This window comes from Microcebus murinus, chromosome 19 (assembly GCF_040939455.1).
Source record: "Microcebus murinus isolate Inina chromosome 19, M.murinus_Inina_mat1.0, whole genome shotgun sequence".
Lineage (NCBI taxonomy): Eukaryota > Metazoa > Chordata > Mammalia > Primates > Cheirogaleidae > Microcebus > Microcebus murinus.
Genome location: NC_134122.1, coordinates 48,549,860 through 49,126,575, shown reverse-complemented (window position 1 = coordinate 49,126,575; position 576,716 = coordinate 48,549,860). Strand labels below are relative to the sequence as shown.

The window sequence follows — 576,716 nt, the reverse complement described above, 5'->3', positions numbered from 1 at the left end:
AAATTGATACATTAATAAATTTTTCTTATAATAAAGTGAAACATTAAAGATAAACCTACAGTTTTCTTCAACCATTATGCCTAATTTTAGTCTTCTTTTCAACTCCCTAGAGTTATAAGTTGATGTCTACCCTTCTAGATATTTTGCTATGCATATGGGAATATATAATATTATTGAGTGGGCTTTCAAAAAATATATTGTCATACTTCATGCATCATTCTGCAACTTGCTTTATCACTCAACAATGTCTCTTTCTGGCTTTTATTTTATTCCATTCTAAAGAACAAGTTCATTTTGTCATTCACATTCTTAACAATAGAACACAGACAGACAAAGTAAGCTAATTTGTAACTGGTAGGTTTTATATCTCAAAAGTTTGGTTAAACACAATATACGTTTGCTAAACAAATCCAGCACAATTTCAATAAAAGTGGGGTTAGGGGACGATAAAAATAAGAGCAAATAGCTTAGGGTTACCTTCAGTGGACAATTGGACCAGGACTGTTCCCTTCCTTAAAGGGACAGGCTTTTTGCATTCAGGCATCGATATAGATTCCTGACCAAGGAATTGGATGTAAAGACAACAGTTTGGAATGTTTGTGAAGTGTCTTTGCATTATGCCAATGGCTTGTAGGGTCCGTGACATGTGGACCCCTCTTCCATGCTATTGCCTAAGCACATTCTCCCTCTTCCTGGCTTAGTGTTAAAGACCACCTGTGGACACAAAAGCTAGCTTATGATATCAACAAGGTTGGGACTCTGTCTTCCAGCTGCTGGTGGTGACTGAATGCCAGTGTGCAGGAATAAAGAGCCACCTGTGACACACGTATTGGTGTAGAAAACGGTGCAGAAGAGACAGCAGCCCTTTTCCGCAGGCAAGTTCTTGGCTTGCTTTTCCACTGGAGAGCAGGCCGGGCGTTGCAGGTAGCTCCCCTACCTGCCAGAGCCACGGGTCTCTGAGAGACTGCCAGGTCACACCTGCTGCCCACTGCTCTTACAACGCAACTGTTCTCAACAGACACATAGGGCCATGTGACCATTCCCCTATGTTGTATCCTTTAAAAAAAAAATTCTAGAGATAAAATAGAAACTTTATGGTCTGCAACTATTTAAATAAATAGTTTAATTCTTGATCCGATTATAAAGGAATTTCCTGACTTGACAAACTCAGGTCCTGTAACACAAGGCATTAAGGCATAGATAGCCTCATCCAAACTCAAAGTACTGACTCTTCCCGCTGTAGCAAGCAACCAGGCAAGGCAATGAGGCAAAGCTCCATACCTGCGGTCCACAGCACCCCCGGCCGCAGACCCACATGTTAGGGATCTGGCCGCAGAGTTCTGCCACCCCCACGCACCCCTGCCTCAGTCTGCGGAAAAATTGCCTTCCATGAAACTTAGGAACTGGGAGGAACTCTGCACAGCAGGAGTTGAGTGGCGGGGGAGCGAGGGAAGCTTCATCTGTATTTACAGCCGCTCCCCATGCTCGCATCACTACCTGAGCTCCGCCTAGCACCGCTCTCCCATGGAAGAATTGTCTCCCGTGAAACCAGTCCCTGGTGCCAAAGCTCGCACACCACTGCAGACCATTTCTACTGCCCATAACCTCTGAAAGACCTACCTTGACAATATTTCCCCGTTTCTAACTCTGTTCAAATCACTAGAATTCCTTTATATAGATAAATGTTCTTTTTTTTTTTTTTTGCAAAAGGAAAGTGTAATGTAACCTCTTTGCTAGCATCAGCAGTTCACAGTTCTTTACTCATAATTGATGTTTTGAAAAGATTCTGAATGTACTTTCACCCTTAATTGCTTTTATCGGCATGAGTTATGGGCCCTCACATTTCTAAAAACACAAATTCAGTGTTCCCTTTTGAAGTAAAGCTTCTATATATTTTTGAACCACATTGGGGGGGGGAGGAGGAGAGTTTTTTGCTGAAACCTATGATGCTGGTGAGAGCAATGACTCTGTGCTTCCTCAGGAAACAGCCTCATAGCGTTTAGCTTTAGGTACTGCCATACGAATGTTCACATTTTAATTTTCATTTCCTAGCGTGTTCCCCTTGTGGCATGTCACCGCACGGGTTTAGATTGTGTTTAGAAACAATTTAAGAAAGATGTCTCTCATAGGCATAGTTGACCTGGAAGATGTTGCCTGGAGCATGAGCAAGAGCACAAAGCTTCCTCCATTGTTTCTTATGACAGATTTCTGGGGCCACTGAGGAGGAATTCCACTCATTCGTCTTTGACCTCATCTCCAATTTGTAGTATACAGTTTACGTGTTTCTTTTAGCTTGGCAGTGAGTTCTACAACCCCTTCCCCCCCAAGTCTTTCGAGAATTGGTGAATTCCACTTCCCTCCCAAGGGTGCATGATTTAAGCTTTGCCAGTAGGAAAGGAGGCTGGAATTCAACAACCTCTTCTCACTGGAAAAGGAACAATAAACATTTTTACAGTTATTTTGCCTCCTTAGCAAAATGCTGGAATCAAAATCATACAAAAACTCAAGGAAACTTTTTTCCTCAACCAATCTTCTCCAGAGAAACCTGATTTTCGTGTTGTATTTCTATTATTCGCTAAGACCTACTAGGCCTGCTAAGGTAAGGAGGCCAAAGGGAATTGTTCAAATTGTTCATATTGCTCTTTTCATTCTGTTTCTCATGTTCCATCACTGCTGTAGAAGACAAGGCCAAGGTAACAGATAAAGCCTAGAAGCAGAGTATTCAAATGAGGCTGCCAGCATGAGCTCAGGGGCCTTGCAGAAGTCTCTAGGGCAACTCTTCACTCTCACGAACGAAATAGGCAAACCTTCCTCACAAAGTGGACACTCTCCGGGTCCCTGCCACTGGCCTCTGCCTGAACTTGGGGGACACAAGTTGCTGGGTTCTGGGAAGATAAAATGCACAGGTGCTGCATGCTAGACTTTGGTATTATTAAAGAGAGAAAAGGCAACACAATTTAAAACTTTCCCCTTTGATTGAGTGTCATCATTACAGGGGCAACAGTGTTTAATGTATTGTAAGCTGGAGATGTCCTTGAGTCCACGAAGTTCCCTTTGACCTACACTAATGGACTGGACTACTACGCTTTCTTTGTTCTTACATTTGCTCTTAATTTCCTGGCTCATTCTTCACTGTCAGGAAGTTAGATAACCTATCTGCTGTTCTTTAGCATCCACATTTTCTTCTAATTTGCTTTGAAAAAATAACCCAAATAAAACTAGATTTTAGACATGAACAAAAATATGAACTTGGAAAACACACATTTTTAGCTAATAGACTTTAGTATTAGACATGAAATTCATGTCTAATTCAGATTAGACATGAAATTGGAATGTCATTCCACATGCTCATAAGCTTTTAAAATTTACCTTTACATTAAGCTGAATTTGAGAAGAAATTATATGAGGCCTGGTCTTAAGATATTCTGGATTGCTATAGCATATTAGAATTTTATTAACTTGATTTTACAGCAAAGTTACTCTCAATCAACATGCACACGCACACACACTTTGCAAAGGACAGAATCCACTCTGGCTAGTTTATATGGAAAGGAATGCACTACAAACTACTAGAAGGTTTTTTAAAATTATTTATTAATTAATTAATTTAATTTCAGAATATTGCAGGGGTACAACTGTTTTGGTTACATGAATTGCTCTTATATAATTTGCATCAAAGTTATGACCCATCACCCAGATCATGTGCATTGTACCTGTTTGGTGTGAAGTTACTTTTCTTCTCCTCCCTCATCACCTGCTTGATTTCTGTTGAATTTTACTACCATATGTGCATATGAGTGTGGATCTAGTAGTTCCAATTTAGTAGTGAATACATGTGGTGTTTGTTTTCCATTCTTGCGATATTTCACTTAAAAGAATGGTCTCCAGTTCCATCTAGGTTGTTACAAAACATATTAGTTCGTCATTTTTAGGGCTGAGTAATACTCCATGGCATACATATACCACATTTTGTTAATCCACTCATGTACTGATGGGCACTTGGGTTATTTCCACATCTTTGAAATTGTGAACTGTGCTGCTAAAAACATTTGAGTGTGAGTGTCTTTTTGATAAAACACCTTTTTCTCTTTGGGTAAATACCCAGTAGTAGGATTGCTGGATCAAATGGTAGGTCTACTTTTAGTTCTTTGAGGTATCTCCATACTACTTTCCATAGAGCTTATACTAGTTTGCAGTCCCACCAACAGTGTAGATGGTTTATAAAATCATTGACAGAGCTGGAGGAACAGGCTGTAGGCTGAGCTTCCAACTGCAGCTCACTATTTTGCTTGTGCTACAACTAGAAGAGAATAAACAATATTTTTCATGAAGAAAAATAACAAGGGAACCTGAGTACATAAGTTCTGAGTAGCACATCCTTCCAGCCAAGGCAGCATCCATCTGTACAGCAGTGGTGCATGGCTGCAGAGCTGGCTGGGGAAGGTACAGACAAAGCTGTCTATGCCTGTGGGGAGGAGGACATATATATTATATCAGCACTGAAGTGAATGTGTGGTGATAATAAAAAGCGGACCTAATTTTAATGGGCTTTGCGATTTGTTTTTAAATTCTCTATGGAAAATGCACCTCCTCATTACTTGTTTCCAGGACAGATAGCTCCCAATTTAAGCAGTCCCTGCTATATGGAATGGGTAACTCTTAGAGTCACTTCCCATTATATTAAATCCTGGCTACAAGATGATTATTCAATGCATTTACAGCTTGGCTACAAGATGATTATTCAGAGCACTATTTCTTCATAAAATTTATCTTTTTGACCACCTCATTGAACACACACAAGCACTTCCTAAACACCATCTTTATAAACATTAGAGAACAAAGAGACCAATAAACGGGCCAGCTCATTACATCGATGTGTTCATTCAGATGTAATATGAACAACTGTGTTACATTTGTTTTCCAACTAGCGCTAGAAATATGCAAATATACTAGTGTACAGGTTTTTGGAGAACAACAAAATAGTTCATTTTGTAGTTCCAAGGGTACCTTTTACACCTTGTCACTGCTTTTTGAGACTGAAATAGCTCAAACCAGTTATTCAGCTTCATCATTTCTTGACTCTTCACAGTTTATCTGAAACTGACTTTGAAGGAAGCCTCAAGTCATTTCTAATGTGCTTGTTCAATTGTGTTTTACATATTGTTCCTGGTCAAGACATGATTCTTTTTAATTGCAAACATTCTTGTCATTATCTTTAAAATTCCACATGGTTAATTTGAAAATAGCTCCACAATAGTGAAAGCTTCATGCAGCAGTTGCTCCCAGTGCTTTATAATATAGAGGAACACTGGCAAAATGAAAAAGAACACTGCCTTTTCTGATAACCCCAAAGTACATACTTTCCAGTCATTTCTTTCCAATAAAAATGGTTTACTACTTGGACTTTTCTCCTTCCTTTGTTATTTGCTATATCAGTTAGTTTTTGTTGAGTGACAAACCACCCCCAAATGTAAGAAGTTTAAAACCAAATCTTTGATTTAGCTGATTTAGCTCACAATTCTGTAGACCAGATATTTGGGCTGGGCTCAGCTGGGTAGTTCTTCTGTTATAGGCTAGGCTGATCTCTCCTGGGGCTCACTTATGTGTCTTCATCAGCTGACAGGTATTTGGGGTTATCTGACCATCAGTTGGGGGAGCCTCAGTCCTTCACATTGTCTTTTCTTCTCCAGCAGGCTAGCCTCAACTTCTTCACAAGGTAGTAGTGTTCTAGAAGCAGCAAGACCAATGCATGGTACGCTTCCAATCTCTGCTAGAATCACATTATACAAATATTGGAGTTCTCCTAGATTCTAGGGATGAAAGAATACTCTAGCTTTTGATAGGAAGAGCTACAAGGTCACATTGCAGGAGTGTAAATAAAGAGAGCAGAAGAATGTATAGTTATCCTTGCAGGCTACTACATTCATATACATTCACATACATTCACATCTAAACATATACATACAAACAACACGAGGTAGGCCAATATCGAAAAAGTGGAATTCTGTTAATATATATTAAGTACAAGTGCATGGAAAATGTTTAAGAGGTTTCAAAAAAAATTGTTTCTTAAATCTTTAAGTAAAATTAGCACTGAAGGAAAGTATGCTATGTGATCCACTGATTTTGGCTACCACTTGGCCCATTACTGTGTAATCCTGAGAGTACATGTATTAAGAGATGAGTCATCAGAGGTAGACCCAGATTTGCAATAGCACATAACTATCACTAACTGTGCCTGGGAGCAGGATATTGAAAAAGAAGGGAAGAGTCAGATAATATTGATTGAAGAGGTTACACTTGAACTGAGATTTAATGATGGGAGGTGAAAGGTTATAAAGGAGAAGAATAATTCCCTAAAGCTGGAGAAATGTACAAATACAGGAAAGAAACTGCATTATCTCTTTAAAATTGAGGGTCCAGGCCATTCACACAGTATGAGATAAATCAATACAATAAATCTTTGTTATCTTTGCAAAACTTGAGATTGGGATTTCAGTTATCTCCCCAAAACTAATTTAGAACATTAATTGAAATGGAATAAAAATAGATCAATCAGATGATGCATTTCCTACCAGCTTTCTAAAAGATTATAATGTATTGGTTATGCTGCTTAGATAAATAATAAAAAGCATAAATAAATACAATGAGAAGATAAGATGGAATTCTGCCTAGAAATGCTAAAACTGGAAGGTTCTTTGGAAAGCATCAGAGAGGAGAGATTTGAGCTAGGCCTAAAAGTGATGGAGGACTAGGAATGTCTGTTTACTCAGCCTGAGAGCCTGCCTGGACTGGCACATACAGTGAACTGTCACTTCTTCCTGTGTCCCACAGTGGCTTTTGGAAATAAAGAACAGGGAGACAGAAAAATCAGTACCATTGACAAGTTGGTCAGGGATCCCTCTGATGGATTCAATGACCTTCTGCCTCTCATCCTGGGCTTGTCTCTGGCCTCTGCTGCTGATGGTACATATAGGTGCCTTTCCAGATCAGGGTGCTGTGTACTCCTTTTAGTCTTTTTCCTTCATCGATGGACTCCAAACTACTGAGATAGTATGAAGTGTGTTTTTAATAATGAGGGTTGGTAAAAAGTTGTTATTATTAGCTATCAGGTAACAATTGAGCTATCAGCACTACCTTGAACATGAGCCTGGAGTTTCAAGGCCCAGACCTGGAAGGCATCCTTTACACACCCCTCTTTCTTCCTTATGTTCCCTCTTTTCCACTTCTCCTGGTGTCCAAGTCATTTTAGTCCCCTCCCTGGCAGGGATTTTCCCCAGCGTTTTTTCAGTAGAGCCTTCAGGTCTTCAATGTAAGGTGTAAGTCAGAGCTCTTCTCTTCCTGCCCTCTGTTGTTCAGAAGGGTGAAGGGAAATTGTCTAATCTAAGACAAGGTCAGAGAGGACAAGGGTACCTGGCTACCAGGTGGCCTCTGGTTCTCCTTTAACTCCATCCTCTTTTATTTCATTTCTTTGGTCAGCCCTAGTTATTCAATATAGGGCCATATATCTCATACTGTGAGGGAATAATAATATTATAACCCACCTTGTAGGTTTGAATGTGAGGAGTAAATGAGTTAATGCACGTAAAAGCAATGGGAATAGCGCCTGGCACTCAGTGAGTGTCAGTTACTTTCATTGTCAGTTCTCTGCTTGGCTCTGCAAGGACTTGGGCTGGGACAGTAGCCTGGGAGTCACACACCCACCAGTAATCTCTGTCACCTTCTATGGCACTAGTGTCCCTCACGTAGCTACCATGAAGTCTAGGGGTTTCCAAAACTGTATGATGTTTGGAGAAGTTGGTGGAAATGATTTTTCCTCCTTTTTTGTGTTCCAATCTATTAGAATTGTACCAAAGCAATACCATCTTATGCCCCAGTGTCTTACAAAGTTGTGAATGTTATGAAATCTTGAATGCAAATTGCTCTTTTATTCTGTATCCACAACTTTCATACTGTCCTTTGGCTCCAGGCATGGGTCAGGGGTCAGGATAGAGTGAGTATCATGGTACAGAAAGTCTAAGTGACAGACATGTAGTGTTTTAATTCATTCAACACATATATAGAGAGTTCCTTCTGTATATCAGGTTATGGTTCAGGAGCTGGGCTGCATCAGTGATCAGGGAGGAAGGAATTATAACATCTGGCTGGGGCCCATCTACTACCTTAACTGGAGGAGCACCTCCAGGGGAAGGAAAAGAAGGCAGGATCCTTTTAATCTCCTTGTCAGCTAAACATCTGCATAAGTGGACTAATGATATTTGCTAGGAGAAGAAGATTTAACTGTTAGATGACCTTAGAGGATGTCCCTAGCTAACAGATTAGAGTGTGTAAACCAAGAACCTAATAGAACCTGGAGGATAACACTCATGGTCTATGCCTCTCTGGGCTGTCACTTAAAGGTGCCGCCTACTATGTGTGGAAACCCTGCAGAACTTCTCTTTTTGAGCTTATCTATTATTCTGAGCCAGAGAGCATGTGTCCAATTCTGGGCCAGGAAAGTCCGGTGGGTGTTCCTGATCTCTCATGCTTTGTGCTTCTTGGCTAACTGTGTCTTTGAAATAATTAGCAAATCTTGATACTGGATAAGTTCCTGAGTCTAAATTGAAATCTAATCCAATGTGTAATCCTATGTCTTGTGTGACCACAGCCAACAACAATTCCTGCCCTTGAGGGAGCATCCTTCCTTCCTGAGGAATGCTTCTTTCTTGTGATGACTCAGGCTTTGTTACTGACTCCAGCTCAATACCTTACAGTGTGGTGGTTAAAAGCAAAACTTTGATGCCAGACTGCTGGAATTCAATCCTGGCCCCATCTGTTAGCTGTGTGACTTTGGGCAACTTGCTTAACCTATCTGAACATCAGTATTCCCATCTATAAAATGGGAATTATGATGGTATCCATCTCATGGAGACATTGTGAGACACAGAACATGCTAGGAATAGGGTTGACACATGGTCAGGCTATATCAGGTTTAGCTAGTATTATTCCTTGAAGATTTATTTTCCAGGCATCTCAGAAGGCTTAGTGCAAACTAACTCTAGCTAACTTCCCTAGAAGTTCATTAGATATGTATGGGCATCATTCATGGATACAACTTAGACACAAATTAATCTAGATTATTTGTCACCTTTGTGTATATAAACTGAATTTATTTTAAACTGAGATGACTTATTAAAACAAATTTTAAAACATCATCAGTTTGAGGTTTGATGGGATATTTCTTTATTGTGATTCTTCCCACACTCAAATATTCAAACTTTATTTCTAGGGTAGCTCATAATGTAAAAATATGTTTAGATTGAGAGTGATTATACAACCCATTCACATATAATTTTAAATAATACTACTTAATTTGCTGTAAACTTCCCTGTGGATAAAGTGATAAAAAAAATTATATTGTAAATTATCTCCAAAGTTCAAATTCCCTACAGTAACCTCTGGCAGAATAAATTGAATGTGACCTCAGGTGTTGATTTTTGAAATGCAAATATAGCTCAATTAGACACAGCAGCTGTGGCTACAGCATTGCTGCCTACACTGTAGGTTTAATAAGAATTAACTTGTCAGTAAGCATATTTTGGATAGGATTACTTGGAATCCTGGCCTCTGTATTCTGTCTCTTCCCAACTTTCTGAATGAAATCCTTCTCATGCAGAACCCATTATTGGCTTGTATTTTGCATTTTAAAAATAATTTTCTTTTACAGGAAAGAATGTATCTTCTAAAATTTTAATCTAAGCATCTAATACACGATCTAGCGTGTAGTGGACATTCCTCTAATATTTGTTAATGAACACACAAATGACTCAAATGCAAATTTTTGGAAGGTCAAAGAATTTGGCCAAGATGCACCTATAATGCCTTTTATAAAATGACTTTTTCTTGATCTACAGAGAACTATTCTCTCTATCCTTGCTATCATATTCTTACATTCTGTTTAAAGGAGTCCTAGTCCATTTTTGCTGCTATAACAGAATACCTGAGACTGAGTAACTTATAATGAATAGAAATGTATCGGCTCACAGTTCTGGAGGCAGGGACATCCAATATCAAGTTGTCTGCATTTGGTGAGGGCCTTCTTGCTGCATTATCACATGGTAGAAAGTGAGAGGATGAGAGAGGGCAAGAGAGAGACAGAGAGAAAAAGAGGGCAGACCTCACCCTCTTTTAACGAACCCCCTCTAGAGATAATGACATCCATCCATTAATTAGGGTGGAGCCTTCATGACCTAATCATCTCCTAGAGGTCCTCCCTCTTAAAACTGTTAAAATGGCAATTAAATTTCAACATGAGTTTTGGAGGACACAAACATTCAAACCATAGCATAAGGCATTTTTTTTAAAGCTATTGTGTGGCATTGGCTCAACAACCCTGGAGGGATAGGCTGAGCTGATTTTCCCCATTTTACAGGTAAAAATACTAAAGTTAGGGTATTTTAATGACTTGTTCCAGATTACCAAGCCAGTAATTGGAAAACTCCAGAGCCTGTGTTCTTCTTTTAGCTTTAGGACTCTTAAGACAAATTATAGGCAATACCACTTAATCAGTAAACATCTAACAGCTAGAAATAGATGGAAGAGGAGAACCTGAAGCAATTTGGAAACTGTCAGGAAAATCACTGATTGTGAAATATAGTCACAAACTGTTCTGATGAGCAGCAAACTAATTCTATTATTGTCTTACATCCCCTTTTCAGAAAATGTGTAAGCATTCTATATGTGTACAGAGGAATTCTGAAGGGCTATTCAGTGATTGTTGCATGGATGTATCTGTGTCCACTTACCTGTATAGCTCAGGTATAGTCTCTTCCAAATTTCTGAACACTTACAGTCATTTCTCCTTAGAAGGTCATAAAACTCTGTCTTCCTAGGCTTTCCCCTGTGACCATTGGCTAGAGGGAATCCTACCTGAAACAGCTACATGAACTCAGACCAGGCAGATTGGACACCATGAGAGCTTTGCTGCAGGTGAGGTACCATCCAATAGATCACATGTCTATTCCATTAAGTTTCCATCCAATAGATCACATGTCTATTCCATTAAGTTTCCACTTTTCTCCACCCTGCATACTACATCTTTTTTTCTCATAAATACCTCTTTGTCTAGAAGAATTTTGATCGTTTACAACCAAATCCCAATCATATTCATTTGGCTTAGAAAGAAGATATAAATTGAATACCAGGGTTCAAACTTAGTATCTAGGCCATCAAATGTAGCAGAGACTTCTGAGCCCCCTTGCAGAAAGTAATGACTGAGAAGGAAACCCTATGCCCCTCCTTTTTCAAACAGTGTATGGAACTCAATCTGGCATTGGGCTGAGACATAATGTTCTCAGTTCCAACAAGAGGGCAGCTCTGAGCCCCTACCTGGGCTGAGGAGGTAACTCCAGGACTCCACTCCGATCAGCAGAATCCAAACTGACTAAATATCCAGAACACTTGTCAGGAGCATCACCTTGATATTAGTTTCTTCTCTCCTTGCCCTCTCTAGAAGAATGCAACTGGACAGGATAGTCAGAAATTACTCAAAGAGATGATTCCCAGGGCTTTAAAGGCAACATTTTCTTGGAATTAGGAGGTGATCAGCAGTTTCCTCTTCTAGAAAGAGAGCAAATGTTGTAAGATACTGTCCACAAGGGCTTTTAGACAGAAAAGCATGAGCTATGGACAGTTTTAACAAAGATTCTACCTTGAAGATAGGAAGTTAGGGGATGGTTAGATCCTCATGTTTAGAAAAGAAATCAAATACTAAAGGGTTATTTGTCACTTAATTGCATTAGCTGTTTTATGTTTTTAAATATTGGTCTCAGTTGTTTTATCTTTTTAAATATTTCTAATTAGGTCTCATTAAATATTTTATTAACTGGTTTTTTTTAAAGTTTTAATTTACATAAATGGAAACATTTAAATGGAGCTGGGTAATAAACCCCCTAAATTTTTCATGCCTAAGGGAGGATGAAGTATATAGAACACAGAATACAGTTTATCTGAGTTTCATGTGTGGAAGCCAAGGGAAAACCAGATTTCTCTTTGTATTCTGGCCTTGAAAACACAAGCTTGTAAAATGAAATAAAACTTCCGAAAACCCTCTCCTTGCATTCAATAATTTGCTATAACAGATTATAGGAAAATTCAGGAAAAAAGTTTACTTACTATTACCACTTTATTATAAAGGATACCACTCAGAAACAACTGAACAGAAGATGCATAAGGCAAAGTATGGGGGTGGGGCATGGAGTTTTCCATGCCATCTCCAGGGGTACCAGCCTCCCAGAGCCTAGATGTATTCACCAACTGGAATATCTCTGAACTCCATTTTCTAGGATTTTATGGAAGTTCCATTACATAGGCATGCTTGATTAAATTATTGGCTATTGGTGATTGACTCAATCTCTAGGTCGTCTTCCTTCCCTGGAGTTCAGGGAGGTGGAGCTGAAAGTTCCAATACTCTCATCTTATAGTTGATGGCTCTGGCAATCAGCCCTCATCCTGAAGATATCTAGAGGTACTCATCTCATCAGCATAAACTTGGGTTCAAAATAAGGGGCATATTATGAACAACAAAAGACATTCCTCTCACCCCACCACTCAAGGGTGAAGACCAAATATATTTCGTATGTCTTACAATGTCACAATATCACAATGTGCTTTTGGCTTGATAGACAAATAAGTTGTAAAATACTAAAAACAATAGAATTTTCTTCTCAAATTGTGGAGGGGAGCTTTCAATGAATAATTCTCATTTATGATTCCAAGTTAAGTCTTTTGGTACAAACATGCTCTGATTTGGCAATGAGTAGAATAAAACATAACCTCAACTCTGGTCCTATAAAATACCATTGAATAATTAAAATGTGATTAAAGTTTAAGATGTTACAGGAACCTTGCCAAGATTCTTTAGCTCCACCCCCCATTCACCTCCACTAATGTATTTGCTATTTTTCAAGAAAAATGGTGATAGATGAAACTCGGGAGATACCCTGAATAACCTTGAAGTTCTAGGTTAGAAACTCAAAAATATTAAACCCAAGTTTTATTTTTATTTATTTTAAATAATGGTTCTGATTATACTGCAGTCAGTACAGAGCCTGTGTTATTTGTCTATACACATCCAGAATTTTTTTTCTAGGTCCATAACTGTATGCCAGAATGATGGGTTCTTATAGTATCAGTTAGGATAAGCTAAGTTGTGCTGTAGTAACAAACAACATTGGTGGATTATTTTTCTCTCATGCTTCAAGTCGACTGTAGGTTTGCAAGAGGCTCTATTCTTTGTCTCCTCATTCCAGGGCTAATGCCAGAGCGACCATCATCTTAAATATTATTGTTGAATGACAAAGGGAAAGAAATTGTTGCAGGACTTTCCAATGGCAATTAAATGTTCTCTTCTAAAAGCAATAATCATCCCTTCTGCTCATAGCTTGCTGGTCAGGACTAATCTCACAGCTGCACCCAACCTTAAGATGGCCTGGGGGTAGGTATATCCACACATGTGCCCCAAAAGCAGAGAGCCAGAAATATTTGGTGAACATCATTAAGGACCATAACACTGGATAAAGGCTTGAGGTCTAAGTAACAAATGCTGAGAAGAATAAGTCAACACTGAAATTATTTAGATAAAAATAAAACTTTGGGCAGAATTTTCAGGCAAAAGGTAGAAAAAAGCTGAGACAAAACTACAAGATGAGAAGATATGGAGGCATCACGTATTCTAGGAAAGTGGTTTTTCTTAATGTTGTGAGACATTCATGTATTCTTTAATGTTGAGACACTTAAAATTCATTTAATTCAGCATCACCTTTCTTTCCAAAAAAAAAAAAAAAAATAAAATTCATTTATTTGCCTGTGTATATGATTTCAAATGCTAACATTTGAAATGCATTACAACCTGCAGAAAATAAGTAATAAAATGACCTGATAAATATTCATGAGTGTTGGTGAGATGGAATCAATGCCTGAAAGATATAAATGGCTAGATAGGTTATATATATATATATATATATATATATATATATATATATATATATATAATGTATAATACATGAAAAGGGAGGAAGAGGAAGATCCCAGAACCAAGCAAATTGCCTGGCACTTATTAGAGATCTTACGTATTTATTGAACAAAAGATTCCTTAATACAATAAAAGTATATCCTTACAGAGAAACTCACATACTTGAAGATCACATCTAGAATAGTGTGTGATCCTGCCTGGTCCTTACTAGTTGCTGTGTTGTACGTATGTGTTGTATTGAATTGCAGGTGTTGCATCGATGAATGAAGACAGAGCACATGTGAGTGAAGATGGAACAGAGAAGAGATATTGAAAGGGAAATACACAGCACACCCAATGAAGCAGAGGAAGTGGACAAAAGATTACGCATGTAAACGGAAAGATTGATAGAGAGGTGAGACAGAGTAGCATTAGCCTTCTTCAGCTAGGTTGACATCTGTTCTGCAAAAGATGGAGCATCTCATATTAATAAATTCTTGGTTGACCCCAGTCAACAATTGCAGCTCTCAATTTATAGGAGATGGCTGGGAAGCTTCTGCTCCACACCTGAGTAATTATTTTTTTATTAAAAAGTATTAGTAATTTGAAAATTAAAATATCTTAGGCAAAATAGCCTTGAAGTTCATCCTACAATGGGTTGTGAACATTAGACACAGATAATCACACATGTATCTAGACATAGGGAAGAAAGACATCAAAACTATTCAGAAGAATTATTAAAGTGTTCATCTCTTGGGCAAAATTTCTGAAAGGGAACATAACCCACAAAGGGTGGAACATTATTTTTGAAATATAAAAGGCCATCAAAAGAATTCAGACTGGCTATTCACAGGAGCACTCTGATTAGAAAGGACAACTATAAAGGACAGTATAAAGTTTATGTGACCCAAAGAATGACCCACGTTTTTTAAACATCTTTAAGGTCAAAGCCTGGAATGAACTGAAATCCATGATAAAAGCTAAAATTCCAAAGTAAGCATTTTGTAAAAAAAAATTAGGATAAAGGCAAGGGTGATAGGATATAGACTCACTGCTGGATGGATAAACTGCTAATGAATAACCAAAGGGCTGCAGAACCACTTTGCTATTATTTTGCTTTCACTTTTCTTCAGCCAAGGTAGTAGGCTCCATGTTTAAAGGTGTAGAGCAAATATCTTAATGGAAGAATAACTATTCCAGATAGTGCAACAGATTTCGTGTGTAGGGTCTCAGCTGTGGGAGATCATCACTGCTAGACTGCCAGAGGAGGCAGTTTGGTTTTTTAAAAATAAATGGGAGTTCTTGTGTTAGATGAAGAAGACAAACGTATTCATTCTATGCCTGGGATGGGATGGGATGCGCGAAGACTGATCCATCTTATCAAATTGCAGAGCACATTGGAGAACTGAAAGCAGGAGAGGAGGAAAGGTAGTGTTACCAAAAACTCAGCATTTGTCCAAGAGGCTGAATCAGAATAAGGATAAGTGCTTTGGGGAGGAGGAAAGAGATTTTTTTTATTACTTTGCCAGTAAAGGAAGAAAAAGAGCAGAATTTTTGGTCTCAAAATCAAAATTTCCTGAACATAAGCAGAAATACAGAGCTTTTAAAGGGAGGGCCCTCAGTTTTAGGCTATTGTGGTTAATTAATGTCAAATCTCTGCCAAAGACAACGCCTGTGAACTCCGCCTGCTGCCCACCTAGGGGGGCTGACCCCACCTGGGATAAGAACAAAAGGTCTTCTCCCGGCTCCTCCCAAACACTGGCCTGAAGCAGGGACACAAGTTCAGTTCTCAAAAAGAGTGGAGGAAGTTTCAAAGAGACAGAAAATATTTGTGCCATTTTTTTTCCTCCAGACCATTCTCTGTTACAGAAATGCAACAGTCAGTGTGAAGTTTGTAAGAATTGAAGTAGAGAATTAGGAGTGTTCACGCTGGAGAACCCAAGGTTCTTCTCAAGCATAGGAGAAGAGCAAGTGTTTTGCCAGAGTGCATTGCAGGCTTGGTGCTGGGAGAAATGAGAGGCTTGAAAAGGTGACAATCTCTTTGACAATTTCCACAAAATCTGAAGGAGGAATGAGACTGGAAAGTATAAAAAGATTGCCAGACAGTGTTGAGGACTGAGAAGAGGCTGGTGTCCTGTGCTTCGTAATAGCTCTGGGGTAGTTCTGATTGGTTGTTACACAGATAGCACATCCACACCAAAAGACATGGGTATGTCAAGCCAAGACAATTCAAGGATTGTCTATTTTGCTGAGAGCCCAGTAACAATACAAATGGTGCAGAGAGACGCATGCCTTGTGGATTGGTCAGATTAAATGAGTGCCTTGGAGATGTTTGTTGAACCTATTTGCAAAGAGAGTTTGTGAAGGTTCCCTGTGGCTCCATTTGCAACCTAACAGCAGCCCTGTAAATCTCCTCTGCCAGAACTTGGAACCAAGATGGCAGGAAAGGCCCTTTGGGCTAACAACAGGCAAACAGAAAGAGGCCTCCAGCCCTGAGGCTCCAGCAAGGTAAGGACAGGAAATCGGAGGCAAGAAATTCGGAGCTCTCTAAGGGATCACACTGCTACTATGGGAGCTATCAGAGCTCTTTCCCTTTCTTGCACAGCATTAAATATGTGTAACAATCGCTGGACACCTAAAGCGTAGTATTCACAATCACAAATCCTCCTTCCTCTATTTCCTGATCATTCTTTCCTCTCTGTTCATCTCATTGTTTATTTTTCTTCGCATGAACTCCTAAAGCTGATTTCTAAATGCATTTCTTTTTCTTCCTCCCTCCCTCTTATCCTAACTTTAGACTACAAAATTTTCTATTGGGAGCCTAGTTGTCGCAACTGCTAAAGACGGTTGAAGTATACTGAGCAATCCCTGATGGCACTGACACATGGGTTATTTCCAGTTCACCCCTGATTACAAATGCTTCAGTATCCTGAGTCTTTGCCTGGCTTTCTGTCTGTCACACAGACATGATACACCCTGTGAAGTACTAAAGCATCACTACCATGTAGTTTTTTATCTGTGCAGTCCACCCCCACCACCACTACTATACTAGCTAAGAAATGTGCAGACTAGTGGGACAGAATAGTCTTAGATGACTTCCAGACCTAAATATTGATACTAAAGGTGTCAAATGAAGAATGATGTTCATAAATTTAGAAAGGAGACCTTTATTTCTCATTAAGGGATGCAGCCTGCAGGCTGGCCATCTTGCAGGCTGGGAAGCATAATCTCCTGCCAGAAGCTGAGATTCAGGGAACGATAAAAGGAACAGGAGGAATTTAAGTTGAGCAGGGAGGCCAAATATACATATTTATTAAGCTATAGGCAGAGTCATGAATATTTATGAAAGGAGAAACATACACATGCGCAATCGAGCTTCCTGCCCCTTCATGGGACCCATGTTCAAAAAATGGCATCCTTAGCATGACCTGAGGGTGGAGTTTTCAGCCCTCTGATGTCAAAGGGTGAAGCAAAGGATATGAAAACCCTCCCTGTACATTCTCCATAGACTGGTCAAACCCCTCCATGATCAGTGTGGTCTCTTGTCAGGAAGGAATGCTGGTCAGCTGTAGTGCCAGAACTAAAAAAGGGAGGAGTGGTTGGTTGAATTCAAGGGTGGAGTGAGTCTTTCCCAAGGGCTGGTTTCTGTTTAGCCCTTAAGGGAAAAAGCCTGATGGCCAGGGGTTAGTAGGGGGTCTAACAAGGCATGTCTGACTTCCTGTCCCTTCGCTCTGGGAACTCAGTTTTAAGGTTTCTCTGAGGTCCCCTTGATCAAGGAGGGGTCAGTTCAGTCAGCTAGGGCACGTAGTATTTTATTTTTATTTCTTTAGGGAAACAACTGGATTGAGTAAATCCACAGAGATTCCTCTATGTTAAAATTTGACTACCTGATATTTAAATCCTAGATATGTAGTATCTGGAATATAATAAACAAATGAAATCTTTTCAAGTTTAGGAAAGGGTAAAGTCACAGAGATGATTTTTAACAGGAGTCTTTGTGGCTACAACTATACAAAAGGCCACCATGGCAATGGATTGCCATAAGGTCTACCATACCAAACTCATTCAATTTAGCTTCTAAATAGCAACCCAAAGCTTTTGAGTAGGGATTCGTAAAACAAAGGGTGGGAGTGTGTTCATGAAGACTCAGACCGATGTAAGGACCACAACTGAGATAAATTAAGCATTGCTCTACTATTGCAAAGTTTTTAGATTCAAAATATGCATGAATACTTCTAATATTTGGTGAGTGGGAAACCACTGATAATTCACTTTATGTGGGAAACAAAGCAAGGGAAGCTTTAATCTGACATGATATCTATAATACAATCTGCGGTGTGTGAAATTGAAGCACAGATTGAAGGGCCAAACAAGATGGCCCACAAAGTCCTTCCAGCCTAAGGTTCTACCATATTAGAAGAATCATTATAGGAGGAGGAGGAAGTGTTTGTGTTGTATCTAGAATTAGGACAGCTCTAGGATTTTCCTAAAAAGCCAAGTATCAGTTTGTGCTGAAGGATGGGCTTAAATGTGGAGGAAGTCAAGTCTATGGAGTATTTCTTATTTTCAGTAATCTATCTGGCATGATTATTCAGTAGTGAGGATGTCAAAAGCTCTATCGACCCTTTTATGACTTATTTATCCTATCTGTATATTCACCCATTTCTTATTTCTTACAACCTCACTAGAACCATTTAAGACTTTCCTTTTACCCAAAGTGGTTCATTTATTATGTTTTTATAGCTAAATATGTTAAATATGATAAATTTATGATAGATTAATATGATTAAATAGGATTAATCATATGATAAATATGATTCTTCAACTCTGTGATTCTTTTCTTTTTTTGTTTTATAAAGGATTAAGTTAAAATAGGACAAGCACACACACGCCCATGTATCCTGTAGTGAGTACGGGTTTTAGAGATAAGTTGCCTGGATTCAGCTCCTATCCCTATGCATATTTACCGGCTATTTCACCTTGAACAACCTGTTTTTCTGTCTATAGAACAAAATAAGAATAGCATTAACTTCCTAATAATGCCAGGGGTGGAAAACAGTGCTATACATGAAATGCTTTATATATAGAGAGAGCATTTATATGCTTTATAATACTCTTTACTGATAAATCTTTTATACTGTCAAAACTTCCCAAGAGATTATCAGCATGCTCCCCTTGGGATGTTAAGCTTATTCTCATTTGATGTGGGAGTAAATCAAGCGAAATTTGGTCTTCATCTTCATTTTAAAGAAATAAATGGAAAAGATGGGTAAATTTATGCACTGATAAATTTTATGTAAAAAATGTAAATGTATGATATGGGCCAGTATATCGTCAAAGATTTAAGAAAGATTCATGAGAATCTTCTAAAATAGCACAAATACATTCTTAAAATTATAATTTAGAACAGGATTTATGAAATGGTCTTCCATAGTGTGCCTGTTATATTTATTTTTCTTAAGATCTTTCTTATGGTATGTTTTCATAAAATACAGGTATATATTAAGATCATGCAAATATTTCTTAAGTAAACTTGAAAGCACTCTCAAAGAACTTGAGAACATTTTAGAAGAAAACCATCAAGAAATGCACAAAGGCATTTTCGGAAAAAAAAAAAAAAAAAGAAATGCACAATGATGTATCCACATCGCACAAGAAAAGATGGTTCCAAAAAGATAATTTTTAAAAATCTACACTAATTCTTAATGAATTACTAAAGATGAGAGTTGGTATTGGGGTGGGGGGGGAGTGTGTCTGACACGTGTTTCTTAAATTACTGATGCTTTTAGATATATTTCATTTTATTTCACAGAATACATCTTTGACATTCACTAGAAAACTTTTCTTTGTTTTTTTAAATTAATTCATAAAGTGAGAGTTCTCATTTTAAAAGTTACTCTTTTGGTGGCTATTCTATATGTGGCCTCAAATTACTTCAAATTTCGCGAGGTTTTTTCTCCTGATTGCTTTCAACTGGGGGCATCTTCAGAAGGCACCCTAGGTTTTCAACTTCTCAGAATGAGAAAACCTCTTTAAAAAGAACTTTGAGCTGTATAAACTAAATTGTACTGAAAATTATGAACAAGTTGATTCCTATCATTCCAGGTCACTAATCACAATATAAGGTGGCAATGGTCATTTGAATGGGCACTATATTCAAGTTCCATGGCAGTTTAGATCACATATCAAAAACTTGAGAAAGGGTGACAGATTTCAATTATTTAGATAATAAAAGTTAAAAGCAAACTCACATCTCCTGATATATATGCGAGGGGATAACATTATCTAATAAAAATAACTGATTTGTGGCCGGGCGCGGTGGCTCACGCCTGTAATCCTAGCACTCTGGGAGGCCGAGGCGGGCGGATTGCTCAAGGTTGGGAGTCTCTACTAAAAATAGAAAGAAATTAATTGACCAACTAAAAATATATATATATACAAAAAAAATTAGCCGGGCATGGTGGCGCATGCCTGTAGTCCCAGCTACTTGGGAGGCTGAGGCAGGAGGATCGCTTGAGCCCAGGAGTTTGAGGTTGCTGTGAGCTAGGCTGACGCCACGGCACTCACTCTAGCCAGGGCAACAAAAGTGAGACTCTGTCTCAAAAAAAAAAAAAAAATAATAACTGATTTGTGGAAAAGCTATCATTAGAATAAAAGTTTCATAATGGCAGGGTTTTGTCTATTTTGGTCACTGATCAATCAATCCCCTATGTCTAAAACAGTACCCAAGAATAGTAGGCATCTAGGAAACATTTGTTAAGTTGTTGGGGAAATAAAATTAAAACCAAAACCTTCTCCCAATCTGGAAATCCTCTCTGCAAAGGTGATAGACCAAAACACCCTTGTTATTATTGAATAAGATTAAACCAGAATGTGATACTTATCATACTCACTCCACTTAGAGATCCACAATAACAGAAAGAAATCTCTTCCTCTTATATAGCCCAGCAGATGGAATCCACGGCATACACGTTCCGAAGATAAACAATAACTAGTCCTCAAGTAAGAGAACTTGACAGCACCATTTGTCACACATAGTTCATCCTAACCTTACTTGGTATTTGGGGTGACCATTTGTGTTCGTTCATTGTTTTTATCCAGAGGAAGAAGCAAACTTCTCATATCTTTATGGTAGGAGGTAGTTTTGCACAATGGAGGAGGAGCTCACTGAAATTAGGCTCCCACTCTTTCGCAGAAACTGAGAGATGAGGATGCTAGTTCCTTTGGTGTTTACATTCCAAAGAGGTGGCTTCCAGGCCCTTGAGAAAGACATCAGTAGGTCATCCCTGACAAAAGGCCTATCTAGTCTTCAAAAACGGGAGTATACACACACACAGATGCACACACGCACACACACATCCACATTTCAGAATGGAGAAAATACAAGTTTTTTAAGGCAAATGCACAAAGAAAAGGGGAGGGAAATATCTTATTATCAACAGGAAGAGTTAAGCCTCTTATTTTAAATTTGTATTTGTCCTTTAAAAAATGAGTGAAAACATTTCTACCATTAAGACTGTATTTTATCTTACAAGCAAGCACATCCATTTGCCAATGTCAGTATCTAAAGACTTAATTTATATTGGGGTTTTACTATAAAAAGAGATTGGAAAAAGCCCACATACATTATCATCATTATCATTGACTTTTAGTAAAAACAAAGTGATCTGCCATCATGTATATAAACAGAACCCTAAATTGTAAGCTGATTGTTTTCTTATCATGAACATCAGCCTATGTGTGTGTAACTATGTAAACATTCACTAATGAATCTTTGATGCTTTTCTAAGAAAAAGGCATGATCTTCCAAGTAACTAATAGTGTCGCAAAGAAATGGATTAAATTAGGAGAAGCGTGTGAGAGTCGTCCTTATTTTACCTTTCAGCATTAGATTAATCACAGGCACAAAAATGCTATCTTAATTGAACTAAAAAAATGCTTTGATTAGAATACTCTTAATAATGACTCCAATTCATTTTTCATGTGTAAATCAAACCACAGGGTGCTCAGAAAATATTAACTGGCAGTGAGATTAATCATCCCTGTGGGTTCAATTCACTTGCTACTAAAACCCGCCCTGAAATATTAGGAAGAATCAAGAAATTCTGCTCTTTCCCTCATCATCAAGCACCACAAATGGAAAACAATGAGGAAGTAAAGATCTAATTGCCCCACAGTAAAGAATTTTTCTCTGTCTATTGCTCAGGTGTAAAAACAGATTGAGTTGCACTAAGCTTTGGTCTTTCTGGGTACAAATGGCATATACTCAAGCATTAGAAGGGTTCTCAAGATCTCTTGAGTTCTAAGCTCAAGGATTTTACTAACCCAGATCCATCTATTGATCTCACCTACAATGTGGCCAAAGGGTACTAATCCTCTGGCAGTCATGGCCGTCATCGAACACATGTGCCAGGCATTGTGCCTTGGACTCTCTATGCATTATCTCAGGTAATCTTCACAGAAATCTTGTAAATGGATTTTCACAGATGAGGAAATGGAGGCTCAAGTGTCACATAGTTTGTCACATAGCTTGTAAAGAGCAGACTGGAATTGAAACCCAGATCTGTCCAACTCCAAAGCACATATTTGAGTTAGACATTTCTCTTTATGACTGGAGAAAATTCAATTTAACTAAATACTGGTTTAGGCCCTTCAGCCAGGACTACCTTAAGGAAACCTCAGATCATTTTATATTAACAGCATGAGAAAGAAGATTAGCTCCATTAGGGCCAAGTGAAAACTACGGATAATTAAACATGGTCAGAGTCTGCCTTGCTTTCTAGGTTTTCATTTGTGAGTTTAGAGGTTTCCTCCTTCAGACAATGTTGGAAGCCAGCTTATTAGATGGGCAGCATTTTTCAATTGCTCTCATAACCATTCTGAGTCACAGTCAACAACCTCCTTTGGACATCCTAAAAATTGAGTAGGGGATGTTTAACTTTTATGTACAAATGTCTCCTGGGTAGTGAATGTTGCAACTTTTAAGATGATGACAAAACCTGTTAGCCTGTCCCATCTTCTACTAAATTAGCTTAAAGAGAAATAGAAACAAAGTGCTTTCTTTCTCAGTGTAAATGTGCTTGATGTGGGTTACCGTAGGTTCATGTTCAGTTAGACAACTTGAAACCAAGTCTTAGGTGCTGTGTTAGCAAGTCCTATGAGGTCTTCTACGTGGAGGACCAGCCTGGCCTGCTGCTAGAGCAGCCCTGTTGCTGTGGAGGACACCAGTACCAACCTTTTGTTTCTAAGCAAAGCCTTAGTAGAAAACGTCCATGATCCTATGGTAGAACCATAACCAACAACACCTAAGAGCTGTGGAGCTTTATATAGAAACTGGATATAACCATGTTTAAGAGCCATACAGAAAAGCTGAAACACAGGAATTAATATTTTTTATGTTAAATTATAGTTCTCTTCTTAAATGGAAAACCTAAGTCACACTTATGGCACTTATTTCAGGAATCAGAAATAATATTCTTTGCAGAAAATCAATGCTTCAGATTACTGATAAGATTGAAGTGACTGAGAGATAAGCAAATATAGAGCTAACCAATTGACCAAAACACTTAAGATGTCTTTCGAAAATATGTATTGATTAATTAAATCTAGATGCTATCTTAATTAGCTGTGAATAGTAACCTTGAGCATGTCTAAGGAGTATGCTGAGACCAATGTTTTCTATCATGATGTTTTCCCAGTTTGCCTTTCTAATGGGTTCTGAAAGTGTCACATCATAGTTGTCTGGTTTTGTCAGCTAGAAGTCAACTAGACAGTCAGTGTGAGGCAGGCTTAGTACAAAAACCAAAAGCAATTAAATGAGTGAAGCCAGTACATGTGTATATATAAAGTGGCTGGTGTGTTAGAGAGTTGAATGGGGGTGGGGAGAAAAAGATAAACTCTAGTGTATTCTGCCAAGTCCTCAGATATTTCAGGGACTGGATAAAGTGGAGAACTCCTTGGCTACATTAATTACCAATGCTGTTGGTTTAATTGTGTGATTATCACCAATGGTTTAGACCATTTTCTCAGCTAAATGTGTGTTTATTTGAAATCTATCATTTCAGTGTCCTAGGTCCTGGAATTAAAGACCAAGAATCCTAGGCCATAGTTTTCATCAGCTTCTAAACAAGTTTATGATTCCAATAAATTTTAAAACCACAATATATAGATTTTTTTTGTATCTAAATCCAGAAAGTTAATGAAAACAAGGGACCAGTGAAGGCTCCTAACTGATTGGATTGCTGGAATTATAAATGCAGAAGAAATATCTATTGTTTGTTTGTGAATATAATTTTTGATCTTTAGTTTCAGACAATGCAGTGAAGTACACAGAATCCCTGCATCATGATGAAATTTGGGAAACTCTACATAAACATTATTCAATTTATATTCCCTTCGGTCCCTAAAAGCAGCCACCTTAAGTTGGTGGCTTCATCTCTAATCAAGCAACAGTATGACATCTTATCTGAACCAAGTTGCCTGCTAAGATTTGGCAGCTCCCTGCATGATTCATTCTGCATAAAATCATTTGGTGTTTGCTTGCTGTATATAATTGGTTCTTGGCACCAGAACTTAAACTATTTAGAGTCCCAGTCTGTTAAAATGACATTGAGATTTAGCTTAAACAAACAGAATCGAAATCAAAGATGTGTTTTCTTAATTCTCTCGGTTGTACCTGTTAAAATTAAATTTTAAGATGCCTGCAAGAGTTCATGGTAGAAATGGAAACAAGAAACTCCACATTCTGTTCCAATGATGCATTTGATCTGGTTTGCATAGGGAGAAGGGAGAAAGTGAGGGCTGGAAAGAAGTCTTCCTTCTTCAGGGAGGCATCAAAAAGGGTGAGATTTCCTGTGGGCTAGTGACACATGTGCACAATCCTCCACACCACTCTCCATACACCAAGATGTCAAAGACCCTGTAAAAAGTAAAACCTCCGATTTTGGAAGCAACATCTTAATCACCTATAACACTGTAGTATATTTTATCAACAGAAGTAATCTAATAAAAACTCTAGCAAGCTCTGGGAGAATAGGACCTTGGACAGTGTCTTTATGCCACTGGAGGGCAGAAGAAGTGAAAAAAGTTTCAACTGAGAAGTGAGTATAAAAACAACTATAATAACTAGTATTCATTGAACACATAATATACGGTAGGCATTGTTCTAAATTATGAAAACAAGATACAGTAATACATGTAAAACATGTATGCCATCGTCTGGCATATGTAAATGTTCAACATATTTATTATTATTATTATTAAAGTATCAGTTTTATTATTAAAAGAAATCTAGGTAGTCTTTATTGCCTTGTCCTGGGTCCTGGAACTAATGACCAATGACCACAAGATCTCTAGAGTAAATGTATAGCCAAGGTTCTCACCCTCAGATTCAGATCCTTTACGTACAACTGAGTGTTTTGAAATTAAATGTAATAATTACTGAGATTTCAGATTTAATAATGGTGAATTATGTGGATTAATATATCTTCTGAAAAACAATTGTATGCAAGCCCATATAACAAACAAGCAAACATCAACATCTTAAAGTGATTATTAGTTTGAAGAGTTTAAAAGACAGAGAACTCTCAGGCTAATTAATTTTTGCATGAAGGCCCATAAGAGGTAGATGAGTAGAATACTGGAGCACCAAAGCTCCATACACGGCCTGAATTCATTTGCTGATACGGCAAACGTGGGATCTGGCTCCTGAGCTGTGCAGAGTGAGGCCAGGGCTCACTTGGAAATCTGCAAGGTAAGGGCAAACCAGATCTCAACCAGCCCCCACCCACACTCCCAACCCCAGAGGCTGCACTGGGGCTGAGCACAGCATGAGAAAGAAAAGGAGAAGAAGAAGAAAATGAAAGGTTTCTTTCATTGTGAGAAATTGTGTGGCTTCAGGCCTCTGTCTTCTTGCAAGTTCTTTATTAATAAAACAGTAAATAATAATGTCTAATGAGGTTAAAAGACACAACAAAAATAAGGTAGATTAAGAATATCAGGAATAAATAACAAGTAAGCCGAGAGGAAGGTAAAAAGAATTAAAATGTTCTTATGCACTTGCATTGTCTCAGAGGGTGGTAAAGATCTGTACTGATTTTAGATTTGGGTAGATTAAGTAAACATATTGTGGTTTCTAGGGTAACCACTCAAATAATAGAAACAGAATGAAAATTCCAAATTAGTGGAAGTAAAAATTGCATAATAAAACATACTTATTCAATCCAAAAAAGTCCAGAAAGAACAGTTAAAGAAACAGATGGAACAAATAGAAAATATGAAATAGAATGGCAAAATAAACAGATTTGTGATTAATTATGTATAAACAGAATGTTGTGTTAAAAAACTATTATTGCCAGATAGTATTTTAAAACAAGGCATAACATAATAAAATCTAACAGTGTGCTGTTTATAAGAGACAATTTTAAACAGATACATTTAGTAAAGTTAAATTTAAAAATATAGAAAAAGATGAACAACAAAAACACTACAGAGGAGTTGGTGAAGCTAAACTTAAAATCAAAGAACATTGCTACTACTAAAGAGGTTCACTTCATAAGGGTAAAGGTTTCCATTTTCCATGAAGATACAATAATTTTAAATTTATGAGCACCAAATAACATAGCCTCAAAATATAAATAGAAAAAAATTGACAGAACTAAAAACAAGTAGTAAATCCATAACCACAGTAAGTGATTAAAAGACACATCTGCAAGTGTCTTATAGGCAGACAAAAGATTACTAAATTGTAAAAGATTTGAACAGCACTCTTAATATACTGACTTTATGGACATATGTTAGACATTATAAACATCAACTTCTTTGTGTTTAGAGACTTTCTACATAGCTGGGGCCTAACACTCTTTTTGGCATGCTAGCTAGGGAATTTCCCTAACAATCAAGGGTAGATATTATATATACATATATATGATATATATATATATATATGCACACATATATTCAGTCATTAAATATGAAATGTTTTATTTCTAATCAAAAGTGTAGTTTGTCATATCTCAAACAAGAAGCTGTGCAATTAATCAAAGTATGCACCTAAACTATCAACACAGTTTTGGCATCTTAATGGTAGCTTGTTTATGCCAGCAATGAAGAATCCTGGATAGCTTGTGGTGATGAAATGACAAAAGGCATGTTCCACGGCTTGTTGAGAATTGAATATTTTTCCTTGCAAGAAGTGGTCCAAAGCCTGGAAGAAGTGACAGTTGGTGCAAGGTTTGGTGAATATGTGGATGGCAGAGAGTTTCAACTCCAGCCTCTCTAGTTTGAGCATCGTTGTTTGTGCCACACGTGGTCAAGCATTGTCTTGCAAGAGGATTGGCCTGTCTCTATTGACCAGTCTCAGCTGCTTAATCACAAGCATCCTCAGCACTTCATCCAACTGGTTGCAGTAAACATCTGCTGCAATCGACTGACTGGGTTTCATGAAGCTGTAGTGGATAATACCAGTGCTGGACCACCAAACACCATTACTTTTTTTTGATGAATATTCGATTTGGGACTGTGTTTTGGCATTTCATCTTTATCTAACCATTGTACTGAACAATTGCGATTGTCAAAGAGAATCCATTTTTCATCACACATAACAATACAGTGTAGACATGGTTCTCCTTTATGTTGGGACAGCAAAGAAAGGCAAGCTTTGAGACAATTTCTCTTCTGATGCTCATTTAATCCATGCAGAACCCATTGATCTAGCTTCTTTCCTGCTGATTTATTTCAAATGGTCCAATACTGTGGGAATAGTAACATCAAACCTTGCTGCTAATTCACATGTAGGTTGAGATGGATTCACTTTCACTACAGCTTTCAGCTCATCATTATCCACCTTGGTCTCAGGTTGCTCACGTGGCTCATTTTCAAGATTAAAATCACCAGAATGAAACTTCTCAAACCGTCCATGTACTGTACGTTTATTAGCCACATCCTTCCCAAACACTTCATTGATATTTCAAGTTGTCTGCGCTGCATTGATTCCATGACAGAACTCATGTTTGAAAATAACATGAATTTTTTATTTATCCTTGATCTCACAAAAATTGCCCTAAAAAATGTGAAAGATAATCATAAGCCAATATATGCATTTGAAAGACTGGGGATGTATCTTCACAGTAAACATAAAACAAGAAGTGTCAAAGTGAAATGACACAGATGTCAACTGTCAAACTTAGCACTTAAGGAAATAGGACATTTCATATGTAATAACCTGGTTTTGTATGTGTGTGTGGAGTTTGCATATAGTCACAGAATATAGAAAACAATAGTGTCTTCTCACTTGCTCCATCGACCTCAGGCCCTGCTCAATTTCCCAAGTGCTGGGAAGTGCAATATCTCGGAGTACTGCTAGCTCATTCAGGGCCTGCCAGTGTGCACAACACAGCTGGGAAGCTGTGGCATAGAGGATTCTTGGGGGTTTTAAGTGTGGAGGAACTCAGAACTTTATGCCAGGGTGTGGTCACAGGTTATCAAAAATTCACATTCTGTGTTTCATCCAGAAAACCCTAAAATGAGTTGCTGAGCTGTAATGCTTCCTTATGCCTCTCCTTTTGTAGTAACTAGGCTCCAAGATGGCCCCAGTGACACGCCCTCTTCATGTTCACTCCCCTGTGTAGTCACCTCCCACAATGACGAGGGATGACCTGTGTCACCAGAAAGATATTGCGGCAATGGCCACGTGTGACTGCCGAGGCATTGCACCTTCCGCCTTGCTCTCTTTTGAATCCCTCACCTGGGGGAGCCAACCACTGCGCCGTGAGGGCACTTCAACAGACCCCTGGGGAGGAGCAGATGCTGAAGGGCCAAGGCCTTGCACAGCAGCCAGCACGGACTCACCAACCTGCAGGCCGTGTGAGCCAGCCGCTCGGAAGCAGACCCCCAATTCCAGCCCCGCCTTCAGAGGGCCAGAGCCCCAGCTTAACTGCAGTGTCATGGGAAACCCTGAGCCAGAGCCACCCGGCTAAGACACTCCCAAATTTCTTACCCATAGAAGCGATGAGACAGTATTTTTGTCATATTAAGCCTCTAAATGTTGAGGTCATTTGTCACACATCGATAGAGAACTAATGCATGTTTTTAGTAGAACATGACACCCTTTTAGCTTCTCACCCACATCTCAAAGGCTAATATTCTACATAGGTTCAAAACTACATGACACAGTCTGGAAGTTGTATTAGGTTTTTCTTAAATTTCCTATGGGCAGAAGAAAAATTTTCCAGAAGGGTTCACGGAGACTGTGGAAGGCAGAGGCTTGAGTGAAGGGTGCCCTGAGGTCCCCTGGGCCCTGTCAAAGGGTTCTCCACACAAAGACTGCCGATTTCTCCCCTGGGCACTGTGTTTCCCGGGTGAAGTGATTGCTGCAGTAGCCGCCAGAGCATCAGTGTTGCCATAGTAATGGGCATGTTTGGTTACCAAGTTTGAAATCAGAGTGTACAGCAATGCCTGAGGAAGGTGGAGGAGAGGCTGGACAATCCAGGGCATCGAGACTGCGTGGGTGCGAGGAGCAGAGAGATCTAAGGGTCCGTTCAGTCTAGGACATAAGGCAAGCTGAGAGGCCAAAGCAGAAAGGCCGACCCATTGTCTAGTCAGCAGGGAGAGGGTGAGCCTGGAAGTAAGAGATCAGGTAGTAAGAGCCAGGATGATATGAGAGCAGAGTAAGGAGCCGAGGATGAGGGCAGATGAAAAACACAGAGGGCTGGGATGCTTTCAGGGAACTGGGGCTGGCCCGAGACTCACTTGGCTTCGCCATCAGCAGAGCCTCTCAGATGCCCAGGGATGCCTGGGCTACTTCCATTTTTTTCAGGCTCCCAATAAATCACACAAATCAAGAAAAGCCAAAATAAGGTTATGACAACAAGGATGTATTTCAAGTGTTTATATTTAACAAACTAATATTTGACAAAAATTAATGCAATGTGTGTGATATTTGCAAGACGATTATAGATTTTATTAAAAAAAAAATAATGGCCAAAGCCTAAATCTAAATCCCTGGGTGAGTGTAAGGAGTGAGCCGAGTGACTCCCCACCGAGTCTTGGTTCCCAGCTGTGTGATGTTGGGCTGGGCTGACCCAATTTAAAGGTAGGAGATCAAAGCACGCAAAAGCGTGTATTTGGGGGAAGAAGCATCGAGAAGAATGCATGAAGGATGGAAGGCAACAAAACAAATGCTATTCCCAGTGCTCCTGGGCAAACTCAGGCCCCGGATCACTTAGGAAAAGCAGATCAAGTCTCCTCCAGGGTCCTATTTCACTCAAGTCTGACTTCACACTGAGATACTGTGTTACTTTAGAAAAGTAACTCGATTTCTTTCTGCATCTGTTGACTTACTCATCAGAAGATGGGATATGTTTTAATGACATAAAGAAATCTATAGACAAATGTCAGTAAAAATAATTGGGTGGACTCTTTCAAATAGCGTCCACTCGGCAATTCAAAACCATTAAAGCTTTTAGCACTTGCTTTAGCTGAGCATAATGAAAATCATCTCTGCCTTATGAAGAATGGTTTCTGCTATACTTCAAAAGCAATCGGAAACATTTTAATTGTTTCATTGAGATAGTTATTTTGCTCAGTTCACATCAGTGACAATAAGATCTTTGCATTACTCTTGCAGTGAAAGTAAAGTATTGGAGGTTTCTGGAGAAACAAAATGAGTGGGTCTGCACATGTGCCCAGGACCACTGTTGTGAACACTCAGGAATTTCCCAGTTCAGGCAAGACCAGCTGGCCTTGGCAATGAAAGCTTCCCTCCCAGGGGAAATGCTGTCTTGTTCTCTAAGGCCTTTTACAGAGAGCCATCAATGTCCAATGATAATAGCCATGAACTTTTAAAATATGCAATGCCATATAAATGTCATATTAATAAAATAATGTTAAACTCTGTGGCATTATGTAAGTGATTCAGATTCTGAACTAACTGGAATAAGTTAGTGAATCCTTACATTTTCTCCAAGCTTTTGCAAGAACATTTTGAAGTTGATGTGATCCCGGGAATAAAAATTTGTGTGTTTACATGATAAATTGTTTAAACTTGCATTCTATCTGTCAACATTATCTATATAGTTTATTTGGAATGTGTGTTCTAGTAAACATACACACACAGACATATACCTATCTCTTTTACGCTAGTTATTTCTGGCTGTTTCAATGGTATTAACTGTTGGGATGTCTTATTGCTCAACACAAAGGAGTCAACTTGCTGAGACTAATGATTGGGAACCTTCCTGAAGCATCTTCCACACCCCCACCCTCACCGCCTGTGGCTTCTTGGGTTGCAGTTTGCTCTGGTGACAGGGACATAGGGGAAGCTTCTCTTCCTTGACAGTCCCATGCTCAGTTTAAAGGTGTTCTGCATTTCACCTGCATTATGTAGCTTGTACTCGTAACACCTTAAATCTACATTATGCCTTAGGGTTGACAAATCAAAAACTACTCATTACCTATCCTGGTCATGATACTTCTCGGCTCATGTAATCTTTCATAATGTAATTTCTGAAAAGTAGTTTGAAATTATTTTTGAAATTTTACAGCGGCATACACAGATATAAATATTCTTCTTGCGGTCTATCTATTGGAAGTGGATGATAGCAAATCCTGGACTCTGAAGGCCCGATGCAATTAGCCATCTCTTGTTTAATTCCAAGTTCTACATGAGCCTAAGAGCCAGCTGAAGCTCATGGTTAACTACTATCAGAGTTGATGCTAGTGAGCTCACAGAAACGCAAAGTAGTTCTGTTTGAAAAGCTTGGTGACTCTTCCACAGATATACGTTTTGCCAGGAAGTGATGACACACTCTACAGAGAAACGATGATAATGTCTGTTATTGTCACTCTCAGTCACTTGTATAAGGCAATGAATCTCTTTCTCTAAGTCTCATATAACTTTCTAGGCATGACCTATGTACAAGAGAGAGAAAGGTATTTCACGAGGGACTTGTAGTTCATAGGGTTGTTCCGAGGAGGAGTAAATGGGGTGATGTTTGTTGAGCACTCAGCACAGTGTCTGATGGAGATCGTGTATTAAACCCATGTTAGTCGTGACAATTGTTTATCCAAAATAAGGATGATTAAGCCAAAATCTCTCTCTTTGTAACTGCCAACAGTTTGTCTGTGCCTGCCCTCTGGGTCTACCTACACCTGGTTATTCGAATCTCTCTTCCACCTGCTGCCTCTTCTGATGTGCCCCCTGCACTCTGCATTGTGTCCAGTGAGGGAACATTTTGTCTTCCTCCTTCACTAGAATAGTAGGTAATTACCAAGGTAGGTAATGGTGCCAGTTTTTTCTCACTGGTGTGTTCCGCAGCACCTACAAGAGTATTGGGCACAACATAGGCACTAAATTATTATTAGTTAGTACCATTTGAATCAATTAGTTAATGAAGATTTAGGGCAAAACACTAAATTTGGGAGATTTGCCAAGAAGTTGACACATAACCAGCAATGCAGAAGGGTGGTATAACAAGAAGGGAAAAGCCTTAAATCCAAGGTTTTTGCCTGATGAGCTTGGGGTATTTAAAGGTATAAGGATAAGCAGCAACCTCTCAAGAGGGAGAACAGCAAGCTCAGGGGAAAAGGGGAAAGTGTTAGCAGTGGAAGAGAAATGCCACATGAAAAATGAGGATGCAGGAGAGGAGGTTTCCCATGGACGTGGGGTTCCAGAACTCTGGGCTGGAACCAAGGCACTACTAGTATATTCCACATCTTCTAAGTGACTCCAAAGTACAGCCAAGGCTGAGCATCAGTGCCTTTAAAGAGTGACTGTGATGAGCCCCAGATCTAACTGTGGCCACCACACCACATTGAGGGAGACTCCCAGGCTGTCCTGGCAACTGTCATGCAATTAGATGCAACAACCACCACATATCAATAACAATAACAACCACCGCAACTACCACCATGAAAACCAACCCAACTAGGGAAGACAGCAATACACAAAACCCACTAGACATTTGTTCACACGTCTGTCTATGCATCAGCCCAGTATAATCTGGGGCTCAGGTACATACTTGCCCAGTTCCTTGGGGATCCCTTGGAGGCATAATATGGTGTGACTAGTCCCTGCCTTCAGGCTAGAGTAGAGTTGGGGGCCTTTCTTTGTGCTTCCATAGCTCCCTCTATATTCCCTATGAAAACTCCTGTCACATTTAAAAGAAACCATTTCTTGTTTAATATCCAACTTCTCTACTAGCTAACTGTGACCTCCAAGGAGGCAAGGACTCTGTTTTGCTTGTTCACTGCCATATGCCCAGGACTTAGCAAATCCCTGGCACAGAGAAGAAACTCAATCTATGTTAAATTAATGAAGAGGTGAATAAATGAGTAGATGAAAGGCCCATTTATCACTCTCGCTTTTTAGAAGTACACTGCCAGGGTCAGAGAGGCACCAGGCTGCCAAGGATCTGAGCCCCCCCAGGGATGGCGGTAACTGCTGCCGTCAGTTGTGGGCCTTCTGGAAGCACTTTGCACGTCTCTCTTGAGGGCATGATGCCACCTCGACAGTAAATGTAACCCTGCCTTGAAGGCTGGATGACTCTGACTCAGGTCTGTGCCCCTAAAATGTCTAGCACAGTGCATCGTGCATCCTGAGTAATGAGAAACGTAGTCATTGCACGGATAGGTAAATGTTCCCTATAGAAGTGTGTGTATGCATCATAACCCAAAAAAAGTCACAAAGAAATCCCAAAGCAGAAATCTCCAAAAGTGGAATCTCAGACACTGTGACACATAGGTGGCAGAGATACTTTGGAGGGCAAAGGAGACTCTCAGGGGGACTTTGAATCACCAGTTTGTTCATTTGAAAAGTATTTACTGAGATCCTGCTGCATGGCAGGCACTGCTCGAGGCACTTGGCCTGTGTCAATGAACAAGACAAAGATCCCTGCCCTTCTGGAACTTATGTTGTAGGGTAGACACAGCACTGGCTACAATATACAAGTAAAACATACAGGGTATTTAAAGACCATAAGTTCTCTGGAGAAAACAGGAGCAGAGCCAGTGAGGGGGTCAGGTGTGCATGGGATGGAATGATGTCGATGGCAGCCATCCTGTGGCCAGGGTACCCATACGGTGGCTGCTGACTCTGTCCCTGAGGACAAGGACGACCCAGGTAGCTGAATTCTCTCAAGGATGACTGTGAGTGCTTTAAAAAAAAAAAAAGTAACTTGATCCATAGAACCAAAACATTAAGTTCCAAACTAAAGAGAAAGGCAGATGATAAGCAACTTCAAGCAGTTTTAATGAGCTCTGCTTATAACCACTTAAAGAAGTAGAGCAGAACAGAAAGAAAGAGTGATCTGTTTGATTTGATGAATACTTGCTGTAAGCTTAATGTGTGTTTTGGGCAATTAGAGGTTGCCTTCATAATAAGTGATATTCATTGCCACGGAATGAATGGTTTGAAAATGGACCACAGTCTGCAATATAAGTGTGCATTTGGGAAGAGCCAAGGCCGGGCTTTGCGATAACTGCCCCAGGGGACTGAAACCAAGAGGCAGAATGAGCCAAGGGCTATTTTCCATGAAGGAATCCATGGGTCCTTCTCCTTTCCAGCCACCAGCAATGGTGGGAGCCTCACAGGCCTATAGACAGCTGCTACAGAACTGCAAGAGATAGGGGCTAATCATGATCCCCAACTTCTCTCTGTCTCCATGTAGAAACTATCGTTTAGCATTGGCCCTAATGGAAAATAATTGAATTGGAGGTAAACAGATTAGGTTTAGTTAGTAGAAATAGGTTCTGATTCAGTAAAGATATTGGGAGATATGGGCACAAGAAGGAGGGAGATGCTACAGAGTGGTTACCTGCCTGAAACCTCAAAGTAGAGTTGGGGTTCAAGTATTGGCATGAACTTCCCATTTGAGACCAAACTGGGCAGGCCCCATAGCTGGTTGCCAGGCTTAGAGTCTGTCACTCACATTACCATGCTAAGGAGAAAAGCCACATGCAAATGAAGAAAATAACACTTTGGGGCTGAATTCTAATCAGATGGATATTGGAAGAAGGTTTGGTGAAGGTTTAGAATAAATATTTGCAATAGAGAAAGGATGTGATCACGTAGGGTTTGTCTTCAGTTATAAATAAAAGAAATTGTATGCGCTGCCGGATGAAGACATTCCCTGGTACTGTAGTTCTATTGTTCTTCCTGCAGGTGAGTTTGTAGAGCAGATGAACCAAGTGCTCAAGGAATCGCATTGCCTCACCTGTCCTGGTGAGGGCCACGTCTCCAGGGAAGGAAATTCACAAACAATAGTAGAGCTCAGTCCCCTGGTGTGGTGGCTTTTAAATGGCTTGAATTCTTACCATTGCGGCCAACCTCAATCACTGTCATTTTGCCCTTTCCTACTTCCGAGGAGGCTGAGCCCAAGCAGAGGGGGAACAGTAGCTTAAAGAGGGCATCCAGGTAACAGAATCTCCTTATTTCACTCCTATATGATATAATGACTTGAATAAAAATTTAGAGTATAGGCAAAGTCAATGAAAAGATATTTTAGGTATTTGGAATAAAATACAAATAAAAACACTATGTAGAAACTGTGCACACATCAAAGAATGGGTATATTCAGATGAAAGCTCCAGCTCTATAGATTTTTTTGTTTTTTTTTTTAATTTACCAGACAAATAAGACATAATGAGAAATGAGTTCAATTCTGTAAACTTGCCCTGCCCTACTTATTACTATTTATTATTTATTACTATGCATGCATATTAAGAGTATTTTAAAATATACAAATTATATACATATTCTTGAAAATAATCAGAAGAAATATAGGTAAGCAAAAGTAAGAAAATAAATATTGATTTTACCACTGAGAGATGAACACTATTCCATGTTGGCGTATACCTTTTCTACACTCTTTCCAAAAGTCTGATCTTAATTTACATATTACTCTATAACTATGACAACCATAAAGCAAATGGTAAATTATTTCCTTTATGTCTATATCATACGGCTTTTGATTATATCATAGGTACCTCTGAAAGATACTACATTTAAAATTGGAAATAAATAAATGAAAATTACCATAAAAAAGAAGACTGTCATTTGACTAAAACTATAAAATTTTAATAGAAAACGTAGGCAACAATCTTTGTGATGTTGGGTTAGGCAAAGTTTTCTTAAGCAGGACACAAAAATCATGAACCAAACCAAACAAAAACAATGGACTTCATCAAAATTTAAAAATTTTGGAAAATAGATATCTGGCAAAGAGCCTTTTTCTAAAATATGTCTTTAAAAAATACTTAGAAGAAGACAAATAACCCTCCTACCTGCCAAAAAAACTGGGCAAAATATTTGAACAAAGCCTTCACAAGAGAGGATGTGAGAATAGCCATTGTGATGATTGATTCTATGTGTCCATTTGGCTGGCCACAGGGTGCCCAGAAGTTTGGTCACACATTGTTCTGTGTGTGTCTATGAGGGTGTTTCTGGGTAAGATTAACATTTGAACCAGTGGACTGAGTAAAGCAGATTGCCTTCCCTCATGTCCATGGGCCTCATCCAATCAACAGAAGACCTGCAGAGAGCAAAAAGACTGAATAAAAGGGACCTTCGCCTGCCTGACTGCTGAGCTGGGACGTTGGTCTTCTCCTGCCCTTGGAGAAGTTACACCACCAGCTTTCCTGATTCTCGGGCCTCTGGACTCAGATTGGATCTACACTACTGGCTCTCCTGATCTCCAGCTTGCCAACTGCAGATCTTGGGACCTCTTGGCCAACTTCTTATAATAAATTCCCCTGTCCTCACTGTGTGCATGCGTGTGTGTGTATGTGTGTGTGCGTGTGCACACGCGTGTGTGTGTGTGTGTGTATTTACTATTGGTTCTATTTCTCTGGAAGATCTTGATAAACTCAAACATTAAGCACATGAAATATTATTGATCACCAGATAAATGCAAATTAAAACCACAGAGTTATCACTATATGTCTACTAGAATTACTGAATTTAAAAAGCTGACTATACCAAGGGTTGGTAGAATTGTGAAGCAACTGAAACTCTCATGGGCTGGTACGGGGAATGTAAAATGGTACAATCCCTTCAGAAATCAGTTTGGCAATATCTTATGAAGTTAAATGTACATTAATTCTGTAACTAAGCAATCTCATCCCAAGATAAATGAGGACATATGCTCACAAAAAGACTTGTATGTGAATGTTTATCATTATTCATAATAATCAAAATTGATAATAATTAAATGTCTATCACCCGGTGAAACAAACTGTGGAATACTCATAAAAAAGCAGCACAATGGTAAACACACAGCAACATGAATGAATCTAAGAAAACCTGTGGTAAGTGAGAGAGGTCAAACACACAAGATTCCATTGTATGATTGTATTTATATGAATACTAGACAAGCCAGGTCAGAGAGTGATTGGGGTGTGGCACAGAAAAGGATGGTGGTTACATGACTGTGTAAAACATGTACACTTATAAAGGATGAATTTTATTGTATATAAGTTAAGCCTGAATAAGCTGGAAGAAAGTGGGAAAAAAATAAATGAAAACTAGCATAGGAAAATATTTTTTTGATGCCTTGACCATGCCAAAGTCATAGAATCAAAGGGAGGTTTCATCACCTTTTCCCTTTAACATCAATGTCACCTCTGCTAGATGACTTTCAGAAATGACACTTCTTTGCTTTGATCAGTCATTTTCAATTTGTCTTTTGGATTCACATAGCCAATGTTCTACAGAGGACTCAAGTCTTTTTCAGAGAACCTGAACCATCTATTTTCAATATTTGTGGTGTGAAAACAACCAAAGAAATAGGGGTTGAATAAAAGGGCAAGGAAATGCAACAAATGTTGCAAAATCAAAGATATTTATAGCAGTAAGCTAAAGTGCATTCAAATAAGCAACTCAAAGTTGAAGACCCTGTGAATTATTGCATGCCTCAGAGATGTACCAATTGCTACTTATATAAAGGACACAGACGTGCAACTTAATTCAACATGTATGGAGTCTTTACAAAGTACTAGACCTTTTGCTGGGTCTTTGCAGTTCAAAGACATACAACACTTGTCCTTGGATGATCTAGTGGAGAAACAAGCACTCTGGCAAATATCTACAATTCAAAAATTGTTATAATAGAGCTACATATAGAATGCAATGGCAACCAGACATGGGAGTAATTAATTCTGCCTAAGAATTTCAGTGATGACCCTACAAGTGTAACATTTGAGTTGAAGTTTTTCAGGTGAACAGGAAGGAAGGAGTTTCATGCAGAGGGAGCAGTAGGAGCAAATGAATGGAGGTGTGAGCATGCACAGGAGATTGAACACGTGGGGAAATTTCCGTGAGGATGGGAGAGAATGGCAAGATACAAGGCTAGCAAGGGTCAAGCAGAGAAGGGCCATGCTGAGTAGTTTTTAGTTTATTCAACTTGAATGCAGAACTAAAGTAGGACTTCAAGCATGGTAGAGTAGCTACTTGGGGGCCATGCCTAGGTCCCCTTTACTAAGCCAATGTATACTCCCACCAACTGGTATACATGTTGGCTGTTAAAGGCCTTTCCTCTTTGGAGAACTGTCCTCTGCTGACAGGAGCCACTTTGCCCGGCAAGTTGCTCCTCTTCCCCACCAACATCTTGGGCAATCCGTAGCCCGTGATGGAGTTATCTGAGGCCCTTCACCTTCACGGAACATGACCGTGGTTTATGCTGGAGAGCCCTGCTCCTGCAGATCCGGCCAAGGCTAGACTTCCCCTCACACCACATCCTTTCCTCCTCTTCCCTATCCCTATCATCCCTTCCTTTTCAGCTTTTTCCTGAGAGGACCCCCCTCAGTAAATCATAAGTACCCCAATTCCCGTCTTAGGCTCTGTTTCTGGAGAACCTGATTAAAGACACTGGGGAACATGGTGAAGAGATTAGTGTTTGGCGGGGAGATCTAAGGATGGTGGAAGTTGGAAAGTTTTAGCAAAGAGGGAGGTACAGGGACAATAGATTTGGGAGGTGGTGAGGGCCTGGATCAGAGCATCAACAGTACGGGAATAGGGGCAGGGTAGGGGTAATTCCATTATCTCTTGGATCAGAGGGTATGTGAAGGAGAGGGGAAACTCTAGGATGACCTTGAAGTTTGAGGGCAGTTGAGGTGGGTGAGGATCTCACTGATTGAACTACACAATGAAAGAGAGGAAACACAACTGGGAGGCATGATGCAGATGCAGTTGAGCTTAATGGGTGAGATGCCTACTGAGCCACCCAGGAGATAATGTCAGGTAAATATCTGAAATAAGTGTCCATAGCTCACGTGAGCTGGCTAGGAGTAGAAATGCAGACCTGGCAGCCATGAGCATGTAATTGGTTGTTAAGGTTATGACCATGGATGAGAAAAAGACACAGACAATCTCTGGAGAACTAACCTGTGAGAAGCTATCGGATAAAGGGAAACCAAGGCTCCAACAGAAAAGAGGAGAATCTGAAGACAGAGGTAATGTCCAAACAAGAGAAACTGTATTTGAAAAAAATAGAGAATGGTTGGAGATGCCAAGGACAGCAGAGAGTTGAAGTGGATGAGGAATAGGAATGGGCCAAGAGACTTGGCAGTTTGGAGGTTCTAGATGATGGATTTAGACAGGATATTTCAATCTGTGGTGAATGAGGATAGAGCTAAGTGACATTGGGTTCAGGGGTGAGCAGCAGGTGAGATGCTAGAGGCCAGATGCTTGCAACACAAGCTTCTTATCCTGTGATTTCCTTCTCCATACTAAACACTCAGAGTTACTTTGACTCCTTCTGTGTGGACTGCAGAAGTGAATTGTGCACCTATCAGAAAAAAGAAGCATCTTCCAAGTGTGAGGCACAGGCATCCCAGAAACTTTTAAAAAGTGTAGTCAAGTAAGAACTTAGCTAGTTAACTAGCCTTCCTGCTCGCCCATAACTGTGCAAACAGCACCTCAAACCGTCCCTGTAAAGGCCCTTGGAATCCCTGCCCATCTCGGGCATGAGGGTCACATGCTGCAATCCTGGAATTGCAATTAGCCCTCCCCAACCCGGCAGAGGCCTTGGGGGGCTGCCCTCCATCTCCAGGAGCTGAAGGTCACAGCCACCAGGCACATGAAAAATGCATTTCCCATGGAATCATGTCAACTTGACATTTCTGAGAGAATGAGAAAAATGACAAGAAAGCATTCAGATAAAGCTGCACTTGCAAAACTGCTTTTTGCTTTAAATCTTTTTCCATTTCTGGCTTATGGCCTTCTTTCTATTCAGTAGTTCTTTATGTTTGGTGAATTCACTGTTCGTTTTTCTCTTCTGCTTCTACCTCTACAATATACTGCCTGTTTTAATGCTGAATAAAAAGTTCATTATGGAATACTATGCAGCCACGAAAAGGGTGAATTAATGCCTTTTGCAACGATTTGAATGGAACTGGAGACCATTATCCTAAGTGAAGCATCTAAAGAATGGAAAAACAGATACCACATGTACTCACTATTAAACTAGAACTAAATGATGAGCACACATATGCACAGAAGGAAGTAAAACCCAGTGGAAACCAGGCAGGGGGTAGATATCGAGGGATCCTGGGTCTTCTAGGTCTCCTGGAAACAAAGGTGGATGTTATTGCAGTTCACCCCCCTCAAATGGGCTTCCATAGAGGCTCATGGGAGATCCACATGCGCAGTGAGACTCAGGTCATATAACTCCCAACTGTCCTATCAAAGTGGTTCCGTGGTAATGTCTGAAGCACGAGGGAGGTTCCAATCCGGACCCTATAAAACAAGACCCAGACCATAACCAAGCCCTTTTTTTTTTTTCTCTCTCTCTTTTTGTTGTGAAAGTGGGTCTGGTCATCAACTGTGGTGTATGTATCATGCTCTGTAAACCTATATCTTGCTCTTGCTCTGCTATCCTATCTTTCTCTCCTCAGTAAACCTCATTTTCATGCTTGCGTTACTTTGGTGTGTCTGGTCATTCTGCGGCCTTGAGTGCATGGGAAACTGACATTTCAGACTGCAACTCGACACCGTGACCTCCCTTGACCAGACAGACTGTGACGCCCCCAGTGACTTCCAGATGCTTATAAAGAACCACACTGCAAGGTATAGCAACTAGCTTTTTTAGCAACTATCTGGAAGGGCCAGGCAACGCAACCTAGAAATGCAGAAGGCTCAGCGTTCCATGGGGCAAACTTCAGCCAGTAAGAAAGAGGAGGTGGGAAGAAGCCTGCAGATAAGTCTTCTTCCTCCAGCTCTGCATCGGAGTGCAGTGAGGCCTGGTATTGCTGCCCAGCCTCTCTGGAAGACTTCTGCCAAGCCCCAAGCCCCAGCCGTGTTTCTTGTGAAGTTATGCCCACCTTGAATTTGCTTTTCCTCTTTCTTGTATTATATCCCTTTTCCCCCTCACTCTGCTGTCCTGAAAATATACCTTCCATTAAAGCCTTGTCAAAGGGCTTTGTCTCAGGCTTTGTTTTCTATGGATACCAGGCTGTCAGAGACAGAAACTTGAAAGAGAAACTGACTTATTGAACTTAAAGTTGGAAGAGTCTTTAGAGACTAGCAAGTTCAAACTCCCAGGCACCAAAGGAACATGCTTGGGCATGTCTAACAAAAGGAGACTCACTTCCTGGAGAGTCCATCCATTCCGTGCAGACAATACAGTATATGAATAGTTTTTTATTATATTTGGACAAAAATCTGCTGTTTTTTTGTAACTTCTACTTATTAATTCTAGCGTTTACTTCTTTCACTTGGGTGTCAGACTTTCAAGAAAAGCATAACGCTAGGGCTACTCATTTGGGAACACTAGTCCTGAAAAAGGAGACTTATAAATTACTTATTTAAGTTATTTTTATCTGATTATTAAAAACAATAGGTGGAATGTAATGAAAATAAATTAATTTACTTAATTAACTCTTCCCCAGTTAACCAATAGCATGCTGGTTATGTCTTGCCAATTTGCTTTGCCCTCCCTCTCAAAGTTCCAAATGAAAATTTATTTAAATTGAGTAAAAGGAGGTCATGCTGTTACATAATGCTTATCTAGAGATTGCACTTCAAGCCTGGTTGGTCACCGAATCACCCAAGTCATTTTCCAACAGAGACTCCCTGTTCCTCTCCTGTATTCCCATTCATACTGTGCCCATGTTTACCATGATGTCCACCTCATTGTGTTAGAACTGTTTGTTTATGGTTATCCCTCCCCAAAAGCAAGAACTGTCTTCTTCATATTTACAGTCCACCCACAGCCCCTGATCCTGACAGCAAAGCCCAGCATCCTACACATCAAAGGCCTTAAATGTGCTATACCTGGGTTAATATTCATTCCCGCTTCCCGCCTCTAGGGGAAGACAATAAAGGCAAGTGGACCTGCTTCTTTGCAGGCCAGGGTGGCTGCTGCTGAATGACTGACCTAAAACATCTGAAAGTTGTACAAGTCTTTCTAGAGTAGTAAGAGAAAACATGAAGTATCAATATTTTGACATTCCCAGAGCATTTGGGGTAAGTGGCTTTGTTGCAGCAACGGGTACAGCTAGCCTTACAGCTCTTGACTGGGAAAAAAACCGAGTGGCACACAGCTCTTGACCGGGGAAAAAAACTGAGTGGCACACGGAGAGTTGGAGAACAGCCTTTATTCCTCTGGCAGGCTCAGCACACCTATGGTCACAGCTCTCTTCTCGTCTGCTGATCTTCTCACCCCCCTTCCTTGGTCTCCTCCTGCTTTTATACCCTTGGTAGGGCTCACAAAGCGTCCAATCAGCAACAAGTTTTAACATCCAATCAGCAATAAGCTTTGACATCCAATCAGCAACAAGCTTTAACATCCTATAACAGTGGGATTCAAAAATTACCCAATCAGGATCACGCAAGCAGCACAGGCTGCGGCACAGGGGCCTGGGGGCATTCGGGCTCAAGGGGCCAGGGCAGCTCTCTGCTGCGAGGCCCAGCCCCAGCAGCCTGACCTGCTACTGGCCTCGTGCAGCGCTGGCCCACGGAGATGTGGAGCGATGGGGGGCGGCAAGCAGCCGAGTCCCAGGGCCCTACATTTTCTGTGTCAGTTTGAACTAGATTTGTCATGGGGAAATGTTATTTCTTAATTCTCTCTTTTAATTTTAATTCTGTGGCTCTTCTTGATTTTCTTGACGTGGAAGTTATTCCTTCTCCAAACAGAGGTCCTTGGTTCCTTCCCCACTGCCTTGGAGAAAGCTGTAAGGTCAGAACACCTGCCTTGTGCTGGAACACATTACCTGTGCAAATGGTGTGCTCCTTAGAAAAAGCCAGGCAGTGCAGGCACAAGGGTACTTTTCTTTTCAACATTGCTTATTTTGACATATTTCCCAGAACTAAGGTTTGACGTGTTTGTCATTTTCCCTCTTTTCTTGTGAACGCTGAGTGAAGAGGTACGTTGATATATGAAGAGCATGCCACTAACTTGTTGACAGCAGAGTTGTGCTTCAATTACATTTTCTCTCAGTGGTGATGGATTTGTGCCCCTTCATCCGCCTTTACCATCCCTCCCTCTTGTGATGAACAATGGACATCTGTCCAAAAGCTAGCTTAATTTAAGACTGTGCTCTGTGGCCTTGGAATAAAATTAAGGTGTTGACCTACTCTGAGATACCTTTCATGAGGACATCCACCTGGTATGGTCTGAAGAATGTTAGAAGATTTCCCCGAGGAAAATGCACTCTTTCCCATCCAAAATCATATTTGGGGAGTGCACATTCCTTGCTTCTAAAAGCAACAAAGATATTGTAAAAATGCACAAAATTACCTGCGAAGCTTAATTTAGGTTATTCCAGCCATTAATACCTCTACTCCATTTACTTTATCAAATTAATTAGCCAGTAATGTGGCAGATCCCTTGCGGAGAATTTGATGGAGCGGGAGCAGGAAATATCAAGACTGTCTCGAGCCTGGGATAATGTTAAGTCAGTAAAGCCCAGTAGGGGACCATCACAGGGACCCGTGACTGGAAAGGGACAGAGGGTAGCCAGATCCAGGAGCTTCAAAGACAAGAACAGGAATTTTACAGAGACATTTTGCCTGCTTCACAATGTTGCCTAGAGTTTATTCTGCCTGGAAACAACAGCAGTTGCGCCACAACACTGCATGAAACCCAACATCAGGAAGTAGGCACTGGAATAAGGAGAGTTAAGTGCAAGATTTATTTCAGTTTGAAACTCTAGCCCAGCTCTGTTCACTAGATGCCGTGTTTGTTGGAGCTGCTGGGGCTATATGCCTTGGAAACAAAGCAAACAACAACCACACGCACAGACACACGCACAATCTGAAAAAGAACCCATTCAAATCAGGTATTTGCTATTTAATGTCATCTGCAGTGGGTAAACTTATTTACCCTGGAGTTAGCAAAAGCTTCCCATATTTGGATAGATTGTGGAGTGTGCTGTTTTTCAACGTGTGAAGTAATACGGAGCAGAGTTCTCCAAATGTTAACGCGAAGTGACAATGAGGCTGTGCGAATGCATGCTGGCTCCCTCTGTGCTCATTTAGCAACAAAAATTAGAGGGGTAGGGAGAAATGTTTTTCCATGTTTAGCTAGCTAGCTGATTCCCATGGAGCCCTGCTATGCCGTAGGGCCTGGGCATAATCACAGAGTCAGTGGCTGGGGGTGGGGCGGTGACAGACACGGCCGCTACCCTTCCATCCTTGAGAAGTGTCTCTACTTAATACAAACCTGTGCGTGCACCAGTGAAGGGGGGGGTTGTGGGTAGAGGAGGACGTAGCCACCAAGCAAAGGCATAATTTAGCCATCCGTTGAAGTCAATATCTGCTCCTCTATGTTCCTCCTTGGATAAAACAGAGGACACTGTGGACAGACAGCAATGGGGAGACCCAAAGGGAGAAAGTCCTTAACCAACCTTCTACTTTTTGTATCGGCAGCAAGAAGACTTGCCATGGTCGCTCAAAATAGTTGCGATGTAATGTAATCTCAGAGTTGACTGCAATCAGTCATTCATTAGTGTTAAAAGTGTTAAAACCAGGAAGGACACACCCTTGGAATTCTGATTGACCTACTCTGGCTTCCTCATTGTCTTCATTATCACCATCATCAACAACATATCAACCTATTATTATTACAACATTTAGGACACTGTGATAGTCACTGAAGTAGAAAAAAACAAAAGCATTAATATCCCACTTTAAAAGGAACATACCAATAGGAACATATTTAGAAGCAATCAGCTAAAATGGAGAAAGAAATAAAGCACACACATATACATATAAAATGTATGCAATATACATATAATATACACATATAATTATATATTAATACATATGTGTACATGTTTTTTCATTTCATAAACTGTGGGATTGTTCTCAGGATTAAATGAGCAATTCACATAAAGCACTGTGTGCCTAGCACAAAGTATTAAATAAATGCTCATTTTTCTCCCATAAGCATCACTGGAGGAACTGGGGCAATTTAACCTGGAGAAGTATCCCAGGCCACTGGGAGGGGAGCAAACAACATGGCAGTCTGGGTGAGGCTCAGTAACATCTCAGGACCTGTGTGAACCAAGATGTCTGTGCTAGCCATGCACGGATACCCATTGATGGAAGGTTCTTACCCATGATGGAGGGACAAAAAAAGCAGCTCCTCATCACGGGTCATGTGTAAGGGAGGTTCATCCAACAGCAATGCTGGACTTCAGGCATCAGCCTGACTGTCCTACACCCAGAGTGAGCCCTCACGGTGCTCAGGCAATGCTCAGTACTGTCTTCACTTCCTTAAGGAGAAACAGATTAGAAGATCAAAGAAAAGACCTTCATGTATAAAGCCAATTGGATTCAGACAACTATGTTGAGGTAATTCAATAGGGAAAGGATTTCAAAAAATAGTGCTGGAAAAATGGGATATATACATAGGAGAAAAGAAAGAGAATGTCAACCTTTTGCTCATACTATATAGAAAAATTAAACTAAAAATGGATTGCAGGCCGGGCGCTGTGGCTCACGCCTGTAATCCTAGCTCTTGGGAGGCCGAGGCGGGCGGATTGCTCAAGGTCAGGAGTTCAAAACCAGCCTGAGCAAGAGCGAGACCCCGTCTCTACTATAAACAGAAAGAAATTAATTGGCCAACTGATATATATATAAAAAAAAAAATTAGCCGGGCATGGTGGCGCATGCCTGTAGTCCCAGCTACTCGGGAGGCTGAGGCAGAAGGATCACTCAAGCCCAGGAGTTTGAGGTTGCTGTGAGCTAGGCTGACGCCACGGCACTCATTCTAGCCTGGTCAACAAAGCAAGACTCTGTCTCAAAAAAAAAAAAAAAAAAAAAATGGATTGCAGTCCTTCATGTATAAGCTAACAGTATAAAGCCTCCAGAAGAAAACAAAGGAAAACATAAAATCTTTGTGACTTTGGGTTAGGTTAGGAAGTTTTCTTAGGGAGGATATGGAAACTATGCACCAGCAAATAAAAAAAAATAATGTTTTGAACTTCATAAATTTAAAAACTCTTCTTCTTCAAAAGTCACTGTTAAGAAAATAAAAAAGCAAGCTCAAGAAAGGGTGAAAATAGTCGCAATACATTTACCTGACAGCTCTTACAAGTCATTAATAATAATATGTGTAATCCAATTTAAATGGTCAAAATATATCAATAGATACTTTCCAAAAGCAAATAGGCATACAAAGTGATATTCAGCATCATTCATCAAGATGGAAATGCAAATCAAAACCACAAGGAGATACAAACAGTCACTTTGGAAAACAGGCAGTTTGTTAAAATATTAAATATATACTAACCATGTGACGCAGCAACGCTACTCCTAGCTATTTACCCAAAAGAAGGGAAAACATAGGTTCACACAAAGACACACATGAGAGCATTCAGAGTAGCTTCATTCATAATAGATTAGAAACTGGAAAGAATCCAGCTACCCCGTAAGAGAAAAAGGGAGTAATACACTGTCGTATGGTGGAAAGTGTTCGGCAGTCAAGAGGAGTGAGTTAAGATACAGCTGATTACATGGATGAATCTCAAAAGCATGTTATGCTAAGTGAAAGAAGGCAGACGCAGAAGTCTACGGAGTGTTTGCTTCTAGTTCTGTGACTTTCTAGCAAAAGCTAAGTTACCATGACGAAAATCAGAGCAGTGGCTGCTTGGGGACAGGGCTGGAGGAAGAGTGTTGGTCATGAGGGCCATGAGAAAACTTTCTGGGGCAGTAGAAGTGTTCTGTGTCTTGATTGTGGTGGTGACGACCCAAATGTATGCATTTATCAAAGCTCACTGGACTGTGCACCTGAAATGATGTGTTTTTGTGTTTGTAAATTATACTTCACTCAAACGAATTTTAAAATACTGAACATGTACAGTCTTCTATGTCTCTGGACTATATTCAAACTCTATTTTTTTTAAATGAAACTCCTTTACTCAAGGCTATCTTAGTTAGAAATTTAGAAGAATGCAGGAAAGAAAGGAAGGAAGGAAGGTAGGAGGCAGAGAGGGAGGAAGAAAGGGAAATATTATGGCCTGAATGTTTGTGTTTCCCCGGAATTTCTGTGTTGGAACCCCACTCCCCAGTGGGATGGTGTTAGGAGGTCAGGCCTTTGGGGGGTGGGGATTAGGAACATGAAATAAGGAAGGAACCTTTATAAATGTGATTAGTTCTTATTGGAGTCACGAGAGAGCGTGCTTTCTCTGCTCTGCCCTCTACCATGGAAGCATGCAAGGAAAAGTCAGCAGCCTGCTGCCCACAAGGGGCCCTCACCAGAACCTGACCACGCTGACACCCCCATCTTAGGCTTGCAGCCTCCAGATCTGTGAGAAATGAATTCCTACTGTTTCTAAGCCACCCAGGCTACGGTATTTTGTTATAGCAGCCTGCACTGACCAAAATGGGGGGAAGGAGGGAAAGAAGGCAGGAAACAACCACCATAGCTTCTCTGGTTGCAGCACAGGTGGGAGCCCAGGCGCCCTGCCCATTCGGTTACCCTCTTCCTCTCTTCTTCTACTAACTCTCAGCCCACAGGCCCGCCCAAACAACCTGAGGGGTACACAGTTTGAGAACTATTGCTTCAGAGCAATTCTCCCAGTGCAGGAGCCAAATTTAGAATATGGCAAGAGATCAAACCATTTAAATTTTGCTTTCATATTTAATTTATAATACGTTTTTTTCTCAATCTAAAAACCTGGAAAACCTAGTTACTCCTAAATACCTTTACTATGCTGTCTACTATATTATAGCAGACAGAACAGTAAAGTACCTGGGAAGAAAATGCCTACATAATATATCAAAGTTAATACAACTTGCCAAAGCTTTATTCATCCCATATGTCTACTAACTTAATCTTACTAGATGACATGGGGCATGGTTTGAGACTTGCTTTTACTGCCCAACTGTCCATTCCTTAAATTTATAGTAACTAAATACCTTTCTCAGAGTATAGCTGCAGGGATATGTAGGTAACTCTGCAAAGTCATGGGGAGCATTTATTACTATCCTTATTGAACCCATGGTATCAAAAGCTATAAAATGGAAACAATTGTACTGCTAAACCTCAGGAAAAAAAATGCTGACCAATTAATTCCGTGTATGAAAGCTTCTTAACATGAAAGAAAATTAGTCCTGCTGTGTTCTCCCTTTAAGACACTGGGAAGTTAAATGCCAAAAAAAAAAAAAAAAAACTATGGCAAATAAGCTTCCCTCTTTGCCAAAACTCCAGATGTACAAGGGATATTGTCTGTACACAAACAAAGTGTTACTAAGCTCTGTTTGTCTACTGCTCCATGGTAGATCTTGAAATGGCAACACTGTTGATAATATTCACTGCCCCTTCTCTTCTCTTTCCCCCACTGAGTATACCAGAGCAATGAGGCACTAAACTGGGAATAAAAGACGCTGGATTTTTCTCCTTCTCTGCCACCCATTCTCTCCATGATCTTGGGCAGATCATTTGATGTCCCTAAGTTTCAGCTTCTTTTATTTGTAAAATGAGGTTATCAGACTAGATAAAGTTTCTCATTCCTCTACACACTAGAAACATAGTGCTCTCCAAAACTCTGCCAAGGCCAACACCAACCATGGCCACCTTCTCCTCGGCATCTGCCACCTTGTGTTTCAAGGACAGGAAAGATTGGGAAACGGGGATGAGGAAAAAAGGTGGAACATGAAATGAAACCCAAGGCAGGTCTAAAAGCAGCAACAAAAATTGCAAAATTGCAACAGCAGCTAGGTCCATTCCATTCCTTCTCCTTCCTGCCCCAGGTCATACTCAGATCTATAGGAAACACAGGACTAAGTATGGATGGCCCAAGAAGTTGTTACCTTCCTGCCACCAGATGTCCTTGGTGAAATATAGGACATGGAGAAAGGAAACCCAGGGAAGCTGTCCCCCATTGCTCATGACTGACATTTCGTTGCTACAATGTGTATGACCTCCTGAGCAGGTTTCAACTCTTAGCTCCATTCACGGTGCCCCCTTATTCTTGGGATACGTAGACAGAGGTGGAGGGCTTTGCAGCTTCAAACAATGGGGATGCATGTGTCACTCAGCCAGTGGTGTTTTTCCTCACAGTTCCGGGGTAGGTTCTCACCAAGGGCAGGGGCAAAGCAGAAGCCAGAGACATGGACTTGTGTCTCTGCTGGTTCAAGTGCCATTATGTGTGGATCAGGCTGCAAGGTGGGGTCTTCTCGGGGACCAGGAGAGGGAGGAAGTCAGGAGACAAATGCCTGGGAAAGGGTCTGGCAAGTTCTGATGTCTTAGAACTCAGCTCCTCTTGGAGAGATTAAAGCTATGTGAGGCTCCTGAAGCTGAAAAGTATGAGACAGAGGATTTCAAAGGGGAGTAGATGGGAGTTTCATTGACTCTTTGAATAGTCGTGGGTAAGACTGCTCTCTACATCTTGGTTTTGCCACCTACATGTCAAAGGACAGTATTAAAAATTCAGGAAACATTTATTGCATGTCTACTCTACCCTAGGCACATGGACTCTGGCTTTCAGGAGCTCAGTGCAGTGAGGATGGTATACATTATACACGTACACAGGCAACTGAGCACAAACGCAGACTGTAACAAGAGCAAGTCAGAGACACAGCAAAGAGCTGGGGAGCCAGAGGAAAGAGCGACACTTAGCACACTCTTTCCCCTTTCTCCTTTCTGGGACTGGACGGCCTTTCTCCATTATCTGAATTGAATGTCTCTTTTCCAGAATTCTGGTCATTTGTTGGTTTTTCAAATATTTTGTCATTGTCAAGTACCCTGTTAGTGATCAATAAATATGGAATCGACTGGCTGCCGTTTCTGATTACAGATGACATTGGGTGCGTGTTATGAACCGTGGGAAATGTAGAGGATGGAACCCCTTCCCGCCCAAGTCTCACGTGGGTTCTGTTCTCCTGCAACCCTGATCACGCTTGTGCACATCACGTCCTCCTCCTGATTCCTGGTCAGTGTCTCTCCCCGCCGGGCAGGAGGATTTCCTTAGGATTCCAGAACCAGACCCTGAGACATATAAAAGCACATTATAATTCTTCCAGAAAAACAATTACCTACCCTTTCAATGGTGTGGAGGAACTTTAGATGTTGGGGGAAAATATTATAGAAAAGTGGATTTTCAAATTTCTTGGGCGATTCTATTTAGCACAAGTTTTATAGCCATGAAGTTATCTGTAATATATAATCCACATCGCCTTCCCCAAATCAAAACACGTTGCCGCTGTGCTGCTGTCAGTGGAAAAGGGGACAGACTTTGAGATGTCCTTCTCAATCACTATGGATGCTGGTAAATACATAGGGTTTGAATTTAGCCAACCTAGATTTGGGCCACAGGTCTGCTATTAATAATAGGTTGCTTTCCTTTCCTGAACCTCTCTTTTCTTTTGTTCCTTAGTTTTCATCTATAAAATGGGGATAATTGCATCTATTTCATAAGGTTGTTATGAAGACTCTAGGAGAGAATCCATTTAAGACATTTGGAATAGTGCCTATACATAGAGAGCACTTAGAGAATGTGAACTAGTGTGATAGAATGTACACGACACATTCTTAGTGTGTGCTCAAAGGCCACAGGAACACCTTGAACCTATTCTTCTAGATGATAAGCCCCTTACCTGCAAAAAAATTGGTGCTATTAAACTATGGGCTTTGTACACATTTAAATCATAATAATTTCTTTTTTCATTTCAAAATATTAAGGAGGTGTGAATGTTTTTGTTACATGGATAGTTTTTATGATACTTAAGTTAGGGCTATTAGTGTTCTTATCACCCGAATAGTGTGCATTGCACCTGATAGGTAGATTTTTCTCCCTCCCGTCCTCCCCCACTTCTTGATTTCCAATGACTTTCACTTTTCTCTGTGCCCATGGGGGCCCATCTATTAGTTCCAAGTTATTATAGAGTACATGTGGTGTTTGTTTTTCCATTCCTGAAAAACAAATTTTACTTAAGGTTATAGAAAAACTTATAAAACTTATATATAGAAAAACTTATTTTACTTAAGGTTATAGTCTCCAGTTGCATCCAAATTGCTGCAAAAGACATTAATTCATCCCATTTTATTGCTGAGTAGTACTCCATGGTGTTCACCAACAGCATATAAGCATTCTTTTTTTTTTTTTACTTTTTAATAGTAGCCATTCTAACTGGGTTAAGGTAATATCTCATTATGGTTTTAATTTGCATTTCCCATATGATTAGTGATGTTGAGTATTTTTTCATATATTTTTTGGCCATTTGTCTATCTTCTTTTGAAAAACTTCTGTTCATATCTTTTGCCCACTTTTTAATGGGGTTGTTTGTTTGTTTTTTCCCCTTGTGAAGCATAATAATTTCTACTAGAGTACTTTTTCTATCACTTACAAACTGCATGATTTGGAGTTTAATCTTGTTAAGCTAAGTCTCTTTTTCTACAAAGTGAGGATACTAAAATGTACCCCACATGTTTCTTGAAGGATTGAGTGAGCCAATGTATGCAACTTAGCAAAATGCTTAAATAAGTTAGCTAATCATGGTTCCTGTTGTGATAAGGAAAATGATTTTTCTTACTGTCCTTATAGATGAGCAAGTCTTAAGCAGCCAAGTTTTATACCCACCTTAACGTAATGTCCCCATCAACTGTGGCTTGTTGGATTTGAGCAGGTATCTCACTCTAGATAGCCATGAATTAACTTGGTGTAAAATAAAACCTGCCTAAAAATTATGAGTTGGACCAGATACAGACCCTTCCTGATTTACAATAGTTTGATTTTAAGATTTCTCAACTTTACGATGGTGGAAAAGCAATACACATTCATTGGAAATCATACTTCAAATACCCATACAACCATTCTGTTTCTCACTTTCAGTACAATATTAAATACATTATGTGAGATATTTAACACCTTATTATAAAATAGGCTTTGTGTTAGATGATCTTACCCAACTGTAGGCTAATGTAAGTGTTCTGAGCACGTTTAAATTAGGCTGGGCTAAGATATGATGTTTGGTGGGTTAGGTGTATTAAATGCATGTTTGACTTACAATTTTTTCAATTTACAATGGGTTTCTCAGGATGTAACCCTATCAAAAATCAAGGAGCGTCTGTTACTTTTGGAAATTTGAATTGGGAAAATACCAAGAGAATTAGCTGTCAGCTACTGAATAACAACACCAAGAAAGATAATGAAATACAGTCCAGATCATGAGGGTGCATCACAAATTTCAATTATGAATAAGCAAAAGCTATGATCATGAAAAATGATACACAAAATAGAAGCCAAGAACACCAGCAAGAAGAGAATAGAGCAAATATTTGAAAGCATTTTAGTTCCTTTAATGGTGGAATATTTGAGAAAAGATCCACAAAATTTTGCCACTGACTTTCCTAGAGCAGCCACTTTAAGAGGCTGGGTCAAAATCAGGTTTCTGTTCTTGGTTTCCCATGCAGCTCTCCCATCCCTTATCTATAATATTCCTTTTCCTCTCCTCATCCCCATCCTTTCTTGAGCTAATCCGTATGGCTCTCAGTTTCTTGCAGCTGAATGAGTCTAACTGAAACACAAGCACATAGCAGACCCTCAATAAACCATGGCTATTATTGTTAACTTCAAGATGCATGAGCTTTCATGAATTAAACCAGTAAAACCCACAAATATAGGAAATGGGAAATGATTAGACAGCTGAAGAGAATTCCAAGAAACTGTTTAAATGTGCAGTTTAAGACTTTAGGAGCTCTCTAAACTCTAAGGAGAGCAGGGTGAAATAAGATTGTGATTTCTTGATCAGAAACACCAATTATAAGTTATCCTGTTTGGAGAAATAGTGTATGAACAGAAGGTGTAGATAGTCAGCACAGAAGAATAAAGTTCAAAAGCCTGATGCTGGCCATGTTTATTTAGAAAGAGAGACAATAAACCTTGGATACACAAATTTTCTGTCACTGGAAAATAGCACATAGGAGCAGAGGTGATTCTCTGGGTATCACCAGAGCCAGGTACAATATCCATCAAGGCTATCAATCTCCCTAGCTCTGATTTCATGCTCACAAAACAGTCTTTTGACTGCTATTTTGCCTTTCCAACTATTCTGATACTAGAAACTGGAACAGGATAGAAGATATGAGCATCCCAATTTTAGGAAAAGAAAATGTTATGCAAATTAATATGTGGCTTGTCTGATTTGTATCCTTCAGTGCTTGTGAATGTCACAGGTAGAAGTGAGTCTCTCTGGCTAGGATCAAATCAGAACACTGACAAGGAGGAGAGACAAGAATTTTAGGCTGAATTGAACAAGAAAAGCCCTTCTGAACAACATGTTTGTAGAAGTCTGATAATCTGGTGTGGTATAATGAAAGTATGTATGCAGTCACCGCCGTATAGTGATGTTTCAGTCAACCATAGACCATATGTATGGAAGTGGTCCAATAAGATTATAATGGAGCTGAAAAATTCCTATCGCCTAGTATGTATCAGGAATACTTCAAAAAAGTTTATGGAAAGTGGAATTAAAATAAAAATTATAAACTTTATTTCTCAACATAAGCTCCATCAAAGTCAACACACTTTTATAAGCAATGATACCAGTCATTTAGTTCGTCCCCAAAGAACTGAAATAGTCCTGGGAATTTAGCCATGGCAGTGCATTCTTTCTTACATCATTAACTGAAGAAAAATGGGTGCCCTTTAAAGTTTTGGGTTTTTTTTAGAATAGGAAATAAAAAGAAGCCAGAAGGAGCCAAATCAAGACTGCCTGGTACTCAGACTTGTGGGAGGAGGGGGGGAAAGGGCGTTTATTGAAACCTTAAAATTTGTACCCCCGTAACATGCCAAAATAAAAAAAAATAAAAAATAAAAATAAAATAATTTTAAAAAAGACTGCCTGATAATTTCCCATTGAAACTCTTACAAAATTGCACTTGTTTGATGACCAGGAGCATTACAGAGAAGGACTCTGGTGAAGCTTTCCCAGATGTTTTCCTGTTAAACTTCAGCTAACTTTCTCAAAACATTCTCTTAATATGTTATCATTCTTTGGCTCTCCAGAAAGTCAAGAAGCAAAATGGCTTGAGCATCCCAAAAGACTGTTGCCATGACCTTTGCTCTTGACTGGTCCATTCTTGCTTTGACTGGACCACTTCCACCTCTCGGTAGCCATTGCTTTGATTTTGCTTTGTCTTCAGGATCATACTGGTAAAGTCATGTTCATCTCCTCTTATACTTCTTCAAAACAAAAATGCTTCAGGATCTTGATTCCACTTGTTTAAAATTTCCATTGAAAGCTCTGCTCTTGCCTGAGGCTGATCTGAGCACAATGGTTTTGGTACCCCATTGAGTGGAAAATTTGCTCAACTTTAATTTTTTAGTCAGAATTGTGGTTAGCTGAACCTGTTGAGTGTCTAAGGTGTTAGCTACTGTTTCTACTGTTAATTGTTGGTCCTCTTCAATTAGGGTGTGAATAGATGAATTTTTTCCTCACAAATTGGTATGGATGGTCTTCTACTACAGACTTCATCTTCCACATCATCTCATCCCTTATTAAAATGAGCTATCCATTTGTAAACTGCTAACTTATTTGGTGCATTGTCCTCATAAACTTTCTTCAAAGCATCAATGATTTCACCATTCTTCCACCTAATCTTACCATAAGTTTGATATTTGTTCTTGCTTCAATTTCAGTATAATACATGTTGCTCTAATCGGCACTCTTTTCAGACTTACGTCTTATCTTTCTTAGTGTGTCAAACTGCATCCTGTTCAGACATATTATAACAAGATAGACTGAGTTTATTTTGACACCAAGAAAGGTTAGAAATCCAGGCACAATTTTTTTCATAATACACACTTTCCATGAATTTTTTGAAGACTCCTCCTCATACCATACTTTTTATTGTTATTTTAGAGTGTACTCCTTCTACTTATAAAAACAAAAAGTTAACTGTAAAAAAGCTTCAGACAGGTCCTTCAGGAGGTGTTCTGGAAGAAATCATTATTATCATAGCAGATAACAACTCCATGTATGTTATTTCCCCTGAAGACCTTCCAGTGGGACAAAATGTGGAGGTACATGACAGTGATATTGATGATCCTGACTCTAACCCTATATATGCCTAGCCTAATGTTTGTGGCTTAGTTTTTATGAAAAATTTTAAAAAGTAAAGAAAAGATTAAAAATAGAAAAAAGCTTATAGAATAAGAATATAAAGAAAGAAAATATTTGTGTATAGCTGTACAATGTGTATGTGTTTTAAGCTAAATGTTATTATAAAAAAGTTTTAAAAATTAAAATGTTTATAATGTTAAAAACTTACAGCAAGCTAAGGTTAATTAATTAGTGAAAAAATAAAATATTTTTTATAAATTTAGTGTAGCCTAAGTGTGCAGTGTTTATAAAGTCTTATAGTAGTGTAGGGTAATGTCCTGTCTAGGCCTTCACGTTCACTCACCACTCACTCACTGACTCACCCTGAGCCCCTTCCAGTCCTGCAAGCTCCATTCATGATAAGTACCCTGCACAAATGTATTATTTTTTATCTTTTATACCATAATTTTACTGTATTTGTTCTATGTTTAAATATGTTTAGATACACAGATACTTACCATTGTGTTACAACTGCCTGCAGTATTCAGTACAGTAACATGCAGTACAGGTTTGTAGCCTAGAAGCAATAGGCTATACCATACAGCCTAGGTGCCTAGTAGGCATCTATGTTTGTATAAGTCCTCTCTACGATGTGCACACAAGCAGAAAATCGCCTCTTCTCATAATGTATCCAGTATACCCTGCAGTGACCCGTGATCAACCATATATTGGGTCTGTGTTCCTGATTCCTGGCACAGAGTCTCCTAAGTGATAGAGGTGTCTTTTGTATGCTAATGAGATGACTCCTGGCAGGAGCCCCTAGTTAACTTTAGAAAGATGGCTTTCAATAGAAAGATCAAGCCATGATTAGAAAGCTGCTGACTTTCAGCCCCCTTTTTTAATCCTATACCTTTAACAAACCTCTCCACTGGAATGTTCCAGTGCAAGTTCAAAGCTGACATGTCCAAAATGGTGCTCATTACTAATTCCTCCTTCCCACTTTCCTCAGTTCCATGAGTGATGACCTCATCCACTGGGCTTCAAACCTTAGAAGGGCCCAGGATACCCCAGGTCAACCAACACTAACCCTGTGGCTTCCTCCTCTATCTGCGAATCATTAGCTTGGCCAGACATACTGTAGGGGCAAAGAAATACCACTTTCCCCACCATCTTTTGCATTGCCACTAGAAAAAGTACTGACTCCAGTGTGATGCGATTCAATGACCAAAGGCTCCTCTACCAATAAAACTTTTCTTTAGAAATCTCTCTTGCTTCATTCTCTGCAGACAGCCCTTTCCACAGCTATTTCCAGGGAGTTAGTTTCTCCTGTTCCATTCATCCCCACTTCTGTGTCTATGGCTAGCATTAGATAGTGCAGTGCATATTTATTAAAAATGCATGGTGGTAGCAGCCTTATTGTTTTCATTCTGCATCTAGATCATCGCCCTGGGGCTACCAGTTCAGCTACCAGCCTTCTCCAGGAAAAGATGAACAGCCCTGTGGATCACAGAGCAGCCCGCGTCATCCCCGGCTCTGCAGCTGCCTGTGCATTATGCATTGTGGTCACGCCCAGCCACTGACTGCGTAGGGCAGAGATTCCCTCTTCAAAAACTTCCCACGTCACCGTGCACAGCAGAGCGGTGTTTTGATCTGTCAGGGCAGGCTCCTGTCACAGCTGGCTGCTCGGGGTTCATTAGGCATTCTCCTCACACTGGCGACTTTTCCAATTCTGTGTACCTGTCACAGGTCTCCTTCAAACGTGGGACAGGGCTGAGGCGTGGGCGCTGAGGTGGGAGTGTCACCCTGACAGAGGTAGTTTGCTGAAAAATAGTCACAGACATACACGCGTGTCAGGAGGAGGTGGGTGTCATTATAGATTCCCATTTCCTCAGATGTTCCATTTAGTGAGGCCTTGAGAGAAAACACGAAAAGCACTCTATCTTTCCGAAGGTTGGCAAGAAATGCACTAGCACTGACTATTTCCCAAAGGGAAAGAGGAAAAGAGATCTTGCAAAACTGCACTCTCTCAAATGCAAATGAAGCCAAATCCCACGAGGAAATTAAGATACTACACAACGTGTACATAAAAACTAAAACGATCTTAGTGTTAAAAACCAAAACCCACAATCCTCCACAATCTCTTGTGTCCTCTTAAGGACTTTAACTTGGTTCTTAAATATAAAACCTGCTTTTCCCACAGGTAACTGAGAATCTTACCTGCTTATGCAGCTAGCCTTGCTGCACCTAGACATCAAGGTACAAACATAGGAAAGCCCTTTGATCGCTCTCTGAATCAGAAGGATGCATGCATGTATGCATGTATGAGGGAAAAAGTGAGCAAATAAACACACAAATATTGCAAGAGCATAAATTCAAAGTCACTAGATGTTATTTTCATTTTTTAAGTACAGAACAGAGCAATCTCTGAAAAGCAAAGGGTGATGTAATGTCCTTCATGTGTGTTTGTTTAAAAATATTCAGAAGTCATTTCCCCTGCAATTAATAGTCTTGTGCATATGTTGTTTTTCTTCTTTCTTCCTTTTTTTTTTGCCAATGTAACTGGGGAAGATTCTTGAAAATGGGATGCTGATTCAGAGGGTAAATGGATATTATTTTTGCTAGATACTGCCTCATTCCCATAAATAACCATTATGTGTGCTAACAGCTTAAACCTAATAGCTCAATGACTTAACATGAAGAAGTATTTGTTTTGTCATTCCAACTTCATGTTTGGGTGAAGTGCTGAGCTGTTTAGTCCTTCAGGGACCCAGGCTGATGGGGGCTTTGTGCTTCGTGAGGTTGCCATCTCGACTCCCAATTGCACCAAGCGGGAAAAGAGCTCATGGGAAACTCAGCCAGTCTTCTACGCCCCATCCACGTCCCATAGATCAATTATGTCTGCTCATAGCCCATTGACCAGAACTTGTCACCTGCTGAACTGCAAGTGGTCAAAATTTGGTGAGCAGTTGCTATGCCCAGCTGTTTAATCTTTGAGGCCATGTACCAAGATTTTGCTAGCAGAAATTGATCAAAGAGCCATTTATAACAGAAAGGAAAGAAAGAGGGAAGGAAGGAAGGTAGGAAGGAAAGAAGGGTGAACCTGTGGCCTTCTGATTTCAAGATTATTCTTTTTTAAGCATCAATGGAGGCAATAAAAGCTTCATCTTTCTCTGCTGTACCCCTTTTAATAAAAGGATTTGTTCTGTAAAATTTGTATTTGATCAAAAGGCTGCACTTAAGGACATAGAAGGCCACATGTGGCCTTAAGGCTGCAGGTTCCCCACCCCTAAAAGGTTATTATGAAGATTAAATTTTTAAAAGAGACTGTGAAGTGCTTAGCACACAGCTGATTCTAGAAAACACTCTCTTATTGTTACTTTTTCAGACATTAAGCTATGCAAAAAACTACTAACATGGAAGGGGGTTCACATTATGATTCTGAATGAAAAAGAAGCCTCAAAACTTTTTGCTTACTATAGTATTAATAAATGTTTGTTATTTAAAAACTCACAAATATGTACATAGGAAAATTTGGAAGGTACATCAAAATGTAGACAATGGTTACCTTAGTGACCTTCAATTTAAACTTGTATGAATTTTTTTGTAATAAATAAACTTCTATCAAAAAGAGAAAGAAAGATTCAGTCAGCCAAACTACTTGTAAATTGTAAATTATGAGACTCTCCTACAGTTTCATATTCCATAGCTCATTGGGGAGACTGAAAATTTGTCTTCAGTTACAAATGCAAAAATGTGAAATTTTATGTTTCAAGAAACTAGCCTTCCATGCCAGCAAATGTGCACATCACCTAAGCCCAGAGGCCATTGGCAGGTCTCCTGGATTATTGCAGGAGGAAAAGTGTGTACCTGTGGGTAGAGATTTGCATCCACTTGTCCTCTTTAATTGCAGTGTCATTCTATAACTCTGCTGCCCCTTATTTTTGCTGACAGCTTCCTGTGAACAGCTACTGCAGACACGTCCCATCACTATGTATGCGGCATCTGCCTTCAGAGAATTTTCTGCCTATAAATGATCCAAGAGAAAAACACGTTGGCAGTCTCTGTGGCATTTGTGCTCCAATCATTCCGTGACTCTGCTCCTCCTACCACTTCAGAGGTTGCGATCCCATGTCCACGCCATGAAATACTCTTTGGGGGTTAACTTCAAAATCCTTCCCTGTAGAATGGTAGGCTCTGAAACTTTTATAAGTAAATCGAGACTCACCCCTATCTTTGCAAAAGCATGCGCTAACTTTGCCAACTGGCAATTTTAGCGTTTCTATCGATTGAAGATGACCTAGTATTTCATATGCCACTACTAATAATGACTCAATTCTTAGTAGCTAAAGTATATGTCATTTAACCGTACACAACTTTTCAGAATATGATTTGTTATATAAGATAAGGATTAATAAACCTGAAAGCTCTTTTTCCATTTTGAAAAGGGGAGTATTCTACAGATGCTCCTGTACACAACTTTGATCCCCTATTAGCTCATTATAATTTCTTTTACAACACAAAATAATGATAAATTTTAATATTTAGTGTCTGTTAGAAAGCTTCGCATGTATCTCCTATTTGCTGCTCTCTTTTTAAATACACATCTTCTTCACTAACTTGCAGGTGCCTCTGATGCAACATCATTTCTTCTCCTTCTCATGATCAGCAGCTACTATTACAGGAAACTTACACTTTTGGGTGATCAAAAAGATTATTCACTGATCATGAGAAAGTCAGTCCCTAATTAACAATTTAAAGATTTGAAGGAAAGATCAGTTAGTTCTAGTTTCAAGTCTGAAATAAAATGATCTTATAATTTTTAAGTTATATCGTAGCAAAGAGGACGCTACACTGAAAGTCAGTCTCCAGTACTAGCTAGATGATCTTGGGAAGGTTATCTGACATCTCCGGGTTTTAGTTATTCCTCATTATTAAAATTGCAGAAGTTATAAAAATGATCATTAGAATTATTCTCATTTCTAAAACTCTGTGGTTCCACATGCATTTGGGTTCCCAAGGATTAGTTCTAAGAACTAAATTTTTAAATTTGCCTAGTAAAACCTCAGCTGAACTGACATAACCCAATTCAGGGTCTAATTATTCCACTTAGGGTTACTATGTATACTTTTCATGGCAAAACTGCTAATATGTTTAATTATAGGAGCTGCCCCGACACTACCAAGATTGCTATAGAATGCATAGTATACATGCCACATTACTTATGTAAAATAAGAAAAATTCTGCATTCTGAAACATATTCCACCTCTGGGTTTGGGTAAGGGATGAAGACTTACCACTTTTCTAAAGATTAGGAAACTGAGTCACAGAGAAGTTAATTAACTTGTCCATGGTCACTACAGTAGTAGGTGGCAGAGTAGGACTGAAACTCAGTCAGTATGGCTCTAACTGCTTCTCACTGCCATTATCACTATTTTTAATTGCCACAGTCCTCCTCCTACTACTACTACACTAGTACTACTGCAAGGATGACAAAAACCATGATTACCTCTATTTCTATTAATAACACATATTCTCAGCGCTAATACAACCTTTGTCCACTGAACATCTGTTTACTGAATAACTACTTTGTGTCATATGTCATATGAGGCATCGTGCTAGCTACTAGGGAAACAGTCCCACTTCTCAAAGTGTACCTTCTAGTGCCAATAGATACAAAATAAATAAGCAAAATAAAATAACCAAGTAATTACAGATTTTGGTAAGTATTACCAAGGAAGTAAACAGAGTGAAGAAGATGAGTGAGAAAACGCTGTTCAGTGGGCTGGGATGCCTGTTCCAGCGGAGGGAGGAGGAGGCTTGGCTTGCTCTGGAAACAAAAGGAAGCTCTTTGCATCAGGAAAAACTGAAAAAGAAGTAAATAAGGTTGAAGAAGAAGAAGTTAGAGGTCAGAGCATGCGGGGATTTAAACCAGGAACGTCATTTAGATTTTATTCTAAGTATCATGGGAAGACACTGAAAAGATTTAAACTGGGAAGTGACATGATCATGCTTATGCTTTAAAAAGATTATTCTAGTACTTCCTCTTCCAGGAATAGCAGACTGGGTAATTTAGACAAACTACCTGAATTAAAGTACACCAACTCTTCCATGGGCTGCAGCCCAAACATGAATCATCTCAACTGCAAAACCAGACTAAAGTGGTCCTGGATTGCTAGTGACCCCAAGTGCCTGGCAAAAAAAAAAGCCAAATGCACATGGGGGCAGGTGGGGGTGGCGAATATAGCGATAATAGTCTGATGTACATAAAATAGTAGTGTTTTTTTTTTTTTTTTGAGACAGAGTCTCACTTTGTTGCCCAGGCTAGAGTGAGTGCCGTGGCGTCAGCCTAGCTCACAGCAACCTCAAACTCCTGGGCTCGAGTGATCCTTCTGCCTCAGCCTCCCGGGTAGCTGGGACTACAGGCATGCGCCACCATGCCCGGCTAATTTTTTATATATATATCAGTTGGCCAATTAATTTCTTTCTATTTATAGTAGAGACGGGGTCTCGCTCTTGCTCAGGCTGGTTTTGAACTCCTGACCTTGAGCAATCCGCCCGCCTCGGCCTCCCAAGAGCTAGGATTACAGGCGTGAGCCACAGCGCCCGGCCTAAAATAGTAGTTTTTTAAAGAAGTAAGAGGAAGAATGGAGCAGAGGCAATATTTAAGAGAATTTCCTCAAATTATAGAAAGGCAAAAGGCCCAGTAACCCCTCAAGCAAAATAAACACACACACACACACATACACACACACACACACACACACACAAACACACACACATACAATGTAGACACATCATGGGAAAAGCAAAGTAAAACAAAGTTAAAGAGAAAATTTTAAAAGCAGCCAGGGGGGAATAGATTGTCTTAAAAGGAGAAACAACTATCACCTGACTTGTCAATTAAAGAAATGTAAGGTTTCTCCCAGCTGAAGAAATTGGTCAGAGAAAATAACTGCTAGTATTAAGTATAGTCCTGTAGTCATTAAAAAATCGTAAGAGGGTATTATGAACAAATTTACACAAGTGCATTTGAAACTTTAAATAAAAGTAACAAATATATGTAGAAAAGCACCAGTTTAGCAGAAATAATATAAAATGAAATAGAAAATCTGTGTATTCCTATAATAATTAAAGACATTGAATCCATAATTGAAGTTTGGTCCAGATAATTGCACTAGGAATTCTGCCAAAAATTTAAGAATCAAACAATGCCAAAAAAATACAAACTCTCCCAGAAAATTAAAAAAAAAAAAAGAACACTCCCAAACTTGCATTTTTGGATCCAGCATAACTTTGATTCCAAAAAACCAGTTAGGACATTATAAGAATTCCAGAGAAATTTCAGCAAAATTTTATTTAAGAATGAAATGGAAAAAAATTCAGCAACATAAAAGAAGAATAAATAATAATCAAGTTATATTTATTCCATCAATACATATTTGTTTGACATTAGAAAATCAATGTAAATCTTCATATTTGCAGAATAAAAGAAGAGAATTTTATGACTGCTTTATCAGATGCAGATAAAATAATAAAATTACATTTTGTTTTGAACAAATATCCCTATTCTTAATGAACTAGGAATATAAAAAATGTTTCCTAATTTGATAAAGCATATTGACAAAAAACTTACACCGAAATTCTATACATAAAACAACATATATTTTTTAAGAGAAATTTAAAATCATTTGAGTAAATTGAGAGATATATCATTTTCCTGGATTGAAGACTCAGTATTTTAAAGATATGAATTGATCTATGAATTCAATATAATACCTACTATTAATACAATCCCAACAAATCTCTTTGTATATTTTGATCAGCCAATTTGAAAGTGTAAAGGAAAATACATAGCCAAGAATAGCTGAAACACACATGAAGAACAACAATATGAGATAATTTTTCTACCAGACAGCAATGTTTGTTAAAAGTAAGTTAGCCAATCTGTTATCATTGTGGAGACAGACAAATAAAATAATAGAACAGAGTATCAGGTTCACTACTAGTGTGTCAGCACTTGATTTAGGACAAATGTGTCATCTAAGAGCAGCTGGGAGAAAATAGCTGTCTTTCATAAATGGTGCTACGTCAATCCAATGTTCATGTAGACCTCTAATCCACACCAAAAATCAATTCCAGATCTAAGTGTGAAAAGCAAGACAGCCGAAACTTTAGAGAATAATATACAACAGTAACTTTAGGATCTCATAATAAGATAGTTTTAAGGTATTGAACATACAGGAAAAAAAATGTAATTGGATACATTTATAATGTAGTACTTCTATTAATAAAAAGTCATCATTAAGAGAGATGAAAGGTAAACCCACTGAATGATAGAAAATATTTGCAATATATTAATACATACCCAACTTAGGAGCTACTATCCTGAACATACAAGTAACTAGAAATAAATAGGAAAAGTCAGACAACCCATTAGGGATTAGACAAGAGATTTCAATAGAAACTTCACAAAGAAGATATTCAAATGGCCAAGACCATATGATAAGATGTCAACTTTATTAATATCAGGGAATCATGAACTAAAATGACTATGAGATAACAGAAATGCTAAAGAAAGAAAATGACTGAAAATGGCACACTGTAAAGATGTGGAGTACTGGAACTGTCACATACTGCTGGAAGGAGGAGAAATGGGTGCAATCACTTTGGAAATAATCGGACACTATCTCCTAGTTGAACACCCACTTGATGAATCAATCCATTCCCAGGTATATACCAAACAGAAATAAATGTGCATATGTTCCAGGCAGTGGTGTTCTAGAACCAGCTTTCAACAGCTTGGGAGAGCTATTTGTGCATGTCTCTTCCCAACTCCACATGCGGTGACTTCACATGGTTAGCTTAAAGTCAGCCATGTGGGAGAATTTATACCATGGAAATAGGCAATTACTACAACCAGGGCTTTTCTCTCTGGAAAATTGGTTGCTAAACATATACCAGTGCATTGTTCCTGGCTTTAGGAAAAATGTACAAGAATGCTCTTAGAAGCATTATTTATAACATGCCCAAACAGAAATCGTTCAAGTGTTCTTCAAGAGCAGGATGGGTAAATAATTTGTAAGTGTTAATACAATGGAATACTATCTAAAATAAAATAAACAAACTAGAGCTACATTCAGCAACATGGATAACCCACCCAGGGTAACATTGAATAACAACAACAATAATAAAAACAGCTAACCACAAAAGGATTTCGCCGGTATGATTCCATTTACGTAAGGCTCAAAAGTAGTTAAAGCTGAACTATATTTTTTAGGAATGTAAATTAAAGAGATAAAAGTTTGAACAAAAGCAAGGAAGTGATAACTATTGATAACGAGGGAACAGTTGTACTCAGAAGGACAGAAAGGACTGTGATTGGACGAGGTACAGGCGGGCGGAAGTGCCTCTGTGGTGCTGACAATGCTCCATGTCTTGATCTTGGCTGCGGTTACTTGGGTGTTTATATTTCATTCAGCTGAATATTTGGTTTTCAGATAATTGTATACAAGGTGCTGTAGTCAGTAATAGTCCTACCTCCCAGGATGGGGATAAATAAATACATGAAAAACTCTTTGAAACACGCTTGCAATATAGTAAGCACTAATTACAAATGAGCAAATGGCAGTAGTAGTATAAAATACTACTAAAGTGGAATTTGCTCAAAGAAATGGTAACCTTGTTACAAAGGAGTTAGAAGGACAGTCCAATTGGCTATGACAATAATAAAGCATACATTTTACATTCTTTTAAGTCACTTCCTTTTCTTCTTCAATGTAGACCCGCTCCAGTGCAGGGAGCTGGTTAGACCAAAGTGGGTAAGACACAGACTCTGCCCTTGAAACCAAAGTCTAGCAAAGATCATTCATTCATTCATTTACAGGTTTCACAGACATCTGGCTGGTCTCTGCTATGTACCAGTTACTAGAAATAGAAGTAACTATTTGAAGGAATATACACACAATCCTGGAAAGACACATAAATAAGCACATTAGAATATAAGCACTATGCAAGAGATACGTACACAGTGCAAGGGGGGAAAGAACTAACTACGAACCACCTGCTATGCAAATGGAGTGCTGGGTATTCTGAATTAACTCATTCAGTCTCCCTTCCATACTCATCCTAATTAGGGAAATTGAAGAGCTAAAAAATCACACTTTCCAGACTTTCTTGTAATAAGGATTCTGAATGCAAATGAGTCTTTCAATTAGATGCAGTCATGAGATAAAGAAGACAGAATTGAGGTGGGGCTCTCTTTGGCAATTATTGGCCCTTTCTGCTGGCACGTGAGACCAAGAACATGGAAGGTTTCCTTTAGCAGTATTGCTGTGTCCATTCCCATTTCCTGGGGCGAAGAAATTGTGGAGGCAGCAACAATTTCATGATCTGGCTCCCTGGTCCCTGGATTAGATTGTATGTCTGTTATCCGTCTATTTAGCTGTAGAGAAACAGTTGTAGCGGCAGCATATATAATATTCCTGAAAACCCACATGGAATCAGCTCCTTCAGCCCTTCCAAACTTTTGTTAGGATCTACCTCCCTATATTCCATCTCTTCCTAGTTTGAGTGACTTCTATTTTCTGCACTGAATCATGGCATAGTACACGTGGAAGCATATATTTTCATTTGCTGAATTTCACTGGAGTAAAGAAGTTTACACATTTCTCATAACTAACACCAAGATAATGTCTATCATTCTAAATTCCATTTTTCTTTAAGAAATAATGTTCTTTATCTGAAGGAGTCAGTTCCACAAATGCACTACCAAAAGTGGAACCAGCACATGCAAACAGTTTCCCAACTTTCTCAATAATATTTAGCATATAGAGATACAACTTTCTTACTATAGAGAATGTTTTTCCTTTGCTGAAGTTAAATAGTGATGCATGCCAGATGTGCTCATGCCGTGTGTTTTGCTTCTTGGCAACTCCTGGCACAAAGGCTAAGCTGACTTAAACAAGTGAAATATATGCTGATAAATTTTTGATCTTATTTTCAAGGACGAGATAGATTAAATATATAAATAAATAAGGCATACACCTTCCCGACCACTATTTGTTTGAGGAATTCTGAGCATTAAACTGAAAATTTTCCTAGAAGAAATCTGTTTCTTGAATTCCCAAGAGCTGAGAATAAAGTGAATTCGCAAATGCTGATTCGCCTGCACATTTCCTTGAAGAAAATGGTCCCCCTGAGCACAGTAAGAAACCATGCAGGTAGAATTCACTCCTAGGCTTTCTTAACAGAGAAAAACATATTTCACCAGTTAACAAGATACCGGTTGTCTTAAGTTCCCCTCATGGCTTCCTTAGGTGTGAAGAGTCCCTGTAAGGTCTATTTTTCTCCTTGGGCAGGATTCAGGAGAGAAAAACAAAGCACAGGGCTTGTACACAGTAGGCTCTGAAAATGTGGCTCTTTAATTGATTGTTAGTCATGACCAAAACCACAAGCCAGCCGGTCCCTGGCTTCTCTAAAGACACAGAAATGCTCCCTACTTACTGAGCACTCACTATGTCTATCCCGCCCCAGCACCTTAGGTACATTGCACTTTATTTATTTTTCATTAAAAAAAAACCTATCCAGTAGGTTCTATTACTGTCCCCAGTACACAGGACGGAGATTTTTGCTCAAAGTCACGTGACCGAAAGATCAGCAGCAGGAACGTAAGCCAAGGTGCACGGCCTTTGGGAGACCACAATGCTGCACTGCGGGCACAATACGCCAGACACGTGGCTTTTCACAGCCATCGTCTGTGGCCAGACATGCAGCTCCAGAAATCAACTTAGCATTTACCATGTACTATTTACCATGTACTTAGCATTTACCAGTATTATTTTCAAGCTGAATCACCATGTAATAGAGCAGTCATTTATTGAACTATAGGCAAAATAAAGATTTCATGAAAGTCCATCATTGTGATACTTTCAGAAACTAAAATAGTACTATATATGTGAGCTTTTATTTAATGATTATATTTAGTATTTCCCAGAAGAGTATGAGATTAAGGGGAAAGCATGCTTCCTCTCTCGCCATACGATCTCTGCACAGCTAGGTCCCCTTTGCCTTCCATCATGAATGGAAGCAGCCTCAGGACTTCATGGGAAGCCCAGAAGACGCTGGCACCATGTTTCTCGTACAGCCTGCAGAACTGTGAGTTGCACACACCTCTTTTCTTTATAAATTACCCAGTTTCAGGTATTCCTTTATAGAAACACAAAACAAACTAAAACGCAGGGGGAGGTATAATGAGGAAGTAGGCAGGTTTGGGGAGCAAGATAATTAAGGTAGGGTCTTGTAGGCCACAGAAAGTACTTTGGATTTTATTGTGAATGAGATGTGCAGTCTCAAGTGGGCTGTGAACAGAGGGGAGAGATGTTCTCACTTACATTTTAACAGGATCTCGTTGGCCGCTACGCTGAGAATGGAGGGTGGCCAGGCAAAGGCGTGCCCTCCCTCGGGGCCTCTGTCGTGGTGGTTTCTTCTGCTGACTGCTCTTCCTGCAGACAGCAGTATCTCTAATCCTCATTATTTTTTTTTATTCATAAATTAATGCCAAAGTCATTCAGGTTATAAAGGAAAGGCCACTCAGTCCTGCTTTGATTAGTTTTTATTTGGGAGGTGGCATTTGAAATGTTTCCTCATGCCCTACAAGCCCAGAAAGGTATTAAAAAGTACCTCCTCCACACACGCACACACACCTACTTGTAAAGCAACACAATTGTAGGTTCTCCTGAAGGCAGAATGCCCCTGGAATTTGTTCTTTCCAAGTTTAACAGTTGAAATAAGCCATGAGAGGCAGATCTTAAGCCATGAATGACCAGGGCCAATCAGAAAATTGAAACTGGATAAGCAAGGCAAGATCTGGAATCAGAAAGTCCTTCAGCTGCACATACAAGGCATGTGCAATATCCCTGCGACACGGATGCCATGAAACAGGAGGCTGCAGAGCACAGTGGGTCAGAGTGCAGCTTCTAAAGTCAATATTGTTGAGTCTGAAGTTATAGGCTGTGCATGACTCTGGGCAAGTCACTTAACCTGTCTGTATTTCAGTTTCTTCACCTGTAAATATGAGGTGATGACAGTAGTAAATCGTAGAAGATGGGAGGATTAAGTGAAGTAGTTCTGAGTACTTTCGCGACAGCACAGTGACATAGAGAGTGCAATGAATGTTAATTTCTAATTATCTTTTTAAATGTAAGCCTTTTTAAATGTAAGATGTTTTCCTTCTTATTTTAGATGGTAGCATCCATAGTAAGTAAATTTTCCTTTAAGTAAATTTAATTAAATTCTGCCCTATGTATGTATATTACACATAGTATTACATATATTTTATATATTTATATATGACATATTTTATAATTATTGTATTGTTCCTACCTTTACATCAAAGCAATAGATCTTCCTTTATCGAAGGGCAACTGGTATTTCTATAAGGACAGCAGGCATGTGGAAGGTGGGGTACCTGATGTCCTGATTTTATCTGAATCAGAGAAAAGGCTCATGTGCTATGCTTGCTGTACTACCCCCAAAATCCTCTTTTGTCCTGGTGTGTTAGCCCAGATGCCAAAATGGAGTTAAACAGGCAGGGATTTTATTAGGGGAAATGTCTGTAGGAAGGAAAAAGAGAAAGGGAGTCTGAGAAGCTGCAAGAATGGTCAGACCCCAAATGCAGCAGTCTGATCCCCAATGAAGGAAAGAGAGAGGGAGAAGGCGGAGAGGGGAGGGGTAATTAAATAACCTTACGGGTGTAGGACAGTTCAGCAAGCCTGTGGGAAGTAGTTGAAACCAGGAACACCATCTCCTGTTGAGAACTGAAACAGTCTGGTTGTTAACACTGGCGCGTCTGTATACCTGCGTTTGTTAATCCTGATTTTAACGAGGAGATTTAACTCTCAAGCTCAATATTTTTCATCCACTCCAGTGCTGTGCTAGTCTAATGAGCTGATTGCTTGTCTGTAGAACCTAACAAAATGTTCTGTGATGGAGGAACCTTTCTACAATGTACAAAGTCCTTGAACCGGTTCATTCATTTCACAATCATGAGCCAAGCACTCCTGTGTGTGAGGCAGCAAGCTTCAAGGGCAAACGGGACACTGTAGTCCCTGCCCTCAAAATGGATATTGTTATGCACTTGTTGTAATCTCTACAATTTCTTTCTTGTCGTATGATGGGCTGGAACCATAAAGATAAATCCTTTGAAAGATTGTAACATTATATATTTTTAAGAGTTAAAAAAAAAATTACTTCCAGACAATCAAAAATTCGATTTTTTTTTTCCTCACTGAAAATCAAAGGTGAGGGTAGACTGACCACTCTGAGCTTTTCAATCTCAGGGGCCCTCCCCAAGCTTCTGGCTGCTAGGACAGAAATCGGTTTCTCTGGATTCTGATTTGATTTGCAGACAGGTTTGCTGACTTACAACAACATTTACATTCCTCTTGTCAGTTCCTGGGCTGCCTGGTTGAAACTCTGGTCACATTTTGATTAATTTTAGCCTTTATTTATGCTATGTATTCGTGAAGTGGAATTAATTATTTCTGGGGTCCCAAACGCCAAGACTGGCAGCACAATTGATGGGTGCTTCCATTGCTATCCTGTGGCCCATTCCTTGAGGGATGTGTTTGTCAACGGAGACGGTAATTTCTGTGCCGGATTTATAGACAAGTGATCCCCAGTAGTGTGGAATGTAGTGAGCACCATAAATCTTGGGAAAACGTTACCTATACCTCTACCCTGGAGCCTTTCATATCCTTCTACCTTCCTGCTCACTGACAATGTCACTCCCTGAGTTATGCTCTCAGCCCCTGTGGTGTTGCCAGAGTAGGGGATGTCGTTACCATTTGTTTGAATCTGGCAATCAAGGTCCTGGTTTAGAAGTACGAAAGAAGTCAAGAACCCAAGGAAGATTTTCTTTCTCTAAGTGGGTCATACATTAATCATTCTAAGTAGTGAACTTCAAGCCTTGACAAATTGCTTGTCACCATGAAGTGTGTGGGTATATTCACATCTGGTTGGAAACACAGTGTGGTCAAACCAATTATTTGAGGAAGCATTTCTCTGCCCTCGCCCCTCATGAAAGATGTTTTGGCTTACTAGACCAGGGGTCCTCAAACTTTTTAAACAGGGGGCCACTGTCCCTCAGGCCGTTGGAGAGTGTGGTGCACATTCCACACATGCACACTGTGGGCCCACGATGAGTCGGCTGCTAAGCAGGACAGGCAGCGGCGGCAAAAACACCCAGCGGCACTGGATAAACGTCCTCAGTGGGCCGTAGTTTGAGGACGCCTGTACTAGACATTCCATTTATAAGAGGTATGAGGGCTTTGTCACAAATTGAAGTCTAGACTTATTGGGCTTCTGTTTTCATAAGGTGTGGGTGACTTTAGGTCAGATGAATCCTTCATTAACTATTACTATATCTTGGATTACACTCTGGGGGCCATGTGTAATGACTGACAGTTTTGTTCAAACTTTGGCCTTGGTTTGCTCAGTGGACAGGTGTTGGTTGTAGGCTCAGTCTCTGCCCTTTTGTCATGTGGCTGGCCCCTCTCTCCCTTGTGACCCTCCTCAAATGCCCTATTTCTGAAAGTGTTTCTGGATGATATATCAGAGCCGTTCTCCTTGGTCCTGAATCTGTAAGTAGTTAGAGGCAGCGTCCATGACTCAGCCCATATAGCCCATACACATCGAAGAAACAGTCTTTGACCCTGGTACCTATCCATGAAGCTTAGAGCACAGGTTGGCAAACCAAGGCATGCCACTTGCTTTTGTAAATGAAGTTTTATTGGAACGTGCCATACCCATTCATTTTGTATTATCTGCGGCTGCTTTCATGATATAAAGCAGAGTTGATTAGTTACACCTAGGTTATATGTGGGTCACAAAACCTAAAATATTTGCTATCTGGACCTTTTCAGAAAACGTTTGCAGACCTTAACACTGGAGCCAATAGGAGCCTGGTTTAGTAACAGTTATTAATCACATATTTCTTATATGTACCTTTACTTTCCCAACTCATCCTTAATATACCTACTTAAATTCATAGATTGGTTAATTTTGCTTCTCTTATTTTCACTTACCCAGGAAGGTTAAACTTATTTTCAGACAGATATTTATGTAGCCATTTTTTATAAATAAAATTGTTGAAAGATATTTATAACCAAGGTCATAATCAGAATTTGTTTCCTCCTCAGAGTAGAGAAGCACATTTTGACAAGTTAGTTTTAAGGTAGGGCTTTCAAAAGCTTCAGTGAAGTTGAATTTCTGGATGTGTATGGCTGCAGATAGAGAAAATTGAGGATGGGAGATTATAAATGTTTGTGAATATTTGTTCACCAGTGTTGAAATTTTACTGAACAATAAGCTGTTTTTCTATACTGTTTTTCACAAGGGACTGAATTTGAGTGAAAAGGGGGCTTAGGAGGGTACTAATAGTTCCATTACCTCAGTATTTTTTGTATTTTTTCCTCCTTCCTGCAGCACTACCACCTCCTCTCCTGTTAGCACAATTAAATTGCCATCACAACCCATACTAAGAGGACCTGAGCCTGGCCCAGTGGTGGTTAACACCTGTAATCCTAGCACGTTGGGAGGCTGAGGTAGGAGGATCACTTGAAGCTAGGAGTTCAAGACTAGCCTGAGCAAGAGCAAGACCCCATCTCTACTAAAAATAGAAAAATTAACCACCGGGCATGGTGGCTCACACCTGTGGTGGTGAGCACCTGTAGTCTCCGCTACCTGGGAGGCTGAGGCAGGAGGATCATCTGAGCCCCAGGAGTCTGAGGTTGCAGTGGGCTATGATGATGCCACAGTACTCTAGCCCAGGCAACATAGTGAGACCCTGTCTCAAAAGAAAAAAAAAAAAACAACAGAGGAACTTTGCTGACCTCTCTGTGAGTCACACTCTTATCTAGATGTTTGGTAGTCTTACACCATTCAGTCCTTACATCAACACTAGGAGGATTATTTATAATATGTTACATATTTACTTGTTATTTTATTTATGTGTTGATACTGTGGTTGAGGAAACAAAATATCCTCCCAAGTCACACATCTTGTAAGTAACCAGAACCATGATTCTAATCAGGAATGGGTGATTCCAAAGTGATAGCAGGGACTGGTTTTGACCTGGAGCTTGGTGTCCTCTTCCAAGTTTTTCCAAGTTTATTCCAAGTTTATCTGTTGGCAGTTCCTTGTGGTTGTAGGACTGAGACCCTCAGCTTCTAGAGGCCACCTCTCTCTATAGATAGTTCACAAAATGACAGCTTGCTTCTTCAAGGCCAGCAAGAGAGCATCTCTTCTGTTTTGAATCTCTTTTAAAAATCTTACCACCCAGGATAATCTCCCTGTTGATTAATGTCAACTGACTATTAGCTTTAATTAAATCTGAAAAGTCCTTTCACCTTTACCACACATAGTAGCATGATCATAGGAGTGGTATGCATTATAATCACATGTATAATCCTCTCTCTTTGAGCCTGTCCATGCTCAAGGGGAGAGGTGTCATGGCTCGTTTACAGGACGGAGGATGAACACAGAACATAAAACACAAATGCAGAACACAAAGAAAAATGCAGACACACGTATAACGGTTGACTCGAGTAATAATACACTGGGTCCGTTTTATTTTTATACTCTAAAAAATTAAAGTTAGTTCCTTGTACGTAATCACCCAGGCGTGGCAGCGATAGCCATAAATTCCAGAAAGCATAGCCTTAGAGAAGCAGATATCTCCTGACTCAGAATTTCAAGGTGGTTGCTTTAGGCACTAGGCCTAGATAAAGGACCGAGATTAGCAAGGATGGGCAAGGTGAGCCACAGGGGGCATTTCTCATCCCCAGCTTCTCTTAGGGTGACCTCCTAAGATCTTCGGCTGAACCCCGACGGCTGTGCCTGGCTTAGGTCGCCCCTCCCTTTAGGGGTCTTACCCATCATTGACTAACCAGCCATCTTATGGGGTGTACACAGAAATCACAACAACAATGTGTTTTTCATGTGGTCTCCAGACCCCCAATGCTATGAGGCAAAGTAGCTCAGCTTGCTTACAACTCAGGTCCTTTGTTATGCCTCTAGGCAACATCTTTGTTTATCACAAGGACCTTGTCCAGAACAGATTACTTTCAGACACTCTGGGCAGAACATGTACATTACTTACTAACTTTAATTCTTAAACTAGGAAAATATATGTCCCCTACAGAGATGATTATACAGGGCATATACACTGGGGGGCAGAAGTCTTGGAAACCGTATTAGAATTATACCATGTATATTTGTATGTATGTATATATATATATATCCTGAATATAAGTCCTTTTTCAGATACATGTATTCCAAATATTTTCTCCCAACGCTGGTTGCAATTTGATCAATGATGCTTTTTGATGAGAAAAAGTTTTAAATTTTAATAAAGAGCTATTCATCAAACATTTTTCTTTTATGGTTTGTGATTTCTGTTTCTTATCTTAGAAATATTTCCCTTCCAACGTATTGTGAAGATATTCTCCTATGCTTTTTCTGGATTCTTTACAGTTTTTGTTTTCTTTCCTTTTTAAAAAATTTTAATAGATTCAGGGGGTACAAGTTGAATTTCATTACATATATATATTGCATAGTCATGGGATCTGGGCTGTGGTTACTCATCACCCAAGTAGTGTACACTGTACTGCACAGGTAATTTTTCATCCCTCACTCTGATGTTCCCACCTTATGACTCTCAAATGCTCACTATACCACTCTGTGTGTACTTGTGTAGCCAGAGTTTATGTCCCACATATAAATAAGAACATGTGACATTGTGTTTTCTGTTACTGAATTACTTCATTTAGGATAATGGCCTCCAGTTCCACTCAAGTTGTTGCAAAAGCCATTGTTTCATTTATTCTTTTTGCTGAATAGTAGTCCATGGTGTCTGCGTGTGTAGGAGCCTAAGGTATAAAAATGTAAAGAAGAAAAAAGTCAGTTATAAAATATCAACATTTGATTAGCCATTTTTGTTCAATTCTTTGTATTCTCCTTAGATAAAGATTTCTGTACTTACTATTAATACAAAGAGGTTTGAGTGCCCTGCTATTTAGTATCCTATGTGATAGACTATAAATTACACAAGAGCAAGAATCACATCTGTATTGCCAAGTGTTAACATTTTGATCAAAGATAAAATAGAACTTTAAGGGAAAAAATCTGAGAGCAAAAAGTATCACACCATTTTAGGTAAAGATCACGGAATAAACTAATAATTTTTAAAATTTTGTTTACTAATAATATGGCCTGAAAATGCATATTAGAAATGTGAACAAAACTACAATAAGAAATATAAAAACCCACCAACATGGTGGAATATTTTTAGCACATTACTCTCATTAATTGATAAAACAAGCAGACCAAAAATCAGTACAGATATAGAATATTTAAACAACATATTAAGCAACTAGAACTAATATACATAAGTACCTTTATACATATCATACCCCAAATTGCTGAATGAATATTTTTTCTAAAAATTGCTCAAAAGAGAGCAATAAAGAAAATACCATTATCAATTTGTGTAAAATGCAGCTGAAGCAGTATTAAAAAAGTATGTTCTTGAATACATATAATACAAATCAAATAAGGATAAAAAGTAGTGAGGTAAGCATGAAACTCAAGAACTTAGAAAAAACAGCAAAATAAGTTAAAATATAAAGAACGAAAGAATAAAGATGAATGCAAAAAGTAATAAAATAAAAAATAAATGTAAAGTTGATGAGTACAGCAAAGCTAACAATAGATTCTTTGAAACAACCCATGATAATCTTAGTTAAGAATAAAAGAGAGAATCCCAAAATGAACAGTACTGGGAGTGAAAGGGGAACACAATTACAGATATTGTAGTCATTGAAAATATAGAAGATGATGTTATGAATAATTCTATACCAATATATTTAAATAAAATGGATAGATCTTATCAATAGAAAAATATATCTGACCAAAACTGACATAAAAAGAAATAGAAACCTTCTTGGTTTTATAATCTTTATAGACATTGCATTAATAGTAAAAAAAAATCTTCCCATACAAAAAGTGTCCACTACCACATGGTTTTACTGGTGAGGTCTACATTTTAAAAGGTAACAATTCCAATCTTGCACAAACTCTTCCAGAAAACATAAAAAGAGGAGAACGTTTCTTAACTCATTTAATGAGGTTAGTCTAATCTCTCAGTACCAAAACTGAACTTGAACAAATACGAGAAAGAGAAATCAAAGAACAATCTTACTATAAATAGAGATGAAAAAATCATAATTAACTAGCACACTAAATCCAGCAATGCATAAAAACCATAACATAATGTAATGACATGTGATTTATCATAGAAATGTAAGGTTTATTAACAATAGTAAGCAATCTGAATTATGGCATTATCTAAATAAAAAAATCAAATAGACATCAGTAAATGCAGACAGATAGCTAAAGAATATTCAATATTTGCTTGTGATTTCGAATGCTCTTAAAAATTATGAACAGAGGAAAATGTCTTAATGTGATGAAGGGTACCTAAAGCAGATACACAGAACACATTACGCTTACAGTGAAACATTGATTGCATTCCCATAGAGATCAGGGGCGAGACAAGAATGCCCATTATCATTTCCTAGCATTAAACACTATGCTGGGAGTCTAGTGTACAGGTGTACATGTGTACAGGTTTGTAGCCTAAGAGCAACAGGCTATATTGTAGGCTATGCCATCTAGGTTTGTATAAATACAGTCTATGATGTTGGCACAACTACAAAATCATCTAACAATGCATTTCTCAGAGCATATCTCCATCGTTAACCAACATATGACACATGACTACTCTCTACCATCAGTGAGTAGACAGTCAGAATACTGGTTTAAAAGTTATTTGGATTAATTGTTTTCTTCTGAATATTACAAACTGATAGTTAGGTTCATTTGTTTCTGTTGACCTAAAATTTTAGTTTTCAAAAATTATTTTTATTTCGTTTTGAAATTTTTTATTTCTTAAATATGTAACATATTTACATGGTTCCAAAGCAAAAAAAAAAAAAAAAAGTTAAAAAATGTGTACACACACAGAGAAGTGTTTTTTTCCCCCTGCAGCCACTTCTCATCCATCACCTGGGTAACAAATTTCACTACTTTCTGACTTTATCTTTTTGTGTTTCCTTTTGTCATATTAAGTATGCATATAAGCTGAAAAGAAGCAAAAATTTAATGTGGCAGGCTGAGTAAAGAAATTGCGATGTACTCACACAGCAGAACATTGTAAGCAGCATAAGTGAGGAGCCTGCAGCAAGGCACATGAGCACAGGTGAGTCTCCGAACATGATGATGAAGAGAAAAGGAAGTCACAGAAAAATACATAGAATGTGACTTCATTTATACAAAGTCCATAAATCAGCAAGACTAAGCAGTATTTATTTAAGCACACATAACAGTAAAAATATAGAGTAAAGCAGGGAAAGATGGTCAAAGAAGTGAGGGTGATGATTGTTCATAGGGAGGGGAGGGAAAGTGATCCTGCCTACCTGGGGAATACGATGTCCTGTTTTGTAACTGGGTGGTGGTGACATGGGCATTTCCTTTATTGTTTATACTTTAAATATGCATATATGTGTTTTAAAATAAAATTTCTGTATACTTAAGGGATACAACATGATGTGATGGGATTCATATAGATAGTTAATTGGTTAGTATAGTGAAGCCAATTAAAATATCCATCATCCTACATAGTTACCTTTTTGTGTGTGTGGCAAGAGCAGCCAAAGGCTGCCCTTTTGGCAGGGATGTCAAATTCAGTACAGTGTTATTCTCTATAATCCTCTTGGGGTTGTACATCAGATCTCTAGATTTGTTCATCCTACACATCTGCCACTTTGTATTCTCTGATCCATGATTCTTCATTTCTTTTCTCACCTACCCACCCCTGGTAACCACTGTTTTATTCTCTATCTCTGTACATTTGAACTTTTAAAAAAAATATGATATTATGCATGTTATATTTTTCAAGTTAAAAAAAAAGAATTGTAACCCAAATATAACATTCTGACTAAAAAAAATAGATAGTTTCTTGCTAAAAATTAAACTTCAAAGGTAAGCATTTTCATAGTCTTTCCACTATGATTACCTCCACAAATTACAATGTATTTATTGACTATTAACTCCCTGGTTCAGGGTGAAACTTACATTTACCGATATTAAAGTGGCAAGAATGGAAATGAAAAATTTATTTATGTCTCCTTCTTGTCCACTGGGTAGATAATGAGACACAGGTTCTCTTCAGTTGTGGGATAGAGGGAATAATCGGAATGCTGGATAAGGGCACAAATCTTTCACCATGACAGTTAGGACCTGACTAATCTCATTACTTCCACCAATATACTCAAGAAGGGGTGGAAAGATAAGAAGGAAAAAAAAATCTCCTCATTTGATCATTTCAATTTATGGGCTAACAAATACATTTTAACAGAAATAAACCTAGAGTTCTTCCATGCAAGGTAAGCAGTCTATCGTCTTCGTAGCACTGGGAAGTGGATTTCGTTCTCAGTCCCTTATATCTCCAAAGCATCACATTTCAGGAATTTTGTTCCCTGCAGGCCCTGAGTCAGCTTGAACCCTTTAAATGATTTGGTCAGTGGAAGAGGGACCATGAACACAGAATAGTAGGACTGAAAAGGTGATGCAGTCATCTGGCCCCTTGCACTTTGGGAGATTGATGGTTTATGGAATGAGAACCAAAGGGATTAAGCACAGAAGTCCAACCCATCGACTTGTGATGATCAATCAGGGTCTGGAGATGCAGCCTCCTCTCACCACTTAGGCGTGTGTATGTGGAGGGGAGCACTCACTGCAAGGTCCCTGTGGCTCCCCACTGAGCTTCCCTATAGAGCTTTATGCAGTTTTGCCTCTGGACTTGTTGTACTTGTACTCTCTTAGCCCTGAGAAAGCATAGAGGACAAGACTTACCACTTCATAAGCTAACAGAGAGGCTGACCCACTCCTTTTTAAAAAAGAAATTCCTCAATTTTCCTTCTCCTATGCCCTCCTCTAGTCTTACATTTTAAAAGTAATTTTATATCAGCTAAAGTTCCATTTTGGCATTCATCGCAACCTTGATCTCCATAGGCTCTAGAGCACATGGAAGAGGACTCGGACAAGGGAAGAGGATGGACTAGGTTTCCAAAGACTTTCTCTAAGGTCAAGGGAAATCTAAGTGCCTCTTCTCGATTTTTTTTCTTTTCATCCTTATCCCAGGCAACTGACTGGTTTTACTGGTATTAGCAAGAATATGATAGACTTCTCCCTTTTTCCAAAGAAAAAGGCAAGGTTTCTCAGGCAAGGTGCTGAGAAACTTCCATACACTCATAGAGAGCAAGAAGTAATGAGTGATGGAGTCAGTCAATGCACCAGTTAAGTGCTCATTACTCTCCACTACAGCTGCTAGTACTAAAAGAAAGTGGACTGGGGTAGTCAGTCACTTTCTGTCTCTTCATTCATTAAAACAACAAAAGGCCCAAGGAACAGAGAACCAAAATACTCATCATCATTTTGTGAACATTCTAGGGTTGGCAATAAATGTGTGTATGTACATGTGTATGTATGTTCATATGCGTACATGTATGTGAAATGAACATAGGTTTTCTATACATCTCTATATCCACTTATGTATGTATGCATGCACGTATACATGCCTATAAAATCATGTGGGGGCCCACTATTCTTGTAAATTCTATTCATATTGATGTTGATTTCAACTGTATATTTCCTTGTCTCTTAAGGCAAAGTCTTATACTAAAGACAAATAGCTATGTTTTTAGGGAGCAAAAAGTACTGTAGAAGAATTTTTTAATTGATATGTATTTTTATTCATTATTAAGAATTATAATCTTATTAAAGAAAATGTGAAAATCCCAAAAGGAAAAATGAATCACTTTGAATCTGAATGCCCAACACAATGACCATTGGCATTTGGTGTCATTTCTACCATGTTCCTTCCTTAAGTTTTTCTCTTCAATATTCTTTTCTTTACAACTCTTGGGTAAAGTATTTTAAATCCATAAAATAACTCAATAATCTCCCTGACAGTATTAGCCATTACTTCCTCCCCCAGCGAATTTAAATTCCTTGAGGCAGGAATCATGTCTTACTCAACTTTCTATTTCTGATTTTCCCTTTCCCCCAAGGCCTACCACAGTGACTTGTACCCAGCAAGTACTCAATGAGTGTTGCTGAATCATATTTTGCATGGAAATTTTAGAAGACCTAAGAATCCCTGGGAATAAAGATTCAAGTGTCAACTGAAAGATGAGTTTTAAATTGAAGATGGAGTAATAAAGTATCTATGCTATTCCCAGGAGACCAGCCTGATTTCAGATAAGCACTTGACATCAGGGGTTCTATTTTCTCCAAGGTAAGAGTGTGCCAATTTATTGGGTCCATTCATAACACAGGCAGATTCCTGGCATTCAAATCAAGTTGGCCTACAGTGATGGACTTATGCAACAAGAACATGCAAAGTAGATTTTTATTAGCAAATATCCCTGCTCAGTCTCCAAAGGAAGAGGCATAGCTGCTTTCTCATGATAAAGAGGATTAACTAAATGAAGAACTTGCTGCTAATCTCCGAGTTCACCCTGGTTGTTCTGAAGTGCTCTTTTTGAAAATAAATTTGGAAGGTCCTGATTTTGTTGGGGTTTTCTCCTTACACTCTTATTCAAACCACAAAAGGATTGCCAAGTATAGATGAAGTATGTTGTGTATAGGACAGACTATCTGACTTTTGTGTAAAATTTTTTAACTTTAAAATATTGTAATAATCATAATACCAAAGTAACATTAATTTTTAACAGATCATCTTGGTCTATATCTCATTGATATATATCTCAATATCTCTTAGTCAGTATCTCATTGACTCCTCCTCCCAATATTTAAATCTGCATAGCAGTGGCTCTCAGCCTGTGCTTGAATGTTTTCAGTGTTAGGGAACTTACCACCCTCTACCCACTAATCAGTCTCTAAATGTAAAAAGTTTTCCTTATACTGAGCTGAAGACTGTCTTCCCATACCTTCTAGTCATTAACATTATTTCTAAGGGAGACAGCTAATGAGTTACAGTTGCCCATTAAAGTTTGCATGAAGCAGGACCCTATTTCCTACCTCTCCAGATCTACCTACCTCCCAGGTTGACTGAGGAGTCTAAGACACTGGACCTTAGCCAGATACAGATTTGAGGGTTGTCAGAGGTAGATAAAATATGGTTTTCTTGGAAAGATGGCAGAGGTATTTTTAAGCCCCATAGAACTGTTGGGATAGAACAGAATGGGTTAGAGTAACCTGGACATGAGTAAGGTGAATATGGGAGGGGAATTAGTTAGAGAACAGAAGAGGAAATAAATTCCAAGGCAGAGTGGCCTCTAGGAATTAGGAAGTGGGCACAGAACATGAACATGAAAAAGACTTTGAGTTCAAATTTCAAATGCCCTAGATTTTCTGTAGGATCCCCAATCCCACAGCCCAGTCCATTCCTTATTCCTCACTGCAGCACTAAGGTAAGGGGACAGGGAAACGGGCCATCCTCGGTGAGCTGCTGCACAGAAAAACTTCTAAAAACAATGCTAATAACAATTACCATTTATAATAAAGCGCTAAAGTTTTTCCCTACATCATCTATGTTAATCCTTGTAGTCGCCCTCTTGACTTACCCTCATTTTACAGACGAGGAAACTGAGGCTCAGACAGATAAATAACTTGCTGAAAGTAAAGCAAATTAGTAAAAGAGTCAGGATTCAAACAAGATCCCTTTGACTTGAGACCCCACATTGCAAGGCCGCTCTGCTGGAGCTCTCCATGGTCCTGAATGAGCAGTGGTGAAAGCAGTGGTGGGTGTGGGCATCACGTGTGTATGATATCTTCTGCCTGCCTACTCTGCCTGTGGACACATGCAACTAAGGTGGACTGGAGAACACTGAAAGTCAGAGAACAGACCCAACTAAATAATCTGAAGCTGTTAGGGGAACAGAAAAAGATGAACATTTACTGAGAATCAACTATATGCCAAGCAGAGTGCTAGCAACTTAATAATAAACCATGTAATAATAGATATGGTAAAGTAAATAATAAACCTTCCTTTAAAAACTAAAAATTCTCCATCATAGGACCAATAGGAGAATAATTTTATTGAATTCATTGTACACATAGACCTCATTCTAATTCCATGTGCCTAATATATTTATCTAATTAATAATAGATGGATGACAGTTACAAAAAAAAACAAGAAAAGTTAAATTTTCACTGCTTCTGAGCACCCAACAGGATCCTACATTGATGCAACTGGGAATATATTAATAAATGAGTATGACACAGTGCCCCCTTTCATACACACACACACACACACACACAAGACAAGGTATGTACTGGAATCTACACAGGATAGCATATGCTAAGTATCACACATGAGCAGACAAATGAGAAAAAAATAAAGAGATGCAGGTTTCATATAAAGGAGGAGACTAGAGGAGAGCTATTTTACTGTCCTTGACTTTCAAAGCAAAGCTTTGCAAAATCGAAAGAAAAAAATCACTTTTGTTCTTGAATGTAAAACAATTCTAAAACTACCCACTGCAATGACTAATGACAACTAAACCAGAGGGGTCCTTTGGGAGCCATCTGGGAAGACACATGGCTTGTACTTGTTTCCAGTGGGATTTATAGGATGGAGAGTGGCTTGTTGAACTTCAAAGTGCATGCATGACATCAGGTTTTCCTTTACTGATAGCTGTGTCCTACTCACATGAACCTCAATTACTAGCTGCCCTATGGCCTCCAAACCATAACCTGTCCTCAGCCTTCCTAGTCACTCTGTTCAAGGGCAATTTGTTTAGTTTGGAAGCTAAATGCACTTGTATTTTCTTTTGTTTACAGATAACTCTTAAAGCTCTGGTGAATTCTGATTTATTTTGTCCATTCCATCCCAAGATTCTGATCTCTTGTCTCTATCGTTTCCAAATGCCTTCATGTTTTTGTGTAAGAAAGCTAAAAGACTGGAGTATTTCTAAAGGTTGTTAATGTGATGTATGCTAACAGGAGAGAAGTGGCATCTGTGAGTCTCTGAATTTATTTTCAAAGAAAATGGAAGAGAGAAAAACCAAGGTGCAAATAGTGTGAAGCTAGCATGCAATGCAGTGACATGGGATCTTGAGAAATGGCATCTTGTGCACCCACAGGGATGGGAAAATGTCAGCTCTCAGGAAGCAAAGGTGTCACTGGTTGCAACAGTTACATTTTCTCCTCTCTTTTCCTGATTCCTGTGCACGAAGACAGACAAGGAAAACACTATAGCTATTTAATACCCTTATCAACAGGATGATATCCCAGAGAGTATCTGTTCTTTTGTTCATCAGGAGCAAATCTTTTAGCCAGATAAACAATTTTCTGGTTTTTACTCACATCTATGCAAAACATAAACTAACATTTTGATGAAATAGGACTGCGACATTGTAATAAAGTTGGAAAATGAGTCACATTTATCTCTCCTTTTTTTCTCCTATATGTACTAGTGTCTGGTGAATCTTTAACAACTGGCTCTGGGGGCTGGTGGGGGGAAGCCCTGATTTGTAGTGTTTGCTGATTTCCATGATGTAAATACTCCCGTCATTGCTGATTTCAAGCTACCACCCTAAAGCCACTGGACACGGCATTGGGAAGAGAGGTACACAGCTGGCTCTTGCAAGACTGGCACAACTGGTTCCAGCACGACACTGCCTACACAGTATGCTAAAGTAAGTGAGTGTGATTCTACAAGTGAAACTTACCCTAGAGTTGGAACTCTAGCACTCTTCATGATTGAGTCTTGAGTTGGCCAACTATTACACTCAAACTAAGATAAACGGATTGCTTACTATGATGTCATCATAGTGAGTATTGAATTTTTGATATGTATTTCCTGTCCAAGTAGACCATAACACAACGATTGACTCTAAAAATAAGTGCTACCACTTAAAGCTGACTTCATGCTGCCTATATTCACACATTGCTCTGTGCTTTCCTGGCAAGTCATAAAATTAGATGTTTGTGTAGCCTCTTTTGGTAAATGACTGTAATTTCTTAGGTGTTATTTGAAACCCTAGGGGGACTCTAGGATGGAAGTAATATAATCTAGCAGGGAATCCCTTTTGAAGTATTTTTTTACCAGAGGATTTTTGTTGAGTGTCTTAAAATAATTTCATCTCCTTGTCTCTGGATGGCCTGCCCATGTAGTTTATTTTTTTTTTATATTCTTTTTTTTTTTTTGCACACATCCTGACAGGTTCACATGTAGTTTAAATCGCTGCTTCTGAAGGTCTGCAAATGGGGATAGGAAGGCAGGCAGAGGCAAATAAAAAGAAAGGATTTATAAATAAAAAAAGAAGAAGATCTTTGAAAATTATTCTAAGCTTTGGTACTTGAAAGAGACAATGAAAATCTTGAGGTTTAAAATCCACAGATTCTTTGAATATCTCTAATAATATAAAAAAAAAGGGGGGGAAAGGAGAAAAAGAAAGAGAGATCTGAGAAAGATACTCAGAGAGACTGAGTATCTTTAACTGATAAGCTTGTTCCAGGCATATAGTCTTATCTTTGTTGCCTTTTCCTTTTACCCTTAGACAGCCATCTTTATCCCCTGAGCTATTTCTAGGAAGTTAAAGCAGAATCTATTATTCCTTTCGGTCAACCTAACATAATGTGAAACATCATATGATATCAATCATGAGATTCCGACTTCTCACCTTTTTCTCTTCCTCCTCTCCCTGCATGTTTCACCTCCTATAGGCAATAGGACATACAACAGTAACTTATCTTCACACTGAGTCATGATTTATGCAGCTATTTAAAATAGAATTATTGCACTCTCTACCATCCCTACCAGCTGGGAACGTTCACTTTCCTCTCTGTCGGCATGTTAGCTCTCACCGTGATGTTTGTTTTCTCCTTTTTTAGCTCTAAGGGCACCAGAGATGCAATGAGAGACATACAGTGCACAGACACTCTGACACTTCTAGCTCCTGAGAGAAATGAGGTGCACAGGCAGGGGAAGCAGGTGCATGGCAGGGTGACAAGGAGGCACTTTGTAAGGAGCTCTGTCTTCATAAGATAGTGATGTCTTTCTGTTCCTTAATTCTTGATCACACTCAGTCAGTAAAGTGGATAATCCTGCCGTCTCCTGATTCTGTAAGCATAGACATCTAATTGCCACTTTCCCTACCAGTTCTAGAGTCTAGATTGTTCTGTCGCACTCTTTGGGAGAAATAAAGATCTTTCTATCCGAAGAGCACAAAAGGCAATGTTCGCTGTTCTTTTTCTTCCTGGTCAGTTCATACTTTGAAGAAATATAATAGGAAGTAAAGTATTTTAAGATAAGGTCAGAAGGGAGAATTTCCAAACTTTCGTTTGTATTGCCTTCCAGTGACTTGAAGCACTATAAGATTCTTGGGCCCTTGCACAGAGTAGCTGCTTGGTAAAAATGTGCTTCCCTAGTAAATTAATCAAAGCATGCCCAAGTGATCAAGTTTTCCAGCGTTACCTCCTGGAATCAATCTTCTGGCTGCCACACACAGAGACTTCCTCTGCTTCTCCTTTGCCTTAAAGGAGCAGGCAGAAGATAGGATCTGCTTTCTGTGACTTCCACATGGTTTTTATTACTTGAGTGTGATCACGGCTTGTGACTATATTTGCTCTGTGGTTTAATTTTTTTTGGAACTCAGGGTATTTGACAATTGGAAACCACCTGATTGTTTCTTGACCCTACTAATGTGTTAGCCCAGCCTGGCCATGTGTATCTTCTTCTTACTTTACCATTTGTTATTTCCTGATAGCCAAGGAAATGAGTGGCTTAATAAAAATATCTGTGCTTTTGTAACCAAGGCTGATGTAACAAAAGGAAGCCTTTGTCAGGGAATGAATATCTCCTCCTGGTGGATGAGAGGAAAGTCACAGTAGAATTGAGACTGGGTTTCTCTGTTCAGATTTCAATTATTTGGATCTCTCCGCTGGGTGGGGTCAGTGCACAGTCAGACATTTTGTCCAGGGGCATATGGTGGGGCCAGTTGCCCCTACATACTTTGCCCAATAATTTATTTATTAATACTGGGGAGAGGAGATTTCTAGCATATCTGATCATCCTGCCCAATTGTGCATTGTGGAGTGATATATGTCATTATCCACACTACTTTGATGCTGATTATAACACAATATGTCCTGTACTCCATTTAAGGGCTTTTCTCTTCTAATACATAAAAGACGTTGCCTGATATCCTTGTTGACTTTACACCTACTTGTGACAGAAGGTTGAGGGCAATGCCATAGGTGTTCCTAACACACTGACTTACAGAGTGAGAATTGGACTGATTCTCTGTTAAGTCCCACAGAAATTATTAGAATTGAATGGAGACTACAAACACACAGGTGCTCCTTGGTAATAGTAACAGACACTCGGTATTCAGAGCCGTTTTCATCCTTACTAGTTGGATTGCCACTCTCACTAGTATATTTAAGATTTATGTATCTGTACAGGGTTATGGTGTTGATTATACTACCCTTGTATGGACTGTGTAACCTTGTGAAAACTGGCTTTTACAGCCAGGGAAAATATAGAACAGATCACATCTGTTCCCAAAATGCGTAAGTGAAGGCAAGGCCCAGATGATTGAGGACAAATCATCAGATGAAAAGAAAACAAGGCTGGGCGCGGTGGCTCACGCCTATAATCCCAGCACTCTGGGAGGCCGAGGCGGGCGGATTGCTCAAGGTCAGGAGTTCAAAACCAGCCTGAGCGAGACCCCGTCTCTACCATAAAAATAGAAAGAAATTAATTGGCCAACTAATATATATAATATAAAAAAAAAAAGAAAAGAAAAGAAAACAGACTATCTAATATCCTTCGTCAGGGAGATTGGTCAGATTCTCTCCTTCAAAGCTATATATATATATATATTATTTTTAAGGGATAAGGAGGTAGATATATTCAACACATGTGGTACATGCCTTTTGCAAATCCTGCCCACTTTATCACAGAATAGATGGGCTCTCTGTCTTTGCTGCACCACGGGGAAACGCTTGCATGGTTGTGGCTGTCATCTTGACCATGTCTTCCCACAAGATTTCTAGGATCAAGCCAGAAAATGAAAGCATTCCTCAGCGGATTCCAGTGGAAAACAAGGACACAACCAGGCACATTCCAAGAGGAAACACCGGAGGAGGACAGAGCTGGACTTGCACAAAAAGCACAAATGACAGTGCACATATTTATGCTGCTCACAGTTCAAGCTCCTCATTCTGTTAAGCTGGAAAAAATCACTATTAGAACATTTGGATGTGGTTTGTTAGAAAAACAGACACTGATACTTTTTTTTCTGCCCTGAGTTAATGAGTCGTAAAAATGTGAAACCATTCAGGATAAATTAAATATTAGGTAAGGCTTAATTCCCAAAGCCAATACTGGGGGCCAGTGGTTAGAAGAAGTGTGTTGTGGACAGGAACTTCTGTCAGACCTGTGCTTTAAGTAAACAAGCAATTTGGACAGTCGTTGACAGCTGGGGTCCATTCTAAATCAAATAAGTTATGGCATGTACAGATGGAATATATTCAGCATGGGACATTTGAGTCATGTCCTAGCAGTCACTACTTTGGCAAGATCCTGTTGGTCAGGATGTATAACATTAGTCTTGGCAGGAATATCCCTTGAAATAAAATCTACCTGTTAGGAATACATTTTCTAGACTTACCATGTATGCCTGCCTGCCTGCCTGCCTTCCTTCCTTCCTTCCTTCCTTCCTTCCTTCCTTCCTTCCTTCCTTCCTTCCTTCCTTCCTTCCTTCTTTCTCTTCCTCCCTCCTTTTCTTCCTTATTTTCTTTTTTCTTTCCTTACTTTGATGGCTCTCTGAGGTGGAGAGGAACTTGCTATGCTATGGGCAACCTTTAAACACTTCTCCTTACGTTAGAACTACAGAGGGGCTTCAGGCCAGCTTGGGCATGTAAGCGTGAGAGGCAGTATAATACGACTACATGTTACAGGCTGCCTTAAGATCTCAGAATGCTGACAATGACACTCTTAGAAGTTAATGCCATAGATGCCAGGTACTCTTGAGGTGCTAGACCACTCTTGCAACAACTTATTTCAAAACCCGTTCTTCCGGTATTAGCCCATAACCTACTTCTAAACTAGGTCAGAAAAGTCAGAAAATTCACTGAGAGATTAAGGAGACCAGGTAGTAAGGATTTATCAGGGGAAAGGATGTTTTCTCTGTTCATCTCACACCAAGTGAGGGGTCTTCCAGCGAACCAGTTTGGGAACTTGACTGGTGATCCCTGAAGTTTGGGGCACACTGGACCTAGTGATCAATGCATTCCTGGGGAACAGGGGGAAGGTCATGTCGTCCTCTTGAAGAACAAGAAGTCAGGGCTACACTGAAAAGGTCTGGGGCTAGAGTGGCAAGTGTGTCTGAGCTTAGGGGCCAGCAGTGCTGCTGGAAGAGGGTTCCTGGCAGGGGTCATCTTGCAGGGATCCACTCAAGGAGCCTGCCTGGCGGGGGAAGTGACCCAGCAGAGGGAGAGACCTGAGGAAACCAGAATGGAGGGTGCTGAGGGGGAAGTTCTAAGCAGCTCGCCTGAGAGAACATCACCAGCATAAGAAGAGCTGCAGGAGAGAGACCCTCAGTGATGGAAAGACCTTCTAAGAACCTCAAAAGTACCCCATGAGGAGAAAAAAATCAGCCTTTGGTAACTGCTATGCTCAGAAAGCATCAGGGCTAGGTAAGCCTCTGGCTGAAGAAGACTTTTCTCCCTCTTACCCTCGCCGCCTGTGGTGAACGCAGGGTGTCAACAGAGACCCCCTCAGGAAAGAAAGGCTTATTCACTCCACTTTTGGGAGAGCTGCAGGGAGATGGCCCTGGGCCCTCAGCTTGCTCTAGGGCATTGTCTCAGCTGAGGAGGGTTCAGCCCGCTCCGTGACTGACCAGTGTGGAGCACGAATGAATTCCCGGCTCTTCACTTCAACTCAGGACAACTCTGGAGGCCCCTCCCCAGCTCCAAAGCTCTCCGTGGGGTCATCTGAGTGAAGACCTTGTTGAGGTTGCTCCTATTCTCCATGTCCCAGCCTTTCCACAGGTGTTGATCCCAAAGGGCTCCCGGCACATGCGTCTCCATCTTGGAGTCTGCTGCTGGGAATGCAGCCTGCAACGTTGCTCAGCCTGCACCTGGTCTGCAGGGGCCACAAGCAGCGTCAGCAAAGGGAAGAGGAGATGGGGTCCCTCCCTCCCCACTGCAGGTTGCTAAGCCTAAAGCGGACCTCCCCAGGGGGAGGGAGGACCTTTCATTTGCATGCGATTCTTAGACTGGACCTTTTAGAATTAAAGACTGACCAGAAGAATAAACTACCAGACAGGCCAGATGCATCCTTCGTGAGCAGGAAAGAACGAGTCCACGATGTGAGTTGAAGGGGGCACGTGTGTACCACTGCTTCCCGTCCATTTAATGAACTGAGTACAGTGGCGCGCCTTTTAAGAAGCTGGGTTTTGAAATCAGTCCTGGGTTTGAATCCAAGTTCTGTCACTTACTAGTATGTGACCTTGAGCCGTTCGGTCAACCTCTTGAAATCACGGTTTCTAAACTATGAAATGGAGATGGTAATAGATTTGCTGTGAGGATTAAATGAGAATATACACAATATCTTTTAGCACAGGGCCTGGCGCAGAGCAAGTATTCAGACTCGCTCCCTTCCTGGGTAGCTTCTGTTGTTTCCGCCCATGCAAAGGTCTCCTGGGACAGGAAATGTGCGGAACGTGGTATCTGGGGCCAGACCCTTATCTCTTCTCACATATGAGGGATACAGGAGGGTAAATCATAAAGAGGGTTTATATAAATCTCATACTGTTTCATTTCTCATACTAAAATTGTAAATGGAGGCAATGATTCTTTGCAACTTCAATTGGCTTGTTGCTATCATATCTTTTTCGAAACTGTTCCAAGACAACTTGCATTCAATTTTACTAAACCCACTTATCAGCAAAACCAGCTTTTCTCCTGCAACTGCTTGTCAGATTCTTACCTGGCTGCTGCTGTCTGAGGAGGTTGGGCTCTGAAAATTTTGTTGACTTGTTTCTTATCCTCCCTTCCTTTCCCATCTGAGTTCTTGGTCTGGAGCTACGTGCATACCCTGTCTCTCCTGCACACTGAAGGACCCGTTGGCCAGGTTTTCTAGTTATAACTTGTTCCTACTCCATTGGATTACAGCCATAAGTCTAGGTGAATGTCAAGCCCACTTGGCTAGCTTTGTAGAAAATGCCCTGAGCGCATATCTCATTCCTCAGTGATCCCTTAGCTACATGAAGTCGATCAGTATGTCTTTTCTAAAGAAGGCCTTTTTATTTTATGTTTAATTCTGTTAACCAACTGTAAGAACCAATCTCCTGCTTACAATTACTGGCTTTTTCCCAACCACTTGGACCTGCCTTCTCAAAGCAGGTTGTGTACCCTAAATTCTGGGAATGTGTATTTTTAAACAGCATAAAATGCTGTCTCAATTGGGAACTATTGATTTAGCATTTATTTTCTGTTCCATGAATTTTAACATTTGATCATCATCTTATGTTATTCCTAGTTTCATCAGAGTTTGTTTATTTTTAAAATTGTAAATTCCCCTAAGTCAGCATTTATGGTTTCTCAGAATTTTGAATCTCCACGGTGCTTATTAAATATACTAGAAACTCAATATATATTTGTCAAGTTGAAATGTTGAGCTTCTAGTTAGCAGAGTCAATCTGTGCCTCCTTGTGAAGATCATCTAAATGTTTAGCCATATTTTCTTTTTAGAACCTTATCCTCATTTGGGTAATTTGCCTTCACCCCAACTCACCCTCCACCCCAAGTTGGTTTCCCTGTACCTGTAGTTGTAGTACATTTACTTGTCTGCTTCTCCAACCAGATCAAGCTGAAGTAATTTTTAATCTTGTTGTGTTTAATTTATCTTGTGTCTCTATGGCCTAGCACACATCAATTGCCAAAATGAATGATTTTGGAAAGGAGTGGCTTGAGTATAGTTGGAAGGGAAATGCTAAAAGAGGGTAAATGAAAGATATTTAATGTGCCTCTTCCAACTTTGTATATCAATTTAATAGTTTTTATAACTTGAAACCAATCCATCAGGTTGACATGTTGTCAGGAAGTCTTGGTTCATGACAGATTAACTAATTCTTCATCTATTATTTATACTCTGCCTACATTAAGAATAGCCATTGGAGCAGATTAAAGTTAAAACAAAGACCAGAAGAATAACATCATTAAGATGAGGGTAAAGAACTAGAAGCGCCTAATCAGGAGGGTAGGGGAGAGATCATTGACCTTCAAAACCTATAACCAAGGACAGCTACGGCAACTGAGCATAAAAATGAACTCTGGGCTTTCTGAATTTCATTGTTGGGAAATAAATATGTCACATTCTGAGTTGAAAAGATATTGCATAATGTACAGAAGCTATCTGTAGTGATCTTGGACAAGCATTGAGATGGTGCATATTGGCTTATATTTGTTTAAGTGATTTACTATAGAAAAAATGTACTTGAGTTGTCAGCTATACCGAAGATCTTGAAAGAGTCAATAAATTCCTCTTCAGCATATGATATTTACTGTACAACAATACCAACACTGGGTTCTTAAAAAGAACACAAAGTAAAAGAAAGCCATGACGACGATTACAGTCAAAGTCCATTTTACCTTGGTGCCCAAATGCAGTAAATACACATTATTTTCATATCACCTGATTTAAAGTTAGATTTCAGTTTTGAGAATGTAGAGGTGAGTAATAATTATATTGTCATCAGATATTTCCTTTTTTTAGTTTTGAGTTGGACAACTACTACTTAAGTAGTATAATCACTACTTAAGTAGTATAAGTACCTACTTATACTAGGTACCATGAATGGCACATAAAAGATCACCCCAGATAATCAAAGCAGAATTTCTTCCTTTTGAAAAATGGAGTTGGTGGCAACTACCAAGACTACTTTCAGACAATTTTTCCATGAAGTAAATGTAATACATGCTACTAATGTAAATATTATGGAAATGTGAGATACTATTTTTATTATGAAAGGTTTCATAAAGTATTCTCAGTACCTTCTTGATACTTTTAGCCTTAATTTTTATGCCAATACAAAGTGCATAATTCAGACAATATTAACAACTCCTGGTCAATTATATCTGTTAAGCTTAAGTTTGAAATCAATAGATATTGATGGCTCATATGTGTTTTACTTGAATATTCTATATAGTCTGAAGGCATTATATAACATACCAATAGCAACTGAGGTAAAGTATCTAGAATAAACATAAACATCAATGAGATGCAAATTTGTAGCTAAGTGCAGTTTCTATAATTAATTATAAGCAATCAAGATTAACACCAATGAAAATGGTAACTTATTAGAGTACTGTAAAGAAAATTTCTCATGTATTATATCATTCCATCCCTATAGCAATCATTTGAGGTAGCAACGATTATTTCCCATTTATTGGATGAGTTTGAAGGCTTTGGAAATGAAATGTAAACCAAGAAAGTCACAAATGAGTAATTAAACAATCTGGTGCTAAAAATCTAGATATTTTAATGTGAAATCCAAGGCTTTTCAAGATAAACTAGCAAAAATGTGTTGTGTAACATTAGCACCCATTTAGTTATTTATTCACCATGGCTTATTGGGTGTTCATTATGTGTAAGGCTCTATCGGCATGGTAAAGAATCAGGAATGGTCCCAGCTCCCAAGAAGCCAATGGACTAGTAGGACAGATAATTCATAACATCTATATTCTATTCAGAAAATGTAAGAACTATGAAAATGTACAGGAAAAATGTTACGGGAGTTAATTTATACATTCAATAATATGTATACATTTCAATAATATTTTTGGTGCTACATTCACATATTGTAATTGGCCGTGTTCAGAAATACTATTTTTCTTCCCTACAACAGTTTGAATTGAGTTCAATTTCATATAAAATGTTCTTCTGAAGGTCAACAAGCAAGTTCCATATTACCGTCATAAATAATGAACTTGGACAAGAATCCAACACAGCAAAAAATTGTGAACAAGACTTCACAGAGGTTTATTTGAACTTGTTGGGTCCATTTTAATGTCAGCCACTATAAACCAAGGAGGTTAAGTACAAAACAGTAAAAATTTACACTTTGACATTTTTGATTGTAACAAACATTATCTATGAGTTGATAATTTCAGTAGTTTGCTGTAACATATATACTAGCAGTGTATTCTTTTCCAAAAATGAAGGTGGTAGCAACTACTATGGTGTTTTTCCCTATAAAGGCACAGTTGAAAAAAAAACAACTGTGCAATTTGAAAACCTGGCTCAATATGGAAATCATTGTTTAAATGCTTCTATTAGTGGAACAGTTCATTATAACCCTGAATTGGATATCTTTCGCTTTTCAAGCTTTGCATGTATCACATTGCCTTCAGTATAATCTCATAGAGCAAAAGCAGAGGTATTCTTTGCAGAAGGGCCATGGAGTCTTTATAACAATGATATTATAAAAGGCTACATAATTCTTGCTAGTCATTTAATTGGTGTGGTTTGCTTTTTTTTTTTTTTAAAGCAAAAGCTGTGAAAGCTATCTTGCAAGAGTAAAAACTGGGAGACAGTGAATATTAGGATACCTTGTAACAATAAAAAATGGAAGATGCTATAAAATGGAATGTATAGTGTTCACAGCCTTTTAAACCTGGTTCAAGTCCTTGTTTTGAAGTTTAATTTGTGCCTCAGTTCCCTTGTTGGATAATGGGGCAAGTAATATTTATCTTGCAGAATACCTGTTAGACTTAGAGCTAACTCACAGGGCGAGTAGATATTATACAACACAATTCAGCTCGTAAGAAAAACAATTAATAGCATGACCAAAATGTACGTGTGTGCTACTTGTATTTAGTTGCTTCATCTTCATATTTCAATACATTTTACAATACATTCTTTTTGCAATACATTCCTTTAAAATGGAGACTTTGAAAAGACATGAGACATAATCCCTGTCCTTACAAAAGTTTGTCAAATTCCGATCCAGAATTTCTTTAAAACCATCATCCAAGCAGGACAGTTTCTGGGAGCAGTTCTGCCAAAGGCCAGAGAGACCTCAGTTTACTTTGCAGTACCCCACCCATCAAAACTCGTACACTGCCCAAGCTTTCACAAGGGCCCGAGAAACCCTTACCACTAGCTGTTGCTTAGCTTTCCAATAAAACCCAAAACTGATGCGAGATGCTGACTCCAGAGAAAACAAAAGATAAAGAGACGATTTCATTATTAACATGGCACCTTATGTGTAATAACCGGCAGGCTTGGCTGTTTTAGAATGCGCCCCAGGAGGGAAAGCAGGTGTCAAGAGCCTGGGGCAGGGGTTGGGGACGGGAGGGGGGCAGTAAACTTGGTCCTAGGGGCCTAAAAACAGAGAAAAGAAACAACTGCACAGCTGTGTAGCCAGGCACACCTAATGGACAGTCCAGGCACCGGCGGAGCGTTGTGGAGGAGCCCGGGTCCCTCTCCCGGGATGGGAGGGGGCGGGGTGTGTGGCCTTTGGGAGCTGGTTCCCTGTGCATCTGGAGGGCTGGAGTCGCGGAGGCAGCGGGTGCAGCCGGCCTGTCCCTGAGCTGCTGCCCCCGGGCACAGTTGCGTCGCTACGCCCTCGGGCGAAAGTAGTGGGCAAGGCTCACGACAAGCACATGTCCTCCTGGCCATTTTCGGGGGGGTGCTGGGCATCCTCTGGTCTAAGTCCCTTGGGGTGGGACAAATGGGCTCCCGACGTGGGAAGTTAGCAGAACTTTGGGAACGAGGAGTGTCGGCCCCAGCGAGGCGCCGCGGGCGGGTGGGGGCGGGGCGGCGGGTCGGGGCGCCGTGCCCCCGAGCGGTCCCGCACTCGGCGAGCGGGAGACCCGGGCGCGCGGCGGCGGCGCTCCCTTCTCCACTCGCTCCTTGGCTTTCCAGCACAGACGCGCGCAGGAGGGGTGTAGCGCGCTAGGCACGGGCGCGTCCGCGGCGGGAGCCACCGCCCGGCCGGGGCGCGGCGGGCAGGCGGCGGCCGGACCCTGAGCCCGCGGCTCGCGGCGGCTCCTCACTGCACCAACCCGCGGCGGGCGCGGGCCGGCCGGGCGAGCGGCGGCCCCTCCCTCCGCGCCCCGCCCGCGCCTTCGCCTTCCCAGCCGCCCGGGAGCCGGCCCGGGTCCCAGTCGGTGCCGCAGGGAGCCGCGAGCGGAGCGCCCGCCCGGGACCGCAGCAGCCCGGCGACGTCGCGGCCACCGCCGCCGCACCGGGCACCTCGGCCTCCCTGGAACAGGCTCCCCTCCCTCCCTGTGTCCCCCCGTCCTCCCCCACCGGTCCCCACTCCGCCTCCCCGGCCCGACTCCGCCCCTCCCTCCGCGCCTCTCCTCCCGCGAACGCCCCTCCCGCCCGGCCGCGCGCGCCCCGCCAGCGCCCCGCGCTCCCCGCTCCCGCTGGCTCCGGCTCCGGCTCCGGCTCCCGCTCGGCCCCCCGCGCCGCCCGGTCATGTCAGCATGGAGATCCGGCAGCACGAGTGGCTCTCAGCCTCCCCCCACGAGGGCTTCGAGCAGATGAGGCTCAAAAGCCGCCCCAAGGAGCCCGCGCCGAGCCTGACCCGAGTGGGCGCGAACTTCTACAGCAGCGTCAAGCAGCAGGACTACAGCGCCAGCGTCTGGCTCCGGAGGAAAGACAAGCTAGAGCACGTAAGGGCGGCGCGCTCCCCGGCCTCGGCCCGCACCTGCCGCACGCGCCCTGCCCGCCGCGGTGGCAGCGGCGCGCGGGTGCGGGGTCCGGGCGGCGTCCGCGGCCTCCGTCCGACCCGGGGCTTCTCCTCCTGCACTTTCTTGCCTTAACGACCGGGCAGGGGAGGGCAGGGGAGGGGAGGGAGGCTCTCTTTCAGGCACCGCCTGGACCCCGCTCGCCCGCACCTCCCACCCGCGTCTCCCTGCAGGGCTCCTTCGCACTGTGTTCCCGGGGTGCCTGCGCGGTAGCAGCGAGAAGTGCAGGCGCCACGAGCGTGGCTTGCAGCGGCCGGCGTTGCCCGGTGCTGGGCTTTAGAGGGGCGTCTGCCTGGGACTTTGGGGGCTATTTTACCCAGCCCAGAAACTAAAAAATTAACAAATCCGTCAAGTTGGCGCCGCTGGCGACCCGGCCTGGGCCGGTGCACGAGCCGTTAGAGTTTTGTGCGGAGCGTCCGGCGGGGTGCGCCCTTGGCGATCCTCTCCGCTTGAGCCCAGCTGGGGAGAGGTTTGAGCGCTGCGAGGAGGAGGAGGAGGAGAGCTGAAGAACCAGCGCGCCCGCCCGCAGGGTGGGGGCCGCGGCGGGAACCCGCGCCCGGGAGGTGCGGGCTCCACGCGAAGCGTCGCTGGCTCTGGGGTGGAGCCACTCAGGCTTGCCATTCTGAAAGGAAAAAGTCCTTCTAGAAAGGCGGTTAGTGGATCCGCAGTTTCAAATCTGACCCATCAGTAACCAAATGTTTAAAAAGTAAAGTAGGAGAACGATCCCGAGAGCGCGGCACCACTAGCCAAGGGGAAGACGCTGTTTCTTCCCGCGGAGCTGCAGAATCCAGAGCGAGTCTGTTAGTGAAATGTGGAGGTTTCTCTGTATTGGGGTCAGGACTCTAATAAGGATGAAAAGAAGATAAGACCGAGAACTGGAACTCAGGCGTCTCTAACCACTGGCCCATCCTGAGCCCCATCTGTCCCTCCAGAGCCACCCCTGGGCTTTGCGGCACCAATAGGCTTCCCAGGAGGGGGCATGCCAAGGGGTGTTCCTCTCTTACGATCTGAAAGGAAGATCTGCACCTTTTTTTCTGAGGGCCTGTCGGGATCATTAAAAGCTCTAATAGAAAGTTTTGAGTTGGATAGTAGGCTCTGCCCTGTGTGTAGAGACCGTTTGCTAAGGTCTCAAGGACGCTTTGGGTCCTGAAGACCGGGGAAGCAACGGAAGGAGATTTCTAGGATGGCAAGTTGTTCGAAAGGCAACAGTGTGCAAAGGCACGCTCCAGAATTAGTGAAGGGACTAGGCGGTGTTAATTAGTTTAAAGGAGGCAGATAGCATCTTCATGTAGTTTGGCTCGTGATGTTGCTGATTTTAGCACTGTGGAAAATGGTCTAGCCTTAGAATAACATAGGATTTAGCTTCATTTTAGTTTCACTCTGAATGTGTGTTCATTTATAGCTTGTGCTTTTAGCTGATCTATTTCCATTATTCTCTTACTGAAAATCAATAGTGCAGCCTTCTGTGACTATGTCTTCTTGAGTCACCAAGGCTGCACGCATTATACTTCAATGCTTCCTCACTTTTGGATTTTCATTGAAAGTATCAAGTCATACCATGTGGGCGGTGGCAGCCTCACCTTTCTGCATGAGTATAAGATGCTCAGGCTCTCCAGAGGACTGGAGCTCAAGGAAAGGAAGATCTGGTTGTTTGAGAGCATGTGAGCACCTATGCTTTCCTCTTCACTCAGATACTCCAAAAGAGAGCACTGCATTTATTAAAAAAAAAAAAAAATCAATCACCTCATTTGTTATTTAAATCAGTGTAGCATAGCACTTGTTTTGCTTTCTCAACTGCATTTCATGAGAGATGTATATTCCGTTCTGATGTTTTCCTCTATACCTTCTTTCAGTTAGAAAGGGGACTTTGCTTCAAGTGAATTTTTGATGCTGTTCTCTTGCTCTTTTGAAACATTCACAAACATTTCTAATGAATTAATATTTATGAAGGTGCTATGAGAAATTAAATTACTATAAAAAGGTAAATCTTATTTGAATTCAAGCACCGGGTGATTATAAATATGTAGCATGTTGCATACACTGATGTTCAGGTAGTTTGGTGTTAATTTCTAATTTGATATTTGAGATTTTAAAAACATATAACAAATGTAACCTGGTATATACCATTGCTACAGAAAGCATGAAAATGCAATGTTGACTTCATTATAGACGACGTTCTGAACACATGTCGTACCTTCTAGTTTAAATGTTGCAGGTATTAGGATGAGTGTGTCATATGAAATCCAAAGGTGATGTATTGTAGTTTAAAAACACCCTTCTGATCTGTCTAATCAAATGGATGGCTACTGCTTTTATTATGTTGAAAAAATGAATTAATAATTATGATGGAGATCATATGCCTGAAAACAGCCTACTCAGTTATTTTACTGGTGCTTTAAAAGCCAATCTAAGTATTAAGGTAATAAATAAGTTATGACTTCAAATGACACACGTATTTGGTCATCACAATAACGGAATTCCCCGAAATGAAATGTGGCAGTGTGTGGACTCTGTCCAGACTTCAGAGGGATGAATTAATCTGAAAGTCGATAACACATTGTAAAATGGACAGCTAAAGAATATATTTCCACCCACTTTGCTGAAAGGGAGAATAATTTACTCTGCCTTTTCTAGTTTAAAGGCTATTGCACTAATCCCAAGGTTGGACAAGAGAAAAGTGACATGAATTGATTGATGATTGGAATACTTTCAATCAGTCATTAAATTTGATTCCTATTACTGGTTGGTTGATACTTAAGATGGACACTTTATAAGGAATAAATGTATATAGGGATTTTTCCCCATTTTGAAATCATGATTAGAAGCTGCAAGGAAGTTGTGTTTTGTACTATGAATTCTGGGCTTTGAACTCCACTTGGAAATTTCATGAAAAAGTGAGATTGCTGGCCACAAACAGAGTGTTGTCTTATTAGCTGCAAATAAAGCTCTTCATTCTTATAATCTTTTGCTTCCTATTCTGCCTCATAATGCCTAGGGCTTTTGGAAGGCAATAGGCTTGGGAAACAGTGCAAGTTTTATTCTCTGCAGGATCTTATATTTAATTTAGGTTTAATGTAAAAGTAAAGGATTATGGTTGAGCCAAAGCAAGAGGAGCAAGGAGCCACTCCGCCACCTCCCTAATTCACCTCTCCTTTCAAAGCCCCCCCTGCAGCTGGATCACTTTGTGGGGTAACCATTTAATAGAGTGTGTTAGGCTGATGTCCTTTGGTGCTATCTGCCCTTTCTGAACTTTTTCAGTTTTAAAGGGGGAGAAATGCAGGGGCTGCTCTGCTCAGTTGCTTGGTTTTGTGCCAGTTGTGTTGTGTTGATGTTTCTTGGTGCTATTTATGGAGATGAGGGTGCCTTATTTTCTCTCCTACTTATTAAATTGGCTCTTGCCAAAGTGTGATTAAGAGCAGAGCCTCTGGTTAGGCAGACCTGGGTTTAAACTTTGACTCCATTTCTTATTAGCTCTGTGACCTTAGGCAAAGGGCCCACAGTCACCAAGGTGCACATCCACATTCCTCCTTAAAGAAGTCACAGGTTTGCCATGATGAAGCAAGACAATCCATGTGTATACTGGGGGAGTGGCCTCCAAACATCAGGGCCTCAACGCCACAGAAATGTGTCTTTCCCTCACACCTCTGTCTGTGCTGGTTGGCTGGGGGCTCTCCTCATCTTAGTTGCCCTGCCTGATGGAAGATCTATCTTGATACTTGTTTTCCTCCAGCTAATGGAAAGTTGGAGAATCATGTAATGGTTCTCAGTGCTTCTACCCAGAAACGATACATCCATATGACTCATGTTTATTGGCTAAAGAAAGGTTCCTGGCCATGGCTCACTTCAGAGGAGGTGGGGAAGGATGATTCAACCAAGACCCAGAAGGCAGAGAAAGAGAACATTCAAGACCAGCCCCCATTAAGACCACAGCACTTAAAGCACTCAGTGCAGTGTTTGGCCGATGTTATTAATAAATGCTCGACACAGTATGGATGGGTATAATCATACTTCTCAGGTGCTGCCTGGCTCTCTAGCTGAGCCCTCCCACTCTCCCCTAGAGAGCTTCCAGACTTCACCTTTGGGATCAACCTGCCTGCATTATAGTTCTGGACCCAAAGCATGTGGACACTTTGGCCAGCAAGGCCAGCTCACCATCTTGGGCCTGTTATTCTGTTTCTTTGCCTGGCTTCCACTCCATCCTCTGGGGGCCTGACTCTTTCTGGCCAGTGGCCCCTGGCTTGCTCCTTGCCTGGCCATTCTGAGGCTGACTCTCCTGGTTCTCACTCTTTGAGCTGGTCCCCCACCCCCACAGCAGAGACCAGCTCTCCTTGCCTGTCTCCAAATTGTTTCCCTTCCCTGCTTGTGATGGTGGAATGAAATCAAGCAGTATTTCATTTGGCTCAGAAACCTTATTTAAAATTGGAAAGCGAAAGAGAGAATTAGTAAGGAATAAAAGAAGGATCTTTAGTGTTGTAGTGAGCTATAGTATCTTGCTTCACACTTAAAATAAAAAAAAAAAGAAAAGATCATTTTAGCTGGGTGCAGTGCTAGTGTAATCCTAGCACTTTGGGAGTCTGAGGTGGGAGAATCGCTTGAACCCAGAAGTTTGAGACCAGCCTGAGCAACATAGTGAGACCCAATCTCTACAAAAAAAGAAGGAAAAATCAGCTGGGTGTGGTGGTGCATGCCTGTAGTCCCAGCTACTCAGGAGGCTGAGGCAGGAGGGTGCCTTGAGCCAGGAGTTTGAAGTTTCAGTGAACTATGATGATGCCACTGCACTGTAGCCTAAGCAATAGAGTAAGACTATCTCAAAAAAAAAAAAAAATTATTTCCTGTAAGTGTGAATTTGCACCTATTTAAATAGAGTTTTTATTACCAGTGAATAGTAAATAAATGCCATGAACACACTTGCCTCCTGGAATAAATTATTCACATGATGAGCAAAGAATAAATGGATTGGAGCAAACTTGGTCACAGTGGTCTGGGCTCATATTGTGCAATGCCATTTTTGTCCCACAGAGCAGATCCATGGAAGTACCATACCCCACAGAGCAGATCAGTAAAGCGCTGAAAGACAAAGTTCAACCTAAGGCAATGAATCTTTAAAATGTTCTATTAAAAATCAAACAAATAAACAAACAGTCCAGCAAATGCTTAAGAACATTAATATTTACCAGGATTATTTCCTGTGATTTTAGACGTACAAAACAGAGCAGCTCTAGGCTGAGGCAGGATTCTCTGCTTCTCTAACTTATCAGTCAAGAAATGAAAGTTTAGATGTTTTGTGAGTGTCTTCTGATGGATCTGTATCATGTCCATTATTGTACCAGGCACTACTACAGTTAACATACTTTTAACTGTAGTAAATGGACCTCTCTTGCTGTGGGTTGACATTGCACTTTGCTTTGAAGAATCTAGTTTCTTTGTAACATAACCATAGTCAGTGACATACCATATTTAATGTATTTGATTTGAGAAGGTGAAAATTATTGGAGTTAAGGTTTCGTTTTCTTCCATTCTTCCATGTAATAGTCACATACCAATTTCTGTCTAATTTCTCTAAAAGTTTTTACTTCTCTTTAGAGACTTATGTATCCATCTCAGATTTAAACCTATATAACAGTTTTAGTTCTTCTATTTTAGCTCTAAAGATCAAGAAATCTGAAGAATCTTTCAACTTCTGGGACTTGGCAGTAGCTGTAATACATTATGTTTTCATACTGAATTGACTGATAGGTGGCACACAGAGGTGGCAAGAGCACTGTAAATGTTGCCTAAATTGTATATACTGGGGATGTTAAAGTTACTGAATTGCCTAAGATTTGTACTGCACAGATTATGCTGTGCAAGTTTAGAGTATAACATAAATGTTGAGGTACAATTGAAATGTCAGACTGGTTGTTAAGGGACAAACCTTTTAACCAAAAAAAGTACATTTAAATTTTTTTCTCAGAAACATGGAAAAATGAGCCCAATTTCTAAAATCACAACTCTAGCCCTTAAGAAGGATTTAAATGAAGAATATGGCAAACTTTCCCAGGGAGACTTATCTACATTGGACAGTCTCACTGCTATGGAACATAAGAAGTGGGCCAAAGTTGAACCACTTGACTGAGTATCACGGGACTGCATGTCATAGCCATTGGGTGGTAAATATGTTTTTTATTCTCCAAAGTAGACAGTGAGCCTTGTGAACATAGTGTTTCTTTGACTTGACCTATTATTGTGCTCCTTCCAATAAGTAGTTAGGTCTATCAGTAACATTAGGAGTTGAGAAGATGGGACTTGTTGACATAAAACAGTTGGGAAGATCAGACTCGTTGACCAAAAAAGCACCAACCAGCAAACTCATCAGTCAACAGATAATTTACTTGAGAGTGTCTTTAATGTGAAACACACTATGTGTTAGGAGCCTGTGAGAACTCTAATTCAATAAGTATTTATTTGATATATACTCTGTTCCAAATAGTGGAGAATATACCCTTAAGATGTTTACAGTTTTATGAATATAGTTATAATATAATTACAGTGTTGTTAATTATACAGAAAAATGCAGTGCTCATAGTATATGAACACTGCCTTCAAGGAACCCATTGTTTAGACAAGGATAAAGCACAGTTAAAAAATGAGTGATGAATACTGTCATATATAATGATAATGTATCATAAAAACTTCAATCTGTGCCAGTAATGCAAAGTTGATATGAAATTTGAAAATAAATTAATGTAGTTTGTCATATTAATAGAATAAAAGAGAAAACTCATATGAATATCTCAATAAAGAAAAAGCATTTGAAAAAATTATTTACCCATATGTAATAAAATTCTCAATAACCTAGAAATAAAAGAAACCTTTGTTATTCTGATAAAGGGTTTCTTTAAAAAGAATCACAGTTAATGGTGAAAGTGAACAATTATCTGCATAGATTGTGGGACAGAGGTGTTCACTGTTATCACTTCTATTCAGCATTGTACAGGAAGTCATAGACAATGCAATAAGCCAAGAAACAGAAATTAAAAATATAAAAATTGAAAAAGAAGTAATAACATTGTTATTATTAGCAGATGATATGGTTCTGTATATTTGAAAATCCAAAATAAACTACAGAGATAATTAATTAATAATGTCCCTGGATTTATCAGGGCTCCTGGATAGAAAGTCAATATGCAAAATTAAGTTAAAAAAAACAATTCTGAAATAAAACTAAAAACCATTACCATTACCATTAGCATAAAATATGAAATACTTAAGAAAAAAATTCAGTAAAAGCTGACAGGATCTCTTTCTAATTCTCCCAAAGATTCATTAGGCATCTGTAGAGTAGATGAAATTTCAGTTAAAATCCCAACAGGTTTGTGTGTGTGTGTATGTACTGAAAAATGATTCTAAAACTTATATGAAAATGCAAAAGGCCAAGAATAGCCAAGACAATATTAATGATGAAGAGCAAGGCTAGACTGCCTCCAGATATCAAAACTTACAATAAAGCTCCATTAGTTAAAGCGGTGTGGTATTGGCACAAGGGTAAACAAATAGATCAGTTGACAGACTAGAAAGTGTAGCAAAAAGACCCATGCACATATGGGTACTTGATTTATTACAAAAAGTGACACTGAAGTGCAGTGGGAAAGAGATGGTCTTTAAAAAAAAGGTGCTGAGTCAGTTGTATTTCTATATTTAAAAATGGATCCTGATTTATTTTTTACATCACCTAAAAAATTTCATTTAATGTGGGTCAGAGACCTAAATTGGCAAGAGAAACAATGAGATTTCCAGAAAAAAAAATGGTAAAAAACTTTTTCAACTTGAACTAGTTTTAATAATCCCAATTAGTTACAAATAATAAACTGGGCTATGTTAAAACTAAGTACTTTATAAAAGATTCCATTAAAAGGATGAAAGAAAAGTTAGAAAGTAGGATATATTTTCAACACACACTCTAAACAAAGGGTTTTTATCTAGAATATGTAAAGAGTACTTACAAATCAGTAAGGAAAAGATAAACAGCCCAACAGAAAAGTGAAGAAGATTCTTGAACAGGGACTTCATGAAAGAGGGTACCTAAATGGCCTCTGAGATGTGAAAGGGTGGTTGATGTCATAAGGCATCAAAGGACTCCAAAGTTAAAACAAAATCACACACCATTGTACAACCACCAGAATGGCCAAAATTAAAGTGATTGGCAGTGACCAAAGTGTTGATGAAAACGAGGAACATCTAAAGCTCTCGTGATTTCTGGTAGGGCTGTAATTCATAGAGCCACTTTACAAACCTGTTTGTAGTATCTACTAAATTGAACTATATCTATATCTTTTGACCAAAAGAATTTAAATTCCATGTATACATCAAAGGTGTGCTCATGTGAACCAAAGACATGTGCACAAATGATTAATGAAGCATTATTTTTAGTTGTTCACAACATGATGCATCATGAATATCCAACCATAGTTGAATAGACAATATGTTGTAATTTATTCATACAATGTAAAACATTAATCGGTAAAAGGGATTATATATGTGTATCTATTGCACATGTATCCAATAACACGGATAACTCTCTCAGACACAGTATTGAGTGATGATGATTCCATTTATCTGAAAATCAGGCAAAGCTAAATTATGGAAATAGGACTCAAAATTGATTACCTTTGAGAGTAAAATGGGCATGAGGGAGATTTCTGGAGAGCCAGTAGTGTACTATTTCTATTTTTAGGTAGTGTTTACATAGTACACATTTACAGAGCCATGCTTGGAAGTTTTGCACACTTTATGTGTATCATATATCCATGGCAGTTTATAAAAAATATGTTTTCTGCTTATTTCTGTCTATTCCTCCTCAGACTCTATGCTTCTCCCATTCTACTTTCTCTAATCTACTGGCCTTAGGCTGTGCTGCCTTCATCCCTGTTGTCTTCACCTGGGCGGCTCCTGCATGTCACCTCTCCCAGTATGGCTTCCTGGGTCCTTCCCCCTCCTTCCCTCACCGTCTGCTGTAGGCAACCTTCCATGTTATCCCATTGTGCATCTTACACTGTATCCTAGTTGAATGTCTATTTGCCTTTCCCACTGGACTATTCACTCTTTAGTGAATTCTATGGCATTCCCTCCAGGAGCATTTATGACCTCCTTGATTCAGAGACCTTAATTCACTCTTTGTTCAGGGAAAATGGGCAGGGAAGGCTTCATCCTGGTGGTGGTTTGTACTGGGCTTAAGACCCAAGGAAGAAGAGTTGCTGGTTGTAGCATTCATCTGAACCTAGACTTTTGAGTAGAATCTGGGCAGCAAAAAGCATGTTAGGAAGACCAGCGATTTAACAAGTATGACTGCAGGACAGAGTTTGTTCAAGGGAGTGTTGGGGGTAAAAACACCCACAGTGGTAGATAGTGGGCTTGAGGACTTTGACAGTGTTGGGCTTTATTCTATAAGCAAAGGGGAGATATTTGAAAAGACATTTTATTTGGAAAGTCCAGGTTTCATAAAATCTGGTTGTATGTAGTGTTGAGGAACAGGAAGTCTGGAGCTGGCGAGACCAGTGTACAGTCTCTTTTAGTGGACCATACGGGAAGTGGCAAGAAGGTGGTGGAAGTAGAAAAAATGAGGAGGCATAGATGCAAGAAGTATTGTAAAATAAGAGTTCGTAGGACTTGCTGCTGGGTGGGATGTGGGGAGTCTGAGCAAGCTCATTTATTCCGCAAACATTTATTGAGTGCCAGGGATGTGCCAAAAACTGATTGGCATGCTGGATACAAAAATGAACAGGGAAAATTCCCAGAACTCCTTGAGAGTTGGAATTCTGCCCTCTTCCTTTTTGTATCTTAGATCAAAGCCATTATTATTATTGTGATTCATGTTATCAATATTATTGTGATCATAATTTTTAATAAACATTCCAGTACCTGCTATCTATAAGGAACTGAGCTTCAGGCTTTGGAAGATTCGAATGTATATATGATTGCACCTTTGACTACAGGTTACTTATGTTATAGTTGTCCTTCAAGACTCAACTTACGTGTTATCAGCTTTAAACCTACAGCCTGGTGGGTGTCCCTCCTATCTGGTCCTGTAACGTCACAGGTAGACGTCTATTACAGAATTTAACACTGTTTCTTTTTAAATTTTCTGATTGACTGTCTATTTGCTGTCTTCCATGGAAAGTTTGGGGGCAACAATGATGTCTTATTTATTACAACAAGCTCTTAATACCCAGCTCAGTGCCTACTAGACCCCCAATATTGATTAACTTGATATTAGAAGAGTGAGTGAATGAATGAATGAATGAATGAATATGTGCTGAGTGAGGCGGGACATAGGTACTTGAGTAAAAGAATAAGGTAGCATATGCTATTAAATACTTGCAGACAGTAAATGCAATGACAACTCAGTGGAAAGAAACATGAGAAGCACCATGAGAAATTACCAAAGAGACATTTGTAGGATTATGATTAAATGTCCGATGGAGAAGATAATTGACAAGACTGCATCTAAACCATCCTGCAGGTTAAAATTCCGTTCATTTTTTTTAAGACTTGGGAAGTGGGGGTTTCACAGCCACTTTAGTCACCTATTCTAGTATCTCATGTTATTGTTTGTAGTGGACTATTTTGGAGGTTTTAATTTCCATACATCTAAGTTTTAATTAATCAAGAGGAGAACATTAACTTTTTAAATATTCCCTGAGTACTTTGGTCTGACTTGTTCCCCTGCCTAAAACTGCTGGTTCATTATTTAGCTCCTGTTCTGCTCTGGCTGAGTACACTTGATCAGACACTATAATATAGTGCAGCAGGGAATGTGTCAAAACTGCCAAAATCCCCCAAAGACCTGCCAGTCTTGATTATTAAGAATCTTCTACTATGACTTCCTGACTCAACTGTTCCAAAATTTTTTCCATTCCCTAAGATCTTCTTGTTTTAATCCATGACATGTGCATACATTGCTAAAAATCTGTCCCGTAAGATTCCTAATCCATCTTTTTTTTTAAAAAATAAACTTTTACTTTGGAATAACTTTAGATTCACACAGAAGTTGTAAAGATAGTACAAGCATTTCCTGTAAACACCTCACCCAACTTTAGTTTCTCCTAATGTGTTAACGTCTCAACTCCAGGCTTTATTCGAATTTCACTTGCTTTTAAATTAATATTTTTTTTTCTGTTCCAGAACCCCATCAGGCTACTACTTGCACTTGGTTGTCATGTATCCTTAGTCATCTCTTGTCTGTGACAGTTTCTCAAGCTGTTCTCATTTTCCATGACCTTGACAGTTTCCAGGCATACTGGTCAGGGGTTTTGTAGGATGTCCCTCACTCTGGGTTTCAGACTGGGTTTATGGGTTTTGGGGAAGAACACTGCACAGGTGACGTGCTCTTACTGTCATATCAAGTCAAGATGTAGATGCTATCCACATGACATTATTGATGATGCTAATCTTTATCATCTGGTTAAAGTAGTGTTTGCCAGGTTTCTCCACTATAAAGTTATTTTTTTCCCCTTTACATACTCTAATTTTTAGAAGTGAGACTTTAAGTCCCACATCCCCAGATTCAACAGCTCTTGGATGGGGGAGTAGCTGCGTTTATTATTTGTATAAGAATTATTTGTAATTCTTCCTAAGAAGATTTATCTCTTCTCGCTTAATATCCGTTTGTCCAATCTTTTCTTTGTGTCAGTAAAACTCTTGGATATTTATCTTATACTGCATGTATAATCCAATTCTATGTTATTTATTTTGTTCTTCAGATTGTTCCTGCTTTGGCTGTTAGAAGGTCTTTCAGGTGGGTGGGCTCCTGTGTCCCTTGGACATGTTCTTAAAGATGTTTTCTCATAACTATGTTGAAAAGGATGGTTCATTTTTAGTCTCAACTAAGTACACTCTTTCTTTTAAAGAGACAGAGTCTTGCTCTGTTGCCCAGGCTGCGTGATCATAGCTCACTGTAACCTTGAACTTCTGAACTGAAATTATCTTCCTGCTTCAGTCGCCTAGGTAGCTGAGACTACAGGCAGGGACCATCACACCTGGCTAATTTAAGAATTTTTTTTTTTTTGTAAAGACAGGGTCTCACTCTGTTTCCCAGGCCTGTATTGAATATCTGGGCTCAAGAGATCCTCCTACCTTGGCCTCTCAAACTACCGAGTCCACTCTTAAAAGGCTGTATTAGTCATTAGTCATTTAATATATCCAGGAAAAACTCAATACACACATTTTGATGAGGATGAAACATTTTCATTTGAACTTTTTATAAAATGTGTGGGAAAGGGTTCTTCCATTGTTAGCCATCATGGTTTCATCTTCTCAGAGCAAAGATACTGTCTTCTGAGATTTCAAATATCTTTTGAAAGATATTTGGGATATCTTTTGAAAGATATTTGGGATATCTTTCTGAGAGATATTTGGGATATCTTAATTGGGAACTTTTCACCACCAATCAATTCATACTAAGAAAACATCTCCAAGCAGAGCCAAGAAAAGATGGGGAAGAAGAGAAGGAAATATGGTGAGAGAGGCGTGGAAATGCCTGGGAAATGCAGCGCTCTAATGCTGACCCTGACTTTTGCGGGGCGGGGTGGGGGTGGGGAGGAGGTGGATTTCAGGAGCGTGAATTTGTGAAGAATGTACTTTTGTCTCTGGAGTCCCCCGTCTCTCATTTCAAGGTTCATCTTTTCCACCCCAGTCAGCTTGCGTCCTCCCGTGCTGCTCCCAGCAAGCTTCCAGTAGCTTCCTGCCTTTGCATCCTTCAAACTTCTGAGTTCCACCATGAGTGTAGGCATATTGGGCGCTTTTTCGTGAGGATATCCCAGAAATGAGAAAAATGCCATTAATTATCATTAGGGTTGTGCCTTTTTCCACTCTAGGAAATATTACAAAAATGAGGTAATTGCCGACAAGACAGCAGTCCCCAGGGTTTTGCTGAGAGTGGTTTCTGGAAAGGAGTGCTTTACTACCCCTCTGCCCATTTTCTTTAACAAACAACAAAGATGAATTGCAAGGCCAAGTACTCCCTGAATGCAAAGGTGGAAGAACGAAGTGCAGAGGCTCAGGGGCCTGGTGGAGCGGGTGCAGTACACCAACTGATGACTGGCATTAATGTTGACAGAACGCCAGTAACGAGCAGTGTACGGGAGGCATTCAAAAGAGCCTTCTATGGCTTTTATGTGGTTGCCTTTCTTATTTTATTAGGCTATTTTTTCCCATTTAGATAAGTAACTTTACTTGATTTTGTATTGGTTTCAGAATAACTATCACAGAATGAGTATTGAGATCAAGGAAAGAAAGCTGATATACCTTGGCAGAATGTTAGTGTTAAGGAGAACATATCCAGGCAAAAAAGTTTGCAGACATAGATGAGCTACTGGGCGTGGTGAACATTTTTGCCGTAGTGTAGTCTTTTATTTCTTTCCTCTTTTTAAAAAGGGAAGGAGGTGTTCCAAGGGAACAGAGCATGGGGAAGAGCTCACCAGTGTGACAATTAAATAGACTCTGGGCTTCTGATTAGGTGTTTCAAATGATATACCTGATCATTTCCATTTGGTCACCTAACAAAGATTTTGCATGAATAAATATGTAGTTCTTTAGCTTAGAAACATGCTATTGGTGAAAAGCTATTTGAATAGAATTGCTGATCAACATTGAAATGCATGGATTAAAAAAGGTTTTATTGAGAAAATGACTTAAAATAAAAATTTAACATTGTTCATGAAGAGAGAAAAATAACTCTTCTAACCATTCATTATATTTAATTCCCATTAAAATAAGTAGGCCAGTACCTAGCCTAGCACCTATTCTGAATCTCTTGTTTGCATGTTTCTACACTAAACACTACAAGATAAATGGGCTTTAGGATAAATTGTTGAGTTGCTGTTTGTGCCATTAATCCAGAGAAACGTTTCCTTTCTATTATGAACTGAGTAGATTTCTAGTTACATTTGGAATTGTGTTGTTTTAGTCAATGGACTGGTTCAAAGCAGAAAGGGACTTAAATATAATCCTTGTCAGCTTTAATTCCAAGATTTGTTGTCCAGTTTCAGTAGACTATTAGGTGAATGGATTTATCCTTGCATTAACGTTTAATTCCATAGCTCAGGGTAGTCATCGAGAAAGTATAGACAACCACATAGATAATTTAGCATTTTATTCACTGTTACTTTTGCTATAGTGAAAGGACCATCATTCTAACAAGGAAGGGTCTTCCCAGTGCAGCATCTTGCTGAGAAGAATTGGGGGCTTCAGCAAGCTTGTGCTGAAATGTAGGGGTGTGGGTAGCTACCTAGCTTCGGTTACTTCTGCACAACACCCATGGTTCAGATTTCTGTCTCAAAAGTTCACAAATTACTTAAGTTGAATTTCGGGGCTGCTTATGAAAAATTTAGGCCACATATATTAAATCCCTAAATGCCAAAGGTCTGCTGTTCTTATAGCTTTTCTTACAGCAGAAACAATTTTTTTTTGTTTTGTTTTAAAATTTCTGATGATCAGGAATCAAAAGAATTTCTAGATATCAGTTTAGCTAAAGATCACTCATTCTAAGTAGCTCAACTGACTGGGTAAGTCCAGAGATAGACTCTTGTGCCTGGGAAATAATGCCCTTGCCAAAGATCCTGCTTGCAGCTGCCTGCAAAGCTGCTGAGGCCACCTCTCACCTCAGGGGTGACGGTAGTGACCCCTGCCGCTACTGAGGGTGGTGGCTCCCGCTGTGATCACCTTTGGTCCTGTGATGCTGTTCTGCTGCAGTCAGAGGCAACTGCAGATGGTGACATGGGGACTGTTGCTGAGTCTGACTGCTTTGAAGTCAAACTGTGCCGGGGCACCAAAGCCACTCTGCTGAATTGGGCAGAATCTCTTCCCATCCAACACTGTTCTCCACGCTGACCTCTTCGTTTCAGAGTAGCACTGGCTTGTGTCTAGTGCCTCTGAGATTTTCCTGGGGAAACCAGTTTTATTGTAACTGGGCCCCCTTTCTTTTCCTAGGACCGTGGTACTTTCTGGAGGAAAACGTTGAGGGACTTGAGGGACAGGAAATTTACCTTTCTCACAATTGTCCCTCTCCTCCAGTGCCTGGGGCATATCTTGATTAGTTGCTCTCCCTTTTAGGATAAATTCCTTCCTGGGAAGCTCATTATTCCTTGATCTCCAGCCCTCAGCCCTTCCCTAGTATGTAGAAATTTCACAGAATCTGCCTGGACTCAATCCCGAACCTTTCCTGCCTCTGGCTGGGAAGTCTGTCTGCTTCCTTGAGTTAAGTCTTCATGGGCAGCAAACGTGGATGGCTCAGTAAAGGGAGAGTATCACAGTCCAGTTGTTCTCAGGGAATAGATTACATTATTTAGATTTAATTTCTAGCTGTAGATGACTAAGATATATGTATATAGGCTCCGCCTTAATTACAGCTGGTTTATCATATTTACATTGAGGGAGTAGGGGATTATTAACTTACTAAAGAAAGCATTGAACTGCCAGTGGTTCCTCCTAGCATTCAAATTTTATATGTAGGTACGCACCATGTATTAGTCATTTAGAAATTTTTCTAATGCGTACCAGAACTTTACTACTTTTGTATGAATGGTAACAGCATTTCTCATAGATTCTGGAGGAAAAAAAAATGGTAACTTTTATACTGTTTCCTGCAAGTGTTTTATCTATTTATTTTTCACTTACCGTTTTTTATTCTAGCCTTTTTACTGCTTTTCATTTTAGACTCCTACGCTTGTGTTTGCACTGCTTTTATTACACCATCATTCTGTTTAGAGGTGCTGGTGGCTGAGGATGAAGAAGGTAATGTTTTCCCAGCAGGCCAGTTGGTCTGTAGATGTGGACGTGATTTAGCAGGATAATTATGGAGAGAATACCCATATCCATCACCTCCAAGCTCCTGGAGCAACTTGAGGTCTGCCCTTGTCTTTCATCTTGAGGTCTGACCGTGCTATTTTTAATTCACAGTTCAGAGGGTAGATCTCCCTTTCCCTGGTCCGTTATATGGAACCTTAAGCTCCAATGAGATGATGTGGCAGAACCTTGCCATGATATCTATGCAATACAAAAAAAATCATAAACATGTTAATGGAAAAACCAAACTCTGTAAAATAATTTAAAGAAGTTTATTCTGAGCCAGTATAAATGATTGTGGTCCAAGGATACACAAGCCCCAAAAGCCTTGAGTAAGTGGTTCCTAGGCAGTCGGATTATAGTTTGGCTTTATCCATTTCAGGGAGGCAGGAGTTATAGGCAGAGACATAAATCAATACATGGAGGGTATACATTGGTTCAGCCAAAAAAAACAGGATATCTTGAGGCGGGGGCTTGCAAGTCATAGGTGGATTTAGAGACTCTATAGCTGCAGTTGGTGGAAAGAATTAAACTTTGTCTGAAAAGATGGAGTCAGTAGGAAGAAATGCCTAAGGTAAGATACCATGTGATACCATGTCAGCAAAAAAAGAGATCCGTTTAACTAGATTTTATGGATCATAAGATGCAACTTAACCCTGACCTTGTGTGGCCTTAGGTCTTGTTTATAATTTGTTATCTTATTGCCTCGAAGAATCTGTTTTGCCAGTCTTATGGTTTCTATTTTAATATTAATGTTGCCTAATTGTTGTGTCAGCTCCCAAAGGGAGGGGGTATAACAAGGTATGTCCGATCTCCCTTTCTGTCATGGTGTTACCAAAAGTTCATTATTCGTCCCCGAGACCAAATCAGTGAGAACGAAGAATAAGGATGAGTGGTTTGAGGAAAAGGAAAGAGAAGCTTATTAATTTGCCTGCAAATGAGGAAAGCGGTAGACTAATGTCTCAAAAGACCACCATCCTGTCCTTAAGCAGAAATACAGGACTTTTTAAAGGCGGGGGTTTGGTAGTTGGGCTTGGGTCTGCGTGACCAGTGTCACGTGTTATGGCTTCACGCTATTGTTGTTTAACTATAGTTGGTGGTTTAGGTCACCTTATCTCTGGTGAAGATGATCTCGTGACCTTTGTCCCGACAATTCTGTTGAGCCATCTCCTGTGGTTTAAGGCACTAGAAAACAAACAGCAAAGGACATTTTCCTGCCCCTTTCATTATTGGCCCCAGGGAAGGAAGACAGGATTCATTATTGGCCCCAGGGAAGGAAGACAGGATTTAATTCTCAAAAGGGTAGGGGGGTACAGTTTAAAGAGACTACTCATAAAACATTTCCTTACCCCTTTTCTGACCTTTGCCTCTGCTGCAATGGCTGAGAATTGTAAACGGAAAAAAACCCCCAAACTCTGTAAAATAAATTAAAAGGTTTATTCTGAACTGAATGTGTGTGACTGCTGGCCCCCAGCACATGGCATCAAGAAGTCCTGAAAAGATGTGCCCAAGGAGGCCGGGTTAGAGTTTGAGTTTATACATCCATGGGGACAGGAATGACACATAAAGTGCATGGAAGGTGCAAATAGGTTTGGCCTGAAAAGGCAGGACATCTGAAGGAGGGGGTAGCTTTCAGGTTATGGGTAGATTCAGAGATTCTTTGATTTGTAATTGATTAAAGAAATAAAGCTTTTATCTAAAGCCTTAGACTGTTTTAAGTTAAGATAGAAGTCTTTTACTCATAAATAAGTCACCGGACATATACCAGACTCAAGTGATCTGTTAAGTAATTGGTGGCCTACAGGTAATTTTAACCTTTGCCCTGCATGGACTTAGGTCCTGTTAATAATTTAGTATCTTACTGTCCACCCCAGGGGTGTCCAACCTCCCTTAGCATCATGGCCAGGAACTCAGTTTCAGGGTTTTTCTGGGGTCCCTTTTGGCCAAGAGGGGGTCTATTCAGTCTGCGGGGGGCTTACGATTTTATTTTAGTTCATGGAATTCAGTTTTAGGGCTTTTCTGGGGTCCCCTTGGGCTAAGAGGGGATCTGTTCAGTCAGTGGGGGAGCTTAGGATTTTATTTTTAGTTTACAAACTTATGAAGAAAATGTATCCATCACAGTCTTCCTTAGAAATGCGTTCATATTTTCTTTATCCATTGTTGGGTTGAAGGGTATTTATATTGGTTCCATAACTTAGTCATTGTAAATAATGCTGTAATAAACATGGGAGTGCACTCCATATATATATACACAATTGTAATTTGTCAGTATTTAATTAAAAAAAGAAATGAATCCTTATTTAGGAATCTCCTTCTGGGGTCTGAGTAAACCTTTTTGTTACAAATATACTCATTTCGTCATTGTTTTATCCTCTTTAAAAATAGACTGAAAAGTATTGATTCACTCTGTTGTTTTTGAGGGGGAAGAGTTTCATACCACCAGTTTATTTCACATTCATGTTAATGTTCCAAGTTTTAAATCATGTATATTACTCTGTATTTTAGAAGAGTTATGGTTTGTAAGAAAATTTTAAAAATCAGAATAATTACTTTTAAAAAGAAGTCTGTGGGGAAAATCATGTTTCACCTAGGCAGAAATCACCTTTTCCCTAAATATTTGAAATGGGTCTTTTAGAGATACAAGTTTCTGAGGTGGAGATGAATAAACACCTATGCCAAGAAGTAAACTTAAGGTATAGATTTGTTTTGAGGAGACTTTAGAATTTTATTTTTAGATGTCACAGTATAATAAATGCTTTCATGGATAGAGGCAGTAATTGCAAAAGAACAGCTTGCTGATAATTGCCCTGTGATTAAAGATTCAATTTGTTTAGTTTGAAAATGAATTGAGTAACCTTCCTGGCTTTATTTAAGGATGATGACTCCTGAGTTGGCCCAGTGGATTGCAGAGCCCTACAGGTTGGAATCTCAGACATGTTGTAATTGAATGGGATCCTGAATGATAGTAGTTGACACTCCTATTTGTCCTTTTTTTTTTCTTTAAAAAGCCCCAGCATTAAGTCAATTGAAGACAAATCAACTAGTTGCTTTCCACAAAACTCTTAAGGACTAGAGCAATGAAAACAGTACATTTTGAAAGACACTTAAACATGCTGTTCCTTTGACCTTTCTCTTTAAGTCAATTGGAGCTTCCACTCCTTCTTTCTTGGTGCATCTAACTTCTGTTTGTTTTATATCCAAAAGGGAAAAAATACGAGTAGTACATAAAATTGTTTCCTGTAGCTTTCTTTGATGAGAGAAGAAAGGATAAACATGTATTTTGTAATATTAAAACAAAGCAAAAACTAGAAAGCACTCATGCTTAGTCTTTATCACTTATGAGGATTTCAGCCTTAACTAAGTGAATAGTCAAGTCAGAATGTCTTAAATGGAAAGGAAATTTATCTCACATGAACAACTTGAAGGGTTTTTGGTTCGTGCAGCAGCTCAACAACATGGTCAAGTTCCCCGGGTTCTTTCCATCTTGTCTCTCTGCATCCCCAGCCTCTAGCTTCTATCCTAGGTGATGAAATGCCACCCACATTTCCAGCACCCTATACTCATTCGAAATAATAATTCAAGGGTCAGAATAGAGCACTTGACCTTATGTATCTTTTTAAGAGCAGCAAAATGTTTCTGAAAAGCTTTCCCACTGCACTTACCCTTATTGGCCAGAGAGTTGCATGTGGCTGTTCCTGGACCAGTTGCTGGCAAGGGAGATGGAAAATGTCCCTTCTTGAAGCTGGGCCATCTGGACTTCCTTGGAGCACAGGACTGCTCGTAACTCATCCAAACTGGGAGCCTCTTCTCATTAAAGACAGTGGAAGGGAGTGGGGGGAGTGGTTATTGGGTGGGGAATCAGACCCCCGCACAGCCCTTTTTCCTACATCTTCTTTATCTCTTTTCCATCGTAAATTTGTTTGCAGAAGTCAGGAGACACACACTCACACGCACACACTCATGCACTCGTGCACACATGTATATACAGGCACATGTACTCGTGTAAACACACAGAAGTATGTAGTCAAGTATGACTTAACTGATTATTTATAATTCTGCTCAGACTTCTTAAATAATAAAAAAGTATAAGAAACATTATCTTATCCTTACGTTTGTATTGTATGTTTTGTTATACTCTAATTATTTGAAAATTAGCACTCTTGGTAACTTAATCAGAATAGGTATTTGATTATATAATTCTCTTCTGTTACTATTCTGCATAAACAAGACTCTATTAAAAATATCTGTTTCATGAATTCCTGAAAAGGGGCAATATGTGTGCTTGGCTACTGATTAGGTATGGAGAGTGATCAAGAGGACGAGTTCTGGGTCACTCAGTTTCCTCTTGGGTAATGTCCTAGGTGGTGGACACCAACATTGCAAACCCAAGGGCAAGCACAGAGTTTGTGGGGAAAGACAGTGAATTATATTTTGAGTGTGTTAGGTTTGAGTTTCTTGTGAGATATCACAATGGAGATGTCCAGTAGAGTCAGGTGTATGTCTGAAATTCACGGGGACATCTGGGTAGTAGACAGAGATGTAGGAGTTAGAAGTATTGGGTCATTAAATATGAATTGTCCAATTTTGAATCAAAAGTGTAGTTTATTATATCTCCAACAAGAAGCAGTACAATTGATCAAAGTATGTGCCTAAACTGTTGACACAGTTTTGCCATCTTAATGGTAGCTCGTTTATGCCAGCAGTGAGGAAGCCTGGAGAGCAAGTGGCGATGAAATCATAAAAGTTATTTTCCACAGCTTGTTGAGAATTGAACATTTGTCCTTGCAAGAAGTGGTCCAAAGCCTGGAAGAAGTGGTAGTCAGTTGGTGCAAGGTCTGGGGAATACAGTGGATGACAGAGGGCTTCCCAGTCCAGCCTCTGTAGTTTGTGCAGCGTTGTTTGTGCAACGTGTGGTAGAACATTGTCTTGCAAGAGGACTGTCCTGTCTCTGTTGACCAATCTCGGCTGCTTCATTGCAAGCATCCTCATCATTTCATCCAGTCGGTTGCAGTAGACATCCACTGTAATTGACTGACCAGGTTTCATGAAGCTGTAGTGGATAATACCAGCGCTGGACCACCAAATAGACACCATTAGCTTTTTCTGAGGATTGTTTGGTTTTGGACTGTGTTTCGGCACTCATTTTTATCCAACCATTGTGCCAAATATTTGTGATTGTCAAACATAATCAATTTTTCATCACATGTCACAATATGGTGTAGAAATGGTTTGCCTTTATGTCATGCAGCAAAGAAAGGCAAGCTTTGAGATGATTTTGTTTAAATCACGCACAGCCCATCTATCCAGCTTCTTTACCTTGCCCATTTGTTTCAGATGGTCCAATATTGTTGGAATAATAACATCAAAACTTGCTGCTAATTCATGCATAGGTTGAGATGGATTCACTTACACTACAGCTTTCAGCTCATCATTCTCCACCTTGGTCTCAGGTTGCTCACATGGCTCATTTTCAAGATTAAAATGACCAGAATGGAACTTCTTAAACCATCAACGTACTGTACATTCATTAGCCATATCCTCCCAAACACTTCATTGGTATTTCAAGCTGTTTGCACTGCATTGGTTCCACGAAGGAACTCATATTGGAAAATAACACAAATTTTTGACTTATCCATGGTTTCACAAAAATTGCTCTAAAAAAATTTGAAAGGTAATTATAAGCCAAACCATTTGTTTGAAAGACCGAGGATGTATCTTCACAACAAAAATAAAACAAGAAGTGTCAAAGTGAAATGTCAGAGATATCAACTGTCAAAATTAATACTTATGGAAATTGGACATTCCATATTTAATAACCTAATATATAGGTGGTAGCTATAATCATGAGAACAGATGAGGTTAACAGGTAAACTGTGCCTTAGCATCTTAGACTACTTCTAGGTCTCCATTCTGCCCTTCTCCTTGTGTGATATTTTCAAATTAATATATCTTTCTTTTATTTTTTTGAATCAATTTTATTGTATATATTTAAGATACACAACATGCTGTTATAAGATGCATGTATATATATATATATATATATAGTAAAATGGAAAGTTAATATATCTTAATTTTAGATTGAACAAATAAGAGTTAGAAAAATAAATCTTTATCTACTTTCCCCAGCCATATAATGCATTCTAAAGCATAAAAGAAGTTCTATTTGAGTTTTCCTTGCTTTAGTCCTGTAGTCTTTCATATCTAAGAATTCCAGTGGACGGTGCTGGTTCCAAGACAAATGTAAAGAGATTTTGTTTTAATTCTTTTTCTTTATGAACAATGAAAATTAAGAATTTACTGTGCAAGATGCAGATGTTTGCAACAAAGTAGAACTACAAATGTGGCAAAGCTAAGGAGGGTGAAGGTCATATGAAAGTTAGTGAGGTTTATTAGAATAATAATCATTGTTAATTATATATTATGTATGGTAATTATTATTATTATTGTTACGGAGGAGAAGATATCATCCAGTCCAGTTGCCTGGGTTTCTGCTCAGGCTTGTTGGTCTGAGATTTCTTAAAGCAGTGGTGGTGAGTGAGAGAAATTAGGAGGTACAGGTGTGGTGTGGCATAATTTTGATCTCTTAATGAGTAGTGATTCCTTCTTCTTCAATCTTGTAATCCGGCCTATATAGTGAAGGGTAAGTCTCAATTCAGTGCCAGTGGGTTTTTAACGACTGTTTATGCCTAATCCTAGAGAAGAGAGACAGAGACAGAGAACTGTACTAGTCTTCCATGCAGGATATACACAAAATTTGTTTCCCTTCTTACAAAATGTACTTAAGTTAAAAAAAATTGAGCTGACTTAAGAAAAGCATTAAATACTATTACTATAGGGGGTGTGTGGCTCTTAGTTGCTGTCCTTAACCTTCCATCTTTTCTCTATTTGATTGCATCCTACAAAGCCCTGACATTCAGTCATTCCAAGCACAGCTTCCCAGTAAAGATTATATAATGACCCTCTCTTGAATGGAGTCCTGTTTGCAGACTATCCTTTTTTTCCCCCACAGTTTATCTTCTATCTTACCCACCTCATTCCTGACAACATCCCAGTCTACTCCCTCCACTTCGGATATTCCAGGCTCCTGGGCTCTGTACAACTCCTTCTTCTCTTTCTCCCTCCCCAGACCTGCTCACTGCAGCAGTTAGATTCCAAATCCCACCTGCATACCAAAGTCCTGCTGTAGTGCCATAGTCACTGACTGTGCCAACCCTTGCAGCTTTCTTGCTTTTATGAATTCTGTTGCATCTTTGATCAGTTATCAGAGTTTAGCACTCAATTGTGCTCCTATTTTTTTCTGTCCTACCAAGTTATTTTGTGTTTCCTATCAAATCCCTTGCTGACAGGGATAGTATTTTACTTTTGTCAATGGATACTATTTATCAAATCATAAAATTATAAGGTTTATTATGTAGCACAATGTTAGACATTTGATTATGAGAAAGAAAGCTTAGCTGGTTGACCAAATAAACTCTGTATTTTCTAAAAGCTGATTTGCACATGGGAGTGCCCCCAGATGGATGAAGTCTGCTTTTTAACAAGTGGTTTTTAAACATGGCCACAGATTCCTTGTCCCCATCCCTTGGAACTGGGTGGCCTCAGGACTGCTTTGATCAACATGTTATAACTATGTGACATACGAGGCTTGATCATTATAGACTATGTAGCTTCTGGAACATTATTCTTGGACTTCTGAGCCACAATATGAGAAGTATGACAGCCTTGTTGCCACCATGCTGTGAGGAAGCCCAAGCTGTGTAAGAGGCCACATGTTACATAGTCATCTTCAGTTGACTGTCCCGGCTAGACAGAGATTTTGGTCATTCCAGCCAAGGTTCTGGACATGTGAGTGAAAAGGCCTCTAGATAAGCCCCATATTGAGCCATTTAAACCACCTTCAGCCATTTAAGTCTTCCTAAGTGGAGGCCTTAGACATACTTAAGCAAAGATAAGCCCACCCCGGCCGGGCGTGGTGGCTCACGCCTGTAATCCTAGCACTTTGGGAGGCCGAGGCGGGCGGATTGCTCAAGGTCAGGAATTCAAAACCAGCCTGAGCGAGACCCCGTCTCTACCAAAAATAGAAATAAATTAATTGGCCAACTAAAAATGTATACACAAAAAATTAGCCGGGCATGGTGGCGCATGCCTGTAGTCCCAGCTACTCGGGAGGCTGAGGCAGGAGGATCGCTGAGCCCTGGAGATTGAGGTTGCTGTGAGCTAGGCTGACGCCACGGCACTCACTCTAGCCTGGGCAACAAAGTGAGACTCTGTCTCAAAAAAAAAAAAAAGATAAGCCCACCCCTATTGTGCCCTGCCCAAATTCCTGACCTGCACAGTCTGTGAGCACAACAAAATGGTCCTTGCTTTATGCCACCCAGTTTTGGTGTGGTTTGTTTCACAGCTATAGATAACTAGGACGCTTCCTTAAAAAGAGGTCTTCATATTTCATCCCCTTTGTAGCCCATCTTATTACCAATTATATTTACACTACAACAAACAAACAAAAAACAAGCAAACAAAATGTAAAGTAAGAAAGAAGAAGATCTGAAAAGAAAAGGAGAAAAAGTGACAGAAAGCAAAGGCCAAGGATATAGTTACATAGATATAGATGAAGATCAGATATATAGACAGATATAGATAAATATAAAGACATAGATTGATAAAAGCTCAGATACACTATTGGCATGACTATTATAAGTGGATTTTACTTCCAATTTTTTTCCCTCTTAAATACTTAAATTTCATTATTAACACAAATATCATGAAATTATCGAATAATAAAATTATAAGATTTATTATGTAACAACACAGCATACTCTCTGAGTCAGTTAGGACCTCAATAGGAAACAAAACATTTGTGATACAATAATTTGAGGAGGGTTTATTTGCAAAGGCATTGTTCATTAAAGATGTGGACAGGGTGCATGGGGAACATAAGATACAGTGTAAGAACCAAGAGAAGTTGACATTGTTACTATCTCTAGTTCCAAGACAGAGACAGTGATTAATGAAACTCCAAAGGAGAGAGATTTATGTAAAGCCAGCTGCTTCAAGAGCATTTACTTTCTCTTTTAGAGGCACAGCCGGATTAAAACCTCATTAAGAAGGGAGCTGGAAGAATAAATACCCTAACTTCACTCTCTTCTCTCCCTCTGGTCTTTTGCTGGTGCTCCCCTACTGGCTGAACCCAACTGAAAGCCGTAGGTCAGGGAATTTCGGTGATACAGTCCACAGGGATCAGCCTCCTGAGGCAGAAATCCGGGTAGAGAACAGGGAAGGATGAATCCAGGGCTGCAAACACATGAGTTATGCTCACTTAACATGCGTGATGTGCCAGCCTCCTTGCACATATTATTAGGTTGGTGCAAAAGTCACTGCAGTTTGGGACTGAATTTTAAATCAAGTAGGCTCAAACACATCTTTATTAATCAAAGTAGGAACCATTACAATCAACACATTTTTTGCCAACAAAAAATAAGTTTGTTTATTCCTGTAGTGTAAAAATTCCTGCTTTGGGATTCGATGAACTCTTGGAAAGCATTTTCTGCATCCTGTTGGTTGTTGAAAGCATTCTCCCTGCAGAAAGTTGTCGAGATGCTTGACAAAGTGGTTTGCAGAGGTGGTAGTCGGTTGGCGAGAGGTCAGGTGAATGTGGTGGATGAGCCAAAACTTGGTAGCCCAATTTGTTCAACTTTGAAGCGTTGGTTGTGCGACATGCAGTTGGGCGTTGTCGTGGAGAAGAACTGGACCTTTTCTGTTGGCCAGTGGCAGCTGCAAGAGCTGCAGTTGTGGGTGCACCTCATCGATTTGCTGAGCATTCTTCTCAGATGTCATGGTTTCGCTGGGGTTCAGAAAGCTGTAGCGGATCAGACCAGCAGCAGACCACCAAATAGTGACCGTGATCTTTTCTTGGTGCAGGTTTGGCTTTTGGAAGGGCTTTGGAGCTTCTCCTCGGTCCAACCACTGAACTGATAGTCGTTGGCTGTCATATAAAATTCACTTTTCATCGCATGTCATGATGGATTGAGAAATGGTTTGTTGTTACATACAATAAGAGAAGACAACTTCAAAACAGATTTTTTTTTTTTAAATCTTTGGTCAGCTCGTGAGGCACGCACTTATCAAGTTTTTTCACCTTTCCCATTTGCTTCAAATGCTGAACCGTAGAATGGTCGATCTTGAGTTCTTTGGCAACTTCTCGTGTAGTTGTAAGAGGATCAGCTTCAATGGGTGCTCTCAGTTGGTGTCAACTTCTGATGGCCGGCCCCTGCACTTCTCGTCTTCAAGGCTCTCGTCTCCTCTGCAAAACTTCTTGAACCACCACTGCACTGTACATTCGTTAGCAGTTCCTGGACCAAATGCATTGTTGATGTTGCGAGTTGTCTCAGCTACTTTATGACCCATTTTGAACTTGAATAAGAAAATCACTTGCATTTGCTTTTTTTCTGACATCATTTCCATAGTCTAAAATGAGTATAAGATAAACAGCAAGTAATAAGTCATTAGCAGAAAAGCATAAAGCCACAAATGGGCATTAAAATGATGCATAACATAACCACATTTATTTAAGAATGTATTCCAATATCAAATGGTAAATTTCAACAATGCTAAAACTGCAATTACTTTTGTACCAACCTAAAATATTTCCTTTAATTCTTATAACGGCATGAGAGAATATTTTGTTAGACCCATTTTATTGATTAGAAGTTGAAACATAATGAGTTTAATTAATTTGATATGAGTCACACAGATCATCAACTCAAAGCTGGGCTCATAAATATCATTCTGTGTTTTTTCTCTATCAAACTATTATTAGCTATAATTTACTAGATCTAACCTTATTGATTATCCTTAGAGGTAGCTACTGTTATCCCCATTTGACAAATAGGGAAACTGAGACACAAGAGAAGTTAAATAACTTACACAGATTATAGAGCAGGATTTGGAACAAGGAAGTCTGGCTCTAGAGCTCATGTTGTTTGTTTACCATTACACTCCAGCATCTGCTGGTGTCCAGTTTTTTCTCTAAACTATTTTATTAGATTTTGTTTGCTTATCCTTTAATCTACATTACAAAGTGTCAATTAGAATAGCTTATGTGACCCTTTTCCTCCTAACTCAACTCCAATCCCAACCTTTAAATTAAAGGAATATTTACTACACTGCCCCACCTTTTCCAAATAAGGGAGAAATTCTTTGTTCCACTTTAGTAATGAAAACCTGCTTCTGTCTGGACCAGCTTTTTACCTCTAGGATTCTGGATGTGAGTTTGCAATTTCTATAATCAGGATAGCAAGACTGTCTTATACATGGGCTGGTTGTGAAAATATATGTAAACAGTTTCAGATTTGGGTACAAAATATACCATTTTCTTTCAGAAATAAACCTTGAATCACAACCATCACCACAACCACAAAACATTGGAGTGGGTACTTCTGAATCTATTTTAATAGAATTAAAGAAGTCCTAAATAGTATGAAATCATAGATCCCAGGCTAACTGATTTTATATTTTATAATTTGTGTTATTTTTAAATTATTATTTTTAATAATTATAATAATAATTATTATTATATTTATATAATTTATAATTTATATAATAATTATTATAATAATTATAATAATTATTATTTTTAATAACACCGAAATAACACATTACTTTTAGAAAATACAGATAAACAATAAGAAAAACATAAAAAATGATCCATAATCTTACAGCCTAGAGAGAAACACTGTTTATATTTTGATATAAATTTTTCTGGAATATTATCTCATATATGCATATATATTAATTTAGATAGAAGTTTAAAATATTTAATTTTTTAAAATAATTTTTAAAAACACAAGTGATGCCAAAATCTTTATAACATTAAATCTACTTAGTTAAATCCTTTGCTACAATAAGTACTCCTGCTCATTTTTGTTTCTCTATGGAATTTACTTGCCACATATTAAACTTTAACAAAGAAGCAACTATTTCCAAATTTTTACCTTAATTATCTTCTCTCAGATATTAATGAGCAATAAATACATGAAAAGGCTCATTTTATTAACAATTAGATGAAAATTAAAATAGCAAAACTTTTAATGTTTTAAAGATGATCCTACCAAATACTGGTGAGGATGCAGAGAAATGAACTCTTTCTCTTTTGGAGAGAGTACATTAAAAAACCTTTTTTGTCTAATATTAATATTTTGGCAACATAACATCAAAAGAGTTAACAATGTTAATATCCTTGACCCAGAATTTTAAAAATGAATTCATTTTAAGACTTGTTTTATAGGCATAAATGTTTTCTTTGAGAATGCTTTTTACAACACCTACTCTTTCATTAATTTATTTAACAAATGGGAAAATAGGCAATAAATCAATCCACATATGGTATAATTTAAAAATTTTAAATCCAGTGAAGAAAAATGAAGTAAGGAACAATTGTGGGGAGTGGGAGCTATTTAGTTGTGGGCAATTAGGAAAATCTCTCTCAGAAGGTATCGTTCAGTGTTAATTTTAATAGAAAAAATAAATATCCCAAAATAGGGACTGTTAAATAAATTCTGGTATATACAGGCAAGGGAATACTATACAGTGATTGAAATGGTAGTGACACACATGTTTTTCATGAATTTCAAGTGAGAAAATTGCTTTATGAAAAGCAATTTACAATATATTTTGTATATTTTCTGTAACCTGTATGTTTATAATAGAGGAATGTGTATCACAGAGATAGAATGAAAGATAAGGAGAATATATTCCAAAATATTAACAGTGATTATTTCTGATTAGAGGGATCAGGAATAACTTTCATTCTCTACTTTGGCTTATCTATATTTTGTGAAAGCTCTACGATCAGCATGCATTGCCTCATGAAAGGAAATTTATTCATTTATTTTTTTACATTTCTTTTTAATTTCAAAATATTAAGGGGGTACAAATGTTTTTGGTTACATGGATCGCTTTTGGCACAGAATTTTGTAATGCTTGAGAACACCCAAATAGTGTTCACTGCTCTCATTAGGTAAGTTTTTGTCTATCTCCAACTCCCTCCCCTGCTTGATTCCCACTGAGTTTTACTTTCCTCTGTGCACATGTGTACTCATTTTTTGGTTCCAATTAATAGCAAGTACATGTGGTATTTGTTTTTCTATTCTTTAAATACTTCACTCAGGATAATGGTCTCCAGTTCCATCCAAATTGTTGTAAAAGGCGTTAATTCGTCCTATGAAAAGAAATTTAAAAAAAAAAAAAATCCCATTCCTTGAAACCACCTTTCCTCTGCTACTGGTATATATTTTTTTGCCATCTACCAAGAAAGCCCCAGGAGGGCAATCATCTTTTTTTTTTGACTTGCTTACATCCTTCCTTCCCCATTCCTTGGCACAGTGCCTGACACATAGTATGTGGAATGAATAAATACGCAAAGACATGAAGGAAAGCAAACAGCTATATTTATTGAGCAGTTCTTATGTGCCAGGTACAACACTAGGTACTTTTTTAGTTATCTCAATTAATTTCTGCAGCAACAGTGTGAGAGAGGGGTGAAGCTCTCTTTACCATCACTAGAAAACAGTGGCTTAGGGAAGTTACACAGCTGTGATGCAGAGAACGGCTGTTCAAACACAGGCCTGCAGCATTGGAGGGCTGAGTCTCCATTGTATTGCCGTCTGCATTTCATCCCCCTGGCCCCACCCTGCTACAGATAGACAAAGGGTGTGGCCCCTAAATAAAGAGGAAAAGAAAGGTCTTTTTAGGCAGGTGTTTTGCCTCTTAGAGATCATTTTCTTTTTTATTAGCAAGAATATAAGCAAGAAAGAACGAGGTCTAATTTGGACTATAGTAAAATAATAAGACATTATTCATAGTTTTTAAACATGTGGCAACAACACCTTGGTAAGATTATCTGGTAGAGTTGAAAGAACACTGGGTTTTGGGGGATTAGTAGGTCTAGGTTTTCATTCCGGTTTGGGTCCTTCATCTGTGACATCTTTACATGCATGAGGTATAGTTTGGCTGCATGTGACAGAGCTCTCAAAATGGTGGTTCAGGAAGATAGAACTTCATTTCTTTCTTACATGGAAATCCAGACGAAGGCAACTCATGGGCTTGTGTGAAGTGTCCGCAGTCTCCTGGGACCCTTTCCAGCTGTCTGCTCTGGCAGGAAGATAGCACTTCATTTCTCCCTTACATGAAAATCCAGACGTAGGCAACTGGGACCCTTTCCAGCTGTCTGCTCTGGCCTCTGTAGTGTGTGCCAGCCCACTTTCCCAGCTGCAGGGTGGAGGAAAGGCGAAGGGGTATCTGTCTTCCCCTTTAGAACATATTCTAGAAGTTGCACCGTCACATTCCTACCCATCCTGCTGTTTAAAACTTAGTCCCGTGCCGCCCCTACCTGCAAGGGTGGCTGACACATGTAATCTTTATCCTGAGCAGCCATGGGATGGGCCAACAACCAAGGGTGTTTTGAGAGAGCAGATACTGGGGACACTTAGAAATCTGTACCACAATCTTCTAAGGACTGTTCTAGCATTCTGGGATTCTTTAGATATACCTAAAATCATCAGTCTTATAAATTATTTTGTTGTGTGTGTTATGTGCTTGAGGGGAAAAAATGAAAAAGAATTATAAATGACAATATTGGTAATTTTTAAACCACCATTTCACTTAGTCCTCTTATGGAAACAATCTTGCAAAGTCTGATGAAGTGAAAAGAAAGTTAATCCATCCAGAAATGCTTTATAAAAAACTGCCAGTAGGAACATAATCAAGTGATGTTTGATAATGCTGCAGTAGAAGCTATTAAATCCTTACCTTATATGACATTAAATAGCAAAAACCTCCAGTTAAAAAAATTATTGAAAGGGGTGTCAATCTGTGCCTACTGAAGTCGAAACTGACTTCAAGAGTAACGGTATGTGGCATTATTTTTTTCAAAGCTGCTTTCCATCTTAGGCGAGCAAAAATTCAAGCAAGACAGGTTTTTTTCTTTTCTTTTTTTTTTCTGGCTTTATCTTCCTTATGCAGTTTAAAAGAGAATTAAGCTTATTTTAGTTCTCTGATTTTTTTTCCCCATTGCAAACATTTTCTGCATGGAACATAATCCACTGTTCTCAGATATTTTTGCGGTCTGAGAAGTGTCCATGGTTGTACGATGGAAACATTAAAGGGAAAAAAATGCTTTCTCTGCCATTGATAATTGCAAAAACAAAAGAACATTTGAATGTCAGTACCAGTAATAATTTCTTATTTACATGACACTAATTTGATGCCAAAAATTAATGGGGGTATTACAACTATATAATTAACATAAAACATGACAAAACTTAGACGATTAGGACCTCCTGTTAATATTTCATCTGCATTTTTTAACAGCATATTAAGTTTCCATAGGGGTCTGATTATAAATGACGTATTTGGCAGTTTGGTAGTCTCTAACATTTGAATGAATAATCAGAACATTGTTGCTTTAAATCAGTGCTCTCTGGGCCACGGGTAGCCTAACCCCAGATGAGGTTGTATTTGATTTTTTAACCAGTGATTGTCGGAGACTGGAAATCAAGCTAATCACATTCTGTGCTCCAAGTCTCATCTCTTCTTGTTAACGTCCCCATTTTTCCCCCATTTTTATTCCTCACCCACTTAGTCATTCAGCAGTTTTCCTTGAACACTAATATGTCTGTAACGAAATTATGTTAAAGACATTCCGAAATAGAAATAACATCTCAGTAACATTGAACATATTATTTCCTCTCTAATTTTAGAATAGTTGCTGTCTCTTTGCTTGTGTTGATCATAGCTAGCTTGTGTCTTCACTGCTGTTTTCATTCATGAACTTGTTTGGAATCCAGTTCAGCTAGAAATTTTCCTTTTTTTCTGCCTGGAAAATAAAAAAAATATATATATATTAGTATCCGTGGACTTCCTGCTGTAGGAAGTGATGCTGGTATAACCAGCCCTCCCTGCTGGGCTGGTGGGTACTAGATACACAAGCATTTGCATTTGTTGAGCATCTGCTGGGTTCCCAGCAGGGACTTGGCGGGGGTGGGGAGGATCCAGAGGGCCTAGCAAATTAGATAATGGAGATTTAGTTTCTGCCTCTAGATGTAGGAGGCAAAATTCAGTTTGTCTCCGTCTTCTGCTAAGTCTGGTTTCCAGTTGAGGCAGACTTGTAGCCTTGACTTGGCTAAGTGTTGTGCTTGTGGGTATGAGCATTTTGTAAATAAGGTGGAATAATGGCGCTATTTCCTGCTGCCTCTGAGGAATGCGGTCACTTAGGTGACAATACAGGCTCCCACTTTCAAGGGGGGACTTGGGGACCTAGTGCAGGACATGATCAAGGAGGAGAAAACCGACACACAACAAAACACAGAGTGTTCAGGGGCAACCGGGGAGTGCAGTGGCCTGGCAGAGAGTGGCAACGGAGGGCTGACAAGGGGGGCACTTCATCCTGAGACTGTCTCCTCAATTCAGACTGGACAGAGATGTGAAAGTACATCACAGCTTAGGGGGGGAGTGGCTAGGAGGAAAGATAAAAGATTGAAAGGGGTTTTTTTGGGGGGGTGGCATTGAAGATCCTTATTTTTATAAGGAAGGCAAGAAAGGGCAACTTGTATTTATTTACTCATAAAAGGAAAGAAAGAAAGAAAGAAAGAAAGAAAGAAAGAAAGAAAGAAAGAAAGAAAGAAAGAAAGAAAGAAAGAAAAAGAAAATAAGAAAATTGATGGTTATGTTAGCTGATTTTCAAATAGTTTGATAAAAGGAAGATTTGCAGAAAGAAAAACAGAGACTATGAGACATACCGAGATTATTATATAAGAACCTCATAAAGAAGTAATTGGTGATGGCACGATGTTCTTTTTAAGCTATTGAGATTCTGTGGAGATGAGAGAATCAGAGATGAGTTTGGGACAGTTTGTGGTCATTTGGGGACAGAAAATGAACCTTGGCTGGATTTGAGGTAGGATCCGGCGAACAGCTGCAAACACCAGCCGTTTCTGTTCCGCAGGCCTGGTGCAGAGGCAGACCTGCCGGTAGCGGTGGGAGGTGTGTGCTTCAGGACGCGCACAGTGAGTGATCAGAAACCATGTCCTCAGAGCTGGACTAAAGCACGGGGAGGCTACTGCAGACCTGCATGTACGAGGCAGGTGGTTCACTTAGATCTGTGGCACATTTAAACAGGGCCTGTCACACGTCAGAGTGTGCCGGGTGTACCCATAAGGGCTCTCTGGGGCATGGGGGAGGAAAGCATCCTGCACAATCAGGGAAAGGGGTATGTGAGTGCCATTTGGACCGAGCTGGAATTGGGAAGGAAGAAAAGTCGGGAAGGACACCTTAACCTTAGAATCCAGAGAGAGAAAGAGAAAGAGGGAGAGAAACACGAGGTACGCCCATGCAAAGGCAAATGTAATTATTAGAGAGGATGAAAAATAAAAAGGAAGTTTCCTGAGATACCTGAGCTCACTCTTAAAGACCACATTTTAAGTTGGAAGAACTCACTGCTTAATTCCTTTTTGGCAGAGCTTAGCTATGTGAATGAGACATTTGCAGTCAGGAGTGCTGAGAACAGAGCTGCAGGGGGGGGTGTATTATGTTGACTTCTTCTCTTTATGGGTTTCTCTCTGCTGGAGCACCGCTCTGGGGACTGCTCCCATTGGGATCCTGCTCCGCCTGGCGCTGTAGCCCGGAGCTCCCTTTCTGCAGCTGGGGAGGCTCAGCGTGACAGTCTGTAACTGCCCCGCGCTGCAGGCACCAGAGGGAGTGCTCCTGGGTGAGAGCAGCAGCCCTGGGGCCCCTGGGGCCCATCCTGGCAGCTCCCTGGGGCAGCTTTCTAGACAAATCCTTCCTGTCTCCAGCTGTCCCAGGAAGCCTCGTGGCAGTCTGCAGCTTTGGAGATGGAGAAGCAAATCTGCCATCATGTGCTCACCTCTGTCCTCCTTCTGCTCTGACCCTCGCTTGCTGCTCAGACTGAACTCGGGTTTGCTGGCTGTCCTCTGGGCTTGTGACATGGGATGTGAGCTTCGGGTAAAGGCGGGGCCCACCCCTTAGTCCTGTGGGGTTTCCCAACTTTTCCTTTTTCCTAGTCAAGTCCACAGGTTGCTCTTTCCTCTCGTTTCAGGAAGAGTGTGGTGTGTGACCAGAGTCACAGTGTGTATGACAGCAATGGGAACTGGCCAAGCAAGAGATTTGGAATAAAATCTAGGAAAAGTGCTAAGTTTTAGATAATGGTGAGGTGTTCTAAGATAGTAAGAATTAAAGTATTTCTTCTTTTTTTAGTAAGCCTTAGAAATTTATATAGGTCTGTTTGTTTTTTTTTTTCTTTTGCCATTTATTTTTATTTTTTCTGAATATGAAACAATGTTAGGTTTAACATAAATGAGAGCAGATAAAATAGCTAGACACATTCCAAAACTTGGTATTAAAGCAGACAGAAAACATCACCTGGGCAAAAAAGTAAAAGCAATTGAAGGGTGCCCAATACTTCATATGAGAGGAAATTAGAAACTAAAATGGAACAATCCTTTCAAGTCAGATTATGGGGTAACCAGTACACCTGACATAAGTAGATAAATATGACACTGTACGTTGCATAAATGAACTCAAGCTTGCAATATGGCAATGGAATAGTATTACTTATTTCAAATCAGACCCGATATGGGTGTGTGTGCGCGTGTGTGTGTTTATTTCAGAATATTACAGGGTTCCGAACGCTTTGGTTACATAAATTGCCTTTGCACCATCTGATTCAGAGCTTCAAGTGTGCACCCATCTCCCAGACCCCCACCCATTAGGTGTGAATTTACCCATCTCCTATCCCCTCCCACCTGCCCGACACCTGATGAATGCTACTTCCGTATGTGCACATAAGTGTTGATCAATTATTACCAACTTCATGTTGAGGATATGTGGTGTTTGTTTTTGCATTCTTGTGATACTTCATTTAGTAAAATGTTTTGTCATCTATTTAAAACATAGTGTAATGGACTGAATATTTGTGCCCCTACCCCCCCAAATTCATGTGTTGAAATCCTAACCTCCCAGTGTGATGGCGTTAGGAGACAGGACCTTTAGGAGATGATTAGGTCATGAAGTGGCACCCTCATGAATGGGATTGGTGGCTCTATAAGAAGAAACACAGGAGATGATTTTTCTCTCTCAGCCATGTGCTAATACAAAGAGAAGATGGCTGTCTGCAAAACAGGAAGAGAGCCCTCACCAGGCACTGGATCTACCAGTGCCTTGATCTTAGACTTCCCAGCCTCCAGAACAGTGAGAAACAAATATTTACTACTAAAACCACTCAGTCTATGGTATTCTGTTAAAGCACCCTGAACTAAGACACTTAGTAAACACATAGGTTGCTTTGCAAATTATCAAATACATGGGATTACCATACTATACAATGTAATATTACTATGAAATACTATAGTAATAATATATTGTCCATACTGCTCCTGCACTATGCTTTCACATTGGTGCCTGGGGAGGAGAGACAAAGTGTCAGAAGAGCACAGGGGTATTTGTAGAACTCTTGGCTGTGTGCACTGACAGCAGGCGCCCTCATGGGAGACTATTTGGTATATTGCAAATCAGTAGACTATGAAGATGGTGAGAAATAAATGGACATATTGAGCTTGATATATTGCTTACATGGATAAAAATGATAGTGACTAGCAAAGAGATGGATTGTGAATTTTAAGCCTGTGATAAATATCTAAAGTCCTTGAGCTCCTAGGTTTATAAAATTTTGATAATTGCGGAGCTATAAGAATGGGGGTGGACATGGAAGAAAGATGAGCCAAATTTTAACAATATGTGTGGGCACGTACTCCAGCAATTTCATGGAGACAAAGTCCTATTACTATCAGGGGAAGTAGCAGAGCCAGGGATGGCCAGAAGTAAATTTTCAAAGTGAAGAGCACATTGCTGCAGAACGAGGACATATAAAACCCGAAGGCAGAGTTGCAGGAAAAAATGAGGCAGCATAAACCCAGCAAATGAGACTGGAGAAAGTTGAGAGCAGTGGGCTACCTGGAAAGTTTTCTTTGTGGAACAGAGCCTGATTCATGGAATGATTGAAATACCTGATGTATTTAGATATAATATACATGATTACTACTTTTTCAACTGTTTTATAGAATTGGGTTTTGAGTCTAGTGGAGCAGGACTATATCCAATATGCTGTTTACCTTGAAAAGAGTTGACAATCTTTGGTGTTTTTCTTACCCAGCTCTGTGTGTATGTGTGTGTGTGTGTGTGTGTGTGCATGTGTGTGAGCATTTCTTCATGTATCTACTTGATACATGTGATACATGTATCTCTATCTATAGTTGTACATCTGTCACTCTCAATGATATGGAAGAGAGGAAGGTATTTCAATCTTCTTTTTCTAACATCATAATAAAAAACCCAGAGGAAAATATTCAAATAAAAAAAGATTGGTGAGTGTGAATTTGAAAGGTTTGATACAGCAAAAGGTGGTGCTGCATGTAAGCATACTACACTAAACATACGAAAGTGAAAGACTGCTACAGATTGGGAAGATGTCAAGAAGTTTTAACCATGCAAGATTACCAGTGGGAATTAAGAATATAATTTAGATCAGTTGAGTCTGAGGAATCTCTTAGTCAAGGTCAAAAGAATAAAATGTGTCTGAAGAGAAGAGACTGCCATGCCCTAAAGGTATATATCAGAAAACAAAACTCAAAGCTTGTTGTGCAAGAAGCTCTTGCTAAGCTTGGTATTCAAACCGTGGTACCCAAAGAGGCAGCATGAACATTACCTGGGCTTTTGTTAGAAATGCAAGACCTAGGGTGCCCCTCCCAACTTACTGTTGCTGAGATTTCAGGGTAAGTTAGTCTGAGAAGCACTGTGTTCAGGGTACTAAATAGCATTAGGTTTGTTAGAAAAACTATTTAAAAGGTGTTGAAATCCTCAAGATAAGTGAAGAGATGAACAGTGAGAAAACTGTATACTGCAGATGTGGTCTCTACACAGAAGGTTGCTGGGAACTGAGGCATCACTACATAGTGCCAATATTGAGTGTTTTAGAAACAAAGTTGATACAATAAATGAGCTATTCCATACAGCATATGAGGAACCTAGACTATCAGTTAAAGAGAATAAAAAATATATATTATTTAGAAAATGTGTAACTGAACAAAACTGAAGAAGGTCAAAGATTAGGAATCCCATGTCAAAGGTACAGTTTTGAAATTTTATATTTAAAAGAAAGACTGAAAGAGAATTTGTATGTTGCAACATATGTAACCTAAATATTTGTGCCCCCATAATATGCTGAAATAAAAAAAAATTCAAAGAAAAGAAAATTTGTATGTATACACATAATTGCAATACAAAGAAAAAAAAAGGTATTTGGTTTATTTTAGAGCATTTTAGCAAAGCAGTTGTCTCTAAAGAGCCATGAAACAGCTTGCTGATTTTGAATTTCTGGGTTTGTTACAAATGAAAACATGAAAGCCCTGAGGTAAGAAGGGAACTTCTGGTAACAGATGGTGCGGAATCACCGCCCAGGCCTGAGACCACTTCTGGAGACGTGGTTCTCACGTCGTTATCGTCATTCTTCAGTGATGGACCTCAGGCTATCGGGACTGCCAACTCCCAGCTCCCACCTGCACAGGGGGCTGCAGGTGTCCTTGCAGACGTGAGGGTGGCCGTTCCCATCCCAGTGGGTCTCTTGTTTGCAAGTTCCAAATGGTCCCTCCCATACTGATGCATGAAAAGCCCAACTTGAGTGGAACGTTTCTCTCTGCTTCAGTCAAGAATCTGGTGACAAAGAAGCTTCATCCTTTCAGCCTTACAACCTAAATGTCCTATCTTGAGAAAGCTCATTTCTGCATATTATGGGAGTGTCCTCCACATGCTCTTTTGCAGTTGTTCCTTCTGCGTGGAATAATCTCTCTTCGTGTCTATGCCTGGTGAAATCCTATGGAATTCTGATGATGCTGTGAGATCCAACACAAATATCACCTCCTCCGTGAATAGTTTCTGAATTGTCACATCGAACTATCCTTCCTCACCCTCCTTCCTTCCTTTCTTCTTACAATAGTGTGGTTATTGTTTTTTAATATAACATTTTTATTAGAGAAGGAATACATACTCAATATTAAAGAATGGAAATATAGAAAGGTCTCTGGAAGAAAACAAAAATTACCTACAATTCCATTTCCTAAAGGAATCATTACTAATATTTTATTATATCTAGTCTTCTATCTCTGCCTTTTTCTCACTTCCATCTTCCCTCCCTTCTTCTGTTCCTCTCTTTCTTTCCCTTTCCCTCCTTCCCTCTCTCTGGTTGGAGCTTCTCTGTTTTTTTTTTCTCTAGTTTTTTTTAAAAAAATCAAATATATCAAGGTGTGACTTACATTCAACAAAATACAACTAGTATTTTGTTTAGTGTACAGTTAGATGAGAATTTTGACAAGTGTATACTTTGTATAACCAACACCTCAATCAAGATATCTCCATCACCCCAAAAAGTGATGGGTGATGGACTCACTCTTGCTTCTCTGCAATAAACCTTCTCCCAGCTCCCGGCCACTGGGAACCACTGATCCGGTTTGTCACTGGAGGTTAGTTTTGCCTGTTTTAGGACTTTGAATACATGGAATCACACAGCATGTACTCTTTTTTGCTTGACTTGTTTCCCTCAGCATAATATTTTTGAAATAGATACTTATTGTTGCAGATGTTGGTTGTTCATTTCTTTCATTTCCTAAAGAGATTTACTTTCACAAATATTTGGTTGCTTTTGCATTCTTATTACTTGTTACTGGATTTAACTTTCAAAGTTTTATCAATACTATATTTAATTTCTTCATGAATAGACTTTATTTTTAGACCAGTTTTAGGCTTACACAAAAAGTGAGCAGGAAGTAGAGTAAATTCTCAAATACTCCCCCACCCCTGACACAGTTTCCCCTATTATTAACAACTTGCATTAGTGTGTTACGTTTGTTATAACTAATGAGCCAATATTGATACAATATTATTATTAACTAAAGTCCTTAGCTTACATTAAGTTTCACTCATTGTGTTGTACATTCTATGGGTTTTGACAAACGTTTAATGATATGTATCCACTATTACAATGTCATACACAATGGTTTCATTGCCCCATCCTAAATATCCCTTGTGTTTCACCTATTCATCCCTTTCTCCCCCAAACACTTGGCAACTACTAATCGATCTTTTTATTGTCTCCATAGTTTTTTGCCTTTTCCAGAATGCCATTGGAATACCTTTTTGCATTGGCTTCTTTTAATTAGCAATATTTATTTAAGGTGACTCCATGTCTTTTTGTGGCATGATGGCTCATTTCTTTTCAGCGCTAAATAATATTCTATTGTATGCATATACTAGTTTACCCATTGTGTATTGCAGGACATATTGAACACTTCCAAGTTTGGGCAATTATAAATAAAGCTGCTATAAACATTAATATACTGGTTTTTGTGTGGATATAAGTTTTCAACTCATTTTGGGTGAATACCAAAGGGAGCACTTGCTAGATCATATGGTAAGAGAATCTTTAGTTTTGTAAGAAGCTGCTGAACTGTTTTCCAAAGTGGCTGTACCATTTCGCATTCCCACCAGCAGTGAATGAGAGAGTTCTTGTTGCTCTGAATTTTCCTAAGCTTTTGGTATTGTCAGTGTCTTAGATTTTAGCCTTTCTAATAGATGTGTAGTGGTATCTCACTGTTGTTTTAACTTGTAATTCTCTGGTACATAAGATGTCTAACATCTTTTCATATGCTTATTTGCTGTCTGTGTATCTTTGGTGAAGCGTCTGTTCAGGTCTTTTGCTCATTTTCAATTTTTTTTTCTTATTGTTTAGTTTTGAGAATTCTTCCTGTATTTAGGATACCAGTCCATAATAAGAGTTTGCAAAGATTCTTTTTCCAGTCTGTGGCTTGTTTTTTCTTTCTCTTGATAGTGTCTGTCACAGAACAGAAGTTTTTCATTTAAATGAAGTCTAACTTGTCAATTTCTTCTTTTGTGGATCATGCTTTTGCCATTGTATCTAAAAAGTCATGCCAAACCCAAGATCACGTAGATTTTCTCCTGTTATCTTCTAGGAGTTTTATTGCTTTGTGGTTTGCGTTTAAATCTGTGACACATTTTGAGTTAATTTTTGTGAAAGGTAGATCTGTGTCTAGATTCCTTTTTATTTGTTTGTTTATTTTGGGGAGGGGCTTATTTACATGTGATGCTTATTCCTTTTTATTGCTGAGAAGTACTATCAAATGGTGTATTCTATTATTAATGTGCTACATTTTGCTTATCATTCACCTATTGACAGTCTCCTACTGATTTTTGGCTATTGTGAATAAAGCTGCTGTGGACATTCATGTAGAAGTCATTGTATGGACATAAGTTTTTATTTCTCATAGGTAAAAATCTAGGATTAGAACAACTGGGTACTAAGCCATCTAAAAATGTACCAAGTGTACTTTCATTTTATTAAAATTTTTAAAAACCCTGTCAAACTGTTTTTAAAAGTGGTTGCACCAGTTTACACCCCTGCCGTCAATGTAGGAGAGTTCTGTTTTCTACACATTTTTTGCCAACAGTTAGTATGTTAAGCCTTCGTTAATTGTAGACATTCTAATGTGTGTGTGGTTGCATCTCATTGTGGTTTTTACCTTGCGTTTGCCTAGTGGCTAATGATATTGAGCATTTTTTATGTGGTTATTCACCATTTATGTATCTACTTTTGTGAAGTGCCTGTTCAGATCTTTTGCACATATTTTATGGGTTGTTTGTCTTATTAATTTTAAGAGATCTTTTTATATTTAGATATAAACCTTTTGTCAGTTATAGATATTGCAGATATTTTCTGCAGTTCTTTGGTTTGTGATTTTTTTAAATGATTCTTTTGTAGAGCAGAAGTTTTCAATTTTGATGACATCTGATTTATTGGCTTTTTAAAAATGATTACAGTGTTGTTTTTGTTCTCTTTAAGAAATATTTGCTTACCCCAAAGTTACAAAGATTATCTTTAATGTTTTCTTTTGGGTTTTATTAATAGAATTTTACCTCCTAGATATAGGTTCATAATTCATTTTAATTCTTGTATATGATGTGAGACAAGGGTCAGAGTTCATTTATTTTTTTTCCATATTGCTATCCATTTGTTCCAGCACCATTTCTTGAAAGGGCTGCCCACACCCCATCGGATTTTCTTGGCACTATTATAAAAAAATCAATTGACCATATTTGTATTGATCTATTTCTTCACTCTGTATTCTGTTCCATTAATCTGTGTGCTATCCTATGCTAGTACCACACTGTCTTGATTATTACAGTTTTAAAATAAATCTTGAAGTCAGACTGTATAACATTTATATCTATATTCCTCATCTACAAAATTATTCTGGCTGCTCTAAGTCATTTTCATTTTATATATATTTTAGAATCAGCATATTAATTTCTACAAAAAGTCTGCCGGAATTTTGGTTAGGATTGTATTAAATCTATAGATGAGAATTGGGAGAACTGAAATCTTGACAATATCCATTCTTCAATCTATGAACATAGTATATTTCTCCATTTATTTAGATCTTTTAAAATATCTTTCATCAATGATTTTTAGTTTACAGGTCTTGTTAAATTTACCCTAAATCATGTTTGTTTCAATGGTCTTGTAAGTTGTATTTTTAATTGCATTTGCCAATTGTTCATTGCTTGTATGTAGGAATGTAATTTATTTTTGTATATTGGTTTGGCATTTCATGACCTTGACAAATTTACTTAATAGTTTTCATAGCTGTTTTTTGTAGGTTCCTTAGAATTTTCTACATAGGCTATCATGTTATCTTCAAATAAAGACAATTTCACTTTTTTGTCTCTAATCAGTATTGTGCTTATTGCATTTTTGACTTATTTCCTGTGTTGCCCATGGTTAAATGTCTGAAAATAAATTTCATGTATTTTTTCTAGTTTCCTAATTGTTTACAATGGAAGGGCAAATCCAGTACAGTAATTCATCAGAGCCAGAAGATGGAGTAACTGAGATTAATTTTAGTAGAGTTTATCTTATTCCACAAATCTTATTTTGTATGCTACTTTTTCATTAAACATTGTCATTAAATTTTTTTCATATTAAAAACATCATAAAAATTTCCATTTAATTGCTGTTTGGTATTCTATCATATGAATGTTCTGCAATTTATTCAGTTAGTCCTTTATTATCAGACTATTAGGCTGTCCTCATTAGTTCAAATATTGCTGTAGCAAACCTTCCTATGTCCTCTGTTTGTATTCCTGAGACTTTATGCTTATTTTTGGTGTAGTAATTCTCTCATTATACTATATTTTTTTCCATGAGTTTCTCCCTGAGTAGAACAATAAATTATAATTCTTTATATCTGCCTGGCGCCTAGCAGTCCATGGGATATAATACACACTCAGTGAATTTCCCGTGGGACTTGGTACTTTTTAGAGAGGTGATCCAACTAGATAAATAGTCTTTTATTTCTGTAAGCTTGAGCCTTTTCAAGAAATACCTACTATCTCACTTGATTCTCACATTACTGGGAGGTAGGTGCATTAGATGTCAACACCACTGGATGAAGGAAGAAACCGAACGTCAGCGAGAGAGCAAGTAAGGCCAAGCAGCTGGTCACTGGCAGTGGCAGGACCAGGCTCTTCTTCATCTCACTCCTATTCCTGTGCCTTTTCTGCCAGCTTGCTCTAGGTTCTCTGATCCAAGACAGCCACCCAGAGGTCTTCTGAATTTCTGGCCTCTTGGACTCCACGTTCCTTTTCAAATAACAGCAGAACACACCGAGCTTCTGGAAGCGCCTTCTTATGACGTAGCTGTCCTCTGGGAATCTGGGTTTAGGGGTCGGAGGCATCTCCAAAGCCCATCAGTGGTGATTAGTAGAAATGCTCTGGCTGCCCTTCAATATTTCCAGACCCCCTATCCTCTGTCATGTTCCATTTGGCATCGTGCCCAGATTTAATGGCATTGCACAAGGGCTGCTTTATAAGTATATGCTTTGAAATGTGCTTTAGAGAAAATATTCTTAATGTAGAGAGCTGTTGCATAGTAAGTGCTGCCGCATCTTACCAGCTGTGGATATCAATAAAGACAGCGTTACATTGAAGGCTCAACATCCTGAGCTGTATCCTGTTCACCCGCACGACAGAGGGAAGTCAGAGCACATTCCCACGCTCCTCACGTCTTTTAGTAGAACTCTGCTCTCGGGGTCCAGCTCACATGCTCTTGGAACAGATTGTTCCAAGGTTGAATTCATACTGCTGTCCCTTTGCTCCAGGCTAATCTTCATGTTCCAGCTGGGCCACCACTTGCTCCAGCACCGCTCTTTGCTTGGACCAAACCTGATGGCCTGAGCCTTGGCTCACCTTGTCCCTGGCCATCCTCTCCACCATCAGTTAACGCTCAGCCTTGACTGTCCTTAACACTCTGCTGCTTGGTCTCTGCCTGCCTCGAATTCGAGCTGCTACTATTCCCCACCAGGGTGCCATTCTCTCCCTTCTGCCTCAACTGTGGCTACAGCGCAGTACTCTGGGGGGCGGATGTTGGTGTGTAATGTGCCTCCCCAAAGTTATGGGGCATCATTCCTCTGCTGTACGCCTTGTTTTAGAGTGGCCCAATGCCTTGTTGCCAGGTCCAAAAATTGTGCAGAATACAGGAGGGCAGCTTTACTGATGTTGCACATATCCTGCTCTTCCCATGGCGTGAATGTGAGCAGTGAATCACCACCATGATTCTAAGACTCGGCCAACAGCCACCGTGTAGCACCCAAGACCAGCATTTTCCTTCACTCTGCCTCCGACTAGAGTGTCTTTCTTGGAGATTCCTCACTCCCTCCTTAGACAATTTCTTCTATTATTCCTCCAATGCACACCACACCAGGGTTCATACCTGCCTGTGTATGTGTGAACCCCGATTGTGGGCAGGTGTGAATTCTTTTCCCAGGAAGTCCTTCAACCTGCATGCCAGTCAATGGAACAAAATACATCTGGAATGGGGAGAGGCCAGGAAGGGTAGCAGAGTTTCTGAATTCCAGTTGTGGTCTGGGCTAGAGCTCTGCCATACTATGATATTTTAGATGAAGTATCACCTAAAATACCAGCCATTTGTGGAAGTGTTTTGAGCTCTTAAAGGGAGATCTTAGTCCAGTTTGTAACTGAACATCCTTTTAAGAGGAATGTCTTTTGTAAAGATCATAGAACACCTTGACTAGAAGGCATCTTTAAGGTTAACTGATCTTGATATTTGTCCTTTACTTATTCTGAGCTGGAATACAATAATCCTAGAAAGGACTCTGATTTCTTTTTCATCTGCCAGCCTTTCAAATAAGGCAGTTCTCTTATCGTCCCTCCCCCAGGTTTTATCTTATTCTTACTAAACCTCCCATATGGGGGGTTTGTATATGCATTAGTTTGCTAGACCATAACAAAATACCACAGACGGCATCATTTAAATAACAGAAATGTATTTTCTCACAGTTCTGGAGGTTGAAGTCTGAGATCCAGGAGCCAGCAGAGTTGGTTTTCTCTTTTTTGGCTTTTGTGACCAAGTGGAGATGGATGTAGGAAAATGACAGGGAGACCAGTTAAAGCCAGTTAAATATTTCATTGCGATATTTTTGATAAGGGATAGTGAGAAGCTCAGTTAAAACCCTGGCAATGGAAATTGAGAGAAAGGGACATAATTGAAAAATATTTAAGGAGTAATTTTGGAGGACTTGGCAACTGATTGAAAATGAGGCAGTTTTGGGGAGTAATCCAGGTTTCTCTCTTGGGTCTGGCACAACCAGCTGAGCATAGAAAATCAAGAGAGGAGCTTTCTGATGATGAATTCTGTTTCCCGTGTTGACTTTAAGGATCTGCAGGAGTCCAAGTAGGATGGCCAGTGGCACTGGAAAGAGAGACTGAAGCTTGTATCCCTCATTGATTTCTCAGTTCAGCTTTACTTTCCTGGAGGTGCTAATTCTAGAAAAGTGTCTCTTTGGAATTAATTTTGTAATGCCTAAATAATAAAGGCATTATCACATGGGTTAATAGTCCATTTGGTGCTGGGTTTATTAGTATTTGAAACTCAACAGACTTACAGACAATTACACTCCACAAAATTATTTATCAGGAAATAGAATGATCCCCAGTAGTTGAAAGTCATTTTAAAAAACCCCAAATCCAACAGTACTCATTAGTTTCTATAGTGGGCCTTTTCAAGTTTTTACTATTTCATGGGGGTGTTTCTTGGCACTTAGATTTAATACTAGCTTGTAGTAGCCCACTGAATCCTTTTAATGCACACAAGCAACCTTCCATTTTCTTCCCTTGATGTTTTCAGGAAGATTGTAGACATTCTTGCTGGTATCCTAATTACTAGAACTAATCTATGGCTATTAGTAACAGTCCTTCATGCATATATTCTGCAAGAGTATTTTGCCTTTGGGGAGAAAAACTTTCATATGATTTTTATCTTTTTTTTTTTCCAATAAGCCCCATGCTATGTTATAGAACATACCTGTACTCGTATTTAACAATACTGATGACACAAACCCAATTTTTTCCCTGAAAGCATTAGGTTACAACTAACCTGTGTAACATCGATCTACTTTTATATTCTTTGTACTTACTGCGCATTGTCTCATTTGTCTTCACGCTGGCCCTGTGTAAGGGAGTAAGTGTTATTTCCATTTGGAAATTGAACCAAAATGGAGCAGTTGAGATTTACTCAAGGACATACTGCAAATTTGTATTGACGCAGAGCCCAGACTACAGTTTCTTTTGTCTTCCCAATGCTATTTATATCTACTTACTTCTACCATTTTTGGTTATTTTTAACGCAGAAGAATGATACCTTACTCTTTAAATCTAGACACGGGAACTCCGACAGCATGCGGATGTATTATTGCTAATTGAAAAAATCCTCCTGGGGGCTTTGATTAATCGTCACTGTACTGCTGAATGTTAACGTGCTATTTCAGACTTATATTTTAGCTGATACTTGAACATTCTTATTTCTTTATATTCTTCTGTCATTTTTCTCTTCTCTTTTTCTGTGCTCTTCATTTCCCTTTTCTCAAAAAAAATCTCAAGGCATTTGTCGCTTAAGAAAATAAAATGAAATATCCTCTCTTTTGTCCAAATTTCTTTTTAAAATATTCTTTAAAAGTCAGATGATTCTACTGTTTTGTTTTGTTTTTATTTTGGAAAATGTTAAGATTTATTAATAATAGTTAACATCACACAGTTAATTAAACTAGGTATTTATGGTAAATAATAACAATATCTTCACTAGACTGAGTGCTCGAGGATTTGAGATGATCTGCTATTCAGCACACCCCAAAGGTTGAGATCCACTGTATTTACATCAAGCAAAGCAGCATCATTAAGGGACTGCCAGTCTCATTCTGGGAACAAAAACATTCAAAATGCAGTTTCCACAGCCCAAGTGCCCATCAATCCAAGAATGGATTAATAAAATGTGGTATATGTATACCATGGAGTACTATTCAGCTCTAAGAAACAATGGTGATATAGCACATCTTATATTTTCCTGGTTAGAGCTGGAACCTATACTACTAAGTGAAGTATCCCAAGAATGGAAAAACAAGCACCAGATATATTCTCCAGCAAACTGGTATTAACTGAGTAGCACCTAAGTGGACATATAAGTACTACAGTAATAGGGTATTGGGCAGGTGGGAGGGGGGAGGGGGGCGGGTATATACATACATGATGAGTGAGATGTGCACCATCTGGGGCATGGTCATGATGGAGACTCAGACTTTTGGGGGGAGGGGGGGAAATGGGCATTTATTGAAACCTTAAAATCTGTACCCCCATAATATGCCGAAATAAAAAAAAATGCAGTTTCCAGTGCTCCTTTTCTGCTGTTTTGTTTTAAAAGTGTTTAGCTTGGGTACGACTAAGTTATTCATTTGAAGAGCTCCAGTAATCTAGAACCCATGTATGGAACACATGCATTTGATAAAGTGGAGATGGTTGAACAAGAAAAATAAAATATTTTAGATTTAAAAAATATATATAATTAACTTAATTAACTTTAATTTTCAAAAAAATTACAAGGTTAGTCATTTGATCAGATAAAATGACTGATAAATTCTATTTAAGCCAAAGAGACCGCTGCATTTAACAGACCAAACCAGTCTGTCATTGAGAATATCAAGTGGAGAGCATCATACGTGGCCTCCAGGTTTACACAGCTGAAAGCAGTACTGCATTTTAACTCCAACAGCCTTGTGAATAAGAATAAACTTTTACACAGTGAGACGCAACCAGACCTTGCCCAGCATTTGGCTGCAGGCTACAGGCATTGCAGGGTAGTTCTAGGCTTCCTCTCCAAACTCCTAGGGATAGAGAGGAGGGTCTGCCTTCTGCTCTGTCAGCCCACCCTGACATTGAACCAGATGCCTTGTCACGCAGACACATCCAAAGGCATCCAAGCAGACAAAGTGTGCTCCCTGTGCATCAGCCATCTGAGAGTACCTTTGGAAACTGTGAAGTTATTGAGCCCAGACATCTACAGTTTATCAAAATCCATAATTCCTTGAGCCCCAAGCAGTTCAGCAGTGGGAAATGAGTGCAGGTTCTATTTTCCATTTTCTGCTCTATGAACACGTCCAATTTAAATATGAACACCTGCCCTTCCACAGCAAAATGGGTATAAAAGAGAACAAATCAGCAGTGCTCTCATTTCTTTTTCAGTGATTTTAAGTTCAATGTGCTTAGATATTTTTGCAACACCAAGGAAAGTACACAGTCTTACGGGTTATTGAAATCCAACAAGTTGGTCGCTCAGAGTCCTTTAATTTCAAAAAAGATGATCTGGGAAAGTGGCTGAGTAAATGAGTTCGAGTGAAGTTTCCATCACTTCACTGACTTAATTAAAGCAAATTGCTTTCAAATACTCCATAAACTGGGATGGCTAACAGTAGGAATATGAAGAAAAATCATAATCTTGGTTTTTCTCCGGCTCATTATGTAACAAACTTGATTGGCTTCAATGTCCAGAATACATTTCGTTCCTAGTGAATGATCTCGCCAAAACAGTTCCCCGCAAGGTAGGTGGTGTATTTTATACCCATTTTGTGTGGAAACTACCTTGCTAAGCTCCAAGGTGAGTCAGTTATGGGCCTTCATGTCCTTCACTTTCTGGCTTCTTGCAACTGGAATGGGATTGAATCCTCAGGATGTGCCTCAATTTGAGGAGGCTCTCTTGTAAAATAAGAAGAGAAAAAGATATCCTAGAGTAACCATCACTGGCTTTATTTCTGAAATAATTTCTTGCGTTCTGCAACAGAACAAGGACACGAGCTGTGGCAGAGATGGAGGGACTTGCAGATTTAGGACAGGAACCGAGAGGCCTCAAGGGCAGGTGCAACTGGGTATGGGAGATGGCAGACACTCTCTGAGATAGCTCCCCCGGGAATGAGTCTAAGGAGATGAAAAGTGGAGAGCGCTTGGATGAGTTTAGTCGTATGTCAGTCACGATGGGCTTGGACTTTCTCACTGCTTGAACAAACACTGTGGCCTGGAAGAGGATGTATACTGTTGGCGGTGCCAGAGGTCTGGCCACATTGTCTTGGACAAGGACTGGTGGCAGAGGAGCCCACTAACCTGAAAGGGGAGTGCCTGAGTCTGGTGCCAGCGCTGTAAGATACAAGCAAGCAGCCTCTGAGCATAGCTGAGTGTCTTGGACATGGAATGAGAAGACAGAGGCAGAAGAGGAAGATAGATTTCTTACTCATATGGTAAATGGAAGTAGACATGAGTTTTAAATTGAAGAATTAAAGGAATGTCATCTAGTTTTATCCATACCTAAGCTAGCAAAGGCAGCATGTCAATCACATTTGACAAGTCATAATTTTGCCTTTCCTAATCACTAGCAATAATGTTAATATTAGTTGTTAACAGTAATGCTAATAAATATTATTCAGTATTAATAATTGGACTCCTATTATGTGGTATAATAAATGCTTACAGACATTCTCCCTAATTCTTATATGTCTGCATGGCAGATTTTGTGATTCTTATTTTCTAGAAGTTTGAAACTGGAAAAAATTAACCAGCTTGCCTAAAGTCGCCCAGCTAAATAAAGTGATGGCTCCAAAATTCAAAACCCAGACCGGTTTGATCCTGTATCCCTCCTGGATGTTCTTGGCAGCCATCTGATTTGCTTTTCCTGGTGCATCAAGTTGGATCAATACAGTATTTATCACAAAGGGAAATGATTTTACATAGACAGCTCATGAGCTATAGTCTCAGACAAACTTTGTTATCTATCTACTATGCTGGTGATTTTGCTTTGGGGAAGCAACTCTGATTTTATGGGTTCTGTTCTCAGCTCTTCACCTCTGGGCCTGCATAGGAGCCTGTTCTGACTGTGCAGCCACAGCTCCAGGTGCTGGTTGGAGAGTGGCAGGGTTCTGTGCGTGTTCACTGGGCGGCAAAGCAGAGGTGTGGAATGGAGGGCTTCTACAAATCCATACGAACAGACAACTCTATAGACTAATGGGCCAAAATGTCACAAGGCAAAATTCAGAGACCAATACATACAAGCGGACAGTAAATACTTGGAATGCTGCTGAAACTCACAAGTGATTAGGGTCAAATTAAAGAAACTGTGTAGTTCTTTTCTATGTCTTTTGGCTTATCAAGAAAGAAAAATGATTTGGTAACATCTAGGGTCGGTGAAAGGCAAGAAAACAGCCCCGTTTGGGGAATGGAGATGGATATATCTCCTTTGGTGGTCAAAATTTTAAATACTTGTAGCAAGCAATCCCACTTCCAGCAATGCCCCTTCAAGAAATACTGATGCACTTTTTAGGATATTTATTATGATATTGTTAAAAATAATAAACAATCCAAATGTCTGTTTCCAGGGAGATTGCTAAGCAATTTACAGCATAATCAGTCTAATGTAGGGGGTCAAGACCATGGACTTTGGAACCAGACTAAGTCTGAATCACAGCACCTCCTTTCACCAGCTCTGTGACCTTAAGGAAGTTATTTTCATCTCCATGTCTCAGTTTTCTCATCATTAAAGAGGGTAATAAATAGTACCTATCTTATAGGGTTGTTATGAATTATGATTGAATTAAAACATGTAAAAACATCTGGAGCCTCACACATAGTATACATTATAGAAGTGTTTGCTGTTGTTGTTACTATTATTGGGTGAAATACCTGTCAGTCATAATGATGAGCATACATTATATATATGTGTGTGTGTGTGTGTGTGTGTGTGTGTGTGTGTGTGTGTATGTGTGTGTGTGTATATTGATACTGACTTGGAATATTCCACTATAAAAAATGTTGAATAAATAGTAGAATGTTCCAGAACAATGTGTATGGTAAAATCCCATTTAGCAAAATAAAAAATAAAATCCTCTTTTTAAATGTCTGCAAATATATGCACAAAACTATTCTCATTAATTTAAGGAGTAAGTCATTTAAGTAATTTGAGGAGTGGGACAGAGTGTGGTAGAAAGTAAAGGAAAGCTGTGCTGTTCTATTTTATATGCCTCTAAATTACTTGTATTTTGCTTACTGCAAGTTTATATCACTTTTGCAATGAAAAAATAAGCATCATATACCTATCTAGCCAGTATATTATGCATGCATATGATACAGTTTGTCTGTATACTAGATGTTGATCTAATCATAATATTGGAAAGGTTGTCTAGTAGTTCCCAGCATAGCTTAAAAATGGCTATGTTCGGAACTTGGTTAGGTTAGAGCTCACCACCAATGCCTAAAATCAATAAATCACTCTGAAAACTCTACCATTTGGGGGTGTGAGTTTGTTCTGGAACTCAGAATACTTTGGCTAGCTCATAAGACCTTGCCATAAAAATAACAGATTTTCATTTCCTCTCAAATTTTATAGCTCTTGGCAATCCAACCTTTGTTTTGCTGCGAAACGTTTGAAAAGGAAATGAGTGTACACACCGGGTTTTATTTTCCGAAATAAATACAATTTTATTTCTGCCTAGAGATGGGAGGGCTCTGCAACATCAAGATACTGCTTGGACGGGGACCTACCGGGGGTGCGTGGGGAGAGGGGCTTTTTTGGGAACTGTGAACTTAAGCACGAGTACCTGAGTCGCAGATGGACCGAAAGAGCTTTTCAACTGCGTAAGCCACAGTAAGGCATTTGGAGAAGGGTGCGCGGTGGGGACGCGGGGGAGCCCTGGTTCGGTGGTAGCGACGCCGTGCACGGACACCACCTGGTGGACCGTGGCGGTAACTTCAGCGACTGTGTCTTAGGATGGTCAGTTCTGTGGCAGCTTGGATTTCCCCTGTCGTCGCGCAGTGTTAAGAGGTCAAGTTAACGAAGAAGATCATATTCCCATACTTGTAACTTTGCCAGTTCACTTCTCCAGTGATAAGACACGGGTGAGGTAGTTGCCCAGTGGCTATATTTGAACAATAAAGGAGATTGCTACAGGAATTCCAAGAAGACTACGTTTATTGTTTTTGGAAGAACAAAGGAATCTTTTGCTTTCAAAGTCACAATTTCTTTCTTGTGTTTAAAATGCCGAGAAATTTAAGGAGTTTAAAAAAAAAGAGTGCACAGAATACTGTAACCAGTACCCCTACAGAATATCCAGAATTGACTAGTGTTAACATTTGATAATACTGAATATACTTGGTCATTTTTAATTTAAAAAGAAACAAAACATTTCAGATAAAGGTGACGTCTCTTTTATTCAAAAATGCTTGTTTTATTTTTTAAATTTTATTTTTAATGAACAAATGATAGTTGTGACAATATGATGTTTTGACATGTGTTTACATTGTGGAAGGATTAAATCAACCCAATTAACATATCCATCACCTCACATACTTACTCATCATTTTTTTTGTGTGTGGTGAGGACATGGAAAACCTACTCTTCTTATGTTAGGGACCGACCTTCCACAGCCCCACCGGACAGAAAAGCAGAGACATTGAGGATGCAATCACACAAGAGGAGGTTTATTTTCTGGCTAGCCAGGGTCCAAGCCCCAGAGAACCAACGCAGTGGCCCCTCTCGCAGGCAAGGACCCCGACCGGAACAACGACATGCCTTTTATCCCCGTGGTGCACGAGCTGCGCACAAGCCGACTACGCATGGATCATGCGTTGACCTTTAAATTGATTGGTTGCCCACTATTGCCTTTTGAAATAATTGGCGGGTTGGTTGCCCTCTATTGCCTGATGGGCCAGTCGCCCGTGCTTCAATGACCTCATCCCATAATTCCCCCTACAGCGGTGTAGCAAGCAAGCAATGACCAGAAGCAAAGGTTTGCGGTTAGCTCATTGCCCCACCCAAGTAAATTCTCAACAATTGGAAGAATTCCTCTGCCCTTCCTCTGTCCTGCAAATTCCTCTGCCCTACACCCTCCTCTGCCCTACATTTACAATTTTGGAATATACAGTACATTAGCTATAGTCACCTGCTGTGCAATAATAGATCTTTGAAACTTATTGTTCCTGTCTAACTGAAATTTTGTGTTCTTTGAATAACATCTTCCTATTCCCCATCTCCCTCAACCCCCAGCTTCTGGTAACTACCACTCTGTTCTACTTCTCTGAGCTCCACTATTTAAAATTCTACATATGAATGAAATCATGCAGTATTTGTTGTTCTGTGCCTACTTTATTTCACTTAGCAAAATGTCCTCCAGGTTCATTCATGTTGTCACAAATGACAGAATTTCCCTTTTTATTTGTAAGGTTAATTAGCATCCTGCTGTAAATATACACCACATTTTCTTTATCCATTAGATGAAGTTCCTTTTGAATCTATTCCCAATTGCATGTGCAGTAGAATAAGGGAAATTGGAATTCTGTGTATGGAGTGGGCAGTTTTCAGTGTAAGTAGGGTGATCAGGATAAACTTCTTTGACAGGATGAGATCTGAGCAAAGTCTTGAAGCAGATAAAGGAATTAGCCAAGTGGTTTTCAAGAGGAAGGGTAGCTGAGGCTAGGTGAGGATCTCCCTGGCCGGCGTGGCTACGCTGGAAGGCACAGTGGGAGAATCACAGTAGAAGAAGTTGAAGACGGTAGGAATTAGCAAAGGACCCAGGAGGCAGGATCATGCAGAGCCTTCTGGATCACTGTTGAAACTTGGGCTCTTACCCAGAGATGAATGGGAGGCCACTGCAGGGTTTCAGGTAGGCACGTGACACAATCTGACTGGATCCGTGTTGAGAATCTGTTTTAGGTTATGAAGAGTAATCATACTCTTCAGTAATCGTGCTCATAGACAACAGTAGAATAGGGAGACCAATTACAGGTCTATGTAAAAATCCAAAGGGAAGATGATACTGACCTGGTTCAGACCGGTAACAGGGTGGAAGTGAGAAGCAGCTGGGTTCTGGATATATTTCGAGTGATTTTCTGACGGATTAAATTTGAAGTGTCAGAGAAAGAAGGGAGTTAAGGAAGTTTCCATTTTTATTTATTGAGGTGAAATTCACGTAGCCTATAACGAGGCATTTTAAAGTGTACAATTCGGCGGCATTTACTGTGTTCACAATGACGTGTAACCATCACCTCTATCTAGTTCCAAAGCATTGTCATCACCCCAGAAGGAAACCTCCTGCCCTGCAAAGAGTTACTTCCGTTCTCTCCTTTCCCAAGCCTCTGGCGCCCACAGAGCTGCTCTCTGTCTCTATGGATTCACCCCTTCTAAACATGTCATGCAACAGGAATCATACAGTATGTGACCTTTTGTGCCTGGCTTCTTTCACTTAGCATAATGTTTTCAAAATTCATCATGTTGTAGCATGTATCAGTACTTCATTCTTTTTTATGACTGGATAACACTTCGCTGTACGGATATACACCATATTGTGCTTATCTGTGTGTACATTGGTAAACATTTAGGTGGTTTCCATCTTTGACTATTGTGATAGTATTGCTATGACCATTCATGTTCAAGTATTTGTTTGAATACCTGTTTTCAGTTCTTTGGGGCATGCACTTTGGAGTGGAATTGGTGGATCATTTAGTATAGTAATTGTGTGTTTAACGTTTTTAGGAACTACCAAACTGTTTTCCACAGTGGCTGCACCATTTTATATTCTCACGAGCAATGTATGCAGTCTTTCAATGTTTTTCCATCCTCACCATCATTTGTTATTTTCCATTATGTTTTTAAAATTTTATTATAGCCACCCTAGTGAGTGTGATTTCTAAGTTTTCAGCTTATGATAATAAAGTTGCCATGGCTAAGATAAGGAAGGCTGTGTGTGTGTAGGTCGGGACCGGTTGATTGTGAGAACTGCAGGCAAAGCAGTGGCCCCAGGGGAGAGTCAAGAAGGACTAAGGAAGGTTGAGGAGTAAATATTAATACTAATGGACAAATTACAGTATTGTTTTGTGTGGGTGCGACTTTTTTTTTAAAGGCAATGTAGTATTTAAGATCAAAGTCTTCTGACATGACTGCAATTCCTTTCCTAAACATGTGACCTGTGACTTGGAGAATCAACAGCTGCCTGCTATAATACACCTCCGCCAGAGTCTCAGCACGTAGAAGGCTTTCATAACTGTGTGTTGAATAAATTAATATAAAATTTCATTGTGTTAGGTTGAGACAGGGGAATATAGCAGAGGCATAGAATTTCTAAGGAAATGTTCTGTTCCCTGCGAGGACTCTGGTCCGTTTAACAAAATACTTATTGAGAACTGAGTGCCTGATACATGCTGATATTGAACAGGGCAGATGAGGTCCCTGCTTTATTTAAGGAACTTAAATTTAAGTGGGTATGATTCGTGGACTTAAGACTAGAGTTTTGAACAAAGAGACTTGTGCATGATTAGGATGTTTTTGCCTTAGGCTCCTAAATATTACCTAAATCTTATTCAGAAGTGTGCTCATTATTTATGCATAGCTAGACCTTTTTACAGCCCTGTCACACCGGAGGGGTACGTGTGTATGTGTGGTGTGTGTGTGTGTGTGTGTGTTTGTGTATGGAGGAGCGGTGTAGTGGATAAGAGAGGGGAGAATGACATCTTTCTCATCTCTCTCTTCTTCCTGCTCCCATCCTCCCATCAAGTTTGAAAGCCTAGAGTGTTAAGTATGGCATTATGAGAAATAATGAAGTTTAATCTTTTTATCTTGTAATTCACTAATTCTGTTTCTATAGATCAAAGAGTATCATTTGGATATGTGAATAATGGAATTGACTTAGAGAAACAGAAAGAGTGAGCAAGACTGTTCTGTATAGCTTTTGTGATGCTTTATTATAGATATTTATTTTTGTTCCCATTCAAATGCACACACAGGAGGAATTAGACAGGAAATAACTGTCATGGATGCAGTGACCAGTCGGGATTTTGGTAAAGCGAAGGACATTTGCTCCTTCTGAACAGACAGCAGCTCTGAACAGCAGGTCTGTGTCCCAGTGTGGGGTGCACTCCCAGAACGCCAGATCTACCGATTTTTCAAGAGAAATCTGAAAACTAAATTTTAACAAGATCCCATTTTTTTTTCTAAGATGTTTGGAGCTAATTCTACTATGTTTACAACACAGCAGGAACCAAATAAAATATTCATTCCACAGGTGGCCAGCATGCAATCTCGGATATAGACCATCTCCAAACAAATGGCACCATTTATAATGTCTAATAACAGTCACAGACACTTTAGACTGTAATTCTAAATATGCAAACTTACATGCTGATTTGCACACTCAGTCTGCAGATGTTCCAGTCTTCCCCACTTTATATTTTCTCTGTTTAGAGTTCTCTAGGGCAGCATTGTCCAGTAGAACATTCTGCAATGACGAATGTGTTCTAAATGTGCACTCCCTGGCACAGTCACCACCAGCACATAAGACTCCTGAGATGCACCTCGTGTGACTAAAGAATTGAGTCTTCAATTTTATTTAATTTGAATTAATTTAAACTTAAATTTAAATAGTCACATGTAGCCAGTGGCTAGCAAGCCATATCTGAGGGTCTCTGCACAGTCTCATCTCCATAGAAACCCAACCAAGAGTTACTGAATTGGATCAAACCAGTGTACACCTGTGATTGCAAAGTGGAGTAAGGAAGGAAAGGAACAGATCCGCTCTGTCATTTGTGGGGGTCAGGACAGAATTTCATAGAACTTATAAATCAGGCTGACACACTCTTAAATAAAATATGTTCCATCTTCCTACCTCCTGCCTACCAAGTATTCCTTCATAAAGCATGGAAGGCTAAGTTCAGATTTAGAATTCCTGGTCCCCTAGTGCTCTCTGCCCTGGAGCACGGTGACATGGGGGGAGCTGGCTGGTCTGTCCCTCCCCCAGCTCCACCCTGCACCACAAATGGATAGAGTAGAACTTTACATACCTTGAGCTCAAAGACCATCTTTGGGACACTTCTGCTGATCCCATGGCATGTTCTGTGTTTTTCTCCCTCATGGCTGTGGCTGCATTTGACGTTAGGACACCTTACACAGCTTTGTAGAACTGCCATATCAAATGAGCTCTTGTATTGATTGGGGCATAAAGGTCCCCTCTGGAAAAGCGCTGTGATCTGATTGATGCCTTCTGGGACCCCATGTAAGCGCCTACCTCATTGCCTACAAATTGAGGGATAATCACTTTTCTAAATGGGCTTGTGCTGAATTCTTCGGAGGCAAATTAGAACTGAACTTGGCTGCTGCTTTCAAAGTGTTTAAGAGCTGAAACAAGGAATGGGTGCAGATGTGACTTGGGCCAAAGGTTAATAACGAGAGTTCACTTCATTAAGCCACCTGATCACCATCACTAAATTGTCTTCGGCAATATGCCTCAGAAGACCCTTCTTGCCTGGGGCAATCATTGATGATGAAAGAACCCGGGAGTGAAAGATAAATGACAGATTGCTTTTGAGTCATGTGTAAATCAGTCCAATGAGTTCCATGTAATTAGAGTCATTAATTAAAAAATTAAGTATCCCAGTGCTTATGATGTACATGTGGATTATGTTCATCTAAATAAAACCTTTGAAATGATTTATAAATTCTGGTATTAAAGTAGGTAAAGGAGTAAAAAAATATAATAGTCACACTCTATGCACACATATGTGAAAAACTTGAGCAGTTTCAGTTGCAGGACAGCTTCGGAAGCTTATTTTGAACAATGTGATTTATCACATTTTTTTCTCGTTGGAGGCATTTGTGCCAGTATCGTAACTGGTAATGAAAGTCATTTCGTCAGCACACAGGGAAAGCTGGAGAACCATACCCGTACTGTGCTGCGGCTCCCTCCTGTGGTCAAAAGGAAGAACAGGGACATACAGAACTCTTGACAGTGAAAGAAGAGAAATAGGTAGTCCCAGAGACAGCACCAGAAAGGGTAAATAAATCGTGGTGGTCTGCAAAGATTCAGGACCTTCAGGCAGTTCTGCCTGTGATTCAGGATTGGCTAGGAAAACAGACTCCATGCTTTGTGCTAGATATTTCAGACGCTGCAACACTCTAATATGTGATTACTGCGTCCCTTATCTAAGGACACAGACATTTTACTGCTCTTTCCTTAATTTCCTTCTTATTGTAGCCACTTCTCAGGGGTAGAGACTGTATTGTGTGATTCCATGTCCCATAAATCATACTATAATTGAAATTAATGTAAATATTTTACTGCCGAAATACGTTTTCCCCTGCGTCTCTTTTCATATATGCAAATGCTTGGCAATCTTGGGGTGGTTTTAAAAAGTGATGGTTTCTTTTTCTCAGTCTAGGTCTAGGTCTCAGCCTTGACCTAATTTTTTCTCTGCCAACATCAATTTAAGTCTATAGAAACAGAAATCTTTGAAACGTTATTAGAAACCGAAAGGCATCCCTACATGCTTTGTAATTCTTAGACCGAGTAGGTTTGCCTGAGATTAAATTAAAGTGCCATCTTGCCTGTGTGGCTCTTTCAAAGGGACTCTGTAATCACTGGTCCATGTGAGCTCTCGTAGCCCTGCCGCCTGATTTGGCTGCCACTGCAGGGCTGGGATGGGATACGTGAGGCTAAACATATTCAGTGGCAGAGAAAAATGCATAGGCAATACAGGAAAATGGGATTTGGGGTTAAAACTGGAGATGGGATAAACAGGGAAAGATAAGCAGTTCTTAACACTTTTCTTTTTTGCGCTGGGGGTTGGACAGGTGTCATGTTGCTGCTGTGATATAATTAGGAGTCTACTGTTCTTCATTTCCTCTAGAATCTTGTCCACAGGGGAGCCATGGATTGCGGTAGCAGGCTATGGGTCTCACTGTGGTCATGGGGAGCTTCCAATCTCTATTGACAACCTTTTTGGAATGCCAGATACATTTTTCATTAATTTGGAAATATTGAATAGGTGAATAAGGAGCAGGGTGCAGAGGGAGATGATAATGTCTTGTTGGGTTTCTCAAATACATTTAAAATATCTCCTAAAGGTGCAATAAAGATTTCGTTAAAAAAGGTAAAATGGATTTGCCCATAAGAAAACGCTAAATGAAACAGGTACTATTTATGTACATTTTTGTCTTAGTCCATTCAGGCTTCTATAACAAAAATATCATAAACTGTGTAGCTTATAAACAAAAGGAACTTATTTCTCACAGTTCTGGAGGCTGAGGAATCCAAGATCAAGACACTCACTGGCAGATTCAAAGTCTGGCAAGGGCCCACTTTCTGGCTCCTAGATGGTGCCTTTTCCCTGTGTCCTCTTATGGCAGAAGGGGCAGACAAGCTCCGCTGGGCCTTTTTATGAGGGCACTAGTCCTGTTCATGAGGGCTTCATCCTCATGACTTGGCCAACTCCTAAAGATCCCACCTCCTAATACCATCTCGTGGTGGGGTAGGTGTCAACATATGAATTTTGAGGGGGACACAAACATTCGGACCATAGCACATGTGTAAAAGGATTTCTCTTTCCTTTCACCCTTCCAAGTTCAGAGGGGTGGCAACAGCTCTCCACTGGGTCCTCTGCTCTGCTCCCTTGGTCTCAGACTTTTCATTGCTGGACCTGGATATTCTAGTTGTTAAGGGTACATGGGAGGATGGGGCCTGGGCAGGGGAGCTATGCAGAGGAAGGGACTGGCTTTTTGGATGTCCACATATTTTTTTTTTTTTTTTGAGACAGGGTCCTTGCTGTGTCACCCAGACTAGAGTACAGTGGTGTGATCATAGCTCACTGCAGCCTCAAATTTCTGAGCTCAAGCAGTTCTCTTGCCTCAGACTCCCGAGTAGCTGGGACTACAGGCATGTGCCCCAATGGCTAATTTTTCTATCTTTTGTAAAGATGGGGTCTCGCTCTTGCTCAGGCAGGTCTTGAGCTCCTGACCTTAAGCGATCCTCCTGCTTCAGCACTTTCATCCCAAAGTGCTAGGATTACAGGAGTGAGCTCCTGCACCTGACCTGAACGTCCACATTTTTTAAAAATGAAAATACACAAACTACTGCTTTATAGAAAATTCCAAATTATTTTTTCCTTTCATTATCCAGAAATTCCAGAATAACTTTCTTGCTGATGGCGTATGGGGCTTGGTGTCAATGAGGTGGCTGTGATTCAGTGTGTTCTGGCAAAATCAAGCTGCGAAGTCTAATAATTTCGATTAACACAAGTGTCCAAGCAATTTTGCACATCAGTAGAATCGTGTTTCAGTCAACAGGCAGATGATTTTTCAGAAATCCTTCCTAGTCCCTTGTTGTTTCTACTAGGTTAACTTATTTGGGAGGAAAAGTCCATTTTTCTTGTGGAAAAAATTCCAATGCACTGTATGAGCATTTCTCATCGCAGAAAAAGCACTGATTCTAAATCTCCTTAGTCTGTGCAGGCCTCTGACATAGACATAAGGATGGTGCACACTGGTGATTAGTGCACCGCCAGCCTCTGGCTTGCCATTCAGTCCTTTTGGGAGGATCAGGAGAGATGACACCGACATTGAGAACTGAGCAGGAGCCCCTGTGGGGCCAAGGGGTGAAAACCGTTGCTGGAAGAGGCCTGGGAACACAGGGATTTGAGGCACTGCAAAGAGTTCTTTGTGACTAAAGTGTAAGGTATGAACTAGTAGGGGCGTGGTGGGGGAGGAAACTTTAAGGAGCTCCTTCATGGAGAACCTTAAATGTCATGGTGAGTAGTCTCAGTTTTATCTTACCATCAGTAGGATACCATTCAGGAATTTTATACAAGAATAATATGTTGACAGTCTGGCTATACGGCATGATATGCCTGAAAATAAAAAATAAAATAAGACCAGTGGCATCCAAGAAGTGTCAGGAGACAGTGTATAATTCAGTGTTAAATGGTTGAGAGCCATAGAAAGGAGAAATTGCTATCAGTTGAAGCCATCAGGAACGGTTTCCTGAATAAAAAGGAATAATGTTGCACCTTGAAGAACAGGTAGAAGAAAAGGGAGGCACTTTGTTGATGCTGTAGTAGGGGATTTACCTTGTTCACAAAGACAAAGGCTAGTGGAAAAAGGCGCATAATGCTTTAGTCCCGGTCACGTTGCAATAGATGTTGCCACCTCATTCTGTTGTGGCAAGTGTTACAGCTCTTGACCAGGGAAATAACCGAGCAGCACACGAAGAGTCGGAGAACAGCCTTTATTCCTCCACAGCAGGCTCAGCACACCTAGTGTTACAGCTCTCTTCTCATCTTCTGATCTTCTCACCCTTGTTCTCCTCCTGCTTTTATACCCTTGGTAGGGCTCACAAAGCGTCCAATCAACTACAAGCTTTAACATCCAATCAGCATTAAGCTTTAACATCCAATCAACGACAGTGGGATTCAAAAATTACCCAATCAGGATCATGCGAGCAGCAAGGCCTGCACAATGGACGTACTACCTCGGGGGCCCAGCGGCTCTACCATGGGGCCCAGCCCCAGCAGCATGCCCTCCATCCGGCCCCACACAGCGCTGGCCCGTGGGGATGTGGAGCAATGGAGAGGCACCTGACGTTTTGTGCATCAATTCCATAAGAGGAATGTAACTGGGTACGGTCCAAGGATCAGTTGCAGCGGTGTGGCTGAGTGTCCTAAAGGACCGAGGGATAGGATTATGAGCTGAGACCCCACATTAGGCAATGATGTCTCATCCCAGCTTGGGGACAAGCGTCGGACACTCCAGAGCAGTCCTTTAATGGATTGTGTGACTTCAGTAAGTGTCTAGAACCTACTATATGCAAGCATTGAGCTACATCCAGATGTATTGTATTCCTGGGGGTGAATTTTCTCTGGAACAGGTATTTAGCTTATCTGGAAGTTATTCCTGCCCTTTCTAGGCCTAACCATGTGAGGAGACATGAACTTTTCCTTTCTGATACTGGGAAAAAGCAATCCTGAAAGGAACTCAACCCAAGCCCAAACACATCCGGCTTCAAGCAAAAGGAATATTACCAAATTGTGGGACTCTGCCAACATTTACAACAATTTTGGGAAATTAATTAAGTAACTCAGCTAGTAAATATCCTACAGTGGATACAATGGAATAGATGCTGTCTTGGGGATATGGGAGTGAATAACATACACATATTAACTAACCTGCTGAAATTTACAAGTGGGGAAGGAAAGTTAGGTAAACAATTTAACAATGGATAGATGTCTTTGCTTATGTATACTATTATTCTAAAGAATCCTGGCCTGAGCTTTGGATGAGGTCCAGCCATCCTTGTGTGCTAGTTGTGTGATCGAATCCTTCACAAGTTTTACGTAATGTGGCCAAAGGACAGGAAAAGCAAAGAGCCCAGTCGTTTAATATGATTGAACAGCACAGGCTAGATTTAAAGCAACTTTGAAGATAGGGTCCCTGGATTTGAAGAACTTGGAGTTTATTCTTCAAGATCAGGCTATGCTGCCCAGACGACATTGATGAGGAAAGAACTTTTGTTTCCACCTGTTCGGATTCGATAGTGTTACACCGCATGATTTAGTCTGGACTTTGCAAACACCCACCGATGACCGCGCTGCTGTAACCATGGAGTGCTTGGCAGCGTTGCCCCTCTTCCTTCATCTCTATCCAGGCAGGATTCTCCTCTTGTCTCACTGGAATAGCAGCTGCTTCTGCTCAGGCTGGAGGTGTGTGGTCAGCTGCACGGTGCCTGCCGTCCCCTGGGTTAGTTTGCGATCTTGCTATAATTTCATTCCACCAGCAATACAACTCATCTCAGTTCAAAAGGAAAAGAGAGAGAAACATAATTGAATGTGGCAGTCCTCGGTGTTTGCTAAAATGCTAAATGAGGGGGCCTCTGTTTTTAAGAGCACATTCTAGGGGAAATTCTGAAATTGCAAGCTGCAGCCCTTTCTCTTCGTGCTTGGTTTGGCTGATTTCCAAAGCATCGAGGCCAGCAGTTGAGGGACTGAAATATAATCGGTGGTGATACGTTTGTGCCACATGAAACATTCTCTGCTTCCAAAGGCTCCAGTGGCTGAGGCAGGCTGCACATCAGCAACAGCTCCTGGCTCCTGGACTCCGCAGGGAGGGAAGGAAGCTTGGTCGCAATGGTAAGAAACTCTGGAGTTTTCTACGGACCTAGTTTGCTACCTGGGAAAGAATACCTAGCATCTGCTGGTGAAAATGGCTGTTGGTAGCTTGAGACTGAAACAGTCACTTGAGCTCTGGGGCACTGTCAATTTTTAACTAGAAGGGCACCAGAGCACTGATTTTTGAAAAATGATTCCTTTCATGTCAGGGGTAGTGGTGCCTCGTAATTAATAAGGACCATTTGCTGGGCTCTGCCAGGGAAGAGCAGTCCCACGGTGACCTCCAACGTAAAACTCTGATTAATGCAGTCTCTGAAGTGCCCTCTTTCCTCTGAAAGTAATTGTTATTTCCACGAGGCTTCTTCAAAGAAATAATTGCCTGTTTTCTCGATATTTTCATGTCAGGGTACAAACCCATTCATACTAAAGCAGCTTTCTTTTCTGACGAATGAATTGTCACAGTTCTGTGAGCTTTACTGTTTACTGGGGGCATTAAGCGTTATCAGAGCAAACTTCTAAGCGATTTTTTTTGTTTGTTTAAAACTATCATTTGCAAGCAGTGATAACAGGAACCCATATTTTAAAAGAAAGTATTATGTGACTTTGGAGGAAGTTTGTTTGATTCATTCCAGCAAAGCAAACACTGGCAGGGTGAGGTGAGCCTTACTGTAAACAGGAGGTCTTTAGCATTCACCCTGGAAATGGCAACATGCTTATCCTGCCTCTGTTCTCTGGGTGCCTTTTCAAATGCCTCTTCTCAATCACTCATGCTACAGGGAGGAAACCATAAAGCCACTAAATGTTTTTTTGAAAGAATTAAGGGGTGAAGGACATTTGATGATAATAAGATTGCATAACATTGAGAAGAAAACAAAATCTATTACTGTACAGAGAGGACACCTGAAATGTACTTATTTGACTGCAGAGCTGATGTGTGGGAAATGATTTTTCTGTTCATTATCCAGAGGAATGAAGACAGTGGTGATGAAGGAAGGGTGGGAATTTTGGGGAATGAATCTGCCTTTCCAACAACTCAGAAAGGGGGCAATTGGAAACCAGACTTATGAGAATATTTGATAACCCTGCCTTCACTCTCCATCCCTAGATCACTCATAAGCAAACGGACCTTAGAGGTAAAGCTGCAAAAACAGGGGTCAGATTTTTCCCTCCGTAGCTGCCATCTGGTACCATTTATCATCTCATCCATTTTAGCAGCTCTTCTTACCTGTTGAGAAGTCACAATTTTTTAAAGACTCACCTATTTAATATTTCTTCTTAACCAGCAAAATGGGTAAAACGAAGTGTGGGAGTTAAATGGGACTTTTAGTGCTTTGGAATGTTTTGCCTGAATTCTTGAGGTATAATCATGCTTTTCTTCATTAGCCTGAGAACATTCCTTTAAGGATTAAAAAGGACCAGGCTAATATGCAGATGGAGTCACCTGACAGCACACTTTGAGCATGGGTATGAAATAAACATAGTGACAATCTCAGACAGCATTCAGGGAGAAAATAAGAGCAGGTCAGGGCTGAGATTATGTAAATGCAATCATAGTACAACCTGATGCAAGGATATAGACTTGCAAAGAAAGTGAACTGTCTTTTGGAGTTGGAGGAGAGTTCAGTGGAAACCAAGAGTGACTGCAAGCTGTTTGCATCCAGGCCATCCTCTAGATATTTGGTTAATTGCTATTTAGAGGGTTGGAAAGAATTACCCAATTGTACATTAAAATAAAAGATTCGGCCTAATTGAGCTCTTCTTAATGGCAGACACGAAAATGGTAACAGTTTTGTAGGAAAGATAGCCTAACCAGCTAGCTTTTGCCAAGGGAACCATATTTCACTTTTCATTTTAGTGAGAACTGCGCGAGAGAGCATTGATTGGAAGGGGAGTGCATCTATAGATTAGATTTTCATTAAGTCCCTTCCATGATGAAAAGGAAACCAATTATGGTTCTCATCATGCAAATGTGATCGGTTGTCTTAGTTATCCAAGAAAAAAGACACTCACTGTGCTTAAAACACTCTCCTTGACCTCATTAGATCAGTAGCATGTCAGGGCTTGCTGGAAGTTATGTCAAATAGGCCAGCCTCGCTTGGGCTTTGGCCTCTGATGACATTTTTTTTTGTTTGTTTATTTACAAAAATATAAAGGGAATGTAAATAATTAAATCCATACTATGCAATTGCAAACAATTTTAAGATATTTCAAAGCAAGGAAAGTGCGTGGAAGTTCTCATATAATATTTTATAAATATTGAGAACATAATGTGCTGCATGCTAAGTGTTTTAAACCCTTTAGTCATCCTCATTCTTCCTCTTAAGTAGATATTTTAAAATTAATAATTCTTATTGTATTGCAGTAAGGTGTGCAGAAGTTAAGGGCACTCTGAAGGGCACACAGCTAGTAAGGGGTAGCGCCAGGGTGGGAACAAATGCAGGCTGGCCTCGGGGCCCTGGGCCCTCACCATCTCATCACACCGCCTGTCGAGCTAGAGACGACCTGAGCCAGGCCTGGATGAGCCTGGTATCAGACCTTCAATGACCCAGCCTCAAAACTTGAACTAGGCTGGGCGCGGTGGCTCACGCCTGTAATCCTAGCACTCAGGGAGGCCGAGGCGGGCGGATTACTCAAGGTCAGGGGTTCGAAACCAGCCTGAGCAAGAGTGAGACACCATCTCTATTATAAATAGAAAGAAATTAATTGGCCAACTAATATATATAGAAAAAATTAGCCGGGCATGGTGGCGCATGCCTGTAGTCCCAGCTACTCAGGAGGCTGAGGCAGGAGTTTGAGGTTGCTGTGAGCTAGGCTGATGCCACGGCACTCACTCTAGCCTGGGCAACAAAGCAAGACTCTGTCTCAAAAAAAAAAAAACTTGAACTAATCTTTGACATTTCTCTTTTCCTCTGTTCTTCTTTCCCAATGCCGCCTGTTTCAGTTTCCTGTCATTTGGGTACCAACACCATCATTCATGCCTTTTGCTCCCACTCTGGTCAGTCTCCCTTAAATAGCTCTCTAACTGGTAGACAGTCCTGTGTTATGGGAAGAGGATTTAAATTTGCTCAGACAGGCAGTTAAATTTCTATGTTACCTCTTATTAGTTGTGTGATTTTGGACAGTATTTTTGTTTTAAATCTTTAATTCTTAGCTTTCTTATCTGAAAAATGAGAATAATGATTCTAACCTCCGTTGGGTCATTGTGAGGATTACATTCCTACGTTTGTGTAAAATAGGATGCTTAATGAGGCTGGAGACCATGGCAGGGAGAATTAGACAGAAGCTTTTGAAATTATCTAGGTATAAGATGGTATGGATTTAAATTGGGGCGGTAGAGAGAAAATGAGAAAGAAATCAAAACAGGAGATGATGGGAAGGAAAATTCACCTGCACTGGCCACCTATCGGAGGTGAACAAAGAAAAAGCAAAGACCCTGGCATTTGAAGAAAGTAGTTCAAGAAAAGTAAATAAAAATCCCCTCATTGTGTTACCAATGCCCCTCAGTTCTTGTAATCTCCCAGGGTAGAAATCAAGAGAGATCATCTGACTGAGATGATAGCAATAAAGAGAAAAGGTTTATTTAGCTTGTGCACAAGGGAGTCAGCACCGAGAAAGGAAAAGTTTGGGCTGCTCCCCGAGGATAGTGTAGGAATTGGTTTTATCAATTGGCTTTTCTAAAGGGAAGGGTTATTATGTCCAAGCAGGTATGGGGGTGTGGAGTTTCTAGCACCTTTATAGTAGCTTTACATACTTCTTCATGCATTGCATATAGCATTAGCATTTTAAATTTCCGTCCCCGGGTGTGATTTTTATTAATTAATTTATTTCTCACTCTGTTGTCTTGGGTAGAGTGCAGTGGCATCATCATAGCTCACTGCAACCTCAAACTCCTGGGCTCAAGTGATCCTCCTGCCTCAGCCTCCTGGAGACTATGGGCACCACCACCAAGTCCAGCTCATTTTTTGTATGGACAGGGTCTCTTGCTCAAGCTGGTCTTGAACTTCTGACCTCAAGCCATCCTCTTGCCTCGGCCTCCCAGAGTGCTAGGATTACAGGCGTGAGCCACCACACCCTGCCTGATTTTTACTATTAAAACAAAGAAAAGGTTACTATAAACTGAAGCTTAAGCCTAACTGTCTCTGTGGGGGCTCTGGGAAAGTCCTTAGCCCTCTAATGCAGAAACTTACGGTCAACAGGTTTTTGGTCTCTTGCTTCTAATTGGCTAGAAATTCAGCAACCTCAGCTTGAATAAGGGGCTTTAGGCAAACCTCGGCTTGAGCAAAGGGCCTCTTCCTCCTGCCTCCCCCAACCACATCAAAACAGAAAACCAATCAGTCTGCCTGTGTCAATTGTAATTATCACCTTACCTGGTGTGGTGCCTGTCTTAGTCTGTTCAGGCTGCTCTGACAAAATACCTCAGATCGGGTAATTTATAAACAACAGAAATTTATTTCTTACAGTTCTAGAGGCTGGGAAGTCCAAGATCAAGGTTTCAGCAGATTTGGTGTCTGGTGAGGGCCGCCTCTCTGCTGTACAGGTGGTGCCTTCTTGCTGTGTCCTCACATGGTGGAAGGGACTAGCTGGCTCCCCGGGGTCTCCTTTTTGAAGGCACTGATCCCATTCATGAGAGAAGAGCCCTCGGGACCCCATCACCTCCCCAAAGCCCAATAATACTATCACACCAGGGATTAGGGTTCAATGTATCATTTTTTGGAGAAACATTCGGACCATAGCAGTGCTTTATACATAGAAGGTTTTATGTGTGTATATGTTATGTGTGTATATTAGATATTGGAGTTTGGTTACAAGCTATTGGACTCATCTGTTATATAGTTATATATATGCATGATATATATGTGATATATATTATACATCACAGATCTCATATAGTTATATATGTGTGATATATATGTGATAATATATACTATTATACATCATATATATATATATATATATAATTATATAAAAGATGAGTCCTATAGCCTGTTAGGCAAAGTCTAATGAGGTGTTTAGAAGTGAGTGACAATGTAGTGTGTTATGGGTGGAATATATTTGATCATAATATGGCCTGGCCTTTGATTATGTTCCTGAGGAGAAGAAGGTGGATCCAGAAGATCAGAGGAGAATCTATGAACTTATATTCATATGTCCACAGGTTTTAGAAGTTTGAAAGTATTATTTAGAGGGCAAATTAGATATAGCTATAAATTACTAATAATCGCAGTGCTATTTTTCTTGATAATTGATAACCTGTTGCCACATTGATAAGATGAATAGAAAGATGTGTAGGAGAATGAGTGCATACAGCAGGCTTCTCTCCTCCCTACCCACTGTACAACCGAAGCATGTAGAATACAGGTATGAGTGATGTTATTAATAGGATGGATACAAGATACTGATTGTTGATAAAAGGGATATTGTGGTGACAGGTTTTAAGGAACTGAATGCGTTGGCCAGCTTTGAGTTTCTCCTTGAAGAAGGTGTCAAGAGCATTAAAAATTATCAATTGCACATATCAACAATATAATGAAGACGAATAGTCTGTCATTCATTTTTGGTGTTCTTCTGTGAAGGAATTACTTCTGATGGACTAAAGCAATGGTTCCCAAAATTTTTGGCACCAAGGACCAGTTAGTTTCATGTAAGAATGCAAGACAGTTTTTCCTTGGACTGAGGAGAGAGGATGGTTTCAGGATGATTCAAGTGCATTACATTTATTGTGCACTTTATTTCTACTACTATTACATTGTAATATATAATGAAATAGTTATACAAGTCACCATAATGCAGAATCAGTGGGAGCTCTGAGCTTGTTTTTCTGCAACCAGACGGTCCTATCTGGGGGTGATGGGAGACAGTGACACCGGAAAAGTTTTACTTATGGTCGGTCTACTGCATAATTTCATTTTGGTTGCTATCATTGCAGAAAACCCTACTTCACAAAGATAGGATGTTGGAAATGGAAGCAGCTTTTCAGTGCTTTTGTGGCAATCTCAGGATATTCTGCCTTGACTTTAATCCTGAACATACGGAGATTTGAAGTCATCTCAAACATACTTTTAAGGCCGCCATCATTTGTGATCTGAATTTGTGATCCTCTTCTAGCACAAAGCCGACTCACCTGGCTTATTCACAAATGGGTTTCGAATCCATTTTTTCAAAGTTTGGGGGTCTTTTGTGGTTGAGAAGTAATTCTCAAACTCTTTTGAAAGCTGAGATGGGTGATCATGCATCAGCTGAGAGAAAGAAGGCCCTGGCTCAGTCTCTTTCAAAATCTCTGCTAATGTTTGAAACTTGTCAAAACTCCCAACCTTCACTCGTTGCCCCCATAATTTCAGTTTGGCTTTGAATTCAGCCACTTTATCTGCTGACTTGAACATAGTTGTTCTTCCCTGTAGGGACAGATTGAGTTTGTTGAGCAGGTTAAATATGTCACACAGGTAGGCAAGTTTTGCAGCCCATTCTGTGTCACTGAAATGTTCTTCCAGTGGTGACTGTTTTTCTAAAAGAAATCTCTGGAGTGGCTCTTGTAACTCAGAAACTCTGGCCAGTGATCTACCTTTAGAAAGCCACCTCACTTCTTTGCGTAAGAGAAGACGCGTGTGCTCTGCGTCCATTCTCCGCTCAGAGCTGAGTTAAGGGCATGTACTTTAATGTGGTTGATAGTCCTGCAAAACGCTGTTACATTCAGGTGACATTTTTCAGCTAGCCAGCATTTCTCTATGGATGACAGAGTGCATAGACTCACATTCATAAGCGACCTTCTTGACCCAAGTACTGAAACCAGAAAGCCATTGTCATGGCAGCCACTCCATCCATGCCTATATGGACACAAAATGACCAATGCAGTTTTCCTGGTGTGTAATCAAAGACTTAAATAGTTCTGCAGCTGCAGTGTTGGCTGGCAACAAAAGTGCATGTAACATATGCTCATGCACATCCTCCTGAAAAATATATCACACAAAAACAAGTATTGTTGCCTTGTTGTCAACATCGGTAGACTTGTCAACCTGGATTGCTTACCATGGTGACTCATTAATCCTCTCTTATAATTGTGCCTCAACATCCTCTGCTACTTCATCAATTGGTCTAGTTATGGTGCTAGCCGAAAGAAGAATGATGCTGCCAGTGCAGATATATTTGATGAAGCAGTGGCCTTCAATAATTGCTTCTGTTCTTCATGTTTACGTCTTTTTCTTTTGAAAAATTTGAAAGGCTTGTCTTTTAATGCAGGGTACTTGGTCTCTATGTGGCAAAGCAGTTTTGAAGGTTTTGTGACTTTGTTGGGCAGCCGCTTGCCACATACTGTGCAAAGCAGGCTTGGAGAATGTGAATCACCTATTGCAATGAACCTGTAATTTAAGTAGGACTGGGCATTTTCTTTTAAATGCAGCTTTCATTTTGTTGTCAGTCTTAGAGTCTTCTGTTGTCTCATCTTTGGGTCTTTCCCCCTTTTCAAAGAAGTTCTCCAGCGATGTTTGTGTTTTACTCATGTTTGCTAGGGTTAGCGTGTGGGCTTTCCAAAACTGTGAGACAAGTGTGCAGTGTGGGAAAGAGGTGCGGACGGAAGTGGTAAATCAAACAATGGGTGGGCCATGCATGGGGTAAAGTAAGAGTCGGATTCTGACTTCAAGCCTGACACCAGATGCAGCCGTACAACTAAAGTACATCAGCTCACTTGCCACTGTAAGGCCTGCCACCAGATACAGCTTGCTGCTTACCACTCACGGATAGGGTTTTGATATGAGTCTGCAAGCAATGGATTTATTATGGTCTCTGAGCAGCCAAACCTCTCTGCTAATGATCATCTGTATTTGCAGCTGCTCCCCAGCGCTAGCATCACAGCCTCAGCTCCACCTCAGATCTTCAGGCGTTAGATTCTCATAAGGATTGCACAGCCTAGATCCTTCCCATGCACAGTTTTCAGTAGGTTCGAGCTCCTATGAGAATCTGATGCCACCACTGATCTGACAGGAGGCGGAGCTCAGGCATGATGTGAGCAATGGGGAGCGGCTGTAAATACAGATGAAGCTTCGGTAGCTTGCCATCTGCTCAACTCCTGCTGTCTGCCCAGGTTCCTAACAGGCCACGCACAGGTACTGGTCTGTAGCCCAGGGCTTGGGGGCTGCAGGGCTAAAGGGGGGCTGCAGGGGCTACAAAGCTAAAAACAAACAAGTGTAAGTTCTATGCAAATTTTCATCCCGTTGGTCTGCCTCGTGGATATTGATGATTTGCGATGGATGCTGCCCAGATCCCATCAGGTGAGAAGACACGAGAGCAACTATGTATGGAATGTTGGAAAAATACCATTGAAGTGGTTGCTGACTAAGTCTGATGTTGATTGTAAAAATCAATGTGATAGATGGAAGACCTAGAAGGTGGAAACTAATTAGCTGGATGGCCTAGAAATTAAATAGGTTCAAGATGGAGGAAGTCTCTGGAGAGGTGCTCAAAGAATTGCAAGAGAAATGGTACAGGTCATGTTGCTGGCTTTGACTGTAACTTTAAATGCCTTCCTGCATTTGGACACAGGAATGACATCAAAATGTGGACACAGGAATAACATCAAAACTTCCTTAGGTACTGTAGGCTGAGCTTATGATACAGTCCAAGTTAGCTCCTTCTTCCCTTGCATTCTCTTTCTCTGACACTTATTCATCAGCGTTTGCAGGCTCCTATTAGTATTTGTCTTTGTATCTCACCTGACTTCCTATTGAACTCCTTGGATTTATCAACCCAGTAGGTGGAAAATCTTCCCAGTTTACATCACAGACCCCTAAGGAGCTCACGGTATCTTCTCCTTGGCTCTCTGAAGTGCCCAGACTCCCGCAAATCTACCACTCTGAGTCAGCTACCTTGACGTGGCCCCATCTTGGAAGTGAGAGCAATCTATTTGGAGAATTTTGATATTTGGATTCTGAAATTCACTGGGTTTGGATCATATCTTGTGTTGCAAAAGTACTGGATTAATTTCTTCTTTTTTTATTTCATTGCTGTGCTTATTTTGGTTTCAATAATGAATTCAAAATATAATAAAACATGTACAAAAGCATTTTAAAAGATGGAAAAAATCTTTGACAGGATAAAAGGGGAAAAATTACATCCATATATACTTAAATCTCCATTTTCTTTTTCTTGAAACAGGGTCTCACTCTGTCACCAAGCTAGAGTACAATGGTATCATTATAGCTCACAGCAACCTCAAATTCCTGGGCTCAAGCAATCTTTCTGCCTCAGCCTCCCAAGTAGCTGGGACTATAGGCACATGCCACCATGCCTGGCTAATTTTTCTAATTTTCGTAGAGATGGGGTCTCACTTTTGCTCAGGCTGGTCTCAAACTCTTGAGCTCAAAGTGATCCTCCTGCCATGGCCTCCCAGAGAGCTATGATTACAGGTGTGAGCCACCACACTTGGCCTTAAATCTCACTTTTTAAGTATTAATAACTTCTGCTTTATCCATTTGGTTTTAAAGTTTCTGACAGATGCTATGCTGGTGAATCAGTTCATAGAAAGCAGGGCTCATCAGCTTAGCTGTTTCACCATATAAAAGGCTGACTATACTGCAGTATGTCACTATACCTGTGACTTCCCTAACTTTTATTCATTTGGCATGGATTCTTTGCAAAACCGTGTTTATAACTGAGGTTTAATACTCTTTAAGAAAAACAAATACCCATTTATCCAATCTAGGACTTAGAAGAATCGCCTATTAAATTCATGTGAAAGTGCATTAACAAATGGATGAATATTTTTAAGATACTGAAAATTAACTACTGTATAAAAATGGACTTTACTGGTTGTAGGATTATATATGTTTCCTGTCTCTGCCCCTCTTCTTTATTTGTTTGGAGTATTGATTTACATAATCAGATGTTTTTAAGTTAAGAATTTTTAAAGATAACATAAAAACTGAAAAAGAGCACAAATCATAAATGTGCAACTCACATTTTTGCAAAATGAGCACAATCTTGTAATTAGCACCCAGCTCAAAGAATAGAAATCACTGGCTCCTCAAAGCCATCGTGTGGTATTTTATGATCCTGATTTATAACCCCTAAATTGAGATCTACTTATTTTTAAGCTATGAATGCCCTTCTTCATTTCTGTTTTTAACAAGAAGCAAGTAATCCTATTTATGTAAAATTACATCAGTGGCTCATTACACATGGATACAGATATGGAGGTGTGTGCTCAGCACACTACTAGCAGTGGAGTCTGGGAGATGTGTTAGAACTTTCTTCTTGGTTTGTTTTTTCCTTGTTTAAACAACATTCTTTCATATGTAATGAGTATGTGCCATTTGCAAAAAACATAGCAGCTTTTTAAAGGAACTTTGATGCTTTAGAGTGAGCCTATGATGGGGATTGGCCAGGGCATCTTTTAAATCACCTGGAGACTAAATCTATGCCTTTAGACTCTTTGCACCCCTAGTGGGGAAGAGTTCGGTGCTCCTGTCAGAGGCTCTATAATTTGTCAGCGGGAGGTGGCAGGCAGAGTGCCTCACTTTTGCTTTATACTTAAACTTAAGGTTGAGTTACTGAAAGAACAGGAAATGGTTTTAAATAGAAATAAATCATAATAGCTGAGATTAAAAATATCTCACAAGTTAATATTCAGTATATCTTTTTGAGGAATAGGTTTAATCAGAAATAATCTAATAGCCTTTCTAGAATTTTGCTATTGACATATAATTGATACTTCAACTTTGGCAGAGAAACGGTTATAAAGAGTTGCCAAGTCCATTTGTGAGCTCCCTTGGGCCCTGGCAGAAGGTGGGATCCCCTGCCTTGGGTGGCCAATCATGTCCCCTGGGAAAAGTGTGCCCACCTGGCTCATTTTTCCTCAGGGCTTTCTGTTACTATTACTTTCAAATGTGTCAGAGTGATATACCCTTATGCATTCTGAAGTCAGGAATATAAATTCTTATTTTATCTTAAGGGAAGATGGAAATGAGCTGATAACTCTGAATCTAAAGGTAGCCTGACATATAACTGAGAAAATTTAATAAGACAAGCTTAGTAAACCAAATTAATTTTTTAAAATACAGCTTGTTTTCTTCTTGTTACCAAAGAAACATATGGTAATTGCAGAAGATTCATAACATGCTGAGAAGAAAAGAAGAAAGTGAGATCATCCAGGGCCAATAATTGCTAGGTTTTTTTAATATACATAATTTTAGCCTTTTTCTTATGTATATATATATATGCACACACATATACACACCCAACACACACACCATTTTTACTAATTGCAGTAGGTTGTCTTTCTTCCATTATATGAAGTATTTTACTTCATAGTACTTATCACTATTTTAAATTATGTATCCATTTGTATTATTATTTCATTAATGTCTACGTCCCCCACAGACTCAACTCCCATGGGTAAGAACCATGTTTCCTATTGTAATCTTGACAGCCAGAGCAGTGCATGGCATATTAAATATTTGTTGAAACAACAACAAAAAAAGAATATTATACATACTGTTTATTCCTGATTTTTTTATATAATTTGTTTTAGCTATCATTCCATACCAGGAAGTATAGTTCTACATCATCATTTTAATAGACATGGATGTTTTTCCAATTTTCCTTCAAAATCATTATTTATCATAATGCTGACTGAACATCTTTGTATATACAAGTTTAAGCAATTGCCTGATCTAGTTCTTTTTGTATTTTATTCATACAACATCAAGGGGGTAAATGACCTAACTTTGAAAGTATGATGTGGAGAATGGACAAAGCAGTGGAAGCAGGCAGAGAAGGAGAAGGAGAAATGAGATTTTTCAGAAAGAACATAGTGTTGTATGTGTAGCGTGCGGACTGTGTTAGTCTGTGAGTTCAGAAGAGGGCTGGAAGTTGAGGAAAAGAAGCATGTGGATGAAGCTAGCAAGGTGGTACCTCAGATTCCTTGCAGGTAAAACATCTGTGGTTCTGAAGCCAGATCTGTGTGAGGGGCAAGGACTCCCTATCCAGCTTTTCTCTCCATGTGGTCCAGTTGACCCTTATAATTGCTGAAATGTAGAGACTTTGATAAAGGCTTCTCATCAGTACCTGATCAGGTTTACAAGACAATTAGCCACATGTGAATAAGCTCACTCTTTTTTTTTTTTTTTTTTTGAGACAGGGTCTTGCTCTGTCACCCAAGCTAGAGTGCATTATTGTCATCGTAGCTCACAGCAACCTCAAACTCCTGGGCTCAAGCCATCCTCCCGAGTAGCTGGGACTACAGGGGCATGCCACCACAGCTGGCTAATTTTTCTATTTTTTGTAGAGATGGGGTCTCACTCTTGCCAGGCTGGTCTTGAATTCCTGGCCTCAAGCGATCCTCCCTCATTGCTAGGATAATAATCGTGAGCCACTGCCTCCCAAAGTGCTAGGATTACAGGCGTGAGCCACTGTGCTGGGCCCCCACACTCACTCTTTAATCATTCCACGTCAAGCACTGATGATTTCAGAACAATACTCAGCTGCCCCACCCAACATGCTAAGGTGTCATGCCATCCCACTCACTCAGGACAACAGCATTCGCTGGTCCCAATTAATTCTTGTAACCAGTAACCAACTTTCAGGCTTCTAGATGCCTGGCAAAACCAAACTTCATTCCTTTCCACCAGGGTGACTCAAAAATCATGCTACTGCCTAAAAATGGATGAATAAAAATATCCACTTTTAAAAAATAAAAATCCTTTGTTTTATTTCAATGGGTTTATTAGGCACAAATGTATTTTGTTACATGGATGAATTATACAATGCTGAAGTCAGTGCTATTAGTGTAATTGTCAAAAGAATAGTGTACATTGTATCTGATAGGTAATTATTTATCTCTCACCCTCCCCACTTCTTAGTTTCCAATGTCTATTGCCCCACTTTATTATCATATATACCCATTGTTTAGCTCCCATTTGTAAGGAAGGACATGTAGTATTTGTTTTTCCATTCCTGAGATACTTCACTTAGGACAACAGTCTCCAGTTCCATCCAAGTTGCTACATTTCTGTTATAGCCCAGTAGTAAGATGAACACTTAGGTTGATTCCATATCTTTGCAATTGTGAATTGTGCTGCAATAAACATTTGGTGCAGGTGTCTTTTTGAAATAATGATCTCTTTTGTCTGGGTAGACACACAGTAGTGGGATTGTTGGATTGAATGGTGGGTCTACTTTTAGTTCTTTGAGGAATCTCCATACTGTTTTCCATAGAGGCTGTACTAATTTACATTCCCACCAAGAGTGCATAAGCTTTCCTTTTCACCCCATCCGTGGCAATTCTATTGTTTTTTGGCTTATCAATAATGACCATTGTGATGGGGGTAAGGTGGTATCTCATTGTGGTTTTGATTTGCATTTCCTTGATGATTAGTGATGTTGAGCATTATTTCATATGTTTGTTGGCTATTTATATATCTTCATTAAAAAAATCTGTTCATGTTTTTTGCCCACACTTTTGATAGGGTTTTCCAGCAAGAAAAAAACAAAACAAAACAAAAGATTTTTATTTTTTTTATTTTTTTTTCATTTTTTTTTCTTTTTTTTATTAGGGGAAAAGATCCTGAGGTTACAAAAGATTTTTAAAGCAACTTTCAAATAATTGGGGATTTTCCAGTTAATCTCAGATTGAACAATATCCTAGAACTACTATTTTTTTGCCAGGGTCTTAGAGCAAGATCTCCATTTAGCTCCTGTTCTAAGTGTTGAGTATTTCCACAGCTCATTGTTCACAATAATATTTAAAAGATTAAAGGACAAAAACACCCAATACTGGGCTCAACGCCTAGGAGGTATTTAGGACCTAACTGTGATTTGGAATCTTCCAAACTGAACCTTGGTCAATGGAGAACTTTCAGCTGATTGTGGCTTAAACTATTCCTGTTTCTCTTTCTCTTAATACTTGTGGAGAAGGACTTTGTTTTGTTTTTTTTTTCTCAAACATTTATTTAGCATGTATTGCAGGCATGGCCTTTATTCTAGGGAAGTGAAGTTTGAGAAAAAGTTCCTGATTTCATGTAGTCTGCAATCTAGAGGAAGACAAGGCTAACGTTTTTGTTAATACGTCAATTGGATGGCCAGATGGGGCAGCCATTTCTACAGAAAGAGGCATGTCTCTCAACTGTGATAGGAAAAGCCTCCCTCCCTCCCTCCCCTCCTTCCTTCCTTCCCTCACTTTTATCTGTTCTTCAGCAGATATTTAGGGGCTGCTAGCTGCTCAACAAATTCTATACTCTTCTCTTTTTCTTGGACACATGACTAATCCGCATTTCCCTGCTTTCCCAGCCATTATCTGTGGTCAGTGCCTGAGACTGGGCCAACCGCATGTGGGCAGAAGTGATATGGCTACTCCCATGCATGTGCCTCCCTGACTTGTCCCATTCTGCTGGCTGAGTGCTAACGGCCAGGGTTATTTGGAAGTCACACGTTGAGGGTGGCAGAGATACCCTCTGCCTCAGTCTCTGGGTGATCTTGTGGAGCAAAGCCCCCCTCTCCACCTGCAACTGACTTGGACCCCATATGAGCAAGAAATAAACTTTGATTGTACTTGAGCCATTCTACGTTTCGTCTATTTGTTGTAGCAGTGAGCTACTCCAACTGTATCAAATTTCCACTAGGTTTTAGGCACTATGCCAGGTGGTGGGGATACAGTGGTGACCAACTACTTAGCTTCTAATGAGGGAGATAAGCAATGAGATAAGCAATGAACATGTAAACAAACCAGAAATGTACATACTGGGATAAGTGCTATGAAGGGAATTAACAGGGTGATGGGGGGTCAGGTTGGGGAGGTGCAGCTGGCTGTAAACTGGGCATTGAATGACATGTAGGTGTTAGCTCCTAAGTAGGGATTGTTTGTTCAATTCTAAAAGTAGGAAAATAACTATCAATTAGAGGATGCAGGAAGGTCACAGAAACCTAGGATGGCACCCCAGGCCCCCTTCTAAACCTATTCTGGAACACTGCTTCTGTGAGTGGTAATGAATTTCCAAGAAAATTCTGAAAAGTTCCGAAGTCATGTTGTTCTGATTAGTTGAAGACTACGAGATACAGAAACATACCCAAGGTGACTTAACTGAAAGAGAATTTTATTGTAAGCAACCATAATAGTCCTTTTCTTAAAAGGATTTGTTCTGCAAAATTTGGATCCAGTCAAAAGGCCACACTCAGTGCATAAGGCTGTCCCTTACTGGACACTCTCCTAAATGGCAGCTTGACCTCAGTGACCGGAGTATCTGCATCCCGATTCCAACTTCCTAGAGGTGAGCAGCAGAATGCACACCCCGTCCCTTCTCTCTGTGTGGGCCCTGATGCAGTCGGCCATGCCCAGGAGGGCACATGTGGCCCAACCCCACTTCACACAGGCCACGCGAAGAGTGTCTGAGAATGGACAGCCACCAGCATTTACACACGCCCTCCTCCCATGCACGCTGCTCTGAAGATATTGTCTCAGCCTAATCTTACTGACAGCCTTAAATACTGTCGCACCCTCCCTGACTGGAGATTACCCCACGTGGAGCAGTTATGCCTAGAATATCCAGAGGAGAAATTTGGGGGACTTCTAAAAAGATCCTTGTTAGTGTCAGGTGCCGTAACCAAGGAGACCTATGAGAGCTCGAAACTCTCGCAACCCTCTTCGTTGTTCTGTTCCCAGGGGAATGAATGAATGATAGCTCAGACTCCCCTAAGGTGTAACAGAATGGGGGGAGGGAGAAGCAAGTGCAAGTTCAAAATGAAGGAAGTAGGCCAGGTGTGGTGCCTCATGCCTGTAATCCTAGCACTCTGGGAGGCCGAGGCCGGTGGATAGTTTGAGCTCAGGAGTTCGAGACCAGCCTGAACAAGAGCAAAACCCCATCTCTACTAAAAATAGAAAGAAATTAGCTGGACAACTAAATATATATATAATATTAGTTGGGCATGGTGGCGCATGCCTGTAGTTCCAGCTACTCGGGAGGCTGAGGCAGGAGGATTGCTTGAGCCCAGGAGTTTGAGGTTGCTGTGAGCTAGGCTGACCCCACGGCATTCTAGCCTGGGCAACAGAGTGAGACTCTGTCTCAAAAAATAAAAAAATAAAAAATAAAAATAAAATGAAGGAAGGAGGCAATACCCCTCCATGAGAGCACCGTTCATTGGCTAATGAGTGCAGAGCTGTGCAGTGGATAGAGCACAGACCCCGGATTTGAATCCCAGCTCTACTAATTGCTTTGGATGTGACCTTGGGCAAGTTACTTAACTTCTCAGCGGCTCTGTCTCTTAATAATCCTAGCCAAGGGTGACGCGGGAATTCAGTGAGTTAATATTTATGAAATACTTAGAAGATGTATGAAGCTGACACATAGAAAGTACTTTGATAGATGTTCGTAAACTAAACTCTCACAGAGCAGAGAGGAGACGGTTAAGTGATGAGGATCACAGGGCGTCAATTTCGAGTCACTTCCTTGGTTGGAGGGGGCATTTCCATGATCGTAACTGCCCCCACTTCTGCCCACTGGGGAGACTATGCCAAGAGCTTGTCTCCAGCGTCCTTCTTTGCCATCCCTGAGAGGGGCACAGGAAGACGTCCCCATGCATGGTTATGCCCGAGGTCATTATTTGTTCTCAGGCCTGAGGACTGCCCAAAAAACGAGGACCCTGAACCCTTGTGTGGTAGAATACAAATTTTTAGAAAGGCCTAAAACTCTTGGGATTTCCCGAGTGATAGGAGTGTCTTTGTTATTCATAATAAGCCCCTGTCTTCCATTCCTGAGTTTCTGAGGCGACTCAAAGCAGCATCCTTAGATACCTTTAAGAGGAGGATTGATCCCAGAAAGACTAAGTGTTAGATCACCTACAGAGTTCAGACTTCCCCGTCTCACCCCCCACCACACCTGGGAAGGAAAAGGGGCTGGAGATTGAGTTCAGCTACCAGTGGCCAGTCATGTAATCATTTATGTCTATGTAACGAAGATTTGATTAAAAACAACTCTGAAATAAGGCTAAGGGAGCTTCCAGGTTGGTATACACATGGGTGTGCTGGGAAGGTGGCCTGCATGGGGGTGGGGGGCCGTGGAAACTGTATATAACCCCTCCTTACACCTCGCCCTATGCATCTCTTTCATTTGGCTATCCCCGAGTTGCATCCTTTATGATAAAACTGTAATTCTAAGTATAATGCTTTCTTGAATTCTATGGGTCATGGCAGAGAATTATTGAATCTTGAGGGGTGGGGGAATCGTGGAAGCCCTGATTGATAGTTGGCTGAGCAGACGTGCCGGTAGTCTGGGGACCCCATTTAAGGCAGGCATCTAGGCAGTGGGGCAGGGGCAGTCTTGTGGGACTGGCTCCTTAACCTGTGGGGTCTGCCCTTACTCTGGGTCATGAGTGTCAGAATTGAGCTGAATTGTAGGACACCCAGGTAGCACTGGAGAATTAGTGTTGGGGTGATGTATTTGAATTGTTGGAAAGTGACACAACACGTTGTTTGAAGTGAGCCAAGAATTTGTCTCCAGACTTGGGTGTGACATCTGATGTCCTGAAGGTCACTTGGAAGACCCTCAGGAGAGGCATGTGTGGGCCATGCAAATACAATACCATATCCACCCCAGTTAACATAGATTGAACCATATGTGTGATTCGTTCCATCACTGATCTTCCTCCAGGCCCAACTAACTGCGCTGTCTTTAAGCACAGAATTTTGAAACAGTAGAGATCTTAGAGCTCGTCTGGTGCTGCTCCTTCATGAGGACACTCAGATCCCAGAAGGTCAAGTGACTACTCTTGAGGTCACATATAACTTCCCAGCAAAGTGGCTAAATTTTCAGGACTCCTAGTTTGGTACCCTGATACCTCATTCTCTCTTGCTTTGTCCAACCGTATATTGTCTACTGGTTTAACTTCACAATCCAAAGAGGCTTCTCTTTGTTCTTTTATATTTCTAGACTGATTTTTAGAAAATTTCTTAGAATAATTAAATGCAATAAAAATATTTGACCATGTGGTAATGGGAAAAATGTGGTGCAACCGCTTGATGGTCCAAAAACTAAATATTTTTTTCAAGGCTGGCACAGTGGCTCACGCCTATAATCCTAACCCTCTGGGAGGATGAGGCAGGAGGATCCCTTGAGGTTAAGAGTTCAAGACCAGCCTTGGCAATATAGTGAGACCCTGTCTCTATAAAAAAAATAAACATTAGCCGAGCATGGTGGCACATGCTGTAGTGCCAGCTACTAGGGAGGCTGAGGCAAGAGGATCACTTGAGCCCAGGATTGCTATGAGCTATGATGGCACCACTGTGCTCTAGCCCAGGCAACAAGGCAAGACCCTGTCTCATAAACAAACAAACAAATCCTCCCCACCCAAAGAAAAAGAAAAAGAAAATTTTTTTTTAAAAGCTGAACATTAAGGCATTGGCAAGACACATTGCCAAAATAGGACTTAAAACAAATGATACCTGAGCTTTTACCCAAATCCCCAACCCTCCAACGTGCACATATTTTTAAAATGTGGGGCAATAAACATAAAATCTCTTTATAATGAGCTTGCAATTTATAGGCTGATTGTCTTCTGCTTACTTTATTGTCTTTTTTCTTTGGATAAAAGGCTTTTTGTGTATGTGAACTTGAGCTATTGTCTTTAATAATTAATATGGTTTTTACAACAACAAAAAATTCACCTTTTTTTTGAAAAGGTGAACTCTTAGAACAATTACATGTTAAAACAGTGTCTAATGTTTTAGCCCACAAAACCTAAACTATGTACAGAAAACCTTTGCCAATCCCTATTTTATAACACCGAAACAATTCATAGTATCTAACATTAAAATGTGTGGCTAAAACAAACAAACAAAAACCAGTTGCTAATGGAGATCTGACTGTGAAATGACCCCAGCAGTTAAATATTTATGACCTGTACGTGGGCTCTGGAGGCAGTAGATGGAAATTGCAATTCTGGGTGGGTCTTTGAACAGGACAAAAAGGATGGCATGACTGCCTGTGTTTGTAAGTAGGATGAAAGCCATTCAGACAATTACAGGGTGGAAAATAAGACCCAAGAAAGAAATTTCAAAGTAAATAAGGCCGGGCGCGGTGGCTCACGCCTGTAATCCTAGCTCTCTGGGAGGCCGAGGCGGGCGGATTGCTCAAGGTCAGGAGTTCGAAACCAGCCTGAGCAAGAGCGAGACCCCGTCTCTAAAAAAAAAATAAAAAAAAAAAAAAAAAAAAAAAAAAAGTAAATAGAATTGCTTTACTTAGAGCATGGATGTTCACAGAGCAATGTAATAGGTGTTTGAGCGTCTGAAGTGTTGTTATAGCAGAAGCCAGTATCAACACGTTTCCATTACTACTGTGAACAGAAATAGTAGGTGAGGTTGTAACTGCATTGGGGATTTGAGTAAGATACCAGGATACTTTTCTGATGGAGAAGGCTATTAGATACTCTAATGGTTGTTCAGTCAACAACCTTTTTTGAGAGTCTGCGGTGTACAGATCATTGCATGTGTTCATGGAGTTTTTTTTCTTCTCTACTACTTATTAAAAATAGGTCACAGCCTTACCTTTCTGGGTTCATTTCCATGAGGTTCTACTTAAGGCATAAGAGTAGTGGTGGGTGATTTACCTAAAGTAACCTCAATCTTATGCTTCTCAGGTCAAAGGTAGAAAAGAATTAAAAGCCAATAAGTCGATTCTCGTTATTTGCAGCAGTTATGTTCTACAAAGTCACTATGAACACCCATTGCTTCTATAAAAAATGCAGGGTGAGGTTTTCTGCAAGCCTCTGGTCACAACATTTTCTTCAACCATTCAATATTTAACCTTGTTTTTGTGTGTTTCTATGTAAAGACACCTTATTTAATATATATCATTGATTCATTAATACTGAACCACAAGGCTGGGTGCAGTGGCTCGTGTCTATATTCCTAGCACTTTGGGAGGCCGAGGTGTGAGGATTGCTTGAGGCCAGGAGTTAGTTCAAGAAAAACATAGTGAGATCCCATCTCTACAGAAAATGAAAACAATTATTTGGGTGTTGTGATGTGCACCTTTTAATCTCAGCTACTTGAAAGGTTGAGGCAGGAGGATCACTTGAGCCCAGGAGTTTCAGGTTGCAGTGAGCTATGATAATGCCACTGAACGAAAGTCCGGGTGACTGAGCAAGACCCTGTCTCTAAAAAGGAAAGGAAAAAACTGAACCGTAGTCATCAGTGGTCTGACTCATGGCTGAACGAAGCTTATCTAACATACATGTTTTCTCCATAAGACACATCACAGTTTCTTGCATTTGGGAAGACAAGATACCACTTCAACACTACACTTGGAGGCCATCTTAAACAGCAAAATCACCAACCAAAAGCATAAAAATACTAAAAAAAAAAAAGTGGCACTGAATAGATCACAAAAAGGGTACTTCTTTATAGCATGAGGGCTGAAAGAATAAGACATAGTGTCACCTTGTTCATCATCAGCTGGGAACATGTGCTTTGGGGACTCAGATTTTTCTCTACTCTGCACATGACTGCGAATAACCATGAAAGCCCTGCAAGTATTGTATTCATTTCAGAGTCGCCAATAAATTTTAGCAAGTGGCCGAATTTGCACATATGAAATCTATGAATAATGAGGATCAACTGTATTGTGTTCAGACTTTTTTGTCAAAGCAATTATCTTTCATTAATAATGTTCAATATTAATTTCAATTTCATATAAAAAGTTGCTTATTGTGCAGCTATTTAAAAAGAGCGAGGAAAGTCTGAATAGACCATATGCAACGTATTTACAATGGATCCGTGTCTCGGAACACCATCTACATCTGTATCCCCCTCTCCAGCCACTTCATTACTTCCTACAGCTGCTCAGCATTTGCACGTGGAGGTCTGATGGGCATATCCGATCCGCCGTGTCTAAAATCATGTCTTGATCACCTGCCTCTCCCTTCCTAGCCTTGCTTTCCCATTTCAGTAAATGGCAAATCCATCTTTTCAGTAGCTCAGCCTAGAAACCCAGATTTTCCTTGGATCTTCTGTTCTTTCCCGGTCTCCACACACAGTCAAACAGCAGCTCCTGGCAGTGCCATCTTCTGGAACTATCCAGAAGCTGACCACCATCTGCACCCCTCTGCCACCAGCCTGGCTCGTGCCAGGGTCACCTTTTGCCTGGACTATTGCAACATCTCCTAATGTGCCTCTTTGTTTCCAGCCTTGGTGCCTGCAGCTTCTCAGCACAGTAGTCAGAATGATCATTCTGAAATGTGCATCTAGTAGGTCCCTCTTCCACTCCAGGTTTCCATCTCAGAGTAAAAGCCAAATGTTCGGCCGCAGGCTACAGGGTCTACATAATCTGCCCTCCTCTTTCCTCTCTGACCTCGTTTCCTATCTCTCTCCCTTGCTTACTCTCTGCCTGCCCTGGTGACCTCCTGCTGCTCCTCGATTGTGATAATCACACTCCTGTCTCAGGACCTTTGCATATGCTTTCCCTTCTGTCTGAACGGCTGTCCCTCTGCTGTCCGCATGGTCTTCTCTTGAGGTCACTACTGAGATATCCTCACATAAAGCAAGCCTTCCCCTTCCCCTATCACAGCCACTATTACTTGCTCCTCATACCTTGTTTTAATTTTTTAAATAATTCTTGCCATCTGACATAGTATATATCTATCGGACACTGATTTGTTCTGTGATTCCTTATACTAAGTACATGCTCTGTCAGAGCAAGGATATTAGTTTGTTCATTGCTGTACCAAATGCCTGGATCAGTGCCTTGCTAATAGTGGGTGTTCAATATATATTTGTTGAATGAATGAATGAATAAATGAAAGAATAGATATAGAACAATAGCTTCAGTGCCTTAAGGAGAAAAAATAAGATTGCTGTATTTGCATAAAAAGGGAGACAGCACAAACATGTACATACCTCTATCCTAGGATTAAATAGGAATTCCCAGGGGCACACAAAAACCTGGTCAGAATGGTTGTCTGGGAAGGGAAACTCTCTCACTGTATACTTGTGTGTTTTTTGCGATGTGTAAGTAACATCTTCCCCCCAAAACAACAGCTGAACAAGTTACAGAACATTTTAGTTGAAAACCCTCTACTGAGCATTAGCTGCATTTTGTGGAAGAATCAGAACTTCGGGGAACCAGTACATATCGCTGCCTTCCTGCAGAATAAGGGCTTTCTTGCCGTTTCTTTTTGCTTTTTTTCCTCCACTGTTTTCGTGTATTTTTGATAGCTTCTCTTTATTATAAGAAAAAAGAGTTGACATTTTTGGGTCATTTTGCTCCTTGCCATCTGCCACAAAAACCTTGACATGGGAATGAGCGAGGCACCATGTCAAGTTGGCAGCGTTCAGAGTGTGATTTTCAATCTGAAAAATCCCATCTCTGTATCTCAGTCTCATTTCAAATGACCACAGTTTCCTGTGCAACTCTGCCTTTTGTCTATTTAGCTTTTTTATTTGTTTTTTTCTTTCCTGTGGTTTTCCCTCCATGGTTTTCCATTTGGGCTTCCTGTATCACAAATCTAAGTGGGAAAAATGGACAAAAATGCCCAGGAGGATGGTTTTTGTCAGAGCCCCATTCTCTCTTTCACCATGGTGCGTGCCCATGTGACCTCAAACTCTCAACAGCCTGCTGGGCTTTCTGCCAGGGGAGTCTTCCAGGGCTTGTCTTGGGTAAGGAGGAGAATTTCATTTGCTCTTTTGTGGTTGTACTGAAACCCGCATATCTTGTGGATAAAGGTCTCAGAAATCTCTCAGCGACCTTCAGCCCCAGCTTTAGAGGAAAGATTTCTAAAGACACACCCTCCATTTGTGAGCGCTGAGCAGAGACACAGGCCACAGAGGTACGGGTAAAGGCCCCTCCTATAGTCCCTTAGGCTTCATGAAATCCCTAAATTGGCAACTCCCATTGTAGCCTTGTCCAAGCTAATTTTCTCCTTTGATTTCCAATGCAAATGAATAGCCATCCTCTAATATTTTGTCCTTGGTAATGTCAGAATTTCCCATTAACGCTGTTCCATTTACTTCCTCCTGTCTGCCCAGTAGTCCCTGGAATCTTGGTGAAAAGAGCAAAACAAAACAAAAATATTGTGATGTAAAGTAACCACCTAGTTCCCCATGGTTCACACACAGGAAATGGGTTCCTAATAAATGTCTACCCATCACGATGAAGTGCTAGTCAGAATATGTAGCTTCATCACTTTCATCACTCCACAGCCCCGTCTTCTATTGTGCCCCCTTTCACGTTGCCAGTGACATTGGGTCATGTCACTTTAGCTTATGGGGTGAGCAGAATGGTGGCTTCTCAGATTCGCTTGTGGGACTGTCCTTGATTACCTCCCAGAGTGGGACTGGGATGCTGAAGTGAGCCTGCACACTGAGTGGTGCAGAGAGCCGCCCTGGGCCTCCCGACTGGCAGCTCCCCTACCTGTCATCTTCTCACACAGTTATAACCGAGTGGTCTGACTTTTGGTGGCACGGAGTGAAAAAAGAAGACTTAAGACATCTGTTTTTTTAGAGTCATTTGGAACCAGAGTTAGCACAGATGAAGTGATAAAGGTTATCTCTAACATAACCAGATGCTCGCCTGTTTGGATCTGTGTGACTTAAATTTCTATTACCCTGCTGACAAAGTTAAATCTGTCTGTTAGGCAGGTGACAGACAGAGGTGATGAATGTTATTGCTCTTCCTGTTGTGTCTGTTTCCTCTGAAAGTAGCTAAAACAAAAGGAGATGTGTAAATAAGCCGTGGATGAGACATAGAGCAGGACCATGTTGTACTAAGAGCAGGTGACTCATGCACCACACGTTTCATAGTTTGAGTTCAGGTGAGAGTGAAATAGGAAGGGCTTAGGAGGGGTGATGTGGATGATGGATTTAATTGCCATATGGAACTGAATCACCTCTTATCTTCATTCCCTAGAAAAGATTATCCAAGGGGTTCTCTTTTCTCCTTTAAAAGAGATCAATCATTAACAAATGTCTGTGTTCTTCAAAGCCTCTGGGTTGACCCAGGCTTGTTTTATGCAGCAACTTTTACATCAAAATTGTGTTCCTTTGGGGGGAAGTGGAAATGGGGAATTATTGTTTAAAAACGTACAGAGTTACCATTTTGCAAGACAAAAAGAATTCCTGATGGTGGTGATGGTTGCACAATAATGTTAATGTACTTAATGCTGCTAAAGCGTGCACTTAGAAATGGTTAAGATGGGATATTTTATGTTATGTGTATTTCACCACAATGAAAAAGTGTTTCTTTAGAGACATGTAGAATTATTCAGCTTTTGGACATGAGGCTTGTGGTCACCTTAAGGGAACACAGGGAAGGCAGGACCAGAAGAGGTGCTGGGTTTAGGGCCAATTCCTGCCTCCTGAGGCAGACCAGGTGATGAGTAATGAGCAGAGACCCAACTCCAGAGTCTACTCTGGACGTGCTGTGGGACAGGCAAGGGGGCGTGGTGCTCCTGGGTCCGGCCATTCTCAGAGCTCATTGAGACCCAGTCATGGGGAACCCAGCACCCAACTCAGAACTCTGAGCTAGCAAGTTAGTTGGACACCTGCCTGTGAGTGACTGCCGCCACCAACTGAGGATCAGGCTACAGTCCGAGGAGGGGGACAGCTGGTAGAAAGCTGGGCTTCAGTTCATCGGCACTTTAGGACAGGGACTTTATTGTTGGAAGGGACAGATGGCCCACACGGAGAAAGCATCCAGCCACTAGGAGTAGGAGTGGGGGGTATGTGGCAAGACCATGTGTGATCTGTGGTCATTTCTGTATTCCCCCCAAATTTATATATCAAAACCTTAACCCCGGAGTGAGGTTAAGGAGGTGAGGTCTTTGGGAGGTAATCAGGTTTAGATGAAGTCATGAGGGCGGGGCCCCTGTGATGAAATTAGTGCCCTTCCACGAGGAGGCAGAGAGACCAGAGCTCTTCTTCTCTCTCCCACGTGAGGACACATGGAGAAAGTGGCCCTTTGCAAGCCAGGAAGAGGGCCTCACTGAGGAACTGAACCAGACAGCACCTTGATCTTAGACTTCCCAGCCTCCAGAACTGTGAGAAATAAATTTCTGTTGTTTTGGCCACCTGGGCTATGCAGTTTTGTTATGGCAGCCCGAGCATGTGAGACACCCGGGATGCCACGTGCTGGTCCAACAGCTGTGCAGAGACCTGGGGAAACTACGTGGGATTCCAGTGTTGTTCCTGGATTCCTCGTCCCTTAAAGACGCAGAGCCTAAGGTGACAAAGAGGCCACTAAAATGAGCCTAGGCAGCTTGACCTGAGGCACAGCTAATGCCTTCTGTGGTCAAGCTAGCAAATAGAGAATGGTAATTTTGTGTGTGTGTGTTGGGGGTGGGAGGGGTGTTGGAAAAGTAGTAGTAGAGGGATGAGTTGACTAAAAAAAAACTATCTAAAAATGAATTCTGAATTTTCCCTAAGGAAAAAAAATCACATGTGTATCATATATATTTTCACTCATTATTGCATCTATGAATTTTATCTGATTGGAGGAGGAGTGAAGTCAATGAAGATTGTAATCCATGAATTCAGATTTCTCCTTGGCTTCATGGCCACATCCTCATGGTGATTCAAACCTGCAGAAGGAGTGAGTAATCTTGAACACAGAAAGGAAACAATGATTTAGATGCCACTGGGAATGTACTCATAATAAGAAGTAAAAATAGTAATCAGTAAGAAAAACAGTTAAAATATTTCGTATAATTTTCCTGGGTTGTTCCTGATGTCTGGAGCCATGCTAATAAATGCATGAAGAATATTTCCATTGTTGTGTACAGTCTCTGCAGTTAATCTTAGGCTGCTGATTTGCTTTTCTGTGGATTAAATTATTTCTGGTAAACTTGTGTTCTTGATCCTGAGTCAGATGCAGAAGTTTTCTGCCAAACTGAAGTTAAACTGCTTTTGGCAGACTTCAAAGTTGGATCAGCATCCAAGGAAATTGTGTTTGGCTTTGAGGGTTATGTGAACTTTTTCAAGTTCAGGTTTTCCTGTTCATTTTAATATTATTCGTGGCATCTGATTTCCCATCGGATGACTTTTTTGTGGTCATTCACCTTTGAACCGTAGCTTGCTGTTCACAGAACCGTGGCATCATGAGGCTTGAAGGGATTGTGAAATGTCATCTAGCCTGGCAGGGCCATGTCCATCTTCAGAGGAGTGTGGCTGTCTGTGGCTGAGTCAGAGCTGAGAATCCTTGCCTGGGAGCCTTGATATTCATCACTGAGAAGTATGACTGCTGACCCTAACTAAATGGACAGTTTTGTCATTTCTTTGTCATCCCTTAAACGTTTTCCCACCTGTTTTACCAGAGTAAATTTTATTGGGAAAATGTAGCATAGAGAGCATTGGGGTTATGGGAGCAGCTGCTTAGGTTAAATGTGACATTTGATGAATAGATAACCTGCAGCGGAGAGCTGAGCTAATCGAGATCATGCTTCTGGATTTTAAAGGTAACCTAGGCTAATGGTCTCCTGTTTCATCCCAATTGTTGCAAAAGGCATTAAGTCATCCTTCTTCATGGCATGGATTATTATTCCATAGTATACACCTGCCACGGTTTGTTAGCCCATGAACTGATGGGCACTTGGGTTGATTCCACATCTGTGCAACTGTGAATTGTGCTGCAATAAACATTCAAGTGCAGGTGTCTTTCTGATAAAATGACTTCTTTTCCTTTGGGTAAATACCCAGTAGTGGGATTGCTGGATCAAATGGTAGGTCAACTTTTAGTTCTATGAGGAATCTTCATACTGTTTTCCATAGACACTGTACTAGTTTGCAGTCCCACCAATAGTGTATAAGCATTCTTTTCTCTCTGCATCCACACCAGCATCTATTGTTTTTGGACTTTTTAATAAAAGCCATTCTAACAGGGGTAAGGTGACATCTCATTGTGGTTTTAATTTGCATTTCTCTGATGATTTAGTGACATTGAGCATTTTTTCACTTGTTTATTAGCCATTTGTCTTTTGAAAAGCTTCTGTTCATGTCTTCTGCCCACTTTTTAATGGGGTTTGTTTTTTTCTTGCTGATTCCCTTTTCTTTGTAGATTCTGGTTATTAGCTCTTTATTGGATGTATAACTTGCAAATATTTCCCCCAATTCTGTACATCATCTATTTGCTCTGTTGATTATTTCCTTGGCTATGCAGAGCTTTTTAATTTAATCAAATCCCATTTATTTTTGTTATTGCTGTGATTGTCATTGGTGTCTTCTTCATAAATACTTTGCCAGGGCCACTATCTAGAAGAGTTTTTCCAACACTTTCTTCTAGCATTCTTAGGGGTTCATGCCTTACATATAGGTCTTTTATCCATCTTGAGTTAATTTTTGTGAGTGGTGAGAGATATGGATCCTGTTTCAGTCTTCTGCTTATGGCTATCCAATTTTACCAGCACCATTTATTGAATAGGGCTTCTTTCCCCCAGTGTATATTGTTGTCTGCTTTGTCAAAGATGAGTTGACTGTATGTGGATGGTTTTATATCTGTGTTCTCTAATCTGTTCCATTGGTCTAGATCTTATTTTTGTGCCAATACCATGCCATATGAGTTACCATAGCCCTGTAGTATAGTTTGGAGACTGGTAATGTAATGCCTCCAGATTTGTTCTTTGTTCTTAAGGTTGCTTTGGCTATTTGGGCTCTTTTCTGGCTCCAAAGGAAGTGTATGATTATATTTTTCTAGATCTGTGAAATATGGTGTTGGTATTTTCATGGGGATTGCACTGAATGTGTAAATCACTTCGGGTAGTATGGACAGTTTAATAGTGTTACTTCTACTGATCCATGAGCATGATATGTTTTTCCATTTGTTTGTGCCGTCTGCAATTTCTTTCTTTAGTGTTTCATGGTTCTCTTTGTAGTGAAGGACCTAAAGAATGGAATGGAAAATCAATACCACGTGTACTTGCTATTAAGTTGGAACTAACCAGTGAGCACACACGTGCACAGAGGGAAGTCAAATTTGATGGAAATCAAGCAGGGGGAAGAAGGAGGAAGGTGTTGGGAGAAAACCTACCTAATGGGTACAGTGAATACGGTCTGGGAGCTGGGCACACTTGTAACGCTGACTCAAGCATAATAAAATTGATACATGTAACCAAAAATATTTGTACCCCAGTAATATTTTTAAATAGATAAAAAAAAAAAAAGGTAACGTCATTTTGCAAAGAGAAAAGGCTTGCCTGGTTAGCTACAACTCTCATCCCTTTTTTTCAACCACTGTTCACTGGTAACTCTGTACCTAGTAAAACAATTTTTGTTTTAGAGTAAATATTGGAAGAGCAGCTGAGCTATTTTTCTAGCCAGAGAATAAATATTTCCTCATATGGAACAAAACTGTGAGACTCTACAATTGGATTATAAGCCAAGGCAGTTGAAAGCAAAATAGGAAGTGATTTTGGCTTTCGTTTCTGTCATCCACCAGATTTCAGTGAAGTGTATTTTCATTTATTCTAAGTGCTCACTGTATCAAAGAGTCTAAAATAGTTGTTTCTTGGAGGAGGTTTTAGTGGTACCTACTCTTCCCTAACAGTCTGTTGGAATTCAGTGTGCCTGCTTAAAATGGAGACAATGCACTGATGGAAAAATATTGTAGACATGGGTTTGGAAATTTTCTAGGATGAAACTTCTACCATTTCAGCTCTCAATAAATTAATATGGGATTCAGCTCTGTTTTAGTCTGATTGCGATTTTTTTTTCTTCCGTGGTCTTCCCATCTGAACATCTCATATTTTTGCTACTTAGACTAGAGAAACACTATTTATCAAGAATGTTGAAGAAAGTCTGGTAATAGATCTGCCCATAAAATGGGGAAGAAGACAACTGTCTTTACAAGCACACATCCGTTTCTGGGGTGCAGTGGTCGTTAAAAGCATCTTTCAAAGGCTCTCTGCTGTTTATTGGTGCCAGTAGGCAAGATAAAAACAGTTTTGTCAGCTAATCATCAATCTGCTCGAAATGATGCACAGACTAGTCTAAGAATAAATATGTTAAAAAGGAAAGCAATTAGCTTTCTATATGGGATGATGGAGTTTCTGCTTTGTAAAATTCCCAAGAGTTTAAGACCTGCTGATTCAAAAGTATTAAGATGAACTAGAAAGCGTTTCATGATCCCATCTGCCATCGTTGTGCTTTTTACTTTTCCTAAAGTTAACATGATACGAGAGTAGTTATTTAATCAGTGTGGAATTAACCTGTGCAGGATTTCTATGCTTGTTGGGATAGTTAAGCCAACATTTCTCCCATCTGATGAAAGTATGAAGAAAGGCACAAAAGTGACAGTATTATTTAGTGATATTAATTTTCTGTTATTAGTAACAATATTATTAATGTAAATGATAGCCTCTGGAGTTAAGTTCTAGAAACTTTCTCTAGTATCCTTTTCCCAAAGGATAGTATCCTTTCCCAAAATTCTATAGTATCCATTCCCAAAGTAAATGACAATGTACTGAATGATAACAATTCTAATTCATAACTATGTGTTAGGGTAATTCTAGCTGTTGTAGCACATAAAACTCAAAATATTAGCAAGTCTGTAGAGTAGAAGGTCATTTCTTGCTCAATTAAAGTTCAAAATGAATGTTCCTGATTGGCAAGTAGCTTTTCTCTAAGTGGTGATTCAATAACCCAGGCTTTTTCCATCTTATTGCTCTGTCTCCTTCAATATGTGACTTCCAAGGTGCTTATCCTTATCAAGCCAAGCTGTGGAAGGGTAAAAAGCATGGCAGGTCCTTCATGGGAAGTTCTTACTGACTAGGCCTGGTGCGCATCACTCCTGCTCATATTCCATTGGCTGGAACTCAGGTGTATGGGTACACCTACCTACCGGGAAGGCTGGGAAATGCAGCCTTACTGTGTTCCCAAGAAGAGGAAATAGGTTTGGCTAACAAATGGTTAGTCTCTGCCCCAGTAATCTAAGAGCAGATGTATGTAAGCTATTAACATGTACTTTTTGTTATTACTGCTTTTATTGCATTTCCTTCATATATATGTATAACTAGATACACAGTTATAGATATGCACTGCATAAGGATATTTTGGTCAATGATGGATTGCATATATGACCATGGTCCTGCAAGATTATAGTAGGGCTGAAAAATTCCTATCACCTGGTAAAGTCACAGCCATTGTAATGTCACAGCAAGCGCAACACATTACTCACGTGTTTGTGGTGATGCTGGTGTGAACAGCCTATTACTCTGCCAGTCGTATGAAAGTCTAGCACATACAGTTATGTCTAGTACCTAAAACTTGATAGTGATAATAAAAGACTCTGTTACTGGTTTATTTACTATACTTTTTATCATTATTTTAGAGTGTACTCCTACTTGTATATATATAAAAAAGTTAACTGTCAAACAGCCTCAGGGAGGTGTTCCAGAAGAAGGCATTGTTATCCTAGCAGATAATAACTCCATGCGTGTTACTGCCCCTGAAGACCTTCCAGTGGGACAAGATGTGGAGGTGGAAGACAGTGATATTGATGATCCTGACCCCGTGTAGGCCAAGGCTAATGTGCATGTTTGTGTCTTAGTTTTTAACAAAAAATCTTAAAAAGTAAAAAATTAAAAAATTAAAAAAAAAATTAAAAATAGAAATAAGCTCATGGAATAAAGATATAAAGAAAGAAAATAGGGCTGGGCACAGTGACTCATGCCTGTAATCCTAGCACTCTGCGAGGCCGAGGCAGGCAGATCGTTTGAGTTCAGGAAGACCAGCCTGAGCAAGAGCAAGACCCCATCTCTACTAAAAAATAGAAAAAATAAGCTGGGCATGGTGGCACATGTCTGTAGTCCCAGCTACATGGGAGGCTGAGGCAGGAGGATCGCCTGAGCCCAGGAGTTTGAGGTTACAGTGAGCTAGGCTGATGCCACGGCACTCTAGCCCGGGCACCAGAGTGAGACTCTGTCTCAAAAAATAATAATAATAAAATAAAGAAAGAAAATATTTTAGTACAGCTGTACAATGTGTTTGTGCTTTAAGCTAAGTGTTATTACAAAAGAGTCAAAAAGTTAAACAATTAGAAAGTTTAAGAAGTAAAAAATAGGCCGGGCGCGGTGGCTCACGCCTGTAATCCTAGCACTTTGGGAGGCCGAGGCGGGCGGATCGCTCAAGGTCAGGAGTTCGAAACCAGCCTGAGCGAGACCCCGTCTCTACCAAAAATAGAAAGAAATTAATTGACCAACTAAAAATATATATACAAAAAATTAGCCGGGCATGGTGGCGCATGCCTGTAGTCCCAGCTACTCGGGAGGCTCAGGCAGTAGGATCGCTGAGCCCAGGAGATTGAGGTTGCTGTGAGCCAGGCTGATGCCACGGCACTCACTCTAGCCTGGGCAACAAAGTGAGACTCTGTCTCAAAAAAAAAAAAAAAAAAAAAAAAAGAAGTAAAAAATAGTTGCTGTTCGCTAAGGTTATTTTATTGTTGAAGGAAGAAAATTTTTTTATAAATCTAGTATAGCCTAAATGTGCAGTGTTCACCAAGTCTACAGTAGTGTACAGTAATGTCCTCGGCCTTCACAGTCACTCACTCACCCACCCAGAGGGACTCCAAGTCCTGCAAGCTCCATTCATGGTAAGTGCCCTGTACAGATGTATTATATTTTTATCTTTTCTATTGTATTTTTACTGTACCATTTTTGCGATGTTCAGATAAGGACGAAATTGCCTAGCGACACATTTCTCAGAATATATGCCTCATTAAGCAACACGTGACTGCTTTAAAATACTGGGATATATTTTTATCTGTGGGATTTGTATTCCTACAGGTGGGAGAGATCAAAAAGGAGACGTCTGTGAACTGCTGTACAAATACCTTGAAGCAACAGCTTTTGCTACAGCTTTCGAAGAGCAATTGGCGATTATAGTCTCTAAACTAAGGCAGTGGATCTGAGAGAGGGAACCCACGTTGAGAGAACTCTCTCAGGTGAAATGGGTACAACTTGATGTCTCAGTGGACTTGAAGTGTCAGGGAGAGAAGGGTCAAGGATCGTTCTTATTTTTTTTCCATGAGTGAGCAAAGAAATTTGGAATAAGTTTGGGAAAAGGAGAAGATAGATAATAAATTCAATTTTACACATATGAAATTTGAGGTGGCCAGAGGGAAAATCTGGACATGTTGGAGATTAGCTCTATAATTAGGGCAGATAAAGGACTTGGAGCCTCCGAGTATCAGTCAGGTCTTGGAAGTCATGGGATCAGCTAAGTTCACCCAGAAAAAATGTGAAAAGAGAACCGTGCTATGGAGACCCCAGGCAGACGCATGGCTAATAAGATCCATTAGATTTAGCATTTGGAAGAGGCACGGTGACCTTTTTAGTAAAGCAGAGGGAGGCCAGGAGCCCGATTGAGAGGGATTGTGAAATAAATGGAAATTGAGGAGTCGTCGAGGGAAGGCGGTAGCCGCAGAGAAAGGACTAGAAACACACATCTTCACTCTCATGAGCAGCAATAAGGCAAAGGCTGTGCAGAGTCCAGCCACTAGTGCTCAGCAATGTTGCCATTGTCGTTATTGTTGATTTCTTCCCTGCTTTTTACATACAGAGCAACATATGAAGAGTTTGTTGGTATTAATTCCATCCGAGGGAGAAATATGATGTAAACTGTACTTTCATGGGTAAGATTTTAGCAGACAGTGATGGAAGTAGGAGAATGAACCGTTCCAACTGTGTGATAGAATGCCTTTTTCTAGGCACCGTTTAACCCATATTCGTGGAAGTCTTGGTATGTGCTGGGCGCCCAGTGAGGCAGTGGAGGTGGAGCAATGAACATGACCATGGACTTCTCATGGAGCCAACATTCCCAGGAATAGTGGGAATGTCAGTTCTGATAAGGGCATGTGCACACAGTGTGCTGTTGATATCACCTTTCTGGTGAGGGGGTTGATGAGCTTATTCCCATTTTACAAATGGACAGACTGAGGACCAAATAGCCTGAGTGCTGAGTGTTGAGTGTCTGAGTCTCACAGTGATGTGGAGTATATACAATCACTCAGATATTTTGCCATGGCGTCTTATTCTCCCAGACATGATGCCCTTCCACCACACCCCACTTTTACCCACGTCCCCCATCTCATCTTCAAGCTCAGCACAAGGCTTTCCTCCTGTAGGACACCTTGCTCACTCCTCATTTTTCTACTTTCTTAGTTTTTATTTGTTGTTGCTGCAAATTTTAGCCTTTTCCGGATACTCTTGGTTACTACTACTGGTTAGTAGCCAACACTGTACCTCAAAGGCTGTGTTCTCATTTCTGTTTTGTGGATGCCAGGTGTCCAGATTCTACTGTTATGCGTCATCGTAGAAACGTTTCCAAGAGTGCGAGGTAATCTGGGGAAAAATTCCACTCCATTTCTCCTAAATAAATCCCACTATTACCTAGTGAAATACTATAGTTGCAATTTATAGGCTAGTATATATGACATATAAATTACATATATTTGAAATACACTTTGAAAATCTTGCCATTACCAGGAAATTTATGTTATCATAATTGGCTATGTTTATCCACTTTTTATAAAAATATTGTTCAAATTCTCTTGTATGAAGTCGTGAGCTCCGTTTTCTCTCCCCTCTCCCAGCAAGATGAAGCAGAAAGCTGGCCTGGTGGAAGAGGCAGCTTTCTGATGAATGGGATGCGCCAGCCAGACACTTCTTGCCATGAATTTGGCAGTTTGCTTTGCGACAGATGTTCTCTTTTTATGTCTGCCCTTCCCCTCTCGCTCCTTCCTCATGGTAAATATGTCGGGAGCAGGACATATATATTTAGTGCTTTTCACTTATCTGGGACAGGACTGGTGCCTTGCATGAAAACTAAGTGTCTCTAGCAGAGAGGGACAGACTTGCTCATAAAAATACTTAGGAAGTAGACGGAAAGCTGAGGAACTTCTAGAACCAGCCTAAATTAGAATATGTCTGAGAATCCATTTAATCAGTCACGTTATTTCCCTTGTCTTCATCTGAACGTCACTGTGCTTTTGAAAACAAGGTGGTGTATGCCCTTTTTAGGTAAACACGGTACCCTCCCCCAAGACACATATTGTTAAATATATACGGTAGCAGAAAATATTTGCATTTTATAAGAATTCTCCATTTCATCAAACTCTTCTCGTTGTCTTTAAAACTGAGCTCCTTGAATGTATTCAAAATACACTTAAATTTACTGAAAGAAACATCATCCACAACAAAATTACATATAAGTAAACTTTGAGGAAACTTGCAATTGAATAATGCTAAATCTGTAGTAACGAGGACTTAATCTCTGAAACTCTCTTCCAGATTTTTGTCATCTAGAGGCTTCCCCTGGAAGCTACCTGAAGACTTCCCAACTTATATTTATCTAGCATGCCACGGGCTGCATTCCTTTGGCATACTATTCCCATTTCCTTACTCCATGCCCTGCGAACTCCCACATCCCCTGGTCAGACTTGGCCATGCGGTTTGTTTGGGAAGTGGTGTGTGTCGCACCCCACCTGTGAGCAGAAGCGTTGAGATCACAAGATTTACGTCTGCCCACTCTGCTCCAGTGCTTTCTACTATGAGAGGGCCGCATCCTGACAGGAGCTGCTCTTTCAGCCTTGGAAAGTAGGATAAGAAGACACTTGTAACTGACCGGAACACAACCTGCAGGCTGGAGCATCAGCTATGTATTTAATGATTCTTTAGGAAATGTCTAGGCATGGGTGATACAGTGAAGAACAAAAAGATATGGTCTAATTTCATTCAGCCTAAAATTAAATAACTTAAAACATCTTTTTAAAAATACCAAAATAGCTATGACTAAATTATGGGATGAAAAATGGACATGCATTGTTTTAAAGACAAAGTACTGGACTGGAAAAGCTTTCACAGTTCTGATGATGCATGTCAGATGAACTCCTCAGACCTCTGAGATACACACGACTGCATTCATTTCAGTAAGACAGCCTGGGAAGATTGATGGCCAGGGCAAGTGTGAGATGAGGTTGGGGTAATTCATGGGCCCCAGGAAAGCAGAAGTTGAAATTGGAGGAATTCAAGTGCATGTATGAATCCTTACAATGCTGAAATAGTTATACCCATGCAAGGGAAGAAATGATAAAGGGCATTAACATTTCCATCCAGTTGCATCCTAAGAAGTGGGTTTAGAAGCAAACTTTTGGGGGGCTATTGTTAAGATGTCTATGCTTAAAGATATGTTTAGTAAGAGTTAAGTAGCAACACAGGAGTAGGAAGTTGCCTGACATCAGAACTGTATACCCTGGGGCTGTCAGAATGTAATGCCAACTTTCACCACCAGAAATCATTCCCAGCAGGAGATTTGAGGTGTTGCCCGAGAGCCAGGGCTCTGGAGCCTAAATACCTGGAATCTGATCTTGACTCTGTGGCTTCGTCATTGTGAGAGCTTGGGCAAGTAACTTCATCTTTATTCAGCTTAGTTTTCGCATGCATATGCTGTATCAACTTCATAAAGACTTTGTGAGTATGAATGAGATTCTCTGCACAAACCGTTCAGAACAGTGCCAGGTTCATTGTAAGTGCCCAACAGAAAAGAGTATTCTTGGCAACTGAGATAACAGTGCTAGAAGATCCCTCTTTAACAATAAGCAGGAGCCCTAGAGGTAACAAGTTTAGTGAAGAGTTTTGTAAAAAGTCCCTGACATAGTCTTATTTCTGGATCTTGGACTCCCTAAGCAAATGCCACTTTTTAGTGGGACTTGCTTTTTTATTTAATTTATTTTATTTTTATTTTTTTACACTTCTCTCTCTTTTTTAGCCCTTTAGAAATGGACATCAACCAAAAGGGACTTGCTTTTGTCATCAGAATATCCCTTAAAGTAGCTGAAACCTATAAGCCTTGGATTGAAAGCTGGTCAGTGTAATTCTATTCTAACACAGCAGTGTGAGTTGAGGCACCAAGGCTGTGTTTGAAAAGAAGGTGGCTGGCTTTTCACTCTGTGTTTTATTAATAAAAGGCTGGTGAGCTACTTTGTACTTGGGCGGCCCTGGTCCCTTTACTCCTGGCAGTTTGCAGTACAATTCAGGACCGCATTCAGCTTGCACCATAAAGTGGCTTTATTCATGGCACAGCTACGAGTCACGTGACCAGTCCTTGCCAAGACTTTTTTGTCCTCTGCCACCCACCGAGGGAAGTGCTCTGCCTTCCCCCATGGCATGAGAAGGGTCCCAGAGGCTATGAGAATACCCTACCCACACACCCACCCACCTCCACATTGGGCTAGAGCCAAACCCTGCCTGCAGGTGGGAGGGTCTAATTGCCATCTTTGGTTACAGATCATCTCTTTTCTTCTGCCTGTATCTCAGGAGGAAGATTTCTTGAACTGTATTTACGTGCTGTGATCCAGGTTCTCACTCAGAAGAACAAGGACCTGCTCCTAGCTCCAACCATGGAGTTAAAGTATTGGTTCTTAGTCAGATAATATATAGATGACAGTAAATCTTTTTTATTTGGAGGCTATTATTCCAGTTTGGTGCTGACATTGCCACATGACTCTGAGACCGAGATAACCTCCCTTTGGACCCTCAGTCAAGAGCACGTGGCTCTAGCTTTAGACACTGCAGAAGTGTTGCTGGAAGGCGTGGGTTACAGGGTAGTAGGTGGTGTTTAAAGAGCATCACACGCTCAGTTTGGCAATGAAATTGTATGAAGGAATCGTGTGCAAGAAAGGCCATACAATTCTCAGTTGCGATTTGACTTACTCTACCACTGAGGGACTGAGAACTGGGAGAAAAGGAGGAAAAGCCATCTAGAGTATGTTATTCAGGTCCCCTGTGGGCAAATGGCCCCTTCCCACCCAGCACCTTCCAGACACGTAGGATGCCTCTCAGAACAGCCTAGCCAAGACCGGCGGGGAGAAGCCTGAACCACCACCTCCTGTCTCCTTGGGCGGAGGACTGTCCCTGGGGACATTAATGTGCTTGTGCCTGGGTGCTCGCAGGGCAGGCTGTCTGGGAAGAGAGCAAAAGACACTTGGCGTGCTTGACGGGAGGTGCCGTCAGCGGGAAGAGAGTCAAAGTCCATGCAGCCCTGGCCAAAACCAGGGACAGGGAGCAGGTGAGACGGGGCCTTGGAGCGTTCTATACTTCTGAGCAATGGTCATCTGGCCAGGGAGCTGCCAGGTGCTGAACTGTGCTGAAGACACTGCCTTAGTTTCCCTAGAGGGGGGTGATTGAGTATGTAACTAGCTCCATGTGTTTTCTGTTTCTTAGGCTGGTGCTAAAAGCATTGACTAGGTAAGAAGAGAGGAGATTTCTAAAAGACACTGCTACAGAAATGGTGGGGAAATGAAGCCTTTCAGATTTTCTCCTGTTGTTTTTGTTTAAACCATGTAATGTATCACTGTAGGAAATTGCTTGTAGCTCCTCGCATTGTTTGGATCTTAAAGGACTCGGCCTCCACCTGCTAATCACAGTGCAGCTGTATTAGTTCACGATCAGGAATTACGTTCACGCGCATATGTTCCAGTCTTCCCCATATTCTCTGCTCACTATACGTGGTGCTATTTTTCACTTTTAAGGGAAACTTCCTTTTGAACACTTTCATGCAAGCAAAAACTTAATTTTGACATTAAAAACAAAAGTGTACTGGTTTATGAAGAATTATCTCATAGTAAATAAAAATAGATCTTTCTTAGACATTAAATCCGTGTTTTATAGGATAGTACCCACAATATATATGTATACATTTCTCTGTAGCCAGCTAAGTAATAAGTTAATACTATGAAGCTTCCAATAAATTAGTAAATGTTATATCAAGTAGGCAACCGTATAATTTGTTTGATTATTCACATTTTAAATGATCTCCTTTTGTGTTATACAGATAAAACAACCTTGACATCTATAACCACTCTCCTTATAACTCTATTTTTCCATTTTTTAACAATTCACAAGACATGTTAAATAAAAAATACCTCTTTGGGAAACTTTTTGTTAATGCAGTGAAGGTCAGAGTGGTGAAGATTTGTGCAAAAAAATGTGTCTAATTTTGTATTGTTCTGTTTTTATAGTGGGAGTGATGAAACTATGAATAATCTTATTTGTTCCCTTTATTCTCCGGTTTATATAAATTATGTCTTACAGTTATCCTGTCACAAACATAATTGACTAACCTTGAGGCTGAAATGTATTCCGTACCATTGTCTCAGCATGAATGGTCTCGCAATCTCTTAGTCATTGTCTCAGCTGTGTTGATGGTAGGAAGAGTTCTAAGGCCTTGAAAGAACAGAAGTATAACACAGACTGAAGCCTAGGCTGGAGACTGTTCTATGTGGAAAACAAGTATGTCCTTTTCCCTTGACCTTAGAACATGAATCCAACCTGATTCATGCATTCATTCAGCAGATGTTTACTGAACACCCCTACATGCCAGGAACCGCTGTAGCCGTTGGGAAAGCACAGGTGAACGGACAGGTGGCGTCGCTGCCCTCGTGGCATCCATGAGCAGGGGTGGATAGGACAGTTCCAGTATCAAATCAATAATAGCCAAGGAGGAAATAAAGCAGATCAGGGACAGAGAGTGCAGGGACATCTTTTTTGGCTAGAACAGTCAAGGGTGGGTTCTCTGAGGATAGCATTTGAGCAGAGAATGATAAAGTGCAAGGGTCTAAAAAGACAGAATCCCACACAGAGGGCCCAAGGTGGAGTCACGTCACATCACGCCCCCTGTGTGGCTGGAGAACCCTGAGGGGGAGAAATGGGATAGGACATGGGGTTGCAGAGGCCACCCGGCCACCTGGCTCATGGCGGTCCTCACAGGCCATGGGAAGGAGTCTGTGTTTAATCCCCAGTGTGATGGGAAGTCTACTGAGGAGGAGAAGGGTCAACATGACTCTTTTGCAGTCACAGAAGGGCACTCTGGCTGCTGGGTGGGCAAGATTGGAAGCAGGATTTTCTTGCAGCTGTCTGGACCACAAGAGAGTGTGGCTTGGCTGAGCCTGGGTAGAGGGAATGGAGAGATGATGACCACCATTGGAATGCACTTCGGAGGTTCTGCTGGTGGGGATCAATGATGGAGTTGATGTGAGTAGAAGAGACAGAGAAGGATCAAAGATCACACCAGGCCTAGGACCCCACTAACTGGGATGGGGACCTTGGGGGGTGGAGCAGACTTTGGGGAAATGTCAAGGATTGTACTTTGCTCATGTATTTGAAATGCTCATTGCACATCGGAGTGACGATGTTGGGTGGGTAGTTAAAGAGACCATTCCAGAGCTCAGGGGAGGAGGCAGGGCCAGCAATAAAAATTTAGGTATCTTTGCCATGTAGAGATACTTAAAGCTGCAGAACTTCACTCTACTCATACTCTGCGGCTTCTGCTAATGCCTGGATTTTCTTTTACTCTGTGAATGTGGGTTCCCTCAAGGCTCATGCTTGGTCTGAGTCTGTCTTTCTTCCCGATAACATGTGCAGAAAAGGCTTATGCACATGGAAACATAATTGCCAGGAGGTTCTCAAGGGGCAGCAAGAGCAGCCTGGTGTTGGGGAAAGATCCTGGAATTTGGAATAGAAGAATCTTGGCTTTCGGTCCATGCTGGGCCACTCCTGCCCCAGCTTCAAGTTTCTTCTCTGGAAATGTTATTGCCCAACTGGGTTCTTTGCCTACTGCCCGGGAGGAGGCCAGTGTACTGAGATAGCAGGACTTGCAGCAGAGAAAGAGTTTAATGTTGCAAGATGCCAAGTGGGGAAAGGGGAGAAATTTCTCAGATCCATCTCCTTGAGAATTTTGGGACTAAAGCCTATAAAGGTAGTTTGGTGATCAAATGGCTAGGGAATTGGGTCTGCTGACTGCCTGGGGATGAACTCATAGGGTTCAGAAACAGAAATTGTCTTCTTGTCTGAGACAGTTCCTGGGTAGAGGGTCACAGGACCTGTTGGGTCAGTGACCACTGGTCCGGTTGATGTCAGTTGGTCCCCCGGCAGTGCAGAGTCCAGAAGATATCTCCAAGACTAGTCTTAGGTTTTACAGTAGTGATGTTATCTATAGAAGTGATTGGGGAAGTCACGAACCTTGTACCTGCCAAGAACATGTGACACTTAAGCAGTAAGCAGTTATAGCAGTGAGCAGTTACAGGAAGGCAAGTTAGGAAATAATGGCTAGTTAACTTTTAGGTATGTCTATATTTCTGTATAAATTAGACTTTTGCCACAGTTCTTGCCTTATGGCCTTACATTATTTTAATATAGGAGATTTTAGAATACAGTAGTGATAATAGTATTCAACTCATGGGGTGACATGAAACTTTTGTGTATAAATGCATACATATCATAGGTGCTCAATAAATGTATTTAAAACTGAATTTTAACCTCCTTATTTGGAGTGTAGGTCCCTGATCTCAGGGACTGTGCATTTACTCTTTCCACAATTAAGGATTTTGAAAAGCTAGTTTTCATCAGAGGCAGGTGCCATGAGTTTCTTCATTCTGTCCTTCATTAAGCCTGAATAGTTGGACATTCGGTGTGTGTTGGACAAGCTATAGAATTAGCTAGTGACTTTGTGACTTTTTTCTTTTTCTTTTCTTTTTTTTTTATGTTTAGCCTCTGTTGCCTTCCTCCCACCCCCACCCAAGGTCCAGAGGCAACAGTTAAAAATAATCAAGAAGAATCCTTTCTATTTCATGATGACCAAAAATGTTTTTGAGATGAAATATGCCTTTATTCTTAGAAGCACTGCTGCTGCTTCTTCTAGGAAAGACTGAATAGGCCTGGTTAATTTAGCATATCTAGCATTTTCTTCATTGTGTCATGTGCTTTTGTCCAGAATGCATTTAATTTGGAAGCATTCCCAAGACATGTAAAAAGTGAGTGCCAACATCTTTTTCAAGCACAAATTGGATTTGATCATGTTTCTGTTGAATGTATGTAATTTAGTTATTTGCTTTCCTGTAAGTTTTCTCTACTCATGCTGAGAAAACCTCTGGTACAATGACGCTTATTATAGCTTTTCTCAGTCAGTTCAGCAGTATTTCTTGAGCCCCTACTATGTGTAGAACCCAGTGCTTAGCATGTGAGGAATGCAAATGAGTACCTCACACGCAGTCCTACTGCTTGCAAATTAATTACGGAGAGAGGGCTAGCTCTCTGAGAAAGGAGAATGCTCACAGAAACTTAGAATGGGAAGGAAGCTCTGGATGCTCTCACTTCACATCTCGCTCAACCCACGTGACCTTCTGTGCAGCTTCCACCAATGTGACATCTTCCCCGGCTCCATCCCTGTCAGTGAGACCTCCTCACCACCTCCCTAGGTCTTCTGTTAGAATTTTGGACAACTTAGATCCTTAACACCTTGACGACCACACACACAATTCAGAAACTGTTCCTTGGCGCCACAGTGTTTTATTACAAAAATAGAATAAAAACTTGAAGCGTAATTTAAAGGTAAACATAAATGGAAAAGCAAAATGTGTTGACTTCTATTCATTTCATCCACTTTTTTAGAGCGAAATTGTCAATATTAATGGTAACAATATGAACATCAACAAGTAGGATTTTACATATGCTTCACGCAGCCCTGGAGTCAAAACTAGAGGGAGTTAGATACAACTCACATGGCTGTTAATCTGTTAAAATTATGTTCTGGTAATTTTTTTCTAAGAAATCCTTTTATTCTTTTTTTCCCGGCACCTGGTTAGTACTGTTTAATTTTTTAATTTTATTTTATTTTTTTAAATTTTAGCGTATTATGAGGGTACAAGTATTAAGGTTACATATATTGCCCATGCCCCCTCCCCCCTCGAGTAAGAGCTTCAAGCGTGTCTATCCCCCAAACGTTGCGCATCTTACTCGTTGTGATTGTATATGCCCATCCCTTCCTCCCCCCCTCCACCCTCCCGACATCTGATAAATGTTGCTCCTATATGTCCACTTAGGTGTTGATCCATTAATATCAATTTGCTGGTGAGTACATGTGGTGCTTGGTTTTCCATTCTTGAGATACTTCATTTAGTAGAATGGGTTCCAGCTGTATCCAGGAATATACAAGAGGTGCTATATCACCATTGTTTCTTAAAGCTGAGTAGTATTCCATGGTATACATATACCACATTTTATTAGTCCACTCATGAATTGATGGGCACTTGTGTTGTTTCCACAGCTTTGCAATTGTGAATTGTGCTGCTATAAACATTCGAGTGCATGTGTCTTTTTCATAAAGTGACTTTTGATTTTTTAGGTAGATGCCCAGTAGTGGAATTGCTGGATCAAATGGTAGATCTACATATTGCTTTCCACAGAGGTTGAACTACTTTGCAGACCCACCAGCAGTGTAGGAATGTTCCTGTCTCTCCGCATCCACGCCAGCATTTATTGTTTGAGGACTTTTTGATAAAGGCCATTCTCACTGGAGTTATGTGATATCTCATTGTGGTTTTGATTGGCATTTACCTGAGGATTAGAGATGTTGAATATTTTTTCATATGTTTATTGGCCATTATTCTGTCTTCTTTTGAGAAGTTTCTGTTCATGTCCTTTGCTCATTTTTTGATAGGGTTGTTTGATTTTTCTTGCTGATTTTCCTGAGTCCTAAATAGATTCTAGTTATTAGCCCTTTATCAGATGTGTAGCTTGCAAAAATTTTCTCCCATTCTGTGGGTTGTCTGTTTGCTGTCTTGACAGTTTCTTTGGCTGTGCAGAAGCTTTTTAATTTGATCAGGTCCCATTGGTTTATTTTTGAGGCTGTTGGGATTGCCTTTGGAGTCTTCTTCATAAATTCTTTGCCTAGGCCTATGTCTAGAAGAGTATTTCCAACATTTTCCTCTAGAATTCTAATAGTTTTACACCTAAGGTTCAAGTCTGTTGATTTTTGTGAGAGGTGAAAGGTGTGGTTCTTGTTTCATTCTTCTACATGTGGCTATCCAGTTTTCCCAGCACCATTTATTGAATAAGGATTCTTTTCCCCAGTGTATGTTTTTGTCTGCTTTGTCAAAGATTAGTTGGCTATATGAGGATGGTTTTATATCTGGGTTCTCGGTTCTGTTCCACTGGTCAATGTCCCTGTTCTTGTGCCAGTAAAAAGCTGTTTTAATGACTATAGCCTTATAGTATAGTTTGAAGTCTGATAAATTGATACCTCCTATTTTGTTTTTATTGCCTAGGAATGATTTTGCTATACGGGGTCGTCTCTGGTTCCATACGAAGTATAAAATTATTTTTTCTGTATCTGTGAAGAATGATGATGGTATTTTGATAGGGATTGTGTTGACTCTGTAAGTCACTTTGGGTAGTATAGACATTTTAACAATGTTGATTCTGCAGACCTATGGCCATGGTATATTCTTCCATCTGTTTACGTCCTCTGCTATTTCCTTCTTCAGTGTTTCATAGTTCTCCCTGTAGAGGTCTTTTACCTCCTTAGTTAAATATATTCCAAGGTACTTTATTTTCTTTGTTGCTATTTTGAAGGAAATTGAGTCTTTGATTTGGTTCACACTTGTACTGTTGTTGGAGTACATGAATGCCTCTGATTTCTGTGTATTGATTTTGTATCCTGAGACTTTACCAAATTCATTTATCAGATCAAGGAGTCTCCTGGTTGAATCGCTGGAGTTTTCTAGGTATAATATCATGTCATCAGCAAAGAGTGAGAGTTTGATCTCTTCTGCTCCCATTTGGACTCCCTTAATTCCACTCTCTTGTCTGATTGCTGTAGCGAGGACTTCCGGCACTATGTTGAACAGAAGTGGAGATAGTGGGCATCCTTGCCTGGTTCTAGTTTTAAGTGGGAATGCTTTTAATTTTTCCCCATTCAGTTTGATATTGGCTGTGGGTTTGTCATATATGGCTTGTATCATTTTTAGGTAAGCCCCGTCTATGCCTATTTTGTTGAGCGTTCTTATCATGAAAGGGTGTTGAATTTTGTCAAATGCTTTCTCTGCATCTATTGAGAGGATTATATAGACTTTGTTTTTGCTTCTGTTTATATGGTGAATTACATTTATAGATTTGCGTATGTTGAACCATCCCTGCATTCCTGGGATGAAGCCCACTTGGTTGTGATGAATTATTTTATTGATAAGCACCTGGATTCAATTGGCTAGGATTTTGTTGAGAGTTTGTGCATCTATATTCATAAGGGATATTGGTCTGTAGTTTTCTTTTTTGTTGCATCCTTTCCCAGTTTGGGTATCAGGGTTATGTTTGCTTCATAAAATGTGTTCGGGAGGCTTCCATCCTTCTCGATGTTGTGGAATAATTTCTGCAGGATAGGCACCAGTTCTTCCTTGTAGGTGTGGTAAAATTTGGGTGTGAAACCATCTGGTCCAGTACTTTTCTTTTTAGGAAGGTTTTTTATTGCTGTTTCAATTTCAGTACTTGATATTGGTCTATTCAGGAAATCTGTCTCTTCCTGGTTGAGACTAGGGAGGCTGTGTGTTTCTAAGAAATTGTCCATTTCCTCCACATTTTCCAGTTTTTGTGCATAGAGGTTTTTGTAGTATTCATAAATTATATCTTGTATCTCCGTGGCGTCAGTTGTGATTTCTCCTTTATTGTTTCTGATGGAGCTTATTAGAGACTTTTCTTTTCTGCTTTGCATTAGTCTAGCCAGTGGTGTGTCAATTTTGTTTATTTTTTTAAAGAACCAACTTTTTATTTTATTAATCTTCTGTATAGTTTCCCTCTTGTCAATTTCATTTACTTCTGATTTGATCTTAATGATTTCACTTCTTCTGCTGGGTTTGGGGTTGGTCTGTTCTTCTTTTTCCAGCTGTTTGAGATGATTCATTAGGTTGTCTATTTGTGATCTTTTCAACTTTTGGACATAGGCATTTATGGAAATAAATTTTCCTCTCAGGACTGCTTTAGCTGTGTCCCACAGGTTTTAGTAACTTGTGTCACCTTTGTCATTTAGTTCAAAGAATCTTTTGATTTCCATCTTGATTTCCTCATTTATGAAATGATCACTCAGCAGAAGGTTGTTTAGTTTCCATGACTTTGTGTAGAAATGAGGACTCTTGTTAGGGTCGATTTCTACATTTATTCCATTGTGGTCTGAAAAGATGCATGGTATAATTTCTATTTTTTTAAATTGTTTGAGATGTGATTTGTGTCCTAGGATATGGTCAATCTTAGAGAATGACCCATGAGCTGATGAGAAGAACGTATATTTATTGGTTTCGAGGTAGACTGTCCTGTAAATGTCAGTCAGGCCCATTTGTTCTAGGGTTTTGTTTAAGTCCATTATTTCTTTGTTGATTTTCTGTTTGGAGGATCTGTCCTGTGCTGTCAGAGGGGTGTTAAAATCTCTGACTATTATGATGTTGTTAGTTATCCATTTGTTTAGATCAAGTACAGTTTAATTTATGAATCTGGGTGCACCAAGGTTGGGTGCATATATATTTAGAATTGTTATGTCTTCTTGTTGAACTGTACCCTTCACTATTATATAGTGATCTTCTTTGTGTTTTATTACTTTTGTTTATTTGAAAACTAAGTTATCTGTAATCAGCACTGCCACGCCAGCTTTCTTTTGGCTTCCGTTTGCTTGAAATGTTGTTATCCACCCCTTTATCTTTAGTCTAATTGCATCCTTGCAGGTTAGATATGTTTCCTGAAGGCAGCAGATACTTGGCTTGTGTTTTTTTATCCATTCGGCGAGCCTGTCTCTTGAGTGGGGAGTTCAAGCCATTCACATTTATTGAGATAACTGATAGGTGGGGCAGATTTCTGTTCATTATGTTGGGTTGAACTTTGTTGCTTTTTTTTCTCTCTTGAGTCATTGTGGTGTCTGGGCTTTGATCTTTAGCTTTGGGTAGATTTACATTCATGAGTGTTTATTGTGCTGATCCATGGGTAACACTGCTTTGAGTACTTCTTGAAGGGCTGGTCTTATGTTGGTGAATTCCCTCAATCTTTGCTTATCTAAGAATGTCTTGATTTCTCCTTCATATACAAAACTTAGTTTTGCAGGGAATAAGATTCTAGGCTGGGCATTGTTTTGTTTCAGAAGAGTGAGAATCGGGCCCTAGTCTCTCCTTGCTTGTAGAGTCTCGGTAGAGAAGTCTGGTGTTATTCGGATTGGCTTTCCCTTGGATGTTACTTACTTCTTTCATCTTACAGCTCTTAGAGGGGCCTCTTTAGTTGATATTTTGGTCAGTCTGATGATTGCATGTTGTGACGTCTTCCTGTTTGCATTGAATTTCCCAAGGGTCCTTTGAGCTTCTTGAACTTGCATATCGAGATTTTTAGCAAGGCCTGGGAAATTTTCCTCTATTATATCTTCAAATAGCTTGTCCAACCCTTGAGTGTTGTCTTCTTCCCCTTCTGGTAACCCTATGACCCTCACATTAGGTTTCTTCACATAATCCCACATCTCTTGTAGGCTTTGCTCTTTTCTCTTGTTTCTCTGCTCTATCTCTGTGACTGATTTATTTAATTGGAAAGTGTTATCTTCAATCTCTGATATTCTTTCTTCTGTTTGATCTACCTTGTTATTGAGGGTTTCCACTGTATTTTGTAGTTCCCTGAATTGATTCTGCATTTCTAGGAGTTCAGTTAAACTCTTCTTCATTGTATTGATTTCTTTAGTGAATTTTTGTTCTGGAGGCTTTTTGTGGTTTCTTTGTGTTGGTTATGGAGTTGTTCTTGTAGGTCATTGAATTTTCTTATGATCCACATTTGAAATTCCTCTTCTGTCATTTTGGTTGCCTGATTTGGGTTGGTGTCCGTTTATAAGGGGCTGGTGCTCCTCTTTCGGGGCGTGGTTTCCATTTGGTTCTTCATATTTCCGGAGTTCCTTCACTGATTTCTTCTCATGTCAATCAATTGTTGCTTCTTTCCTTTAGGTTTTTGTTTGGGTATTCACACGCCTTGTTTAATTTCTGAGCCAGTAGGTGGTGTTTGTTGGTGAGATTCGACCACTCCCTGTATGATGAGTCAGTAGGTGCCATGAAAAGAGTGTCCAGGATGTCCTCTCTGTCAGTAGGTGGCGCTTGCTTGGAGGAACAGGCCACACTGTTTATGTGTCCTATAACCAGCTCTTGTTCCTCTAGAGAGGCACTCTAGTGCCTCAGGTGGTCGGTGGGGCCCTGGGACTTCCAAGTGTGTCCTTTTCTTCCCCTCAGTGAGGGCTGGTCTGGGAGTGAGTCTGGCCGTAGCAGGGTTGGGTAAGCCTGCCCTCAGGCACCAGCAATGCTGTTAGCAGGGGTCAAAGTTCTGTTTTCTGCTTCCAGGAAAAGCTGCCAAGGAGGGGCTGGAATGGCCCTGCTCAGTCAGAAAGTCTGCGTGTGGGAGTGGGGCTGTCTGAGACCTGTAGTCTGGAGCGGGCCTCGCTTTTTTTCCACCCTCCCCAACTCCGAGGCTACTCCTGGGCCTCTGCCATCAGGCCAGACCTCATGCCACTGGGCCTCCCCTGGCTGTGATGTTGGCTGGGAGGTTCCCTGCACAGGAACGCCACCTAGGCTGGGCACAGAGCCTCCCTTTGGGAGGAGGGTTGCCCTCTAGGATGGTGATCTGCCCCTAAAGGCACACACACCTCAGTAAGTTGTTCCCAGTAGGCTGTTCCTATATATCCCTTCTGTGCCCTGGGCAATGCGAGACCTCGGTGCCCGGGATCTGGTCTGCAGGTCTGACCTCTGGGCCCCAGAGTTCAAACTATATCCCCACCAGGGAGAGGAGTGCCAGTCCCAGTTCACCCATGGGGAGCTCAAGCTGGGTCTATGTCTCTCAGCCTCAGGGTCTGCACCGTTCTCCTGGGAACATCTTGCCAGCAGCTCCTGGGAGGCCTGGTGGGTAGGGAGCTCACAGTCTGAGTTCCCCTTAGTCAGCTATAGGGCCCCAGAAGAGAAGGTCCTGTTTCCTGTAGGTGCCTCTGGCTGGTGGCTGTATTGTCTCTCTCAGCAGCCGCGGGTAGGGTCGGAGGAGGGGAGAATGAGGCAATATGGCACCTGCCGTGAGGGTCGGGTCTGTGCACAGGGAAGTGCCCTGCAGGAGTTGGGAGCCTGGTGCCGTGTCCGCTACAGGCTTACTGCTCACTGGTGGTGGCCATCGCTGGGCTGGTGTCCGCAGGTCTCTCCACCCGCTGGGGAGCCCACCAGCAGTCCAAGATGCAGGGGAGTGGAAAGTTAATGGCTCCACCTACCCTTCCCACTGGTCTCCGGGCTGCTCTGGAGGTCTCTGCTTCCACTTCTCCTCTGAAACCTCCTCCCATGGAGTCTCCCGTGGTCTCAGGTACCCCTCCTTCCGACCCTTGTCCGATGTATGCTTGTCTTCTTGCTTTTTTCTTCTAATTGCTGCTAGAATCTGTCTTTTCTACAGAGACACTCTGTCTGATGATGTTTCTTGTCTACCATCTTGCTTCAGTACTCTGTTCTGGTATTATATAGAGATCTCTGTGGCTTCTATATTGAATCTTTCTGTTATGTGCCACATCTATAGAAAATTTGAAGATTTCTAACATCTTATGTTTTAATAAGTAGCATTTGTGCAATGCTGGAAGTTTGCAAAGGATGTGGGCATATTTTCTTCTTATCGTAATCATAGGGGTAGGTATTATTCTCCCCATTTTAAGGGTCAGGACAATATATTTTAGAGTCAAATGACTAAGTTCATGATCACACAGCTAGTGTAATAAGAAATAACATTCATAGGGTATCAGGCAGGTGAGAGGGGGGTTCAGTGAAAAGTACAGATTTGCTGATGGTAGATATAAAATAGCATTTTAAATTTTCTTTTCTCTATGTTGAATGCAATGGTTAAATTGCAATCTTGTGTATGGGTTCTCCTCAAATGTTTCTCCCCTTGATTCAACTCAATAAAAACAGAGAAAGTGTGGTTCCAGTTGATTTCTGAAATGATCTGTTAAGGATTTGAAAATTAGTTTTTTGGGGACACAACTCTTAAGACATAGCAGACAGAAAACAAGCAAGATTGTCCTGTGGTGGTGGCTCCTGCCAAGTTATCATGATCCTGCCTTCTGCCACTTTTACTCAAGAGACCATAGAGGCAGGGATGTCTCAAATTATAGTACTTGGGCCTAAAGATAAGGACGTGAGTGACTCTGATTCCCTGGACCTTCAGCTTGTGTTTTTAAGTGAACATCATATCCAGAGTATGAAGACTGGTTATGTTTGTGTTCAGCGTTTTGAAATGAATAATGTCAGTTAAATAGCCCAGGAAGCTAGCATCGGGGTTTCATTTTTAATTTAAAATGATATATCTCACAGAGATCTTTTCTGGACTGCTTTTGAGTAGAAAGAAGAAGAGTGAACTTGTTCAGAATTCTGGATGCTGCACCTGAATTATCTAACAGGTTCTACCATGTTAAATAGGTTAAACCTGTTAAACAGGTTCTACCATGGTTAGTGGGAGCTTGAGACCCTGAGAAATAAGCATAAAGTTCTTGGGCTTTTTCACCCAGAGAACAGCTCTTCCTTTTCTGGCAGTGATCAAAGTCATTTTATCCCCAAAATTTTTTCCTGGAATTTGGAAAAGTTGTCGGATCTTGAGTTTCCTAAGTGAAGGTGGCTGCACTTACTTTCCCTTGTTTTCTTTGCCTCTTCCAGTCCCAGCAGAAGTGCATCGTGATCTTCGCCCTGGTGTGCTGTTTTGCCATTCTAGTTGCGTTGATATTTTCGGCCGTGGACATCATGGGAGAGGATGAGGATGGACTCTCAGAAAAAAATTGCCAAAATAAATGTCGGTAAGAGGTAACAAACAAAAATTCTCTTTTAGGGGGTGGGCAAGAGATCCAAAGAGGGCTCTGGATACTGGAGAGAAAACTATCATAACCACGTGTTGTCATCTAGCTGCCCCAGGGCTTAAGCTGAGGTGTGCCTCTCTGTCCCTAGACCAGTCCTGGAGCTGCTCACTGTTAGCCCAAGGGAATGCAAATGAGTCACAACTGAATTCCCTATACAGCTTGGTCCTATTTTATACAAAGGGGTGGTCAAGAAAATGAAACTCTGTAGCAATCTGCATGTCTGGAGGCCACTGTAGGTGAGGTTTGGGTTGGCTCCAGGATGAGCCTGGCAAAAATGATTGCCTCAGTGGACAAAGAGCACCGTGCTGGTTGTTGAATCAAATGGAAGCTCAAAGAAGCACATCTCAGGAAAAATTCCAACTTAAAGTTAGGGATTAAAGAAGTAGGCAAGTCTATGAGCAGACATGGGCCTCCTCATTCTGTCTTAATTTAGCACACAACTTTTAATCTAGAAATGATGACAGCTTTACCATTATATTTATGAATTATGTCTCTTCAGTGACATTAAATGGCATTTCCCTGGGGCCGTTCCTGCCTGGCATAGCCATCACAGCATGGTGTCAACCCTGTAAATCTCCTTATCAAATTCTTCCCTGCTCGCTGCTACTTTTTTGGGGTGGGGAGGATAGGAGAATAATGTAGAAAAATACCAGGAGGCAGGTAGATAAGACATCTATTTTTACATAGGAATTGCTGCAAAGCTGAAGTAGGGCCACAAAATTACAACAGTAATTATGCATTAGAGGTTATAATGAATTTAAACTGTAATTTTTTCCTGTGGAAAGCATTAGTCTAAGAGCCCCTCTTTTTTAGCTTAAAATCAGCAACCTGGTCCTGTCTATATGAGCCTTCCCCCTGGATAATTTGCTTTGAAATTCAATGTTCTGACACAGGAAATGTCCTGAAAAGACAATGACTTTTTTTTTTTAACCTATGATACATGATAGTCTAGTTACCAGACAACAAGTATTACACACAGAACAGAGCATACAAGAAAGAAATCAGTATACACATTTTAAATTTTTCTTCCTTCATCTTAGAAAGGTGTTCCGTAAATATATTTACTTCCCAGACTAGATTTGAGAGAAAAATTGTTTAAGAATTATTTTAAGGAAAGCAATAGAACAACAGCAAATTGCTGTCATCTTCTGCTAATGCTCTTATACGTCAAACATAAACGTTCCGTGGACAAGAGGCCAATGACTAGTGTTTTCTGAGTGGAAACACCCTGCCTCTCTCCCTCACCTCACCTGTAATGAAGACTGCTGTACTTTAAATGCAAACCCAAACACCTAGAAAGCAATTTGATAGAGGTCAAACCCTAACCACTTCCTTAAGACAGAATGCCCAGGACTTTTCAACACACATAGCCAGGTGTCGGTAGTTCTCAGTAAGAAAGACAGAGCCTTCGAATTACACTTCTTTTCTCTTTGGGGAAGCTATAATTTACTTGAATTTTTATTTTTAGCTCATACAACTGGAATTTGGGTCTGGTTATATTTTCTGTCTCACTCAGTAAATACATTCTGATAACACTGCTTCTCCCGCCATCTAGAAAATATTCTTCTAACTGCCACCCATTCTCCTGCCTCCTCCACTACCCGGTTACCAAACACCACCCTTATATGCAGCCAGCCATCTTTTCCAGAACACGGGTCTCCTCCAGATCTTTCTTCCGCAGCCTCTTCCCCTGTGTCCGTGTTTCTGTTCTCCTGCTCCCTCAGACAAGCCCGTCTGGTCTGTCTGCCCTGGAACCGGTGTCTCGTTTCTACCTAACGTCACCCCCCAAGAGGCTTCTGCTTTCCCCCTCTCTCCAATGCACAGGACAAGGAGGTAGGGTCACTGCGATCCATGCCTTGTGCCCCAGTCCAGTTTCCAGACCGTTGCTCCACCATCTGTTCCGGATCATTCTTATTTTAGTTTGAGGGAATTTTCTTACGCCACCCACTCCCACTCCTCATCATAGGCAACACTGTCTTCTCACTTACAGGACTCTCTCCCACCTTCTTTTGTGCCTGGCTAACAGACCTCCTAACCCTGAGTTCTGTCTCTTGCTAATATCCTTAGGAACTCGAATGCTTATTTCCCATCACTCTAGCCTTGCTGTTTTTTAGCCATATCAAATCAATAAATTTAATGCCCACTTCACCTTGGCACCTGCCTGCCAGCAAACTACTCCCCTTCCAAACCAGTGCATGACCATGGACTTTGAAATCAGATCTGAATTCAAATCTACATTCTGTCACTTACTAACTCTGTAAGCTTTAGGAAGATACTAGTTGAATTATTTCATTCAACACTTATTGGCAAGGCACCCAGAGACTGAACAAGGAGCTACAATACAGTAACGAGGTTGTCATGGCAATATGCTGTGGTCAGAGCTTCCATGGGGTGTCCGAGGGGCCTGGGAGAGTGGCCTGACATAGAGAAAGGAGTAAATGTGGCCTTGAATGCCTCTTCACCCCTTATGCATTATGAAGGCTATTTTAGTTTTGTTTCCCTTAAAAACAATAGATTACAAAAAATTTATCTCACAAGCTCATATGAAGATTCAGTAAGTTGTTTAAACCTTTAGCAAAGCACCAGGAAACTCATGGCAAACGATATATAAATGTTAATTTTCTCCCTGTGCCTTCCAGAGAGCCCAGAAATCCCCCTTCTTTATCCACAACTAACTTCCTATTCCTCCCACTTCCTCACTTGTCCTGAGTCTACTCTTTATCCTGATTTTAGTCCTTGGTTCTGTGGAAGTAGATGAAGACCAGCCACATGAGAACAGAGGCTGTTTATTCAGAGCTTGCTACAGAGAAGGAGTCAGCTGTCATCCATTGGGCTTTGCAAACTCAAAGGCAGGCCGAGGCACCAGAAAGTTCCACAGTGGAGCAGAGACGGCTCCGGGTGTGCTCTGACTGAGGCCTCTGGATGAGGAGGCTCCACACGGGCTGAGGGTGCACATTTAGCTTTCTCTGGTTGGTCCCGAGTTGGAAGTAGGGACGCTGTCAGTTATTAACCAAGTCCTGGCCATTTGGGGCCAGTTGTTACAGACGTCCTTGTTTTGCTTCCTGGGTGGTTACTGGAGATCGCAGTCGGACTTCCTGCAAGGCTGACTTACAGCAGGGGGGCTTCCTGGGGCTGGCTCTTGTAGACAAGGGGTTGGTTTATTGGCCAGCTTACCATAGGTTGGGGATCAGAGTTCCATCTTATATATGATTTGGCCATTGTCTGTTTGTTCGTTCAGCCTCTCAGTTCTGCAAACCTCCCCCTGGACTGTTAGCCCTTCTGTCTTAGTTTTCTCCTTACATATTTGCCAGACCATGATTAGCATGTCTCGATGCTTCCCACGTCATCCTAAGTTCTCACTTGCTCCCTTGGGTCTTTGGACTCAGCCATGCTGCCGATTCTTAAACGGGTTGACCCATCCCTGTTCCAAAGGCAGCCTCAGCCACTGCTCCAAACCCCCCGTCGTGCTGCAGAGGAGAGTGGGTTCTATGGTTCTTCAGTCCCTGCTTCCTCCAGGCAGGGCATCCCCAGAGATGCCACCCCTGAGTGGACAGCCTCGGGTCTGCAGAAACTCCTGAGCAGGCCAGCCTCAACTGAAGCATTTCTGCAGAAAGTTCCAGTTCTTCCTTTCATGACCTCATCGCTCTCCTGGCACTAACCCTCCCAGACTTCTTCCCAGCCTTCATGTCAAGTGGCATAAGCGATGTCACATGGTGCTGAGCTTCCAATGACTGTTTACGTCACTTACGTACAGATTTGTCTTGATGCTTGTCTCCTCGTGGTGCTAAAGACCGGTGCTTGCTCAGCTCAACTTCCCTAAGATCCTATTACTTTATGATTAAACTCCTGTGTTTGTAGCTCAGAAAATTGAAAGAATACCAACATTCTACAGTCTGTCAGCGTCTCGTCACTATTTTGACAGCCTCTCCCCAAGACCTCATCAGGTGCACTCTTTTCTAAATATAATACTTTGATTTGTCTTATTTCTAACAACTAGCCTTTCTATCTCTGAATAGGTTCCCACTGTGAATCATACTGCCAACTCAATGTTTTTCCAACTTTTACATGTCTCTCTAAAAAATGTATCTCTCTATTAAAAACCCTTATGATTTTTTTCTGATTGTCTGGTTTTATTTCTTCTCCCCTTGTGTTATCTTGCTGCTGTTACACTGTACTAATAGTCAATAATTTTATCATAATTTTCTCCACAAATCTATAAAATATCAACTGCTCCAAACGTATCTTCTAAATACCTTTTAACCACCCTCAGGCTGGGCACAGTGGCTCAGGCCTGTAATGCTGGCACTTTGGGAGGCCAAGGTGGGAGGATCAGTTGAAGCCAGGAGTTCAAGACCAGCTTGAGCAAGAGTGAGACTCGATATCTACAAAAAATAGAAAAATTAGCTGGGCATGGTGGTGCATGCCTTTAGTCCCAGCCACTCGGGAGGTTGAGGCAGGAGGATTGCCCCAGCCCAGGAGTGTGAGGTTGCAGTGAGCTATGATGGCACCACTCTACTCAGCCTGGGCAACAGAGGAAGACTCCGTGTCAAACAAAACAAAACAAAAAAACCAACCTCAATTGTTAGGTCCAGAAATAAGACCTTTTGACCTCAGTGAACGACTCTGACCTATTTCATTGTCTCTTTGTACTGGATTTCTGTGCATTTCCCAATGTGCTTTTAATTGTTGATTCAGTCCAACTTCAAACCTCTGTGTCACTTGACCACCTGAGGGGGTGAAAGGCACATTTTCTAGCTTCTGCTAGGAAACGGCATCTCCATGGGCTCTGGGGAATCACTGAACAGGCAGGGAAAGCTTGAACTGCCGGTGCGGGGTGCACACGTCCTGTGACCTGGCTAGCTGTGATTCAGTAGTGCCTCTGATTGTCATTGGACCCCATTCTTGTGACGTTTCCCATGTGTCATGTCCTCAGGGACCAGCAGAGACAGCGGAGCTGACCTCTGGGTGCGGTTGGTGTGCAGAACGCCTGCTCTCCCCGCGCTCTCTCCCTTTCAGGTGGAAGGCTGTGCGCGTGCGGGGCCCTCCCACCGGGGTGATCCTCTACCAGTCGTTTCTCGTTACTACTCCCCCACTTATTAGCGACACTCCTCAACACTCACTAGAAGAGGGACTTTCGTTACCACACTCCCCCATAAATGCACACAGAACCCCTCGGCGTCCTGCTCCTCCCCCACCTCACACCCAATTCTCATGACAGTGGGAGAAGGAAGTTTTGCACAAATATCATTAAAGAAGCTGAGTAAGCATACAATGTTGGGTGGCTTAGCATTGCCATATAATCGTATTGATGGGCATGTGCCACCCATTTTATCTGGGTAATTATGTTTCTGCCCCTCAAGGTCCTGAATCAGCCACCATGCCTGAGCGGCTGCCGGGCTAGTTTGTCTCTTTCCCACAAATCTTGATATCCATTTCCCTTGATCTGAAGCATGAAGGGAAGGGACCAACTCAGTCTATACCTATATCCATATCTATATCTATCTAGCTCCCATTATTCCTGAATCCAGGGATTTTCTTTCATCCTAAAATGAGTGGACTTGGATCTTACAAAAGGGAGCCCATGTAATATGGCAGGCTAGCATCATATATCGTACCCATGTGTAAGGTACCAAGGTGGTTCTCCAGTAAGGAGTTCCTGGAACACCAAAAATGGGTCACAGAAAGTATAGCAAGAGCCAAATTCGCCTTGTAATATGCCACCTCCTTCACACACAGACTATTTATGAATCCTTTGTATATTTTCATATTTCTCTATTAAAAAACTGACTTCTCTATATTTGTCACATCCTTTGTTTTCTGAATTTCTCCCTCTGTCCCCTCATTTTCTTAACATAAAAACTCTATCTACAGATATGTCTATATTTGTATTTATAACTCAGTTGCAACTTCAGTGTAAGACATATATAATTTGATTCATCAACCTCTCACCTTCCTAGACAAGTGCCTAGAGAGACCTGTTTATACAGGGACAGTCACCTCCTGATGCCCTGTCACTTTTCCCTTTAGTGCCATGACCTTAGAGCTATCTTAACAGACTCAACTTGCTCCAATAGACTATAATTTTTGTTTTCTCTTTTAATGCCCAAATTGTCACTACTTGACCAGTGGGAGCCACCTTTTGTACTTTCTGACACTATTCTAGATATCTCTGAGAGCAGCCCTTGCTTTCTGGCAACAATAAGCTATTCTAGTGACATTGTAAATTTTCTTGCTTTGAGACATGGCATTATTTACTTTCCAATGAGTCCTGGTTCATTTTCATGGAGACTTCTATTAATATTAAAGACCAAAATCTAAGTTCTAAGAGTGTCCTTAAATTTCCCCCAAGGGTATTGGTGATAGACACAATGATACCATATGAGAGGTTCATTAAACTGCTGTGCTTTTATGATTGAACAATAGTTCTCCCTCCCCCCATCTCTTTCTCCCTCCCTGCATCTCTCCCTTCATTCTTTCATACTGTAGATGTAAGAGCATAGACTATAGGGCTATGCTGTCTGGGTTTGAATCTGGCTATACCACTTAGAAGCTTTGCAGTCTTGGTCAAATTTCTTGATTTTACTGTGCCATATTTTTTTTTTTCATCTGTGTAATGAAGACAGTTATTGTGTCTAACCTGAAAGATGTCTGAAAGGACTAAATGTGTTAATGCAATAGTGTTTGTTGTATAATAAATGTTCAGCTGTTCTTTTTGTTAAGGGACATAAGTTCATTGCAGGTGTTTGCAGTTTCCTTTTAGGTTTCATCTTACTTTGCTCCAAAATGAGGAGCTTATGATCATTTTTCATTTTTCATTCTTAAACTATGTATTTTTCCCTTTATCTCTATTAACTTTGATCTACTATACTTTATATTGACAAACTCAACCATGTTTTTAAAGTAGAGTGCTGCTCCCAAATTTACAAGACTGCATTTGGTTTTTGGCTCTTTGTTTTACATCTGCGCACTTTTCTGACTGTCTAAAGAGAAAGAAAAGCTCTAACCTACACCCCCCACTCCCATTGGAGCACCAAAGAATCTAAAAGCCTAGAGCACTGGATACTACAAATAGATTTCTGATGCACTAAGTGAATAATATTGATGAAAGGTAGAATAAAGGCAAAAACTGGCTCTAGAGGCTTTTATTTTACATCATCTCCCAGTTGCTCCATTTGAGCCAATAATAAACCTTTTCCTTTATAATTTTCTTAATGTATTTTTTCTTTTATCAGTGCCAGTGTCTATTTCTTGCAGAGTTTTCTAGGATCTGAGGAAAGAGATAAACAGTTGTGTTTAATCCACTCTAGTAAACATCAGTGAGCCATTTTACCAACTTCTTATTGGCTTCCCCTTGTCTCTCCCAGTTCTATATTCCTTCTGCTTTCTTGTAACCCTAACCTGACTCACCCTAGCCTCTGTTTGGAGATTACTTTAGTTGAAAAGATGGCATCCACCAGATGTCACTGCTTCAGCTTTCTTCCCAGCGGAGAATCGCCAAAGTATCTTCATCTGTCCTTCTTTCCTCCCACGTTTATCTCAGAGGAAGAGATGTCCCGTGCCTTTTCCAAAGCTAACCCCACTGGCTATGTGCTGGATCCCACAGAAAGAAGTGAAGACCAACCCCATGAGAAAAGCAAAGGTTATTGATTCTGAGCTTGCTGCAGCAAGGGACTCAGCCACTGTCACTTGGGTTCTGGCTAAGACTCAAGGGCTGGCAGGGGGGTGGGAAAGTTTTGTAGTGGAGAAAAATGAACACTACATGCATGTTTCCTTCTCTTTTGAGCCTCTGCTCTTTTTAAGGGCGTCTGCATTCTCCCAGAGACCTGAGATGATGGTCAGCCCTCTTCAATTTGTCACTTCTTTACCCATTTTCTACAAATACAGGCCATTTCTAAAAGGGCAACTCTGGCTTTTTATTGGTGTTCTCAGCATTTCAGTGTTTTCGTTGTTTTCTCAACTAGATCAAAAACTCCCTGAGAACAAGGAACCCATCGTGATACACAGTATCATGTGTCTTACACTGTATCTCACATTGCGACTTAGTAGCTACTCTTTTTCAGTAGGCAGTCATTTCAATGTAAAAACAAGTATAAACTGCAGGAATAATACTCTTTGTTGAGATAGGTATTATGTATTACTAGATCGCTTTATTATTCCTTCATAGTATAATTTGCTTTGGGGCAATAACCAAAGACTATGGGAAGAGACACAGAAGTTTATAGATTATTTATCTTGAGACTATCACATGGAAATAAGTTAGAAAAAGAAATTTGCAGAGGAATTGCTTAAAGTAGAATAATCTCATACTATATTTTTTTATCACTAGCATTGAATAAATAACTTTTAAAAATAATTGGGAATGGAAAATAGCTTACTTTTAAATGAAAAAAAAAAAAAAAGAATGTCCCCAAACACATTTAAATACAGATATTTTTATGCTTCTGAACTCTACTCGTGTGAAATGGCAGGCACTTACTGACATTTTCGTTTCACCATTGAGTTCAGTAAAATTCAAATTTCCTGAATTATGAAAGATTTACCCACAAAGTATTGTTAGTAGTCCCAGAGCTAAAAATCTCAAAGGTTATTTTTAAAAATAATGCTTTCTCTTTAGACTTTAATGTTCATCGGAGGAAATCTGAGAGAGTGTAACACTTCCTGATGGTCTATAATTGCTACTTTGGGAAGCAGCAGAAGCTAATTATTTCAAAGTTTTGATTTTAATGAAACTTAATATACGATTAATGATGTTGACATTTCCTGTTGCCAGGTTTATCCTCCAAAAGATCATTTGAGTGTGATATATATTTTTCAAAAAGTTCATCGAGCCCTTACAGGCGGGATTGTGTTGGAAACAGGAGGTACAGACAGCCTGTTTCAGCCACCTTGTCAGGAAGGTCCTGTGATAATCATTCTCCTTGTAACAGAGGAGGGCCTAGCCCTTAACCTGATGCAGTAGGAACAGTGACCAAGGGGAGAAAAATAAAAAGAAAACCTAGGTTGATATGCAGTTAAAATAATTGCCATGATTAAAGAGACTATATTGAGAAAAACAAAGTTTTTTTTTTTTATTTCAATATATTCCGGGGAGTACAAATGTTTAGGCTACATATATTGCCCTTGCCCCACCCAAGTCAGAGCTTCAACTGTGTCCATCCCCCGACAGTGCGCACCGTGCCCACTAGGTGTGGATATACCCATCCCCTCCCCACCTGTCCGACATGCTACACATCCGAAAAAGTGTTGATAACTAGAATCTATATAGAACTCAGGAAAATCAGCAAGAAAAAGAACAATTTGTTAAAGAATTCATGGGAGCTCAGCTTCCAAAACCGTAGAGCTTAGAAATTCAGAACAGCTTGCAGACTAGAATGCAGCGCTTAAGAATGGGGTCATGTTTCAGAGTAGAAACTTTGGACTGAGAATCTAAAAGGCACTGGCTGCGAGCAATGAAAGTTTCTGCAGACAAACCGCAGCTGCAAATCTGAAGCTAGTTTTCACATGTCACTCACACTTCCTACAGGGGTGTGTCTGGAGCGTCACTTAGTTTCAGAAGCCCTAGGGTCAGTCTCCTGTCTGCTGAGGAAGTCCTCTAAACGCAGCCTCAGTATTCTCATTTATAAATTGACGGCAATCTTCCTTCCATGCTGTTGTGAGAAGAAAATAAGATAATGCATTGGCAGAAGATTTTAAAAGTACTTTACAAAGGGAGGTATTATATGATTCACTTAATTTTTGAACCACACTCACAAAGGCCGAGATCATCCCGTGCCAGAAATGCCATTTTTAAAATATAAACCACAGCCTTATAAGGCTTATATTTTTACAGAAATAGAAATTGCAGCTTTCCAGAGCCATAACAAGCCATGCAGAGGTTTTGGAGCCCTGGCGCTCTCTGGGCAGCAGAGATCAAGGTGCAGTGTGCAGAAATGCTCGAGAGAACTGAGTGTGCATCGCAGCTCGGCCCCTGCTGTGCGAACTCGGCTGTGTAACCTGCCTGTGTTCACGTGTAGAATGATGGTGGCCATGTTAGTACACATTCTGTAGAGTTTTATAAAAAATAAATGAATTAAAATGTGTAACTTGTTTGACTAAAGGGAAAAATATACAGGTCTGGGATCTCTCCCCTCAAGATTAATCTACAAAACTCATCATCTTGGATTTACCTCATTTAACTTTGCTTGTTTTGTCACACTTGCATTTCCAAGTTACTCCATTAGATCCTTGCCTTTTAGAACAAGTAAGTGTTTATACAATTGAAAAACTATGTGTATATATACAGATGACAATAATATAAACGATGCAGTCTTACAATGGAACATGACCCCTTTCCCATTGCAGACCCTAGGTCCCCAGCCCAGAAGCAAATACTGTTAACACATTCTTGTATATCCTTCCAGAACTATATATGAGTATGGATATTTGTATTCTGTGTACCTATATATCTTTCCTTTCTTCTTACAAATGGGAGCATATAGACATGATTTTGTAATGAACAATTTTTTCCAGACATCTTTACATATTAAGACATATAGATCCATGGTGGCTGCTTAGCACTAATCATATGAATGGAATATAATTAACTTAACCGGTCCTTTACTGATCTGTAGGACATTTAGGTACCTTGGGGGGGTGGTTCTTGACACTGTTTTATTGTTGTAGTAACAAGCAGTCCTGCCAGTGGACACCCTTACATAAACGCATTTAGCCATAAGTAGTAGAACATCTTTAAATTCCTAAAAGTTGAATTGCTAGGCCAAAGGGTAGATGCATTTTAAGTTTGTATAGATGCTACAAATTGTATTACAAAGAGCCTGTGTCATTAAGATGTAAGATTATTTGCTTTCCCCACTATTGCCAACATTGGATATGATCAAATTATTTATCTTTGCTAATCTGATAAAAGAAAGACAGTGGTATTATATTATTTTATTTTTTAATTGTGAGTGTTGCTGAAAGTCTTTGCACATGTTTTAAAGAGCCACGTCTTCCTCTTTGCCTGAGACTTGCATCTTCTTAACATAGTCAGGACAAGTATGACTGGATGGAGGATCCAGCAGAACACAGCAAAGTATCTGAGACTGATTCTGTGGTTATAATAATAATTGTAATATTAATAACAACAAAATAAATGACATCGCACAGAGAAAATATAATTTATCAGAGAGGTATAATGAGATTTGGGGGCCTTTCTTTTCCATCATATTAGAAATATCCAGTTGTAGGAGATGTTCATAGGTAATTATTAATGTGTTTACTTTCAGAGAACATTGAAAATTGATCATTTGTGCATCTATAAGATGAACTCCCACTGTGATTTCTTTGCTTCAATAATTGTGATATTCACCATATGAATTGAGCCTGTCTTGTCCTTTATTATAAATGAAGTACTTAATTTTGAGCACTCTTCTGGAAATATTGCAGGCTGGGATATTTTGTCTTTCTAGCTATTATGCAAATGCTTTCTTGTCTTTACCATGCAATTCTCAGTGAAGCTATGTCCAGTAACTGAAGTTAGAGTTGGCTATTGTATTTTAATTTGATTATAACATTATTTAGTCTCCACGTATATCCTAGTAGTCACTTCTTACTACTAAAGGGATCTAGAACTAGATCTCCAGGTGGGGTGGACTGTGGGCCATGACAAATGACCAGTTTTGGCTATTATTTGGTGTTGTTGCAGCTGTCATTTATTGTGTATCTATAATATGCCAGCTACCCTATACGGGACCTAACATTATCTCATTGGTTCTTACAGTAAGGCAGATGTTGTTATCCTTATTTTACAGCTAAAATGATAGGTGCAAAATTATTAAATAGTCTACCCACTTAGTAAGAGATCAAGTTGGGTTTTATTGGGGAAGAAAAAACTTTTTCCTCTACCCTCTTAGTTTCAGTGGCTGAAGCCTCAAAAATTGAACTGACAGAAGACAGATTAACAGGAGAGAAAGGTTTATGTCATATGCACATGGGTGGGGATCACAGAATTAAATGAAAACCCTAGAGGGCTGTCAGACCCAGAGATTTATATACCACTTTTACCAAAGTACAATACATTTCTGGAGAAATGACAAGACAAAGAAAAAGAGTTTTGAACTTCTAGGGGCAGTAAATTGTGGGGAGGTTAATATATGGGGAAAAGTGAATAATAAATGTTATTTAGTAAAGTTTATTTCTATGGGCCCATCTCGGTACCAACTCTCCTTATTGTTCATGGCCATAAAATTCCCCAGGGAGGGGGATTCCTGGCAGTCCTAGTGTCTCCAAAGTTTCTGCTCATGGGCAGATAAGGGAAGTTCCAAGAAGGTTTCTTTCTGCACCTATGGATTCTCAATGGCCGTCAGCTCAAAATAGTCTATTTGCCAAAATGGCATATTTGGGGTGGCACATTCTGATTCCCTTTGGTTCAAATCCAGGTCTGGCTGACTCTCCTTATTTTTATGCTGCAAGGACCAAGTCAGGGCTGGTGTGCCGAGAGCCGCCCACAAAAGGGGAGGGAGTAATGCCATGACATTTGTTACCTTGTCCCCTCCGCAGTCTGGGTGAGCCCGTATCACTGTTTCCTCTAGTATATTCCTTGCAAGCCGTGATGCTCTGCCTTTGCTGTAGCCAGCACGCGAGCATCTCCCATCACTGTTCCTCAGCTGTTGGTGCAGATCCATCTTCGTTTCCCGAACCTGGTAGGCTTAGATGAAGGTTTTCTCATTTTAGACCAATTAACTTAAGTCTCAGAAATGAGCCTCAGAAAGACATGTCAATTCTGAATCCCTACAGCCCCTCACAAAGCTTGCCTGCAGGATACTGTGTCCCGGTCCATAGCTGGACTTCCCTCTGGGTTTCCCCACCTTCAAACGCTCCTCTAACCAGGCCCTGGCCCGCTCCTGGCCCGTCCTCCCAGGAGACCACGGTTCTGAGGTCGCGGTGCTTCCCCCGGGACCTGCCACCGGCACTACCCCGAGGACAGAGACCTTTTCAGTGAATGCATTGCTGACTGTTGACACTTTCCCATTGATTTCACTACTCAAACAAATGAAGAGAACTGTTTCTGAACTTTGCAAGCCTTTAAGATATACACCTTTGTACTGCATTTATTTTTATTCCACATTCATCTGCAGGTTTGAGTCAGGCGATTGTTTTTCTATAGGAAGTAGAGGTCTGCTTTTCTGGAGACCCTGAGGGAGCCTCTGCGTAGTTATGCACAGAGTACTGCCACATGTGAGATTCCAGTCCCCTGCCTGCCTGGACAGCCCCATTTCTTGATGTCCCTTCTTTTAGCAACTTCTATCCTGTGCTGTAGTGAGTCCACGTGCCTTCCTAAGCCCCAGAATGCCAGGCTTTCCCAGGGCTCAGCCTTCGTGTCACTGGCTTTCTCTGTGGGCACAAGCTTCCCTCTGGTCTCTGTGTCCTGGGTTTTACCTGAGGCAACCCTCCTGCAGGAGGCCTGCCCTGCTCACCTTGGCCCCTGTGAGGTCACTGTCCTGGGTGCTACGACTCTGCCCAGAGCTGACCACTGCTCTAATGCTCATTATCTACTGGTGGAAACCAAGTATTTTTCCAGTAATTTAACCAGTCTCCACAGGAAGCTCATTTCACAAAATTAGTTATCTTGAAGTCATTGACAATTCCCATTAGGCATGTGGACTATAACTCGGTCCATAATATTGAGCTGAGCTACTTTATGTAAGGGCTTCTTGTGGGTTTGGTTGTCTCTCTTTTCATATTGTTATTACAAAAAAAGGGAGGCATAGCTAAGAGAGGGACTTTGACTCCCATCTAGTTTTAACATATTAGGAATATTGTGCACAGAGCATTCTAGAGCTCCAAAAGTATTAGCATCAAATGTCATGTATCTCTCAAAGTAGATGAGTAAGTATTGAGTTTGAACTTTGGTTCGAGATTAATGAAAGTTGAGTCAAGGGGTATTTTAAACAATGTAAGACACGCTCTATTTATGTGTGACTCAGTCTAGCCTGGAAATGTGATATTAAAGGTTGATTATGTTGCTTCGTATCTGCGGTGTCTCTTTCCAGGTTCAGGCATTAATAATTATGCTGTCAGAGGCCTCAATTTTTATTCTCTCTTGGGAGTCAGGGAGAAGATCCTTTCCAGAGGGTACTCATTTTTTTTTTTTTTTTTGGTATATCCATGGCAGATGAGTTAGGACAAGCCTTCTCAAGTGCATGCTTTATTATTCTTTTCCCAAGTGACCCTTTCTTCCCTATGACAACTTTGGTAAAGAAGGGAGCAGTGACACTTGTCCTTTGTGTGCGTTAGTATCAAGTTTTCATTCTGTGTTTAATCCCCGGGGTGCCATGGAGGGCAAGATCTTTTGCTGATGTCATGGTCTATACGTTTGGTTAGACCAGTAATGCAAACACTTGAGACACCACATCTTAACTGCTGCCTGCCAAACTATCTTCTCTTCTGGGCTGAAAGCTTATTGGGGTTGGGAACTCTGTTTTATTAATATTTGCGTTTCTGGCAGCTGGCACAGCGCCAGTGCATATGGCCTGCCTGAGGGCTGATGACAGTAGGAATGAAGAAATGCAATGTGGAGGTGACGTATATGGCCCAGTAGTGCCTCAGCCAGAGTGGGAACTCAAATAAATATTATACTAGGATAAAGGAAGAAAAAGAAAAACGAAGTGTTATGGGGTAGAGAAAAGAGAACTAGACCAGGGAAAAAAAAGCTTTTAAATGTCCACTTAACCTGCTGAGTAAACTTGGGAAAGTCACTTAATTCCTCCCTGTTTATATTTCCCATCTACAAAATGAGGAGATTATCTAAGATGACCTCCAAAATCCCTTCTTCCTCTAAAAGTTATATTAAGTCCATGAAATGCCAAAAGATTGAGATGGGTGAATAGGTGATGATATTTCATTAACATGTATGAAAAATGCTCAGATATATCCACAGAACGTTTAAGCTTTTAGGATTATCTGAAAAAGTTCAACGGATTGATGCATATTTTTTCAATCTGCCAATATTTAATAAGGGTCTACTTTGCATAAAGGCTGTGCTAAAGCTGGAGATGCAAAGAGGAATTACCATCAGTGTTGACCACCAAAAATATGTGAGAGAACGGTGCGTTAAGAAGCAGCTGCACTGCAGCATAAAAATGCTGAAACGAGGGATGTCCTTAGTGTTAGGGAGTCATAGGAAGGGGCCACTGCCTCACTGTGGGGGGATGACAGAGCAGGTAACTGGATTTAAATGATTCCAGGCTCTCCAAGTAAGGGCCACAGCGTGTACAAAGGCTTGACAATATGAAAGGCTCGACTTTGTCACAGAATGTAAAGGAGGGAGAGGCAAGAGATGACACAAATAAGACTGTGGCCATCATATGAAGGTTGTTCACATCAGGCTTAAAAATTTGGACTTTATTTTGAAACTAATTGGGAGCCATTAAATATTAATAGTTAACAAGAATATGGACATGATTCTCTTTGCATTTCAGGGAAAAAATGTTAACAATAATATAGCTGATGAATTTTTTTCTCAAAGCATATTCCTAGATGTCTACTTGAAAATCTCTAGTGCTTGTTAAAATGCACATGCCTGGGTTTTAATCTAATTCAATAGAATCAGAATTTCTGTGGGTTTGGTTCAGAAATCTCCATTAAAAAAAAACCAAAACTGTTTTACAACTTACGCAGCTTAAAGTGTGAGAACCCCTGGGTAAGTGAGTGGGGAGTTAGTGGCAGGAAACTCTGGAGAACACAGATTTTGAAGTCAGATAAACGTTGAATCTCAGTTCTGTTCCTTAGTAGCCAAGTTACTCAGCATCTCGGAGGCTGAGTTTTCCCTTCTATAAATGGGTTTTAAAGTACCTGCCTCATAGATCGCAGTCAGGATTAATCGAGATAATATATATAAAGCACCTAATATTGTATCTACCAGATTTGGGGGCACATTTGAATTACCTAGAGAACTTATTTAAACTATGTACTCCCCAAGATTCTAGGATAGGGTGTAGAGGACTTGAGAAACTCCCCAGATGATTTGGAACCAAACCAGTAGGAATTACACAAAAGGTTAGCTCCCCTTCTCCTAAGGCAGTGGCAGTGAAGGTATAAAAAAGAGGATAAATATAAGAGATTTCGGAAAGAGAGAATATTCAACTGCCTGAGTGATTTTTAAGGTTGTGACTCAGATGGCTGGTTGTATCAGACTGTAGCTGGAGGGTGCATTCTGTGTTGAACATGGTGGTGTCCGTGGATCATCTGAGTGGAAATGTCTACAAGCCATTGCGGAACAGTGGACAAGGCTTAGAATAAAGCCTGAGGTGGTGACAAGGAGTGAGCCGTCACAGTGGAAGCTGAAAAGTGCATAATCTCCCGGGGATGAGAGGGAGGATAAGAAGAGGCTCCATGACTCGCCTCCATGTCGACACCAGATTTTAAAGTTTTTCAGGAAAAAAAAAAATCCAGCAAAGGAAATTGAAAAGACATGGGAGTAGGAAGAGAACCAGGAGAGGGTTTTACTTGGGAAATACACTAAAAAGAGACTGTCAAATGCCACAGTAAAATCAACTAAGACTGAACTTGCTTTAAGGCAGAAATCCTGTCTTATCCATGATGGGTGCTGTGGCCGGGGTAGTTGGTTGGATGGTAGATTGATGCTAGAGAAACGCTAGTGTGTTTGGCTTTATATTCTCACCTGAGTTGCCTGATAAAGCCTCAGAGGCAGAAAGTGGTTGTTTACTACTCTTTGAGTAGTAAATACTTCTAAGTATCTCTTGTTCTCAAAAACTGTTTTATCCAGAGTTGACATCACTGATAATCTAGAAAAGGTTGTGTGCTCTGGAGAGTCATATAGTTTTTAGTACAAAAACCAACACCTGTTCCTAATGGTTCCCTTTCTAGTTAGCTGTTAATGGTTGACTACCCAGGTACATTTTTATCCTTTGATACAGTTTTTAATATAAGGAAAGGTATTATTCTCTGGAGTAAGGACATTTGGGGATGAGGGAATTCTATATAGCTTTGTTGTAACATTTTCAGGGAGTCAGCATGTTTGCCATTTCCTGTCTTGAGTTTTATTATTCCAAATTAGCTCCATTTAAAATTCTTAAATACTGAGGGGAACTGTTCAGCACATGGCTGTGTTCTAGAGCTAATACAAGGAATTACAGCTCCCCATATTTCAAGTTTAGATGATAGATACCAAAGAACTATAGCTTATATTGTCAGAAGGTTATCCTATTTATTCAGTTATTTACTCAAAAAATACTTATATCAAATGAGCTGTTCGCAGTCTTTTTTTAAAAGCTTGTATAAAAGATGGAAAGGGATAGCTAATCACCAAAAGATAATATAAGCAAATGTCAAGATTCTTTTCTCAATAGTGCAAAGCTTCAAGCAAAGAATGAGATGTATATTTTAGTTTTTTGTTTTTTTCCCCTCAAGCCAGAAGAAGGGATGAGGTAGGATCTAACATTTATCTAACATGAGTGTGTAGGAAGCAAGTCTCTTGCCCCCCCTAAAATTCACTGAAAAATCACTGACGTGGGGCAAATTGACTAACAGGAGGAAAAAGACACAAACGTATTTAACACATATACACAGGAACCCTCAGGATGAAGATTCAACTCCCCAAGGGGGTTTAGAAGCTCATATGCCTTTCTGGTAAAATGGGTTCTGGTGATACGGAAAATGTTGGGCGCCCGGACGCGGCTGCTTGCTGCCTCCCTGTCGCTCTGCATCTCTGAGGGCCAGCGCTGCACGTGGCCAGTTGGAGGGCACGCTGCTGGGGCCTAGCTGAGGCAGAGAGCTGTCAGGGGCCCCACGTGCTGCCACCTGTTTCCAGCCACGCTTTGAATCCCACTGTTTTTGAGTGGATGTTAAAGCTTGTTGTTGATTGGATGTTAAAGCTTGTTGTTGATTGGATGTTAAAGCTTGATGTTGATTGGATGTTAAAGCTTGTAGTTGATTGGATGCTTTTTGAGTCCTACCAAGGGTATAAAAGCAGGAGGAGACTAAGGAAGAAGGGTGAGAAGATCAGAAGATGGGAAGAATACTGTAAGACTAGGTGTGCTGAGCTTGCTGTGGAAGAATAAAGGCTGTTCTCCAGCTCTTCGTGTGCTGCTCGGTTCTTTCCCTGGTCAAGAGCTGTAACACTAACTGTACACGTTGCCACAACATTGGGAGGGGGGAAAAGAGGAATTCTGCCGAGGGGCAATAAAGGATTACTAAGGAGGCTGATTGATGGAGAACAAAGATTAACTGGTAAATAGTTTTCCGAGTCCGAGATACTGGGCAGTATCTTCTTAAAGAGTCTGTTCAAGAGTGGTCACACTCTACCTGGTCTTACAGGGAGAGAAAGAAAAGAACAGACATTCTTCTAGATGGATCTGGATCTCAGGTAGATAAAGAAACTTCCTTGATTTGGGGAGAGTGGATGGTGGGGCTTGGGGGAGGTCAGAGAGACCTTGAGGCTGCTTCACTCAGTCCAGTATGTCAAAATGCCATATGCTGAGGTAAAATGTTTCTCATTTCCTTCAAGCGCATGTCAGGAACTTTAAGTAAACAGCATCTCTCCACACTTTGATTAGGCTGAGAAAGTCAAGTGACTTATCCACACACAGACAGGGGATTGTTCCGGATCACGGGACTCCAGTGATGCCCCACGTTTCCACCCAAGGGAAGAGCAGCCCTGAGCTACAGCGCTTTCCTCTTTAGTTTGCAAGTACTTAGCAGACAGTTTTGAGTTTCAGAAACTGGTCAAACACTTTTTAAAAAGCAAGGCATGAACAATGTGGATATTTTCTGATCGGAAATGCCATGTCACTGTAATGTAATACGACTTTGTGACGTGTAATTGGCTCTCAAAGTAATTTCAGAAGAGCTTCTAGTAAGTTCTGAGAGCTGCAGGGAGGCAGGGGAGGTATAGGCCTGTGGGTATGTTCCGTCCACCGATTTCTGTGTCTCTCTGGTGACTCTAGGTCACAAAGGCCTCAGAGTCCGGGCTAGAGGACATGTATCAGCTCTAGCAAGGGCGGGAATTTACGGAGGACCAGAGCCGGTGCTTACCGCTATGAAAGGATTCAAATTCAGGAATTTTTTGTTTTTGTTATTTTTTAAATACCATGCAGGCCTAACATTTCTCATCTGTGGAGTCAGCCCACAGGCCATGCCATAGACCCCAGCTTTGCAGTCACAGCAGGTTGGCGTGGAAAGAGAGTTAATTCTGAACATATGTTACCGAAAGCTCGGTACTTGTCCTCGAGGGCCAATCAACGAAAACGAAGAATGAGGACAAGTGGTTTGAGGGAAAAGGAAAAAGAAGTTTATTTAATTTGCCAGCAAATGAGGAGGGCAGTAGACTAGCATCTCAAAGACCACCGTCCGCCTTTAAGCAGAAAAACAGGGCTTTTTAAAGGGGGGGTTTCAGTGGCTGGGCTCCAGTCTGTGTGACCATGTGACTGGTGTCACATGTCGCAGCTGTGGGCCATTGTTGCTTAATTATAATCAGTGGTTTTGGTCTTGGGTTATGGAGAACTTATCTCCAATGAGGATGATCTTGTGAACCTAGTCCAGACAATCTGTTGAGCCACGTCCTGCGGTTTAAGATAATGGAAAACAAACCACAAAGAACAATTTTCTGTTTCTTTGCACTCTTCTGGGGAATGACAGGTTTTAATTCCCAGAAAGGGGGGGCTTTAAAGAGACAACTCGTGAAACATTTCGTTGCCCTTTTTCAGACCTTTACCTCTGTTACACATAGAGAAGCTTGGAAAATAATAAACTGGAGTTTGTGTTTATTTTTATGGATGACTTAGGAGCACTTCCTAGAGGTGTAGCTTTATACTCAATAAACATTTCATCAGCACTGAGTATGTTCTCCACAAATTTGTTTACTTTGTTTTTAGCAAGAAGTAACTTGAATCGCTTTTGCTCAGCGTGCAAATTCGTTTCTTAATAGAAATTCAATACTACCTTTGATCATTCTAATGAAACCATCTTGCTTTTTTACTTGCTTGATTTGACATTATCCAGATTTATTTCCCATAGCTTGGATTTGGACTGAGAGCTCTTCACTGGTGCTCATTTGCCTAAAGGTAGTGGTATGGGCTGCCTCTTTAAATCGCTTTGTTTGGAAGAGGGCGGTAAAACTGAAGTCGGTCATGTTTCCCTCTCTCTGTCAACATTTTATTTTCCATTTTATGCATCTGGTGAAGATAAAGATTTTAATGCTTGACTGCAAAGATCTGACTCTGCAGGGATGTACTTACTCCCTTTGTAGAAAATATAATGATTTCACAGTATCCTGCCTTCAGCAAACTACATTTGTCAACTTAACTTCTTATTTCATCAAGTCATCTATGGCTTTCCTGCCTCCTCTTTGCCTACCATAATCAACTTTTTCTGACCATCTGGGAAACCTCTGATCTTATGTGCAGAGACCATTGAAACATTTAAGTGCTAAAAGAGGGGAAATCTTGTAAAAATGTAAAATTTTTTTTTTCTGCTGTTACACTGGGAGCAAAAATAAAATGCTTAAATGTGTTTCCTGCTGAGTAAGGATTTTAGAGATTGCAGGCTTGCGTGCAGAATTCTGAATGGGGACAACAGTTCCAGCACACCTAAGGAATTTGAGAAAGGCTGTAGGCATTGTCAACAAAAGGGACCGGAGAGATCTCTTGTGTTCTCTTTTTTATCAAAATAATTCCTGATAAATATTAGAGTTGTATGTAACTCTTCCAGGCAGTGACACCCCTTTCCTGAAATCCTGGCCAGCTCTGCCCAGCCGCCTCCACCTTCTTCACGTTAGTTAACCGTAGTGCTTACAGTTTCACCAGGAGGCCTATGTACAAGTGTGTATTTAACATGTCTATAAGTTTACCCCTAATTGACCCTCTCATAATAAAAATAAAAAAAAAACTTACAACAGAATGCCAGAAATAAGTGGAATGCTAATTTTTTTGTATTTACCTTTTTTTTTTTTTTTTTGAGACAGAGTCTCGCTTTGTTGCCCAGGCTAGAGTGAGTGCCATGGCGTCAGCCTAGCTCACAGCAACCTCAAACTCCTGGGCTCAAGCGATCCTCCTGCCTCAGCCTCCCAAGTAGCTGGGACTACAGGCATGTGCCACCATGCCCGGCTAGTTTTTTCTATATATATTAGTTGGCCAATTCAGTTCTTTCTATTTATAGTAGAGACGGGGTCTCGCTCTTGCTCAGGCTGGTCTCGAACTCCTGACCTCGAGCAATCCGCCCGCCTCGGCCTCCCAGAGAGCTAGGATTACAGGCGTGAGCCACCGCGCCCGGCATGTATTTACCTTTTAACAAACATATCCTACATATCAGTGTGTGTGTGTATACACACAATCATTACATCTATACACTTATGTATATGTATTTATGTGTATCAGTGTATATTTTAGTGATTCTATATAATCATTACAAATAATCAGTCTGAAGATCAGCTGAACTTCCTTCAGAAAGACTATTTTTATCCTGGGATTATGTTCTTTTTTTGGGGGGTGAGGGATTTTTAAAATGATGTTACATTGATGATATTATAATTGAGATTGCGGGATTATTTTTTTCCTTGGCAAAATAAGAAGTGGGCAATTCAATGTTGTCCCAAGGTTTTGTTTTGTTTTTTAATTTTACTGGCCCATGAAATATAAAACAGCAACAACAATAAGAAAAACACCTGTGGGAACTCCAAGTTAGGGCTGGAAACTCCACGTTCCAGAAGGGTTTCTCCGGAACTCCCTGCCCCACCTCAGTTCACAGTCTGAGCCCCTCAGGGACACCCAGAGACTCAACTCAGCAAGACAGAGCCAGTCACCGCCACCCCTTTCCCAGGACATCCCAACACTAGCTGTGATTTCATGGTTAATCTCTCCTACCTCTGTGCTGAAAAACATTTCTTTATCCTTTTCTTCCCTTTTCTTGCTGCCCAATTCCTCCTGTTCTAATTAAAACTAACATTCCCACAATTAAAAAAAAAAAATTATAAACTTCTTTTCCTTGACCAGTGCACTTAACATTTCCCTGTGGCAGGTAACCCACACCCCCTCGCGAAGATTCGCAATGTGCAGAATAGTTCCATGTAAACCAAACTGCAAAGTAACAAGCCGCTTTGCCGGACACAGGGTAGGGCAGCTGATGGCGGAGCTCTCTCTCTGTCTGCCCCTCGGCACCCTTGTTTGGGAACTGGCCCAGGAACGTCCAGGACCCGGCAGTGCCTACTGGCAGCATTTGGCAGGTATGACAGCAGGGGAGTCTGAAAAACAGCAAAGCTGACCTCCCTCCTCCAGGAGGAACATGGACTGGGGGGACTCGGGGTAGCAGCCTAGTAGAAGAACGTGCTCTCTACAGAACCCGCCCTGGTCCTCCTTTTTACCTGGGCAGGTGAAGGTTTTCAACCCAGCCTGTCTGACCTACCCTTTCCTCTTCACTCACACTCTCCTTCGCAGCCCAGGGCACATCGTTTTGTCCTACATAGTGACACTGTTGCTCCCTTTCTTGTTTTTCTTCTGAGACAAACCACTTTTCACGACTATTCCAAAGTCCCATTCCAAAGCCACCTCCCCTTTCGGGCTGCAGATAAATGCACCAGTGTAAGCAAAGCCTTTCTCCGCCTTCCTGACCAGGTGCCCAGGACTGTGTTCCCATGAGCTGCAGTACTCAGAGTATTGACAAACAAGGGGAAGTAACTGGCATTGAACCCCCATCGAAGGGCATGACACCGTGGTCAAGCTGTCAGGCTCTTAACCCGTCTTTCTCTCCACGGAACATTTCTTTGGCATTTTTCTCAGAAATCGCATGATTTTCCTGGAATAGAGAATAGGGTTTATTTTGAACATGAACATGGAACACAACCAAATTTTTTTTTTCTTTTGAAATGAGATTCTTAGCTATGGACCTATTTCTTAACTAACTACTTTCTGACCTAGTTCATAATATTATCACCAGAAGCAGAGCTAACACAGAACATGCTTCTTGCTTCAAGAGATTGGAAAAGTAATAGGAAATAAAGGCTTTAAAAGAAAGTAACAGTGCATTCGGAGATGAGATAACTGGCTTTGATTAGAGCTTCTCTTTGTAATTGTTACAATCAGAGAAGTAGGAAGGAGGATGAACTTGTATTTTTCTGAAGAAAAAGTATTTGACATATTCCTGAATATTTCCTAATTTATAGATTCTTTTGTAAAAATAATTTAAAGTTTTTATGTTAAATAATCAATAATTTAAAAATAATGAATAATATTAATAATTTAATAATAATTTCATTGACTGCCACACTAGAAAAAATTTTTTTTTCCTTGGGGCCATGGTGGTTTTATTAAGAAAATAAAAACTTTGAAAACAAAATGATCCTTCCTAATTAATGGAAAATGTGTTATTTTTTATTGTTTTCCATGAGTGAGTTATATGCTACTTGAAAATTAGTTCTTGTGGCTCCCAAGGTAAAGAGACATGTGAGTTACATATCTTGACGAGGCCCTGGGTTCAAAACTAGCATGAGTTAAGTATAACTCACATGGCAACTAATGTGTTAAAGTTGCCTCAGTGCTAATTAACAGTCACATTTCTAACCAGAGTTGAATTCAAGGCATAAAAACAAGAAAAACTAAAGTGGAAGAGGAGTTTCAAAGACATCTGTGTAAGGAGTCTTCCCAGTGCAGGAGACCTGTGCCCCCAGGCTTGGCTGGAAGACATGAACGTCCCGTAGGTCATCGCCGGTGATAAAGCACACTGTTCTCTGAAGGAACTAGCTCCACTGTTGGATGTCTCTGTTGTAAAGTATATTAAAAACAAAATGGCATCTTTGGAATTTGCTACTAAAAAAGTAGGCACTAATTTTAAATGTGCGACGTGCTTAAAATGCAGTAAATCATGTAGTGCTCAAATACTAATGATAGCTGGTATATATCACGTGATTACTATGCGCTAGGCACTGCGCTAAACACTTAACACCCTATGGCATTTACTCCTTACATACATTCTGTGAAATATGATTTTTTCCCCCTTTTAACATGCAAGGAAACAGGCCTAGAGCAGTTGAGTAACTTACCTGGGGTCATCTTGGTGAAAAATGACTGAAGCAGGATTCAAGCCCAGGCCCGTGTGACTTCAGGGCCCAAGATGTTAGCCGTTGGCTGTACTTTTCACTTTAACCCTATCAGGTATATGCTGAATTCCTACACCCAAAGAAGCACGGAGGCTCTCTTACCTGAGTAATTTCCCCAAGGTAAGTGAAGTCTTAAAGCAGATCCCTCGGGCCCCAAAGCCTACACTTTGTGCCACAGTAACTCAACCTGAAAGCAGCGGAGAACATCAGAAAGTTAAATGATCCTGCAATAAATTGTCCAAGCAGCTGCAGTTGAGGACACAAGAGTCTCAATGCCCAGTGCAACCATATTATTATTCAATAATAGAAGCACTGAATCCTAGAGCTTCCCGGGTGTTGGGGGCTCTGCCCAGGCTAGATAATTGAGTAAGCCTGAGAAGAATTACATTTTTTATCTGTATTTCCCCAACATCTATAATAATTCGTGACTCACTGTAGGTACTGTTTGTTGACTCACTAAACACATCCACCAAGAAATTAACAATTTCTTGTAAATTTAGACAAATGCCCTTTTTAGTATTATTTATTGATTTAGACTCGGTCTATTTCCAAAAGGATTTTAAAGTGGCATTCTTTCCAATACAATTTTTATTTCAATAATCTGGGTGTATATTTTGTTTGTTTGTTTTTTGTGTTTTTGAGATGAGTCTCACTCTGTTGTCCAGGCCGGAGTGCAGTGGCACGATCATCGTTCCCTGCAGCCTGGAACTCCTGGGCTCAAGCGACACTCTCACCTCAGCCTCCTGAGTAGCTGGGACTACAAGTATGCACCACTATGCCTGACAATAATCTGGTTTGGACTAATTAGTTAAGTTTTGGTGTCTACCTTATAGTCTTTGTTTTCTCTGTAAGCCACAGCGGGATAGAATCCTGACTGCAGTGGCTTCAACATCTTGACTGTTAGCAGGGGGAGAAAAAACACCATCCCTGAAACTTTCAGTCACCCACAGTAGTGGTGGGAAGGCTGGCTGTGTGTTAGAATATGGAAATCCTCAAGTAGGTAGCTGCTTGACCAAATTATGCAGCAGCACAATCAGGAAAATATATAGCTCTCCTATGTGCTGGTTCAGGGTGGATTTAATTTACTGAAATTAGGAAGTATTTTAGGCTGCAAAGACAGTGCAATATTTTGATCTTTTAAATTATACTTAAAAATGCAGTTTTGTATCTGTTGGCATACATTTGGAGCTAACAAAGTCATTCTCACAACTTAGAAAAAAAGCTTGAAATTTGTGTTGAAATAGTAAAGCAATAAAAATTAGGAGCCATTTGTGAGAGGAAGCCAAGAGACTTATCTGTAAACACATAACTAAATAGTTCAGAGGCACCCAAAAATCCAATCAAGGTGATATGGGTGCATTTTCAGCAAAGCAGAGCTATTACCTGATTAGAATTTCAAGCAGGAAATTGTATCTTATTTTGGGGGGAAAAATAACAGAAGAGAAGGAATAGGAAGGGAGTGGATCTGCCATGGAAACGCAGGAAGAGGCTCAGAGACAAGCCCTGATGAGGAGGGAAGGAGTTTTCCTCAAGGGAGACAGAGGCCCCGTTAGAAACTAACTTGTCATACTGAGAATATGTGCGGTCCAGTCCTACTTGAACAAGGTCCAGGTTACGGTAGATTAAAACAACGTCAATAACGTGGGTTATTTGGAGATGAGATATAGAGTTTCAAAGAGAATAAGGTGTCTTTCCTCTTCTGCTGTTTTATCAGGCATGATTGTGTTAAAATGAAGCCTGGCCACTCCCATACTAATGACAAAACTTACATGTCTGTGTGCGGCTTTCTCGCTGTAAGAGTGGAAAACTCACTAGGTGCCCACAGGGTGGGTAGAGAAAGATTTCTCACACAAAGATTAAGATACACAGAAGTAAAACGTTTACTTTGCTTTCTGAGAAGGAGAGAAGGGGGGGGGGGAAGAGAGAGAGAGAGAGAGAGAGAGAGAGAGAAGTGAGATGGTGTGGCACTCCAAAGAAAAAGAAGGGAGGTGCCCAGGCTAAGGCCAAGGACTTGCTGTTTTTATGGGGACAAAGAGAATGGGGGAAAAATAGTGATTGCTGTCAGATGATAACAGAAGTGTCTGTGAGATGTCAAAGAGTTGGCTCCTCCCCCATCCCTCGGAGGAAGGCTTATCGCTGGGGATGTGACCTTGTCGGTGATCTTGCCCTTGGCATACGGTTTTGAGCAGGAACTGAGGCCTGAAGTTCGCACCCCCACTGTCCATTCAGGAACTCTTCCAGGCTGTAAAGTGAAACCCGTCAAAGGCAGGTTAATCCATAGGCCTGGCAAATGTAAAAGAGAGGGTTTACATTTCCTTTCTGTGTGCTCAGCTCTTCTCAGATGTTGTGAAAACAGAACCCCGTGGGATGCCTGTAGTGAGAGAGCTCGTATGGTTGATCTTAGCTGTTACCGAGAGACTGCGGGTTAGGTAATTTTTCTGTTATTTCATTAGCAAGGCCGTCCTTTCACTCACATTGCCATAGAAAAGAGATGAGAGTGGGAACTGCTCCTAAAAATGATGAACAAGCATGACTGAGGAAAACCTAAAACATGAGAGTAAAAGATCTGCCTCCTGTATTCAGTGACATGTGCCCTTTATGAATAATGGATGCATATTCAGTAGCACTGTAGAAGAAGATGGGCATAGATTAGGCAACTATTATTTGTGGGGGTGTTGGAGAGAGGAGGGCTCGTAATTAAAGCACAATTAAGTCAGCACTCTGGCACTCACACTGAAGACTCACCGTAATGGAGATAACGAAAGTAAGGAATTAAATCTGTAGTCTGCAGTTGCACTGTTTTTATGACAATGATAGTGGCCAAAATTTATTGAGGTTTTACTGTATGCAAAGTCTGTGCTAAATATTTTATGCACATTATCTTACTTAATCATCTCAACAACCCTGTAAAGTAGGGACTATAAAGAACTGAAGCTTAAGAAAATATGTAATGAGGACATTAGCAAGCTCAGGAGTAAGAAGCTCAAGGCCCTTCTTTCTCCATGGAAATATCAAATAAGCAATTAGAGACTGGTTAAAATAATTTTACAGGAGCTCTTAGAATTTGTCAAACATTTCACAACAACCAGATGAACAATCAAGAAAAATCCACATTCAAAGCAGTAGGAAATCTTGTGGCATTTTTTCTCATTCTCCCTCCCTGCCCCTAAGGCATGGCAGTTTGAGGGGTGTAGTGTCCTGGTTCCCAGTTTCCTTCTGCAAATTGGAGAGAACTGGACCAAATTTGCAGTGTTCCAACCTATCTGGGGGAAGCCTGAGAGATTGGTCTCTGTATTACCTTCGTAAGAGCTCGGACAGTCTGGCTCTCAGAGGAAGCTATGAGAAGCAGTAGGAGTAGTTCATGAAAAACACAAGGGCTCTATAGACCCACAGATTCTTGGGGGGGCAAGAGATTTTTGATTGAGCAATACAATAGAACATATAAGGCCTCAAGAAGAAACACGGGGAGACTCTTAGAAAAATCAAGACATTCAAAACTAGCCGTTTATATGAAGGAATCATAAGAAAGCACCACACAGGCCCAAGGATGACACATACCCAGAAAAGGCCTTGGAAGATGTTAACTCTTCACATAGACCTGATTATTAAAGGCCTTTCTCTGCTAATGCCAGCCTTCAAATACTGGGAGAGGTGGCTGCTTTTTCGAAATGCCCAATTTTCAACAAAGGATCACAAAACATATAAAGAAATATGAAAATATGGCCCATTCAAAGGAACAAAATAAATCTCCAGAAATTGTCCTTGAAGAAACACAGGCATCAGATTTACTAGACAAAGACTTTAAAACCACTCTTTTAAGTATACTCAGAAAACTAAAGGAAATAAGAAAAAAAAATGATGTATGGAAAAAGTGAGAATATCAACAAAGAGAAATTATAAAAAGAACCAAATAAAAATTATGGTGATGAAAAATACAATAGCTCTTCTGTCTCAGTTGCAGAGAGAGATGACAAAGGGAACATCAGCTTGTGGAAAGTGTTGCAATAAGACACATACATTATGCACTGTTGTGGCTCTGAGGACTGCTACCTTCAGAAGTTGACCTGTGGCAAGCATGGCTACCCTGCCAAACTCAAGAGAAAGTATAACTGGTGTGCCAAGGGTAAAATACGAAATACCATCAGGACTGGTTGAATGAGGCACCTAAAAATTGTATACTGTAGATTCAGGCATGGATTTCATGAAGGAACAGCACCTAAACCCAAGAGGATAGCTATTGCAGCACCCATTTCATCTTAAGAATTTCAACAATTAGTCACACAATAAATGTTTTGGTTTTAAAAACCTTAAAAGGAATACTATAATTTGAAAAACTTACTAGAGGAACCCAGCAGCAAACTTGAACAGGCAGGAGAAAGAGTCAGTGAATTCGAAGGCAGGTCATTTGAAATCACTGAGTCTGAGGAATAAAAAGGAAAAAAGAATGAAGAAAAGTGAACAGAGCCTACAAGATTTGTGGGACTCTATCAAGTGGACCAATATAAGCGTGTGGGAGTTCCAGAAGAAGAGAGAAAGAGGCAGAGAGATTATTTGAATGCACAATGTCAGAAAATGTCCTAAATTTGAAGAAAGCCATAGATATGCAAATGCAGAAGCTCCAAGAACTCCAAGTAAGATAAACTCAAAAAAGACCCACACTGAGACAAATTATTCAAGCTCTTAAAACTCAAAGATGAAGGATCTTAAAAGCAGTAAAAGAAAAGTAACTTGCCATGTACAAGGGATCCTCAAAAGGATTATTGTGTGTTTCTCAGCAGGAGTCGTGTATCTTGCCGGAAATCAAGAATGGTGGACTTGAATCCAGACCATCAGTTGAAGGCTCAGGCTCTTAACAAGTGGTTCTCAAAGTGGGGTCCCTGGGTGAATGGTATCAGTGTCACCTGGGAACTGATTAGAAATAAAAATTGTCAGGCCCCACCGCAGATCTCCTGAATCAGGAACTGGGAGGGTGCAGCAATCTACCTTTTATTAAGGACTTTAGATGTCTGAACTCCTCTTAACCATTATACTGCAGTGGATGTACTGCAGTACATCCATTATACTGCAGTGGATGTACTGCTTTAAAATGCTTGAGGATTTTTCCTCCTACTTCTTATAAGAGATATATAGCTCTATAACCACAACCAATTATCGCCAAGTCTAAAAATCCAAAATGCCATGAACACCAAAAAATAAAATAATAAAATAAAATAAACCATTTGTGGTGGCAAAATCTTACCTAAACTAAACAATTGGCTACTCAGGGTCTTTATTCATCCTTCATAGTGTGAATATTTATATGTTTCACAGTAAAGATATGAATGTGTTTAATTATAGAGTCTGCTTGAGGATTTTGTTTATAATATATGCAGTATACATACATGGCCCTAAAATTTTGCATAAAGGATTTGTGAATCAGTTCAGTAAATAAAGATCACTGGGCTATAATTCTAAAAGTCTGAGTTCAAACCAGACCCAAGTCTACCACATAAAGCAATGGGCTCTCTTTTTGCCTTGATGATTTTCCTTTTAATCCTATTATTTCATCTGCAAATTACTCTTCACTTTATACTAAGATGCTGTCCACCCGCCTCTCCTTGTCTTGGTGCAAAGACTCTAAGTGTTCTGACCTCATTTATTCATACAAAATTGAAAAAAGGAACTTTCCCCCCATAAGACTCAATCATTATGATTTGTGTTATGGCAGAGCCTAAGGAATAGGCGTGACAATTTTTTACTACCCACTAAGTTCAGGAAGATTTGATTCCATTAAGTATTCTGGAAGAGAAACAAAAGAATCCCATTGGTCTTTCTGGGAAGATGTCCAAGAGAGGAGTCATGTATGTCTGTCCACAGGCTGAAAGGGAGTGAAACAGGAGCCGGTGCTATAGTCTGTCTGCTCACAGCTTGTGTGTTTAGGGAACTTGAGGCTGGGCTGAAACCCTGCCTGGGATGGAGTCTCTAAATCTTGCCAGCATCTTGCTATACAACTGCGCTGCTGACTTATGCCCCAGCCACACAAGAATAATTTTGGTGTAGAGCCCCTGCTGAGGGTGACTTTTTGCTGGAAAAAAAGAAAAACTTGATCCTATGACCAAATAAGCTTTGGCATTTAAGTGTGAAGACTGAAAGAGCCCACTGTTGGGTGAGTTATTATCTTGATTCAAACTTTGCATGGCACCTTCTGCCTTTTATTATGACACGGCGTTCTTTTTGACCTCCTCCAGGTAAAGTATTTTTCCATAGTATAAGAATAATGAAAAAAAGAAGCCCAATAAATTATTTATTCCACTCAGATAGGAACCTGCTCAAACTATCCATGTTGAGCAATTTAAAAAGCCTTGGAAATTTCCATTTTCATCCTTAAACTTGACCAATGACTGATTGGATTCCAATTAGGGAATCATGTAAGGGGGAAAAATTGGAGGGAGGGGAAGTATTTCCTGTAGTCAAGTTTGAATTGTAGAAAACAATCTACGATGCTCTCTGTAGACTCTTCTTCCTTAATTAATCCTTTCCCTTGTTTTAAGGTTCCATTTGTTAAATATTGACCTTCCCTCTCACAAAAGTGCCAGTATTCCCTCAATTCCTTAGGCTGCATTTTCATCTCTTCTCTCCTCTCCCCTCCCCTTCCTCCTCCCCCCGGCCCCCAAATAGCAAATACAGCGGAGGATGCATAGCATGTCCAAGCTTAAGAGTGGGGATCAGAGTTAAGCAAGAGAATGAGAATGACTGTTTCATTTTCCCCAAACTGGAGTTATTAGGCTATTACTGTTTCCCCCTAGGGTAAAGATTAAATTGTTTTTAAAGAAGTTTTTAAATACTTAAGAAAGACTAATTATGTGACTCCTGGTAGTAATAGTGTTAAGACATTAAGATGTGTAGAATTTAATGTCCTTCTTTCGCACTTGATATGTTTTAAACTGAAAGCATATTGCTGACATTTAACTGTGGTTTCATTATATGTGCAAATTATTTCTGATATCATTAATATATGTAATAGGTATACAGACACAAGTGCATGCGCCCATACACATCTCTAGCTACATATATACAGCTTGATTTGCAATCATTTTAATGAGTTTGAATAATTTTATGAGTTTTAAAATGTATAATTTATTATCTTAACTTTAGAAGGTACCTTGAAAAGTGTCTGTTATACCCTCATCATTTTATAGGTGAGTAAAATAGTTTTCTTTTTTTTTTTTTTTTTTTTTTTTTTTTTTTTTTTCTTTTTCTATGTGGAAGACTGAAACAGGATGTAAAATAGTTTTCAAAGGTTTCTTTGAAATTATTTAATTTCAGTAGAAGACAGACTCTAGCCTGGAATCAAGTTCCTGTGACTCCTAGTTCAGCCTTCCTTTTACTAAACCCTAATGTCTCCTACGCAGATTCTAATTATATCTTATGAATTTTTAAACTTCCAAGATTAGAGAATTGCAAGATTGAAGTTTTTCATAGACTAGTTGTAATGAGAGCAAATATAAATTAGAAGGTGATTGGGAGTGAATCAGCAGCCCAAATTTATAGCTCCTAGGATGCTACTTAAATTAAAAAGTTAATTATAATGTGAATATGAATGAAAAGTTTATTGCTCATTATTTAAAATATTTACATATTTATAAGAAACTTTATGGAAATCATTTGGATGGTAATTTTTCTTGTGTATAATACCTAATAACTCTATTATATTGCATAATAGAGTTCATAAGTTTTAAAATATATCAAAATCCATCAAGACATCAAGTAGAGAAATTATACCCCTTGGAGCTTTGAACACTCTTTTGAAGGATTGATAACAGCTGCTAGAGAAAAACGAAGCTAGATTTGGCTAATTAATGTGGTCCTTTCACGATTAAAAATCCATCAAGGTATTAATGGATTGCAGATAATTACTGGTGGAGGTAATAAATATATTTTATTATATAGCAAAAGGAGAACAAAGGAGAAATCTGGCTTGCAAATGTTTATTAGTGTTAGTCTTCACTGTTATCCTTACCCGGTCCACACTATGGCTGGTTTTGTACAGTCGTCCTAACATGGTTATACACACACACAATGAGACAAGCCTCCCAGGGGGATGTGTTGAGTGGGGTAGATTTTGGTGCCAGACAGAACAAGATCTGAAAACTGATTGTGCTACTAACTTGTGATGTTGAGCCTATTACATTACATGATTGCCCCAAACCTCATTGTCTTCATCTTAAAAATTGCAATGTGTCACAGGGTAGCATGATCATGTCTTTAAAGTACTGGGCACATGGACATCTCAATAAATGGCTGCTATTGCTATTATCATTATCATCCTTTTACTACTTTTAAATATATGGCTACAGGTATATTTATGTGCAGCTTTTCAGGAATAGTTTCTAAGGTTCATGATTTTGCCATTTCCTGATTTCACCCTCTTCTAAGTTAAGCAACAGTGTCCTTTGACAGGTACAGATCAGTTATATAATCTGAAAGCTTGTTCAGCTTCAAGTGGTGCTGCATGCTGCTAAAATTGTGAAAACATGGGAGAATCCAACTTAATATTCTGTGTCTAGACCACAAGCATCATTAACACCCTGAGATTTCCTTTCCAGGGATATTTTAAATCTCTCACCAGCAAGGACTAAGCCACTGCATGAACTTTGCCCTACAAACTGATAATGAGATGAGCAAATGCTAGCATAGCCTGGCATGCATCTCTTAACTCTGATTCCTCCTCTGGAAAGCTTAGTGTAATTTCTCTATCAAAAATTCATGGAACATGCCATTTCCTGGCATGAAAGTGAGTGTGTGATGTCATGTGTGTTCATGGGGTGGGTTAAGCTTTGCATGGACTTCACATTTTTAGTCTTTACCTCAAAAATGTTTGTGTAAGTGTATGTGTGTTTTAACAAATTCATTTTCTCTTTTTCAGCATGGCACTCCTTGGTAATATGAGTGGAGTTTTCTGTTTGTTACATGGTGGGTGAGTTAGTCTATTGGAAAAATGGTGAATTTTGATTTTGTATGTTCTTTCCTTTGTCTTAGAAAGGAGCAAATTCTTCTTTGTGCAGGGAGACAGGCATAGGTTATGTTAAAAAATAACACTGGTTAGAGATTAGCACTTTCTGCTTCTGGAACAGTTTTGCACCTTGGTCCCTGATCTCTGCCAGAATGAGCCTCTTGCAGCCAGAGGCTGTCCCGAATGAATCACAGGGAATTCCTCAATTATCAGCTCACTGGGCTGGAGCACAGGGGAGGAGGTTCAGGATCACAGTATTCATCTGCCCCATCCTTAGAAGATCAAAGACCACATTTGTGTTGTGGGTATAAATCTCAGCCCAGAAACTCAGATTTAAAAGAAACTCCATTCATTGTCTTTAAATCAGCTTAAATCAGATTCTGAATCCTTACTTACTTGCCAAGGTGATGGCTGGCTAGAAATCAGTCCCAGCACTAACTGCCCAAGGTTGTACAAAATCCTGGAGTCTTTCCCAGCAGCAAGAGGCCCCTCTGGTTATGTGTGTTTGTCCAAGCTAGTTACCTCTAGATCCCTCATCACAGCCTCATGTCCCTTCAGATCTTGAGACTGGCAAAGCTGAAGGCCCCTGGGGGCAACACACAACCTCTGACCTCTGAGAGTCTACCATCTTCCCAGACAGGGCCTCTGCTGTTCACAAGACCCACAGACTTCTTCCCTTCTCCAGTCATGGGGACTCTTTCTTGTCTATCTTGATGCTTCTTAAAGGTACTCCTATCTCTCCTTCCATTCCAGACACTCTGTGTCATCTCATGAATAGCTCAGGATTTTGGAAAACAAAATACTATATAGAAATGGAAGCCACTTTGGGGACAGTCTCTGCTTTTGGCTGAACTAAACCTCTCCTGAGGTCCTGTTTTCCTTCAGATGAAGAAAAGAAGGAAATGCATATCTTAATAAATTATCCAGCAAGCTTTGAAAAGATCCAAATATGGAAAGTAGATGAGCGAGTGCAGAGAATATTTAAGCAGAAAATAGATTAAAAATCCCTCGGTTTCAGAAAATAGCAACTGGTACCAGTTGTCCACTCTGGAGCAGAGAACTGGAATGCACAGCGACCAGGAGTTTGTTGGAAATTTGTTCCACCAAGACCATTTGAAGTTTTCCTTCTTATTTTTTATTAGAAAACTAATAAAATGAAATAATGCCGGATTTTAAAACTTTAGACAGTACATTCAAATTTAGATTTAATAACTAAAATTCTATATGCATAGAATGTTTCTTGTAGAAACGAATTTATTGCATTAAGGAAGATATTCCCATGCAGACTTATGTGCTACCCTTGAGGGTCTGCAGGTGAATCAACATGCAGAATTTATTTGATTATCCAGCAAGATTCACTCACTACAGAATCAGCTCATCCCCTCTCCTGTGTCAGCTCAGGAGAAACTTAAGCCGTATTCGGACTGTGAAAAGACACATTTAGAAAAACTATTTTAAACCTCTGGAAACGGCACATGTTTTACCAGATGATGCTGATCAGCCTTGGTGGACTTGAAATATAGCCGCAGAAACCATCTTCTGTGCCGAGTGGCACAGTCTGGGGTGAAGAGAGACCAGTGAGGGGGAGCTCCTGAGACACCTTGTGATTTACAGTCACTGTGCTCCAGTTGGGCCTCTTAGGTGACACTTTTCCTGCTTTTGAAAAATCACTCTTTGGTTCTGGAGGTACTGTCAGCTGTATACATCGTTCCTAAACAAGAAACTGCTATGCTCCTCTGAGGAGTCCTTCTCGGATCTGGTTTCTTTCAAGGTTTTAAGGAGTCTTACTGAGGCATAGAGAAGTGACCCCAAACAGAGTGCTGGGCTCTTGTCAGGGGCCACAGTCAGCTGCTCATCTTGCTGGTGTCCGTGGGGTATAAGTCAGTCTGACGTAGCCCATGGTGGGCAGCAAGGAAATTGCCAAACGGTGGGATTTTTTCGTTAGTGTAGCGTCGAATTCTGAGAATTGCTGAGATTCAAGTCAGAGAAGGAAGGAAGGAAAGAAAAAAGAAAAATCACATATAATCTCCCTGTCATGGAAAAACATTTACCACTAGCCCTAACCAATGCTGGGGCAAAGCTCAATTGCTTTGTAGTTACTGGTAAGATCCCCTGTTAAGAACTTGAGTCAGCTCTCCTATCTTTTTCCTGGACCATACTTTGAAAATAAATACTAGCAATAATTGATGGTAAGCCCTTGATTACCAAAAATTTCACTATGCTTTAATTTTATTCAAAGAAATAACTTGAACCCCCAAAAATGTTTGAGTCAAGAATTTATTTTTAAATAAATAAATAAGTCCCGGAATAAATCCTGAATCTAGAGATAGACCCAACCTCCTCTGTCTTTTACCAAGCGGAGTTTGGAGGGCCTAAGGCAAACTTTGAAATCATAATTCTAATTTTAGAAAATGGCATTCATATATTTTAGAAATATTTTTAACAAGAGTCAAAGTGGAAATTCTTTTCTAGATAAGTCTAGGTTAACTAGAAAATGCACTTAGCTTAATTTCCTAGTTTGCCTCAAAGCTGTAACTTCAGTTTCATCCCTTGTGCAAGCCAGTTGTTATCAGCTGCCTGGAGCACTAGGCTGAGAGAGACTGGAAGGCCATGGTCAGGCTCAGGAAAAGTGTCATGAAGTAGCAATTGTGTCTTTAAAAAAAGAACAAAAACTGATAATGAGAGAAAAAAATCTTAACAGAAAGTCACTCTGCTAGTGAATCTAGAATTCATAATCATGGACATAATACCCAGGGTGTTCATGGACCTTATTCATTGAGGATATAGAGGACTTGGGGAAAAAAGCAGAATTTTGTCACTCTGCCTCAATATTTTGCTTTGAAATTTACAAGAAGCAATGGAGTGCAGTGATTAAGAGGTTACATCATGTGGTCACACTGTTAGGCTTGAATCTGGGCTCTGTCACTCCCTAGCTGTGTACCCTTAGGCAAGTTATGTAAGCCCCTTATGTCTCAATTTCCTCATCCGTAAAATGGGAATAACAACAGTAACTACTTCTGAGAATTATTGTAAACATTAATTAATATAGTCAGTAAATCTGCTCAACATTATAGTCAGTAAATCTGCTCAACATAGTGCCTGACATAAAACAAGCATTCAATAAATGCTCATCAAAAGTAGGAATAGTATAATTACTATTTTGCCAGGTGTCAAGGGTGATAACTGCCTTGAATGTAAATCTCTTTGTCCATTAGACCTTGTAAATTTTAACCATTTGTTGTCTAATCACCTGCCCTCCTACTATGTGTTTTAGGTCTTTGCGGACAGCTTCAGAATCTTTTTATCAATGAGTTCCCAGTTTCTTTGTTCACATTTATATTAGTAAAATATCAAAAAGTAGGAGCATTAAGTTTCACCTTTTTCTTCTTTTTTCTTCATCCACTTTGGGCTTCTTTCTCCTCTGATTATTCCTTCCTTTCTGGTCCAGGTTTGGAAATATTAAGCCAAGAAAAAAAATGTGCCTTCCTGTCGCGGTAGATTTCCTGGTCAATGTGGATTGGCAAGGTGGAGTGTGAAAGAGGAGGAGGGGGATGGGGGAGTTGCCACTTGTGCCTTCTCCTCTTGTGCTAATAGGATGAGGATCTCAGTCCGATCTGACCTTCCCCTGGGCAGCAGGGGAACAGCTTCTGCTATCTGATGTTACTCTCCTTAGTCCCTCCGCAGACCCAAAGTGTGCTTGTGGCAAACCCTCTAAGAGAAGGCTTGGACTGAATCTATTGTCAAATGCACATGAGTTCAGACAAACCTGAGCTAAAATCCCAGCTCTGTAGGGTTCTCTCTAGCTGGGTGACACCTGGCTGCTGGGAGCCTTGCCGCCTTCATCTGCCACACTGAGATCATCCCTGCCTCCCAGGGTTGTTGTTCACGGTGCTATGTAACAATAGCTGCAAACTCATTCTTAAACTGTAATATGCAAACAAAGAATCATAGTGAACAGTTATAATACTTCCTCTACTGCCATATTGCCTCTCTCCAAAAAGAAAACCGTAGCTGTTCTTCACGTAATACAGTTGTAGACCTAGAAGTAATGAGGCTTTCATTTGCCTAAATCACATACGGTTACAGAAACAGAGATCTGCTACCGCCAACTCTAACTCACAGTCATGTTCTCTGCAGCTGTTATCTATGAAAGTTAATTTCAAAGTTAATTAAAAAGAAACATCTGGTGACAGAAGAGAATGTATTAAAAAATTGAAACAAATATATCAAAAGAACACATGATACAATTCACAGGGGCTCCTACTGGCAATATATGCAACAATTTGAATAATAAAAAATGATAGTAATAGATTTTTGAATTAAAAAAGAAGACCCAGTGGGGTGGCTTATGCCTATAATCCTAGAACTTTGGGTTGCCTAGGGGCAGGAGTATTGCTTTGTGGCCAGGAGTTTGAGACCTGCCTAGGCAACATAGCGAGACCCTGTCTCTATCAAAAATAAAAAAACTTACAAAACTTAATCAGACAGCATAGTGTCACACACCTGTAGTCCCAGCTACTTGGGAGGTTGAGGCGGGAGGATTGCTTGAGCCTGGGAGTCCGAGACTGCAGTGAGCTATGATTGTGCCACCGGACTCCAGCCTGGGTGACAGAACAAGACCCTGTCTCTATTTAAAAAAAAAAAAAAATAGTTAAAGCAAATCCTTAATTACTTTCATATAAAACAATGCTCCTCCCTATGACAGATTAAGAATTATCAGGCTCCTATTAGCCAGACAGGCCTTGTTGATATTCTTTCTGCTATCTTTCACAAATAAGCTCAACCTGGCCCAAATTCTTGAGAGAAAAATGAAACGCATATCTCAGTCGAATTAAAACAAGGTCATTAGGGCTGTATCAACTATTTCTGTGTCCAGAGGTGGTCAGTGAATCTGTCGCAGGAGTAGCAAGTCATCGTCTACTTCAGTGTCAAAGATTCCAGTATCCTTTCTGCAAGGTTAGCCTTTGTCTTGTCAATCTGGGCTTTCATTCTAGCCGTGTGACTATAAGGAGGGTACAAAACCTGATCACTTTACTTTAAGTGAAAATCTAATTGTTTGATGAGCTGAGGTCATCTGTTCAGCTTTGTTGATTAATGCCAGTAGAGAACCAAGATCTAAAGAATGAATCGACTGCCAAGCACCGCTGTAAGATCAAGTCTAATAACCAATTCATCGCATTAGGCGATGAAAGCAAGCTCACATTCACTTTGAAAAAGTCACGCAGGTTCCAGTTTATGGCTCCTTTTAAGCCAGTATTTGTAGAATCTTCTTAGTAACTGTGCTGTATCAATTTGAAAACTTGGAGAAAAATGTTTTAAATTATAAGTTTTCAGACTGTAAGTTACTTTAAAAAAATAGTGTCTTTTATTTAGTGCTTACCATGAAACAGACATCGAACAAAGCACGACACAGAGATTCTCTCCTCTAATCTTTGTAATAACCTTTCCTCTTTTCAGAAGTGAGAACAGATTTCAAGAGGTTCATAATTTGTTAAAGGTCACCCAGCTCTTAACTGGCAGAGCTGGGTTTTGTCTACATTATTTTGATTTCTTTCCTTTAAAACATTTCTCTACAATAATACCAAAATCAAGGGTGAAAATGTAATATTTTATAAAGCTTCTTGTATTTACTAAACATGAACACACACACAGCATTTTTTAGAGCTTGCAAATGCGTGGACTTATTAAAGGAAAATTACAAATATTTCTTTCAAAAGGTGCAATACTTTTCCTGGATTGAAAGAGAAATCTTGATGACCACTTTAAGTTTGAAGAATAAATACATACTATTAATACAAATAGTTGGAATTCTATTTTAAAATCTATTAACAATGTAAAAAGCTTTCTTATATTTATTCCACCTAAGCTCCCTGGACTCAGTTCAGATCATTTGTAATTTATCTTAAGTACCATCAAAAGAAGAATAAAAAGATTTTTTCTGTATTATGTCCCTGTATAGTCAGCTTCTCCTAGAGTTGTGAGGTGTCAGAAATAGTGCTACAGCCCCTGGGTAGAGTTCTTTTACAGATGGTAGGGAGGCATTCCAGGGATTTGCCCAAAGGTGAATTTTAATGAGATCTGCCTACTACTTTCTCTCCTAGCTTGAGAAGTAAGAGTATACCCAGGGCTGTGATGGCATGCAAATGAGTTCTGCTCCTATGCTAATTAGATCGGGTCCCTGTAGAGTAGCCAGCTGTTGGTTGTTAAAGGAAATAAAAGGATAGGTCATGGAAATAAGTCAAGTCATTTCAAAGCTGATTTCTAGAGACCTTTTCTAGCACAGGAAGTAGCCCCATGTCACAGAAGGAGCAATCAAGATCTCCAGGTAAAGAAAGAGAGGAGGAGAGGGAGCAGGTAAGCAGGGTCATTATTGTGGGGCTCTTCCCCGGAATTCATTACCCAAGTAGAAGTGTGGTCTCCAGGCCATGAGTGCTGTCTCTATTTTTATTTTTACTATAAATTCATAGTTTATTTTGATATTTAGTAAGAACCAAATAATGGCAATATAATAGTCCCCCCTTATTCTCAGGGGATACATTCTAAGACCCCCAGTAGATGCCTGAACCCTCAAATAGTACTGAACTGTATATATACTATGTTTTTTTCCTATACATACATACCTATGATAAAGTTGAATTAATAAAACAGGCATAGTAAGAGATGTAACAAAAACTAATAAAATAGAACAATTATAACAAATACTGTAATAAAAGTTATATGAATGTGGTCTCCCTCCCTCTTTCTCTCTCACAAAATATGTTATTGATTGTGATATTTTCAAACCTCAGTTGACCACGAGTAACTAAAACCGTGAAAAGGGAAATCTAGGGTAAGGGGGGACTATTGGAATAAATTTGGTCTTCCCTGGCTTCCAGAGAATTTCACTGTCCTTCTCTTCCAATTTCTCTAGTACTTTTTTCTCTGTCTTCTTTGCTTGCTCCACTTTCTCTGCTAACCAGAAGTGATTAGATATTTCCCATATTTAGCTTGACCCAATTTTCATTTTTTGGAAAGGTTTCTTGATATTCTTACCCACTTCTAATGCTTCAGTTGCAAAGGAAAAAACAATCTTCACATTTACAGTGAATTCATTTTCCATAAAGGTACCAAGAACAAACATTGGGAAAAGGACAGTCTTCAATAAATGGTGCTGGGAAAACTGGATCTCCATATGCAGAAGAATGAAACTAGACCCCTTATCTCTTGCCCTATACAAAAATCAAATCAAAATGGATTAAAATACTTAAATCTAAGACCGGAAACTATGAAACTACTGACAGAAAGCATTGGAGAAGATCGGGCGTGGTGGCTCATGCCTATAATCCTAGCACTCTGGAAGGCCAATGTGGAAGGATCACTTGACCTCAGGAGTTCGAGATTAGCCTGAGCAAGAGGGAGACCCCATCTCTACTAAAAATGAAAATTAGCTTGGTGTGGTGGTGCATGCCTATAGTCCCAGCTACTCAGGAGGCTGAGGTTGATGCGATGGTACTCTACCCAGGACAACAAAGTAAGTCTCTGTCTCAAAAAAAAAAAAAAAAAAAGAAAGCATTGAAGAAATGCCCTAGGACATTGATTTCAGAAAAGATTTCTTGAGTAATATCTGGAAAGCACAGAGAACCAAAGCAAACACAGACAAATAGGATCACATTAAGTTATGGTTCTGCACAGCAAAGGAAATAATCAACAAAGTGAAAAGACAACCTATAGAATGAGAGAAAATATTTGCAAACTATTCATATGACAAGTGATTAATAACTAGAATATGTAAGAAGCTCAAACAACTCAATAGGAAAAAATCAAATAATCTGATTAAAAAATGGGCAAAAGATCTGAACAGACATGTCTCAAAAGAAAACATACTAATGGCCAACAGGTATGTGAAAAAATGCTCAACATCATTGGTCATCAGAGAACTGCAAATGAAAACTAAAATGAGGTATCATCTTGCCCCAGTTAAAATGGCTCTTATCCAAAAGACAGGCAATAAAGAATGCAGGTGAGGAATTGGAGAAAGGGGACCCCCAGTCACTGTTGGTGGAAATGTGAATTAGTACTGTCACTATGGAGAACAGCATGAATATTACTGGATATCCAAAAGAAAGGAAAACAGTATATTGAAAAGATATCTTCACTCCCATGTTTATTGCAGCATTATTCACAGTAGCCAAGATTTGGAATCAACTCAAGTGTCCATTAACAGACAAGTAGATAAAGAAAATACATATGTACAATGGAATATTGTTCAGCAATAAATAAAAAGCATGAAATCCTGTCATTTGCAACAACATGGATGCAACTGGAGAACATTATGTTGAGGGGAAAAAGCCAACCACAGAAAGACTCATTTCACATGTTCTCACTCATCTGTAAGAACTAAAAATTAAAACAGTTGATTTCATGGAGATAGAGTAGGATGATGGATATCAGAGGCTGGGAAGGATAGCGAGGGGTGGGGAATGAAGCGGGATTGTCAATGGGTGCAAAAATATAGTTAGATAGACTGAACAAGATCTAGTATTTGATAGCATAACAGGGTAACTATAGCAACAGCAACTTATTGTGTATTTTTAAATAGCTAAAAGAGTGGAATTGGAATGTTCCTAACATGAAGAAATGATAAATGCTGAGGTGATGGATACCCCAGTCACCCGGATTTGATGGTTACACATTATATGCCTGTATCAAAACATCAAACGTACCCTGTAAATATATACAATAATATGTGCCCATAATATTAAAAATAAAAATTTTAAAATCTCATAAGATATGTGTGAAATGGAAGAAAACGGAACAGATGTTGCAGTATACATCTGATGAGAGCTTACCGTGGTCCCCTTTGACGGTCTGATGAAGCCTACGCATCTTTCCCTGAATAATATTTAAATCCATAAGTTGTTACAAAACAGAAAAGATTATGAAGGAAATCAAAAATGTTAAAGTTATCAAAATATTTTTTAAAAATCAAATTCATGATGTGGTCATGTATATCTTGCCCAGCATATTCATGAAATAACAATGTCAAAACAGTGGTGAAGACTTAGAAATGTTGGCTGTAACTGTACCACAGTACAAAATTTATTTATCTTTTCTTTTTTAAAAAAAAAAAAAATTCTTAATGGAGACAAAATAGCAAGTTCTGCTGATACGCCTATGGTTCGTTGTCTATGTTCCTAACTGAAGGGAATGTTAAATTTTAGTGAGAGATTAGGGAAAATAAAGATGTAAAAGTCAAGCTCATAGATCCCCCTCAGTTCTACCCATAGATTCAAGGTTAAGAACACCTGGCCTAAAGATTTCCAAAAGAGGTTGGGACTCCTGGCTTATTTGTGTGCCTAGCAGAAGCCATGTGGGACAGCATGAAGAAAGGGTTGGTATAGAGCCACCTGTTTCTATAATTGTACAGTTGCTCCACATCCCTGGATTCATGCGTTTCCTTTATCTGGGCTTCCTGAACTTCCTCTTGTCTTTTTAAGTATGTCTTTTATATCAAAATAAAATTGAAACAAGTCAGTTCTTCTATTTCTTGGCAGCTGTTGTGTTTTGGTTTCATTTCGTCTGGGAGAATTCTTTTTTGTTTGTTGGATTGTTTTCAAATATATTCATTGGTTGTAGGGGAGGAAGGCACTGCTAATTATCTGGGGTCATTTATTCATGCTGTGTCTAGCTTCTACCAACACAGATAATTGGGCTCTAAATGTGGACAGAATTAAAATATCCAACGTCAGCCTCTGTCTATTGCCTTCGAAGGTTTTGAAGGAGTGAAAATAATCCCCACTTTCTTTTAACCCTCTCTAACTTTGGCTGCCTGAATACTGCTTTCTTCTAAACCTCTCCCGTCTTCCTGCTTCTCGAATGGTCCTTTCTGAATCTTCTGATCTGTTTCACATCCTCCTAATCTGAAATATGTAAGCGTTTCCCCTACAGTAGGCTTTGGGTGGGTTTTGTCTTCATCTTTTCTCCCTTAGTAATCTCTCCCAATTCCAAATGTGCATTCTTTCCCATGTTCCCTGTCAGTTTTAATGGGCCCTAGTCCCATCTTCTCAGCTCTGATCTCAGTGAAACTCGGCAGAAATTGTTTAGGCACCTCCTACGCGGTATGTTAAGCACTGAAGGTACGATCTTGGGCCAATGGCGCAGGTTCCTGCCTTCACAAATCCTGCAGCTCATCAAGGAAAGCCAACCTTGAGCCAGGAGTTTCAAGAGTGATGAGTGGGATGAAAGGGGAGGAGCAGGTCACTGTGGGAATTGATAATAAGCGGATCTAGCCTAGTTGGGGGCACAGGGAAGCCTCCCAGAGGAAGTGATGTTTTCATTGGAACTTTGAAAGTTAATTGGCAGATAGCTCAATGACCAGTGTAGGAATTGGGAAAGTGCACATGATGTGCCAAAGTCTAGGGAGAATAGCAGGGAAGGAGGAAATGATGTCAAGTGTGGCTGTGGTGTAAAATCCAAGGAGGGCATTTGGAGCCAGTGAAGCTGCACAGAGGCAAGACAGACAGGTAAATGCTCGTCAGCCACGCTGGGGCGGGATGAGGGCGCGTCATCCTAAGGACAGTGGGAAGTTCCTGTGAGTTTCAGTTAGGCAGCAGGCGGAGTGTTTGGATTTACATTCTTAAAAGATGAATCCAAGTGTAACATGGAAAATGGTTTGGAGAAGGTCAAGAATCCATGTAAGGAGACCATTGGAAGTTGTCATAGAGCCCAGGTAAGAGACAGTATGGTGGCTCTGCAAGAAAATCCAAGAATCCTTATTGTTTCCTTTTCTTGCTCCTCATATCCATCAAGCACTAAATGGTTAACATTTGGTTTCTGAAGTGTCCATTGCTGCTGCTTTTTATTCTCATGGACCTAATTCAAACTTTTTGCTTTTCTTTCCTGAACTATTGCACCAGCCTCCACTCTCTGTCGACTTGTCATCTTTTATCTCCCTTTTCTCTCTCCCAATAGCATACAGGTGTGCTGTCAGAGTTATTCCCCCTAAAACACACGTGGTCGCTCCCAAATGCATCGAATGAAGCCCACCTCTTCCCCCTGGTTCACGACCTCTGCAGTGTGGTCCCTGCAGATGCTGCCAATCTTCCCCCGTCATTGCAGCCTCCTGCCTCACACTCCCCTCGGCTCACCCACTCACCAATATCTAGACACCTTATGTTCTACAAACTCATCCATTTAACTGGAGTATCTTTCTCTTCCAGCTCACTCATAAAAAAATTCTATCTTTGAAGAATAATTTCAAGTCCAGCTTTTTTCAATGCCAGATGTCCCCAGTCACAATTAATTTTTCCTTTATCGCCATGTTCCAGTTATTCTTAGGTGATAAATTATCTAATTATTCTTACTCTTGTTTCACTATTTATTAGATTCTACATCCTTTTTGAATCAGTGTGTATGAGACAGGCTTTTCCACTGGATTGTCAGTTCCTGAGGACTGGGGAGGTTTGTCATAGTCGTTGTGGGGTTGCTCATAATAATTTGCTTGTCCTGTGCTTATAAGGGCTGGTGGTATGATGGACTCCAACATTGTGAATGTCTCTGGGCCACGTACCCAAAATCCATTTTGGTTATAATATTGTAGGTTCCTCAAATACATGAGAACATTTTATCAGCAGTGTAGTTTTTTTCTCTAAAGCTAGCTAAATGAAACAAGTGTCCTTAAGAGTGACAATTAACAATATTATTGAGAAGTGCTGAGTTCTCCGTTGAAAGCTGAAATTCATTCATTTTGAGCGCTTATTATGGCTCTGGGCATTCAACTATGAATAAAACAGATTTTTGTTTGGAAAGTGTTTGACAGGTATTTTCTTAAGGATTTGGGGGTCTTTCCATCAAGAATTTCAAGAGGATATGCATTTTTAAACTGGGGAAAAAACTGTTCATTCCTTTGTTAGGAAATTATGTGTCACCTAACTCAAAAGTGAAAAACAGTCATCGCTGAAATACCAAGGAAAGCCGGTGTATTGATAATTAATTTTATCGATTGCTGTGCACAGACTTTTCTAATTTAAGCTCGATCCGCAGGACACACCACAAGCCACACCAGTTTTACTTACATTTATTAAGGGAGAAGAGAAAAAGAGAGAAAGTAAGAGAAAAGTACCACAGGGGAAGAACACAAAAGAAAATCATAGCACTAGGATCCCATTATCAGCACCTGAGGCTTATCATCATGGGTAATCTCAACACTGGGGCTAATTCTCACGGGCAGCAGGGAAGGCAGCACGCTGGGATATCAAGCAGGTAGGCAGCAGCACGGAGATGTTAGAGAAGCAGCAGCAAAGAAGCTCAGGGACTTTCTTATACTGTTTATATAGTGGTTTGAACAAAGGAAGGCTTTGGCGCCAAAAAGGCATATGCTCTGGTCACGTGAGGTCCCGGATCTGGCCAGGAACCGGGGCCTGTAGTGACTGGTCTCACATCTGAGTCTCGGGCATGAGCCTGGGGTAAACATCCCTGGACAGCCCAGGATAAACCTCCCCAGGCCCATAGCTCAGAGCTGTCAATTCCCATTTCCTCAAGAAGTGGCCAGCTTCTCCAGGAAATGGGTGCGTTTACCTCAAGCCTTATAAATTTATATGACCTCAAACAGGCCTTAATATTCTGTGCCTCAGTACAGCCAGTCACAGTGGATATGTTGTCACTATTTTTTTTTTAAGTATAAAAACAAACTTATTAGGATAATTCTGGTTGCAGTTTATTTAGGGCTTGATTGTTACTGTCATTTTAATTTCTTGCCTCTGACTTTAATAAAGCCCCACACAGGTGGGTTTTATAACTTTCTTCCCAGAAATACTTTCCACCCTAGGCTGGGAAGTATTATAGAGATGTTAAACAATAATAATCACATTTATTGAGTTCCAATATATACCCAACATTGTATTAGAAACTGGAGATGTGCAAAACTTAATTTATGGTCTCAAGTAACTTGCAGAGTAGTATCTTATAAAAGAATTGCATTGCTGCAGAGAAAAAAATAAAGGAATATATTACTAGAAGAAGGTGATTGTATAGGAAGCTCTGAACTTTTTTCAAGTCTAGTTTCAAACTGGATGTTAGGGATATTTACCATGATTTTCTGAAATACAAGTGCTAACTATGGAAAAACAGAGCATAAATTCTCAGAACACAATAGATTAGCAAAGGAGAGATGTAAAAGGCGTTTGGTGGAAAAATGTAAATTATGAGTGAAGTATACATTCCGAAAGAGTATTTTTCAGATGTTTCTATATGCATGTATAAAGATCTGTGGCTTCAAATTTGACTAGATTTTGTCTGTTTGTTTTTCAAAATCTTTTCTAAGAATTGCCCTGGTGGAAAATATTCCTGAAGGCCTTAACTATTCAGAAAATGCACCATTTCACTTATCACTTTTCCAAGGCTGGATGAATTTACTCAACATGGCCAAAAAGTCTGTTGACATAGTGTCTTCCCATTGGGATCTCAACCACACTCATCCATCAGCATGTCAGGTAAGCTGCATCCTCTATGTGTGTGATGATTTTACTTATGTGCATTTTACACTCCTTAGCATTCTAGTCCTCTGCTTCTCAAGCTCAAGCTCATTTTTCTTAGTCTAGCCTCACCCAGAGTACATGTACATCATTACATTTATGTATATGTGCTGTTGTTAATCATATGTCGCTCAGCTCCTACTAGAATGCCAAGTTTTCAAGGGCAAAATCCTTCTTCATCTTTGGCTGCAAAAGGGTGTTTGTACAGCGTTGCTGTGTTGAACAACTTTGGGGGTGCCATTCACATGCTACCGCTGTCAGTGGCACAGCCCAGAATTCTGCTTTGCACAACCTGCATGCTCATAGTTGTAATTCCATAACTGCTTGCTGAGGCATTTATTTGGTTAATTTGTGTTACAATTCACCTTTAGGCCCCAGAGCCCAATTTTTGTAATGGTGGAGTCAAACGTCCCGGGTTAATTATTTATTCTTGACTCTGTCATATTTGGGGGAGTGGGCAAAAGCAATGCGCTTATTATAGAGAACAACTTTTAGAAAACTGACTAAATGATCTAAATGATTTCTGAATGAAATGCTTCAGATGTAGGAAATGAGCCTGGTCATCTTTAGTGTGGTTTTTGGTTTTTATACTGGTACAACCATGATAGTTTACATTGAGCTGTCCTGTGCAAGTATATGACCATTGGCCTGTGCTTATATGTCCTGTATGAGTCATGGGTACAATCAGTTTTGTCTCTTTGTATACAAAATATGTTGGCATTAAACCCATAACCATTATCTCATTGGTACTTTAAAATCTGTTGAATCTGTTCAACGTGTAATTGACTCTATTCATTTATACTACTTTTAAAGTCATGTTACCAGAAAATAGGTATAAAACAACCAACGAAATAATACAAAAACCATACTAAAGAATTGAATGAATTTTCTAGTTGTGTTCAGCACTTTTCCATCTCTACTGTTTAAGTAGGTGTTTCAGGATTTATTGCTGCATAATGTATCATCCTGTAACGAATGGTTTAAAAAGTAACAATCGTTTACTTATGAATGATTCTGGGCAGGGTTTGGCAGGTGGACTCATCTCTGATTGACGTAATGTTGGCTGGGGTGGCTTGGACCCAAGATGGCTTTTCCTCAATATCTGGTATCTCAGCTGGGGTGGCTGGGCCATCTGGAGGTGGCTGGATCTCTCTTTTTGTGGGTTCTTTCATCACTCAGTAAGGTATCCCAAGTTCTTTGCATGGTGGTTGGATCCCAAGAGGGCAGAAGCAGAAGCTATGAGGCCTGTTAAGACCTGGGCTTTCGAGTCCCAGAATGTTGCTTCCAACCTAGTCCATTGTTCAAAGCAATTCAGAAGTCCAGGGTGGGAGGAGTAGCATCCAAGTACAGGAATGAGAAGAATTGTTTACAGTCACCTTTGAAATGATATAGCACAGGCCATTCTCTGGCCATAGTAATTCATATCTCTTCTACGTGCCAAATACATTCACCTTGTTCCTTAAAACTTGAATCCCATTACATCAAAGGCTCTGCAGGGAAGCCTAAGATCAGCTCCAACCCTATTTAGCTCTTAGTGGGTTATTTGGCTGGATCTAGAAACCAAATTCACACCAGGAAGATTAACAAGAGGAAAGCATACAAATTGTATTGGTTTTACATGGAGATCTTCACAAGAGAGTGAAGTCCAAAGAAGTTACCGAGGTAAAAAGTAAAATGTTTTTTTTTATACTGCTTAGACAAAGAATGACAAGTTTAAGAAGAAATGACAGAACAAAGGGCATCTGGCTAGGGACAGTGAATTTCTAGGAGAATCACTATAAGTTATAGGGGGCAGGGGATTAAAACTAGTGGAAGGTAAGGGTTGCTTTGTTAGGTATATTTATGCAGGTCCCTTGCAGCCCCAATTTCCAGTCTGTGGTGATAAGGGCTATTTTCTCACCTTGGTAAGGGGAGGGTACCCATCCCTGAGGAATCTTTATGGCTTGCTTTAAAAAAATCTGAAAACTGTTGAACTAAACAGTTCTAACCCTTTGCTCTATGAACTCAGTAAACTCTCCTAGGTGTTCAGACTTTCTGGTGTAAGAAAGATGTCAAACCCTGTAAAATAAATTACATAGGTTTATTCTAAACTAAATATTCGAGACCACAGCCCAGAGAGCCAAGCCCAAGATGCCTCAAGCAAGTGGTCTCGCCATGGTTGGGTGGCAGTTTGGTTTTATACATTTCAGGGAGACAGGAATTATGTGTAGAGTCATAAATTGGTACATGGAAGGTGTACATTGGTTTGGCCTGAAAAGGCAAGACATCTCGAAGCAGGCGCTTGCAGGTTCTATAGGTGGGTTTAAAAATTCTTTGATTTATAATTGGTCAAAGAACTGAAGCTTTGTCTAAAGGCTTGGAATGTTTTAACTTAAGATAAGGATGTCCATTAATCAGAGACAAGGCACGGGACATGTACTGAAATTCAAGAGATCTGTTGAGTAAATTGAGGTCCTGCAGGTATGGTTTAAATTTTATCTTGCACAGCCTTAGGCCTGTTAATGAGTTAGACAGGATGTCTCCAAGAAGGGAAGGGGGTGTGATGAGGCATGTCTGACCTCCCTTCTCATGGTCAGCAACTCAGCTTTAGGTATTTCTGGGGTCCCTGTGGCCAAGAGGGGGTCCATTCAGTCGGCTTGGGGGCTTAAGATTTTATTTTAGTTCACAAAGGTCATTAAGGGATGACACAGCCTTTCTGTGTCATTGTTCCTAAAATTACATAGTGAGGGTAACACCACCCTCCTGTGCCCTGCTCACAGGGCAGTGGGGAAATCTTCAGTAGCTGAGGTTCCAGGTCTGCTTTACATAGCAGGGCCTGACACGCTAGGTGCGTGGTGAATATGGTACCGAAAGCTGGTACTTGGCCCCGAGGCTGAATCAATGAGAATGAAGAACAAGGACACGTGGTTTGAGGAAAAAGTAGTTTATTAATTTGCCAGCAAATGAGAACAGTGGTAGACTTACATCTCAAAGACCACCACCCTGCCTTTAAGCAGAAAAACCAGGGTTTTTAAAGAAGTGTTTCTGGCGGTTGGGCTTGGGTCTACATGACCTGTGTCACATGTCACGGCTTAGGGCTATCATTACTTAACTATGATCAGTGGTTTGGGACTAGGGTTATTGTGACCTCATCTCCAATGGCAGTGACCTTGTAACCCTTGTCTGGACAATTCTGTTGAGCCATCTCCTATGGTTTAAGATAATAGAAAACAAACAGCAAAGAACATTTTTCTGCCCCTTTGATCACTGGCCTTGGGAAGAAATGCAGCTTTTAATTCCAAAGAAGGGAGAAGCTTTAAAGAGACAAATAAGGAAACATTTCATTGCCCTTTTTCAGACCTTTACCTCGGTGACATATATTTGTGGAGTAGTTGTTGAATGGATTGTGTCGAAGATAAGCAAAGCTGGACACTAGTTAAAGTGGTAATGTCAGATTGTAATCAACAATAAACCATTGCAATAGGGAAGTGGATCCAGCCTGAACTGAACTCAACTTTGATTTGTGCAGAGGTGAATGGGAGTTTTGCAAGGAGAACTAGGGAGTAGGGTTGGGGGGTGGCAGGGGCTTGGGTAGAGTCAGGGAAGTAGAAATTTATAATAAGGTGGGAAGTGGGGGTTGGTCCATGTGAATCCCACCTGGGTTTGCTAACCTAGCGTCGCTTATGGAAGTTAGACTCCTACCCTCCCACAGAGGCTGGGAGACAGGGGCCCTGTTGTTAGCTATTGGCTGGAACAAATAGCAAATTCTCTAGACAGCCTTGAGCTTCCTCAGGCAGGTACCTTAAGGGGGTAGAGTCATCCTAGGGATGTACCCTTGAGCGGTTAGAGGCTATGTTAGTGTCTGTTCAAGTCTTTTAATGGGGAGCAGGGGCCAGAGAGGATAAAATCCTCTGTGCCAAAAGTCTACAGTTTTCACAAGCCAAGGTTGAGTTCTAGCCGAGAAGAGGGCTCAGAGGAGCCTGGCTGGAGTTCGGCCAAGGAGATAATCTTTGTCAATTGCATGACTTGAGAATGAATTAAGATGGTTGTTATTGATGTAGAAAGATAATAACACTTAGAATCTTGGGTTGAGTCACTCTCTAACAACTGGCCTGCTGCCAACAAATGGTATTTTTCAACTTAATGACCTGACCATTGTTGAACTCACATACAGTCCTCTTGGAAGAGACCCAGTTTGAACTAATGTGTTCCAGTAGAGTCATACTGCCCTTGTCAAAATGACACCTCTCAGCTGCTTCTCATTCCCCTAACAGCACCAGACTTCTGTACAGTTTAAAATCAATTGTTTTTCTGTAGTTTTGAGCCCAATTTTGCTTTTCCTCTTCATGAGGGAGAGATCTGCATTTGTTACCACCCAACCAGGTCATATTGCCTGCTGCACAGGAAACAGCTGATAGACTGAGACAGCAGGGATTGCAGAAGAGAGAGTTTAATATTGCAGGACACCAAACAAGGAGATGGAGAAATTTTCTTAAATCTGTCTCCCCGAGAACTTTTGGGTCAGGGTTTTTAAGGATAGTTTGGTGAACAAAGGGCTGGGGAATTGGACCTGCTAATTGGCTGGGGTTAAACACATAGACTTGGGAAGCAGAAATTATCTTCTTGTGCTGAGTTAGTTCCTAGATAGTATTACCAAAAGTTCCACACTTGTCTCTGAGGCCACGCACAAGAACGAGGACAAATGGTTTGAGGATAAGGAAAAAGAAGTTTATTAATTGGCCAGCAAATTAGGAGGTTGGCAGACTCCCCATCTTAAAGTACCAGCAGCCTCTCTCTGAACAGGAGTACAGAGCTTTTAAAGGTGAGGTTTTCAGCTTTAGGCTATTGCTGTTCGCCTATAGTTGACAGTTCTTTTCATCCCAACTTTCCCAGACAATTGCCTTGAGCCATCTCCTGTGGTGCAAAGAACAAAGGACCTCCCCAGCCCCTCCAGACCACTGGCCTGAGGCAGAGATGCAGGGTTTAATTCCCAAAAAGAGTGGGGGAGGTTCTAGAGAGACAGGCCATTCCCCCTGTCACAGGAGAGGGTCACAAGACCTATTGAATCAGTTCCTAAGTGTGGCCACTGGTCCAGTTGGCATCAATTGGTCACCCCAAATGCAGAGTCTGGAAAAATAACTCAAGGAGCAGTCTTAGGTTTTACAGTAGCGATGTTATCTGTAGAAGTGATTAAGAAAGCTGCACGTCTTATGACCATCAGTTACGTGACTCCTGAGAAGAAAGCAATTATAGGAAAGCAAACTAGGGAACAATGGCTGGTTATTTCCTTAACTGTGCCAGGGCTCAGGTCCATACCATAGTCCCCATCTGTGGCCCTTTATAAATTAAATAAAGGGCGGTTTCACATTTGGAAACATGAAGCTCGGAGGGGCTTTATCTGTTTGGGGAATTAAGTGGACTCGAGGGGCTGTGAGACTGATCTCGTGAGCAGCTCTCCCCACCCCTGCTTGTTCCTGGCCGTGCCCTGTGGGGAACCATTAACGACAGGAAGGAGTGAGGTTCAGAGCAAGTTGGAAGGTTCCACCCCAGCAAGGTAGGGATGTTCTCCTTGCCCACTGGTGTGCAGTGGCCACGTGACTACCCCTGCAGAATCCCATGCCTCTGGTCCCCGCTGGCCAAGGGCAGGTGGGGCCTGTGGTGTATACAGAGAGAGCAAGCATGCAGAATAGAGGGTGTCTGGCTTCTGATTTGCTCCTCTTCACCTCTCCCTGATCCACCTCTCTCGACCCCCAAGGCAGTGTGCACCACAGGGCTTAGAACTGAAAAGTCCAGGGAACTTGTCTAAATACCCCATCTCTTGAGCATTTAAAGATTATTTTAGTGCATCTATTCCCCTCCTTCCTCCCTCTCACTGTGCAAGTGGGGAGGAATTATGCAGTGATCAGAAATGAAGAAAGGCAACAAGTACTTACTGCCAACGTTTCCTATTTGGGTGCAGTTCAGGGACCCCCATATCCTCTTCTCTTCAGGTAAAACTCACCAAGTTTGACTCCTCCTAAAAAAAATAAGGCACTGGCTAAAAGCCAGTTTGATTTACATTTGTATCTGATTTTATCTTTCAAATGGAAAAAGAAATACAAGAGTCCACCCAACAATTTAAACTTTGGGCAACCAGTCTTTGGACCTGTGAGTATGTTTTTATCATTACCAAGACTTTATAAATGTTGGAATATAATCACTGATTACATATTGTACATAAAAAAATGCTAGGAAAATAGTTCACACCTTAATTACTCAAGTGAGTCTACTTGAAATTTTCTTTAAGACATTCTGGTACCAAATACTGCCATTCACAAATATGTGTGATAAAAATTGGCTCAGGTTCACATCTTCTTTTCCATTAAGTTTTTTTTTTTTTAAAGAAAATATTTTTTATTTGGGGAGAATAGTCAAATGTAGTATTTACTTCTAAATCAACAGAGTCTGAAAAGTCCTAAATGGAAGCACAAACAGCACATATGTAATCAGGAACTATAACCAAAAAGCAGCCCATCTATTTATTACAATGAAAGAGTTAAAGAATAAGAGTTAAAGAATAAAAATGCATCAAGAAATCATGTAGCCAGTGCCAGGCAGGCCAGCTTAGCAGAAAATGAACACAAACCTGGTACATGATATCTGTCTGTTTTCCGGATGAGTAACAATTTTGTAAGAGTGAGTGATAGTTGTTCCTAACAGGAATGATGAATCCCTGCTTTATTTTTCATTTGCATGGAAACAGACATATTGATTAAAAATGCAGTGTTTATTTCTGTCTCCAAAGGCTCACTGTTTTGATATCCACCCTGAAAAACCCATTCTGTCTTTTCTGCCTGTCACTGGGTGTTAGTCTCGTTGTGTTTGTTTCCTTCTGTGCTGAGGGAAACTGGACGATGAATGCCCTTACAACCATGCTAAGGGCTATAGTGAGGTGTGTGATAACCATATTTTAGAATTTAATGAAAATACAAGGTCAGGCAAAAGATTTTTGTCTCGTTCTGTCCAGATGATGAGTTTAACTTTAGACCTTGAAATATTGAAATTCTTGGGACATTTTGGTTGGGACATTTTGGTTGCTAATTTATGGGATAAAATAATGGGAATTTATGAAATCAAGACTGTTCCGAAAAAGCCAGAAAACGTGACTGATGTGAAAGCTTATTAGTAGAGCTGCCTAATTCACTGGGTAAAAAATCTCATTCTCTATGAATTCACTGTAAGGAACCAAACAAAAATAATTAATGAGCTGCACCAACTGAATCTTAAAGAGATGTATTTATGTGAAATCAATTAGATACTGGTCTACCAGTGAGCCATGATTGCCAGTTGATGATACATCACAGTTGTTTGATTGTGAAAAATTGTGATTTTTTTTTTTTTCCAAATTGAATAGTATTTGTTCAAGTTAATGAGTAGTGAAAGCTCAGTGATCTAGGAGGTCATTTTCAGGAAGTGCAAGCCTGGATCCCGTCTCTACGCAGTAGGTGGTTTGCATACCTCAGAAAGACTGTAGAAGTGAACCAAGGGAGTAGCTCAGATTTCTTCTTACCTACTTATTAGCAGTGTAACCTTGAGCAAGAGGCTGACCTCTCTGTCCCTCAGTTTCCTCATCAGAAAAATCAGGGTGATAACAGAACCTGCCTCATAGCATGTTGTATAGACTAAGTTAGTTATTATATGCAAAGAGTATATGTAGAACAATGTTTCATTATTTTAATGCCCGTATAGGTGTTTATTATGATCATGAATGTTGTTATTCACATTCAATTATTTGTGTACAGGCTGCATAGACAACTGACATCCTGAATCTTGAATGCACAGTAAGCAATGTGGTCTTCTCAAACCTACAGTCACTTCTTATTTTTGTTGATTATCAGGTGGTTGGTTCTTTGCTTCTTCTTGTTTTTGTTTTAAATTGAAGACCCACATGACCTGGCAACATTCAGTGCTCTCCCTTCGCCGTTGGTAGGATATGCCCTGCCATGGTGATTCAGACAGTGGCATCCATGTGTGCCTCTGGTCTCCAGGTGCTGTCTTGCGGCTCACTCATTCCTTTCTTGTGATATTCTTCCTAACTCACCCGGTCAGGGTAGTTTAACCAACAGCCTTTGGTTTCATCTAGCTTATAAAACTCCTCCTTGTCATGTGTGTTTCGCAGCTATCCTTATGATTTGTTCATAAATGATGTTATTGACATTTTCTGTTATAATCACCTTACATTTTGGCCCATAATGCCTCCTCCCTGTCCTGGAGGAGCCCAGGGTCTGTCTGAGGGATCTAGAGGTTCTATGTCCTCCAGAGCCTCTTGTTCTGAGACTTCACATCTTAGTGCTATTCTCCATCTTCGTTGGCTCTCCAAGCCCACTCTTTTCTTCCACATCCCTTCCATCTTCCTCTCTTGCCCATCCTTCCTGTCCGAGGTGGGGCTCCATTCCCGCCTCAAGACTTTTGAAGGAGACTCTTCATTCATTCATCACACAAATAGTCAGTATCGAGTTTGCAACACAGGGTTAAAGAATCCTATTTTTGATGGTCTCCACTCCCATGTCTGATAAAAGTATCCAAAACCCTTGAGCCTTGATCATCAATTAGTTTATTAAAATTTTTTTCCTTTTAACCCAGGAAAGATAAAATCACAGCATTTTCTACTTTTCGGTTTGCCTGACAGGAGGTGGGTATAGTTGGTGAGACCTGGATGTTTTAAATAATTAAGATTCTTTGAGCCTATTGTAATTAGCAGGTTGGGGTATTGTGATTTGTAGGCTGAGTGAGGCAGTCAGGGAAAGCAGGATGTTCTGATGCAACATGAAAACACACATTTCATTCTTTGTTTTGATGTAGATCCTGAGGGCTTATACGCATTTCTGCTATATTATGCAAACTTCCTGCAGTCTATTTTGTCTTTTTTCAAATGAGGATACAGGGAAAAGGAAAACATGTATAAATTAATGAAAACATAATTAGGATACATACTAGTGCTCCGTTGTTATTTGGCTCCGTTCAGAATTAGTTGTTTTGTTTATATTTGGTTCTCAGAGCTTAGCGTTATAGAAAAAACAAACTAGTAGTGTTATTCAGGAGGCACATACTGTAGTGGAAAGATCATAGGGTTTGGCATTAAATACATTTGATAGTTCGGTAGTTGTGGTCACATTGAACAAATGTCACAACTCTTCTGATCCTCAATTTCTTCATCTATAAAATGGGCATAATAATAGCTTTCTCATTTGATTGGTTTTTTAATTTAATTGCATAATGTTTGTAAAATAATAAAAAATGAATTGCATAAAAGCTAGTTGCTGTTTTTATTTTTGCTGTCCTTGTGTGGGACATTTACTTTCAAATTTAGTGGACACTTAACTTTCTAGATAATCTTTTTTTTTTTTTTTTTTTTTTGAGACAGAGTCTCACTTTGTTGCCTAGGCTAGAGTGAGTGCCGTGGCGTCAGCCTAGCTCACAGCAACCTCAGACTCCTGGGCTCAAGCAATCCTTCTGCCTCAGCCTCCCAAGTAGCTGGGACTACAGGCATGAGCCACCATGCCCGGCTAATTTTTTCTATATATATTAGTTGGCCAATTAGTTTCTTTCTATTTATAGTAGAGACGGGGTCTCGCTCTTGCTCAGGCTGGTTTTGAACTCCCGACCTCGAGCAATCCGCCCGCCTCGGCCTCCCAGAGAGCTAGGATTACAGGCGTGAGCCACCGCGCCCGGCCCCTTTCTAGATAATCTTACAGCAAGAAGAACATTCAGCTGTCCATCAAGATTTCAACATCTATAGAAGTTAAGATAATTCTACCCAGAATGCAAATCTGAATTGTTCTTTGAGCTTTAGGTGAAGAAAGGAGAAAGAAAATAGGCACTTTTTAAGGTTGATTCTCAACTCCTAGGTAGACTACTTCTTTCCCAGTGTGATGGTTTTCAACCATGCCTGACAGTCGGAACCACCTGAGGAGCTTTTTAAACATACTGATGCCCAGGCCCACCCCAGACCAGTTAAATTAGAATACTTGGAAAGGGGCCCAGGCTTTGATACTTTTTAAAAATGACTGTGGGATTCCACGGAGCAGCCAGCATTGAGAATTACTGCTATAAACCCTCCCAGTTTAATAAACACTGTGCAATTTTCATAGATTTCAAAACAGGGCCAGGTTGGCCCCTACCCCACCTTCCCTACCTGGCCTGTTAACCTCATTTTGCCTGTTTCAATTTAATCCTGTTATTGTAGTTTTTCCCTCAGCAGTGCTGTAAATGATCAACAGCTTGTATTTGAATATTTCCCATAGTCCTGGACTCTAGACCCCAGTTGTATTATCCTAGTGACTTTATTGTCCAGTGCGACCAGGGAGAGAAGGGAGCTCAGTGACTGTTTGTCGATTTGAAGCGGTAGATTACTCTTCGGCCTTCTCCTCTCCAGGCTAAATAAGATTTCAGTAGGACTCCGGGTGCAGCGTCAGCATAAGAATAGCATAACCTTATGGAAAGAGTGTCCCCTGTTTCAAAATACCATCTTTTCCCTGCTCTACAAAAATCAACACTCAGAAAATGCCTATTTATAAATTAGCATTCTCCCATTCAAAATGTGGTAACCAAATGATTTCGAAGGTGCCTTTATTGAACTGACATTTATCGAGGTGGTGTGCTAGTTGCTGGAGATACAAAATCAAATAAGCAATGGTCCCTACCCCCATAGAGTTCAAAGGACAGTGAGAGAGACAGACCAACCATTGAGCAGAATATGGAGCAGCAGAACAACAGCGAGAGGAGCTGTCAGCCGACGGGCTTGTGTAGAGTTTACCTTTGCTCCCGGCTGCTCAGCAGAGCTCGCAGCTCACAGGCTCTCGTGGATTCTGTTACTCCCTCAGTCCTCTTCTTTCTTCGTAAGTTCTCACTGATTCTTCCCACTTCCATCTCCCCATCTGTTGAGTAATCCTGCGCACGCTCTTGCTTGCTTTCCAATATATTTGCAAGGGAAATCATTATTCTGATGTAAACTCATAAGCACTCTCATTAGCAAGAGTTTGACCTCTATGATTCCTTTCCATTCCAATCATCTAGATATGAATAAATCATAGACCCAAGATATTCTTTCCAGTTATTTGGATTAAATAATTACTTTTTTAAGATTGTTTTATCTGAGTTTGTTTGTTTTTATGCTTGTTTGTTTTCTCTCTGTACTTACACCTCTAGCTATCGTATTTCCCTGTGGTCATCTGTCATTTTGGTACTTCCATTTAAATAGAATAGATTGGATTTTTGTCCTCATTATAATAGTAGTAGCCTCTCACCATAAAATATTTGGAAACTATAGAGAAATGGAAGAAAAACCAAATCATCCATATGGCCATCAACAAAAAAGTTTTTGACAGTTTGATATTTTATGCATAATTTGCATACATAGGCTCATATTATATAAAGAAATTTGTATCTCCATTTTGAATTTAACATTACAAAATAAACATTTTTCCATTTTATGAGAAATGCTGGCAAATATTTTTAATTGGTTGCATAATATACAATGTAATGGATCCACCAGATTAAATTTATGTATCCATTTCTCTCTATTGGTTGAACATTTAAGCTATTTCTCTTTTTTCCCCCTTTTCTGAATAAATAACTGGTATAGTAAATATCTTTGTGCAAAATAGGTTTTTTTTTCTTTTTACTCATTTGCTCAAGATCAATTCTCAAAAGTAGAATAAGAGGGCTAAGGACTCTGAGTTGCTTTCTTAAGACTGTGGGATCTTCAGGGAGCACGTGGAGCATTCTCGTGGTTACTCCCTGGCTTTGCTGAAGTCCCCCCAGAGCGAGATTTTGAAGGAATTCTGCCTTTGTTCTGTGGGGGACCCTCCTCCCACTCAGAATGAGTGATTGTGGAAGCGTTGGAGGTTTGGCATGTCCTGGTGTTCCTTTCTTGCTCCAATCTCACCTCCCTCCTCTGGAGCAAAGGAACAATGCAGGGCTGTGGACGTCGTGGTCTCCCAGGCACAGCTAAACCGGGGATGCCAGGGTGACGTCGTCTGCCTGCCCTTTGCAGCTGGAACCCAGGCCTGAGCAACCACACGGCTACTCTCAGCTACTGCGGGATTCCGTCCGCCCGGGGCTCAGTTACCACCGTGCCGCTCCCAGTATTAGTCCCTGGCGGTTTCCTGGCCCGTTACTGGCACGATGAGCGTACTCATCTCTCTTCATCTGCCCCTGACAGGGACGGCTATGTTCATGCCCACGGGGTGCATCATCGAGATAACCATCATTAGGCAAAGTCTTGATGATTAACTGTTCAGAATAATTAAGTCCCATAATGAGACGGTGCCTGTTACGATACTAATGAATGGATGGCAGCCTGCGTGCCTCTGCAGTGCGTGTCTGTGCTGCCATCACGCTGCCATGTGACAAGCGTATTCCTTGTCGCTCGTTGCCAAAAACGGGGCATTCTCCACTAAGGAGCTGGGCCTGTGGTACTGCCTGAGCCCCTGGAGCTCTGACTGGTCCATGACCTCAGAACGTCTGTGAAGAGATGCAATGGCCACCACCTCCCCTTCTGGCTTGGGATGAGGAATTCCCTACATCCTCGGGCACATCCTGAGAGCTGCTTGAGGACTCTGGCCACCGTCCCCGACTCCACTATCTCCCTCAAGCCCCAAGCCCAGCCATCAAGTTCGTGGCTATGCTGTCTCAGAATCCTACCTCGATTCCTTCCCGTTTCTTCTCACGGCCACTGACACGTCCTTAGCTCACGCTGTGTCATCTCTCTCCAGACTGCACACCGACCTTCTAATTGCTCTCTCAGCCTCCAGTCTGGCCCTGCACCGGTCTTTCTCCAGTTTGCAGAGTTCTCTTTTAGAACCAAAATTTGATTGCATCCTTCTCTGGGGAAAATGCTACAGAGGGCCCACACTGCTTCTGTGATGGGACCCAAACTCTCCCGCCTGTCTTACAAGACCCTTCATGGTGTGTCCCTACCTGTCTCCCCAGCCTACTTTCCTGCCTGTTTTCTGGACGCTCCACTAGGGGTCTCCACCTGGAACATTCTTTTTCCCTTCCTTCCTTTGGAGAACTTCCTCTGAGTGCCTTAGGCTACGATTACTAGTGCCCTGCTGTGTTTCCCCCTAGACCTGGACGTCCTCCATCCCAGAACTTGGCACCTTGGGTCCCATTTGCTTATTTGTCATCTGCGTGTTTCACTCACTATCTCCAGCACTTACCAAAGTCCCTGACACATCAGTCCCTTTCTTAAAAGACACTTCACATGGTCCCGGGGTATTTTGAGAATAAAAATTGACACTGACAAATACACGAGTAAACAATATATTAATACTTTTATCCCTGGCAAACTTAGTGTATTGTACAAACTGGAAAATTCAGCAAAATATAAATAGATGACATGTAAATCTTGTAGCAAATTGAAACTAATTGGTTAATTAAATAAACTAATGAATTGAGTCCAAAGGGGATTCATATATATATATGGTCTTGTCTCTTAAGTCATAAATTAAAAAAAAAAGAATCAAGGCACGTGTATTACTTCAAAAGAACATTATGGCTTAAAATAAATTCTAAATCTTGTATCTTTTCCCCAAATCACTGATAAGAATGTTGACACTCTTTAAATTTTTTCCAGTCTCCTTGACCACAAAGAGTGTTGTCTTTATTGCTCTGCTTTGAGCTTCCCTTGACCACATAAAGCATCTCCTTATGTCTGTTGGCCACAGAAGCTTGCTTTCCTAGTCATTGCCTGTTCTCATACTTTGCCCACTTTTATTGGACCTCATACTTTGAGAGACCTCATACTCTCATACTTTGCCACCATTTTATTGGCCTTTTCTTATTAATGTTTAATCTATTTTTATAGAGTACAGCAGTTAATCCTTCATCACTCATTTACATGGCAAATATTTATTTCACGTTTATTGTTTTTCATTAACTTTGTGTGTGGCTTTTGCTGTATAATTTTTTTAATTTTAAAATTCTGTAAGTCTGTATTCTCTTTTATAGCTTCTACATACCTAGCTTTTATGTATTAGTTTCCTGTGGCCACCGTAACAAATATCATAAGACTTTGCCGTTTAAAGAACCAGAAATTTATTTTAGCACAATCCTAGAGGTCAGAAGTCTGAAATCAGTTTCACTGGATAGAAACCAAGGAATCAGCGACAATGCCCACTCTGGAGGCTCTAGGGGCTGCTGGCATTCAACATTCCTTGGTGTACTGGTACATCATCCAGTCTTCAAGGCCAGCATGTGTGTTCATACAAACTGAAAAATCTAGACAAATAGAAATGAACAGATGAGATGTCAATCTTATAGCAAATTGAAACTAATTGGTTAATCAAACTAATGAATTGAGTCCAAAGGGGATTCATATGTATATATGGTCTTGTCTCTTAAGTCATAAATTAAAAAAAAAAAAAATCAAAGCACGTGTGTTGCTTCAGATACACATCTCTCCCTGCTCCCTCTCCACATTGCCTGTTCCTCTAGTTCTGTCAAATCCCCTCTGCCTGTCTCCTATAACTACACGAATGATTGCATTTAGGATTATCCTCAGAAAATCCAGGATAATCTTTCTATCATAAGATCTTTAATCATATTTGCAAAGATCCTATTTCCAAATAAGGTATATTGACAGGTTCCAGAGATTAAGCCCTGATATCTTCGGGGCCGTTATTTAGCCTACTACAGCTTGGGTAATGTTTTCCCCACTCCAAGACGGTACATGTAGGGACCTGGATTTTCCTGAAAGTGTTAGTATGTATTAATTCTGACTGAGAACGATTCTTTATATGTCATATAATATAAGGGTCCTTCCACTTGTGCCAGATTAAACCTTTTTAACATTTTCAAACTGAATCAAAATATCATCTTTGTTATTGATAAAAAATCTTGTGCCTACCATTTCTGGATTATCTACTAAATTCCCTCCTTTATTTGTCCATTCTTATGCCTTTACTGTATTAATATCATGACTATGACTTTATACTATTTTTTAATAATACTGAAGGCATTTATGGTTATAAATTTCTCTCTGACACCAGATATTGCTTCATTTCATGGTTTTGCTGTAAGGCACTCATCTATTCTTGATTTCTAGATAATGCATAAATTTACTACTCTTTTCTCCTTTGGTGTAAGGATAATCTAAGAGTGAGTTTTTCAATTTCTAAGTAGATAAGGCTTGTTTCATGAATTACATTTCAATGATCTGTTACTCATTTTATTAGATTATGACCAGAGAATGAAGCCTATAGAATATTCCATAATAACTTTTGTTCAGGCTTTTTTAACAGGAGTTACAAGACAGATTTTCGTAAATGTTCCACAGGCAAGCAAAAATTGTCTTGAGGAGATTTGCTATATAAAATGAGAAATAAATAAAAATGCATAATATAATCAAGTAGATTGGTAATATTTAATTTTCATAAATCCTCATTTGCTTTCTATTAGATCTCCCCAATTTTGAGAGATGTATTTTGAAGTCTTAGATTGTGATAGTGTATTAATTACATTTCTCTTCATTTTTGCTTTATATATTTAGCTGCTATACTGTTTGGTGCATCTCGGATTATAGCTGTCACAGCTCCACAAGTTGTGCCATTACATAATAATGGCCTACTTTTTCCCATCTAGTACATTTAAGCCCCCCTCCCATTTTTAGTTTAATTTTTACTGAGACTGGTTGGTTGGTTGGTTGTAGATCAGCATTTCTCATCTTGTTTTTTACCATCATCTTACTTAGGAGCCTTTTTAGACTTTTTTTTTTCTTAATCCTGCCCCTTCCAAGAAATTTTAATACCACAGATATACTGTATATGTGCTGTATGTGTATCTGTGTATTAGTCTTAAAAATTGTAACATTATTTCAGCTCCTCCCCACCCCCAGAACCAATTTTAATTGGTTCCCCCCACCCTAGAACCCATTTCAATACCACAGATATATATATGTGCTGTATGTGTATCTGTGTATTACTCTTAAAAATTGTGACATTATTTCAGCTCCTCCCCACCCCCAGAACTAATCTCAGCCCCTTCCGAGCAATGTCACCCCCATTGACAATGTATGTAATAGATTCTCAGTAGACCTTCTACAGTGTGTCTTTTCTGTTTCAAAAATCCTTATTTGGCAAGTGCATTAAACACATACACATCTTGTATTGTTCCTCATTTGTTTCTTTTCCCCTTCATTTTTTTTGGTGGTGTTCGGTATTATGTATACTGTTCAGTTAGAGTCCTTTCTTGAACATCTTCTTCATATGCGTGATGTAGGCAATATAGTCTGTAAATCTGTGTGTATCTGCAAATATTTCTTTCTTTCATCCTGGCAGTTAACATCCTTGAGTGGGTAAAGGATTCTTTGACTTCAGTCTTTGTCTCCTGTAGTCCATAGTCACCATGCCCTTGCAGAGGGTTAGTTCCATACCAGTCTGTCTGCTCCATTTTCCTTGATGGGTTAATTTTTTTATTTTTTGGCCAACCTTTGTCTTTTTCCCTGATGTTCAGTAATTTAATAGAATGTGCCTAGATGTGTCTTTCAACATGAAATTTGCCTCCATCTTCGGGTATCTTTTCAACTTGTAAATTTAGTCTTTCCTCAACATGGATAATTTTTTTCTATTGTTTGCAAACTTAATATTTTTTGCTTCTTTTTCTGTTCCAGTACTTCTATTAGCCACATGTTATAGCTCCTCAATTTATCTGTCAGCGTTTTCCCCTAATTCCCCTTAATGCTTTTTCTGTGTGCGTGTGCATATGTGTGTATGTGCATTGTGTGCTTTGAGATGTTTCTTCCATTTTGTCTTCAGGCCACGAATTTGGGCCTCAACAATGGCCATACTGTTCTTTGATTACTCCTCTAAGAGAGCCGTAAAATCATAGAGTATTAGCAGCAGCCACACTTGCCTGTCCTGGCGTGCTCATGCTGTTTTAGTCCCAGTTTCTGTCTTCTCCAGTAGCCTGTGTCAACGGCAGGTGCCCACTGTGTTCAAGCATCTTCCCTTTGTGGTTGAGTCCCCTTAAATGAGTTGATATTTGACTTTATGAGCCTGTTGGTGGCTTATTCCTTTCACATGGAGGAAGGCAGAGACTGGAGGTGCAGCACTAGATAGTTTACCAATTCCCGTTTGAGGCAACCAAAGAATTTCTCAATACCTCACACTCCTAGCCCCAGATTTCAGGGAGTGGCTTTGGTTCTTACCTCACCTTTTAAAGAACAGGCAGCTCTGGGACACTCTCGTGGGGCTGAGCATTGTTCTGCAGGGACCTGGACTCCACAGAACCTGACTCTGCTGGCCTTTGGCCCAGCACTGCTTGGCTTGTTAGGGTTGCATAGACCTGGCTGAGGATGGAAGGAGTGGGAGAGACTCGGGAGTAACTTTCTTTCCAGGATACCCCTTCCTGTTCCAGTTACACAAAACCAAATAGTCATGTGGAGGGAACTACACTGGATCAAGAAGAGAGACGTATGTTTCTAGGCCTGACCTTGCCACTAGGAAGCTGTGTGGCCACCAGCACATCATTCGATCTTCTTGTGCCTCAGAGTCCTCATTTGTAAAATGAAGAGACTGGTGCATTATTGATCTCTAAGTCATCTTACAGCTGTGGCCTTCTCAGTTTGTATGAAATCACAATATCTTGAAGGTTCTCATTATGATGAGTAAAATTCAGTGGTTTTCCAACGTGTTCTGTGGAGCCCTGGGGGCGTGGGGCAGATTCTGTACTGGAGGGAAGGAAGGAACTGGAGGAGATGTTGAGCCTAAGTTTTCATTTGAACAAAGAGTTCAATTACTAAAATGAGTTTGAAAACCACCACCATATTTTACATAATCCCCAGAATTAAGTTCATCCAGCATGACTTTTCTTTGGTATTTTTGCTTATTTCCTGCACATGATATTTGGGCATTTCATCCTCTCTACCATTTGTTTTGAGTCAACAGAAGCAAGCAGTATTTATAATCTCTAGTACCAGAATATGAATATACCACCCCAAAATATGCCTCTTTGGCATATGAATTATTTTGAGCTGAAGGCAATTGAGAACCAGCAGATGCAGGAGATGTTCTTTACCACTCTCTAATTGCCTAAAAATAGAGCATAAATTTCCACATTTGTAAAAGAAATTTCTATTTATAAAGGAAATTTCTATTAATAAAAGGCATTTCCATACTAGGTAGAGAGTTACTCCTGGACACAACTCTTCCCTCTTATCTACATGATAAAACAGCCCTTGTTTTCTGTATATTTTCTTCCTTTACCTTCCCATAACTTACCTTCCTTTAACTTCCCATAACTTCCTCACCCAGAAGCTCCAAACCCATTCTCCTCTGTTTACCCGGAGATGGTATTTAAGCCGAAGCCATCCGGCCACCTCCCTGAGTCTCTCTCATTTCTTTGTTGAGCTTCCTTGTTTGGGTATAATTAAAACTCTGTGTGTATATAATTAAAACTTTGGTTTTCTCATGTTAGTTTTTTATCAATTTGATTCATGGGCCCAGCCAGTGAACCTAGGAGGGCAGAGAAACAGGTTTATTTCCTTTCCTACAAAACCAAAAGGGCCTTCCTTATGCATTCAACAGCCTCTTCAAAGTGACAACGGGGCTGAGCTGAACCCCATCCTCGGGTACAGCTTCCCGCACAGGACGGCACTGTCCGTCAGAAGGTTTCTGCAGACTTCATTAAAAATTGGCTTAAAGTAGGTCAGCATTCCTGAGACACTATCTTTGAGATGATTTATTTAGGTTTGAAATATTGGCTAATGTATTTTACTGGAAAGGGCAAGGTTTTAAATTGCTGATGTTTAAAAGCCAGGGGGCTTTCTGCTATTTCTTTATTTTAAAAAATAATGAGAGAATTTAACTCAGAAAGCACTAGGCCTTACTGCAGAACTTGGCATAAAATAGGCGTTTAATGCCTTTGGAAATTATTACATTCTGACTGTCTTAATGAAAATGGCAGGATGGGGAGATAACACACCGAAGATGAGAGATTTAACAGAAGTTCCATCTCAAGCCCGGGTACAGAAGTTCTACCTAAGACTACGTTCCTTGTAGGGAGTGCTATAATTAAAAATTTTAGGATTCCTTGGCGTGAGCAATCAGCACATACTAAAAGTGAAAATAAGCTTTATTTAATGACAGTCTGCCAGTCTCTGTAGATTTCAGAGTTTCTATTTTCATTGATGTTTTGAGAGTCCTGGTCTTCTTTGTCTTAAAGCTCACCAAAATAACACAGCGGGAATCGATTTAAGGTACGGAGGCGGAAACACAGAGAGGTTAGATTATCTCTTATATATTTCATTTGTGCCAAATATATCCTGTTAACTAAGAGGAAAAATAAGTGAATTTGTTTAAAAATACTGGCCCACTAACTGTGGGGGTCTCACGAAACACACAAAGTATTCCTCTGTCTGAAAGGGAAAAATATAAACAACGAATGAATATGTGATGACCACCAGTCTTGCCTCTAGAGATCTGGCTATGCAGACGCCACCAGCCCTTCAGCAGAGTATGGCCGGGGTATAGTGGACTTCCTGGAGGGGTGCCAGAGCTGGCAAGGAAGGTCGTGTTGGTGTTAACTCTGTCTGGGGAAGAACCTCAAAGCCCTGACCTCTCACCATTCCAAGCCTTCACCTCTCCATAGCAACTTTAAAATTGAGATAGATGCTGTGATAGAGACACAGAAATCAACAAATAAGCGCCTGTTTTTTTCTTTTCTGTTCTTTTCTCTGTCTTTCTGTACATCTGTCTCTCTCTCTCCCCCCTCCTTCCTCTTTTTTAAAGAAGTTTATACCTGTCCAATGCACCCACTCAACCCTCTGCACAGAAATACCTGGTTCGTGGTGGGGCAGCCTCCAGGCTTGGGGGGTGCAGAGGAATTTGGTTGCTTTTGATGAGCTCCACTTTGGGCAACATTTTTTTCTACATTTAGTTAAAACGAAAAGGAGCCTCCATGCATGGCATGGCATGTAGCCCCTACTCCACCCTCCAACACCCAGGGGATATGGGGTGTTGGCTGTGCTGACCAGCTCCTGGCTAGAGCCCTGTTGGATTGTGCCAGAGGCTCCTTCCTGCTGTCAGTTGTCACCCATGCATGGGCACACTGGCTCCCCGCACCTAACGCTCCAAAACCCTCAGGTCTTGATCTTCCACTTCATTCTTTTCTCAGGCTGAATTGCAGGAATCGTTGCTCTGCATCCACATTTGTTTGTACCGTTCTCTCTTCCTTTTCACAAAACCCTTTCCATATAGTCATTATCCACAGTCTGTTCTTATCAAAACAAGATAAGTCTTTGCCACTTGGGGGCCATCAGGGCCAATGTCTTATTGTCTGTCTGGCCCCTGAAGGCATTTAAGTTTGTGGACCAATAGCAAAAAAACTGAAAAATCAGTAGAGAAGACTATTTCCCTTTTATGATGAGAGGGAGTCTATCAAAACATACAAGGGCAAATAAACAGGGCAATGTTGTAATCCAATTACCTGAGGTTATACAATGACTGCAACCTGCCATTATTCAGTCTCCCTGAGATTAATACTTATTGTAAAAATTATATGCTTTAAAAATCTTGTGAGGAAAGTCTTTATTTTTGATTTTGTTCTTATTTCAGTTATTTTTAGGCAGAACATTAATTGAATTCAGTACAATAAATTTAAACAATAGGATGAATGCAGGTAAGTCACTGATTAGTAACTGATTCTCTGCGTAATAGCTAATACTGAAAGGATACTTACTACTAGTGAGATTGGAGAATCTCACAAAAACCTTTTGAAGTAAATATTAATATTATCTACATTTTGCAGAGGAAGAAACTGGAGGTTAGTGAGGTTAAGAAATACAGTTTATAAGCCGGAAAGCAGGCTGGACTCCAGGTCTCTCTGGGCTAAAACTAGCAACTGTTCAATCTCCACTGTTGCCTCTTCATGTGTAGATAACTAGAGATGCAAAAAGTGAAAGAAGGGTACATTGCAATGAGATTATTACTGCAGTGATTGTTTAATTGCACAGTATTCAAAAAGACATAATGGAATCTGTATTTGTGCTACTACTCTATTTATATAAACTCTTTTGAAAGAATTTCATTAATCTTCCATGAATACCAATTGTTGAAGTGCTTGCCTTTTAAAATTTGAATGAATAGTTTTAATTTTTAATGAGCTTATTTATACCTATTTTAAATGGCCAACATGTAGGTTTTCTGATGTCCTTATCTCTGAATATTTTTTCCAGGGTCAACGTCTTTTTGAAAAGTTACTCCAACTGACTTCCCAAGATATTGAAATCAAGCTAGTGAGTGATGTAACAGCTGATTCAAAGGTATTAGAAGCCTTGAAATTAAAGGGTAAGACCAAGGTTGATACGCTACTCTACCACTGGGTATTCTGTTAAGATACCTTTAATTTCACTTAAAATAACATATAATTTCTTTATAATTGATAAATTTTTCTTAGTATACTTGCTATTTCTACTTTGAAAAGTAGCCTGATTAGCTTTTAAATGAGAAGCTTTTAAATGAGAAAACTAGTCAATACTCTGGGATTTTTTTTTAATATTGTTGTTGTACATAGATTTATGTAAAATAGTAGACTATCCAATAAATAACAATTAAGTCGAAAGAAGAATCTTTTCCTCTCTGAACATTTCAATGGTGTGATTACAGAGCCGCTTCTCATCAGGATAAACACTGGATCTCTGTTTTTCTCTTGCCCGTCAAATGAAAATCCTCCTCATGATGTATATCCTTTAAAAATAATATAGTCAGGTCTAGAAGTCGATGAAACACAACCTGATTCACGACTGTTATGATAGTTCCACAGGAGAACACCATTTACATAGCCATTTTCAATTTGTCTCGCAATCTCATAAAGACTGAAAATGATCTAAAATAACTTTATTATGTTGTAATCCTCTTTAACTGAAATGAACTCTCACTTCCATGTAGTTTTTACTGACCTGTAAATATTGTTACCTGGAATTTGCTGTCCAAACTCTAAGCCTCTAAAAAGAGTTTGCGCGTTTGAGTCAGCGTCACTGTTGGAGCTGCCGGGTGTGCTGACAAAGGCTGAGGCACTGGCCTCAGTGGGTCTCATGTTTCACCTGAAGGCATCATCATATCTCACACTTGTGCTGTTTAAACATACTGAGTTTTTGTTTGTCATCTTCTCTATATTTTGAGGTGAAAATATACCTTCCCAAAATGGAGTAGACTACGAAAGAAATAAATGAGCCCAAGTAGCTTTTCCTCCTAAAGGAGACAGGATGAAGTATACTGAAACATGTAGAAGACACGAGCTTGGCCATGCACATGTACCTATCATCATGCATATTATTTTTTTCTATGCATAGGAAAATAAAGAAAACTTATAAGATACGGGTATGTCTGAAACACTGCAGTATACTACTTCAGTGCAGCATAATATTTTTGACAAATTAGATATTATCTGTTCAGTAAATTGACAGATACAATCATCATGAGTTAGAAATGTATTATTACCTTTCCCATTTAAAAAAAAATGTGAAACTGGGTTCCCACTATCTGAGAATTCGTTAGCCAACAACTTTTATAGGGATGGATGACTTGGTTGACTGAAGGTGCCCATATTTGCCGATGATTTTTCTCATGGAGTCTATCAGTATCTCCTTTGGGTTTTATTATCTTGGAAGGATAAAAAGCAGTTGGGTTAGGAGGGGAGTGAGGGAGCCTGAGAGTTCTTACTTCTTGGCTATACATCCACCAATCTCTTCCTTGCCGTAGCCCATGCTAATCTTGTAAACTCAACCAAAAGTCAAAACTGGGGGGTATTAGCATTAGGGTATGGACCAGACTTCCTTAGGTGCTGATAAATATTTGGCTACCCTACACAGGGAATAGATAGTAACAAATTTATAAACAAAGACCTAGTTTACATTTCTGTTGTAAACTATGAATTCATTATAGTCATTGCTTCTCACAGAAAAAAGAAGTGTTTGTATTTTCAAGCATATGTGTATACTACTACAACTTAGGCTCTGTTGATATAGGAGTTTTTATCCAAATAAAAAAAATAAATTTCCTTTTAGTAGTAGAACAATTAACAAGACCCTAATTTCTTATAGCTATTTCCCATGTACTTTAAGCCTATCTGGATTTTAGTAACACACATATGTATATTTTAATTACAACATATATAAATGTTTAAAATACAGCGAAATATTTCTCTACTCTCATCTTTTGGTAGAGACATATTAAATGATAACTTAGTGTATTTTAGAAGTAATTTTTTATGAAACTATTTAAAGTCTCTGATTGAATCCCTTGCTTAAGGATTATCTTTTAATCTTTTTTTTTTTAGGGAGAGATTCTAGTCTTTTAGTAAAATTCCAAGAAGCTTTGTCCAGAATTATTTCACAAAAAATAGTGTAAAACTAGCCATGAGCAATTTCAGCAGCAAGGGAGTTTTACTAAACATAGATGCTAATTGAATATATTGCGGAAAAAGGATAAAAGTGAAGCTTCCCAATACATGGTGAAGATTTCGTGCAGGCGAAGGGCCAGTGAGGGCAAGGCAGGCTGGAGAAGTGAGGCGGCTGGCCTGAAGCCACAGAGCCCTGGCGGACAGTGACATTCCTGGTCATTTCCTGCTCCTCGTGCTCCCGATTCTTGTCCTCTGTCCTCCATGACTCAGAGTCAGGAAGATAAACCATCCCTCCAAGGTCTCAGAGTGTGGCTTGGAAGTGGGGTGCTCTTGAAACCCAACCAACAAGAAATCCTTGGACCTAGGGAGGGATTTAGTTTTACATGAGGATTTCTGTAAATTCAAAAACAATTTTACTATTTGCTTTTCTTAATTTCACTTAACTAACCATCTCCACCTGTATCCCCCAAGACACATCTCAAATGCAACGAGTTAACATAGCTTATGCGCTATGCCCTCTCTCTCCCTCTCAATGCCAACAGTAACTTTACCTAAATTTCCATCTGCCCAGGCACTCATGTTAGAAACTAACCTCCACACTCTCATTCTTCACATCTACTGAGCCAAATTACGTGCAATCTGCCCCTCGATCTTTCTCCTAGATGTCAAGTCTCCTTCTCAGCTGCCACTGCCCTATTCTAGGTCGTTAATCCTCTGCTCAAGCCTCACAACCTTCCCACTCATCCCGTCTGATCTCCACACAGCTACCAAAGAGATGGTCCACCCCATGATTATTGACTCACACCCCCACTAACTCGTACGTCAGTGTGCCTCAGTGTTACGCAGCCTCTTTTACTGAGGAATATCATAATGTGATAAAAGGCACAAGTATTAAATGTGTAACTCAGTGAATTTTTACAAAGCAAACACATCCATGTAACCCCTTTGCAGATCAAGATGAGCTATTTAGAAATGTAATCCTTGATTTCCAAACAACTGAAGAATTGTTCTAGTTGTTTTCACGATGGTCGTAGAATATACTTTGTATGCTTTCAGTTACTTGAAATTTATAGAAATTTCCTTTATAAATTTGTATTTCTAGAAATAAATTTGCTTTATAAATATTGAGGCTTCTTTTTTTTGCCTTCACACAGGTTTTCATTTTCATTTTTGCATTTTTATCAACCTTTATAGTAGTCTTAGCAGATGTAGAACGCTGCAAACATCTCAGAAAGTTTCCTTATTCTCTACTGCAGTCAATACTTTCTGTAGAGATAACCACTATTTTGACGTCTACCACCACAGATTTCATTTATCTTTCCCTGAACTCTATGTGAATAGAATCACAGACTATAAACTCTTTTTATGTCTGGATTCTTTGGTTCAGTTTTATGTGTACAAGTCTTCTACATGTTGCACATAGCAGTAGGTTATTTTACATTGCTGTGACATGAGCCCTCCCCTAATGGCAAAGAGTTCACAGTTTGGTAGAGGAGATCAAGTGATAAGTAATAAACAAACTAAACTGATCAAGGAATTCCCGAAACGTCTACACAGAGTCCAACTTTTATGAATCCCTTTTGCATCAGTCACTGACTGATGCCTGTGCTTTCCACTCAGCATCACCTCTGTACCATCAAGAGTGTCGAGGGTGCTGTGGAACTTTAGGGAGCAGGATGCTCTGCTATTGTCTCTTTTTCCTAATCAGAATTCCATTCTGCTCGTTCTTGAAGCTCACCAGAAATTGTCAAGGAAAATATTCAGACAGTAACCAGGTCTTGTATTCCTTTCTCAAAGGGTCCTTAAATGGTTTGTTGACTGAATATTGAGAAGCTGTGATGGCCCTGTCATGCCAAGACATGGAATAACAACCAAGACCACACAGTGACAATGCTGTCCCAACTTACCGCCTGGTCTATAGCAATCATGAGATGCATCCCAGGGTCAGAGATGTTAAAATGTAAAGGCCACATGTTTTAGAATCAATGCCATATATTAATAATGCTTATTTTAAAATACTCACTAATAAATTATAAGATTCCACTTAGAAACCCTTAACATTAATAAATTACATTAAATCATTATAAAACTGACCATTCTTAATACCACACCAAGAAAGATAGATTCTAAACCAAATCTTTCATAACAGGGCTTCTTTGTAGTGCAGTGACCATACTTGTGAACGAAAATTCAGAGGATTCAGGTTACGCTGGTTTTTAAGAAACATGGGACATCTTTAACAGAACCCCTGATGGCTAGTGTATTCAGTGAAGGGAAATATTCCTATCCAAAATAATAACATCAACAACAACAAAACCCTACTGTATTACCTGAAATTGGAAGAAGGTTATACAAATCAGTTTTTTATATGCAATTTTTATGGGAAAACAATGTAATAAAATCGGAAATCTGAAATACATTGGAGAAAAGATAGTCTCCTGGTGTAGAAAAATCAAGATACCAGAAATCATATTCCTAGGTATGCAGCATGATGAAATTGCAACCCAAAGGAAGCCCAATGCAAGAGAGCTTGTTTCTATAAAAAGAGGGATATAAAACATTCTGTGGTAACGGCACAGAAAGGGTTAGGTGACTGGTCCTACCAACATTATCTGCTAAGACAGAGTGACCGTAGGAATAATGAATTTCATTCACAGTTTAAACTCTGTCACTAGATGGTGTTTGGTCTTTCTTAAAAAAATTTAAAATTTTTTATTTATTTTAATTGACAAAATTGTATATATTTATCATGTACAACATGTTTTGAAATGTGAATACATTGTGGAATGGCTAAATCGAGTTACTTAACACAGGCACTACTTCATATGCTTATTTTTTTGTAGTGATAACACTTAAAATCTACTTTCTTAGCAATTTTTAAGAATTCAATACTGTACATTGTTATTAACTATCATCACAATGCAGTACAATAGATTTTGCCTCATTGCTGGTGATCAGTCCAGCTATACAACCACAGAAAGAAATTCATCCCAGAGCTTGGGGGGCCTCAGAACGGCGTCTCTTTCTTCCAACGGTGCAGGTCACTGTGGGCTCAGGAGTGTTGGTTCAGCCCTGCTCAGCTGCTATTGCAGGCTTTCAGTTTGTTAAAATCAAATGTGTGTTTCCCTACCATTTCCTTTCTCTCGTGCACACAAACCTACAAGTGATTAATCCTAGGGCTTAGTCTATGCTGCCTAGATATGTTTTGAGACATTCTTAAGGAGCTGATAACAGAACTGTTTTATGAGGTTTTGTTTTGTTTAGCCAGAGCACTCACATGTCAAGAGATTTCTTTTCCTGTTTGGATTTTCTAGATAGATAATAGAAGATAGATAGATAGATAGATAGATAGATAGATAGATAGATAGATAGATAGATAGATAGATAGACAGACAGACAGACAGACAAACAGACGATAGATGACAGAGAGATAGAAGATAGATAGCTGATAGACAGTCATAGTTCATTTGTGCTGTTATAAAAAGTACCTGAGACTGGTAATTTATAAAGAACAGAAATCGATTTTCTCACAGTTCTGGGCTCTGGAAGTCCAATCAAGCACCAGTATGTTCAGTGTCTGGTGAGCACCTGTCTCCACTTCCAAGCAGGCACCTTGCTCCTGCATCTTCCAGACGGGACATCCTCCAGTTGTGTCCTCACACGGTGGAAGCGACAGAAAGGCAATCAAAGGTCTAAGCTTGTTCCTTCTAGCGCCCTTTCAAGACACTTGTCCATTTATGCCGTAATCACTACCCTATGGTCTCCCCTCCACCACAGTGCATAACACTGCCACATGAATATTGGGGGACATTCAGACCATAAAAGATAGAAAATATATACATCTCCAAATCTTCTTACTGTGAGATTTTAAAATTAAATGAACAAGTTTATCTTTTCAGCCACATTGTTTCATTTCTGTTACTCTGTGAAGACAACAAGCAACGCAGTCACTGTGGCAGTGCTCAGCCCTCTAAATCCCCTCACCTGCCCCCTTTGTGACTACAGTCGTGTATTTGCTGCGTGACTCTCTCAGACACAGCCTGTGGTTTGAGTAGAACTGACCCCACTTTCCCTCGTTAGCATATATGCCAAGCAAATGAGCTAATGAGAGCTTTACCCACGTTGGCGAATAACCAATAGCCACAAGACCCTAATGAGCACGGGGTGGGCATCTTTGGGCCATTTGGGTTATGACCCCACAAAGCATTGAACAAGCAGTAGATGTTTAATTGACCTTTACTTGTGACCAAGTTTTATTTATTTAAATCAGAATTTTAACTGAAATAAGACTAAAGCCCTTTCACTCTCCTTAACATCACTGTATTTTTTAATTGTTGTGTTCTGGTTTTCTTTTAGCTGCGTTATTTTAAAATGGGGGTGGGGAGATCCTATGTTTTTTCTGTCAAATTCTAAATGTGCTCCTTCCCAATGCTTGTTTGAATTCAAGAAAGCTGTCCTCATTCATCATTGATAACCCATATTTTTATTTTCACGTTCACGGATTAGGCTTAACAAAACCTTTTAAAAGGAAAATAAATTCCTAAAACTGAGCATAGAAGCACATACACATGTTTAGATTAATAGAAGCTGCCCCAATTTCCAACTCAGACATTTTACAAGGTGAGTTTTGAACTGCTTACTCCAAATCAGTGAAGTATAATTTGAGACTTTACACTTACTCTTTTTTTTTTTTACTTTGGTCTTTCTGCTTTATAATTGTTCCAAATTCTGACTCTATAAGTAGGTATGCTTGTATGTGTTCATTTAATGTAAGCAATAATAAGTATATCTTGGTAATTTCACTAGAGTAAACTTTATATTATTTTAGCTTTCATTTCTGCTGCCTGAAAGGTTGCCATTGTTAAGGAAGCTGAAGATTTTAGAGGGTCTTTTGTTGTCCAGTGAAGGACTGTCCTCGTGGTCATCACAAGTGTGGAATTCTTTGGGCAGGAGGTTTATAAGGCTGCCTTCTGCTGAGTCTGCTCTGGTAATGGCCCAGATGGAAGAAAAGTGCCCTTGCTGTCATCCAGGCTCTGCTTCCATTTTACACCTTCTCAAAGTGAATGCCACTTGGGCCCTTGCTCAAGTGCATGAAGGCCGGTGCCTTTGTTCGATATTTGGCCGTCAGAATTCATTGCAAGGAAATTTTTCTTCTACTTTTCCCTGTAGCACACCAAAGCATTTGGCAGGAAGGCAGGAGCTTTTCAACCTGTGCGTGTTTGGACACATTATACTTCAGTGATAATTAGCAGAATAATTCGCATAGCATTTAGGAGCAGGTACTTTGGTGTCACATAGACTTATGCTAAAATTCTAGACCTGTCATTACTGTGTAATGCAACCTTAGGCAGGTTACTCACTTTCTCTTAGCTTCGGTGTCCTTTGCAGTAAAATGAGAATAATAATAACATCCCTGAGAGCTATGAGAATTAAATTAGATAATAGATAACAAGCATCTGGTGTAGGTACCTAGCTCATAATAAACTTTTGATAAATGACATCCACTACAGCTGTTGTCTTAATTTCCCCAGATGTGTTATCTTTGCATTTGGCCTGTCAGTGCCTCTATACTGGATTCATTTCTGTCCCTAAACCACGCACCTAGCTCTGTGATTTTCTGATGAAAGAAAAGCTCTGGTTCTAATTGTACCTTACAAATCGTCTTTGGGGATGCAGCTGGCTCATTAGCCTTTAGGGCTGTGCAGTGACTCTCGCTGCCTCCAGGTTGTGGTAGGTCCCTCTGGTGACATCAGTGACACTCCAGCTGTGTTTTCAGTATCTGTTCTAAAAGCCACCCAAGGTAGGTTTGCAATTCAGTGTGTTTAAACTTTCAGAAACGTTCATCCAATACACATAATATAGTTGAACCGTTCATCCATTTGCTCTAAAACATAGGATCTTGTGCTAGATGTTTTTTGTTTTTATCCCTAATACATAAAAACCTTGGCAGGCATGGCATGTTCGAGGAAATTATATGTATATCAAGTCTTGTGACACTACAGAAGGAGAATTTTATCTATTCCATCTAGGTGTGGCTTTATTCATTTATTCTAGAGATGCTAGAATTTGGGAAGGATGTTCTTGAAGAGGTGAAGAAGAATAAAGGTATAAATATAAATAAAGGAATAAATAAGCTTTCTGAAAGGCCTTTGATTCTAGGCATCCCATGCCTTTCATTTTTGGCAACAAGTTCGCTGTTTTGGGATGCCTGTTAAGCTTTGGGAAGCTTTCACACAGCTGTGTTCTGACGGGGACTAGAGACAAGTTTTCTTCTCTGCTCTGCTACTCACTGACTTTGAGCAGTTCCTGCCTTGCTTGGAGTAGCCACACAGAAAACATTCATCGCACACATTAGTGAGTGGGGTCTCGCTTCTGTGACCGTGCCTCTGCTTCCAAGGTGGACATGCCAATTGCACCTGCTTTTTAAATCAGTACTGTAAGAACTAGAGTGAGTTAAGCTGCAGAGCTCTATTTCTCTTGTTTCCAGAAGGCTGCTCAGCATGAGCCTTCAGCACGCCCTATTATTTCTGTGCTTTCCTTCTTTCCATACCATATTTTAGCCGTTCGTGTGTGAGAGCTAATTTCTTCCCATCCCTTCCTCATGCTTGGTGATTTTCTACTAACTTCCTCATCTCTCACCCACAGCAACAGGTATTCCAAAGACCTTCAGCTCCCCTAAGTCCCAAACCTTTTTGGCATCAGGGACTGGTATCATGGAAGACAACTGTTCCACGAACCGGGTAGGGGTGGAGGGATGGTTTCAGGATGATTCAGGTGCGTTACATTTATTGTGCAGTCAACCCTCTCTGCTGATGACAATCTGTATTTGCAGCTGCTCCCCAGCACTGGCATCACCACCTCAGCTCCAGCTCCAATCAGCAGGCAGTAGATTCTCATAAGGAGCCGCAACCTGGATCCCTCACATATGGAGTTTACAGTAGGGTTTGTGCTCCTATGAGGATCTAATGCCGCTGCCGATCTGACAGGAGGCGGAGCTCAGGCGGTGATGCAGGTGATGGGGAGCAGCTGTAAAGACAGATGAATATTCGCTCTCTCACTCTCCCTCTGCTCCCCTCCTGCTGTGCAGCCCAGTTCCTAAGAGGCCATGGACCAGTACTGGTCTGTGGCCCTGGGGTTGGCGACCACAGCCCTGAGCAATATCTTTCTCTCTTCATAAGATCATGCCCCTTAGTAAATACAAAAAACAAAATAGAGACTTATTGGCTCCGGGCACTCCCAACACAATACTCTCTTCCTTCTCTGCATCTGCACACACCTCCGGCTCCCGTCCTTCAGCCTCTGAAGGAGGGCATCTCTGTCTCTCTTCCCAGGCTAACCCTTCTACCTGAGGCTTCCGGTCCCACATTTTCAGGGATTTCACTAGGTTTTTTCTCTCTTACCTTTACAGTTACACGCTGCCTTTTAAATGGCTCTTTCACTCCACATAGAAACCCACTCAAATCAACTGGGAGGAAAGGAAGAAGAACTAGGCAACATCTGTCCTAGATCTCCTCTGGCTGCTGCCCCCATGCCCTCTCCCATCTCCCGCCTCTTCTCCATGTTCAGGCTTACACGCCACTGTCTCCACTCTCCTGCGCCGTCCTCAAACCACAGCAGTCTGGCTTCGGCCCTGACTGCACTGAAACCACCTTGTCACAGTCACCAGGAACTTTCAGGTATGAAACTTGGAGGGGATCTTTTAGACCTTGTATCACATGACCTTTCTGCAGCTTTGAACACTGTGCTCTGCTCGTTTCTCTTGCTTGGGACTGCCTAGTCCCTTGGCTTCCCTGACAGCGTTCACTCTGTAGTAGCTTCCTGCATCTCCGGTCACGCCTTCTCAGTCTCTTCTGCTGACTTTGAACTCTCCATCTTTTCCTTAAACATTGGCATCTTCTCCTCTTTTCCTCTTCCCCTCTCTTCCTTTCGCTTTCTGCGCTCTTTCTATGTTGAGGGCTTCCACTGCTGTGGCTGCATTCATCAGCTACATGTAGATGGCCCACAAGTTGTTTTCCCGAGCACCAGGCTCAGATGTTCAACCACAGACTTTACATTTCCCCTTGTATATTCTTGAAATACCTCAAAATCAACTTATCCAAAATTAAATTGATACATGCCCCCATTCAGCCCTCAATGTTCTTCTTCCTTTAAGGTTGTTTTTTTTTTTTTTTTTGACTGTCACTCTGTTGCCCGGGCTAGAGTGCCATGGCATCAGCCTAGCTCACAGCAACATCAAACTCCTGGGCTCAAGCGATCCTCATGCCTCAGCCTCCCGAGTAGCTGGGACTACAGGCATGCGCCACCATGCCTGGCTAATTCTTTCCATATATTTTTAGTTGGTCAATTAATTTGTTTCTATTTTTAGTAGAGATGGGGGTCTCACTCTTGCTCAGGCTGGTTTCAAACTCCTGATCTTGAGTGATCCACCTGCCTTGGCCTTCCAGAGTGCTAGGATTACAGGTGTGAGCCTCCGAGCCCGGCCTTCTTCCTTTAAGTTGTGTCTCAGTAAATGACATGACTGTCGTCCTTACTCTTGCCCCCAAAGAAACCTAGTGCTGTTCTTGACTCCTTGTGTTCCCTAACCTCTAAAGTCAAATCAGTCTGCAATTCTCAAAGGTGTGCAGTCCTAACATCTCTGTACATGGCCCCCTTTTCCCTTCCCTACCACCCCTATCTAACTCAGGCCCTTATCATTTTCCTCTTGAGGGACTGCAAACGACATCCTGACAGCTATTCCTGACACCAGTCTTGCTAAGTTCTCTTCTCCACACAGAATGATGCTTTTAAAAATCATCAAATTCCTTCTGTGCCTTCCTTGCCTTAACATTTCTCAGTGGCTTGTATCACTTTTAGTAATGTGTTCCAACATAGGGCTCCTGAACTGGTTTTAGGTCTTGCTGGATTTTTTTTTTATTTGAATATATTATTTTATTGTGTGTCAGGATAAAATAACTAGGACATCAGACACATTATTTTATGAATGCCTTATTAATGTTATTTTATGAAATGCTATGCATCTTAAGTTATTTTATGAACTTAGGGGCAAGCTAAGTTTAAAAAGGAGCCAACTTAAATTTGATTTAAATATAATTAAATAATAGCACTGGTCTAAGACAGGATTGATTTAATAATAATAATGAAAAAAGATAGTATGGAACTTAGTAGTTCCATACTCAGCAGCTGCCAGATAGTATGGCAGCTAAGAGGAGACATTCCAAAGTCCTATCAGGGTAGCTCCAGGAGGTCTCACCCCACCTCTGAGCTGAGCCCTCTGCCCCTCCTCGGTGTCCCTCAGCCCCCAGGGCTTCCCTCTCTCTGAGCATTCACCACACTGTAATGCAAATTTCTACTTCTAAACTTTAACCTCCATGAGGGCAAGTTGGAGACTTGATGCCTGGCACCTGTGGTCAATAAATAAATGTTTGTTGACTAAACAGCAGGAGCTCTGGGCTTTGAAGCATTACATAGAGCACATTCCAAATTTTCCAGCTTTCAGATCGAGTCTCGATTTTTGTAACATTATTCTGTTTTTCTGTGGAAGAGACTAGGCAATGTGGCAAGCTGCTAAATTTAAAATCAGGAGATTTAGAAGAGCTGAACAATTTTGTCTGACTTGGTTAAAACAAGGGTGGTGAAGGGATAACTTTCCCTGTACTAAGAGAGCTGTGCTAAAAAGGAATTTCCCTGTATTTAAAACTTCTGATGGTTCTCAAATGTTATGTTAATTAGTAAATGCTGGTGCAAGCATTTTGAAAGTATGGAATGCCATAGAAATGCTAATTTTCATAGAAATTTACATAATGCCTTTTTCCTAATAGAAAATAGCATTTGAAAATGGCACTGAAAATGGCAATGAGGGGTTGATATAATTCAAACTCTGTTGGTTTGTGTTTCTGTTCTTTTAATAAGCCCCTGTGGAGAACAGAGGTAGGAACGTTATTTTGAATGTTCTTTCATACATGGTCATTTGCCCAGTTGCAGGATGGGGTAGGGAGTGGTACTTAGAAGAGCATGTGTGCTTTGCTGAGATGTTCTAAGTTCTTCATCCATCCATATGGCTAATTAACCCAAACTTAGGCAGAGGCAGTAAGTGATTTACTTCTCAACAAAAAGTTAAGAGTATTAATGTTTGACTATCCCTCTCATCTTTTTTTGTTAACTCTTTTTCAGCTCTTTTTGAAAGAAAGATTGGTGATGTCTTAGTCTGTTTTGTGCTGCAGTAGCAGAATATCTGGGACTGGGTGATTTATAAAGAACAAAAATTTATTTCTCACAGTTCTGGGGGCTGGGAAGTCCAAGATCAGGATGCTGGCATTTGGTGAGCACCTTCTTGCTGTTCATTCCATGGCAGAAGGCAGAAGGGCAAAAGAAAGGACCAACTCCCTCCATCAAGCCCCTTTATAAAGTGTGAGCTAAAATAAAATCCTAAGTCCACCACTGACTGAATGGACCCCTCTTGGCCAGTGGGACCCGAGAGAAACCTTAAAATTGAGTTCCTAGCCATAACGGGATGGGAGGTCAGACATGCTTCATTATACCCCCTCCCTTCTAACAGCCATCAGGCTTTTTTCTTTAAGGGCTAAACAGAAACCCATCTCATGATCTATTCCTCCCTATTTGCAGTTTTGGTGCTACAACTAACCAGCATTTTTTACGAACCACCAGCGATGCAGTATTTATAACCAGTCTACAAAGCATGTGCAGAGAGGGTTTTCATGTCTTTGCTTCACCTTTAGACAGAGGACCACCGTTTCTGAACACAGACCCCATAAAATGGCATCAAGCTCAATTATGCAGGCACGTGTTTCTCTGTTCATAAATATTCACAACTCCTATAGCTTGTTAAATATGTATATTTGACCATACTGCTCAGCATAAATTCCTCATCCTGTTGTCCCTGCCTCAAAGCACGTGTTCCTGGCTTCTGGCCAAAGCTCTGCTTTCCAGCCTGTTGGAATGCCCACCCACAGGCTGCAGCCCTTTATGAAAAATAAAGCTCTGGTTTCCAACTTTATGAACCTCATCATTTTCTTCAGTTAACATAATGTATCTAATCCCATTCACAGTGAAGGAGCCCCATGGTCTATCACCTCTTCAGGGCTCCACCTATTAATACTATCATGTTAGTCATTTCGTTTTAACACCTGAGTTTTGGAGGGGACACACTCAAACCACAGCAGAGGAAGTGTGGGGATATATGATTTTGTGGAATTATTAAGGAAAATGGTAAATTATGGTTCCTCTTGAGGAAAGGGTCCATGCAAAGTAACCATAAACAAAATGTAAAATAACTAATAAGTGTAAAACAACTGCATAATATTAATAAGTATATAATGATATGAAACCAAAAACCATAGTTCGATGTGTGGTTTAATAAGAGTTATACCAACTTGATAAAAAGCAGCAAGACTCGAGGTGCCGTGAGTCATGGTGGGCTTTGTGCCACTGGATGGTCATAGCCTTGGTGGAGATAAGACTCGGCTGGGATGGATTTAGTCAAGTCAGGTCTCAACTGGGATGGGATTTTGTGGAGGGGAGACTCAGCTGGGATGGGATTTTTTGGAGGTGGGACTCAGCAGGGGTGGCATTTCATGGGGCAGGACTCAGCTGGGATGGGTTCCTGCTGCAGCCACCAACCCCTTATTCTCCAGGTTCATAACCCTCAGGTTGCCACAGCAGCTATTCGGAGTTATGTTCACAAGGATTATGTACAAAGTTGTACACTGTAGCACAGTTCCTAGAATGCAAAAGAATAAACAAGGGAACATCCACATGGCAGAATACCAGTTGTCTTCCAAAAATCATGTTGAGGGGGAACAGCCACCAACATGGGAAAAAATGTTCAGATTTGGTAAGTGAAAAGCAGTACTCTACAAAATAGAAGCTACTGTGCTGTTTCATCTTTGTGCAAAGATAATCTAATTTCATGTACATAAAAAAGTCTACTTTAGGCGGGTATATACATACACAATGAGTGAGATGTGCACCATCTGGGGGATGGTCATGATGGAGACTCAGACTTTTGGGGGGAGAGGGGGAAATGGGCATTTATTGAAACCTTAAAATCTGTACCCCCATAATATGCCAAAATAAAAAAAATTAAAAAAAAAATACATCAACTAAAAAAAAAAAAAAAGTCTACTTTAAAGTAGTAATTGGGGTTATCCTCAAGTGCTGAGATTACATTGATTTTGTTTTGTTCTCTGTGTGTGTGTGTGTGTTTATGTGCATTTGTAGTATCTTTTCCATGCAAGTATAGGATGTAGATCAAAAGCTCAGATTCTGGAGTGGGAATATGGCCCTGGCTTTGACACTTGTGTGACCTCTGTGAGTTATTTAACCTCTGGAAACCTCAGTCTCCTGATTTCTACAACAGGCTATATTATTTCTAGAATAGTAGCTACTTCATAGGGTCATTCTGAAGATTAATGAGCTAATCCATAGAAAGTATTTAACACAGTACCTGGCACATAACAGGTCCTTTAAAACATTTTTCAAAAAAAACTCGAGCATATTTTTTAAAGCAGAATATGCTGTGAAGAAGGGAAGAAAGGAGGGAGGAAGGAAGCGGTGGGTATTTAGTTCGTTCCATAAATGCTGCCTTAAGATATGCCTGGCAGCAGGGTCTACATGGTGGGGAGCCACGGTGCCAGGCACCGCTAGACCCCAAACAGATTTCCTTGTTCAGCAAGTCTGTACTCAGGGCATGTGGCCTAAAGAACAAATTCCCATCCCTACCTTCTATTCTCCCAAGGAAATTCCCCTCACTTACATCCTAAAGGGCTTCTCAGCTGAAAATACCAACAACTGATAAATATTGCATGAGAGTGAGTTAAAACTACCAATGGAGACTCAGTCTTGCATGTGGTTCCGAGGAGATGTGCAGAGACAGGACCTAACTCATCCTGACAGACTTGAGAATGGGTCTCTGCTTCCTCATGAAGCCAGACTTCTGCTTTCCCCAAGGAGCCCGCTCCACCGAGCCCCCACACGCCATGCAGAGCAGGCTGGCTCTTGATTTCAGGCTGTTACAGTCAACAAAGAGGCTGATGAATGAATCTAATTATTGACAGAGCAAAGCTGATGAGAAGGCAAATGCCAGCCTTTGAAAATGAAGTCTATGCTGCTGTGTTCCCTTAAGCAAATTTCCTATAATTATGCCTAAGTAAAGATTGTTCATGCTTCAGTTTGCAGAAGGTGTTATTGAAAGAGTAGCACCTTTACTCTGGTTTTATGTTTCCTTAAATGCAAATTATGCTTGTCTTTTATATTAACATTCTCTAAAAGCCTTCTTTTTTCTTTTCTTTTTTCTAACCCACATAAGTCAATATTATAGTAGTTCAAGTTTGAAAACCAGTACTGTCTTATATATTATTGGAAAAACAACAGCATGGTAATTTACTTGGAACAATCTTTGAGGCTCCTAGAATAATCAGTATTGACAAAACTTGTTCCTAAGCGAAGTGCAGTTTTACATGATTTCGTTTAAGATTGTAAAATAACTCAGTAACATTTTAGAAGTCATATGGAGCTAATTAAGGTTCTGAGTTCCATTTGAATTTCTGAGTTTGGTATTCATCTTATTCTAATTTGGAAATTCAGCTGGAACTTTACTTTCTGATTGGTTCTTACTGAGACCACACTTGGGAAAAGGTGCCTTTGTCTAGGACTGCTCGTGATCCAGAAGTTTATATACACTCAACAGATAGTGGTTGACCACCTTCTAAGGCATCATGGGGAATTGAGGTCATGACCCCTGAAATGGCAAAATAATGGTGAGCTATGCTGTATTTTTGGCAGTGCATTCTTCAAAAAGAAGTAACATTTTCCCAATGCCTTATTTCCTAATAGCAAGTGGAAATCACACACTGGTTATACTTGCCCTCTGAATCGTCTCCAAACTCATGCCTCTGCAGGAGACTTATATGTATTTGCACTCATTTAAAGCCGACACTTGGCTGGGTGCATCTGTTCTCCCTAGCTTAAGTAGTCACTGAATTTTTAAATAATAAATTTCTATCAGTGTCTAATCTGCATCATGTATTCTACAACTCAATTAGATGCTGCTTTGTTTTGTCTCCCACTTGTCCCCGTGTGTGTCACCTGTTCCCATGAGCAGGGGCTAAGTCTTCCTGGGTCACCTCTGCCATAGCGTGAGTACTTTGGAGCAGCTTACGTGCCTGCTGGGGAGGCTATTCTGCAGGAACACATCGTCACATCAAACTGCAGGTCAGGCAGAGGCAAATGAAAAGTGCCCTCTCATTTCCTGTGCTGCCACAAAGGATGACTCATGTGAACATTTTCTCTACCCCAAGATATTCCCTGCCCAACCATAGGCTGACACAGCATAGCAGGTAATATATGCATGCCTTTCATTAAATGGAAAACATAATTATTCTGAATTTGTTGTGAGACTTGAGAAAGGTCCAGAAAATTGGGGAGCTTTAAGGAAGAGCTGTTGTTATGCCTTCTAAATCATATTATGACCAGGAAATAGAAATACCTGCTGCTATTCAAAACAATCATGGTTTAAGGGACTTATATATTAGTTTTCCAATGCAAGAAGTAGATGGGAGGTGAATAGCCCTGATATTACAAGGTTTCTGATAAAAAAGCAAAAGCTCCATAGAATGTTAACATAATGGCATTAGGATATGCTAATACTGAGTCACTCCTTTAGCCAGAGATGCCTCAGGCAAAGAAAGCAGCCCCAAGAGCTCTGACATGAGCACCCTGACTTTAGATTCCATGGGCAGCAGAGAGGCCTCTGTGTGTAGAAGACCCAGGATGAACATGAGCTAGCTCGAAAAGAGCTCCCCAAGCTCCGTGTCCTCCTTCCACAGTACCCTGAACTAGAAGGCACTGCGTTGGTTGGATTGAATTGAATTCCCTGCTATGTACGTAGAGCTACTAGTGCTCAATAAATATTTACTGACTTGAGTTTCCAGACGAGACTGGATTTTTATCGCTCCTAAGCTGAGAGTGGGCTCCTCTGGTAATACACATCTCCTCCTGAATTATGCATAGGTATTTCTTGCCCTCTAGTTCATTTCTAAGCTCTTCCCACCCTATGCCCTATATCTCCATAGCTGCAGTTTATTTTATTTTCATTTTATTTTCCTTTAAGGAGACAGTGAGAACGGCATGTCTGTCTCTGGATTCCAGGAAGGAGGTGCACACACTGCAGGCCCTTTCTTCTCTGGCCAGTTTGGTCAGACTCTGCTTGCACTGCCTTCTTCCGCCCAAGCCTTCCCTCCTCCCCTCCTCAGCTCAGCCTTTACACTCCCGTAAGTCACAGCAGGCCCCGGCATATGCCTTCAGTGTGAGCCAATCCACCATTGTGGCACAGCAAGCTGTCTGTTTGGCAGCCCCAGATGCCGCCTTTCCTCGTTTTTACTGTTTGAGGACTCTGTTTAGTTCTTCAGACGAAATTGCCCGAGAAGCCATTCTTGTTACATTTATGTTCATTCCTTGCTGGGGCGAAGAAGTGGGGAATGAGCTTTTAAGGGACTAAAGAGAGAGAGATGAGACACAGACTGTCTAGTCATGAAAACCTGCCTACAAATGTCAACAGGTGGGATTCAACTATCAACTTGCTATAAAATTTCCAAATTAGGGGGTAATAAAATGATTTACCAAAAGTTCTTTTAGTTATCAAAATATTCACCAAAACAATAAAAAATATCTTCAGTATATTTGCAATATGATTATAGTTTATAAAGATAGCCGCAACTAATAGGGGTTCTTCTGAATGCTTTACCTGCATTCTCATTGAATCCTCAGGCATCCCAAAGAAGTAGATGCTGTTAATTTCACTTTACAGATGAGAAAATTTGGACACAGGTAAAATCATGTGTCTAAGATCCCATGGTTAGTGGATCATAAAAGTTATCTGTTGTGCTGATTCTTGACTGAGTGCCCCATGCATGTGATTTTAGTCAATATTATTGGATCTTTGTAAATTATGCATTTAGCAAAGACCTTAGAAGATGACAAAAACATCCACCCTCTTCTGCTTAGCAATCTCCAAATTACATTTTAAAAAGCCTAAGAAATGTGTTTATGGCCTTCTATGCATAAAATATAGCTATTTTATAATACCTGTTGTGAAATTTGGTTAAGCTCAGTTGTTTGTTCATAGCAAGACAGGCTGGAGAAGGGGGCTGGCACCCCTCCCGGATCCTAGGTAAAGGTGTATATTGTGATGAAATAAGACAGACTGAGGTTACAGTGCAAGCTCTAGGATCTTGAGCAAGTTACTCAATCATTCATCAATTCTTTCATTCATTCTCATAACAAATATTTATTATTAGGCTCTTACAATGTGCCAGACATCGATGAGATACTGATGAAATGACTTGATCTGATTTGGATTTTTTGAAGATCATTTTAGCTACCTGTGGAGTTTGGATTAGAGAGGAGGGAAATCAGATAGTGGGCTCTTGGGATGCCCTCAGGTAAAAGATAAAAGTGGCTTGGGCTAGTGAAGGTAGAAAGAATTAAACATATTCAAAATACATTTTGGAGATAAACCTGGCAGGACTTCATTATGTGCTCTCTGTGGGGATGGGATTAAGGGAAAGAGACAAATCAAGGATGACCCCCAGGGTATTGGTCTGAGCAACTGAATAGAAGGTATTATTATTTACTGACATGAAAAAATGAATAGGAGGGGTTGGCCCAGCATTTGGGGAAAATAAATAGCTCCTTTGTGGGCATAGTAAACTCTGTTTTGTGCTTATTAAATATGCAAGTAGAGAGATTAATTTAGATCTGAACTCTATGAGAAAGGTAAATTCATGGCAAGTATAAATGAATATTGACCACAGTATTAATGTCTTTTGAGATTTAAGATATATGTAGAATCAAAATGCAAGACAAAAACAGCACAAAAAGCAAGAGGGAGTAAATGGAATTGAAATGTGTAAGGTCTTTCTTTGCATTATCCAGGATGTTATAGATGTTACAGACTACCAATTTAAGGTAGTCTCTAGTAATTCAAAGAACAATTATAATGTTCATAATAACCACTAAAAAGAGCAAGTTGGATAAATTGAAAACTAATTGTAAGATGATATTTTACAACCAAATATATTAGTAATTATACTAAATATAAATGATTGAAATTCTCCAATTAAAAGACAAAATTTATCAGGATGGAATATATGTATAATATATAAATTATAAAATATATACATGTAAAATTATATACATAAAATATATATATATACAGAAAAATTACCATGATGGAATACACACACACACACACTACTTACAAAAAATACACTTTATATATTAGGAACCAAAATTTGGCAGTATTGCATGGAACTGCAGATGAAAAAGAAAATTTAAAAAACTATAAAAAACTTTTGACAGTATAAGGAATAAAACATTTTACATGCAATATTAATCAAAATAAAATTGATTACCTGCTGACTTTCTTCAGGTAAAAAAAAAAATAATAAATAAATAAATAAAATTGATAATAGCTATACAAACTATATAGCAAAGTATATTTTTATACAACAAGGATTATCAGATTACCAGAGATGGCCATTTCATAATGATAAAAAAGTCAATATAATAGGAAGATAAATTATTCTAGTTTTTATGTGGATCTTAAAGCAGTTCCAAACTGTAAAAACCCAAAACTGGCAGAATTGAAAGGAGATAAATTTATAATCATAGTTAGATATTTGAATATAACTCTCTCAGTTAACTAATAGAACAAGTATACAAAAAAATCAGTAGAGATAGGGAGATTTGAACAATTAATAAAAGTTTCATAAGTTGATACATACAAAATACTACAACTAACAAATATAGAATTCACATTATTTTCAAGCAGAATGGAATTTTTGCCTAAATAGACTGTATGTCGGGCCATAAAGTAAATCTCAACACATTTTAGAGGATTTAAGTTATACAGAGTATATCCTCTGGCTACAGTGAAATGAGCTAGAAATCAATAACAAAAAAACAAGTAGAAAACCTCCAAATGTTTGAAAATGAATCATCTCATTAGTTCCAAGTAATGCTATGTCAACAAAGAGTCACAATGGAAATAACTTTCAAAACTCTTTTATAATACAATATATCAAAATTTGTGGATTGCAGCTAAACTAGAGGGAAATTATAATTAGAGGGAAATTTATAGTTTTAAAATTCATATGTTAGAAAGGAAGAAAAGCTGAAATTCAGCCACCTATGTATCTGTCTCAAGAATATTTTAACCCCAAGAAAATAGAAAGTTTAAAATACTAAACATAAGAGCAAACTTAATGAAATAAAAAAGCATCTTGAAGAACTTCAACAAAGCCCAAAGTTTATTTTTAAAAGATTAATAATTTCATAACCCCTAGGGTTTGATCAAGAGAAAAAGGAAGAGGGCAAAACTTACTAGTATCAGGAGTGAAAAAATATTGTGCAGATATTAGAGACATCAAAAAGATAGTAAGAAGATACTATGAACAAGTTAATGCCAATACATTTGAAAATTTGGGTGAAATAGACAAATACCTTGGAAACACTTAAAGTGACACAAGAATAATAGAAAATGGAATTAGTACATTTATGGAATGGTTGTGGGAATTAGAAGGTAATATATATAAAGCATTTGTCATTGAGGTTGGCATATATTCAGCTCCTGATAAATGACTATTATTAGAATCATTATAGATGGTAGGAACAAGAAATCTCTATGAGACAGGGATCAACAGTGTAGGTTCAGGGGCTACTGGCATCTTTTTGTGAATTTCAAGAGAAGTGGCCACAGTAGTGTGGAATTTAAGGCTAAAGCAGAGCCACACACACAGAGTAGGTCTGGGGCAGTGGAGCTGGCAGAGTTAGTACCCAACAGTGACAAACAGTTTTATCAGAGGCAGGGGCAGTTGCCATGTTCTCTGTCTGGTAATAATGTCTACCAACATGAAAATATATGTAAAAAATATACCAACAGCCATCTTATGATGAATGCAGTAACTCTGCATATAACAGAAGGATATATACAACGTTTATGTCACAGTTCAAACATGAAGATCTGTCAATTTGACCCTGTGATATCCTTATGAATTAATACATAGCTACCCCTATTCATGGCTTAAAAATATGAGTTATTATGATGTTTTAAAAGCACTTTTTTCTTGAATTTAAAAAGTATAAATGTATAAAAGACTAACGTCCTTAATATACAAAGACATTTTCCAATTAATTAAAAAAATTTGGACCACAAAATTTTTTAAATGGAACCAGAAGAAAAAAAATTTGAAAAAAAAATTCATGGGAAAAAAATTATATCAACATTGAAACTCATGAAACAAGATCAACGGCACTCATATTTAAAGAAATACTAATGAAAACAACAAGTAGATGAGCTTTTTTTTTTTTTTTTAACCTGTCAAATTTGAACTTACCTGGTCTTTGACAACTTACTCAACCACTCTGGGCTCTTGTTTCCTCATAAATGAGGAAAATAGTTTTGCTTTTGTGTGTGTGCACATGTGAGTAACATATGTAATATAAGTAAAGCAAATTCTTCTTCAAGGCCTTCTTCAATATTTTTAATTCTTGCAGAGGGTCTAGAGTGACATAATAGAAAGTAAGTAAGTTTTGTGGTATATGTAAATACATCAGTGGGCTGGCAACAGCTGGGGAAGCCTGTACCCCAAGCAGCCTGAGCACGCCTATAACCAAGTGGCCCCTAGCAACTGCCAGGCCTCCTTCGAATTCTTTTCCCCATTAAGCTTCATTCCAGACAGTTTGCTTACCATAGTCAACACCATGGAAAATTTTAGCAACCCCCCTTATTTGTCATTTTTCAGGATACCCAAATAATCATGCTGTCAAATCTAGGAAGTTACCTAGAAGCATCCCTTTAATGAGATTTGAAAGAGATTAATTATCAGTTGGAAATGACAGTCAGTATAAGAAAAGAACATTGTGTGTTCAGATGCTTTGCTAAAAGCATCAGATGCTAAAAATTAGTGTTCCTTAATTTTTAGGTATTTGAGGTGAGTAGGATTTGGGGACTTTTCAAGATCTTATAACTTTTGGGAACTCGAAAATATAATCAGCATGGTTTTGGGCATATGATAAAACTTATCTAAGCTCAGGGTTTTCTGCCCTTCAGAGCATGTCAAGGGGTGGAGAGGGGAAGAGGTTAATGTTTTCACTGGGTGCTTTGCTGACATCACATCAGTACTACGAATAGTATTGCTGGTTCTGACCAACAGCTTCAGAAGAAAACCCAGAATAATTTAGTAGAATAGTTTGGTAAAATTTAACATTTTGTGAGGCCACTCTCTGATCCCTGGCTTAGCCCTCAAATCCTTTTTTCTTTTCTTTTTTAATGAGGCCAACTGCAAATTAATTATTAAGATAATTATATTTCTCTGCTGATCATATTTCTCTGAATTTGTATTCTGTCTAGCATTTGTATTGCTGTAATTACACCTTTTATAGCTACCCAGTTCTCTTCCCAGGCTGATTCTTGTTTTCTCTTTTATTAAGCTGAGATAGGATTTAACACAGGCCATGTGTTACTCCAGCCAGAAAGAGTCAACATCTAGGATGAGTAAAGAGAGCCAAGTTGTTTTAACTGATTTTCTTTCTTTGACACATATTATACTTATTTTTATCCCAAAATTCTCCTCCAACTCCTTCTTCTGTCTTCACCAACCAGCTCTTTATGGCCCTGCCCCCTCCACCCTCACCTTGAACATTTTTTTTTTCTGAGTTATCTTTTCCATTCATCTATAAGCCAGAGATTTTCCATTTCATCTACCTTTGGTCTTAAATTCCATGACCTTCAACCTCTACAGAGCTGTGTATCTTGGAAGGGAAGCAGCCCCAAGCCAACTTTTACCAAAACTAGAAAGAAGACCATCAGAATGACTTATAAAATATTGATTCAGTTCCAAGGCCATTACTTTCACTTTTAAATGACTCACAGGTCATTAACTGCCCAGACTGTGGCTTTCAAGCACAGCTGTTGAAGGAGCTAAATACTATAAATCACTAACAACGTTAAGGGGGAGAAAATGCTTGGGGAGAACAGCAGAGATGGAAAATTAAACCAAATAGTCAGGATGCAGAGCAGGACAAAGCAGTGAGATTTGGAGGCTGCCCCTGTCCCAGGGCAAGGTAGGTGTTCCAACGTAATGTGTGGCCAGGCGTCGATGGAGCTGCCAAACAAGTGGTAGCCAGTGGAGAGGTCTGAGAGGTGGGCAGAAACATTCCTAAAGATGTAAAAAGTTTTCACTGGAAAAGAACCCAAACTCTGTAACATAATTTAAAGAGGTTTATTCTGACCGTGGCCTGGAGAGCCGCACCCTAAAAGCCTTGAGCAAGTGATCTCACCGTGGCTGGGTTACAGTTTGGTTTTACACATGTTAGGGACACAGGAATTACACGTAAAATCATAAATCAACACATGGAAGGCATACACTGGTTTGGCCCAGAAAGGCAGGACATCTCAAAGCAGGGCAGTACAGGTTACTGGTGGGTTTGACACACTGACTGCCACACTAGAAAAAAAATTTTCGTTGGGGCCATGGTGTTTTATCATGAAAATAGAACAACAACTTTGAAAACAAAATGATCTTTTCCAATTTAATCAAAAATTTGTTATTTTTTTATTGCTTTCTGTGTGTGAATTATATGCAAATTGAAAAGTAGTTCACTCAGCTCTCAAGGTGAAGAGAAACGAGTTACATATGCTTCACAAGGCCCCAGGCTCAAAATCTAGCATGAGTTAAATACAACTCACAGGGCAGTTAGTTTGTTAAAAGTTCTTTGATTTGTAATTGATGAAAGAATTGAAACTTTGTCTAAAGGCTTGGAATGTTTTAAAGGCTTCCTTAAAATAAGGAAGTCTGTTAATCAGAGACAAGCTACTGGACATACACCCAGACTCAAGTGATCTGTTAAGTAAATTGATGGCCTGCAGGAGTGGTTTAATCTTTGCCTCACATGGCCTTAGGCTGTTACAAAGAATAACTCCAAAAGGGAGGTGGGATAACTAGGTGTGTCTGACCTCCCTTATCCTCATGGCTGGCAACTCAGCTTTAAGGTTTTTCTGGGGTCCCCTTGACCAAGAGGGGGTCCATTAATTCATCTGGGAGCTTAAGATTTTATTTTGGTTCACAGAGTTCTAGCCACTTGCCATGTGCAGCTTCAGATAAAGGCTTGACAGTCATCTAGAAAAGTCCTAAAGATGTTGGCAGTTATGAGCAGTGGAGTAGGCGTGGGTTCCAGGTAGAGAAATCTAAGGGCCACACAGAAGAAACTTTCTGATCTGCATCTTTTTCTCAGGCACAAACAAAACGCCAGGAAAAGCTGCACACGCAGCTTACTGTTGGCAACCCTTCATTAGATAAGTTTTGCCAAAGCCCGGTTTTCAATTCCGCAACTATGACACTAATGGTAATAATAACAACAACTAATATTTATTGAGTATTGGGTGCCAATCATTACCTCTTTTAATTTTCTCAACAGCTTTAAAGTTCTGTTACGACTTTTTGCAAAGGAGGCTCTGAGAGATTAAATTACTTGCCCACGGGGACAAGTTAGTGAGCTGCAGATGTGCAGATTGTCTGATTCTAAAACCCCTCCCTTTCGTCAGAGCCTGCTGCGCAGTCAGATGGCTTCAGTTGCCTGTTGTTGGATCAGGTTCTGAGAGAGACGGGAAGAAGGACTTCTTTATGCACTTTGCATCTGGCCTTATGTAATCATTTTCAGGTCAATCAGAGTAGCCATAGGTAAATACAACCCATTTGCACAGCCACACAGGCAAGGGAGAGAGCTTCAAAGACTGTCTCAGCTGTCTCTGATAATCCCCATGGTTATAAAATAAAGCACTTTGTCTTAATGGGCTTTTAAAAATTTGAATTATGTGAGGTCATATAAAAAGTGAACCAAGTACAACCAAATGCAAGACAAGCTTCACTCTTTTCAGAGCTGTAGGCTTCCAGTTATTGAGTCCGCCAACAAGGGCTGTGCTTCTTCCTGAGCGCTCACAGTGACTGTGGGACGCAGACGTGATGCTGGGTCCACTACTCTTGTTTCTCAAACAGTGTTCTGGGGGACACAACGGTTCTATAGCATGTGCCAGGCGCTGGGGGATTGCAGATGGGTATAATACAGGCCCCTATTTGCAAGTCTATAATGTAGTAGAAGTAATGCAAGACAACTGGATAACTGTAGTCCTAGGAAAGATGAGATCATTGTTCCTCAGACTGTTACGGATTTTGATTTATTATCGTTTGCTTCATGACAAAGTACTTCTTCACTAACAAAGTACCTGACAGAGAGCTTTTTTCCTGAATGTGGAGTATACCAGTCTGTGTCCAGTTGGGAGGTAAAAACCACATGGCAACTTAAACTAAGGGAAATTTAGTATAAAGGACTACTTATCTCTGATTTAATAGTGACTCTAAGAAAAGTCTGTATGTTACCCTAGATGTAAAGGGCGTACCCATGCCGAGGGTTCCGAGACATTAGGGAGTATGTGGTTGGAGCTCACTGGATAGCAGAGAAGTAGGCTGGTTTTTCTTGGCCAGAGCTGGTCTGCAGCCTCCGGGCAAGGAACAAGCAGCTCTCCAGAGTGCAGGCAGTCTACAGTCTGTGGCCTGGCAGTGGGCCTGCAGAGGGAGTGGGGGCCTACATGGACTCTGGGGTTGGAGGAGGTTGGGGGAGGGGTGGAGCTCAATCAGTGATGTGGGTTGAGGAGCACAGGTATAAGTATAACCCAAATGTTGTGTGGGATATACTTATACTAAGGAATTATTGCTATTTATCTGAAATTCTAATTGAACTAGGAGTCTTATTTTGTTTTGTTTTTCTAACTCTGGCAATCCTACCTCTGGGATGCAGGTGGGACACAGGTGAGGATTAGCAGGTGGCCAGGCAAGTGAAGAAGCAGTGGGCATAGGGACTCTGGCACAGGCAGGAGCCCTGAAGCACCATGGTGTCCGTGTGGAGAGGGCCACAGAAAGTTACCATCAGGGCAGGCCAGGGCTGCAGGGACACTGTGAAGAACCATGTGATCTAGGCGAGTGGCTGGCACTGAGCACCACGGGTCCCCCCCACCACGTGCTAGCTGGAAAGAGCAGGAGAGCCCCTGCCCCCAGCACTGTCCCTCCAGCACCTCTACAAAGAGGCCCAACCTAGAGCTCATGGTGGAGGAGAAAGCTCGAAGGAATCCCCTCCATTCTCACAGAGCAGGTATGGAAAGTAGAACTGAGAGGCAGTACGCTGGCAGCTGGCACACGAAGCCTTATTCTCTCCTCTGCCAACTGCAGAGAGTGTCTTTTTTTCTTCACCCATTTTACAAGGCCATCTTCCTTTGATGTAAAACATGAATCGACTCTCTTTAATCAGGCACCATTTCCACAGAGTAAAGGACATAGGGTACTAGCTCTGGTATTTGTACAGGATCATGGAATTTGGTAGTTTATCTACTCAATCCCCTTGTTACTTTTTTTTCTTCAGTTATTTCAAAGGAATAATAAAGTTGAGAGAAATAAGTTCTAGAGAATTCCCCTGAGGTGTACCCTCATAACACACAATCTCACATCCTTTCTCTGCCATGGTTAATGGTGGCAAGAGAGTTGTTTACCCATTGACTGTCTCTATGAAAGGAACAAGAACAACAACTTTTCAGTTTTATGGATTCTTTTTTTATTTTTAATTGGGGTATTAGAGCTGTCAACTTGAAAGTTCAGTCAGTTGTGAGGTAAATTCTTTCTTGACAGGTTTGAACCCAGAGAATGGTTTAAGCTGTGATTACAGTTTTCTAACAAAAAAGTTAGAAATGGAAGAATTCTGAAGTTGAAAGAGGAATAGCCCCCAAAATATATATGTACAGGTTAGTTTAGCCAAACCTTTCCCCTCTCCCTACCAATGGTGAACCCATATTTTTAGAAGCAGGTAATTTTTTCCACTAAAGGGTATTATATCTTCGTGATAGAACAGTTTATGAAAACTATTCAGAAACTCTATTTTGTTGTAGAATGAAAGATTTCCCATGGTGCAATATCTCTCTTTGAATCTCTTGATAGTATTTACATTTTACTGGCTTCTCTAAGGCTTGTAAGTTTTTCTCTTTTCAAAAGCAAAATTAATTCCTGCTGGACACTGGAGAGAAACCTCTTATAATGTTGACTAGACAGACTTTGATACAAAAGACAGTTACATAAAATTTTCCTCCAAATGAGAAACTTGTGAAAATAGATATAGAATTCAATCAGTTTTTCAGGGTAGATCATAGTTTCTGGAAGCTCCTAGATTAGACTGGAAGCCCTCAAAAACATTTCTTTTAACCTGGTGTCTTAGTCTGTTCAGGCTGCTGTAACAAAGTAACATAGCCTGCAGAGCTTATAAACAGAGACATTTCTTCCTCACAGCTCTGGAGGCTGGGAAGTCCAAGATCAAGGTGCTGCCAGATTTTATATCTGGTGAAGACCCATTTTCTGGTTCATAGACAGCTGTCTTCTCGCTGTGTCCTCATGTGGGGGAAGGGATTGGAGGTCTCTCTCTCAGGGCTTTGTTATGAGGACACTAATCCCATTGGTGAGTGCTCTGCACCTCTCGTGAACACACACGTTCAGACCATACGACCCACCACAGTCACCTGTGCAGGTGCTTGAGGAATACACAAGCTGAAAGTCACGATTATGAAAAATGGGAGCTCAGTTTAAATACATCTTCCATGCAATTCAGTTAACAGGGGGGCAGGAGGGGTTTTCTGAAGAATTTGTTCCCACGGTCTGCACCAGTAACCACAAGGGAAATTGGACTAAGATATTATTCCAGGTAAAGTGTGTTGTTGACAGCGTGCCTATCCGCAAGGTGTGTGACAAGTATCTCTGGGCCAGCGTGGCCGTTCCTTGAGAGAAAGTATTAATGGGACACCAACAGCATGGAAGATTTCTACTCTAGCATCCTGTGTGGTCCTGCATGAAGCCTTTCCTCGTGTTAATTAGAGAACCTGCTTCTTTTAAGACGTGTCCATTTTCCTTCATAACATACACACACTTTCTCTCCCGCTGCCCTCAGTCCTGAATCTCTCACATTCTTCTTGCCATTCTCTTCCTTTCCACAGCCTGGGAGCAGTTCCCATTTCGAATGTCTGAGTGTCTCAGGCTGAATGAAGACTTAGGGCCTTATTAGGTTACACACGTTGGTTTCTTGCTGGGCACAGAACACCAACATTAATCAGGAAGAATTTAATTTTAGAAAACTGAACTCTTTCTTCTGGTTCTATGGCCTGATTGACTTGCCACATGCTTATTAAGTGAGTTGTTTTATTTCTTGGTAACTTAAGAAGGGAAACTGTGTCTAAAGGTGGTTCATTCATTGAACAGATATTTATCGAATGTCTCTGGGTGTGGCCCAGCCAGAACCCTGTTGTTCCTTTCATGAGGCCTATAACCTATCAGGGAGACGAATGCTAAATAAGAAACGACTCTGCGATGAGTGGTTACAAAAGGGAACTGCACAGAGACTCACATTCGCGAGCACCTTCCTCATGCAGGTGCCTCAATCTGTTAACTTCTTTAGAGCTCACGGCGACTCTGCAACCTAGGTTTCTCTCTTATTTCATCTCATGTCATCAAGGAGAAAACGGAGGCACAGGAAGCTAAATGACTTGCTCAGGGACCCTCAGCTACGAAGTGGCAGAAGCAGAATTTAAACCAGGAAGTCTGACTTGAAACCCTTAAGTTTACACCAGGGACTAATTAAAGATGCCTTCCAGAGAATTTTTCTTTTGGAGCCTTCCTCTACCTCCTTGCATTCTGTCTCTCACTTTCCATTCCCAGTTAGGTTTATTGGTGGAATTGTGGGCTGAGAAAGGACCAAACCAGAGAAGGAATCAGGGACTGTCAGGTGCTAGCATGTCTAGGAAGGTGAGCACATGTCACTCTGTGACACCAAGAATCAGGAAAACCTGAGTGGGGCAGTGAGTCCCCAGCAGATGCCATCTCAAGATGCCACCAAGTCCTCTCCCTGTGTTCCCATTTTCTGCTCCGTCATCTGCCTCCCCAGTCACTGCGCTTGGCCCCCCTGGCCAACTCAGCTCCGTGATTCTTGCTGACACCTGCACCTACCTCTTCCCCTTGTCCGTGTCCCATGTGTGGTCTAACTTTCACCCATTATTTCTACAGAAAGAATTTCAATGTCATTGTCCTTGCCCTGCAGCAACAGCTTGGCAGGAGTGGTGAGATCTGATGGCCATTGGTTGGGTTGGAAAGATGTTGGACCCTAAGACTGAAGAAGTGCTAGCAAGAACTTAGGGGCCCTAGAGTCGTTGAATACAAGGTTGGCTATAATGGGCTTTGAAAAGAAACCCTTCTTCTTTCCCCTCCTCTGAGTTCTGTGATAACTTGATAAATCAAAAAATGAATTCCTATCTCATTTAGAATGGAAGACAACACTGCAATATTATTTTTTCTGGAAAAGGAAGAATAAATGTTGAATAAATGTTGAAATTATTGGTTCTCAAAAAAATGGAAGATAACACTGCAATATTATTTTTTCTGGAAAAGGAAGAATAAATGTTGAATAAATGTTGAAATTATTGGTTCTCAAAAAAAAGTGTGTTAACATTTGGGAGTTTTGTTTAAGTCATATTAGTAAGTCCTGTCTAACTGCATGATTTTTCCTTTTGTTATGAATTTGGCTTGGAACAGAACCATCTTTAAAGTTTAATTTAACCATACCTCCCACATATAAAAGATTGTTCTTTTAGCATATTTCCTTCACAATGCTGGGCCCTTTTCTGCTCTAGTATGTTTACTCTGCACTAGTGGCCACAACTGATTTCCTTCAATTAGTTATTCAGAGACAGAGAGAGGGAGGAAAGAGAAAGAGAGAGAGAGGTGTTTGCAAACATTTATTTATTCACTCTCATTTATTAAATCTTTTTTTTTTTTTTTTTTGACAGAATCTCACTCTGTTGCCTGGGCTAGAGTGCCATGGCATCAGCCTAGCTCACAGCAACATCAAACTCCTGGGCTCAACCAACCCTTCTGCCTCAGCCTCCTGAGTAACTGGGATTACAGGCATGCGCCACCATGCCTGGCTAATTTTTTCTATATATTTTTAGTTAGCCAATTAATTTCTTTCTATTTTTAATAGAGATGGGGTCTCACTCTTGCTCAGGCTGGTTTCAAACTCCTGATCTTGAGCGATCCGCCTGCCTCGGCCTCCCAGAGTGCTAGGATTACAGGTGTGAGCCACCACGCCCAGCCAAATCTTTTTTTTTTTTTTTTTTCATGTTTATTAGACTGCTAAAACATGGCCAGCCAGCGCTGTGCTACTTGCTGGAGTTAATGAACAAAGCTTCTCAAGGAGCGCCCATGTTCATTTCCTCCTTCCTCCCTCCCTCCCTCTCTCTCTCTCATTCTCTCTTTTTAACTTTAGCCTTTGTTAAGGAAGAATATTGAATAGGAGAATAGGGAGCTCATTAGAAATCAGTGTCTTCTAACAGAGACTCATTTCAAGCCTCACCATTTGTAAGAGTAACGCCTCTGCAGGGTGTGGAAGTAATTCAGATAGTTGTGCCATTCCGAGCAGGAGGCTAGAAGAGTCCTGTGTGAAGTGAAAGCCTTGGGTCTCAGCTTACTTCATAGCTGTGGGCATCAGGCATGTCATTCCCATCCCCTGTGACCCAGTCATCTGTGCCTGTTGCAGACACCAAACCAAAGAATGAGCTAATCCTCTGTCATTCTTTGTCATTCTCTATCATGTGTGAAGTACTATCCAAATATAAGGAAGTGTTGTTTTTAATAACTTGATTATTACTTTTTTTCTTTCAGTGACCAAGCTTGAATAAACTTTAGCAAGCCCTTAAAAAAATATTAAGATCTGATGATTTTTCCCTTTTAATTATATATATTCAAATAGGAAGGAAAACATAACAGCAATACTTTTATGTTCTATACTAATATTTTCCCCAATAAGATACATACCTCCTAAATTACATAGGTGTATAACCTCCCCCATTTGTAAATACTAACTAGAAATTTGACCAGTTTCTGGAGTAATTTGTACTTTGGGTGGGGAAAAAATGGTTTTATTTTACCTTCAGTCTTTGCTAAATGTACAAATTTATTTCCCCTCAGACTGTTCTGTAGTTTTCATTGTTACCGTTAAAATATCTGGCATAATTCGGATTGACTAATTTTTGTATGCTATCGTTTTTATTTGTTCATTTCCTCTCTGAAAGCTTTCAGAATCTCTGTTTATTTCCAGTGTTCTGAAAATTTAGGATGACATATGTGTGGGTCTTCTTTTAAAATTTTTTGCCTGCAATTGATGGGCTTTAAAATTTAGAGACTTAAGTCCTCCAGTTCTTGGGAATGTGACATCATTGTTTACTTTATAATTTCTTCCCCGCTGATTCTGGTTCTCTCCTTCTCATTGCTTAGCTTGTTTGCTTATATTTATCATCTTTTTTCTTTCCCCCTACTTTTAGAAAGATTCCTTTTATTCCGGTTGGGACTTTGAGATATTAGCACCACCAGATATGTCCTTTATATATCAGTTTTTCAGGCGTTTCAATTTGTTTATGTTCACTCTGTGTCGTAAGCAAATTACTTCATTTGAACTATTATGGCAGTGCTCAGTGCTGTCAATCCTATGCTAGATTGCCCAGATCCAGTTTTTATTTTGGATTTTTAAAATTTCTAAGCACATGGCCTTATCCTTAGATTATTCTTTTGGGATATCTTTGCAAACGTCTTCAAGACTTCTTGTTCCCTCCATTCAATCTGCCTCAACAGTAGCCATATGCTTTTTCTACTCGGTGGGGTTCTTCTAAGCTGTTGACATATCAGACGAGGTGTCACGTGCAATGTGAGCGCATTGCCATTTCAGAATCCTGGCAGATTGGGCCGTAGAGTCTTCTGGTACTGTTGGGCAGCAAATGGGAAGGTAAAGGGAGCAATGTGGGCTTTGCCCAGAAAGCAAACCTTGTCCAGACCTCCTGGGTCCTCACCGTCCCTGGCACTGCCACAGTGCTGGGCTCTCGGAGGCTGCCTTCTTCCAGAGAGCACTGGACCCAACACAGAAGCCTCAGAAGCGCTCCTCAGTCCCCACTCCCCTTCTTGGTGGCTATATAAATAACTGTGTGGCCTCAACGGGGAGGGGGACCAGAGGGGAAGTCATAGTGTGCAGCCTCTCAGATATTAGCATTTTTTAATATAACTAATGAGCCACTGTAGATAATGTTTTTGCTGATCTGTTTTCCATGTAGAATTGTAAATTTTTAAACTTAATTGAGAAAGTATTATGTAAACAAATTTTATTTTTAATCATAAGTTTATTTTATTATTGTTAAACTTAATCTTTATTTTTAAGCCTACCGGTTTCTGAAATCAACCATTCCTAAATTAGGTAATAATCAAAGCACAGTATTTCCCTAGAAGCAGAATATCCTAAGTGTAAGAAAAACATGTGGGAGGGAAGCAATAACTTCTAGAAACTACCCTTAAGAGTCCAAACCTTTAGACTAAAGACAAAGTATCAAAGGCAACCTGTGAAAAATTCTACAACATAGTTTCGGCAATATTTAAATAGATAACCCTAAAATTGAAAATGCAATGTGCTCTTAAGATTCTCTTCCCTTTTCCCACAACTAGAACATGTAATTGATTATCTTAAAAGTTTACCCTCATTTACTGAGTGATCTGAAAGCAGAGATGTGTCATGACAGGCGATGTTTACCTTCATGCTAGTGAATTCTAAAATGTTGCTAATTAAATTGATAGAATTGTACTCATTAATAAAAACGAAAGCTCTCAAGAACAGGCTAAATATGACTTTTATTAACTGTTCACACGATTAATATATTCAGAAGAAAAAGCATGGTAGATGAGACGGATTTCTGCTGCAAACCTTGCTTCTAAGAAACATCTGGAAGCTTTTCCAGAAATCCATAATTATTCACACTGATGTGTTTACCTTTGATACACACTTGAGGGGGCTCATTAATACTCTTTTCAAAAGCTAGTGAGGGACTCATTTCTATAATGTCGTTATGGATGCATATGTACATATACATGATGAAATAGATTTTAGAAACAAGACAGTGGTAAATGGTGACTTTAGATAGTGGTTGCACCCTAGGAAAGTGGTGGGAATTTGGGATTAGATGGAAACACACAATTTTAATGCAGGGTTCTTCAGCTCTGGGCCTGTCATCATTCGGGGCTGGATGACTTCAGTTGTGGGGTGTGCTGTCCTGTACATCGCGGGATGTTTAGCAGCACACCTGGCCTCTACCCACTGAGTGCTGATGGCATCTCCCCATCAGTTGTGACAACCAAAAATGTCTCCAGACATTGCCACGTGTCCCCTGGAAATGGGCGTGGGTGGGTTGAAGCACTGAATCAACCCCGATTGAAAAGCACTGCTTTCATAGTACATTTTGGTTTTAGTTTTTAGTGAGGTAGAAGTTTCACAAGTGTCCATTTTATTATTATGCTTTATAATCTATTTATAAGTTACATATGTTCTTTTGAATGTACAGATGTTGTGTCCTAAAACATATTAAAGCTGCCGATAATTTACTTTCAACAAGTGACTTTTGGGAAGTGAACTTGGAGATAGAGCCTGTTTGATTTTCATCATGGCATCCGTGGGGAATGTCGGAACTTTATTTTCCACTTTTTAACCACAATGTATTAGCATACTTCCATTAGGACTATTTTGACAAGGTGTTTATTTTAAATCTTCAACTTTTGAATCACTTAATTATGCAACTTGTGCAACTGGCTCTTTGCTAAAAATTGCATTAAGTTTTTAGGCTGGAACCAAATATTTTTAGTCGAGTATTAAAAATACACATAGAAAGGTTGGGGGCCTTCTAAAATTATGTATGCACAGAATAAAGTACAATATTATCTGGTTAATACCAGAAGAATAACTTAGTAGAGAAACAAAACCCTTCTGAAACCAGCTTAAATAACTTTAAGTAAAGTACTTAAAGTTAAGTGCTTTACTGTAAAGATTTAGAGGAACTCAAAGTAAGAAATGGAATAGGTCCTATCAGATAGGATAGGACCTATTCCATTTGGATGAGATGCTCGCTCTCCCCTCTCTCATTCTCTCCCTTCTCTCTCTTTCTCTCTGAAGCTTGGCTTTTCTTATCTTTCTTTTATGTAGGCTTGGATAGTCATGGCAACCTGTGTGTGCGTGCGTGCGTGTGTGTGTGTGTGTGTGTGTGTGTGTGTGTGTGTGTGTGTGTGTGTCCCGCACAGCTTCTTTTAATTAACTTACTTTGCGACTCAATATTGAATTTCCCCTTAGAGGAAATTTGATTGGCCCAGCTAAGGGCAGGTGCCTACATTTGGTCCAATCAACTGTGGCCAAATAGAGACTAACTAGATTCACATGGTGGCGAGGTTGTCCCACACTGCATCAAGCGTGTGCAGGTAAGAAGATGTTGGCGGGGAAGAAATCAAGCATGTGAAAACCACAGGTAACATTGACTAACAGAAACAACCTCCTGTGAACGTTTTGTTTCCCCTTCACGGGAGAGACGAAAAAGAGAACTGCTAGATATATGGGAGGTAGATCTGAGCATAGGTAGAATTAAGCTTTTCTTATCTTCACTGGAATTACAAATTAAATTCCTCATCACATATCTCCTAATGTTGCTCATTTCCACCTGAGTATCTTCCCCAGGCGGACATGAGCCTGCTGTGTGCTGTGTGAGTGTGAACGTGCCAATGCTAACGCCCTTCAGAATCTGCATTTTAAAACGCTGGTTTCATAGTAGTCTAGAGATAACACATTCCTGGAGGAAATTCGGGATGGAAAGGATAATAAGTAATCCTCTGGCAATTTTAGATTGGAATGAGTATCCTGAGATGATGAACTAACTACTCCTGCCCAACAAGTAGCTGATATTGTTTATGAATCTGTTCCTGCTCAAAATACGAGTCTGCGCATGTTTAAGCTGATGATAAATGGGCAGAATCACAAACATGGTCACATCCTAAAAGTCACGTAACAGGCGCAGACCAGAGTGTGGTGCCCACAGATCCGCACTGTAGGAAATCGGCAGCGACCTTGAACCCCACGCATGTCATGTCCACAGCTGCGTCACACGTGAAGACCAGGGTAGGACTCTGAAATGTGACTATAGAGGCAAAAACATTAATATCCCTGAAAAATAACAATGTCATAGATGAAATCATTACTGACTCCACCACATGGGATATGGAGTGGATCCATGACAAGCAAATTTAATGCTGGAAAGTTTTGCCGGAGGAAGTCTCCTGAGAGCCTTTAAAGCGTGTGTATATACAGTCAGTTCAATTCTCCAAGGTTGTGATGTTAATTTCCAATTAATTGTGGAACTTTTTATTTAATAAATACCTTTTTGGGTGGGCATAGTGGCTCACGCCTGTAATCCTAGCACTCTGGGAGGCCTAAGCAGGAGGATTGCTCTAGGTCAGGAGTTCGAGATCTGCTTGAGCAACAACGAGACCCCATCTCTATTAAAAATAGAAATAAATTAGCCAGACAACTAAAAAAAATATAGAAAAATATATAGATAAAATATATAGAAAAAATTAGCCAGGCATAGTGGCACATGCCTGCAGTCCCATGCTGTAGTCCCAGCTATTCGGGAGGCTGAGGCAGAAGGATCGCTTGAGTCCAGGAGTTTGAGGTTGCTGTGAGCTAGGCTGATAACCATGGCACTCTGGCCAGACAAACAGAGTTGACTCTGTCTCTAAAAAATAAATACCTTTTTAGTTAGTATGTTCACTTTCTCTATTACATTTCAGCAGAGCATTCTTTCCACTGACATTATGCACAAAATAAAGTATAATATTTTGTTTAACCATAAGAATAACTTAGTAAAGAAGCAGAGCCCCTTCCAAACAGGAACATTCTCCATTAAATTTCAACGGAGTGTCTCTGTTAAAGCTCAAAGTAACTGTAATGAATAATTTGGAATTTCCCGATTTTCAGTGTTGGGCTTCCCAGGAAGAGTGCAGGCCCGGTGATTATCCACACCGCTTCACCTTGATTAGTATGGCCAATTCGGACCTGCTTCTTCACACCTTCAGTCAGCAAATTTGTAGCTTAACATTTCCAATTCTGAACCTTGGTGTTTTGTTGGTTACTGTTTAAAATGTAATTAGGACTTCCAAGGTATCATGAAAGTGTTTTACAAAGCAATAATAGGAGCGCGTACGTACGCTTGATTTATCACTTTTTGTCTGGCTTCAAAAAACATTATTTGGAGTTGCTAATAATACCTATTAATCATCAGTTAAGCAAGTAGAATGGTGGGCTGAAAACAGGAGACTCCACGGTGATCTGGGCTCACCACCACCCTTTGTGCATGGCCATCAGCCAGTGGGCCTGACGTGTCCTGTCGCTGGAGCGTACACGTTTCTCAGTTGACAACCTGTGAGCCTGTACCATGGGTCACGGCTGTAGACAGAAAAGCTGACCCAGTATTTTTTTCTCTTCAAAAAACAAATCAAGCCAGGCGCGGTGGCTCACGCCTGTAATCCTAGAACTCTGGGAGGCCTAAGCGGGAGGATTGCTTGAGCTCAGGAGTTCAAGACCAGCCTGAGCAAGAGCAAGACCCCCATCTCTACTATAAATAGAAAGAAATTAGCCAAGCAATTAAAAATAGAAAAAATTAGCTGGGAACAATGGCACATGCCTGTAGGCCCAGTTACCTGGGAGGCTGAGGCAGGAGGATCGTTTGAGCCCAGGAGTTTGAGGTTGCTGTGAGCTAGGCTGACATCAAGGCACTCTAGCCCAGGCAACAGAGTGAGACTCTGTGTCAAAAAATAATAATAATAAAATAAAATAAATAAATAGAAACAAATCCTGTGAAAATTGGTTAATCAAACTTAACTAAATATACTTTCAAAAATGTATTTATTTGAATCAGGCCAGATTTAAAGATGTTCCATGATCTCATAAGCCTCATATCTTATAAAGCTTCATAAGCCTCATATCTTATGATCTCATATTTAAAGGAATGATTTCGTACAAATGTAGCACCAGGTTCTGGCAAAGGATACACAGCAACTTAAGCTAACAGACATTGCTTGTGGGAAGGCAAAATGGCGCAGACACTTTGGAAAAATAGTTTGGCAGTTTCTTATAAAGTTAAACATACTTACGATGTGAGCCAGCAATCCCACTCCTAGGTATTTACCCAAGGGAAATGAAGAGTATGTTCTCACACAGACGTATATATGAACGTTTGCAGCAGCTTTGTTTGTCCTCAGCGATAGCTGGAAACTCTACCCAATGTTCCTCAACTGGAGAATGGATAAATGAACTGCAGTACATTCGGTAGGATGAAATACTACTCAGCAGTAGAGAGGAACCAACTACCGCTCCACACAACGTGGATCCATCCCAAAGCATCATGCTGAATGAAAGAGGCAGGATTCCAAGGGCTACCTACTCTGTGACTCCCTGTATATGACATCCTCACAAAAGCAAAACTGTAGGGACAAAAAACAGATCAGTGGTTGCCAAGCACTGGAGTTTGAAGAGGGGGCAACCCCCAAAGAGGCCTGAGGGAATTCGTGGGGACGATGGCACTGTTCTACATCTCGATTGTGGCAGTGGTTGCATGAATCTTTTTCAAAACTCTGAGAACTGTATGCTCAAAAAGCGTGAATTTTACTATATGTAAATTGTACCTCAATAAAAAAAGGAAAATAATTTTCTTAAAGCCTGCAGGTTTATAATAGTATTGGCTTTAAAAAGTATAATAGTATTGGCTTTAAAATGGCTTTTTGGTCATTAACCGAAATATTAGTTTTGAACAAGTTAGCTATTTGGTGATGCAGAGCAGTCTGTTGGTTCTGAATAATTAAGCACAGGATTTTAGAAAGGCTTCATGTGGGTCCATACTCCCCATGGGGAAAATAAAACTAGTACATAGTACAAAAAGTGGCTGGTTTTCAACATTCTGTTTTATGTGTATCCTAAGCCTGAGTAACCTCAGTGAATATTGATGAGCTACTCTTATAAATTACACTCCACATTTCTTATGCATAGCTCTTGCTGTCATTTTAACATAAGAACATTTTAATGCGTAGGATCTCTGTTTTTCTGAGTCATAAAAACATCTAGAGAAAAAATTATCAGAAGTGTTCCTATTAGTGCTTATCAAATTATAGCATTCTGTAATTGTTTTTACAGTGTATGGCATGTTTTTTTAAAAAAATAAAATTATCTGAAGGAGAAATTGAAGCCATTTCTCCTAAAAAAAAAATCAAGGCAGGATTTTTTTATGTAAATGGAGACTTTAATTTATTCACTATTATATATTCTATTTCTATAGAATATAGAATTCTATATTCACTATTATATAGTGAATAAATTAATATGTTAATTTATTCACTATTATATTGTCTGTATTTGCATAAATATAGTACACCAGAAATAGAAAAATTACTCTATCGAAATATTCAGGCATGTACCATATATTACCTTTTTTGCTAATTAAAATTCTAGCACAACACTATGAGATAAACTCACATTTAGTTTGTGCACATAATATTACTACCATAATAGATAATACATTAAAGACTTTTTTGTAATTAAATATTTTTATAGTCAGCCAACACTGGATTTATTTTTTTTTTTTTTTTTTTTTTTTTTGAGACAGAGTCTCGCTTTGTTGCCCAGGCTAGAGTGAGTGCCGTGGCGTCAGCCTAGCTCACAGCAACCTCAAACTCCTGGGCTCGAGTGATCCTTCTGCCTCAGCCTCCCGGGTAGCTGGGACTACAGGCATGCGCCACCATGCCCGGCTAATTTTTTATATATATATCAGTTGGCCAATTAATTTCTTTCTATTTATAGTAGAGACGGGGTCTCGCTCTTGCTCAGGCTGGTTTTGAACTCCTGACCTTGAGCAATCCGCCCGCCTCGGCCTCCCAAGAGCTAGGATTACAGGCGTGAGCCACAGCGCCCGGCCCCAACACTGGATTTTAATATCTTTCTAATACATCTAAAAAAACAACAGGATGAGGATAATTTCTATAACCAATAAACAAACATTTTGAAAGTACATGTAAACATAAATTCTCTTAAGTAAAATATTAAAATATAGTTGTAATAAGCTGAGGCATGTGTTCAATATAATGAAATGTATATCTACCCAGGGATACATATATCTTCAGAGATTGATGGAGAATAAATATTTAGATAGAAAAACAGATAAATTATAATGGGGAAATGATATTACATAAACCACATGCAGAAACATATTTTTTCAGACATATCATCAAATGTTTTCAGTGGATTTTCTTACGCCATGTACAATAGTTTATTATGTACTAACATAGGGAAAATGAGGCATACCATACGAGACTGTTATAATGTAGTTATCTTGGAACGAGGTCCACAGGGTGTTGAACAAATGGGAATTACTATTATTACATATTGCTTGATGTCTTCATACAGTTCTGCTGGCTTTTGTGCAGGCATCCCCCGCCCTGGGCAGAGCTGTGACGTCATTGACTGACTCTCCTGCTCTTGGCCTTCACCTGGGGTTCCCTGACATAGCAATAAGGGCTCCCCTTTCTGATCTCTCAGATCCTCAGTTTCCCCTCCTGTCTGAGCAGCAGGAATAGAGCACAGCCTGATCATTTTAAGGATTACGTTGCTATGGTCTGAATGTTTGTGTCCCCCCAAATCCATGTGTTGAGATTCTAACCCCCAGGGTGACGGTATGAGGAGGTGAGGAGGGCAGCAGAGAATCAGCGCCTTATAAGAAGAGGCCAGAGAGACCCCTCCTCCCTTCTACCATATGAGGGCACGGTGAGAAGTCACCACCTATGAACCAGAAAGCAGACCCTCCCCAGACCCCAAATCTACCAATCTCGAACTTCCCAGCCTCCAGAACTGTAAGAAATAAATTTCTGTTGTTTATAACCTTCCTAGTTTATGGTATTTTGTTATAGTAGCCAAAATGAACTGAGACAATACTTTAGTATGCCTGAATTTTAAATCAGTCACTTTAGGTCTTTTATCCCTAATTTCATACAGCACAGCATCTGGTAGGTATTGGATATTCAGTAAAGGATTGCCAAAAGAATGTTAGTGTTCCTTTGTAAAATAATCATTTTAAGGCTAAGAACAGTAGTTCACACCTGTAAATCCTAGCACTTTGGGAGGCCAAGGCAGGAGAATCACTTGAGACCAGGAGTTTGAGATCAGCCTGGGCAACATAGCAAGATCCTGTCTCTACAAAAATTAGAAAAATTATCCAGGCGAGGTGGCATGTGCCTGTAGTCACAGATACTTGGGAGGTTAAGGCAGGAGGATCTCTTGAAACCAGGTGTTGAAGGTTGAAATAAGCTGTATTGACACCACTGCACTCCAGCCTGGGTGACAGAATCAGACCCTGCCTCAAAAAAGAAAAAAAAAAATCATCATCATCATTTTAGAAATCAATAAGTAGCCACAGAGGCTCTAGCTGGAGGATTACATGAGACTCTGAAATCAACTCTTTAAGCTGAATTGCGAAGTAAAATAACATGGTACGTCCAGGGCAATTGTCTGTGCAGTGTGAGATGGAGACGTCCAAAGGGATGGCTCCCAGTGGACAGTTCAGGTGAGCTCAGTGTTGCCTTGGAGACCAGTGTGGGCTGGGGCTGCAGGGGACCCGAGGGAGAGCTGATGAGAACTCTAAGAACTAATAAACAGAGTGATGCGAGGCAGCCGTCGGTCATGAGGCCTAGTATCAGACACAGTGTTCCAAGCCAGGAGGTGCGGCCAGCCAGTGCCACAGAGGGTGCAAGTAGTTTTGAGGCAGAATAAGGAAGCAAGTGAAGCAGGGCCAGGTAGAGTGACCTGCGTCTCTACTAGGGGTTGAATTGGGTCTCCAAAAGACGATGTGTTGAAGACGGAACCCCCATTGCTGCAGAACGTGATTGTCTTTGGAAATGGGGCCGTGGCACATGTAATTAGTTAAGATGAGGTCAGACTGTAGCGGGGTGCTCCCTTAATCCAACATGAGTAGCATCCTGAGAAGAAGAGGAAACAAAGGCGTGAGGAGAAGACACCATGTGACCAGGAGGCGGAGGTTGGAGGGCTGCAGCCGAGAGACTGGGAACGCCAGGCGTTGGCGGCTGCCCCCGGAAGAGGCAAGGAAGGGTTCTCCACTGTGGGTTTCAGGGGAAGTGTGACCCTGTTGTCACCTTGAGCTTGGACTTATCACCTACAGAACTGAGAGAGTTTTAAGTGTCTTCTGTTTTAAGTCCCCCTGTTTGTGGGCCTTTGTCATGGCATCCTTAGGGAACTAATAAACACAGTCTCTCAGGCCAAATGTGCCTGTTCATCCACTCGGGAGGGAGCACTGGCAGCTGCCACTCTGGGACCTGCCATGCCTCCATGCAGATCCAGGTCTCTCCATAATCGCCAAGGTAACTTTGGACATTCAGATTCTGCGATACCCAACAATTCCTCTTCTGGGATCAACACGTAGCCCAAACTTTTAGGATAAAGAAACTGCTCCACCCTCAGAGATCTGCCTGGGTGCTCACTTCTCCCCCAGAGACTCTCTACACCCCACAACCTCACTTTTCTTCCTCCTGCCACAAGAAGCCCAGATTTATCATTTACACTTTCCCCGGAAATAGGGGTTAAGGTCATAGTGTTAATCACTCCCCTCCCTTCTAATATCCTAAAATACATCCTCTGCACACAGTGTGATGTATTCCTCTGGTAGTGAAGAATCTGACAGTCACTATGCCACTGGACTATAGTATCTCCATTAATAATGAATTTCTGAAGACCTAGTAGCTTAGTTTATTAAACATAGTTATGTTCTTTTAAAGAGAATAGACCTTTAGCAGAAATTTACTTAAATGGTCTTGCATTGAATGAATTATCTGCTCTTTTTGAGAGGCTATGATTGCATTTGAGGCAGCAATGATCAAAGGCTTGACAGTGGATCCTACCACGTGAAGCTTAATACCATTGGTCTAACTCAGCTCTTTGAATGTGTTTTTGGTATTAACAATTGTCTGCGTGACCTCGTTCACCATTCAAGGTTGTATTTCAGTAAAGCTTGAATAATCATTGCTAAAAATTTGCTAAAATTCAGACTATCAGAAAAGGGCAAGAAGAGATGAAATCCAAATGTAATAATAAAGGTGGAAAATGAAGCAATGAAGGCAAGTGAAGGGGTAAAAGGATGAAATGATGTATGGAAAGCGTAAGGAGGCCAATTGCTTTTTGAGGAGAGCTGTAAGACTACACAAGACTGATACTTTTATTGATTGCAAAATTGTATTAAAGTTATTCCAAAAGAAAAAGAGTATGGTGTCCCTATCTCGCCATCCAGATGGTCAGTGGGAGAGCCAGGGTTTCGCTACACATCTGTGACTTGAGACACCACGGTCTTGTCACTATGAACGGAGCCTCCCTGCATGTACATAGGAAAAGCCGTTCTTTCTCATTTTCTTTTTCTTGTAGTCTTTTCTTTGGGGGGGAGGGGACAAAGCAGCTTTGGGTACCTTTTCTGCACCAAACTAATGTAAATATCCGGCTTCCCTAAATGTCAGCTGTGACAAATGGCAAACCCTTTGTCCTGCTGCTGGCAGGGGACTGATAGCCAGTGCAGGGCCTTGGGGCAGAGGCTGACGGGCATCTCCTTGAACTCCTAGGAGCCGAGGTGACGTACATGAACATGACCGCCTACAACAAGGGCCGGCTGCAGTCCTCCTTCTGGATCGTGGACAAACAGCACGTCTATATCGGCAGTGCCGGCTTGGACTGGCAATCCCTGGGACAGGTAATCTTTCCACATTACCTAAACTCAAAGTTCTATCAGCGTCGAAACTACCACCTTCACAAAACACTCAGCCACCTCTACTGTGGATAAAGGAACTAAAACTAATGGCATTTATTATTTTCAATTGCATGGTTTTAAGAGGTTCACTTTCATTTATTGTGGAGTGATAAACCTTTCCTTGTCAGAATCATCTTACCAAAAAAAAAAAAAAGAAAAGAAAAGAAAAGAAAAAACTGCAACAAAAACTTCAATGCTTTTGTAATTCATCTGCCGCGTCCAGATTCTTTAAAGCAGATTGGTCTGTAATTTATGTGCCCCAGACCTAAATTTTCAGGATGATATCACATAATTTTTGAGACAGAGGAAAACATAGAATTTCAGTATAGGATAGTGTGTTTTAGGACAGTAATCATTTGAGTTATGTCTTTAATAAACCTTAAGATGAAAATGTTATCATCTTTCTCTTTGTAACTGATTAACTTCATATATCTTGAAAATACATTTAAACAGTCTTTTAATTTTCATATATTTATTTGTGCCAAAGGCAATTCACAGAGGATTACAAAATCACCATCTTTCCATTGGTCAACCAGTGGCAGGAAGTTCCGGGTCATTGGGCGCTTGGGCAGCCTGGCCAATCAGTTGTGCCTGCTACAGGGGGCACCAGCACTCCGTTCTAACTGAGCTCTTTGACATTCACTTGAGCTCACCGAGTGAGTTACACTGCACATCCATTTATCTCTTATGGGAAAGAAGGCATTGATGTGCACAGACGTTTCCTACTATAACCTGTAGAGAAAGACAACACCTTGTTAGATAAAATCTGAAAGAAGGTAGCATCACATTTGTAATATGAGCGGCATACAATTAACCATTTGTCTCCCAATTTCCACTTTTTTTGCCTCTTAAACTACTACCTCCTATCCTCTTTTATGGTGAGGCAGGTCAAAGTGCTCAGGGTAAAAGAAACATACAAAGGGGAAACCAAAAGTCTAAAAATTCAATTGTTTCTCTCTCCACTGAATAGATGGTATAGAGCAAAAGTAAAACTTAACCCAAGGTGGTTTTTATTTTCTAGTTTAGTATTTAAACCAAAGTATAGGCTAGTCAAAGTATAATCCAGTCTCAAGGGTCAAATACTTGTTGTTTCTAATAAGACAGTCTATCTCCCCAGGAAAGAGGGGGAACCAGTGAAAGAAAATGCCATCATTCTTTGGGGATAAAGACACCATCAACACTTGAGAAAACATTGTTTATTCTGTATTTGCTCTGGAAAGCAAAAGAAAGTGCTATCTACAGATTAAAAAATGATTCTGAACAAAATAATAACAATAATGGTAGCACTAATTAGCATACATTAAATGCCAGGGGCTATTCTAAGCCATTTAAATTATTTATTTATTTCATGCCTCACAGTGGTCCTATGAGATAAATACTATTATTATCTCCATTTGATAGATAAGTAGACTTGAGCCCAGAATTGAATTTCAATGTTCACTCTTTAAAGCTTGCACCTTCTAATATTTATTTTGATGTAAAAAATACAAATTTTGACTCTATATGTCTCATGTCTGATGGTCCTTCCAATACACATACAAAAAATGTTTATTACAACAACTTTGGTTGACTTTGGAAACAAAAAGTAAAGCGATAGTAGTATAAAGCCTCATTAAAGTATTTAGGAGAAACTAGTCTAACTTATGGAAATATCTCAGTTAATCCTTTGCCCTTTTTGTACTGACAAAGAGCTCATCAGTAGATATCTTCTACCCAGTAATTTTCAGCTGGATCTCATAGTAAACATGTAAATTGGTTCTCTACCATACTGATTGTATGTAAAGTCTGCTAAGTGTTTTTTTTTCACTTGAGCAATAGTTTGCTTTTTTTTTTTTTTAAAGAAAATGCTCTTCCCCACCACCAAATTTTATTTATGTTATTACTAACTGATATTAATTGATAGGGTCTAAAGTTTTGTAAATTCCATTTGAATGAGGTTTTAATGATTGAGGTTTTGTGACATTTTTCTCCAAATTTAGAGCAAGCTGTCCTTATTTCTTTCATTTCTTCCTTTTTTTTTTTTTAATTTTTTTTTTTTTTTTTTTTTAAATCTGCAAGTGGAATTACACCTGGAATGGAACCATAGCTAGTGTCCTCTTTCATTTCTTGTTACTCCTTTCCTTGGACAGATACGCTACATACATTCAAGTGTTGGTCTCTGCTTGAAGACTGTTCCTTTCTGTTTGCTTTTTGTTGTTGTTTTGTAGAAAAGTAGGTTGATCTTTCAAATGTTCATTCTTTACCTACATAGTCATTTGGATGTTATTTTTTTAATGGATCCTCATTGTGAGATGTGACATTTTCCCCGACTATAAACATGGTTAAATTCAGAGTAAGCATAAGCTGCAAATTATTTCCTGTTATTCAATTGAAGAATTGAAGCCATCTTCTGCTCTGTCCTTGCTTGTACCTGCCCAAATGGTAGCTGGTTTCCCCCCTTGTTATAGGGAGACCAGGGTTGTCCACACGTCAGAGGGAGACGTGGGAAAGCACCAGGACCCATTTCTCTGTGTCCCCACCAGTTATACATGTGTTGTGAAACCTCTTAATTTTGCCATAGTGTAGAGTTGGTCCCTGCAGGTCCATCTAGCTAAGCCACACACGAGATTAATAAACAGAGTGGATTATTTTTAGGTTTGTCTCCTTATGCTCAAATACATCAACAAAGTTTTACTTTTAAAAACCTACTATTCCTTAAGTGTGGAGCATGTGTAATATAGGAATTTAAAAATAAACTTATTTTATGATTCATCATAAATTCATGAATAGGAAAACCATGAAAAAGCACTAACCACTCCAAACATTTTCTTAAAAAGAAGGCTGGTGAAGAGTCATATTCACCAGCTAATCCATAAAAGCTGTCCTTGGGGGAGAGTAACGTTGGGTTGGTGGAGAAAAGGCAGAAGGCTTGAATAAAACACATACCTTGGTGGGAAACATTTAAATCATCAGTGATTTCAAGCCATATGGACTTCCCATATGGTTTGTTTTTGTAGAAATCTACATTCTTCTGTTGGTTGTAAATTTAATAGTAAGTTAAAATTCCTGGGGGTCAGGGAATTGGGACAAAGTAGAGGGAAGAAATCTTTACCAGTAGGCTGTTATTTATGTACCAGACACTGTGCTAATCGCTTTTTATATATTTTTTTCATTTATCCTTGCAATCTAAGGATAGATATTATCTTTATTTTCTTAATAAAGACAATATTGGAAAAATAAGAACAAACATATCCCGCTGCTTCTCTTCTCTCCCACAACATAATAAAACACTCTCTAACTTGTATAGGAATTAAGTATTTGGACATGATTCTCCTATTCCTTGGATTGACAGTTAAGTTGGCAGCGTCTGCATGTTTCATTTCATTCCTAGCAATTTGGGACTCAGGTACAAATCAACCCAAAGTTGTCATTTCCTCATTTTTTTGCTGCTAACCCAAACTTTTTAGATAAGATAAATAAGATATATCTCATTCCTATTCTCTTAGCAATAGAGACTTTCCTATTTTCCTTTTGGAAGAGACTCTGTTTTTTTGATGAGGGTAGAGATATAAACTAGGGAGAAGGCAGGGCTTAAAATTCTTATAAACGAACATTTAACATCCCTTTCACTTCCCCGCATCTGCGTGTGACTGCCAACCTACTCAGGACTTACCTTTTCATTAACACCCACGCCCTCGCCCTCTCCTCCTCCTCCTCCTCCTCCTTCTCCTCCTCCTCCTCCTCCTCCTCCTCCTCCTCTTCTCCACATCTGTGTGTAGACACTGCCTCCTCCCTGGCCCAGCCTTTCCCACAACTCTCAGAATTCGGGATCATGTTATTACACTTAATCATCTCTCGTAAATTAGTGTTCCTTTCAACTGTGCTTGACTATGTGGGGTTTTTCTTGGTCTGTCTCAGCGTGACATAACACATTGCTCAGCAGGACCCATGCATTAGAACAGATTTTAATTTGAGAGAAGTTGGATGTGAAGCTAACAATTGCAAAAAAAGAATTATAATACATGTGCCAAATGTCAAATTCAACCTATGTCATTGGCATTATATTTTGTGAAGTTTTCCAGTAAAATAAATGATTATTTCTATCAATCATTGCTTTAAGTCTATGGTAAGTAGAAGAAATAATGAAACTAATAATAACAGCTTCAATGTATTGAGGGCTTTCTCTATGCTAGGCAGTCTTCTAAGCATGTAAACAGTATGAACTCATTCAATTTTCACAATACCCTTTCTTGGAAATACTATTCTTATAACTTTATTTTACAAAGGCAGAAGCTAAGACACAGATGACTAACTTACCCAAGGTCACCTTCCAGGAAGTGGCAAAGCTAGAATGTAAACCCAAGCCATCTTGCTCCAACCCTTCACTCTTATTTCACTAAATTTTAAAAATAAATACATTTAGGAAAAATCGTTTTCTTTCATGATCTTGCTGTGATGCTAAGTTACCGATTTTTTTTCTCTCTCTTGCCCTTATTTTTAAGAAAAACTAATACAATCTGTCAAGAAAGCCTTCACTCATTCACATCTTTCCAGTTGCGAACCCATGATGATGTGGTAGCCACAGAATGCCAACTACTCTTGCTCAATACTTGAGTTCTGCAAACTCAATCCCTGGGTTGAATTTCAAAAACTAGGAAGTCAGTATGTGTTTGCTTCCGTAGACATACCTTGATTATATTGTGGGTTCAGCTCCAGGCCACTGCAATAAAGCTAATAGAGCAATAAAGCAAGTCACACAAAATTTTTTGATACTATAGTCTGTTACGTGTGCAGTAGTAGCATCATGTCGGGGGGAAAAAGTGCATACTTTGATTAAAAATCGTTTTGCTAAAAAATGATAACAATCATCTGACCCTTCAGTGAGTTGTAATCTTTTTGCTGGGGGAGGGTCTTGCCTCCATGTTGGTGGCTGCTAACTGATCAGGGTGGTGTTTGCTGATGGCTGGGGTGGCTGTGACAATTTCTTAAAGTGAGATAACAGGGCAGTTATCTTGACTACATTAATTGATTTTCCTTCCGTGCAAATACTTCTCTGTAGCATGAAATACCATGTGATAGCATTTGACCCACAGTGGAACTTCTTTCAAAATTGGAGTCAGTTCTCTCAAACTTGCCACTGTCTTATCAACTAAATTTATGTAATATTCTAAATATCCTTCGTTTTCATTTCAACAATGTTCACAAAATCTTTATCAAGACTAGCCTCCATCTCAAGAAACCAATTTCTTTGCTCATCCACAAGAAGCAACTGCTCAGCCATCCAAGTGTGATCATGAGATGGCCACAATTCAGTCACACCTTCAGGCTCCACTTCTAATTCTAGCTCTCTTGCTGTTTTCCCCACCTCTGCAGGTACTTCCCCCACTGAAGTCTTGAACCCCTCAAAGTCATCTACGAGGGTTGGAATCAATTTCCAAACTCCTGTTAATGATATTTTGACCTCCTCCCATGAAACGTAGATGTTCTTAATGACATCTAGAATTGTGAATCCTTTCTGGAAGTTTTTCAGTTTCCTTTGCCCAGATCCATTAAAGGAATCACTATCTGGGGCAGCTATAGCCTTATGCTTATGAAATGTACTTCTTAAACAACAAAACCAAAAATTTAGAATTACTCCTTGATCCATGGGCTGCAGAATGGATGTTGTGTTAACAGGCATGAAAACAACATTCATCTCCTTCAGAGATCTTAGATGACTAGGCACATTGTCAATAAGCAGTAATATTTTGAAAGGAATCTTTTTTTCTAAGCAGTAGGTCTCAACAGTGAGCTTAAAATATTCAGTAAACCATGTTGCAAACAGAGGTGCTGTCATCTAAGCTTTGTTGTTCCATTTATACGGCACAGGCAGAGTAGGTTTAGCATAATTGTTAAGGGGGCCCTAGGATTTTCAGAATGGCCAATGAGCACTGCCTTCAACTTAAAGTCACCAGCTGCTTTAGCCCCTAACAAGAGTCAGCCAGTGCTTGGAGCTTTGAAGCCAGGCATTGACTTCTCCACTCTAGCTATGAAAGTTCTGATATAAGGCCGTTTCACCTACATTGAAAACCTGTGGCTTAGTGTAGCCACTTTCCTCAATAATCTTAGCTAGTTTCTCCGGATAACTTGCTGTACTTCCACATCAGCACTTGCTACTTCACCTTATACTTTTATGTTACGGAGATGGTTTCTTTCCTTAAACCTCATGAACCAGTCTCTGCTAGCTTCCAACTTTTCTCCTGCAACTTCCTCACCTCTCTCAGCCTTCATAGAATTAAAGAGAGTTAAGGCCTTGATCTGGATTAGGCTTTGGCTTACGGGAGTGTGTGACTAGTTTGATCTTCTATCCAGACCACTAGCACTTTCTCCATATCCGTAATAGGCTGCTTTGCTGTCTTATCATTCATGTGTTCACTGGAGTAGCACTTTTAATTTTCTTAAAGAACTTTTCCTTTGTATTCACAACTAACTAACTCTCTGGTGCAAGAGGCCTGGCTTTTGGCCTGTTTTGGCATTTGACATGCCTTCCTCACTAAGCCTTCTCAATTCTAGCTTTCGATTTAAAATGAGAGATATGCAACTCTTCCTTTCACTTGAACACTTGGAGGCCATTCTGGGGTTATTATTTTGCCTTATTTTAATATTGTGTGACTCAGGTAATAAGGAGACCCAAAGGGTTGGGGTGAGACAGGCAGTTGATGGAGAAGTTAAAATACATGCGACATTTATCCACTAAGTCTGCCGTCTCATACGAATGCAGTTTGTAGCATCTCAAAACAATTATGCTAGTAACATTACACAGACCGCTGACCACAGACTCCGTAACAAATAATAATAATGAAAATGTTTGAAATACTGTGAGGATTGCTAAAACATGTCGCAGAGACACAAGGTGAGCACATGCAGCTGGAAAATTGGTGCCGATAGACTTGCTTGACACGGGTTGACACAGACCTTCAATTTGTAAAAAATGCAACATCAGTGAAGCTCAGTAAAGCACAGCACACTAAAACGGGTCAGGTGCTGCTCCAGAATTCCGGGCTGCAGGAAGTCCTGTGAGAAGAAAGAGAAACCGCCACAGGCTGTCCACACAGGGGTCTGGATTTGTCAATCTCGAGAGCTCCGGAAAACACCATGGAGGGGATGAAAAACACAGCACCGACAAAGCGAACAGAAACTAGCCCGTGTGTGCAGCTAAGAGAAGGGGGCACAGCGGCCTTCGAACCCCAGGGCACTGGAGGCGTGTGTGGAATAGGAGACGGTGGCAGGAAACCGTGAAAATCATGTTTTACACAAAGCTACCTTAATAATTTTTTTTAACAAATCCTCTTAAATGAACAACCAACACTTAGCCTGGAGTTGAAGTTGGGATTCAATTGGTTCATTGGTCACAGGAATATGGCAACTCTGGGGAGGGGAGATTTTTAAAATGTCTATTTTAATATAATTAGAACAAACAGGAATAGGCCTATTTAAACTCTGCAAATGTGTGTTTTAATCTTAGTCCGCCTTTATTGTAAGAAGGACTGGAAGGTATGCACGCAAAGAGGCCAGCTCTGGGGTGCTGAGCCCAGTGGTGATACGATGCTGATGATCAATTGTGTGGCAACCCCAGGTGGCTTCTTCACAGCAACCTGCCCAGACCTCTCCTGTAACATGGGTGGGGAGAACCAACTGACCGGCCAGCCCCGGCTCCACTTCTTATCTGGAGTGACTGATGTGTTTAATCTTGAACTGGAAATTCCATCAGAGAATGACCAGTATAGTGTTTTCCTGCTTGTGTTTTATGAAACACTTTTTCAGTGAGATCGTTGTGGCCATTCCCCGAGAAAGGGGTTCTTGCATTGCCTAAGATTGGGACACTATCGGTTTAATTTAAATGAGTTTTTTCACCTTGGGACTTCTCAGGGCCTTTAATATGCTAGTGTGCTTTGTGAATCCCTAAGAAGGTGGAGATTGTGCAGCATCCATCAAACCTGGTTAACCATGAAATACTTTGCGCGGTTAATTTTATGGGTCAAGCGCTCCTTGAAGCTTACTTTTTCCCCACAAATGCTGATCTGAGCCAGTCCCTCCCTGTTGGCAGATGCAAACATTGTGGCAGAAGTGGGGATGTGGGGTGGGGGAGGCTGGGTCACATCCCATCATCCTCCCTGTATGTCAGCATCAGGATCATCAGGTTTCAGAACTCTCGGTTGATGCTCTTTTTCACAACATGCTGCCTTAAGAAAACCATGTGATTGCGAAGCTGGTAATTATAGGATTCTGTCTCCTTAGCAACAAAACAACTGGACAATTGGCAAGCCAGGGCTTGGTCTCATGTGGTAAAGATAATCAAAAGATATTTATTGCCTATTTAGTAAATTCAGAGAACTGCACTAATCATAGTAGAGGGTTTGAAAAAAAATGACAAAAGCCCACGAACAGTTTACAATCCAGTTTGAAAAACAAAATCTTCAAGCCCTCTTTAGAGCAAACATGACCACTCAAGATGGGTGCCCAGCAGAACCAGAATACAAGATTTGGGGGATCCAGTGCAAAATGAAAAGGCGGGGGCCTCTTGTTAAAGAAAAAAATTCCAAGAATCTCAAGATGGTGACAGCAGAGCACAAAGGCAAGAATGGGGTCTTTCTGAGTGCAGGGTCCTGGGCCACCCCACAGGTCACATGTCCATGAAGCCAGTGCGGGTGCTAAATGTGGTGTCGGCTGTAAGTGCTCTGGGACTTGGGAAGAGGACAATCCCCACAGGCTAAAGAGTGGGAGTCACAGTGGGAAGATGGAATTTGAGCTGAGCCTTAAAGGATGAGTGAGCTGGGGGAGGTCACCGTGTGGATGAGCTGAAGAAAGGAATGTATTTTAAATGGAAAGACCAGAGCAAGCAAAGACACAAATTTGGGTTGCTGGAAGATGGATTAGCAACTTCTTGCAGAAGCGAAGTGTCCCAGTTGGAGGATCTGGGAACATAAACCTCGGAAGGCAAGAATCAGCTTGGGAAGGATGTGAATGTCCAGGGTAGGATGTGCACTCACTCATTCTCGTAGGCCATGGGTGCCGCTGAAGATCTGTCATCAGAGATGGGAATTGGCAACACTGGAATGAATCTAGAGAAAGCACACAGGTGAGGAGTGGGGAGAGAGGGGAGACAGAGAGTCTGTGGCCGTGAAGATGGAGGGAAGTGACAGGGATGAACGATGATGGTGTGAAAGTTGATTTTATGCATCAGCTTCACACGTGAGTCTAGATGTTGCTGCGGAGGTATTTTCTAGATGCGATTCACGTTTAAATCAGGAGACTTTGAGTAAGGCAGATTCTCCTCCATACTGGGAGTGTACTTTTATCCAATCAGTTAAAGTTCTTAAAAGCAAAGCATGGGGTTTTCCAAAGAAGGAATTCTTTCAAGACTCAGCATAGAAACTCTGCCTCAGTTTCCAGTCTGCCTGCCCTGCCCTGAAGATTCCAGACTTCCCAGGCCCCACAATCATGTGAGCCAATTTCTTAAAATAAATCTCTCTTTGTATGCATATATTTATATATACAGCTGATCCTGAACAACACAGGTTTGAACTGCGCAGGTCCACTTACATGTGGATTTTTTTCAATAAAAGTTACACCCACTGAGCGTGCCTGCCTCTCCTGCCTGCCCTTCCCCCTCCTCCACCTCTGCCACCCCTGAGACAGCAAGACCAACCCCTCCTCTTCCTCCTTGTCCTCAGCCTACCTCAATGTGAAGACAGGGATGAAGGTCTTTATGACGATTCAGATTCACTTCCACTTAATGAATAGCAAATATATTTTCTCTTCCTTATGATTTTCTTAGCAACATTTTCTTTTCTCTTGCTTACTTTATCATCAAAATACAATGTTACACATATAACATACAAACTATATGTTAATTGACTGTGTATGTTATGAGTAAGCCTGCCAGTCAACAGCATTCTGTTAGTAGGTAAGTTTTGGGGGAATCAACGTTACACTTGGAATTTTGGCCATGCAGGGTGTCGCACACTTAGCTCCTGCGTTGTTCAAGGGTGGACTGCACGTATGGGTATGTGTCCCGTTCATGCTGTTCCTCTGGAGACCCCCGAGGAATACAGGTGGTCTGTGAGAACCGGAAGGAAGACAGGAGGGAAGGGACTGGGCAGAGCTGCATCACAGCGACTGATGGGATGTGAGGACCAAGCCGAGGGAGCAGTTGACATTGTTTGCAGCATCTGAGCCAGACCACGTGGCGGAAGGACCAGCCTGCCAAGAGAAACAGAGAATGTAAGGAGGCAGGGGGAGCGCTGATGTCCTGTGGGCAGCTGGAGAAACAGCACAGGGATAAATTCTTGTGGATGCTTTTTATCTAATAGCTCGAGCACCTGCATAGTGATAGTTCTTTACTGAACCTGAAGCTACTGATGTCCTCATAACTGCTATTTGTGACAATAACCATCTGGTGGGACAATAGCAGAAGTCACACTCTCTTTGCCCCCCCAAAGAGAGTGTGTTCCTTCTTTCAGGTCTCCCTGTGGCTCGAGGTCACAGCCCGACATTAACAATGAGAAAGGGCACCGAGTCTTCAAGTTATGTTTGATTTCCTCTTCTTGTCCCCTTTTCTTTCAATTAAAAGAACAAAGGACTGAAGTAGAGTTTTGAAGACCCCATGTGGGTGTCAGCGGGCAGGAGGAGGTCACCGTTGCATGGTCCATCTGTGATCCCTGTTCACCGCTAGTACTGAACTGACATTTTCTCAGAATTTATGAGTTTCAGAAGACATGTTGTATCTCCTAGGGAAGTGGTTCACTGGCAACACAGGTAACTAGATATCAGAACCAGAATGAAAATGAAGCAAAGCAAAAGGCGATTCAACTGTAAATACAACAGAGGACAATTAATATTCCTTAGGAATCTTGCAAGGAGGGAAAACAAATGATTAATCCTCCTTGTATTGATTTAGAAGATTACCTGGGCTGTTCAGAAAGGTCATTTTTGTTTGCATATGCATCTTAAAATAAATGAGGGGGTGAAAGTCTCTATTTTTTACAAAACATATGTATTATCAGGCTACGTTTTCAATAGCAAAGTCATGCATATTTTCTATAATTTTTAAAGTGACAATTTGGCAAATAATATTGCTAAAGATAGGCATAAATAAGAAATTCTCTTTTCTAGTCTCCCATGGAAGATGTTCTTACAAAGCCAGATTATTATCTGTGGTAGTCTAAATTTATACAATTACATGAAGAAATAAGAGCATCATTTAAACTCTCTTGCTCACCTTTTAAAAGATGAGATTTAGTCAATAGGTCATTCCTAAGTGAAACTTACTTATTTCCAACGTTTTCCCTTAACTTACTTATTTCCAACGTTGTCCCTCCCATCCATGGTTTCTGAATATAGTCTAAATGGCATAGAAGTCTGAAACATCTTTATGTGACATGTCTCAAGATCTCTATCCTGGCCCCTTTTTTTCTAGATATATTAATAGTCTACTTAGTTAAAATTTTTCTTTAAATATGATGCCCAAAATTCAAATATGATACTTCAAAAGTCATATGAGGCCGGGCGCTGTGGCTCACGCCTGTAATCCTAGCTCTCTGGGAGGCCGAGGCGGGCGGATTGCTCGAGGTCAGGAGTTCAAAAACCAGCCTGAGCAAGAGCGAGACCCCGTCTCTACTATAAATAGAAAGAAATTAATTGGCCAACTGATATGTATATAAAAAATTAGCCGGGCATGGTGGCTCATGCCTGTAGTCCCAGCTACTCGGGAGGCTGAGGCAGAAGGATCGCTCGAGCCCAGGAGTTTGAGGTTGCTGTGAGCTAGGCTGACGCCACGGCACTCACTCTAGCCTGGGCAACAAAGTGAGACTCTGTCTCAAAAAAAAAAAAAAAAAAGTCATATGAACACTATACTTCTGAAAACAGAGGCTAAATCTAGATTTGCTGTTTTTCCAGCCTTATTATTTTTATTGTTACCATTTTTGGCTGTTACTAAGCTCTTAATTTGGCTAGATAGCATAGTGGTTGGAGAAAGAACTGAAATCAATTTTTTTTCTACACCTTATAGTTATATGACCATGGACATGTTATTTCACCTCCCTGAGTTCCATTTGTTCATCTCTGCAATTGGGCTAATAATCGCAACCTCACGCAATTGTTACTAAAATGCAAATGTGATACTAAAATGTACCTCCCATCATACTTACTGCATAGTTACTGCTCAATAAATTGTAGCCATTCAAGTCGACAAGGCAACTTTTTCCTTCCTTAATAAATTGTCTAGGTCAACAGATCAAGGGAATTTTATTTATTGTCCTGGACAAAAATTTCATATGTCTCCCCAGTTTTCCCACAAACACTTGGCATGGTTGACAGTACAGCACGGTGGACGGTGGCACACAAGGGGCATGGACTCATGGCTCTTTTCCCCCTGAAGGGAGGTCTTTAATGCCTTGCCATGTCTTCCTTCTTTTTTTTTTTTTTATTTTTTTTTATTTTTTACTATTTTGTTCTATAATACACATCCAGGAAGATATGTCTTCCTTCTATATCCTGTAGATGTAGACTAAGTTCTAGATCCAAAGGTTGCTGTTATCAGTGGTAATACTTCAAAGGCAATTGACCAAATTTATAAGTGACATACATCTGGGAGCAAGAACTAAAACCTTGGTTTTTAGAAACAAGACTTAAAGAGATTTAAGGGGGTTCATCAGATCAATGCTGACAAGAGGAAATTGAACAGGGTGTGAACATAAATGAAGACCACTCACGTGAGAACAAGCAAAGGCTATTTATTTAGAGCGTGCTGGAGCAAGTGAGTCAGCCACTGTCACTTGGGTTTGGCAGAGACTCAGAGGTGGGCAGAGGAGTGGGAAAGCTTCCCAGCGGGCAAAAGAGCAGGCTTCAGGTGTGGCCTGGTTGGGGCTGTTGGATGGGCAGGCTGTAGGTGGGCTGAGCAGACGCAGGGACAAACGTGAGGGACACCGGAAGTTATCAGTCAAGTCCTGGCCATGTGGGGCAGATTGCTGCCAGGGTTACTGTTTGGCTCCCTGGAATGACTGCTGCAAATGGTAGGTTGGCTTTCAGGGCTGGTTGCTGCAGGTTGTGTGTGGGTCAGAGTTTTCATGCATGGTCTGGCTGTTTTCCATTTGCGTATTCAGTCTTTCAGGGGTGAACAAAGCCCTCCTCTCAAACCTCCCCCACTCCCACCACCTGCTTTTCCACAGCCTGGTCTGAGAATCCCAGCTGGGTGTCTGAGAGCCCATATTAAGAACCAAGATGGGGTGTCACCTGACTCTGGGTTAATTACATGAAATCCCAGTGCTCACTTCAGTGCTTAGCACATATTAGATGTTTTTTAAAAAAATTATTAAATGAATGCATGAATTAACAAACTAGAGGCCAGGTGCAGTGGCTCACGGCTGTAATCCTAGCACTCTGGGAGGGCCGAGGCGGGCAGATTGCTCGAGGTCAGGAGTTCGAAACCAGCCTGAGCAAGAGCGAAACCCCCGTCTCTACTATAAATAGAAAGAAATTAATTGGCCAACTAATATATATAGAAAAAATTAGCCGGGCATGGTGGCACATGCCTGTAGTCCCAGCTACTCGGGAGGCTGAGGCAAGAGGATCGCTTGAGCCCAGGAGTTTGAGGTTGCTGTGAGCTAGGCTGATACCACTGTACTCACTCTAGCCTGGGCAACAAAGCGAGATTCCGTCTCAAGAAAAAAAAATAAAAACTAGTGTGTTCAGTAACTTTGTAAGTCTTAAAGTCACATCATATGAGAACTGGAATTAAAGTCTGGAAACTACAGGAGAAAAGGTTTGCATCAATGTAGCAACAATTTGCTGCCCTAAAGCCATCCAGTGATGGACAGGCCAGCCTGGTGAGAGAGTTAGTTCCCTGTGGCAGGCATGGCCTGGATTGGCACCTCCTTGGGATTCAGTGAAGGGACTGTTCTTGCATTGAAAATGGTTCAGCATTACTGGGCTATGTGTTTGAGGGTAGGAAAAGATGGCAGGAGTTTAAAGTAGCTGCGGTTTCTTCATTGAAGCTTACACATTGTGAGTTCAATCAATGTGAGCTAACATCATCATCATCATCATTACAGTTATTCACAGCCTGCTAGCACGTGGCAGGGAGGAGTCGGGACACCTCTGCCTCCCCATCTTGACTTAGAGACCACAGTGCGGACGTGTGCACGTGAAGAGCCTGACCACACATGCTCCCTCTTTCTATGTTGGGCTTGGTGGCAGAGCAGTGACCTCCCCAAAAAGCTGGCCCACACCAATTTAGTAACATTTCTGACATGGCCCTCATGATGGTTGACAACATGCCATCCATTATGGAAATAATGCAGAAAAATACCACTTTATATCATGGAATTTTTTAATACTGTGGAGGTAAAATTCTAATTGGCAAAGCTTGTTGAAAACACACCTACAGTAAACAGCAATTTGTTTACTTCAATAAAAGTTTATTAAAAATGTTTAACTGCATTTCTTTGAGGGCTCAGTCAGACCAGAAAATGCATTTATTTTAACAACTGTATTAACAAAGATGCACTTAGGTGAATTTTATTGACCTATTTTTCTTACTTCATGGCTTTCATATTTTAATTGGAAAAAATTGGAATGTATCATCTCTGATACAATGACTTGCAGGAATATTACTCTTACATCCATAAATCACTCTGCATACGTCAAGTGTTACAGCTCAAGCATCTATTATTATAATTAGCTGTCACTTCAGTCCTTTATTGTTGAATTTCACCAATACCAGTTCTGTCATATTTTTTAAAACCTTTTCTGAGGCTTTAATTCCCTCAGCAAACTGTGTGTAGAAAATTAGCTCCGTTTTCAAGATCGCGGTGCCGGCAAAAAAAAAAAAAAAAACAAAAAAAAAAAAAAAGAAAATTAGCTCCGTTGCCTTGCACCGTTTTAACATGGGCTTCTTAACCCCCACCCACAAGCCGCTAAATTATTTCTATGTTGTTTTAGTCAAAGTTGAAAGTACCATATTTGGACCTTAAGAACTGCCTAAAAATACTCTTCCACTTCTGAACTGCCTGAAGTGCTAGCTATGTTTGTTCTAGAAATGGGGGGGGTCTGAATTCATCCTCAGAAACCTGTGGGGAAAATCATACCTTATTATTAATATAAAGCAAGATTAAGGTAAACCAAACACATTGGCTAGGTGAGGTGGCTCACACCTATAACCCTAGCACTTTGGGAGGCCAAGGTGGGAGGATCACTTGAGCCCAAGAGTTTGAAAGCACCCTGGGAAATATAGTGAAATCCCATATGTACAAAAAATAAAAAAATTTACCAGGCATGGTAACACACAACTATAGTCCCAGCTACTTGGGAGGCTGAGGCAGGAGGATCACTTGAGCCCAGGATTTTGAGGTTGCTGTGAGCTATAATCATGCCTCTGCAGTCCAGCCTGGGTAACAGAGCAAGATCCTGTCTCTATTAAAAAAAAAAAAAAATGATAAACCAAATGCATGGATATGATGATATGATATTAATAGGCTCACGCTCACAGTTTTGAGTGAGTTCTTTAGACATTTTAGAAATTTTCCATGAACACTGACTCATTTCATCTTTACCCCAGCCCTGCGAGATACATGGGACAGTCTTTGGAGGCCTCATTTCACAGATGAGGAGGCTGTATCCCAGAGGCTAGCTGAAGAACATCCTGGAATTATTATTCCATCAGTTAACGTCACAGTTAAGACTTGCACTCAAACTTCTAGTTTATGTAATCCTTTTTTTTTTTTTTTTTTTTTTGCCTGTTGCCATACTATTTCTCTTAATATTGGCTGAATCAATGATTCAAGTACATAGTAACAGCCTACATGTACAGTAATACCCCAAGATCTAGAGCCTACATTAACTGGAATGCCTTCTTTAACTGGAATGTAACCAAAAAACAAAAACTATGCAAAAAAAAAAAAAAATCTTTGCACAGCTAAGACTCCCCAAAGCTATTGCCTTTTACTTATTGGAGCAGACTTCCTAGGGCCTTATTCAAGATCTGTTTATTCTTAGGCTCACCCTGAGTCTAATCAGTTTCCAAGCTCATAGCTGGTAAGAAGCTACAAGTCAGAGAAAAACACTGACAGCTCAGAGAAGTGAGAGCAATCCACAAAGTAGGAATAAACACACTGACCATTGAAATCAACACCCAAATTCTAGAATTCCAGTATTCTTATACTGAAATAAGTATAAGCCGGCTCCTCATGCCTCCCAGCAAGCTCCAGTAGCTGCTGGCCTGAAGCATAACCATGACTTTCCCTTCAGGAAAAGGGAAAATTCTGTCCACTTGCTGTTTCCTGTTCAATACAAAAGAACTGTTGCTTAAGTCTTTGAGAGAGCTGTCTATCAAGACAGCTTGAAGGTTTAATCTGCAGAACAGTAAACTCACAGCTCTGGGCAATTTGCATCTGTGAAGCAGCACTGTTCAATGGAAATATGTGAGCCATATATGTAATCTAAAATTTTCTAATAGCCACACAAAAATGCAAAATGAAACAGGTGAAATTAATTTTAATAATACTTTATATACTCTAGTATATCGCAAATATCATTATTTTAACATATCTTTGATATAAAACAATAATGAGATATTTTACTTTTTTTTTTCTTGGTAATGAGTTTGCAGAATCCAATGGTACTGTGCACTCAACAGCCCTGCTCGGTTCAGACTGGCCACGCTTCAAGGACTCAGTAGCCACCTGTGACCAGTGGCAATCTTGTTGGCACAGGTCTAGGATCCATCTCTCTCTCTTCCTCTTTCTGTCTCTCTGTCCCTGTTTCTGTTTCTCTGTCTCTCTTTCTCTCAGTAGGAAGAGAATACATATATATATATATGTATTTTTTTTTCTAATTTAGCACACAAACACAAAGAGTTAAGGCTTTTACTCTGAACAGCAAGCCTTATAGCAGGAAAGACTGGTCATCGGAGAGTTACTTGCACTACAGAAGTCCGGGGTCTATGGTTCTGAAAGAGTTTCGGGACTTTGAAAGCTGCAAAAGCATTTGGTGCCATTCAACACATGGCACTGATGTAAATTGCTTATTTTTACTTCCAAACTATGGACTAGACTCTGCCTCCTTATGTAGTTCTCGGAAGTCAAATACTTGCCATCGTTATCTGCCAAGAAGTTTTAGCAGGGAACATCTCTAGAACAAACGTGGCCTGATGCAAAGTACAAGTGTCAATTCCCTATTATTTTCATTACTTCATTCATTCATTCAGCAAGGATTTGTGTAGCATCGACTTTGTTCCAGGCTCCATTGAAAGAAATAGAGGCTGGGCTTTTTTTTTAAGGAGCGCACGTTATACCAAGAAGATAAGCAAGTAAACAAATATTTGTAATACAACTTGATGAATATGTAATTAGATCAGGGGAGGGTCAGGGATGGTTTCTTAGAGGATGGGATACTGAGCTGAAGCTTGAAAGATTGATGGAGAGAAGCTGGGCGAAGAAAGGGGAGAAATGTTTTCCTTTGCACCGAGGTGGGAGAAGGCACGGCTGGTTCAGAGAAAAGGCAGTCGGTTGTGTGTTTTGCTGGGACATGCAATGCCAGCTGTGAGTGGAGAGAGAAGACAGAGAGGTCTTGGTGTCTGCAGAGTGTCATGCAGAGAAGCATGGACTTAGCCTGAAGTTCTTGGAAAACCTTTGAAAGGATTTAGCTAGAAAAGAGACAGCCGTAGGGAAATCGATTGGACAAGGAAGAGACTGGAATAAGGGAACCACTTAGGAAACTGTTGCAAAAATGGGATGAGTGGGGGTGAGCTCCTGAACTAAGCCAGTGGCAGTGAGCAGGGGCAGGAAGGAGAGTCTCCCCGGGCTGGCCACACCATCCCCTGGTCTCATCTTCAAGTTCCTCATTGTCCCTTATCCTTTGAAAGGAGCCCAAGACTCTGAGTGAGGCAGTATAGCCCACATGCCTCCACTTGCAGGGGTAAAACTCCATCCCATTTCTGTAAACAAAGACATCCCCTCAATGTGCAGGAGCACACGCACACACATGTACCTGTGCACAGCTGTGCACAGAAGAGAGTCTGGGAGGACACACAGCAGTCATCGCCTCCGGAGCAGTGAGCAGAGACAGGGTGAAGGAGGGTTGCCACTCCCTACTCTGGGGACAGCACATTGCTTGAGCGTATTCCTTTGTAAGCATGCAGTAAACACAGATATTTAAATGCAGTTATATTTGAAATGTAGCTTAATTTTAATTCAGTATATTAATTACATACAGCATAATAAGTATTGAGTATATGCATGTATAGTACATGTATATATGTGTTTACATATGTGTGTATGTATACTTGTGCTCATATACATGTGTGTTTGTGTGTATATGACAGAGAGAGAGAGACCGTGACAAAACTATACTTGCCAATAAGAAGTTTTAGAGCCCTGATTCTGAAGCTGGGGGCCCATCATCACAGATCTTTCTAATTTCTTGAGCCCCTAAATAACAAGTGCCAGTAATGCTGGCCAGGTCTGAGCCTACAGGGTACCAGTTGTGAAATGGCACCACTGCCCGCCCTCTGTAATTCACTGACAGTGCTTGAGGACAAGAATCCATGGGAATTCTTGCAGTGCTTTTATTATATATAAACCCTGACACAAAATATTCAGATTTGTTCCTCAATAAAAATTAAAAGGTTTTACTAGCTATTGATTTTTTTAATGTGGGGGTGAAATTCACTTTCATTCACTCAATTCTGTCTAGGTAACATTTTTGCCTTTTGCCAACCTCACTCCAAACCAAGTGAATAACAACAGCAACAAAACCAGCTCAGACCATTTCACCATCTATTGAATGTTATTCTCTACCTTCAAGCTTGTGTGGTTCTTATTTGTTTCTGGACATCCACTTCACAAAAGACAAATTTCCATTACCCCTCCTCTCTCTAGGCCCCTTGACTTGGTCACTTGGGTTTCAACCCATCTTTGGGTTACATGGGTTAACTCTTGCCTTTGAATCCTTATTTATCCATTTCTACACTAAAATCCTTGAGCAACAGGTGGGACTTGTAACAAGACAATTACTCTTCTTCCCTTTATTTCACCTTCCGTCATCTTGTCAGAGGCATTTTTCTTGGCTGGAGAGGAGAATCCCCGTGATCTCCCTGGTGAGTAGAGGTCCCCAGATGGAATCTTCCTGGAAATGCAGAGACACAGGTGTGGAGGGGCTGAGAAGCTGGCCCTGGTCCCTCTCTAACTCTGAAACTGCCTGCCAGACAGTCTCAGAGATTGCTTCTAAAACAGATGGAAAATGCCACGATTAAGGCAGCCTTAAATGTTTTCATTTTCAAGTTATTTTTAGTTGGTGTCGTCAGTTTCTCAGTGTCACTTGAAGTTTACATGCAGCATTAGGGGAAAAGTGAGAGTGATTGCTGAAGAGGAGACTATTTCATCAGTTAAGGTATAAGCATCAAAGTAGAAGAGACATGGCCAGGCATGGTGGCTCACGCCTGTAATCACTCTGGGAGGCCGAGGCGGGTGGATCGCTCAAGGTCAGGAGTTCAAAACCAGCCTGAGCAAGAGTGAGACCCTGTCTCTACTAAAAAAAAAATAGAAAGAAATTAATTGGACAACTAAAAATATATAGAAAAAATCAGCCGGGCATGGTGGCACATGCCTGTAGTCCAGCTACTTGGGAGGCTGAGGCAGGAGGATCGCTTGAGCCCAGGAGTTTGAGGTTGCTGTGAGTGAGGCTGATGCCACAGCACTCTAGCCCAGGCAATGGAATGAGACTCAGTCTCAAAAAAAAAAAAAAAAAAAAAACAAGTAGAAAAGACTAAAGGACAGGTGGGTCAGGCCTTGGAACATTTTCTGAGGGACAGAAATGCATTTTTATGAACTTTCCTCTGTTTGCTTCGTTAGACAAGAAACCCTGCACAGGTCTCTCAGAGGCGGGAAAGGAAGAATATGTAAATAAATGGACTCTGGGTGCAGAGCTGTCCTGCACAGCGTCTTGCCGGTGACAAGCGTTCGCTGGCACATTTTCAAGTGAGGGAGGCTCACTTGTGCCTAAGCAGTTTGTTCCTAAATTTCTATTTCATTAGAAAAGTCTGCACCGTGTCAATCCCAAATCTGCCTCCCAAACCTTCCATCCATTGATCCAAGGTCTGGAACACACATTGGCACAGGCCCTAGCAAAATGATGTCAGCATACACTTAAAAACGTCTGAGTGTCGAGTGCCCGCTCCATCAGAAAACAGAAATGTGAGAACCCTGCCCCTTGGGGCCAGGCTTTCCCCAGGTGACCCCCTAGGTCGGGGACAGCAGGCAAGACAGGAGCTTGTGCACCTCCCTGCCCCGGCCACGTGCAGAGTGCCCACGAGGGAGGGCGGGCTCCTGTCCCTAACACCAGAACCCCCTGCAAGGTGGGCTGAGGAGCTATTTCTGGTTAAATATTCAAGAGACTTATTTTGTTTCTCTAAGTAGTTGCACAGCCTGTGAGCCTCAGCATTTTGTGGAGGTGAAATACTTTTACAGCAGCTCATCCTGACAGTGAAGACTTCGGAAGGAAAATCATCCCCCTCAATGGTCTGCACTCGGTTTATAAAACACTTTCTTTTGCGTTAATTTATCTGATCTTCCTGTACCCTGTGAAGGAGATGGGGACCTTCAGTGCTCCTGCGGCCACAGGCGTGGGACTTAGATCCAGCGACACTGACTGGCCAGCCCAAGGACCAGGTGCTAGGAAGGGACTAAACCCCAGGCGACTGCTCTGGTCTCCTCTATGGAAAATGAACCTGCTGTTCCTCATACCGGTGACAGCCCAAGAATGGCCCTTAGGATAATGATTCACTGCTGCGATGATGGACCGTGGTCTCCAAGGAACAAACAGTGAGGCAAACACCTCCTTGGTCGCAACCCCCAAAGCAGTCAGTCTGCTTAGCAGCAGCCCCGCCCAGCACCACTGGCAAGGTGAGGCCCTGGGTGGAGCTACTTTTAATCTTCAACTTCTCTCTCACCATCCTAGGGACCCAGCCAAAAAACCCTGCTGCTGGAATTCTCAAACTCTCCCAAAACAGTGTCATATTTTAGGAGAATTTCTAGAAGGGAGAAGTAATGAAAAGTTATTTCTACTCTTGTCTACTTTCTCTTCATTGATTTACTGACTCATTTTATCAAGACCATGCCAGACAGTGGAGATAAAAACATGCCAATAACAAAATAAAGCTCCTGTCCTCGGTGAGCTTACAGTTGGACTTGGACGGGAGAATCAGATTACAAAACAAAGAAAAGAAATAAGTCTAATGATAGACGAATAAACAGGGTGTTGTGAAAAGTGATAACAGGAAGAATCAATAAATGGTTTGCAGAAGGCCCAGAGAAATGCCCCAGCTTCACTTGTCCCAGAACTGATAAGAAAGACCCATGCGGCTAAGACCAGTGAAATAGGCTGGAGGGGCAGGGCGAGACCTCATGCGTTCCCTCTTCTAAATTCTTTTACCTTGTTGAGATTCTGCAGCTTCCATCCCATCCTGACCTCATTGTCGTCAGGGCGTTAGACAACCCATCAGATCACCTTTTCTGTTCCACTCACCGTTCCAGTCTGCGTTCTGTGGTCTAGAGTAAAAGCCACCCTCCTTTCTCACTTGCCCAGCTCCTTAGGAACCTTTCCTTACTTTTTGGAGGAAGTTTTTCCTAAACATACTGGGATCAGACACAGCAGGGGTTTATTAGCTTCATTTTCCACCCCCCCACACACTCCATCCCCACCCCCTCCACCTGCAGCCATCCTTCTTAGAGCTTTTATTGGAAGCGCAGTGAAGGGTTTGAGTCAGACTCAAGAAGCGTCTGAATCACACGCGAGAAGATCACTCTGGCCTCCGCACGGGGAAGGGGGCAAGAATGGGGAGGAGGTGTGACCAGTAAGGAAACCGTCGCCAGCGTGGCCACAGCGGAAGTGGGGAAAGAGAACGGGCTGGCAGCCTACCTCGGCGGCAGCACCGCTGTCACTGGTGCCCGGGCTGGGAAAGGAGGCATTGGCTGCCACGCGTGATGACACCATCGCCTCAGAGGAGGACAGTGGGTGGCAGGGACAGGTTTGGACATTTTAATTCTGGGATATCTATAAGGATCAAAGAGGCAATGTCAATGAGGCAGTTAACTGTGCGGGCTTGGAGCTCAGAGACGAGCTCTGTGTTAAGATCTAAATGTGTCCCTCATGCAGACTGGTAGGCAGCTGGGTCACACCAGCACAGACCGACGGGTTCCCGTGCATCTGACACCTGCCTGTGAGCCAGTGCCCTGGCCGTTCCAGTGATGTCTGTGCAGGTGTTGGAGGGAGTGGGTCCTTTTCCCTCTCACTCTGTTTGCTCTCCCCACTGGCTCTGTGACCCCCACCCACCCTCTCCCTCCCCAGTCCCCCACCCCTCCTTCTCTCCTCACTTTCTGCACATATTTCTCTCTCCACCTCTCTCTCTCATTTACTGTTTCTCTCTCTCTTTTTTTTTGAAATCCACATTCAAGCCTGAATTTTCTCCTTTCCATCTGTGGATTTTGCTTACACTCTTACGTGGAGATCTCTCCCTCTGTCCTAATCTGCCTTGCACCTCTTCTCCCTTCCCTTTCTTCTACCCATACCTGAGTTTCTTCCCTTTTTACACAGCTTGTTTCTCCACTTTCCTCCTTTGTGAAAACCTCTTTTAACTTTCTCGAATGTGGAAATAAACTATATTTTAGTTTCCTAACCCTGAATGGAAAAAGCAGGTGAGTCGAATGTTTACAGTTGCTCGAAGGATAAAGTTATCCCAGTTCATCCAGACTTGGGGATTTTCTTTTGGGCCCTGAGGCTGATTAAAGCATTCAGGAGGAGCCCTCCGCTGCCATCATTGAGCGTTAATTTCATCATTGCTGGTACATTCTACTCCGATCCATTGCCACCCATTTCCCCATCGCTGGTTATGTCAGTTGTCCCCTTTTCGCGTCTTTGGGAGGGCCACAGATTACAAGTGAAGCCGGGTCCAAAGCACTTCTCAGAGCTGCCTCCCATTAAAACCTGTGAAAACCCAACAGAGAACAAAGTTCACGGTTCTAAGTTACTAGCACAATTGATGTTTAACTTCCTTGTACTGAAGCTTTCTCTGGGTTCTGTAACAACAAACACAGATAGCCATCTTCTGTCTTTTAATTTTTTAAATAAATAATTGGAAGTTTCCATCGAGGAGACGAATGTTGATGAGCGCTTGTGATGCACAAGACACTCTGCTCGCTGCTGGCACGAAGATGAATAAATCGTGGTCCTGCCCGTGAGCAGCGCCCCATCTGTGAAGAGTCCTACAACAGGAATTTAGACGAGGTCTCAAGGAGCAGGGAGAAGGAGCAAATGCGCAACGCTGCCTGGGCAGGCCAGGGAGAGCTTCGCAGAGGGCCGACGTTGGAGTTTGAGTTGCATCTTCACAACACACGCCCTCCCTGCAGCTTCTGACTCCCAGATGTCTCCTCCACATCAGCCTCCTCCGCTTTGCTTCTCACTTGCCATGTTCCTATGGCACTCACCTTCTGTCCACTCCTTGAACATGCCAAGCTTGCTCCCCATCTCAGGGCCTGGCATTTGCCATTCCTCCTGCTGGCACTGTTCTCCTCCCGTATGTTCCACCTTTTATCCTGTGCTCAGTGCCACCCCCGCAGAGCAGCCTCGCCTGACCTCCCCAGCTTGGCCACCCAGTCACTCTTCCGCATTACCCAATTTTATCTTGTCAGCGTGTGTCGGTGCCTGAGTTATCTTATGCAGTGGTTTATCATTTATCTTCCTCCTCTAGAATTAAACTCCTTGAGGACAGTGACTTTCTCACTCTTATTCAGTAGCATAGCCCCAAGTACTTACAACAGTGATACATAGCAAATGTTCAATAAATACTTGTTGGCTGACTGATCAACACCCCACCACAGTGTGGAGAGAGCTCTAAAATTCTATAGCCACATCCTCTATCCTTTGCTGCTGCCTGCTAACCATAGACTGTATCAAATCAATCTTGCTCCCTTCTCATTTTTTTTTTTTTTGCAAAGTAATGCTTTTAATTATATAGGACATTTCTCTTTTCATTTGATAATCTAGACAGTATCTCTATTTGTAATTACTCTATAATCAATTTCAGCGTCTCTGTGTACTTGAGAGTTGCAAAAGAGTAGTTACTTTGCAACTTCTCATGATTCAAACTGGCACCTTCCATCTGCCTGAATTATGAAGTATTTATACAAACCCCATATTGTTACTGAAAGTTCAGTACTTGTCCCTGAGGCCAAATCAGTGAGCATGAAGAGCACAGACAAGTGGTTTGAGGAAAAGGAAAGAGAAGTTTATTAATTTGCCAGCAAATGAGGAGGGCAGTGGACTAGCATCTCAAAAGACCACCAACCTGTCTGTAAGCAGAAAAACAGGGCTTTTTAAAGGGGGGGTTGCAGTGATTGGGCTAGGCTCTACATGTGCCACACGTTGTGGCTTCAACCTATTTTTTAACTATAATGGGTGGTTTCAGTTGACCTTATCTCTGGTGAAGATGATCTCATGGCCCTTTTCCAGACAATTCTGTTGAGCCATCTCCTGTGGTTTAAGATACTAGAAGACAAAAAAAGAACATTTTTCTGCCCCTTTGATTACTGGCCTTGAGAGGGAAAATGCATGTTGTAATTACAAAAAAAGGGTGAGGCCTTTAAAGACACAACTTCTAAAATATTTTGTTACTCTTTTTTTCAGACCTCTAACTCTGTTACAATATCAAAATAGCTGCATACTGTGTACACAGGAATCCACGGTTACCTTGGAGCCATTGCATTCTGCAGGCTGGAATCAGTCTTCCTCCTCTAGAATGACCCAGCTTTGGCCAACAGCAAACAGTAGCCCTCCCAACTGCAGCCACGCTCTAGGTCCTGTCCTTCAGCCTTCTTTTCCCCTTCAGTTTTCCCTTGACTATCACACCACTGCCTCAATTCAAATCTTATCTCTACACCAGTGATGTCTTAAACATTAAGTATCTCCATGCTCAAATTCTTTCCCAGCTCTAGATTTCATTTGCAAACACAAACTTCTGCCCTCTGTGTACTCCACAGTGAAGCCTTATCTCTGTCTTAAAAATAAACGAGGCTGTGAGTTCTCCTTTCCCCTACCCTCATAGCTCCTTGCCTAATTGCCATCACTGTTTCTGAAAATCGCCTCACTATTGTTTAGCCACTTCATCTCAAAGCTGCAGCCATCTTTAACTTCTCTCTCTTCCTCCCTCTTCTCATTCCATTCATCCAATTCATTTCTAAGTGGTAAAGATTCAGTCTCCACGATGCATCCCACAAATATAGTCATCTTTCCATTTATGCATATCCTGCAGGGTGCCCTCAGTAATCTACCCAGGGACTGAGTAGTCCCCAGTGACATCTTCCTCCTTCTGGTCTCTCCCTGTTGTCTTTGACCCTGAACTCCATGCATAGATTCATGTTCCTAAATTCCTCATACCCCTCCAGGACTCAGAAACCTCCAGTGCCTCCCCTCAGCCTGATGATATTCAAAGCTCTCTTTGGTTTCACTCGTGCTCATCTTTCTAACGGTTACTCCTACTGCCCCATACACCAGCCAAATAACCTAATAGTCTCTGGGCAAGACTCATATTTCATCTCTGTGTCTTTGCACACACTCTTCTCTTTACATGGAATGCTACCCTCTCTCACACCACCCGTGGGCATCTCCACCCATTACATGCTCAGAGACGTAAACAGTGAAACACAAAGATTTATTTATAATGGCTGAAAAGGAAAGAAAGGGGAACAGCCTATGAATCTGTTAACTGAAGAAATGATGAGGCTTATAAATTTGGAAAGGAAAGGTTTATTTCTCATAAAAGGTTGCGGCCTATGGGTGTCCATTCCAACAGGCTGGGACACAGAGCCAGAAACACGTGCTTTGAGGGAGGGACGATGGAAATGCATATTTATCAAGCCATAGGAGGAGTCATGCATATTTATGAAAGAAGAAAACATATGCATGCACAATTGAGCTTTATGCCTCTTTATAGGGTCCATGTTCAGAAAATGTCGTCCCTCTTATGTCAAAAAGTGAAGCAGAGGACATGACAACCCTGTCTGTGCACACTCTATAGACTGGGTAAAACCACTCCATGGTTGGTGATCTCTTATCAGGAAAGAATTCTGGTTAGTCGTAGTGCCAAAACCACAAATAGGGAGAGGTAGATCACAAGATTGGTTTCTATTTAGCCGTTAAGGAAAAAAACCTGATAGCTGTTAGCAAGGGAGGGGGTATAATGAGGCATGTCTTATCTCCCATCCCATCATGGCTGGGAACTCAGTTTTAAGGTTCCTTCAGGATCCCCTTAGCCAAGAGAGGGTCTTTTCAGTCATTGGGGTGGGAGGTTGCTTAGGATTTCAGTTTAGTTCACTAATCTAACACTAGAATGGTAAAATTATGCTACATGCATTTAATGAATTGTCATGTAGGCATTAAATATTATGTCTTCAAGAAATATTTAATGAAAAAAGCAAGTTGCAAAATTCTATTTGTGTTTTAATATATACATATTAATAATGTATATGTCAGTTGTGAATATGCTTCTTTGAAAATAACAACAAAACTTATCACTGGCTTAAATAGACCAGTTTGGTTGTTTTACATAACAAAAAGTCCATGAGTAAACAGTTAGAGACTGACATGGTGGCTCAATGATACCACCAAGGGCCCTGGGTCTTTCTGTCTTTCTGCCTTTATCCTCATGATTGTCACATCATCATTCAAAGGTGGCTGAAAACCCATAGTTCTCACATCTGTGTTCCAAATAGCAAAAGTAGGAAGGATGACGGTACAAAAGGCAGAAGGGAAAGCAATTTCTGCTGCTTAGGGTTTGTGTCTTTATTTGGAAGAAAGGACATACTCCCAGGCACTTCTCTTACATCTCATTGCCTGCCACCTGGCCATCCCTAGCTGGGAAGAAAAGGTTGGAGTTGGATGCTGGTCAACCAACCCATAGTGTTTGCCATACCGGATGTGCCTGGGAAATTAATTTAAGGATTGATTTTAATCTCCTTTGATACTAAAATGATATAGGTGTGTTACTTTTATATCAGTGAAAAATTGAAAAATTTGAGAAACTACCTATCTCATCACAGACGTTACCTCTTCTTTAAAGCCTTCATTTCAATAGGTGGATCATATGTTTGTTTGTTTACCTTAAGTAGTACGTAGAAAGAGGATAGATTTTAGAGTTGGAAAAACATGAGATGAAATTCCTTGTGTGCCCCTGAGCAAATTGCATAATCCTTGAAAAGCTTAAAATATTATCTCCCCATCCATCACCGTTACTTCAGGTAGCCCCATTCACCATCCTTTCAGGAATAATTATATATTATGGTGATTATAGTATTTTATGAGGCTTTTGTGAATATTACATGAAATTGAATGAGAAAATATACAAAAGACTTAGCCACTTATCAATAACTATTTCTCTTTCTCCTTTTGCAAATTCTTGAAATACTGTAGCTTTCTCATGTTATCTGTATTTTGCCATTTATTTAAGCTTTTCATGTAGTTTTTCATTTCTCAGCTTTTCCTTATAAAGACCAGTGACTGTACCTTATTTTTTTTTTAATTCCTGAAAGAATAGTGCCTAGCCCATAGTATATGATTAACCAATATGTTTAAATTGAATTGAAATTTTACTAAAAAATACTTGAATTATCCCTCACAAAATAATTGCCAAGAAACTGATATATATCATTTTTTCCTCCATGGTCTGGGTTATCATGTGGGTAATGAACTGGGATTGTGGCCAAGCACCTATTTATGGGTAATCACTCTGAGTCTTGCTGACAGATGCTGCCTCCACAATAGCCACCAAGGAGCCACAGGGGTCTGGGGTCTTCTGGAACACTGTCAGCACCGCAAGCTGTGAAGCTTTTTCATTCTTTTCAAAGAAAAAAAAAAAGACTCTCAAGTTAAGTTTAAAATGCCAAACTTAAAAAAAATTAGCAGAGAGGCTTATTCTTTTTACTGCATTTCTATGATATGGCTTGTGCAACTTATGCTGTAAAATGAAGAGAGAGACCCATTAAAGTTCCAATTAGGGAGTTAAGAGATCCTTAAGGAAATCATGAGTATGATTCCCTGACAAATAAACAGTCTCCCTTCTGTAATATCTCCATGCCCTGGGCAAGCCTTGCAGTGCTGTCCTAACATTGTTCTTGCCTCACCTGAAAATAAAACAAAATCTTGTCTATAGCCATCTAGAAAATAGCTACAGTTATCATTTGCTCTCTTCTCCCCAAATCAAAATTATTAAAAGGATAGACATTATTCACAGTTTTATTAATATTCCTGGTCATGATTCTATCAAATAATACATGCATCTGGTTATTCCATTTTAGAAGTTTTCAGTCTGATGTATTGATAATTGCTTTTACTCAGTCTCTTTCTCCCTTCCTTTCTTTAGTTCTTTTTTTTTTTTTTTTTTTTTTTGGAAACTCCCTGGTGCGTGGTAGATTCCCACTGTATTTGGCAAATCAAGACTTATTCATTATGGTAGCCATGTGGTGCTGGGCTGCTTTGATTATATGGGGCCAGTTGGGATATAGCCCCATTCATTTCAGGGACTCACTGTGACAAATGTATCCCCAGGGGGATTCCAAATGACTTAAACATAGAAGCCAGCTGTCTTAGTAAGTCACCATTGCCCAAGTCCTCAATTATTATTGCATGCAATGTGATGCTGAGGGAGTCAGTCAAGCTACCTTGCTTACGAAGCATGCAACAAGATGGAGAAGAAACAGTAGGAATTGGGGGAGGAAAGCTCTGGTGGTCCATCCCAGGGTTCTGATTCTTGGATTGCATCTGTTGATTGCCCTTCAACCCAGGAATTCACTTCTCCTGTCCTACAGGAAGAAGAGCTAAGCACTTCAGTGCTCCCTGCCCTTTTTATCCACAGCTCCACTCTTTTCTGACACTCTTGCTTTTCTCTGACAACGTGATGAGTCTTGAGTCCCAACAGTAAAAAGTAAGGAGTTTCAAGAGTCAAGTTCAAAAATCTCTTAAATCTTAACTTCTCAGGGTCAGAAGATAACTTAGAGCTGTGGTTCCCAAACTGTGCACTGAGGCACGCTGGGACACTGCAGCAAATTCTCAGAAAGTGCTGCAGGATATTTTAAATTTTCCAAGCAAAGACAGCAAAATCTGTTGTTCTGGTTATCACAGAAGTACTATCTTGAAGTAGTTCATAATTCCAATGTTCTCTGTGAACTAGGCTTTTGGTGGCTGTTATAATAAAAAGCAGATGTTGGGCAAAATCTTTGCGGGACAAGAAATGAGGCAGTGTCCAATCTGATCACAAAGTTTGAGAAGTGGTACAATGCCAAACAGCTGTATACCTCCCATCAGTAAGTAATTATGGTTATTTAGGAATGAAAAAAATTTTTTTCTTTTAATTTATATGTACAATTTTTTCAAGTAGCTACTAACTTATTAGGATATAAGCAAATATAAAGTCATTTGGACCTAACTATTTAATAAATCAAACTCTTAGTTGTTTATTTTGGCTCAGAGGTTCCATGAAATGATTATTGAGACACTGAGGGCACTAGGATCCAAGAAAGTTTGGGAATCTCTTCCTTGGAGTTCAACTAGTCCAACCAATCTAGACAGTCATTTGATAACATTAAAAATATTAGACAATGAATGATGTCTTAATAAAATACTCAAGCTCTAGTAAAGCAAAACATACTATGATTTATCACCAGCTGTACTTAATAGGGGAAGATTACAAATTATGTTTAAAAATGAATACTTGAGTTAGAGATGGAGTTAATGGGCATTATATTAATATTCAACTTTCCTTTTTCTATTTTTTCTTATCCAAGTTAAGGTAAAATGAAATAATAGCTTCACTACCCCTTCCCTTTAGATGGTGCTGTGGTTTGCTTTCTCTTAGCCCTTGATTGTGTTTGAGAATTTGGGAACAAAGACCATCACAAAGTGAAGATGATGTGTAATCAAAGGGTAGAAGGAAAGACAGGAATAAGCTCTGGAAATGATATAGATATAGATATCTCCGCATATTTTAAAAAATCAACAATTTTTCAAAACTACTTAAAACTTACACACATTTGGACAATTCACTTGGGAAACCTCAGTAAATTTCTTTGGAGTCTTAGGGATACCCACAGCCTAGTGTCAAAAGTTCAGCGTGTTGAGTTTAACCTGCATGAGAGAGTAGCTATGAGTTGCATGCCAGGTCCCAGAACTCTAGGGCTTTCTGACTTACAGGAACAATTGCAAGAGAAGAGAAACAGATGAGCCACTGTGTAAGAGGAGAGGCAGATGTTAGGCAAGGCCAATTTAGAAATCCACTTTTTTCAATATTGATTAAAATCATCATTAATCAAATAGCAAATTTTTTTGAGCTTTTTCTCTTTGGGGAAGTAATTATACATTAAGTTGGAAAAGAAGACTTAATAGATTATGGATGGCCTGGAATGCTAAATTTTTAAGTCTCAGTTTTATTCTTTAAGCAGTGGAAGGTCATTGAAGATTTTTGACCTTGACTCAATTAAAGAAGTATTTTAGAGAGATGGAGTTTGAAAACTGGATATTTTACACGAATTCCCTCTGACCCCGTTTGCAACTCTCTGCAAGGTAAGCAGGAATATTCACATCTCACAATGAGTGTCCGAAGGCTCTGCAGTGACAGAGCCAGGATCCAGCCCAGGTGAATCTGATGCCAAAGGCAGGGTCTACTGAATGTCTGGCTCTGCGTTGGCAGCAGTCTGCATGTTCCCTTGGTAGTTTCTGGATGTACTGTAGTGTTGAAGAGAACTCTTACAAATCCTCTCAATTTTTTACAGTCCCACAGCAAAATATCTTTGCACCAGAGTAGAACGTAAAGGCTCAAAGCAAGCCATTTTTCTGCATTATAACATGTTTATATCCTTTTTACGCATGTGGACACATCAATGGCTTCTTGATAGAGTCAGATTTAATACTTATTTTCTAAAGTCAGTCATTTTTATTTCATTCTATAATAACATAGCTACTGCAACATGGCAGCAGCTTCTAATTCTGTCATGATTTGAGTGTTAATTAATGCATTCATAGCTGGCAGCGGAATATGAACATCCTACTCTCTAAACAGAGGGAATCGTTGAAACAACACCATTTTGTCTTCCCGCAAACCTGAGTTAAAAATAGTCCTGGAAATTCAGCACCATAGTATTATAGTAATTAAAAAGTAAGTATCTAGGAAGAAAAGGATGGCCCCAGGATAGGTTCATGAAGAAAAATCCCCATTTTACAAGCTTCGTTTCTCTCCAAGACACAGTGATGGACCACAGAGAATAAGGGCAGTGCAGGTGCATTGAGCTAGGACTTACAGAGTTGTGATAAACGGGGAGGATTCTGCTCTGCCTCCTTCTGAACATTGGAAGTTGGAACACCAGATAGGCTAGGGCACCAATAATATCAATGTTCACACAAAGTGGAAGAGTTGGGGGTTTATAATGAATGCATATGGCAAGTCTATGACATGGGCAATCACAATAGCATTTCAGTACGTAGAGACTGGGGGAAGGTCTAGATGCTGGATAAACTTTAACCTGAAAGTCTGGTTCAAAGCATTGGTCAGCACTAGGGAAAGCTCAGAGAATACCTACATTTATCCTCAATCCATTTCATCTAGATAAAATTGACTAGTATCCATTTCAAGACGTGGACACCAGTGCAGTGATGAATAGCTAGCTATTCATTCGGGTCCTGTCTGGGTCCCCGGTGTCAGAGCCTGAATCTTTGTTTACACCAGGCTGTCCCTCATCAATTCCTGTCATGTCTTCTAGACAGATCTGTAGGCTTAGTGGAGGGTTGTATGACAAATCACTGCCCAAGCACTTTTAGGCTAAGTAGCAACAAAGGATCAGTGGAAATTGCCTGTCCTGAGGCTTCATTAGCTACTGGATTCTCAGTCCCTGTAGAGGGGCCTGGACTATTCTTGAAAGAGGAATATTTATTCACAGATTTCATGAAAAATTATGAGGTTCTCAAGAGTCATCAGTCAGAAAAGAGGAAACCAGTTAGATTGACCTGCTCTGGTTTAAAACCATTTAGTTGGAATTATTTTTGGTTTTGGAGCTACTAATGGTTGGTCAAGAAAGGAAGCCTTGGTGTATATTATAGGAAAGTCCTTCCAGTATTAATATACATTTTTATGAGAGACATAAAGCACTTCCAGCCATATGGAGCAGTTTGAAATTCTTCATTACTTATGCTGTGGGCCTAAATTCATTAGGCCCTCTTCCCTTCTCCTTTTCTTTGGCTTTATAAGTAGCAGAGGGCTAGAAGTTTATTCTATAAAACTTCATTAAGTAAAGACTCTATGTGAATGAGTAAGGGTTAATGTATGGAACACATTTAAAGAAGTGCTATTTTATTATGTTTAATGACTTATGTTGTACCACATCAAACCAGCTACAGATGCAATTGTCAAGCAGATGTTTAGCAGCAGATTGTTACTTTAATGAGCCAATAACTCATTCTTAACCAGCTTGGTTTGCACCTACCTCATCAGTGGTACTCAAAATACATCGGTACATTTAACTAGGTTAAAGATGCACTCCCCAAAACCTTCAAAATCCTCTCACTTTATAAATAGTGCAAAAAGTAGACTGTAGTTCCAATCAAACTACTATAATCTTAAATTTGTGTTGTTTAAAATTAGGAATTATTGTATCTATTCCACTGATTATAAACTTGGACTTGAAAAGCTCTCATTCCCAATAAATACTATCACATTTTGGCCAACTATTTTTGTCATCTCACCGATGTGTTGGCTGCAGTGGAGTTGTAGCTTCAAAGTGCTTCTTTTCCTATCTTCTTTGATATGTTCATAGGGACCAAACTATATTCTCAGCAAAAAATTGTTCATCAACTGAAAAACAAAAAAATCGAAATTTCTTTTCGTCAGCGACATGTTCATATCACACTGGTATTATTTGACTTTTTGGTCCAATTAATATATTTTTTGTGTTCAATCAAAGGCTTTTTTTAAAGGGCTATTGTTCAGTTATCCACGATAATAACATGGATAAACAAACATCTATAAGATTATTAAAAGACCAGCTGTTCTTAATTAAGGATTGCATTGTTTGTCACTGGGTAGCTGTTTTGTTTTGGCAAATGCTAGAGATTCTGGGTCCAGCTCTTTAGGGTTGTGCCCTAGCGTGTGCGTTTTGAAAATGCTTGATCAGTGTATTTTGTTGCACACCCTGGTGAAGAACCACCTCCTCCTCAAGCACACATTCAACATTTGTATGTAGCAAATAAACTCATGTAAACTTGACCTCCTTATCCTCAATAGGGATTAGGTAAACAATTATTAGAATGTTTCAAAGTCAAACTGCAGGTCTGCAAAAGAGTGTGAGCAAACTACCCACCAAATCTTTACACAAATGGGTGTGTAATATATGCCAAATTATTTTGGTTTTGTTTTTTTTTTTCTTTTTTTCCCCAAAAGCACAAACGCAAAGTATATTTTGTTTTTGTCTCTGCCATGATACACTTCACAGATTGCTTTCACACAGGCGGTCCACACCCAAGGATGGATTTACTGGATGTGTGATTTGGGGTAAGTTTTTGCACCATTGTGTCCCTTGGTTGCCTAAATCTGTACAATAGGGATGAAAACCCACTACCTACCTCATAGTGTTAAGAGGATTCAATGAAATCATGTGTGTGAATTGCTAAGAACTTTGTCCAGCAATTATTAAAGACTCCACAAATGTTAGTTATTACCATTGTCACTGTGAATGTCACTATTAATGTCACCGCATCTGCCCAGGACCCCGCTCTCGCCAACTGGTTGTACAGCGCCCCTTCTTGCCTCTCACTCTCAAAGGTCTGCCAGAAATCAAGTGACTTTATAATAGGGATAATCGGAAATCCACCCTAATTTATAAAGCCAAATGACGTTTCATTCTTTGGCACTTTCATTGTATCAGCAACGAGTCGTATGTACAACTAACAATTCAGTGGGCATGCAAGCACATCGGACCAGTGGCCACTGGAGCTCATAAAATATACCCCTGGGCTGCGAATTTTAAAGAAGGATGAATTCTTCCATTTTTCCCCCCAAGTTATCTTCCTTCCTGAACAGCCCTGTTATCAGTCAACACCTATTTAGTCAATAACTTCAAGAGAAAATGTATTCCTTGGGGGAACTTATTAATTTTCTCTCTCCATTTGAAAAGAAACTGGGGAAGGGTTTCAAAAATCTTTTAGTAACTAAAGAGGTGGAAAATCACTTGCTGAATAAAATCAGTCTCTTCCTTGACATGTTCACTTCAAATAATCTTGGGATTTGGGGGGTGGGGGTGGGGTCGGGTATTCAATGCTACATCTGTGCCAAAGAGAAAAGCCTGGTGGTATTCAGTGCCCATCCAGGCCTGTACATGTAAATGTGTGAGCACATGTGTGTGCGAGTGTGTGCACGCATGTACAGAGCATGGGTGAATAGAGGCAAGAGTTGTCTTAAGAGCCTCCAACTAAATTGGGGTTCCAGTCCCAGAGCAGCTAGCAACGCTGCCCTCATGCAAGATGAAGGGGCGCTGGACGTGCGTGCTTACCATTTGCCTTTTATGGAGTGCCGTGTTTCCCAGAAAATAGGACCTACCCATAAAATAAGCCCTAGCAGGATTTCTAAGCATTTGCACGGTATAAGCCCTACCCCCAAAATAAGCCCTAGTGATGGGCGTGGCTACGCAGCGCATCTGCACAACCCATGCATTTTGTCATCGAGTGGTCAAGAAGATGAGCAGCCCTTCTCATCTGCCCCATCGTGACAGCCACTATCCCAGAGGTGACCGGAAAGGTGCGGGCAGCCCCACCAACAAGGTGGGCTCCCCCTGTCAGGTCCCGGCCATCCTGTGCATGCTGCAAGCTGAGGCTTTGAGGGGAAAATGACACATCCCCTGAAAATAAGCGCTAAGGTGTCTTCTTGAGGAAAAATAAATATAAGACCCTGTCTTATTTTCCGGGAAACATGGTAATTCTTTTTTTACCTATCCCATAGCTGTTCCTGGGGTGGATGGCAAATGCCCCGTGGTCCAACCCGAGACCAGAGGGTCTGTCACACAGAGAACTTGCTCATCCTGGCAGACGCCCTTGTGGCTCTTGTCTGGCCACCGCTCTGGCACCAGCAGCCTGACCTCGTGTTCCCCCGGCTTCCCAGGGAAAATCTGGCGTAGAGTAGCCCCTGGTCCTTCAAAATCAGTGAATTGTCACAACAGGAAACAAGCTCAAAGATCTGTAATTACAGATCTTAGGCAAAGAGAGCATAATGGCTTAGGAGAGTGGTCCTCTGTCCCTGGGTCATTCGAGGAAGGAATGAAAGGGAATTTGTCAGTCCCTTAAGTTCACAGGCAAATGCCCAAATGGCCCATTTAAAGGAAGCTCTGGGAAAGCAGGGAGCCGGGTCTGCCAGCAGGGGAGAGACCTCTAAGTTCTCACCTCTGGCCGCTGGCTGGAGCCACTTGGATGTAGTGCCAAACTGGAAACTGCATCAGGGATGACTTTTTCCAGTATGAGAAAGTTAAACTTGTATTCAAAATGGATACCAAGACAACATAAAATCATAAGCATTCACTAAAAGTATCTTTTTAAATAGCATTAACATTAATCTTTTCCTTAAATCACATGCCAGGTAAGAATCTAAGGGTTTTGCTCACTGGTTCCCATGTGTTTACCGGTGGGAAGATTTGATGGATGCTTTTTCACACAGCTTACATTTCTCATCCAGCTGGTTGCTGGCAGGCATTTGTTTTCTTTAAGGCTACACATAATCTATTTATCAGACTAAGGATGTGAACAGACTTTTCTTAATTTTCCAGAAATCAAAATGACAACTTGCACTGGAGATGCCTTCTTGCAAAAGGTTGTTGGAACCTCAAAATAGTGAAAGCAGCTTGTCCTAGAAATATTGCTCTATAATGACAGACACAGTTCAGACAGGCATCACTTGTGTTTTTTCTTATTTAAGTAAAGTATCAAGCCCTGTTCTCGTTCCCTCTCAAAAAAGGGTGTTGCGCTTCCATGAAAGGAATATAAGTGAAGGTGAGAATGCGGAGAGGTGGAACGCTATTTCACCTGGCAAAGACCTCTCACCTCGAGTATATGCCCCCCTATGGAGTTTTTATTCCTCCTTATGGAAGAGCCCTTTGTAGCATAATAAATTTTCTGTTAGAGCTAGGTTGATACTGGCAGGTGGGAAGACAGCCAGACACGTGGTCTATGGAATGATATAAACAGAATTGGCCTTGTAGGTAGAGCAGCAGGAAATGCATAAAAGAAAAGTGCTGTCCAAGATTTACAAGTAACATATGGACACCTGGAAATTAATCTTGTATAAATCAAGCAGAGAAGTGCTAAGCAGCTGTATACTAAGTTGTAGATAGAATTGGAAGCTCAAGTGGGATAACATATAGGGCTTCCCAAAAGTAGTATAGTGAAGGTTTTGAACACGAAAGGACTCCTGGAGTAATATAGAAGTAGGATGGACCTTTATAGCCACAGCCGCTGTATCTGTCAAATAAATTTATTAGCTCATCAGATGCTTGATTTGCTTCTACATTTAAAAACAGACAAATTAATTTGTATTTGGGTTCTCAAGAAAGCCATATCTAAATCTCCCCTTTTGGGCATCTAGAGTCTTTCTCTTGCCTCGAATTCCATCTGCAAATAGAATATCCATGTACTAATAATGGACATGGCTCAGTGTTTGCACGACATCAATGAATGTGGAGAGTGGGCATGCCTCAAGGGCAATCCTGGAGAGTGTTTTTAATTTCTAAAACATTTGGCAACTCACTGGAAACCTTCAATAGAACCTTCCAGGGATGTATAGATTCATTTGCATAAAGTATAGACACTTTTCACGTACAAAATTAGTCTTAGCACTCACTTCCCCCACATTCACTTAGGTTTTTGACATCCAGTGGGGTTGAGGGAGATTTTGTTTCCAAGAACAGATGGTTTTTCTATACTTTCCATAATTGCCCATAACTGCGTGAATTTCTTTTTTTTTTTCCTGCTTTCAGATGCATGGCCAATGTGTGGGTATTGAGGGTTTTACTTCCTTTACCCAAATGCCTGTTTAAAAATAATAATGGCAATAATAACTTTTACGGACAGTCTCTTAACCTCAGCATATGTATGGTCTTCTAAGTTGGCTCCCTAAAAAGCCTCAAGCTTTGCCGGCATTGAGGAATTGAAAGATGAAACTACCCACAGACAGCTGGAGGCTTATTCACATTTGCTGGAATTTATATATATACTTCATATATATAATACTATAAATATGTAATACTCTCTCTAGATATATACATATAGTATTTTTTAGAAGCTTCCAAAAGAAATAAAGATATTATTTCTTTTTAAATGAAGAGAGCTGACCTTTTTTGCCCCTCTCCCTGTTCCTTTTACTCCTTGGTCATTTTCTTTTCTACTTCCTTCGTCCTCTTTTTTTTTTTTTTTTTTTCATCTTTTTTTACCTTTTTCTTACTCTTCTTCCTTTGCTGAGTTATGGAGAATGCAGTTTCAACTCAGCCCAAGTTCTTAAAACACACACACACACACACACACACACACACAAAAAAAAAAAAACAGGAAAAATGCTGAAAGAAAGAATGAATGAACAGCAAGTTTCCTATTATTTACACACTAAGAGTCAATGATGTCATTGTCCAAGTTCAAATTTATGAGAAAGAATTTCCTCACTTTTCTGACATATTGAGTATCCCTGTTACTTCTTTTCTTTTCTTTTCTTTTCTTTTCTTTCTTTTTCTTTCTTTCTTTCTTTTATTCTTTGAATTCAAATTCAATTAAAATAAAATCCACACAAGATTCTGTCATCAATGACAATTAAGACTTGAGTAAAGTATTTTCCTCTTTCCTTTTCTTTGCTTATATTTCCATGGATTCCTGAATTCTTTGCATAGTCCTAAGATGTTTATGGCATTCAGACCAAAACACATCTGATAAATATCAGTGGATACAAGGATGAGGATGGATTGGGTCAGAAAGCTGCAAAGTTTCTGACTACTATTTGGGGGAAGGATGGTATTGATTAGTGACAACGCAATTCCTTTTTGCATGTATGAGACTCTGTTATTTTGTATTCAAAACAAAAATGAGGGACAGTGATGCCTTTTCTCCATCTTGCCAGGTTAGAGAGTATTTTGCTGCCATGCTACCATCTACCTCCCTGCAAATATTTCTAACCTCAGAAAAATGCACATGCTTTATGATTCCGATATTACTTAAGTTGTCTATTCCTTCTAATTTAACAGAACCTATTTTGCAAGGTTTTTTACTCTAAGTGAGCCAGAGCAAATCTCCTTGTAGAGTTTTAGTACTGCAGGCTGGATCCCCAAAGAAAAGCTACAACTAAATGTTTGTTAGAAATATTCAAACCAACATGCAGTAACATCCTGTATAACTAACCTCTAGGGTCTCATCCGTTAAAGGTGTCTACAGGACCAAGAAAAGGAAATAGCTAAGTCTAGGAAATAAATGCAGACCCTGGCTTCCTGGGGATTTGGGGCTAGACAATTTTCTTTGCATTTTAGTTTTCTCAGTTACAGAGTGACAATAATCCTATTGACCTGCTTCCTAGGTAATGGTTGTAGCCATTGTCTGGTGGCTTTTTCAAATGATAAATTAGTAGTACCCTGCCAAGGAAAACAACTGATGCAGCATAACAATGAAAAAGCACTTCGGTGGTGACAATGCTCAGCAAAGAGCATCCAGTTTCTCTGGAGGAGAAAGAAATGTTCCTTCCCATTGAATAAAAAAAACAAAGATTCACGCTTCCAGTGTTCCTGGTTCTTTCATTCTGTGATGTCAATCTTTGGAAATTGTAATTGGAAATTTAATTCTGTATTACATTTAAATGAGAATTTAGCTTCTAATCCCAACTTATTAATTGAATACATACCCTCATCTTCTCGACTCGATTCATTTTATATATGTATATTTTTAATTATGCCGAATATTTATTTCTTGCTTGCCAAGTAGGCAACAACTAGGCTTTGAAACGTGCAGAAGGTGACGATATTTGGCCCACTGCCAAGGTTGAACAGCTGACGTGTCCAGCTTGCAAGGACCCGTGGCATAAGCCGGAGTGGGACTGTCTCCTTCTTTGCTGTGGCAGCTCCAACTTCCTTGGTGGCGGCACCTCAGTGACCTTTGTCTTGACTGAGAAATCATCCAGGCTTCCAAATATATTTCTAATAGCCCATGCCAGAAATTTATCATCTCTTCTTTATTGATCTATATTACTTCTGGAAGAGCACTGCACCCCTAAAAGAAGCAAAGAAAACAAAGGAAGGAAAAGAGTGTGAAATCTTCCTCAGTAAGAATTAGCTGCTTTGATGGCGTGTACATAAATTCTATCTGCACAGTCACGACTTTCTCATTTTCCATGTCCAACTTTAGGGAAGGCATCTTAAATATTCATAGTGAATATTTTTCCAAGACATTGTGTTTATTTTATAATATAGGGAACTGCAAAAAGGGAAAAATATATCCAAAATCTAACCACTTTGATACTGTCTTTTTCTGTTCCCACCAATTATTGTCTGCAGGTACATATAATTTTATATAACCATAAATTGTATACTTAAATGCACAAAATTATATATTTAAATGTTTTCTTATTTAAAGTACAACAAATGTTATTACACCAAATGAAAAATACTGGTAAAATATAGATATCATAAGTCCCCATACATTGCCATTGTCTACTTTTTTCTTACAATAAAAAGCAATGAGACTATATCTAATATTTTGTAATCTGCTGTTTGCAATTTAACCATGAAAAGAACATTTTCTAGTATCAATAAGTACTTATCTAGAATAGCATAAAAGACTCAATAATATATTGACTTATATGGACATATTGTAATTTATTTAAACACATCCTAGTGGCCATTTAGGTTGCTTCCAATTTTCTGTTCTTCTAACGTGTTATCTCAGAAATGCTCATGCTATTATCTCAGAAATGTTATATGACTAATTCAATGACTACTGAGTTAGGGGTGTGATTTCTCTAGGTTTTTACTTTTTCACCTTAAATATGAGAGGTTTCAAATACTTATTTCTAAGGAAATTTCTGATTTTAAAAGCCTATGGGGCTTAGGATGGAAAAAGCTGGACAGAACAATCCTCTTGCACTCACCAAAAAAAAAAGGAAAACCAGACAATCTACAAATTCACAGCTTTTCTTGAACACATCATAGAGCTGATGTTGCAGAGTGATCAGCTAATCCGAGACCTAAGGACAGTGAGATGGGACATAAGCACTTACCCATCTGAGGAAGACATTGCCATACATAGGCAAAAAGAATTCAGCTGGTATTTTTAAAGAATTGCTAAAAGCAAGTGTTATCTGCCACGAGAATACAGAGCCTCTGTGGAACGTAGACACAACAAGAAATAACGCCCAGTCTCAGGGTTTTCTCCATGGGGTATTTTCATGGGGCACTCACAGAAATGATTGATAAGATCTCTAAGAAAGCCTCCCTCATTGCATTGGCTTGGGGTTGAGGAGCAGCAGCTACTGCAGAAAAGGCATAAAATTCAACCTGGATCTTTCTCCCCCAGCTATTCTATGGGACAAAAACCTTCAACTACTAGGGAAAGGGCAACAGCCCTATTTCCCTTAGGGTACTGTTAAAAACAAAACATTGAAGCTGGGGAAAAGGAACTGAAAAAGCCCCCTAAGCTCTGGGGAAGAGGGACAGGTATATCTGCCGATGATAAACCTACAGATGGGGCTGGGGCAAGATAACTGAGAAAGCCCCCCTCTGAGAACAAGACACACAGTGGACTGCCTAATATTAAACCTTAGAAGAAAAACAAAGATTTTTGTATAACACATAAACAGCATTTTCTTCCTGGGAGATGGGAAAACACAAGAAGAGATCACCACTGAGGTGCAGTGCACAGGAGAGACCTAAACTGAGGGATTAGCAGACATTGACAATACCCCCCTTGCAAGCCATGCCCCAGCCTAAACATAAGGGAAACACTAAGGAATTTTACAGCCCTTGATTTACTGAGGGTAAACATAGCAGCAACAAATCCCAAATCCAGCCAAAATATTAACTAGATTTATTTGATCTTTCCACACCCAACACCACCTAGAAGAAAGTTATGCCTATTATTTACAAGCATAAAAATGATTGGCCTCAGTTTATACAGTCTTATACAAGAAGTCTAGCTTTCATCAAAAACAAAATTTATGGGCATATCAATATATCAAAAAAAAAGAGAGAAACAAAGATACCAGTAGAGCAAGACTCATACATGAAACAAATATTAAAACTATCAGATAAGGAATTTAAAATAACTTTGATTAATATATTAAAGATTTCAATCAAAGAGGTGGATTTCAATAGAGAGGTGACATAAATGAGAAAGAACTAAATGGAAATTCTAGAAATGAAAAACAGAGAAGAAAGAATGCCTGCAATAGACTAGACATGGTTGAGGGGAGAATCAACAAACTTGAAGATAGGTCAATAGAAATCATCCAAACTAAAGGGGCCACTAGTTGAGGGCACACTTCTGTCGCTCCTGCACCCACCAGTACCGGGAAGACCTACAGGCCATCTCTCCTGTCCTGTCTGCCTCCACCACTGCCATGACAAGAGCCTCAAGAGGAACACCCAGCTATGCCACATGACTGACATTGTTCCCACCACAAGAGTGAGAGGGCAGGAAGAGGAGCCACTGTGTGAGGGGCCCAGCAGGTCCTGGCCCTGTTCTGTGGAAGGACCTGGGGCTGTTTTGTCCCCAGTGTGGGGGTCTCCTCAAGCCACCGATGCCCATTGAGCAAGCTGTGACTAGTCCCAGGAGGAAGCCCAAAAGCTACAGTGAGCCCTTGAAAAAGCAAGGTGGAGATACTGAAATGGAGCATAAAATGCACATTTTGAACTCTTTTGAAGTGACTGGGAAGGTAGAAGAGTGGAGGAGAGACTTATTCTCTCAATTGGAAGCATTTCTTGAGAAAAGAACAAGTTGCAATTTATGCCAGCTATTAATTGAGGAGAAGGATGTTGAAGGGGAAAAAAAGAACAAACTGAGAACAAAAGCCAAATTTCAGATCCTATTTTCACATTAAAAATCTGCTTTGGGAAATAACAGAGAAGAATTTGCAGCCTGACATGGAGTTACTGTCGGGTACTGATCATATCCCCAGTAGGTATGCAAATCAGGAAACCTCCACTGTGTTGTCACGTGAATTATTAAAGACTGAGTTGCACTATCCCTCTCCAATATTTAGGTCTGCAAAATAATGATGTTTGTTTGAGTCAGATTTGACACGAGATGCTAAAACTGGCAAGTCTAAACTTATTATCGTGGAAAATAGAAAAAGTATGATATTTGAGATGGGGAAACCAAACTTTGCTCATAATATCAAATCATTTACCTTTTACACAGGCCTGGGTTCTGAGAGATTTAATACCGGCAGGCATTTTGGGCAGGTAGAAGTAAGGGGCACAGGTGTGTGGTCCTGGGTGTGTGTGAAGAATCTTTCCCCAGAGCATCATCCCTGAGGAATGAATGTTGGCATTTCCACAATGGGCTAATTCTTGGAGTACGTGGGATCTAGCCCCAGGTGAGCAGATTAGCCTTTTTCTGGACTATAGTTGGGAGAGGTTTCATTTTATCATTTGAATGCTGAATCATATTTGTTGACATTCTCTGATGCATTTACAGAAAAACATATGCCTTGCTTCTGTGTCGGATCTTTGCAAGATCTCTTGAGATCGCTGTGGTTGGTGATGAATGGTATTCTACCTGAAAACCTGTTTTGTATGATCTCTTTTTTTTTCCCAATGTTCTTGGAGGGTACTTCTATTCAATAATAAAGAGTGTGACTCAATAGCCGGGCATGGTGGCGAATGCCTGTAGTCCCAGCTACTCGGGAGGCTGAGGCAGGAGGATTGCTTGAGCCAGGAGTTTGAGGTTGCTGTGAGCTAGGCTGACGCCATGGCACTCACTCTAGCCTGGGCAACAAAGCGAGACTCTGTCTCAAAAAACACACACACACACACACACACACACACAAAAAAGAGTGTGACTCAAAAAATAAAAATAAGCCATTCTGATATGATGCAATATTTCCTTTGCTTAAATCCTACAAACTGTTGGTGCTGTTTTCCTTAAGCTGCCTATCAGATCCTGCCTTGTTTCAGAGCTCATTTTATGCTTGTTTTGTTCTCCTCTCCCAACCGCCACCATTCTTGCCTCTCCCAGCCGCCCTGTGCACATCTGTACACACCAGGGGCCAGGACTTGCTCATGGTTTATCCTGCGTCTTAATACGGTGCCTGTACATAAGAGGTGCTCAGTATTTAATCATAGATTGAATTGAATTATTTATAAATTATGGATACTAGTCTATGAGCTCACTATGCAGTTGTCACCTTTTTACAAAAATCTCGTTGCTTATAAGATTAAGGGAATTATCATCTTATAATCATACATGGGACAAACACATTTTTCTAGTAGAGTTTGGTTGCCAAACTTTTCTGTGCTATAACTGCCCTTGGACGTCTAGTTCACTTGAATTATTGATGACAGCTATGTCTTAATAACCCATAAACATGTGGAAAGAATTGAATAATTCAACTTTCATTTTAGGTCCAAATGAGAATTTTGAAATTGACAAACAAAGCATCTGGCCTTCCCCCCACCCCCACCCCAACAGTGAGTGGCATTACCTTAATTTCTTCAGTCGGGTGATACTTATGACCAGCTCTCTCTGCCCTTGGTATTTGTGGTCTCTGTGGTTCTGATGCATTTTGGAAGATGCTCTTAGCCTGGGTCCAGTGGTTGATGGGATCCTGTTGCTGTCCAGCCCATGCTAGACTTGGCTGTTCTTTGTATGATGGTTCTCAACATTGAAGAGTCCTGCATGTTCAGACCACATTGGGCCGGCTCATGGACAGCCCTCAAGACATTTCCTCCTGTAAGATTGTCGGAAGCATTTGCACCCCATAAGATTGCCAGTCTGGTTCCATATAAGCTACCTCTAAAACCTGTTTTTATTGTGGCTGTTTTTTTTCAAATACAATGTTGGTTATATTCATGAGGAAGCAATATTAAATGATTTACAGTAAGTTTTTCTAGTCCCACACACCTATCCTTGTTCAAACTCAATGAAATGTTCCCTGTTTTATAGCTTTTGGCCAACTATGTACCAAGAAGCTATTGGACTGTCTCCCATCCCCTTAGGGAGAGTTTCCCTACCCCAGATCCTTAAGATGATGTCCTTCCATGAGCTGAAAGACTGATTTCAGACAAACACTTTGCAGATACCTTGAGGCCATCAGTGTGAAATTGTTACATGATAAGCTTTCCAGATTTCAAATGTTACTCAATTTTGGATATTGACACTTTGTCTAGCATTCCCATCTCAAGCTTGAGAGAATTTTTAAAATTCTAACTGAATGTTTAGCCTATGGAAAGCAGGGTGGATATTGCTTAGAGTGCTCACACCTGATTCAGATCCATAGCGATGGCCATAGGACAATGAGGTTGAGAATGTTCGATGTAGGATTTCACTCTTGGACTTTTAGGAAGTCAGTAAATGACATTCTTTTCTGACCCTCATGAGCTTACCTTCAAGAAACCCGGTCAATCAATTACAGCAGATGTCTACTGTAGCCAACTGGATGAAATGTTGAGGATGCTTGTGATTAAGCATTTTTAAAAATACCTCTGGGAATTGGATAGATAGTGAACAAACTATCAGTTAATTAGTGATGAAGCCATAATGGAAAATGTAGTTTAGAAATGTGGTCCAAATAGGGCCTCCTACTACTTTCCCCACAATTGAACTTGTCCGAGTTAAAAGGCATTACAGCTGCAAATCTGCAGGCTGTGCATTCCTCATGGAGGGCAGGAGCAAAACCTCTGGATACCATGCTCTGAATGAAAGGACGAGCCAGTAGTGTGTATGCTGAGGTCATTTTTATAGTCTTACCAGGGGCATCAGTCTTTCCGCCATGGGAGGAGTGACTGAATAAGAGGTAGAAAGAAAGTTGAAGTTGTACTTTTCAATACTTCCAAAATGGGTGGAAGCCCTTAATCTTTGCACCAAAGCCTTGGGCAAGGTAGGAATCCCAGGAGAGGAAAAGGCTGGATCTCAAGGTCATGATGGCGACACGGTACACCAGTTCGCAATGTGGAGCTCGTGGACTGAGATTCAGTCATGACTCTGGTTTATATTTTGAACAGCCTTATTAGCTATTTTATGTCAATGGCCCATCCTAATGCAAGTAAAGATAACTTTATACCTCCACATCTTTCCCTCAGTAATTGCATGAAGCCTCTCCAAGGTTCCTGTTTTGCTAGCTTGCAGTACTGATGAACTGAAAAGGGGACATTATGTAGATGAGCAGGTTTTGTGCTTGAAATTAGGAAGGGAGGGGAGGGAAATCTGTTTGAGCCAAGCAGCAGCAGAACATGGCAAGTGCCTTTGTGATTTTCATGTGCAAGGTGCAGCAGGCCACTTCATGTCCTGAGCCTTTTCCTGCAGAGTGTAAGTGGGGCAGAGTGTGTACTGACTGCTGTCCCTCAGTGTGACTCCTTCTTATGTGTGGGTGGTTGTAATGCTGATGCTTCCGCTGCTGCTGATGATAACAAACACTCGTTATTCTATGTGGTGGACATTGTCGCAGGCAGATTATACACATATATATGTATATGTATGTATGTACATATGTATGCAGGTATATGTATGCATGTACATAATATGTACACATGTATTAATAAATTTGCTTAATCATCACAACCTTATGAGTATTATTCCTACCCCACTTTACAGAAAGACAAAGGGATTTGTCAGTTACAGCCCCAAAGTGTAAGGGACTTGCCCAAAGCCAAGAAGGTGGTAGAGCTAGAATGCAAACCTGAGTCCTTGTTCTATCCCCTAAATTAGATAACCCCCCTGCAGCGATTGCACTCAAGGCTGCAGGCTAGCCCAGTGGTGGCCCAGACCAGAGGACAAGCTACTGTCATTCTGAGATGTTTCTAGAGTTACATGGATAGGGAAGTGATGAGAACCAGTGGGGCTGGGAGTCTGGATGTAAAGTGTCTGTTAAAAAGGCCAGTCCTGCCCTTATGGCTCCCACTGCTGTGCTGTACGTGCAGGGAAGCCGTGCTGCTCAGGGGCATTGCTGGGGAGGGGTCCACCGACCGTGCTCTGGATGACAAAGGAATGAATCAGAAGGTCGCACAGGAGTAAAAACAATTCTCTGCGACAAGAGGGAGATCCTTTTTTATTTTTGAAAATTTTCAGAGCATTTCTGTACTTCAAAGTCTCAAAGGAGGCTCTGAAGACTAAATTAGCTTTATGGATTTTAAATTACAAATGGAAACTCACCAAGTTCCATCCGTGTGCCTGTTCCTCCCGTTATTTGTGATTTGGCTGCAAAAGAAAGTAGCATGAGATTTATACTTTAAAAATATGTTTTAATACGTCTCTTCTTTCTTTTCTTTTCAGTTTTTTTTCTTTTCTGTCTTTTTTCGATTTAGACAGGGCTGTTGCCCAGGTTAGAGTGCAGTGGCCTCATCATAGCTCACTCACTACAACCTCAAACTCCCAGGCTCAAGGGATCCTCCTGCCTCGGCCTCCTGAGTAGCTGGAACTACAGGCGCATGCTAATAATTTTTTTTTCTTTTTTTTTTTTTTTGTAGAAATGTGTTTTCCCTATGTTGCCCAGGCTGATCTTGAGCTCTTGCCCTCAAGCGATCCTCCTACCTCAGACTCCCAAAATGCTAGGATCACAGACATGAGCCCTTGTGCCCAGCCAAAAAATATTTTTTCTACCTCTCTGTTATCCTTAATTACTTCATCTTTGTGTGGATAAAAAGAAGCTAAATGGGTAATATTCACGTTACTGTTAATATCTTGGTGCATAAGTGGGGTGGAGTGTCTATTTTACAAACCTGAAAGGGACATATAGTCACTCGGGTCTGACCCTATATTTTGTCAAAAGAGAGTAGATTTTTCAACGGATCAGTCACCTGCAACCAAGACGATCTCAACCTCCTCGTTGCTCATTAAGAAAATAAGAAGACAGAAAGGAAGAAAGGACAGGGAAGCCGTGGTGGCATTTTGCAGTCATTTTCAACTCCCCTGAAGAAGGAAGGTGAAGTTACAGGATTCCAAAAAAAATTCCTGAAATGTGTTTCCAATTTGTTTCATCCCATTCCAGTCTCAGGCCCCATTCCTCTAAGATCCTTCCCATTAATATTCTCCAGTCACTCTACTCAAGGTTTTATCGATTGATTTCCCTTCGCCTAGGTAAAACCAAGAAACCGTTGTGTGAATTCCCTAGAACCAGAAGTCAAAGCTGCGAAAGGAATAATGGTACTTTGGAAAGTTTTCAGATCCTTATAAAAAGATGAAGCATTGATTAGTGGAAAAGGAGTGAAGAAATGAAAGGAAGAAAGGAAGGAAAAAAGGAAGCAAGGAGGAAAGGAAGGAGAGAAGCAACATTCCTCATTCATCCTACAACTGAACACTCTATGCTATTTGCAAAGCCTTGTTGGGTGAAGGAGACCAGGACCCCAAATCGCAGGACATTATTCTGTGATCTTATAAGTCATGTCCCTGTTGGGGTCTCAGTGTCCTTAATTTCGAAATAAGGTTGAAAGAGCTGTTCTCTAAGATTCTTACATTCTCTCCCATCTCTTCGATTAACCTTGTTCCTTCTGGCCAGCATTATTCTCCCACTCGGCAGATACAGACAAATAAGACATCAGGAAGTTAAGTGATATAAGCCACCCACCGTGGGAAGGAAGGTGCGGGAGGGGAAACACATTTCTGAGCAGAAGGCTGTCTTTGAGCTCCCAAGATGCAATTCTTTATGCTCTATCCCCAGTAACAAAAATTTCACCTTGAGGGCAGAAACAAAATCAAGTTAGAGCTCCTGGTAATTAAATTTCCCGCAGTAACTCAGAATATAAATCAGCAGCTAACTGGATGCATGTTGGCTGCTCAGGGTTGCAGGTTCCTTTGTCTTTGTCAAGAAAATTAAAGAAATACTTGTTCACATTTCTATAAAAATCATGAAAACAACAAAGTGGACTTCTGTAAATGATAAATTGAGCTGTGGTTAGGCTAACTTGTATTAATTATTCTGAGAATTACAGCAAAGAACGGTGTTAATGTCCCTCGTCTGCCTGTTCTGCTGACAAGAGCATTCATCAGACACCTGCTCCCGGTTCCGTTTCACCAGTGCAACCCACCGAACCAAGGCTGTCTCCGTGTGCGCTGCCTCTCGGGACCTAGCTTAAAAAAAAAATTATATATATTTTTTCCACTCACTTCATTCCCATTTATAACCACCTTCCACTAATTTTAAGAAAATAATAATAAAAAAAAGATTTTTCTGGTGTGATTACATCTTTCCCCTAATTCTTAATTTGCTTTGAAATCTGAAACACCTAAGGCAGAAAAAAAAACAAGACGTACACATAACCAGTAAGACTTGGTCCTCACTGAAAGGAAACTTCTATTCTTATAAGTACTTCATTTTGCAAGTTACTCTCCCTGATGATAAAATATTAAACTGATCTTCGAGCATCCTAATCCCACCTTTCCTGCTTTCTAGCTGGGCATTTATAATCAGCTAGTACAAATGTAACTGTTGGTGTCTCGGTTTCCTCACCTATGAAATGGATTGTCGTGATGTCATGATGTTTAAATGCACACAGATGTATAAAGCATTGGAACAGTACCTGGGGCATAGCGGGCACTATAATAAATTAGTATTGCTGTTTTTATTATCTCTTTCCAAGCAGGTTGATAGCATCACCTGGACTGTATGAAACCCAAACACTCCTAGCAAAGTCTCCCACACTTCAAAATGTCCTAGGGCAAGGGACAAAATGGAACCATGGACATAACTTGAGTTTTACATAAAATAATGACCTTGATCACAGCTCCTTGGCAGATTACTCCCGTTGTTTGAGGCCTTGCACTTCTCATGGTTCCATGGTTCATCGCTAACACTCTGCCCACTCTGTGGAAAAAATAATCGATCTTTTCCAAAGAACAATTAGCCGATAAATCTCCGGCTTTGACTTTATTCAAACAGTTGGACCATGCAGTCAACCAGTTTAACCTACTTGCAACTGTATAAATCAACTGTGAGGTTGAACTAAAAAGCCAGGGTGGCCCAGCAGGGTGGCCAGTTGCCGCCCTTGCAGGTGGGCAAGGCAGGGCTGAGCAGCCACGTGCAGGCAGAGGGTGATCTCTGGCAGCTAGGCTTGTCTTACGGCTAAGGCAACTCGAAGGACACCTTAGCTAATCAATCGGACTTTTACCTTTTTTTTTCCTTTGATGATATGAACATGGAAACCCATCAGAAAGCCAAATCTCTGTTATTTTTCTCACTGCCAGCATCTTAGGAAGATTTGTCATAAAGCTGTCCTGAATTTGTTGCTCTGGGTGAAAAATTTGCAAAGCAAAATCCAGTTGTTTGTTTTCTTTTCTTCTTTTTTTTTTTTTTTTTGAGACAGAGTCTCACTTTGTTGCCCAGGCTAGAGTGAGTGCCGTGGCGTCAGCCTAGCTCACAGCAACCTCAAACTCCTGGGCTCAAGCAATCCTGCTGCCTCAGCCTCCCGAGTAGCTGAGACTACAGGCATGTGCCACCATGCCCGGCTGATTTTTTGTATATATATTTTTAGTTTGCCAATTAATTTCTTTCTATTTTTAGTAGAGACAGGGGTCTCGCTCAGGCTGGTTTCGAACTCGGACCTCGAGCAATCCACCTGCCTCGGCCTCCCAGAGTGCTAGGATCACAGGCGTGAGCCACTGCGCCCGGCCCAGTTGTTTGTTTTCCATCCCCAACAGCAGGCTGAACCAATAGTGTATAACTAGCAGTGGACTTGAGTCATTCTAGGGTAGAGAGGATGCTACTCAGAGGAAGTTTAATTCTCTTTCCAACTCCAGAGTGTGGGGTTGGCTTCTTCCTCTGCCTTCAGACACGAAAGCTGTAACCAGCCCCAGGACCGAATGATGTCAGGGATTGTAAATAAAAGCTTGTTGTCAGAAGCTTAGTTTACACAAGCGGGGGAAAGGAACACTAAATCTCTGTTGAGAAGAGAGTTATTAGAGATTAGAGCTGGAGAAAATCTAGAGTGCACAGAGACAGAGCTCACTCGCGTCTTGACGGTGACAAACGGTCCACTGGCGAGCCTTGGAGATGATGCATGCTGAGAATGGCCATAAATATGCCTCTCTCCATCTGAGCCTACCCAAAGGGACAAAAATCACTCAGAATTATGGTGCCATTAAATAAGCATTTTTTATGTCATGCTTCCAGGTTTTTCATTAGCTAACGGGGTATGAGCCAGGCGCTGAGTTAATGTCGCCTGCCCCTCTTCATTTGTTCTTCGTAGCAGTCCCATGGTGTGTGCCATGTCCACATGAAGAAGTGAAGAGGTGAAGTTCGTCTGTCTCCAGAGATGGCAGGAGGCAGGAGCAGAGTTGCTGTGTCCTAATTGGGTCATGCTGGTCTCTCTGCTTCCTGTGCCTCCTGCGCAGGGAAGAGCCACCAGAGTTGCCACCCGGCACCCTTCTGGATGTCAGTCTTCAAAATAATAGTTATCCAGAATAATCATGTCCCGTCGTATCAAAGAGCCGTTGCCTTTCTTCAAATAGTGGGAGGCTGCAGTAGTGCTATGACAGTTAATGTCATTCCACAGATCTGGAGCGACAGTGAGGGCAGCTGCTTTGTTCCGTGCCACTGCTGCTGGCTTTGGTCTGCCTCCAGCCACTGCAGAGAGTGCATGACCTCCACATGAGGACCCGGGCATGGGTATTCTGAGGGAAGAGGTGGATAGGGAAATACCTTTTTTTTTTTTTTTTTTTTTGAGACAGAGTCTTGCTCTGTTGCCCGGGCTAGAGTGCTGTGGTGTCAGCCTAGCTCACAGCAACCTCAAACTCCTGGGCTCAAGCAATCCTTCTGCCTCAGCCTCCCAAGTAGCTGTGACTACAGGCATGCGCCACCATGCCTGGCTAGTTTTCTCTATGTATTTTTAGTTGGCCAATTAATTTCTTTCTATTTTTTTGGTAGAGACAGGGATCTTACTCTTGCTCAGGCCGGTTTTGAACTCCTGACCTTGAGCGATCCTCCCGCCTCAGCCTCCCAGAATGCTAGGATTACAGGTGTGAGCCACCACTCACAGCCAAGGAAATATCATATTTTTATCCAGGCTTTGGACAGAGGTTTCCAAACATACATGTTTTCTATGTGTGAGCAAATGGCCTGGAAACACCAAAGGTCTGATATGGAAAAACCAAAGGACACCAGAGAGATTCAAACATAGGAAAAGTGAATGATGGCCACCACGTTTGCCTTTTGGTCATATAAGTCAAATGATTCCCTAGATTTCTACTTCCCTGGTGTTCTATCTCTGACTCTACTCAGGCTTGGATAGTGTCGATTTTTTTAAGGCAGTCCCCCATTCAAAAGACAACTCTGTGCTAGGCTCTGCACCCCACTGTTGCTAGGTACAGAGGGCACCCCATTATTGGTGGGTGCAGAAAGCATATCTTGAGAACAGTTGGGCCATTGGCCAGTGCAAGGCCTGTATTTGATACTGAACACTGAGCACCAGGCTTATGAGAGCCTTCCAGGTGGTTCTCCGGGGCAGGCACGGATAGATGGATTTCTCGTGGCCATTTCCATGTTCGCTACTCCAGGGCCCTCACACTGGAAGAGAGATTTTATTAGATTCAGGTGCTCAGGATTAGAGGTGCATCTCCTAGATGGAGAAGGAAGCTTGTCTTCATCTCTGACCACCATTTATTCATTCTAAAGGCTAGACATTCATTCAATAGAATTTCTGAGCAAATGCTATGTGCCCAGCACTGCAAATAAAAATAAGAGCCTAACACTTCCTTGTCTTCAGAGCCACTTAAGATAAATATAAGCAGCCAGGCCACGCACAGTGCTTCATGTCTATCATCCCAGAATGTTGAGAAGCCAAACTGGGAGGATTGCTTGAACCAAAGAGTTCGAGACCAGCCCGAGTAACATAGCGAGACCCCATCTCTACAAAAAAATAAAATTAGCTGTGCATCGTGGCATACATCTTTGAGAAGCTGAGGCAGGAGGATCATTTGAGCCCAGGGGTTTGAGGTCGCAGTGAGCTTTGATGACACCACTGCACTCTAGTCGGAAGCAACAGAGCCCTGCCCCCAGCCCGCCTGCCTCCCTGTGACCTTCCATATAAAGCGCACACTGCCTATCCCTGACCAAGGCCCCTGGGGAGCTCACATCACTGCTCCCCCACCGTTTCACCATCAGAAAAAATATTTACACACTCACACACATAGATGTTCCCCCTTTCCAGCTCAGCTTCAGCCACACAGCTCTGTTTACAAGCCTCTGCACATACTTGGTATGGCCCACCCCCACTTTATCTCCTTTCCCCTTCTTAACCTCTAATTACTGTCTGTCCATCTAGTAATAATCTTAGTAATCTAAATGCTTGCAGTGTGCCAAAGATATATGCATACAAGGATACTCATTGCTTGATTTTTTGCATTAGAGAAAAAACAGGAACAAGTCTATCCTCGGGTTAAATAGCTTGTGCCCATCTATTCCGTGGTTACTGTGGAGCTGGGGAATGTTGGCAGATCTATATCAATGAACATGGAAAGATCTCCACGGCACCTAGTATGGGGAAGTCCTAGCGGGTAAGGAGGGACAGAGCCCTACGTGGTAGGTGACCTCTCTCATAACCCTGAGTAAAAATTCTTGAGTTGGGAATGAAGGAATAGGAAGGGAGTTTAATATCAGTGCACCCCAGATCCCTAGAGAGCCAAGCTTTCCCCCCCAAAAAAATCCTCCCCGGGTGTTCAGGTCATGTATAGTAAGTATATCCTGTGTGCTGTCCTTTTATGACCAAAATTTCACTGTGTAGAGTTTCATTGACTAAAAGTCATCTGTAATATTTTTACAAAGGGATACCAGGCTCAGATGAAGCCAGTACAGCTATGTTTTTGGGTATATTCGATCACAGGTCAGAAAACCTGCTTCCAAATTCTTAATTTACCACTGACTAAGTCTCTAACTTGGGGCAAGTATTTTCATTAATACTCAACCTGTGTGAGCTTTACTTTCTTCATTCATGCATTAAAGGAAGTAGACAAAATAATCCCTGTGGTCTCTTTGTTGCAAGATTCTATTCTATTACTTCTGAGGCTTGTACAGTGTTAATAGGAATAGTAATTGCTAACATGTTTTTAATGATTGCCATTTGAGAGGCACTGTTCAAAGCTTTTTATGTGTATTAACCATTTTATGTCTCACAGCAACTATATGAAATAAATACTATTATCCCCATTTTATGGAGGAAGAAACTGATGCCCAAAGAGAAAGCTGTAGAGCTAGAACCTGATTCCAAACAATCTGACTCCAGCATCCAGGATTGTAACCATTCTGTTTTGCTGCAATTAAAAATCAACCTTTTTCTTGTTGCATGATTTAAGGATTCCTGCACACAAAAAAAAATAGTGTTAAGGAAACAAATCTGAAGAGCCAGTATGAAAAGTGTAGCTGAATATGGGAAAGTTATCTGTAAGAGCCCAAATGCAAAAGGTAAACCAAAGGTCTACTTAAATATTTAAGCAGTTGTGTAACCTATCAGTTCTATATATCATAATGTGACTATTTTCTACATACTTCTGTGTAACGACAAATGCGCGAAAAAAGGTGTCGTAACTACTGCATTCCTATGCATTCTTTTTTTTTTTTCTTTCTCTGAAAATCACACCGTCAGAGGCACATGGCATTGATGGTTTCCATTTTAATTTCACAGATGAAAGAACTTGGTGTCATCTTCTACAACTGCAGCTGCCTGGTCCTAGATTTACAGAGGATATTTGCTTTATATAGCTCATTAAAATTCAAGAGTAGAGTCCCTCAAACCTGGTCCAAGAGACTCTATGGAGTCTACGACAATGAAAAGAAATTGCAACTTCAGCTGAACGAAACCAAATCTCAAGCATTTGTGTCGGTGAGTTGTTTGCCCTCTTTCTCCTCCTCTTCCTCTCCTTTCTCCTCCAAGGCCCTTGATTAAGTTGGAATGTTTGAGTATGAATCTTGTATTGGGGAAAGTTGAATTAGATTGGTTCTATCCCATGCCTTGAAGAGTGAAAATGTATCTACTACTTATGTTCAATCATATACTGTTCCCGGTAATAACAATAATATGTCTTAATAATCATTCCTCTTGTCAGATACTTGGAGTTATCTGACTTGATTCCCACAGTCACCCTGCAGGACAGGCATGGGACTGTGACCCTTTCGCAGATGGAGGTATTGAAGCTCACCCACTAGCACAAAGTCCATCAGATGGGAAGTGCCAGAGAGCGCCAGTACCCAGGTCTTCTGACGTCAGAAAATAGGACATCAGTCTGTTATCGAGGCCCTACCTCAATGATTTCAGACGTTTTTGTTGTTATTGTTATTATTCAAAATATTAATTGAGTGGGGGCACAAGTGTTTTTATTACATGGATATCTTACATAATGCCTCAGTCAGGGATCTTGGTGTGCCCATCACAAAAGTAGTGTTCATTGTACCCAATACGTGAATTTTTATCCCCTACCTGCCCTCCCACCCTCCCTGCTTTTTGGTTTCTTGTGTCCTTTATACCGCTTTGTGCCCATGTGTACCCATCTATTAGCTCCCACTTATTAGTGAGAACATGTAGTTTGATTTTCCATTCCCAAGATACATTGCTTAAGATAACAGTCTCCATTTCCATCCACATCGCTGCAAATAACGTTATTTCATTCCTTTTTATGGCTGAGTAGTACTCCGTGGTATAGATACACCACATTTTCTTTGTTTACTCATGAATCAAAGTGCACTTAGGTTGATTCCACATCTTTTGCAATTGTGAACTGTGCTGCGCAGACTTGTTTTTAAAAGTAGAACTCTTGGATGAGGCGAACCTGAGGGAATCCCAGGGTATGAAACAGACAAAAGCAGAGCTGCTGTGCCTGGCTGGGGCTGAAGGGCAAGAGGCCCGCGCAGTAGGACAAGGCTCCTGGCAGGGGTTCCAGGCCTCTGGCTCCTCTGAGAACCAGCAGCCACACCCCACACCCACCCTCCCCTCCCCAGTTAACGCCCACTGCCCACACAGCACAGCTGTCCCGCAGTTCCTGAGAACGGACAACGCGAAAATCTAGACCCACAGCCCTAGTCCTCAAACCGTAGAGTCCGTAAGAATCAGGTAGGAGCCTGTTCAAAATGCAGATTTAAAGTTCTCCCAGCCCCCACCAGGATCTGATCCAGTGCATCTGGGATGAGACCTTGGATTTTTTATTTGAATCAAGCTTCTGAATTGAACCTGATGATCAGACGAACTTCTGTAAACCAGGCTTCCGATTTAAAATCGCTATTTCTCCCTTGATTGATATGCCAATCACCTTTTACAACTTGCTTTCTATGCTTTTTTTCAACTTGCTTTTATGCCAATACCTTTTACATCCCTAAAGAGCATTTATTGAAGAGTGAATTGTATCGTTTTTGCCTATTTACAGGAAAGTACAATCTGAAAATTTAGAAATGTAACACTAATAGGAAAAGAAGAAGTCGAAGTTGTTTGTCTTAAATAATAAAATCACATAAATGCAAATAACAGAAAACAGACTATGAAGGATTTTCACAAAGTTCAAATAACTTTGGTTTTTGTATTCATAGAATGAAGTAGGAAGTAGCATATTGCATTCTTCCTAACAAAATTATTTCATATGTACATTTTCATTTCATTTTGAAATGACCCTGTAAGACCAGAAGATCAGCTAGTACTCCCAAATTTGTAGGTGAGCAGCAATAGAAAATTTGCCAAAAACCCCTTAATCCAGCTGGTAACAGGGCAACATGACACCCCAAGCAAGGGACACTTGCTCAGGCAGGTAGAATAGATTGGAAGCAGCAAGAAATAGACAAATGTTAGTGGGAAAAAACCCAAACTCTGTAAAATAACTTAAAGAGGTTTATTCTGAGCCAAATGTGTGTGACCAGCCCGGAGCACATGGCTTCAAGAGATCCTGAGAAAATGTGCCTGTCTCCTAGGTTGCAGTTTGGTGTTACACATTCATGGAGACAGGCATTACACGTTAAGACCCTAAGTCAATATATGGAGGGCACACATCACACAAAGTGGTTTGGTCTGAAAAGGCAGGACGTCTGGAAGCAAGGCATTATAGGTTATAGGTGGGTTTAAAGATTCTTTGATCTGTAATTGGTTTGATCTGTAATTGGTTAAAGAAACAGAGCTTTGTCTAAAGGCTTGGAATGTTTTAACTTAAGGATGTCTGTTAATTAGAGACAAGCCACATGACAAGTCATCTGTTGAGTAAATTGATGGCCTGCAGGTGTAATTTAAGCTTTGTCTTCTATAGCTTTAAACCTGTTAGTGAGTTACAAAGGGTGTCTGCAAGAAGGGAACAGGCATGGGGCATGACAAGGCATGTCTGTCTGACCTCCCTTCTCACGGCCAGCAACTCAGCTTTAGGGTATTTCTGGGGACCCTTTGACCAAAAAGGGAAGGAGTCCCTTTTTGTTAATTCTAAAGTTAACATATCTGAGCCTGGCGGGGTGGCTCATGCCTGTAATCCTAGCACTCTGGGAGGCCGAGGCAGGCGGATTGCTCAAGGTCAGAAGTTCGAAACCAGCCTGAGCAAGAGCGAGACCCCCGTCTCTATCATAAATAGAAAGAAATTAATTGGCCAACTAAAATTATATAGAAAAAATTAGCTGGGCATGGTGGTACATGCCTGTAGCCCCAGCTACTCGGGAGGCTGAGGGAGGAGGATCGCTTGAGCCCAGGAGTTTGAGGTTGCTGTGAGCTAGGCTGATGCCAGGCATTCACTCTAGCCTGGACAACAAAGTGAGACACTGTCTCAAAAAAAAAGATAAAGTTAATATATCTGACACAGAGAGTGGCCACAGGCCTTTAGTAAAATCTATCTTGCGCCTTTATTGTATTCTAGGGCAAATTCACAAGTTGTTTTTCATTAAAGAGTTTACCACAACATGAGTTGTGAAACATTTCTTCTTAAACTACATAATGCTGTTTTCTATTTATTTATTTTAACTTATTATTTTATCTTCTATTTCCTATTAATAATATCAAGCCTACCTTTGAATTTTAATTCAGCAGATATTGATTGGACACCATTTTTGAAGAGGTATAAAATCTTATAAGTATAAAAATGTAGAAAGCCCTTGCAATTGGAATTGGTATCATTCAGAAAGAGCTCCTTGAGCTCACCTCTACTGTAATATTTATCACATTTTTATACCTATTTGTTTGTAATCATCTTTCCCACTATTTTATTAGATTCTGAAGATCGTATACTATTAATATATTCTCTTCATCATTGGTATTCCTAGCACCTCACTCATGCTCTCTAAAAGCAGCAATAAATGTTGGATTGGTTTTATTACCAGTAATATTAATAGAAAGTTCCAGAATGTGTACAGTTTTCTCAGTAACAGATGCCAAACAAATGCCAGGACTAATTTATTTAAATTCAATATATTTGTTGTAAAAATCTTAAAATAGTATATTATATTTTTATAAGCTGACAGTCCCAAGACTAAACTGAGCACACACAAAAAGAATATTTGAAGAATAACCATTCCCCAAATTAGATTTTATTATAGATAATTAATAACTTACCATAGTTAAATATGAATTTTAATTTATGATAGATAAATAGAGATTATTTCTAATTTTCTCATGGAACACAAATAGACACTTAAGTATGTGATTTCTAGTAACTTAGGGTCAAATAATTCTAATTTTCTTACATTTCCCACTGAAATCAGAAGATGGGAACAATAGTTGGTCAAATTTCTGTCTTGTAGATTTCTTTTTAGAGCCCTTAAGATTATACATTTGCTTTCCAAGATAAAGACTAGTTAGTTCAAGGTCTGTTTTTATTGATCTAGGTGTTAGATTTCCTTTCTTGTTGTCCATGGTTCAGTTCGTTCACGCATCAGTCATGTATACTAAGATATATTTAGTGAGTGAGGGCGGACGTTGAATAGAACTTGGTGCTGCTTGGGGAAAAATACCACATCGGGTTCCTCTTTAGAATGTCCAGCATATATTGTTAATTATATTTTTAACAGCTTTATTGAGATATAATTTACATACCATAAAATTCACCTTTCAGTGGGGATTAGTATAATCACAGTTTTGCAACTATCTTCACTATATAATTTTAGAACATTTTTTTGGCCACAAAGAAAAACCCCATACTCATTAGCAGTCACTGTCTATTTTCCTCTTCCTTCAGTCCCTGGCAACTGCTAATCTATTTTTTCTTTATGGATTTGCCTTTTTCTGGATATTTCATATAAATGGAATCATATAATATGTAGGCTTTTGTGACTGGCTTCTCTCACCCAGCATAATGTTTTCAGGGTTCATCCATGTTTGTAGCATGGATCACTATTTCTTTCATTCCTTTTTATAACCAAATATAATAGTATTCCATCATGTGGCTACACCCCATTTGGCTTATGTATTAGTTGATGGACATTTGAGTGTTTCTGCTCTTTGGCTATTGTAAATAGTGCTGCCATGAATATTCATGTACAGGTTTTTATTTGAATGTCTGTTTTTAAGTTGTTTGGAGTTTATACTTAGGAACGGAATTTCTGGATAATGTAGTAACTCTAAATTGAACATTTTGTGAAACTATCGGACTGTTTTCCAAATTGGCTGCACGATTTTACGATCCCACCAGCAATACATGAGTTTCAATTTTTCCACATGCTTGGCAACATTTGTTATTTTCTGCCTTGTTTTAGCCCTCCTAGTGTGTGTGAAATGGAATCTCATGGTTGTTTTGATTTGCATCTTTTTAATGTGCTTATTGGCCATTTGTATATCTTCTTTAGAGAACTATCTATCAAATCCTTTGTCCATTTTTAAATTAAGGTTTCCTTTAATTGAATTGTAAGAGGTCTTTATACATTCTGTATGCAATTCCCTTAATCAGATATATGTGACTTTTTTATTTTGGTGTTTTGTTTTGTTTTGCTTAGAGATGGGATCTTGCTATATTGCCCAGGCTGGACTTGAACTCCTGGGCTCTGATGATCTTCTAGCCACAGGCTCCTGAGTATCTGCGACTATAGGCACAAACCACTGCATCCATCATAAATATATGATTTGCAAAGATTTTCTTTCTCCCATTCCATGGGTTGTCTTTTCATATCTAATTACATTTTAACATGTATATTCTAAAAATTGAGTATAAACTTAGATTGTTTTAAAAACCAGGAAGCTGTTATAAAATGAATGAGAAACCTGCTAAGGTCTTATACAAGGCAACTATATAATGAGTATGCAAAGTAAATTATGTGCATATATAAGGTACTTATGGATCTAAGAGACAAACCTAGATTAACCTAGAAGCCAAATGCCTCAAGAGCTCTTGATTGGTAAAAGATGATCACAGAGCTGGAATATTGAAGAGGATCTGTGTTTTCCCTCTCCTACTTTACTATGTAATAAAGAAGTACATAAAGCAAGGCTTAGAAAATTAATTCAGGAGTGCTAAGAAGAAAACTTACCAGCTTTCGCTCTAATTAAACAGTTGGAACTAGTTAACTTCCTTTGCCAGATTATTCTTTTGTGTTATTGTTCATTCATTTATACTTTTAGCAAACATTTTTAAACCATTGGTATGTCTAGACACTGTTTTATAAAGGTAGAGGACTCTGGAACACATGCCCCAGGTAGAAGGGGACTATTACAGATAATCTTGCATTTCCTTGGGAAACACATGGAGCCCTCACTGCCATGGTCAAGGCTCTGAGCTAGGCAACGGGAACATAGGAAACAACAAGGCAACAAGTGCCAGTAAAGATCTGTTCACACATGTCTGGAAACACCTAGATTGAAGCAACCCCAACTAGAAGTGGAGGTCGAGGGTCAAAGAAACCTCCAATCCTTATGAATTCATGAAGTACTTTCACATTCATTCCACAAATGTTTATTGAGCATATAATGTGTTTATGGCATGAGATGCAAGAGATACACCACCAAGCAGCTCACAATCAAGTGGACAGACACCATAGACAAATGAATGTGAGGCCATATAACATGTGCTAGAATGCAGCTCCACAAAGCAGGGATCTTGTCTTTTTTTTTTTTTTTTTTTTGAGACAGAGTCTCACTCTGTTGCCTGGGCTATAGTGCCTAGCTCACAGCGACCTCAAATTCCTGGGCTCAAGCAATCCTTCTGCCTCAGCCTCCCAAGTAGCTGGGACTACAGGCATGCACCACCATGCCCGGCTAATTTTATATGTATATATATATATTTTTTTATATATAATATATATAATATAATATATAATATAATATATATTACATATATATTATATTATATATATTTTATTTATATATATTTTTTAGTTTGCCAATTAATTTCTTTCTATTTTTAGTAGAGACAGGGGTCTTGCTCTTGCTCAGGCTGGTTGCGAACTCCTGACCTTGAGTGATCCTCCCACCTCGGTCTCCCAGAGTGCTAGGATTACAGACATGAGCCATCACAATCAGCCAGGGATCTTGTCTTGATCACTTATGTGTGTCACATGCCTAGACCAGGGTCTTGGACATGGCAGGCACTTAGGAATATTTGCTGATGAATGAAAGCAAGCACAGAACTCAGCCAGGGAACAAGCCGTTGTCTTAATTGAGCCGCACAGCAAGCCAGTGTGGAAGGTGTGTTATTGTTGTCAACCCCATTAGGAAGCAGAGGTTCCAAAAGTGTAAGGGGCACGCTGAGACATCTCAGGTTCAAGCGCTGGAATCTGACCTGTGTCACTAAAGCCCTAGCTCTTTCCTCTAGATTTCTAGCATGGTATCCAAACTGGTAAGATAGTAGCAAATATAAAGAAGCCACCAACAACTCTTTGCTTAAATTTGTACCTCTCCCAAAACAAAATCCAGTTTGGGAACACAGCGAAATTCAGCAAGTTCCTAACTGAAACCCAAAGGTAAGCCATTGGACACATTTCAGAGTTGGGCTCGCTAGAGACCATCCAGAGCTAAGAGCCTCAGCTTCCCCAAATTAACCCAAAGCATGTTTAAAGCAGACTCAACAGACTGAGAGGACTAAATAATTTGAATATTTAATTTTTTAATGGTATAGGAAAATGAATAGAACACGACCCCTGTAGTCAAGCTGATAGCAGTTCTAACCGAGGAGATGAGGCCCGTGCAAGTAATTATAATAAATTTGGAAATGCTGAAAATAAATAACTGAGTCCCGGAGGTGGATGGTGGTGGTGGCTGCACAACAATAGGAATGTATTTAATGCAATTGAACTGTACACTTAAAAATTGTTAAGAAAAAAAGAAAAAGAAAAAAATAGTATGGGAATACAAAGATGAGACATCTGGTTGGAGATATTTAAAAAGTTTCATGGAGGAGTTCATGTTTGAACTAGAATTTAGAGGACAGAATGAATAGGACTTTGATGGGCAAAAGGAAGGGAACATTATCAGCCGCAGGGGCCAGCATCATAAGCAAATGCCCTGAGGCAGACAAGATGAAGGTACAGCCATGGACTGGTGACTATTTCAGTTTGGGGGCAAAGACAGCATGGTAGCTGGAAAATGAGGGAGGCAGAGACAGGGGACCAGAGATACAAGGCGTTCAGACTGGATTCCGAGAGACCGGGATTCAGTTCATCCTGGGAGTGACAAGTGTTTGTTTATAAGGCAATGAGTTTGGAAGATATTATAAAGTCCCTGCAAGCAGCACTAGTGTCCGAATGAGGGAAATGGCAATCAGGAGTGAGAAGGAGGGACAGACAGAAGCACAAGCTATCTGTTTTGGTGACTGATGGAGTATCTGTATATTTTGTGTGCTGGGGAAAGAGTGTAGGACTAGCTTCCCCCACCCCCAAGACTTGGAAGCTCATCCTAATTCCAAAGGGAAAATAAACAGTCAAAAACGTATCCTCGGCCGGGCGCGGTGGCTCACGCCTGTAATCCTAGCTCTTGGGAGGCCGAGGCGGGTGGATTGCTCAAGGTCAGGAGTTCAAAACCAGCCTGAGCAAGAGCGAGACCCCGTCTCTACTATAAATAGAAAGAAATTAATTGGCCAACTGATATATATATAAAAAACTAGCCGGGCATGGTGGCGCATGCCTGTAGTCCCAGCTACTCGGGAGGCTGAGGCAGAAGGATCGCTCGAGCCCAGGAGATTGAGGTTGCTGTGAGCTAGGCTGACGCCACGGCACTCACTCTAGCCTGGACAACAAACCGAGACTCTGTCTAAAAAAAAAAAAAAAAAAAAAAAAAAAAACGTATCCTACCAAGAGGACTTTCTGGGCAGGGACACCTGGAGAGTGTGTTTCTTTTGACATGCTCTTTCTTGAACCTCATGTGTTCTCTAAGGTGGGCGTCCAATCCAAGAGCATCATTTCACTATCCTTTAAGTTATTCCAGAACATGACTTGGTAAAGAGGGACTCTGACCACCCAGCACTGCCATTCATTCCAGATGGTTCCAGAAACTGTGTATTCAGCCTTTTGGTATTAAGCAAGCTTTGCATTATTTGTGCTCCTAGGCTTGCCATAGTGTATTACTTGTCAAAGTAAAACAGGAATTATGAGAAACATTATTTCTAGTCCTGTCCAGTGGAAAAATAAGAAAACCAAGTACCTCTTTCCCTTTTAGCAACTGCATCTAAAAACATCATTTTTTATAAGATGAAAACCACCTCAAGCAACTTGAGAAAAATACCTCTAGCAGAATTTGACTCTTTTTTCATTTTGCATAAGTTTTTCAGAACATCCTTCTTCTCTGACTCTCCTAATGAATTCAGGCATTTTAATAACTCACCCAGTTTTTACTGTAGAATTATTGATGGCCCTTTCTCAACAATCAACACTCCTCTTCCTGATTCAGTGAAAGATTTGGGGAAAAAAACTCTAAGATTTTTAGATTTTATGTCTTGAACATTTTCATGGCCACATCACCTTTCAAATGAAATTGAGTTCTGAGGTAAATGACTTGCTATATGTATATGTACTTGTGGTTAATACTTGAGAAACTAACAGCTATGAGTGACAGGGAGGTACCACAGAATCACATATGGTTGAAGTTGAGTGTCCTCCAAAAAGCAGAGGTGTGTGTACTGAAATCAAGGATTCTATCCTAAAACAGACTTTAGGAACGGACTTGAGATCCATCCCAGCATACCTCGATCTCTACTCAACTTTGGTAAGACTGAAAATATCCTTGTCTAATTTGACCAAGAACCAGAAAGTAGGTTTGCAAAAGTTCAGTTACAAGCCTAGACCCATGAAAACAAAAAAATCCCCAGATGCCAAAAAACTAATACTCTAAAAGTCTGGCTTTTGTATCTTCACAGAATTCTCCCAAACTCTTTTGCCCTAAAAACAGAAGCTTTGACATAGATGCCATCTACAGTGTGATTGATGATGCCAAGCAGTATGTGTACATCGCTGTCATGGACTACCTGCCTATCTCCAGCACAAGCACCAAAAGGTCAGTGAATTGCCCAACCTCTAGTAAGAACCCAGTCTCCAAGGCCAGGCACCAAGCTGGGGACCACAGGAAAACCAGCCTGGACACTGAGATGCTATGAGGTTGCACTAGGAAGAGCACAACTCCTATTTGGTGTGCATTTGCAATTTACCCGTGATGCACGTTGCCAAGCAATCAATTGGCTTGCTGTCCCATGCGCATAGAAGCCAATACCACGGCACTAGCCCATGAGAAAGGAAGCTCTTTATTTTATTTCCAATCAACTGGCAAGAAGAGAGGAGAAAACTCTCAAATCTGTTTACCCAAGCTGGGGACTAGGTCAGATTTTATAAGCATAGCGTAATGAGGTGTGATCTGATTAGATCTTGCAATGAGGTGATGCCCGGAGGCATGATCTGACTGGATCTGACCATGGGGTGATGCCAGGGCTCAATCTGATTGGAGCACTTAGGTTTTGTCCATGGGTGCATTTCAGGTTACTGTGACCTTCAAACTGGAGGTCCTTAGCAACTGAAAAACAACTCACCACTTAGTTACATAAAAGTTGAACCAGATTGGTCTGGTGTGGTTACACATCTTCTTCCTAACTGTATCTATTTTAAGGGCTCAGGGTCTCACCCTACAGAAGTACCTTAGTAGTTTACATTCTAGGCAAGAGAACAACTTTAGAAAGAAGGTTGGGTTGTTCCCAATTTGAAAATTATTTTAAAAGAAAAATAAAATAAGATATAAAATATTATTTGAAAATATTATTATTTGAAAATTATTAATAGGGATGTACCTGAAGGGTGTGCTAAAACAGAGTGCTCTTGCAAGATTTTCCTTAAAGGAGGCATCACTTTCTTGTGGTATTCACAACAATCCCCACTAAATGCTAAATTCTCATAATATCTTCTCAACGTAAAGGAGAAAGAAACTTAAAATATATACATTCTCAGTTAATCCATCCCTCTGTGCGAGAAAGAGAACATCTTAAAAATGGAATGCCTTTCGTTATTTAAGCATGCAAATACTTGGAATAAATTTAGGGGCTGAATTTATGACGAACTCTTTGGAAAATCATTGCATGCATAAATGCATGGCCATGCTCAGGTAGTTCCACTTTTGTTTTCTTGCTGGGAATACAGAGATTTAGGTGCTTAAATAATTATTTTAACCTAGGAAATATTTTCAAAGTACATATTTCTGGGAATGCAACCCAAGACCTTTTTAGTTTGGAAAATTACAATTTCAAAATAAGCATTCACTGAGGTTAAATGATTAAGTGTGTCCTATATTGCTTGAATATTTGTCGTGTTGCCAACCCCATGTATGCATAATATGCAACTTCTTTATGCAAATGACTATGGGACTGCAAAAGAGTGTTTCTCCCAGAGAATGATTGCTCCTGATGACAGGTAGTGGAAAAGCATTGTTAGCTGCAAGGCGAACATGATTAAAATACATTTATTTTCAAATATTGTACATCCTTTGAACATTCGTAGATTTTTTACATACACTTTCACATCTTTTCTGTCTCTCCTTTTTATGTTTCTCCCATTTGTTGTGTATTTGATTTTAGATCTAGTTTTACACTTCAGCTTCACTTTGAAAAGATTTTGAAACATAACAGGTTTTGCCTGGTTTTCCTGTTATTGAGGAGGAAAATAATGTCAAGTTTGTGGAGTTATATGTTAGGATGGGATGATGATTTCTCAGGATTGACAAAACCTTTGTCCCGTGAAGTCCCATGAACAATATTGAGCTCCTTCATGGTCAAGAGGAAAATAATTAGCATGGGGAATCTAAAATATATCAGAAATCTAAATTAGAGAAGACTTAAAGAATGTTAAAGAACTTTAGCTTCACCTAAAATTTTGCATTTCGGTTGTTAATCTACCATTTCATCTGTTATTGAAAAAGCACTTCTTTTATTGTATTTTAAAAATTTCAAACCTATAAATGCCTTTAGCTTTCTAAATGAAAGGTCATCAAAGAGACCTAAGAAGTAATCCAAACATACGGGTTATAATTAAGTTCTTCTCAATCACATGAATGAATTATTTTTAAAAAGTGAGACTGGTTACTCATCTTTACCTAGTCTTAGAAAAGATTTTCAGGAATGAATTCAGCTTTAATAAACAAGTAAGTACTATCAAATTTCAATGTGTTAATGGAACTAATCAATATCTGACAGACTTAACTTTTAGTCTACACATTGCCAAACATCCAAATGAAAGAGAAAAAATTCACATACTCCCAAATTATTATAGAAATGGTTGACAGCATGTAAAAAAATATACTACTCCATGGTTCAGTAATAGTGTTGGAGGTAACTTCTACTTTTCAAAGTATTAGGAAAGGAATGAAACAATGGATGTCTGACTTATTAAATCCTGCAATAAAAAGTCACAAGCCCTATTTCACTTCTTCCTGATTTTGCAATCAAGCTCTCTCTCTTTTTTTGTTTCCTTTTTTTTTCTTTTTTTTGGGGGGGGAAAGAGTCTCACTCTGTTGCCCAGGCTAGAGTGCCGTGGCTCAGCCTAGCTCACAGTAACCTCAAACTCCTGGGCTCAAGCAATCCTCCTGCCTCAGCCTCCCGAGTAGCTGGGACTATAGGCATGCGCCACCATGCCCGGCTAATTTTTTCTATATATATTTTTAGTTGATCAATTAATTTATTTGTATTTTTAGTAGAGACGGGGTCTCGCTCAGGCTGGTTTCAAACTCTCGACCTTGAGCAATCCTCCTGCCTCGGCCTCCCAAAGTGCTAGGATTACAGGCATGAGCCACCACGCCCAGCCTGAAGAATATTATCACTAGTCCAAACAGTGAATTGACCTGGAACGAGGACAAGGTTTGAATGAGTGCATAGAAGGCCTACAAATGTCAGGGCTGAGAGGGGGGAAGAGTGATTTAGGCTTGGTCCTTCTGATAGGAAATGTTTTTATTTTGTTTTGTTTTAACATGAGGATTAAGTGACAGTTCTGGAAGGGACATTGCGGGTTAGGGGTGGGCAGAGTGGGAGGCTGCCCTCACATCTGAACCCAAGCGGCCAGGTTGTGGTGGAAAATACATGGCAGAACTCGAGGAGAAGCTGTGGTTTTAGAGAAGAGTCAGGATCTAGTGAAGGATTCAGGGAGGAGGCTGAGCCTATCATGGAAATGGTTTGCTTTATGGGGGATTCCAACTGCCGGGCAGAAAAGGTGGGAGGCAGGGGAGTCTTGGGAAGCGTGGTTAGGAGAGAGGACGCTGAGGACAGTCTGGAAATGAGAGTGTGGGGAAGCTCACAGGACCAGAGCAGAAGTTCTTTTGGGGGCAGTTACCGAAGAAGAGGCGTTTGAGTGGCATTTGGGTTCAGAGCAGGTGCTCAGGGCTCCTACTGAAGTTCTGTTGGAAAGTTGATTCTTGGTGCACATAGGACCGAGACCCAGGTAGAATCAGAGGTATAGTGAGGGTGTCCCGTGGCAGTGGTCAGACTATCCACTCCCTAAGCCCACGCTGCTGGAGGCCCTGATGGCAGGAACCCTTCTAGGCAGGGGAAGGTCCCAGTAAAGCATCATTTCTTGCTGCCTAACCCAGAAGGCTTCCATTTTTTCCAGCTTGTGCTACAAGGCTATTTATATATTATGGAATAATGATCAGAGTAATATAAATGTTCTCAGTCATCTAAATTTCTTTTCTATAACTAACTTAGTTTGTTTATTTTGACCTATATGGATATAATTTCTACAGGACTTACTGGCCAGACTTGGACGGGAAAATAAGAGAAGCATTAGTTTTGCGAAGTGTTAAAGTTCGACTCCTTATAAGCTTCTGGAAGGAAACTGATCCCCTCACATTTAACTTTATTTCATCTCTCAAAGCTATTTGCACTGAAATAGCCAACTGCAGTTTGAAAGTTGTAAGTAGATTAACTGTGTTATTTATTAAATAAAAAATGTTTTCCCTTTGCATGTCCATGAAAGCTATCAGCATATGCATGTGCATAAACGTGCAATGAGAACCAGAATAACAATCTTTGAGTGTGAAAAATACTTCAAAAGGTAGGTTAAGTCATTTTTAAAAACAATCACACACAGAAAGGGAGAGTAGGACCCCAGTGTCTTGATGCCTTCTCAGTCTAGCCCTTTTTGCACATGCTTTCTGTTGCATCCTCTCTGTTTTGTTTGAATTGCTTTTTTTCCCTCTTTTCCTGTCCTGAAATAATGCACATATGTTTGACTTGCCTCATTCCCCTGCTACTCTTATTTGTAAGACTGTGACCAACAGAGCACTGGGACATGCACCAACTGACTCTGTCAGCCCTAAATCCCCCTAGCCTGGGTTCCTGCACCTGCCCCAGGTCTCTAGGACCACATGCTAATCCATCTCTGAATACCTTGTGGGAGTCCAGACTGGGAATTGGTAATACCCCAAATGTGCTTATTCTCTAGGCTAGCTCATCTTCAACCTTTATCCAGTCCTCATCACCCTCTTCCTCCCCTCAGGGGCTTTGTACATGCTGTTCTCTCTGCCGACAACACTCTTCTTCTCCCTGCTTCTCCCGACTAATGACCACTGATCCTTTAGGTCTCAGCCTTCTTCAAATGCCTATGCAGTCACCCAACAAATGTGCACTGAGAACCGACTCTGTGGCAGGCCTCCTTCTAGGGGGTGATGAAGCTGTGCTCCCTGCAGTATTCAGGGACTCAGGGTGTCGGGGACTCTGCAATCAACTTGGTTTCCAAGATTGCTCTGACCCTTGGTATCCCCAGGCTGAACAGAAGAGAGAGCTTAGATGACTGTGCAGGGGGCGTTCAGGGCTTGGGCCTGGAGGCGGTGAAGATCTCTTTAGCTTCCATCACACTGACCCAGCGTCACTCACGTGGCCACGCCTGGCACCAAGGGAGGGTAGTGAGTGTGGCCTCGGAGGCGGCTTTGCTCCCAGGGGACAGAGGAACAAGTCTGTGGATCATCATGGTGTGGAGTTCTAGGAACCCACTACCCATTTTGTTCTCTTTCCACATAAAGAGCCCTCACCCTGTCCCCCTGTCCCCAATAAGGGAGAAAACGCAAAGTTTCATTCATTCACTGCGCAGCTCCAAGTTTAAGTTCTCGACATCAAGTCTGGACGTAGCACCTCAGAGTTCAGTGATGTAAAAACTCAAAACAGTGACAACCCTCAAAAACCCCAAACCCAGGTTATGGCTGCCTCCTCCCACACGACAGGGACAGAGTGAGTAAGCACGAGAAAACCGCGTCAGAGAGGAGCACGTTGGGAGGCCCACAGCAGACCCTGCTGCACAGCGATTATAAAATCCTGGGTGGATACGATAAGGTCCTCATACTCCTGCTGGTTCTTCGAACCAAGGACCCAAGCTTGTTTTAAGCCTTGAATTATTAAAGGACTTGGACCAGGGCACCCATCTGGATTCGGAGTCAGAGATCCGGGATCAGAGGAGCAGCTGGTACCGTCCCGGGAAGTCAGGTGAAACACAGGAGAGTAAGTCCGATTGTGTTCATTCCCTTTCCTCAGACACGAGAATGCTCGGGACGGTTCCAGCTCAGGTGGCATGTTCCAGGTAACCGAAGTGGCATACGGGGCTGCAGGGAAAATCAAGGAAGGTGAAGAACAGGTGTCCAGTTCACCCTCGTATTCCCAGCACCTAGCAGGATGCTAGGCACAAAGTGTTCCAAACATAGGTGATGAAGGAAGTCAAACAAGGGAGCCAGCAAAGGCAGAGAGGTAGAAAAAGGTTCTGTAAGCCAGTGAGAACAATCGCCCAAGTCCAGGCGCAGTTAGCTGCTTTCTGGAGGTGTGCGCTGGGGGAAGGTGGCCGCGGGATGGAGAAGCTGCCCAGGGAAGTCGTGTTCTCGGGAGGTGAGTGACCTGCAGTCAGAGGAGCGAGCCACTGTCGGGTTTGCAGTGGCTAGCAGGAGCAAAGAGGAGAGCCTGGGGCCTTTGGCACGTTGTGTGGTGGGTTTGCTCCTATCCCCTCTCTCGACTGCCCCTCAGCCCAATCAGGGGTCCCCATCCACCCACGGCTTCCTGACCTCACAGCACACCTGCCGCTAAGGCACCTGGAGTTGAAACCTCCAGGGTGTGAAATGTTAAGTGCTCATTTGAGACTTGCAAAAAAAAATTACAAGGAAAATAGAATCCATCATTTTAAACTTTACGGTACTTAATCAGCTTCCTCCTTTTGAACACAGATGGTCACCTTTCTTAAATACACCAAACACGAATAGCTTACTGCTGGCCACTTTATAAAATAGAGGCCGTGCACAAGCTTTTCCAAGGAAAGTGGGCGTTTGAAATTTGCACAGAGCATGTCTTCGGGAGCCTCAGAGCACTTATAAAGCAGATCGCCTGGGAACCAGGCAGGGAAACTCTGTCCTTAGAGGACTGGGCACCCTTAGCTCCAGCCCTGATGAGGGTTATAGCCATGAAGGACTCATAGGAAGATTCTGCAACTCACGAGATTGTCCCAGTTGGCTGAGTTTTTATTATTTTTAATAAATGAACACTTTTAGAATGTCTTTGCTGTCACCTGTAGCATCTTAGGTGTCTAGTAATGCCAGTGAATAAACTCTGATTTCTGCTGTCATTTTAGCCTCCCAGAGAAAGCTGTTCCCCTCTTCCTTAGGGACATCTTTGATTTTCTAGAGCAAATGGGTTCTTACTAAAGCCTCAAGCTGTGACTCCATCCTTGACTTAACTTAGGATGTATATTTTATCTTTTTTTACATCCCCCTTGATTCTACAATAGTATCTTTCTGAAAAGGAAACGGTCAAATGGGGGGACATGTGCTGTGATGGGAAGTCCAAGAGAGCTGACTGAGAGCTGGCTGTAACTGAGCGATCACACCCTCAACACTCACGAGACCTCATGAATATGTAACTGTGACTTAAGGGCATTCTCAGGTTATTAAGTCAGTTTGAAGAGTCCACCAACTGAGGCAGATTTTACAGAAGACAGGAACTAAGGAAACTTGAACCAGGTAGCATTGCCTCTAATTTGGGTGATAGGACCCTAGGAGAATGCTCCTTTGTATTGTGGAATAGGTAGTTCTTGGGTAGTAGATTTTGGTCTCTGTACCACGGATCTCAAGAATTTTACAAAAAAAAAAAAAGAAAAGAAAGAATCAGAATAGAATTCTTGGGGCTGGAAGGGCGCACAGCAGTGATCGCCTTGTTTGTTACCTCTCACCCACTCTGGGGGCAAGAGGAAGACCAACTCTCATTATTTCCCCAAACCAAATTTGAACACTTGTAGTTTTAGAACTATAAATGGTGTTTCCTTTTCTAGATACCATCCCATTTTTCTTTCTGCCTCTTCTTTCCTTTAAACACATGGGATTTCACAGTTGTAAGCCACTCTAGAAAGAGTCCACGAGGTTCTGAAAATGCTTGGCATTTTCTAATGCGGAAGACACCTGGGACCTTCATCTTTGACGCCTTCCTAGGAACCCGGTCGTGGCGTCCTATGAGCTCAGCCGCAGCTTGAGCCTCACTAAGCACTCAGCAAATCCAGCAGAGCCCTGAGACACAGGCCCGCCACCCCTGTGGTCAGCCCCCCATCCCTGCCTTTGGGTGAACTGGAATGTCGCTTTTTGAGTCACATTGAGGTTGAAATTCAGGATTCATGGATCAAAGTTGTGATTTTTTTTTTTTAAGTCGCTTTCTAAAAGTGCTTGTAGACCTAGGTGTTTAGATGAAAGTGTTTGTTGCTGTGGCAAAATCTGTTTTGACCTTTGCAAATCCCTAGTTTAATCAGCTAGTCATTGACATAATGTATGCAACATTTAAGAATATTCATTTAGTTCATTGGCATGCTTGACAGAAAGCTCCCTGAGGCATGCTTCAAATGCCAGTGCACCCTGATGAATAAGACAATGAAATTAAACAACCTTCTGGCCCTCACCCTGGTGGAAGAATGAATTTTGTGTTCATTTTGAAGCTTAAAAGTGTTAATTATAGACCTAGTGGAGCACACTAATTTTCTCTCTTGTTGCCTATATAGATTTGAGAACAAAAATAGCTTCATCTATACGAAGCAACAAGATTGTGGTTTTAATAACTCAATATGAGGTCTATTGTTGATATTTGGATAATACGCTCTTTCATGCTCTTGAACAAGACCAAAAACGTTCTCTATTCACCTGCTTTTTTTTTGTTTGTTTCCTTTTTTTTTTTTTTTTGTCTTACAGAAATTTTTTGATCTGGAAAGAGAGAATGCTTGTGCCACAAAAGAACAAAAGAATCATGACTTTCCTAAATTGAATCGCAACAAGTACATGGTGACAGATGGAGCAGCTTACATTGGTAGGTGTCAGGGCTGTGAGGCTCCTTAGGGATCACACGGGCAGTGGTGGTCCAGCTGTGCTCTGCAGTGCCCCTGGCGAGGAAGCAGGGCCTCGGGAGCCACTGCTGGAATATGGGGGGACCTGGAAGTCACGACACAGGAGAGTGAGGTCAAAGAGCTCTTTAACCAAACATTTCCTCTATGGCCTGCTTCATGTACTAGGAGACCATATAAGATGTCTTCTCATACATGTTTTGCAGAACTTCTTCTTTGCCTCATTGTATAGGTAAGGAGGTAAATGGCTCATCAAAGGTGCGTCCTGGCACTGGAACGAGCACAGCGCTCATTGCCCTGCCCAAAGCAACTCAAGCCAACCTGACGCTGGTAATGGCGAGGCGGACATAGAGTTGTTGAGTGCCAAAACTCCCACTGCCTGGTCAGTTGTCCCTTCCCTGCCATCTCCCAAATGTCCAACTTTGGACAATTTCCTTGAGCTCTCTAAACCTCATTTTTGTCATCCGTAAAATAGGGCTAATAACAGTTTCTACTTTATAGGGTAAAGTTTAAATGGAATAGTATATGCAAAGCACCTGGCACATGGATAATACCCAATTAATGTTAGCTGTTATTATGAAGGCACTAGAACACCAGATGCTGAAATCACTATATACTGGTGGAATTACTTACTAGCATATCAAATCTATTCTAATTTTTCATGATGTCTATGAGTCCAGGGTAACCTTTTAAATGGTACCATCACAGACAGAGTTGAAATTGCCTATAAAAAGAAGACAAATCCAAAAATAGTAGTGTGGTTATTACATTGTGCAGATGAAGTGGCAGTCTCAAGGCTGAACAGAAAAACATGTGGGGGTGAAAGTTTCCCCTTTCCCTGAAAAGTTAAGATCAACTCATAATTAAGGCAGATTAAATAAGAGGAAGAGGTTTATTTACTCTGCCCACACTTAGAGAATCATAGAGTGATTAGCCAGTATCCCAGTGGGATCCGGATATTTTTAAGCCCTCCTTCTAGAGGGTATGAGAGATGAGGAATATAGGTAATTCTGTTTGGGCAATAAATGGTTACTAGGGAGGAAGGATAAATAAGTACTTTGGAGAATGAATGAATGGGGGAAAACAGATTGACTTGTAAATTAACCTGAGAGACAGGTATTATGGCTAAAATGATTTGGGCCAGGTCTGGTTGCATTCCTGACCTTTTTTCCTGCAATATTTTGAGATAACAGGAAGGGGAAGGGAAGTCAGTTGTTCTTTTGATGGGTGTGTCTGGTTTATGCAGATAGAGGGGAAGCCCCTTCCAAGGCCTGTTGATCTCTGAGGGCCTTTATTTCAAAATACTCTTCATACCAAGGAGTCATATTTCGGGGTGAAATTTCCTAAGCTCCTTCACATGTTTGTGGAATGCAGGAATGTGGAATGTGTATCAATTCCTTCTTTCCAAATTCAGCGAGTAAAAAGCATACCCCCTTAGCTTTGTAAAGCATGTGCTTGATCTTGTTTGTTTCTCCTAGCAACATTGCCAGTAGGGAGGGTAGCTTTAATCATCTGCAGTTTGGAAATAAGGAATCTTGGTCCCTGTGACTGAGACGTGCAGATGTTGTAAGGCGAAGGAGCTGGATCTGGAACCCAGGGCACCCGCCAGGTCATCTCATCCCCCGCAGCCGTTGGCCACAGATCCTGCCATTGGCCACGTGGACAGTCACTAACTCCTGGCTCAGTGTGAAGGCGTTGTGCCTTTTTCCACTTTTAATAGTTTATACCGTCACATGGTTAGAATAAAAAATTGGGATATTTTTAAATGTTTTTAATTCTGGTTGTTCTGGAATATGAGAATATTATTTATTCCTGTAGTCCCTCTCTGTGACCCAAGATATGACTATTTGGATTTTCTCATGTTCATCAACTTATAGAGAGTGTAATGAAATCAGCTTTTTTCTAAAGTGATGAAGAAAAAAAAATGCCTTAAAATCGTTTAATAAAAAATTGGGAAATTTTGGCTCAATTATTGGGAAACCCAGGGATGACTCAGGTTTCAGGCACAGCAGGATTTAGGGACTCAAATCTGGGTGTTTTACTTGGAGGGTTTACTTAAAGTAAGGTGTTGCGTGCACACCCAGCAGTGACTTGTACATTTATCCAAATGTTCTTTTGATGAACTGAGTAAGTGTTTTGGAGTCAGGCAAACCTATCATAGCACTTACAAACTGGGAAGTGGTAGAACATCATATAATTTCTATAACCCTCTGTTTTCTTATCTGTAAAATGAAGATAATAGAACCTGCCCTTTGATGGTGATATGAGGATTAAACAAGATAATCTATGAAAAGCTCTTAATACTGTCACTGATCTATCTATATCCTTAATAAATATTGATTCCTTGCCCTTTCCCTTCTTCTTCCATATATAGTACATTTTAAATGAGTTCCTTTTATTTTTATTGTTTTTATTTCAGCATATTATGGGGGTACAAATGTTAAGGTTACATATATTGCCCATGCCCCCCCCATTTTAGCAAAACATTAACTCCCTAAACTGAAACATAGTTCTGGTGTAAAAATATTCAAAGAATATCAAGAAATCACAGTTTCTGTGGCTGTCTAAAAAAAAAAAAAAAATTCAACAGAGAAAATTCATTGATAATTTAAATAATTAGCAGCATGTTCTGGAAATCTCCTAAATCATCACTCAGACACACACTGAGAATACAGAATTAAGAAAAATCCACACTAGACCTTGCATGGAATTATAGCTCCGTTCTACGTTTTCACAAGACTTACAGAGGAATCTCCAAACCATGTCATCTCTTTAATTTTAAAATCTCCTGAGCTGCGCAGACTTGTCTAGAAGATGGTTTGGATCAGTGGAGAGCTGACGAGGAGGTGCCGAGTTTACTGAAGTCACTGAAAAGGCTCCTGGTGGATCATCCTCCTTCCCAGTGAGAATCAGGGTGGAAAGCCTGGTCGGTCCTCACGGCGCCGGGGGGAGAACGATGTCTCATGCAGAGATTAAGATATATGAAAGTCTTAGAGGAGAGAGAGCAAAAAAGAGAGAAGGAAGATCCTTCTCTATGCTTGCAATATTTGATTTAGGGACTTGGTATTTTTAAACTGTGAGGAATAAACTTAAGGAGTAAAATGAGAGACAAAGGAACTGCCTTCCAATATTCCAGGGGGTGCAATGTGGGAAACAGAGTTAACAAGTTTGGGGGCTCCAGAGAGCAGGGCAGAGACGGAGGGGTGAAAGCCGTAAAGGATCAGATACAGGCTCTCTCTGCGGATGTGCCTTCTTCCAGCACCTTCTCCCACAGATGGCTACAGAGCTTTGGGCCGAGAATGCGCAAGGACGGATGGTCTCAGGGTCTCATTCAGCAAATATTTCCACAGAGATACCCGACTTGCTGATGAGGGAATAGAAAGTCAAGCTCTACACTTAAAAACCCCACAGTTCCCCTTATGGAAGTAGCTCTTAACCTAAGAGGAGAGCAGAACCGGGAGCTCAGACCATACCTGAGCTGGTAGTAATCTGTAAAATAATATTGTCAGGCCTGATTGGGACTGAATATTTTTTTGGTGAGAATAATTCTTGATTTATGATAGTCTGGTGGAACTGGCTGCACCATTGATTAGCCATGTGACATTGGGCAAGTTTATTCCTCTTTAAGGTTCTCACTCCTCATCTACAAAGTGGAGGTAAATCTTACCATATGAAATAATATATATAAATACCAAGTATCATGCTTTGCTAATAGTGGGCACTTAATAAATGATAATTTCTCCCTCCCCAAAGGCACTTATATTTGGACCTCACCCATAGCTCCTCCCCTTCATGTTTTAATATCCTAAGTATATCTTTTGTCCCCAAGATGCCGTCTTCCATTTGGGGTATGGCTCTCCCTTTTCTTAATTAAGCTTCTATGCCTCTCTCATTACTCAACGAAATGCTCCTTTTCTGACACCTGTAGCCAGAATTAAAAATTCCTTCTCTCCAGCCCTCATGGCATTGTATACCTACCTCTCTTGTAGAATCTCATACACTTTGTATTATAATTACTGTGTTTCCCTCCTGGACCCCTTGAAGGCAGGGACTTTCATTTTCACAGCCCCTAATGTAATACCTGGCAAACAGTAGGCACTCAATAAATATGCATTAAGTGAAGGGTAAAGAAGAACAAACACATAAATGGTACTGTATCCTCCTGAGGAAAACCTTTGTTCTCCTGCTGGAACCATCTCCCTATTGGATACCAAAGACAAGAGATTCATGTGGGAGTTTGGGGTAGTCTAGCCCTTTTATCTACTCTCACCTTGATGATGGACTACACCAGAGTGGGTGGCATAGACATTATTGGCCTCTTCTAGGGCTGTTCCCAGCCTTACTACTTGATATGACTGCACTGTGTCCCTCCAAAATTCCTACGTTCAAGTCCTAACCCCAGTACCTCAGAATGTGACCTTCTTTGGAGATTAGAGTCTTGACAGAGATAATCAAGTTAAAAAGAGTTGATATGGGTAGGCCCTAACTGAATATGACTGATGTCCTTATAACAAAAGGAAATTTGGACACAGACATGCATAAAGGGAAGACAATGTGAAAAGACATTGGGAAAAAATGGCCACCTACAAACCAAGGAGGGAGGCCCAGAACAGAGCCTTCCCTCACAGTCCTCAGAAGGAACAAATCCTCCGGACACGTTGATTTTGTCTCCAGAACTGTGAGACAATAAAATTCTGTCATTTCAGCCGCTGAGTCTGTGGCACTTTGTTACAGCAGCTCTAGAAAATGAATATACTACCCGCCCCCAGGCAGCCATGTTTGAAAGCCTGTTCTCACAGAAGCCGCCCTGATTCCTGAGCCGAGGAGCCCGGCCCTGGGACTGAGAAATGGTTTACGGTCGGATCAGGGAGAGTTTAGGTACCCATTCAGGAACTGGTTCTCCTCCTCTGGCTTCAGCTTTTTCTTTGAAAGCTTCACGTCTTTAAAATTAGAATCCTTCATTTGTACATATGGATTAGATGTTGTCTCTTTGAGAAGGTAGTAATTGTTCACAGGGTTTTTAAGTGTATTCCTATATGTTTTAAATGTTGCTGTATTTAGTGTGCCTTGTGAATGTCAATAAGGAATAACATTTACAAAAGAGAACAGCAGATTCCTTGTTTTGAGTTTCAACTTGAGCAAAGCTGAAGAAAATGCCAAAATAATATGCAAATATTAATATGCCATATGCAAGGCTTCCTGGAAGGTTTTCTTTTTCTTTTTTTCTTCTTTCCTTTTTTTGAGCTGTCGACACAATTCTGCCTCTCTGCTGTTACTCTTGGGCGCTTATAATTTTTTTAATAAAATCTTCTCTGTATTTCATTTTATTGGGAATATTCCCGGTGGACCCTAATGCCTCACCTTTATTTCTTTGTTTGTTCCCAGGGAACTTTGATTGGGTGGGGAATGATTTTACCCAGAACGCTGGCACCGGCCTCGTTATCAACCAGGCAGATGTGAGGAACAACAGAAGCATCATTAAGCAACTGAAAGATGTGTTTGAAAGAGACTGGTACTCACCTTACGCCAGAACCTTACAGCCAACCAAACAGCCGAACTGCTCAAGCCTGTCCAAACCCAGACCCCTCTCCGACAAAACTGCCACAGCCAATGCAAGCGGGAAGGAGCCCCGGAGTGTATAACGTGAGCGAACAGACTCGCGGGACAGCTCCATATTTCATATTTATATATAAAGGACTTGAGGAGAGAAAACCAATTTAATATGTCTTTTTTTAGGAAAAAAAAGCACACTTATAAAAATATTCTCCGAACGACACATAATATCTATCTAACACTATCTTAGCGTCCTGTACACTAAAAAGTAAGACTTTTGTATTTGTTACTTCTGACGGAGAATGTCATTCTGGCTTAGAAGTTAGTTTTTACGTTTGCATACAAATTTTAAGACTTTGATTCCTGTTCTTTTCTAGTTTTAGAACTTTTTCTGCTGACCCCAACTGGTCAGTTCCTGGGAAGCTTAGCATGAGGTGAGCTCTTCGACTCCATTCTGAGAACTGATTTAGAGGGAAGGTAGGGGTTTTGCCTTGGAGAAGAGACTGACAAACCAAGTATTTATCCTTTTAAACTATCTCCAAGCCCTATACAGTCATCAAAGCATGAACAGCTTACATCTCATGCCCGCCCTTAACCCTCTTGAAAAATATCCTTTTCTCTTGTCAACTTGTTCATTTTCTTCTAATACCATAGAATTTATTTAGTATCATTTTCTCTTCTCACAAAATGTTCCTGTTATATAGCGTGCCTATATTCACCTCGACATTAGCTCTAAGTATGGTAACATCTTTTGAAAAGGTATGAATTTCTCAAAATGGATACAAAATGGAAATAGCAGTCTTTAATTTTCACCTTTCAACTGCATCTTTTCCCCTGCCGAACTGGTATTTTTAAATCACAGTCAGCAATATGTATCCTTTTCTCAAACTCAGAGAAATTATGTAGCCACCTGCTAATATCCAGCAAGCTATTAAGTCTGCATTTTGAGAATAAAGTAGTTTTTCACATTTTGGTTTAGTTTACGGTATTATAAAGATCTCTATGTGTCAGTGGATTTTAATTTCTTTAGAATCATTGTGCTGTTAAGAGTAGGCCAGCAAACGTTTATAGAGCTGTTTAATATACCTTCTGCTATTTAATATACCAAATGCTTTTCAGAGAAATGCAATTTAAATACTGTGCTTAACATATTTTACTAAGAAAAAGAAATATTGAATTATCGTTCTATAATGTCATTGTGTGTTGTTTTGTATCTATAACAATATATAATCCTATACTAATGGAGACTGTCGCTACACTAGCGAGAGGCATGGGCTCTTCAGAGCCCAGAGCAGGTGGCCAGGATGCTGGTTCCAATGTTGTTCCTGACTCTATGGCTCAGAACAGAGTTCTTCACTCCTTGGCCCTGGGCTTCTCTTGGTAATGTAGACAGTAATCCTTACCTACCTCGTAAGAATGTTGTCACGGTAGGAAATATTTATAACTTGTTTTGAAATCAAAAGAATCTATATAAATGCTAAGCATTCTAATGTATAATCTTTTTCTTGAAATAATCTTTGTGGTATCCTGATAGAATCAGTACCAGGTTCCCCCCTGAGAACCCAGAAGAGAAAACAAATCCAGTTTCTGGTTGCAAATGCAGACGAGAAGAACACAGCAGGGAGACCCTGGTGAAGATTGGATGATCAGCATTGCAGTAGAGCATTTTGTTGGGTCACTTTGTCATAAATAACATCAACACAAAGCTAGACACTGTGCTAGGGCTCATTCTGTAGGACCAGAATATACATGTGTTTTTAAAGACAACCTCAATTATTCTTTTTCATTTCTGGAGACTTGATTTCTAATTTGCCAGAAAAAATGATGGAGGGACCTGTGAATCTTATTCAATGGATGTACTTAATGTAGAATGGCTATGGTTGATCAGCTAGTGATCACATAACTTCCTTTCTTGTTGTTTCCAAGTACTGCCTCACTGGATATTTCACAATTCCATCAAGAGAGCGGGAAGGGAGCTGTGTTTTTAAGGATAGTATGTTATGATGGATTGGGGGATTCTCAGTGAAATTCTTTATCAATAACAGCCAACCTATAAGACTAAATATTTACTATATAACCAATCCTTGTTTGAGTTGGGACTTATCCTGCCACTTATTTCAGTAAACAATTAAAGAATGAAAGAAAGAATAGGGATGAAGACCAACACACCTACTAAGGTCACCCCTGGACAAATGAAAGACACCTGGGTTGGGTTTGCAGAGAACATCTTAAAAGAGAAAAAATGTTTGTGTCCTTGTTAGTTCTCAAGTTGTCTCCAGAAGTATTTCTCCATAGCCATGGGTAGGCTTGGTGTAATTGGGGCCTCTTCACTGTCACTGTCTTTAGCATGTCACTGTCTTTGGCATGTCTTTGGCACTGTCACTGTCTTTGTGGTAGGAAAAGAGAATGTCATCCTTTATGGAATGGCCATCATTGTCACTTCCTTCTGAGCCCCATCAAAATGGTAGCACCAGGAGCTGGGTCCCAGGGTTTTCTGCCAAGCACTGCTGTGCTGGACACAGAAAGTCACCTGGTCAGGGCAGCCTGGGCAGCAGTGTTGGCTCCGTGAGGCAACACTGTCCTTCTGTGGCAGCCAGGAAAATGACCCCTGTGCAGAGAGTGTCATAAACGAGTCCATTCCCTAAGAGAACATTTCATTCTGCAGAGCTTTCTCTTTCATTTGGACATTTTCTGTACTTCTCTAAAGGTGGCCTTCTCTTTTAGACTTTGTGTCTATGCTAAACATACTACCAACTTGCATTCTTCCATCCCCAAATAACCCAGGAATTATTTTTTTAAGAGGAAAAGAACAAAAAATAACAACACTTTAATTTGATAGATATCCATGCTAGAAATTCTAGGAGGGGGATGACTACTAGCCTCCATGTATTTTACCCATAAACATTGCAGGGATTATTTCCCAAGAGGCAAAAAAGGAAAACAAACACAATTTGAGGCTATATTTTGGATTTCTGTGCTGCTAACAGTAACCCCTAGTGCCTTCGTCATTGTCAAGTGTTGGTTTTAAACAGTGATTATGAGAACAATTCTGCTTCCTGTGGAGTCCAGGATGACCTTCTGATGGGCCCACCCAGTTGAAAACTTGCATGCGAGCATCAACCGTTTTTATACAGCCTGCTCTCTTCCCCAGACACACCACTTGTCACCCCCAAATCACAGCAGCGACGCACGCTGTCAAATGTCAATCCTCTTGGCCTCCACTGCGTTGTCACTGGCCACTGGTCTATCAGATAATTGAATCACAGCTTATAAAACCTTTGGAAAGGAAGTGGAGCATCCTGAGATTCTATCAATGCTCTGTAAATGCCACGCTTTGGGTACCTGAAAATGGGAGAAGCAAGGCACATTGAACATGTCCCCATTGACTTTAAAGAACCTGGTAAAGAGATGCTTCACAGACTTCCAAGGTCCTGTGGGACGTAGAATGAAAACTAGTGTCTTTAAAAAAATCAAAGCAAACTAAGTTAAAGAAACACAGTATCTGTGGAAGGACTTTTGCATCTCACTGTGGGCATCACTTTTACCATTTGGGCTGTGTCTGTTCTTAGTCTCATGTCTGATTCTGCTTTTAGTGAGATGGGTCTGATCACATTTTCAGTTGATCATACCCTTTGAAAAATGTTTTGTTAATGCAGTTACTGGTTTGCTAAAAGTGCCTCAATGAACCTAGGACTGACAGAACCTCATTTCCCATATTCTCAAGTGACTTTACTTCATTCTGAGTTTTTTGTTTGTTTTTAGAAACTTTTAGTGAACTAAATTCTGGGGTAGGGGGAAAACTATAAGAATTTCTTGATAAGATCAGATCCAGGATCCATCTGTCTCAAGAATTCTATCCTAAATCTGCCCCTTTTTTCCCATATGTATGACCATTGGTGTGTGTTTCTCTGTCCAAAATTCATTCCATGATTTTCAATGTTTAAGGAATGTAAAAAGCTGCCATTATTTTCAGTAAACCGTCATCTCCATCTCTTATAATGAAAGATACTTTGTTGTTGATTATTCAAATTAAGTCCCTTATAAACAGCCCCAGATATTGTGAATGAATCTTTCATTCTTTTTTTTTTTCCCTGTACTTCTTCCCAGTAAACTTGTGCACTTTATTATAAGTCTTTTAAAGGAAAGATTACTAAAACTTCCATTTGGCCCAAGGTAAATTGGATAAATTAATCCATATTCAACATTTTCTAATTTGGTATGAATTAGCATCTTTCCTTTTCCTTCTATATGTCGTTTACAAAATAACCGCTTACCATTTTTACTTTATTGACTTAAATTGGTGGAAGTTTTTTAATAGCCCTTAAGTCATCCCCAGTTCATAGCCTATCTTTCCCATTTGAGAGAATTCCCATATTTGGCTGAATTATGAAAATATTGCTTTTTATGGTGATTAGATAAGAATTCTTCACAAGTTTTTTGAAATTGTAAAAACCGAATTTTCTTATTTTTGACCCATTAGCAATCTTGTGCTTACAGAGTTCTAAGAGTTCACTGATCACTTATGTTTCTTTTGGGAATTTTACAAAAAGAAATGTGAGATTTAATGGGCTATTACGCATTTTCTTTTGGTATGTTCAACTACTAAACTTCTAATTCTGTTACAAAGGATATCTTGAAATTTTAATATTCCTTTATGTAAATAGGATAAACTTGTACCTGGACATTATCTATATTATTAACTTTAAGATCCCTAAATAAATTGGTGTGATAAAGGGCTGAATTTGGGGAAATCATTAAAATTCTCAAACTTTTCCTATAACCAAATGCTCAATTTTTTCAGAAGTAAATATCACCTGGCTTTTTCACACGGTGAGATGAGGCATTTCTTTTTCTCTCCAACTAGATTTCAGAAACAAACCAGTGTCTCATCAGTACCCAAGCTGTGCTATGATAAGCGACAGAGAAGGTGAACGCCACTGGCCCAATGGGCTACAGACCCACTGCTTTGTATAGTCACACAAGGAGGCATCTTTGAAGAACTATTCCTATCTCTCTATTAAAAATATTTCTTTCCAGTATATGCTGATTTTGAGTAAATAAGTGGCCATATTTTAGTGAAACAAGAAATAATTGTAGAGACCCCACTCTACACCCTGGCCCGGTGACAAAAAAGGTGTTTGTGGAGACCAGGTCAGCTGCCTCTAGTACTTACCCAGTGTGCTTAATAAATTCTATAGCTAAATCCATTATCAAATACAGGTGGTCTCTTCTCCACAAACCCATGTTGAATCTCAGGTTTAGAGCATTCCTTAAACAGCCGTCTAAAGCAACTCTTCCAAATGCACGAATTTCCTTCCTGTGTGGCCACTCGGAAGTTGATGACCGGCTCAAGCTAAACAAGCTGGAGTGTTTAGTACAGCGCCTGTTACAAGACCCACACAGGATAAAATTTGGTTGATTCACCAAAGTAATGTGGATTCGAGGCAAAGTCTTGTCTCTCAGAGAATATGCAAGCATGTGCGTAAGATGGGCACCTCTTTATGAAGAAGAAATCTTTGAGGAGGCATACACTTTTTAAAGTTGTCATTGGAGAGTTTAGCAAAAGCTTAGTAAAGCTGACTTTCTGAATCTGCAATAGTCAATAATAATTTGATTTGATCGGCAGTTTTGAATCCTACAATTTTATGTTTAGTTGTTTTTTAATTGGGCTAAGGAGTTTGATGAGCGACAATCATGCAAAGAACCAATTAAATCATAGCAAGGGTGAAGATTATTTGTGATTTATTTTTATCTTGTATGAGAGAAAAATTAGTAAGGGGACAAGTTCTCCTTTTGCAAAATGAATAGTCAGTTCTCAAACCCATTCTGTTTGGCCTCAGACATTTCAAAAAATTATTAATTCTTTTACAGACTCTACTGTTTCCCATAGGTGGAAAATTCTGAAAAAAGAGTTGAGACATTTTGAGCTCCTTGGAAGACACAAACACAGACAAACCTGATTTCTAATTTGGAGTGTTCCCCATAAATGCACAGCCATCTTGGAAATATGACCTCAATTTCCAGCATTAAAAATGTTGAAATTATATGTGACTTTTCTATATAAGTGGGTGATAAGAATCATCATTAATCATTAATCTTCACTGAAGAAAAGACAACTCTGAAAATATGGTCTAAACAACATTCATGTGAATGAGAGCTTAATCTACAATTTCGCTATATTTACTTAAAAGTGGAGATTGGCTGCTTCTTTAGACAGTGCATGTTATGAAAGGCAACTTTCCAAAAAAAAGGTGATAAGAAGAAGGCGGCACCATAGTTTCATGGAGGTTATGATACCGATAGAGCACTTTGAAACCATCCATGGGAAAGTGTCACTGAGCAAACAAAGCTGTCTTATCTCCATGGATAAAGCTACATGTTGTTATCCATATTTCATGGGTGGGTCTCTAGCCTTCCTGGTGTCCTGGAGAGATCACACCCATAGCTGCAGCAGGAGCAAAACCATGTTTTCTGTCATGTGAGTTCTCTACACCTGACACAGCTGATTTTATAAAGGTTTAGTACCTGACCCAAAGAAACTCATTTACAGGCCAGGAGGTGGCCTTAGGGAAGATGGTGTACCCAGCAGGGGTGTTCCTGTTTGCTGGTACCTGGTCCAGCCAGCTGGAGCCCTCCTTTAGGGAGTCTGAATATAAGACTTAGAAAGTAGATGAGTAGCCGTGAGAGCAGGCGAAATAGACACAGTCACCATAGGGTGCCACACAGAGCAGTAATGGCAATTATTCTGCAGTCAAGACAACTAGAGTTCTTGTTGATTCACCATTTCTGCTCCCAGGTTACTGGAGAAATGATTGGTTCCTGGACAATGAGTCTGGACTTTGTAGTTAATGGGTTGCTTTCTTTTCTTCCTTACTTTCTCATGTATTGACATAAATAAACTCACCCTAACTGAGATAACCTGACTGTGTATTCGTTCTTTGCAATCTGGTGGGGCTGACCTAACACTCTTAATAAAGTGAAAGCTATCCCAGTTTCTAAGTAGCTTGGAAGAAAAAGAGGAAGGAAAAGAAACACTGTGGTATACCCTGTTCACGTTAGACGTGGACCCACGTTGGGTATCTCCGTGGAAAAACACTTGGATCCACTCTATAAATGTCAAATATCACACTGATAGTAATTAAATCTCTTAGACTCATAAAGATGAATTAGGAACATTGAGCATGGGAATAAAAAAAAACAAACATTTGGGAAATGACTACATGATAGACACAGAGATTATTAGAGCCAGAAGAGAAACTAGAACTTTTGAAGCCCAGACCTATTATTTTCCTATATGAGGAAAACGAGAATAGAACACACGCTGAGTTAAGTAGGGGCAAATGTGTTACAAACTTAGAGAAATGTTTAAAAATATATATTCTAATGATTGACTTAAATGCAGAAGTTGCTAATGATATGTTGAATATTAGGTGTAAATGAGTAGTGTACAGGGACGTGTAGAAGACAAGTGAAACTACTCCAAAGAGATCTGACAAAGGAAGATAGGTCTTTGAGATGCCATGGCGGGGCGGGAGGAAGTGGGGTGCAATAGAGACACATTTAGCCTGGCGTGGCTCTTGACTCAATTTGGGTAGCCATTAGTAATATTAGAAGATCTATAGTTATATATTGTGTTTCATGTGCAGCCTATTGTGGGCACTCATTCAAAAGTAAAACGAATGTCACAAACTACCATTTATTTTATGAGTTTAAAACAGAATTCTGGCCAGGCATGGTGGCTCACTCCTGTAATCCTAGCACTCTAGGAGGCTGAGGTGGGAGGATCGCTTGAGCTCAGGAGTTTGAGACCAGCCTGAGCAAGAGCCAGTCCCTGTCTCTACTAAAAAAAAAAAAAAAAAAAAAATAGCTGGGCATGGTGGCGCATGCCTGTAGTCTCAGCCACTTGAGAGGCTGAGGCAGCAGGATTGCTTGAGCTCAGGAGTTTGAGGTTGCTGTGAGTCATACTGATGCCACGACACTGTAGCCTGGGTGACAGGGCAAGACTCTGTCTCAAAAGTAAGTAAAGAAAAATTCTGTATTTTGGAGTTTGTCACTTGGCCAGTTAGTTTGTAGTTACTTATATAAAAGGATGCATGAGCTAGAACGTTTATTGTGAGCAGAAGCAACATGTGTTACTTCCTGGTCAGAGAATTTAATTACTTGATGTAAGACCCTCCAGTGATCTTTTTTCCCTTCGGTATGGCAACCAGCTACATTTGCTCTGTCAGTTTGGGTCCTTGAGTGTCCACCATGAGCAGAGCAGCCCTGCCAACCCAGGAGGAATGTGTAGTGTCAGCAAAAAATAATCCTTTGTGGTCTTAAGCCACTAAGATTTTATGAGTGCTCATTACTGTCTGCTTCAGAATTCCATCGTAGAAATAGAACCAGTGTACCCATCCACACACACACACACACACCCACAGTGGGAGAGAGAAACTGATATATTGAAAGAAATTGGCTTATGTGTTGGCTAAGCTCTGCTTACAGTGACACATTGCTGAATTGCTGTATGTCCATACAGCTCAGGTAGCCTAATTATTTTATGCCATAGTGTGACAGTGAGTTGCATGTGTCAATCTGTCTAGGCTGCTGTCGCCAGTCATTCACTAACACACTAACCCCGGTGCTGCTGTGAATGCATTTTCTGGATGATTAAAATCTATCATCCATTTTTTTAAGTAGGGAAGATTATCCTCGATAATCTGCGTGGGCCTGTGTCAATCAACCGAAAGGCCTTCAGAGCAGAACTGAGCCTTCCCTGAAGGAGAAATTCCTTATGCAGCTGTGGAGAAAGTAAATACAAATGTGTATATAACCATAGAAAGATAGCTGTGCTATCCTAAATGAAAAAAATGCAGACCTGTATTATATAAACTCATAATTATAATATCAAAAATTAAAATTAAAATATAAAAAGGAAATTCCGCCTGTGGACTGTAGCATCAGCTTGTGCCCTGAGAGTTCCAACCTACCTTTCCTGGTGGGCTGGCCTGTGGATTTCCGACTTGCCTAGCAGCCCCTAGCCCCATGTAAATTCAATTTATTGAATTTCTTTCAATAAATCAGTTTCTCTTTCACTCCGTGTGTGTGTGTGTGTGTGGATGGGTACACTGGTTCTATTTCTATGATAGAATTCTGAAGCAGACAGTAATGAGCACTTATAAAATATTACTGGCTGAAGACCATGAAGGGTTATTTTTTGCTCACACTATACATTCCTCCTGGGTTAGCAGGGGTGCTCTGCTCTTCGTGGGTACTCAGGGACCCAAACCGACAGAGCAAATGTTGCTGGTCAATCCAAATCCCAGCAAGTTATTTTGTGGGTATTGACAAACTGATTCCAAGGTTTATAGGAAGAGGCAAAAGACTCAGAATAGCTAATACAATACTGAAGGAGAAGAACAAAGTTGGAAGACTGACAATACCTGACGTCAAGACTCACTATAAAGCTACAGTAATCAAGACAGAGTGACATTTATGAAGAAGTAGACAAATAAATCAATGGAACAGAATAGAGAGCTCAGAAATAGACCCACGTGAAGATAGTCAAATGATCTTTGACAAAGGAACAAAGGAGGAACAATGAAGAAAAGGTAGTTTTGCCAACAAATGGTGCTAGAGCAACTGATCATCCACATGCAAAAAAATAAAAATAAAAAAGAATCTAGACACAGACCTTACATTTTTCACAAAAATTAACTCAAAATAGATCATAGACTGAAATGTAAAATACAAAACTATAAAAGTCCTAGAAGGTAATACAGGAGACAATCTTGATGACCTTGAGTTTGGTAATGACTTTTTAAATACAACACTGAAGTCACAATCCATGAATGAAAGAACTGATAGCTGTACTTGATTAAGACAAAAATTTCTGTTTGTGAAGAACACTGTCAAGAAAACAAAAAGAAGGCCGGGCGCAGTGGCTCACAGCTGTAATCCTTCCACTTTAGGAGGCCGAGTCAGAAGGATTACTTAAGGCCAGGAATTCAAAACCAGCCTGAGCAAGAACAAGACCCTGTCTCTACAGAAAATAGAAAAATTAGCCAGGCATGTTGGCATGCCCCTCTAGTCCCAGGTACTTGGGAGGCTGAGGCAGGAGGATCACTACAATGCAGGAGTTTGAGGTTGCAGTGAGCTAACCTGGGTGACAGAGTGAGACCCTGTCTCTAAAAGAATGAGAGAGAGAGAGAGAGAGAGAGAGAGAATGAAAAGACAAGCCACAGACTAGAGGAAATATTTGCAAAAGACACATCTGATAAAGAATATTATCCAAAATATACAAAGAACTCTTAACCATTTGCACTCGGATGTCAAGTGTGACTCAACACGGTTGGCAAAAATTATAGAGATTAAAATTACTCTTTGAATGTATCAATAATTTGAAATATAAAAAAATCCAAATGAATATGAAAAGAAACTAACTATGAAAAGAAACTCCAGTTTTGTATTCTACTGCCACGCTTTGTAAAATCTGGGGTATTTAAAACATCAAATCCCGAGTAGAATAAAGGAATCGAGAAAAAAGCAAGCGAGTGCAAAGGGTTAAAAGTCAACTACGAGGAAACAAGCAACTCATTTGAAAAATGGGCCAAAGACCTTAACAGACCTCTCACCAAAGAAGAGACACAGATGTTCCAGATCATGTCATCAAGGAAATACAAATTAAGACAACAGAGAACTACCACTGCACACCTACTCAGTTGGCCACAATCTGCAACTCTGACAACACCAAATGCTGATGAGGATGTGGCGCATTAAGAACTCTCGTTCATTGTCAGTGGGAATGAAAAACGGTGCATCCACTTTGAAAGACGGTTTGGCAGTTTCTTAGAACACTAAATGTACTCTTACCATATGATCCAACAACCGTACTCCTTAGTATTCGCCCAAAGTAGTTGAAAATTATGTCCCACAGAAACCTGCACACGGATATTTTACAGCAGCTTTACTTATAATTGCTGAACCTTGGAAACAACCAAGATGTTTTTCAGTAGGTGAATGGATAAATTGTGCTACATTCGGTGCTAAAAAGAAATAAGCTCTGAAGCCATGAAAAGACATGGAGGAATCTTAAATGCATGTGACACAATGAAAGAAGTCAATCTGCAAAGGCTGCATACTGTGTGATTCCAACTATATGACATTCTTGAAAGAGCAAAACCATGGAGACAGTAAAAGGATTAGTAGCTGCCAGGGGTTAGGGGGAGAGAGAGATGAATAGACAGAGCATGCAGGATTTTAGGGCATTGAAATTACTCTGCATGACACCGCAATTTGTCAAAACCCATAGAATGTTCAACATTAAGAGTAAACCTTAATGTAAACTATGGACTTTGGGTAGTAATGATGTGTCAATGTAGGCTCATCAACTGTAACAAATGTGTCACTCTAGTGGGTCATCTTGATAATGGGGGACGCTATGCAGGTGTCCGGGCAGGGAATATAAGGGAAATCTCCATACCTTCTGCTCAATATTGCCATGAACTTAAAATTGCTCTAAAAAATAAAGTCTATTATGAAAAGAAAAAGGCTCTGTCCTAAGAGAGTTCCAGATATAGGCTGAACACAAATGTGGCAGGGAACTGATAAAGACGTCATAAGGAGATCCTTATTACTCAATGAGTGGAGTGTAGACCTGGGAACTTGCTAGAAATGAAGAAACTCAGACTCCATCCCAGCTACTAAATCAAAATCTGCACTTAAGCAACATGCCTGGGCCAGACTCGGTGGCTCATGCCTGTAATTCTAGCACTTTGGGAGGCCAAGGCAGGAGGATTGTTTGAGGCCAGGAGTTCAAGACCAGCCCAGGGCAACATAGCAGGACCCCATCTCTACAAAAAAATTTTTTTTAATTGGCCAGGAGTGGTGGTACAGGCCTGTATTCCCAACTACTCAGGAGGCTGAGGCAGGAGGATCCCTTGAGCCCAGGAGTTTGAGGTTGAGGTGAGCTATGATCATGCCACTACACTCTAGCTTGGGCATCATAGTGAGACCCTGTGTCAATAAACAAACAAATAAACAAAGTCCCCAGGTATAACGAATGTTACAGTTTGAGAAGCATTGCTGTGGATAGATGATTTTTGAAATTTCCAAGCCTAGAATGTTGTGTGGGGGGGAAATGAAACTGGAAAAGGAGACCTGGATTAAATCAGAAGAATCTTGAATTCAGTGCTAAGGAGTAAAGACTTTTTAGACACAAGAGTAGGGAATCTTCAATTCATTTTTCCGGCAAAGGAATGTGCCATGATCAAGTTCTAAATTATAATATTTTCCATTTGTGTGTATCAGTGGGACTATGTCATTGGCAAAAGAATTATTTGCATAATCTTAAACGGTTTCCAAGACTTTATTTATCTTTCAGATAAACTGCTTGTGATTGTCTGGAAAGCCTGGCAGCAGGAGGCTCTATTTCTCAAGGATACAGATATTGATTTGACTTTCAAAGTCATCCCACTGATGGCTTCCACTATTGTTCATGGCTGAAAAATGCATTCATATCTGGAAGAGCCCACATCAAACTGCCAACAGTGTGTACCTCTGAAAGCTGGGAATGCAAAAGGCAGAGAAGGGAAAATCATTTACTTTTCTTATGCACCTTTGTATTATTTGGCTTATTATAATAAGTACATATGATACTCATACCCACCACTACCATAACCACTTATAAATAAAAGCCCCAAACCTGTAAGATGCTCATTAGGGAAAAGGAAGTACCCACTCCGCTCCTGTGACTTTTGGATTGACATTTCTCCATCACCAGCAACCCAAATTATTATTAGCTATTCTCCTGGAAGATTCGTATTTCCACTGCTTAATGGTGTGCAACGGCTGTGCACTTAGAATGACTAGAAGACAAACGAGGGAAGAAAGACTGCTTGTCAGATATGACAAATTCCTGCAATACATGCCTTTTCCTGCCATCACCTATGCTGGTTTGGGGTCTGCTCCATGGGACATATGTAGGAAATGGCATGTCTGCTTTGCTGCATGCTCCAGAAGGTCGAGTCTCCTAAGTATACTAATGATATTCAACCCTGGGGAAAAGAAGCCTAAAAATACTACTGCAACACATTTTACATCTTGCAAAGTATTTTAACGTATATTATCTCAATTGTTCTCCTAGCAGTTTACGGTATATATTTAAAGGCAGATGTTACTATTAGCATTAGCCTTACTGTTTTGTAGATTAAGACCAGGGATCCCAGGGAATTTAATTAAGAGGAGGAATGTGGGGACTTTTTTTTTTTTTTACAACACTATTCACTCTGGAGTAAATCATACTAAAAGATATTCAGGTGTGAAATAAACAAAAAAATGATGTAACAACTTATTTAACTACAAAACAATCCCATGGTAGGAAGTATAAGAATAATTGCTGCTATTAAGCACGTGCACATGTCAGACACTGCACCGGCATTTTTGCTAATTGTTAGCTACAAGGTAGACATTATTACCCTTTTGAGATCAAGAAAGTGAGGTGCAGAGTGGTCCAACACTGTGTCCCTGGTTACAATCTGCAATGCTGGATTCAAATCCTGCTTTAACGTCCAAGGCCGTGCTTTGTCCCCTGAAACACAGCTTCTCACCATGAATTTTCTCACTGCTAGAAGGATCTGGCGTTGCAAGAGGAAGCATCTGTCCCAAGTGCTGTCACATCCCAATCCAGGCTTCAGTGAGATTGAACTATTCCCACCCTCCATTGTCTGAAATTTCACCCTTTGAACAGAACTGTCAGCTATGTTTCTCTTGTCAAGTCACAAACAGCTGGTGTTGAATTCATTTCTTTCTAAACCACAAAACAGGTTCCCGAAGTGGAATTCAAAGCAAGTCTTGAGGTTACACTGCATTGATTTATTTTTTCTCCTAATAACCATCCATCCCACCTACTCACTGAACTCCTTGGCTGCATCAATATTCATTATGTTATGCTATTTAAAGAAAAAAATATTAGAGCAGAAACAATTTATGATGTCTTGCCCGATCCCTAACAAAGATGGATGAGACAAAGGCCAATACATTAGGGCTGGCAGGCAAATGTTTAACTGCTCTTGGCTTCTCTCCTTGGAGTCTCCACTCTGTAAATGGCAAATGATGCTCAGGGTCTGTGTGATACATTCTGAGAGTGAGTCAGCAAAGGAAATCTGTGCTGGGCGAATACGGTGTCTGAACTCTGCCAGCATGGATCAATGCTGCCCCTGAAAATCCATTACTAAAGAAACGAGAACTGAAGGAAAGACCCTCTTACCTTCTAAGGCCTCCCCCTCCACAAAATAACCCTTCAAGTACAGCCTGCAGGATTGGTGGACTGTCTGAATTTTATGTATTTATTTTTAATGGCTTGTTTTCGTTTGTTTTCTTTTAGAGATAGCATCTCGCTATGTTGCCCAAGCTGGAAGCAGTGGCTATTTCACGGTGTTTGTGAATTTTAGGTAGGAGATCTAGAAAACTCCAAAAATCAACCCAAACAGCTCATGAGAGCAAGCATTATTCCACTGTAGGTAGGAAGTCAAGCATCACAGTGTGGTTGCAGAGGGAAGGATCCCATGAAATCATTAAAATTAAGCAACAGTATTGGAAAAGACTTGGACTTGGGAAATAAAAGCTCTGAAAACCAAACAGGCAACCTGTAATGGCAGAAAAAGGAGAACTCGCCCAGCTGCTTTTCCAACTGAGTGCCACATGGCACGTGGGTTCCTTTTGAGCCTCAGTTACTTGATTTGTACAGAGGGACTAATGTCTGCGTTGCCTGGCATGGAGTTCTTGTGAAAATCAAATGAGATGGTGCATTTGAAAATCCTAAACAAATGTTATTCGCCATTAAACTTTAAAAAGGCACTGGTGTTCACACAGGGCCAGGAGGGTAGAAGAGTCCCCTTCTCCGTACAGAGGGTGGATGTGGTCTTCGCTCTCGATCATGCCTTCGGGTGGGTGTGGAGAGAGCACAGGCTGATGCTGAGACAGCAGGGGAAGGCTCCAGAGGATTTGGTCTTTTTCAAAATTGTGCATCAGGATGAAAAATGTATTATATTAGCAGTGGGATCTAGAATTTCTCCTGTGGAGAGAATCTTTTTTGTTTAACACTTAATGAGCAGCAAGGAGGTAGGTGGGACCCTGATTACACAATTCAGCAGAAGTCGAGGCAACAGAAGAGAGTGCCAAACCTCTGCATGTGGGACACAAGTGGGAATTTGCAAGTGACAGGGAGATCTGAGAGAGGAGGGCTGGACTGCACGGAAATTGGCAAGGGTTACTATTTCAGGTATAGCTGAAGGATTTCCAAAGAGAAATAGCTAACGGTGCATTTTCTATTGTTTGTGTTGCTGTGACATAAATCTCTCTGTGGCCGTCGGTTTTCAGTAAATCATCCAGTCTCATACATGAGTGTGCTGAGACAGTCTAATGCAGTGAAAGCAGAAGCCTAAAGCCAGAGGTGACCTTGAGAATACGAGTCCCCGGGAATCCATGGGAGTCTTGGGGACTTCACCAGGGGACCCCAGCTGACCTCTGAGCCATCACTTACCCCTCTCTCCAGCTCAAGTCAACCCTCTGCTCTCTCAGGAAGACTCTGGAATGCACTGGACAAAATGAGGACTGCGTAATTAGAGTGTTATGGACTGCATGTTTGTGTCCCCCCCAGATTCATATGTTGGAACCCTAACTCTCAATGCCATGGTGTTGGGAGGCCTCTGGGAGGCGATTAGGGTCAGATGAGGTCGTGAGAGTAGAGCCCTCTTGATGGGATTAGTGTTCTTACAAGAGAAAGAGACAGCGCTCGCACTTGGTGTGTGTGTATGCACCACGAAGGCCACCAAGGACATAACCAGGAAGAAGCTTCTCACCAAAGCCCCACCATACTGGCACCCTGACCTTGGACTTCTAGCTTCTAGAACTACGAGAAAGAAATGTCTGTTGTTTAAGCCCCCCAGTTTCTGGTATTTGTTATAGCAGCACAACCCGATTGAGTCACAGCGCCAGAAAAGAAGCAGACAGCAAACGAGGTTTAGCACAAGGCAGCTATGTGGTCACAGGTTGGGTCAGGCGCAGCGCTGGCTGCATCCTCAATGGTCCTAGCAGTTATATCGCTCCTGTTGGCCACAGGGACCACTTCAACCCTTTTCTACTCTCCTAAGACTCTAATCCCACCTCTCCATCTCACTCTAGCTGAGGCCGGGCCTCCATCAGTGTCCCGGACTCTGCCCATCCTCCTGGCGAGCCTTAAATATTTGCCCTCCCTCCTCTCCCTCCATCCTCTTCCTCTGCACTGGCTCTGCCTTTGGCATTTAGACACACACAGGTCCACCCCATACCTCAGCTCCACCTTTTCTCTACCGATTGCTCTAGCTCTTCTCTTCACTTCCGGCCAAATTTCTAAGGATACACGTCCTCCCACCCACCCACTCCCCGCCCACTGCATTGCTGCTTTCCAATCTTGGCCACTCCACTGAGACTGCTGCCACCAGCTTCACACTGCATCTCCCCGCTTTTTAAGGCATTATCTTACTCAAATTATTGATGGCAGTGACAAAATCCACTACTCTCTTCTTGGAAACCCTCTGTTCTCTCTACCACCCTGCAAGTCCCTGGATGTCTTCCTATCACGGTGGCTCCTTCACCTCAGGCTCCTTTACAAGATGAACTTACTCTCTCCTTAAGATACTGATGCTTCCCAGGGTCCTTCCCCCTGCTTGCTCTTCTCTTCCAGGTTGTCCTCACTTTACTTATTCTCTCTAGGCAATTTTATATAATCTCCTGTTTTCACCGGTATTTCCAAGGCTTTTGTGTTCCACTTCCTTTTGAGTATTTCCACTTGGATGTTCATCTGCACCTCAACCCTGCAAAAGTGAACTCTCCTCCCCTTACAACCAACTCCTCCTTCTAGGTTTCATTATCCTCTCTGCTTAATTGAGGCTAGAAATGTGCGTATCTTCCTCCACTCCTCATCCATTCTCCTCCCTCCCTCAAACTTGCAGTCACTAGGCCCTATTGATTCTACTTCCTCAACGTCTCTCTGATCCCTCATTTCCCTGCTTTCCTACTTCTACAGCCATAGTGTAATTCCACCACCATCCATCACCCGGCTGATGATTCCAGCAACTTCTAAGCTGGTTCCTGCCCCTCGTCTTAGACTTTCGGATTTATTCTCCATACCGGGGCCAGAATGATCCTTCCAAAACATACCTCTAATTATGTTACTCCCCTGCTCAAAACCTTCAGTGGCCCCATAAACTGGTCTAGGGATAAATTCTAGACTTCCACGTGGCTCCAAAAGCCATGCAAGATCTGGTTCTTCCCACCCACTCCCTTCTCTTCCCATCAAATGCATTTTATTCCTTCCTGGATTCCATTACCAGGGTCGCAGTCTGCCTTATGACAGTTGTGCAGTTTGTATTTGTTGAATCAACATTTCCAAGTCTGATCACGAGAAACTCTTGATTAAATCCCTTCCTGCTCGGTCAGGCGAATAGACCGCAGGTGTATCAGTTTCCTAAGTCTGCTGTAATAAAGTACCACAAACTGGGTGGCTTAAACTACGGAAATTTAGTCTCTCACAGTTCTGGATGCCGCAAGTCCAAAACCAAGGTGTTGGCAGGTCAAGTTCCTTCTGGAGCCTCTGAGGGTGAATCCTTTCCATGCCTGTCTCCCAGCTTTCAGTGGATGGCAGCAATTCTTTTTTCTTTTCTTTTTTTTTCTTTTTTTTTTTTTTTTTGAGACAGAGTCTTGTTCTGTTGCCCTGAGTAGAGTGCAGTGGCATCATCTTAGCTCACAGCAACCTCAAACTCTTGGGCTCAAGCAATCCTCTTGCCTCAGACTCCTGAGTAGCTGGGACTACAGGGGCACACTGTGATGCCCAGCTAATTTTTCCATTTTTAGTAGAGACAGCGTCTCAGGGTCTCACTCTCACTCAGGCTGGTCTCAAACTCCTGAGCTCAATCAATCCTCCCACCTTGGCCTCCCAGAGTGCTAGGATGACAGGCGTGAGCCACTGTGCTCAGCCCTGTCAGCAATTCTTGGTCTTTCATGGCTTGTGGATACATCATCTTGATCTCTGTCTCCAGAGAGCCTTCCCCCTGTATCTCTGTGCCTCAAATCTCTCTTTTAAGGACACCCATCATTGGGTATAGGGCCCACCTAATCCAGGGTGATCTCATCTCAAGATCCTTCCTTAATAATATCTGTGAAGACTCTAATTCCACATCAGCTCACATTCAGAAGTCCTGGGTGGACATATCTTTTTGGGGATACACCATTCAACCCACACTATAGAAGGGTTTGGGGAAAATGTTTTATGTCCAGCTACTGCTCCTAACAGCCCTCATTCAATATTTCTTAATTTTAAAATCCTAAAAAATCTTTGTTAATTTTTCAGAAATTAAATCACATTTTTAAATTTTGTATTTGTTTTATTATTAATGAAGTTCCACATATTTTCTTGCATATTATCTATTTTATTCCTTCATCTGTGAATAATCTCTTCAAATGCTAGGTATTTCTATGGCATCTTAATGTCTGTCTTGTAAATATGTACAGGCTCTTTATATATTAAGGCTATTAGCACTTGTGGCAATTTTTCCCCCAAGGTTGTGGTTTATCTCTCTTTTCTATTTTGTTTCTTCTAAATAAAATATTAGAAGTAGATAATGCCTTTTGAGTCTAGTTTTTCTGATATACAGCCAAGACTTATACACATGGAACACCTAAGAGCAATATAGAACAAAACAAAATTCAGAGTTAAAAATGTGGTAACAACTATGAAGACTGTAGAAAGTGCTGGAAAACATAAAAGAATCATGTTAATACTGCAGGGTGAGCTCAGAGGTCTCCTGATAGGCAGTAATCCATAAGTTAAATACTCCAAAAGCTTTGCATTGCTACCATAATATGTTTTTGAGTCAGTATATTTTAGGAGATTTAGTCTAGTATAAATAAATGGCCCTAAGTCTCTCATTTCTAAAACTGACAGTGAAATTATGTCTCAAGCTTTGGAAAATCAAGAATAAAATCTTACTCTAGAAATGCTATTTATGGCAATCTTGTAGATTGTCCTATTTTAAAAACTATTTTACCATGTTGACCTAATGATTTGACTCTAGGAATTTATCTTATGGAAATTAGTTGAATTGTTAGTAAATATTTTTCTACAAAAATACTGATCACAGCAATGTTTTTAATCAAGAAAAAAAAATGACACTCCAATCATAGAATGATCGTTAAATAATCTCTTTTTGTAAAAAAAAAAAATTATCAACATAGAAAAATGCTCACAGTATAGTGTTTATTAGAAAATAAAAGGAATTTGGCCAGGCGTGGTGGGTCACGCCTGTAATCCTAGCACTCTGGGAGGCCGAAGCAGGAGGATTGCTTGAGCTCAGGAGTTCAAAACCAGCCTGAGCAAGAGTGAGACTCCGTTTCTACTATAAATAGAAAGAAATTAGCCAAAACAACTAAAAATAGAAAAAAAATAGCTGGGTATGGTGGTGCATGCCTGTAGTCCCAGCTACTCGGGAGGCTGAGGCAGTAGGATCACTTGAGCCCAGGAGTTTGAGGTTGCTGTGAGCTAGGCTGACACCATGGCACTCCAGCCGGGGCAACACAGTGAGACTCTGTCTCAAAAAAAGAAAGAAGAAAGAAAGAAAGAGAGAGAGAGAGGGGGGAAGGAAGGATGGAAGGAAGGAAGGAAGGAAGGAAGGAAGGAAGGAAGGAAGGAAGGAAGGAAGGAAGGAAGGAAGGAAGGAAGGAAGAAGGAAGGAAGGAAGGAAGGAAGGAATTAAATATAATAGATGCCTTGTTATCTTAGTTTTGTTAAAACAAAATAAACATCTATATGCAGAGGCAAAAGGTTATACCCAAAATATTAATTACTTCTGGGTAGTGGTTTTAGAATTTATTTCTAAAGTTTTTATGCTATATATGTTGTATATGCTATGCAATATACAGTTTCTATGCTAACTGTATATTGCTTTTGTAAAGAAAAGAGTCACACAGTGTTATAGCTCTTTTAGAATTTATCTAGCAGATTTTCCAGTTGTCCCTGGAAGACCCCCCTTGAAAAAAAGTAAATAAAAATTTAAAAAAGAGAAAAGAGTGACAATTTATTTTTCAGTCTTTGCAAAATGAAATGAGAAATTATTTAACATCCATTAAGTGATATGTGGAATTAGTCTAGTCCTCTCCACCGAAGCAATCAGTAGTGCTTGGCAAGACCTCAAACCACACATGCAGGAACAATCTCATGAAACATTGGTGAGTTTCTGCACTTCACAGCAGAAGAAAGAATTGTGTGGGTTTTGGTCTATTAGTTCATGATAGAAAATGCTGTACTCCCTAGGGGATGTCTGGGCCAGAGAAAAAAGGTCTGTTCATTTGCTTTGGGTGAAAAGCCACCACCAAAGCTAGTGGCCCTGCTTAGCTCCAACAATGGAAAAATGCTTTCTTTCATCTGAAATGAAAGGCTTCCTGTGCATTTTCCGTTAGTAGGGTCTGAAAGCCTGGGCTTAGGGAGTTGACACCATCCACAACACTAACCTTAAGAAATGCACACAGTCAGAGAAACTGAAGCTCCCTGTCCGTTGAGAGTGTGTGGGTATTTCTCTGGCAAGACAGTGACACACACTCACCCAAGGTCAGCCAACCCCTTGAGGTTGCTCTGTGATATGCACATTTATGACCTCAAACATTTATCATTTCTTTGTGATGGGAACATTCAAAATCCTCTCTTCTAGCTACTTGAAAATATACAATAAATTATTGTTAACTATACTCACCCTACAGAGTTTATTCCTCCTATCTAGCTAGAAACTTTGTATCCATTAACCAAACTCTCCTTGGCCTCCTTTGCCCTCTACCCTTCTACCTTCTAATAACCACAATTCTACTCTATACTTACAATGAGCTCGACTTTTTAAGCTCCCATATATAATTGAGAACATGTGATAATTATCATTCCGTGCCTGGCTTATTTTACTTAACAAATGTCCTCCAAGCTCATCCATGTTGCCTCAAGTGACAAAATTTTATTCTTTTTATCAAGGCTGAATAGTATTCCAATTATGTATATATACACATTTTCTTTATCCATTCATCCATTAATAAACCCTTAGGTTGATTCCATACCTTTGGTATTGTGAATAGTGATGCAATAAATATGGGAGTGCAGATACCTTCTCAATATACTGATTTCCTTTCCTTTGGACCTAATAATGGGATTGCTGGATCTTACGGTAGTTCTACTTTTAGTTTTTTGAGGAACCTCATACTGTTTTTCTATAATGGCTATACTAATCTACATTCCCACCAACAGTGTATGCGTTCCTTTTTCTCCTCATTCTTGCCAACACTTGTTATTTTTTGTCTTTTAGACAATAGCCATTCTAACTGGAGTGGGATATCTCATTGTTGTTTTCATTTGCATTTCCCTGATGATTAGTGATGTTGAACATTTTTTCATATGTCTGCTGTTCATTTGTATGTCTTCTTTTGTGAAATGTCTTTTCAGATCCTTTGTCCATTTTTAAATCAGATTATTTGTTTTTTTGCTGTTGCATTGTTTGAGTTCCTTGTATATTCTGGATATTGGTCGCTTGTTGGATGAATAGTTTGCAAATACTTTCTCCCATTTTATGGGTTTTCTCTTTACTCTTTTAATTGTTTCCTTTGGTGTGCAAAACCTTTCTGATTTGATGTAATCCCATTTGTCCATTTTTTGCTTTTGTTGCCTGTTCTTTTGAAATTTTACCCATAAAATCTTTACCCAGAACAATGTCTGAAAGCATTTCTCCTATGCTTTTTTTTTTCTAGTAGCTTTATAGTTTCAGGCTGTTACTTATTTCTTTGGAAACCCAGAGCCCTATGCATGAAGCTTGTCTTAATGTCTTCCTCATTTTCATGCTTAACTTTCAAATTCCTGGAGACTACTTTAAATGCAACCATTATTTTGAAGACTTCTTTAATCCAATCACACTTCTAGAGCCTATCCACAAGTCATTGTTCCAGAGCCTGAGAACAAAAAGACAAATAATATACTATCCAGGGAAAGGACATTATACTTATTGACATATATGAACCTTTGTCAGATGCCTGATCTATTATGCAGTTTACACATTAATAGCTCATTTGGTCCCTATAACAATCCCATTAAGTATTATTTTCCCCATGTTATGGATGAGGGGGACAAAAAGACTGATGAAGATTAAGTCACTGCTCAAAGTTAAGCAGATAACAGGTGGAGAAAGCAGTGCTGAGAACCAGGCCTGACTTCTATGTGTGACCTCAGACTAGGAAGCTTGTCAGTCTGGCAGAGAGCTGCAAAGGCCAGGCTCCCCCAGACTTTCATGAGTTTTAGGAGTTTTACTAAACTGAGAAACAGGGGAAAGGAGGGTCAAAGGGAATAAACAAGATTTTTTTTTTTAAGAAAATGCTGTCACAACCACCATATATCTCTCACTGGCCAACCTCTATATTTGGCATTTATTTTAACAGAATGCTAGAGGATAGAGCAAAAATGGAATCTGCAGTCTCTTGGAGCACACAGGCTATTAGAGGAGTGTGTCATCATTTGAATAAACAAAAAAAAAATTTTAAAAATTAACTGTTGCAAGTGGTTGTAAGAGCTTAACATCTGGTGTTTAACTTAGATGGCTATGGGTAGGCAGAATTATATCCCAAATATGTTCACATCCTAATCCCCCAAACCTGTGAATATGTTATATTACACAGTGAGGGGGAATTGAGCTGCTTCTGCTGACTTTAAAATAAGGAAATGACCCTGGATTATTGGTGGGGGGGCAATGTAATCACAAGGGTCCTTAAATAGGAAAGAATCAGGAGTTGGGGACGGGAATGAGACCACAGAAGCAGAAGTCAGAGATTGGAGTGATGTGATTGCTGGTTTTGAAGATGCAAAGTCACAAGCCAAGGAATGCCAGAAGCCTGTACGAACTGGAGAAGCAAGAACACGGATCTCCTCTAGAGTCTCCAAAAAGGAAAGCAGCCCTAATGACACCTTGATTTTAGCCTGGTGAGACCGGTTCAGACCTCTGGTCTCCAGTACGGTAGGATAATAAATGTGTGTTGTTTTAGGGCACTAATTTGGGGTCATTCGTTAGAGCAGCCATAGATCACTGATACAATGGGAGGTCATGGGAATCTCCCTCAGGCAGTGGCTCTTGAACTGAGATCCAAAGGAATCTTAGAAGCCACCTGGGGGAGGAGTGGAGGGAAGAGTCCAACAGACTTGGCAGGTAAGGATGGAGCGGCTAGAGGGGGTGTGGTGTCAGAGGAGGTGGGTGAGCTCTGCAGGTGTTCAAGTAGAAAGAGCTAGGCAGCCACATTTAGCGTACTGGCCTTTCTAAAAGCAATGGGAAAACACTTAAGGGCTTAAGTCTGAGGATGGCATCAACAAAATTTTGCCTAAAATACAATTGTTCACTTCAGATTCGTTCCCTTCCTCACTCCACTTGATTTATCTCACACAATACTCAGAAATGCAAATTAATATTAACCAGAGACAACAAAAAAGGCAAACAGACTGGGAAGATATCACATGATAAATTCTAAAATCAACTACAAATTATTCGCATATTGTCCCCAGACGTACTATCTTCCCATATAAATGAGTAATTAATAGTTGACACCAATACCAAGAAAAGCTTGGTTGATACTTAGCTTCAAATGGTTGAGATGAGTGACTACAGTAACAAGATTTGCTTTCATCCTAAAATCTAAGTGAAATGTGGAATAACAGGTCAGGCGTTGTCTGTTGACCCTCAAGTGTGGTGTGACATCTAGTGGCCAAAGTTGCCAATTTCATTTCTTCCTGCTTGGCTTGATTTAGACAAACTAGAGCTACAATGTTACCTTGAAGCCAATAAACATTGAGCAACTACTGTGTGTAAAATGTTGAGCAAAGGACTGAAGGAGAATTTAAAGATGAAAAATGTGCTGCCTCTGTTCCTTTTGGAACAGACTTGCAGACTCAGCAGAGGATGGAAAGAAAAACAAGTATTTAAATATTCTAATATTGGGCAGATGGTCGTAGGACTTGCTATGACTATCTCCACCTTCTAGTGGGTGTTTGGCAACCAGATGGAAATGAGGGAGTCCTGGGCTGGAGACGTAGATTCGGGATTCATCAGTGAGCCGGTTACTGCTGAGACTTGAGTGTGGACAATGCACAGGATCACAGCGCTGATTGGTACAGAGTAATTGCTCAATAAATATTCACTAATATTCAGAAACATTCAATCCAAAGTGTCAAATGCTGTGACAGCAAATGGAGGAACCCCAGAAGAATCTCAAGTGCTACTGGATGGAAATTCTTGGGCATGACAGAATGATGAAGAGTTAAATGACAGATGCTAACAAGTACTCATTTTAAAAGTACCTCCCGCTCACTGACCATGCAACTGGAGTGCAATTATTCATTTTATTATGGCTGAAATATAAGCTTTGGGTATTTCTAACATTCTACATTGAGTGCCTTTGAGAAAATCGTTTATCTTCTCTGAGATGCTTGCCCAATTGGTTTAAGGATAAAAACACCACCTTTCAGAAATTCTGTGCAGATTAACTGAGATAACGTGTGACAGAGAGATTTTTTTAAGCCATAAACTATTATATTCACATAACGTATCTGTGTTACGTGGGCAGCCATTGGGCATAGTGTACAAAGAAAATGCTTAAAGTCCTCAAATCGTAACTCAGAACTGAGGCTAGCTATAAGGCTGCACAGAAAGACCACCCTGGTCTAATGTATCAACTTACCAAAAATGGCTTTAATTCTTGTCGGTTTTAGTTGCAGGTAATTGTAAATATTTCTTGCTGAATTTTGAAGACATTTTTGTATGTTCAGCATTTCCGATGAAAATTTTTCAGTTTGTTAATTTTTTAAAATTCATCCTTATGTTAATTTCTGATTTACCAATATTTGGGCAAGTTTTATGTGTGTTTTGGGTCCTAATCATTTCATTTTGGGTTCTTCTCACAATGGTTTGTTTATAGCTATTGTTTTTCAAATTTGAGTTACCACTCTCTGAGTTTATTATAATCTTTTCCTTCATGCTTCTTTGAATACTTTTACTGATTCATTAAAATCTTTGTGCAAAAAAAAATAAAAAAATAAAAAATAAAATCTTTGTGCAAAAAATGACCAGTCTGTGCTATTTTATGTCTTCTTGTTTGAAACCAAATTTCACCACTTTATAAGTAATGAGATAGTTTTAGCAAATTCCGATTTTTTCTCAATAATTTTGAATTTAACTTTAGCTTAATTAAAATTAAAATTTAATTTAATTTTAAATTCTGATTTCTTTAGGGTGCTTTTAAATAAAAAATAAAGTTTGATTTACCTAAATTAAGTCTAATTTAAAATAATTAAAATATATTCAAAATTTTATTTGGAATATATTTTAAATTTTAGTTTGAATATATTATTAATTTAAAATTATTTTATTTTAAACTTGATATTGCAGGAAAATTTTAAAATATATAACCCTAACCTAACATTTGAGAAGTTGACAAAATAATATTAAAAAATGTTTGTGTTGTGAAAAAAACAGAAAAATACTTTAAAAATTCTAAAATAAATAATAAATATTTGGAATTAATACTACCATATACAATGCCAAATTTTAGGTTGGAAAATGTAATGGAAATGTTTCATTTCATAACAGATTTCTTCTTAGAACTTTTACCAACTTGGGTGGAAATTTTTAGATATATCAACTTTAATGTTCAGAATTTTATCTTCAGTAACTGAAAATTGAACATTTAGGTCAATACTGTTCAAACCACATTCAAGGAATTTGATAAATGTGGTGATTTGTCATTTGGTAAATTTGCAGCTTGCTCTCCCAGATTGGCATAACTGGATGTGGGCAACGTGAGGAACAGCAGAGGGCGACAAAGAGTCAGTGGCCTCAGCGCGGCCACGTTGTACCGGTTGCACACATATGAAAGGGGCAGTCTGGTATTCATATACTTCAGAACTATTTTTTTTTTTAAGACATGAATAGCCCCATCAAGTTTCAAGGTAATTCAAATTTCTAATCTCAGGTATCAGTCCAAAGTAGATGTGTTAATAATTTTACTTGCTTAAAATACATAAACCAAAGCTAAGGTTTTAACAAGGTAAATTAAAGGTGGACTAGCAGCCCTTGGACAGTTTTAAGCTCACCCTATTCCATGATGTGAACCATTCTGTAATGCTCTCCACCCAGGAGGGGAACATTTCCAGCTGTGTTCTTGGCTTAAACAGAGCTCCTGAGGCTTGGAAACAAGGACAACTGAGGTCACAAACAGAGAAGAAGGGACCCACTCTCACCTGCCCAATGAGGGGAGGTGCTGTATCAGGCATCTTTGTATCTCCCACAATCTCACTAATTGTTGGTTGGGAATAAGTCAAATCCCTCCATATTTACTGAGCCCGTGAGCGCAAAGTTAAATATAAATGCACCTGGCAACACTGTAATTACAGGAGATATTTTAGGAGAAAAGATACTGCCTTGAGCAAGGTCAGTGCAAGATTGAAGGGAAATATACCAAGACAGTGTAATATATCGGGATAAAAATGCAGAGCCTGGAGGAGGAAATTGGAATGGGTGCTAGTGGGCAGGGAGGAACCGGGCTGGGGGCTTCTTGGGGAGGATGAGAATTGGAGGGGTTGGGATCGGACCATGAAGGGTCCTGCCGGGGGATTGCACCTGACTCTAGGGGTAAGGAGTCATATTTAGGGTTGGTTTATTTTTTTCACTGGGTTTCTCCTCCCTTCGCTATCCCTCATTTTACTGTTCCAGGGCCAGTTACTCTGTGTGGTGGGTGTGATGGCCCGGACTGAGTAAGCAGAATATATATCAAGGATGGAAATATCTCTAAATCACTCAATTCCTCCTTTACATTTAATCCTTTCCTTGTCATAGAGAGAAACTCGGAGACTCCCAGTGAGGCAAACAAGGCCAAATCGGACGTGATGATGTCAACAACTGAAGGAAAACCCTTTCCCCCAAACTCTCCTGCTCTCCCCTGCTCTCCACGCCTGGGTTACGTTTTATTCCTTGCATCATAGTCTGCAGGTTGCGAATCTCCTTGTTATGTCAGGAAGGGTATACAGGAAGAGAAGAGAGTCAGACAGAGATTAGGTCATGAGTGTACTTGGGTCCTTGTCAACTGGGGTAAGAATATTATATCTAAAGTGCCCAGGCTGGGTGCAGTGGCTCATGCCTGTTATACTAGCACTTTCGGAGGCCGAAGCAGGAGGATCACTTGAGGCTGGAGTTTGAAACCAGCCTGGGAAATATAGGGAGACACCCCCCCCCGCCCCGTCTCTACAAAAATAAAAAAAAAAAAAACAGGTGTGGTGGCATGTGTCTATGGTCCCAGCTACTAGGGAGGCTGAGGTGGGGGGATCACTTGAGCTCAAGAGTTCAATGACCTATAATCATGCCACTGCACTCCAACCTAGGTATCAGAACAAGATCCTATCTCTAAAATTAAATAAGTAGAATGTCCAACAACTCTTTTTTAAAAAATAGTATTTATTTTACCATTTACAATGAATGATATTGGATCCATCAATGATTTGAAGTTTCCTTTCAAAATAAATGTCCATATGTTAAAAATATTAAGTCAATTTAAACAAAACTATTAAGTAAATAATAGTGTTAGGGGGCTACTGCAGATACCCTCATGGGTGATATAAGAATGATTGAAGTTTAAGAAGCCACGGAATAAGGATTCCATTTGACCTGCAAATGTTACTCCACCATATTAACTCATTCTAAAGACTCAAACCTCTGTCCAAAGCCTGGATAAAAATATGATATTTCCTTGGCTGTGAGTGGTGGCTCACGCCTGTAATCCTAGCACTCTGGCAGGCTGAGGCGGGAGGATCGCTCGAGGTCAGGAGTTCGAAACCAGCCTGAGCAAGAGCGAGACCCCTGTCTCTACTAAAAATAGAAACAGATTAATTGGCCAACTAAAAATATATAGAAAACATTAGCCAGACATGGTGGCGCATGCCTGTAGTCCCAGCTACTCGGGAGGCTGAGGCAGTAGGATCACTTGAGCCCAGGAGTTGGAGGTTGCTATGAGCTAGGTTGATGCTATGGCACTCTAGCCCGGGCAACAGAGTAAGACTCTGACTCAAAAAAAAAAAAAAAAAAAAAAGAATTGCACTAGGTTCAGTCCTAGGTCCCCGCTGTCCTTACTCTGTATTTTCTCCCTAGCCATCTCAGTAGTAACATGGCCTCAACTCTCCAATATGGACTTGCAAATCTGTATCTCTGCCTAAATCCAAATATCAACATTTCCCCTTAAAGCCCCAGTTGGATGTTTCAAGGGCATCCCAATATTAACATGTCAAAGGTTGGGCATGGTGGCTCATGCCGGTAATCCCAGCACTTTGGGAGGTGGAGGTGGGAGGATTACTTGAGGCCAGGAGTTCAAGACCTGCCTGGGCATGATAGTAAGACCCTGTACCTACAAAAAATTTAAACATTAGCTGGGCACGGTGGCGCATGCCTGTAGTCCCAGCTCATGGTGGCTGAGGCAGGAGGATGGCTTGAGCTCAGGAGTTTGAGGTTGCTGTGAGCTATGATCATACCACAGTACTCTAGCTTGGGTAACAGAGTGAGACTGTGTCTCAAAAAAACAAACAAGCAAACAAAAACATGCTGAAAGCCTCAGATCAACTTGATTTAACCCTGGTTTTCTATTTCAGTCAATGACAACACTGCTCCTCCAGTTGCTTAAGCCATAAAATTGGAGTCATTATTGAGACTTCACTTTCCACCTACTCCCAGTTTATAATCAGTTACTACAGTTCCTCCATGTTACTTCCTAAATAACTTTCCAAGAGTGTCTGATTTTTCAGTCTGTACCGGGACCTTCTTAAGCCACACTTCCTTCTTTTCTTCCCTAAACCACAACGACAGCTCTGCCTCCAGTCTACTGTCTCCATGGTCCTACCTGGACAATGTTTTCAAGCTGCAAATTTAATGCTTAGGCGGCTTCTGTGGTTTGCATTGACTTTACTCTCCCTGCAGGGCCCCTGGGACCCGGCCAAGCCCTCAGCCCCATTCTGCATGGCTTTCCTCCCGGCGCTGGGTGCTCCCACCACAGTGGCACTTTCTTAAACACATCATATTCTGGCTGGGCGCGGTGGCTCACGCCTGTAATCCTAGCACTCTGGGAGGCCGAGGCGGGCGGATTGCTTCAGGTCAGGAGTTTGAAACCAGCCTGAGCAAGAGCAAGACCCCATCTCTACTATAAATGGAAAGAAATTAATTGGCCAACTAATATATATAGAAAAAATTAGCCGGGCATGGTGGCGCATGCCTGTAGTCCCAGCTACTCGGGAGGCTGAGGCAGCAGGATCGCTTGAGCCCAGGAGATTGAGGTTGCTGTGAGCTAGGCTGACGCCACGGCACTCACTCTAGCCTGGGCAACAAATCGAGACTCTGTCTCAAAAAAAAAAACAACCAAAAAACCCCACATCATATCCCCTTTTTCTACAGCTGTTCCCCCTGCCTGAAATATTTCCGCACCCACTGCTCCCGCCCCTGCCATTGCCTGGCTTTGCCTGGTGAACGCCTACTCATTCCTCAGACACGAACTCGAACATCACTTCCTCGGGAAACCTTCCCCGACCTCCCTGTCCATCTACCACAGCAGGTCCCCTAACAGATTCTCTCCGCGCCACAAACCCCTGGTTTGTCACCTGGGCCCCAGATGCATTTCTTTGGTCATCACCTTCATCCCTCCAAGCTGTGGACCCCTGTCTGATGTGAGAGATGCTGTTGGTTTCTCCTTTTGTTTACCCCCGGGGACCTGCTAGTGCACCTGTCACATGGGAGACAGCCAGTGAAGGTTTGGGGAGTGAAAGAATGAATGAATAATGGTGTGAAGAAGCCAAAATAGTTGTAGCCATTTTTAAAGAGAGAAAACTAAAGCGTGGTGACAAGCAGTAACCTTCCAGCGGCAGGGCGCTGCCGCACGGCTGACTTGTGCCGAGGCTGGGCTCACCCTGGCGCTCTCACTCCCAGGGCCCCGAGCAGCAGCCCTGGGTGGGAAGCCTGTCACATCCTCCTCCAGCCTCTCAAGGTGCTGACCGTGGCTTTCCTAGTAGACAATAGGACCGATGCTCAGCTTCCTGCAGAGCCGGGCGGAGCCTGAGCACAGCAGATGCTGGAAACAGGAGCTTGACAACTCCTGTTTTGGCTGCCTCCAGGAAGGCCTGCCGTCCCTCCCCAGCCGCCTTCCAGATTCCCTCGCCCTGCACATTAGGCTTTTTCCCCCTTTCTACTCTCCCGTGCCTAAGGGATTAGTAAGCCGCGGAATGTCTCCAGATGCCAGGGCGTCGTTTTTCATCCCGGGTGGTGGCGTGGCGTGGGGGTGGGGGGCGAACACCTGCGAGGGTGAGTCACCAAGAGGGAGGGCCGGGCTTTCTGGCAGGGGGCTGTGGAGCTGTGCGACAGGGCCACAGCTCATTTCTCCTGGCGGCAATGCGTCTGGACACAGCCGGGGGCCGCCCTGCCTGTGTTTCCAATGGCTGCACCTATGAGAGCAGCGGTTAGTTAGCAGCTGGGCTCTTTGTGTTTTGGGGGTGGATCTCAAATGCACAGTCTGTTTTGATCAGAACTTGGGGATCCCTTCGGCATAAGGGATACAAGTGCATGTACAGCCGTACCCCTCAAGCTGCTAGGGGAATGTTTCAGGAAGTGTTTTCCCTATGACAACGATGGTTCTATTTTAAGCTAACTTTTAAAATTCTAGAATGGAAAGCATTATATCACAATGGCTTTTGGTGTCACATAGCCAGAGGCTCAAATGGCACCACCTGAAGGATCCTGAGCAAATTACATCAACTCTCTGAGCTTCAGGGGTCTTTTTTTTTTCCCCAGAAGAATTAAATAAGAAAGTGACTTAACCACCCCAGTACCTAACACGTATATGGGCTTCATCAATGTTAGCTTACACCCCCAAGCAAGGACTTGCATGTGACACAATTTAACGAATGAAGACAATGACAATGACGATGAAGACTGGTGGATGCTGAGTTAGTGACACCGTCTTCACAGGGTTAAGAATTACATGCCGGCTTCTAGACAGAAATATAGTTACAATTAAGCATTAATCAGGCTGCACTTTGGCCCACTTCCTTGTAACTGAAAGGCACGTAGCACTAGATCCTGATCATATACATCCCCATTTTCCTATAGATAGGATTTCTGATGTGAGAATCATGAGGCTTTTGTTTAAGGATTGCTCAAGCTGTTTTTCAGATCCTAATTCCAGCTGACTCCAAACAGTTTGAGGACCCCACAGACGAAACGAGTCAGCATGGGAATGCACTTTCTGCATCTCCGTTCCATGACTTCCCTCTGCACCCCATCAACAACCTCCACCCTTCAGCCCACTCCAAACCCCTTAAAATCCGTAGCCCCAAACTCCTCTGGGAGGTGGATTTGAGGTTTCCTCCCATCTCCTTGTTCAGCAGGCTTACGATTAAACCTTTCTCTGCTGCAACCTGGTATCTCAGCGCAGCGATTTGCCGCACGCATTGGGCAACAAACTACTATGGTTACAATAGGATGCCCAGATCCCTTGTCCGGGACTGAAGCACTGATCCCCCCAGCTGTGAGCTACCAGTGAACTGAGTGGTAAATGGTGGAAGGAAGCCACTAGTGGTTTGAGAACTGTAGAGGAAAGGGTAATTATAAGGATTAGAGAATTGCACAGCTATAGCTTGGGGCTACTGATGCTTTCCAGAAAGGAAATGAAAGCCTAAAAATGATTAATCACCAATTAAAAGCTGGGTATGAAACCCAGAGGGCCTCCTTGGCAGAGACTCTCATCTCCTGTGGCTCAAGGACAGAAAAAGCTAAGGATCAGGGCCAGAACCTAATTCTAGGAGTAACAGAACATCAGAGAAGGTTGGGCTGTCAATCTAGGCATGTTTGCTATGCCGGGGTCAGGGCCCTGTTCGGGAAGTATTGGAACCTAAGATTTGGGATGGATACACTTGGGTCAATGCACTTGAAAATCTTGAGCCCCTGGAAAGATCTGATCTGTTCTTCCCAGGTAAAGGTTGGTACTTCCACCTTGACTGAAGATCATGTGGACGTGTTTGCCTTACAAGGTAACACGTGCTACATCCCTGCTCAGGATGTGATGTGCCCTACTTCTCCTGCTGGCCATTCTGCTAATAACTAGGTTTAGGTTAGGACATATCCCAGCTGGGTAGATTGTGATCTAAATCTGGTCGTTAGCATAATGGCCAGTAGAAGAGAGGGGGCCTATCCTCCTCTCAAAGGAGCTACAGGAGGGAGCCAACATGCACCCTCAGGACCCAAGAGAGAACTTGTGGATCTGGATTCTGAATGTGCTAGGTGAGAAGGCCTGGAACATAAAGTTAGATAGGGGGGAAGTTTTTGATATAAGAGCATTTTCCCAGCATATGGATTTTATATCCTGGCAAGGAATTTAGAAGATGCTGCTGCTAATATGATGCTGGGGTAGCTGTTGGAAGCTCAACCAAGCCGCAGTCCCAATTGCAGCTGCTTCTGCCAGATGTAGGATATTTTCTAGAGAATATTAACACAGCCTCAGATGCATGACATCTGGCCCTTTTATCTTGCAAATGCATTCTTTTTCATCCCTTTCAAAAAGCTCTAAAAACAGTTTGCATTTATTCGGGACAGATAATGATATAAATTAATGGATTTGCTCCAAGTCTATGTTAATTCTCCCACCCTCTGTCATATTATAGTCCAAAAAGAAATAGATTGTCTGAACATCCCAAATAGCATGGCATGAGTCCACTCTATTAATGATGTCACGTTGGTCCAATCAAATGAGCAAAAATTGAAAAGCCCATTGGAAGTCTTGGTAAGACATGTGCACTGCAGAGAGGGGACAGAACTCTTTCAGTGACTCAGAGGCCTGCAAAATGTGTGAAGCTTTAGGGGGTTCAGTGGCCTGAATATGCGAGGACATCCTCTTCAAAGTAAAAAAATAATATTACTGCATATCACCCTTCCCACCACAAAGAAGGACATGCAACACCTAATTGGCTTCTTTGGGTTGTAAAGACAGCCGCATTTGAGATTACTGCTTCAACCCATATTCTAGAAGACACACAAAGTTTCCAGCTTTAAGTTAGGCCCAGAATAAGGAACAGTTCTGTCACTAGCAGCCCTGCCACTTGGGCCCTATGACCAGGCAGACCTTACGGTATAGAAGTATCTGTGGTGGGAAAAGATGCCATGTTGGGTTTCTGGCAAACCTCAACCTAAGAATCACAACATAGATGCCTACAGTTCAGAAGCAAGGCCATGACATTTGCAGCAGAGAATGATTCATCTTTCAGAAATTAGCTGACTGTGGGCCATTAAGAGGCAATGTGGCCAGAACTGGCCATTGTGAGCCAGATTTTGTCAGACTCATGAAGCCATGATCAGCAGCAATACATCATAAACTGCAAGTGGTACTTGTAGGATCAGACACGTGCAAAGCCAAGGCCAGAGTGCATGGTCAGGTGGCCCAGACACCCATGAAATCCACCACTGTCACACCCGCGTCCCTTCCTTCGTTCACTAATGGCATTGCAGGGAAGGGTCCCTTGGGATCAGCTGACAGAGAAAGAAAAGGGCTGAACCTCATTCACAAAAGGGCAAGCTTAGCACGTGGTGCAAGCCAAGAACGGGCTGTGGCCGCCTGGTGGCCCCACTCGAGCTGGCCCTGAAAGAGTGGCGAGGGGAAGTCCTCCCATGGGCTGGAGCTCTGGGCAGCACACACAGTCATTCTCTTGCATAAAGACAGACTCATGGGCAGTAGCAACTGTCTTGGCTGATGGGTCCTGGGCTGAGAGAAGAAATACTTGAAACGAGGGGGACCAAAAAGTCTGGGAAAGGGACATGAGTGTGGATCTGTGGGCATAGGCGTGAAGTGTGAAGATCTATGTGTCACATGTCACTGTCCCCAGAGAACATTCACAGGGAGGAGGAGATACCAAAGAACCGAAAAGAAGGATCTGGCTAGCTGATCAGCTACTTCTCCCAAGACTGGAACAACGAATACATGAAAGGGCACGCCCGGCAGCAAGGATAGCAGTTACGCGTGGGTTCAGCAGCCTGGTCCCCGTTGGCCAGGTCTGATCCAGCCACCACCGGGCTGCTGCCCAATGTCCAGTCACTCTGCAACGGACACCAGTGCTGGGGCCCGGACATAACAGTTTTCCAGGAGACCACTCAGTGGCAAGTGGGCAACGCTGGCCTCATTTCACCCCTTCTGGAAGGGGCTGCAATTCATCCTGAGTGTAAACAACACATATTCTGGATATGAATTTGCCTTTCTTGGCTGCTCGGGGCTTCAGGCAATACTACTCTGTAGCTGGGCAATTTTCCTCATTAGCAATTTGCACGCAGATAAATCCAGTTAACTTTTACAGATCACGCACTATGTGCCAGGCCCTGTGCTAGCTACTGGGCATGCACACACAGAAAAGGTCTCGTCCTCAGTCACTTAATAGCTATTATGTGCCGTGTTGCTCAGGCTGGCCTCGAACCCCTGGGCTCAAGTGATCCTCCCACCTCAGCCTCCCAAGTATCAATAGCTGGGACTACAGGCACATGCCACTGTGCCTAGCTTATTACGTATTTCATGTATCCTGCCTTGGGGTGCGATAGCAAAATTGCCAGCACTGAAATAATTTCACAAGTTAACTGAACAGACTGTGAGCTCAAGTGACTTCTTAATTCAGTGGCTCATTTGGGACTGGGAACCAGAATCATTTATTTCCGTTGATGATCTGACTCTTAAATAAAATGTATTCCTCCTATGTTGATCAGATAAGCAAGTCCTATTGTCTTATTGGTAAGTAAATTCTTAAAATACACTTGGTGATAAAAGCAAAAAATAAAATGGAATGAAATAAAGTTTGAATTTCTTTTCTTTCTTTCTTTTTTTTTTTTTTTTTTTGAGACAGGGTCTTGCTCTGTCACCTGGACTAGGATGTAGTGGCATCATTATAGCTCCCTGCAACCTCAAACTCTGGGCTCAAGGGATCCTCCTGCCTCAGCCTACACCACACCTAGCTAATTTTCGTATTCTTTGTAGAGGTGGGTGGGGCCTCGCTCTTGCTCAGGCTGGTCTGGAACTCCTGGCCTCAAGCAGTCCTTCCACCGCAGCCTCCCAAAGTGCTAGGATTACAGGCGTGAGCCACCGCGCCCCGCCTGAGTTTCAGCTTTTGACCTTGAACTTGTGAGCATTACATTTCCCATCCTGAGAGTCTGATGTAGGCCTGGAGGTTTTAGGGCATCTCTGTAACAATAGGATCATCCTTTGTCATGCATCTCGAGTCTCCCCCACTCTGAGAAGCCACAAGGACCAGGGAGGGTTTAAGGGTCAGGCAACATCCCATAGTAGCCTTGAGATGCTCTTTCTTCTATCAAATGGACACATTGATGAAGTCTTCCTTCTACTTAGCCCTCAATGGCAGCCGCTTCTTATTTTGGATGCACACACTTCACTTCCACATTGTTAGAACTTTCCAAACTTGCTCCCCACTATAATCAGAGCTTGTAGCCAGGAAGGATGAATGACAGCAGCCACGGGGAGCAAAACTGATCTATCCGAGTCACTCCCTCGGCCCCAAACACCCACACTTGCCAAGAGGCAGGCCTATTTTTAATCACATTGCAAAAACTGAGTCACCTTAGGAAACTCCTCGGGAATGGTTATAATCATCCCAGGAGAGCAAAAAGAGGATGGGGGAAGGGGGGGAACTGGGATGGTGCCATCATCAAGAGGCAGGAGAAGAGGCGCTCACAGTTCTGAAATCTGGACTCAGCAAGGATGGGGGCAGCAACGGGGCTGGAAGAAATGATCCTCTAAGAACCTCATCTTCGATTCCGTTTGCATATCCAGTCTGCAGCTTTTACACAAGATTGCACGCTGCAGAGGAAAATGCGGAGGAGCTTTGTGAAGGTTTCTATGCACATTTCTGAAGAGTGAGGACATGTCTTCATTGCACATGTCAGATGTCAGTTTTGAAACTGGGCTGTCTTGGGGGTCGTGGCTCTGGGAATGAGGAAGAGGCAGCCGGGGCTGAGAAGGAAGGTCAGGGGAGGGGGAGGAGAACCTGAAGAACGCGTCACCCTGGAATCCAAAACAAAGTTTGCAGATGGTCAATTGCAAATGTCGAAGGATCTAAGATCATATAAGATAAGGACTTTGAAAAGAGGTGCTCGTGTGTATATTACTGACCTCGCAGGAGCATTGCTGGAGTGTTGGGACAGACTCCAGTTCGCAGGAGTTGAAGGCGCGGAGAGGCAGTGAGCTAAGCGGAAAGAGTGAGCTGGGACAACCGTTTGCAAAGGCCCCAGGAAGCGTGCGCAGAGTGGGCCGGGCTCCGAGCTGCACGGGCGTGAGGCCTCCCAGCCGGGCCATCCCATCTGTGTGTGTGCATCACATAGATTTCCACACTTTACCCTCTGACAGCTCCATGACATGAGTGAAAGCATATCCACTCTGCTAAAGAATAATGAGTTTCAAAGAAGTTAGCTTAATGGTAAGCAAGAGTTAGAGCCCAAGTCTGCTTCCAGAGTTCTTTCTATGACAGTTAAATGGCTAGTACAGTCAAGGGAGGGTTAACTGGTTATTATTTTAAGAATAGGGAGGTTTGAGCACGTTGGTAGGCAGAAAGGAATACTTCCTCCCTAATCCCTGTTTCTAGCGTCCCACTCTCTGCCAACTCTTTCACATCGCCGGTGCTTGGGTCTGCGAAGACAGAGGTGGGACTGGGTGGAGTGAGAGTGTGGGTCAGTGGAAATCAAAATGACCTGAGCCAGCTCTCGTTTGACACGCTTTGTCTGCAGCACAGATAAAGCTCTGCAAAGCATAATATTTCCTACCGCGCTTGTTTGGTGTACATCGAGCAGAGTCAGTTTTTCGCTTGTATCAGGAGCTGCGGGTTAAGGGAGGGCACTCTTATTCCAGTCATTTTGCACAGAGCTGTTCCTGCTGTCTTCCTCGAGATCCATACAGCATCAATATTGTGTGGCTTTGGTCCCCTCCTCGTCCAAAGGCCCCCACCGCCAGGGGCATGATGGAGTCACACAGCAACCCAGACACCCCACTCTCCTCAAAAGACACCTTTCAACAAAAGAAACAATAGTCTGCTCGTTCCTCTGCCTGAATGATGATGCATTCTGTGAGTATTGCTGCATTTCATCTCTTTTCAAGTGCTTTATTCTGTAACCCCTCATCTCCATTATACCCTGAGAGGTAGGCCGGCCTGGTCTAGCAAGCCCCACACCCCCGCTCAGAGAGTCAAATGCAAGGCAGGTAGGAAACATCTCAAAGCCCTTGTAAATGATTGACCAAAGCTGCAGCCGGAATTTATTTTCTCCTGGTCCCAGCTGAGTGCTATTTCCTTCTACCTCTGCCTTCAGCCTCCACACCTGAATGCACGTAATGTTTCTTGGGATTGTGGGGACTTGGGAGAGGCATGGCTTGGGGACATGGGGGAAGTGCATATATGAGAACCAGATTTGGTGGCAAGCAGTATGCTACCTGCTTTACATAAACCAGCTCATTTAAGCCACACATAACCACTCTGAGTTATGGATTAGCATAACCATTAAAAACCATACTTGGCTGGGCGAGGTGGCTCACGCCTGTAATCCTAGCACTCTAGGAGGCCGAGGCGGGTGGATTGATCAAGGTCAGGAATTCAAAACCAGTCTGAGCAAGAGCCAGACCCCGCCTCTACTAAAAATGGAAAGAAATTAATTGGCCAACTAAAAATATATAGAAAAAATTAGCCGAGCATGGTGGCGCATGTCTGTAGTCCCAGCTACTAGGGAGGCTGAGGCAGGAGGATTGCTTGAGCCCAGGAGTTTGAGGTTGCTGTGAGCTAGGCTGATGCCATAGCACTCTAGCCCTGGCAACAGAGTGAGACTCTGTCTTAAAAAAACAAAACAAAACCATACTTAGTTTCCTTCAAGAAGCCCTCTAAAAAAAAGAAAGAAATCCCATACTTAGTGAAGTGAAGTCATTTATCCAATATCATAAATTAAAGTGAGTAAGCAGGAGGGTCAGGCCTGGAACCTGCTTTGCCTGATCTTGGAGTCTGGCCCTACCCCTGGGACTTGGACAGTCTGGGTTGGATCCCAGCTCAGTGCATTCTGGCTGAGTGGCCTTTACCTCTGCAAAGGAAACATCCCACCTGCCCTTCCCACCCACCAGGCACCCAGGGAGATTTAAATGAGATTGCAGATTAGAAAGGTGCTGGACCACAGGGCACGGCACACCTGCTCCTTATTATCCATCACACCTGCGGGCGTGCCCTCTTATTTAAGAAAGAGGATGTGGCCACTTGTCTCTTCAGTGAGCCATCATTTCATCACCTGATGTCCATCTCTGATCAATCAGCTTTGAGATCCAAACTCTTCAATTGAACCAGAAAATGTGGAGAACACACTATCTCCTTCTTCTATACCATTCTTTATTCATTCCAAGATTCTTCACTCTTAAATGACTGCTGGGAAACCATGGTATATACTGTTAACAATGCAGGAAACATAAATCTTCTGCTTACTCGGAGGCTGAAGGGCGACCTGGTTGGGCATAAGCACCTAGAAGCCACTCTTGGACCCTGGGAACCAGTAGAGCTGCGTCTTGCCTCTTCCTAGCACGTATCGGAGTGTAGTACCGGTACTACCTTGTAACACCTCTGGGCTTCAGTCCCAACTGCCTCTTTTACTAGCTGTGTGACCTTGGGCAAAGTCACTTAACCTTTCTAAGTAGAGGTTTCTTGCTGTGAAAAACGACAAGGACTGTTGTGAGAATTATAAGCCACATTTCAGGGTGAAATGAATCCATCTTGGACTTCCCTCAACACGGTTTGTTGCAGAAGTACAAAATCGTCCTCAGCATAGGCAGTTTTTATGTCTCCAAAATCCTTGGCCCATATCTAGGCTGTTGGAGTGCACAGCTGTTACCAGAAACTCAGCCCTTGTCCTCAAGACCACATCAGAAGAATGAGAACGAGTGTTTTGGGGAGGAGGAAAGAGACTTTTTTATTACTTTGCCGGCAAAGGAGGAAAAAATGGCAGAACTTCTCATCTCCAAATCCAAATTCCCTGCACATAGGCAGAAATGCAGAACTTTCAAAGGGAGGGCCCTCAGTTCTAGGCTGTTGTGGTTACTCTAATCATCCCATCTCTGCCTGCCACCCACCTGGGGTGCTAGCGCCACCTGGGAGTTATCTCTTTAAACAAAGGGCTTGACCTGCCTCAGGGATGCAGGCCAGGCTGCAGGCCCCAATAAGAGTGGGGGAAGTTTTAAAGAGACAAAATAAATGTTTTTTATTTTTTTTTCTTCAGGCCCTTCCCTCTGTTACATGGCCAATGATTTTATGACGAACCCTGATTTCTTTAGCAAAAACAATCTTGAACTGCTCATGAGCAAAGTGACTTTCTCTGACCAACAAGCAGGTGGCTATTCCATTCCATCCTCAGCACTGACCTCCTGCTGCCCAGGGAGGGGGAGTGGGGAGAAGGGAGGGTTGGGAGAGGCCTGATGTCACTCAGCCCTACATAAGGGCCTGCTTTAGGCCCCTGCAGGCAGTCTGAAGCAGCTGGTGGAATGAGTTAGGTCCTGGTTGTGGGATTTTTTTTTTTAATTTTTAAGACAGACACAGCTGTTGAGTAAAATGCCACCTCCACAGAAAATCCCAAGCCTCAGACCTTTCAAGCAGAGGAAGAGCTTAGGTAAACTTCTTGGGGTAGCTTTCTGGGTGACATGAGAGGGAGGAGAGGATTTAGTTTTCTCTTCTTGTCTGTTTATTCTTTTGTACTTGAAATGCAGCAACCAGACAGGAGGAAGTTGCTGGAATCCGGGCAAAGTTCCCAAACAAGATCCCGGTAAGACTCCGCTGTATTTCCTTAGTGGGGGCCTGGGATCCTGTTCTATGGGGGACAAAAAAAGAAAAAAAAAAAAAAAGCCAGCCAATAACCTCCCTCTCTCTATTCCTAAGACAGAGAGAACTCTGAGTCACGTTATTAAGGGTCGAAACTCTTGACAGGTGATAGTGGAGCGCTACCCCAGAGAGAAGTTCCTGCCCCTGCTGGACAAAACCAAGTTCCTGGTCCCGCAGGAGCTGACCATGACCCAGTTCCTCAGCATCATCCGGTAGGTGACGTGGGCACGTGGGGAGGAAGGTGTGCTGTGCGTACTGGGCTTGTCCTATTTCCTTTGTTTGCTGGTTTTTGTTTTTTTTTTTGGGGGGGGGGTGTAAAGGGGCATTCCAGGGAGGGAAAGGGAAGGGACTTTTCTTTGTGACTCATCTTTTAGATTCTGTAGTGCCCACTGTTAGAATGACTGTTTTAAACAGGCCGAGGAGAACCCCTCAGGCAGCAAATCAAAAGAGAGCAAGCGCTGCCAACGTTTCTAAGAATTTCTGCAAGTAGTCTTAGCTCTACAAACTAGTCCAGAAGGTCCTGCCTGAAACCTAGCCTGTCCATCCCCAGCAGAGATCAGTGGCTTTGCGGAGTGTGTGTGCACCTGGGGCGGGACCTCGTCAGAAACACACCCGCTCCCTGCTCAGAACACTGAGGGAGAGACAGGGAAGCCCCCCAGACACACTCCTGCCTTGGGTGGAGGCAGAGGCACCGCCAAGAAAAGGTAGCTATTTTACAGCTTAGGAGGGTTAAGAGGAGTCACCTGACATATGCATTCAATAAAAAATGATTTAGGAGTAAAGCAAGGAGACCCGGTGGGTACATCTCACAGGGCCGAAAAGTCCTGCGTAGCGGTTGCAGACTGTTTCTCTGCGAATTCTCTATGAATGAATGTTTATCTTCTCATTTGTTTTTTATTTATTTATTTTTTGAGGCAGAGTCTCGCTTTGTTGCCCAGGCTAGAGTGAGTGCTGTGGCGTCAGCCTCGCTCACAGCAACCTCAAACTCCTAGGCTCAAGCAATCCTCCTGCCTCAGCCTCCCAAGTAGCTGGGACTACAGGCATGTGCCACCATGCCCGGCTAATTTTTTCTATATATGTATTAGTTGGCCAATTAATCTCTTTCTATTTATAGTAGAGATGGGGTCTCGCTCAGGCTGGTTTTGAACTCCTGACCTCGAGCAATCCGCCTGCCTCGGCCTCCCAGCTTTTTATTTTTTTTTAATGAGTTATTTAAGAGTATTCTGACTTCCTCTCCTCTGGGGCTTATTTGCTTAGCAGTTTTGTGTTGCCACGTCTCCTAGTTAACGATGGAGTGTGCTAGTTAACTGGAGGCCCTGTGGTTCTAAGTCCCCAAGGAAGGAGGAGGGAGCCGGTCAGGCCCCTGGAGCACCGAGGCCCCGCAGATTCCTGGGCTGCCTCCCGGGCCGGCCCCTCACCGCCCTCCTCCCGCCCCAGGAGCCGCATGGTGCTGAGGGCCACGGAGGCCTTTTACCTGCTGGTGAACGACAAGAGCCTGGTCAGCATGAGCGTGACCATGGCGGAGATATACAGGGACTACAAGGACGAGGACGGCTTTGTGTACATGACCTACGCCTCCCAGGAGATGTTTGGGTGCATGGGGTCCGCAGCCCCCCGGGATGGGGGCCTCCTCGGGGACAGACCCTGCAATCGTCTCTAGCCCTTGTCAGGAAGAACTTGTCCTCTGACCCCTGCGTCAGACACTGGCAGAATCGGCTGGTTTTCCCCTGCGGACATTGGAGGTGTCGGGGGAGCAGGGCTGCCCGGGCTGACCGGACCCCCTCAGTGACAGCAAAGCTGTTGTTCTTCCCGCTTTGCTGGTTTTGTGCTCCATGCGCTTGCGTTTTCTGGAGGGAAAAATGCTCTCGCAAGTTTTGTAAATAATGACTTTCTTGTGAATAAGAAATGGTTAGCTTGCGTGATGGCTTTGCGAGATGAGCTGGAGACAACACCTTTGTGGTGCAGGTGGGCAGGCCCCTGAGGGGTCAGTGTCACCCCTGCACGTGGGCAGGTGTCCCATACCTGGCTCGGTCATACAGAACCTGTAGGCTCATCTCTGTGGAACCACACGGTCAGCTCAGGTGTCCTTACCTGTGTCACGAGACAGACTGCCCTAGTTCTCCAGCGCTCACTCTACTCGCTTATTTCCTCTTGCTCCCTTTCCGTCTGTGGGTGTCACACATATTTGTGCCAAAGTGGTAACTTCTCAACATAAAGTCATTTAAACCACTGGAGCGTTTACTATGTGCCAAGCTTTGTTCTAAGCAACCTATGTGCATTAGCTCCTCATCATAAAGTCCTGTGGCTGACTACTATTACCCTGTAACAGATAAGGAAACTGAGGCCCAGAAAGGCCAAGGACATCTTCCAGATTCACACAACAGGGGCTACCAGGACCCAAGGTCAGAAAGTTTGGATTTTAGAAGCCTCACTCCTAGACCTCCGCCAGGTTCCCTAACGAGGGGGGACTCTACTCAATGATGCCTACTGGGTCCCTGAGCTGCAGTGTTGAGTGGGACAGATGTAAACTAGGGGTGCAGTGGAGCTCCATGAATGCATTAATAGAGGGGGGTTTCAGCAGCTGTACAACAAGAGCAAGGGCTCCAGCCATGCTTGGACGGTGTTGGTCACAAAAGATTTTACAGGGAGTTGAACATGAGCTGGGTTTTGAAGTATGGATAAGAGTTTGTCCAGGAGGGAGTTTTATTTGTTCATATTAAGCAAACATACATTGGGCATTTACTATCTGCTAAGCACTGTTTGGGGGTCCTGAAAATACAGCATTGAATAAGATAGGCAAGGTCCCAACCCTCATGGAGCCCACTTTAATGCTAGCAAAAGAAGAAAGACCATATTCAGATACTTGTAAGTACAATTAAAGAAGAGGAAGGGGGAAAAAAATCCAGAGTGGTTGGCAGATAGACTCCACCCTCCATGGTGGGCAGAGAGGGAGTTATTTTCACCTGGACCAGAGTGATGACAAGAAGTCAGTGGCGGAGGTTGAACATGCCAGGCAGAGGGAACGGTGGCTGAGCAGAAGCTCCTAAAGTGTAAGAGTTTTACAGACAGGATTCCAGGTTTGGTGCAGCCAGTGATGGGGAGGGAGAGGACGGGAAAGAGGCGGCATTCTAGTTGGAGAGAGAGCATTTGTTGAAAAAGGTGAGGCTCAGAGAAAGTGCGATCTCCTTAAGGCCCCTCAGCCATGCTGGGCCTGGCAGGTCTCCTGGGCTCACTCCCTGGGGCCAGCCTGGCCTCTCTCCTGTCTGCAGCTGTCCTTTCCCTTCCTGACTTGCCAACTCCAGTTGCTTCCTCCAACTCTCATCCTTCAAGGCACCATTGCCATATACCAAGCAAACACCTTGTCTCCCAGACACATCCTCCAGATATGTCCTTGTTGCTTTGCCTTGATCAATGAGTATTCTTATCAAATACATCTGCTTCCTAGGATTGACTTTGAACTTGATGAGAGTCTTTGGCCATGGGCACTCTGGTGTTGTTCCTCCTGCTTTCTGTCTTCCCCACTTGCTTGGTCTTCCTTGGCTCACAGTAGCTAAGGCTGTCACTACGCTGCAAGAACAGGGTCCTTGCCTGGGTGTGTAGCTGGGTGAGCTCTCGTGCTCTGTTTGGTCTCCAAGACCCTTCCCAATGCAGCTTCCCCTCGTACATTAACCACAGAGGTTCAGAGCAGCCTCTTCAGCTGCCTTGCTTAGGGTGGGTCTGGTTCCATAACCAACCAAATCTCAGTGCCTGAAACAACCAGTCTTTTATGCTCATGGAGTCCATGGCTAAGGGGATTTCAGAAAATGTACAGTGGCAACAGTTTGTCTCTGCTCCGTGGTGTCTGAGACTCAGCAGGGGAGACCCGAAAGGCCGAGAGTGACTGGGACGGCTGGGATCACCTGGAGGCTTCTTCATTCCCATGTCCAGCGCCAGGGATGGGATGACTCAAGCCCGGGCCCAGCTGGGACTGAAGACTGGCGTGACTCCCAGTGGCCTCTCGGAAGGATGGCTGGGCTCCAGGGGCAGCATGCTTGCAAGGAGCAGCTGGAGAACATGTGGCCCAAGAAACCAGGACAGAAGCTGAAGTGCCGATTGGTGATGGATTTCAATCTTCTGTTTTTATTTTTTTTGAGGCAAGTTCTCACTGTCTCCCAAGCTAGAGTGCAGTGGCATCATTGTGGCTCACTGCAGCCTCAAACTCCCAGGCTCAAGTGGTCCTCCTACCTCAGCCTCCTGAGTAGCTGGGACTACAGGTGTGTGCACCACCATGCCCAGCTAATTTTTAAATTTTTTGTAGAGGCAAGATCTTGCTCAAGCTGGTCTCAAACTCCTGGCCTAAAGTGTCATCCCTCTTTAGCCTCCCAAAATGCTAGAATTACAGGTGTGAGCCACTGACCTGGCCTTCAATTGTTTTTAGTCTTGATTTTTTGCCTTTTTCTTTTTTTTCCATCTACTCAGATACTTTAAAAAATGGGTGATTTGTACTTCTGTGAATTATGACCACTTTTCTTTTAGGTTATTTGTAATTTTTTATGGATTATTGTTGATTATTTAACTCATTGCATGCCATGTATATTAAAAATAATAACCCAGCCAGGCGTGGTGGCCCACACCTGTAATCTTAGCACTCTGGGAGGCCGAGGCAGGTGGATCACTCAAGGTCAGGAGTTCAAAATCAGCCTGAGCAAGAGTGAGACCCCATCTCAAAATAGAAAGAAATGAATTGGCCAACTAAAAATATATAGAAAAAAATTAGCCAGGCATGGTGGTGCATGCCTTGTAGTCCCAGCTACTTGGGAGGCTGAGGCAGAAGGATCGCTTAAGCCCAGGAGTTTGAGGTTGCTGTGAGCTAGGCTGATGCCATGGCACTCTAACCTGGGCAACAGAGTGAGGCTCTGTCTCAAAAAAAATATAATAATAATTATTATTCTAACCCAGTTCCTTTTGATCTTGTTTAAGGTAGATTTTCTCATGTATTAATAGATGCTTTGTATTTTTATGTGGTTTCCTTTGTGGTTTCTGAAGTTCATGTTTTTGAATAGACTCAAATCCAAGATTATAAAAAAATATATGCTCATCCTATATATACTTTTCACACCATGCTTACATTATGTTTGTGCTTAAGTATTTGAACCAACTGGAATTTATTTTGGTAACAAAAAAAGGACCCAGTTTCCATATTTTTTCCAAATGCCTAACCAATTGTCATGCATGCATTTACTGAATAATCTCTCCATGGATGTTTGAATTTTCTGTGATTGTGTGTCTATGTCTTTGCACCATAATAGCACTAAGAAAATGCCTTAAGAACGTAGATTGTGACTTTTTTTAAAAATCCTCTCGGCTCCCAGCAATGCTAAGTACATCTTAGGTAGTTAATACTTGGTGATAAATTAGAGAACCTGTAGTGAAGTCAACTTCAGAGGGAGAAAATAGAACTATTGGATTTTGGTATGATGGCTGTTTTCAGTCATTGGGTCAGGCTGGGAAACCATTTATTTTTTCTAGGCAGTGGGGGTTTAGCAGCCGGTTGTAATACATTCCCTGCTCTCTCCCCAGCCCCATAGAATAAATGGGGGCCACATAGAGAAGGCAGCTGCATGTCACCGCTAACATGGCATCTACAGCTGACCCCAAGATTCACTTGAGTGCCTAGACCTGAGGTCAGCAAACTACCGCCCATGGCCCATCTGACCTGGGGCCCATTTTTATAATATAAAGTGTCAATGGAACATGGCCATACCCACTGGTTTACTATTTTCTCTGGCTGCTTTTGTGCTACAATGGCAGTGTTGAGTAGTTGCGACAGAGACTGTATAACCTGCAAAGCCTAAACTGTTTACTATCTGACCCTTTATAGAAAAAGTTTGCTGACCCCTGTCCCTGGTATACAATAATAGATCTATCATCAAGATGTCTTGGGGGATAAATCCCCCAAGGGTCTTTTTGTTGTTGTTTTGGTCCTGCACGAGATAAGAAGAAAAGCATAGCCAAGTCTACTGGGCAGACCGAGCCCTAGTCTGGAGGAGTTTAATATAGACAGAGCTCTTTGCAGCTCAAAAGGCCCTTAACCCTTCCTTTGCTTCGGAAACATGGGAGGGAGATTTCTAAGTGTGTATTTTTTTTCTTTCACAAGCAAAAGGACCTAGTTCACGCCTATTTCTCAGCAAACTCCAGGTCGGAGAACCTGGGCTGCTTACGGCAGCTAGGCCCAAGTCATGCAAGGTGAGGTCTGGGGCTGGATCGCCCGCCCCGTGCAATTGACACTTGGAGGCTGCTGTGCACAGTCGGGTGTTGGGCAGCATCCGGGCCTGGGCTCCGTTTACTAGATGAATAGCACTGTTCCCCACAGTGACACTGGAAATGTCTCCAGATGTCCAGGGGCGGGCACATTGCCCCCGTCCGGGAACCACAAATACGGTCTGCAGACCAGCAGTGTCTACACCACCTGGAAGTGTGTTAAATAAAACATGTGGAATCTCAGGCCCCTCCTCATGATTGCTGAGACAAAATCTGCGCTTTACTGAGCTGCCCAGGTGATTCTATGCATGATAGATTTCTTTGTTTTGTTACCACCTTTCTAAAAGATTTTTAAATTTTTTACTGGAAATCTTATCTTCTATTTTTTATTTATTTATTTAGTCTTTTTTGTTGTTCACATTAGTGTTTGGGAAGTCCTGGGCTAGACAGCCTCGGGTGGTAACACCACTGCTGTTTCTTCTTCCCACCTGCTGGAAAAATGCCACCGTTGCGCTTCATCTATATCCATCCTGTTTCCCCCTCAAATTCAAGTTAACATTTTGAGCACATCCTTTGGCCTAGCACTGTATTTAGAGACAGGTTGTATCCTGGGAAGAGCTGGAGCTTTGTCATCAGACAGACTTGGGTTCAAAAGGAAGGTCTGGCCTGCCCTGCCCTGCCTTGCCCTAGGGGATTATTTAATCTCTGCCTCAGTTTCCTCATCTGAAACACTCCTAGTCTAGGCTGGGGAACATGAAGACCTTCTCAATAGTCTATGGTGGAGAGACTGGTACACTTTTAGTTGCTAAGTTTTCATATCATTTATACATTTCTCACAAGCGATGAAATCTCAGTGGCAGCAAACTTCCAACCACCAGGACTGCACTGCCTGGGGTTGCTACCACTGGGTCCCAAGTGCTTTGTAAGTCAGAGGTGACGAATACCAGCAGGTGGCAACAACGCAGCTTCTTTGGGTTTAGGAACAGCCAAGCACTTTGTTGTCAATGAACATAAATTCCACAAATTTTACACTTCCTAATGGAACTTCTGAAAAGACCAGCCCTACCCAAAAGGAAGATCAGATGTAAATGTTGGGGAAAGTAGATAGGACATTAAAGGTGTCTCCTTGGCATGAACTCTAGCCCACAAGAAAGAACTGCTGAGACCTTGAACAGAACAAAACACCAGAGAGGAAAGCTGCAGGTCTCAGGGGCCCTTTGGAGTCCGGGTTCAAGATGGGCCTGTCATTCCTTAAATGTCCTGGAGGCTAAAATCTATAGCTTTACCCTCAACCTCAGGAAAACTACAGCTGCCCTCAAATCAGCAGCGGACATCTCCCAACCTGCATGCTTCCTGCCGCTCGGCCGAGTCACTGTCATCTCTGCACCAGCGCCAACCTCCAGAGCCACAGAGACGCCCCAGCTGGCCAGAGCCGGGCCCCCAGCAGCGGCGAAAGTCTTGAGTGGGTCATTTTGTTTCAGTCGAGAGAGAGAAGGGACTGGATGATCTAGGACATAATTTGGACGCATTTCCCAGGTCTCAGGGCCATTTTCCGTATTGTTTGTCATCTTACTTGATTCAGACAAATGGATTTAGTTTAATCTTGTTTCAGCCAGTTCGGCATCCTTCTTTTTGTAACCAGCAAGTGTTTGACCTGGAGCTAAAAATTGTCCAGAAACATTTAGTCAGGTCGCCCTTACACCAGGTGTCTTTATTGTAAGAACTAGGGGACTTTTGCCTGGATGGGCTGGTCATTCAGAGGTTGTGACCCAGCCTGCATTGAACTCAGTTGGATAAATGCACTAAGGGGTAGGGGCAAGAGAGCGAGTGAATCTCTGGCCAGGCACCAGTCTCTATAGGAACACGGAGAGGCAGTTTGGGGGAAAACTGAGGGTCTCAGTGAAACCTCCAGGAGTCAGCCAGAAGCTGCCCCGGAGCTTGGGTGGGAGACGCGTTCTTCCAGGGACAGGGCCCACAGGCAAGTGTCTGTGGGGAAGAGTGTTGTCGTGGAGCCCAGGAGGGGAGGGGTGTGGACGCCCCAATGATGACTGTGAGCAGTGCCTCACTTTACTTTAGAGAATTTCTGCTTTTCTGGTTTGAAGAACATTCCCAATTTTTTTCTGTTTCCTTTTCCTTTTTCATTTTCTATCTGGTATATTAAAAAAAAAATTTTTTTTGGAGACAGGGTCTCACTCTGTCTCCCAAGCTAGAATGCAGTGGCATCATCATAGCTCACTGCAACCTCAAACTCCTGGGCTCAGGCAAGGAGCCTGCCTCTTGAGTAGCTAAGTCCTCCTGCCTCTTGAGTAGCTAAGATTGGAGGTGCATGTCACCATGCCTGGCTAATTTTTCTATTTTCTCATAGAGGTGGGGTCTCGCTCTTGCTCAGGCTATCTGGTATATTTTTAACATGGAATCTGTGGTTCTTAAGGGCAAAGATTAGAAAGATACAGAATTTTATTCCTTACTCTGTGATACTGGCCATGGTTAACAGAGCAGATTGAGTTTAAGCAAAAACCAGAATCACGGCTCCACAAGAAAACCACCTCGGACCTCCTCAATCCAGGATGCTATTGTCCCACTGAAAAGTAGCATACCCAAGACTCACTGGAACTAAAACAAAAGGAAATGAAATTTGAAATTCAACTTTTAATGTGAAACATTGTGTAAATTCTCCTTGTAGGTAGGAGCCTGGCATATAGTACATACTCAACAAATAATTTATTAAGTGACTAAGTCCATTTCTCACTTCCTGTGATGATGAAGTAGGATCCTTCACCTAAAAGAAGCATGAGGGACCCGTTCATCTCCCTTGAGCCCAAAGCAGGCCCTGGTGTTGCCTGAGTGAGGGACAGACATGGGGCTTGACCCGGTCACTCCATATGGCCACACCACTCGCTCCTGTGATCACACACGCTTAACATGCTTCGCCAAACTGACACCCCAGTTTGCCCAGAAAAAAACAGAGTTTATGTATAAATATCAGGTAAATAATAGAGGTGTCAGATATGGTCAGAATCCTGGTCAGAGTGTGAGAAACACGAATTTAAGATCTTACCTCTATTCCCGTCAACTAAGCAGTTCTGAGTGTGGGGAGGGTGAGAACAGATTTTCCATGAATTCACTTAAGTTTATATGTGTAAATAGTGGCGTATAAGTTGCACATTTCTAGCTCAAGCCAAGCTTAACATTCCTCAGATGAAACCCTGAGAAGAATTCCTGTCCCAAGGACATTCCCAATTAGCCTAAGAAAATGAAACTCCCTGCCCATCTTCAGCCTCCAGACACATAGCTGGGCACATCTGGTAGTTTCTAGCAACGAAAGTAAAAGTTTTGGGTTGCAGAAATGAGATTTATTTATTTGTATGTGGGACTAGATGGGCCTCTGGAAATTTTTCTAAATCCCAGGCTATTTTTAGCATCTTTTAGAGACACAAAATAATTTCACTTGGTAGCACAGAAATGGATACTATGTGGCGAAGCCTGGGATGACTGTTTCCCTCTCTGTGACCAGCCTGTGTTTGGAGTGCAGCTGACAGCTGCCACACCTCAGCAAACACTGTGAATTTCTCTCTCTCTCTCTTTCTTTTTATTTATTTATGCAGTACCCTTTGCTTTTATTTTGCTTTAAAGTTTAAGATAAAACAATATACAAATATTGTCTTATGGTTATTTATTTTTAAGGAAAATGCCAGGAAATTATTTTCCTTTATAAATTAGCTATTCAAACATTATTTAGGGAAGCTAAAGAATAAATGCCACAAAACTATAGTAATTTCTTTCTGATGTTATATGTTGCCTAAAGCACTGGACGAGGCATTTGGAGACTCAGCTTTGAGTACTGATTATTGATTACCAGCTGGCTATCTTAGAAAGTAGTTCACACCCAAATTTCTCAGTATGTGAATTTGGATAATAATACTTACCGATCTCATTTTCAGTGTATGACAGGGCATGTGGAAATTGAAATTTATATTATGAAACACTACAGAAATGTAGAAAAGTAATATTCTTATTAATAACTCCCATGCACATCCTCCCAAGAATAGGCAATTATTATTTTTTTCTTTTTTTAAAATTTTTTATTATTTATGGTTTTTTTTCCTTTTTTTTTTTTTTTTCCAATGGGCATTATCCTGAAAGGAATAGGCAATTAAAAGGGACTAAGAGAGCTGCCAATACTGGCTGTTAGAAATCACAGCCTCAGATCACACACCTGTTAAGAATGAGTCACTTGAATGGCCAAGTAGAACACAGGTAGACGAGAGACATAGGTTTTGTATTCTCGGCTCCCTTACCCTTTGCTGGGCAACACAACCTAACTGACTCTGTGAAAGTGCTGTGTAAGGAAGTGAAGGACGACAAATAAGGCTTGTCAGAATACGCACCCAAGTGCACAATGTCTCAGAGAAGTTACCAAGTAGGGAGTCTAAATTGCCGCCATGACAGAGTATGCCACTGCTGCTGGCTGGTAAAGTCAAGTGGGGCCCCCAGCACATGTTACCACGTCTGTTGGCCAGACCAGTAGAGGACTTATGTTCCTGGCTTGGCAATATGTCTTTTTCTTTAGCAGTAGATCCAACACAAATGACACACTACAGACAGAAACTGCTCACAGCCTGTGCTCTGGGCAATAACACTAGGCGGAAAACTTTATGGCCCAGTAAACATTTGTCCCAGGTATGCCACAAAGCATCGGTATGAAGGCAACAATTCCCCCTAAATTGTCTGTTTTCCACAACTGTGTTCCTATTTTTCAACATTGAAAAGTGACGAAGTTTTATATTATCCACTGTTTGTTTGTATCTCTTGTCATAGCAAACACAGAGATGTCTTGCTAAAGTCTGAAAGATGTCACTTCCCCAGAATATGTAATGTTAGGAATATTAGGACTGATGAAGGGAGGAAATGCTAGCATTTCTTGAGCACCTACTATGTAATTAGCTCTGTGAGAGCTGATGCATGTTAGAAGGAAGTAGATGGCAAGGTAAGCTAACTTGGATTTGGATCCTTGGTCACACAAGCTGTGTGACTTTAGGCCATGTGTCCTCTCTTTCAGTACCTCTTTTTTATTTTCTCATTTGTAAATTGAGGATAACAATATAATCTGCCTTAAAGGATTTTGGAGACCTGGTATATGTAAAACCCTGGTGCAGAGATGTCAGCTATTATTTATTTGCAATACATTAACTCACACCATCCTTCAAAGAGCTCTGTCAATTTGGTATGTTCCACCCAGATTTTATAAAAATCAAAAGTGAAACTGAGCAAAGTTGAGAAATGTGCTCAAGTGAGAAACACTTGAGTAGGGTTTTTCTGGTGTCCCTAATTTGGCTCTTTTCATTCTACTGTGGAATTGGAGAATAACATTATTAATATAAAACACGTACATATTATATGTTATAAGCTATACGACATATGTTAATATAATACAAATATTATATGTATATTTAATCCAGCACTTTTTATCTCAAAACATTCGCTTCACTTATGTCTTCCTTAAAGCCCAACGTATTGACGTTTAAGTGAACTGATAATTTCTCTCTCAATTATGTTTCTTTGTAAGAAGAATTCATACTACTTTGACGCTGTGAGAAGGGGTAAAAACTTCAACAACCACCAATTTGGTTTATGTGTCAGACCTTATAGAGATCATTGTATTGTATAAACCAAAAGATAAATCTTCGAAACAAAGAGATGGCAAATTAATAAGGTACTCACCTACATGGCAAGTATTATTTGGATCATACTGATCCAAATTGATATAATATCTAGAAAATTTAATTATTAATATTAAATTTATGATTGTTTTATATTATTTCTTGCATGGCAAAATTGCAACCAGTTGTGAATAGCAATCAGTTTTCAAATATAAGAAAAATGTAGATTATGTAAATTAATTTCACTAAAGAAATAACCTGCATACTGAATTTTATAATAGAAAAAAATGGATTTATAAAATAGAAAAAAAAGTATTTAAAAATGTACTATTATATCTGGGTCTTTGGGCTTTCTCAATTGGTAAAAAAAAACAAAAAAAAACTATTACTTATTTTTAAAGACAATTTCAAAAAATTGAAAAATTGTTTTCATTTTTGAAATTGACTGAAAATTGAGTATAAGCATATAAATTTTATTTAATTTCAATAATGTGCTCAGGAGAAAAAATATAAATGAATAGTACATGGAATGCTGCCATATTTTGATTGTGTAAATTAAAAATTTTGATGTAGCGATATTAAGCAATTTTGTCAGATGCTAATGATTAACAGAGTAATGCTAATTTTCTTTACCTTGTTTTGACTAACTCACACTACCTTTGTGGAGTTTTTAAAAGACTCTTGCTTAAACTTTAATGAAAGTAGTTAATCCCCAGAAGAGAGTAATAAGAGATGAGTTGTTGGAAGGTAAATAACATGGCTAGTTATTTTTAAAAAGGAAGCCATTTCTCATACATGGGCACTAAAGATAGTGGAAAATCAACTTTTGAGGATGAGGTGGGAAGGCAAGTTAATGTGTGAAAAAGATTTTGAAGCTGGAGACTAAGATTAAAAAGCAGAATCATATATATTGTTACTTTACTACCTTGTGCAAATGCAATAAAATAAGAACAATAATAAATGTTTATCTTTGTTTACTTTCTAGAAAAAGCCCAATAAATTTCATTACTTCAAATTTTTTTTTCAAAAAGGAAAGAATGGAACAGTTAGTTCATATGGTAGTTATATTTCCTATAAGAACAAAATTATGTAAATTAAGTATACAAAATACAGGCATAGTCACTTACTTTTGAAGAAAAACCACACAGGATTTATAAACCAGAAGTTAAAATATAAAACTATAGGAAGCAGGAGGAAGTCAAAAAAATAATCCATCACAACCAAGTGGGCTTCATCCCAGACATGCAGGGATGGTTCAACATATGCATATCTATAAATGTAATTCACCACATAAATAGAAGCAAAAACAAAGACCATATGATCCTCTCAATAGACACAGAAAAAACATTCAACAAAATTCAGCACCCTTTTGTAATAAGAATACTTAACAAAATGGTCTTAGATAAGACCTACCTCAAATGGATAAAAGCCATATATGACAAACCCACAACCAATATCATACTGAATGGGGAAAATTTGAAAGCATTCCCACTTAAAACTGGAACCAGACAAGGTTGCCTTCTATAACCACTTCTATTCAACATAGTGCTGGAAGTCCTAGCCAGAGCAATCAGACAAGAGAAGGAAATCAAGGGCATCCAAAAGGGGAGCAGAGATCAAACTATTGCTCTTTACTCATGATATGATCTTATATCTAGAAAACCCCAAAGATTCTGCCAAGCAACTCCTGGAATTGATAAATAAATTCAGCAAAGTCTCAGGTTATAAAATCAATGTACACAAATCAGTAGCATTTCTATATGCCAACAACACTCAAACTGAGAACCAAATCAAAGACTCAACATCTTTCACAAAAGCAACAAAGAAAACAAAATACCTAGGAATATATTTAAGCAAGGAGGTGAAAGACCTCTATAGGAAGAACTATGAAACACTGAGGAAGGAAATATCATAGGAAAAGCATACAATTTTTATTCATATTTACATGCATGGGAGTTCACAGAAAAGAAGAGAAACTTGAAGAAGCAATTAGACTTCGTGGTTTATACACCATTTTAACAAAAGGAAGGAGTTTGAGGCTTGAAGGATAACAAATTGTGGAAAGAGACTAGGAAATAAACAAAATAAATAAAAAAAGAAGCTCAAATCCCAAACTCCAGCTACACGACCTGGCATGGCCTATCTCCACCCACTTCTCTGGGTTCTCTATACCCCTGTCTGCTTTGCTGGTACCTGGGGCTCACTCTTCCTATTCTCTTCTTTTCCCCGCCCCAGGCTCTCTCGTAGTCCTTATCACCATTGTAAATTAATCCCCACTTGTGAGTGGTTTGTCTGACATCTGTTTCTTCCACCAGACTATAGTCAACAAGTGCATGCGCTGGATATTCCACAGCCCTGGACAGCCAGCGTCTGGTGCGGCCCACAGCACCTAAATGCACTTGGAAAATACATGCAGAATGAATGAAAGAATATTAGTGACCGAGGAAGTCACTGGAGAATGTCCCACAACACAGGACTTGTTGGCTTAGCTGGCACTTAACTGAGACGGCACTGACAAGCCAGCGTGGCTGACAGCTGCCACCATTCACGAAGCGCCCGGTATCACACAACAAGCACGCATTGAGCACCTATTGTGGGCAGCACCCTGAGCTTGGCACTGGCCGTAGCAACGGACACAGCAGGCAGAAAGCCCTCTCTCATAGAGCACCTGGTACATAGATTCTAATTATTTTGTTGTGATTTTGCATTTTGATGGAATTTCTAACTTGAGATAAATTGCAAGATTAGCCCGAGGAACTTCTCCATGACCTTTACCAAGATTCACTAATAGATTTCAGTTTGCTCCATGCCGAGGGCACATTTTTCTTTTTTTTTTTTTTTTTTTTTTCTGAATGAGAAATCTGAACATTTTTCTTTTAATGTTAAACTTTGATGAACAAGGGTAGAGAAATTTTGGTAAAGAAGAACTTGGAGTCGAGATGAGTTTGCAATGTTTAGTACTGTGGCCAGGGGCTGTGGAACATTTTATTCTACCATTCCTTTTCCTCCTAACCATGAGTCACTGAGCTGACCATATTGCCTATAAAACGGGGTATAACTGCACCCTCAGCATGGTGCTGGGGAAATGAATTAATGATAGTGAAGTGTGTTTTAATAATATCTGAGGAAAGACATCATGCACAAGTAAAATATGCTCACTCCCTTTTCCCTTCTCTTACAGCTAACAGCTGTGACTGGTTTTATTTTTGTTACCAGGATTAGCATACATTTTTCCTTTGCCTGGTTTCCATCTCTCTCATGGTGGGATCTTGCCCTCACGCCCCCCCACCCCCGCCCCCAGCCCAAGCTCCCAACAGTCCTGTGTGCGCGTCTCCAGCTGCCTTTACAATTACATCATTCATGAGCTCCCGTTGCCATGGCAGTAGGAGGGGTTTGGAGGTTGTGTTTTCCTTTATGAAGATTTTTTTTTTGCATTCCTCATCTCAGCGGGTAAGCATTCTGAGCTGACCAACCATTCAGATGCCCTTTGGTTAATACTCTTAATTTTCCCAGCTACTTTTCTCCCAATGCTATGTCACATCCAGGGGTGCCATGATGCACGATTCCAGAGGTTTCTATTCTCATTGTAGTTGGTGGAAGTGGAGGCCTCAGAGCTGTGCATCCCACTCTCCTGCATGTTGCTCACTGTTGCTCTATCAAACTTCACCCCCACACCCAAACTGATGGAGGTGTTTGCAGACTGTTCAAAGTCACCCCCATTCAGGTTTTTAAAATCTGTTAGGTCTCATGGTGTGTATTGGACAACAACTGCTTGGGAATCTCTATATCAAAGAAGCTGAGTTAAATGGTCTACAATTGCAGAACTGTCAAGCTAAACTATATCCAACTCCACGAAGGCTCTGGGCTTCTTGTTGAGAGACCAAAGCATTTTTTGGGAAATTGGTGGGAAGCAGGCTCTTTGTGAAGTGACCGTGATCTGCTTAGAAATCTTAAATGCAAGAGCGACTAGCAAGAGCAGACATGGCAGGGAACAAACCTGGGAAGATTATACAACCACGATTATATATTTGCAAACATGAACACAATATAGGTGTTTAAAAAGCTTTTTCTTCATTATCAGAATTATAACACCAAAAACAAAACCAAAAAGGTTTACCATTATGGCCTACTCCCTCCTTCCCCAGAGTACCTTGATCTTGATGGTCCTGAGGTCAGCTGGGGATATCAAGTCAGCTGTGACATGCAGCTATTGGATTTGGTGGCCACTGTTCGATTTGGGGGAAATGCAGAGTGTGGAGAGGAAGATGTGACTAATGCATCGAAACCGGCAAGAAACAAAGGAGTTTCGTGACCACTAAGGTAATAATTGTTCTTCTCGTTACTTTTCTCTTTTTCTTTTTCAGAGACACAGTCTCGCTCTGTTGCCCGGGCTAGAGTGCCTGTGGTGTCAACCTAGCTCACAGCAACCTCAAACTTCTGGGCTTAAGCAATCCTCCTGCCTCAGCCTCCTGAGGAGCTGGGACTACAGGTGCACACCACCATGCCCTACTAATTTTTCTATTTTTAGTAGCGATGGGGTCTTGTTCTTGTTTAAGCTGGTCTGGAACTTCTGACCTTAAGCAATCCTCCCACCTCAGCCTCCCAGAGTGCTAGGATTACAGGTGTGAGCCACCTTGCCTGGCCAACCTAGCTAATTTTTGTATTTTTGTTTTGTAAACACTGGGTTTTGCTATGTTGTTTAGGCTGGTCTTGAAATCCTGGCCTCAAGCAATCATCCTACCTCAGCCTCCCAAAGTGTTGGGATTACAGGCATAAGCCACCATGCCCAGACAGTCTTCTCTTCAGTATACTGTTAATACCATTGTCTAAATATAACATGAGACATAATTTTTTTAAAAACACCTAAAGAATATTTGTAGTACCTTAGTATGTACCAGTGCTAGTCTAAGAACTTTATAGGTGTTATTAATATTTCATTTGATCTTCCCAATAACCATTTTCTCTCTCTCTAGATAACAGAACAAGCTCCAATTTACCCCCAACTATTTGTTGAACACCTGGGATCTACCAGCTGCCATGGGAAGAAAGGCACAGCCCTGGTCCTTGAGGAGTTTAGAATGTTGTTAAGGAGATAAAATGTGTTTGCACCACATGCAAGTTAGACTATCCATGCCAAAAGATGAATGACTCAATAAAAGCAGTTGAGTCAATGAGCTCGCCATTTGGAATACAGGGAAGCATGGGCCCTAAATCAAATCTTAAATTAAAATAAATCCCAGATGGATTAAATATTTTAATGCAGAAACAATGAAACTATGATGGTCTAGAAGGAAACAAAACATGGGTATATAATTTTAAAATCTTGGAGTGGGGACCATCTTTCTCATCATGACACAAATCACAGAAGCTATAAATGAAAAGGCTACCAATCTCAACTACATAAAAATTAAAAATAAAATATGACAACCCTGTTATAAATATGACCAAAGGGAAGATGGATAGAAAACAATATTTGCAACTCCTATGACAAACTGCTGATTGCTGTAATATGCAAAAAGTTTTCAATTCAATAGAAAAAAAATCAAAATTAAAATGGCCTTTGTTCAGTAAAGAGGAAATCCAAATTGCTAGTAAATGCCAAAATGTTTAACAATATTTATAGAATTTCAAGTTGAAACAACACTGAGATTTTTTTTTTCATGTAGTCTATTAGTAAATATGTTTAAATGTTGATATTATCTAGTGTTAAGTATGATGTGATGGAACAGGCACTTTTAATAAGAATATTAGGCCGGGCGCGTGGCTCACGCCTGTAATCCTAGCACTCTGGGAGGCCGAGGCAGGTGGATTACTTGAGGTCAGGAGTTCAAAACCAGCCTGAGCAAGAGCAAGACCCCGTCTCTACTATAAAAATAGAAAGAAATTAATTGGCCAAAGAATATATATAGGAAAACTTAGCTGGGCATGGTGGCGCATGCCTGTAGTCCCAGGTACTTGGGAGGCTGAGCCAGAAGGATTGCTTGAGCCCAGGAGTCTGAGGTTGCTGTGAGCTAGGCTGACGCCACGGCACTCACTCTAGCCCGGGCAACAAAGCGAGACTCTGTCTCAAAAAAATAAAAAAAAAATATTAAATTGATTTTTCACCAAACTGATACTTAAAAAAAAAAAAAAGAATTTTAAAAGGAATATAAAAGGATGAACCCAGTACAAGCCATAAACCGGGGCAAGAGGGGCCTCCCTGTAGTTCGGAGGGCTCCATTCACACCTAAGAAAATTCAAAATTCCCTAATATCACCCAATCCCAGATGATATTTAAATTTCCATGATTCTCCCCCAAATGTCTCTTATAGTTGTCTTTTACTTTTTTCAAACAAGGGTTTAATCAAAGTTGTTAATGCCCTCCAGCCAAAGCCTTTGTGGGAGCATCCCTTGGACAAAGCGGGATTTGTTGGCTCTTGGCCCTGAGGGAAGGAACACACTGTAGGGGCTGGGGTGAAGGAGGCATCTCATTAAGGTGTCAGGGGCTTTGTCATAGGACTTTGGCTTGTGTTCCTTGATTTGAGGGAAGAAGCAAGGAGGCAGTGGTTTTGCTCTGGATTGGGTGCTGTCAAAAAGCAAGAATTCTTAATTATCTTAAGTTTTATCTAGAAGCAGAAGGAACAATGCAGGAAAGAGGAATGCTTAGCCTTTTTTTGTGGTTTGGACAAAGTTCTTGTTTTTGTCTGTTCTTTGACAGGATTACAGAGTGGTCTTGTTTTTGTCTCACTCCATAAAGGTCACAGAGTGACCTTGCAGTCTAGCGCTCTGTGACATGATTTATTTATGTTCAATAGAACTCCACGACCTTCCTGTTTGAGCCAGGCCAGCTCAGCTACAGCAGTCAGGGGCTGCTTTTTTTTCTTTCTCAAAGTTCACATTTTCTTTGGTTGTTATGTCTTGTTTGTCTCTAATATATTCCTTCTACTTTTGAAAAGAATTACATTTTGAAAACTATTATAGCTCGGTTGTCTTATGGAAAATTTCACATTCTGGATTAATGTGATGATTTTTTTGTGTGTGATGGCATTAAACTTGTTCCAGTAAACTGGAAAATAGATCTAAGGGCTTAGCAAGATTTAAACTTTTTTTTTGCAAGAACATTTTATAAGTGATGCCATGAGATTAATACATCATGTCAGAAGCCATATAATGTTAGATTGTCTATTAGTAATGTTAAATTTGATAACCTGGTTAAAGATTTGACAGCAAACTTCTTCATTATAAAGGAATGTCAGTGGGCCAGCCATTCATCTGTGGAATATTTTGATATTGTACAAATAAATATCCTCTTCCCTAAGGTCCTCTTTCAGTTGCTTTTGATCGTCTTTACCCAAGTCAGTTATTTCATCAGGGGTTGCAAAAGGGTTACTTTCTATTGTTCCTTCTATATTTATTAGGTGGCATTTTTCTATAAAGAAGAATTTCTCCTTTTCATCTGGGGATCAGCTGCAGTTTCTGCTAAAAAAAAGCAAGGCAGGCATCATAATTTCCCCTTCAATGGTGAATTTAAGGTAAGAATTAGCTGTATTAGTCACCTCGATCATAACAAATGAATGTTTTGCATCCTCTATTCTTAGTATCACTAAGGATTCATGGATTTTCTGTTTGTTCAATGTTTTATAAGGAGTTATAATTATCCTTCCTATTGATACTCAAATTGCCCCCAAATTTGACCAGTGGGAGCTATTTTGAGTTGATGACTGTATTCTCCTGAAATGCCATATTAATCTTTAATAGATTCCTTAATTTATAACAAAACATAATGTCAGCTCACTTATACTTTACCCAACCCACTCCCACCACCCAAATCTGGAATTAGCCACTTCTCTAAGGAGCTTCTATAAGTGGTATTTAGAAACCAAGATCTGATTACTGGGGGTGTTTATGATTACTGGGTTGTCATTGCTTCTAGGCCCTTTCAGTAAACAAAGCTAGGAAAACAAATACACATATTACACATAACAATTCATGGCCGGGCGTGGTGGCTCACGCCTGTAATCCTAGCACTCTGGGATGCTGAGGTGGGTGGATCACTCAAGGTCAAGAGTTGAAACCAGCCTGAGCAAGAGTGAGACCCTCATCTCTACTAAAAATAGAAACAAATTAATTGGCCAACCAAAAATATATAGAAAAAAAAATTAGCCGGGCATGGTGGCGCATGCCTGTGGTCCCAGCTACTTGGGAGGCTGAGGCAGAAGGATTGCTTGAGCCCAGGACTTTGAGGTTGCTGTGAGCTAGGCTGATGCCACGGCATTCTAGCCTGGGCAACAGAGTGAGACTCTTGTCTCAAAAAAAAAAAAAAAAAAAAAGGCTGGGCGTGGTGGCTCATGCCTGTAATCCTAGCACTCTGGGAGGCCGAGGCGGGCTGATTGCTTGAGGTCAGGAGTTCGAGACCAGCCTGAGCAAGAGCAAGACCCCCGTTTCTACTATAAAATAAAGAAAGAAAAATTGGCCAACTAATATATATAGAAAAAATTACCTGGGCACGGTGGCGCATGCCTGTAGTCCCAGCTACTCAGGAGGCTGAGGCAGCAGGGTTGCTTGAGCCCAGGAGTTTGAGGTTGCTGTGAGCTAGGCTGACGCCATGGCACTCACTCTAGCCTGGGCAACAAAGCGAGACTCTTGTCTCAAAAAACAAAAACAAAAAATTCATACCAATATTTCACATTCAAATGTTGATAGCTTTATCCTATAATATGCATAAAATAATTAAAAATTACAAATAAGTGTTACTGCTACTGATAGAACTACTAGCCAATGTTTAATATTTTATTGTAATACTTTTTACCCTAGAATATATTTTCTAAGATTACTATTTTTTAAGAATACTTAAAATAATCAATTTTAAAATGCCACTATGTTAAATTTTGATATATTTGGTTTGTTTCCATTGTGTTGTTTTATGCTTTGTTTTTACTTTTTATGTATTTTTAAATTTTTTGAATATATAAAACATTTGCATCATTCAAAAGTTAAAAGTCTATGAAAAATATTCTCAGCAAAGTCTTACATCCATCTCTGTTTCTTCTACTTTAATCCTCCTTCCCCTAAAAAGCAGCTGAAATTGAATGAAACAAAAAGACATTTTTGAAACAATAAGATAATTTCTATCACTATTTGGCCTTTTATAGAAAAAGTTTGCTAATAACTCATCTAAGGGCAATTGATAACATAATTTTTTGTGCAAAGGGCTTTTTGTCAGATTATTCTTATTTAGTAATATGCTTTTAATCTCTTCTAATTGGAGGGCTTCTAATTGCTTATATAGAGAAATACATTTGATCTTTGCATTGACTTTGCGATGAGTTTCTTTACTTATTAATTCTAATCATTTATCTGTTGATTTTTTTCATGTCATGCCATATGCAAATAGCAGTTTTATTTTTTCCCTTCTAATTCGTATACCTTTCACTTTATATTTACTGCCCTACCCAGGACCAAAAGCACATGCTAAATAGAAATGCTGACAGCCAGTATCCTGTCTCTTTCCTAATCTTTGGTGCAGTTTTATTTTATTTATTTATTTTGAGACAGAGTTTTGCTGTTGCCCGGGTTAGAGTGCCATGGCAACAGCCTTGCTCACAGCAACCTCAAACTCCTGGGCTCAAGCAATTCTCCTGTCTCAGCCTCCCAAGCAGTAGCTGGGACTACAGGCATGCACCACCATACCCAGCTAGTTGTCCAGCCAATTTCTATTTTTAGTAAAGACAGGGTCTCACCCTCGATCAGGCTGGTCTTGAACTCCTAAGCGCAAACGATCCGGCTGCCCACCTCGGCCTCCCAGAGTGCTAGGATTACAGGCATGAGCCACCGTGCCCGCCAGTTTTATTTACGAACTTTTTTATGGAAATAATCTTTGTATATTCAAGAATACATATTCGTGGAAATATTTTCTCTAAATAGTTTTCTGAGTTTTCAAATTAACCTTTTTACTGAATATACTATAGAATGCTCAGTACATAGAGGCTATTCTAGGTTCTAGGTGGATGATAAAAGCTAAACCTGCCCTCAGGAAGTTTATGGTTAGAAGACTTTGACACACAGGGAAGAACGTGGCCAAAGGGCAGAGGAGGGGTGGGCTTGGCATGTTTTAGAACAGAAAAGAGCTGGGAGAGGTCTAATGGTGCCTGCAGAGGCAGGCAGGGACAGGTCACCCAGGGCCGACAGCCAGGGTAAGGATTTGGGATTTTATTCTGAGAGCTATGGAGAAGCAGGAGAATACCGTGATACAATCTTACAATCTGCATTTTAGAAAATTCGTCTAGTTGGCTCTTTTTCAGTCTTCAGTTTTCTGCAACCCCTTAAATGATCTATCGGCCAATGTTACTGATCGATCCTTCCACACCCCACCCCCTCATCTCAATGCTATTTCTACAGTACCGGCAGATATTCAAAAAGGTCATGAAACAATCATAATTTTCCCCTCTGATTTTTTTAAAACAGGGTCTCGCTGTGTTGCCCCGGCTGGAGTGCAGTGGTGTTATCATAGCTCAATGCAGCCTCTAGCCCCTGGGCTCAAGTGATCCTCCCACCTAGGTCTCCCAGTGCTAGGATTGTAGGCGTGGCTCACTTCAGTGTTAACCAACTTAAGGAGACAGCCAAATAAGACACACGTCTCACTTCAGAACAGCAAAGAATGTGTAGAAATTTATTGAAAATGTCTCAGGGATGAAGGAGGGGTTTACATGCTACATCACAACAACAAAAAACTTATATTTGTGGATATTCCCCTTCTCACCCCAAAATTCTATATACAGTGGTCCCAAATCTCTTTTTACTTAATAAAAAAAATTGATAACTTCCATCTTTCTCCTTATCATCTCTCTCTTCACCCCTGGCCTCAGTTCTTGGCCTCTGTATCCCTTGATCCCATTATGTAGGGATATGTAGGAGTCATCTTGTCCTGTAATTGAGTTTTCCTGTCATTCTCAATGTTTGGGTGGAGAAGGGGAGAGGAAGGCACAAGGAAGAGAGGACATAGATGCATTGAGGAAGGTTTATCTGATTTTTTAAGACAGGGTCTTGTGTTGCCCAGGTCAGATCAGAGCTCACTGCAACCTCCAACTCCTGGCCTCAAGGGATTCCCCCCACCTCAGACTTCCCAGTAGCTGGCACTACAGGCCGATGCCACTAGCCCATTAATTGTTAACGTTTTTGTAGAGAGGGGATCAGGATATGTTGTTCAGTCTGGTCTCAAACTCCTGGCCTCAAGCGATCCTCCCGCCTGGGCCTCCCAAAGTGCCGGGGTTACAGGCACAAGCCACCGTACCCGGTCAGAAGTTACTTTCGACGATACCTGCAAGAGGCCCAAGCGAGACTCCAGGTGAAATTCGCGAGCATGAACTTGAGCGCCTTGGTCCACTGCTCCTCGGTGTTGCCACGCGTCCTGATGGAGCAGCGCTCCCCGCCGGCGCCCTCCAACTCGCCCGTCTCCGCGTGGACCCGGTGGGGCAGGTGGAGGCCGCCCGCGCCCTCCCCAGCTGCCCGCGCGAACTGCTGCATGCAGTCCAGGAAGGCCACCATGGCGCTGTCGAACTTGCCGTCGCAGAAAGCCTTCTGCCCCGCGTGACAGTACAGGGGCAGCTCCGCGCAGCCGTCGGCTACAGATCTGAGATAGGAGCGGTGCCCGCGGGGGACGAGGCGGTACCCCCGGAACTCCAGCGGGATGGCGTTGGCCAGGGCCAGGAGCAGCAGAGCCACCTGCCCCCAGGCAGCGCTGATCTCATCCCAGCCCACGGGGACGCCGGGGAGGCAGCCCAGCCTGAAGTCGTTGATGACGCCCACTGCGCCCTCGGCCTGGATCTTGAAGGCGGCGCTGAAGACGTCCATCTCCCGCAGCCGGTGCAGCTGCGCCCGGGCGCGCCGCAGCCGGTTCTCCAGGCTCCCCAGCTCGTCCAGCAGCTCCAGCTGCTGAGCCTCGAGCGCGCCGCAGTCCCTGCGCTGCTGCCGCGCCCGCTCCTCCAGCCCCGCGGTCTCGGCCAGGGCTGCCTCGAGGCGCGCCGCCGCCCCCGCGCGGGCCCCGTCCACGGCGCGCAGCTCGCGGGCCAGCCCGGCCTCCTCCTGCTCCAGGTCCCGCAGCGCCGCCCGCAGCGCGTCCCCCTCGCCCGCGCGCGCCGGCTCCGCGGCCTCCAGGCACCGTCGGTGGTCCTCGCAGTCCCGGTCCGCCAGCGAGAGCTGGGCGTCCAGCTGCTCCAGGAGCCCGTCGGTGCACTCCTCGCACAGGGGGTGGTCCGGAGCTCTTTGCCCAGAGAAGATGTCAAAAATGTCCCCAGCCACCTTCTGGATGCTACCGAGAGTCCGCATGGGGTCAACTTTCCCAAGCAGGGTGAAGTGCTTGGCGTGGTCCTTGGACGTCGCGCCCTCCGCAGGAAGGGGCGCGCTAGAGGCGCTGTCCTGTGGATTTCCACTCTCTGTCCCCTCCGGGGAGCTAGCACTGTCCTCCCGGCCGTCCCCGGGCTCCCCCTGCGCGGGGGCGTGCTCGGCCTCCGCACGGGGTCTCAGTTTCAGGGGCTGGTGGCAGTGATGGCAAAGGAAGCGGGTGGAAGACATGGCGGAGACCCCGCGCCTACCTTGGATCTCAGTTTCCTCCCGCTCCCAGATGCTGGCCATTTTATACCTTTTAAGCTCCTTCCAGAAGGGTGGTTCTTTTAAAAATGTAGATCTCATTTTGTCACTCTCCTACTTAAAACCCTGCAGTGGGACCCTCCTTAGTTGCCTGTAGACCTCCGGTTTAGCTCCTGATAGGCTTGGGGTCTTTCTGAAAGGAAAATCTGATTATCTCACTTTCCTCCTTTAGCATTTCCAAGGCACACCTTAAGAGCAATGTTTCTAAAACTAAAATCTGATCATGGCCCATCCCTCCTTAAAAACCGTTTAATGCCCTTGTCTTACCTTAAGATAAAGTCCCATGGTCTTAACCCCACACCAAGGCCCGGGGCGTCTTTCAGGCTTCGGTCTCCATTTCCCGCTGCCCTCACCCCTGGGCCCCTCTGAGCTCCCGCAGGAGAACCGCATTTCAGCTCTTCCAGCTTCACCGTGTTTCCTCTAATGGATCGCTCCTTCCCCCCTTACCTGGCCAGCTCCTCCTCATCCTTTAGGGCTGGGTTTATTGCTAAATTCATAGCAAACAGGGTTATTGTTCTATGCGTTTTGAACAATCGATCTGTCTCCTTATCAACTGTGGGGTCGCCTCTCACATTTGGCCTGCTCGTGGACAGGTTCCGGGGAATATTGAGTGACCTCAAGAGGGGTCCGGGCACTGCCGTCAGCTAGAGGATGCTCCTGTGACTGATTCAAGGACATTTTGGAGAGGTCATTTCCTCCAGGAATCCTTCCCGGGCCTCCAAATTTAGGCTCTCTGCTCCTGTGACATACCTAACACCCTTTATCACGCAGTAACATAATGGGCACACATGGAAAAGATATTTGTTTAATTAATGAATCAAAATAAAGTAATTTGGAGCAATATATTTTACCATCAGCTCAGCCAGAGGCTGAGATACGCTGCTTCATAATTAGTGAGATTAATACACCAGTCAAAACAAAGTGAACAAAAAACTTTACAGATACGTTGATGTCCATAGGTCAACTACCCTATTAAGCATGTATGTTTGCTAGAGATACTTGTTCTAAAACAGAAACTTATGAGCTTCTAATCTGCAATTATCGACCTGCTGGGTAGAGTATAAAATAAACTCTCACGTGAGGACTCAATTCCTCATCCTAACCAGGAGACAATGATAAGGGGTGAAAAGTCTCAGGGCCTGTTTCCCCCAGAATCCAGCAGGAGGCAGCGTGGCAGCGGCACCCAGTGCCCTGGAGTGGTGGGGGTGGGGAGGGAGGTTCCCCAGGGGTAGGCAGGAGGCCATTCCTCAGACTCAATGGGAAATAGCCCTGACTCCCAAGTTTAAGGACATCAGGCTGTTGTGTTACTCTGGACCACATGCTGAGGAATGTGGCTCTATTGAGGAAACACTGTTTCCCCTGGTCCCCCTTCACTGCAGGCTTCAAACCCCATTCAGCCCATGTCACCCTCATGGTGTGTGAGCCCCTGCCAGTATTCTATCTGAACCTCAAAAGCCACTGGGAGGTGTTCCTTTCTCCCCGCATCCATGCCAGCATCTGTTGTTTTGGAACTTCTGGATAAAAGCCATTCCCAATAGCGATAGGTGACATCTCACTGTAGTTTTGATTTGCATTTCCCTGGTGATTAGAGACGTTAAGCATTTTTTCATATGTTTATTGACTATTAGTCTATCTTGTTTTGAAAAGCTTCTGTTCATGTCTTTTGCCCACTTTTTGGATGTGGGGTTGTTTGATGTCTTCTTATTGATTTGCTTGAGTTCTTTGTAGATTATGGTTATTAGCCCTCTATTGGATGTATAGCACTTACATACTGCTGGTGGGACTGCAAACTAGGACCAGCTCTATGGCAAGTAGTATGGGGATACCTCAAAGAACTAAAAGTAGACCTACCATTTGATCCAGCAATCCCATTATTGGGTATTTACTCCCCCCTCCAAACAACAATTATAAAAAAGACACTTGCACTCGGATGTTTATAGTAACACAAATTCACAATCACAAAGATGTGGAAACAACCCAAGTGCCCATCAATACATGAGCGGATCCAGAAAATGTGATACATGTATACCATGGAGAACGCAGCCATAAAAATGGTGAAGTAATAACTTTTGTAACAATCTGGATAGAACTGGAGACCACCCTCCTCCTAAGTGAAATATTGCAAGAATGGAAAAACAAATACCACATGTACTCTTTTAAATTGGAACTAAACAATCAATACTCATGTGCACATATGATAGTAAAAGTCAACAGAAATCAAGCAGAAGGGGAGAGGGGATGGGTAAATTCACATATAATGGGTACAGTACACACTAGGGGATGGGCACACATAACTTTGACTCAAACTGCACAAAAGTAATGCATTTGTACCCCTGTAGTATTCTGAAATAAAAATTTAAAAAAAAAAACACTGGGAGGTGGGAAGACAAAGAGCCCATCCCTACTTTACAGTAAGCAAACTAAGCTGTAGAGAGATTAAACAATTAGCCAAAGGGTTTTCCTAACTCTCAAGACCTCTCTGAAATGTTCCTGAATCAGTAACAGGAACATCCTCTAGAATTTGAATGCAGAGTCCCCCACCCTTTTCCAGGTTATTCAAGATTCCCCAGAACCTGTCCAGTTGGCCAAACATGAGAGGCAACCCCACAATTGATTAGGAGACAGATCAATTATTCAAAAAGCATCAAACAATAATCCACTGTTTGCCATGAATTTAGCAACCAGGATTGCAGGGAGCTGCAAAGGACCTCGTGGTGCCCTCTGGGTACAAGCTCTGGGGTCACAGTTGGAGGCATCTTCACAGCCTGTCTTTTCTCACCCTGACACTTCTCCTCAAAGGGTTGGGGAGCAGCAGGAAGAGGCTGGGACTGCTCTAAATGTCACTTCTGAGTTCCGATTCATCTGTTGGTGCAGGGGGAGACTGGCAAGGTAATTCCCTGCTAATGGCTGTGCCTTATTCTAATGACCTCTTCACTGAAACCAAACAGAATCCACGCCACGCCTGGCTTTGTGTCTGAGGCAGCCCATAGGGACCATGTGTCAGACAGGCAGAGGGAGCAGGGCGGTGGAGGGGGGTGGGAATTATTCAGACTCTGGGTTTCAGACTGCACATGCCTCCAGGGTGCTCCACAGTCCCTCGGTGCAGCCCCTCTTTGGTGGAGGAATAGGTGGCGCTGGGTGTGGCTCTCAGATAGAAAGGAAATCCCTTCTTGTGCCTGGAGCTCTTCCCTCCCATGCCCAGATCCCACTGCAGGGGGTGGGGGTGGGGGTGGGGCGAGGAGAGTGGGTACTCTGCCGAGTGGAGTGTGTAGCGCAGGGCTGTGCACCACGCATCTAGATGTAGCTAGACGCTGTAGCTCCAGCATCTAGATGATTATCCTGACCCTCAATTCTCTTTCCAACCTTGCTCATCTCCCTGGGCTCCTTTGCCACAAGCCCTGGGAAAGATTCGTCTGTACTCACTGTCCCCCATCCCTCTGCACACTTCTCTCTTAAACCCACCCTAATCTTATTCTCACCACTCAGCTAGAAACTCCTCCTATCAAGGCCACGAATGCTATCTGTGTTGCTATGATATACTTCATCTCAGGGAACCGGAAGCACAGTCTTTAGCTACAAGTGCGGGTGGGTAAGAAGAGACTGCGTGTGACAGTCACCCAGGAGAGTAAATAGACCAGACAAGTGGGACGATGGCTGGTCAGGTGGGAAGGTCCCCCTGCCACTCGCTGCCAGGACTGGGTGTGCAGCCTCAGTCAGCCACATGGTGTTGCCAAGCAAGCAAGGCTGAACCGGGGAGGCGAGGGAGGAGACGGGGCAGGTGGGGGTGGCCAGGGAGTCGCCTGCAATGCTTGCTGAGCAGAAAGGACGGGGTGGGGGAGCAGGGAAAAGGTAGTAGGGTCAGGTCAATGTACTTCGGTCCCTGTGGGATGGAAGGGTTGTCACGGTGAGGGTGTCAGGATGCCCCATGAGTAAATGCAGAAGGTGGGGGGGGAGGGACATGTGACATGAAGACAATGGAGGGTTTGCTCCCCCATATTAAGACAAATGACCTTCCTTTGGCCCCTCCAGGTGGGTGATATAGTATTTTGGAGTCAGACAGTCTTGGGATTCTGATTTTGCTTAATTAGCAAGCGACTTAACCCCTTGATGCTCAGATTCTTCACTTGGGAGTGAATGAGACAGAAGCCGTTTAAAAAACAGCCTTAGTGACTCAGCAAGATGATGCATAGAAGACTGTCCGGTTTCCTCGCCCTGCCTGTCTCCTGCTTGTTGGCCACTGGCTTTGCTCCTTCTCCTGGGGCTTCTTTAGAGTTCTTGAAAGAAGAACCGGTACTCACTGTCTCCAAATCCTCATCACACACTCATTAAACCTTTGCAGCCCGGGGTCTGTGCCCACAATTCATGGACTGAAGTGGCTCTTGTCAGAGTCTGTAATGCAATCTTAAATAGCACGTCCCCACCCATCATTTCAGTGGCTTCTTAATTGGGTTTTCATTCTTTAACATTTGAAATGACTGCCATCCTCTCCTCATTAAAAGAAGAAGAAAAGAACCTTTATTCAGAGTCCAGAGGGTTGCTGCTGTGCTTCTGGAGCCCGGTGACTTTCATTTCTCTATGTTTTAACAATAACAGGAATTTACCTTTGATATGGGCAACTGCCTTTTTCTGAAGCTTGAAAAGTGTGAATAAAAGCTTCTTTTAAAACTTTAAGGCTGGGCACAGTGGCTCACACCTGTAATCCTAGCACTCTGGGAGGCCAAGACAGGAGGACCACTCAAGGTCAGGAGTTCGAAACCAGCCTGAGCAAGAGCGAGACCCCATCTCTACTAAAAATAGAAAGAAATTAATTGGCCAACTAAAAATATATAGAAAAAATTAGCTGGCATGGTGGTGTGTGCCTCTAGTCCCAGCTACTCGGGAGGCTGAGGCAGGAGGATCACTTGAGCCCAGGAGATTGAGGTTGCTGTGAGCTAGGCTGATGCCATGGCACATTATCCCAGGCAAACAGAGTGAGACTCTCACTAAAAAAAAAAAAAATTAAGGCTATGTATACCCATGTTCATAGTAGCACTATTCAATTATCTCTAAAATGTAAAAGCAACCCAAATATTCATCCACAGATGAATGGATAAACACAATGTAGTATATATACCATGGGATATTATTCAGTCACAGGAAGGTACATTGAGGATAAATCTGGAAGACAAGCTGGGCGAGGTGGCTCACGCCTATAATCCTAGCACTTTGGGAGGCCAAGGTGGGAGGATGGCCTGAGGCCAGGAGTTCAAGGCTAGCCTGGGCAAGATAGTGAGATCCCAGCTCTAAAAAAAAAAATTTTTACTCACATCTGTAATCCTAGCACTCTGGGAGGCCGAGGCAGGCGGATCGTTTGAGCTTAGGAGTTTGAGACCAGCCTGAGCAAGAGTGAGACCCCCATCTCTACTAAAAATAGAAAAAATTAGCTAGGCATGGTGGCATGTGTTTATAGTCCCAGCTACTTGGGAGGCTGAGGCAGGAGGATTGCTTGAGCCCAGGAGTTTGAGGTTGTTGTGAGCTATGCTGATGCCATAGCACTCTAGCCTGGGTGACAGAGCCAGACTCTGTCTTAAAAAAAAAAAAGGCGGGTAAAATGGTAAATTTCACGCTGTATATATCATACCTTAATTTTAAAAAACCTCAAGGCTGCACTGGCTTATGGAGCTGAGAAGGTCCTGTTTCCTTTGTAAACCTCTGCAGACTTTGTGGCATCAGAGTCCGGTGTGAGAGATCTGAGTGTTTGGGGAAGAACATCTGCTGCTGAGGGGCTAGAACCCTCCAGGCCACGGGTGGCTCCCCCAGGATGGGGAGGCGAGCTCACAAAGACTAGGGCATTGGCTTTACGGTTCACATAAAGAATTGAGGGGAATTTCAAGCCGCATTTTACCTTGTTTTGCTTCAGAAGAATCACATGTTCTTTCAGGTTCTCCTCGCCAGCGAGACTGCAGATGAGTTAATTGGATCAAGCTGGAATGAGATTTTTTCCCAAGACTCAAACTATCAAAAGAGCCAGGATTCTGCCATTCTGTCCCAGCTGAGCTGCTGGTGTAGGAAGTCATTTAAGCTCACAGTCTGCTTACATAACCTCAGCGAAATGGGTTTAATGCCAGCAGTTAAGTTTTGCTCACAACAATAAAATGGGCAAGGCCACATACACGGTGGCTCCTCAGTGTTTGGCGCAGTGTGTGGTGTAAAGTAAGTGTTCAATAAATGGTTGATTGATTCCACATGCTGCGACTAATGTATGGAAAGACTCAGGCTAAAGGCAGAGAGCTCCCACCTCTTCCCAAAACATTCATTTCTATCTAATACCATGCCATACAAATAAAATGTAAATTTACAACAGAGCTAATTGGAGGAAACTATACACAAAATAAATACTCTTTTTTTTTTTTTTTTGAGACAGAGTCTCGCTTTGTTGCCCAGGCTAAAGTGAGTGCCGTGGCGTCAGCCTAGCTCAAACTCCTGAGCTCAAGCAATCCTCCTGCCTCAGCCTCCCAAGTAGCTGGGACTACAGGCATGCACCACCATGCCCACCCAGCTAGTTTTTTCTATATATATTAGTTGGCCAATTAATTTCTTTGTATTTATAGTAGAGACGGGTTCTTGCTCTTGATCAGGCTGGTTTCAAACTACTGACCTTGAGCGATCCGCCCGCCTCAGCCTACCCAGAGTGCTAGGATTACAGGCGTGAGCCACCGTGCCCGGCCTAATAAATACTCCTGATTTGCAGAAGGATTCACAGAATTTCTACAAGCGGTTCTTTGACTAGTGTGTGCTACAGATCATTAGCTGTTTTTAATCAATACAAAGTGTTGGGAGGTAATGCCAATTGAAGGTCAGAATCCCTTTTCCAAGCCAACCTCCCTGTGAAGGTGACACCACCTTCACCTATGTGCACATGCGTCCCTTGGTGTCAGAGGATGGCGCTTGTTGCCATGTCTGCCACCTGCTGGGCTGTGCCCTACTTGAGGACATAGTGGGAACCCATCGTGTGTCCTCAGCATCCATTTCATTCCTCCTCTTTCTCTTTCTTCCTGTAGGAGGGCTTAAACACCACCACTATAATAATTCCACTCCACTAAAGCATTCTGGTAACTCTTCTTTCAGAAAGTTGCATGCTAATGACAATTATTTGATAATTATACTAAAGATCTAGGAGTCAAATTTTATTGCCTGATCTAAGCTGTGACTCCTTGTCATAGTGAATGCCATTAGAGCTTCCTAATGAGGCCGTAACCCTTCCCTGACAAGGGACTGTGCGCATTACACACTCCCCAGGGCCTTGGCTATGTGCGCGTGGAAAGCGTCATCCTCCATGCCTGGGCTCGGGGCTTTGTGTTCACCATCCTCGCAACAGTACTCAGGAAGCAGATCAAGTCGTGATGCCCTGAAATTGCCCCGGTCGAGACAGCAAGTGCTCACACACAGGACTGTATGTGTCACCTAAAGCCCAGATGGCGGAAGCCCAGCCCACCCCGTGCTGTCCACCCACTGCTCTGGGTGCTCCTTGTCCGTGCCATGGGCCCATTTCACAGATTGCCTCCTGTCTCTGAGACCCAGCTGGCACAACTGTCCTCTGCATTCTTCTCTGGCATGGAGGACACTTGGTGGGCTGCTCATTTTCCCACTCTGCTCTGGTGTAGTGGAAAAGCTCTGGACCAGGGTGCAGGAGACCTGGTTTCTGCTCATAATTAGCTACAGAGAGTTGTCCTCTGTGGGTCTCAGTTTTCCCACGTATAAAATAAGGGGCTTGAAGCAAGTAATATTCCAATTCCTCTCCTCTTCACTTGTTACAACCTTTTCCACCCCTTTTAGCCAGGGTTGCCAACTGGTTTTTGTGCCCCACCCCTAATTCCCCCCACCCCACCACCTATTAGTAATATCACTGAGAAATCATTTGAGAACCAGGCTTCATTAAAATTTTTACATCCAAACATAGCCATGGGTGTGATCATGGGCTGTGTTTTCCACTATTTGGGTTGCTTGGGCTAAGCATTCAGATTTGATACGCTTTTCCAGTGGCAAAGAAGTTTGTGACTGATGTCGTACGCTGATCAGCAAAGTCACAGTGAGCCTGGCAGACAGAGACTGGAAAGGACTGGCATGGCAGGAAGCTGCGTGGCCCTGGGGCTTGCCAGGGTGATGGTGAAGGTGGCAAGGGACTGGGCATCACCAGGTGTCGAGGCACAGGGCCAGGTGAGGTGCCACGAAGCCCAGTGAGGCAGGGGCCAGGAGCGAGGGATTCAGGAGTGGGCGTGGAGGTGGTGAGGGAGCTGAGGGAGGGAAAGGCACCCGGGCAGTAAGACTGTGATGAAGGCAGGGAGTGGGCCGGCAGCAGGGCCAGCTTATCATCATTGCCGTCCTTTCATCAGCTCCTGCTGTAGGCACCGAGGAAGGGATGGATGTGAATGTGTTCCTGGCTTAGGGTGGCGATTGTGTTAGCATTAAGCAAATATTCATCCTTTCCTCCCTCTATGTGGGGACTTCATTTGGGTGATGAATTGGACTAAAGTGACAGCATGCTAGTCCCAAGCCCGAGGCTCGGCTGTCCCTCTTGTGTTCCCGTCATCTGCTGTGACAGCAGCACGGCCGTGTGTGCCCCTTCAGTCTCGACCCCAGATGACAAGGCACCTAGAGCCCAGCCGGACCCAGCCCACTGGGTCATAAGCCACTGAAATTGGGGGTTCTTGTCATAGCGAAAGCTGACTAATCGGCACAGTCGCCTCACATATATTTTGTCATTTTAATTCTTCTGAAACAGGCGAAGGTTTCAGAAAGGTGAACGTCAGGATCCCTCGGGAACTAAGATTTGGACCCAGGTAGATTCAGCTTCGAGAGTTGTGCTTCCCATTAACACACGACAGCTCTGGTCTTCTATGGGTAGAGTGAAAGTTGACTTACAGTAGAACATGGTCTTAGAGATACGCTAACAGAATGTCACTTCTTCGGTAGCCCTCATTATAAGATCCTCAGACCCACCTGCTGAATAGATCTCCTAGTGTGAGTTCCACATCAACCCAGCAGCCTCAGGTGCCCCCAGGGTCAAATGGCCGGCTACTGACAACCCCTTCCCTCCCTACTACACACACCTGTAGTGAGAAATAGACCGGCAGCCCAGGCTGGAGACAGTCAGGCTGCTTCTAACAGCTCCGGGCAGCAGCGTAGAAACAACTATGACCTTCTTCTCACACTCCTGCATCCTCTGCCAGAAAGCCCTGGCTCCCCTCCCTGCATGAGTCAACCCAGCAGGTGTTGTGGGGACCCTCGGGGGTGAAAAATGATGCTCTGTGTGGAGAAGCGTTGCAGGGCTTACTAATCCTTGACTCTGGGAAGTAGAAAAGGGAAAAACATCTAACATGGGGCGGAAAGGCAGTTTGGCTTGGAAAGGACAGCAGACCTTCATGGAGTCAGCCAGAAAAGGTATTTAAATATATTTTTCAAATACCCTGAGTAGTTTGTTGTTGTTGTTGTTGTTTGCCTAATTTACTGCATCAGGGTCATCCTGGCCCTGTGGGTAGTTGAACGTGGCCTTGGAGCCTCCAAAGAAAGTTCTCTGATAGTGTGCGCAGGGTTTGAAGGAAGGTTGCACTGCGCCAACGCCCTGCTGCTCTGTGCCTGGGACATGCCCCCAGCCCGGCCTGGTCACACGGTTGGTAGGCTCAGAATCTGTTTGTCCTCAGCTGTGCAGAATTGGGAAGTGTCTTCTCTCTAGAACATACAGAACTCTCTCCTTGAGTCTGTTCCTTCCTTTTACCCTGAAGGCTCTTCAAGCACAATTGATTCTTTTTTTTTTTTTTTTAAGAATCAATACCAGAGAGTATCCTTTATTATAGTATTAGTTCATGGTAAATGAATGAAAACATTACTTTCAGGAGGAATTAACAATTTTCATCTTAAAGAACTTGCCCCCCAATATAACAACCAATTAGTATTAAGTATGTTTGGGTTTATTTATTTATTTATTTTTGAGATAGTCTCACTCTGTTGCCCGGGCTAGAGTGCTGTGGCATCAGCCTAGCTCACAGCAACCTCAAACTCCTGGGCTCAAGCGATCCTCCTTCCTCAGCCTCCCGAGTAGCTGGGACTACAGGCATGTGCCACCATGCCTGGCCAATACACACACATACACACACACACACACATATATATTTTAGTTGTTCAGCTAAGTTCTTTCTATTTTTTAGTAGAGATGGGCTCTCGCTTTTGCTCAGGCTGGATTCAAACTCTGCCTCAGCTTCCCAGAGTGCTAGGATGGGAAGTATCCCATCCTGGGATACTTGGCCTGGCCAAGTATTTTTGTTAAAAAGGTATAGAAGCTCCTACTGGGCAGGCTAGCAAGGGACAGTGCTAGAAAACTTAATGAATGATACCAAATGTGCCTGTTCTAGAAAAAATTTGCCCAGTACATCTCTTGGCTTGAGAATGTTCTTGCTTACACAAGGCAAGCATGTTTCTACACCAATGTTGAAGCCAGTTAGGTTTCCAGAATCCAAGTTGATAACAGCGACTGGTCCTTCAGACATCCATCCTCTGAGGATACAGCCTCCTCCTCCTGGGCTGAGCTGCCGTGGCTGCCAGCTCTGCACCTGTGCACTCCAGCACTCGGCTCTCAAAACCTCACAGAAGGCCAGTGCTCCTGTGTCCCATACTCAGCCTCTGAACATGCTAGTGATCCTTCACCAATTTGCAACCTCATAGTTACCATCTCCATTGCACAACTACGGTGGAAAGGAGCAAAATTGATTCTTTCTCACCTTCCTGGCCTCAGCCTAAACTTCACCTGCTCCAGGAGGCCTTGCCTGGCCGTTCTGTTTAAGTGTGTGTCCCGAGGTTCTCTCTGTTAGAGCACCTTTGCCAAACTTCTCACCCTCGGTGGTTAGTTGCTGTTTAGCTGTCATCGTCTGCCTTTCCACTGGGATGTGAGCTCCGTCGGGCGGGGACCGTGTCCCTCTTGTTCACTGCCCTGGCACCCAACGAGCTTCATAGTCAGTGACTCAAATGAATGAATGTGAATGAATGAACGAGCGCATCCCCGTGTCAACTCTGAAAGTCAAGTACAATCTTGCTGTTAGCTGCCAAATTCTGTCCAGACTTTGCTTGAGAAACGTTGCTTTAGCTTTGTCTCCTAAGTAACATAGAAAGACTGGCCCCTGCAGAAGACTCAAGCACCTCTAAACGAATGGAAGAGAGTGACAGTCCCCTGGAGGCACCACTGGCAACTGTTCTTGTTCTCTTTTTCTAACCTTTTCCTTCCCGTGCATATACATATCTATGTGCATACAAAGATATCCTTTACTGCAAATGAGTTTTATTTTTCTGTGACAATGATTGGAATCTTCCCTTGTCCTACAGAGTGCTTATTACAGATGAACCATAATTTGTTCCACCTCTGGATGGGAGCCTAACATAAGGTAACCACACATTTAGGGCGTTTCTCTTTTTACTGTTTTGCAATTAGCTCTTTCTTTCATCCAAAAGCAGAATTTATCAAGATTGGCTGCTTTGCTGAATAATGGATAATGTAAGCTGGTTTGGACTGACGGGAGACAAGTTAGTTTTGGAGTTGTTGTTTTTGTTTTTTGTAGAGATGGAGTTTGGCTGTGTTGCCCAGGCTGGTGAATTCCTGGCTTCAAGTGATCCTCCTGCCTCAGCCTGCCAGAGTGCAGCCATGAGCCACCGCACCCAGTAGACAAGTTAGTTTTACTCTACAAATTATTATTTTGTAATTTTCTGTTGTCAGAAACTCACTCTGGGGATCTATAATTCAACAATGTAGCAAAGCATTTAATCCTTAATACAAAAGGAAATCCATATCGAGCGAGAGCTGACCTTGGTGCTCTGTAGCTCTCGTGGCTCCCAACGCCTTCATCAGTCGTTTTGGGTGGGGAGCCCTTGGCCTCCCTAACCGGTGCTGACACAGGCCCAGCTGAATTTGAAACAGCAGGAGATCTAGGGGTTGTAAGAAACCATTTTTGATGTTTTCCAAATCCTGACTCTTTGTGACCGCTCTGTTGTTTGTTTCTGAGACAGCAATCGCTGACTGAGCAGTGCACGGACTCACTACCTCTGCAAGGGGCAACGGCAGTCAGACTTGCTAAATCTAACACAAGGCTTTAGACGAAGTACCTGGAAATGTGTTTTGAGTCTTTCTTTTCCTTCCCCTGCCATTTCTTTTTTTTTTTTTTTTTTTTGAGACATAGTCTCACTTTGTTGTCCAGGCTAGAGTGAGTGCCGTGGCATCAGCCTAGCTCACAGCAACCTCAAACTCCTGGGCTCGAGTGATCCTTCTGCCTCAGCCTCCCGAGTAGCTGGGACTACAGGCATGCGCCACCATGCCCGGCTAATTTTTTTTATATATATATATATCAGTTGGCCAATTAATTTCTTTCTGTTTATAGTAGAGACGGGGTCTCGCTCTTGCTCAGGCTGGTTTTGAACTCCTGACCTTGAGCAATCCGCCCGCCTCGGCCTCCCAAGAGCTAGGATTACAGGCGTGAGCCACAGCGCCCGGCCTAAAAGTTACTGCTTTGCCATGGTTCCACTAGGGCACGAACCCCCCTGCCATTTCTTTTTTTTTTTTTTTTTTTTTTTTTTTTTTTTTATTTTGGCATATTATGGGGGTACAGATTTTAAGGTTTCAATAAATGCCCATTCCCCCCCTCCCCCCAAAAGTCTGAGTCTCCATCATGACCATCCCCCAGATGGTGCACATCTCACTCACTATGTATGTATATACCCGCCCCCCTCCCCCCTCCCACCTGCCCAATACCCTATTACTGTAGCACCTATGTGTCTACTTAGGTGCTACTCAGTTAATACCAGTTTGCTGGAGAATATATCTGGTGCTTGTTTTTCCATTCTTGGGATACTTCACTTAGTAGTATGGGTTCCAGCTCTAACCAGGAAAATATAAGGTGTGCTATATCACCATTGTTTCTTAGAGCTGAATAGTACTCCATGGTGGACATATACCACATTTTATTAATCCATTCTTTGATTGATGGGCACTTGGGCTGTTTCCACAGCCTTGCAATTATGAATTGTGCTGCTATAAACATTCGAGTGCAGGTGTCTTTTTTGTAGAGTGTCACTGGATCATTTGGGTAGATGCCCAGCAATGGGATTGCTGGATCAAATGGTAGATTCACTTGTATCGCTTTAAGGTATCTCCATATTGCTTTCCACAGAGGTTGAACTAGTTTGCAGTCCCACCAGCAGTGTAGGAGTGTTCCTCTCTCTCCGCAACCACGCCAGCATTTATTGTTTGGAGATTTTTTGATAAAGGCCATTCTCACTGGGGTTAAGTGATATCTCATTGTGGTTTTGATTTGCATTTCCCTGATGATTAGAGATGTTGAGCATTTCTTCATATGTTTGTTGGCCATTCTTCTGTCTTCTTTAGAAAAATTTCTGTTCAAGTCCTTTGCCCACTTTTTAATGGGGTTATTTGATTTTTTCTTCCTAATTTTCGTGAGTTCTAAGTATATTCTAGTTATCAGTCCCTTATCGGATGCATAGGATGCAAAAATTTTCTCCCATTCTGTAGGCTGTCTGTTTACTTTCATGACTATTTCTTTGGCTGTGCAGAAGCTTTGTAGTTTGATCATGTCCCATTTATTTATTTTTGTTGCTGCTGTGATTGCCTTTGGGGACTTCTTCATAAACTCTTTGCCCAGGCCGATGTCTAGGAGAGTGTTTCCAACTTTTTCTTCTAGAGTTCTAATAGTTTCATATCTTAGGTTTAAGTCTGTTATCCAGCGTGAGTTGGTTTTTGTGAGAGGTGAAAGGTGTGGGTCCTGTTTCAGCCTTCTACAGGTGGCTATCCAGTTTTCCCAGCACCATTTATTGAAGAGGGATTCTTTTCCCCAGCGTATGTTTTTGTCTGCTTTGTCAAAGATGAGATGGCTATATGAGGATGGTTTTATATCAGGATTCTCACATCTGTTCCACTGGTCAATATTCCTATTCTTGTGCCAATACCATATTGTTTTAATTACTACAGCTTTGTAGTATAGTTTGATATCTGGCATATTAATGCCTCCCATTTTGTTTTTGTTGCCTAGAATTGCTCTTGATATTCGGGGTCTTCTTTGGTTCCATACGAAGCGTAAAATTATTTTTTCTATATCTGTGAAGAATGCTGATGGGATTTTAATAGGTATTGCATTGAATCTGTAGATCAGTTTGGGTAGTATAGACATTTTGATGATATTGAGTCTGCCGATCCACGAGCATGGTATGGATTTCCATCTGTTTACATCCTCTGCTATTTCCTTCCTCAGTGTTTCATAGTTCTCCCTGTAGAGGTCTTTTACCTCTTTGGTTAAATATATTCCTAGGTACTTTAATTTCTTTGTTGCTATTGTGAAGGGAATTGAGTCTTTGATTTGGTTCTCAATTAGATTGTTGTTGGCGTATATGAATGCCTCTGATTTCTGTGTATTAATTTTGTATCCTGAGACTTTACTAAATTCATTGATCAGTTCCAGGAGTTTCTTGGTTGAATCCTTGGGGTTTTCTAGATACAATATCATATCATCAGCAAACAGTGAAAGTTTGATCTCTTCTGCCCCTATTTGGATACCTTTGATTCCATTTTCTTGTCTGATTGCTGTAGCCAAGACTTCCAGCACTATGTTGAACAGAAGTGGAGATAGTGGGCAGCCTTGTCTGGTTCCAGTTCTAAGTGGGAATGATTTCAATCTTTCCCCATTCAGTATGATGTTGGCTATGGGTCTGTCATATATGGCTTGTATCATTTTTAGGTATGTCCCTTCTATGCCTATTTTCTTAAGTGTTCGTATCATGAAAGGGTGTTGAATTTTGTCAAAAGCTTTTTCTGCATCTATTGAAAGGATCATGTGATCTTTGTTTTTGCTTCTGTTTATGTGGTGAATTGCATTTATAGATTTACGTATGTTGAACCATCCCTGCATCCCTGGGATGAAGCCCACTTGGTCGTGGTGGATTATTTTTTTGATAAGTGTCTGTATTCGGTTAGCTAAGATTTTGTTGAAAATTTTTGCATCTATATTCATTAGGGATATTGGTCTGTAGTTTTCTTTTTTTGTTGCATCCTTTCCTGGTTTTGGTATCAGGGTAATATTCGCTTCATAAAAGGTGTCGGGGAGGTTTCCGTTCTTCTCGATGTTGTGGAATAGTTTCTGCAAGATAGGTACTAGTTCTTCTTTGTAAGTATGGTAAAATTCAGGTGTGAAGCCATCTGGACCGGGACTTTTCTTTTTAGGGAGATTTTTAATTGCTGTTTCTATTTCAGCTGTTGAGATTGGTCTGTTCAGGGAATCTATTTCTTCCTGGTTGAGCCTAGGGAGGCTGTGTGTTTCTAGAAATTTGTCCATTTCCTCCACATTTTCCAGTTTGTGTGCATAAAGATTTTTGTAGTATTCATAAATTGTATCTTGTATCTCTTTGGGATCAGTTGTGATATCTCCTTTTTTATTCCTGATGGAGCTTATTAGAGATTTCTCTTTTCTGCTTTTCGTTAGCTTAGCCAACGGCGTGTCAATCTTGTTTATTTTTTCAAAGAACCAACTTTTTGTTTTATTAATCTCCTGAATAGCTTTCCTGTTTTCAATTTCGTTTAGTTCTGATTTGATCTTGTTGATTTCACTTCTTCTGCTGGGTTTGGGGTTGGTCTGTTCTTCTTTTTCCAGCTCTTTGAGTCGTTTCATTAGATTGTCTATTTGTGATCTTCTTGCCTTTTGGTTATAGGCATTTATGGAGATAAACTTTCCTCTCAGAACTGCTTTAGCTGTGTCCCAGAGGAGTTGATAACTTGTCTCTCCATTGTCGTTTTCTTCATAGAAGTTTTTTATTTCCGTCTTGATTTCTTCATTTACGAAGTAATCATTTAGTAGGAGGTTGTTTAATTTCCACGTTTTTGTGTAGAAATGTGCGTTTCTGTTAGGGTTGATTTCTAGTTTTATTCCACTGTGATCTGAGAAGGTACATGGTATGATTTCTATTTTTTTAAATTTCTTGAGATTTTCTTTGTGTCCTAGGATATGGTCAATCTTAGAGAATGTCCCGTGAGCTGATGAGAAGAACGTATATTCAGTGGATTTTGGGTAGAATGTTCTATAGATGTCTGTCAGACCCAATTGTTCTAGAGTTTTGTTTAAGTCCATTATTTCTTTATTAATTTTCTGTTTGGAGGATCTGTCTCGTGCCGTCAGTGGGGTGTTGAAATCCCCGGCGATTATGGAGTTGTTATTAATCCATTTGCTTAGCTCCAGTAAGGTTTGCTTTATGAATCTGGGTCCACCTAAGTTGGGTGCATATATATTTAAAATTGTTATCTCTTCTTGTTGGACTGTGCCCTTCACCATTATATAATGACCCTCTTTGTCTTTTACTACTTTTGTTGGTTTAAAAACTAAATCGTCTGAAATTAGAACTGCCACACCAGCCTTCTTTTGGCTTCTGTTTGCTTGGAATATTGATCTCCACCCTTTTATTTTTAGTCTATGTGCATCCTTGCAGGTTAAATGTGTTTCCTGAAGACAGCATATACTTGGCCTGTATTTTCTTATCCATTCAGCCAGCCTATGTCTCTTGAGTGGAGAGTTTAAGCCATTCACATTTATTGAGAGAACTGATAGGTAAGGTAGATTACTGATCATTCTGTTGGGTTGGATGTTGTTGCTATGATTTGTGTCTTGAGCCATTGTAATATCTGGCCTTTAATATCTTTGGGTTTTGGTTGTTTTTATATCCGTGGATTATTATTATGATGTTCCGTGCATAACGCTGTTTTAAGTACTTCTTGTAGGGCTGGTCTTGTCTTGGTGAATTCTCTGAGCCTTTGCTTGTCTGCGAATGTTTTTATTTCTCCTTCATATATGAAGCTTAGTTTTGCAGGGAATAATATTCTAGGCTGGGCATTGTTTTGTTTCAAAAGAGTGAGAATGGGGCCCCAGTCTCTCCTTGCTTGTAAAGTCTCATTAGAGAAGTCTGATGTTATTCGAATTGGCTTTCCCTTGTATGTCACTTGCTTCTTTTGTCTTACAGCTCTTAGAAGGGCCTCTTTAGTTGATACTTTGGTCAGTCTGATGACTGCATGACGTGACGTCTTCCTGTTTGCATTGAATCTCCCAGGGGTCCTCTGGGCTTCTTGAACTTGTATATCGAGATTTTGAGCAAGACCTGGGAAATTTTCCTCTATTATATCTTCAAAAAGCTTGTCCAGCCCTTGAGTGCTGTCTTCCTCCCCTTCGGCTAAACCTATGACCCTCACGTTAGGTTTTTTCACATAATCCCACAGCTCTTGTAGACTTTGATCTTTTCTCTTGTTTCTCTGCTGTATTTCTGTGACTGATTTATTTAATTGGAAGGTGTTATCTTCAAGCTCTGAGATTCTTTCTTCTGCTTGATCCACCCTGTTCTTGAGACTTTCCACAGTATTTTGTAGTTCTCTGATTTGATTCTTCATCTCCAGGACTTCGGTTAAAGTTTTCTTCACTGTGTCAATCTCTTTGTTGAACCTTTGTTCCATTTCTTGGAGGTTTTTTGTGTTTTCTTGGTGTTGGTTATTGAGTTGTTGTTGCAGCTGGGTGAGTGTTCTTATGATCCACATACGAAATTCCTTTTCTGTCATATTGGTTGCCTGATTTTGGTCGGTGTCCGTTTCTAGGGGGCTGGTGCTCCTCCTTGGGGGTGTGTTTTCCGTTTGGTTCTTCATATTTCCTGAGTTCTTTCGCTGATTTCTTCCCATGTCGATCAGTTGTTGTTTCTTTCCTTAGGTTATTGTTTGGGTATTCACACACCTTGTTTAGTTTCTGAGGCGTTAGGTGGTGCCTGTGGGTGAAATTGGACCACTCCCTGTATATTGAGTCAGTGGGTGCCGTGGAAAGGCTGTGCAAGATGCTGTCCCTGTCAGTAGGTGGCGTTTGCTTGGAGGAACAGGCTATGGTGTTGATTTTGAGTCCTGTTATCAGCTCTCGTTCTGGGCGGAGCTGGGTTGGGTAAGCCTGCCCTCAGGCCGTTAGCAGGGGTCAAAGTTCTGTTCTCTGCTGTCAGGGCGGGGCTGGGATGGTCCCGCTCAGCCAGAAAGTCTGGGTGTGGGGGTGGGGCTGTCTGAGACCCACAGTCTGCAGCAGGCCTCGCTTCTTTCCACCCTCCCCAACTCCGCAGCTACTCCTGAGCCTCTGCCAGCAGGCCAGACCACAAGCCACCAGGCCTCCCCGGACTGTGATGCCGGCGGGGAGGTTCCCTGCACAGGAACGCCACCTGGGTTGGGCGCACGGCCTCCTCCTGGGACGCCGTTCCGCCCGATCCGCCCCTGGAGGCACACAGACCTCAGTAGGCTGTTCACGTATAATCCTTCTGTGCCCCGGGCAATGCTAGCCCTCGGTGCAGGGGATCTGGTCTGCAGGTCCGACCTCTGGGTCCCAGAGTTCAAACTGTATTCCCACCAGGGAGAGGGTTTCCGGTCCTAATTCACCCACAGGGAGCCCAAGCTGGGTCTATGTCTCTCAGCCTCTGAGTCGGCACCGTTTTCCTGGGAACAAGGTGCCAGCAGCACCTGGGAGGGCGGGCGGGGTCCCAAACGGGAATGTCCCGTTCCCTGGAGGTGCCTCCGGCTGGTGGCTGTATTGTCTCTCTGGGCAGCCGCGGGTAGGGTCGGCGGAGGGGGGGAGGAGGCAATATGGCGCCTGCCGCGCGGCTCTCCGTGCACACGGAGGTGCCCGGAGGAAGTTGGGAACCTGGTGCCACGTCTGTTACAGGCTCACCGTTGGCAGGCGGCGGCAGTCTCTGGGCTGATGTCCGCAGGTCTCTCCACCCGCTGGGGAGCCCACCAGCAGTCCCGAATGCAGGGGAGGGGAAATAGCAAATCCACCTACCCTTGCCGCTGGTCTCCGGGCTGCTCCGATGGTCTCAGCCTCCAGTTCTCCTCCGCAGCCTCCTCCCGTGGAGTCTCCCGGGGTCTCAGGTACCCCTCCTTCCGGCCCTTGTCCGCTGTATGCTCGTCTTCTTGCTTCTTTTCTCTAGTTTCTGCTAGAATCGGTCTTTTCTGCAGAGACCCTCTGTCTGGCGGTGTTATTCGTCCGCCATCTTGCTCCAAGTAAATATTCTAATCAGCCCCCTGCCATTTCTTGATGTGTCTTTTGATTTAAGGATATTTTGAGAAGCTCATTCATCAAGCAGTTTGTTTTCTACTCTGATGTCCTAGCCAGCACCAAACTTAGATCTTCTCCTGTAAATTTGATGGCAAGATATCTATGAGGGGCGTTATCAAAAATATGTAGTTTTTCCTTGAGAGCTCTGTGTAAAGCTTTCAATCATCTATCTTCCGTGGATACTTTAATCATTGCACCCAGCATGGAGCAAGTTTTCCATTAAATAACAATTGAATAAATGAAATGCTAAACCTAATACATTCAGATTTTCTGATTACTATTGTGTAGGGGACTGACATTATATTTTCCTAGTTTAAGAATTAAATTTAGTAATATACGTGCTCTGCCCAGAGCGTTTAAAAGTAATGTGCTCTGGACAAGCCCCTGTGATAAACAAGGCTGTTGCCTAGAGGCATAACAAAGGACCTGAGCAGCAAGTAAGCAAGAGCTGCCCAGCCCCACGGCAATGGGGGTCTGGAGGCTACATGATAACCACATTGTTCCTGTGGTTGCTGCTTAAGCCCCATAAGATGGCTGGTTAGTCAATGGTGGGTAAGATCCCTCAAGAGAAGTGTGACCTAAGCCAGGCACAGCCGCAAGGGATCAGCCTAAGATCTTAGGGGATCACCCTAAGAGAAACTGCAGACGAGAAATGCCCCCTGTGGCTGCCTTGCCCATTCTTGCTAATCTCGGTCTGTGATCTATGCCTGGTACCTAGAGCAACCACCTGGAAATCTTGAGTCAGGGAACATTTGTATCCTTAAGGCTACATGTTCCGGAATTTATGGCCATTGCCATAAATGGTGGTTACGTATAAGGAACGAACTTTAATTTTTTAGAGTATAAAAATAAAACTGACCCGGTGTATTCTTACTCAAGTCAACCATCTGCATGTGTGTCCACATTTTTCTTTGTGTTCTGCATTTGTGTTTTGTGTTCTGTGTTCATCCTCCATCCTGCAAATGGGCCACGACACTATTGGGTCTTATCTGGCTTTTACTAGTGGTTGTTTTATTTTATTTTATTTTGAAACAGAGTCTTACACTGTTGCCTGGGCTAGAGTGCTATGGCGTCACCCTAGCTCACAGCAACCTCAAACTCCTGGGCTCAAGCAATCCTTTCCCTCAGCCTCCCAAGTAGCTGGGACTACAGGCATGCACCACCATGCCCGGCTAATTTTTTCTATGTTTTTGGTTGTCCAACTAATTTCTTTCTATTTTTAGTAGAGATGGGGTCTTGCTCTTGTTCAGGCTGGTCTCAAATTCCTGACCTTGAGTGATCCTCCTGCCTCGGCCTCCCAGAGTGCTAGGATTACAGGCATGAACCACCGTGCCCGGCCAGGTGGTTGTTTCATATAAAAACTATGTTCATCTCCCCTCTAGCCACAGTTACGTGAATGTGGTCACTTTAAAAAATTTATAAAGGGTGGAATTTTTCTTTCCAGTAGGGGAAGAAAAAACTTCAAAGATTATTTTTGTTTAAGAAATATTTATTGTAGCTTCTATGTACAAGAGCTGATGCTTAAACTAATCTTATTAAAAGGAGCATTCCTTCTGACGTCTCCTGGGAGGCGTAGGTCATGCACATGAAACCATCCTTATCCTTCCAGTCCTTGTAGGTCTCTGCCATGGTAACATTTATGTTGAGCAGGTTCTTATTGTTCACCAACAAGCAGAAGGCTTCAGTGGCCCTCGGGACTACGTGGCTGCTGGGATGGGGAGGAGGGTGGTGAGGGGGGCCAGGGACACAGGCTCTGGAATCACAGCTTTACTTGTGTGTGGCCAATGTAAATATATTTCTGCACCAGATGAGATGCCCTAGCTCCCGATCTCTGAAGGCTGTGATCCTCAGACTACAGCGTGCGTTAGAATTCCCCAGAAGATGGATTGTTGAAACTGTCGGTTTCTGGGCACCTCCCCTCTGGCATAGACTTAGTATATCTGGGAAGTGCATGATTATGAGGCACTGGACCTCACTTTGAAAAAATATGGCTCTGTAAGCGCAGGAAGTCCTCCTGCCACCCCCTTCCCTGCCCGTGGTTTTTCAAAGTCTCCCCAGTCACTGCAGAAATAGTAATTTACATCTGGTTACCACGTAACTTTTTGTACAAAACCTCAGCCCTTATCACACTTGACTCCCCACTCACAGATAAAGAATCCAAGGCACAGATGTTAAAGGATTTGGTGGAAGCAACCCGAGTATCCATCAACAGATGAGTGGATAAACCAAACGTGGTACACACATACAGTGGAATATTACTCGGCCTTAGAAAGGAATAAAATTCTGACACCTTACAACATGAATGAACCTTGAGGACATTATGCCAAGTGAAAGAAGCTAGTCACAAAAGGACAAATACCCTATGATCCCATTTATATAAGGTGCTTGGTCAAAAATCACAGGGACAGAAAATAGAATGGTGGTTGCTAGGGACTGGGGGAGGAGGGAATGAGGAGTTACTGTCTAATGAGTCCAGAGTTTGGAAAGATAAAAAAGTTCTGGAGGCAGACAGTGGTGATGGTTGCAAAACAATGTGAATATACTTATACCACTGACCTGCACACTTAGAATGGTTAATATGGTACATTTTATGTTAGGTATATTAAAATTAAATTAAAATAATAATGATACTAATAAAATACATTAGACACCTCCGTGCTCTCACACTGTCAGTGTCGGCAGGGGCATATCCCATACACGCCCAGTGCCAGCGACAAGGGGCCGGAGGGGCTAAGTTTACGTGGCGGGTAGGAGAGGAAATAGCTTGAGGACCTGGTTAGCTAACACTGGATGAGCCAGAGGCTGAGCCCTGACCTGTGCCCTGTTCTCCTGCGGGGAGCCAATGCCGGTTCTTCCTGGGAAAGAGCAGGGCTGAAGATGGGCTGCTGCGATCGGCTCTCATGTCCAGAGACCGAACCTTCATTTCCTTTCTTCTTCTACCAGCCTCTCCCTTTAATATAGTTAGTGAGTCCCCAGGAGGGGAAACTCTATGGGTTGGAAGATGTTTATGCACATGGACCAGCACAGTGCCTGATACAGAATGGATGCTTCATATAAATAGTCCTAAATGAATTAATGTAGAAATTCATATTGCCAGGGTGGAGAACGGGGAGTACATGAAATTTGGGGGCACACCTATATGGAAAAAAGGGGAAAATTGTGTCAAAACTCAATTTTTGGTGAAGCCAGTAGAGCCCCCAGAGTATCCTGGAGTTTGATGGGAAATGGGATCTCAGCCCAAACTTGGATTTCTTTTCCTGAGTCGCCCTGTTTTCCATCGGATTAGCCTAACTCTTAGTAGGTCTGAGAAGAGAATGCAGATTGTCCTAAGAGAGCTCATAAAAAGCCATAATAAATGCTCTGAAGGAGCTGTCTGCATCAGCCAGAAACCTTCGAGAGGCTGTTTCCAGCTCAAGGAGACTGATCATCCATGTGTATTTTGAGCCGCTATGGCCTATTTTTAGTTTCATATCATTTTTTATTGGGTCCAGGTGGCAGACGACAACTTTAATCCCTTGAGCTTTATTTGTAAAGTCAGCGGCATTTCCTTTGCTTTCCCTTTCCCTGCCCTGAGCAGGAGGACGCTGGACACGGGGGAGGCCTGGTTCCTCTGCCCAGCGATTCCAGCAGGTGAACTGAGCATTTCCTTACTGAAAATCCCCTCCCTGCCATTAGGGGGGAAATGAGCTACTTAGGGACAAAATGCTGTCATTGGGCTTTTAAAATACCCAAAAAACAGATGGTTCTTTGGGCTGGTTTCCAAAGATTCTTTTGGAATCTTTTCAGAGGAATTAGATAATTAAAACACAGCTCCAGCAAAATGTTGAAAAAAAGAGAGAAAGTGCTGTTATATCAACAGTGGGAACTCTCACTTTCTTTAGGGCTGCTAGCAAGGTACTTCCCAACTGTTTAAAATAGGTTATTTTATGAGATCATCCTTTTTAAAGGTACAATTGAAGGGAAAAGGTAATACATAAATTGTTCCAATTTACTCTCTGCCAGATCCCATCTGTCCAAAAGGCCCAGGCACTACACACACACACAGACACACACACACACACACACACACACGTGCGCGCACACACACACACACACGCACTATCGTGTCATCTACCGGATGATGCTGAGGAACTGGGTCATGGTCAGCTCCTGTGAGACCAGGAACTTGGTTTTGTTCAGCAGGGGCAGGAACTTCTCTCTGGGGTAGCGCTCCACTATCACCTGTCTAGAGTTTCAGTGTAAATCTTTTTTTGCAACAATTGCCTAAGAATGTGACTCAGAGTTCTCTGTGGCTTAGGAACTGGGAACCGAGAGAAGGAGGCCATTGGCTGGTTTTTGTTTTCTCAGGAATGGGATTCCAGGCCCCCCTGAAGGAAGTACAATAGAGTCTTACTGGGATCTTGTTTGGAAACCTTGCTTGAGTTCCAGCAACTTCCTCCTGTCTGGTTGCTGTGAATATTTCAAGTACAAAAGAATAAACGGACAAGAAGAGAAGGCTATATCCTCTCCTCTCTCTCATGTCACCCAGAAAGCTACCCCAAGAAGTTTAGCTAAGCTCTTCCTCTGCGTGAAAGGTCTGAGGCTTGGGATTTTCTGTGGAGGTGGCATTTTACTCAACAGCTGTGTGTGTGTGTCTGTCTTAAAAATGAAAAAAAAAAAAAAATCCACAACCAGGATCTAACTCATTCCACCAGCTGCTTCAGACTGCCTGCAGGGGCCTAAAGCAGGCCCTTATGTAGGGCTGAGTGACATCAGGCCTCTCCCAACCCTCCCTTCTCCCCACTCCCCCTCCCTGGGCAGCAGGAGGTCAGTGCTGAGGATGGAATGGAATAGCCACCTGCTTGTTGGTCAGAGAAAGTCACTTTGCTCTCTATTAGTTAAGAATTTGTCTTTGCCAAAGAAATTAAGGTTTACAATGTAGTACATTGGTCCTTACTGTAGCATGGTGTCATAGTTCTTAGCTAAGGAGTTCTGGATAAGATTAGCCTCAGGTGAGGACATTTCAATGCACAGTAATGAAGCAGATAAAAGAATCAAGTCACCTTACCCTGAAATATGCCGTTATTTTTCACAGTAAGAAATAGTCAGAAAGGTTGAGTAATTTGCTCAGATAAAAAGAGGTGAAACTGGGGTTAAAATCAAGGTGAGTGTCAAAGTAGATTACAGTCTGCAGTTCTCCAACAAATTTTGTCATATTTCTGCAGTTCCAGGAATGTGAGTAATATCCAGGAGATTACCCATGTTCAAAATCTTATGACTAAGATCTTGTATTTAAGATAATGAAACTGAGGTCCAAAGAAATTAACTCAACTCACCTGCCTAGGATCAAATAGGTGGTTAGACAGCTCCAGCTCTCCTTGTTCTCATCCTACAAGAATGCACTATGGTTTTAGTGCACTGTGGTTTTAGAGTCTCAGCTTCCCCATCTAGAACGAGACAGCACTATTGATGATGCTTATCACTTCCTTATCTCAGATCCAGGAGCATGGTGGTCCCTCTGTAGGCTTCAGACTCATCCCTGTTCTGAGAATAAACAGGACCATTAGCGTCTCTTCCGTTATTACTGGAAGTACCATCATCTTCAGAGGTCATTGCTCTAGGGCCTCCTCTGGTACCTTCCATGCTGAGTTATTTGACATCTGAAGAGTCTTCAGTCAAATGAGCGTAATGTAGAGGAAAGTGACCAAACATCTCCAGGTTTGTTGAGGGACAGAAGGAAGAGTAGTAGCTTCCTGCTTTTTACCTATAATTTTTTTTTTCCTTTCCTCCTGCCTAGAAAGTTGGGACAGTGGTTTCCCAGCCTATTCTAAGTCCCTGAATTTACAGGGAGGGGAGAAAACTTGGCCTCTGCAGGGAGGCTTTCTTAGTAGGCCTCCATATCCTAAGCTACTCCACTATGGACAGTGTCTTCCCTGACTCTGCCTGGGCCCAGTGTAATGGGCCAAGGCAGTGACTTGAATTGTTTTATAAAGCTCGACGCCAGGCTTAGCCAGCTTGCCTAGGAGCTGAAGTCTAAAATGGGTCCTGGGAAGTCTTGCACAAGGACATGATCACCTTGGAGCCCCTTCTCGGCCTCTTGGCTCCTTTCTCCATCTGGTATCATTTAACCAATCCCTTGAGCACTGGGGCTGTCATAATATCTTTTTTCTTTCCCAAGAAGAATGAATTCTTCAGTTTTTGATATTAGATTCATGAGATTTTTCTCCCATGGTTACCTATATTTTATTTGAGAAAAATAATCATCATCATTTAATAACCATTAGTTAGGACAGGTGAGGCTATATTGCAGTAAGAAATATACCCCCAAATTCAATACTCAAGGTAAAAAAATCTTTATTTTCAGCCACATCACAGTTCAATGCATGTTGGGAGGCACTGCTGTTTGGCTCCACTCAAGAAGTTCAGGTACAGAGGTTGTTTCAGACTTGCAATTCTGTCATCTCAGAGTCCTTTGTTTCTAGAAGTTCAAGTGAGAAAATAGATGGAAGCAACACACTTGTTTTTAACTGCCTCACACTTAAAGTGCTTAAAGGGACATCTATCAAATGTCCACTTCCCTTCCATCTATGAACATGAATTACACGGCCCTACCTACAATTAGTGAGCACGAATTTCCTCTACCACAATGACTGTTTGCTATTCCAAGCAACTTTACTGATTCTTCATTGGTTTTGCATTTTACTTTCCACCAAAAAAAAAAAAAAAAAAAGAAAAAAGCATGTGGGCTCTGGAGTTAGACCACTTGGGTGAGAGCTCGCTCTGGTTCTCTCTCCTACTAGCTGGGTGACCTTCGGCCCATTGATACAGCCCTTTCTCTGCCTCAGTTTTATTGTATGCAAAATGATAATAATATCTACCTTGTGGGGCTGAGAGCATCTAAGGAGAGTTAGTTAGTACAAGTAAAAAGGACTTAGGACAGTGCCTGGCACACCCTATTCAGTAAGTGAGGGTTACATTTTTCACCATTGTGTTGGAGAAGAGCCTAATAATCAGAGAGGTTCCGTGGAGTCTATGAACAAGATGAGGGTGGGTTAGAAAACAGACCTGGCTTATCACTATCAGCAACTTCATCACTATCTTTCGTAGGAATGGGGAGGAAGCATTTTAACTAAGCACACCAAGTGTCAAGCTAAGTGTTTGACACTGTGGTGATCACTACATATATTTCCTCAATTAATTTCTTCTGAAAAACAGAACTTAACTCAGAGAAGCTAAATAACATGCACAACTAGTGGGACTTAACCATGTTTATTCCATTATAAAATCATGTGTTCTGTTCTTGTTTTAAACCAAAAACCTGCAGTGGCAAATCCTGTGGTTTTAGGGAAAATATTTTTGGAGACCTCTCTCTAAGAAGTCTCCTCACACCAGCAGTTCTTAAATGTTCTGACCCTCTGTTCCCTCTACTCTATGAATTGTCATATATCAAAATGAAGAATACCCTCCAAATGTGAAGACCACTTCTTCCCTATGGCCGGAATGCCATCACAGATTGTCTTTTTAGAAATCAAACCATGGCATCCCAGAGTGAAGGCAAGCAGGCTGCCTCCAGCGCCTTTGGGGAGCTGGGGGAGATCATTTAAGGCCCTGGATCCTAGTTCCCACAACCCACTGTCAAGATCCCTGTCTCCTTTCGGTGAGTCGACTTTGCAGGTGATTTTATCTCATCCATGGGGATGAAAAAAGAAGTTCTGACACTCAGGCATCCCTTACACACAGGAAAGTAGGAAAGGGAAAAGAAGCCTGACATGGGTCTAGAAAACAATTTGGAAACTGGATTGGAGAAGGTAGCAGCCACAAAGGGAGTTCCAAGCCCATTTATCTAAGATCCTGAGAAAATTCTTGCTTTCTGCCCAACTTGCAATTATTTTTTAATTTACTCCTGAAGATGCCTGGCCATTGGTTCTGTGGCCTCCCAAGAGACCTTCACTTTTAGAGTATCTGAGGCCGGGAGGAGATGGCAGCATCAGTCAGCAACCACGGCCTGAGGGTCTGGCACCTTGGGAATTTTCCCAGTCTAACCCTAGCCATGTGATGTTATCCAGAGAAGCTTACAGCTTAGTTAGAGGACATTTGGGAGTCGTATTAGTTATCTATTGCTGCATGACAAATTACCCTCCAAATTAGTAGCTTAAAACACAACACATGTATTATCTCACACGGTTTATGTGGGTCAAGATTTCAGGAGCAGCTTAGCTGAGTGGTTCTGGCTTGGAGTCTCTCATAAGGCTGAAATGAAGATGTGAGCTGGGGCTGAAGTCAGTGATTTACATCACATGAAGTCCCTGTTCAGAATGCACCCCACCCTGCCCTGTACCAGCCTCAGTCTCAGACATCCCATTCTAGCCCAGTCAGTCTCTAAATCACAACGAGGTCCCAATGAGGGACCTCTCTTTTTCTTCAGGAACATTTGCTATAGGTACAACTCACTTTACATTAATATTGTTAGATGATTATATTTATTTTTTTCTTATATACATGAAATATGAATGACTCTGGCTGGTGACCAGCAAACATTCCCTTAACATTGTGGAGGACAGAGAAGAAACCAAAACACAGTAGGGTGAAACATTTGATCATTCCTTTCTTGCTTCTCTTCTCTGCATTAACTGGGCCATTTACTGTTCTAATCTGGTCCAAGATGTTCAAATTACATGTGGATGAAAAAGTTGGAGAAATGATGTTTTTATTTATTTATTTATTTATTTTTATTTTATTTTATTTTATTTTATTTTTTTTTGAGACAGAGTCTCACTTTGTTGTCCAGGCTAGAGTGAGTGCCGTGGCGTCAGCCTAGCTCACAGCAACCTCAAACTCCTGGGCTTGAGTGATCCTTCTGCCTCAGCCTCCCGAGTAGCTGGGACTACAGGCATGCGCCACCATGCCCGGCTAATTTTTTATATATATATCAGTTGGCCAATTAATTTCTTTCTATTTATAGTAGAGACGGGGTCTCGCTCTTGCTCAGGCTGGTTTTGAACTCCTGACCTTGAGCAATCCGCCCGCCTCGGCCTCCCAAGAGCTAGGATTACAGGCGTGAGCCACAGCGCCCGGCCTTATTTATTTATTTTAATAGAGATGGGGTCTTGCTCTTACTCAGGGTGGTCTTGAACTCCTGACCTCAATCAAAAGAAACTTGAAATTGATCTGTAATGTTGGAATTTTTATAAGTGGGAATATATTTGTGTCTTACTTGTATAATTAAAAGAAATAAAAGTAAAATATTGCATAAAAAGGCGGTTTCATAATAATCTCAAAGGTGCTTGGAATGTCTCTTCAGCCATTGACGTGTGGAGGTGCTGCCCTCTTGTGGAGCTTTTGGAATAGTCTTTAAATGGTTACTTACAAATCAAAGAATTGACTGTTCCATTCACCAAACTGTAGAGAGTCAATTTCAGAGTTAGAGGTCAACCCCTCACGTTTGTTCTGTGAGAAAAAGAAGACAACCAAGTTTTTCAGTGGCTTCCCCAAAATAACATAGAGTTTTAGGCAACTTTCAACTATTCTTCTGCCTCTCCTTGGCTGCAAGCCAAGAAGCACTAAGTAAACATTGAAAAGTGTTTAAAAAGACTTCAGGTGCTACACGATATACAGTACCTGGCATTTAGAAGTTACTGAATAATAAGAATGTGACAGACTGACCATATCACCAGGATCTTTCTGGGAGTTTGAGAAACAAGGATGGACAATGCTTTTATTGTGTAGTGGATTATAACATTTAGTCTAATTGACACATTTAATAAGAGGATTACCCTCAAAGCTGCATCTAGTGATAAAGCAATATCTTAATGTAATAGATTGAGTATTGGGGTGGAATAGGGAGTGACTAGCATCTGCCTCTGGTCACAAGTGACTTAACTGTTTAAAATATATAATTATGCAATGGCCCAGTTAATTTTTCTGGCCATGACATGGCTCTGTCTCTAGACTTGTCTAGCCTGAGATGATCAGGGAATGAATGGTAGGAGGAAACATGTCCTCTATGACCAGTCACAAAATAAAAACTTGGGGCTCCATTTCTGCCTAGGATGAGGGAAACTGGAAAGAGATTCACTTTTGCATTAATAACAAGAGAAACTGCATAATCTACTTTTCTTTAAATCATCAGAGGGCTTAGACTGCAGGGCAAAAGCATCCTGAACTCCAAGGTCAGACAGGAGGCTCCAGTAGGAGCAGGATACCAGCACTGGCTTACCTGGGACAGAGCATGGAAGGGAGATGGGACCTCCACACAACAAAGGAAAAATTCTACTGAAGTTTCTTAGGAATTGCTAAAGAATTGCACAAGGGGAATCTGCACTCACTTGCAGACTTCTCCATGGAACGTCAATGGGTACTTACAATAAAAACTGAGGGCAGGGCAGAAGAACAGAGAAACCTTGCTGGGGGTGCAGGCACTGTGGACTGTTTTGCCCTATAAAACAAAAGCCTTAAACTGCTGGGACAAGAACAGCAAACCTCGTTTTTCTCAGGACACAATGAAGACCCATTGCAGCCAGAAAAAGGGAAAGTAAAATAAATAGAAAACAAATCTATCTGTGGAAAAGGGGCAGGAAACTGTTATAGGTCTACACCATTAGAAGTCTACCATGAGAGAAGGAACAGAGCAATTGAGAAAGCCCCACCACCAGAAGCCAGGGACACAGGGCATGCCTAAGAATGACACTGGGTGGAGACAACAGAGTTATGATGATCATGGCAACAACAAAACCTAAGTCCAATTCAACTCCTAGCTAGACTTACCAATGCCCTACGCTATTAATACCTAGTAGAGGAAGAGGCATGTCCAGGTCTAGGCATATTATTTACCTCAATCACTACTGTTCTACATCAATGTATGGTACTCAAAAACCACATGACATGGCCAGGCACAGTGGTTCATGCCTATAATCCCAGCACTTTGGGAGGATCACTTGAGGCCAGGAATTTGAGACCAGCCTGAGCAACACATGAGACCCCGTTTCTACAAAGAATTAAAAAAATTTAGTCAAGTATGGTGGTGTGCACTTGTAGTACCAGCTACTTGGGAGGCTGAACCAAGAAAATCACTTGAGCCTGAGAGTTGGAGCTCGCAGTGAGCTGTGATTGTGCCACTGCACTCCAGTATGAATGACAGAGCAATACTCCCATGTCAAAACAAACAAACAAACAAAAAAATGGGCCGGGCACGGTGGCTCACGCCTGTAATCCTAGCACTCTGAGAGGCCAAGGTGAGAGGATTGCTTGAGCTCAGGAGTTTGAGACCAGCCTGAGCAAGAGTGAGACCCCTCTCTACTATAAATAGAAAATACTATAAATAGAAATCTCTACTATAAATATAAAATATAAAATTAATTGGCCAAAAAATATATATATATATGTGTGTGTATATATATATATATATAATGAGCTGAACATGGTGGCACATGCCTGTAGTCCCAGCTACTTGGGAGGCTGAGGCAGGAGGATCGCTTGATCCCAGGAGTTTGAGGTTGCTGTGAGCTAGGCTGATGCCACGGCACTCTAGCGCAGGCAAGAGAGTAAGACTCTGTCTCAAACAAAACAAAACAAAACATAAAAAAAAAAAAACAAGACTATGAGACACAAAAAAAGCAAGAAAAAAGAAGACATTGCTAAGACACAAAATACAGAACCAAACTCAGAGATGACTCAGATATGGGGAATATCAGATGAGGAATTTACAACAACTATAGTTGATATGTTAAAAGTCTAGTGGAAAAGGCAGCCAATATGCATGAACAGATGGGGGGATGTTAGTAGAGAGACAGAAATTGTGAGAAACAGTCAAACAGAAATGCTAGAAATAAAATACACGAGATGATTAGTGATGTTGAGCATTTTTTCATATATCCCAATACCCTGATTTGATCATTACATATTATATGGATATATCAAAATATCACATGTACCCCTAAAATATGTATACCTAGTATGTTTAATTAAAAATTAAAAACAAAACACAACAGAGGTGAAAAATGCCTTTGATGATCTCATCACTAGATGCAACAGAGAGAAAGAATCAGTAAACTTGAAGATGAGTCAACAGAAATCAGCCAAACTGAAAAACAGAGAATAGAAAGTAAGCCTAACAGTATCTAAGAGCCGTGGGACAATTTTGAACAGTCTGACATATGTATAATTGGAATCTCAGAAAGAGAAGAGAGAATGGGAGTTAAATAGGGAAGTGGGATTGGGAGTCATACTGTTTAGTATATTTCATTTTATCCCTTCTTTTCAGCATGGCACCTCACCCTTCCCTCCATGGTGCTTCTTGTGTTTTAAGGTCAGCAACTATTTGGTGCCACTTGTTCAGAGAGTAAACTACAGTTTTTTTGGGGCTGAGGATAGTTGTTTGATTTTGTGCATAAGGAACAGGATCTGTGGTGTCTAATTACTCCATTTCATCTGTTCTAAGGTAAACATTTTACCATTTCTGAAAATAGAATATGTGCTAACGTTGATGGAGTGTCATTAAATGGATTTTGCTTTCAATGGTACCTAAAATGATAATGCAACTTACAATCAATTATATCTTCAATTTGATGTAAATGACTGTAAGTTGCATTATAAAGTACTAAAATACTAGTACTTTAAAAAATATATTGTAAAACAGGAAATACAGAAAACTATAAACAATAGCTACATGGCTTAATAAACTATTATAAGCCAACACCTGTCTTATAATATGGTGGTAATAAGGCAAATATCCCATAAACACCACCAAGATCATAAGGCAAATATCCCATGAGGCAAATATCCCATAAGGCAAATCATAAGGCAAATATCATAATGCAAATATCCCATAAACACCACCAAGATCATAAAATAAAACTTTGCTAGCTACTTCCAGAATCCCCCCCAAATGCCTTGTCCTAGCCATTGTCAATGCTCTCCCACTCCTCCTTCCCCAGAATAAACTATTATCTAAACTATAAAGCTATTCTGACCCTTAATCACCTCCTTGTATATCTTTATTATCACCGGACTGTGCATCCCTAAATAAACTAGTTTAGTTTTGCCTATTTTATAATGTGGAACTTCCTTCCCATACCTTTCCTTACAGTTTATCTGTTAAAAATCACAGAGCACTTAAACTATAGTTTCCTAGTCTGAATTGTGGCACATTTAACCTGTAGTTTCCCGTAGTTTGGATTTTGCTAACTGCATGCTCACACTTCAGTTCAACATGTGCTCTGTATCTCCTGCAATTTGGCAGACGGCTGGACCCAGAGGCACGATCAGACTCATCTCTGATCCCTTTGGCAAAACTAGAGGTGATGTAGGGTTCTTTCATTAGGAGCCATAAAATGTCTGGTTGTCTCTTTTTGTGATGTTAATAGCAGTTGATGCTCAAAGTCTAAATCCATTGATTCACTGGGGGGTGCAAAATGGCAATATCATCTCATTTATTATTAAAACACTAAAAAGAGACATTTTCCCCCCTTCATCTACCATTGGTTACCCAGTGTAACAGTTCAAAGAGTTGGACAGTTAATAGAGGAAAGAGAAAAAAATACTTTTCCCCTTTTTCAGTTTTCAAAATAATGAATACTCCATCATCCTTCAATTGTGACCATTTTTAATGTGTTTATGATGGGTTTTAATAAATTATAATTATCTTTTTTTGAAGATAAAATTTTCCCATATTTGGACAGTGGAAGCCCCATTAAGTTGGCTCGTGAGTCTTTTTGAAATTATCTAGTAGCTTTTGACAATGTCTATTTGTTCTGTTAAGATGTCCTACCTAGTCTTATCTTTAATGTTTCCTGCCACAGACTATTTCCTGCCACTCTTTTAGTGGGGAAAAAAAAATGGCATTTTAAAACCAAACACAAGTGCTAGCAATCCTGTTATGAATGGTACAAATTCATGGTACAAACTTATGAACGTATATACACATACATACACATGTGTATTTAATATATATTCATAAGCTTATACCAGCATGTCCAAATCAAATTCATTACTACTAGGATATTTTTTAAAAAATTTACATGTTCTATTTTATAGCTGTATCTCCTTTTTCCCACAGTAAGAATGCTGGTTCTCAAAAAAAAAAAAAAAAAAAAGATGAATTAAAGTATCCCATAAATATATCAGACTACCATCAGCTAAACCAAATGTTTTTGTATACATTCTTTTTTTTAATTGTATAAGTAACATATGCTAATGCTCACCACCAGTCTTTATGTTGCCATTTCTACAGCTATTTTGGTTGTCTGCAGCTCATTTTCTAGTACATTCCTGAGGAAGAGCTAAAGGGAACAATATTTCCTTAATTTTTGTTTGTTGGGTAAGTTTGTGCCCTTAATACTTGAAAGTTAATTTTTTTTTATTTCGGCATATTATGGGCGTACAGATTTTAAGGTTTCAACAAATGCCCTTTCCCCCCGCCCCCCAAAAGTCTGAGTTTCCAGCGTGACCATCCCCCAGATGGTGCACATTTCACTCATTATGTATGTATATACCTACCCCCCGCCCCCTCCCCCCTCCCACCTGCCCAATACCCTATTACTGTAGTACCTATGTGTCCACTTAGGTGCTGCTCAGTTAATAACAGTTTGCTGGTGAGTATATGTGGGATACTTCTTTTGATTCTTGGGATACTTCACTTAGTATGGGTTCCAGTTCTAACCAGGAAAATATAAGATGTGCTATATCACCGTTGTTTCTTAGAGCTGAATAGTACTCCATGGTATACATATACCACATTTTGTTAATCCATTCTTGGATTGATGGGCACTTGGGCTGTTTCCACAGCCTTGAAATTATTAATTGTGCTGCTATAAACATTCGAGTGCAGGTGTCTTTTTTGTAGAGTGTCATTGGATCTTTTGGGTAGATGCCCAGTAATGGGATTGCTGGATCAAATGGTAGATTCACTTGTATCGCTTTAAGGTATCTCCATATTGCTTTCCACAGAGGTTGAACTAGTTTGCAGTCCCACCAGCAGTGTAGGAGTGTTCCTCTCTCCCCGCATCCATGCCAGTATTTATTGTTTGGAGACTTTTTTTATAAAGGCCATTCTCACTGAAGTTAAGTGATATCTCATTGTGGTTTTGATTTGCATTTCCCTGATGATTAGAGATGTTGAACATTTTTTCGTATGTTTGTTGGCCATTCTTCTGTCTTCTTTAGAAAAGTTTCTGTTCAAGTTCTTTGCCCACTTTTTAATAGGGTTATTTGATTTTTTCTTGCTGATTTTCGTGAGTTCTAAGTATATTCTAGTTATAAGCCCCTTATCACATGCGTAGGATGCAAAAATTTTCTCCCATTCTTTAGGTTGTCTGTTTACTTTCATGACTGTTTCTTTGGCTGTGCAGAAGCTTTTTAGTTTGATCACGTCCCATTTATTTATTTTTGTTGCTGCTTTGATTGCTTTTGGGACTTCTTCATAAACTCTTTGACTAGGCCGATGTCTAGGAGAGTGTTTCCAACTTTTTCTTCTAGAATTCTAATCGTTTCATACCTTAGTTTTAAGTCTGTCATCCAGCATGAGTTTATTTTTGTGAGAGGTGAAAGGTGTGGGTCCTGCTTTAGCCTTCTACAAGTGGCTATCCAGTTTTCCCAGCACCATTTATTGAAAAGGGATTCTTTTCCCCAGCATATATTTTTGTCTGCTTTGTAAAAGATTAGATGGCTATATGAGGATGGTTTTATATCAGGATTCTCACATCTGTTCCACTGGTCAATATTCCTATTTTTGAGCCAATACCAGATTGATTCATTTACTGCAGCTTTGTAGCATAATTTGATATCTGGCATATTAATATCTCCCATTTTCTTTTTGTTGCCTAGAATTCCTTTTGATATTCAGGGTCTTCTATGGTTCCATACAAAGCGTAAAATTATTTTTTCTACATCTGTGAAGAATGCTGATGGGATTTTAATAGGTATTGCATGAATCTGTAGATCAGTTTGGGTAGTATAGACATTTTAATGATGTTGAGTCTGCCGATCCACGAGCATGGCATGGATTTCAATCTGTTTACATTCTCTGCTATTTCCTTCCTCAGTGTTTCATAGTTCTCCCAGTAGAGGTCTTTTACCTCCTTGGTTAGGTATATTCCTAGGTACTTTAATTTCTTTATTGCTATTGTGAAGGGAATTGAGTCTTTGAATTGGTTCTCAATTTGATTCTTGTTGGTGTATATGAATGCCTCTGATTTCTGTGTATTGATTTTGTGTCCTGAGACTTTACTAAATTCATTTATCAGTTCCAGGAGTTTCTTGGTTGAATCTTTGGGGTTTTCTAAATATAATATCATATCATCAGCAAACAGTAAAAGTTTGATCTTTTCTGCCCCTATTTGGATACCTTTAATTCCATTTTCCTGTCTGATTGCTGTAGCCAAGACTTCCAGCACTATGTTGAACAGAAGTGGAGATAGTGGGCAGCCTTGTCTGGTTTCAGTTCTAAGTGGGAATGCTTTCAATTTTTCCCCATTCAGTATGATGTTGGCTATGGGTCTGTCATATATGGCTTGTGTCATTTTTAGGTATGTTCCTTCTATGCCTATTTTATTCAGTGTTCATGAAAGGGTGTTGAATTTTGTCAAAAGCTTTTTCTGCATCTATTGAAAGAATCATGTGGTCTTTGTTTTTGCTTCTGTTTATGTGGTGAATTGCATTTATTGATTTACGTATGTTGAACCATCCCTGCATCCCTGGGATGAAGCCCACTTGGTGGTAGCATGGATTATTTTTTTGATAAGCGCCTGGATTCGGTTAGCTAAGATTTTGTTGAAAATTTTTGCCTCTATATTCATTAGGGATATTGGTCTGTAGTTTTCTTTTTTTGTTGCATCCTTTCCTGGTTTTGGTATCAGAGTAATATTCGCTTCATAAAAGGTGTCAGGGAGGTTTCCGTTCTTCTCGATGTTGTGGAATAGTTTCTGCAAGATAGGTATTAGTACTTCTTTGTAAGTGTGGTAAAATTTGGGTGTGAAACCATCTGGACCGGGACTTTTCTTTTTCGAAAGATTTTTAATTGCTGTTTCTATTACAGCTCTTGAGATTGGTCTGTTCAGGAAATCTATTTCTTCCTGGTTGAGCCTAGGGAGGCTGTGTGTTTCAGGAAATTTGTCCATTTCCTCCACATTTTTCAGTTTGTCTGCATAGAGATTTTTGTAGTATTCATAAATTATATCTTGTATCTCTTTGGGATCAGTTGTGATATCTCCTTTTTTGTTCCTGATGGAGCTTATTAGAGATTTCTCTTTTCTGCTTTTCGTTAGCTTAGCCAATGGCATGTCAATTTTGTTTATTTTTTCAAAGAACCAACTTTTAGTTTTATTAATCTCCTGAATAGCTTCCCTGTTTTTAATTTCGTTTAGTTCTGTGCCATCAGTGGGGTGTTGAAATCTCTGGTGATTATGGAGTTGCTATTAATCCATTTGCTTAGATCTATTTGCTTTATGAATCTGGGTGCACTTAAGTTGGGTGCATATATATTTTAAATTGTTATTTCTTCTTGTTCAACTGTGCCCTTCACCATTATATAATGACCCTCTTTTTCACTACTTTTTTTGGTTTAAAAACTGAATCATCTGAAATTAGAACTGCCACGCCAGCCTTCTTTTGGCTTCCACTTGTTTGGAATACTGATCTCCACCCTTTTACTTTTAGTCTATATACATCCTTGCAGGTTAGATGTGTTTCCTGAAGACAGCATATACCTGGCCTGTATTTTCTTATCCATTCAGCCAGCCTGTGTCTCTTGAGTTTAAGCCATTCACATTTATTGAGAGAACTGATAGGTAAGGTAGATTACTATTCATTCTGTTCGGTTGGATGTTGTTGATTTGATTTCTCTCTTGAGCCATTGTAATATCTGGCCTTTAATCTTTGGGGTTTGGTTGTTTTTATATTCGTGAGTTTTTATTATGGTGTTCCGTGCATAACACTGTTTTGAGTACTTGTAGGGCTGGTCTTGTCTTGGTGAATTCTCTGAGACTTTGCTTATCTGAGATTGTCTTTATTTCTCCTTCATATACAAAGCTTAGTTTTGCAGGGAATAAGATTCTAGGGTGGGCATTGTTTTGTTTCAGAAGAGTGAGAATGGGGCCCCAGTCTCTCCTTGCTTGTAAAGTCTCATTAGAGAAGTCTGGTGTTATTCGAATTGGCTTTCCCTTGTATGTTACTTGCTTCTTTCATCTTACAGCTCTTAGAAGGGCCTCTTCAGTTGATATTTTGGTCAGTCTGATGACTGCATGTCGTGACGTCTTCCTCTTTGCATTGAATCTCCCAGGGGTCTTCTGAGCTTCTTGAACTTGTATATCGAGATTTTTAGCAAGACCTGGGAAATTTTCCTCTATTACATCTTCAAATAGCTTGTCCAACACTTGAGTGTTGTCTTCTTCCCCTTCTGGTAACTCTATGACCCTCACATTAGGTTTCTTCACATAATCCCACATCTCTTGTAGGCTTTGCTCTTTTCTCTTGTTTCTCTGCTCTATCTCTGTGACTGATTTATTTAATTGGAGGGTGGTATCTTCAATCTCTGAGAGTCTTTCTTCCGTTTGATCTACCCTGTTCTTGAGACTTTCCACTGTATTTTGTAGTTCCCTGAATTAATTCTTCATTTCCAGTAGTTCAGTTAAACTTTTCTTCATTGTGTCGATTTCTTTACTGAACTTTTGTTCCAGGTCCTGGAGGCTTTTTGTGGTTTCTTTGTGTTGGTTATGGAGTTGTTCTTGCAGGTCGTTGAATTTTCTTATGATCCACATTCGAAATTCTTCTGTCATTTTGGTTGCCTGATTTTGGTTGGTGTCTGTTTCTAGGGGGCTGGTGCTCCTCTTTGGGGGTGTGTTTTCTGTTTGGTCCTTCATATTTCCAAAGTTCCTTCGCTGATTTCTTCCCATGTCGATCAGCTGTTGTTTCTTTCCTTTAGGTTTTCGTTTGGGTGTTCACATGCCTTGTTTAGTTTCTGAACCGGTAGGTGGTGTCTGTGGGTGAGATTTGACCACTCCCTGTATAATGAGTCAGTAGGTGCCATGAAAAGGCTGTGCAGGATGTTCTCCCTGTCAGTAGGTGGCGCTTGCTTGGAGGAACAGGCTACACTGTTGTTTTGTGTCCTGTTATCAGCTCTTGTTCCTGTAGGGAGGCACTGTAGTGCCTCAGGTGATGGGTGGGGCCCTGGGACTTCCAAGTGTTTCCTTTTCTCCCCCTCAGTGAGGGCTGGTCTGGGAGTGAGTCTGGGCAGAGCTGGGTTGGGTAAGCCTGCCCTCAGGCACCATCAATGCCGTTAGCAGGGGTCAAAGTTCTGTTCTCTGCTTCCAGGAAAAGCTGTCAGGGAGGGGCTGGAATGGCCCCACTCAGTCAGAAATCTATGTGTGGCGTGTGGCTGTCTGAGACCTGCAGTCTGGAGCGGGCCTCGCTTCTTTCCACCCTCCCCAACTCCGCAGCTACTCCTTGGCCTCTGCCAGCAGTCCAGACCTCACGCCACCGGGCCTCCCCTGGCTATGATGCTGGCTGGGAGGTTCCCTGAGCAGGAACGCCACTGGGCTGGGCTCCTGGCCTCCCTTTGGGAGGAGTATTGCCCTCTAGGATGCTGATTTGCCCCAAAGGCACACTCACCTCAGTAGGCTGTTCACGTACATCCCTTCTGTGCCCCAGGCAATGTGAGACCTCGGTGCACGGGATCTGGTCTGCAGGTCTGACCTCTGGGCCCCAGAGTTCAAACTATATCCCCACCAGGGAGAGGAGTGCCAGTCCCAATTCACCCATGAGGAGTCCAAGCTGGGTCTATGTCTCTCAGCCTCAGGGGCTGCCCCTTTCTCCTGGGATCACCATGCCAGCAGCTCCTGGGAGGGCTGATGGGTAGGGAGCTCACCGTCTGAGTTACCCTTAGTCAGCTGTAGGGCCCCAAAAGGGAAGGTCCCTTTCCCTGGAGGTGCTTCTGGCTAGTGGCTATATTGTCTCTTGTGCAGCCACGGGTAGGGTCAGCAGATGGGAGAATGAGGCAGTATGGCACCTGCCACATGGCTCGGGTCTGTGTACATGGAAGTGCTCTGAGGGATTTGGGAGCCTGGTACCACATCTGCTACTGGCTTACCGCTCACTGGTGGCAGCTGTCTCTGGGCTGGTGTCCACAGGTCTCTCCACCCGCTGGGGAGCCCACCAGCAGTCCAAGATGCAAGGGAGGGGAAACTTGGCCGATATACCTACCCTTCCCACTGGTCTCTGGGCTGCTTCAGCGGTCTCAGCTTCCAGTTCTCTGCAACCTCCTCCGGTGGAGTCTCCCGTGGTCTCAAGTACTCCTCCTTCCAACCCTCGTCCGCCGTATGCTCGTCTTCTTGCTTCTTTCTTCTAATTTCTGCTAGATTCTGTCTTTTCTGCAGAGACACTGTGTGTGGCGGTGTTTCTTGTCCGCCATCTTGATTCCCCTCACTTGAAAGTTAATTTTGTTGGATATAAAAACCTCAGCTCACATTTTTTCTTGTTACTTCATTTTCTTCAGGCATAAAGTATAATTGTGGAAGCCTGATGATCTAATATTTTTATGTATCATTTGTTTTTGCTTCCTTAATAGTATTGTTATTTATGTCTTTGTATTGGATGTTGTAGATACAAGTACAATAATCATAGGTACAATTGTGCACTTTAAAAATATTTTCATTTATTTTTTAACATTAATGTTTTCTGGAACTATACTTGTTTCAGGCTTCCATTATCTACATATTGATTCTTCTGTCTCTATTTGCCAATTCCTAATTTTTTTAAAAAAATTTCCATTTCTGTATTTTTCTTAAGGCATTATCTGTAGTCTTTATTTGCCTTCTTTCTAGTCATTTCTGAAATGTTTTTATTTCCAAAGCTTTCCCGAGTTTATCTTATTTCTGAATTTTCTGAATTCTAAATTTTCTTCATATTTTATGTAATTTTCTTAGTATTTTTTTAGGATATTTTCTAACGAACTAGTTTTGATCTGCTCTGTGGGCCTCTGATAGATTTTCATTGCAAAGATGTTATTTCTGCTCTTGATTTTTTAAATTAAATTTGTATAAGATTGTTCTAAAAACTTTTCTGTGATTTCTTTTTAAGGAAAATTGATTTTCCTCAACTTTGAGAAGGAAGCATGATTCATAGAAGCTTCTTTTTTTTTTTTTTAAGTGTTCAAAAAAACGTATTCTGTTGAGGATTTTGTTGACTGTTCCTTATTCTACTTGTATTTCAACCTTCTCCTCATCTCTCTTGCTCAATTTGGCTTCATCACACCAGTTTCTCTTCAGTGTGGGACGCTGTTCTGGAGGGCAGAGCCCCAATGAACTTGGTGAAGTGTCAATACTTCACAGGGGCTGGCACTTTTGTACCCTCATCCTCCACTGAAGTAGACAAAGCCTCTCCCAGTTTCAAATGCTGTTTGCAACTTGGCCTCCTGTGTGTTTCAGTGGTTAAAGTTCTGTTCTCACGTTGTTAGATGCTGCTTCCTCTCTTCTACTTCGCCTGAACAGATGCCAATACCATCTTGTGTTCTGCGGCTGTCGGTGGCTTCTCTTCACTCACTTATAAGGATACCAAGTCACCTAAATTTGTTGTAAATATTGTTACAGACGTTTGACTTTGCTGTCCAGTTGCTATTATGTGGGGATTTGAAGATTAATGTCTCCTCTTCCACTCTGTTATCCCTTGGGGATATATGTTTTATTCATTTCCCACCATTTAAGTGGCATTTTTAGTGGGTGAGGAGATAAATATTCGTAGATGTTTGATTCACATTCCTAATTTATTTTTTTGGAGACAGAGTCTCGCTTTGTTGCCCAGTCTAGATTGAGTGCTGTGTCATCAGCCTAGCTCACAGCAACCTCAAACTCCTGGGCTCAAGCAATCCTCCTGCCTCAGCCTCCAGAGTAGCTGGGACTACAGGCATGTGCCACCGTGCTCAGCTAATTTTTTTCTATATATATTAGTTGGCCAATTAATTTCTTTGTATTTATAGTAGAGACGGGGTCTCGCTCTTGCTCAGGCTGGTTTCAACCTCCTGACCTTGAGCAATCTGCCTGCCTCGGCCTCCCTCAGTGTTAGGATTACAGGTGTGAGCCACCGTGCCCGGTGCCTAATTTGTTTTATAACAGGAAACATTCATTGGGAATTCACATCTGCTTTGTTCATTGGATTAGGTCTTTTCCAGATTGTACCTTTTTGTTTTTTACAGTTTTATGTTTTTGTTCCATTCTAATCTCATTTTCCTAGAGTCCACCACTAAGTCTCATTTAAAAATTAAAATAGCCAGGATCCCTTTGCTTCATCCTTTATATCACAAATACTTTTATAATTCATCTACTTCCTGTCACTTCAGATCTTCACTTGCATAGCTAGTTTTCTTTCCAGACATCTGCCCATTTCCTTGCAGAGTGTATATATCATAGACCCTGCAGCTTCAGTATCTTATGTAGTGTTGAAGGCACTAGTTTGAAATATATTTTAAGGTGGTTTTAGCCCACACTTTGAAAAAGATATATTAAAACTGAGGCTATTTTGAAGTTTAAGAATATTAATGATACAAGAAGTAGTTCCTTTCATATGAGGCTGAAAACAATTTTCCTTCACTGTCAGCCTGTAATCCAACCAAACTCTTCAGGAATAACACAGCACTGTCCCATTTATGTAATGATCTTTAACCCTTCCAACTACCCCTCCCACCCCAACAACTTTATTTTCAATTCAACCCTAAAGGATAAAGAGGAAAGGCAGATGGGAAATTTAAAGCTGGGAGAAATACAACGATTTCCCTTAGGATTGTGGTTTTCCACTTACTACCCTTCTACTTGACAACATTACAGAAATATTTAGATTTTTATAAATGCCAGGGAATTTGCCCAATTAACATTAAAACTTCCCCCAAATTGTCAAAGATAAAAGTATTCTTCTCTCTAGTTTTTTATAGAAATATAAAAAGCTGAGCAAAAGAAACAATTAGATAGTTAATATACAAAATGTATTCTATTTTAAAAATGATACAGATCTAAGAACAAATCTTTCAGGCTGGTAATTGCCTCATTCCCAAATAGGGACTTCAAATTGATAAGATTCTCTCGTAGGCAATAGCCTCTCAGCAGTCTGGGTTTATTGGAATATTGCTCTCTGAACACGCACACATTCAGGTTTGTTAAATATATCCTCTTCTGCTTCTGGAGTTAGTTGGATGTTATCTTTGACTGGAGACAGGGGCTTCTTACAAGACGGAAGCTTTTCAGAGTCTCTGCAAAATATAACAAAAATAAAATTGATGTTTTTAAAATACTGGATATTATAGAAGAAATAATCTACCTGGACAAAATAGAGACATATGAAGAGGATAAGACCCTTTACTGTATAATCTGTTTCAATTCATTATATAATACATTCAGGTTCTCCTCTGAGTACTCCCAATAAATTTTGAGTCTTGTATTTTAAGTGCCCCTTCCTGCTTTCAAAATCATCTTTCAATGCAGGTGGCTAAGAACCAATATAAGTGAAGCACAAACAAATGATTAAGCCCTGTCTTTTATTCCTTCCTCCCTCACCTGCCCCCTCCTTTTTTGCTAGAAGGGAACTCTATGTCTACAAAAATTTAATCCTATTATGAAAACATCACAGGTAATTCTATCTCCTGTCAACAAAAATTAAACGCAAGTCCTATTTTCCAAAAGGCACTTAAGAATGCTGTTGCATCCTTAATTTCTTTTTATCAACAGTTCTCAAAGTATGTTCCACAGATCTCTGGTGATTCCCAAGACCCTTTCATGGAGTTTCCAAGATAAAAACTATTCTCACAATATTTGGACCTTATTTCCCTTTTCTAGTGTTCTGCCATTTGTACTGAGGATGGTAAAGCAGAACTGAGTAGAGCTGCTGTCAAGTCAGCATGAACCAAGGCAGTGGTACTAACTGTATAACTATTAACTAGTAGCACAGGTATTTTCCACCTCCATGCACTTATAGTTTAAAAAAAAGTCCCAAGAATGTTTTTGATGAAGCAGTAAATCATTAATTTTATTAAATCTCAACCCTTTGATATACTTCTTAATATTCTGTGACAAAATGGGAAGTACACATAAAGCACTTGTATTTCATACCAAAGTCAGACTGAGCACTGTTTTTTAGTTTGCCATCTTTTTATGAAAATAAGGTATAGAAATTGAAAGTAAATATACTTATAAAGAGTTGGCTAAAGGAAATACAGAAAAATAATTCTCTTTTGGTGAGAGAAACAAATTGATTCATATGAAACTAGAAAGAGCTGAGAGAAAGAGAGTGAAATTATGGAAAAGAATAGTTAATCCTATTTCAGAATAAGAAAAAGACAACTCACTTTTTAAATCCAAAATTTTTCCAGAGCTCACTGATTTTTATCTGTAGTCCTGGCTTGTTCTCAGCATCATGGTGGTTTCTCTTCTGGATGCCTGCTGGCTTCTTGCTCAGCCCACTGACTCTGGCAGGTACCAGAGGTTTAATCTTGGTTGTAGAAAGAGAATCCATAGAACTAGATTTATATAGCCCAGGAACCTGAAGAATAAATGCCCGTTTTAAGACCATTCTGTTAAAATAAATACCTTTAGTTAATTTCAAACTATTCTTTATACACTGGAACAGAAAAATAACCCATAAGCAATGTGTAAAATGTGCCATTTATAAATATCTATTACAGAAGTCATCATAATTATCTTAACAGGTAATATTTGCACTCTTTCCAATTGCTTTCCAGAAATGGCAGACCAATGCTCACTTTCTTAAATATGTGACTGTTTATCTCACAATACTCTTATTTAAAAAATTAGCAAAATTAAAAATATATTTTTTTTGCTTAGAAAGTGATGTGGCCAAAAAAATAAAAAATAAAATAAAAAAATATATTTTTTGAAATATGAAGAGGTAAGAAGTTGTATTTTATTATCTTAATTTCCTTTATTTGATTACTAATGAAGTTAAACATGCTTTATATATTAATCAACCACTTGCACTTTTTCTTTCGTGATCTCTGTCATCGACCTTATCCATTTTTTAAGTCAGGGATGAGTTTTTTTTAACATTGATAGGTAAGAACACTTCATTATAAAATATACTTTAAATTGTGAACTTTCACTACATAGTAACACAAACATTTATATATTTGATTTAAAAAACTGACTTATCATGGGTACACAGTTTCTAGAAGGCCTTTTGGCAATGCATACCAAATTTAAATCATACATACTTTGGGACCATGTTCTAGGAAGTTTCCTAGAACCAAACATGGTTCTAGGTTTGAAAATAGATATTTTTGTATAAATGAGAATATAGGCATTTTACTTTTTAATTTTGTTTATATTTCTTATTTTTTGATAAGTATGCATTGCTTCTGAAATTTAAAAAAATTAAATAACTGTTTTTTACCTTGTTCCTTAAAATTGAGTCTTTTCTTAAAAAATGAGATAAATGTAGCTTAGAGGCTTGATTACCTTGATTATTAGGTGATTTAATATTGCAATCAGATTCCTAGATCCCCCAAATCAATTCTACTCCATGGAATTCATCCCTACAAATTATTCAAGAATATGTCCTCAAATATTTACCCATAAGATCTTGGTAGAAGACACTATTTACTAGAGCAAAAAATTTTTAGGGTAAATGACAAAAATAAGGGAATTAGCTAAACCCATACATGGCCTATTATATAGTTATCACAAGTAATGACTACCTAAGTACTTATAGAACTTTACACTGCAAGAGAAAATAGGTTTTACAACTTAAACACAGTAAGACACAAACATGGTTCTAGGAAGTTTGAAAATAGATATTTTTATGTAAATGAGAATATAGGCATTTTACTTTTTAATTTTGCTTATATTCCTCATTTTATAATAAGTATGCATTGTTTCTGAAATTAAAAAACAATAAATTAAATTGTTTTACCTTGTTCCTTAGAATTGAATCTTTTCTCGAAAAATGAGATAAATGTAGCTTGGAGGCCTGATTACCTTGATTATCAGGTGATTTAGTATTGCAATCAGATTCCTACATCCCCCAATCAAAAAATAAAATAAAATTACATTTTACTCTAGAATTTTTATAATATTCAACAAAATGGAAGATAAGTAAAAACATGGGATAGAATTAATAAATGGAACCTAATATAGAAAGGATAATGTTAGCTAGTTTTAACTGAAGAAGCTAGCAAGATGTTTCAGCCAGAGAAGTAAACTGTTGAGTCAGTGCAGTTGCATATCTCTTCTTTCAACTGTCTAACACGTTCAACTTTAAAGAGAAAAATGGCATCTACTTTCAGGAAATGGAGTAGTATTGTATCAAATACCCTTTTACCTTTAGCAATGACTTTAAGAGCTACCATCTCTAATTCCATCAGATAAGATTTTTCTATAGATGGAGAGTTCTCTTATAATCTGTATTCCCATGAAATTCAAATAAAAAAGGACAATGAATGGAAAATTCAGAAAACTTTATACTTCTGCATTTTTTCCAGGAGGTTTTTTTTTTCTTAATATTTATCTTGGGATTCTACCCAGTTAGGGGTGGGGAACCTGCAGCCTTGGGGCCACATGTGACCTTCTGGATCCTTGAATGTGGCCTTTTGACTAAATCCAAATTTTACTGAATGAATCCTTTAAGGGATTTGTTCTGTAAAACTTGGATTCAATTGAGGGACCACACTCAGGGATCCAGAATGCTCCAAAGGAGCTCAGAAGACTTAATATCCTCACAAATAGACAGTGATGTTTTTATGAAAGATGCTCAAGAGACAGCAACTGTGGTGGCACCCAAATGACACCAAGAAAAAACGTAGTATGAGGTGAGAAATAAAAAAGATAATGCAAAAATAAAGCTTCATAGTAAAAGAAATACAGTGTTTTAGATCAGTACGAACAGTACTCAGTACTCAGTATGGATGAACTGAAGGCAAAACAAGAGAAAGGGAAAAGAAAATTAAGTCTCAAAGGTAGCTAAGGGTCTGGTTTGGTATACTGCTAAAAAGGTAAAAAATGCCACATGGGACAGATTTTGGGTTTAAATATATAAAATGATTTCAGCTTTCTCCAAATGAAAACAACTTATTTCCACATTTTAACTTGGCTTTTTTCTTCAATTTGAATCCAACTCAACTCAAGTTTCCTTTGTGAACTTGGATGAAATATTTTCTTTTTGATAAATACAAGCTATACTGATTTATTAGATGCTGTTCAATATTTGGGATTATCAGACATGAAAGTCCTGTCAAATATTACTGTGGTTATAATCGTTCTTACAACTTGGTAATTATAGTTGGTAAAGATAAAGTATGTTATATGGGTACATTTGAGATAACTTATATTTAAAGAAGGCTATTATGCCAGCATGTCATTTTTAAATATGTTACTGAATCTTACAACCAGTACAGTTACTAGCTGCATAACAACATTTTCATAGAAAATGGACCGCACGTATAGCAGTTCAGCAAGATTGTAACATATTTTTACTGTACTTTTCTATGCTTAGGTATACAAATACTTACCATTGTGTTACACCTGCCTACAGTATTCAGCATAGTAATACGCTATACACATTTGTAGCCTAGGAACAATAGGCTATCACATACAGCCTAGGTGTTTAGTGAGCCACACCACCTAGGTCTGTGTAAGTATGCTCTGTGATGTCTCCATGATGATGGAATCACCTAATGACACATTTCCCAGATTGTATCCTTGTTTTTAAGTGGTGCATGACTGTACTTATTTGGAGCTTTGATTTTATGTCAGAATAAAAGATATATATATTTTTAAGAGACAATAAGAAAGCTTTACTGCCTCATACTTCACCTATGCCCCAACTGTCACGGTAGTAAGACACAGTCTGCCATATTATTTACACTGATTAATTACCATAGAACACAATAAAATTTAGCATATCACTATTCATACTACATCCCTCCTCATCAAAAAAAGTAAATAAACACCACACAAAATATCAACTTACCCCAAATAAAAGCAATAATAGCCTAGGGATTCTACTGTACTATTATTACACTAACCCAGGATATTTTAATCCTCTTCCTTTTTTTTTTTTTTTTTTCGAGACAGGGTCTCAGTCTGTTGCCCGGGATAGTGTACCGTGGCATCTGCCTAGCTCACAGCAACCTCAAACTCCTGGGCTCAAGTAATCCTCCTGCCTCAGCCTCCTGAGTAGCTGTGGCTACAGGCATGCGCCACCATGCCTGGCTAATTTTTTCTATATTTTTTTAGTTGGCCAGAATAAAAGATATTTTATCTGGGAGAAAAAAGTGGTTAGGATGCTTTTATTAATTTAAAACAGAATAACATACAATCACTTATATTATTACTTTGTTTTGTAGTTTAGCAGGAATAAGAAGGGTATATGAAAATGTATTTCTGAAGTTCTAAAACTTAAGAGAGATGCCATCACATTAACATTTCCTTAAAAGGTTTCAAATGTTACCTGAATTCAAAAGCATAATAAGGATTTAAAAAGTAAATTTATAACAATTTTTCATTTCATGGATTATCATTCTGCTTAGGTCTTAACTGTGCTGTAACTTGAGATACATATTAATGCAATGCAGTGATTCAGGAAGTGTAGAGTTAGATTAAATGTACAGAGTCTAAAATGTGAAAGAGAGAAGTCATTCAAATGCATAAAACATGAGCTTTTCTACACAGGATTTGGAGTGAAAAATTAAGACAGATAGTCATTTCCATAATGTAGGCAAGATTTCCTCAATTATCTGTTTAACATCTTATTTTCTTTTACATATGAATTTAAAAACAAAGTCTTCATAACGTGACTTACCTCTGAATCGGAATCCTTACTAGAAGACTGAGAAAGTTTCGATGCGTTTAAGCTGTGCAGTGATAATTCTACACTTCCTTGGGACTGTGAAGACCCCGCTTCATGTAAGGGATAAGATTCATCCCCTGACTCATCACTCTTTAGCTGAGATATATCAGACATGTTACTCTCAGGAAGACAGGTGGGGGAATCACTTTTTCTTCGGAACTGCTGCAATGCTGTGCTTGCAGAGGGGCTCGGAGTTCTTGAAAAATCTCCAAGACCTCCAGACCAACTAAAACAACTTCTTAGTGTCCCTAAAGTGGGTGGTGAAATGGTCCTTGTGAAGCTGCTGGTCTTTAAAGACTGAGAGTCGTCATCAGCAAACACTGTTCCGTTATCTGGAATCTGATCACTCGAATCATGTACTACATTTCTGTCAACCAGCTTCTTGCCTTCTAGGTCTAGACGATCTGATTCATTTAGATTGGTCTCCTTATCCTTGAGAGCAGTTTCATCTGCTGGCTGCTGGCTGCTCACTTTCTCTGATACAGAGTCAGCAGAATCCAGAGAACTGCAAAAAAACCTAACAGAAAAAGACAATAGAAAGAATGGGTAAGTATTTTAGAGTTTTCTCAAAAGGGTGTCAAGATTAAAAATAGAATGGTCTGGTTTCTTTTTAAAAAAAGTCTCATAAATGTATAATTTCACCAATGAAGCATAAAGATCTTGAATTTTAGTCACAGTTTAAATTTTGATCATGCCAAAATTCACACATTTAAAAACTTATTTACACAATGAATTTTTAGACAGGACTTTCTGAAAGTCATCATTCATACACACGTGTATTTCCTAGCATCAAATCTGGGAACTTGCAGCAGTACACTAATCTACCAGTTTGTCATATACCCTATAAACCTCCACACTATTATAAATATTCAGGTTAAGACTTTTAAGTCAGTCATTAAATTGTATATTACTAAAGAGGTATTACTCACTCAGTGTAGTAACTTAAGCAAAAAACAAACAAAAACGCTTAAAAACACTCCAATAAAAATGAATGAAAGATCAGTATTATTATTGAGGACTTTTTCAAGGGGAGTTTTTAGGTTCAAAAAGGAAATCCTAGAGTACATGATCAGGTAAATATGAAACTTAATGAGAATTTACCTCCTTAATAAGCATTAGTTCAAACCCAAGATGATGAACAGAATATTTACTAAATGCTAGAGAATAAAAATCCGTTCTATCCTTTCACCAAATCCCTAGACAAGCCGGGTGGGCACAGGGCAGGAAGCAGTACATGGAAGAGAAGCTCTTATCAGGCTTCTCACTAAACAGAAAACATAAGCTCCAAGATCCAGTCACAAATTCCTTTTTAAATAAACAGTAATTCTTATGATGCCCAACTACTCTGGCATGTATTATCTTATGGGTAGAGAGAAGTTATAGTGACAATGCCCAGGGTTATGCAATTAATTAGCTAGAGAACAGAATTAAAAATCAGAACTCTTCCCAATGCATGGCTGCTCTTTCTAATTAGCCTATAAAATTACTTAACTGATATTCTATTTCCAGATCTCAAAAATTAAACTGGCATATTTCTAGGATAATTATCTTCAAAATAAAGATAATTAAGACTTAAAACAGGCTTCCAAAAGCAGACAGATCAGAGACAACTTTTTACATGTTTAATACCTCCTTTTAGTTGTATTATATGAAAAAAGAGAAGGGTGGTAATGAATGTTTGCACGTATATTGACTAGGCCAGGAGCTTGGTATACAGAGTTTCTAGTAATCTTCACGACAGCCTTATGTACATGATCATCCATGTTTTATAAATAAATAGGCTTAGGAAAGTTAAATGGTGTGTGAAAGATCACTCAACTAATAAGATAACAGAGTGAGAATTCAAATCCAGGCCTGTCCGATTGTGTGCTGCTTTCAATCCATTACTTTAACTATGATTAGGAATCTGTCTTATCACCGGTACTAACTATACAAGCCCGAGAGTTCAACCTCTCAGAGCCTCAATCTCTTAAACCCAACTAGTGACAATAACATCTCTCAATATTGTTGTAATAAAAGAATATTGAAAAATAAAAATAAAAATTTGAAAATTAATTTAATAATATCTAGTTACTATTAGATGTTGCTATATATAACCCAGTTCAGAAAATTATACATCGAAGACTTATTTCCAATTATTATTCCACAGGAAGCTGGTTGAGGAAAAAGAATTCTTTAGGCATCTCTTAATGTACCCTCTGAACAATTTACTAGTGAAACATCTAAACTACATAAAGCAACTACGTACAGTCTCAAACTTGAAGATTTCTTTAAGCTTCTATAATGCTTAAATAGGTAAGTCCTGTAGACATACACAAATGTTATTCTCATTAGTTGTCTCCAAAGAGTTCAATGCTAAGCAGCAGAAAAGAGAAACCATTCTCATTCAAGTGGAAAAATAAAACCAAGTTCCAAAAATTTCTCCAAGTAAGAGAAGTCAACTTTCTGGAACTTTCTAATCAGTACATATCATCTAGAGCCATGTTCTCCATCTTTTGCAGTCTACTTTTTCATCATTCCACAAGCACCTTTAATGAGAGTGACTAGCAAAAGAAGAATCAAAGTGATCATTGTATTGTATTGTGACTATTTTCTTGAGAAGACTCAATGAAAGAAGCGTTTAAAACAGCACCTAGCATGAGGCTAAGGTATTCCCAGTGGTTCAATCCTTCATGCCCATCTCTCACTATTAAATATGGTTATACAAAAGAATACTCATTCTAAGTCTTCCAGAGGAATACAGGAGCTGGTAAATTTTCTCTTTCTTAGAGTTACTATAGCATGCCCAAATAACTTCTGACACTTACATTTCCTTTTTCAGATTGTGGTACCATCATCCAAAGTTAACAAAATAAAAGTTTTTCATTATATGTTTATCAGCTAGCAGGCACTGTCCTCGCCACTTTATGGATAGTAACTCATTTAATTCTCTCATTGACCATGAGGTTCTTACAACTGTTAGCCCCCATTTTTTTTGAGACAGAGTCTCACTTTGTTGCCCAGGCTAGAGTGAGTACCATGGTGTCAGCCTAGCTCACAGCAACCTCAACCTCCTGGGCTCAAGCAATCCTACTACCTCAGCCTCCCGAGTAGCTGAGTCTACAGGCATGTGTCACCATGCCTGGCTAATTTTTTGTATATATATTTTTAGTTGTGCAGCTAATTTCCTTCTATTTTTTTTAGTAGAGACGGGGTCTCACTCTTGCTCAGGCTGGTTTTGAACTCCTGACCTTGAGCGATCCGCCTGCCTTGGCCTCCCAGAGTGCTAGGATTAAAGGCATGAGCCACCACACCGGCCAGTGCCAATTTTTAAAAAGAGAAAACTAAAGCACCCAGAAGTTACCGTGCCCAAGTCGAACATCTCAGGAGTGAACAGGACATGATTTAAATCTAGACAGCCTGAGACCAGGGTCAAAATCCCCAAGTTATACTGACTCTTCAAAATCTCATTGTCGCTCAGCAGAGACTATAGCAACAGCTTAACTGATCTTTGTGCTCCACTTGTGGTCTTTTCAGATTCATTCTTCAGATACAGCACTCAGAGCTCTCTATCTTAAACAGGAATCAAATCATACCCTTTCTCTAATTAAAATTCTCTAAAGGTTCCTACTACCTCTAAAGACTAAAGGTTCTCTCTCGGCATATAAGCTTTCAATGAACTAGCCTCCTGCCTTGTTCTGCGCTCTCTCCAGCGACCTTTCCCCACCTTGCTTTCTGGCAGAAGTGAGAATGGCAGTGATCAACAGCAAGTAGCTGCCCCCTGCCCATGCTATTCCCCACCTCCATGCCTTTGCTCAAGCTGTTTGCCTCTACTCGGAAGGTATTTGGTCCCAGTCTCTGTATATTTCATCCTACTAGTCATCTTATTTTATTATTATTTTTTTATTTTTTTTATTTTTAGTGTATTATGGGGGTACAAGTGTTAAGGTTACTTATATTGCCCATGCCCTCCTCGAGTAAGAGCTTCAAGCATTTCCATCCCCAAAACGTTGCACATCTTACTCGTTGTGGTTGTATACACCCATCCCCTCCTCCCCCCTCCCACCCTCCCAACACCCGATAAATGCTACTCCTATATGTCCACTTAGGTGTTGATCCCTTCATACCAATTTGCTGGTGAGTACATGTGGTGCTTGTTTTTCCATTCTTGAGATACTTCACTTAGCAGAATGGGTTCCAGCTGTATCCAGGAATATAAAAGAGGTGCTATATCACCATTGTTTATTAAAGCTGAGTAGTTCTCCATGGTATACATATACCACATTTTATTAATCCACTCATGAATTGATGGGCACTCGGGTTGTTTTAAACTAGGAAGGGACACCTAACACTCTTCCCTTCCCTCTCACCCTTTCCAACCATTGCCCCAGCGTTAGATGCCCATAGAATGCCCTCAATACACATGCCTTTATCACTGTACTTACCACACTGTATGAAAAAAACTTGTTTATGTACTTATTTTTCCAACTACAAGCTGGACTACACGCTTCTCAAAAATAAAAATAGGTCTTTCTGTTTTTTGTAACCACAGCACCTAGCATGCTTTGAGGTTCTCAATTAATACAGCTCTATAGTCATCTTTATTTGAATATATTTCTGAAAATACTTTGCAAAATTGTATAAGGCCTCAGAGAAACTAAAGAGTAGAAACAAAAAAGGCAGAGGGAAGAAACTTCCAAAATAACAGAATTTCTATAATGCAAAATGTTAACAATAGGGGCTACAACCCTGTTTTACTTTGATTCTGTATACAGAGATTACAAAAATAATAGAAGTTAAAGGAACAGTGATGCATTTAGGTCAGAACTAAGGCAATACATGATAGACCTGTAATCAGATTAAAGGTTCTACACCTTCCTCCCTCTAGAGTCCATGTTAATTCAGGACAAAAATAAATATCAAAACAGTACATAATACAAAAGACAATTAACATTCTACAGATATAACTATACCTGCTTCTGGTCCCCGGAACCACAACTGCACCACTTTCTTCATTTTTTCTCTGCAAAAATGCTGCAAATTTATTTCTTGTCCTCGGTGGTGTGCTTAAGCTTTTTTTGTTGGTAGTTCCTTCTACCAGGTCAGGCACAAACATTTCAGAAAAGCTTAATGATTTATTACCTTCACAGCTATTCTTGGTCTTCTTTGTAAATGAAAAAGAATACTGACTCAACAGATCATCTTCTGACAGCTCTTCTAAATAAAAACAAAATTATCTGTAAATATGTTTCAACTGTAGTTATATCTGGCCTTAATCTCTTAGTCTATATCATACTGTCCTAAAGATAAAGTCTTGCTTTTTTAAACTATGTCTCATAAAAGGAAACACAGGGATGACTAAAAAAAAAAAAAAAAAAATTACCTTAGCAATGTTTTATAATTTCACAAATTAGTTAAGATTTAATATCAATTATTTATGCAATTTTATGTGAAATTACCCAAATCAAATTTCAGGGCCTAATCATTCTGTTTAGCTATATATTCATTAAAATAACAGCCTAATTTTTTGTATGTAAAAAAATTTTAGGGAAATTTATAGGCAAATATGATTGATTGATTTTTTATAATGTTCTAATAAAACCAGCAGCTATTTATACACACAATCTATGTGCTATGGTTTTTGATATGTAACCGTCATGTAGTTAAAAGTGTTTGTGCTCTAGCTCTGATCCTCATTACTTCACTATTAGACCCAAGAAGACTGCTATGTGTCAAACGTATTCCATGGCATTAGAATAAACTTTTTATAAAACTAAATATTAATAATTCAAAAGGTTAAAGCTTGAGATAGGCAAGATCACTAAGGTGCTTAAATTAGTTCAACTAATTCTGAGTCTGAATAGCTTTCACTCCATGGAGGCATAAGCACACACAATTGTAATCTTTAAATTGGTAGGATCTACAGAGGTGTAAGTGCACACTATTGTAAATCTTTAAGAAGTTGGTGAGATAGGTGGGGGGTAACAAAATACTAGAGACAAGATGATGTTTCCATTTTGAAAAGGCATAGATTTTTATTTTATTTATTTTTTTTTTTGAGACAGAGTCTCGCTTTGTTGCCCAGGCTAGAGTGAGTGCCATGGCGTCAGCCTAGCTCACAGCAACTTCAAACTCCTGGGCTCGAGCGATCCTTCTGCCTCAGCCTCCCGAGTAGCTGGGACTACAGGCATGCGCCACCATGCCCGGCTAATTTTTTTTATATATATATATCAGTTGGCCAATTAATGTCTTTCTATTTATAGTAGAGACGGGGTCTCGCTCTTGCTCAGGCTGGTTTTGAACTCCTGACCTTGAGCAATCCGCCCGCCTCGGCCTCCCAAGAGCTAGGATTCCAGGCGTGAGCCACAGCGCCCGGCCTGAAAAGGCATAGATTTTTAAAAAGCTCTATCAGTAAACTAGATTTTGATTCCTGGTAAAAACTACATCAGTTTTATTATGTGCAAAATTGTGAACCATTACAGAAGAAAAAACAAGTATTCTAGGATCTCCCACAAGCCTTCTCCAAGAAGAAGCCACACCAGATTAACCTCATTTTCTTTTTATGGTAAGGCTGATAGCATGGCCATTCGGGGAATCTGCATATTGGGGCTATCTTGAATTCAGTAAGACATTTCAGTGTCTCTCATAATATCCTAGTGGACCATGTAGAGCAGTATCATTTATATATTAGTTATGTGGATTTGCAGCAAGTTATATAGCCCTAAAAGACTATTGGCAAGTGTTAGTCTGAAAGGAAATCTATCTCATGTGCTCTAGAGATTTTTGTATTTGCTCTGATTCAGGTAAACACTGTATAAGCAAAAACATTTTACCCAAAATTTTAAGACATAGGAAGCCATACTTATCTAATTTCCAGAAGACATAGATAATGCCCATTTATTAAAAGACATTACAAAGATTCAAAACAGAAAAAAAAATTAACAGGCAGAACAATGAACTAAAATGAATTAAGATTACTGCAATAGAGATAAATTAACCCACATTTAAATTTCAAATATAAACTGTACCTGACTTAATAGCAACTGGCAAATTTTGATTATAAACTTAGCAGATTTCAATTATAAACTTGGCAAATGCCAGCAAAATGACAGGAATGCTAATAAAACCTAATGCAATCTTAGTTTGCAAAAATAAAAGCACAGTCTCTTGATGAAGGACTGAAATAGTGCCATAGTTCTAAATATTTATTCTGTGGTAAGCAGACCATATTTCAACAATCATACTCACTGGAACAATTACACAGTTATTAAAAAACAAAGTCCAACCTGAATAGATAAGGAACTATGGCCTGGAAGAGAAATTTAGGAGAGTCACAATGACCGTCTCTAAACATCTGAAGGGCTGTTATATAAAATAGGGATTAAATTTAATCTAGTTTTTTTTGTTTTGTTTTTGTTCTTGTGTGCCCAGGGACAAAATTCACTGATAAGTGGTAGTTATAAAAAAGTAGACTTAGTCTGACATAAAGAACTTACTGACAATGAACTCTCTACATAAAATGAACAGCATTCTTCCTATGGTCTTCATGGGAGGAAAAGGAACTAATGCATACATCATATTTGTTATATACCAGGTACTTTTATATGTTATCTTATGTGGAAACATGAAGAACATGGAATATCCAAAACAGCTTTTCAAAAGAAAACAAACTTACGGGATTTATACTACCTGAGTTCAAGATTTATTATAAAGCTGCAGTAATCAAGAATGTGCCTGATGTAAAGACTGATAAAGAGAGCAATGGTACAGAATAACAGAGTTCAGAAAAAGACCCATGTACATGTGGTCAACTGATTTTCAACACATGTCCCAAGGCAATTAAGTGGGGAAAGGGAAACTTTTAAGCAAATGGTACTGAACAATTGAATTGCCACATGCAAGGTAAGGAACCTTGATTCATACCTCACATTATATTAAAAAATTAACTCAAAATGGACCATAGGCCTAAATGTAAGAGATAACACTACAAAATTTCTAGAAGAAACTTAGGTTTGGCAAAGATTTCTTAAATATCACCAATGCTAACTAGTATTTTGCAAAAATGAAATACATACCACTTCTTGGTCTTTTCACAATGGATGGCTTCCTTGGAAGATTTAACCCTTTAGTACTAATCACTTGTTCAATTCCCACGGTACTTGAATTTTCCTTCAATTGTGTAGCATCTGAAACAATATCCAACTCTAGTCTAGGACAATAATTCCTATGCCAAATGCTATTAACATTAGATGACTTTTGACATATTTTGTCGTTCCAACTATGACTTCTTAATTTGACAGGCTAAAAAAGGAAAAAAAGTTACTTTAAATAGGAAAATAATCAATCCATTTCCCTGTGTATCAACATAAATTATAAATAAACATATTAAGTTACTCTTAAAAAGAAAAGCATTTGATGAAATATCTGTCCTCCAATAACATTTTTTACTTTGGTGGTTGGTCCTACACTTTTCATTAAATGTGCCTTGTATTCTTAGGCCTGTTTCTCTTCTAATGAGAGTCAAGTGACCTTGTCAGCTTATTTCTAAGAAATAAAAAATAAATCTTCCTAAGATGAACACTGCAAAAAAGGAGACTGCAATTGATGAAACGTGGCTCGGAATAAAGTGTCTTTAAAATTTGAGTATTTTTTTCATACACAATATTAATTGGCTTAATAATTATCTGTCAGTATGCCTCTATTGGTCTATACTGAGTCTTGCAAAAAACTTTCTCTGAGAAAGGGCTTAATGTCAGTTAGTATTGGAAAATAATCCCTTTTAATGCTAATATAAGTTACTGATAATCACAACATATTTTGGAAGACAATGATATGTTAAGAGGATGTCAATGACATTCTAACAGAGAAGGACAGCCGAAGGGAAAAAAATGAACAAAGATATAAAATATGTCATTACCTAAGGTGAGAATCTCACTTGACAAAAATCCCACATAAACCTGAATCTAATCTGAGCCTTTCGCTTAAAAGGTAAAAATAAGAATACCCTTTTGAGAATTAACAAGGAAGGTTTAAAGGAATGACCCCATTGATAGTTTAATTGAAAAAACAAGTAGGCAAACAGAAAAACAGCCGGGAAGAATAAATGTTAGATAAATAAAAAGAATTAATTAGTTTGGTGTACAATTTTGGTTCCTACAGAAATTTCTCTATGAAAAAGGAAAAGATCTAACAGAGATCTGGACTTGTGAAGGATGGTCACCTTAGCAATCCATAACCTTCCCACTCATAACTGGACATATTCAATACAACCATTTTTATTTTTTAGTTTCTGAGAGGAAGGAAAAATTTAAGAATTTTCCTTTGAAAATAGAATGAAATTATAATAATATCAATAAATCAAATGTGTAAAGATAGCAGAGCAAATACTTTTTGGCCCCCTTCTTTCCATAATCACTCGCCAAAATAAGAACAAGAAACACAAACTCCATCTGCAATAAAATTAGAAGATACCTATAACTTCCAAACCATAGTGAAGATAGAGCATAGATGAAAGAATTTAAAAGACTTAGCAGAAAAGAAATCAAATTAAGTGCCTACAGAAGAAAATACCAAAGGGAAACCAATTCCACCCATAGAAACTAGAGAAAGGCTCAGGAATTTAAGGCACCAGAGACCATGAAGGCCACTGGTGGGGGCGGGGGGCAGTTATTTGGCCCCGTGTCTCCATGGCTAACCTGAACATACAGTCAACTAACACCCACTCACCTTCAGAACGAGAGCAACTAAACTTTTGAAATCGAGAAATAGTAACGTAGAAATAGCAGGCATTTCAGAAGGTGGGGAGATCTTTTGTCTTAAAACACTGATTAAATGAAAGTCTAATACTAAATGGTGGGAAGCCCTTCCTGGCCTGCCCCAATTCACTTTCCCTATCCTGTCCTCAAACTGCAGACAGCCAAGTTTAATACCCTAAGCAAAAATCAGAGATGACTGCTTCTTGGAAAAATATAACTTCAGAGAAGCAATCGGGACATTGGAGAACTTGCAAAGCAAAGCCAGCTTCTTAGCCAACTAGGATCACCTAAGAGTGAAGTCCAAGATAATAAGTCCCTCTCATTCACACAAAGCTTTCAGTGAACTTTTCAGTATCTCTCCAAATATGGGCAGATGGACAAAGGAAAGTCTCCACCAAGAGGGAGAAAAGACCAAAACAGAAGAAAAAAAAAATTCAGAGCAATCAGAGATATTACAGAGAGAAGAAACTACTCAAGAAATTATAATATTCTGATGAAACAGAATCTTAAAAAAAAAAATCCAAAGGGCCCTTGGATATAAAATATGATAGAAATTAAAACTCCAATAGAATTTCTACAATGATAGAAATATTCTGTGCTCTCCAATATGGTAGCCACTAACCACCTGAAATGTAGCTAATACAACTAAAGAACTAAAATAGCAATTTTATTTATTTTTAACTAATTTAAATAGCCACATGTGGCTAACATATTAGATAGAGGAGATTAGAAAATAAAGAAATAGCAAACTGAGTGTAAGGTTTACATAACTTGAGTGGATGACATAAAGTTCATTTTTAGTATTAATGTGCACTTGTGCTCTCTTGGCTTATTTCAGCTGACAGTAAAGATTACTTTTCAGTGCTCAATTGGTCACCAGTTCGTCAGAGGTCATCTTCTCTAGGCTCACTTCTTTTTCAAGGAGATCTGGTTCCTTCACACAGTAAGATATTCTCAGTCCAGCCATAACAAATGACTTAAGAGTCCTCTTAACCTGTTACCCTTTTCTACATATGCTGTTTTCTTTAGCCTGGAATCACTTACCCATCTTGAAAAACCCTACTCATCTTTGCAAATCAGTTTCTCTTTAAGCAGACAGTAGAGAACATGGATTGGAATCAGAGCTCCTCTATTTATGAAATGTGTGACCTGAGCAAGTTACCTAACCCTCCTCTAATTGTTTTCTCATCTGTAAAATGAGAATAGTACTCATGTCAGTGGGCTGCTGAACAGTAAATAAGTTACTATGGTAAATGAAAATAGTACTTGGAATATAATAAATGCTCAAAAAATATTTGCTATTATTATGAAAGCATTCCTTTCTTAGGTGGAATCAGGTACAAGCCTTTTGTTTCCCCAGAGCCTAGAATACATCACTAGTACTTACAACATTTCTCTATACATACTGAGAGAGAAGCCAATGAGCACCTTGCAGGCAAGGACTATATTTTAGGCCGGGCGTGGTGGCTCACGCCTGTAATCCTAGCACTCTGGGAGGCCTAGGTGGGTGGATTGCTCGAGATCAGGAGTTCAAAACCAGCCTGAGCAAGAGTGAGATCGTGTCTCTACTATAAATAGAAAGAAATTAATTGGCCAACTAATATATACAGAAAAAATTAGCCGGGCATGGTGACGCATGCCTGTAGCCCCAGCTACTCGGAAGGCTGAGGCAGTAGGGTTGCTTGAGCCCAGGAGTTTGAGGTTGCTGTGAGCTAGGCTGACGCCAGGGCACTCACTCTAGCAACAAAGTGAGAGGGGAAAAAAAAAAGGACTATATTTTATTTTTTTTCATATTCCAGAACCCCAGCTAACCTATGTCAGTAATAGGGGTTAATAAATGCTTAGCAAAGGACTGAACTAGTGAGCAAAGGTAAAAAGATCTTGATTAGACTGGAAGCTCTGAGAAAAAAGAAAACATCTACCAGAAGGACAACTAAAAGAGACAAGAAGCCTTAGCAATGAAAGGGAAGCCAAAGATTATTTTCAAGTTTTCTAGTCTGAGAGAATGAAAGAGCTCATGTAATGGACATTTGCTCATTCAACACAGAAACATGGTAAATATAACAGTGATAATCAAAAAGTCCTGCCTTTATGAAGACTACATTCTATTAGGAAGAATCAGAAAATAATAAAATAGAAGCATAATGTTATGTACCGTGTTTCCCAGAAAATAAGACAGGGTCTTATAAATATAATTTTTCCTCAAGACACAGTAGGGCAGGGATCCTCAAACTTTTTAAACAAGGGGCCAGTTCACTGTCCCTCAGACCGTTGGAGGGTGTGGCCCACATTCCACACATGCGCACTGTGGGTCTGGGACAAGTTGGCTGCGAAGCAGGACAGGCAGCGGCAAAAACACCCGGCGGGCTGGATAAATGTCCTCGCAGGCCACATGTGGCCCGCGGGCCGTAGGTTGAGGACCTCTGCTGTAGGGCTTATTTTCAGGGGATGTGTTATTTTTTTAAAGTATGGTACAACAATCTACATTTATTCAAATAAAGTCTTCTGGAATATCATCATAACTCTCCAAACCCTGAATTTCTTACGACTCTGTTTCCTTTAGAACCATTGGCCCCAATCTCTCATGTGGAGCAATAGAGCACTCATGGGGCAGATGAGAAGGGCTGCTCGTCTTCTTTACCACTCGAAATGCATGGGTTGTGCAGATACGCTGCATAGCCACGCCCATCACTAGGTCTTATTTTTGGGGTAGGGCTTATATTGCGCACATGCTTAGAAATCCTGCTAGGGCTTATTTTATGGGTAGGTCTTATTTTCAGGGAAATACAGTAGTAATAAGTGCTAAAAAAGAAAGATAAAAGAAATGTTATTAAGGAAAGTTGATAAACAATGAAGAGTTTGGTTTTGACTATGGATAGATTTGAGGCTATAGGATGCAGAGATACATCAGACACTGAAAATTTTGTGGTTGATGCACAGGTGAGAGATTGGCGTAAAGATGGAGATACATGAGTTCTCTGCATAAATGGGATAAAATCCTAAGGATTTATCTAAGGAAGAAATACAAACAGAAAAGAGAACAGAGGATGAAAAGACATACGAAGAGAATGGCAGGAGATAGTATTATAAGGGATATATATGATTGGGAAAAAGTAAAAGATAATAGCCAAGGGTCAAAGACACATAGCAGGGATGCACAATAAATATTTGCTAAATTGTGATTGATTAAAAAACAGCTTTTACTCCCAAAGGTAGTACTCCTTCAACAATGCCAAATGCCACAGGGGCTGAATAGGGTGAGATGAGGGGAAAAAAAAGCATCAAATGCTCAGTATAGTCAAATGAAATGTTTAAGTATAAAAGTTTGATAATATATAATGTGGTTACTTATTAATTTAAAAAATTAACCAGTATACCTATGTTCTAAGAGATGTAATTTCTCTAGGATTAAGTTGTTTTCAGTGTACACTCTGCATAGTGCCTAGATATAGAAATGCTTAAAAGATGTTTGGCAAATCAAGATTTGCCTTTGGTCACAGTTCCTGAGACATAACTAACGTGTGATTATTACATAGCAGTCATTAAAATGTTACCGTAGCAGTGTCTGGATTGTAGTCATCGATCTGTTCAAAAGTATTTATATCTTTATTTCCAAGTGCTATTTGAAGAGCTACAGAATCATCAACATACCTAGATTGGTAAGATTAAGGAAAAATGCCTTTATTAACAACTAATCAAATGATACTGAAAAATATTTTTCTATTGTCACAGAAAATCTTAAGGTTTATGACTTAAATGGATCCTTTTTACTTTCCACATCAGCATTACTGAAACCACAGGCACAGTTTGCTAGTGTCTATTTTTGTCCTTTCAGGAGTTGAACATCCCGTGAAGCAAGTCCCAAGTCATCACTAACTCCCTCTCTTTCAAGGGAGGTGGAGGGGAAAGTCTCAGCCACCATCTAAGTGACTCGGGGCTCTGCATCTGCCTGAGTGCACATGGCCAGTGGCTATAGGAAGGACATCTGCTCCCAGCACATTCATATACCCAGAATGCTCTTCTTGATAAACTGAGCTTGCTAGCCATGAGGGGTTCTCTGAAATGCCTCCTCGGGAATGTATACCACAAGTGACAGACCCTGTGCATGCTCCTCTCAGTCAATCTAAGTAATCAGCATGCTATCTGAAGATGAGCCTCAGATTTATAAACAAAAAGCTATCCTAAATTTTCACTAACATGGTGATTAAAATGAACAAAATACAGATTTCACTATAAAAAAGAAAACAAAAAACAACTTGTAAGCTTTTAACTGAATGTCTCATGAAAAATTAAAATACTGAAGAAGCACAAAATTCTACCATTCTGGTTCAGAAAGGATACCGCCCAGCATAGCTTAGTGTTTCAGGATCAATATCATCTTCGTAGGCATTCAGAGGGATTAGTTTCCTTGTGATGGGATCAAAAACTAGCTGATAAAGGAAGGTATTATTGGCTCGAATAAATCCTTGGATGTAATCTTCTGGTACTGTTATATTCATCTTGAGATAATGTCCAATTTTCTTGATAATCTAACAATGGATACAAAAATATTTTATCTGCAACTATAGAATAGAGAACATGTTATCCTTAAGACTGATCAGTTTACATTATAGCATGTGAAGGGACTGAAAACTCAATTGCTTTCATTTACATTAAAAAACTCTGCCAGAAAACACAATCATGTCATATCACTTAAAATTCTAAGTCTCATAACTAGTATTTTCTTTGGTTTCTCTACTATTAATCAAAAGGACCAAAAATTCAGTTATACATCAAGTTTATGTTCCCAGGTGTAACTTCAACACACATTCTTCATTCTCAAAGTCCCTTTCATTCAGAAAGCAAAAAATAAAAAACCCAAATATTCTTAGATCATATTTTTAAACTAAGTTGACATTTTGACTCCTATGGGTCGCAGATGCTTAAAGCTAGAAGGGATCTTATATCCAACTCATGCATGAAGGGAAGACCCAGAGAACTAAAGATTCTGGAGTCACAGGCTAGTTAGGGCATGGGGAACTATTCCCAGCTGGGATACTATCTCCCAACCTAGAGATCTTTCCATTATATTACATCACCCTTAGCCCTGAGGACTTATGCTTTCTACTTTTAGAAACAGAAAATGGAATTTCTGCTCTGCAAACTCTGAGAGCTTTAGAGACCTACTCAGGAGAAAAATTAGCTTCTTTAATGTATGTTTATTTTTTTAAGAAAAACTACACAGTAGTGACACATGGAGTGTCAGAATTTTCCAGAGGATATATGACATAAGGTATCAAATGAGACTGAATGAGGCAGTAGATACAGATTGAGTATATGTCCACCAAAATCTTTGGGACCAGAAGTATTTCAGATTTTGGACTTTTCAAATTTTGAAATATTTGCATATGCCTAATAAGGTATCTTGGGGATGGGACCCAAGTCTAAACACAAAATTCATTTATGTTTCATATACATCTTATACACATAATCTGAAGACAATTTTATACAATATTTTTAATAATTTTGTATACCCCTCACATGGGATCAGGTGTGACATTTTCTACTTATCATGCTGGTGCTCAAAAAGTTTCAGATTTTAGAGCATTTCAGATTAGGAATGTTCAACCTGTATGAGACTCCAGCTATCTTCCACTAAGCCATATTAAAGAGCTTTTCATAAATGTACAATTTCTCCCTCTTATAATTTTTGTTTTGAAAAATATAGGTTTTTCATAAAAACATACTATTTATGTTAATATGTAATGAATTTATTATAACAGTTAAGTGAATTGACAATCATTTACATTTTTGTCTTAACTTTTAATTTGGTAAATATCAATAGTTATAACCCACATAAACAAAAATTATTACCACAAAGAGCTTTTAGGAGTGTAAAGATAAATCCTGAGACAAAAAAGTTTGAAAACCAATCAAAAGATGGAGTTTAACATTAATTCTATCCCCGAATATTTTGCCCTTATGTCTCTTTACAATCATCTTCATTTTAGAAATGACTACAACTTTTTTGTCAATTGCTGAAAACATGGTTCTTCCAATGTTTGTTATTTTCTAGGAGCAAAGTTCCTGCATTTCAGTCATTTGCTCCTTTTAATGACATAATATAGGCTATTGACATAACAGAATATTTAAAATCCATATTCTGAGTGGTTCATTCTATTAGTAAAGATCACCCTTACCTTTATAATATCTGGATTATTGGCTAGTCTTAATACTTTGCATGCCTTTGCTAATCCAATTCCACGCAATGATGGGAGATAGTCACAGCCTGAAAGAATGCACATGTAACGGAACTTCTCTTCTGTGAACACATCCCCAAGCTGTTTGCACATTCCTAGCCGAGCTTGATCAATTTCTAGTCCGTTTCCAAACTGGTCCATTTTTAAAATCACCTTCAAAAGGAAGGGAAATTGTTAACACCTGGAAGGGCCACTTTTATTTGTCATTAATCCATGACAATAATTCTAAGAAGTATTTCTTGTTCCTCATTCACTGTTAACACTGAGAATAGGAGTTATAGGCTGTCATGTTCATGATTATGAATTTGAAAATAAATTAAACTGGAGCACAGAATATGACCAGGACAAGGCGATACAGCCAGGACTCGATTGTCCCGAGTCTGATATAAAGAAAGCTCTTTCAGGCCGGGCGTGGTGGCTCACGCCTGTAATCCTAGCACTCTGGGAGGCCGAGGCGGGCGGATTGCTCGAGGTCAGGAGTTTGAAACCAGCCTGAGCAACAGCCAGACCCCGTCTCTACCATAAATAGAAAGAAATTAATTGGCCAACTAATATGTATAGAAAAAATTAGCCGGGCATGGTGGCACATGCCTGTGGTCCCAGCTACTCGGGAGGCTGAGGCAGAAGGATCACTAGAGCCCAGGAGTGTGAGGTTGCTGTGAGCTAGGCTGACGCCACGGCACTCACTCTAGCCTGGGCAACAAAGTGAGACTCTGTCTCAAAAAAAAAAAAAAAAGAAAGCTCTTTCTGTACCTCTCTACTTCCTGTTTACTTCACAGAGTTGTCATGATAATCAAATAGTAATGCATATAAAAAACATTTTCTCCTTCTCTCTCAGTTTTACTTTTTATTTATTTATTTATTTATTTGAGACAGAGTCTCACTCTCTTGCCTGGGCAAGAGTGCTGTGGCGTCAGCCTAGCTCACAGCAACCTCAAACTCCTGGGCTCAAACGATCCTACTGCCTCAGCCTCCCGAGTAGCTGGGACTACAGGCACATGCCACCATGCCCAGCTAATTTTTTCTATTTTTAGTTGTTTGGCTAATTTCTTTCTATTTTTAGTAGACATGGGGTCTCACTCTTGCTCAGGCTGGTCTCGAACTCCTGACCTCAAGCAATCCTCCCACCTTGGCCCCCCAGAGTGCTAGGATTATAGGCATGAGCCACTGCACCCGACCTCACTTTTACATTTTAAAGCAACCCTTTTTCTTATTATTAATACATGTTTATTGCATTAATAGAAAATCTGGAAAACACAGGAAGAAAACAGAAGTTGCCCATATTCCATCATTTATCACTATTACCCAGCTTGATATAGATCCTTCTAGTCATCTATGAAAATAAATAATATAGGCATTAACAAAAATGAGATCATCCTATAGTTTTGTATCTTAATTTCTCCCCTTAATAGCTTATGACAAAGTTTTCTATTAAACAGTTTCATACACAATTCTAAATAACTGCATAACTTCCCATTAGCAGATTAAGTTAATCCATCTAACTTAATTTAAAAATATACAACATATGTTATCATTATTATTTTTAATTTTTTAGAGATAAGAGTCTTGCTCCGTCACCTAGGCTGGAGTACAGTGGCATGATCTTAGCTCACTGTAACCTCAAACTCCTGGGTTCAAGTGATCCTCCTGCCTCAGCCTCCTGGGTAGCTAGGACTATAGGTATCTGCCACCACACCTGGCTAACTTTTTATTTTTTGTAGAGATGAGGTCTTGCTATGTTGCCCAAGCTGATCTTGAACTCTTGGGCTCAACCAATCCTCCAATGTCAGCCTCTCAAAGTGCTGGGGTTACTGGTGTGAGCCACCAAAACCCTCCAACCTTAAGGGCTTACTCTATATTTATATTATATTTATATTATACATATTATATTATATTTATAATTAACATTATAAAACTAGATGGTAATTATAGATATTCAATAAAGTAAATAATTATTCCTGGAAAGGAAAAAACTTCAGCTCCTTGATTTACATATACTACTTCTACCTACATAGCAAAGTAATACGTAGTTGTTATAGTTAAGTACCTTTTTACAGCCGAAAGCTAGGAGGTCAGAGTCCTCTGTAATTATAGCTTGGACAATACCAGCCTTGTTGAGGTAGGCCAACTGCGCATCAGCTTCGTATGGAGCCACGAGGCAATCTACTCCCTGAGACCGAGCGGCCTGTGGGAGAGGATCACAGTGAGTCTCCAGCACAGCATCTGGAAAGCACCCAACAACTTCCTGTTTCAAAACTGCTTCCTTACTAACCTCAATATACACATGCTAATGTGATTTTCGAGAAATCATTTCCTTTGAAATAGAGTTTTTTTAGTATATGTTGAAATAATCATGTAGCCATTAAATTAAAAAATAATCGATAAATTTGGAGAAAAATATTACTACACATACTGGAAAAAAAAATAAAACCCTACGAGCTACAAAATGAATTATTTCAAATTATAGAAAGCTTCCATCTTAATAATGATTACGTTCCAAAAGTATACAAGATATTTGTTTGGAGCTTTGAATACAGTTTCCCCATAAAAATAACAGGTTGTCCTGTCAGTCTATCTGACACTGTATCCATAAAATTATAGACACTAATCACTATGCTTAAACCAATGCACCGTGGGCAAATACTTTTAAAATAACCTTGCCAAGAAAAACAGTCCCTATCATAGCCTGTGTCTCAAAATCCCGGCAGTTGGAATAGGAACTTCCTTGGCCCAAATCGTGGGGAATAGTTCCCAAGGCCTGAGCAGAGGCTTTGGGAAGCAAAACATGGGGAAAGAGGGATCAAGATCCTGCTACTATCAATACTGGTGACAACCCGCAATCTGCTGTTTTTCTCGGTTTCTGTTTGCCCAGCAAGTGTCCTACTCTCACCCTTTTACACCACGATTTGTGTACAACTGCGGTTTCTTCTCTACTTCCGCACACAGGCAGCCTCTCTTCCTGTGGCTACAAAGAGCACACGTTTCCTCTCATTCTTCACACCTTCTCCTGCACCCCATCCTTTCCCTCAGCCTTGACTCGTACAGAAAGAGCAAAGAAATAGTCACATGAAAAACAGCCCAAATAAGAATTTTAGTGCTTATTTTAACTCAGGAACCAAATGGCAGGACTATAACCTAAAAAAAAGCTGATACCACCTTTATCATCATGCTTTTACGAAGGAGTTTGAACACAGGCCCTAAAAAAGGGGAACGTGAGGACTGGGACTATGGGCACGTTGACATTAAGATTTACAGAGACAAAGAAAGAAGCTTCTATGCGGCAGCAGCAGATGAAGAACAGAAGTCAGTAGGGTTCCTGAGGCCATGAGGATGGTTCAATAATCTCTGACCATCATTCAAGAGTGAAGCTTACGGTAAGTATCGAAGACTATGTGAGAGTGGAGTGAGTCCGAAACCTTCAGGAATTGTCCCTTTCATCTCCATGGGACACACTGACAGAGTTTATCTATGAAAGTCACCTTTCTCAAAAGGAAGAGCCTCACTTATTCCTTAGGATTTTTCCATTGGAAAGTGCTGGACTCCAATATCTAATGATACTGTGTCATTCTTCCTTCACTATCTGCCTTTTACCTGAGGTTAGGTCTAGAACAATTTTCCTCCTCTTATTTCCTTACTCTCCTATTATAAACAACTTACAAAACTAAGCCATTTGTTCCTTTGGCTTCATTTTTTATTCACTTACCTTAATTACTTTGTGGGCCATCGCGTGTGTGATATTGATAGCTCGAGTAAAACATTCTCGGGCTTCTGAGACTTTCCCCTCACGAAGAAGCTGCTTTCCCTTAAGAAGATTGGCTTGTCGTCTTCTGTAAGGCAAGAGCATTTTTTAAATCTAAAAAAAATTTAAGAGGCTGACTCAAGAAACTATAATAAAACCATAATGCAAGAAATTTTCCTACAATTAAAAAAAGTTTGGCTTATTTGAAAGTGCATACCAGGTCCTTGAGAATAGTAATCTAGATGCTTTGGGCTTCTAGGCATAAATAACAAGTGATTTATTATGCATACACAGACAAGATTACCATTAGATTTTTTTCACAGCAATGCTTTATGTCAAAAGAAAATGCAGTAACTTAGATACTTTAAAAAATAATGAAAAGAACCTAGTACACACAAAACATTTAAGGAAATTTGTTCATATACTAGGCTATAAAATAAGTCTTCACAAATTAAAATTTTATTTATTTATTTTTAGAGACAGGGTCTCACTATGTTAGCTAGGCTGAAATGCAATGGCTATGTAGGTGCAATCATAGCACATTACAGCCTTGAATCCTGGGCTCCAGTGATCCTCCTGCCTCAGCCTCCTGAGTACCTTGGACTAAAGGCATGTACCACTATGCCCAGCTTAAAATTTAAAAAAATTGGTAACCTACCGACTATAACATTTGACCTTAGTGCAATTAAGTTAGAGATTAAGTAGAGAATTAACTTACTCTCTTCTGGACTTTTCTACTTCCTTTTTAGAAGGTAAAGTACAGCCATCAAATATGAGGATAGGCTTGATCCCGTGAGATAGTAACATGTTTAAAAATTTCATACAAAATCCTACATACCTATGGTAAAAAAAAAAGAAAAATGCATTTAAACGCTTTGTCTTTCTTGAGGTAATAACTTTTGCTCTATTTTAAACCAGATGAGACAATTCTGAATAAGGTTTTTATTTTGTTTCTTAAGTAAATGTTTTCTGAGGAAATGGAAATTCTAATTTGTTAGACTTGGGTTCAAAGCCTGCCTTGGATGTTATTATGAGCCATGTGATGTTCGGTAGGTTATTTGACACTCCAAACCATGGTTTCCTATCTGTAGATTAAACAGCTTTGACATCTCTTCTAATTCTGTCATTTTAAGTTCCTAATCTGGTCTTCTTCCTCCATTTTTTAATTTTGAAAACTTTCAAATCTATTGAAAAGTTGAAAGAATACTACAATAATCACCTGATTCCTCCAATAGTATCATATCACACTTAGGAAATTTAACAGTGACACAATACTAGCTAATACACAGTCTGTGTTAAAATTTGCCCAATTGCCCCAATGTTTCTTATATCCAGTAGTATCTTGGTAAATGTCTAACAGGTAGTTCGGGGGGAAGGGGTGCCTGATTTTCCTGACATGAATATTCCACAATGGTCATAAGCGACCAATGTGGAGCCAATGAAGGGTAAGTTGAGAAGAGATGCTATATAGTGAGCTCATATGAGCTGGTCCCAAATCCAGGATCCAATCACAGATCACATGTTGTATTCAGTTGTTTTTTTTCTATGACAAGTCAATTAGCAAAAACACCTGCATTTATAACACCCATCGTTTAATAAAGGCTATTTAAGTTCAAAAATAGAGACAGAAAAACATAAATTTAAAAGATAATCTTTTAAATCAAATACACTCTTCTTAATGACTATATTAAGTCAAATAGTCATCAAATAGTCATTAAATATGACTTCTAATGACTATATTATCTTTAATTTTCTATTCGTTGTAGATCAGTGACAATGAACCTGCACTGGCATAGAACAGTGATTGGGACCTGCTGTTATCAAGCAAAATTTAGGAGAGACCAAATATGCAATTATAATGAAATTTTAAAGTATATTTACTTTTTTTTCTTTGCTAACAGGGATTAACAGTGTGTTTTTCTGCACTCAAAAATGAATGTCTGAAATCATCATGGATTTTCAAAATATTGTTAAAAAGTTTATCTTATATAAAGAACAAACGAAACAATCTTTGGTCTTTGCCCATCTGCTTATTACAACAAATGAAAAGTAGGCCTATATCACAGGTAGAAGTCATCCCTGATTCAGCAATATTATAAAACACACTCTCACTTCTGGCATGGAGCCAAAATAATTTGTTTCTGGAAAAATAACATTGTAAGTCTCATTCTTAATTATCAAAGAATATGTAAGGTCCACGCTTACCTATCAGTAGGTTCACCTTTGGCTAGTTTTTCAGCACAAGCAATAGCTCCTTTGTGAAGCCAGCAATATGTATCCACAGCTACGACCTGCCCTTTATACTTCCTCACATGGATGGGTTCAGAGGCTTCTTTGATAAATTGTAGCAATCCTTGTATCCCCATAGTGCCAAATTAACTACGTGATATAAGAGGAGAAAGAGAAAACAACGGTATTTAAAGCAAAATATATTTATCAGAAAGTCGAGAAAAATAAAAGGAAAAAACATTTGATACAGAAACTGTTATTGTTTAGATATTTGACAATCATTGCTCTTTAATATTTTAACTGGGCTCCTCCCTGTCAAACAATTTTCATAGTCTAGAATTCACTAACACTAACTCTAATGCCACTTGGCAGTTGCTTAATGGTTATTCTTTCCAAAGTGCTTTCACGTTTAGAATCATCACGTGCTCCAAACTCTTAACCAAGTGCCAGGCACACAGAAAGTGCTCAAAAAAGTCTCTCCTCTCTTCAAAAAGGCTTCGTTAACATCTACAAAACTGTGCATGCTATGGCATCACACTGCCTCTACAAAAGCCATTACAAGGGCCAACATGCAAATTTGCATAGTAGAAACTCAAAACACTTTGTAGGAAGGTAGGCATTTCAATTAAAAAAATAAAAGAAATGAAATAATCAAATAGAATTATAGAAATGAATCTGTACTTTTTTAGGACTGAAATTCACTGCCATCAGAATGCATTATTCCAAGCAATAAACATTATGGTCATAAGTAGTGGTGGTGCCTAGGGGGCAATTCCATCAGATTCCCCAAAGCTATACCCCCAAAGAAAGGTGAAACTGCCTACTATGCAAATATAGCTTCAAGACAAGTGCTTTAACTTCCCACTCTCTTCCATTCAAGTAGCAGCCACCTAAGTCCTTTCTATACAGAAATCTATAACCCCCTCAAGCCCTTTCTGAAGAAACTACTTCCCCCCACTCTCTATGCTAAAAAGTCAGCAGTGGGCACTAAGCAGTTGCTTAGCATTTCATAATACGAACCTCTCCTACCAAACATCAAGCTTGGAAGAAAGGCAAGAAAGAAAGTGCAGGATCAGAAGTCAGCCTTACCCTGTTCACTCCTTACCAGAGTTGATGCTGTAGTTCAGCAGTTCTCAAATTTCAGAGGTTGGCAGGTTCTCAACTCCACTCCCAGTGACTTGTGATTCACTAGTACTAGAGTGAGGCTAGGGACTCAATTTTAAATTTAATTCGGACCCAGGTGGTCCTCGGGCCACAGTTTGAGAAAGCAATTACTCTCTTACTTCGCAGATAACGTCTAAAAAGTGTTTTCTTTCACTCTGAGGAAAACGGACATAATAAACAGTTCGTGAAACTTACATGAGTAAGTTTCTTCTAGGCTAGGCATTAATTAATATATATCCTTGAATAAGTATTTCCTCTTTAGCATAGTAAGAATGACTGAGTGCCATATGGCACATGTCTGAAGATCACATGTGGCACCAGAAGTTAACAGAACAGCAGCAACTTCACCACTTTACTTCTTCCTCGAGGAGACGTGCAGGCGTGGCCCGTGAGCCCATTCCAGACAATACGTTTCCTTTGGCCTGCACAACATTAAGGGGAAAATGTACTTGTCAACATTCAAAAGCGGGGAGACTGCATGTAAAAACCGGGCTACCGGCTTCTGCGGAAACCTGTGAGAAGTCCCGCAACCCTGGCGCCAGCTGCAGCAGGGAACCGTCTGCTTTTTAAGGAGCGCGGACTCTCCCTCCGTCTCTGAATTGCAGCTCTAGCCTGGCCCCACGTTCCCTCGCAACCAAACGACACATACTCCACTCGCAGTGACCAAGCCAGACCCTCTCCTCCCCTCCCTGGAAGACCCTGAATCCCAACAGGAGGGACAGAGGTGACGTGCAGATCGGCTCCCGCGGGGACCCACCCGTTAGCCTTCTCCGCACAGCCCGCTCCGCCACTTCCAAGAAGGGCTCTCCCAGTCCGCTGGAGGGGAGCCAGCCGGGGTGCAGAAACCCGACGCTCCTCACTCACTTTGGCCAGAGCAACCGAGGCCGGCGGCAGAGAACACCAACAACCAGGCGGCAGCCGCCGGCTAAGGGCCGGACCTTTCAATTTGCGCGGGATCACCCATGGTCCCGCCCCCGGACGTGACGTTAGCGCGCCCCGCGACGCCGGCTCCTCCTCCCCCGACGCGCGGCCTCCCGCTCGTCAAGTGGCGGGTGGTGTGCCCTCCGCTTCATTGGACGTGACGGCGGCCCGCTGCGCTACGACTCCGGCCGCAGCTGCCAGCACGAGCTCCGTGCGGCCTCTTGAAGGAGCGGGCAGAGCCGGGGCTGCAGGTCGATGGGGAATGACGCCACGGAAGTTGGTAGGTGTCGCTCTCGCCAGGGCTGCTGGGAGTTGTAGTTCTCTTGGGACTGCAGCCTCTGTTCTGGGAGGCTGAAGTTTAGAGAGCGCCGCCACGTGTTTGTGCTGAGGTTTTTAAAGCCTGGAAAAGGAGCCGGGTTGGAATTAGTTCCTCAGTCCCGCTAGGTACCATCAGTTCCACCTCAATTCTTTCATTCTCTCTAAAACACTAAGCCCAGCCATCTCGGTACAAACCGAAATGGAGTTCAGTTCACGCTGGGCTCTTTTTCCTATTGCAGTAGTATTATTGGTTAAAATCCGTCCCTACCTTTGCCTAGGAACTGGCTTAGGTTTGATTTTTAACATAAGTCAGGGAAAATTTTACCTATATAACAAAACAATCTTGAGGAAATAGGCCTTAGAGTGGACTGTAGTGGCCACTTGGGGCTGAGTTTCTAGTCCTCATAATACCCAGACTTGGTTGCCGTTCTCATCTCATAGGAATATTGTGTGAAAACATTTAGAAAAAACCTTAGGCCAGACCACAGAGTATGTTCTGGACCCAGAGATCAGCAGGAATGATATAATAATTCAGACTCAATTCAAGGAGTTGAAGGGGAAGACGTGAGTACTTTGTTTAAAATGTTCCCCATTTAATTATCTTCTCTACATGTTTCTTTCATGCTGCTTTTAGAGTCTTTTCATAATCAGTCCAACATCCATGACACCAATACATTACCTTAAAAATTGTTGAAAAGGTGCCACTTTGGGGAAATGTGTTTGGATAAGCAGGGTTGCCTCCTCCCCAGTTCTGTAGAGCAGGAGACTAGGAGAGAGGGTGAGAAAAGTTATCTTCTCTTTCTATTCCAGTGGCTATGATAGATCTCACCCTGAACCAGCTTGGAGCAAACTCTAAGGGAGAATGGGGGACGGTTTCAAACTAGAGAAGATTAAAGAGGAACTTAAATGTGGTCGGCTTGTGCTTGTGGAGAAGTCTTTATAGTCATGGACCACTCAGGAATAATAACTGCTTCAATACCTTGGATCCAACCAAGAATATGCCACCATGGGGGTCTTAGAAAGGAACTCCCAAATCAAAAAGGTGCCCATTTAAGCCACACCGAATCCATCATAAAACTGACATAAGAAGTTGTTGCGCTACAAACAGCCCAGTGTTTTACTACTAATTTGACTCCCAAGATTCCAGACTGGGTTCTTGGCTGCAGCTTTCTAAGACAGAAATTAAAAAAAAACAAAAACATTAGTTTTAAAAAATTGGCTAGGCATGGTGGCTTACACTTGTAAACCCACTTTGGGAAGCCAAGGAGAGAGAAGATTGCTTGAGCCCAGGAGTTTGGGACTAGCTTGGGCAATATAGCCAGATAACAGAAGTTGGGAGTTTTTGCTCTCGCCAGAGCTGCTGTTCTGCAAAAAAAAAAAAAGAAAATCTTTTAAAAAATGAGCTAAGTGTGGTGGTGCATACTTGTAGTCCTAGCTACTTTGGAGGATTGCTTGAGCCCAAGAGTTCAAGGCTGTAGTGAGCTATGATTACCCCACTGCACTCTAGCCTGGGTAACAGAGCAAGACCCTGTCTCAGAAAAACATTTTTTTTTCACTGAACAGAATATTTTTACTCTTTGGGAGGATAAAACTATTTGAATCAATTTGTGCAGAAATTTACTACATGCCTTAGGTATGCTTGTCAGTGCTAAATATTGTGAGGACACAAAGAGTTGGCCTCTATTTTCAAAGAACTTAGGATTTAGTTCTACAGACAAAACACATGTTCATCAAAAAGTTAAATCATAAATAATGGTGGTGTGTTATTGAATTCAGAAGTTAATGGTATAGCCCATACTTTTTTAGTTTAAGATGCAGTTCAGGTGTTACCAGTTCCCAAATGTGTTTCCTGAGCTGCATATTTGTTCAACATACACAAGCATCCTGTGATCACTCTTTTGCCCTGATACTTCTCATACTCTCACTGTATTTTAATTGACTTTGCCCTCCACTAGTCTGAAAACTGTTTGAGTTTGGGTTGCCAGATTTAGCAAATAATAACATAGGATACCCAGAAATTTGAATTTCAGATGAACAATAGTTATATTTTTCACTGTATCTAATGCAATATTTGGGACATAGACAAAAAAAATCCATGTACATCTGAAATTCAAATTTAACTGTGTATTCTGCAATTTTATCTGGCACACTTACCTTGAGGATAGAGGTTATGTTTATGAATTAGCATATCCCAGGTGTTTAGCACTAATGGTGATTTAAAAAATCTAAATTTGTAGACTAATAAATAAATGTCCTAGGTATGGCACCATGAATTCTGGGTTTACTGGGCAGCTCTTACCTTTAAGTATTCTATCTTGTTGAAAGATCAGATACCCTCATTTTTTATTTGGGAAATACTGCTTTTATTGTTATAAGAGCAATGTTTTCTAATGTGTGGACCCCAGAGCAGATAGTTTGGGGTCCTAGTGACAGTTAGGGGCCCCTCTGGATGGCCTCCTACCGTTGCCTGTTTCCAGGCAGGGTTGCTGGAACCACAGCTGAGCAGCACCTCCTTCCATGGGCACACTGATGCACACACCAGTACTTTCTGAGAAAAGACCTAGGAGTAGGGGTTCTTTTCAGTTAGCAGCTTTTTCCCAAGCCCAAGTTCCCTCCAAACCAGAAAGACATGGAACTGGGGACAGCCTCAAGTGCTGGACAAGTCAACATCTTATTGCCATCAAGGTACGTGCTGTGTTTTCATTGTATTCCTCTGTTGAACATAGTATGAACAAGTGTTCAAAACAGGGTGCTTCAAGTGTAAAGGTGAAGATGATGAGGGAAATGTGAGCAGTGGTGGTGATGTTACATAGACAGGGACCAGAATACCCCTCTTTTCTGATTGATCATTGGCAGCTGCCATTTTCTGATTGAATTGGGATTGAATTCTGATTGAAATTTCTGAATCTTATTTTGAGATGCTCACTTTATAGCTCAATTAGATTGATTTTTATTTGCATTCAATTGTTTTTACCTTTTAAAATATTTTAATTGAAGCCGGTGCGGTGGCTCACGCCTGTAATCTTAGCACTCTGGGAGGCTGAGGCAGGTGGATTGCTCAAGGTCAGGAGTTTGAGACCAGCCTGAGCAAGAGCGAGACCCCGTCTCTACTATAAATACAAAGAAATTAATTGGCTAACTAAATATATATATACATATATATATATATATATTAGCCAGGCATGGTGGCACATGCCTGTAGTCCCAGCTACTCGGGAGGCTGAGGCAGGAGGATCGCTTGAGCCCAGGGATTTGAGGTTGCTATGAGCTAAGCTGACACCATGGCACTCTAGCCTGGGCAACAGAAGTGAGACTCTGTCTCAAAAATAATAAAAATAAAATATTTTAATTGAATAACTTTGTTTTCATTGTAATTTTACAGTTACTTCTATTATGTCAAGTGATACTTACAATACTAACATGTAATTTGCTTTTATTTATTTATTTTCTTTTAGACAGAGTCTCACTTTGTCGCTCAGGCTAGAGTGAGTGCTATGGCGTCAGCCTAGCTCACAGCAACCTCAATCTCCTGGGCTCAAGCGATCCTACTGCCTCAGCCTCCCGAGTAGCTGGGACTACAGGCATGTGCCACCATGCCCGGCTAATTTTTTGTATATATATATTTTTAGTTGGTCAATTAGTTTCTTTCTATTTTTAGTAGAGACGGGGTCTCGCTCAGCCTGGTTTCTGGTTTCGAACTCCTGACCTTGAGCAATCCACCCGCATTGGCCTCCCAGAGTGCTAGGATTACAGGCGTGAGCCACCACGCTCAGCCCTGCTTTTAAATTTAAGTTGAAAATGAGTCTATTTAAAGAAAACCTATTAGTAAATAGTAGGACAGGTGTTTTGCACTAATGGTAAATATGAATAAGTAAAGTTTCTAAAACAGTCATTTCTCTCTTCTTTAAAATAACCCAAGCTATCACGCGATTTCTCTGCTCTCCTTATAGTAAAAAAATTTAAAAGACATATCTGTACTTGCTGTCTCAAATTCTTCCATTTACTGTTGTATAAGTTTTCTTTTTTTAAATGGAAATAAAATGTACATACAGAAAAGTGCACAAATCTTAAGTGAGTTATCCCAAAGTGAACATGCTATATTATTACCTCTACTCCGTCCTCCCAGAAGACCCTTTGTCTCTTTTTTCCAATCACACAGATCTCTGTCCTCCCAAAGGCAACTACTGCTCTGTCTTATTGTTGCATATATTAGTTTTGCCTTGTTTATAAAATATCTACAAGTGGAATCAGCAGTTTTCATTCTTTAGCATTTGGCCTCTTTTACTCGACATTGTGAGATTCATTCATATTATTGAGAGAACCTATGTTTGTTTTTTTCTTTTTCATTTCAGTGTAGAATTCCATTATATAAGTGTATTATAATTTATTCATTCTACTATTGATAAATATCTGCGTTGTTTCCATATATTGTCCATTAGTAGTAATGCTTCTGTGAACATTTTCGTGACTTCATGTGCATGTGACTTCAACTTCTACTACTTTTTCCCACTCTACTTTAGCCATGTTTGCCTGCTTGCCATTCCTGGAACATGCCAGGTACCCTTCCACTTCCAGGACTTTGTATATGCTGTTCCTTTTGCCCAGGATGCTCTTCCGCCAGATATTCGCATGGCTTTGTCGTTTTTCTCTCAGTGAGACATTCTCTAACCATGATATTTTAAATTGCAATTCCTATCCCTACTTTGCAACACCCTATTTTCCTTTCCCTGATTTATTTTTCTTCATGATACTTGCCACAATTGGGCATGTTATTTATTTTAGTTATCTATAGTTTATTGACCATATCCCACCCCACTATAATGAAAGCTCTGTAAGGACAGAGATTTTTTCTTATCATCTATAACATTGTCTGTCAAATAGTAGACTCCAGTACACACTGGTTTAATGAACAAATAAATGAATGAATATTGAAATTAGCCAATAGCCTGCATCTGAAATAGTGACTAATATTTTTAAAGCTTAGACATTTGGGTAATATAGCTATTTGCAAAGTTGTCTTACAGTGAAATTAAATAATTCAGAAGTTATCACCATGAGTATTATTTAAATAATCTAGGACATAGGATGTAGGAAGAACAAATGTGAGTTCTCATTCCTTACTCTGGAGGAAAAATGATTTTCAATAGCCTATGTATTTTTCCTTTGCAAAAAAATCTATGTAATGCATTTATGTAGCATGACACTATTAAAAAATAGTACAGCTGGCCCTAAAATATACATCAGAAACTGGCACAGGTATTTAGAAAAGCTCTCTTCCCAATGATTGAAACATTAGCATCAACATTATCTATGTATGTATCTAAATAATAAAATTTACTATAAGAGTCCTGAATTATGACACTTAAGAAGCACTTAGTATGTTTCATGTTGGTTGTACATGTTTTGCATACTTAATTTATTTAACACTCGTAACAATACTATGAGGTCAGTACATTTATTATCCCCATTTTACAAATGAGACAACTGAATAAAATGGGATCTGTAATTTGGCCCTAGAATCTGTGCTTTTAACCACTACTTTGGATGACCATTATATGTATTTGTCTATATCATATTAACATTTCTGAAGTTATCAATGTACTGATCCCGTTAGATGATTTAGGAAAAAGAAAAGAAAGGAACAACTTTTTTTTTCTTTTTTTGAGATAGGGTCTCACACTCTGTTGCCTATGCTAGAGTGCAGTGGCATCATCATAGCTCACTGCAACCTCAAGTTTCTGGGCCCAAACTATCCTGCCTCAGCCTCCTGAGTAGCTGGCACTACAGGTGTGCACCATCACACCTGAATAATTTTTTCTATATTTTTTTGTACAGATGGGGTCACAGTGTTGTTCAGGTTGGTCTTGAACTCCTAGCCTCAAGCGATCCTCTTGCCTTGGCATCCCAAAGTGCTAGGATTACGGGCATGAGCCACTGTACCTGACCAGGAATAACTTTTATACACTTTCAAATAGCTCTGCAAGATAACTATTGTTACCTCATTTACAGAAGGAAAAAAAAAAAAAAAAACTGAAGCAGAGAGAAATAGGTAATGCTGCCATAGTCCTAACACTGCTATACGATGTGACTCAAATGTGATTCAGACTAGACCTGGCTCCAAAAGTCTGCATTCTTCACTATGACACCTGGGTGGGGGAAGAACAGGTGCTACCCAGTGATTAGTTAAGATCCAGAGAAGAGGAGAAATACAAAGTTGCAGCTAATAGCCGGCTGTAGAGGGGTTGTGGATTCAGGAGGGCAGTAGACACAATCCCAGCTGAGAATTCTTGGGTCCAGAGATACCTTTTTCTGATCCTGGCCTTCAAAGCTCACTCTCAGGTGAGTTCAAGGTAAATGAGTGGGAGAGAACCTTTGCAGACATAGCCAGGCCCATGCTTCCTTCTTGTATGAGATCTTTTATATTAATAAATCATACATCCTGGGCCCAGTGGTTCAGACTGAAGAAATTCCTCTTTCTACTATCAGAGTGGCATTTGTATTTCTCACAATTCTCAATCTTACCATGACTTTTTCATGGCCCAAGGAAATTCGTTCATATCAGTGCTTCAGTTTTTTGGTTTAGAGTTTTGCAAAACTGAAAATAGAGAAAGTTCAGAGAATGCTACCTTCTCTCTTGGGACTTAGTCATAGGCATAAAATAGATATATTTCTTTTGACTTTATTGGGAAAGTGTGACTTGCAATAGGATATCCGAATAATAGTTCCAAGGAGGTAAGCCTGATGAAGGACATTCACTCACCAGATAGCTAGAAGGGACATTTCTATTGAAACCTCAGGGAAATTTAACCTGGAACAATGAAGCAGACATTAATACATCAACAGAGTGAGAAAAACAACCAGCAACAGAACGCTTACTGAGGAGAAATACAAGATGAAGAGGCTTAGCTAAACAAAGGAGTCTCATTGATTATAAGGCAAAAAGTGGTCCTTGTGTGCTAAGTGTCAGATTCCGTGGGAAGCAGCCGCTGTCAGAATGAAAGAGTAATGAATTTCTGTCCATTACTGGTCTTTCAGCCTCCAGGGGACCTTACTCAGCCAGTAGTTCTGTTTTCAGAAGCAGAGGATAAACACATGCTTTAATCCCACCATTTAAAGTCTGATAATACTTTTACCAAAAGCCTGTGGCCAGTGTTTCCATTATTTTTTTGTATATCTATTTGCATATCTACATCTATGTCTCCATAGATATCTTCTATTTTCCCTTATATACTACCTCACTTGGTTAAGAGCTTAAGGTCTGGACATATATTACTTGGATTCAAATCTTGGCTGTGTAACTTATCAGCTGTCTGTTCATTTGCTGACCTTAGAAAAAAATGTATCTCTTTATTTTTCATTTGTTAACCTGAAAACTGGGATGAATAATAGACCTAACAGAACTGCTTCATGGGATTGTGAAGATTAAATTAGATAATTAGATAATGTATGTAAAATGTGTAACACAATGTTTGGATTGTGACACTCAATATCAGTTAAGTGACTAAAAGCCCACAGTACTTAATTGGGTATAGTGATTTATGCTTTGCCAAGAGCTTTCCCACATGATTCTCATTTGGTCTTTACAAGATCCTAGTGAGCCAGGCCAGTTTGTTACAAATGGGGAAGATGAGACCTCCAGCACCACTCAGTGTCTCACTCAATATCATAGAGCAAGTGGTAGAGTCAGAATCTTTTATATACATAGCTATTTTCATTCTTAGATTAATATCCTTTTCACAATATCATGCTATTTGCCTTTAAAATTAAATTGCTTTTCTTTTTCTTTTTTTGTAATTGATTGGGCCAGCTTCATTCATAATGGAAGAATCATAATTAGAGCCCTTGTCTTGTCCCTCAGAAATGACTCAGAAGGAACTGGATTAAATTAAAATTGTGCCCCAGTATGTTATCATTGATTTCTGAAAACTTGCTGGGATTTAAAAGAAATTTTAGCTACGTAAGGGAAGGAAATTAAATTTTACTGAGCAGAAGTCTTGGTTGTAAAGGACAGAAACCCAACTCAAATTGGCTTTTGTAAAAAGAGAATCCATTGCCCCTGTTATAGGTTGAATTGTGTTCACCCCCTGCCCTCTAAAAATATCAGGGAGTCCCAAACCCCAGAACCTCAGAATGTGACCCTTTGGAGATAGGGCCTTTATAGAGGTAATCAAGTTAAAATTAGGTCATCAGTAGGGGGGACTTAATCCAATGACTAATGTCTGATATGAAGGGGTCATTTGGACACACACACACAGAGAAGATAATGTGAAGAGCACACGGAGGAGATGACCATGTACAAGCCAGAGAAAGAGGCCTGGGGCAGATCCTTCCTTCACAGCCCTCAGAAGGAACCAACCCTGCCCACACCTTGATCTGGGACTTCTAGCCCAGGAACGGTGAGACAATATATTTCTATTGTTGAAGCCAATCAGTTTGTGGCACTTTGTTACAGCAGTCATAACAAATACCTCCTCTTGTACCTGAAAAGTTCAGGAGTAGCTCAAAGATTTAGGCATAGATGGATCTAAGAGATCAAATGACATCACAAATACATGTCTCTCCGTCTCTTTTTTTCTTCTGTGCTGGTTTTACCGTATCTCATCAATTCTAAAACTCATGTTTTTTTTTTTTTTTTTTCTGAGACAGAGTCTCACTTTGTTGTCCAGGCTAGAGTGAGTGCCGTGGCGTCAGCCTAGCTCACAGCAACCTCAAACTCCTGGGCTTGAGTGATCCTTCTGCCTCAGCCTCCCGAGTAGCTGGGATTACAGGCATGCGCCACCATGCCCGGCTAATTTTTATATATATATCAGTTGGCCAATTAATTTCTTTCTATTTATAGTAGAGACGGGGTCTCGCTCTTGCTCAGGCTGGTTTTGAACTCCTGACCTTGAGCAATCCGCCCGCCTCGGCCTCCCAAGAGCTAGGATTACAGGCGTGAGCCACAGCGCCCGGCCTAAAACTCATGTTTTCCCTCTCTTTTGCACATGTCTGAAAGCAAGATGCAATGTACAATTTCTTCTTACATTTCTGTATTCTTAGTGGTACATAAAATAATTGTGTGTCTTACAGTTAATGGCATTTCAGGAAACTTAAGAGTGTTTGCAGGCAGGCTGTTTACGTGGGCAATCCTTGGAGCGCAAAGCTTAATATCTAAGTCACTCAGTAACCCTGGAGCCTTTTCACAGTTGTTTCAGGAAAAGGCCCCAAGCAAATGTTCATTGGCTATAACTGGTCTGGCTTTGGGCAGATCCTACCCTAGAAAGCAGGGTTGGGGGAAGGAGCAAGTAAATTGAGCACCACTGAACTCACATGGTTTAAGGGTGGTAAAAAGGTGATTTCCCAAAAGGAAATGAAGCTCTTATCTCCAGGAGATGAAAGACTGAATGCTTGGAAGGCCTGTGTCATCACAAGTACCTACCTGTGCCAAGCACTGTCCCATGGTCTTGCTTGATTCTCTTTACAACTCTCATGAAGCAGGAGGTATCGCCATACCAATTTCACTAATCAGGAAACTGAGGCTCAAAGAGAAACAGACCTTTAGGGAGTGCTGAAAATTACCAAATAATGACAGAGTGCTTACAGCGTGCAACATGCCCCCTAGGGCTACAAATACAAGGATGTATATTGTTTTGTGCCCAAGGAGCTCAGAGATGGGTGGGGAGATAGACCCAAGGCACCAAACAGCTTACTATGAAATAGGAATATAATACCATGAAAATATTTACATCTGTTTTGCCAGGAAGGGGGACCCAGTATCAAAAGGAGGTTTGGGAAAGGTTTTTTCACAGTCTTTACAAAAACCTTTCTTACACTTGTGTCAAATTAGAACATCAGAGTACTGGTAAATAATGATACTATTAAACCTTGTGAAGAGCCTGGAACATGGAAAGTATTTATTACATAGTTATGGAGGGAGTGATTAAAAGAGTGAAAGTGAGTCTTGTTTGAAGAGGCTAAATGTCACTGGGACATGGTCTTGCTCTATAGGTCCTGGGCCTCCAGCTCTGTGTTCATTTCCAGGGTCAGTCAATACATCCAAGGTTCCGTTTCACTTGCTTTCATCAGATTTACAACAAGGGGACTCGTAGCTCTGAAGTTTGCACTGTCTTTTCCTCTGAACTTTGAACAACATTCTTCTGGTCTTTTTAGCTGTTTCATTTTAAATCATCTCCCTATATTAATAGAAATTTGTTTTTTAAACATTTGTTTCATTTAGCTTTCAAAAAATCTTAGCAGGTCCTGATAGAGCTCTGATTAACTAGTTTTCAGAAATTAAAAAAGTGATGATTTTATAAAATATGTAGATTTCCATAAATCTTTGGGTCTTAATCTATAATAAGGTGATGTGTATTTTTCATTTCTATTCTATATGACTGATGTTTGATGATCAAATTTAACACAGGACAAGTGAGGGTGGCTGACTTGTTTTCATATTTGTGCCCTCTGGGCTTCCTTGCTCTTGTCTCCCCTACTTTCTGCACTCTCTGTTTTCCATCTGAGAGATGCCCCCCACTCAGTTGTACCTCTGCAATGTCCAGCATCCTCGTTGGTAATACCCTTGCTCACCACCATGCTTATAAGCCCAGTTACTTTTCCAAAACTAAAACTAAGAGTTCATTAAGTATCAGAGTTATTTAGGAGTTGTATTTCTTTTCCATACATACCACCTATGGCTGATCTCTCAAGGCTGAGATATTTCTGCTCACTGGAGACTAGATCATCAGCGACAGAGGCTTGGGGCCAGAAGTGTCTCAGTCACGGTGAACCCACCACGCCCCACTGTGTGTCTGTCTCCATCAGGCGTGAACTTAGGTTTTCCACATCAAAATCCCTGTAAGGCCACGGAGAGGTTTGTAAATCCTCTTCAGCAAAAGCATTTCTGGGCTTGCATAACCCAGATGTAAGTCCCTTCATCTCCATGCCATTTTGCCTTTATAAGTCTGTCTTCAACAACTCTTCAAATGGTATAATGACTTTTTCTGAAACTTTGGACCTTCAAGTATATGAGTCACTGATACTGGTGAAATGCTGCTATATAGCTCCCTAGAAATTATCAGAACTACCCAGAAATCCCTTTCTTGGGAGAAAACTGTAGTTATATAAAGCTCCTTTATGCTTGGAAAGGGCACTGGCTCTATTCGTCAAAAATTCCTTGGGTTGAGGCGACCTTTCGAGATTGAACGGGAGCAGAACGCAGACCATGTATGGCTTCTGTTTTGCTCCCGTGCTGCAGCTCTACTAAAGGATCTGGCTGCAGCAGTGGGAGTCTGATAACCCCCAGGTCTTGCCCACCTTTCTTTTCTCCTATGTATTTTGTAAAGGTCTGGCTCCTAATGCTCCTAGCAATTACGTTGTCATCCTTAGGTAGTATTTCTGCTGAGACCAAATGTCACGTCCTTCTTTCTCAAATTACCCATTCATTGCAAGTCAAGATGCTCCCCCGTGCCTCCTAAATCAATGTGTATTTTCTAATTATATTAGAAATACATACTTTTTGTAATGACTGTGGGAAAATACAGAAATGTATAAAGAAGAAAACAAAAATTCCCAGAAATATTACTGCAATATTGCTATTCAGAGATGACTGCTATTAACATGATATTGGTATGTATTTTTAGTGCATGCATGGGTATGCATTTTTAAAATAAACTTGGCTTTATAATATATATAAACAAATTTTGTATTTTTTCTCATATATCATTATTTCACAAGTGTTTTCCTGTGCAGTAAATATTCTTTGAACATGTTGTATTATTTATTCCTTCATTATGGATGTATCATAATGATTTAACTTTTCTATTGTTGGATGTTTAGTTTTTATCTTTGATTGTAAGTGATGGACACACATCTTTATCCTCTTATACAATGACGTACTTAAGATAAATTCCTTGAAGAGAAATTGCAGAGTCAAAGGGTTTGATCATCTTTATCTTGATATATACTGCCAGATTGCTCTTCAGAAAAGGATTACCGATTTAAACTACCAGCTCTTTATTAGTGCCCCTTTAAATATTCCCTCAATAATGAAAGTTATTTTCTTTCAACTGTATGATATGAAATGTTATCACACTCTTCTTTTGCATTTTATTTCTTTAAATACTAAGAAGTAGAACATTATATCTTGTGTTTTTTTTCCTTATTTGCATCTGTTTGGTATGTTCCCTATGTTTGTTCATTTTTTTCTAATAGGTTGCTAAGGCTTTTCTTTTTCTTTTTTTTCTATGTTAACCCTCAGCTATAGAGGGTTGAGTTAGTGATACCAGTTGAGTTAGTCACTACCAGCATCATCCCCTATTATCTTGATTTTCTGATTTCTGTTTTACTCCCTGTCACACACATACACATGCGAGCTTCCTAGTGTGTTTAATTTATATCCTTTCAGTTATATGAGTTGTAAAATGTGTATTTTTGTAAGCATACCTTTTCAATTTACATAAATCATATGGTGTTGTGTATTACATTTAATTCCGCTTCTTATTTTCACTTAGCACAGTTCTAATGATTCACCCGTGTTGTTCTGTGTGTATCTGGTTATTACCTCTGCTTGCTGCAAAGTGCTGCATCGTGGGTGCTTTTCACCACATTTTGCCGAGGTACGCCTCCAGTGAGGGTCATCCTGATTCCTCCGGGTTTCCTCTCCCCTCTGCCATTGCAAATGATGCATACCCCTGTTCAAGTTTGTGCAAGAAGTGTTTTGAAATACACACATGCACACAGACACAGAATTGCTAGGTCATATACCTAATTTGCCTAAATCTGCCAATTGCTCTTCAGATGGCTACTCAGTCTAAATTCCAACCAGCAGTGCATGAGAGTTCCTAAAGATCTCTTCCACACTTACCTGGCCACACTAACAGGTAAAAGTGCTCAGTTATTTTTGTTTTAATTTGCGTCTTTCGATTGCTAATGAATCTGAACATCTCTATTTGGGTATTTTCTTGTGTATATTGCCCAGTCACACCCTTTACCCATTTTCCTAGGTGGTTTCTGTTTTTTTCTTGTAGATTTTCAAGTGTTTTAAATGTTCTGCTCTGTTCAGTACTGCTAACTACTAACTACTTGGGTTATATAATTTTAAATTAATTATATAAAATTAAAAATCCAATTCTTCAGTAGCATGAGCCACATTCCAAGTGCTCAGTAGTCACATGTGGCTAGTGGCCACAATACTGGACAATGCAGATTTAGAACATTTTCCTCGTTGCAGAAATCTCCATTGGAGAGAGAACTGTTCTAGGTATTAGATGCAGATCAAATGTCTTCTCCGGTTCTGTCATCTGTCTGCTAAATTTGCCCATTATTTTTTATTGCATAGAAACCCTCACTTTTGGCCGGGCGTGGTGGCTCATGCCTGTAATCCTAGCACTCTGGGAGGCCTAGGCAGGCAGATTGCTCGAGGTCAGGAGTTCAAAACCAGCCTGAGGAAGAGCGAGACCCCGTCTCTACTATAAATAGAAAGAAATTAATTGGCCAACTAATATATATAGAAAAAATTAGCCGGGCATGGTGGCACATGCCTGTAGTCCCAGCTACTCGGGAGGCTCAGGCAGCAGGATTGCTTGAGCCCAGGGGTTTGAGGTTGCTGTGAGCTAGGGTGATGCCACGGCACTCACTCTAGCCTGGGCAACAAAGCGAGACTCTGTCTCAAAAAAAAAAAAAAGAAAGAAAGAAAGAAACCCTCACTTTTGATGTAAACACATTTATTAATTTTTTCTTCATGATTTGTGCTTTTAAAATTTTGTTTAAAAAGTTTTTTCCACCCTAAATTACCAGTATATTCTATTATATTACTTTCTATTTATTTTTATAGTTTCTTCCCTTTTACATTTAGGCTTGTAGTCTGTCTCAGATTTATCTTTGTTATTTGGTATTAGGTAGAAATCCAGTTTTATTTTTCTCCATGTGTAACTAAGTTTCTCTAACAATGTTTAGAACAATGTTCTAAACAATGTTTATTTTTTTAAAATCTGTCTTTTCCCCATTAATTTGTGGTGTTATTTGTATTATACAATGCAAGTACTTTATTACATAAGTTCCCATGAATGCATGGATCTGTTTCTAAATTCTCTTTTCTATTTCATTGGTCAATTTATTTGTTCTTTGCAGTTCATACTTTTTATTGCTATGGTTTTGTACTATGTTTTAGTATCTGACAGGACAAGTCTTCTCTGTTTACTCTTCTTTTGAAGGGTTGACCTAATTATTTATGAACATTTATTCTTCCAGGTAAATTTTAGAATAAGTTTATTCAGTTTATCTAGAAGAAAACTCGAAGTTTGAATGGGATTGCATTGGATTTAGGTAAACTTAGTTTTAACTTGACACCTTAACTTTGACGTCTTTTTAAAAGTAAATCAACCTATTTAAAACAATTTATTTATATAATCAACGGTGTCTTTTATTAGAGTTTGGAAATTTTCCCACTAGGGATCTTGTATATTTTGCTTAGCTCGATTCCCAAATATTTTATTGTTTTATTTATGTAGATTGTATATCCTTTTTAATTTTTCCAGTTGGTTATTGCTGGTGTGGAGAAATGCTATAATTTTTGTAAGTTGATCTTATAAATAGAAACCTTGTGAAACCTTCTTAGTTCATATAGTTTGTTGATTTGTAAAAACTCTTTACATATTAAGAATGCTGACTATCTGTATGTTATGTTTGTTGGAAGTGTTTTCCAATTTGTCACTTGACTTTTAATTTTGTTTATGTTTTTTACGCTTCTAAGTTTTAAAGTGTTAAAGTTTTAAAGTATCATGTAGTCAATTCTGTTAATAATTATTTTGTGATTTCATTCAATGCATGTGTGCTATTTGGCAAAATGAATGGTGTTTTCCTTTCTTTCCTTCTGCACTAGTAATTTGCTTTATTGCTTTATCAAAACGAAGATTTCTACCCAGAATGTCCTCCCAGGTTGACAGAAAGTGTGTTGTCACTTTGTATCCACTAGGGGCCAACACTTGCTTGAAAGAAACTGATGTATCTTCCTAAAATAACTATCTTTTCCTCTTGTGGAAGAAAAGAAACTGGCTGAAGGAAGCCTTACTGGAAATAAGTAATTTTCATTTAAATTAGATAAATGGCAATGATATAGGAGAGTCCAGACAGAAAGAAAAGGCTATTATTAAAGGCAACAAGTTACATAAAGAGGATTCAAAGTTGTTTCTTAGTGGAAACAATGCAAGCAGAAGATACAAATAAAACAGTTTTAAATTTTCAAAAAAATTTAACTTAGAAGAAAGAGAAAACTGAAATAGAAATACAAAAGGTATAGCTTCTACTCAAAATCCACATAAAGCATCATTAAATAAGAAGTACATAACAAGAAACAGAAATCAGGCCTTTTCTCTGTTTTCCTCTTCTTTGCTCTGAAAGGCCAGGAGGTGGGGCTAATCTTCCCATAAATCTGTAGAGTTGCTGCAGATAACTGAGTGGAAAACAGTTTGCAAACTGAAAAAATTGGTTGTTTTAATTCAGATGAGGCAATCTGTAGGAAAGGACCGTGCTGGCCCCAAACAATCATTGAAAGGTTATCCTTCCCTGAGTCATAGTAACATTCTTAACATCATGTTTATCACTCAAATGCAGAGGAATCCACAAAAGAAGGGAAGGAGGAAGAGAAGGAAGGAAGGAAGGAAGAAAGAAAGAAGAGAAGGAGGGAGAGAGGGAGGGAGGGAAGGAAAGAGGGCTGACCAACCTGCAAGACTACAATTCTCTTATCTACTAAAACACAGAAGGACAGCTAAAAACAGTTCTTTACATATAGATGGCTGCTTCTATTTAGACTTGGAAAAAAACTGATCAAGATCAAAGGACAGCCCACAGGCAAAACACTGTGAAAGGCAAGATACTATTATTATTACAAAGGTGCAAATACCAGCTTGGAACTTGACTTTTGAGTGCCCTTTTGTAAGTAGGGCAGCTACATCATATCAAACATAAAAGCCCACGTTATAAAAAGAAATTGTTTTTATGTCAATTGAAACAAATGCATGAAAGGTTTACTTTTGTATATACAAGGTAAAGTTTTAAAAAAGCAACTAAAGCCCATCTTAAACTTTCCAAAATACATTATAAAGAACTTTCAAATTAGTATGTTTTCTGCTGGATTTTGCCTTACTACCTATAAAAACTGAGTATGTACCTCAGAAAGAACACATCTACAAATGCAGACTAAGAAACACTATAAAGTAGTTCACAAAGTTTAGTTGTTTAACTTTTAATCAATTAAATTTACATTTATGTATAGGTAATATGTGCACAAAGTAGAAAATGCTATACAATAAAAGAGGTTTCTTTGGAAACCATACTGCTCTCCCATCTCCATCCCCATGCCCTGGTCTCCCAGTCTCACCATCCAGAGGTAGCTCTTATTGCCAGTTTCTTACCACAGATGTGCATGCATTGTTTTTTTTTTTTTTTTTACAGAAATGGTAGCATACAAATTGTTTCACATCTTGCTTTTCACAACACCACCACCGACAATTTCAGGTGAGTTTATTATTTATTTATTTAAGAGATGAGGTCTTGCTATATTGCCAAGATTGCTGAGTCTGGTCTAGAACTGCTGGGCCCAAGCAATCCCTCTGCCTCAGCCTCCCGAGTAGCTGGGACTACAGATACAAGCCACAACTCTCAGCTTCTTATTCTAACAAAGTATTCCATTGTATGAATGCACCATAGTTGATTTGTCTAGTTTCCCATTGAAAGACAGATTATTTGCAGTCATTGGCTATAAAAAACAATAATCCAGTGATTTTTCTCTGTACTTTTTGTTTGTGGGAATATGATTTAGAAATAGAAACCCAGAAAAGGAATTGATGGGTCAAAAGTTATGAGCATTTAAATGTGTACAGATACTGCCAAAATTGTCCTTCAGTGGGTTGGTACCAATTGATATCCCTACAAAAAAGGTGCCTTTCCCACCATATTCTCTCTAATATTTTTATCAAATTTTTTGTTCTTTTCCAATATGTTGGGAAGGCAAAAAAAAAAAGAATCTTATTGTGGTTCTAATTTGCATTTCTCTCACTATGGGTAAAAGTTCAAATTCTTTCTGTTTTAAAACCATTTATATTTTCCATTAATGGGTTACAGGGCATTTGCCCATTTTTCTGTTTTCCTACTGATTGTAAGACTTACAAAAATTATTTGTAGATACTTATGTAATATAGAAATTATCCCATTTTATCCCATTCCATCATACAGAATTTATCCCATTGTCCATTTTATATGTCACAAAAATTATTTTCCTGAGTTTATTGGCAGAAATTTAAAATTTTCAAGTAGCAAAACTATTAATCTTTTCTTTTATGGCTTTTGAGTTTTTTATCAGGCTCAGAAAGTTCTTCCTTACAGACAATTTACAGTTTTTTTCCATATTTTGTCCCGCTATTTCTATTATTTTATTTTATTTTTTACTTTTAAATCTTTGATCCAGGAAAATTCATTTTGATGTAAGAAATGAGATGGAGTCAGGTGTCATGGCTTATGCCTGAAATCCCAGTGCTTTGAGAGGCCAAGGTGGGAGGATCACTTGAGCCCAGGAATTTGAGACCAGCCTATGCAACATAGCAAGGTCTCGTCTCTACAAAAAATGTTAAAAATTTAACTGGGCATGGTGGCATGCCTGTAGTCCTAGACACTTGGAAGGCTGAGGCAAGATGATGGTTTTTGAGCCCAGGAGTTCTAGGCTTCAATGAGTTATGATTGTGCCACTGAACTTCAGCCTGGGTGACAGAGTGAGACCCTATCTAAAAAAATGAAAAACTAAAAAATGAGGTTGATATCTAGTACTATTTTTTCCCCAGATGGCTCCTTAACAGTCTCCAACCTATGTATTGAAATTTCATCTTTGTCCATTGATTTGAAAGGGCCGTTTCTCATAACCTGCCTTCCCATATACATGTATGTCTATCTCTAGACTCTTCTGTTGATTGATCTTTATAGCTCTCTTATGTGCATGTACCAGACTGTTTTCATTACTACTGCATTATAATATGTTTTAATATCTGCAAGGGCTAATCCTCTTTTTTTTAGAATTTTTTTTTCTGGAACATACAAATATCTTTATTTTCCCCTATGAAATTTAAAACAGCTTACTCAAAAAAAAAGTTTGTTATTTTTATTGATCATTTAAAATTTATATAGTAGTTTAGGGAGCATTTTTGTCATTGTAATACTGAAACTTCTGAGCCAAGACTAAATTAAGTTTTAGTGAAGTCTTACATATCTCTTAGTTTAAATTTTTAAATTGAAAAAATTTTTAATACAGATTTAAAAATTTTTAATGCAGCATTAAAATTGTTTAATGCAAATCTTGCATGTTTATTGTTAAATATATTCCTAAGAATATTTTAACTACTGTTGTATATGTCTTTTCTTACATTATATTTATTGTTTGTATATTGCAAAACTATTTATTTTATTTTACATTAATTTTGTACCTAGCCAATTTGCTGAACAATTTTCTTCTTGATTGTAATGGCTTTTGAGTTAATTCTCCTGGAATTTCCAGGTACATAATCACATTATATGAGAATAACACCATTTAAAACTTTGTCTTCATTTTTAAGAAGTAAAGTAAGAATATACTAAAAACAAATCGCACAACTTATCATTTTTGACGTAGAACCATAATTTACAAAATAAACATCTGGAATATAAAGGTTGGCTGGATATATTTTAAAATAACCAGAAGAGTGAGAGAGAGGGAGAGAGAGAGTGAGAATTTACCAGAAAAAATGGCGATCTTTTGGCAGTCATTAAGAAAATTAGAAAACATAGTTAATAATCAAATACATATAGTGAACGTGAACGTTATAGGCATTAGCATCTGTTAAATCTTTTATATTATGGTACCCACAATGAACTTTCAGGCTAAATCTCCTTAAAATTGCAACTGACAACAGTCAAATTATGTGGGCACTTCCTTTAAGCCTCCTACAGCAGCAGCTAATTAAAAGAGAGTACCTCTGTCCCCTTTTCTGCCAGCAAAGCTGCTGCTAATGAACAGTGATCACTCTGGCCTGCTTCTTATTTCTCTGCAGCTAGAGATAAAAGAATTCTCACTGACTCTTAATAAAAGGAAGGGAAAAAAAGGTATGAGAGCACTACTGAATTCAATTGAATATGACTCAGTAATGGACTGACTGTTAGCAGAAGATGACAACCCCTTTGCTATTGTCAGGGTGAGCATCTCATCACTGTTGGGAAGCATCACCTTCTAATGGGCCAGGCAGTTTGCCTCACTCTTTTAGAGGCCCCCCCCCCAGCTTAGCTGGCTTGCTTTAAATTGGTATCACTGCATTGGCAGGCAGCCTGCTCACCTCTTTCCCTGCAAAAGTATTTTGCATTCCATTCACATTGGCTTCCAAATTTATTTTTACACTTAAAAAAATTGGATGCTAAATATGTCTATTTGAGTGCTAAATATACTTTATGTGCATTTAAGCTTTTCTGTTAGTCCAATGAATTCTCCAGACCTCTTTGTATTTGTTTTCATATAGACAGATAACCAATTAGATGGAAGAAAGACAGATGGCACTTTTATGGAATTTTAGTTACATAAATGGGCTCATACAACAAACATTGTTCAGACCTGTCCCTTTTTTGAAGTTAGTTATTTTATTTTTATTTTGTTTTTAATTTACACATAATTTAATTTACACATAATTGTACATATGGGATACAGTATGATGTTTCAATGCATATATACATTGTATAAAATAAAATTAGTATTCAGCATATTCATCAACTCATACATTTATCATTTCCTTGTGGTAAAAACATTTAAAATCCTCTCTTCCAGATATTTTGAGATATACAGTAATAATACAATATTACTAATCATATTCATGCTACTGAGCAATAGAACATGGGAACTTATTCCTCCTATCTAATTGTAACTTTGTATACTTCAGCTAATCTCTCTCCATCCCCCCACCTTCCTTCTACCTTCCCCAGCCTCTGGCAACCTCTATTCTGCTCTTCTATTTCTGTGAAATCAATTTCTTTAGATTCCACACATGAGTGAGATAATGTGATAGTTGTCTTTCTGTGCCTACCTTATTCCACTTACCATAATGTCTTCTAGGTTCATCCATGTTGCCACAAAAGGAAGGTTTTCTTTATTTTTTGGCTGAATAGTATTCCATTATGTAAATATACTCCATTTTCTTTATCCTACCATCTGCTGTTGGGCACTTAGGTTGACTCCTTATCCTCAATATTGTGGATAGTACTGCAGTAAACATGGGTGTATGGTTATCTCTTCAACATACTGATTTCATTTTCTTTGCCTATATACCAAGTAGTGGGATTGCTGGATCGTATGATAGTTCTATTTTTAATTTTGGGGGGAAACTCTATACTGTTTTCATAATGGCTATACTAATTTACATTTACACCAACAGTATGGAAGAGTTCATTCATCTTTCTCCATATCTGTGCCAACATTTATTATGTTTTGTCTTGTTTATTATAGCCATTCTAATTGGGGTGAGGTAATGTCACACCGTGGTTTTGATTTGAATTTCCCTAATGATTAATGATGTTGAGCATTTTTTCACATACCTGTTAGCCAACTGTATAATATTCTTTTGAGAAAGGTTTATTTAGATCTTTTGCCCATTTTTAAATCTGATTTTTGTTTTTTTTACTATTGAGTTGTTTGAGTTTCTTATATATTGTGGATACTAACCACTCATTGGATGCATAGTTTACAAATATTTTCTCCCATTCTATAGGTTGTCTTTTCACTTTTTTGTTTCTTTTGCTATGCAGAAGCTTTATAGTTTGATATAGTCTCCTTTGTCTATATTTGTTTTTGTTGCCTATGCTTTTGGGATCTTATTGAAAAAAATCCTTGCCCAAACCAATCTCATGAAGCATTCCTCTATGTTTCCTTCTAGTATTTTTATCATTTTAGGTCTTACATTTAAGTTTTTAATTCATTTTTAATTGATTTTTATATATGGTTAGAGAAAAGGTCCAGTCTTATTCTTCTGCATGTAAATATCCAATTTTCCCAGTACCATTTATTGAAGAGACTATTCTCCAGTGTGTGTTCTTGGCACCTTTGTCGAAAATCAACTGGCTGTTGGTGAATGTATTTCTGGGCTTTCTATTCTGTTCCATTGGTCTATATGTCTATTTTTATACTAATGCTACATGGTTGGGTTACTTTTGTTCTGTAGTATATTTTGAAGTCAGTTATACTCCAGCTTTGTTCTTTTTGCTCAGGATTACTTTAGCTATTCAAGATCTTTTGTGGTGCCAAACAGATTTTAGATTTTTAAAAAATTTCTGTAAAAAATATCATTGGAGTTTTGACAGGGATTGCATTGAATCCATAGATTGCTTTGGGTAGTATGGACATTTTAACAATATTAAATTTTCCAATCCATGAGCCAAGAATATCTTTCCTTTTATTTGTGTCTTCTTTAATTTCTTTTAACAATGTTTTATAGTTTTCAGTATAGAACTCTTTCATGTTCTTGGTTACATTTATTCCTAAGTATTTTCTTGTTTCCTGTAGTTATAAACAACTTAACATTGCACATCAAGGAACTAGAAAAATAAAAACAAAATAAACCCAAAATTAGTAGAAGGAAGGAATTAATGAAGATCACAGTAGAAGTAAATGAAATAGAGATTAAAAAATACAAAACGTCAATGAAATTAAAAGTTGGTTTTCTTAAAAGATAAACAAAATTAACAAATCTTTAGCCAGACTAAGACAAAAGAGCGTAGACTCAAATAAGTAAAATCAGAGATGAAAAAGGTGACATTACAATTGATACCACAGAAATACAAAAGATATGAGAAATAATTATATGCCAACAAATTGAATAACTTAGAAAAAAATGGATAAATTCCTGCATACATACAGCCTACCAATATTAAATCATTAAAGAATAAAGAAATATGACCAGATCAATAATGACTAAGGATATTGAATCAGTAATAAAATGTTTCCCCTCAAACTTCTGCCAAGAACCTGATGGCTTCTCTGCTGAATTCTGTCAAACATTTAACAAAGAGCCAATGCCAATTTTTCTCAATCTATTCCAAAAAATTGAAGAGAACGAGAATACTTCCAAACTCATTTTATGAGGCCAGCATTACCCTGATACCAAAACCAGACAATGGCACAACAAAAAAAGAAAACTACAGGCCAATCTCCCTAATGAACATAGATTAAAAAATCCTCAACAAAATACTAGCAAACAAACCAAATTAAAAAAGTTCATTCACTGTCATCAAGTGAATTCACTCCAGGGATACAAGGATGTTTAAATATACATAAATCAATTAACATGATGCAATACATTAACTGAATAAAGAACAAAAACCATATTATCATTTAAATAGTTACAAAAAAAGCTTTGACAAAATTCAACATTCCTTCATGATAAAAACTCTCAACAAGGCCGGGCGCTGTGGCTCACGCCTGTAATCCTAGCTCTTGGGAGGCCGAGGCGGGCGGATTGCTCAAGGTCAGGAGTTCAAAACCAGCCTGAGCAAGAGCGAGACCCCGTCTCTACTATAAATAGAAAGAAATTAATTGGCCAACTGATATATATATAAAAAATTAGCCGGGCATGGTGGCGCATGCCTGTAGTCCCAGCTACCCGGGAGGCTGAGGCAGAAGGATCACTCGAGCCCAGGAGTTTGAGGTTGCTGTGAGCTAGGCTGACGCCACGGCACTCATTCTAGCCTGGGCAACAAAGTGAGACTCTGTCTCAAAAAAAAAAAAAAAAAAAAAAAAACAAACAAAAACTCTCAACAAATTAGGTATAAAGGGAATGTACCTTAACATAATAAAAGCCATGTACAATGAACCCACAGCTCCTATATAAAGATCTGGAACAAGACAAGGATGCCCATGTTTGTCACTTGTATTCAACAAAGTACTGGAAGTCCTAGCTAGGGTAGTTAGGCGAGAGAAAGAAATAAAAGCCACAAAGTACTTTAGAAGTCCTAGCCAGGGAAGTTAGGCAAGAGAAAGAAATAAAAGCCATCCAAATTGGAAAGGAAGGCATTCATTGCGTTATATTTAACTCCCTTTAACTTATGGTGGGTAGCCAGAATTCAGAATGAGGATAGTAACGCCAGAATCTGTGTTTCACTCAGAGCTAGAAAAGTTCATAGTAGAGGAGGATGCACCCTGTGGCATTTGAATTGGGAGCTGTGAAGAGGGCCATCTATGTTTGGCTTTGATGGCATTGGTGAGTGGGCTGACACAAGGGAGACCTGGAGAGAAGCTACAGTAGTTGGTTTTTAACTTCAAATAGTCAGATTTAGTAACTGTAGCATTGGAACAAAATGACAAAAATGGTTCTATTTATTTTCATAATCCTGAAGTCCTGGTACTAATGCTGATATTACTAGCAATATTTTATAAAAAGTTACCTTGATTATGATGCTATCATCTTCTGCAGTTTGTCCTGAGAAAATAACAAAACTGAGAGAAAGCCAGGCTAAGGACTGTTGTGTTTCTGCTCTTCTAGTCTAGATATCTCTAACAAGGATACTTTGGGGAAGAAGTTAAAATAGATTATCCTATGGGAGAACAGTCTATTTCTAAGAAAATGAATTTGGTCCTCTCAGGAAATAAGGAAAGAAGAACCACTAATCTAGAAACGTCTTCATTTTTTTCTTCCCTTCTTAATATGTCTATTCTACTTTATTTTCCTTAGGGTTCCCTCCTAATCCACTATCCCCACCTCATTCAAATTCCATTAGGGACTTCTGGAAATTAACTGGGCTCAGAGTGACTCTGGGGAAATAAAAATGCTGCAAGGAAAAGAATGTTTAGCCTCACTAGTGATTTGGGAAATTGGAATGAATACCAGATACGTTATGAACAAGTTTCAAAAGGGAAGTGATGTAGTCAGAATGCTTTCTAGTCAAGAGCAGCTTTATTTGATGTGAAATTTAAATGCAGTATATAACTCTCTGAGTATATCTCACAAAGCACATAGTTCAGAGTATAGATTTTTGAAATAATGAAATAACAGTATTATACCAAGAAAGGTATCAGAAAATACTTGGTTCTTTAAAAATAGCATAACATTCTGGAATACCAGAGTACTGCAAAACTGTATTTCATTTTTTTTTTTTTTTTTTTAAGTCAAGGCTGGAAAGACTGATTGGCAAATTACCAGGCTGGGATACCATACTGGCAACCGGAGGACACACAGGAAATGGGGCTGAGTAGTCTGACATAGTGAAAAGGGTTTGGTTTTGGTATCAGAAGACCTAGGCTCAAAGTCCTGACTCTTTCTTTCATTAACTAAGGATGTTGGGTTTGGACAAGTTCTTCCCCCTCATTTGGTCTTACTTTCTTCATCAATAATACAATAAGCATAGTAAGTAGTACTGCTCTGCCTCTCCAGATACTATAAGATAATATAAATAAAATATTAATAACAAAAGCTGTAAGAATGAGACTCTAGGTTCTAAGGGTAGAATTGTCCTTTATTTGAAAATGATAACATTAGGAAAGAAATATCATTTAATTTTGCTCTCAAATGCTGCATAAAAGACATTCACACATCCCTCTTTCTTGAATGTTCTCCTATTCCTATTTAGATGTAAATAGAAAGGAAATTTTGAGTTACAGGATGAGACATTTCCTTCTTCACTAACAATATTAGCTGGTACTCTTCATGAAAATCATTTTCACTTACTAGCCACTGTCATCTCCATTCAGAACGGAGTGTTCTTTTTTTTTTTTTTTTTCCTGTGGGTTTTTTTTTTTTTCCAATTAATTTCTTTCTAGTTTTAGTAGAGGCAGGGTCTCGCTCTTGCTCAGGCTGGTTTTGAACTCCTGACCTTGAGCGATCCTCCTGCCTCGGCATCCCAGAGTGCTAGGATTACAGGCATAGAACGGAGTGTTCTGAATCAAAAAAATAGCTATTTATGACCTGTTTGAAGTTCGAGGGCTGGTTTTGTTTCATCTGTACACTGTGGATCCTCCTTCAGTTATTTTGAAGTAAACTGCAGACATCATCTCAATGCACCCTTTGAACTTAATGTTTAATTCAAATTGGCTTTGACTCCTGGGTCTCTACTGGCTTTCTACCCTGTGGCTAAGCATAGACCCTACACCTCTCCCATATGCCCACCTAGGACATATGCCCCACTCCCCATATGTCCCTTGTAGTTCTGTGGGTTTGCTGGGCATGGAAGCCTTGGATAGCTTGTTTGATTGGAAAGGGAGCTTGGCCACTTCCTAGGAATTTCCCTGCCCCATTCTCATTTGATCCTCCCTTGCCTTGCTCTCTTACCCCATCTTTGAACTCTGGATCCAGCAGTGCATTTAGCTTCCTGATGGCATTTGTCTCCACTAAGCTGGATACTCTCTCTTTCTAAGGGATAATGGCTTGGACTTGTCCTTATATGCTTTCCTGACTTTTGCTTCTTCAGGTAGGTCACATCCTAGTTCCAGCACCTCAAATCCCAACTCCTGGCACCACTGGTTCACCACCAGCCCCGGTAAGAAGGTGAAGAAGACGTGAATATATCACTGTTTTTTCCCATGGAGTGCCATTGCTTCTCTTTCAATGGTTCCTTGAAGTATCCCCTGATGGCACGCTTGCAGGTGGAATCAGCCAGCCCAGATTTTCACCTTGAAGTCATAATAAGTGCTGGGAAGAAGATGGGAAATATTCTTTCCCCATCTGTGTTAAACTCTGCCATCATTTTCTTTAGCCTCATGATTCCAGTTTTCTATAGCACTTGTAGGTGGTCAGCAGTTTTCTCTAGACTTGCCTTTTGGAATACATGCAAATAGATTCTTTACCCAGAAACCCTAAGGAGGAACCAAGGAATCATGTTCTCCCTGGGGCTAGGCTGGGAGACAATTTGAGTAACACTGGGTGTGCAGTGTTTAAGAAAGGTCCCCACAGACCCCCTAGCCTCTTTGTTCCTGGAATGCCCTAGACTCTCTTCTATCCGGGTACGTGGCTTTCTAATGTGGTACATGATGCCGGCGGGGGGTGGGGAAGGAGGGCTCTTATTTCCCAACCACCGTGGAGTGACTCTTTTAGCTTTAGGAACCAGAAATTAGCCCTAAGACATCCAGTCCTTGTCTCATTCTTGAAGCTAGGCTTATAAGCAAACAAAATGGTCAGCAGGCCTACCCCTACTTAACATCACATTGCAGGTTCTACCCTGCTAAGGATCTTCAGCCCTACTGTGCTCTTTGGTGATGCAGGAAGTAGCTACAGTGGAGATTGGGTGAGCTGAATGCAAAGTTAGGTGGCCTGAAGTTCAGCTCCATGTCTACCTTTCCTATTCAACTTAGTGATTGTTCATTTCTTCAAGTCTGTTACCAAAGTTATTTCCTAGGAAGGTGTTAAGACACATGCAAGAATAAACTTTCAGTGTGTCACTATTCCTTCTCTCCCTCCCAATCTCTTGTTTAGATTCTCTTCTAAGAAACTTTCATCCTATTCTATTTTGGAATAGAGTTAGGCTTGCCTTTGAACTGAATCAGTATTCATGGGAGAAAGGATTTTCTCTCCAGGCAGAGTGCAATGTAGGTTTATTTCTGTTTTCTGAAAACACACCTGAAGCTACTCCTCCCACATGACCTAGACAGAGTCTCAGAATAATAATTGGTAGCTGGCATTTCCCTTCTCTTTCTTTGGGATGCCATGTCATCTCCCTGCCCTCTCTCCACACACCCCTTTTTTCTTATTCTCTCACTCTCTCTGTCCTTCTAAAGGATAAAATAAATTTTACTTTTATGTATCTTAAAAAAAGTATAATAATTGATATTGGAGAAAGCACATTATCAGTTGCCCAAGCAATTTTTAGTTTATTTTTCTGTTATTGTAAGCAATGGGGGAAATGTCAGAAGAACTGATATGGGAAGTCAAAAGAACTGAAAACTTGAAAGTTGCTAGGATATAAGGTTTGGTTCTTTTCTCTCTGTTTCTGGTTAGGTTAGTTGTGTTCATTTGGCAAAGGACAGCATAGAATGGAGAACAAGGATGGGACAAATGTCAGAAAATATTTTTTGTATAACATTTGCAAGATAAGAACAAAGTTGGATAGATGCCCAGGTGAAATGAAGCAGAAAAAATACAAATGCATATATCTATTTATATTTATAGACACACAAATATACATTAAATAAATATATGTGTAATATATATTTTGCTAAGTAATTCTATATGCACTATTTAATCTTCAGTAAAAACCCAATGATGTAGATACTGTTATATTATAATTTTCATATTATAGATGAGTTAACTTGTACACAGAGAACTTAAATAACTTTCCCAAACCATGTATGTCTGGAGCCAGGATTTGAATGTAGGAAGGCTAATTTCAGAGCCTGTATTCTTTACCACAAAGATAAGTCCAATTTAGCTTTATTAATTGTGAAGAGCGAGAGTTTCCCTGAGGATTCAGTGCCATTCAAGGATAGTGTGGGTGGCCAGTATGATCTTCAGATTAGAGTAGTTCCAGTTGGTCACCCCCCTCTGCAAGAACTAATGGAAGAACCAGAGACAGTCCTGGAACCCCAGATCTAAAATAAATTCTGGGTTTGAACTGAATTGGCCCGGCCATTTGAAGAGAAGGAGGATTCTATTAATTGGACTATTTTGTGGACACCATAAAATTATTATATAGCACAGGAGAATTTGAAGCATACATTTTTTTTCTATTGATCTGACTTCTGATCTAGTTTTGCAAATAACTGCTGGCAGTATTCCTTACCATTCTGCCATTATCTTCAGAAGGGTGTGAAGTACTAAAATTAATGAACCCCTTTATTTTAATTATTTCTTTGGCATATAATTTTCCCCATACGTGGCTAGCTGTCTATGAGGAGGTTCTAATAAAAAGATCTTTTATTTTATGTAATAGAAATATCTTATTTTTGTCTTCTTCCAAATGTGTTGATGTCTTTTTATCCATGAATGATTAAGTCAGTATGACAGAAAAATAATATTTCTAGGCAGTGAACAGAAATGCAGAAGTGGAATTTACTAGCCAAACACACTGCATCTGAGTCATCATACCACAAATAAATTGTGTGTCTGCATGAGCAACACATAAACCCATTCGTTCAATTTGTTCTGACATCATAAGACATTTTAAGGAAATGTTAGAAACTTTTAGCTCATTACTATTCATTGAAAAATTTTACTTAGCCACCTGTGCCTCTGCGCTTTCTTCCAATCTATGGCCTTTTTTTGTAGAAAAAAATTTCTAAAAGTAGATATGACATTCCTTTAAAAATCAAATGCCTTCTTCAAAGAAGTTGCTATAATAGAAATAGTAAGTAGTACAGATGGTATAGCTGTAAATTAAAGTTTATTTTGACTTAAATACAACATGCAATCATCTATTATTTAATAATAGAAAAATTGGGACTGGTTATATAAACATGAATCCTTTTAGCTGATTCCTTTCATCTCTACCCATCTGTATTTCTAAATCTTGCTGACCCCTATATGCACTATTTTCGTCTTCCTGCTTTTAATGTGACGTGTATTTCCTATAAAAATTGGAGAATAGCTTTCATTTAGCTTAAAACAAACCTTTCTTTCTTTCTGATCCCTACATAGATGATGTCTGTAACTGGCAAAAAGAGGTGTGTATTTGTCAGAAAGTTTCCCATGTTCACATACTGTTTCGAACTCCTGATCTCGAGCAATCCGCCTGCCTCGGCCTCCCAGAGAGCTAGGATTACAGGCGTGAGCCACCACGCCCGGCCTACATACTGTTAATACCTGTACTGACTTCCATCATAGCACCTCTAACAATTTGTTGCCCACATCTGATTGCCTCTTTGTTTCCTTTCTAAAGTGATAAGCACCTCAAGGGCAGAGGTCATCTTTTATTTTACTGGGTGATCCTAGTTTTTCATACTGTATTTGTTGAGCAAATTAATGTCCCCTTGCATTCTTACTTAGTTATTTATACATCTATTAATAGTAAAAAACTGGTGTCTCTAAGAAAAATATAAATGTAGGCAGCTCATAAATAAGTAAAATTAACATTTTCAGGCATCCACAGTATTAATAGAACAGTATCTGAACTAGATAGCTAAGGAAGGTAGAAAGAAAACACCAGACATGCTCCTTTTCTTTAAAGTATTTTTAGATTAATGGAAGGAGGGAGTACACTAAAAGTGTATGAATGTTTATTATCAAAATTTGTGAAGTCATCCTGTACACATACAAATACAAGCCACTGCAAATACAGTCCATTTAGTTAATGCTTAAGTAGGCAATATTGTATCACCTGTTATTTTTGAGATATTGAAACCTAGCTAGATTTTCTACTGATATCTGGCAAACTTCTAGCCATTTCTTCCAACTGTCCAGCTGTTATGTTTAGTGGATGAAAAATTTCTACAATGTTAACCTATAACATAATTCAGAAGGTATAGCCACTATAAAATATTATACCATGTATTTCAAAGCCAAATACAACTACTGTATGGAATATCAGATTCTCTGTACCTCACTTACCATGATAGCTTGGCTAATTTCCATCTGACCTGAATTCTAAGCTTCTCTTTCCTTCCCCTCACTCCTGAGAACTTTTAACTATTCTGCTCTGCTCCTTCTGTGGCTTTTATTTTTTCAGCTCTCTGCTGAACACACACACACACACACACACACACACACACACATTCATCTCCCACCCTCCTCTCTTACCTAACTTTACTGTGCCTTATCCTTTTTTTCAGCCTGTTGAAGCATTTGATAGCCTGACATGCTAATCCTCCTGGATATGTTCACAGGAGAGGGATGAAGGTCCTATGTAAAGGTGCCTATGAATTTCAGCACTTAGGCATCAACAGTGTTTCCATTGGATGATCCAGGAGGGTGCTATTCAGGGATAATTATCAGATAGTCTGGTCGAGGAACTCATCAATGCCACTAAATAGAAGGTTGTTTTCTTAACCTGTAGGTAGGGTTGGATATCTGGATTCAGGATTGACATGATTGATTAGATACTAGAAGACCAACAGTCTGGAATAATACTGCACGGCTTTATAAACAGGGACATCCACTTGTTTGATGAGAACTGGGCTTACTGCAGGTGCCATTCACATGTATCTTGACTGAGGCCCTCTTGTCTTGACTGTATCCTGACAGGGAGTCCAAATAATCTCTTCAATGAGTGATTTTGCTGACAGAGAGCACATTCTCAATTATCCATGAGATGTCTGTTATCATCCTTTCTTTTTTGGTAGGGGAGACTGACCAAGGTGCTTAGGCTTGGAACTCACCATACAGGTCATTCAATAGAATCCATAGTTGATGTGGGACTATCTCCATAGCCTTTCTCTTTGAACACTAATAATCTACCAAGCTGAGATCAGGATATAACAGCAATAAATATTTTATCTCAGTTGAAGTAGAGCCTAATACACTTCCTTGGTGAGGTTAAACATTAACAAATTGTCTACAGGCTTTGTGCACTAATAGGTCATGTAGAAGTTATGATTACATTATTTCATGTATTCATCAAATTTATGGTTATAGTATTTCATTTATTCATCAAATTTATTTTGTTTATTCACCAAATTTACTGATACCTGTTATATATGTTTCTATCATTTCATGTAGTTTTCTGGATATAACATTTATGTTTCTCATTATTGCATTTCAAATCTAAAATTATTGGTTAGAATAAATTTATTGGTTTGGTATCTATGTAAATTTCAATTGCCATATGCATATTTGTTTCAAGGTTAATAAATATGTGCTCTCATTAAATCCTTTTTGGTTTTTGCTTAGGACAAAAGAAAAAGAAGGGAAATGTCTGTAACTGGCTGGGACTGTGGTTGGCACGCCATGTTTATTTACTCTTCCTACTAACTTGTGAGGGAGATTCTGTTCTGAGGGTATAAACAAGTAAACCGAGTCTTGAGTAATTTGCTTTGTCACAGGGCTAGTAAAGTAGCTAGTCAGGATTTGAAACGAGGTCTTTCTGACCCTGTGCTCTCTCTACCATCTGGTGTCCCCTCCAATGCCTTATTGGTATTAGGCATCCCCACTGTGCCCAGACTTTCTGGGAATCTCTGTGCAACAGTTCTTTCAATGAAATAAATAATGGTTGCCCCTCGACCCTCCATTCTAAAACAAAAGCAAGAACAAAAGAGCCCACTCTCTGCGTCATGTCTGCTCCTCACTCTTGCAGTGTCCTTTCTCTCTTTCTCTTTCTGGTAAAGCAGCTTGAAGGAGTTGCCCTTCCTCCCTTTTCTCTGCTTCCTCGCCTCCCACTCACTGCTCCTCAGTCCCTGCGGTTTGCTTCTGCCCACACTGCTCTGCTTGTTAAGATCACTGAATTTCTCCTAGTTCTCAGAGCCCTCAGTACACCTTTCTGCTCTTAAATATTTGACCTTTGAAGATTCGCAGTGTTAACCAGTCCTTCCTTCTTGAAACCCTCTCCTTCCTTTTCCCTGGGAGTTCTTGTCTCTCCTAGTTATCTTCTGCCCAACAGCCTGTCCTGTCACCACTCATCCCCAGGCTCTTTAACTGACTGTCTCTTTTTGTTTCACCTCCTCCTTGCATGTCAGGAATTCTGTAGAGTTCTCTCGCTTCTCACTTTCCCCACTTCTCTTTTTCTCATTCCATTCAATTTATTTTCCCTGTGAAATCTTATCTTTGCCACAGTCTCAACTCCCTAAATATGCCTCCAGTTCCAGACCTTCACTTGGAAGTACCTCGCAATGGGTGTCTCAAGACACTGCAATCTCAACTCACTAGCTTCTCTCGCCTCTTCCCACTGCCTTGCTCAGCACCCGCCACCCCGTCCCCCAAAGAGTTGATTACTTGGTGTTTGGTGATATTGTAATATCTTTAGACTCCCCCCTTATCACTTGATGTATTAGATTTATTTATTTATGCATCTGTGCCTTCTGTGGTTGATTAGCTATGAAAGAGCTTATCTTCAGTGTTCATAATAGTTTTATTCTATTTTAGCATAGCATCTGGCCTAAAGTAGGAGCTCAGAAAATGTTTATTGAATAAATGACTAATACTGCAGATATGTCTTTACAGACTCAGTTGAATCATTCTGCAACAAATATGGAAGCACAATAATAAAACCTACCTTTACAGCTCAATTCTGTGATCTGTACAGATGAGCTGAATTCCTGAGATAAAAATATGGGCTACTTTTGTTGAATATTCTAAGTATGTCACTGAAGAACATTGCCCAGTTGTTGGCAGGAGCTGGTCTCAATCTCTCATCCTGATGTTACAGAGTTATGTAATATAAAATCTTAGCCTTGACCACGATGACTCCATACCAAAGTCCATCAGAACACGGTAGAGTGTTCTAACTCAGATCCATCAGTTCAGTCCCAGTACTCAGGTGTACTAACACAAGGCTACATGGCAGAAGCATCTACTCCAGCTTTGCCATCCATGACACTTTCCTTTTCTCCTCTCAACTCTGGATTCATGCTTACAATTATTCCCAGTAGATTTGCAGAGGTACATTTCTTTACAACCTAATTTTTCAAACAAAACTAGGACCATTATAAAGATATTTTTCTTAGTCTTACATAGAATAAAACTGAATTGGATAAAATATAATTGAGCAGGTATTTCTAAGTATAGTAAATTAGTCAATAAGCATTGATTACGCTCTTAGAGTAAGCAAGGCATTGTATTAAACACAGTGGGTAATCAAATGAAGAAAAAATGTGGTTCTTGTTTTTAAAGATGTCTGTGTGCTGATTCATTTAGGAATTGATGACATGTTTTGTAATAACATTAGCCAGTCATAACAACTTAAAACTGCATGTTATAATCACCTTGGTGTCTTTAAAATAATAAAAATGTATTGGCCCCACGCCAGATGCCACTGAATCAGCATTTTTAGAAGATTTGGTCTGGGAACCTGTATTGTATTTTTAAAAAACCCACTTCTCAGCTGATTCTGACACAGCCAATGGGATGGTTTTTGGGAATAACTGGTTCAGATCTCACCCATGTAAAACCCAGTTGAGATCTCTGGATATGGCAAAACCAACAGAACCATGTTAATTTATCTCTACATTTTTAGTGACACAATTTTTAGAATTTCAGGCACAACTATAAATGTTTAAATTTTGTGAAGTTGAAAGGTCAGAGAAAAGTGTAAGTGCGTTTTTTTATCCCAAATGAAATGTTTGCATTTTTGTTCCTGTGGGATTTATATACAATTTGCTTTTTATGCTGAAATGGTTCATGATTGAGTTTTGCTAATGAGTGCTAATAGGAAGAGCATCTGGCATATTGGAATAGAATTAGTTATGGAAATCATGGAATTAAAATCAAACAACAAATATTATTGAGTGTCTACTATGTATGAGGCACAGTGTATGAATCACCAAAAATACTTTTTAAATTAAGGAAATAAGAGCAAATATCCAAGCAAGAAATGATGCAACAGAAATTCTTATCTTAATATCTCTAAAAATATTAATATAATTAAAAATATTTTTGCCAGTTAAACATCTGATTGGATCCACAAAAAAATGAGAAATTAAGCTATTTAAGAAAGTCAGACTACAGGAGAATAGTAACAATGATTTATAAATAGTAGCATAATATCAGGGGGCTTATCATAATCCCTCTGATTCAATCAAAGACAATGGAATTAAAGCTGTAGTGTACAGTTAATGCCATTAATGTTGGTGTTATTAATTTTATATCTTTAATATTCATCAAAGTGGATTTCAAAGATCTTGTAGTGTTGCATACATTCAACAGGGTATTTATTAGTTTTCAGTACTCAGTGTGATGGTTAATTCTGTGAGCCAACTTGATGGGGCTAAGATACCCAGATAGCTAGAAAAACATTATTTCTGGTTGTGTCAGCAAGGGAGTTTCCAGAAGAGAGTAGCATTTGAATATGTAGAATGAGTGAAGATCACCCACACCAGTATGAACTGGCATCATCAAATTGTCTTTTGTCCTCAGACATCAGCACTCCTAGTTCTTAAGCCTTCACACTAAGATTGGGACTTAACATTGGCCTCCCGGTCTCAGGCCTTCAGGCTTGGACTGGAACTATTAATACATCAGTGGCTTTCCTGGGCCTACAGCCTTGCAGTTGGCACATTTCATCTTCTCACTTCCGAAATCACATGAGCCAATCTCTCATAATCTCTTTCTATATATATATATCCTATTTGTTCTGATTCTCTGGAGAACCTTAAGATACCCGGGAAAGTCAATTTACTAATTTTTAGGGCAGCTAAGGGAATATAGAAGTAAAATAGGAAAGAATTGAAGGAGAGTATCCTGATTCATGACAGTTGATCCAGAAGCAAAAATAAATTACTCCTTTGGCTAGGAATGTGGTGTGGGGGAGTGGAAGAGAAAGAAAAGTAATAAATCAGGTTGATTTGGTATAAGTCATGGCGTGTGGGGGAAATGGAAGAAGTGTCTTTAAGGAAAGGTGGAAGAAAATGATTGGAATTCACCACAGCATGTTATACTGATGTTCTGGAGTCTAGAAAGGTAGGGTACTCCTTGAAGTAGATGAAACGGGAAGGAACTGAAAAGAGGCCAGATCAATATCTGGTATTATATATAAGTGTTTGAAAGCAGATTTAACTTTCTCCCTCTTTGGTACAAATAAAAAGACAGTTTTGACATTTCTACTGAGAAAAATTCAGAAGTTTCATAACCTTTGCTAGATTTTAAAGAATAAATGAGTTGTATGGTTAGATTTTTAATATAGTATCCCAAACTCCTGAAATTTCTTATATGATAACACATCTGTAGGAAATTTACACCTTAGAACATAATGAAAATATTTATTTAAGGGTATTTTCTAATGGTTGTGTATTTCCTTTTTTTTTTTTTTTTGAGACAGAGTCTCACTCTGTTGCCTGGGCTAGAGTGCCATGGCATCAGCCTAGCTCACAGCAACCTCAAACTCCTGGGCTCAAGCGATCCTACTGCCTCAGCCTCCCGAGTAGCTGGGACTACAGGCATGCACCACCATTCCTGGCTAATTTTTTCTATTTTTGGTAGAGACAGGTTCTTGCTCTTGCTCAGGCTGGTCTCAAACTCTTGAGTTCAAACGATCTGCCTGCCTCAGCCTCCCAGAGTGTTAGGATTATAGGTGTGAGCCACCACGCCTGGTCGGTTGTGCATTTCTTATAAACATTCTAAATGACTTAGTAGTAACACATTTACTAGTAGTAACATAGTCTCCTTTATCTATTACATATCTTTCAAAACAATTAAGGGGGATTGTATTAATGAAAAATAATTCATCATCAGTTGTGGCATATTTTATTCATTTCCCAAGTTCTGTTTTTGTTGGGTTTTGATTTTTTTTTTTTGGTTTATCATGATTTTAATAATGAAAAAAAGAAAAGGTTTTGAATTCTTACTCTTTTTTCTCTTTACCCTGGATGCCTATTTATGTTGAAAAGTCTTGAGTTTATTGTTTAGAATTCTTGAGTCTCATTTTGTGATGAGGCACTCATTTGTGCAGACACTTGCTACTGAAATTTGGATTTGCAAGTAGACTTTATTTTGGTTGTGCTTTATGAAAAATGGGTCAGCTTTGAGGGAAGAAACTTATTACTTGCCAGAGAGACATCATAGAAACAGAAAAGATCATTCATGAAAGGGAACTGGGAATTTAGAAAAAAAAATTGAATATAAGTTTTGTGCTTTTTAATTCTTTAGGTCCTGATCTACAAAATATGTGTTTATATAGAGGAGTTTTAGGGCAGTGAACATACTCTGTATGATACCATAATGGTAGGTACATGTCATTATACACTTGTCCAAACCCATAGAATGTACAACACCGAGAGTGAACCATAATTGTAAACATGAATACTGTGATAATGATGTGTCAATGTAAGTTTATCAGTAGTTACAGGTGTACCACTTTGGTGGGGGATATTTATAATAGGGAAGGTTATGCACATGTACGGGCAGGGGATATATGGAAAATCTCTGAACTTTCTCTGCTCAATTTTGCTATGAATCTAAAACTACTCTTAAATATCAAGTCCATTAAAATGTGTGTGTGTGTGTGTGTGTGTGTGTGTGTGTGTAAGCATCCACCCATAGTAAACCTTATCCCAAAAAGGACTACATTAATTTATAAAAATACATACAATACAAAAGGATAAATTAAATTACTTGGGCAATCTGAGCCAGAGGGATATCTGTACAAGAATAAAAAACATAGTCATGTTCTAAAACAGTTGCTGAGGGAAAGATAAGAATTTGGCTCTAAAATTTCTAAGCCATCAGAGAAAAAGGAAACAATATCCAATTATAAAAATTATGGTGTCCACAAGATCAAAGCAGATCAGTTCTCTGGACCAAAGAACAGCCTTTCCTAACCCTGAGACCTGAATCTCTCTTGAGTCTTTGTGAAGGATTCCGAGTGATCTCGGACTGGTGCTATCATCATTGCCTCCCTGTAATACGTACAGCAGCAAGTTCTGCTTTGCTGTTTATTATAGTGTCCTTCAATTCAGGATCAACAAAGCTGAAGTACAATACAGTAAAAACAATTCAATGAGTTACCAAAATAAGGTAGTCCAAATGTGCGGCTTTCAAGCAGAATGAAATGATGCAAAAGACAAACCATATACTGAATTGCCTTTCTCATGTGTTGAATTGTTCTATTAAGGAAGGAAATAAGAAAATATAAGTTATAAAAGAAAGCCGTATAGAAGAAGAACTTAATAAAAGGAATAACTTCCTTTATGCTGTACAAAATGATAGCTTTACTTTAGTCCCTCTGGCACTGGGATAATTTATACTTTCCGAAAAGAAAGCAAAATCCACTGAGGAGATAATTTGTAAGGATGTTTGTTCTCTATAATAGGGAGCTAACCATAGCCATCAAACTCTACAGACCCACTATTTTACATATTTTCTAGGTGTTATTAACACTTGATAATTTGTTTGACTGCTAATAATATGGCTCTTTGACAGGGTGACTGGTAGACCTATTCAGTTTCTGCTTAGTCTAAGCAAGAAGGAGCAGGCAGAGAAACAGAAGAGGAGGGTAGGAGGTCTGGAGACCTTGATACTGGTGGTGGTTGTGTTGTTGGATCGCCATTAGTAACTCCTATTGTCTCTCTATTCTTCCCTTTCCAAAGCCTTTACTCACTATCAAAAGACAGTTTAAATAGGCCAACTTGTAAGAGACAAATGATATCCTTTTCACTTTCTTCAATTGCAATGCAATGGTTACAGGACAAAAGTCCTGGGACAGGTCTGCTCTAACTGAGCAGCCGCACTGAGCCATGCACAAGAAAAACAACTCATGGTATCAGCACATCACCCTGTAGTTTTTAAGACGGTTGAGGTAAAACAGGACAGGTAACACTCCTATTTTCCAGATAGGAAAATGAAGATCAGGGAGATTAAGTAACTTATCTGAGGTCACACAGCTTGTGAGTTGACACAGGCTGGATGATTAATCTTAATTAATGAATGATCTCCTAATTCCAAGCCTCATGATTTTCCCACTATATCATGTGTATAAAACTGCTATTCAGCAAATACTGACAGGTATCTATCTAATCTGCACCAGGCACTATTCTAGACCTTGGGGACACAGCAAGTGATCTAACCAGAGTTCCTATTCTCAGAGAGCTTATCTTCTAAGGAGAAGTAACAGGTAACAACAACAGCAACAAAAACAAATGAATATTATCAATTGGTGCTAGATCCTACAAAGACTAGGTAAGGAAGGTAGAGAACTTAGGGGTAGATGTGAAAGGCAACAGGGGAAGGTGCTATTACAAATGGGAATGCTCAGATAAGGACTGTCTCATAAGGTGACATTTGAGCAAAGATCTGAAGGAAGTGGGAAAGTGCCCTGGGAGAAAATGTTCTTGTTTTACACTAGATGTGCCGGCCAAACTGTATAATCCTGTTTTTTAATACTTTTCTTATATTGAAAGAATGTGTTTTAGCCTATATATTTTAGTCTTTCTTTTTTGCCTCATGTAAAGATTATCATTGGTAACTATTATTATACTGGTAATTATTATGAGCCGTTCTCAGCTGGGTGGGAGTAAAATCTGCTAGACTAGAATAAATCTAATTATGTTATCCTAAAATATGATAAGATATGGCACAAAATATCCTGGGCTTCGCCTCAAAACTGGGCTGAATTAAATAACAGATGGGGTTTTAGGATATTATAGAATAAAGATAGCCAGAGTTTTATGGCAAGATTGCATCCTCTAGATTTAATCCAATAATTTAATTCAATCAGATTTTTTTTTACCCTAGGCATACTTAATTGCTGCAATCAGATTTTTAAAAGTAAAATTTCCCTACTTCTCAAAAAGTTTACAATTTAGTTTGCCTCAAACCAAACAAAAGAACAAAACAAATAAAACACATGATATGTAAATGAATTAAATAATAACACATGGCATATAGCTGAGGTTGACTTCATTGGAAATTCTTGAACACTGTTCAAACAACTGGGGTCTTATTAATATTTCTTTTTTAGTTTGCCCCAGTATCAAAACGTTAATACAGCCCTTATTCTGTGATCTTAAATTTCTCTATTATATGGAGTCAGCCAGTGATAACATGCAGTTCCTTTGGTCTCAAAATATTTCACCCTTTCTCCTTCCCCCTAGTTTGGTACTTCTTAACTCTTGCTGCAAATGAGGAGAGATCACCTGGGGATTAGAACAATAGCAACAAAAATGATGCCTATGCCTCATCCGCATTTTTGAAATGTAACTGTAAACCCCCTCCCATTAATTTTTTGTGCTGCTATAAAAAAATCTAAATGGCTGAAAACAACACAGATTTGTGTATCTTAGTGTGTATCTCTAGGCCAAGGCCTGAAATGAGTCTTCCAGGGCTAAAGTCAAGGCGTTGGCAGGGCTGCGTTCCCTCTGTAGGCTCCGAGGAGAATCTGTTTTCCAGCTTTTCCAGCTTCTGCGGCCCATGTTCCTTCATGGCTCCTTCTTTCATCTTCAAAGCACATCACTCCAACATCTGCTTCTGTCATCAAATCTCTTTTTATTGACTTTAACCCTCTTGCTGCCCTCTTATAAGGACTTCTGTGATTACATTGGGCCTACCTAGATAATCCGGGATAATCTCCCCGGCTCAAACCCCTTAATTTAATCACATCTGCAAAGTCCCTTTTGCCATGTAGGATAACATATTCACAGATTCTAGAGATTAGGATGTGGACGTATTTGGGGGAAATGATTTGTATACCCCTCCCAACACAGTGTTATTTTGTGCAAGTTTCTCCCCGTGATTCCAGTGTACAGCTATTTGACAACCATTGCCTTAATTGATGTCTAGAATCTATACAATTTTTATATTTTTCTTATCTATTGATGCAAGAGGACATAATGCTAATAAGAACAACAACATTAAGAAGAATGATAACAGCAAACACTTAACTAGTGCTTCCTATGTGTGGGCACTGAGGATTTTTCGTATATTAACTCATTTAATTCTCACATCAACCCTCTGAACTAGGTACCACTCACATGCCTAGATAGCTGAAATGTCACATGGCATTTTTTGCCTGGCCCCAATCCAGTTTAGTTTAGGACATCAAGCAACTCTTAAGCAACCTGAACCCTTCTTTCATAGCTCATTATTTAGAAATAAAACGGAAATTACTAAAAGAAACTAGTTAATCTTTTTAAGGTACAACATGCAATAATTCTAAACATCAGGTCAGCAACATCTGGACAGCAGTTTTGGTCTATTTTTAATGCCATAACATGTAGTTTTAAGTTTTTAAACTTCTATTTTGAATATAACACACCTATAGAAAATTGAACAAAACGTGGATGTAAAGCTTATTTTATCATCACAAAGTGAACACCCATTGTTAACTACCATCAGGTCAAAACATAGAATGTTCCCAGCACCCAGGAGGCCTCTAATAAAATGATTGTTGTTTTAAGCCTCTTCATTTTTTTGGTCATTTGTTATATAGCAATAAATGACTGATGTGGAGAGAACTGACATCTTCACAGTATCGAGTCTTCAAAGCCATGAACATAAATATACCTTTGTATTTATATAGGGCTCCTTTAATTTTTCTCTAAAATATTATATTGACTTATTCATTAGACTTCTGTCCCCCTTTTATTATGGAAAAAGTTAGAATACTCAGAGAATTTGAAAAAAATCCATAATGAATAACTAAATTTCTATCACCTAGATTCTGCAATTGACATGTTATTAGATTTGCTCTACCACAATCCAGCCAGCAGTTCCTCTATGCCTTTGCCCATCTTATTTTTTAGTTGCATTTCAAAGTAAGTTGAAGACATTAGTAATCATATTAGCATGCATATTATTAACTACAATATTGGTTTACAGTTCTTAGTTTTTTTGAGAAGATCCACAGGCAATGTAATGCAAAAATATCTTTCCATAAATTTTGATATGTACACATAGCTGTATAACCTGAACCTTATCAAGATAAGGACATCACCACCACCCCAGACAGTTCTTTCATACCCTTTCACAATCAACCTGTGACAATTGTCCTGTCCCCCAGAGGCCACTATTGTTTTAAATTTTTTTAACTAAAGATTAGTTTTGCCTGCTGTAGAATTTTATAAAAATTGAACCACACAATACTTATTCTTTCTGTAAATTTTCTTTGACTTAACATGTTCTTGAGATGTCCATGTTAATGCACACATTCATGTTTTATTCCTTTTAATCATGGAAAATATTTCATTGTACTACTATACCACCATTTGTTTAGTCATTCTATTGATGGAAGCTAGGCTGTTTCCAGTTTTGAGTTACTATGAATAGAACTGTTATGAAGATTCTTGCTTCCTTTATTTTCTTAAAGTGTATTTTGATATTAATGTAGTTAGACCAGCTTTCTTTTGGTTAGTTTTTGCATTATACATCTTTTCCCATTCTTTTGTCTTCAACAGTTTGGTGTTCTCATTTATTAGATGTGTTTCTTGTAAACAATATATAGTTGGGTTTTGTTTTATTTGATCTATTTTGACAATCTTTGTCTTTTAATTTGAATATTTAATATATTAAAAGTTTCATAATTATTGGCATATTTAGCATTAAACTTACCATGTTACTATGCTTTTTTTCTATGTCTTACCCTTTTGTGACCTTTTTTCTTCCTTTCTTTGTCTTCTTTTAGATCAAATAACATTTATTATTTTCTTTTTCCTCCTGTATTTGTCTGCAGCCATATGCAGTGTGCTGTTACTATTCTTTCAGTGGTTTCCATGGAGATAATGACACACATCCCTGCCTTATCAGAGTGGAGTGAACATTGTTACTTTTACCTTCTTCCAGACAATTCAAGAGCCTTAGAACATTTTGACCATATTTATTCTCCTCCCCACTTTCATATCTCTTTTGTATTTTATCTACTTTATTATTTATATTTTTTAACTCTATGATGTTCCTATTGCTTTATCCTGTTAATATTCATTTAGGCTATTCACATACTTACCATGTCATTACTCTTTATGTTTTCTCTATCTCTGAATGTCTATCTATTTTCCTTCTTAAAGAATATTTCTTAGTATTTTCATTGTATGTCTACTGTGATTAATTCTTTCAATTTTTGTTTGTCAAAATCTTATTGCCATTTGACTGTCCTTCCTGAAGAATATACCTAGTCATAGGTAGGATACCTATACCTAGTCATAGGTATATATGGGTCATAGATATATATATAGTAACTCAAAACTGGAAACAGCCTAGCTTCCATCAACAGAATGACTAAATAAATGGTGGTATAGTAGTACAATGAAATATTTTCCATGATTAAAAGGAATAAAACATGAATGTGTGCATTAACATAGACATCTCAAGAACATGTTAAGTCAAAGAAAATTTACAGAAAGAGTAAGTACTGTGTGGTTCAATTTTTATAAAATTCTACAGCAGGCAAAACTAATCTTTAGTTAAAAAATTTAACTATATATACCTATGACTTGTATGGGTCTTGTATGGGAATGCTGGGTTGGCATTTATCTCTTTCAGGACTTTGAGGTTACCATTCAGTTTTTTGGCCCTCATCCCCTTTTTATTTTGTAGTGAAGCTAGCTGAAGTCAGGCTAATTGTGTTACTTATGAAGCTAATTTGTTCTTTATCTACCTCTTATTGCTCCCATAATTTTTTCTTTCTGTTCAATTTTCAGAAATTTTACTATGAAGTATACAGATTTGCATTTATTTTTACTAATATTTATTTATCCTACCTATGACTAATGGTCCTGTTGGAATCTGTGGGTTAGTGGCTTTTATGAGGTTTTGAAAAATAATTGGTATATTTGCTACTATCCTATTCTTTCCTCCCCTTCTGGGACTCCTATTATTCTTACTATCTCAACTTTGTTTTTTCCCTCTCTTCTCTATTTTTGATCTCTCAGTGCTTCAGTAGAAATATTTCCTTCTCACCTATTTTCAGCTCACTAATTTTCTCTTTAGTTGGACTAATCCACTGTTAATATCCTTTGAGTGAGTTTTTAATTTTGATTATTGTATTTTTTTTCTAGAGTTTCCATTTGGCTCTCATCAATAATTTCTAACTATCTGCTGAAACTCTAAATCTTGTGTTTTATCTTCTCTAGTATGGTGAGCATAGTTATTTTAAAGTCTTTATCTGGTAAGTCCAATATCTGGAGCTCCTGTTTTTTTTCCATTACCCATTGTTTTCCATCAGTTCTCATTCTTGTTTTGTCTCCTTATCTACATGGTGATGTTTTATAGTGTGTCAGACATATATTTGAAATATTAAAGACATAATTTAAGGCCTAGGAAATTATCTTTCTCCGTAGTATTTACTCCACTTCTACAGGCTCTGGGGGATCTAGCAATTCGAGATTACCTTAGTCCAATCTCAGGGTTCGAAATGACTGGAAGGTGAACTGTAGTTTCCAATGAAGATCTGTCTACCTTCGTGTACACATATGTCTAGAATACAGTTCTTAGGAGCCCCGACCCAAGTAAGAGGGGCTCACCCCTTGAGAAAGCCTTAGCTCTAATTACCACTTCAACTCTTAGCCTCCTAATCTTCCCTCTGGAACCAGCACATGCCTGTAGGAGAAAGCTGGCTTCAAAAGTTAGGCTGACCTACCTGAGCCTCCGTCTTCCTCCAGGATCTGGCATCCTTGCTTTGCTATCTCATTTGCTCTAAGATGCCTTCAAAGAGATGTTTTCTGATTCTATTTTTCTAATTAGAGGGAATGATTGGTCCAAATTACTTAGTCTCCATTATCTGAAACAGAAATCATTGCCTTATATTTCAGTGAACATTCTAGCCCCACATCAAACCTAATGTAACAAAATATTCTTATTTATTTATCAACAAGTCATACCTTTTTAAAATGACTAATATAATCAGTCTGCCATTTATAGATGAGAGAAAAGATAAAGCATTTCTACATATTTTGTCTATCATTAAAAATTATAACTACATAATTATGTATAATTCATTCTTTACAGTATGTTGACTAAAATAAAATCACTTATAATGTGCAAAGATGCTGAATTATATTTAATCCTAAGAGGGTCAAGAAATTATATATTTCTGTTCAAAGATATTTGAGAATGAACTTCTCTGGCAAAAAGGGTAGGGAATGCTAATTTAGGGACTTGAATGCCAAATTAAAGGAATTGATGCTTGGCAGAGTGGTCAACATTGTTTTTAGGAAATCTGTGCCTAGATAAAATGGCCTTTTTACGACTGAGATTGAAAGATGGGAAATCAAATAATTTTTATAAACTCCTTGAAAGTTTTCTTTTCTACTTTCTAAAAACTAATCTTCTGGCTTACTTAGGTGTTGATAAATGGTTTATGTTCTGTAACTGTACTGTTTTCCTAGAGTCTCTTTTTTCATGTGAGTAAATTATAAGTATCATTAAACATATTTTTTTAAACCCAATAAAATAGAACTTTTTAAGCTCAATATTTTCTCTTGGAACTTTTATTTTCTTGTGTAATTAAAAGGCACAAAGAAAAAAGTTAAGAGAAAAATAAAAGCAGCAGGAGAAATGATCACATTCATATTAGCAACAATAGTTATTAATGATAATAAAAAAATAAGTACTATGCATGCCTAGAAATAAACATAAAAAGAAATGTGTAAATATGGAGTTTACATGAACAAAAATTTTCTTGATTTCCAAAGGTGGTGCAGTTTTAAGAATTATAAAACCCTACACAGAATGGAAAAGGAGAATCAAAAATTAAGGGACCACAATTTTTTCTTAACAAGTGTCCTGGTACTTTGGTGAAAGTAGACTAACCCTTGATATGGCAATATTTTTATTTGATTACTCAAGCTCAGAATCGTGTCTCAAAGAGGCCCAGGTCATCCAATCTTCAGGCTTTAATTTTGATACTTTCCTCATGCCTCTGACTTATTTAAAAT

General features: G+C 40.4%; 3 protein-coding genes, 1 non-coding gene and 1 pseudogene across 8 annotated transcripts; 4 read left to right on the top strand and 1 right to left on the bottom strand.

Moving 5' to 3' along the window:
• Window positions 1-156,806: 156,806 nt before the first annotated feature.
• On the top strand, window positions 156,807-403,274 carry PLD5 (phospholipase D family member 5). Of its 3 annotated transcripts, XM_012751263.3 has the most exons (10): window positions 156,807-157,601; window positions 207,038-207,174; window positions 253,612-253,780; window positions 275,016-275,127; window positions 317,851-317,978; window positions 371,912-372,109; window positions 381,513-381,649; window positions 385,364-385,532; window positions 389,822-389,936; window positions 395,356-403,274. In XM_012751263.3, the coding sequence occupies exons 1-10, from the start codon at window positions 157,599-157,601 to the stop codon at window positions 395,610-395,612; spliced, it is 1,425 nt and encodes a 474-aa protein (XP_012606717.1). In that variant the 5' UTR covers window positions 156,807-157,598; the 3' UTR covers window positions 395,613-403,274. The 3 variants fall into 3 exon arrangements, with proteins under 3 accessions (XP_012606717.1, XP_012606719.1, XP_012606720.1); XM_012751265.3 differs by lacking the exon at window positions 156,807-157,601 and having other exon boundaries at window positions 207,081-207,181; XM_012751266.2 differs by lacking the exons at window positions 156,807-157,601; window positions 207,038-207,174; window positions 253,612-253,780 and having other exon boundaries at window positions 275,013-275,102.
• On the top strand, window positions 228,388-238,509 carry LOC142862462 (large ribosomal subunit protein eL37-like; annotated as a pseudogene).
• Window positions 403,275-415,506: 12,232 nt separating the features above from the next.
• LOC142862484 (U7 small nuclear RNA) lies at window positions 415,507-415,568 on the top strand. Its single transcript, XR_012913573.1, has one exon. It is a non-coding gene; the product is annotated as a U7 small nuclear RNA (small nuclear RNA).
• A 19,583-nt stretch (window positions 415,569-435,151) lies between these two features.
• MAP1LC3C (microtubule associated protein 1 light chain 3 gamma) lies at window positions 435,152-440,156 on the top strand. The gene is made up of 4 exons (XM_012751148.2): window positions 435,152-435,293; window positions 435,391-435,446; window positions 435,608-435,714; window positions 436,940-440,156. Exons 1-4 carry the CDS (start codon window positions 435,236-435,238, stop codon window positions 437,160-437,162), a joined length of 444 nt encoding a protein of 147 aa, XP_012606602.1. The 5' UTR covers window positions 435,152-435,235; the 3' UTR covers window positions 437,163-440,156.
• Window positions 440,157-502,031: 61,875 nt separating this feature from the next.
• Window positions 502,032-532,046, bottom strand: EXO1 (exonuclease 1). Of its 3 annotated transcripts, none has more exons than XM_020281512.2 (15): window positions 531,944-532,046; window positions 531,021-531,501; window positions 529,892-530,065; window positions 528,405-528,524; window positions 527,651-527,774; window positions 525,995-526,132; window positions 523,888-524,100; window positions 522,050-522,237; window positions 521,263-521,359; window positions 516,029-516,254; window positions 512,927-513,167; window positions 507,927-508,491; window positions 505,041-505,142; window positions 503,461-503,654; window positions 502,032-502,368 (listed from the first exon to the last, which is right to left on the bottom strand). In XM_020281512.2, exons 3-15 carry the CDS (start codon window positions 530,050-530,052, stop codon window positions 502,233-502,235), a joined length of 2,505 nt encoding a protein of 834 aa, XP_020137101.2. In that variant the 5' UTR covers window positions 530,053-530,065; window positions 531,021-531,501; window positions 531,944-532,046; the 3' UTR covers window positions 502,032-502,232. The 3 variants fall into 3 exon arrangements, with proteins under 3 accessions (XP_020137101.2, XP_075851627.1, XP_012606797.2); XM_012751343.3 differs by having other exon boundaries at window positions 502,034-502,368; window positions 512,927-513,170; XM_075995512.1 differs by lacking the exon at window positions 505,041-505,142 and having other exon boundaries at window positions 512,927-513,170.
• Window positions 532,047-576,716: the final 44,670 nt, after the last annotated feature.

Bases quoted from the DNA above. Each gene is read 5' to 3' on its own strand.
- PLD5 (XM_012751263.3), top strand. The intron at 275,128-317,850 runs GTAAGACCAAGG...TTGAACTCCTAG, and splicing joins AGAAGCCTTGAAATTAAAGG to GAGCCGAGGTGACGTACATG. The intron at 381,650-385,363 runs GTCAGTGAATTG...TAATTTCTACAG, and splicing joins TCCAGCACAAGCACCAAAAG to GACTTACTGGCCAGACTTGG.
- MAP1LC3C (XM_012751148.2), top strand. From the start codon at position 435,236: ATGCCACCTCCACAGAAAATCCCAAGCCTCAGACCTTTCAAGCAGAGG. The intron at 435,294-435,390 runs GTAAACTTCTTG...CTTGAAATGCAG, and splicing joins CAAGCAGAGGAAGAGCTTAG to CAACCAGACAGGAGGAAGTT. The intron at 435,715-436,939 runs GTAGGTGACGTG...CTCCCGCCCCAG, and splicing joins CAGTTCCTCAGCATCATCCG to GAGCCGCATGGTGCTGAGGG.
- EXO1 (XM_012751343.3), bottom strand. From the start codon at position 530,052: ATGGGGATACAAGGATTGCTACAATTTATCAAAGAAGCCTCTGAACCC. The intron at 527,775-528,404 runs GTAAGTTAATTC...CTTGCCTTACAG, and splicing joins GTAGAAAAGTCCAGAAGAGA to AAGACGACAAGCCAATCTTC. The intron at 521,360-522,049 runs GTATCCTTTCTG...TTACCAATCTAG, and splicing joins ACACTAAGCTATGCTGGGCG to GTATGTTGATGATTCTGTAG.